General features: G+C 40.4%; 50 protein-coding genes, 6 long non-coding RNA genes and 1 other non-coding gene across 120 annotated transcripts; 29 read left to right on the top strand and 28 right to left on the bottom strand.

Annotated features, from left to right (window-relative positions):
* Nucleotides 1–38883: 38883 nt before the first annotated feature.
* Nucleotides 38884–40016, bottom strand: LOC139105286 (uncharacterized). 2 transcript variants are annotated; one of them, XR_011546154.1, is made up of 4 exons: nt 39858–40016; nt 39497–39712; nt 39141–39367; nt 38884–39060 (listed from the first exon to the last, which is right to left on the bottom strand). It is a non-coding gene; the product is annotated as an uncharacterized lncRNA (long non-coding RNA). The 2 variants fall into 2 exon arrangements; XR_011546155.1 differs by having other exon boundaries at nt 39141–39364.
* Nucleotides 40017–40218: 202 nt separating this feature from the next.
* LOC139105461 (uncharacterized) lies at nt 40219–44540 on the bottom strand. Its single transcript, XR_011546193.1, has 3 exons — nt 44164–44540; nt 40767–41055; nt 40219–40415 (listed from the first exon to the last, which is right to left on the bottom strand). It is a non-coding gene; the product is annotated as an uncharacterized lncRNA (long non-coding RNA).
* A 9199-nt stretch (nt 44541–53739) lies between these two features.
* On the bottom strand, nt 53740–102379 carry LOC139105488 (cysteine-rich secretory protein 1). 6 transcript variants are annotated; one of them, XM_070661622.1, is made up of 7 exons: nt 95416–95970; nt 94297–94962; nt 65784–65881; nt 63808–63944; nt 59388–59533; nt 58459–58665; nt 53740–54313 (listed from the first exon to the last, which is right to left on the bottom strand). In XM_070661622.1, exons 3-7 carry the CDS (start codon nt 65863–65865, stop codon nt 54055–54057), a joined length of 831 nt encoding a protein of 276 aa, XP_070517723.1. In that variant the 5' UTR covers nt 65866–65881; nt 94297–94962; nt 95416–95970; the 3' UTR covers nt 53740–54054. The 6 variants fall into 6 exon arrangements, with proteins under 6 accessions (XP_070517723.1, XP_070517724.1, XP_070517725.1 ...); XM_070661623.1 differs by having other exon boundaries at nt 94297–94955; XM_070661624.1 differs by having other exon boundaries at nt 95428–95970.
* On the top strand, nt 86995–127319 carry Lysrs (Lysyl-tRNA synthetase). 3 transcript variants are annotated; one of them, XM_070661582.1, is made up of 8 exons: nt 86995–87499; nt 124773–124911; nt 124991–125440; nt 125550–125795; nt 125897–126319; nt 126394–126587; nt 126723–126885; nt 127024–127319. In XM_070661582.1, exons 1-8 carry the CDS (start codon nt 87435–87437, stop codon nt 127123–127125), a joined length of 1782 nt encoding a protein of 593 aa, XP_070517683.1. In that variant the 5' UTR covers nt 86995–87434; the 3' UTR covers nt 127126–127319. The 3 variants fall into 3 exon arrangements, with proteins under 3 accessions (XP_070517683.1, XP_070517684.1, XP_070517682.1); XM_070661583.1 differs by lacking the exon at nt 86995–87499 and adding an exon at nt 124188–124313; XM_070661581.1 differs by lacking the exon at nt 86995–87499 and adding an exon at nt 124336–124705.
* Nucleotides 117539–117611, bottom strand: Trnat-ugu (transfer RNA threonine (anticodon UGU)). The gene has a single exon. It is a non-coding gene; the product is annotated as a tRNA-Thr (tRNA).
* On the bottom strand, nt 120578–124184 carry Dnaaf6 (Dynein axonemal assembly factor 6). The gene is made up of 4 exons (XM_070661633.1): nt 123616–124184; nt 122001–122224; nt 121341–121468; nt 120578–121257 (listed from the first exon to the last, which is right to left on the bottom strand). Exons 1-4 carry the CDS (start codon nt 123725–123727, stop codon nt 121128–121130), a joined length of 594 nt encoding a protein of 197 aa, XP_070517734.1. The 5' UTR covers nt 123728–124184; the 3' UTR covers nt 120578–121127.
* A 337-nt stretch (nt 127320–127656) lies between the features above and the next one.
* On the top strand, nt 127657–134077 carry Usp10 (ubiquitin specific protease 10). Its single transcript, XM_070661578.1, has 9 exons — nt 127657–128007; nt 129099–129294; nt 129467–130825; nt 130920–131118; nt 131201–131450; nt 131551–131634; nt 131757–131921; nt 131997–132237; nt 132328–134077. Exons 1-9 carry the CDS (start codon nt 127990–127992, stop codon nt 132612–132614), a joined length of 2799 nt encoding a protein of 932 aa, XP_070517679.1. The 5' UTR covers nt 127657–127989; the 3' UTR covers nt 132615–134077.
* A 413-nt stretch (nt 134078–134490) lies between these two features.
* LOC139105491 (modulator of smoothened protein-like) lies at nt 134491–135979 on the bottom strand. The gene is made up of 3 exons (XM_070661629.1): nt 135514–135979; nt 135120–135332; nt 134491–134939 (listed from the first exon to the last, which is right to left on the bottom strand). The coding sequence occupies exons 1-3, from the start codon at nt 135614–135616 to the stop codon at nt 134752–134754; spliced, it is 504 nt and encodes a 167-aa protein (XP_070517730.1). The 5' UTR covers nt 135617–135979; the 3' UTR covers nt 134491–134751.
* Nucleotides 135980–136999: 1020 nt separating this feature from the next.
* On the bottom strand, nt 137000–138186 carry LOC139105497 (uncharacterized). The gene is made up of 2 exons (XR_011546207.1): nt 137206–138186; nt 137000–137093 (listed from the first exon to the last, which is right to left on the bottom strand). It is a non-coding gene; the product is annotated as an uncharacterized lncRNA (long non-coding RNA).
* Nucleotides 138187–139711: 1525 nt separating this feature from the next.
* On the bottom strand, nt 139712–142019 carry LOC139105479 (lariat debranching enzyme). The gene is made up of 5 exons (XM_070661596.1): nt 141615–142019; nt 141237–141528; nt 140980–141080; nt 140060–140889; nt 139712–139954 (listed from the first exon to the last, which is right to left on the bottom strand). The coding sequence occupies exons 1-5, from the start codon at nt 141809–141811 to the stop codon at nt 139866–139868; spliced, it is 1509 nt and encodes a 502-aa protein (XP_070517697.1). The 5' UTR covers nt 141812–142019; the 3' UTR covers nt 139712–139865.
* A 1194-nt stretch (nt 142020–143213) lies between these two features.
* Baf (barrier to autointegration factor) lies at nt 143214–144750 on the bottom strand. The gene is made up of 3 exons (XM_070661632.1): nt 144575–144750; nt 144190–144321; nt 143214–143925 (listed from the first exon to the last, which is right to left on the bottom strand). The coding sequence occupies exons 2-3, from the start codon at nt 144313–144315 to the stop codon at nt 143779–143781; spliced, it is 273 nt and encodes a 90-aa protein (XP_070517733.1). The 5' UTR covers nt 144316–144321; nt 144575–144750; the 3' UTR covers nt 143214–143778.
* Nucleotides 144751–144874: 124 nt separating this feature from the next.
* Sicily (NADH dehydrogenase (ubiquinone) complex I, assembly factor 6 homolog sicily) lies at nt 144875–146540 on the bottom strand. 2 transcript variants are annotated; one of them, XM_070661613.1, is made up of 5 exons: nt 146264–146540; nt 145845–146067; nt 145369–145764; nt 145022–145225; nt 144875–144949 (listed from the first exon to the last, which is right to left on the bottom strand). In XM_070661613.1, exons 1-4 carry the CDS (start codon nt 146374–146376, stop codon nt 145046–145048), a joined length of 912 nt encoding a protein of 303 aa, XP_070517714.1. In that variant the 5' UTR covers nt 146377–146540; the 3' UTR covers nt 144875–144949; nt 145022–145045. The 2 variants fall into 2 exon arrangements, with proteins under 2 accessions (XP_070517714.1, XP_070517713.1); XM_070661612.1 differs by having other exon boundaries at nt 144875–145225.
* A 77-nt stretch (nt 146541–146617) lies between these two features.
* Nd-b17.2 (NADH dehydrogenase (ubiquinone) B17.2 subunit) lies at nt 146618–147544 on the top strand. Its single transcript, XM_070661631.1, has 3 exons — nt 146618–146777; nt 146978–147060; nt 147175–147544. The coding sequence occupies exons 1-3, from the start codon at nt 146683–146685 to the stop codon at nt 147414–147416; spliced, it is 420 nt and encodes a 139-aa protein (XP_070517732.1). The 5' UTR covers nt 146618–146682; the 3' UTR covers nt 147417–147544.
* A 641-nt stretch (nt 147545–148185) lies between these two features.
* LOC139105477 (FAST kinase domain-containing protein 4) lies at nt 148186–151716 on the bottom strand. The gene is made up of 10 exons (XM_070661584.1): nt 151591–151716; nt 151317–151461; nt 150766–151188; nt 150450–150599; nt 150133–150378; nt 149876–150017; nt 149702–149785; nt 149480–149638; nt 149301–149379; nt 148186–149162 (listed from the first exon to the last, which is right to left on the bottom strand). Exons 2-10 carry the CDS (start codon nt 151449–151451, stop codon nt 148940–148942), a joined length of 1641 nt encoding a protein of 546 aa, XP_070517685.1. The 5' UTR covers nt 151452–151461; nt 151591–151716; the 3' UTR covers nt 148186–148939.
* Nucleotides 151717–152035: 319 nt separating this feature from the next.
* Nucleotides 152036–154934, top strand: Pdxk (pyridoxal kinase). 3 transcript variants are annotated; one of them, XM_070661615.1, is made up of 8 exons: nt 152036–152451; nt 152808–152907; nt 152990–153133; nt 153224–153344; nt 153530–153672; nt 153745–153924; nt 153992–154048; nt 154730–154934. In XM_070661615.1, the coding sequence occupies exons 1-8, from the start codon at nt 152359–152361 to the stop codon at nt 154753–154755; spliced, it is 864 nt and encodes a 287-aa protein (XP_070517716.1). In that variant the 5' UTR covers nt 152036–152358; the 3' UTR covers nt 154756–154934. The 3 variants fall into 3 exon arrangements, with proteins under 3 accessions (XP_070517716.1, XP_070517717.1, XP_070517715.1); XM_070661616.1 differs by having other exon boundaries at nt 154722–154934; XM_070661614.1 differs by lacking the exon at nt 154730–154934 and having other exon boundaries at nt 152037–152451; nt 153992–154648.
* On the bottom strand, nt 154650–159764 carry Rpiii128 (RNA polymerase III subunit RpIII128). Its single transcript, XM_070661577.1, has 9 exons — nt 159454–159764; nt 159185–159339; nt 158933–159109; nt 157366–158840; nt 156693–157285; nt 156357–156609; nt 156118–156282; nt 155311–155441; nt 154650–155092 (listed from the first exon to the last, which is right to left on the bottom strand). The coding sequence occupies exons 1-9, from the start codon at nt 159457–159459 to the stop codon at nt 154709–154711; spliced, it is 3339 nt and encodes a 1112-aa protein (XP_070517678.1). The 5' UTR covers nt 159460–159764; the 3' UTR covers nt 154650–154708.
* Nucleotides 155360–163310, top strand: LOC139105482 (isovaleryl-CoA dehydrogenase, mitochondrial). Of its 2 annotated transcripts, none has more exons than XM_070661602.1 (10): nt 155360–155464; nt 160315–160489; nt 160574–160769; nt 161371–161460; nt 161604–161825; nt 161928–162255; nt 162463–162556; nt 162678–162768; nt 162850–163018; nt 163165–163310. In XM_070661602.1, exons 3-10 carry the CDS (start codon nt 160638–160640, stop codon nt 163296–163298), a joined length of 1260 nt encoding a protein of 419 aa, XP_070517703.1. In that variant the 5' UTR covers nt 155360–155464; nt 160315–160489; nt 160574–160637; the 3' UTR covers nt 163299–163310. The 2 variants fall into 2 exon arrangements, with proteins under 2 accessions (XP_070517703.1, XP_070517702.1); XM_070661601.1 differs by having other exon boundaries at nt 160571–160769.
* A 166-nt stretch (nt 163311–163476) lies between these two features.
* On the top strand, nt 163477–178205 carry Zasp66 (PDZ_signaling and DUF4749 domain-containing protein Zasp66). Of its 10 annotated transcripts, none has more exons than XM_070661607.1 (10): nt 163477–163627; nt 163781–163961; nt 165771–166027; nt 166430–166601; nt 172640–172795; nt 172917–172967; nt 174028–174116; nt 176394–176532; nt 176665–176697; nt 177658–178205. In XM_070661607.1, exons 2-10 carry the CDS (start codon nt 163920–163922, stop codon nt 177748–177750), a joined length of 1032 nt encoding a protein of 343 aa, XP_070517708.1. In that variant the 5' UTR covers nt 163477–163627; nt 163781–163919; the 3' UTR covers nt 177751–178205. The 10 variants fall into 10 exon arrangements, 7 of the variants coding, with proteins under 7 accessions (XP_070517708.1, XP_070517711.1, XP_070517710.1 ...); XM_070661605.1 differs by lacking the exons at nt 163477–163627; nt 163781–163961 and adding exons at nt 164556–165070; nt 177386–177466; XR_011546204.1 differs by lacking the exons at nt 163477–163627; nt 163781–163961; nt 176394–176532; nt 176665–176697; nt 177658–178205 and adding exons at nt 164545–165070; nt 174807–175063; nt 175370–175440; nt 175683–176311.
* Nucleotides 178206–178674: 469 nt separating this feature from the next.
* Josd (Josephin domain containing) lies at nt 178675–180627 on the bottom strand. Its single transcript, XM_070661627.1, has 4 exons — nt 180160–180627; nt 179738–179952; nt 179459–179639; nt 178675–179370 (listed from the first exon to the last, which is right to left on the bottom strand). Exons 1-4 carry the CDS (start codon nt 180211–180213, stop codon nt 179119–179121), a joined length of 702 nt encoding a protein of 233 aa, XP_070517728.1. The 5' UTR covers nt 180214–180627; the 3' UTR covers nt 178675–179118.
* Nucleotides 180628–180902: 275 nt separating this feature from the next.
* On the top strand, nt 180903–186482 carry LOC139105487 (uncharacterized). 3 transcript variants are annotated; one of them, XM_070661619.1, is made up of 6 exons: nt 180903–181253; nt 181562–181804; nt 182088–182210; nt 182388–182625; nt 182848–183058; nt 183209–186482. In XM_070661619.1, exons 3-6 carry the CDS (start codon nt 182123–182125, stop codon nt 183560–183562), a joined length of 891 nt encoding a protein of 296 aa, XP_070517720.1. In that variant the 5' UTR covers nt 180903–181253; nt 181562–181804; nt 182088–182122; the 3' UTR covers nt 183563–186482. The 3 variants fall into 3 exon arrangements, with proteins under 3 accessions (XP_070517720.1, XP_070517718.1, XP_070517719.1); XM_070661617.1 differs by having other exon boundaries at nt 180904–181253; nt 182084–182210; XM_070661618.1 differs by having other exon boundaries at nt 180904–181355; nt 182084–182210.
* On the bottom strand, nt 185621–190200 carry LOC139105473 (protein HID1). Its single transcript, XM_070661579.1, has 12 exons — nt 190005–190200; nt 189313–189672; nt 189171–189224; nt 188878–189101; nt 188549–188790; nt 188167–188397; nt 187953–188078; nt 187558–187814; nt 187192–187435; nt 186910–187058; nt 186597–186769; nt 185621–186435 (listed from the first exon to the last, which is right to left on the bottom strand). Exons 1-12 carry the CDS (start codon nt 190068–190070, stop codon nt 186213–186215), a joined length of 2349 nt encoding a protein of 782 aa, XP_070517680.1. The 5' UTR covers nt 190071–190200; the 3' UTR covers nt 185621–186212.
* A 97-nt stretch (nt 190201–190297) lies between these two features.
* Nucleotides 190298–193256, bottom strand: LOC139105480 (juvenile hormone epoxide hydrolase 2-like). Of its 2 annotated transcripts, none has more exons than XM_070661599.1 (8): nt 193158–193256; nt 192856–193013; nt 192484–192728; nt 192100–192292; nt 191617–191965; nt 191348–191517; nt 190966–191206; nt 190298–190878 (listed from the first exon to the last, which is right to left on the bottom strand). In XM_070661599.1, the coding sequence occupies exons 3-8, from the start codon at nt 192664–192666 to the stop codon at nt 190620–190622; spliced, it is 1395 nt and encodes a 464-aa protein (XP_070517700.1). In that variant the 5' UTR covers nt 192667–192728; nt 192856–193013; nt 193158–193256; the 3' UTR covers nt 190298–190619. The 2 variants fall into 2 exon arrangements, with proteins under 2 accessions (XP_070517700.1, XP_070517698.1); XM_070661597.1 differs by having other exon boundaries at nt 192852–193013; nt 193158–193255.
* A 4428-nt stretch (nt 193257–197684) lies between these two features.
* Nucleotides 197685–211995, bottom strand: LOC139105478 (zinc finger CCCH-type with G patch domain-containing protein). Of its 10 annotated transcripts, none has more exons than XM_070661594.1 (22): nt 211852–211995; nt 211733–211784; nt 211420–211629; nt 211085–211165; nt 210877–211017; nt 210653–210795; nt 210401–210579; nt 210018–210323; nt 209782–209961; nt 208361–209700; nt 208140–208277; nt 207847–207924; nt 206616–206972; nt 205756–205802; nt 204576–204848; nt 202801–204423; nt 202541–202714; nt 201382–201599; nt 200769–201069; nt 200461–200673; nt 198586–199113; nt 197685–198024 (listed from the first exon to the last, which is right to left on the bottom strand). In XM_070661594.1, the coding sequence occupies exons 2-10, from the start codon at nt 211781–211783 to the stop codon at nt 209405–209407; spliced, it is 1587 nt and encodes a 528-aa protein (XP_070517695.1). In that variant the 5' UTR covers nt 211784; nt 211852–211995; the 3' UTR covers nt 197685–198024; nt 198586–199113; nt 200461–200673; nt 200769–201069; nt 201382–201599; nt 202541–202714; nt 202801–204423; nt 204576–204848; nt 205756–205802; nt 206616–206972; nt 207847–207924; nt 208140–208277; nt 208361–209404. The 10 variants fall into 10 exon arrangements, with proteins under 10 accessions (XP_070517695.1, XP_070517687.1, XP_070517690.1 ...); XM_070661586.1 differs by having other exon boundaries at nt 197685–197828; nt 197898–198024; nt 211733–211993; XM_070661589.1 differs by having other exon boundaries at nt 202801–202979; nt 204065–204423; nt 211733–211993.
* On the top strand, nt 202553–204820 carry LOC139105490 (barH-like 2 homeobox protein). Its single transcript, XM_070661628.1, has 3 exons — nt 202553–202682; nt 204067–204406; nt 204547–204820. Exons 1-3 carry the CDS (start codon nt 202607–202609, stop codon nt 204818–204820), a joined length of 690 nt encoding a protein of 229 aa, XP_070517729.1. The 5' UTR covers nt 202553–202606.
* A 6-nt stretch (nt 211996–212001) lies between the features above and the next one.
* Nucleotides 212002–214713, top strand: LOC139105474 (peptidylprolyl isomerase domain and WD repeat-containing protein 1). Its single transcript, XM_070661580.1, has 8 exons — nt 212002–212205; nt 212404–212506; nt 212578–212774; nt 212864–213057; nt 213150–213487; nt 213580–213769; nt 213842–214417; nt 214499–214713. Exons 1-8 carry the CDS (start codon nt 212112–212114, stop codon nt 214640–214642), a joined length of 1836 nt encoding a protein of 611 aa, XP_070517681.1. The 5' UTR covers nt 212002–212111; the 3' UTR covers nt 214643–214713.
* Nucleotides 214714–215066: 353 nt separating this feature from the next.
* Nucleotides 215067–216565, top strand: LOC139105496 (uncharacterized). Of its 2 annotated transcripts, XR_011546206.1 has the most exons (4): nt 215067–215783; nt 215891–215978; nt 216096–216239; nt 216356–216565. It is a non-coding gene; the product is annotated as an uncharacterized lncRNA (long non-coding RNA). The 2 variants fall into 2 exon arrangements; XR_011546205.1 differs by having other exon boundaries at nt 216096–216565.
* Nucleotides 216566–217981: 1416 nt separating this feature from the next.
* On the bottom strand, nt 217982–238101 carry LOC139105481 (uncharacterized). Its single transcript, XM_070661600.1, has 8 exons — nt 237589–238101; nt 236269–236481; nt 235769–236015; nt 229728–229948; nt 226132–226295; nt 222989–223080; nt 221960–222152; nt 217982–221131 (listed from the first exon to the last, which is right to left on the bottom strand). Exons 1-8 carry the CDS (start codon nt 237777–237779, stop codon nt 220896–220898), a joined length of 1557 nt encoding a protein of 518 aa, XP_070517701.1. The 5' UTR covers nt 237780–238101; the 3' UTR covers nt 217982–220895.
* Nucleotides 230214–232432, top strand: LOC139105495 (voltage-dependent anion-selective channel protein 2-like). The gene is made up of 2 exons (XM_070661634.1): nt 230214–231360; nt 232002–232432. Exons 1-2 carry the CDS (start codon nt 231205–231207, stop codon nt 232227–232229), a joined length of 384 nt encoding a protein of 127 aa, XP_070517735.1. The 5' UTR covers nt 230214–231204; the 3' UTR covers nt 232230–232432.
* A 6946-nt stretch (nt 238102–245047) lies between the features above and the next one.
* On the top strand, nt 245048–249673 carry LOC139105688 (probable G-protein coupled receptor B0563.6). Its single transcript, XM_070661922.1, has 7 exons — nt 245048–246814; nt 246893–247089; nt 247364–247553; nt 247624–247785; nt 248030–248195; nt 248884–249032; nt 249462–249673. Exons 1-7 carry the CDS (start codon nt 246756–246758, stop codon nt 249670–249672), a joined length of 1134 nt encoding a protein of 377 aa, XP_070518023.1. The 5' UTR covers nt 245048–246755; the 3' UTR covers nt 249673.
* A 258-nt stretch (nt 249674–249931) lies between these two features.
* LOC139105328 (sodium channel protein Nach) lies at nt 249932–253275 on the bottom strand. Its single transcript, XM_070661338.1, has 10 exons — nt 253117–253275; nt 252871–253070; nt 252328–252478; nt 252038–252196; nt 251293–251682; nt 251097–251205; nt 250786–250887; nt 250600–250714; nt 250346–250452; nt 249932–250261 (listed from the first exon to the last, which is right to left on the bottom strand). Exons 1-10 carry the CDS (start codon nt 253273–253275, stop codon nt 249945–249947), a joined length of 1809 nt encoding a protein of 602 aa, XP_070517439.1. The 3' UTR covers nt 249932–249944.
* A 2932-nt stretch (nt 253276–256207) lies between these two features.
* Hnrnp-k (Heterogeneous nuclear ribonucleoprotein K) lies at nt 256208–336073 on the bottom strand. Of its 3 annotated transcripts, none has more exons than XM_070661915.1 (13): nt 335940–336073; nt 312541–312593; nt 306630–306679; nt 296147–296262; nt 293593–293649; nt 289325–289368; nt 284824–284896; nt 284547–284657; nt 261581–261709; nt 260829–261297; nt 260429–260583; nt 260047–260216; nt 256208–258239 (listed from the first exon to the last, which is right to left on the bottom strand). In XM_070661915.1, the coding sequence occupies exons 4-13, from the start codon at nt 296255–296257 to the stop codon at nt 258212–258214; spliced, it is 1347 nt and encodes a 448-aa protein (XP_070518016.1). In that variant the 5' UTR covers nt 296258–296262; nt 306630–306679; nt 312541–312593; nt 335940–336073; the 3' UTR covers nt 256208–258211. The 3 variants fall into 3 exon arrangements, with proteins under 3 accessions (XP_070518016.1, XP_070518017.1, XP_070518018.1); XM_070661916.1 differs by lacking the exon at nt 335940–336073 and adding an exon at nt 313936–314248; XM_070661917.1 differs by lacking the exons at nt 312541–312593; nt 335940–336073 and adding an exon at nt 308015–308138.
* On the top strand, nt 265238–267989 carry LOC139105687 (cytochrome b5). The gene is made up of 3 exons (XM_070661921.1): nt 265238–265509; nt 266238–266518; nt 267018–267989. The coding sequence occupies exons 2-3, from the start codon at nt 266245–266247 to the stop codon at nt 267152–267154; spliced, it is 411 nt and encodes a 136-aa protein (XP_070518022.1). The 5' UTR covers nt 265238–265509; nt 266238–266244; the 3' UTR covers nt 267155–267989.
* Nucleotides 336074–336616: 543 nt separating the features above from the next.
* Nucleotides 336617–337757, top strand: LOC139105686 (uncharacterized). Its single transcript, XM_070661919.1, has 3 exons — nt 336617–336990; nt 337273–337508; nt 337576–337757. Exons 1-3 carry the CDS (start codon nt 336816–336818, stop codon nt 337603–337605), a joined length of 441 nt encoding a protein of 146 aa, XP_070518020.1. The 5' UTR covers nt 336617–336815; the 3' UTR covers nt 337606–337757.
* A 2-nt stretch (nt 337758–337759) lies between these two features.
* LOC139105685 (polyamine-modulated factor 1) lies at nt 337760–341251 on the bottom strand. Its single transcript, XM_070661918.1, has 3 exons — nt 341038–341251; nt 338271–338477; nt 337760–338186 (listed from the first exon to the last, which is right to left on the bottom strand). The coding sequence occupies exons 1-3, from the start codon at nt 341130–341132 to the stop codon at nt 337919–337921; spliced, it is 570 nt and encodes a 189-aa protein (XP_070518019.1). The 5' UTR covers nt 341133–341251; the 3' UTR covers nt 337760–337918.
* Nucleotides 341252–341562: 311 nt separating this feature from the next.
* Nucleotides 341563–345068, top strand: LOC139105423 (uncharacterized). 2 transcript variants are annotated; one of them, XR_011546188.1, is made up of 6 exons: nt 341563–341683; nt 341940–342213; nt 342300–342901; nt 343025–343276; nt 344128–344326; nt 344752–345068. It is a non-coding gene; the product is annotated as an uncharacterized lncRNA (long non-coding RNA). The 2 variants fall into 2 exon arrangements; XR_011546187.1 differs by having other exon boundaries at nt 341563–342213.
* Nucleotides 345069–346417: 1349 nt separating this feature from the next.
* On the top strand, nt 346418–347920 carry LOC139105327 (pupal cuticle protein 20; the record flags this gene model as incomplete). The annotated part of the gene is made up of 4 exons (XM_070661337.1): nt 346418–346718; nt 346912–347082; nt 347264–347503; nt 347585–347920. Coding segments are annotated over 4 exons (798 nt in total), but the record flags the coding sequence as incomplete, so codon positions are not given.
* A 1499-nt stretch (nt 347921–349419) lies between these two features.
* On the top strand, nt 349420–350598 carry Rps26 (ribosomal protein S26). The gene is made up of 3 exons (XM_070661562.1): nt 349420–349538; nt 350004–350312; nt 350509–350598. Exons 1-3 carry the CDS (start codon nt 349536–349538, stop codon nt 350539–350541), a joined length of 345 nt encoding a protein of 114 aa, XP_070517663.1. The 5' UTR covers nt 349420–349535; the 3' UTR covers nt 350542–350598.
* A 26-nt stretch (nt 350599–350624) lies between these two features.
* On the bottom strand, nt 350625–352331 carry LOC139105449 (PEST proteolytic signal-containing nuclear protein). Its single transcript, XM_070661560.1, has 3 exons — nt 352190–352331; nt 351330–351526; nt 350625–351239 (listed from the first exon to the last, which is right to left on the bottom strand). The coding sequence occupies exons 1-3, from the start codon at nt 352221–352223 to the stop codon at nt 350997–350999; spliced, it is 474 nt and encodes a 157-aa protein (XP_070517661.1). The 5' UTR covers nt 352224–352331; the 3' UTR covers nt 350625–350996.
* A 474-nt stretch (nt 352332–352805) lies between these two features.
* On the top strand, nt 352806–355472 carry LOC139105326 (putative mediator of RNA polymerase II transcription subunit 26). The gene is made up of 2 exons (XM_070661336.1): nt 352806–353069; nt 353136–355472. Exons 1-2 carry the CDS (start codon nt 352806–352808, stop codon nt 355470–355472), a joined length of 2601 nt encoding a protein of 866 aa, XP_070517437.1.
* Nucleotides 355473–356420: 948 nt separating this feature from the next.
* On the top strand, nt 356421–358430 carry Ostgamma (oligosaccharide transferase gamma subunit). Its single transcript, XM_070661554.1, has 8 exons — nt 356421–356718; nt 356806–356984; nt 357061–357178; nt 357249–357389; nt 357508–357648; nt 357711–357861; nt 357965–358130; nt 358296–358430. Exons 1-8 carry the CDS (start codon nt 356638–356640, stop codon nt 358309–358311), a joined length of 993 nt encoding a protein of 330 aa, XP_070517655.1. The 5' UTR covers nt 356421–356637; the 3' UTR covers nt 358312–358430.
* Nucleotides 358345–363047, bottom strand: LOC139105443 (polyprenal reductase-like). Of its 3 annotated transcripts, none has more exons than XM_070661551.1 (7): nt 362791–363047; nt 362456–362586; nt 362177–362382; nt 361985–362102; nt 359951–361877; nt 359820–359867; nt 359590–359656 (listed from the first exon to the last, which is right to left on the bottom strand). In XM_070661551.1, the coding sequence occupies exons 1-5, from the start codon at nt 362845–362847 to the stop codon at nt 361325–361327; spliced, it is 1065 nt and encodes a 354-aa protein (XP_070517652.1). In that variant the 5' UTR covers nt 362848–363047; the 3' UTR covers nt 359590–359656; nt 359820–359867; nt 359951–361324. The 3 variants fall into 3 exon arrangements, with proteins under 3 accessions (XP_070517653.1, XP_070517652.1, XP_070517651.1); XM_070661550.1 differs by having other exon boundaries at nt 359597–359656; nt 361985–362105; XM_070661552.1 differs by lacking the exons at nt 361985–362102; nt 362177–362382; nt 362456–362586 and adding exons at nt 358345–358751; nt 358828–359123; nt 359233–359421 and having other exon boundaries at nt 359508–359656; nt 359820–360164.
* Nucleotides 363048–363188: 141 nt separating this feature from the next.
* Nucleotides 363189–365918, top strand: Hd (humpty dumpty). Of its 2 annotated transcripts, XM_070661540.1 has the most exons (8): nt 363189–363390; nt 363568–364206; nt 364293–364621; nt 364700–364923; nt 365005–365208; nt 365326–365506; nt 365583–365794; nt 365881–365918. In XM_070661540.1, the coding sequence occupies exons 2-7, from the start codon at nt 363599–363601 to the stop codon at nt 365771–365773; spliced, it is 1737 nt and encodes a 578-aa protein (XP_070517641.1). In that variant the 5' UTR covers nt 363189–363390; nt 363568–363598; the 3' UTR covers nt 365774–365794; nt 365881–365918. The 2 variants fall into 2 exon arrangements, with proteins under 2 accessions (XP_070517641.1, XP_070517640.1); XM_070661539.1 differs by having other exon boundaries at nt 365583–365918.
* A 2016-nt stretch (nt 365919–367934) lies between these two features.
* On the top strand, nt 367935–373899 carry LOC139105440 (zinc finger and BTB domain-containing protein 14). Of its 6 annotated transcripts, none has more exons than XM_070661542.1 (6): nt 367935–368302; nt 369923–370164; nt 370383–370774; nt 370909–371118; nt 371234–371599; nt 371805–373899. In XM_070661542.1, the coding sequence occupies exons 2-6, from the start codon at nt 369945–369947 to the stop codon at nt 372027–372029; spliced, it is 1413 nt and encodes a 470-aa protein (XP_070517643.1). In that variant the 5' UTR covers nt 367935–368302; nt 369923–369944; the 3' UTR covers nt 372030–373899. The 6 variants fall into 6 exon arrangements, with proteins under 6 accessions (XP_070517643.1, XP_070517644.1, XP_070517645.1 ...); XM_070661543.1 differs by lacking the exon at nt 367935–368302 and adding an exon at nt 369246–369499; XM_070661544.1 differs by lacking the exon at nt 367935–368302 and adding an exon at nt 369529–369679 and having other exon boundaries at nt 371234–371643; nt 371722–371948.
* An 83-nt stretch (nt 373900–373982) lies between these two features.
* LOC139105433 (probable G-protein coupled receptor CG31760) lies at nt 373983–387974 on the bottom strand. Of its 8 annotated transcripts, none has more exons than XM_070661528.1 (19): nt 387760–387974; nt 386743–386843; nt 385136–385290; nt 384256–384442; nt 383971–384175; nt 383664–383898; nt 382005–382139; nt 381662–381827; nt 379952–380096; nt 379724–379856; nt 379498–379651; nt 379297–379406; nt 378773–378987; nt 378557–378695; nt 378341–378446; nt 378008–378151; nt 377736–377918; nt 377258–377482; nt 373983–377172 (listed from the first exon to the last, which is right to left on the bottom strand). In XM_070661528.1, exons 4-18 carry the CDS (start codon nt 384388–384390, stop codon nt 377279–377281), a joined length of 2409 nt encoding a protein of 802 aa, XP_070517629.1. In that variant the 5' UTR covers nt 384391–384442; nt 385136–385290; nt 386743–386843; nt 387760–387974; the 3' UTR covers nt 373983–377172; nt 377258–377278. The 8 variants fall into 8 exon arrangements, with proteins under 8 accessions (XP_070517629.1, XP_070517628.1, XP_070517630.1 ...); XM_070661527.1 differs by having other exon boundaries at nt 384256–384411; XM_070661529.1 differs by lacking the exon at nt 386743–386843 and having other exon boundaries at nt 384256–384411.
* Nucleotides 381467–407929, top strand: LOC139105456 (uncharacterized). The gene is made up of 3 exons (XR_011546191.1): nt 381467–381548; nt 407470–407750; nt 407864–407929. It is a non-coding gene; the product is annotated as an uncharacterized lncRNA (long non-coding RNA).
* Nucleotides 388036–389560, top strand: LOC139105455 (PDZ and LIM domain protein 3). Its single transcript, XM_070661565.1, has 2 exons — nt 388036–388718; nt 388907–389560. Exons 1-2 carry the CDS (start codon nt 388608–388610, stop codon nt 389093–389095), a joined length of 300 nt encoding a protein of 99 aa, XP_070517666.1. The 5' UTR covers nt 388036–388607; the 3' UTR covers nt 389096–389560.
* LOC139105428 (dual 3',5'-cyclic-AMP and -GMP phosphodiesterase 11) lies at nt 389783–416193 on the bottom strand. 4 transcript variants are annotated; one of them, XM_070661508.1, is made up of 16 exons: nt 414684–415244; nt 409491–409595; nt 395658–395910; nt 395081–395456; nt 394560–394964; nt 393916–394164; nt 393731–393841; nt 393549–393646; nt 393389–393452; nt 393084–393319; nt 392922–393021; nt 392587–392841; nt 392399–392508; nt 391890–392295; nt 391736–391819; nt 389783–391625 (listed from the first exon to the last, which is right to left on the bottom strand). In XM_070661508.1, exons 1-16 carry the CDS (start codon nt 415129–415131, stop codon nt 391449–391451), a joined length of 3477 nt encoding a protein of 1158 aa, XP_070517609.1. In that variant the 5' UTR covers nt 415132–415244; the 3' UTR covers nt 389783–391448. The 4 variants fall into 4 exon arrangements, with proteins under 4 accessions (XP_070517609.1, XP_070517611.1, XP_070517610.1 ...); XM_070661510.1 differs by lacking the exon at nt 414684–415244; XM_070661509.1 differs by lacking the exons at nt 409491–409595; nt 414684–415244 and adding an exon at nt 403454–403950.
* On the top strand, nt 416175–419626 carry Kel (kelch protein). Of its 2 annotated transcripts, none has more exons than XM_070661536.1 (10): nt 416175–416267; nt 416686–417062; nt 417144–417290; nt 417457–417861; nt 417938–418191; nt 418254–418481; nt 418557–418729; nt 418859–418999; nt 419090–419345; nt 419436–419626. In XM_070661536.1, the coding sequence occupies exons 2-10, from the start codon at nt 416845–416847 to the stop codon at nt 419624–419626; spliced, it is 2013 nt and encodes a 670-aa protein (XP_070517637.1). In that variant the 5' UTR covers nt 416175–416267; nt 416686–416844. The 2 variants fall into 2 exon arrangements, with proteins under 2 accessions (XP_070517637.1, XP_070517638.1); XM_070661537.1 differs by having other exon boundaries at nt 416220–416235.
* A 96-nt stretch (nt 419627–419722) lies between these two features.
* LOC139105441 (uncharacterized) lies at nt 419723–422315 on the top strand. Its single transcript, XM_070661547.1, has one exon. The coding sequence runs from the start codon at nt 419723–419725 to the stop codon at nt 421232–421234; it is 1512 nt and encodes a 503-aa protein (XP_070517648.1). The 3' UTR covers nt 421235–422315.
* Nucleotides 422316–422696: 381 nt separating this feature from the next.
* On the bottom strand, nt 422697–426726 carry LOC139105434 (zinc finger protein 493). The gene is made up of 4 exons (XM_070661532.1): nt 426614–426726; nt 425955–426248; nt 424974–425624; nt 422697–424898 (listed from the first exon to the last, which is right to left on the bottom strand). Exons 2-4 carry the CDS (start codon nt 426180–426182, stop codon nt 423156–423158), a joined length of 2622 nt encoding a protein of 873 aa, XP_070517633.1. The 5' UTR covers nt 426183–426248; nt 426614–426726; the 3' UTR covers nt 422697–423155.
* On the top strand, nt 426635–431361 carry LOC139105436 (calpain-7). 2 transcript variants are annotated; one of them, XR_011546190.1, is made up of 14 exons: nt 426637–426949; nt 427099–427423; nt 427496–427659; nt 427742–427958; nt 428022–428344; nt 428459–428591; nt 429004–429194; nt 429286–429513; nt 429593–429837; nt 429932–430140; nt 430233–430441; nt 430528–430584; nt 430658–430757; nt 430944–431083. XR_011546190.1 is itself a non-coding variant. In XM_070661534.1 (13 exons), the coding sequence occupies exons 2-13, from the start codon at nt 427231–427233 to the stop codon at nt 431083–431085; spliced, it is 2484 nt and encodes an 827-aa protein (XP_070517635.1). In that variant the 5' UTR covers nt 426635–426949; nt 427099–427230; the 3' UTR covers nt 431086–431361. The 2 variants fall into 2 exon arrangements, 1 of the variants encoding a protein (XP_070517635.1); XM_070661534.1 differs by having other exon boundaries at nt 426635–426949; nt 430528–430757; nt 430944–431361.
* On the bottom strand, nt 431185–440608 carry Ptpmeg (protein tyrosine phosphatase Meg). 4 transcript variants are annotated; one of them, XM_070661519.1, is made up of 17 exons: nt 440002–440608; nt 438757–438968; nt 438556–438684; nt 438357–438405; nt 438076–438243; nt 437850–437970; nt 437671–437758; nt 437429–437581; nt 437121–437353; nt 436870–437040; nt 436405–436582; nt 436156–436323; nt 435893–436068; nt 435609–435808; nt 435139–435482; nt 434720–435004; nt 431185–434136 (listed from the first exon to the last, which is right to left on the bottom strand). In XM_070661519.1, the coding sequence occupies exons 2-17, from the start codon at nt 438904–438906 to the stop codon at nt 434053–434055; spliced, it is 2697 nt and encodes an 898-aa protein (XP_070517620.1). In that variant the 5' UTR covers nt 438907–438968; nt 440002–440608; the 3' UTR covers nt 431185–434052. The 4 variants fall into 4 exon arrangements, with proteins under 4 accessions (XP_070517620.1, XP_070517617.1, XP_070517619.1 ...); XM_070661516.1 differs by lacking the exon at nt 440002–440608 and adding an exon at nt 439520–439995; XM_070661518.1 differs by lacking the exon at nt 440002–440608 and adding an exon at nt 439520–439995 and having other exon boundaries at nt 436405–436558.
* A 361-nt stretch (nt 440609–440969) lies between these two features.
* Dre4 (SPT16 homolog, facilitates chromatin remodeling subunit dre4) lies at nt 440970–447408 on the top strand. Of its 4 annotated transcripts, none has more exons than XM_070661514.1 (18): nt 440970–441085; nt 441337–441467; nt 441553–441657; nt 441953–442117; nt 442190–442342; nt 442429–442575; nt 442669–442938; nt 443021–444307; nt 444446–444628; nt 444721–444852; nt 444932–445101; nt 445188–445371; nt 445443–445521; nt 445600–445765; nt 445840–445923; nt 446033–446098; nt 446158–446283; nt 446442–447408. In XM_070661514.1, exons 2-18 carry the CDS (start codon nt 441399–441401, stop codon nt 446446–446448), a joined length of 3393 nt encoding a protein of 1130 aa, XP_070517615.1. In that variant the 5' UTR covers nt 440970–441085; nt 441337–441398; the 3' UTR covers nt 446449–447408. The 4 variants fall into 4 exon arrangements, with proteins under 4 accessions (XP_070517615.1, XP_070517613.1, XP_070517614.1 ...); XM_070661512.1 differs by having other exon boundaries at nt 441057–441166; XM_070661513.1 differs by lacking the exon at nt 440970–441085 and adding an exon at nt 441102–441245.
* A 1052-nt stretch (nt 447409–448460) lies between these two features.
* On the bottom strand, nt 448461–449906 carry LOC139105452 (uncharacterized). Its single transcript, XM_070661563.1, has 2 exons — nt 449799–449906; nt 448461–448962 (listed from the first exon to the last, which is right to left on the bottom strand). Exon 2 carries the CDS (start codon nt 448960–448962, stop codon nt 448669–448671), a length of 294 nt encoding a protein of 97 aa, XP_070517664.1. The 5' UTR covers nt 449799–449906; the 3' UTR covers nt 448461–448668.
* Nucleotides 449907–451005: 1099 nt separating this feature from the next.
* On the top strand, nt 451006–455348 carry LOC139105324 (odorant receptor 10-like). Its single transcript, XM_070661335.1, has 9 exons — nt 451006–451324; nt 451422–451541; nt 451668–451785; nt 453544–453808; nt 453871–454020; nt 454132–454222; nt 454420–454556; nt 454757–454889; nt 455226–455348. Exons 1-9 carry the CDS (start codon nt 451133–451135, stop codon nt 455346–455348), a joined length of 1329 nt encoding a protein of 442 aa, XP_070517436.1. The 5' UTR covers nt 451006–451132.
* Nucleotides 455349–456426: 1078 nt separating this feature from the next.
* LOC139105453 (odorant receptor 10-like) lies at nt 456427–461047 on the top strand. The gene is made up of 9 exons (XM_070661564.1): nt 456427–456798; nt 456932–457051; nt 457187–457304; nt 458960–459224; nt 459287–459436; nt 459547–459637; nt 459851–459987; nt 460164–460296; nt 460374–461047. The coding sequence occupies exons 1-9, from the start codon at nt 456655–456657 to the stop codon at nt 460425–460427; spliced, it is 1212 nt and encodes a 403-aa protein (XP_070517665.1). The 5' UTR covers nt 456427–456654; the 3' UTR covers nt 460428–461047.
* Nucleotides 461048–461423: 376 nt separating this feature from the next.
* LOC139105432 (uncharacterized) lies at nt 461424–469409 on the bottom strand. Its single transcript, XM_070661521.1, has 6 exons — nt 469078–469409; nt 464698–464932; nt 464378–464529; nt 462104–464270; nt 461809–461956; nt 461424–461620 (listed from the first exon to the last, which is right to left on the bottom strand). The coding sequence occupies exons 2-6, from the start codon at nt 464918–464920 to the stop codon at nt 461557–461559; spliced, it is 2754 nt and encodes a 917-aa protein (XP_070517622.1). The 5' UTR covers nt 464921–464932; nt 469078–469409; the 3' UTR covers nt 461424–461556.
* Between the last annotated feature and the right edge of the window lie 2034 nt (nt 469410–471443).

Raw genomic sequence — 471443 nt, 5'->3', positions numbered from 1 at the left:
TCGTATCTTTTGATGTCAAATTTCAACCCAAAGCGGTCTCAGAATTCCTTTTCAAATTACAACGACTCACTTAACAATTCCGATTTTATTAAGAGTCTCGCGCGGAAGTGAGAGCTCGGGCTTTTCCGTAAATCGGAACGAAAAGGGAGAACGAGGGATAAATGGAAGAACGGCGGTCGGCGCAATGATAATTAAAACGTAAAATTATGAGACGTAAATCGAGAGGCTGGGAAGTTCGGCGATGACAACGGCCGTATTCTCCTGCGTGCAAAGGGCCCTTAATGCGTAACGTAATTTGCTTCGGTTTTAATGAACGGTGTAAATCATTCCCGAGCCCAGAGATAGAGAGAGGAAAGGACGAGAGTGAGATTCTCGCGCGAATTATCGAATTCAATTACTAAATTAAACTGAAGGGACAATCTCACTTTTTCAAACTTTGTTAGCTTCTTCGACGTAGTTTATCAAACTCGTTTTACCTCCGTCGAACTTTTATCAACTATTATTAACGCTCTTGTTTAACAGGACGGGAAGTTTGATCAAACCCTGCGTAATTATGAGCCGGTCGTTGAAGCGGATCCATTCGATTTGTAACGCGATAGTAAATAATCTTGATTCGAAATCCAATCTTGGATGATTCCCCAACCCCCGACGACAAATCCTGTGGATATGCCGGGATATGTCGATGCGCGGCTTTCATCCGCGATGACAGTAATGTCCGCAAATCCTCTACAAAAACACGATTCGCACATATGCAAGACAGGTTGACACTGTTTTCGATACTACTATGTACAGTCATTTTAATCTTATCTAGAGAGAGAGAGAGAGAGAGAGAGAGAAAGAGAGAGAAAGAGAGGAAATGAATACATTGATTGTTAATTTACAGCAAAATAATATATCTATTATCTATATCTAAAGTCTATTTGACATTTTGCAAAAATTTTCAAACTACTTTTCTTCTCCTATCTGAATAATGTATAAAAATATACGTAAAATTGTATTTTATACATTTTAAAATCAATTTTTACAAGCAAACTTTTTTTTTTCTAAAGGAAGAAAGCGATCTTCGATAAGATCTCAAAGCGGTTTGACGCGTAAAACTTGTAATCGTAGGAAAAAAATAAGAAAAATAAAAAATAAAAAAAGAAGAAGAATCCGTTTTACGTCCTCTTACGCGTAAGTTGACGTTCTTTTTAGTGGCGCAAAATAAAAGGAAGCGCGACATAACACCTGTCGCCTGTCGCGGATACGGTTCATCCCGTGCTGGAGTACCCGGCAATTCGTTTCACTCTCGGTGCCTGCGAGTTTAGGGATTCCGACGGCGTTCTAAGGATATTGCCTTTCGCAGTACGTCACGCACAACGTCGCGCGCATAGTAAAAACGAGCCGGCGCCGGTTTAGGAATACCTGAGCGAGCTATCGTGCCGATCCGAAAGAAATGTCAAACGAAGTCAAATGACGCGGAAAGTCCTGGCGATCAATCGCGCCCGCTGTCGCGAACGAGAACATCGTGCATGTCGACGCGCGCCGATGCCATACGTCGTTTCGATTAATTCCTCGAGAGAAAACAAATCGGCGCACATCCGCGGGCCTTTTTTTTCAATTCCCTGAGAAACTAAATACTCTCGCGACGGCACATGAAAACGTTGTCCCCCCACGCAGATCGAACAATAGTTGCGCACAAGAGACAACTGAATCACTGAGCGTTTAATGACCAGTTGTGTCTCTCCAACGTAATTATTAGCGTCGGATAATACTCGCATTGTACGGCGATATTTAAAAGAGTTAATCAGCTCGCTAATGAAGCCCCGTATCAAATTTGCACGTCGCGCGCGGGACAGAATTATTAGATGAATAAAATCCCGTAACGTGACACACGCCGCGGTCCCCCGGTACAATGGATTTTAGCGCGGGCCGTTCCTTTCTGTTTGAATTTTACCGGATAAATCTCATTTAACGTCAGGTTTAACGTCGCGCCTCGTAATCCCCGCTAATCTCGGTTTAATGAGAAGGTAATTTCGCGCCGGAGTTATCGACGTTTATGCCCTGTCGCGGAGATCAACCATCCCGCCCGTCGTTAGTATAATACCAGTTACGTCCAATGCCTGTCGGGACGGCCGCGTTCTAATCCGATCCTACTTGGTTTACACGGCGGCGAGTCGAACGTAATCCGGATCCTGACCCCCGCGCAAACACGGCCGGCGATGCCGAAGACGCGATTTCCGCCCGCGGAGGAGACGGAGCCGAGTATCGCCCGGTTTTATTAAGTAATAATATACAGGGCGTCTTAAGCAACACGTCGAGCCGGAAAAGCTGCGAGTAGAAAATTAGAATCGAGAACGAGTCATTCGGGAGCGTGCTATTAGCGTTAATTTTCGCATCGCTTTACTCAGTCGTATATAAGGGAGTAATGAAAAATTATAAAAACTGTCTTACTTTTAATTGATTAATTATTTGTTATATATATATTAGGTAGTAAATTATTTTTTATTATGTTTTATTATGTTCCTTTTTAACGCGACGTATGTAGGTATACCAAAGTTAATTTATTATATTATAATTTGTCACGTTAGATCGATCAATTAATTCACGTCTGGTATTATTGCGATATGATATCCAATTTTATCAGATCGAACGAATCAATGTAGATTAATTAATGTAGGTAGACATTCGATTCAACTTTTGTTCCTATGTATAAATTTTATTTTGTACTTCACTATTGGTTATAATATCGCTATAAATATTCCAAATATCTGTAATTTTATAGATCCACAATTAATAATAAATTCAGAATCGCGTAGAATTTTAGCCCGTGGAATAAAGCAGATTTACGACATTATGAATTCATGACACTTTAAAGCCTGGATTAGATTTTCCATTTTGCATATACGCTATTTTCAAAATCTGCTTAATCTGCCTTCGAACCCGTTTTGATTAAACAGTTCGCTCGCTAAGTGTATATGCGCACTTTAAGCGATAGATAGGAATCTTGATGCTAACGTATAAGTAATAGTTACAAAATTATTTTTCGTTCTAATTGCGTGACATATTTTTTGTGGCATTTTTGCTTTTCATTAGCGACATTTTGATATTAGCAACGTACAAATTTCAATACCACCGAAATTTAATAAAACATCTGTCATGTGTCATCTTGCAAAGCGAGTTAAAATTATGAATAAAAAGAAAAAAAAAAAGAAAAAGAAAAAGAGAGGAATCGCCGATCACGATTTTCACCAGGTGCTCTCGTCCTTAAAGATCAATAAGAGTCGTTTTTATTACGATCGACGTGAATTTGCATCTCGCCGGTACGGAAGTGCAGAAATGAGGGTTTCGTTACCAATCAAGAGCTCGTTAGAAATTAATTGGAACGAATGTCCTCGCATATTCGCCGGCGGTCGCGCGGTACGTTTTAATTTTATGCGAAAAGTGATGAAATCCGGTGAAATCCAATACCGTGCGTGGGATCCTAATTGCGTTTATAACTGGCAAAAAAAAAAAAAAGAAAAAAGTGCGCGCTGAGACGGCAATTTTGTGGAGAGAAAAATGTTTATTGCGGATCTTTGATATAATGTAAAAATATATTCAGTTGCATGCCGAGTAAGACAAGCAATAAACTCGTTCCAATGAACGGAGGGGAAAAAAAAAAATTTGAATCGGATTAAACGCAAAAATAATTAATGATAAATTGGATGTAATATTAAGCTGATTAATAAACGACAATCATGATATCGCATCTCATTATCGGCGAGGAGTGGTTATACCAATAATAAATTGATGTATTAATATGTTGTGTAAACGCAAAATTTATCGAGACTAAATTGTTCATATACAATGTGGTGCTCGAATATGCAAACCAATCTTGCATTTCTATAAATATTGGTTTACAAAAAAAAAAAAAGAAAAAATAAAATAAATAAATAAAATAAAAATTATCTACGAAATAACAATGCGGCGCGTAACTAGAATTTTTCTTGGTCCTTTAAAATTTTTTCAAGAATATATTGCATTTTGTAAAATTAAAATATATCTATTTATTACAAAAATAAAGTTAAATTAATTTAATGCACGCGATCTAGTATGCAATAATAAGTTCCTCGAATAGTACAAAGATGATATACATAAACTCTGGATAATAAATTATACGATATAAAATGTATTAAAAACTTTTCAGGGAAAAAGATTTTTGTAAAAGACATTAAAAGCTTTATTTTTTTTTTTTTTCATATATCTCTTTTATGATGTTTGTAGAAGAATAAATTATATTATAACTATTATTGTTAAATGTTGAAATAAAATTATTAAAATAAAATTATCGACGTATATGAAAGCTTCATAACGTTTTCTATTATTTTTTTAAATAAATATTTTAATATAAAAAAATCTATTAATTTCCAAAGAAGAGATATCTCATTAATGTAATTTACGTATGCAATATATCTAAAAGCAACGTGATAAATGTATAACATTTCCTTTTACTTTATTAATACTTTATGAATATTTGTACACGCAATTAATTCTTTTAAATTATGTCGATTATGCGTGTCTATGAATTATCTTCGTACTGTTCGCGGACGGAATATTATTGATATCGCGTTTGCGATACCAAACAAAATTCAATTCATTGTAGTTTTAATGATTATCATAAAGAAATATTGGCTCGTTGTTTGGAGACGGAAATTGCCAGTTCGAATTCTCGATCGATACTCTTACAATTACAACAAGTACATTAATTATTTTGATTTACCGCTCGTGCTAGATTATAACATTTAAAATTTACGACGTCAACCAAATTTGTACATTTCACAGAACTTGGAGTTTATGTGAAAGTAATCCCAGTTTTCGTTTACCCACCACTCAAAAATTCTTCGAAGATTCTTTTAAAATATGCAGAATATAAAGCGTTCTAAAATAATTTGTGACATTCTTCAGTTTCCTTTATTTATGCAATTTATTTCCGACGAGCGTGAATCGACATTTCGATATTAAGAAATTCATTTCAGCTAGCATTCTTTATTTATTTTATTTTACTCTTTATAAAAAAAAAGTAAAAAAAAAAAATAAAGAGCCGTTCAACGAAAACGAACCTCTTTAAGAAACTCGAGTCTTCTGAATGGGGAAACGATTCCATCTCGATTGGACGTAGTCGCTAGTAATTCAACGTAAGCTTACATTCAATTACGTTCCAAACAAGTGGCTCATTAACACCGCGCATTAAATACATCGGCTGTAACAATCGCGAGGGGCTCGTCTCTCGCTTGATTACGCGAGGTGCGCTTTTTAGCGTAATAATCGGAGCGAATTTCGCGCCGAGCCGATACTACGATAGCGAGTTAAATGTGGCATCGGCCGACTATTTCAAATGCTCCGCACGTCTAACGTAGATATCGCGTATTACGGATGTAATATTAATACACAGACTACGTGATCGTAATTAGAATTTCTTGCGATGTAAATTCGACTGATACTTCGACGCGCGCTGCGCGTGGAGTGATTAAGATCGCGTAGTGCTCAAACGTCGATTGGACCATCTTCGTGAGGGCTGAAGGGGTTTACTACGATTTCGAAGGGCTCTGAAATGTCTCTAAAGTCGCGAAAATACAGGATTCGCGTCCCGCGCGCAAATAATCTGCATCGCGTAGTCGACAGTGACCGAGTGACTGTCTCTTTGCTCCTCGAGATGTTTTTCCTAAGTACCACATCTGCGAGATCACGCTAACCTTCGCCCTCTTTCCAAGCGTACGATTTAAAAATCTGCGCGGCATCTGCGACAAGCGTGGATTAATGGCGCTTGATTCTTTGGATCGATTCGCTAACGAATGCGAGTGCCTTTTACGAGATGGCAAGTTGGGGAAAAACAGAGCCAGTACAAAACGATATACTGGAATAAAAATAATTGCCGAGATTTATCAACCGGTAATGCGTGAAAATCAGAAAATTTATGCGTTGATATAATTTTAATCGATAATTTAAAGTTGGTAATCAAGCGTGGCTTTACATTACGACCGCACTGCAGTCGATTCAAAAACCGTTGGCAAATAAGACTTTATTACCTATTAACATCTTTAAAGTACAACTTCGCGGAGCTCGATTAATTTTGAATGTTTATTACAAAAGTTAGTATTCGTAGTTTAAAGCAACTGCCATTTTTCTTCGTTTGGTTTTTAAAATATGTGAATTAGTAAAAATGTGAAGTTCCCGCGTTTGCCCCTTTTTGTAAGTGCGTTATAAGAAAGTGAAAACACGAAGGGGTCGGAAAGCGTTGAAACGTGCAAGAAGAGCAATTAAACTTTAACCGGAAAGAACGGAAGCTAAACGTACGCGGGATTTATAATTTTAATTGATCTGCACCGACTAATTCTACGTTGTAGATGCCGCCAGCTATTAATGGTGAAATAGCCAGCGCGCATTTGGCATTAGACCCAACTAATGGGGAATACGAGTTAATTACTGATTGACATGCTTCTCTAAAATTTGTGGCTTCGAGCGGTTTCGCCCTTTCAATTCGATCTCCAGTGCAATTGCGAGAACACTGTTAAATTATATTACTACACATTCACGGATTAATTCGAATTACACTTTGCGTTCAAACATTTCTATCATACATATGTATATATCTTAATTAAAAAAAAAAAAAAAAAATTAATAAATAAAAAGAAGTAAAGACAAATTAAAATACGTTGCACAAGTCTGTGGTTGCGTTGGAACATTTTTTTAGATTTAGACCGATTAAGATGAGACATAACTTTTCTTAGCAAGTGATAAAAACGTGGAATTGTACAAAATAAAAAGATGATAACGCGCGATATACGTTATTTTTCCATTTTATACGACTTTTGTGTATCCATTTGGAAAACCTTGCTGTTTTTTTCTCTCCATAAAACTTAAACGTGAAGGGAGAAACGTACTAAAAATATTTCTTCTCCGAAAACCACGGTCAGCTTTGTAAAAACGAGAATCGACGTGTTTGTAAGCGGAAGCTTAGTTCGAATATCGATTCCCGAACTCCGTTCCCTAGCTTGTTCATTTTGCAATGACGCTACGCGCGAAGTTACGCATTTATGCGGCAGCGTAAAGCCGCGCGTCCCTTTAGCAAAACGCTCGAGTGTAAAACGATTCGCAAGCACGGCACGTAGCTTAATCGTTGTGCATACGTGTGAATTACGAGTATCCTTAACGATCGCATGATCAAAAACCAGCGCGGCGAATTAAGATGTCGATATGAGAAAATATGATCCGGCAATCGACGCCGGCGAGAAATTAGTTTTACATACATTTGATATTTGAAATCCTTTCACAGCTTCAGGTAAAAAAAAAAAATTTTTTTTTAACGGCATTTTATTTAATCGCGACACATATTCCGACTCGCAGATACTCAAAACGTACCTATTTAGTTAATTCAATATTTTAATTAATTTTATTTAATATTTACGGTTTGCAATTTTATGGGAAGGTGCTGTTTTTATTCTGATTTTTTTTCAGTTATTAATAAAATATGAGAACGCAGAAAAAAAAAATCAGTTTTAAGTTAAACTCCTTTTTGGTATTTATTTAACGCATTTTTCTTTTTTTTTTTTTGTTTCTATTTCTCTTTTTCCCGCTATAAAACGCATTTAACTAGTAAAATACATATAACTTCAACGTCATATTTATAGTGTTATTATAATCACGCTCTTGCGTATAAAGCCGCGGCGTATTCCGCGTCACACGTGCTTTACTGGGACCTTTTTTTACACATGAATGTGTCTTCCGGTCGCATATAAACGCTCGGCTGCAAGTTGCGTCATCGTTGCATTTCCCGTTCATGAAACGCGCGATGGATGTAAATGGAACAAATGTACAAAAGGGATACATTACTACCCTAGAAAGAGAGAAAGAGAGGGCCAAGCATTCTGCCGCTTAACATATATTCCCCGTTTTAACGATGCACATATAACGTAGGAAAATTTCGCTTATCTTATTTCAATACGCCACATTACAAAGTGTTATTTTGATATGAAAATTTTGATACATTACGAAATGTTACATTTACGAAATTTGTATTTAATGAAAAAGTAATTCTCGAACGGTATTTTTTTTTTCTTTTCTTTCAATCTCATGGTACAAATAATTTTTTTTTAATACATATTAATACATTGACCTCGATTATAATTATTATCTATCGCGCGGCGCAAAGATAAAAATCTTTTTGTTAAAGTTCACCGTGATGCGAATGCTAGTTGCCTAAATTAATCGTTGTACTTTTTGGCGCGGATTCCGGGTCGTAAATTTTCACGCGACGCCGACAATATCGTTGGAGTTTAAGAATCGCGTGAGTCCCGCGGTATCTCTTTGTGCGGAATTTATCGCTCAACTTCCCTGCGCGCGCTCGAACTTTATACGCCGAGCAAAGGGAAACTTGTCAGCCGGCGACGGTATTGCCAGGAGAAATGAAATTAGTGCAAGTATCCGCGATACAAATATAAACACGTCTCCCACGCACTCTCGTCGCGTTCTCGGGCTTGTCGCGTTCACGGAACCAAGTTTTCTAGTTCCTGCAATGTTAGGAAAACGTATTCCTACGCGAAATAACGAAAGCCCGCAGTAATTTAATTATCAAAATAGTCAGCGAAACTGTTACGCCTCTTTTCGCGGACCGTTAAGGAATTCCTTTCTATTATAAAAGCGATTAAACTAACGGTAGGTTAAAATCTTCGGCGCGAACTTTCGAGCGAATGTGCCGCTAATATTCCTTTTAATTATCGCTTCTTAACCGCATTCTCGTTATACGAGCGGCTGCTCGCGAGCTACTTTAACGGGGCACACTTCGATTTTGATGATAATTGCCGTCGTTTCAACAGATCGATGAAGGAAAACGAGAGCTTTCACGAAAATTGGTGAATGAAACCGAGTTAGAGTAACAAAATCGAAACAAAATTATTTAAGTAATAGATCTATTACGGAGTTTATTAATTAAAAATTAAATACCCATTTAATTGCGGTGAAAAATGTTACCCCAATTAGAAACATCTAAGCAGTCGCTTTCGAACGCGGTGTACTTTTAAACAACATCGTTTCAGCGGGATTAACAATGTAAGTTCGGCAGCGAGCTGTAACTTTGTAATTATCAGCACGGGTGCTCTTACACAAAACGCGAACGGCGGGATTCAGCTCGCGGAATTATAATTTGCAATTCAATGCATGTAAATACGCGAATTACGGCATTTCGGTAAGTAGCCCGACCTCGTACTCGGGATTTAAGTATTTTGCGACACGTCCGGTGCACAAATTCCTGACACGCGTTACCTTCGTCGCGAACGGCACCGGCGAATGTCTTGCAAAGTTTTCAATAAAATGCGAAAAATCTAACACGCATTATATATTTTCCTTTAGTATCAAAATAGAAAATGTTTCTATTCTAAACTCATTTGCGCGTTTAAACTCGCGTACACGTTTGCTTCGATGACGCGCACCCCGTGCGTTCTGTTATTCATAGAAACGGGCGAAATGTTATTGTTGTCCGATATTTTGACAAATATCAGGACAAACTAAATAAGTGTTTTCTTTTTGCCTCTCGCGTTTGACGCGAGAGCAACTGCGGAGCGGCGGGTTGGAATTTCAAATGCGTTTCATCGGCCTGTTTGAAGATCCGCAGGTGGCGTTTTACGCCGGTTAAATGCAGTTCCCCCGATGTTTCCTTTAATGACAATCGCGGCATTTTCACTACTCTGATGCGGAACGCGGTCAAAGCCGACCTGCTCATCGCGAATTCAACCTAACCGAGGACCGTTCTCTCTCGGCTTTGTGTACGCTCGTCGCTTGAAACGCGGATAAAGCTTATTTTGCTCGGTCCACGTGGTTCTTCACGGCAAAGCCGATTAATTATTAAACCTCCCTCCCCCCTCCCTCCCCTACCCGCGATGACCTCTTTCATTCCTAGAGATTAAGGAACGCAATCCCGCGTCCATTGTCGCTGCTATGATTTCTAAGCTAAATTTCGAACGCCATTATGCGCGTATTATTATGCGTTACATTACATTGTTCAAGCTACATGCGCGTTTAAGGGTGTGTTACACGAAAGTCAGTTACGTGTAGTTCTCTTTGTATGATAAGAATATGCAAACCACTTAATATAGAAATCCTCGTGTTATCCGCGTAATTATAATATTACTCGAAAGAGAAGATCATATTTCAGTTGATCAAAGAGACTTGAAATTTCTAACTAATTAACAAAAAAAAAAAAAAAGGGGGGAAAAATTAAACTAATTTTTATCTCATTATTTGTCAACCATAATTTTATATTAATGTTTATTCAAGGAATTACGCGTGTTTCCGTAAGATTAAAAACTGAATATTCTGTAATTGACACGGAAGAGAAAATGCGAAATGGCGGAAAAGTTGTTTAGAGATTTAAAAGATTAAGGATTATTTAAGAACTATCTTACCGATGCACCGATATTATACATACGGGACGCATATGAACTCCCCGAAATTCGAATATCTTTGAGACAGAATTGCTCCCGCGTGTACTGTGTCTCTTTCTTAGTGCTACTATATTATCTTTGAGATGTAGCGTAAGATACGCTTGCATGAAGGATGTATTCTGTCAGGAGATGGTACACGTCTAAAACTGAAACGCACTGATGGATTGCGTGGAATCCATGTGCATCGATTTTCGTTTTACTTTATTGTTATTATTTATGAAGAAAATAATTCGTTGCAAGATTCTCTATATTTTATTAATTAAATATAAATATATTTAACAATTTAATTCTTATATTATATTTTAAATTTGCTGTTCTTTTCTTTTTTCTTTTTTTTTGTAAGTTGAGATGATATTAATTATTTTAAAAAATGGAAAAGTTTTTTCTCGTCTTTTTTTTTATACATATACTCGTGCAGTTTTTATTTTTAAAAAGTATTATATTTTTGTATATCTTTTAATACCGCGGAATATCAACAGCATTTTCAAAAATGACCTAGCCGCTACTCTGCCACAAACCTGACAGCGAGCATTCTTTTCCCCACGGAATATGCATTGCCTGACACCACATGCACAACAATTCTTAAAATTCTTTCTTAAGTAGTAAAAAAAAAAAAAAAAAATAGCAATAAGCATATGACGTACTACTAAAAAAATAAAAATAATAATAAAATAATAAATAAATAAACTTAAGCGTTTTTTTTTTTTTAATTTAATTACTCTAATAAATTTGTGCGATAAATTTGAAAAAACTTTTATGATGTTTCGATGTAACATATTGTTGCTCTCGTAACATTCATTTTGGATATTGAAAAAACTTTCTCGGAAACCGCTGGACGTAGGATTAATCGAGACTACGCTGGAGGAAACACGAGGGATTTTAGAATCGATATGCGATATCACGTTTCGCTGTGTCGCCGGGATGCCACAGAACCATCTGCATTCATTCCGTTCTCCCTTCTCTCTTCGTCCCTCGCTCTCGTTGTCGCTCACTGTTCTTCGGGTAACTACCGCGCGGTATAAAATACTGAGCGTTTTCAGCGCGGGCAATTGCGGGCTTCCAATAAAATCGAGAACTGTCGATATCAATGATAGTAACCCTATGACAATATTTAATATACCGTTCGCCTCACGAGGGAATGCGTAATCAAGCGAGTCGAGAGAAGTAAAATCGATTCATCTATAACCGGTCCGTAATTAAATATTCTTAATCGCGATTATCTCGCAAAATTATAACCTATTCGCGGACGGCGAAAGCTTTGCTGAAATAATTAAAAAATCGTGCCAGGTACAGATGTGAGAAGATTATAAATGTAATTGTCACTAATGCAATTACGATATACTTAAATTAATTTAATTAATTAATTTTGACGTTCAAGAGTCTAAAATGTCGAATCTTTTAACGACATTGTCATTATTATATCTGACTATACATAATTCTTTTAAAACTTATGTATAAGTAATTCAAGTTTTCAATTTTATTTTTTTTAATAAAATTATTTTTCCTCGATAAAAATTGGAGTTTCCTTCGGCTAATCCAAGATTATTTATCCGACGAGAGTAGGTACTTCAATTATTTTATATTTTATTACGAAACTAAATGGATCTACAATCAATCAACAACATAGTAACATAATATATTAATTAATATTAATCATATAACGTCTAAAGTTTATTCTTCGTTAAGCTAGAATTATCGCGCACAGATTGCGCAATAAAATGTACGCTAATGTGCGGTTAAAAAAAAATAAAATAAAAGGTTAATACTAAAGAGGTTAATGTATTCAGGTGCTCGATCTTCTTGCTGATAGATTAAGCCCGACGCCCCACGGGTCAACGTAGCCAATATAATCTCTTTCGACTATAATAACTGGGTGATGTTTATAATAAAACGAAGTCCGACGGGTCATCCTGTAAACATTGTGTTGGCGGCTTGCGATGGGAGAATAATAGCGTCATCACAGAACTGACACTGTGACGAAAGTAGTCTTTTAGAATTTTATTTATATCACGAAACGCGCCACGACGCGATCCTTATCTCGTGATTTATCAGTAAGCTGCACATTTAAACCACGCTAACGTAGTTTTATCAACAATTATTTAAGTTTTTATTAAACTGTTATTTTAATATCTCAATTATTTTAAGATTATTTAAATTTTCATTAAGTTATTATTTTAATAGTTTTAATTAATTTAACGGATATGTCATACTCTAAAATAACTAAGTTCAGAAAAATTAGATTTCCATCTATTTCTGCTTTTACTGTTCCATCTATATCTATTTCGATTTACGATTAAACTATTATTTATTATTATGGAATATTTGATTTATATACTTTTAATTTCATTTACGTTATATTGCATAATTTATCCTTAAAACGCCGGTATTCTTAAATCAATTGCTTATCATTAATTCTTTTAAATTAGCTGCTAATTTAAATTTAATTTCTTTTATATTTATGATATAAGCGAAAATCTAATAATATTCGAACGTTGATTTATAAAAATTGAACTCGAGAGCTAAGCGTAGTTTGTCATTTTGAATTAATAATATTGCAATTGGCTTACGTACGCATGCTTAATGTACCCATTTATTAGAAAAATAAGAAACGGTAAAATATAATAAAACTTGACTTTTGACTTGTATAATATCGTAAGAAATATTGTTTCATCGGTCCTAACATATTCCACGGGATAAAAATAAAACAACGAGAAGTAGATGGATGGCGAGGAGTGACCATGACCGATAGCATGAAACAGACGAGATCCTTGAGAAAATTTCACATTTACCCGAGTAGACAGAGTAAAGAAATAAAATGGATAAAATTTTATTAGACGACGATAAAATGAAGTCAAAATTCGAAAGGAAAGAGGCGGAAAGAGAGGCAACGATAAGTCAAACGTTTTAAAAATTAAACTGCATATTTGCAATAAAATAAAAAGAAAATTAAAAAGAGCGCATAAATTTACAAACTTGACACAACGATTTTAATTTCTAACAAAATGCGCGACTAAATTATTGCCGTTTTGTAATTCAATTTATTTGAGATCGTTCGAAAATTATCGACGCAAATTTCAAAGCGCGTGTATTTTAATATAATATTAATAATAACTCGAATTTATATTTTTCGCCGGGAGCAGCGTTAGTCGCAACGTCGTCGCGATATAAAATGTCGATGTAAGAATATTTTCTTTTTGAATGGAGGGCTGCACCAAGGTTACCGGTGCACATAAGTCAGAAGAAATAATCGTTATGCCACACCGTCGTCCAACAGCGCGGCCACGTTCTCGACCATTAACCGCAATGCGCGATGTGACTCGAAAATAAATGCTTAAGATACCGATTTTTATAATAAACTTTTTAAAACAATTTTACCCGCGATAAAACAATTTCGGTAAATATACTTTGTTAATTAAATGAAAAAAATATTTCGCAAATTTTAGCGTTGTGCTAAAAGCTGTAATAATCAAGACTTTTTTTCCAACCTAAATTTATAGTCGTGCTTCTTGATAATTTAAATTGAAACGGCAATCGTTATATCTACGCGTTAAGACTACGCCGAAAGAAAAATACAGTCACGTATCTCTCGGTGCGATTACGTTCTCTTGTGAAGTTTAAAACGTTATTTCCGCGTTGCTACTCGAGAAGAAAATGTATATTATGTTTCAAATAAACATGAGTAAAAATCACATCGGGCCCAACCGTTTCGAGTTTCTCTGACTTTTCTGCGCTTGACGGCCTTAGCTAATGTAATTATAATCGTAGGTCGCGCTAGAGGCTTGTGAATAATGCGAAAGTCGTCATTTGACCCGACAAAGTATAGAGACGTACCACTTTTATAATTCAATTAACCGGCGAGTAATATATTTCGCGACAAGTTCGTAATTGGCCAATATTGAATTTTATCGACATTCCGTGTTTTCATTGCTATTGTAAATCCTACGAGGGCCATTTTAATAATAGACGTAATGAGACTTGTTGAAAAGTGGTATCATTATACGCGGAAAATATAATTGTACGTGCAATTTAGCGTGATTAATTAGCGCAGCTCTGTTCGGGTCGCAGGTACGCGTTGCACACGTATCGCCGTCACGTCCGACGGAGCTTTTTCTTCTTTGGCATACAATCGTAATGCCCTATTCCATTTACCGCCAACATTTAACTACGGACGAACTCCCTGCTCGAATGGCCGGACCGCGCGTTTGCGATCGCGCTTATGTCAATTTTAAAAGAAACATAAAGTAAACGCCGAGCCGATACTACGAGAGACAATTAAAAGGTGACTTAAAATTGTTCACAGCAAAAAAGGAAATGTATTCGTAAAACTTTAAGTATACGGAGCTTTGTGAATTTGGTATCACTTTTTGAGGAATGGATATTGCTGCGCAAACAAGTGAAAGAATGTTTAATTTCCTTCAAAATTTATATTTCACTTTTTCGATGATACACTTCTGCTGTGGGACTGTGAGATAAATGTCTCAATTACTCTTTTTATCGTGTCCTGTACTTTAACTCTTTCGTGCGTCAAGGGGGAGGGGGGAGGGGGTGTTTCGCGCCACCGCATACGCCGCGTTAATGTCCCGACGAGAGATGCAGGCTGCAGTTGCGATCGCTACCCGGCGAGGTGTTTACGACCGCCGAGGTAAGCGCATTAGGTGTCGCCGGCGCGAAAAGCGACATTTGCATCGGAAATAGGCGCAACGTGCGCCGTGTACGGGAAGGCATTCGTCATCGCCGGCATTCAAGCACGGTGTAAGTGTAGCGCGGGGTAGCGCAGCGCGATAATGAGATGCGGCCGCGCGATACGGTAAGTACCGAAGCGTCGCAGCTGCCGATTTAGGGCTGCATTCTCGAATCGTTCGAAAAAAGAAAAAAAAGAAAAAAAAAAAGTATTATTCGAGACCTATGTAGAAGGTTACGTTAATCGATGAATGTGTAGCATTAATTAACTTTCATACACGACACTGCACAAATTTCGTGCAATGGAAAAAACTGTATCGCGGCTACTGTAAAGATCTGATAAACGTTTACTTTTAATTTTGGTCGAATCTAGACGTATAAGTGAATTCGAAACGTGAGAGTTGTAGAGTTAAACTACGTCGTAGTATTAAAAAAAAAGAGAGAGAGAGAGAAAGAGAAAAAAACGATTTAACGCCAATTACCCTGAAACGTTTGCTCGCTAACTCGTGTAGAATTTATCTCGCGCGAGATATTGTTAGAAAGATCGCGCGAAATTTGCATGTGACAGAACTCACCGATGAAGAAGGCGTCCCACTTTCGCCAATAAAAGTCGCTTTCTTTGTAAATACAGAGAATAAAAGTGATGTATGAAATAAAGTTTACGCGGCTAAGAAACGGGAGAACCTTCCTATCTATTTATTATTTACGCCTGTCTTTTTGAAATAGAGTGACTAAAATAACATCTAGAACGTAGTATTGTAAATCAAACTGGAAATACATAAATAGATCAAAAACAAAATAATATAATTCTAAACTCAAATTAGGTTTCAATAATGTTTCTATAATAATATTCCTAATATTGATTGCATTTTTAATTAATCTCTTTATACAGTTGGCATAAATTGATTTTAATCTTCCATATTTTTTTTGTTATAAATAGATATGAGTATAATGAATTAAACCCTATTAAAAAAAAAAAAGAACAACATTATCAGCATCTATTTATTAGTTACTTTCAATTTTTATTTTCTTTTATAAAACATACTGTTCGTACCGTAAAGTCTTTACTTGCTAGAAAAGCAGGTTCTCATATTTTAAACTGTTTACTCGGGAAAAGTAAAGGGGTTTCCGAATTGTTTCACTGTTTTCTCGAAGAAATGAGCGTAAGAAATGAGTTTTCACGAGGAGATCAATTCAAAGCTCAAAGAGTTGGTGCTTTCCCGAGTCGCGTTTCCTGGATTACAGTTACCGTCGGGATTCATTTTATTTCCCGTCTCGTTCGCGTTCTGACCATCTACCCCCCCCCTCCCCCTTTTTCCCACGAAAATCTCCTTCGGATGGGTAATCCGCTTTGTTGACCAGCAAGAAGTGAATTTTCGGTCTCCCAGAACCAGCGGCGGGCCGTAATTTCGTAAACGCTTCTGGAAAAAGTTTTAGTTACGATTCTGAAAAGCTACGGATTTACCTGCAAACGATTTAACCCTCGCACGAAACCGAGAACAAGAAATTCACGCTATTGCGCGTTATTAAAATAGTTAGAAAAAAAAAAAAAAAACACTTTATTCGACGTTATAATTATATTCATAAACAAACGAGGAACTTGTAATCGCTCGCTCGAAACTCTTAACTAGTTCTTCGCGGAAATTTTCCCTGATAAATGAAGATCAGCGTTCGAGGGCATTAAAACGATCTATTCGAAGTATAGGGAAGCGCGGAAGGGAAGAGAATTTATTCGGCGCAACACGCGATGTGCTGCAAAAATAGCGGAACGAGTTCCCCCCAAGTTCTCGGAACTGTCGAACTTGTATAACTTGGGCGCTCTTTTGTGTAACTTTGACGAATGCTGCTCGCGTGTAACACGCTTCTCGTCGCCTTTTTCCATCGAAAAATCACGCGCGCTCTCGCCCGTACTCGCGTCGCATCGAGCTACGTTTGTTATCCACGCTCGACGGTCGAGCATTGACGACGAAAAAAATAAAAACGTATAGAATGGGGTTTGACATCGCCGATTGAACGACGACGAAAATTCGCGAGTGATTTTCCTTTTTTTTCTTTTTTTTTTATGCGCAATCACCGAGAGAATAATCCTGCGAGTCTACCGGCGGGAGAGTCCGAGCGAAAAATTCTCGTAGTCTCGATTTCATCGTCTTCCCTGATTTATTTAGAAAAATACCAGTGCACGGATTTGTCGTCAAAACTTGCGATATTTATACAAAAACATCGCACGTGTATCTAAAATATTATAATAATGCATTTATAAATTTATTTTTTATTTTTCCAATTAAAAATAAAATATTGCAACAAACTCTTCTTTTTTTCTATTTAATTGAAAATTGTGCGACTTTTTTCATATTAATTTTATATTAATAGTTATTGCATTAAACAAAACTAATTATTTTCGTAAAATTTGGAAACAGAGTTCTTTAACTAATATTTTATCGCTAATTGACAATGATACTATAATGTCTTTGCGATCTTCTACCATTATCATATGCTTGATGGAGATTGGCAGAAACTGCAAAAGTCTTTTAAAGCCAGCTCGGTACGGTATTCTATCCATGTTCAGTAACCCCATTTTAAAATCGCGTCTTTGACAGTCCGTGACATTCTTCAACTTTAACGATTTTACGACGGCAATTTAAGAATAAAACTGTACTTACGTACACTCGTAAATTTATATATGTAGAATCTTTCCTATCGATTTGCAATGTACATTTACATTTTTACGTTACGTTTATCTATGATAGTATTTTTTCAAACTCGATATTTCAATTATTTTATGATTAAATCTATACCTGTTACATCTTTTATTGATTAGAAACTAAACTATTAATATACAAATAAAAATTTACGCTTTTTATTTATTCATTTTTTGCCCAAAAAAATTTTTTTTTATGCTAGAGCTACAGATAAAAACGTTAAATGAACAAAATGAAAAATTTAAAGTTTAAAAGTAGAATTAGACTTAATTTGTAAATATACCGTTTCGTAATAAACAGCATGTATGACGATATATGATTCATTAACTGGCTCGAGGCCGGGTCAAAATGAATGGGAATTAGCCGCTAATTACAAAATGCGATTACTGCGTGATTAGCGCGACTGTGGCGGACCGCCGATACTTTCCGTTGCCGTAATGAGCCTTTTCCAATTTTTTATCTCTCATTCTTCGACATCCACTGCTGCTCCACCGATTTTCTCCGGTAGAACTAGTTAAATGTTACATCGCGAATTTTTCTCGTTTTTTCCCACCTTCATTAAGGAGCATTCGAAAAATGTTTTTGCGATACCAAGTTTATCTCCGTTCGTCTTTTTTATTTCTAGTCTAGCCGCTTTTTTCGTTATTACAAAATTTATCTCGTTATGTTCGCCATCCGTGTTTAACGTTGCATATTTTACTTTTTACAATTTTGCACGTTAACAGTATACATATATAAGTAACACCATACGTTAAAACTTTCTTTCGGATCTGAATTTTACTTGAAAAACTGTATTCAATTTTTAACGTTACGAAAACTTGCGAGAACTTTTATATTTTAATTGAAATTAAGGAAAAACGGAGCTTAAATTAAAACAAAATTATTTAAAACAGTTGCAAGATTGTAATTATAATTTTTAAAAACACGCATTGTTTAAGAGATACTAAAATCTTTACAGCTCTTCCAGAATTTTACATTCGCTCGTTATTCTCTTTTTCTTTTTGTTTTTAAACTCGGTTTCGCAATTACTTATGTTAAGAGAAAGGGTCAAGAAATAATGAGATAATGCTTCAAACATCCCTTTCGCGCTTTTATGTATTAAGGATGACAATGATTAATGAACAACGCGAGCGATATTAATTATTCGCCAGTCGCGTGATACGATGCTATTAAGTGATGAAGTGCGAATAGTAATGAAAATATAGTAAATGTAATAATATCGCGTGTAACTAATTACCTTTTCGAAAATTCTCGAAACGCGTGCAGATAAAAAGCTGCTAATTTACGCAGACTTTAATACTAATCGCGACTTATTTTACGGCATTAACGTTACGATTAAGTCCCGATAATTGCGTTAAATAATGCAAGTTAATTTTAATGCCCCGATTGTATTCATTGATTTATGCGCGCGTTTCATGAATATTCTGATGGAACCTTACCTTCAATTACGACGCGACTCAAAGGACTAGCTTATAGAGTTTCGACAGGAGGTAACTTTAACGGAACATACTGACAAAACCGCCAGGATATGTTGTAACACATTTAACGTATCTATGTAACATATCCCGTCGTCGCACGCAATACATATATCGGAATGATCTCTACACGGCGTTTCCCACCGGGGGATTTAACAAACTTTTTTTCAAGTTTTATTATTACGCTTCCGTAAAAAGAGTTTTCGAGGAAGAAAGTTTATAACCGCATTACCGGTGAAATTGTTTGCAATAAATACTTTAACGAGTATTATAAAAGATATTAACAAATAATAAAAAAATATATACATATATAAATTTATCGTTAATTATAATTGTTCTTCGATTCGTACATTTTTTAAAATAAATTAATAGAGATTAAGTAGCGGCTTCTTTCATTTCTGATTTCGCTTAATGTTTATTAATGTATTGTTTTATACATATATATTTATTTTTTTTAATTCTCTCGGATGAAACCGGCATTTTAACCTGAACCCCGGTCAAGTCGCAAGATATAACGATGGCATCGCTCGAGCGTTGGACTCGCAGGCTCGAAAGCGCGATCTACTGTAATCCGGTAACATTCCTGAAAGCCGCGTATTCTGTATCGTATTACCTGCGGTCTTGAGATAAGGTGGGATTTCTTAAAGAAGAAATCGGCGCCGACTGCGAAGAGACCAATATTCGCATTGGCCTCACGTACTTCTCTCGAAAGAGCAGCTTTCGCTCTTTCGCCACGTACATCGTCATAACTCTTCACCACGAGATAGGGGGGGGGAAAAAAAGGGAAGGTCTTTAAGTACTGTACCGCGCAATGTTTCTTTCGATATTTTGTTACCGCCCTCGATAACAAAATTATAGTACACAAGATTTGCCGAGAAAGGTTTACGGCGGCAGAACGAAACTGATTCTGGCTGGCGAAGCTGGAAGAGCTTTTCTCAACAAACGACTTTCACGAAATCGTCAAAATTCTTGACATTACCGAATAAAATAGTTTGACGAAGCTAAAATTTTCTGGATTTACGGTAAAAAGTTCGTATACGTTATTTTATTACATGCGTACGTTATTGTTATCGATGCGTTATATGTATATTTTTAATTACATTTTTGAGTATAATTTTCTTTACGTGAAAGTATCAAGTATATTAATTATGCAAGGTGTCTGTATCGCGATTACCGTGCGGTATTTTAATAACTACTAAATTTAATAATTACCCATTTAATAATTATTAATTAATTATAATTCAACCGTATTTCAGAGATTACGTTTTGCGGCTATGAATTATCATGTGCATAAATTTACTTTTACGGCTGTAAATACGAAATTGGATGAGAGTAACGAGTGTCATAAACATCATCTGGGATTTGTTGCTTTTTTGCGTTTTCCCTCCGAGCTGTTCCAACAGAGAATGCTCTCTGTCTGTTCCAGCTTTTGCGTTTCTCATTACGGCGTGTTAAGGGCAAAAAATAATGCTGCAAGAAGATTTCGTTCTTACGTGTGACCCTTTAATGCAATGAGCTACGCTCGCTTATAATTCTCCGTTCTTGCAATTTAACAGTCACGTAAATAGAAAAGTAACGAGTGACGCTCATTAATCTCAGCTGAATCATAGAAAAGCAAACAAAAAAAATTAATTTTCTTTAATATTGGCGTTGAAATAAAAACTATTTTACATAAAAATTCACTTTTTTTCCCTTTCTCTCTTTTTCTCTAAAAAGATTAATACCGTTGTATATTTTTTACTTTAAAAAAAAAAATACTTTGCGCAACAAAGCAAATTACAATTAACGGTCAAATTAAAGTTATCAATTTTTTTTAATGAAAAATGCACATTGATGCAAAAATTCAACAGGCCAAGTTTAAGATAAATTACTTAATTATACGATGTATAATCAATCAACTCTTTCATTATCAATGACGTGTATGGTATGATGGTACATTCGAAAGTAAAATGGATCGCGCCATATGTGACACGATCGTATTTTACATCGTAAATTTTCTCCGTATGCTAATGTGAGAGATTTCATAAAATTCTTAATGGACCGTGCTTCTATCAGTCATTCGAGGCCCGAGATAATTTTTTACTATTTTTATACATATTACTGTACTTTCACATTCTGCCCACAATGAAATTTTTATATAAAACATTATATATAACAATATTAAATCAAGTGACATAAAAATAAAACATGTTAATTTCTGAAAAATTAAAAAATTTTACAAAAATAATAAAATTCCGAGTTTCTATTTTCCCGAATAATTTTACTTAAATTTAAGTGATTTCATAGTAGCTGCTTAAATTATATTGGCGACGTAATTTTACACGAAAAAAATTTAAGATAATCAAATCAAATAAGATTGCACTTTAATATAAAATATCGATCGAATAATTATTTTTAAATTAACATAATAAAAATAGATTAAAATAATACAAGTTATAAAATTAAACGCACATATGCAATATGTACAATGAAATTATACATGTAACGTGCACGCAATTTTTTTTTATTTTATAATAAGTTTTACGGAACATATCGCGGCACGTAACTATCGATGAAACTTTTCTCGATCGTGTCAACGTACGAAGCGGAAATCGCGCATCTACTTGTCCCGCGAGCAAAAGCACATGGCTCAATATTAAAATTTAATGATGCTCGCAACTAGTTTTTAGAAACTACGGGCATGATAATTTAATTAAAAATTTGATTCCGTTGAAGGAATGGTTCTCGTTACTTTTCTTTCCTTTCCCCTCCCCGTAAAAATAATCTTATAGTTAATTTATTTTCCAAATTAATTATAGTTAAAATCGGACATTATTACTAATTATTGCGCAGGTACATGCTGCTGTGTAATCTTCTTAATTAAATTAATAACCGCGTAATAACAATATAAATATAATCGCACGATATACGAACAACAATGGGTCGAATCCCAGTTATTTCTCGTTACACGCAAATTATTCGGATCCCGCCTTTGTTTCAGACATGGTTATTCATTTTTTCATTTTATTTTATTAAAAAATATATTATAGTTGGAGTATTTCAATGCGAATATTTGTGTAAAAAGCTCCCGTCAGCTTCGTAATTTCCCGCAGAAATCGCATCGTTGTGCGCGGAATTCCGTTCGACGATCCGTTATCGCGACGCGACGCATCACGACACACCGCGTGATAAACTTGACCGGCGTGGCGATCTTACGAGCATATTTTATCGCAACAATGCCGATTCGCCCGGCGTGATTTAGCGCAGATCGGGCCGCGCCACACGATCTGCTCGTTACCGCTTCGCGTAGACCGGTTTGCGAGTTTCCATCGCGATTAATCTCCCACGAACGGTCGTCCGAATTAATCTGGGAAATTAGTACTCGCGTAAGTAACTGCAGTTACACGACGAGGTGCGGCCATCGATTAGACCGGATCGACTCCCGCCTCACATGTCGAGCGCGTATTATCTGTGTAACGTTAGCGCCCCGGTAATCCGAAAATCCGATTTCCGCGGGGAAAGAAAAGAATCCCGGGTGGACCTGATCTCGACATCTTTTCGGCGTTTTGTGAAATATTTTTGCGAAATACACTCGAGACGATAGCGACACTTTTGGACTCAACCATTATTTTATGGCACTTCTATATCAATAAATATGACCGAGTTAATTATAAATATAATTGGGCTGCCCCTCAAGCGACCATACTTTTTTCTTACGGTGGGAGAGTAGGAATAGTTCCACGAGCGGAAGCTCCGCGGCTTCCTGATCGTCCGGAAGATGCATCTGCCTCGACATTCTCGCGTGACGCTCGTCTATCTACTTTTCGCGCAGATGTGCTCGAAATAATATAGTTACCACGAGGAATATTCTCGCGAGGAAAGCTCACGGTGTTCCCTTTGTAAGCGAGATTTCTTCTTTCCGTTTCTCTTCCGCCCCGCCGAGGGCCTCCTTCACCCTTCTCAATTTCGTGACGACGAGCACTCCTGCGCGTTCAATAGAAAACGAAAGAAAGGAAGGAAAACCCGTGCATTTTCGAGGGACTCTAAGTCTGAGAACCCGGCATGATCGTCCAATCGTATTTTCGCTGCTATCTCTGGCCAGTAGCCAATTCTGCGACTTTCCCACGTTACGGAACGGCCGGTTAAGAAGATCATCGCTATGGAATCGAGTCCCGTGAACCTTCCGGTCGAACGGCTTCCGCCGCGAGCGCGTTTCAATAAGTTTCACGGTGAAAAATCGTACGATTGTTTAGTTAAACGATTACGAGCTTTTTCTTATTTCGCGCGTTATCGAAATTCTTAATGCGGTCCGGAACGCTAATCTAATCGATTAGTTGTATTTGACTTCGGCTAGCCCCGTGAAAAAAAAAAATATGTATGCAAAAATGTATTATTTAAATTTAATTTGAAAATAATTTTATATACGATTTGTGCATCGATTCATTATAGTTGTTGCACATATTTCTGCGTATAAAGCTTTTCAGAAGGTATTTACCGTCAAACTAAATGGCATTAATTTAAAAAATCCATACATGCGTTACGGATACTACAAATCAGAGTTAAGAACCGTGAAACGCCGTTGATGAGAGATCTTGTAACCTTTTCAATTCCGTAATTACGTCATTGACCTCGCCATTCACTCTCAAACATCTTAAAAAAGAAGGAAAGAGGGTGAATGGAAAGAAAGAAACCGAAGAAAAAGCTGAAAGGGCTTGCGCGTGTAATGGATGATCGCGCTTTCTTCAGCCCTACACAATTTTTTTTTTTTAATGAAGTCAGTATTCCAATCATTTGAAGAATTAATTAAAGAAATAGAAAAAAAACCACGAATTAAATCCACCTCGCGAATCAAGAAAAATGTTGATTATACTCTAAGAGAAAAAAAAATTATATATATATATGTATATAATAAGTTACTTTTAAATTTAACCGTAATTTTATGATATTTCCAACGATAAAATACGACAAGCTCAATTATACTATACTATATGCATAATTAACTCAATCGTGTTCATCGTTAAAAATATCATAAAAAAAAAAAATGATTAGATTCAAAAGTAACAATTTTCATCTCCGAATGCACTTGTTGATGCGCCCGCTCGTATTGATTTCGTATTACTTCGCTTCGTAATTCAGTCCGGGGAAAATACGCGGAAGTTGCGACTTGGAAATTCCGCAGTTCGGTAACAAGAGTAGTTTAGCCAACAAATTTCCGGTTTATCCGTACACACGCACGTCGCTAATTGCCGGGAAACCAATCGGTCGTACGAGTGGCGCTCTAGATCACTCTGCGAAAAAAAAAAAAAATTTCTCCGACCAGGCTTCCGAATTTTTCGGCATATTGCAAAGCGGATCGAACGTGGCTTTTCATCGCTTATCTGCATTCTGACGCGCGGACATATCCGCAGCGATGATCCTCGCGTAAGTGTCCATTCCGCGGCGCGCGAAAGACGTAAAGATCTTAGGATGTAATCCGGCCAAGAGTGGCAAAAGCCGCAAAACCGCCTTCAATTCCGCGTAACCCATTTTACTTCGGGATTGGCATAAGCAATGCGATGCTCGGTGCCTGAATGGAAAATGAGACGATAAATTTCTTGAACAAGCTTTCCGTCCGTGATTGAATAAAATTTTTGAACGAGAAAAGAATTTGTTTATTATATCGCATACAAAGGTGTATTTAATGATCAATATTTATTAATTGTTGCGTGCGTTTTAAAAAGTTTATATACACCTTTAATTTTTCATTTAATATTAAGTAGATTTGATTGATTGATAATTATTCTGTTTAATTGGTAACAATTTTTAACGCGCGACAAATAATTTAGTCTAACTGATTTTTGCAAATAAGCACGGTGTTCCGAAAACGTTATATGTATTTGCATAATTTACAATTTAATTTAAAGTAGCTTTGAAATAAAAATCGTTCAACTTTGAAGAAAAAACTGATTCGCGTTAACATAGTAAAGCGAAACATTAAGAGTTATTTTTTGAGAAAACCGAACGAAAAATGGTCTCTTCTTAATTTTACGGTACGCATGATATCGAGAACATCGAGGCACAGTTACAAAAAGGGCAGCCTTTGTGAAGAATATCGAGAGGGAATTCCGCGGAAATATAGATCAGACTATCGTAAAACATACCTATGGATATGTGACGCAAAGTTTTCTCCGTTTTGCTATTAAAGCAGTCACTCGGGTCGGCAGAATTGCGAAGCTCAGCAGTATTTGCGAGCCTTTATTATTCCGCGAAAGCAAGGAAGAAGGAATAAAAGAAAAGAGAGAAACGAGCGACAATATCTTACACTTTACTCGAATGAAATTCTTTCTTTTTCAACATTTGATTAGGAAGGCTAAAATGAAATTGTGACGACAGGGCAAAACATTTTGGCAAGTGTAATGTTAATTAATATAAAAATGTTTAGAGTGAGCAAAATATAATTTTCGGACAAATGGATACTCTATAAAAAATTGCAATCAAATTGTCAGCTGCAATAAGGTGCGTATACATTTCGTTCAGATACCGAACGAGCATAGCGAACGCGAATATTCGTTGGCGATGTGTGTTGTTGGGGTGTTAATTTTCTCGTGATTTATTTTTTATGAATGTCGCGTTCGTCGAACACTGAAAAATCAGTATGCTTAACGCAAGTAAACGTTGTAAGAATATCATTATTGACAATTATTATTTGCGTAATGCATTGTACGATTAATGAATTTTAATCGGTAATTCGGAATTTTCGAAAAGATATTTATCTAGATAAAATATATTTTAATTATGATTTTTTTGGCATTGTTTAATATTTAATAGAAAAATTACACGGGATTTAATATCCTTTCGTGTCTGGTTTTTTTTCATGTAATAAAAAAAAGAAAGTATTAAGAGAAGAATGGTGTCACACGGTTCTTTTAGTTTCTTACGTTATTTTCGCTCTGAATGCGAAACAGATATCAAGCCGGCATTCTCGGGACATTTGAGATATCAGCACGAAAGAGGCTGTTGATGACTGCACATTCCGCGTTATTGAGGAGTAGATGAAAAGGTCAGTTCGCCCCATTTCCAAATAACGTCACGGTATAGCCGCATTACTCTATCAGACGATTTCAAGTCATGACACTCGACAGTGTCGTTTCTCTCGAATTTTAAATATAATTCAGATTGTGATTCAATTATTTTGCTTCATTTAAATGTTATCTCGGTGCTACACGCGTTACATTCCTACTGTTACTATACAGTTCTCTTTTCCTCTACATTATGACGCTTTACAATTAATATTATAAAAATTCTAATAACATATTTTGAGAACTCTTTTTTTTTTCCTCGCGAACAATTTGTTGAATATTTTAAAATATTTTGCGGTTTAAAACAAAATTGCTGCCTCAAATTCTTAGATACTTTGGCTAGCCTCGGGCGCCGAAACGCAGGAAAATATAAGGGCATACGTGAGGGTGTTTCATTGTGCTCGGCCGAGGGTCAACGTTGTTTTCGGAAGATTGAAAAGGGTCAGCGGTGTTTGTACAGCAGAGATGAGAAAACGACGTTTCTCCTCAAAGAACGCGGATGGAATTTCAGATGCGAAACTGTTAATGATTTAAAAGGATAACGAGCCCTTTTAAATTCCCTCCCGCAATCAGGACTTTAAACACTAGGAATTAATTAGCGGAACGAGTAACCTTTGATATTCATATTAAATTGCGCCTTTATTGGTGAGACAAGGTTAAATGATAACGTGAAACTTTCCGGCGTGTGACTATTGTGTACGAATCTGTTGAAAAACTCGGGGAAAATGGAAACGGATAAGCTCTCAAATTTTATTTTCGAAGCGAGATGGTTCTTATTAGAACGAATGTAGCTCACGCCGAGGAGCTAATAAAACAGCAGACACTTATCCCGTGATTGAAATATCAGCCAATTCTCCTACCTCGTTCAAACCCATCGATCCTTCGATAAAACCAATCTTGAAGGATACAGCTATTCCGAGCGGAGAACAAGAATATCGAACGACCGCTTAATGAAACATCGCTGTCTCGGTGCTCCCTAATTTATCTACGCGCTTAATTGTTGATCGTGACTATCTCGGAAAATCCGAATCGATTACACCGTGAACATTTTTATATTTTCAAATCCTTAAACTCGTTATTCAATATTAATTTCCAATTAAATATTTTAAATTTAAATAATTTCTTAATTAATGGTATAATAAATTAATTTTCTTTTTTCTTTTCTGATATCAAGTATTTATCTATTTTAGGATTAAAGTTCGAGGAAAGTTGAATATGTCATTCGGTTGTATAATTTTTCACGGTACGGTTCAGCTCTGCTTCTATTTTCCTGAAAAGATTCGAGTGCTACGCTCGTATACCCCAAGTATACAACCGTTAAACGATTTACAAACCAGAAAACGATCGCCCCATGCAGAATGGCTGGCGATAAGATCGGAGAGCTATCGATACTTGGACTTCCACTCAACCTGTGCTCTGCGGGAAATCGAATGGGTAGAAATTCGAGGGCGAGAGGTAGCAAAACTTAAGTGCGGTATAATCCATTTTTCTGCCGTCGTTGTAAACCGCGGTGCAGCCCGCCAACTTCCTTTTTTTTTCTTTTTTCCTCTTCTTTTTTTCCTTTCTTTTTTAAATTACCACTCGTAAGGTACGCGCTCGCATTGCTCGTAAATCTGCGCGGTTGTTACGGAGAGCAGAGAGAGAGAGAGGAAAAATCCTACCGCGGAGGAAAGGAGAGAAATGCCGGAATGGAGTGCGCGGGCGTCTCTCGAAAGTTTTCCATACTCGGCGGCCCTTTGGACGGCGTGAGGGAAATTGCGGCGACGAACTACGAGCGAAGACGAGTATCGCGCGATGAAGAAGTTTCGAAATGCAGCCGCGTATTTAGCGGTTAACATACTTTCAATTGTGGAAAATTACGCCGCGCTCACAACAGCCGGATAACGCACGCTGCGGAATAACGAAATTCCATTTTTGTCCGAGAATTTCGAATTGTAAAAACGCCCGCTTACAAAGATCTGATAATTTCTACGTGTTAGCGAACGAGAAAGATAGTTTAAGATCGAAAAATACAGCGGTTTTTAAATTGGAAAAAAAATGTAAGAATCGAGGAAACTCGCGAGGGGTTTGCGAATAGGTGTGAAAATTTAATTCGGTTTTGTTATTCGCCGAGTGTTATTTTTGGACATTAGGGTCCAAAGTTTCCCACGATTTAATAAATCAAAATTTAAAAGATTACGCGCAGGAGCGATAAAATGGACACCTTTGTTACAGGAATCAAACTTAATGCAACGGGGAGCAGGGTGAAAGGGTTAAGCGACTCGGAGGGAGGCGATCTTTCCAGTGCGTACACGGCGAAAAGAAGTAAAGGAGTTCCTATTCTCCTCCGGAGCGCCGCAAGATGGAAAAACTTAGATTACAGCATTTATCTTCACCTCGTGGCTCGTCTTCCGGCTTTATCCCCGCACTTTCCTCACTTCTCTTTCGTATTCGGCACGCGTTCCGTTTTCGGATTGCACTCGACGACATACATTCGACTACCTTGCAAGTTCTTCAGACTATCAACTGTTCGATTCAGCGGACACGGATTTCGCTGCGAAGGGATTCGGGGTAGACAGACGTATAGGAATCGTAGGAAAGTGTGCGGCAAGCAAAGCTGGTTGTAACAGTGTAATAAAAACACTAACTGACTTTATTGCCGATAAGCCGCGAACCCCCTTTTAAGATCTTTCTCGCCCCTTTTTGCATCGATAACTTGCTGACGAGATGTTTCTCGCAATAAAAAGAATTTAAATAAGGTGCTTCGCGATAAAAGATTAATAAATCAATTATCGATTTTAATTTCTATTAAATAAAATAGTTGAATAACAATTAAAGAAATAAAATTAAAAGATAAAATTATAATAATTTTGAAGAAAGATTTTTCTATTCTGAAAATACGTTTTCTGTGACTGTCTTAAAATAAAATTATTTTTGTAACTATTCCCGTTTATGGGATTAATTTAATACGCACATTGAAAATAATTGCGCCGACAAGGACTTTTATTAAAATATCTAGCGGGGTATAAAAAAAAAATTTAATTAACGAATTTCCCTCAGGTTCTAATGTACGATCCAAAACATAAAAATGTCGACGTAAACGTAATTCTACAACTTCGCGGTATAAAAATCGCTCCTCCCTCGAGTAGTGCTCGGGCGCGACGCTATCGCGACAATTCTTCCCTGCTCAAAAACACACGTGGGCATTCTGCGATCCTTCGGTTTTAATTTTTCCGCGAATCCTTCACGATGAAAAATGGAACGCGCTCGTCAACATTCATTTCTGCAGCCGTGTAAATTTGCCGCAACCGGACGCGTTCGGAGACGTGCGCAGAAAAAAAAAAAAAAAAGGAGGAGGAGGAAAAAAAACTCGCGCGCTCATTGTAAACTTCGCGTTGAAAAGTTTGTTGGCGCTAACCAGCGCGTACTCGAACGCGGCGTATCGGAATATTTTTGACGCATCTGCCGTCCGCGAAAGAAGAGCTCGGTCGTTCATTGTCGAGGCGTAAATGACGCGAATCGTCGGCGCACGCTCGGCATAATTTCGTACTCCCGCGGCGACAAGTATTGACGCTCTTGAATCTGCCATCTTATTTACCGCGGGAAAAAAGAAAAGAAAAAAAGATTGTCATGTGCATCGGTAAAACTCGAGCTTGCAAGCACATATGTGCGAGGGAAGCCATCGGGCGTTCACCATCGCGCCGTAAAATCACGGGAAAAGAGGATCCCGAATGCCGCGGGGAAAACACGACTCGGATTCACTTGTCGGACTGCTCTCGCATTCTGCGCTAATCTCGTTGGCTTATCGTTGTGTTCGCATATGATCTAATTTTTCTACCGCCGGACAGCACTGTTTTTTTAATGGCCTTATACGCGCGAGACATTTCTAAACATTTTTTTCGTTGACATCAGTTTAGGTTGCATTTTTTAATAAATTTTAGAATTAATACTTTAGTTTTTTTTATGTATGTTAGTTGGACAGTGTAATTCATTACTAAATTTTATTCTTCATTATAAAAATTTAATCGATTCTTTATTTACTTTAGTTTTATCTAAGAACTAGGTTCTGGCTAAATGCTGTGTCTTATGTACCTACTTTCAAAATTAAAAGTTAATTTATAATAAATTCGTATTGTTTCAAATGTTTAAAAATCACAATAAAAAAATCAATAAGTTTTTTTTTTTTATCGAGGTTCTCAATTTTTATGATACAACTTTATGCGTTAAAACCAAACGGATCTTACTTAAACGCAGCCTGTCAGGCGTAATTCGCTTTCGAGTCTGAGCAATATTTCGAGGAGATTTGATGCAGTAATGGCAAGTTGGCTAACGCCATTTCGGATTTCGAAGACGCTCGGCGGAAACTTAGTGCTGGTAATGAAGCTTCGTGGATCCCGCGAGAGTTCCTAAAGCCTGACCAAGACGTATTAATGCGAGAGAACTTCGACTTCGACCTGCACGCTGTACTTGCCGCTTGCGTACTCGAGGCAACTTATATCGACTTACAATTACCGCAAAACATTGGCAAACATATATCGCCGTAATAGCCATTGACGAAACCTTCCAGATTGCGATTACTGATCTTCGAATATTAATTCTGCGAGGTACGACTGCTTTCGTTTCTTATTGCAAAGAGCCCCGGGTTTTATATTACGCCACTTTTAGAATTTACCTTTATGCAAGAGAACATTTTTATGATTACGTAACAAAATGCCGTTTTAAAGATAACATAAAATAAGAATAACCTAAAGGAAAATAAAAATATGAAATAACAAACGGAAAAGTGGAATTATTTTTTTTCCATAGGAAAACGCATTGGAATCGTATTTCCTAATCAAAATAAGTTCAAAAGTTGCGGTAACATTTATACTGAATGAAGGTTTTTCAGAACGAAATGAATAAATTAGAAGGACAAGAATATCATTGCGGGATATTCGTCTACTTTTATAATTACCTAACATTTTGTGTCGGAACTTTAATAATTCTAATTCATACATATAAATCATATTTATAAATTCATAAATTAAACTAAACTAAAATGAACTTCTAGTATTGTATTTAAAGTGATTGATTTTATATGCAAAGTATTTTTCGCAAGTTCTCATACAGTCGCGGATTTACTGATTCTAGTCAGCGTATCTGTAATACATGATAGTATCTTCTTTCACCCTGTACTACCGTATTACGGGCCGTCAGTTGTATTTACGCTACTCGAGTGTGCAATGCAGGCAGGAAGCCGAGATGAACGTGAATGCGAGTCAGAGGAAATCGTAAGGCGAAAGGGTGTACCGCGGAGAATCGAAAGGGTTACGGATGGATCGACTATAAAAGAGCGTGGCACGATTTTACGAGCACTTCGACTAAATAACGAAGCGCGAATTCGTGCATAAAGCGTAGCTAAGAAGATGCCTCGGTGCGCGCACGTCGATAACGTAGCGCAAGGGTGAGAAAATCTAAATTCCCTTCGAGTTTTGCGGGAAACAAAAAATCGAGCATCGATTCGCCACGAGTCGTGGTTTCTATTAAAAGTACAATAAATTAAGAAAATAGATATATGTAGAATAATGAAAGAAATATAAAAACGCTAAGAGATTAATTCGAAATATTCAAGGATGTGTTAGATAAAATAATTAATATTTAGAAAGGAAAAAAAATTAATAAATAATTATGTGCAGCATCGTTCAAAAAAGTAAAAAGAACATAAATAAAGGGAATTTGTGCAAACTATTTTTGATATATGTACATGTATATCGTTATAAATTTGGAATCAAGAGTCTGGAAAAAAAAAAAAAGATATTACAAAATTAAAATGTTTATATGTGCAGCGGCACAACCGTCGCGATACAATTTAAACAATCTACATCTCACAGGTGAAAGCAGGAAGAACAAAAGATAGAAATGGAGATAGACAACCTTTTCAATCTCGCAGCCGTTATTGTGGAACTTGTTTGAACCTCTCTCTTACTTAAATTTACGAGGCAAAGCTCAGCCTCAAAAATACAGCTCTTAGTTCCCGCACTTTTCCCCTTGTGTTTCCGCACTCCGCGCTACATCCTCCGCAAGTATCTTCTAAAAAGGACGGCCGTCTGTTCCCCGCTATACGGCAAATCTTATCCCGGCTTTACTTCCGTCGTGCGTTTCGCGATTTCAATTTTTCTCCCTCTCTCCCCCTCCACCCATCTCTCCGCTTATCATTTACCTGTGTTTTCCTTCCATTAGATTAGTTGTCGACTTTTATTTGAGAAATCGACTTTACGAGGAGGCTTTTGCTACACTTTTTATCCCCGACGCGTACTTGTTTTAAGCCCTTTTATTTCCGTTATTCCTGGCATTGTATTTTTGCAAACGACACTGCATACCGTCGCGCTATGGTATCGCATACTAAGTTTATCTTTGAAAAATTTTTATCGGCTATTTAAATAGCATCTTTTAAGTTTCAGTTGTTTCGCCGTTTGAAATTTTCGAAATTTAAAGCACGCATTGTATTTATACATTTTTTAACGTCCGCCTCATTCATTCTTTTTTTTTTTTTTCCTTTTTTTTCCACCGAATATTTTATACCTTTATATTTGTATTTTCGAATATTTATTAAAGCTACGGCGGGTTTTGCAATATTTTGTTATAATTCTGAAAGATTACGCCAACAATTCGCTGCGAGGAACAAATTCGCGTATTGAAATGAGAGAAATGGCAAAAGTTACGTCGGCATTTACGAATCAGGGTTTCCCTCGTGAGAATCGTAGGTACGAGTTTACAAAGCGCAATCAACTGCTACTACATCTGATTACAAATCGCGTTAAAATACGAGCATTAAAGATGCCGATGGTTACTCGGCGAAAGTGGGGCGAAACAAACTTTACGTTCCGTTGAAAAAATATTGCAACAAGTAAGAGAAAACATAAAAGTGTCGTCCATTAAAGACCATTTGTAGCGAAGCAGGTCGGCATTTTAAAAAAGATTTACATTTCACATTTTAAATTTCTAAATTACATGAAATACAAATGCTACAAATACGCTATTTGTCACAATGTTGTATTTTCCGTTTTTCGCGTAACAATATTAGTTATACAATAGAAACTGGCGCAATTCTTTTTCTTTTTAATTAATAAAAAATAATAATAATAACAAAAAAAAATATTTTCTCATTAAAAAAGTTACGGAAACGGAATTTTTAATTTTTAATTCATGTTGCAAATTTCATAACAATCGATGTTTCACCGTGTTCAAAAAAATCAACATTAAATTATCGCACATTAAATTAATTACCTTAATTATTATTATTAATAACACCGGGAAAACTTTTCGTGTGGCGATAAAATGAAATAGAAGACCTTATCGGTAAGGTATTAGATGTTTATACCTCGGATTTTATTTTTGCGGCAGTCACGTGTACGCAATAATATTAGCGGCGCAACATTATGCAGAGGCGAAAGAGATTACTTCGCATACGCACGGTGAAATCGTTTCCCAGATAGCCGTATAACACGAGGAAATAATTATGTTGAGCCTACCGCGCTGTTATTAATGCGTGTGCGTGTTTGTCGTGTAAAGGACGAAAAAAAGCTCGCTCGAAACTAATTTCTCTCTCGGTACATTGTCCAGCGCGGGGCAAAATTAAATTCTCCCGTTTTAAGAGCCGCGCGTTGTGCACACATCCGCTTTTCGCCGGTGTTTTCGCAGGTATGACGGCGTACGCGAGTAAATTAAATGTAACAATCATAAACGTGCCGTATCGCTTCCAATCTCGCGGATTATTGCGACGTAATTTTTCAGACCATCTGATTAATCCACTCGTTATCGAGCCCGCGGTTCCCGTGCGTTTAAAAACAAATGGAACGAGTAAGTTATCGTAGTGCTTCTGAAATCGCGCAAAGTTTTGGTTTAATTTCTGATAATAATAACAAAAAGAGAAAAAAAAAAAAAAGAAAGAAAATTAGATATTTAACGAGAAAGCAAAAATAAATATTTAAAATTTATAATTTTTAATTATATACTTTGTGAATTTTTAATTAAAGAAGTTGTTCAGGAAATATACCGTGGAAAAAAAGGGACGACAAAAAGAAGCGGTTATTGTTCCAGAGTATTTTATATTTACTTAAACAATATAGGGGCAGGAGTGGACTTTGCTCTACTTTGCATACCCAGGTTCTTCCCGCACGATTATACCCGGCCCTCCCTCGCGCGAGTAGCACCCAGACATTCCAGCGAGAAGCGCTTCTAACGTCCTCTGAAGATAACCATACCTCCAGGAATCCTTTCTTATTCTTACGTTCTTCGTAACTGCGCTTCGGCTGTCTTGCCCGAAAGGCAACTCCTGATTCTCATTGTATCTTAAATTCGTGCCTGTGCACTTTGCTCGTGAATAGCGAGCATACCTTTTACCGTGAACTGCCGCAAAAGTAACTCTTACGTTTCGAAAAGACTTGCCGATTTAAAGAAAACTATGGTTGCTTCATTGAACGCCTAATGATATTTTTATTACGTTTAATTTTATTTTTATTGAAATAAAATTTTAATAAAATGTTAAAGCTATTTATATTTATAACATAATTTATTTATTTATTTTTTTTTATTTACTCAAGTTTAATTTTTATTAAAGTAACGCGTTTTTCATATAGCGATAGATATCAAATTCTTTAAATAAGATTCTTATTGTAAGAACGATAATTTATCACATCGAAAATGAGAGTGGATCTGTTCGAAATTTTCAGCTGCATATTCTTATTCCGTACTTTCGTTATTATTTCTATAAATGAATATCGTGCGGCGGAAATCTCCTTCGCTTGTTGACACGCGAGGCGGAAATGAGCCGAACAAATTGTGCTGACGTGCCGAGGCTGAACAATTAATCTGATAATGGCGGCACTTTCATGATAGAATGACGCGGGTCTTAATAAAATCGTGAGGGATAGCTAAGAACGTAGAGGACGAAGTAAATGTACTTGCGAGCGCGAAAAGGAAGAGAAAGAAATACGAAGATGGATAGATAGATAGCTAGGGCATGTCGAATTCGAGACTACTTTCTTTAGACGGCTTTCCTTCAAGCTCACAAGCAAATAATAATCGCCGAAGTGACATGATCGACACAAAACGATAAAAAGCTCACATTGATAAACCGATGAATTAAAAAATAATACAAAAATACAAAAAAAAAAAACGAGTCTAAATAAAAAAAATGCTACAATTACTAAAACTCGGATTTTCTATAAATGCTTCGAAAATTTATAATGCGCAATATTTTTTTTGTTTTTGTTATTTATTTATTTTACTTAATATTATTATTTTTTTAAATAAAAAGACACAACTGTATCTTTCCACTCGCAGGTGCATTTCCGGCATGCGTCTTTGCTGCGGTTGCTACACGGTCGGGACGGATAAATCGTTAACCTTAAGTTAATTAACTATTTGCGAGCCGCGACGTGATACGAATTGCACCGCGGATTTTACGCCGCTAACCTGTTATATGGCGTGCACACCCGGACGCACGTAGACTAACGAATTCAAACGAATAAACCGTCGTTGTTTTACCGCCGAGGGCTGCTTGAAGCGCAATTTGCTGTCCCGATCGTCGTCGGTCTTGTGAGACCATAAGTAAGCCGCGCTAACAAACACTAATTAATGATCGCGTCGTTATCACGCGCTTCATAACGCACTACCGTCGCGCAAGAAATCGATAAGCGCTTGCTAATATAGCACACCCGTCGTCGGATATTTATATTACACGACGCACCGCACTTTTAACGCAACGTCGTAACACATCGGCGAATTAATTGACGCATGACGTAGCTCGATAATCGGCGTAATCGATCGCACGTCTGGGATATGGCAAATCAAAATGCGTGCCACTCGTCAATTTCGCGCGATTGAAACAGATCGAGAGCGACGATTGTAATTTATTTGTCTAAAAAAAAAAAAAAAAGAAAAATATACATATAGGGCGGATCGATTGAAAGCGGGCTTTACTGGGCCTGGGTGGCGGGATTGTTCACGTTTTGGCGGATTGTTTCGCGCGATTTGCACTTTCCATACCGGCGATCCAAGGACGGCGCGTTAACGAACGAAGTTATCTCTAATCGGAAAATCGGCAACAATTCGAGGGATGAAAACGTTCGAAGGTAAAAAAAAAAAAAAGATTTCAACTTTAAACTCGCGCGTATGGAGTTTAAATGGATTTGCAAATGCTATATATAAAAAGGGATTAAAATATCGAAGTGTTTCGCGTCATAAAACGGATATTTATTTTTTTTTTGTTTTGTTTCGAAAACTACTGCCGGCGCCCTGGCATTGTTCTCGCTCGCTCGCGTGCCCGTATCGCCGTTTTATCGGCGCAATATCATACGTTTCGCCGACTGTTAATTTTATCGTAATAATAAACAGACCGGCTGAGCGGCTCGCGAATAATTACCGTCGTTTATAACTCAAGGATGACGTATTTCGGCGCGTCCCAGAAACACAGTTCGGCGCGAACAGGCACTCGCGCTCGCGACAGCGCGGAAATGCATGGGCCGCCGTTAATTCGCGGTAATTGGAAATTATTATATGACGCGAGAGAGCGCAATTTGTCTTCGTTCACGCGGCAAAACGGAGAGAACGAAGCGAGCCCTGGGATCAATCGCCGACCGATTCGCTCGGGTTTCATCGAAATTACACTGCAAACAGGCCCGCGATGCGATTCTCGCGATTCCCTTCTGGTCTCGTTTGTACCGCATGATCCGTGGTTATCGTTATCTTCATCTGTATCGCATTCCTCAAGAACTACTAGATTCGCCGGCACGAGGCAATGCGATGATTAAATGCTAACAATGTGAGAACGCCGCGCTTGAAGATTAGACAAACAGTTTGCAGATTGCGAAGAAAATCTGAGCGAGTAAGGAAAAGTTTCAAGGAAAAAGGAATTACTCTAAAATTGCCTAGGTCAAAACAAAGAAAAAAAAAAATTATATCGAGTTTATGCACGAGAACGCGAGAAATGAAGCAACGGGTCGCAGAAGCACCGAATTAATTCCGCCTTCCTATCCGCGACAAAAGTTCTCGAAAGAATCTAGCTGTCTGTCAGATTGGTTTCGCGGCGTATGTTACAGGAAGAACGCCCGAAGCGTTTCTCTCCATTACCTTCTCGTCTTATTTCCTTATACATATACTGAACAAGTAAACCCCGGAACTCTCGCGCAAAGTTTTACCCCGCTAACGTAAGTTGATCTTTTCCTAATTACTGCTCGACGAATATTTCGACAGCGTTGGATAATTGTTACGCGAGTCTCCGCGGGTAAAAAAGACAAATAATGTTAGATTAGAACCCTTTATCGAGTGCGTAAACCGAACCTCGCCCAATACACGTTAGCCGTTAACGAGCTGTCGAGCCCCGCGTTAGTCTGTGAATTTACGACGCTCGTCGATTCCGCTCGTTGATTTCGTATAGAATTGCGAGTTGCACTGTCACGGAAACGTTACTTGGCTGATAAACGACGAAGTATCTTTCCTATTCTTTTGTAGACTGTCAGAGTTACAGTTTCAAACGAAAAGATCATCACCGTGATTATTTGATAATAATTTTTAAAAAATAACGGAATTAATATATGGTAATTAATTTCAGGTGTTAAACGTGTTACACACGAATCACGGTTGACGGCAGTTTATCGCTCCACTTCCGACTTAGATTTAAGATTATTAAATAAAACTAATTTTTCTGATAAATACGCCTATTGATATGTTTAATAATATGTGTCATTAGCGGAAACAAATATTATTTAATTTTACAACAGACAATTTTCGTAAGTAATTGTATTAAATAATTTTTAAGTGCAATATATGTTACGTAGTATTGTAATTTTTATCTAACTGTTAGCTGAAACCTACATGACATGCATAATAATATTGCCAACTTACAAATTCGATGCGCAGTGGTGGAGTTACAGTAAAGCAGCTACGACGATTCTGTAAAATAAAAATAAAAAATATTAATTGTAGAGCAGATTACAATAATTTCAATTATAAAAAAAACGTTTTTTACAATTAATTATTTAATTTTATATTCTAATTCTTATAAAAATGACAAAGTTATCTAGAAAAAATATAGATAAACTTTATTTAAAAACAATTACAAAATTAAACTTACCAAAACGTTGCTCCACCAAAGTAGGATGCCTTTCCGAGGCCTGCTCCTCCTCTCAGTCAGTCTTGGATATCGGGTCTTCCTTCCTGTCAGTACAAGTCACTCGCGAAACCGTATACGGATAAGCTACATTCGCGCGATAATGTTCGACACTCCCGGTTTTAAAGATCATTCAACAAACGCCCGATACTTTATCGACAATCGCGACACGGCCGACGAACCGCCGGCGGTTCGTTTATTCACTTCTGTCGGCGGCGAACATTCTCGGAAAATAATGACCTGTAACATAAAAAGGAATTAAATTGTAGATATTTAAATAAAAAATTTTCACTGTTAAAAATAATTTACGTGTTAAAATATATTTACTTTGCAATTAAATATTAAAAAATTAAATTAATACCTGTAACTAACAAAAGATCCTTACCGTGGGATTGCTCCGGCAAAGTAAGATGCCTTTCCGAGGCCTGCTCCTCCTCTCAGGGTGTTGGGACGTGTAGCTGGATGGTCCAAGATTACGTTTCCACACACTAGATAATTTTCCTCTTTTTCTCCTCAGGATGTCGTCTGAAACGTCGTCGGGTTTGTCTTTCTTCCACGCAGTGAACAGCACGAGAGCCACAACTGGAAATACATAAAAAAAAATATTAAATACAATATCAATTGAAACCTGCGCGACGCTGGGCAACACTTGCGTTACTTACCTTTGTAAATTTTCCTCTGAGCATTAAAACAGCGCTCCGACGCTTCCAGAAAGATGCTTGACTTGCCCAACGCATTGGTTGTGGCTGCGAGCGCACGTTAGTTCTCTCTCTTCGTATACGTATTACGTCCGTGCGTGGCGCGACGCCCATGCACCGACTGGCGGCTGCCGAGCACGACCGAGGGAGTCCAACTCTTCATGACTCTACCGCTGCGTCCTAGTATACTGCTGAAAATGTTAAAGTATTAATTAATATTCTTCAACGTAAAAACAAAGCAAATGTAAATTATTCGCACTCTGTAACGCCCGGTTTAATCAGGGTTATGTTACTGCATTAAATATGAATGAAATATGAACCTTCTTGGTGCGACCATGAACGACACTGGCATTCTTAAATTTTGCAAAATTTCCTCCGATTATTTGATCGTCGCTCCCGAGAGGATGGACGATAAACCAGCCGCTGCAGCGAGAACGCGTTCGCTTCTAAACTTTATCTAAGCGAACTCCAAGTTTCGCTTAGATAATATTCACTGGAAGCTGGCACACACTGCGACAGCATCATCAACATCACACCTGTTAAAAAAGATACTTTATAATATTTTAATAAAAAGGAATAATTGCCGCGCCACAGAAATAAAGAGATACAACGCAAAGGATTAACGTCGCTAGTAATAAGTGATAAGAAACGGCAGGCATTCTGCGCCAAGTCTTCACTCACCGATATTCTCCGCGTCGAGAACACTGCTCGCAAGTGCTAAATCTTCTTGGCTGAAAGCGCTCTTCGACAAATACGTCGCAAAGTTGTTCAGCTTGGACGGAGTCCCTTCATATCTGCTTACTCCACTCGAATGCCACGACTGTTAGGTGAGGCGAGGGGTCCGCCATGGCGTCACGCCGTGCCGGGCACACCCTGGTATGACTGGTGCTGCCTCGCACTCTCTCGCACGTATGTACACTGAAAGATAGATATAACGTTTACTTCGGCAACAGCGGCTATCGTACGTTACCTTAGCGTGGTGTCCGTCGAGTCTTCACTCACCGATATTCTCCGCGTCGAGAACACTGCTCGCAGGTGCTAAATTTTCTTGGCTGAAAGCGCCCTTCGACAAATACGTCGCAAAGTTGTTCAGCTTGGACGGAGTCCCTCCATATCTGCTTACTCCACTCGAATGCCGCGAATGTTAGGTGAGGCTAGGGATTCGCCATAACCTCAAGCCGTGCCGGGCACACCCTGGTATGACTGGAGCTGCCTCGCACTCTCTCGCACGTATGTACACTGAAAAACAGATATAACGTTTGCGTCGGCGACAGCGGCTAGCGTACGTAATCTTGGCGTAATGTGCGTTGAATCTCACACGAGATAGGTAGGCGAGATAGGTAGGCGAGCGTAGGTGTGTTGTGGAACAGCGGTCACCGAGGACGGAGACGGAATGCGGCCTACTACAGCTCCCCGCGCTCGGCGGTCGAGAGTGGGGGAAGTCACGTACGCCAGCCGCCGTCGCTGCTCATCGCAGCAAGTGCCTTATCTGCTTTTCAGTATACACTGAAAGACAGATATAACGTTTGGTTCGGCGACGGCGGCTATCGTACGTTATCTTAGCGTGGTGTCCGTCGAGTCTTCACTTACTGATATTCTCCGCGTCGAGAACACTGATCGCAGGGGCCAAATCTTCTTAGTTGAAAGCGCTCTTCGTCAAATACATAGCAAAGTTGTTCAGCGTCAACGTAACCTTAACGTGTTGTGCCTCGAGTCTCACAGTGTATGGCAACTGCACAGTACATGGCACGGAGCACCGGTTGCCGAGAACAGCCGAGAACCACCGATAACCCGTTCGGAAGAAGTGGAAGTGTAACGAGTTCTTTCTCACTTTTCGGTGGCTGGCGCTCCGCAGCCTTGATCGGCTGGATGAATTTCTCTGCGTTACAAAAAAATGCGTATAATTATTTCCGTAAACCTCGCAATATCCTCGCTATCATCGAATGAATATTAAAGCGGCGACGCTATGAAAACGATCGACTCACGTACACCACTCGAGCAGTGATTTCTGCGTATCTTTCTCAAGCGCTACACACTTTACGCGTTAAAATGAACCACGCATGACGATTATTATGATGAATATTGCATATATTAATATGTTTCGAACTTACAATCGGTGGATGCGCTTCAATATTACGTCGATTACATTCCGCCGCTTCGATCAAGTTCCTGGCTACACGAAATGACTGTTAACTTTTTGTACTACCAACTGTGTTTTTTTTTACGCGCGCGGTACTCCTGCAATGCGTTCAGTAAGAACGCTGTTGGTAGTAATAAAAGTTAATGTTTTGTTCTATTGAATCTCGATCGATCGAAGTAGATCTAATTGTAAATCAAATTTATATAAATGCGGGCTATATTCAATTATTAATTTAATTATACCTAATTCAAGTACTGCACAATTAATATAGTTATCATAAACAACGCTCGTCACGATATTTAAATCGCTCGGTAATTTAACATGATAATTATTAAAACAAAAAAAATTAAATTTTTTAATAAAAGCGCGTTATAAGAAAAAAAAATTAACTTTTTGGTTGCAAGGTTACTATATTTCGCTCTTAATTTACGCGATTATCAGGATCACGTGTTGTCACACGATTATGCAAGTTACATATTCGCCAGTGTAACAACCCGGCGGTATTTTATCGCGACTGATGTCATTTTATCAAATTTTGAGACCGAATTAATAATTCGTACTAATTAGCGAGAGAATCAGTAGCAGCGCGGTTCTCTCATCAATTTCCAAATACGTTTACTAATACGCTGCTTTACAGACACTTTTATTTTCGACAACCACCATTTAAATAATTGATCAATTTAATATCGTTATCGCCCACCAAAATATTTTAATTAGTACCAGATAATAATAATTAATAGAGTCGTGTAAAATTTTCTTTCATTAATTTTATTAACCATATATTTTGAATAATTAATTTTGTCTCAAAAGCATTTACTTTATAATAGAAATAAAAGATTTAATTAAAAAGAAATAGTAATTGTAATTAGAATTACTATATATTCGTTGAGTGATTATTTTTAATGTGTAGACAATCAGAAATAATTTTAAGTGTTCCACTTTTTCCTTTTAAAAATGTTCGTTATGATAAAAAAAAAAAAAAAAAAAAAAGAGAGAGAGAGAGAGATAAAAATCTACGGAAACGTGTTTTCCAGGTGTTCTTATAATCCTTTTTTCTACTCTCGAATAAGTGAGTTTAATTCTTTATTTTCTATCCCGGTCGTTAATCCCTCCCTGATAAAACGGCTGAACTCTGAATGGAACCGAGAGCAATTAATAATATTTCTTCCACGTTTTCAGTTAATATATTTAAAATTTTAATATGGCATGTGGAATTAGCCGTACGTTTTTTTGCTATATTAGCATAATTTATCTCGCTTTATATGACAACTGCAAAAGTTGCACTAGGCTTTCAATCTAAATGCGAGATATACAGTGACTATTCTAAATACAAAACTTAAAATTTTACAATAATTTAATAATAATATGTAAACTGATATTTTATAATGTAATGCTACTTATTAAAAATATAATTAAATTCATGAAAAATAGCTTAAAATACTTATCTATTTAATTAACAATTGCAGTTGTGAATCAAAAGAACTTATAAGTGATTTGTAAATGATGGAAAGTTATCCGTCTCATTATTTTATTTGTATTTTTGCTTCCAGTAAATTCTGCAGTTCGAAACAAATGGCAGACAATAATATTGAACTGCTAGGTATGCAAGCTGGACTAAGATGTAGGGCATCGCCACTTTCGAGATTCCTGCACGTTTCACAGGAAGCATATAGCGGAAAGGTAAGGAAAACGGAAGAAACGAGACCCAGTATACAAGCTTGTTTGTTTCGCGTGCGGCAATTTCTTTCGTTTTATCAACTGCAACTCCCTTTAGCAGTCTGAGAAAGCAGCTGAAACTGACAGCCGGATAACGTTCGCATTTATATGGGCCTACATATGTAATGTACCTTAAACGTAATGTCAGATAAATAATATGTTTCGAATCTCAATTTGTGTGTCCTCATTATGATGCAACTGTATAAATCTTTTTTTTTTTTTAATCAATTCGTTCTTATTTCAATAGATGTAAAACTGTAATGATAGAAAATAATAACTGTGAGACCGTCTTTTATTAAATGTGTGAATATAAAAATTGTTTAATTACGTAGAAAATACGAGTGAAATTAAATGAATTTTTATATTCGCGTAACTAATGATGAAATTCCTACAACTATTATTCGTGTTAATTTACTGAAAATCCCGAGTGGGTATCCCAGGTGATGGAACTTTGCTGGAAGCAAAATGACAAAGGATGGGACAGTCTAACGGATTGAAATTGTACGGCTAATCGATTTTTCATCTTGTCGTCGCTCGAGCAAACTGGTAATAACCATTCTTTGGAAAGTTAAGAACGCTGCTCTGATATTTTTAATCTCGAACGAGGGCAACAACGCGGGGGCCGTCGTACTTCCAGGATTTGTGCAACATCCTGCTTACTAAGGATGTTGCGCTGAAGCTCGCGGGGATGGTAGTTACATCGCGAAATGTGGCTTTACGACGAGGCGCGAGGGAGAAACGCGGCTCAAGCAATTTGCGGCAGTGGCTAATTACAAAGGTCGTTACGAGAGCGCGGAATAATTCCGCGGGCGCGCGCGGATTTTCGTCGGATAATTCGTCCATATTAAATCATTCTTTCGTCGCGTTGACTGCCGTGCATAAAATGAACTGGGCTCTGTAATGCTCTCGTTTAAGGCGCTCGTTAAAGTTCACTCGCGTCCCTTTATCCCTCGACTGGCCCCGGAATTGTTCCCACTATAGAATTTAGAAATTAATAGCGTGTAAAACGCCTTTTACTACAGTCACTTGCGCGGTATATTTTACGTCGTTCACTACTTTTTTAAGATCTCTCACTTCTTTTGCATCTCTCCACAAGTAATATTTAAAACATTCGTACATTGCGTTACTCACCTCAGGCTGATCCTCAGGAGCGACAAATAATAATGTAAGAAACCATTTCAATCGCGGGAATTAATTTCAGTCTCCGATCAACGTGCTTCTTATTATGCTCTAAACAGAATTAGTAAGAGATAAAGCGAACTAAGTCGAGAATAAACTTAACCTATATTCATAGAACATTCATTTACATTAGATGCACTTCGATCGATCGAGATTCAATAGAACGACACAGCCTTTAAGTTTCATTACTACCAACAGCGTTTTTACTGAACGCATTGCAGAAGTACCGCGCGCGTAAAAGAAAAACACAGTTGGTAGTACAAAAAGTTAACAGTCATTTCGTGTAGCCGCCGTCGCCGAATCAAACGTTATATCGGTCTTTCAGTGTATACTGAAAAGCAGATAAGGCATTTGCTGCGATGAGCAGCGACGGCGGCTGGCGTACGTGACTTCCCCCACTCTCGACCGCCGAGCGCTGGGAGCTGTAGTAGGCCGCATTCCGCCTCCGTCCGCGGTGACCGCTGTTCCACAACACACCTACGCTCGCGCTTCGTGTGAGATTCAACGCACTTTACGCCAAGATTTTGTACGCTAGTCGCCGTCGCCGACGCAAACATTATATCTGTTTTTCAGTGTACATACGTGCGAGAGAGTGCGAGGCAGCTCCAGTCATACCAGGGTGTGCCCGGCACGGCTTGAGGTTATGGCGAATCCCTCGCCTCACCTAACATTCGCGGCATTCGAGTGGAGTAAGCAGATATGAAGGGACTCCGTCCAAGCTGAACAACTTTGCGACGTATTTGTCGAAGGGCGCTTTCAGCCAAGAAAATTTAGCACCTGCGAGCAGTGTTCTCGACGCGGAGAATATCGGTGAGTGAAAACTTGGCGCAGAATATCTGCCGGACGTAATACGTATACGAAGAGAGAGAACTAACGTGCGCTCGCAGCCACAATCAATGCGTTGGGCAAGTCAAGCATCTTTCTGGAAGCGTCGGAGCGCTGTTTTAATGCTCAGAGGAAAATTTACAAAGGTAAGTAACGCAAGTGTTGCCCAGCGTCGCGCAGGTTTCAATTGATATTGTATTTAATATTTTTTTTATGTATTTACAGTTGTGGCTCTCGTGCTGTTCACTGCGTGGAAGAAAGACAAACCCGACGACGTTTCAGACGACATCCTGAGGAGAAAAAGAGGAAAATTATCTAGTGTGTGGAAACGTAATCTTGGACCATCCAGCTACACATTCCAACACCCTGAGAGGAGGAGCAGGCCTCGGAAAGGCATCTTACTTTGCCGGAGCAATCCCACGGTAAGGATCTTTTGTTAGTTACAGGTATTAATTTAATTTTTTAATATTTAATTGCAAAGTAAATATATTTTAACACGTAAATTATTTTTAACAGTGAAAATTTTTTATTTAAATATCTACAATTTAATTCCTTTTTATGTTACAGGTCATTATTTTCCGAGAGTGTTCGCCGCCGACAGAAGTGAATAAACGAACCGCCGGCGGTTCGTCGGCCGTGTCGCGATTGTCGATAAAGTATCGGGCGTTTGTTGAATGATCTTTAAAACCGGGAGTGTCGAACATTATCGCGCGAATGTAGCTTATCCGTACACGGTTTCGCGAGTGACTTGTACTGACAGGAAGGAAGACCCGATATCCAAGACTGACTGAGAGGAGGAGCAGGCCTCGGAAAGGCATCCTACTTTGGTGGAGCAACGTTTTGGTAAGTAAAATTTTGTAATTGTTTTTAAATAAAATTTTATCTATATTTTTCTAGATAACTTTGTCATTTTTATAAGAATTAGAATATAAAATTAAATAATTAATTGTAAAAAACGTTTTTTTTATAATTGAAATTATTGTAATCTGCTCTACAATTAATATTTTTTATTTTTATTTTACAGAATCGTCGTAGCTGCTTTACTGTAACTCCACCACTGCGCATCGACATACTGGTAAGTTTATAATTAGTGAAAATTATGAATGTCTGATTAGTGTCGTTCTATTTATCTTTGCGTCTTTGCGAACGTAACACTCTTAGGTCGAATTATTCGGGTAACACGTAATGCGTTTAATACAATATATCTTTTCGTAATTCTGTTATTTGGAAAAGTACTTCGTTTCTTCTTAATTGAACTGTGTTTTTGCACAATACAAATTGTAGACTAGCTATTGTTGAATGCGATCTGATTCGCCGTTTCGAAAAAGTGCTACGAGCAGGTAAATCGAGCGGAAGCGTTAAAGCTCCGCGAAAGCTCTGATAATTTACGCGAAGCGACACTTAATGAATAAAAGAAGGAAACTAAAAGAAAAAGAAGCGCGCAATGAGACAGGTCTTTTCTGTAAATCACGAAAATCCAACGGTAATTAGTATGAAAACGACACAAATTATTTTAATACGAAGATTTTAGAATTATCCCAGAGTTAAGAATTTGGGGGGAAATGCTTAAATAATGATATTTTTTTTCTATATTTTTAAATAAAAATTATTATTTAATTCAAATAAAACTTATCTATTTTTGCATTCACACACATTAAAATTATTTGTTAAAGCCGTGAAATTATTCGAATAATATATAAATCTAAACATTTTCAAACGTTACATTTACGCGTATAAATTATCTCCGCTCAAAATCAAGCTTGTTTAATAACGCATCGCATAAAACAGTTTAATCGAAAGCGTAGCAGCGCGATAAAAGCATACATTCGTTAAACAACCGCGAGATATTATCCGCATTTCTAAGCGCGCCGTTCTAAAAAGTGGTTGTGGATGTCAGGAAAATTTCTCGCAACTTAGCACCGACCCAATTCCGGCGAATTCCGACAATTTGCAATTTACTGCCGCGTCACGCGAGTCGCCGGAAAGTTCTGTAGCGCGAAGTCGACGTCGCGCCTCCGTAAACGAAGCGGCGTCGAGCTTTTTCCTCAAAAGACGTCGCGTCGACTTTTCAGTAACATCAGTCAATGCCGCTCGCCGACTATCGCCGCACAGCAGTTTTCATCGTCGTGAAATATCGCCGCGATGCGTGGACATATTGGCGGTTACGCGCGCTCTTAACTCGCCGTGACGGGCGCTATTGATAGACGCGAAAGTTGCGGAAAGCCGAGCTTCAAGGAACAAACTGTAGATGAAAAATTATGAAGACAGATTTAAGCGTTTGAGCAATTTAGGTGCCGTAGAACGCCTTAAAGTTTCGAAAACGCGTACAACGTTTTGCGGGTGCAAGCGGAAACAAACTAGGGCGCTTAAGTGCCGGGCATCCTAGAATCCGAATGACGGCAAGTTTTAAGAATCCAACACGCAAGGATTTAAAGTTAAGAATTCAGCCACTCCGCTTGGCATCCAGCAGTCTGAGAGGATCCTAATTTTTTTTCCCCCGGTCGCAAGATCAAAGAAACTTTTCCACGTTTCGCAGATCCGGCCACCTACGTCCTCAAATTTATAATACTCCTTTGCCGCGCACCCCGCATAACGCGTCGGGCGGAAAAAAAAAAAAGGCGAAAAAGACTACGTCTCATCTTTCCGCTGCGCTTAGCATTTTTATCGCTCCTCTTCGCCGCGGAGGAATTCGCCGTATCAAGAAACGAGCTCGTCGCTCTCCCAAGTCGGCCATCGCGCAACAACGTACCCTTCGTCGCCGCATCCGCGAGATTCAGATTCCCCTCGTTCCCTGGGTATCAATATGTTCGCGAGAATTCGCGTTCAGTTCCGCCAGCCTTCGGCGTTGCAATTTTTTAGCACTCGATACTTCGAAGCGTAAATCGCGATTTTTAAATATAAGTACGTTTTTTTTTTTCCTCGTTTCTACTCGAAATATCACCGTGATTACAAAGCTCGAAAGCTCTTCTTTGTTTTTCGCACCAAGGCTCGATTGGCACTCGTCGGGCGCCGCAACTTTCTGCTCGGCCGGGCGAAATAAATCGGATAATTCGCGCGCGAAACGTCGATATGCGGCTTTCGCTTTCGGGCCCGTCGATGAAACGCTGATTTACACCCCGAGTGGGTTCGCGCTGACTTGGCGTTTCCGGAGAAACTTACCTTGCGCAGCATCCACGGCGAAGCTAAGCGGCTGTGGTCCAGACGCGCCGACTTGGAAGCCTGCGTCAGCTCCGTGTCCCCCCCGGTTAGCTTCCGGTTCCGCTTGCCGGCGCGCGAAATATTACGTCGGCGAAATGTCGAAAATACCGAATGCGTTTCTCCCGACGAAAAAGTCTCGTCATCGCTGTTCCGTGGACGGCGGCGACCTCGATTCTTAGCTGCCAGCCGTGGCCGCTTTTTAGATCGTCCCTTCTCGATATTTTCTGAAATATATGATGATTGCATGCGGTATTCGATATGTATTATAGTCCTTTTCGGCTCTTTACTCGTTCTAGGGTTATAGATAGGATCAATGAATAATCAATTCACGCATCGATGTTCGCGGGAAGTACTTAATGCAGATCGCCACTCGTATTATATTTGCGTATTGCTGCAAAAAATGCTGGAATAAAAAAAATGTATATAAGTTTTTATATGATTTTTTATTAAGGTCACATAGTTTTTTTTACATTTGCATAATTGATAAAGAAAGTTTTCTAAGTATTATTGCATAAAAGTCTTTGTCAATTATAAAGTAGATTTTAAATCTTTAAATTTGAATTTCTTTCACAAAAAAATAACGTCGCGCGATGAATCGAACAAATGCTCGAAACTTATCTGGTCCGAGATAATTTACATAAAAATCAAATGTGTTAGCTTATTTATTCCCTTTACGTTATGCAAAAAGGCGCGGTCTAAAAGATACGGTATTCTTGAACGCGTAAAGTGATTTCGAACGAGATAAGAGGGTGGTGCAAGTACCTTCTGTCGCACGCGTAAGACCGAACCAGAGACTTGTAACGCGAACGAATTCCGGCGTCATACGTGTATCGAGCCGAGGATCTCTTTCGAAATTTCACTTTATTCCACCGACAAACGGGCTTCTGATAAACGCACTCTTACGGCAGTCAGAAATAAGAAGAAAATCGCTTGCGCGGGCTATCGATCTGCCGCTCTCGGGAGGTGGCTGGGTATATTCGATAAAATTTAATGTCCCAGTTTCTCCCAAGGAATTCAATTAACATAACAAATCGGGGCACACCGGGCGCAATTGCGTGAAATTTCAAATAATTGCCGGAGCACTACCGGGATTCAATTATTCACGACGCTGTAAACATTTGCATATATAAACATCGACAGTTCGCGCATTGCAAAGAAAATACGGTTTATATAATATTTGGACGTTGAATAATTAATCAGTGCTTTACAATACAAAACCGCGGAAACACCATACTGAGAAAAGTATTATTATCATTATTTAATAAAGCGGCAAACGCTTTTTCGCGATCAGCATCAAGTCCGTTAAAACGCCGATTGTTCATTTTCGCTATAGCGAAAAAAAAAAATAAAAATAAAAAGGCTTTTTTTTCTGTATTTAAAATAACACTGTTAATTAAAATGGATCTGTTATTGACGGTATAATTATTTCAAATGTTACCATTTAATTCCGCTCGTGGAATTAAAAAAAAAAAAGGTGAAAGTATCGCTGCTAGCGCGGGGGAAACTGTTGGATTTCTAAGTAATTAGAATTGAACTCGTGGCTACTTTACGGTATAATTACTGGCTATCAATCAACTAATGATGGTGCCCCGGGTATAGTTAATGTGTTCATAAATCAACCCCTTACGCTCGCTTCGGCGGGGTCGTTGCAAATTACATAGACCGAATCATGCGTGTCGCAAGCCTACGGCATTATATAACCCATTGCTGAAATTCTTGATTGCATTGTTCTTTATTTTGTTTTCCATTGCAAGTTTCATTTTTGTAAAATCCTTTTTTTATATCGGTAATTTAATTTGTTTTACTTAAAATTTGAAACTTTTGTGCTCATACAGTTTCAATTACGTCAAAATATTTTAATAATATACCCCGAAATATGCTACCGAAGCAAAATCTACTTGAAATTAATTAAAAAGCAAGGTTTATTCAATTACTTTTAATTATTTAAATTGCTACATTGTTTTGGATGTTAAGCGCTTTCTGTAGAAGTAACTGTTTTCTGCGTTGCTTCAATTTTTCCAGCAGTGTTTATTACAGAAGCATTTAATGTTCGATACTCTCGACGTATAACGAAATAACTATTATGCATGCAAAGTGCTTGATGAATAGATTATCCCGCGCACTTGAAGCAATTCATAAAATAAAACTCACCAGTTTCTCCCGCATTCTCTCAGAGATCCCGCGAGCCGTCGCGGCACTTTTTTTTTCCCCGTCCCCCTTGCACTCGCGAATTCAAAAGGCTACAAAAAGGATTAAATTTAGCGAGCGAATCTTCCGCCTCGCCTGGCCGATCTCAATCGTTCCCGCTCTTAGAAAAATCCTCGAAAGACGGACGGAAGGAAATTGCTCGTTCACGACAATGCGATCGGTGATCTTTGACGAAAGCGCGTGGCGGGTATTATCGGTGACGGAATAGCAGAGCACCCTTCGGCCCTTGCCGATTCTCCGGCGGGCATGTTCAAAGGGATCCTTGTCAACGAGCCTTTCGACTTCGTTGAAGTCGTCAGCCGGCGTACGAAATCGGCCCAATTCTACAACGGGTATTATTCCACTTCGCGGGGCCCGCCACGACCAAATCGATTACCTCACCCTTTGATACCACGCCGGAAAACGACAGTCATATCGTTCAACCTATTAACATTTTTTAAAGTCATATATTAAAAATAATGCATTATTTAATACACATATATTTTGTTAATAAACTTAATACAAATCTTCAGTTTTCTAAATCCCTCGGTTGATAGATATTTTTTTTTTTTTTTTAATACTGACCTTTTTTTTTAATCCGGCTGCAAAATTCGGAATTCAAACTGCGAGAGATAAAATATTAAACAACAATTCAGCGCAAAGATTATTTTCCATTATATTTACGTTCGGCAAAATAGAAAAACGATAACGGCGTCCACGGTATAGCTGCGATTTGATGCAAAATCTCGACGTAGGGCACTTTATTTGAAAGTCTGCTCGCAGTAGCGCTATTTTGTCGTTTTCCCGGGCGCAGTTTGAAAAGCATTCCTAAGCCCTTTGAGGCAAAAAGACTATGCACTCGATTTGCCGCTAACTCGAATTCACCGACTGCACATTCCTCTTGACCTGGAGGATGACTACCTCCCGCCGCCCTTAGACCTCCCATCGATTTATTCGCCGCATAATTCCGCTTAATCCGTCGATTCCCCGACAAGTAAATATTACCGCGCGCTTCGAACGTTTCTATGACCAGCCGACGCGAGTTCGTTCTCAATCAGGAATATAATTGCGCTTTGATTAAATTTAACAATTAAACAAATTGCCAGGTATTTTAAACAGGCGCTTAAATTCTTTTGACGTCACGCCTACCTCGCCCGCGCACTCTTATTTTATTACATATTGATGAATTTCGTCATTTTTCGATGTTACGCACACCTGTCGAATCGTACGAACGCTCCGGGTATATCGAGGGACCGCGGCGATGTATATGGTCAGGCAAATAACGAAATGCAGGGAAACGTAATATTTACAGGATATTTATTTTACGAGTGGACAAAAAGTATTACAGTTCAAACATTTTATTTGGAATTGTACCGTTACATTCACATGGTATATCTCTTTAAATATCTCCCCGCGAACGCCTTAATTACCGACAATCAAGTACTTAACGCTATCATCAATCACGCTCGCCCACTCGTCACACCTGTCGACGCGTATTATTGATTATGTGTCTTATGATTTACGATTTGTCTTAACTCCTTGCCGCAGTATTGCGCCGCACACGTTTTGTCGGATTAATTTTTTTAATTTCGCGAAAAGCAACAATAATAATTCTTCATCAGAAAGTACAACGCGCCGCATTAAACATAGTAGGTATTTTTCACAGAGATCGAATGTATTTATAATTTTATCTGCGTAAAATATTTTCGATATTTTATTTTATTTTTTATTTATTTTATTTTTATAAAAATGTATCTGTTTTTTTTTTTTTAATATTTTTAAATATCCATATTCTTTACATTTTTATTGGGCCTATTTACTTACAATTAAACTGAAAGTTTTCTTATTTTGTACAATATGTTACGTTATTCTGAAAAAATAGTATATTGCGTTTCTAATTCGAAAAAAATCTTTTTGCAAGAAAAATATAATTAATTAAAGACTCAAACGTACCGCGACGTCTCGTCGGCGATATAATTTCAATTGCAGAATAAATTATGCGACAAAGAGTCAAGTACTTTACAATTCCAGTTTGCTTCGCGACCGATATTCATTCTGCGAGGGCACGCCATTAAATCTAAGATAAAAATATTTTTTTTACCGTTAATGTTAATCGCTAAGAAGAGTTCCATCGTTATAATCACGACAAGAAACATTGACACACTGTTTTTTCTCAAAGCTTACAGTTACGTTAGTTTTTACATTGTTTCGCTTAACGATCAACGGAAATTAGAAAGGAGTACGTCTATCGTCTAATAATTGTCAGTTTCGATATGTCGTCCACCGGATTTATTTACAATTTTTGTAATAAGTACTTGAAAATTCTCGGCAAAAAAAGAAAAAAAAATATACGGGAACTATGTAACAAGATTTATATATATACGACAAGATTCCACGAATAGATTTACAAAAAGGAACCAATTCTAATTCGCTTCTTACATTACATTTACTTAAATGCGCTTCTCGATTATCCATTTAATTAATTTGACGCAGAATTGTTTCTTTATCTAATGGAAAGTGTTGAAAAAGTCGCGGTATAATTCGCTGGCGCGTTAAACTGATAAAATCTGTCTCCAATTTTATTTTACGTAAATTAAAAAAATATTTAAAGAACTAAAAAACGGATGAATATTAATGTAACAAACGAAATTAGCCTTAAAAAAATTTTTTTTTTATTTTAATACGTGTAAACTAAGTTATATTATGTAAGTTACAAATATGTAATGTTTAGAAATTATTTATTTGCAAACGTTCAAAGGACATTTTGTAATTATCTTGCACGTAATATAACTAAAAGTTTTATCTTTGAAAAAGAGCAAGCGGATTAAAGAGTCACTGACAGAACGTTGCGTGCACGTCAAAAACTTTTTAAACCCAGCGGAGTTTCGTTCTCTCACGGATATGCGCGCTATGAATTACGAAATCATGTCCATTTCTAAATGCGCGAAATGCAAGAGCATTTTCGTCCCGATGGTGAAGATGACACGCGAGATTTGCCGGTGAAAAATTAATCCGAGTTTATTTAAGCTTTTCCCCTTTGCTCTATTTTCGTGTAGAACCGGAGTACGTAAACAAGTTAAAAGTTAAATCGCGTAACGTTTCGGCGTGTTGAAATCTACACGCTTGACAAATTTATTAAACGTTAACAATCAGAATCGCAGGTGATACGCTTTCGCTCCGAAGCCACTAAAAGACAGACGCGAGTTTCGTGCCCTTTTTACGATTTACATCTCGGAATTTCGGAATCCGAAAGACCACGCGTGTTAAATCGTCGCGGGGTGGAATCGATTTGCCGGACTACGGGGTGATTTCCGGAAGAGGGGGGTCCGCAGCACTTCGGACCTTAGAGATTTCGGCTACCGCGCGACCGAGTTCCACAATCGCTTCGTCCGTCGTATTTCCATATTACCCGTTTCGCGCTTCCCAACCACGCGAGCATGCCTCTGAGCTCTCTCGTCGCTAAACAAACGAGCTCATCAATAAAACAACACGATTCCCCCCTTCTCCTTTCCCCGTTAAACGATCCGCGGCCGTTTAGCCGTCGTCGCAGCGACCGGGTTTGAGCTGAGTTTCGCGGGACGATGGAATTATTCATGCAACACGGCGGACCCCGGGAGCTAGGGGTTGGCCCTCCTACCCCTCGTGGTGGTAGTAGATCTTGTCCTTGCAGTTGCACGTAGCCCCGCAGAACTTCCGGCGTTCGTGGCCCTCCTTGGTGTCCGTCTCGCAGACCCACGAGTCGAATGTTCTAACCAGTTCGGCGCAGTTCGACCACAGATCGGTGTGGTAGCACGCGTTCGTGCAGAGCGATCCCCGCGCGCAGTGATCCTTGCACATGCTGCACGGCTTCCCGGCGACGTAGGGCAGGCCCAGGCGGCCCTTGTAGTTTCCGCTGCGAAGCCAAAATACCGGCCGTTAGACAACAGTCAGCTTCGATTTACATCGGGGCTTTAGGGGTAATTCTCATTCATGACGTCACACCCCGTCCTCATTCGATATTTATTAAACGACAAAGATATAACGACGACGTAATCGAAAATTATCCGAGCTTTGGATATTAATGGAGAGAGCAGGGATCAAAAATTGACCAGAAATAATAAATATAACTCGAGACATTTTATAAAATCGAGAGGAACTTTGCTTCCTTGAGTTCACGTCGATATAGCCCGCTGCATTTTTAGGAGGCGTTACTTTCGCAGTTATTTATTTCGGTGTATAAATATCCGCGCTCAAGCGTGAGATCCGCTATGTGTATTATCGCAAGTCCACGTTGCTAGAGTTAAACGTGAGAAAATAGGATCGCGTCGAAAAGTGTTGAAGGCGCGTCTGAAGCCGGCGCTGCCATTAAGCCCGAACTCGACAAATTGGAGAGGAGAACGAATCTTCAGGACGAGAGGGAGAGTTTAACGCGTCCGCGTTTGCTTCGTAAAGATCAAAACAGTAATTATATACAGAGAGTGGAGTTTGGAATCGAGTTCGCTTTAGCGCTAAATATCTCGGATTAAATTTCTTATTTCTCGTAGCAACAAGTATCTTCTTGACAATTGCTCCTCGAGATAAGCTCGAGATAAAGCTCCGCGTCGTCGTTTAATTCGCACCGTCACTTCTAACATTTTTTTCTCACCCGCTAACCGACGCGTCATCTAATTTAGAGTGCGTTAACAACATTTTTCTGACCGCCGTGCTTTCGCACGGTAGCAATGAGCTTTAGCACAGATATAAGAGCTAAAAGTAATTACGTCAAAAGAATTCGACCATCGTCGACATCAATGACGTTATTTTCGTTCGTATAAAACGCGCTTCCGTCGCAGAACCGGAAATAAATAGCCGATACTTGAGACGGTCTACGTTATAATGTAAATACCCGAGGCAGTTATCGTAATCCAAATCCATTAGCCGCGCGCATTAACGAAAAGCCGTGGAAGGACCGTCGAGCAATTTGCAAATGGGCCACTGAATTTACATTCAAAGTATTTTTTGGTACGAGTCGCGCGTCTTAAACGATCTAACGCGAGAATTTTCGCTTCTAAAAGCCGCCCACACCGGTCCGAGCTGTGTATCCGCGAAATTAATTACGAGATAGAACCGGCGGGAGAGCGGTAAGATAAAAGGAAGGATAAGGCGGCCCGCCGCGACGCGGTTTATTTATTCAGGAGTCGGGTCACCCATGGCGGTCGTATAACCGCGGACTTCGCCAGAGAAATAGGTCAGGCGTCAAATACACTGACGAAGAATGCGCGCCGCTTAACAAAAAACCCGTATCGACACTTGAAACGGCATATGAAACGATCGTAGGAACCACTTGACGAAATTCTGTTTTATCCGGAGCGCCGAATGAGTCCCCGTCTAATGGAAATCGATCTCTCACGAATTTCGCAACGAACCAGCGCACAGCCAATTCCCAGCTAATTTTGAAGCTTATGAATGTCCCTCGGGGCACGAAATATGTACATCTGCGGCTTGTAAAAATGTAAAAGCGTTGTAAAAGCGGTTTGTGCTCGTTTCAGAAATACGAAAGTAGAAACGTCCGAGTGTAGTTTCGCTCGCGGAATTATTTTCCCCGTCGCGGAAAAGTCAAGGCGTTTGTGTACGATGTAGCCCGCCTGTTAATATCCCCGTCTTGCAGCGTGAATATATGACGCCGCAGTGAACTCGTCGCCGATCGCATTAGAACGGATCTCGCGGCAAATTTATCAGGTCCGCGTTTTGCGAGGTGGATCGATATGAGGAATATATAGCTTCGCGATTTGCGGGAATCCTTAGCTCGGAATTGGGTCGCCGGCATTTTTGTACGGATTGCAGGAGCGATAAATTGCGCGACCGAAGACCGGAGCGAATTCTAATTGCGTGAGCCGCTCGCGCGTAAAATGTCGTCGAGAAAATCATTTATTTATTGTCACTCACTTGGACAAGTTTTTCCGGAAATGCGCAAGGAGCGGCGCGATTCTTTCCTTCTGAGATTACGTAATCTATTTTTTTTTTTTTTTTTTGTTTTAATTGACGTCGCGCAAGAGAAATATTATTTAACCAGCAATTTTAAAAGTAATAATGTCTGAAAGCAAAATTTAAATCAGCTATTTCTGTTGTGTTTCTTTAAAAAAAAAATAAGCACTATTATTTAAAACATAAAGGTGAAAATAAAATAAGAATAAATAAAATAAACAGCAATTACGCAAAAATTTGTCTCTATTAACAAAATAAAATTTTTTTAATAAAACTTTTATAAAAGTTTATTATATTTTATTTTCGATGTTGACTTTTATTTTAAATTAATATTTTGAATTATTAAAATTTTCGGAAATTATTATTCTTTTTTTTTTAATTTTATTCTATTCAATATAATAATCAATAGTTGTTTTCTTAATCATACCACGCATTGATATTTCTCTTCGACTGGTGTTTCTCGCCGAATAACAAATTCAAAGAAACCGGGCAAATGTTTTTTATCAAAAAGCTCGAAGGGAATTCTTATTCATACGCCGTGTACACATCGTATGTTTTGCATTGAGCATCTCGCGTATATATATTTTATCCAGTAGTCGCGTACAACGAAAACCATAAGTATACTAGGAAAGTGTGCCGCGCCGGTGACAAAGAGAGCCTTCTAAGTGCCACAATGGGCATGACAAAGACGAACGAGCTATAACTCGCGCTGACGTTGCATATATTCCGTGTCACCGTTTTCCTTGTTTTCTCTGCTTACCTCGCTCCTCCGCCGGTGCACCCCCGAGCGGGTTATGTCGCTTACATACAGTGTATAAATATAGGATTTACATATTTCAGCGCGTCCGGGGAGAGCTTACGTGTCAGTCTCGCACGCGAGATCCCGAATACAACATCGACTAGTTTTTGCCGAAAAACCCCGCGTCATAATCGCGTCTGTTCGCGGAATGCTCGAGAGAAAATATTCGACAGTAAATATAAATTAAAAAAAAAAAAAAAAAAAGAAAATTTTACTCTTTTGATTTTTCGAATTCCGTGAAAACGCGAATCTTTGGACTCCGAACGGTTAACTCTGTTTACAAAAAATAAGCAGCGCGCTTTCTCATGTAACATTCTTCTTAGCTGCTTACGCAATATATAAAGTTGACTGGGAGAAAAAAAAAAGTTGAAGGGACTTTTCAATATCGAAGAAATATCTTTCGCAAATATGCTTTGTCAATTCGATCATTATGCGCGCACATATTGATTCCCTCTTTAATAATATATTCTCCCGTTCTCTTTCAATATTTTGTAATATCGGCTTGAGAATTTTTATTGACGTTTGCAATTCCTGAGGAGGCGGATCTGCAATAAATTTTATACGAGATGCGAAATCATAGTTTTTCGTTGAACCAGACTGTCTGCAAGGAACGGTGTTCTTTACGATACTGAAACTCATTCTTTCTCGTTTTCTTTTTTTTTTTATTAACGATTAATGATAACAATTTGCTTTGACCTTCTCTCGCTTGGTGCGCAAATGTCGATTTAACTAAGATACACTTTGACGATGCGGCGCACGTTACTTTCGCCAAGTTTACGGTTAACCGTTTCAATCCGCATTTCCCTCTAGCAAATTATTGCGTCAATTCCATGCTAATGAACTAAGTTCTAGTCGTGGCCCAATTGCAATTGCTGTTGCAGAAACAGCCGTGTATCATAACAGTCACAGCAAACGGCGTGCAAGCCTGGCGAAAATAATTACACCGTAACTACCCTATCGATATAACCCGTGTTTGTGTAACGTCGTGTTACACGTGCTTTCTGTCGCGCGCAAGAATAAAACCAAAGATAAAGAAAGAAACAAAAATTTCTCGCGTAAAAGAAGAAATCTGACGTTCAACCCCCGTAAAAATAAAAAAAAGACAATTAATTGTATATAAAAACAAATATATTTTTAAATGTGCGTAACGTGAACCTCGTGTGCGCGTTTGTAAACGTTAATCAAAGGGCGCGCTTGATATGAAATTTAATTCCAAAGGACGGAACTAAGGGACGCAGTCCGCTTGACCGGTGCTCGTCGCACGACTGTTCTTCGATTGTAAATGTTATACCTACCTCGGAGCGTAGTTGCAAACGTACATGTAGAAATCCTTGCCGAGCGGTCCTTTACCGCCGGTGCAATGGCTCACCCCGCACCCGACCAGATGTGTCGTCGCCCACACTACCTGCGTGTAATGGCCGATCTCGAGGATCTCGTTCGTCGTGTTGGGCCCGTACTTGAAGTCCTTGTACTCGTTGTACCACATTCTGATAGGGAAGTTCCTGCAACGGATCCCGCCGGCCGGTTTGAAGGGCGATCTCGATTTTCCGACGAATTGTCCGCGCGCGACATGAAGCATCCCGGTGACGTTTACAAAGTCCCTTTCCCCTCGTCCCTCCGAATACCGCGGCTCACCATGAACCGTTTGTCCGCGTAATCTAATTCCAGCTTTGTTGACCGTAGAATTAATTACGATTAACGCGGCCTTCCCTCGGTAACGCGAGACGAAAGTTGTGGCCGGCTCGAAACGTGCATCGAGAGAAGAGCGATAAGTTACTTTTGGACCCGATCATAAATTTTACGATATTTCTGACGATAAACGTGATCGACTCGGATATATTTATAATTGACCGAATGACATTTATTATCGGCAGTGTCGTAAAATGACGGTTGGATTTAAAAGGAAATGTACTTTTCTTTTCATCGCGACGTTCTCCGGCACGTCGTCAGTATTTTTCGCGATTATAAAAATCGAGAGCCCGCGTCGCATCCGACCGCGAAATTAATATTTATCCCGGCCGGAATCTCTCCGAGAAATTATCTTTGATATGTAAATAATGAAGCTGGGATGGCGACGTAATTAACGGCGTATCCATGGCAGATGGACCGCCGCATTTTCGCGAAATAAAGTCTGCCGCGCGCGCACGGAGTTCATCTACACAAATATACAGGCTGCAACGCGAACTCGCTAACTAGAAGTAAACAAGATTTAATAATATCTCACCAGAGCGTGCGACCCGTGCTGATGAATATATTTTGTCCACTCTGCCCAAAACCGTCCAGGTAGAGACCGGTTGCATTGTCATGTACTAAACCGAGGCAGCGATCGGCCCACCTCTGCGCCGCCTTCGCCAAACCTGCATGCCATTTCTAAAACAAAAACAAAAAAAAAAACATTCGGAATTATTAACTTGATGCGTTACAGGTAAAGTGTTTTAAAATTCTACCCACAAATAAGACCGATTAAAAGAAAAAACATTTTTTACGCTGATAGGTTTCGAATTATGAAAACTATTAGAGATTTAATTTTTTATTTTTGCAATTAAAAAAAATACTAAATAAATAACGCAATTCTAAATAAAATTCTAACGAAATAATTCTAACGTTAATAAATCTTACGGTTCGCATAACTAATTACAGATAGATAAAGTAGGAGAATGCGAATATATGGCGATTTTTTTTATTAAAGAGAAAAGGCGACCTCGGACTGATTAAAGGATTTGTAATTAAAGGGCTCTCTACATTATATTTAGAAAAAACCCTAGTTTAATTAAATGCGCACAATACAGCCGGGTTTTTGAGTACAAAAAGTTTTCTCGCGTTCGCTCGCATACGTAAACTGCGGTAGAAGTTTCTTGACTTTCCCCGCGGCTTCTTAATTGCTCGTTATATGCAAATATCGTGCTTTTACTTAAAGCCATAATGTTCCTTCCGCTGCAGCGACCCTCGCGTTCACAGAAGTTTGTCGAGGAAAGGATGCGGCGCTTTCTAATTTCTTTTCTCCTCCCATTATTTCTTCTTTTTTTTTTCTTCTAATATATTTCCTCGCAGTTTTCGAGCTCGATATCAAATTACAGCTGCATGTTAATTTCTCGTAATAAACTACATTTTACGGCCGCGATACCAACAATTGCGCAACTTGACGTGAAAAAACGGCCGAAAGTTTGCCCGCGTTGTTCCGATATTGCATTCTACGCGCCTACATTAAACTGAAGAAAGTCAGAGCCCGGGTTCTGCAGCCGGGGTTCCTTAATCAGAGGCGCTTCTTGATTTATGCATCTCGAGGCGACTGCTTTCTTGCTTGTATAAAGTTGTCTCGGAATCCCAAGTACCAGGTGCAATATTCTGTAGCGCGCAATATGTTTTGAAATTACATTTTTAATTGTCGCTTGTAAAAGATCGCGTTACGCTCCCGGCATATCTACATTTGCCTGAATCGACGTTCAAGTATTTATTTATTAGCATTCATTACCGTGCGACAGCAAAAATTTTTTCTATTCTCTCTTTCTGTAATTTATGCGCGTAAAAAGAGAAATAAATAATATTTCACGCAGGAAAGATGGTGAAATTATTCGTAAATATTGCACAATTAGGAAAGATAAATTCGAATAATTTTTTTATTAGAAATTCACGTTGAAACACGGTTCGCTTTAATAATCCACAAAGGTGGCGTCGTTAATAATGGCTCGGTGGATGAAAGACACGATATTGTTCGCCCGCCCGCGTTGTTACCAACTTCGAGACGCGTTTCTGAATCAACGAAGGGATTTCCAATACTGGTCATTCTCACCTCGAGAAGCTGTATCGCGCCTCGAGAGTTTTACCGAAGAAAACCCGGGGGTAACAGTCGCATCCACCCGCGTAACTCCCGCCGAAAGTAGCTTTTACGACGTCGCTGGTACTTTCCGCGGGAAAAGAATTTAAGTGAGAAGTCGTGTAACTTATAACCAAGCTCGAGATTGGCGGCGCGAAGGAAACGATGAGTAAACGCGACGAGAAGACCCAGAGACGCTTCTGACCACGCAGACACCTGGCCCGCGTTTGCGAGCGTACCGGGGAAAAAAAATATTTCGTCAAATCCGACTTTAAACACCGGAAGGCTCGTAAAATTATAACGAGAATTATAAGAACGAAAAAAATTTATTTATTTATTTATTGGAATTTATTAACAAATACTATCGCGTTGGCATAAATTGTTAAAATAAAACGATTACAAGGGCGTATCGCTTCTTTCCACCTTGTGGTTTTATATTTTATGTCGCGCTTGGTTTCGTATAAGAGAAGACGATTAAATTAATATGCATTTCGATTTGCTCGGGGTTAAAGTATTAACCGCGGTGGATATCACCTTTCCTTCTGGAATACCTGGCGCCGCTGGATCGCCATGAGAAACAACGGGAAGTGAGTGATATATAGTACACGTACATACATGTTTATATATTGATCGGATAATAACGTCGATGCAAGCGGAAATTGAAATCTTGCACCGCGCACGGCGGCGAGCCTCGAAAATTCAGTTTTCTGATCAAGTAAACCGCTTCGTAAGGTAAATCCCTGATAAAACCCACTGCTTTGTATGCACGGCGCATTTAACGTCTTAATACCTTCATCGAACAGTGGAAATATATTTGTAGGAATAAATTCGCGGGAGGGAATTTTTGCGCGTACCGCCGCCCGATAAAATATTCGAGTGCAATAATTGTTTAATTAAGTACGAGAAAATCGTTCGCGGCGCAATTAATTACACTTTTGTTTGCCTTTTCAGTAATCATTTGCATTATGAATTTGCAAACTTTACACGCAATTGAAATTATATAATTGAATTTGCAGTTAAATAACGTTACCGCTGTTTAATTATCCATTATTTCACGAAACGCCGGAGCCTCTCCTTATCACCGCGCTTTATTATCCAAATGGAAGAAAGGCACGTGTTGCAAATAATAATTGCTATGGGATTTGTATTCGACGATTTTGATAATCCCACCCTCTCTCCCTACTCCGCCTCTCGCAGAAATACGGAAAATCGCGAAACGAGCGGTTAACGAGCGTTTTCGCCGCTTAATTTTAATCAGTCCAATTAACGGCGCGCGTTATCCGCTGCGAAGTTGCCAAAAACTCGAATTAAATGCGCGTCGCACACGAGAAAGTTGAGTTACATTTACCGGTTTGTGTTTGTGTTGCGCGTGCTTTTGTTGCATTTCCAGAAGAGTGCTCCTTCACCCGTGACTGGTAATTATTTCTTTGAATTTTACCCGGACACGAATTTTGCAAAAGAGCGAGTCGGTTAAATTTGCACTTTCTAATTGATTTCACTCGAGCTGGTAATGCGATATTATTCAATACATTAATTCGGATTGTCATACAATTTTAAGGTTTTATAAATAGATTTTTTTTTTTGTAAGAGAAATAAATTTAAATTAACAATATCTTTTAAATTAAAGCTGAATAAAAATTAATAAACTTTAGTCTCGCTGCGTTTTTTTTAGGAATACTGTACGTGATTAAAGCATAAATTTATAACAGTGCACATTTAATTTAAATTTAAATAATAATTTAATAACAATTCTTATTCCTAAATACAAATATATTATCGTTTTTCTATCTAAATATTTTTTTTTTTAATATCTATTTCATGATTTGTTATAAATTTTATTTAAAGTGCATTAAAATTAATTTAATTTATATATAATAACGTTTTGATATTACGAAAACTCGTACAATCGAAAGGATATTTTTATTTTTCTGAGGATATATACGAAGGAGATATAGGCGAACAAAAAAATTTAGGAAGATTTTATCTTAAAAAGTGACAATGTATTGTCGAAGGCATTGCGATGAGAATCCGGGAAAATCGATGGAATTTCAAAGTGAGCATCTTCGCTATTATTCGAAACGGGCTGCAAAACCGCATTATTCACGAATCCCGTACGAAAGAATTCCTAAATCCAAAAGCGGATAACCAAAAATCTAATACATATTTCTAGATTCCAAATTTAATACGAAATAAAGCGCATAAAAATTTTGTAAAAAAAAGAAAACTTGCCGCGATTATTATGTAAATGCGAAATCTAATTTCTTCCAGATATTTAAATATATATATATATTTTTTTTTTAATATACTTTTACATATAATATTTTTTTACGGAGGGTGAACGATGGACAAAAAGTAATCGTTCGTGAAATATCGCGACGAGCCACCGGTGAAATTTATAAAAAGGTGGTATCGCGACGACCGGTAAAAGTTCCCGTAAAGGTCCCGATGAGGCGTGTAACGTCTACTTCCGCCCAGCGAAACCAATTTTACTTTGAAGTTTGAATCACGCGGACAGACGTCGATCTACGGAAATAGGATATATCGACTTCGTGTCTCGCTGGATGGAATACTTGCGTTTGTGTTTCCGACGGCCGTGGCAGACGTACGCGATGTAAATTCTCTCCCTAAACTATTTATTGCGCGAATCCGAAATGATTTGTGCGCGACGTTAATTTCGCAAGAAATATAAAGTTAATTAATTCTTTTTAATAAAAATTTAATAGAGATTTAATAAATAATTGTTGAAATAAGGGCCGAAGGGCAAAGATTTATTGAACTGTTCTAGATGAGATTTTTTATTTGTCGGACGGAAAAGAATTAAAGTTCTTACCATAACGAGCATATTGGCGGCAGATGGTTTGACTTGCGTGCGAAAGTAATTGTGGGTATCCACGATCTTCTGCCGCACTTTGCTGTTGGTGGTCCTTATTAAATTGACGGGAACTCTGTCGCCGTACAATCGTGGCGCTGAAAACAAAAAGGAAGCATTCCTTTCCGATAACCGACATCTGTCGCCGATGAAGGTCCGAGTCTAGTCGACGCCTCTGCGACTCATTTTCCCCTTTTCCGCGAGCCCAAAGAACTGACCGTGCATTTTGTCCCTTTACCCCGAAAATTTTGCACAGAAAAATATGTCGAGAACGTAAAGAAGTCCAAGATTAAAAAAGAAAAATATATATACACACGTATATGTCGCTTGATTAAAACGTAGAGAGACGTATTTCGTGATTTTACTTGGCGCTTTTCGACTTTTCGTTCATTCGCGACGCGTCGTTTTTCGTCGCTTACAAAAATTATTCGAGAACGCCTGGCTGGAAGTACGTGAGCGTTTCAAATGGATGTTGACTATCTGCCGTCGCGACGACGTCCAAATGTTTTATTGTTTCCCCGTGTGTCGCTACGAAGACGGAACATCTCTGTATAGAAAATCGAGAACCTATCGTAAAACAATTTCGGGCGGGCGGTATCGCGTGTATTTTTGAGCAATCACGGGGATCCCTTCTCGGAATCGGCTTACCGTCGTTACGCGGGGAAACAAGCGGCGGTGGTTTTCTTTCAATCACGACGCGAAGTGATTCTCTGCAGCCTGGTCCCAATCAAAATCGACTTTCCGCCCGCTCGCGACGTATCGCGTGCGGCTTTCCGATCCTTTCCGCCGCCATAAAGGAATGCGCGTGATGGGATAACGGCGAGTGCGAGAGCGTTTTGATCAAATATCTTTCTGAATATTTACGCGGGAGCGTTCTTTGATGTTCCCGTGCGCGAGAGCTGACAAAAAAAAAAGCCTTCGGAAATACGTTTCTCGCACAGAGGGACGCGCAAAAGTGATAATCAGGCTCGCGATCATTATTAAAATAGTAATAAAACGAGACGGAGTTATTCTTTAGCGCGCAATTCATTTTAGTTCCAAGTGGAAATTTATCTAGCTAACCTGATTTTGCAGCTAGTGGTTAAGTCGCGCAGAATAAATATATATTTTTTAACTAGTGATTAGCTTCGTACTAGCCATAAATTATAAGAAAGTATTTATTATTTTGTGATCATGTTCAAAAAATTAAGTTGTCATTTAAAAAAAAAAGAAAAAAAGCAAAATCTGTCTAGCATCGATCGTTTAGTTCTTGTCCAGCGCGGATCATGTATCTGAATAGATATATACACTTTTTTCTCCGCGCACTTGTTTACTGTTGTTGTTCTGACCTTACGCAAAGCTCGCTCGACTGCCGAAATCGCCGGGCAAACCGGTTCTTGCTGTCCGCTGCCCGCGCGTCCTCCACCTTGCGAACTTGGAATGCAAAGACCTGCAGGTCGATGATCTTACGCGACGTTCGACTACCGAATTCGTCGGGCAAACCGGTTCTCGCCGCCCGCCGCCCGCGCGTCCTTCGCCTTGCGAATTTCGAGCGCAAGGTGCCGGCCAGATGTTACTCACACTACCGCGGCGGGCAGCAGGAACCGGCTAGCCCGATGAATTCGGCAATCGAGCTTTGCGTAAGATCAGCACACAACAGTAGACTAGTACGCGGCGAAAAACGTTTAGATATCTAGCTTTACTAGCTCATTATTAGCTAGAAATAATTATTTAGCACCAAGTACATTTTGAGTGTTACATTTCTGGTTCAGTGCTGAACAGTTGTGCTAGACAGTCACGAGATGAACCACGAATTGGCTAGCTAATTATTAGGTTGAATTATTAGGTTGAAGAAAAACGGTGAGAATCAATTTCCACTCGGGGTGTATCTCGAAATCGATTTTCTCTGCTGCGTTTGCTTGCGATCGTGGAAATTATTCATTAAGATGATTACTTACTAGGCTTGCTCCTGTGAATTTTTCGGGGCACGGCGGCCGGCAGCGCCAGCGCCACTAAGACAATTATCCAAAGCCACTTCATCGTCTCCGTATACGACCTGAAACGTAAAAAGTACCCGTTTACGTCTCACCTTTTCACCGTCAATCTCGATTAATACACAAAGACTAAAATATTACGCGATCGAACTACGAAATCACATATGAATATTCAGAAGCGAGCTCGAAACTTTTTCTAAAAACTACGCGACACCCTTTTTCGCGCGCCGCTTCGCGTGACGCAATCGGTTCTTCGTAAAGTCCTCCGTTATCCATACGTTTTCAACTTTGCTTTTAACGTATAACGCTCCCAGGGCAATCGTTGTTGAAGATTGCGGAAAGTGCGAAGGAAAGCGAGCACCGTTTAACGGAGAAATCGACTACGGCGCGGGAAAAGAAACCGCGGACGATGTTCCCACGCAGGCTTTTTGTCTCGCGCGCGATTGCATTTCGATCAATCTTTCCCTCCGTTCTTCGGTCGTCGAACTTTTCTGGCGCGTGCATGCACATGTGCGGCCCCGGCCGAGCGACATTTCGCACCTGTGTGCGGCTCATTAATCACCATTCGCCTCGTCAGAGGCAAATTTCATTATTCCTCGGCCGCGAAACTGGGTGTCCGCGGACGTTATCAACCCCGCTATCAACCCCGACAACGGCGCCGTTATCATCAATAGCCGCGGCGCCCTTCGCGGCGGTAAACGTCAAAGGCAAATGGCACATACGAAGACAGATTACGTCGAGCGTCGTTACTCGCATTCGTGCGATAACTCGCCAAACGAACAAAATCCGCCGCTTTTTTATTTTTATTTTTAACAGTTTACCGCGCAACAACGAAATACTTTCAATGAGACGTTTCCAATTTCCCATGGTTCCCCGCGATTTAATTGGGACTTTCAGAGCTTGAAATTTAAGCCTATCAAATTTAACAGACATTAATAGAGTTACGATATCCAAAAATATGAAATATTTTTTTATCACTTAACGCGCGTTAATAATGAATAACCGAAGCGGATATTGTTGAAAAGTATTAAATAGCGGCCATCCATATTTTTTAATGTTGTAATTAATCTTCCCGAGCGGAGAAAGCGTGGCTGATATACAAAATTTAATTAATTTATCTTGAATTATCGGTAAATTAAATACAGAAGGGTCACTGTCGTAAGACAAAATTTTATTTTTCAAAATTTATATGCCGTTTTAATTCGTGATGAAAATTTTTCAAACGCAAACTCGAAGAAATGGAGATCGCAGAAATACGTCTGTGAACAATATTATGTTCTCCTTAATATGAAACTCTTTTGATGACGAGAGCAAACCTCATCTTCCTCGCCTGTCCTGTCTGGCACGAGGACTCTGAGGACTTCGAAGTATCAAAGGAATGCAAAAAGGTTCGACTAAGCTGAACGACATCAAAGGCACATTTTGTTTCCCCAGTTCCGCGCACATTCTTACACCCGCCACTTTTCATTTTCTCTTTTAGAATATCCTCCGTTTTCCAGACGAAAGATATTTCAATTCTCCCCCTTCCGTCCCCCTTTGCTCTCGCAGACACAGCGTATGCAAAATAGTTTAAGACAGATGATATGGACGTCCCTTGGCACGTTTCTCGCGTCGATTAGATTTTGATCGGTCTCACGAAATCGACATGGGAAAACCGTAAAACGTTCGCTCATTTAAATTAATAAAACATAAAACCAGAGATAAGCTTAGAATCGATAAAATTCTAAACTCCTATCGATTAAATAATTTCATATTTTATAAAAATGTTCGTAAATTCTTTATTAATTTCGTGATAATTTTATAGACTTACGAAATTTTATATTTCACTTTTTTTTTTTTTTTTTTCATATTTGATAAATTTTAATTTAGTTTGAGTTCAGAAGCACCAAGTTATACTTAACTTCTGCGATATATAGTTCGTCGATATCATATTAAAAATTGCTAGAGGTATAATAGAGTGCATAAAAATTCCGTTGATGTTTTTGAAATATCCACGTGATCTAACAAGATAAAGATTATGAATATCCAGTGCATTAATATCTAAAGTCCTAGGGAAGTGCTCGTGGCTTCTCGGGTACTCTAGGGGGAAACGCTAATGCAAGCTCACCAAACATTTGGAAGTTCGTACTGGCTGCCGCTATTTGCCTCAACATGCTACCCGTACAGTGCGCGGATGTCCGAGTCGTAATAACTATTCGCAATTTTCCCGACCGCGTTGACCAGTTGCGCATGTTTGAGGAGCGACGCAACAACGCGAGTGATAGCAGAGTTACCTCGATTCGCGAATCACTCTCGATATTTCGCGCGGGCGACCCTGATAATTTATCCCGCGATCGTTCTTTACTCTAACAATGCCGCTTCGCCGAGTTTCCAAACTCTCCCCTCAGTTTTTCATTTTCGATTTAAAAGTTTTCACCGAGAATCTCGGATCTTTTTGTGATAATGTATCGCGGGAACTACATTTTTTCTGAATAGGTGATGTAAAAAAGAAAGAATCTTTATTGCACAACTTTTTTTTTACGATCCACCGTTTGCTATGCCTGGTTGCAAGTGTATTTTGCATGCGGAAGCAGGAGATAAAAGATAAACGAGCTGAAGATATAAAAAAGAAGTATGAGCGCAAGTATGCAAACTTATAATTAGAATCACTAAATATATTAACCTGATTTTTGCCTTCGCCGTTAACAATTTTAAATGCTAAATTTAAATCTTATATTAAAAATCTAATAGTTGTGCAAACAATAATTTATTAATAAATAGTTTTTTATTGTATAAATTATTTACTTAATAAACGTCGACGTCGAAAATTGCGTCTTGGCGTTATTTGAGAATCATACGTCGCAGCGTAGACTCGTTCCTTTGTCGAGTGCTCACCCTGAGGGCTAAAATGATACGATAGTACCCTAATATTACCACATATTCCCCATTTATTGCACGTTTGACGTGCATCACAGCGTAGATAGGTATGGTTTATTTTAATACGAGTACGCGGTACGTCTTTGGAGCGCGGCGCGTTAGTGATAGAAGCGAGGTTAGGTCAGCCGTGTCTGACCGCAGCCACCGTTTTCACTGAATTCGCTTAAAATCAGCTGTATTTGTCCGTACACTGCGCTAAGTTAAAATACACGACACAATAAATACGCGGGGCGAGAAAATACAACAGATTGATGTACGTAAAATTGTTTCGTCAAGTTGAAAAATTTCTGTCCGTTATTTTTTTTTTTTTTTTTTTTAAGTACAATTCTCATTGATAATGAAAAATTTATAAAGCGTTACGGGGGAGAATTCTTTTGTCAGGCGAGGTTAGTTACCGCGCGACTCATTATACGGGGAATAAAGGGGTTGACGTTTCTTTTATCAAGAGTCAAAAGCGGCAGTTCGTCAATAATTCAAGGGATATTTCAGGCCGGGGATAAGCCCGACGGCGACCGCATTTAACTTGCGACAAAGTCCCGCGGTCGATGAAACACCGTCAGACGACGACGACGACAACGCGCGTGAAACATGCAGCGCGTAATATCGGCCGCGTGTAAATTGCTCATAAATATTTTCGCTTAATTTCGCAAATCAAGAGTACGTCGCGCGGATAGAAGCGACGACGGCTTCGTCAAGCCAGCGGTAGTAACGCCCGTTTATAATTAAAATCGTAATTGCGAAGTAGCCGAGCTGCCTGCGAGATGATCCAAGCTTCTTGTTTCGGTGCGCCACGGGCCTCGAATTGTAAGACCACGCGCGATGATTTATTATACAGGCACGCGCGATTTCATACTCGCGTCCCGCGTACAAGGAAATCATTTATCATCGTAACACAATTTAATATGCAATCAATAACGACACGCCAATTACGTATCGCTGATTATATTTGTAATTTATTAATTAACGTGAACACGGAATCGACTTTTACGCGCCGCACTTACACGTCGGGCAATCAAATTAATTAGCGCGCTCGGAAATTTCTGGACGAATGCGTTCGAGTGCGTCGTGAAAAAATAGTTCAGTTTCCAGTAAATATGTCTGTCTTATCTATGCCTTCTTGTTAGTTACCGAACGGCGGAGTTTGTTGTAGCTGGAATATCGTTATCGCGTAAAGATCAGAATTCACGAAGGATTATCCAAATGTTGATATAATACTATGATGTCATTCGCTTCTCTCGTGGTGGCACAAAAGTCGAATTACAAGGCCGCGGACGACCTCTTTGACTCTCCGCCGTGGTTGGAAACGGGAAACTTTATCGATAGTTTCGCATTCCCCGCCATTAAACGCGGCTTTCGCATTCAACTGGATCCCGAAGTATCTCGCTAATGGGTACACCCAGGGCTTTTGTGCGTTAAACTCCGAATGAATCGTCACCGCATTGCCGCTGCGACGTCGCTGCTAACAAACGGAGGCATAAATCGACCGTTATTTCGTGGTGCACGCGCGCCTCCGTTATACAGTTTATATATATATATTTTTTTTTTCTTTTATAAAAAAAAAAACATAGAAATAACATGTGCACGATACGACCCGCAATTCGAGATAGCGCAATTCGAGGAAGCTAAAAGAGCCTCCGATTACGACGTATCGCGTGGCATATATTGAAATATTATTCCGACGGTGAATATCAAAATTGTAGAACCATTTTTATTTCACGGATTATTATTATTTTTTTTATATTTTTTTAACTCTCTTTTTCCGCAACGACTCGAAAGCGGTTTATTTTAAATGTGTTATCTATTTAGGTAGCGTCGCGAAAACGTTACGCGGAAATTATAATGAAAGATTAAAAACATATCACGGAAAAAGCACGAAGCGTTTAACGTAAGTTTCTTTGTACGATTACTTTTATAAAGATTTTGTTTTTTTTATTTTTTGGACATTGATAGGTAGCTAGATTAATGTTCGCAGTTGTATAACAAGTTCTCAACGATATAATAATTTTTAATAGTAAGTTTAGATTAATTAATCTATAGAATAACGGGTCTTTAGTAGAAAAAGTCTAATAAATTTATACGTCGTGAATTAATTAGACATAATTTAGTTTAAAATTTAAGGGCACGGTTCTGATGTTGATCGAGCATTTATCCAGCTGTCATTATGCAGTATTTTTTTATACACTGTTTTTGCGTGACATTCGCGTGTATTTTCGAACGATTTGCGACTTAGAAGTCAACGAAGTAAATTGCAAATTTCCATTGTGTTACCGAACACGATGATCAAACAGCCGATAGTGCACATTCGACGGGAGTGTTCGCCGGGAAACGTTTTCTAGAAGTACTCTCTCGTGCATATTCATGGTGGTTGGCTGAACACTCGATCGATTGCCAATAGACACCGCGAGCCAATATGGAGGTTAATTCCGGGCGTGAAAACGCCGGCCACGAGGTGGCCCGTGACCAGGAAGGCGGATAAAATAAACTGCAAGATAATGGAAATTGGGAACGTAACAAAATAAATTGTAAATAAATTGAACGGCCCGAATTTATTAAGATACCAAATATGTCAGAGAGGAAAAAAAAAAAAGCGGTGACTCTCAGCTCGGGCATGAATCGCGAATGCAACAGATTGCAAACTTAGCCTTTTAAGCATTTATGAGATTTTGAAATATTGACGTCACAATCGCGAAATAAAGTGAGTCCGAATGACTCGTGAATTTTGAAGCCGGTAAATAACTAGAACTGCACCGTTACAAAACATGATTTGGATCACTTTATGATCTCGCGGTAGATTTGACTGCGATCAAAAAAATTGCGAATCTATGAATTTGTGTTATTTCAGAAGGTCGAGTTAGAAAAAAAACAAACAAAATAAATTTTTAACAAGCCGTGATATAGTAACGCATAATAATTTACTTTTTTTTTACGAACAATAAAATACGCAGCGTTATATTTCCGTAATTAGAGCTAAAAAAATGTCGAAACTATATAAATAATAGTTTTAGAATCTGAGCTTGAATAATAGGATAATAATTTTCGTGTGTAATTCGAATATCTAGATATCTGAAAAACCGAATCGCAATTTCCAGCCTTAAAAGTAATGTGAGTGTATACCGGGCAATGATTTTTCCACGAGCTCGGCAGAATGCAGTCTTGCACTCAAGCGTAACGTTTTCTCATAAAACGGTAGTGTCCCATATAGGCGGAAGTGCGACGCGAACATCAGTGGGTCGGCTTATGTATATGCATTGCGGTTGAACGCTCGTTTGGCTGTCAATATCAACCAACTGTCCAAATCGTAACAGCTGTCCAACGTCCAAGAGCAATCAAACGCCACGTATTATAATAACGCACACGTTGCTCAAGGCTAACGATTTTGTATTCATATTTTAAATGTGCATTTGCAATGCACATTGCGATCCTCTCCAGGTCTTTGCGATTTCGGATCGGGTTAAGAAACGATTTAACACGCGTTATCGAGGTTTCACGTCTAACTCTCAGAATACTGATTTTTACAAAAAAATTTATGTCTTTTAGAAAAAAAAAAAAAAAAAAACTAAATTATTCTTACCGCATAGGAATTAAACTTGATACATTTTTATTAACTACATTTAATTAAATTTTATTTTATTATAAATCTAATTACAAGGCAGTCTTCTATTTTCTAAAGTAACGCAGTCGTAACGCGTTGAGCAAATTCCGGGGCAAATGTAATCCTCCGAAAGTCAACATCCCCAGCGGCTAAGAAATAATAAAATATTTATTTGGGGGGGGGGACGGGGCGAAGGGCGGACTTCCAGTCTTCGTAGCACTCATCAGCCGGCTTTTATCTTCGCGATCACGAGGCAAATGAAAACCTGACTTCCTCGACCGGGAGATAAAGACGGGCCGAACCCGGTAAATATGTACGCGAACTTCTCGGGCGCGCGGGGGGTTGGCAGGGTTAAGCTTTTCCCTCGTCCCCGTCGAATTAATGGGCGCCCGGCTGCAGTGGGCGCATTTACTCGATATTTTACTCGTGCCCCGGGCGCATCGGAAAAAGTTTAACGGCGGCGTTTTTCCGCGACGACAAAAAGGAACGGCCATCGACTGGTTGCTCGTCCCCCCAGCTACCCTTCGCCCACCCGACGGTCCCGTGGACCCTTTCCGCAGCGAAAAATTCTCGTCACCTCAGTGGAGGGTGAAATCGGAACGATCGCTGGCCGGGCGAAAGGAGGACAATTTGCTTCGTGATCGCAGTTGCCCGCCGCACTTATCTTTTACAGCGCGAGTACACGGCTGCGAAGATCGCCGTAATTTATCGGGAAGCGCTTCATCGGGTAGTTCAAACGTTGAAAGCAAGTAACCCTCCTTTTATCTTTTTTTTTTTAAATAATATTAAATGTCAAAGTATAAAAATTTTGTAAATGTTAAAAATACGACTCATATTTCTGCAAATTTATTTTTGAAATAAATTAAATAATAGTTTAGTTTATACTCGGCGATTTTTGTCGTGACGGTAATTTCGGTTGGGTAATGGAATTTTAGGGATCTTGAATGCAGTAACATTAAATAGAAAATATGAAAGAGTTAAAGGTAAAACGCGATAAATAAAATCGAAGAAGTAATAATCGACTTGCCTTTCGTTAAAATCAACTGGTAGGGTCGTTAATTGCATTAGACACATCGATTTATGGCAACGCGCTGCGCAAGCGAGCGCGGATGCTAAAGACGCGGGAGAAATATCTGCACCAGCTGACGATGTCGGCGTTTGAATGGTGTTTCGTTGCTCGTGCACGCAGAACCGGTGTTGCGCGGATATACCGTAAGCCCCATATACAATCTCGAATCCCCCAGGTTCGCCGCAGCAGCAGTAAACGGCTTGAGGCATCGCTCGCCTCTAAACTGCGATCAGGAAAGGCACGGAGAGAGAAAGAGAATGAGAGAGAGAGAGAGAGACAAACGTGTACGCAATATCAAGATGTTCAGGCAGAATTTCGACTAGCAAGATTAGAATTATATCGTATTTATAGCGTCAATCTCGAAATTGCGACTCGACATAAGCTTACCTATCGCCAACCTCATTAGACGTAAAACCAAAATTTCCACTCGAGTTCTCGATACTTAGAGCCTCGAGTCGAGTATTTATCCGCGGCGGTCCCGCTTCCTGGAGGAGAAGTCACGTTTCCCGGGGAGTCTCTCTCACTCCGCGCGCGCATTGTACCGTATATCGGCGCAATTTGCCATTCAACCTGGAATCCGTGTTTGCCGAATAGTTCGCCCCGCGTGCATGTGCGGCTGTATCTACAACCCCCGCACCGGCGACGTGTGCGATTCCATTAGCGATCGGTAGCATCCGGAAGATGCGCGGCATCAATGCTTTTATCACCCCCGCACCCCTCTCTCTTTCTCTCTCGCTCTCTCTCCACTTCGCTGTTCTCGTAAGCAAACTCGTGCTCATCCCGCGAGCTTAATGTGGAACGGATCGCAAGAACGAGTTGAAAGGAGTCAACAATCCGTCCGCGTAATTGGGTAACTCGAGAGCGCTCGCTCGGAATGCAGCCTTCTCTCGACATGCCGATCGTTACCCTTCCGAATAACGTTACCCGGCTAATGTCTGAGACCGGGTATCACTTTGGAGTTGGAAATTTTTGCATTCCGCGCGCAGATCTAAAGTATCTTGGACCGGGACGGATTTTGGAATCTTCGTGTTCGCAACGTAAGATCTGAGATGAGGTAGCCGGATTTTTACGTCTTTTTTCTTCTCCGCAAGATTAGGACAAGCAGGGTCGAAGAATTAGAAACATCTAACATAAAAGGGAAAAATATTTAGGTGAATTAAACTTTTACATCCCTATAATACAAAATTGAATATATTTTGTACGAGTTTTAGTTTACGAATTATAATATTACCATAAATGGCGCGGAATATAAAGAAAGGGGAGGAAAAATATCTCTTACCGACGAAGCATCGCTTCAAGGATGCTGGTTTTATCAGTTATCGAATATCCTTTCGACATAATTGTGTTTCTCTAAGAATATAAGGTCGGGTGATTGATATCATATCGAATCGATCGGGCTCTTATTTCCAATTTCCAGCCGAAGTGCCGCGGATCCAGCGTAAAAAGCCTTCGTACGCCGTAGCTCTCTTTTTCAATAATTTTATCCGAGCGGACTCCATACAAGTTGACCTTAATCCCAAATCGTAAATGGGGAAACGTTTATTCGCTCGGAATTGTCGAAAAAAGCCTGTGCACGCCAAATGCTCTGCGAGGAAAAAAAAAAAAAGAAAAAAAGAAAAAAAAAACATAACACCGCATGAAAGCAGAGATGAAGTTTCGGCGTGTAATGCAAGTCACTTCGATGGGTATCTCGTCGGGAAAGGGATGACCCTCTCGTAACTGTAAATGAGTCGAATCGAGCAAGCGATTGGAGGGAGGGAACTGAGGGGAAAGAGGGCGAGTTTGCAGGAGGAAAAATAGCGGAGAAAGTTTTAAGTAGTTCCCGAAGTTTCGCAATCGATACTGTCGCCAGCAACGGCCGAATAAATTCACCCGGAATCGTTTTCGCAAACTCGAGACCGTCCGCGATTTATCGGGACCGCTCGCGGCAGCAGTACAGCATGGGGTGGGTCTATCGAATTAGCTTGACGACTTCCGGAAGCGTCGGTAAGTCTCCGCTCTCTTTAACTGGATCACGGTCGAAAGTGAAGAACGGAGAAGTCGACGACGTACAGTCGGTTGCAACACATTTTTTTTTAATTTGCTTAATTACGCACTGGAAAAATAAAAAGTGCTGTAAACCCAATTAAACAGTGAGGTTGCGAGACTCAGACATAAGTAGTTCATTCATTACTGGCGTTATTAAACCAACTGCTATAATTATTAAAACAATTATCTGTCAAATTTGAATAATAAGCACTGATGTTACTTTAACTACTTAACTTCTATGGCAACCCGCAATCTCATTTTTTATTGATTTTAAAACTTCTTTTTCTGCGTATTTAAATACAGAATGAGAGTCTTTTTTATTGTTTGCGCGCGATAAATCGTTATGATGTCGTTAAATTTGCATATACAATGTATAGCATAATTTTTAATGACACGTATGTCCCGCGATCATTTAATATTGATTATTAGAAACATTAATAAAAACGTTATACTCTTTAAATTCAGTCTCGTCCATATACGTTTGATAACATTATATGTATCTTGCATATGAACGAAAGAGATGGTATACATTCTGCATCAAAATACGTATTCCCGAAACTCATTTTTAAAAATGAAAGGTTGCGACTATAAGTTGTTTGTGACTGTACAAGTTATTTTCATACCGCGTGACGTACGTATTGTTTTAACTCTTGCATCGAATATAAATATATCATTTGGAATATTAAATAAAAAAAAATTGAAAGCAGGAAGCATTCGTTAACAGAACCGACATCAAATCGATAGACTTCACATTGAAATAATCGACATATCAATCAATACAGCTGCCATTATTTGGTGTCTAAAGAAAGGAAACCGAGCTACGAGCGTACGTTACAAACGCGAAAAGAGATATAAAATATCACGACGGAGTGAGATATAAATTTGAAAAAAAAAATCTTGATAAACCAATCGCGTGCGGCGAAACAGTATCTCGCGATTTTCTTCGCGAGCTGGCCGCAGATCGAATTTTCCAATTTCGTCCTTTAATCGAGCGTCGCGCGCGCACGAGCATCGTTTATTCCGGTATTTATTCGTCAATATACGCGCGGGCCACGTACGTATATCGCACGCCAGTATTGCACCCAAAAGATTAAAATTGCGATGTATTACTCCGATCGAGCGGCCGGCTTGGCACGGAAACTGCGTCCGAACCGTCCGCGAATGCGTCCCCGCGTTTCGAATGTTAACGCTGCCTTCCATCCACGCTGCTATTGTAATTTGCGATTCACGTAATGCGAATCGCAAATTTATTTCCCATCCAACATTACATTATACAAAAAATTACATGTAAATTGCTCTTATAATAAATGTAAAATATTTAGTGAATTCTTACAAATAATAGTTGCAGAAATTTAATTATTAATTTTGTAGACATAAGAATAGTAAAAATTACATGTAAATTATTGTAATTTTTTTTCTATATTTGCGCAAACCCGAAACTCTTATTATTTGTATAAGTTTATTAAATCTTTTACTACAGTGCAATTTTACAACTTGCAATCGGGATACGAAATATAGAAACGTAACTGTATTGCGAGATTTTTACGGCAAAATTCGTATGACAAGTTTCTCTTCGTATGCGTTAGCTTTCGTTGCCGTGATGGTGATTTTATATTCCTTTTCGCATTCGCGATTTCTTCTCGCAGAGAGTAATTACTTGAAAATTTTTATCGTTGCGTGGAAAAAATGTTTTTTGAGCAGAAATTTCGGTTTGATAAATCTAGATTAAATAAGGTGTTTGATTAAATCAGCATTTTTTTTTCGTGATTCAACCGCCGGACGTTGATTCTCTGTAATGTAAAAAATTAATTGGTAACCGTTATTTCGCTCGTCTGTCAATACGAAGTGAAAATTATCTCCAGTTTTAATCAGCTATCCGCTAGTTTTCCTTGTCGTACGGAAAAAAATTATTTCAGACACGCTGAAATTTTAATGTGGCTTTTACATCAAATGTTATGATAGTTTGTTTTAAACTACGCACGTTTCTTTTTTTTACATTTTTATATATTTTTTTTTTTTTTAAACTGAATCTTTTATAACGCACGCAAGTTACGTAATGAATTTCCCCTCCACACGCAGAAAGTTTCGACCCGGCCAGAATTTTAATCGAACATTTGCATTAAATATGCGGAGCGGTGCATTTTGACAGAGGCTCGCTTTTTCGGATTTGAGGTTTCTCGCTCGGCGAGTGAAAGTTATCCAGCGAATTTCATACAGCGAACGAAAGTTTCCTGCGGTCTGATACGTATTTTAGCCGAGTCACATTTGCATTGAATGTCGGAATAGGTGGGTCTTGTACCGAGAAAATCTTCCCTTAGAGCCCCGGATCTTTACAGCCGGAAAACCTTTGTCATTCACAAAAGTTTTATGGGGCTGAATTAAAATCTGTTTTTATCCCGACTGTATTTCCCGTCCGCTTTTCCACAGCGGCGTAGTTATGAAAAACTCATTTCTCTAGTTTTAACATAATATAACGCGTTTATAGTTTCGCGCTATTAAATGTATTTTGTCATGCTGCGCATTTTATACCCGCGTTGAGTCGTAAAAAATAAAAAAAAAAATGTAAAAAATATTAAAGACCCCTTTAGGATAAACGCACATAAAACCACGTATCTGATTTTTTTAATGACCAGATTAATATTTAAACAAACTTCCAATTCAAAATTAATCTGTATCGCTTTCCAATATTTTCTGCATAAAAATCAAAAACTTGTAATTATTGTTTTGCTCGTTACAATTTTAGTACGTGATAATTTTTCTTTATTAATTTGTCGATATGTTATCAGTGTGTTATTTTCGTAAGAATTGATTTGTTTAAAATATCGGGTTTTGCAAGAATATTTTTGTCTGTGATATTTTTATTATTTTTTATGTATAATAACTTAATAGACATAAATATTCTTACTTTTGTAACAGATCGCAGGATATGCTTTAATAGCGAAATTAGGAAGATAGGCGCGCTAGAAATTTGTTCCCTGTTTGTTATACGTTGTACATCTCACCGGACCGTAGATTATGATTTATTTACAAAACGGCAGTAACGCCCAAGGGCTGCTAGGACGGACACAAAGGGACAATATTATACTTCGCGCTATCCCAGAGTACATGAGTTAGCCATTTTTGCAGTACACCGTATGGCTTCATCTCTACTCTATTTTATGTGGCTTGAGGGAGATTGTTTCATTTGCTTAAGATTTACGTTCCCAATTTTTGTCACACCCACGCGACTTTAATGGAATTAGCAATAACAACAAATTTAAACGAAATTTAGCTGTCAACTGTATTTTTTTTTTAATCAATTAAAATTTTTATTGCTTGTAGCAATAAACAAAAAAACAATCGCGAGCACATCGAAAACGCGTTAAGTTTGTTTTTCCGTAATTTTCGCGGGAAAAATGTCACGGCTAAATGGAGGCCAGGATGATTCTAGAGGTTCGCGCGTGGCACAAAAAGTTGCCGAGCAGTTTGTGATGGAAAATTCGACAAATAGAGAGTTTCGGGCTATTTCATGATTCCGCGGATGAAGAATGAAACTATCCGCTGCGCCTCACATGCCGTCGCGGTTGCGTTCTTCCCGTAATGGAATAAAATAAAATCCGCGGTGCGGGAGAGTTTCGTGTGATTGATATGAGAATAATAATAAAACAAAAAAAAACAACAAAAAGAGTAATAAAAAAACCAGCAAAAAGAGAAAAAAAAAAGAAAAGAAAAAAGGAAAGAAAGAACGAGATATGCGGTAGAACGAAAACAACGCGAGATTCGCCGTCCTCGCGGCCGGTTTCTCGCTGGCGTTGTTTTTAATTTGTTCTAATTAACGCGCAATTAGGCGGCGCGTCACGTAAGCTGTCGACGAGCGGCGGCTAATCCGGAAATTGCTACCTCGACCGCTCTCGCAGTAAACTCCGTCGTCGTGGCTCTTTTTTTTTTTTTAATTAAAACTATTCGCGCATACCGCCGCCGGTAACATCAAGGGAATATTTCTATTCCTTCTTACCACCCTTTCCCGAAGCGATGCGAAAAATCGGGAAGCAGCTGCGTCCCCGCGAAGGAGGTATTCGCCGCCGCCCGTTATTTCACTTTAAATCCAACAGGATTTTCCATTCCTCCCCGATGGTGTTACAGCCGCCGAACGCGCAACTCTGTTCCCGGGCGCCTCTCGAAGACGGGAAGTTATTACCGCGCGGAGCGTGCTTTATTTCCATTATTTGCACGGCAAGTTTTCGAGCGCCGGGGTACCCCTGGCGTCGCGTTCGAACGCTCGTTATAATAATATCGGCCTGGCATTTGCATTGAAATGATAATTTGCATCCACTGCTTGACAAGCCCGAGCCCTTTGTCCATCTACGATCCCTACCGCCTCGCGTTGTTCTCTACAACCCTGCGAGGAATGCGGCGAAGAATGAGATTATTCGCCCGTCGCGTAACCGATTATCATTATCCGACACGTCTCTCTCGCGCGTTCTCCTTGAAATTATATTATTAAATGAGAGGCGCGTCCGAGAATAACGTATTACAAAAAGCTATTTACGTAAAGCGGTAAAGTATTGCGCGGCCACGTTCGCCAAGTGTTATCTGCACGCGCGATAACGAGCCTCGTGTAATAACGCTCGGCCGTGCCTTGTCGGGGCTCCATCTCCGGGCGTCCGCTATCTCCGTCGTTTGCGATAACGCTCGGAAAAGCCACGTCCTGAAAGGAAACTATGGGCACGTACCCGGCTTCGTTTCGGAGTCGACGTGATTTTTCGCGACGCAGCCGCTCGCGGATTACTGCGATCCCGGGACGCGTAACTTTCCCGTTCCCGGAATTAATGCGCTCGGGCGACAGCTGCTTTGACAGTCGTTATTGAAATTCCATCGATAGTGAGAAAATTTTAATAACATCCCCGTCGTTTCTGTAAAGCGACGGAGAAGCTGGAAATAGGGAAGGCAGGCTATAACCTCGGGGGGATTGAATCGGGGGGAGGGGGGATGTGAATCATGAAAAAAAGCTTGATATAACATGTTTATATAATTTTTTTTTTTTTTTCTACAAAGTGCATATTTATCCAATCTTTTGATTCTCTTTTCACCGCGTTTATGCGATCGAAATCGCGAAAAGTGTGCGAAAAAAATTGTGATAAGGTATTCTCTTCGAAATCACCGATGTGAAAAATATTACACGCAAAAATTAATATGTAATATTATTAACATGTAATTAATATATTGAATATACTTTCAAGTATATTTGTATATTTTAATTTTTATGCGAAAATTTAATAACTTTCTTTATTTAAAAAAAAGAAACAATTTTTTTTAGAATCGTATGATTTTTTCGTGACGCGACTGTTTTTACTTTTACGCGTGATGGCTTCGCGAACAGCGGCAGGAACAAATCTGCCGTCGCGAACAATTCTAATTACAACCTCTTAAAAGGGGCGGTTACGTGACCGCCGTAAATAGAAGCGTCGCGTCGCTGATTGCGGAATTAATTGTTCCCCTCAGGAATTTGATCGGCAATAATTAAATCTCGCGCGCTACTTGCAAAGTTTCTGGGGCAGAACGCGCGTTCCTCCACACGCGCGGGATCGCCTTCGTTCCGTTCTGCGTAAGCGATTCGCCGTTTGTCGCGCGGCTAAATGACTCTTCGCGCGAAACGAGAGAGACGCGTCCAAGACACGGGCGGCGTAATAAATCTTGAATTTCGCAGCTACGTTGCTTCGCGGATTCTCGGCTCCTCTACACGCACTTGGTCCACCGTCGTAAATCCCGGGCGCGTCGCGGACGCCGCGTTTCAGGAATTCTTAATTTCACCGACGACGGCCCAGATTTTTGCGAACTCTCAAATTCCGCAAATCAATACCGCCGCGCATATTTTATTACCCGCACAAAGAGATCCCGGAAACGAAGGAAAATCCGGGAGATCTGTTCAAATAAAAGAGAAAGATCCTGTTTGACGAATCCCTCGGCGAATCTCGAAATAAGAGTTCTTCCTCCGTCTGCTTTTTTTGGTTTTTTTTTCCTTCCACAATGCCGGCAAAAATTAACCAGCGGCGGCCTTAATTATCGAGACGCAACTCGCGCAATTCGCGAGATATGGGCGACTCGAGACGCGTCGTGAAAAATCGAATCTCGAAGGATCCCTCAATCGTTCCTCGCGATAGCGCGTGATCGGGTTCCCATGCAGCTCGCGCGAGCGGGACTTTTTTTTAGATCGACGACGTCTGCCTTTCACGAAGGTGGCAAGACGGGTCGAGCTTTGAACCTTTTATCAAAAGTGCATTTCGAGGCGACAAACGCTCGGAATTTTGAATGCGCCGCGGCGCCGACAATGAAATTACAATGCGGCCTCGCCACATATTCAGCGTCGCGTTTAGGCGAACTTATCGGTAGACAGCTCGCTCCCGTCCACCCCCATGCAATCTTGAAACGAATAATAAGAGATAATAGCCCGAGGGGGAAAGGGGCCTGAAAGGTTGGCGCGGTGATTTTCGCGGTGGAAGATAACACGAGTTTTATTGTCGCGGAAAAGTTGAGGGAAGGGGGGGGGAGTCAAACGTTTGGAAAACTCGACGGAGGCCGAGATTACAGATATCTCTTTTTCATCCTATTCGAACCTTCGCTGCATTGACACGCGAATAAAGTGTGTTCGCCGTGGAACGAGAAAATGCGGCTCGTTTTTCTGTGACGAAAGAAATTTCAAAATGACGCATATATACTTTTGAAATTCTTTTATTTAGGTAAAATATAAATACATATCAAGTTTTACTATTTGCAAGAGCTACGTTTGTATTTTTTAAATTATTATATATTAATTTTCGCTAAACGCGAGCTACGCAATTTTCAAAAGTAAAATAAATTAATTGTAATAAAAATGTATGTAAAGAAAAAAAAAAAAAAAAAAAAAGTTGTATAAAAAGCAGAAAAGTAGGCTGCGTTTCGGATAACATTAAATCTTCAATCGCTTGCGAGACACGCTTAATTAAGCAGGTCGTGTTGAATTAACAAATAACGCCTGGTGGATAATAATACACACAATCATTTTACGAGGGCGCGAGCACTCGTGCACCAAAGCTTATGTACGCGTATAATACATGCAGTATAACTGGAGGGTTAAACAGACAAGCTGCTCCCAGCCTCATCGTCGACTAAGTGCTATTGTTCTTCCCGCATGATCCTAAACGAGCTGCCCATTGTCTAGCCTGAATTTGGTAAATTAACGCCGGCGTTTGCGGTTATCCAACTAGGTAAACACAAGCCGTGAAGAAGCATCGGAACACAATAGAGAACCGACTGCGGGCTGCGTCAGGCGGATAGGTGGCGGCGATTTGTTGCCTTGAAATTGTTCGATTCAATCCGCCGCTGATCTTTCACGGAGAAAGTTCAACTGCGGGTCTTTTTAGCATTCAAATTTTAAGACTCTCGCTCGGGGTCGTTGATTGAACGCCGCGAGGGTCCTTTCTCTTCTCTCGAAAGGAAATCAGTTCGCAATTAGTTCGAAAAATATCGGGGATTCGGAGATCCGCTTTGAATTTTTATCAAAGGGACCGGCGTGGCGTGAAGGGTTTTCCTCGAGTCGTACGCGACGGCGAAGTCGAAAAGTTTGGCGACTATCACTCCTTTCCCGAAGATGAACCGAGCCATGCAAATACTGCTTCGCGCCCGGCGTCTCGATTCTTCTCTCTGACAAGCGAAATCCCGCTGTAACTCGCCACCTCGTGAAAGCGGGAACAGATTAGTTTTCATCGAATGACCGTCCACTCCCGGGATGAGAAAGTTTCCGCCGCAATCTCTCCCTGTCTCTAGGACGGTCTCTTCTCCGGAAGACCGCGGCGATTTGCAGTTTCGGCACGTCGCCCGATAACGCCCGCGTCGCTGGTCCAGCCCACGATCGCCAAAAAAAAAAAAAAAAAAAAAAAAAGGATGGATCTAGGCATCCCGCGAGAAATGTGAAGGCGCCGATTGAGAATCTACGTTTTCGTCTCTTTTTCACTCTTTCTTTCTCTCCGTCTTCCCGCGCAAACGTCTATCTTTCTCCGTGGCTCTCTCGTTTTCTCTTCAGCTTTCTTGGCATCATTCTTTCAGGCCGGTATTCGTAGTCGGTTCTTGTGTTTAAGATCGTGTTGAGTAGTCCTAATTGGTTTTAGGCCAATTATACAGGCTTAATTAACGTCTTGAAGCGTTATTTAGGCCTTGAAGTAAGAGCGGACTATTAATACCTTAGACGGCAAACAATAGGCGCGCAGGGTCCATGCCCTTACACGTCCGTGGTTCGGCTGGACAATCCAGCCTGGGAAATTTCGAGCCCTCCACTCTCGACAGCGCCGCGAGACGCGTTGCCGGAAGAGAAACGGCATCCGGAAAAGCCGACCGGGCATGAAGCGCGCTCTGATTGCACAAAGAGGTGGCGAAAAGGGAGCGCGATTGATTGCCACGATTGTGGCGGCCCTCCGGATCCTCCTCCCCCCGATTTACTTTGAAAACACAATGCACCAGCCCTCCAACGCGATACGACTTATTTCGCCGTGTTTGCCTCCTCGCGAAAAAGCCTTGGCAGAAAGTTTGACGGCAAAATCGCTGAAAGTTTGTTAACCATTGTCATCTGACGCGCCGCGGATTAATTTGATCAATTATACCGATATCTGGAATATTCATCGCGCAATTTGTACACAAAAATTTCAATAAAAAAATACTTAAATTTAATGTACGGCATATATCTTTTGAGGCTTCGAAGACAAAAGCGATTCAAGTCAAGCATTCAAAGTTTTTTACGATAATTAAATCGTCAATTTCTTAAAAAAGAAAAAAAGGGGAAAAAAAAAAAATTCTTTAAATGAAGCGATATTTATCCCGAAAGATAATTTTTTTTGGTAAATCACCGGAGGAATAATAGAATACTAATTACTTATTGGAAATGTAATCTTGCGCGCGGTCGATATCGACAAAATATCAAAACTGACGCCTTAAATACATGATAAAAATAACGCGTAAATTTGCATTAAAAATAACTATAAATATTTATATCTCTATAATTGCGTTACCGATATATTAAAAAAAAATTTAATAAAAGTAGAAGGGTATAATTTAAATATCTCGCACAGAAAAGAAGTTTACGTTTCTTATGGCGGGTCATATTTTTTACATTGTACGTCAGAGTAACATTCTTTGCGTGACACCAACTTCTTCTCTGTCCGTGCGGACACAAGCGCACGATTAACAGTTTATTCGCGCGGACGTAATTCATAAGTAGCGTCTAAGAATTGCGGAATCCGTTGCAATTACCGTGGCACGACGGAAAAGAAGTAATCAGATTGATTGCCACGATTGCAGTAGCGCTTGGGCGCCGTCTCTCGCTATCGAAGAATACAATTGGCTTGAGTGCTCTTGGCTTGAGAAATCAGGTCAGATAAGTGCAGCCAATCATTAAGCTGATCCGTGAAGTCTCGTCGGATTGTTGTTATCTCTATTCTCGTCGATTCGTCGTTATCGTTGCGCTCGGCGGATCTCTAGATACATCGTGAGTGATTTTAGGCGACGGTTTCATAGCGTTTTTCATCCGCTTCTCCTCTTCCTACCCTTTTCTCCCTTTTTTTTTTCCTTTTTTTTTTTCCCTTGTATCTTTTAGCTGGGTCAAGAGTACTGCAATGCTTTCAAGAGCTGCGAGGAAATAGAATCGAAATGATGGAAACGACGTTATATTCCAGATCCATAAAATTGTCTGCAGGCATCCGCAAATTGTTGTTTCCGAGCGAGAAAATTTTCCAAGCCAAATAGTTTTACATCGACGGAATTTGACACTCTCGTTTGCGATAAGATTTCCTCAGCGATTTTTCAGTATTAATTACACTGAGAAAAAACAAAAAAAAAGCGATATGTAAATTACCGGTTGTAATAGATATAAAATTACCGAGTAAAAAATTCAGTAAGTTTACACGAATAATAGCAGTGAGAATTTCATTATTAATTGCATGAATATAAAAGATCATATAATCTTACACGTAATTTTTATAAAATAATACAATTTTTTTTATTCGCACGTTTACAAAATTAAAAAGAAAGAAAGAAAACATTTTTTTTTTTTATTATTTTTTTTTTTTAATTGCATCGAGTTAATGTAACCCAATGTCTTAAAAATGAAAAATCGAATTTGAAAAAAGAAGAAGGATTTGATTAGTTATTTAAATAAATCCTTGATAGCTTTTTACATGTCGTCTAATTAAGGAGCCGTGCAGTTAATTGTTACGGAGATATCGCAGAAACCGATCGAGGGAAGATGTCTCGATAACGCTGCGTATGTACATTAAAAGGCAGATATGGCATTTGCTGCGAAAAGCGGCGACGGCGGCTGGCGTACGTGACTTTCCCTTCTCTCGACCGCCGAGTACGGGGGACGTAGTAGTAGAGCGCGTTCCTTTCCCCTTCAGTCCTTGGTCACCGGTTCTATGCGACACGTCTACGCGCGCGTTTCGTGTGAGATTCGACACACCCCACGCCAAAATCACGTATGCTAGCTGCCGTCGCAGCATCACGAACGCTATTCCTGCCGGTAAGTGTACATACACGTATTGTCTCATCGCGCTTGCAACGCTCATTCCGCCGCGAATTATCTCCGAGCGGCCATCAGTCCCAAGGCATCATAAACGGACCGTGCGTCATAAATCTCGGAAGATATTGCCGCGGCTACATCCGCGGGGACGATATATCGCCGGCGATTACCACGATAGCGGAGCCCGACGATAAGCCGTGTTTCGTCGCTCTCGCGGCCCGTCGATTCCGCATCGCGCCGAGGAAACGGCCGGATCGTGACAATCGTGACAATTTTACGTTTGACGCGCCGGTCCATTTGCGCGTATTTACGAGCGGCCTGGTTAATTGGCGACGCAGATGCGTTCGCAGTGACAAGCTGGTTCTCCGGAAAATCAATTAGACGCTGCACGCTCGCCTCACCAACCGATCGATCGATCCGTTTCAGATGCGTCTTGCGACGACGACTCGGCGCGCGTCCCGGATTCCCATTATCCGCGACGTATTGCGTGTCTTTTTTTTTTCTTTTTTTTTTAAATTTAACAAATGGAGAACGCGCCACAGAGAGAGAGAAGGACGTTCCGTGCTCCGCGACCGATCTGTGCAAATTGATAGGAATAATCCTAGTCCTGGTCGATTGAAAAGTATTCTCATTCGATGCTCTACTTTTTTTTTTGCGTTCACCCCCTGCGAAATTACGTTCGGGAGATTACTTCGCCGTAATCGGCGCCGTAAGATTGCAAAATAGCGCCGTAACACATCGCCGTAGATTCTTCAGGCACGATATAGACGGTCGAAGAGCCAGGGTCTCGGCGGCATAATCTACGAGGTCTTAAAATAAATCCGGGCCTTGTCAAAGGGGTGGGAAAGCAGGTGGAAATCCGACAGGGGGAGGTGGCGTCTTCGCTCGTCGGCAAACGGCCAACATGCAAATCCTTCGAGATGGCCCGGCGCGGAGATTTCGACGGAGGGAAGGTTTTCCACGGTTTATCCATATTAATGCTTCTAATTAAGCCTCGGACTTCGAGCGGGCGTGAACGAAAAGGCGGATATATCGATTTAGATCTGTGTTTGTTTGTTTAATTGGATGTATAAACGAGGACGACTTCGGAAAACTTAATAATTTTAATTTTCTTTGTATGTTGCAGGATCGTCGGAAAGTGCTTTCGTCGCCGAGATAAATTAATAAACAAACCGCAGCCGGTTTGTCGAGCGTTCTCGCGAATACGTTTAAGTAATCGGGCGTGTGATTTATTACGCGAATTTGATAAACGGGAGTGCCATACATTATCGTACGAATATGTGTTAAATAATTAGTGCTTGCGATTGTAACTTCACCCGGTCGCGTTCGCGAGTGTTCAGTACGCGGAAAGATGGCTCGACACGTCCCAGCTGAGAGGAGGAGCAGGCCCGGAAAGGGCATCATGCATCGGCGGAGCAACTTTTAGGTAAATATAAATTTAATTTTTTAGAAAATCTTGTAAAAATAAAGTTTTGTGTCTATATTAATATGTTTTATTTTATGTTACAGTCACCGGCAGAACTCTTCAACTCCGCTGAAGCTCATGCAGATCGGTGAGTCGCATGATTTTTTTTCGTAGTTAGTAAATTGGGTGTCTGAACGATAACATAGATTACTCAATTATAATATCGCGCACGAATTGGGACCCTTTGAACAATAACGCACACGAAGCGTGTGCATGGTTTGTTTGAGTAATATAAAATGTCTAAGTAATAATATAAAATAAATCATAAATATAAAAACGAATGGAATTTTATTAGAAAAGTAAAAAAAAAAAGTAAAAAAAACTTATAAATATTTATATTTTATATACGTAGGATGTACATTACGCATATTTTTGCATCTAAAATATTTTCATGCCTCATTCTTTAAATTACTGAAAAGGAGGAACGAAAGTCTCGTTTAAGATATCGGCGACGTATAAACGCACGGAAAAATGATCATGCTTTCCTTTTTATAAAATTAATTAACAATCATAATCGCAACTAGTGATACGGCGGGGGAGGTCGCGGAGGGACAAAGGGTAGGGAGCGATTCACTCCTACGAATTGCCGCGAAACTATTCCCGTCGCATTATGCGCGCGGATGTAATATCCTTTGCGCTCTTGTCGCGTATCCGTAACACGTGTCGGCGCCGCGGCAGCACAGGATCCATGCAAATCCCGAGATTACTTGAGCAACTAGTGCAAGCACGGAAATACCAGCGCGCTGCAGTATTTTCTCGTATTTTAACTTCGGAAAGGCACGAGAAAGCCCCTCCGGATTGTGCGATCTTAAGTCTCCGAAGAGACGGGGTGGCCCGGAATGCCGTACCGCGCCGTGTTTACTCGCTCGTTGAACATGTCCTCGCAATTCGAGAAGCCCGGATGAACGCGGCGGACTTCCTGCAGCGTATCGTAGCCCTTGATTACCCGCGCTCCGTTATTCCTGTACGGACCGCTTCGACAGATCGTCGCGCGAGGAAAAACATGTCGCCAACTTCGCAACCCGGAGATCGATTCTCTCATTTGGTAAACTTCCCCACGGCAAATCGGCGTCGGATGGATTTTTCCGAAAGTTTTCATCAAATTTCAATTAAACTGTAAGCTCGCGCGTGAAGATTAAAATGGGCATAAATCAAGGAGGTATTTGCCAAGTTTAAATCCGTTATAAATGGGAAAAGTGGCGGTTTCTTGCGGCCGCAACGGGCGCAAGTTGGACGGACAAATATTTCTGGTACACGGGCTGCGATCTTATTTTAGAAAAACGTCACCGGCGATGTCTTTTAATTACGGCCAATCTGATACGGGGAAGAAATGGCGGCGGTTTGCTATCGATTCGCCGGCCGCCTCCCCGGCGCTTGAAATCTCAAGAAATTAAAAGTAGAATTAGTTCTTACATTTTTTTTTCCCGCGTTTCATCCTCCCGGCGATATATTCCGGCGTCGTCCGACGAATTCGACGTTGCACGCGGACGAATTAGGAGTAATGGAACGGGCGCAAATTAAAAGGGCAAGCGCGGCCGCTTTCGCAAACAATTATTTATCGACTCCGAGAAACGAGGCGGATAGCTTTAATTAAAGGCGCGCGTACACGGTGTTTCGAGGATTCGCGATTGCTCTTACGGTCTCTTAACATTTATCTGCCGCGGCCTTAATTATCGGGCGCTCCCCACGTTACGCCGATTGTTTGACTCGCGAAGGCAAAGGTGATTAACGGGCACGGACGGGAGCGAAAAAATTGCTTCCCGGTTTTTTTTTTTTTTTTTTTTTTGCGCGAGTCCCGGAAGCGCCGGGCTGAAGATGCGAGATCTGTGGCGATTTGCATCCTCGCATTTAACGAGGAAGTTGCTTCGCTGAAGGCCGTGCTGGTGATTATGAGCTGCAAATGCGACGTTAAACTCCTTCGCCTTGTTCTTTGTAAACTTTTCAACGAACGATTATATAATTTTGCGGCGTTCGTAATGCGCCGTTAAAAAAATTACCGGTAAATTACCCATTGTAATAGGCGTGAAATTGCGTTGTAAAGAATTCAGTAAATTTACCCAAATAATAGTTGTAATAATGTCATTATTAATTATGCGAATGTAAAAAAAATTTACATAATTTTGCACGTTTTTCTTTTACACAATTTTTGCAGCTATTTTATTTGTCTAAGTTTTCTGAAATTTGTATAGGTACTACACGCAGCATTCGGCAAAGCAGTTTTGAAATGTCGTGATAACGTTATAAAAATTTTTAACGGATTACAAATTATATTACGTGGGCAAAATTCTATTGACTTCTATGGCGAAAGCTTGTCTTTGTTACTTTTGGAGCTTCTGATTTTCCGTGTTTTAAATTGTTTTGTTCGTCGAAAAACAAAACAGTTTGCAACAAAAAAAAAAAAATAATAATAAAATTGAGAGCCCTGAAAATAACAAGCTGTACGACTAAAAATGCGAATCAGTGAGAAATTTTAACGGGTGACTAAAGTTACTGATGGAATTCAGCGAGCGTGCGATGACAAGTGACTATAGTCCCAGTTAGTAACGAAGGAGTTAATAGTTATTCGGTCGAAAACGAAAAATAATAATAGAGAACAATCAAATGTGATGATCTGAAATGAAAATTGATAGTTAAAAGGGTGGCTTCTATGATAAAATTTATATGTAAATCTACAAAGTAACATTATAGAAATTAAATCATTTTTCGCTGCTTATACAACAAAATTGCATGTTTCCGATATTTATAAAAATTATATTAAATATACATCAAAAAAATACTTCTAATACATTATATATTATTAAATATTAAATATATTTTTACGCATAAAGTTTTCTATGGGGTGGGAATAACAGATGGGTTCACCGATAAATTAAACTACTCCCTCCCCCCCAATCACGAAAGCTGCGTTTTGGATCGCTGTAACGACAATCGCGATAACGGTAACACGGTCGACAATACTGATTTCATCTCGGCGCAGGCACGATATTTTGCGATTAGTTTCGCGTTAATATAATGCACGCCTTTGTTTATCGGGCTCCGTTACAGGCATAGTTCCACTAACTAAAATGGAACAAAGGATTACTTCAGGACCTAATTAACTCCTTGCGTGCGCCGTAACAGCGGTTGTGTTCCCTAACTCCTTCTGATCGTGACGCGCACGAAAGGGTGGCCCCGCGCGAAACGAAATTTCGCGAGGCGGAATTTTCGGAATGTACTTTGTCGACGTAGTTTCACGAATCACGGCAGCTACCTCGACAAAGATCCTGCATTCTTGTAACTGACGTAAGCAGGTGGAGGAATAACGAGGGCCGAATTATTCCTGCACGTATATGCAAATTTAGGTTCAGGGCCTGCGAGCGGCGCGCGAGACGCTTCGTTTTCCTTAGCGCTAAACTTCCTGAGATTCCGCGCGAAACGCCGATAAGTCCGGAAGCCTGGTAATTTTTGCTGCGCAGCATCACGCCGCTTGACTCGTCTAACGAAGCGCAATCTGCGTTTCAATTCAATTCGCCGTGCATTTTACGTGGAAATTTTCACAATCAGATTCGAATCAAAGGGAAACTAACTCAATCCTTTATTTATACGCCGATAATAATTCATGTTTACCCGCTTTTCGCAAATCCAATAATATACATATAATATAATTAAATCAATAATTATATATATAATAATTTATATACAATTTTAAAAAATTGAGAAATGAAAAAGACTCGAATTTTTCTTTAATTTTTGTTTTTTAAGAGAAACGTTTCAGTGCGGGTGAAACAAATTCTCCGCGGCAACGTGCGATCATTAGCCGAAAGGAGGTTCGCAGGGGAGAATAATTATAATTTTTGTCATCATATCGTGACATTAAATTCCACCGCGGCTGAAAAATCCAAGGGAATTTCCGCGGGCGAGGCTAGTTAGGCGTCCACGTCGGTTGGTCATAGAGTTAACTAATCGCGGGTTCAAATTAACTCATTATTCCCGAGTTTAATTTCCGCGGCATGCCTCATTTCGCCAAAACGAGGCGGTACGAAAATAAACTCCGGGTATATCGCGCGGGCGAAACGAGCCGCTGCGATACCGCGACGAGTCCGCGCGGACGAGACGCGGAGATGCTTTCGGCGATGAACTACTTCGATGAAATAACTCCCCGGCTCCCTCACGGAAAAGTAATTGACAACTCTCCGCGAAGAGAATTTCCGCGCACGTACATATTTTTCAAATATAAAGTTAACTGGGACATTTAACTGAAAAATTCTCGAACGCCCGCGTCATATTAGCTCGTTAGCTGTACTTGTAAAATGAGCTAGGGAACTCGTTCGGGGGACTTTAGGCGAAGCGAACGTTGTACTTAATTACTGCGGACATTGCAATCACGCGTCGTTATTCCGTCCCTACTTATTTACGTTGTGATATTATAATTAATGAATTTTAAACGATAGAATCATTAATACTCAAAAGAGTTATAACGCAAGCGCGATGTATAAAATAACTAATATTAATTTGATTACTGAAAGTAATTAATAAATTTGTTAATTTTTTAAATACTTGCTTGCCTCGAATTTTCAATCGAGGAATTATTATTTCCTTCTGCGTTTAGATATTTCGCGGTGGATTTATTTAAATAAAAGATAGAAAAATAAAGTTGGCGTGTCCGTTGCGCTTAATGCAGAATAAATATTACTTTATAACAGGTTGTCCGACTAGCTTCGTCGAATAAATAAACGTAATAATCAAGCATGAAACTCTTGCCGCGTATGCAAAAACCGCGGGCGCCGCGAATACGTTTATGACAACGAAATAACAATTGGGAACAACAGTGCTTGTGTGAAAGCAATTGAAAATTTTGCGCGTGCACGCGAAAATTCCTTACTGCGAGTCGACGCCATTTCCTACCGAGGAATACTTAGTAAACATTTAATTTATTACATTTTGACGACAGTACCTACCCGCATTTTCACATATTAATTGCCGCGCCGAGACAGCCGGTTTATTAAAATTCTGGATACTTAAAAAGTAATTTACATAACTGCATTTTTATAATAAATTCAACTCTTTCGCTGAACGCTATACGGAAGGGAAAAAAAAAAATTTTTTTTTTAATTATCTATCTCTTCGTAAGCAAGCCGGTAAATTTTGTTCTTATTTTCTAGATACTGTAAAATAAATTGTAATAAAATTATTTCCACGCAATATTATCGGTAGGATATCAAACATAATTAATAAACGAATTATATTATGCACGTTAAATCCAATAAATTATAAAATATATATATATATAATTATTATCCCGAGCGATTCTTAAAATAATAAAATAGAATAATTCGCGAATAACAGTAGTGCGTAATTAATTCTTCTATTTTTATAATTGATGAAAGAATATTGTACTTTTTAAGATCGAGAGTGCTTTTCTGCGATATGCGATCGCGCGTGATGAATTTATTATTAATTCCGACACCCGATTTTTATGCAAACGGCGCGTGCAACCGGAAGGAAGGAGTGGCAGATAAACGCGGCCACTAAACCGGAAATATTTTCCCGTTCCTATGCGATAAATAAATTGCATTCGGCCGCGGTTAAACTCTTCCGCGTCGGTATCTCCTGAGAACAACGGACAAATAAAACGTCGGCTGCTGAATCGGCAGTTTTTGGGCCACATCGTTGGATGAAAATGCGCTCTCACGCGATATTTCGAGGATTTCAAGAGTTTTCCGGAGGTTCTTGAAGATATTATTTCTCGAAGCCTCGCCTCGCGAAAGATGAAAACTGAATGTACTAAAAAAAGGGGGGAAAAAAATACTTAAAAATATCTCGGAACAATTTATAATGTTGGAATAATTGATATAAAGAATGACGAGAATTATACGTGGGATCTGATAGAAAAGAATATAAATTTTAAAATAGATTATAATTAAACGTATAATAAAGTTAAATGTATTTTCATGCCTTTTATTCTATTTTATTTTATTTTTTTTTTCTTTCTTTTACGAGTATAATCGAGGAAATTTAAAATAAAAAGGCCGTATTGCAATTTATTCTAATAATACAAACGCGAGAAAGGGAGAGAAAATATATTTAACACATTATTATTAACGTCGCGCTAACGATTATTAATATGTCGCTGCGCCAACACTTTTAGCACGCGACACGCAGTTCCTTCTTCCGCGTTCGCGAAACGCAAGGCCGAGTGCAAGCTCGCGCGTTATGTACTCAATGGTGAAACACGGATGAGAGATTGCTCAGAAGGCAAAGTTTCTGAGGGCCCGCGCTCCATTGACCGGGCTTTTCGGAGTGCTGCCACGACTGATAAGAGACGCGCAATGCAGCGGTAAATTTCGCGCGAACGCGTTCAACGCGGAAACTTGCCGCGACGGCTCCAAGTCACCTCTCCGGGCTCGTAAATGTGTGAGTACGGGAGAGAAGAATCGGCGAGATCCAGCCGCGAAATGCGAGTCACAGCCAACTCAAAGAAACCCTGCGATTCTCTTCGATTGCGAGGTTGGCAAACCGGGAGGACGAAGGTCCTCAAAAGTGATCGCAAAGTACGGAAAAAAGAAAAGAATTATTAAATTGAGATGTTAATATTGTATATATATTTTTAAAATATATTCCTCCGTATAAATTTGTCTGCTGAGATTATCCGCTGGAGTGTAACTTAGGCACGTAGGACTGTTGTAACGTTTTCATACTAAAATTCACGTCGCGTTCGGGCCTTCGTCGCTTTTTGCAGTTCCTCGTCATTTTCAAATTTCTCTCGGAAGACAGACGATTAGACCGATTTCGAATGCGCTCGCCAGACGTCTCGCAATTTGAGAGAACTAGGTTTTACGCGGTACGAGCGCGGGTATCAGGGTTAAAAAAAAAATTATATATATATCTACGTAGCTGAACACTCACCTCGCAACGGCGGCGAAGCGTGTGAGGCTCGAATCCAACGAGGATGCGGAGCGCGCTAAATAATTAGCGGCGGCTACACGGCAGCTCCAAGATAATTAGCGACGCCTAACCCCGACGTCTTGTCCGATTTCATCGCAGACGTTCCGTCGCGCATAAAACGAAAGCCGCGCACAGGCACACAGGCTGCGGAATCGAGCCGCGGTTGATTTAACAGCTGACGTCGGTCGGCCTAGCCGGATGGTCCACCGCACTTTTCTATCACAGTTTATTGTTCGCAGTTTATTGTTTAGATACAGTTTATTGTTTAAATGCAGGTCGCGCACGGGTGCGTTGATTAACACCCGCCGTTGTTCGCTTTCGTCCCTCGGATTGTTCGACGGCGCCGTTAATGCGATTCGCTGGTCGACGTTTTCTGTCGAACGAGACTCGACAGACGGCGATAATAAATCTTTTTTTTTTTTTTGGTTTTTTTTTCGTCGATATTTCCGCTCTCGCGACAAAAAAGTCACATTCGGACGTCCCGCCACTCGCAAGAATCGTCTCCGCGGAGGTGCACTCGCGACGAAGCGAAATTGAGCGACCGCCGAACGTCGTCGATATGTATCGTTAATCACATTTCCCGAGTCGCGAATTATCCGACCGTCGTCTCCCGGCAATCGCTAGAATCTTTAAACATTAACAATGTGAAAATGAGACCGGCCGCTGTTACAATATCTGCAGAAATAATCGGCGGATAATTCGATCACGCGGGATATTTTAATAATTAATAAGAAAAGTGTACTCGATAGTAAACGTCGTTTACCAATTCGAAAAGATAGCGCGAAAACGAGAGCGATACCATAGCTAGGATAACGAATCGATCAATAATCGTAAAAATATACGCGGCTACCGATGCGGAGATAATTTTAATATTTAAGTACGCGAACTCATTCTTGTTCACAGTTTATTTTTATTTCTGTGCTTTTAACTGAACGGAGAGCTAAATGGGGAACATGAAACAAACATCAAAAAAGAAAAAAATAATCAAATAAATAAATAATTAAATAAATAAAAACTATTGAAGTAAATCCGCGCCGCAGTAATCTCGACTAATTAACGCACAAAAGCTCGCGTAATTACCACGGTGACAACCTGGGCTCGCTTGGACTTCCCAAGAAGTATTTCCTCGATAAGAGAGAGACGGACTCCCTTTCGAGAGACGCACGAAAAATCCCAAAGAAACCGCAAAGAATACGCGCGATCGTCACATAATCAAAATCCACCGCGGCGTGATCGATTCTCAATCGCCGCGGTTTAGCAGGCATCCGCCTCGACGTCGCCGGAAGTGAAACCGAACGTCGCCGCGCTCATTCTTGAACGGGGATCGTCGCACGTTTTCGGATTGTCCACGCGTGAATCGCGGCCACGCGACGCGTTCCACTCGACTAGCGCGAAGTTCTTCTAGGCGGTCTGTCCGATTCGAAAGCCAACGGTGGCGGAAACGCGAGGTCGAGGGCTCTCTCGGATCTTAACAGCGACGCGATACAAGCCGGTGGAGAACGAGCCAGGATGGTTCTTGCGCAAACCGTGCGACGATACTGCGGCCGGCGGCGCGTCGGCGACCCGTCCCGGAGCGTTTCATGCCGCGGCGCGCGGCACTCTGCGTGCTAAACTGGCGCAAGCTCTTGCGAGGCCGCGGACCGGAGCGCCGGAAGCCCGCTGCAAGGCAGAAAGCTCGCTCTCGCAAAGAGACACGCGCGACGGGCCACGGGAACCAACTGAATCGTAATCCTAACAACCCGAACAACGCGTCTTTTTACGTGTAGATAAAGGTTAATTTTTGTGTGACGCTCCCAGGCTTTGTTTCACCCGCGTTTTGTATTAAATTTTTCGTTTATTATATTATTATTATTTTATTATATTAACATATATCTTGTGTTTCTCATTCCGTTATTTCATTAAATTTTGCTGAATTATTTCCGGTTTAAGGATAAAAGAGGGATATAAATAAAGGAGAAGATTGCTGTTAAACGTGAACCGAAGACGTTAAGTTTAATCGGATTTATCGTTAGAGATATAAAATTGGATATAAAAGCAACTCTTTTTGTTTTTAAGTATGCATCAAGTTGGTCTACGTATCCGACTTAAAGAAATGATTCTATCGCAAGCGATTACGACAGTTTTGCGCTCGAGACACGAGGGATAAAGAAAGCGGTGGCCGAAAACTTGATGCGCTGATTCCGCTATATTGCCGGTTTCAGCGCGCCGGATATTAACCGGCGAGTCCCGCGAGTAATGTACGCGAGCGATGCGCCGTTGAATTATCGATAACGATCGCGGTATCTTCCAGCGATCCCCGCGAGCTTGCATTTCCAGCGATTAATTCTTTAGCGCTGCACTGATTAAGTGCGGATCGTTATTATGCCAATTGGGATTATTCTTTTTTTATCGCCAATATCTCTTGATGTCCCTTCCTGTATTTTTATTATATATATATATATATATATATGTAATTCTTTTTTTTTTTTTTTTTTTGTACAACTTTTCGCCTGAAACATACTGCCGCTCGATACTTTCGTAGTAGAAAAACTTAAAAATTTATGAAGCCGTAATAAAACGGGAAATAAAATATTTTCTTGTTTTTCTTTACTCGAAGGGACTCGTGGAAAGAACAAAGTTCTAAATTATGAAGCGAAGATGTGCGAATTGAGACAAAGAGACGGCGAAATGATAGCGAGAAATATCTCTACTTGAAATTTGCCGAAAGTTTGAGATGCGCCGACGAATTATTTTCACGATTCAAAGTCAATATTAAAATGCCGCGAATTTTCTGCGGACACTTTCCGAATGAATATAAAAAGAAAGAAATTTGAAATAACTCGCTAATCATTTATAAAAATATAGAAAACGAACGGAATAACGATCCGGTCGCTGATAAAATATCACGGTGTTTTTACGCTTTATCTCGTCCGAGGAACCTGAACTACGAAATCGAATCGGAAAAGCATCTACTGTTTTATGATGGATGAAAATATAAAGATGACGTCGGCGACTTCGTGCGCGCGTTTTATGCTGTTTTATCAACCTCAAGGCGATCAACGAGATATGATCACGACTCTCGAGCAAAAACCAGATAGATAATAAGAACAATAGTAATAACGTACAATTTTGAAAAACGATTAAAATTAATTTCACTTATGATTCCCACAGAACAGAATTACTTATGTTAGTCAATATAAAAGAAAAAAAAAAAAAAAAAGAAAGAAAAGAAAAAAAAATACGCACGCAAAAAGGAAACAGTAATAAATAAACTCCATACATAAAATCGTCTAATTAAATGTTATAATTTTATGACAAAGTTCGCGTAAAAATGACAATGGGGCAAGATCCTCTGGTATGACTCGCGATTACGAGCGCAATTTGCAGCTTTTACGACCCCCGTGCCAGGTGTTATATAGCTTTATAGCTCATGAATGTGAGGGAATATCGGTGTTCAATATCCCCGCGACTTTATCGGGGCCTGTCAAATTTTATTTACGCGGCAGACGGGTCGCGCGCGACCGAAGGGAAAACGTTTATGACGCGCGAATGCATTAGGCGAGCACCGATATGCGTCCCGAAGTTCCATGCGATTCTCTCGTTATTCGCCAAGGGGGTCGATCGATGCCGGTGTCTTTTGCCGAGGGGAAAACCTTCCGATGGGGAGAACGTTCTTTCGCTCTCGAGCAGATCAGGCAGATAAGTTTGTTTGTTCGGGGTCGCGCGGGGAAGGGAGACAAGAAGTTTCTTTAAGCACACACGCGGCGCAATCTATACCTACGTACTTTCCCGAGTGACCCCCGTGGTACCTCGAGAACACCACCGTCCTGCGACGGACAGCAGTTCTTCTCGGCGAACTCGCGCTTTCACGTCGCCGAAAGTCCGAAACAAGGTTTCCCTCGGTTCATCTAATTTCTCCGAATAATGCAAGCGCTCCGGGAAGCTGGGCATTAATTCTTGACGCAGATCTATCCCGGGCGAAGGCGCGAAAAAAGAAATCTGGACGAATGAGTAAAGGGCGGGTCCGGCGGCGGAACGCTGAATTCGCGACGGTGGACGAACCGTGGAGAGTTCCCTCTTCATTTTGGTTAATAAAGGCGACATTTCCGGGACGCGTGTCAGAAAAAAGGGCTAATCAACTATTCCCTCTCTTTTCCCCGCTCGCTTCTTCTCTACAAAGCGCGCTCGTGCATATGCATCACCCAGCGCGCGCGCCTTGCGCATCTTTATTCCAGTGTACATACAGCGTGCACGATGTACACGCTTGATGCATTTTTTTAGCCTGTCGCAAAAGAGAGAAAGAAAAACAGAGAGAGAGAGAGAGAGGCGAGGGAAGAGGGCATGATAAAGAAATCTCCGCGAGAGTTCGCAACCGGGATACCGGAAGCGCTGTGGCAACCTAATTATAACAAAAACTTCACGCCGCTCATTACCAGCTTAATACGTTTTTTCGTGTGACGTCGGAACGTACGTGGTGTCTGAAAAGTCGTGCGCGCGCTCGCCGAGGATTTAAAGGTGTAATATTGTCGCCGCGAAAAAAGGGCGGCCGCCGCGCGGAGTAAAGCGAGATATTTAAATATCCCGAAGTTGCGGGAATACACGAAAAAATACGAGACACCTTTGGACGGCCGCGCACCTCGCTGACGTATTAATATTAATAAAAGAGCTTTCACCTCGAGGATTTTCCTTGTTTGATCGCAAACTTCTCAGCCGGGAAAGTTCAGAGTTCAGACTTATGTAAGACGCCGTCGCGACATTGTGGTCGCTGAGATATCTTGAATACCAAGGCGAAGCGCAAAGAGGATAGGAAAAACGTGTGATTCCATTAAAAGTCCATTAATAATGTTAATAATAATATTGGAAAAAGAGATAATTATCCTGCGCAGAAAGAAAGAGAATTTACGCGCTTCTTCATCGCACAAATCGTGTCCCGCATATTTTCGTTAGCTTTCAACTTAAAGTGATATTAAAAATCCGGGCATTTATATATGCCGTTTGGGCGAACAAATTTGCGCCCAGTTTTTTTTTTTTTCTTTTTTTATGAACAGTTTGTCGGCAAATTAAAAATAAATTTTTATTTAATAACAACAAAATAACCTCTTTTAAATATTTTTTTATATTAAATATCCGAACAGTTAATTAATATGTCAATAAACGCACGTATGTTATTTCGAATCTGCAGATAAATAAATAAAAGACGAAAAAAAAAAAAGATAGATTGCATCGGCGATAAGCGACTGCAATTAAAATTCGAGGCGAAAGAAATTTGCGTGGGAAAGAAAAAAGTGTTTTCGTTAAAAAGAAGCCGGGCTCATCAGGAAATGTACTGTTAAAAGGAAAAGCAATTACCTGCGGGAACTTAATGTAATTATTTCGACGTTACGGCGATACGCGATAGCGATACGGAAACCAAAATAAGTGCAAGACCTACATTTTATATCTCAAGTAATTCTATTCGTATTTAAATGTCGTTAAATGCCATCAAATTACATATCGCGATTGTTGAATCGCATAAAGTTAAAAGTTTCGAGAACCATATTGCCACAGAAAAGAAAAAAAAAAAAATAATTATTAAATTAAAAAATTTCGTAAAATATAAAATTTTACAGTAGGGTAGTTTGTTACAAAATAACTGGAGCGTCGAATTTATTATAAACCGTCCCGTTTATATTGTTGCGTGCGAGCGACACTCTTTCACGCGAACATTTCTGCTTCGATGGAGGAAAGCATTACAAAAATGCGCGCCACGTGTTACTCGGCAATAGCGATTATTCAGGCACGCGGTAAGTAGCGATAATCAAACCGTAATTATATAACAATGTGCTTGATTGAATTAAATCGTCATCTCAAATTCATAACGGGTTTTCCATAAACATCCGTTACTGGATAAACGCGGCAGCGCGAGATCTTACCGGTTTTCTTCGCGGCGATCGGCCGATAAATCTCGCGCGTATTAATGCGCATAATTAATGAGACTCGGCCAGATTCTTCCGTCATGTAAACACGATCGTTAAATGACGAACAGCACGTTGAGCTTAGACATTTATTGCCAGCCTCCTGAAAAATTGTATAAAAGGCTTATTTTCACGCGACACCAACGGTCTGCCAAGCAAAATGGGGTTAATAATTATTCTAATAAAATATTGCGCTATTATTATTATTATTATTATCATTATGACGAAGCGAAGGGAAGGGAAGACAGAAAGGGAGAAGCGCCGATAAGAAATTAGTGAACTACGGAGGCAGTTAATTAAACGCCCGTGGTGATCGGGCTAATTAGGATGGTCACGGGCGTACTGGGACAGGCTCATCGGAGTTTTGCCGGTCATTGTATCAAACGGTTTTGCCGATCCCACAAGCTCTTCTCGGTCTTTGCCGCGATTTTGCCCTGGTCCGGCCGCCCGTTACAGTTTCCCGCTGTTGTACGCGCGCAAGGTTTTTGCGCTCGGCGCTTCGCACCTTTACAAGGTTGTTCTGGTCGTGCCACCCTCTCGTTAAAGCCGCCTCGGGCTCTCCCATGGCGCTCTCGTGCGTTCGTTCGCTGCCTCGTTCCCCATTATCGTCAACGTTCAATTTTTATTTCTTTTTTTTTTTCAATTTAATTTAATTTGATTCAATTTTAATAAAAAAATTTGCTGCGCGGGACGTTATTAATCCTTGATTCAGGAAACAAAAAAAAAAGAAAGAAAAAGGAATTTGCGGTGCTACTGTCAGCCAAGATTCTTTTATTCGCTCCTTATCACGTACGCGAATCGCACAAACGTAGTTAGTATTTTCAGTTGATATTGAAAAATTAATTTGTATTGTTTGTGTTTGTCACTTTGTGCTCTTTTTATTTACACACATACACGTCGTTGATGCAACTTGTTTACGGATTTGTTTGTTAAAATATGCCATCTGTACTTACGCTTGTTGTTAATTCGTCATATTCATTAATTCGCGCTTGAAATGTTTTACCTCGCGGTAATTCGAACTTCAACGTAAAACACGGACGTAGCGTTTTACATCTGAATAAAGATCCATCATCAGAATTATAATCTAAATTTCCGCCCGCCCAAGGATTAAAGAGCGTCAGACATCGCGGAATAATATTCCTGAATTAAATATCTCCGCCGTTTCAATATCGCTCCATTATAATATAAACTGCATATAACAGGACGAGCCGACGAGAAAGTACGAATCGCGCGGAGAATAATATCGCCGGATTGAGAAATAACCGTTTCAATGCGCGTTTCAGATCCATTAAAATACAAGTCAGGTATAATAAACAGTCGGGAAAGAGAAAAATTGGAAAAATTGCAAATATCAGGAAGATAATATTCTTATTTCACACGTGCGTTCGTGCATTTTTGTGCAACGATTTGTATATAAAATATAATTAAAAATGTATTTAAATATATTTCTAATGTACGCGTTATTACATTTTAATAATACATTTATGTCTATAAAAAATTGAATCAGTTTTTCGCCACAATCAAAGTGTATTTAATAATTTCCACCTAGAGATTGGTATTTCTCGATTTTTACGTTACGTTAATCCTTTTAGGTTCATAAAAAAAAAACTTGGACTACAGAAACTAAATACTTTAAATATATATTTTAATATATTTTTACGTAAAAAATATCCCGTGAGAGTTTGCTGCTTTTGTCAATTATACCAATCGTCTAAGAGCGCAAGTCATTCCACTGAGAGAAAATACAGTTACTTCCGAAATCAAACCATATAATTTTAGGATATTTTTAATCATAAATACGGGAAATTCACTGATATTTGTAATTAATTCCACGCTCGTTAGAAATATTATAAATGTATGATATTTAAAACTATTTCTCTCTTAATTAGTGCAGGGGAGAGGGTGTGCGCGGCGATCGCGAGCTGAGAAACTCACCCTTTAAACGTCGCCTCGCCTCTACAATACCGCGAGAACCAGATGCGACGAGCGCCGAGCAAGCTGGCGCGACGTTTTTGCGTTACGCGGAACAACCTCACGTTCGCTCTGCACCGCGGGCAATAAAAAGCCGCGGTGTACTGGCGATCGATCGCGACCGGCCTGTCTTTTATAGTCTTTCGAGCGCGCCGTGAAGTCCTCCTATTGTCGAGGAGCAATCAGTCTCGAAGGCTCGCGATAATAACGTCTTCGTTAAAAGCCCGTTTGAGTCATCCCGCCGCGTGCAGGGAAGTGAAAATGCCGGGGAGGCGCGAGCACGCCGCGGCATGATTGAACGCAAACAATTCCGCATTACGATACACACGCAACGGAATCGTTACACTAGAGATCGCTCTCGCGCGCGCGACCGACCGATTAAATATGATTAAATATTATTATACGCTAAGCCGCGTACCCCGCAGACGGGATAATAAATCGTCTTACATTTTTGCTGCCGCTTCTACCTTCGCGCGTGACGACGTGTAATGGCAAATAATTACACAGGCCGTCTTTGCGACTGCACACGTCTCGTCCTTATTGCTAATTCCGCGGTTGAAAGAGATTGCGCTCGGTCTTTCCTTGTTAAAAGTTGAAGAGAGCTCTCACGCGCGGAGTCGGTCTATTAAATATTAAAACGTGCTTACGCAAAAACAAAAAGCCACAGGCATATGTCGCGAAGTATATGAAATTGTTAAACAAATATACGTGATCTTTTTTTTTACCTGAATTACGTGCAAAAGAAATTAGAATAATAGAATTCACGAGTAAAAGAAAAAACAAAAGAAATACATATACATGCGTGACTTTAAATTGATTTTTTTTTTCTACTGACATATTATTTATTTGCGTCATACGAGTACGGATGATTCCGCGAACGTTTCACGCAGCGGAATAATTTCTACTAAAAAAAAAAAAAAAAAACGGTAGCGAACATCGAAGCGATATAAATTTTATTACGAACCGTGGCGTTTGCAACAAGCGTGCACGTTACTCGCTGAACACTCGAGCGTCTCGCGCGTTAAATTCGCTCGCGTTAAAGTATTGCGCGTGTGAGTGTAGGTAATAAAACGTTAATTACCGGTGTAAAATGAGCGAACGAGCGTTACACGCCCCGTCGTCCGTTCAACTCACGTTTTCACCTACGGCTTATGAATATCCTTTGACCCGGAAATTTGTCCTATTCTCTTCCCCAGATCTCAAATATTGCGCATATTTAATTGCCGATCTCCCTTCGACCTTTGATTATTAAAGCGAGCTGATCCGGTTAATTCGCTAAAAATTTCGTTACGCCGCGTTCATCTTTGCGGCGCAAATCAGCGCGAGCTGACGCTGGGGAGAGACGGGAGAAACGAATTTTCTCACGTCTCTTGTAAAATATAATTAGAACGTAGTGTTCTTCGATTTTCTGTGACGTACGCCCCAAACCCAAATTAGAGCTACCTGGCTAATTTCGTCAAAAGTAATAGGATTTCTGTCGAAGATCGTGTTCGCGAGTTTGGACTGCAGCCGCCGAGATTTGAGTCGAGATGAGCTCACGATTGATTCGTGTTATTCACTTTATCACTTCGCGGATTATTGTATTGCCGAGTAGTTAGATTACTCGATTGAGCCGGAAGTAAGTCCTGTGTCGATTTGAAACGGTTCCCGTGTCGGCGCACGGCGAACGGAGATTCGACAGTTCCTACGGGATTGCTCGCGAAATTCCCGTCGAAGTTGAGATTAGTTAAGGATATCGACTATCGGAAGAGTCGGACCGGGAACTTCGCTCTCGCCCGACCGCGTCCACGTGATTTTTTTTCTTTTTTTTTTTCATTTTTCTTCGGCTTTGCACGCCGAAGGCAATATTCCGCGTAACGAAGCATCTGCCGGATCGTCGAAGTCGGGATTCGGGAAATTTCAGCTTTAATTGTCGACGTAAGTTATCGTGAAATCATAAGAACCTGTAATAAAAAAAAAAAAAAAAAAAAAACCTTGATCGGTCATTTATGAAACATATTTGAAAAATATTTATAATATAATATTATAAGAAATTAAGAATTTAAAAAATTTACCCTATAAAATAATTTTTTTTTAATAGAAATTCCATACAATAATTTCAAAAGAAAAAAAAAAAAGTTTTTATATAATAATTTCTAAAAATATGCACTGAATTTGAGGAGAGACCAACCGCGCGTCTTAAATTTTCGGAACTCTCAATTTAATCAATTTGCAAAGTCTTCGGCGGAACCGGCGCGGATTAGCTCGTTCTTTATTTCTTCGCGATCTCAGTGAGAAAGTTTCCGTGGATAATCGGGAAATATCGGTTGAGATTATTTAGCACTGATAATTAACCCAACCCAGAGCCGTAAGCTCGCGGTGGCAATTTTCCCGGGAGAAAATTCGGGGTCTCGACTTTGATCATTTTCGCGGTGACTCCGACATCTTGATCCTCCGGCTGACTTGTGACGAGGCAGCGCGAAGCTTCTTTGACACTTTGCTCATACAACGTGACGAAGGGCGGGTCTTTACAGGACGCGGAATCATGTGCGGCAAATAGACGAAGTTTGCTCGTGAGCGACCAAAACGAGACGCGCAAGTAAATTGACAGCGCGTTACTTTCATCGCGGGTGGAAGAGGAAAAGGGCTGTGACGTTATAAGTTGTAAGTGTATTACGTGCTTGCGTACAACGCAGCCCCCTTTCTCCTTCGTTTCGACCGCAGTTCGTTTCGACGAGAATCACCGTGGAAAATAATTAAAAGGGAAATAGCAAAGGCGGCGCGCCACGAAAGAAATTACATGTAAATTGCCGGCGGTAATGTGCAAAGTAACACTTTGTAAATTTCAACAAGCTTGCGTAAATAATAGTTGTGGAAGATTTTATCATTAATTGCGAATGTGAAATTTTACGCGTACCTTTTGTTTGTATATAGTTATCATGGCTCGTTTCATGTTCGCACGTTTAGTAATAAAATTCTCGCGGCTGTTACTAGTCTATTATCGTTCGTTGTAACTGTACGTCTTTATAGTTGACAAGTAAAACAAAAAAAAAGTATATATATATATATATATACATACTTTTTTTTTTTTTTACAATGCGGATAGTTTCCTGGGAAATCGAAGAAATTAATCCAATCGATCGCATTACGGCATTCTCGCGCGTCCGACGTAATCTCGTTGCCGTTGAATTAACCTGCCGTTAATCTCAATAACGTTCCATTTAACGGATAATAAAAAAGCATGAGACTTTAAAAACGCGATCGCTCATAGACGTCTCGCGTTCAGCTCCTTTAATGAAGAGAAAGCACAAGGACCGACCGCCGAGACACCCGGTATAAGGGACGAAACCGAGGAGGGCGCAGAGGGCCCTGGGGCTGAAAACCGGGACGAGAGAAAGCGCGAAAGCGCGATATATAACTCACGCGCGCGAAACGAATAGCGGCCCCGAGAATAGAAATATTCCTTTTAACTCCGACGGAGTTATAGGAAATATTCCTCCTAACTACGGCCGCGTACGTAAAAGGGTATAAAAATCAGTATTTCCGTCGCGGAATTTTTGTCACCGCGATAAACGCGGGGTGTATTATTTACGAGAGGGGAGTTGACGGCGCGCGGCATTAAAGCGGGGGCCCACCGGGACCGTACATTCATGAATAATAAATCGGGAACTCGTATAAGTAACGTGATAGACGCGGGGTGAGCGCGAGGATCTGTTGAATCGAGAAAAAGGTCACATATTGTCATCTTAAGAGATATCGCTCGAAACGATTGCGAAATATGGACGCTAACCCAAGTATCGGGTAAAAGTGTAGGAGAGTTTAAACGACGAAGTCCGTATCGCGCCGACGTGCAATTACATTGAAATTAGATAAAAGTGACACGTACAGGGAGACGATGTTCGTGATGAAAATGTCAAATGACTAGAAACATTCCCGGGAAAGATTGAAGGAGAGCAAGAGACACTCTCGCGCGTAACACGTACAAGCGCACATATATTGTACGCGGGATAATTTGGAGTCTGCTTCTCGGTATCCTTGCTCCAGATAAGAGGTTTATGGCTCTCGCTCCTTTTAGCTCTCACCCTCTCTCGCGCAACCCTCCGCCCTCGGACCCGCTCTCGTCGAGATTTATGCACTCGCCACACGACCGAATGCACAATTATATCATCCCTCTCTTCATTAGCGCGTACTCGTTGCTTACATCGCGCTTACAGGAACGAGCTCGCTGATTCCTCCGAGGGTCACCCAACCTCCTGAGGAACACATGTTGCGAAGTGGCAGATTTTACGGGGGATATACGTATAATGATTTTTTTTTTTTTATGTTTACACGCAATTGTGTTTATGTAGCGCATGACTTTTCAAAAATCTTCATTTCTATCGTGCCCATAAAATTATTTTATAACGAATTCAAACGATTTGTACAAATAATTTCCAGAGACACATATAATTCGAAACTTAATTTTTTAAAACTTTTTTTTTTTATATATCTTTAATATATATATATTTGTTTAAATTAAATTTTTTAAGGTAAAGTTTTTATATTAAAGATTAAAATCAATATTAAAAATTTTTTTCATATCTGGCGTATTAATTAAAAAGAAAAAGGTTTAACTGATGCATTAGGTTCCGAGATATTATTGAAAAGAAATAAAGTGGGCAGGATAGCTCGCAGTTTGAGAATTAAAATTGATCGTAATAAAAAAGGGATCCATTTCTCTCTAGTCTACGCGAAACGCTCGGCATAATGTCAGGATTTTTTTGTCGATATCTTAAATTATCTGTGCATTGCGGAACAGCGGATACTGTCAGACGCACAAAGAGATTGAACGGATATTAATTGCCTTCTATATTCAGTCGTCCCATCCTTTACCCCCCTGTCCAATACTTTTCCGTTATGGCAAAAGAAACCGCGCGGCTCTTTCTTTTTTCCCCGACGAAAGTACAGTTTTAATTAAATCCCTCCTTTACATTATTCTGTGCAATTAATCTATCATTTCAAATGTCAAAATTCTCGCAAAAATATGTTGCAATTTTAATATTTCTTAGAAAAAGCTCTCAAATTATATAACGAGATGTTCTAAAAAGATTCTCGTTGAACATCAACGTTTCTTATGCAATCGTTTCGTTTCTTTTTCTCTTTCTCTCTCTTTCTTTCTTTCTCTCTCTCTCTCTCTCTGCATCGCTCGGAAAAAGGGGCTAGGCGAATTCTGAAATACGCGGGGGTAGAAAATACTTCGGTGCTCGTGCGGTACGTGACTTACGGCAACCGTACGTATATCGTCAAGAACACCGCACTTCCGGCGCCGTAGGAAGCGTCGAAAGTGTGGAATATAAACTTTAACGGACGGCCTCTTCCCTGAGCTCCGCGAGATCTGATCTGAAAACGCCCCGTCCCGTGTACCCCAACACCCTCCAACCCAAATATAGGTCATTTCGCAATACGAAGTAACGTCACTCTGTATAATATGCTCATTCGTACATCGTTTGCCTTGTAAAACAAATAACACGTAAATTTTCAAAAAAAAAATAATATATATATAATTACGTTATAAAAATTCAGTAATACAAAATAATAGTTGCAGTCATAGTTAATAAAATAAAAATAAATTTGTTTTGATAAGTACATTTAATAATAAAATTCTTACAAATGTTATCAGTGTTGATACTTGCTGGATTATTTTTTGAGGTACGATCTATTTAATCCCTGTGAGAAGAGGGAAGAGCACGTGGCTCATCCTTTTCTTTTTTTCTCTGAAATTAAAAAATAAAATATTACCATTTTAGTTTCGATAGTACAGATAGGACAGATGGAATCAGAAGATAACTCGACGTATGGATTTTATACATATTGATGACTTTGATGTCCGCAATGTTTAAAATTTCGCGCGCGATAACAACTCTGAGATATTAATATTTTGAAATATTTCTACTGAAGTACTAATTTCAATTTTAGAATTCATAATTTCGACATAGTGGTTGCTCGAGCTAATTTTACATGTTCCAAATTCGAAATCACATCCTGCAAAATAAATATAAAAAAATATCTCGATAACACAGCGAGTATTGTATTTGAACAGCGTTTCTCAAAATGCATCACTTACTTTGAAAACTAGTTGTTACTCGATCTTAGATGCTGATTCTTGGCATAAGAAACTTTCTTCCTCCTTCTTCCTCCTTTGCTTAAAAATCCGCACGAAAAGGAGGCGAAAGAAATTCGCGGACACACAGGAAAGTTGAAAACCGTGTCGAGCCAATTTTATTTCATTCCCGCAATAAAATGGCATTTTTTTGTCAGCGGCTTTTACATCGGCTATTAGCTAAGTTCTTCAAAGTTGCGCCCAAGTAACTCTCTCTCTCTATTATTCATTAACCCGGCAATGTAAATTTAATTTTTCCGCCCGATCTTTACTCGATGATCTCGAATTTAGCATCAAAACCTTTATCAATTTCCAACTAACTTCTCAGTAATCGAATTCTCCGCAGCAGAAATCTGAGAGGAGCTTAAAATTAAAATTTAAAGTGCCCCGGCTAACTGGGTCACCGAATATGTTTCTTGCTTTAAAAACACTTTTTCTCGTAAAAAAAACGGCAAACTTCACGCATACAGAAAATCGCATACTTGCGTTCTTCGCTCGAACGATTGTTTTTACCCGATAAGAACCTTCAATTCATCACGCACGCACACGAAGCGCGGCGAAAGACGCGTTCTCACCTCGATGCGCTTACCTCATCATTGACATACCACTGCATTGTAAAAAAAATATTATTGTAACGAAGCTAAAATTACAAAAATACAAAAAATATATTAATTTCCAAAGGAATTTTATTACACATTAATTACTTAAATATAAACAAATTATGTAAATTTACTACAATTACGTGTAGAATTGCAAGTTTTTTTGCATTCAATTACAAATTACAATTTATAATAAAATTTTTACAACCATTGTAATTTTATTGAATTTTTAACGTAATTTTATTTGTTATAATTGGCAATTACGTGACATGTTTTTTTTTTTTTTTTTTACAATGTATGGGAGTGTTCCGTGTACACGCGCGGTCGGGAGGGTCAACCGGCTAAGATAGGCAAAGTCGATTATCACCGACACCCTCGTGGCACGTGGGAAATCGATACCTAATTATCGTTCGGTATTCTACGCGCGAGCTGCCGCGGGAATTTCCTTCGCCGTGGTAAACTCGCCCTGTCCTGTGCGCCACCGCCGCGCGCGCTCCCGAGGGATTACAGGGCGAACTGGTTCACGAAGTTAAGCACAAAGTAAAGGATACGTGGCGCCTGGTATTTACGTAAGCAACGAAATTTACGGATCGAGGGCTCTCGCAGAAAGGCAGCGCATTGTGCGCCCGGAGGATTTACTCTCGCACGCATTTGCACCCTTTGGAGTCCTCCTTGGGTAAATTTAAGAAGACACATACGCAGAGATCGAAGAAAGCTATACTTTCCCCGAGAGCTTCCTTCGACTCTCTTATCTTCTTAAAATATCGTTATCTTCTTAATATACCGTTATCTTCTTTCGCGCGAGATTACGAAATATCCCTTTGTCAACAGTCGTGCCTTTCAAAGTTTCAATACCGTAAACCAACGTTGCGTCGAAAAGCAAAATTTCGATAAATATATGAATCTTTTTGCGAGAATCTGGATATTTAAATTCCGCGAATTTCGCGAAAATCGCGTCGGAAGATCGAAAGTGAACGGTCCATTACGCTCGCCGTTTCCGCGAGGAAATACTTTTTTATTTTGCACGCCGTAATAACTCGACACGAGCACGAAATCGAGGCAATTCGTATCGTTCTAGATATTCTATTGTTTCCCGTGATTATATCGTAAATTACTTTGCGCCGTTCGGAGGACGAAGGTATTTCACGAGTGACGGAATCGAGTGACGGAATCGAGAGACGCAAAGTGTGTCAATATCTCAGCATCGCCAGGCTCGCGCTTTCTCCGCTTCGCAAGCTCGAGGCGAGGGACGCTCATTCGCGCCGTTATTTACGAACCCACTTTGGAAACGATTATCGGCCCGCCCTTACGGGGACACCGCCGCGTTATCCTTCACCTTCTTCCTCCCTTCGGCGGCGCGGGACCGGGTCCCGCGGGCATTAGGACTTCACCCAACTGCCATCATTCCTGCTGAAACTGCACAAGTTCCGCGCCCTGCGCGACCGACCTCGACGAGGAAAATTTCACATCCGGAACAGCTGCCGCTGCTTTGCCTGACCGCTGTTGCAATTAACTTTTAAGGCTGGCGCCGCGTGCCCGACATGGGAGCCACGCGGGCGTTTCGCTACCCTTCGCGTTCTCCAGTGGCGATTCAATAAAGAAAGAAGCGAAGAAGGAAGCGGTACGAAAAAAAAGAAAAAAAAAAGCGATAAAATACGAGAGAAATTCCGAAAAAGTCGATCCACTTTCGGGAGTGGCTTATCCTTCCTGAAACAAGAGAGAGAAAAAAAAGGTAAAAAAAAAAAAAAGATTATCACGCGTTGTTGGAATATCGATACTGCGAAGCAATCAGTGCTTCTGCGCTTCGAGCGAAAGTTTCGAGAAAGACGGCGACGTCAACGTGCGCGTATTGGATTACAAAAAGCGGATGCAAAAAGGCCGGGGGAGGGAATAAACCGCGCGGGGAGAGAAGGAAAGCCAAGGAGGAAACTCACCGTGTAACTCCACGGTGGAAGATAAAAGTTAACCGGCATCCACCGCGTAGTTGTTATTCTATCCCCGGGAAAAAAAAAAAAAAGGGAAAGAATAACGCGGGCCCGTCCCGGCGCGCTTGTTTCTAAAAGCGAGGGGCACTTCACAATGGCCCATTGAGACCCGGTAGCTCCTCGAGGAGTCCTCCGTGAGTTTTACGCGCCATTTAATCGAGAGGGTTAGAAATAAATTGGGTACCGTGCGAGAGCGCGTGCTTCCGTCATTGAGAAAAATCTCGGCCGCGGCGGAGTAATCAATTTTTTTCTTTTTCTTTTCTTTTAACAAGCATCTTTTCTATTATCAATATTGCGTGGTTCTCAAAATTTGTATACGTTAATAATAATAATTACTATTATTACTTGTTAACGATGCAACTCGTCAAAACCAGAATCATCAAATTTTTTTATTAAATTTTCTTTTTTATTTTTTTATATTTTTTAAAATTAATTTAATTTTTATTTCTAATGTAATTTTAAATATTTAAAAGAATCAGAATGAAATTAGAAAAAATAATATTTTATTCTTAATGTTTGTATATTTTTGAGAATAGCAGTTTTGCAAAGGGAAATATTTTGAAGTTTTAACGAGATATTTTTATGTCGCAATCTCCCCGATAAATACTTGTTTCACGAGACACCTTATGAAAGTGCAGTCCTGCAAGGATAGAAAAGAGTCGCGCGAATCCGTAGCTCACGGGCTAAAGCGCCCGGCGTTGTAAACTGAAGGGCGCGCACCGCAAATCTCTCCGGGGGAGCGAAACTTTTCCATCCCCCGACCGCGCTTTTTTCGCGTCCCTGTGCAACGTCGTCGACGTTAATTCCGCGAGTTACTTAACCCTTGGAGGAACGTTTGCCTTATTGACGAAATTTCGCGGGGGGAGAAAAAGTCGTGGAGCCGAGTACCATTTCGCGAGTTTCGTCGAACTTTTCCCAGTCGAACTGCTGTCGAGTCCAGTCCGTCTGATTCCAACTGACGGCAGCGTTTCTTTCCCGAGCAAATGCGCGAAGCAAAGCGAAATAGATCTGCTTTTCCCACTTAATCGCCCCAGCTTGAAAAAGTGATAGATATTGTGCCGTGTAGAAAATGATAATTTTATAATTCGTTAAATTTTGTTATTAAATTATTATTGAATTAAAATTACTTTAATTTATTAAATTACAAAAAGAAGAAGGAAAAGAATATGTACGGTGTAAAATTATATGGGGCACGAGTAAATTGTGGCGACACGGGTCCTAGGATCACGCAGGCTATGTAAAATGAACAATGGACTAAATCACCCGAGTATTTCGAGCGAAGATATTACGGGAGAAAAATTTACATTTAACGTGGATGATAAATACAATAAATCGTTACTCCGTACTAATGTGCGATCCCTTTAAAATCTGGTCGTGGAATCATATTTAATCGGAGATGACGAAGCCATTATTCTGCCATCTTTATCCCATAAATATCGGAAAATCGAAAGTCTGATAATGTATGTGGAACAGAAGCTGCGCGCGTTGTTGGAATGAAAAATAAATAAAATAAATATTTCGCTTTTCACATTTCTTGCGTGACGTCGTTTGCGATCGATCTCTTTGATCAATTAAAATATTTACCATTCATTTCGTTATATTAAAATGTGATTTATTTACGCCCACGCATTTTATTTATTCATATACAAATAGTTTGATATAACTTTGGATAATTAATATTGCTAAAAATACAGCGGAGAAATACGATTCGAAACAAAGTCGATCAGAAAACTAGAGAACCTATGAAATCTTTGTTAACAAATATTTAAATTTTTTATTTAATTATTATTATCTACACGTGAGAATTTATTATTAACCTCTCTATTGACCAGGTAAAACTGCAGTTTCAAGAATAGAATGTAATATGAAAAGTAAATCACTCTCGCACGTGTGCGATTTTCCATTTTATCTAGACAAAAAAATGTGGAGAAAAAAGAAAGCCCCCGTAAAAATCCCTTTTCTTTTTTTTTTTCTTTTTTTTGTACGTCTTTTCTGGATTTAATTATTACACCGCTCGTATAAAAATGCGCGAATTCGTCGCCGTTCAACAATCGTTTTTAAGAAGCACAACGACGGGAGAGGAAAAACGCGGACAGTTCGGTATGGAGGGCCATAGTGCCTCGGGAAGCCAAATGTTTGCGGACAAATCGTCGTCGTTTTCAACGAGGAAAATCAACAAACGCTCCTCTCACTCGGTCCTAATACACCGCCGGGGAAAATGAAAATCGTTCCGCACGCGCGGACCCTCCATTCCGATCCGAGGAACTTTCGGTCCTCCGTTCCCCGCAAACGACGAAGCCGCGCGGGAAAACTACATACGCCGTGAAAAAAAAAGGAAAAAAAAAAAAAGAAAACTTGCCGCTTTTCATCGAACCGCGGAATCTCGCCAAGTTTTATACATTTCGAGATCCCGGCCCGGCCGCGGGATCTCGTTGTCTCGCGAAACACAGAACTATCGGGAGTATCCTTTCCATTATAAATTCTTGCGCGAGTTTCGGATCAGGTTCTTAAATAAGACGAAGGGAGAAAGACAGAGAGAGAGGGAGAGAGAAGAATTAAAAAGTTAACGGAACTCCTTTAATATAAAAAGTTAAAGATTAACTCTCTTGTGTTCCAATTAGGTCTTCGTGTTTTAAAATTAAATTATATTACTTTGTACTTTTCGTTACAAAAAAAAAAAAAATTGTAACGACGCGATTACAATTGTAAATGTAATTTTACGGAGAAAAATGTAATATAATTTTTGGATAGTTTCGTTTCGAGGACTGAAATATTAATACTTTCGCGGGCGACAAATCCGAGACGGCACTCTGAAGGTATCGTGCGGTTTATTCAGATTATTCAATCTACTCCGGGGCAAGGGAAAAGGATTGGGAAACTGTTACGGCAGTTACCTTTGTCTGCCTCTACTTCTCTTTATCCTTGATTTGCATTCCGCGACTGCTTATTTACATTCTGCGTTAAGATATTCTACAACTTCGCGTTTAAAATTAAAGCGGAACGCCGGCATACTGCTTGCCGTGCGCTAATTAAATGTTAACAAAACGGGAGTGTATTCTAAACGCCCGGAAGCCTTTTTTTCGCAAATCGGGCGAAATGTTCTCGAGTTTACGCTCGATATTCCGTTACATTACTCACGTTAGATTTACCTTGTTCACGGAAGAATTTATACGTAAAAGCATATTTAATAGTACGAGTAATATATGCAAAATGTCTGCAGTTTTATTACGTAGCGTGCACAGGTGCCAAAATATAATAATAATAAATTTTTCTAATTTAATTTCTCGTAAGCAATCATATATTTTATTTAAGTACTTTACGCGTATATAAATTTTTCGACGATAAATGCATCAAGTTCTTTATTACGTTGACGCAAATACGCTCTCTCTCCCTCCCCCCCTCTCATTTTACAAATCGGCCAAGTTACCTTTTGAAAAATTATACTTGCATTCGATACTAACACCCGAGTCTCTGATTCATCGCGGCAACCGCGTCGGTGTCGTGACATTAAAAACGTAACGTGATTTATTTTCTTGCTACGTAACTATGTAATCGAAATAAATAACTTTTTCGCACGCCGGGCTCTCGCACTTGGCTTGCCACCGGCTCCTCTTTACGATCCACGTGGACATTAATAGACAGCTATAAATCTTAATCATCTGTCACGAGAATCCGTTTTCATATACAGAGACACGAGACACGTGTAGATTGAATTTATTGCTGAAAGAAGAGTCATAGACGGAGAAACTCCGGGATATATATTTCACCAGTTTCCATTCGAATAGCCGCGGCCATGTAAAACAAGATAATTTATTTCAAACGCGCGGCCTGTATGAGAAAAAGATTCGCGTAATCTCCCGATTCCCGTCGGTCGATGCCGACCCGCAAAAGACTCGGGGGCGTTTCAAAATCCGCATTCACGTTCACATCGGGCTCCTCCATCGATTCGAAACCGCGAGCGTTCTGGAACAAAAGGAGAAGAAATTATATAATGTTACCGTTTCTACGAGTAAAAAGAGGGGGGTGGCGCGCCCTCGAAAAAGAGGCGAGCTCAATTATTCCACCGCGCGGTGTTTCCCTCGCGAGGAGAAGGCCTGGGACTCACGGGCGTATAAATTCTCCCGACGATATTGGCGCGACGGATATCCGGTATCGGCTCCACCACCCAGCCACACACTTGGCGGGCTTATGGGCTTTTCAATTTCGTTCCTCGCCGAGTGCGTTCTATACGGCAGGGCGATAGCTATTGCGGCGGGCTCTACGTGCGCGCCCGTTGAAATTTTTCCCGAGACGGAGGGGCCATTATGGCTTTCCCATTTCTTGAATGATATCCCGGACGGGCGGGTCGCTATCCGCGGGAGATGGAAAAATAATTGGCCCGGATGCATACGTCAGTCCGGGCGCATTTCGGGAATACATCACGGTGGAGCCCGGGATACGCTCGCGCGACTCTCGCGGCGGCAGTTTATTTCGCCTTTAGTTTATTTGCGGTCAGCTGCACCGTACGTAAAAGTCGTTGGGTTTTGCCCGAGACACGAATCCCGAATTGTGCGGCATTATTGCTGTCAGAACGATCGTTGTTACCTTACTCCGTGGGTTATTTTAAATGTAGCATGCGTGTCGTTTCGTGATACTTTATTGGCATAAAAGCCGATCGTCGCTCCTCGGGAACGACTAAATAAAAGGGAGTTTAATCATTCTTTTTTTTTATTTTTTTTATTGAATGCCGCGGAAATTACTACGCAATAAAAAAAAAAGAAATTTCTACGCTTATTTTTGTCTGGGTTGTCATCGTTCTTTATCTCACAAGCAAATTATTAATAAGATGAATAAAATTAATTGTGAAGAAACGAAAGGAAAAATTATGATGTAATGTTAGAACGCAAATCACATTTTATGCAAATAAATTAAAATAAAATTAACGCATAATAAAATTTTCGATTACAAAAAGGGCTTTTCGGAAACGAAAAGGACTTCCTCGCGCGATTATCGCATATAAATTTCAGAATACGAAACAATATCACATTGTATAACCGTTTATTGAGTCTTGACCGGAAGGCACTCAAGGAGCTCGGCAGCTACAATGGCTCAATGCTAAATTGAGAAACTTCCGGGAAGTTTAATATCCCATATACTCGACAGTTCAACAATAATTCTCGTTACATGTACAGGATGCATCAAAACTCACATTCGTACTCTGAATTATAAATATATGTCGCCAACTTCCCCCATGAGAAAGCACACATATAAAAATATACTAATGTACACATCATTTAATTATTAATAAAAAAAGAAAATACGAAAAATTAAAATGTTTCTTAAAAATTATATTATGCAGTTTTATATTGTTATATTTAAATAACACATATATTTTTAAATGCATTTAACTTTATATTAATTAAATATATTTTTACTTATAAATTGTTCCATAGGGAACGCGCGCAGCATTCTCGGCACAAAGACGTGATTAATCACAATCTTCTAACGTTATTAAACATGAAATACCGTTGTATTTAAGGGCGCATTAAGATTTTATTACGGCCCGCTTGAAAAATTAAAATTAATTTTAATTAATCTCAATTTAAACGGCTAATGTTTGCGCCTTATCTCTGCAAGTTTCAACTAGTTTATTAGTTTTTACTGCGCGGACTACGGCGGTTCCCGTAATATTTTTTTCGCTTGAGAAATAAACTCGAAATTTATCAAAGGGGTAGGTTACATAGAGGAATTTGTAGCTGAAAAGAGGAACAATCTCTGGTACACTCTGTATATCATGTATACTAAAACGTTACGGCGTAAACGACGTATCCCGGTGGAAAGGCATGAGAGCAAAGTTTCTTAATAAACGTTGACGTCGACACCGCGCGGCAATTTCTTAGGTCGATACTGAAACCCGCTTTTATGAACCGGCCGACGGATTAGAAACGGACCTCCGTTTTAATTAAGCCCCGCGAAAGTATTAAGTGTCTTAAAAACGTTACGAAGAATTTTTAATATCTCATCATTGACGGTTTCTATTAACGAAAGCGGGCAACGATACGCCTTTGAAAGTCTCGAAACAAAAAACTTTATTAAAACATTGCCATTCCGTCCCCGATCAGGGTATTAACGAAAAAAAGAGAAAGAAAAAAGGATTAATAGTATACAATATCAGAAGTAGTAATCACATCCACAAACTTTGATAAGATTGATTAAAAATTCTTTTCCATTTGAACCTGGAAACGTGAGTAAGCCTCTACACGCGAAATCGAATGAGTCATCACATCGCGAAATCTACTTAGCAACACTGTCATTAACATTATGCCGTCACGTTGCCTTTTCGAATGGACATTTCTGAAACACGTGCTGATAATGCACTCGACAGTTTTTTTTTTTTCTCTTCTCTCCTCTCATATCTCTAAACGATATATGTACCCAAAATGTTCCACATGCCGTACAATTGTATACTACGTATAGTAACTTATACATATTCAAACGTAATATTAATGTTTTATATGTTGTATAAAATTAAAAAAAAATTAATTAACGTTGCAAATGACTCGTCGTGACACGCGACGCGTACGAATACCGCAAAAAGAAAAAGATAAAAAAAAACTCTGCCCCCAGAGAGATTTGAACTCTCGACCCCTGGTTTACAAGACCAGTGCTCTAACCCCTGAGCTATGGAGGCTTTCGATGGAGGATTCTTTCGGGACACTAAAAAGAAGCCAAGCGTAAATCATATTTAATACATAAAACAAAAATATTATTTTAATCGCAATAAAATTTTCCATTTTTTATTTTGCAAAATAAAATTGTTAAAAATTTACCAACTGCTTTAGCAAAATATAATCGACGGTACTTCCTCAAATTATTTCGTTAAAAAATATTGTGAGCTTCCTTCGAAAGAGTTTGAAAGAAACTCTAAAAAAAAAAAAAAATTCAAGTAAAACAGATCATTTAGATTGCAAGAAATAAAAATTTTTCTTAAACGAGAAGACTCGTGAAATTTTTACTTTGCAATACAACGGCGCTTCTTTTTGTCGAATCAAAAGAACCAGTTAATGTATTTCACTTTGAATCGAGTCTTCCGATACCGCGGCTAAATATTAAATATTTATTTTAATATTGCATATTTATAAGGAAATTCTCACGTGTGCCGCCAAATTGTATGTTGACGCTTGGCGTTTTATTTTGCGTCCGCTAAAAACGCGCTAAAATTTCAGGGAAATCTCTACTATTCCGACAAAACGCTACGCACAGTACGCTAAAATCACGCGTTTATTCAACACCACGTTTCCGATTTGTCAATTTTATTTTATTAATTCGCGGACGAACACAAACGTTTCCCCGGCAGGACAGAAAATTTAAAATATTTAATACACGTAGCAAAATAAATATTTATAATAAATATTAATATATTTATTAAATTTAAAAAAAGATATCTAAAGCGTTAAGAAGGACATTTCATACTTCGATACAGGACGATGAGCGAAAGCGCGACGTAAAAACCTCGTGGAAAGCACTTTCCGGCACACGGTTTCCGCCAAATAAGCTGCGAGACGCGGCGCAGGAAGTCGATGAGGGACAGTCCGTCGTAATGTAGCCGATTCTATGTGCGCAGCCACTGTACCTTTTGCATACCTCTGGGAATGCATCCTTGAGCGCACCCGACAAAGTCCGCCGCGTTTACCTCGTAAAGTCACTACGTCGCCTGTCTCAGGTCACCGACTTCGAACACGACGTCTGGGTAAACTTGAAAAGTAAATGAAAGAAAAGAAATAAAAAAAATAAAAAAAATAAAAAACTTTACACCGACCGTCGTTGGCCGAAATAATATTCATCAAAACGTTTTTGTCGCTGTTGTTATCATCGCTCGTTGTTGTTACGCATTAAGCGTAATTTCCGCAATTGTTATTGTGCTGCGAAACATAAAAATCATGCATCTTATAGATCGCTTCCTTTCTACGATTTTACGGAAAAATCCGTGAAAGAGGATCTTAACAAAAAAAAAAAGAGAGAGAGAGAGAGAGAGAGAAAAGAAACTACCCGCAGTTTCGTGGCATAATTTTTTACGACGCTGTAAGTTTGTATGCCGGAACGATCGTCCGGGGGATCTTCTCCCTGCAAAAACGCGAAATAGAAAATTATTCGATGGTAACAGCCGCCGTTTACGGGAATTAAAAACTTCGGTCGCTGGAAATGAAGGCGCGAAAACTAACGACCCGACGTTCGGGGACTGATTAAGTTTCGCCGGGTTAGAACTGGACTAATTAGATTAATCCTAAGAACGTCCGAATTATGTCCGAGATATTTATAGTTAGACTGTTCGATCCAGTTACTATTTTCGGACCCTCGGAAAATGAAATGAATAATTCGAAGTGTCCGAATACTCGAGTCCGAAGATTCAAGTCGCAATTTACAGTATTAATCCTAATAAGATGGGTTTTTTTTACGAAAATTGCGTCGATTCAATTAAAAAGCGCTGCAGCGCGTAGGAGAGAAAAAAAAAAAAAAGCGTGATTATTTCAAAGTTTATGCGTTTCGCGGCTTGGCGGCGTGAAAGAATAAATAATGGCGAGACGAATGCTCTTAGCCGAGGAGACTGCTGGCCGGGAGTGGCGGGAAACATTTGTTCGTTTCGCGTTATAAAGCACGCCGTACCGTTTCCGTTTGAGTAATCCCCACGTTTTTAACGCGCCGTGCGATCGCTTTGCTTTTTCACGCCTGACGTTCGCAGCCGCCTTTTGTCGCCGCATCGGCGAATGCGGCCTGGTTATTGTTACCGTATTTTATCACGCCAGCCGGTTCCCCGGATCTCGCAATTGCGAGATCACCGTATCGCGATACTAAGCGGAAAGGAGAGACCACTTAATTTATTTTCAGGTAGCTACTTCGAAACGCGTAACATTCTATTATTATTCGCGTTATTATAATTCGTTACTGACGAGGCCGGGTGGTCCGTGACACGAACGAGCGTACCGCTACTAAAGCTTATTTATTTTTCATATTTTATAACGAAATAATTAGTTAATTAAATTATTAATGTGCGCTCGTTGGTCAAACGCACTGAAACATAAATGCATTTACTGAAATATGAATACCTTTCTCTTTTTATTATTTATTTAATTCATTGCGATCGACGCATTGACCGCAACGCGCCGGGCAGGTTTAAACGATAACTCGATCTTTCGTATGCAGATTTATTCTGTTGTTTAAGACCGCGCGGGAAAGAGATTGATGGAATCAATATTACACGAGACCGAGTTTTGTTTTCCACCGTCTCGAACTGGGAATACGAGCGTTATTCCTTCTTTTTAGTAGCCGCTCGTCGAAGAAGGAACTCCTATGTTAAATTTGATCGTCCGAATATGATTGGCTGAAGACACAATTATGCGGAAATGGTTCGTCTCACTTGCGACTGCTGCGCGTTATCGCCGACCTTATTATCAGCTTCTCGCGATGAACGCTCAATTATTAAACACTTCGGCGCGACCGATGCTTGTAATCAACGCAGCGCGGATTACGGATTACCCGCAAGGATTACAATTTCCGACGCGCGCGAAGAGGAAATTAGCATCGTCGGCGGTGAATCAAGGACGTGGTATTATCACGAGATGCAAATGCGATTTATATTGTCGGCGAGGCCGACGGAAGAAAAATCTATCAGGATGTAACGGGGTATATGATGAGCGCCGTTAATAATGAATGGAGGCAACCTCGTCCTCGTAGCGCGCGTTACGAAACAGGCTCGCGCGAGAAGGATTACGTATCTTGACGAGCATTTGGTTCACTCTCTCGCAGAAATTGATTTATTCCACGTTAGAAATGCTCACGCGCAAAAATGTAAATCAAATTATACTTTGTTAATTATTATCAATGACGCGAAGACCTGGTTTGGACCAAAGAGACTATTTTATTTTAATATTTAATTTGTTGGTCCTTATGATTACTTATTACAAAACTTTTTTTTTTGTCGTTCGTATAATAAAATTGCACACACGTATATGTACATATACATATAATTTAATTTCGTATAATTTGTAATTAATTACATAAAATTGTACGCGATGATACGTGAATATTAAATATATTTCTACGTGTAAACTTTTTCACGACGGGAAGGGGGTTGTTGTCCAGTTGGGGAACGACAAAATTGCATTGAAACGCTTACCTCAGTTGCTTCGACGGATGCATCGATTCCGAATCAGAAGTTTATGTTGTCCAGCTCGCGCGAGAGTCTCAGAGTGATCTCGAGGGTCGAAGAGTCGTTGTGCCACTTGGCTGATGACGCGTTGGGATCCACCGGATGTGGCGTCGGCAGGTGCAGCCGGTACCTGGCAATCGCGAGTGTTATACGCGCCGTGCAGATTTACGGTCTCGTAAAAGTCTTGGAAACAAGAAAACCCGATCGCCTCACCTCGGGCTGCGCACGTCAATCGCCTCGGATTCCACGGAGAGCTCGACCTCCTCTCGCGTTTCCCGGGGTAGTTTCACCAGCACCGACAGCCACTCGCAGGACGCCGTGCCCGGCGTTTTAAAGCCCAGCTGAACAATTGTTTGTAATTTTGTTAACAATTCGCTCGCCGCCGCCGTCGAGGCCGTGTCTGGAGGTGGCGTGACGCGTCGCGCAAGATGAATTCTCTTTCGAAATTCTGCCGGATTCGAGAGAGAATCGAATAAAGGTTTCAGAACGCGCAATGTTATCTCACTTCCGTTACTTTATTGTGCTACGTTTTTTACTTTCTTTTTTCTCTTTTTGTTTTGTTTCTTGACGGTGATTCTGCTTTTCCAGAAAAATTGCATACGTTTTCGTTTCCAAGCGCGATTCGCAAACGACGGTGTACGTATCCCCGTTTGTATTTTACGGTAAAGTTAGCATCTTGCTATTCTATTTTTTATTTGCTATTGACTACGAAATTCCGATACAAATTCTTATCGTAAAATCTTGCCGTGAAAAATATTTACGGTACAGTTGGCAATTTAAATGTAATATTTTTATAGTATATATTTTATTTGCAAACAAATAAAAATAATAATAATTTGCATATAAAAGAAGGCAAAGGGAGGCGCGACTTACCCCCAGAAAAACGTCTTCCGCCCTCACCGTCTGCTTGAACTTCATCTCGTATTCGGGCGTCTTCCTGGGGTCGTAATCGTGCGAGCTACGGAGGTCGATCGCATCCGAGGGGTGCCAAATATTGTCACCTTTACCTTTCAAAGGTGCATGAGGCCCCGAACACTCGCTCGGGGTGGGTTCACTCGGAGTAGGCTCGTTTGAGGAGACCCCGATGTCACATGGTCCTTTAACAAACGTTTCATTTTGCAATTGACAAAACTTCTCTAAGTGACTAACAAACGGCTGTGAAATTAGCCCCCATTTTTGTAATTAACAGAGTTAATTAATATTCTAACTCTGTCCGAACCAACAAAGGGACATTTTATTCTTAAAAAATTTAGGACGGCATGAGTTAGCTTCTTTCTTTCACAAGAGTTAATTTTTAGACGTAATTAATGACAACGTTCTCGTTGAATAACGTGATGATATCGTATATGTTTTAGAATTTACGCAAACTTTTTAACGGCAATTTCAAAACGGATGTGTAACGATGATTATAAATTAACGCAGAATTGTACGCGATTGTACGCGAATTGAAAGTTACAATGCTATTAAAATTGATGATTGACAGCACGAATACGACTCGTGGTCGCCGCATCAGGCCTTTTATATAAAGTTTTATAAAGTATATGTCGATAGTATTACCGGTTTGTCAAGGGGAAATTGAAATGTGAATATAAAACTTACGGTGTATTACGCTGAGCTCTTAATTAACTACTTGCTGCGTCTACTAGTTGCGATCGAACAAGGTAGCAAAGAGGAGGATATGAAGAGAACCTTCATAAAGTATCTACTTAAGGAGATAAGTGATAAAAAAATTCCCGTTTATCCCGCTGCGAGTTTCGACGAGAAACGAGAACGGAAAATGCAGCATAAATCACCGGTTTGTAGAAACATTAATCATATGTACATAAAGTATGGTATATAATTATATACAGTATAAATATAAAAAAATAAAATAAAATAAAAATTGTATTAAAATAAAAAATTTATGAAAATAAAAAAATATTTTTAAATAAAATATATTAATAAAAATCTTTTATAACAAAAAAAAACATACATGTATATACAATATACATATATGTACATATGTATATATGGAAATGCATGTAGCATAAAACAATAATATACGCGCCGCGCACGTGGAACATGTTTGCCAATTAATTTGCGCTTTTTGCTCGGCCAAATAATATCCCGAGCAATGCTTCGAATTAAACGTGACGCTACAACGAAATTTCATTCGGTTTCGAGGCACGAAATTGTACAGGGGAAATTAGTCAGCACCGATTGTTTTAACGGCAACGGCAGTAGTTCATAACGAACCCTTCAGTAGGTGACGTAAGGCTGTATTTTACACCACAGACCTTTTTCCTAGAAAGCGACTACTTTTCGACTTTCCGAAAACGTCAAGACTAAAATTATAATCTGTAATAATAAAATTAATAATAATAATAATACAATAAAATTAATTTATAATAATAATAATAAAGACAATACACGCCATTTTACACTTCAAGTTCCAACGCGGTGGCCAGAGAGTTAATCATCCCTTAGTCTTTAGCTCGTGAAAACTTACCAAGTTTCTTCGTGCCCGTCTCCGGCAGATCGCTCTCATCGTCGGACGCGTTCTTCGACGGGCAGATTAAATTCTGAATCGCTTTCAAGTCCCGTGGACCGAAGCCGTCCATCGTGAATAATCACACACGTAAAAAAACAGGTTTTCCGCCCTTCGATACCGTGCATGCAGTCCGCAACAACGAAATTTACGTCGCCAAGGCAACGAGCTTTCTTTCCATGGTTGCTGTCGACAAAGACGCTCCGAATTCGAAACTGACGTGACCTCCTGGTGGCTCCTAAAAATTCATAGCTATAGATAACTTATCCTTAAACCACGGAGGAAAATCGGAGAAAAATCTAAGACCAATTCTAACGCGAAACAAAAGTGGAAGTTGCCGCCAGCGGCGTCGCGTGACATGATGACGATAACAACGTAGTGTCTATCGTAATTTCATTTTTTATTCGAATTGTAATTAATAAGTTTAATATCACCTTAACGAAACAGCCAAGAAACGCTGACTATTCCGCACCTCGGAAACCTTGAAATGGAAGACTCGAAACCCGAAACGTCCGAGTCCGCGCTTCCGTCCCGTCCGTCTGTCGCGTGTGCAGGCTAACCAACGCAACCGAGCGAAAAACTTTTTTTGATCTTTCTTACGGCTGCATACGGCGACTCGCCAGCATGGTGGACGCAATGAGCGAGAAGCTGTCGAAAAAGTAAGTAAAGTATGCGACACATTAAACGAAGTTGTCGTGTCGTGAAATACCGGATTGCCCGCGAGTCTCGCGCAAAAGATCGTCCCTAGCGTCGCGCTTTTTCTTCCTCCGGGTCAACCTAACCTCAAAGCACGCGAAATCCGTCATGCATCGGGCCGCCACGCGGTCTTCCACGCCGCCCGCTGCCCGCCGCGCGTTTTCCCGCAGATAACAGTATCTTCGTGGACAATCTCCGTCACGTGGCGGCCATCCGGGACAGTATCGCGGATATCAATCATGCTCGCAACGCTGGCCAGCGTTCGCGCGGCGGCTACGCGGCCGACGGTGCGAACGTGGCTGGCGTGCCACGGGACAAAGTTGCGTCAGACGTCACCGCGCCGGTTCGCCAGCAAGTGCGTAGCAAATTACTCGGCGCGCGATGCTCCTGAGAAACGAGTTAAGACAAAATCCTAATTGCAGCGAGCTGAAAAGGCGCCTCAAGGCGGAGCAGAAAGCCAAAGAAAAGGCCGAGAAGGAGGAAGCCAGGACACTCGCGGCAGCCGCCCAGCCGAAATCCTCTGAGCAAAAAGATGTTAAGGAAGAGGAAATTACTCCAAATGTAAAAAGAATATATATTTATGTTAGGACTTGCAATAATTTTAAGTATTATTATAAATATACTTGTTGATTGATTATAGGAATATTTTAAATTACGGTCGAACTGGGTCAGTCAACTCAAAGCCATAAACGACAATCCTTATCCGCACAAGTTCCACGTATCGATCTCTCTTGAAGAATTTATTAAAACGTTTAAAGATGTAGTAAACGACGGTGACATCCTTGAGAATCAGATACACAGTGTCGCCGGACGTGTCCACTCCATTCGAGGATCCGGTGCTAAGCTTATCTTTTATGATCTTCGGGGGGAAGGTGTCAAGGTTCAGGTGATGGCTAATGCAAGGTTGTATGAGCATGAAGACAAGTTTGCTGGAGACACCGCAAAGATTAAGAGAGGCGATATCATAGGTATAGTTGGCAGACCAGCAAAAAGCAAAAAAGGAGAATTCTCGATTATACCACTCTCTATCACCCTTCTGAGCCCATGTTTACACATGTTACCACATCTCTACTTTGGCCTGAAGGATAAGGTAAAATATAAACTCAAGGAACATTATAATAACTTTTAAGAATATTAAATAAGTTAAAATCATAAATAATTCCATATAAATTGCATTAAATACTTTTATATATAACCAGGAAACAAGGTTTCGACAGCGGTACTTGGATCTAATATTAAACGATAAAGTCCGGCAAGTTTTTCATACACGCGCTAAAATAATTGCTTACATGCGCAAATTCTTTGATGATATGGGTTTCTTAGAAGTAGAAACTCCTATGATGAATATGATTGCTGGAGGTGCGACTGCCAAACCTTTTATCACGCATCACAACGAGCTCAACATGGATTTGTTTATGAGAATTGCTCCAGAATTATATCATAAGGTATATATCCAGCTATTTTTTTTAGTCGAATTTAAAGTAAATCCATTTTTAGAGTAAGATAAGAAAACATAAAGTACAACGGTACTGTAAACGTTTAATAGATGTTAGTCGTCGGTGGGATCGACAGAGTATACGAAATCGGTAGGCAATTCAGAAATGAGGGCATCGACATGACTCACAATCCCGAATTCACAACCTGTGAATTCTACATGGCATATGCCGATTACCACGACTTGATGGAGATTACGGAAAACATGTTATCCGGCATGGTGAAAGCAATACATGGGACTTATAAGATCGAGTACCATCCGGACGGACCGGAAGGCAAAGCATACGAGATCGACTTCACGCCCCCTTTCAAGCGCGTTTCGATGATGAAGACATTGGAAGAGATTTTGCAGGTCAAACTCCCCGAAGCCGATAAACTTAACACTTCAACAGCAAATAAGTTCCTTAGCGACCTTTGTCAAAAGCATGAGATTGAGTGTCCTCCACCTAGGACATCGGCAAGATTACTAGATAAAGTACGACAGAAAAAATTTTGTAACTATATGCAAATAATATCAGTTACTCTAAATCAACATTTTTTGCTAAATAGCTTGTTGGAGAGTTTATTGAAGAAACTTGTATCAGTCCCACCTTTATAATTGATCATCCGCAAGCAATGTCTCCGTTAGCGAAATGGCATCGATCAGAAAAAGGCCTTACCGAACGATTTGAGTTATTTGTTATGAAAAAGGAAATTTGTAATGCATATACTGAATTGAACGATCCGGTTGTCCAAAGGGAAAGGTAAAATATTAATTTTATTTATTTATTAAAAATTTGTGTCGACAATATGAAAAAGTATTTTAAATAATCGATTTATAAATCATTAAGTTATACATTTTTATAATTATTTTACGAGCTTTTTATATAATTATATAGGTTTGAACAACAGGCAAAAGATAAGGCAGCTGGTGACGAGGAAGCGCAATTAGTTGACGAGAATTTCTGCACAGCTTTGGAATATGGTTTGCCGCCCACAGCTGGGTGGGGAATGGGTATTGACAGACTAACAATGTTCCTCACTGATTCAAATAATATTAAAGTTAGTATAAAAACTAAATATATATTTTATCTGAAGTATTTTCTTTTTAAATTAAAAACACAATTTTATTTGTGGATAAATTATTTTACGTATCAAGAAATTACGAACATTGTAAGAATACTTTTGTAAATTTTGCAGGAAGTTCTGTTCTTCCCTCAAATGAAGCCGGATGAAAATCCAAATAGAAACAAAGATGTAACCGAGGATGATAAAGCGTCAAGCGATAGTGCGGAAAAATAAAATTAAAAATATTTAAAAATAAAAAAAAATATATACGAAGTTAATAATTTGAAAAGTATTTCAAAATTATTATGGAAGTATAAAAGTTTTTTTTTCAATTAATAATTGGCTTATAGGAAAACTTTTTATTTTTACATTAAATTAAATTAAAAATTAAATTAAATTTAAATTAAATTATATAAAAATGTTTCTAATATGCATCGTATTTATTTGATACCCGATTACAGCACATTCATCACGTATGAACAAGTACAGTTAGTAAAGACTTATAAAACATAATCTATATATTAAGCAAATCTTTTCGTAGATAGTTTTCAAAATTTGTTTTAATTTTTAATATCAAATCAAAGCCCAAGACATAGATTTGTGTACGCAGTTTAATCGTGAAGAAGGATTTTTAATTTCGTAAAGTCAAACCTGACATTAGTTTGAAATACGAATAATAAGTGGTAAAACAAGGTTTTTTTTTTCTCGGCGTTCAGTCGTACCACTTGCACCATCATTTCGCCTCTAGTTACTCCGCGAGGTGCATCGTGCTCGGTTTTCCACACCGCATGTGACCGCCGGGGAATGAACACGCGCGTCTTGTAATCGGTCCGGAACAGTTTTTTTTTTATTTTTCTTTTAATTAGCCCGCGGACCGAGCGGTGATCGGTGACGGTCTTCGTTATTTTCGTGCTTTTGCCCGCTCAGCGTTCGCCCGCGACCCCCGCGAAATAAGTGTTACCGCGCCGCCATAGCGACACGGCGAAAAATACGTGTGTGGCGTCGACAAGCACTCGTGCACTCGTCGGCTCTCTACCGATTGCCGGACCTCCAGGCCCCATCCACGACTCGTGCTGTTTTTAATGTTTTATAGCGAGGATGGATACTGGAAACGAGGTGAGTCCCTACGACCTAAGTCGCGCGCGCGGCAACCCGCGAGACTCGCACGCTGTCCGCACGGTCGCCGCTTCTGAGGTTAGGTTTCCCGCTTAGCCCGGGCTCTCCGCACCTGGCGACTGTTACACGGGAATATCTCGTCGTTCTTGCGAGTCCCTCGCGTGACTCGCGACCAAATCGACACCCTGGCCTGTCTTGAAGAATTTACTATGAATACCGGCCTTTGCTTTTTCAAGACTTTCGTTCCAAGCTCTTCCACGTGCGCCACTTAGCGACGCCGTTACGGAACCCGTTTTCGATACTGCTAAACTTCGAATCGCTCGCGAATTTCGGATTAATTCGCTCGGACAGCCGAGCCTTTGTAGCTCCTTAGTGTAAGATCGGTGAAAAATTGCTTTCGGCAAGAATCATTTGGTTTACAATTTGTTTCCGCGGTGCTGTATAAGATGGCTGCATTTAGGACAACTCGCTGCTGCTGGCAGCTTTTGCCTGCGTCTTTCGAGCATGTCTTTAGCATATTAAAAAGAAATTATTATTCTAGTCGATCTGTTGCAAGAATTATTCAACGGAAAATTACATTACTTCGAAATTGTGCATTGTTCGTCGAATGCGAAAACAGTGTCTTTTTTTAAATAAAATTTTATTGATTTTTATTTGCTTATTCAAAATTTTTATCTTAAAAGGGTGATATTTTAGCACTGTATTTGTTGCGAAAAATTGCAGCACAGGTGCCAGTAATTTTATGACTTTGCTCTCATTTAAGAAAACTGGAGAAGTTAAGATTTTAAATCTAGTGTATATATTTTTAGAAATTTTTTTGTAGGTTTTCCGAGCATTATTTTTAATGCTCATTGAGATAATGTTAATATTTATTTATATATTAATTTATTATTGTAAAATTACATCTCTAACTTTGAAATATAGAACTGCTGTTTCAGGAACAAATAATCATTGAACATAAGAGCAAGATTAATGAGTTCAGGAAAAAGATTGATTTTGATATTGTAACATTAATTTCCGAATTGTTAATTACCTTCATTCTCAAGACCGCTAAGAGATTCTTTAATATATTTGTATCCTTTCTTTTTTAGATGAATCTTCAGTTTTTAGATCTACATGATTTAACTGATAATGATAAGCGTCAGTTAATTACTATCCTTAAATCTGACGTTACTGAGGCTTTGACACTACCGTGGGACGCTAATGATGTAGAGGGTAACAACAATAATGTTAATTCTGTCGCAGTAACAGAAGTACCTGAGCTTCAACAACATCATTGGTACAATGGTAAATGTCCCGCTTGTTTGTTTAAATTTTAGCTTACGTTTTTATATTACATGATTACACATGTTTAAAATAACAAATTAATTAATACAAACGATTAAACTTAATATTAGTCAAGCTTTCTATTTGAAAAAAAAAATTTGCTGCATTACTGGAATTACTTCATTTCATTTAGCCATGCCACCAGCGCCCACCTATCCACAACAGATGATGACACAAGTGTGTAATGATTGGCGAATGTACAACGTCCAGACAAACGGCCACATGCCACTGATGTCTGGAATAGCGTACGCTCATCCCGGATACAATGTCGGTGCTGAAATTCAAGACATGAATTATTGTAGAGAAAACGGACGTCGCAACAACCGAGGTAGAAGTGTAAGAAGAGATAACTATACCCGTACGCTTAATCCCGGTAATGAAGTGCAGTCGGGGTACATGGGTGATCAGGCGCAATATCACCCGCAGATACCGATCATGTACATTTATTCTGATCATCACACCGTCTCTACGCAACAGCAAATGGCCACAGGGCAGATCTACTACACATCGTCAATGTACTCGTCAACCCCTCATCCGCATCCAAACGTGCAATCGGTCTCGTCTAATTCACATGCACAACCGACTTATCCCCCACCAAATCATCATCAAACCCCACAAATAAATAGATGCGTGCAACAATCACAATCTGTGCCATCCCAGCAACCAAGTCAAGAGCCCGTGAATCAGGAACCGATCGTTAAATCGCACGACAATAAACATGTACAAATCACTCCTGATAAATCAACGCATCAAGCAAACGAAAATAACTCCCTGCAAAGTAATGTCGTTAGCCCCGTTAGTCCCGTTATTGTAAGTAATACTACATCGGAATCTTCTGTTAAAAACGTAGTCGAAAACACTGCCAATAAAAACAATGTGACAAACACTGAGAAGATCGATACAAAACTCCAACAAAATATCGTATGGACTGTAAATGAGAATTGTAATGGCATGGAGAACGTTGATACGCCACAGATAAATGACACCAATGACGTTAAGGTAAACCAAGATAATAAAACAGACAGTTTAAAAAACGAAACTGTGTCCACTGTCACAACGAATGCAAAAACTTCGCCTAAACCGATCTCTGTCAAGATGGACAAAAATGAAGTGCAAGTTGAAGAAGATAACTCATCGAAAGACGCCCAAGATATGACTATTAAGACGCCAAACGGTTCCTCAGCGATGCCAAATGACTCTTTAATCACACCAAATACTCCAGCGTCAACCACATCTGGAACGTCAGTTTCAACTACAAATATCAGATCCTATGCTAGTCTTCTGAGAAAAGATAGTACGCAGGAAATACATACGTCGTGCAAACCCGTAGTTCATACTAATCATAGTGAACCGCCAAAAACCCCGGTGCAAAAAGAATCAACTAGTCCTATTCCCACTCCTGAGAATCAAAATGATTCAGCTACTACACCCGCTCTACAAAATGGCATATTACGGAATTGTTACGATGATCCTAATACATATAGAATAGGTGGTAAGTACAAATATATTAATAATCTTTTGAATTTAATCCCGTGATAAATTGCATATAAATAAAAAGAAACATTTTTAACAAATATCTTTTCCAGAATTCTTGTCAACTTATCAAATGGATAAGCAAACAGTAAGTTTACTACCGAGGGGATTGACAAATCGCAGCAATTACTGTTATATCAATAGTATTCTACAAGCTTTACTCGCTTGTCCACCGTTCTACAATCTTCTCACAGCTTTGCCACTTCCTAAAAATCGAGGCAGAAATTCTGCTACGCCTTTGATCGATAACATGTAAGTAATTGTAATGATTTAAAAATACTAACGTAATGTTTGTCTATAGATATTATAAAAATTATTTTGTCTTTGTAAAAAGGGTCAAATTTGTTCGTGAGTTCTCACCTTTGACGGAAGCTGCCCGTATGCCTAGGAAAGATAGAGTTAACAAACGAGGAGATGACACTGTTATAGATATATATAGCGGCATTGTGTTTGAACCGTCATATATACATACAATGTTAAAGCATACCTCTGCTGCTGGTGCCTTTTCTGTAGAAGGACGGCAGGAAGATGCAGAAGAATTCTTATCGTGTCTCTTAAATGGAATAAACGACGAAATGTTGGAGGTATAAATATATATATATATATAAAATTTTCTGTATGCATTATAAAAATATAAAACTGACTACATTTCTTAAAATATTTATGATAATTATTTTGTTTTAGTTGATGAAATTGGTCAACAATGATCAAAATGCAATTGGTAATGCAAAAAATATCAATAATGATCATGATGAAGAAGAGTGGCAGGTGAGATAATAAAGAATTTATTTTCACATTAATCAAAATTTATCGAGCGCGACATTATTTTCTGTATTACATTTTTTAAATTAAAATCATATTTATTATAATTTTTTTTAATTTTTAAACAGGTAATGGGACCAAAAAATAAAGGCGCTGTCACACGATGTACAGAATTCGGGAGAACACCAATATCCGATATTTTCCGTGGACAGTTACGGTCTAGAGTATCACGAGCAGGAGAACAGCCAACAGACAATGTACAACCGTTTTTCACGTTGCAACTTGACGTTCAAGTTAGTATTAAGATTTTTAAATAAATTAATTTGTAATAACTTAATATTTTTAACAAATTTAATTATATGTTATAGAAAGCTGAATCTGTAAAACACGCCCTGGAGATTCTTGTAGGCAAGGATCAAGTAGAAGGAATGACTTGCAGCAAAACGAGACAACAGATAGAGGCTTGGAAACAAGTCACTTTAGAGGAACTGCCAGTCATCCTCATACTACACCTAAAATGGTTTGTGTATAAGTTCGATAAATTTTCCAATGGCTGCTCTAAAATATTGAAGACCATGGAATTCCCTGTTGACTTGAAAATCGATGGCAGTAAGTATTGATTACTATTTTAATTAATTTTATTTAAATTTTAATGACTTAAATGAGACAGGCATAACGTGACAATTTTTACTCGTGTAGAATTTTTATCCCCGAACACCGCAAAGAAATTAAATCCCAAACAAAAACAATACAAGTTATTCGCGGTGACGTATCACGAAGGGAAAGAAGCCACCAAAGGACATTACTTCACTGATGCTTTTCACGTTGGTTATGGATCTTGGGTTAGGTATGACGACAGCGTAGTAAAGAGTGTCCCAGAAAGTAATGTATTGAGGCCCACATCACCCAGGGTACCTTACTTACTCTATTACCGAAGATGTGACACAATTGGTAATAACCAATCAAATAATGCAAAAGCACATTAAAGAACTTGTATAGAAATTTATATTTAAAAAACAAAAAAAAAAAAAAAAAAAGGTATGTTCATATATTTGAAATGAAACAAAAAAAAATTCTTTTTACAATTTCAAAGTTCTTGTTGATATTTATAATTAAATAGAAATCTAATTAAAGAGAGCTTTTATATTATCTACAATAGCGTGAAAAATAGACATGTATTAAGCCTGTACTTCCATAAAATGTTTCTATTAAGATTGTTATTACACACAGAGCTTTCAACCGAAAAACGGACAGCGAGCGACAATCGGGAGTAAGGGAATAAAGAAAAGACATGTATGTATGACCATACATATGTGTATCTTTTTTTTTTTGCTCCTCACTACCGATTGTCCCCCGTTGCTCTTCGCCCGTCTTACGGTTGGAAGCTCTGATTACACGTTGTATACATAGTTCTTTCCTCAAAATCATGAAATAAATGTAGGTAATGTTAAGGCTCGTCAAGTGTTCCAATTTAGGTTCACATTTTCTAGTGAATCTAAAAACGTTATATACATTAAAGGCTTTATACGTTACAGTTTGTGAGATATTAAAGCGGTTTTTGTGTGTATATAATTCTTTTTAAGTTTACAATTATAAATGTTACTGGTTTATTATTATTATTATTTTCTTTTTGAAAGGACAAACAAAAGTGTGAAAAAATATTTTCAAGTTTGTGACAATGTGTGTATAAAGTATAGAGATAGACATTATGTAGGTTATTTTTTTATATAATCCTCCTGTACAGTGGAAATTAATTCCAGCTTGCCAGTTGTTCTTCAATATCACATTTTTATATTTAAAAAATGTATATGTTTTATCATGTATATGTACGGCAATTTCATATACGTATAAATACATACATAAATGTGCATATAAATTATATATACACTATATTTATATACATAAGTATATGCATATTTATATAATTACTTTTATGTTTTTATCTGTGTAGAACAAATCGTAAACACGCATTCTACCTGACAAGATCTCAACAGATTTCTTTTTAAAACATTTAAATCATTTTAATAATATTGATAAAAAACTGGCAAGATAAAGAACTGAAAGACTTATCAGGAAGATTGTTTGTATGATAATTGAACATTTTGTATTTAATCTTTCTAGATATGCAATAGTAATCGAATGAATTCTTAAAATTGAAATATTCAAAATTTATTTATCGAATACGTTTAGATTGTTATATTAAAATTTTTTTTACTTTCTAGTTTGACTGCCTGTTTACTTTGTATGCAAATAAAATGCCACTTATTTGTATGATGAAAGTTTTTTAAGTTAAATAACATGTCAAAAAGTCAGAAAATCATCCAAGTTTTAGTTCTCTTACATATATACATCTATTATATTTAGCATGTATGTTTGTATAATGTAGATAAAACGTAAGAAATATTTTAAGTTTTGAATCTAATTATTATAACTTGCGTATTAAACACAATACCTCTCATTTATTTCCGGTTTTGTAAATATTTGAAGTTTATATAACAAAAAGTAAAACTGTACATATGTTAAAATTATGATTATAAGAAATATATATATACATATATACATATATATTTCAAATATGTATCGAGTTTTATTTCAGTTTTTCCCCAGGTGTTTATTTAAAAGTTGATACGTTATACGTTGTAACATGTCACTACGTATTGATAGAAAAATTCTGAATTTAACATATCACTTATAGAATATCTATACATCCATTAGTTAACGAAAAATATTAATATTATGTAATAATTTATTAATAGATTTTCTAACTATATACATTATTTTATAGAAGATTCATTGAATATTAAAAACCAACGATTATAATTAATCTATTGTATATCTTAATCTAATTTACATATAGCATAATACTTTACAATTAATTATAACCCTTATTAAAGTTTTATAAATTAGCTGCAAAATAAAAATAATTTTACAAGTGCTTTATTCCTACCTTAGTTATTTAAAATCTTTTGTCTACGTTACCTATGGTCTATACTATTGATCTCTGGTAACCGAGATAGGAATTTGGAACGTAGCGTTGTATGAATTCTTGAGACAAACGTAGATGATAAATGTAACACATGAAGTGAAACAGAGAACATAAAAAGAAATTTTGTTACAAATGTACTAAAAATGTGGTAGACAAACTTTGCCTGCAAAGAGTTCAGACATTACTGTAATCCATAGAGCTAGAACAAACAGGATGTAAGCGATCCCAACTTGATGCGAGTTAGGTAACTGATATGGTTGTCCGCCGATCTGGTCAATGTGGAATCCCATTGGAAATATGACCGCTGCGTGGCAAAATAGCACCACTGGAATTTAATTTAATTACGATTAATGTTACACCGCTTTATACATATTGTTGCGCCTATTCTAGCACGACGCGAAGTTCATGGCCCGCGCGCGAACTTCGCGCCGAGTACGAACGGGTGCAATATATAATTTGTATTTTAATACACTTAATACCGTATATGTATTTTTATAATACGTACTTGCGCCAAATCCTACCCAACGTGCAAATGGAATAACAGTGCGATCCCAATGTGAAATCACCAGTAATATTATAGTCGATGTAATCAGAATACAGCCAATAAATATAAAGACCAGTGCCATCATCCATTCAGTCCCAAGCTGCGATTTAAAACAAATTTGCGGCCTATTGTACAAGGTCATACATGACCACATGAGGCCCAGTTTCGTGTCACCTGTTATTAAAGAAACAAAAAAGAAAATGTAAACCGCGTTTTCGAACACTTGTATAACTTCTCGCTTTAAGTTAACTTTAAGACGATTCGAGTCGATTTAATCTTTATTTTTTCGGCGTAAACAAACGACGGATGTTAGAATAAATAAAAAAGCGAGAAGTAAAACAGTACTGGCAAATACCGCCGACGTCGGTGATGATCCAGTCCGGCATAGCGATGCTGATGATGGCGGAGACATCCGCGAGCAGGAACAGCATCCCCGAGATGATGGTCAACTTGTCCATTGTTTGCGTTCGTGATCAGTGGGCAAAATCAAGACGACGAAGACTTGGCGGGTCATTCGGGGTCCAGCTGTACTTGGCGTCTACGGCTACGTTCGCGCCTCGTGACACCCTTCGTCGTAAATTTGCTTATGCGATGGGAGCACCCACTAATAGTCCAAATGCCTTCAGATGCAAGAGTACCATTCTTTGACCGTTTACCGACGAACACGGGTAAATCGGCAATAACCAACAATTCAGATCTTTCGCTTGTTGAAGAAGACGTTGCGTTGACAGCAGTTGACAGCAGTGGTCGCAGATTTTAGACGGGCAACATACGCACACTAGGCACAATGCCGTGTCGCGTGTGCCCGTAGCGCCTGCTAATGCCTCAGACAGAGAGCCCAACTCGGAATCGCGGCTCTACGCGTTCAGATACAGAGGCTCGTCCGTGTGAAGCCAGCGTTTCGGCTGCCGTCGGATAGAAGAACAGGCCAGACCTATACACTGTCTGTCCTGTTCTTTCGTGGCGTCGCCGGCAGATATCTCAGATCCGCTTCTCGGTAACATCGCGGAGTCTTAAATAATTTTAAGTAGTACGAAATCCGACTTACCGAATTGTGTATGATCCGACATTTTCAAGATATAATATAATATAAATTTTTAATGTAAAATGCAACAAAAATTTTCCGTCCCACTTAAACAGACTGCGGACTGTCGGTTGTACATATTTTTAATATTTTCTGTAAGTACGACCGGTGTGGTTAAAAATTTTTGATGCATCCTACACATCATTTCTCCTAAAGCAATATAATATTATTGCAAATAAATATATTTAATATATGTATACAGGCGCGCGCCTGTATTTTAATTCAAGGAAATAAGACAGCTGTCTTATTTAATTCATTAAATAAAAAATTTGTAAAAAAAAGCATCATTTCTCTGAAAGTAATATATATTAAAGCATATGCATATAAAAATATATAAGTATATATAAAACATATGTAATATAACAATTAAAATAAAAAGAAATAAAGACAATTAAATAAAGAATTTATAAAAAAAGCATTATTTCTCTGAAAGTAAAATATATATTAAAGCATATGTATATAAAAATATATAAGTATATATAAAACATATATAATATAACAATTAAAATAAAGACATTTAAATAAGAAATTTGTAAAAAAAAAAAGTATTATTTCTCTGAAAGTAAAATATATATTAAAGCATATGTACATAAAAATATATAAGTATACATAAAACATATATAATATAACAATTAAAATAAAGACATTTAAATAAGAAATTTGTAAAAAAAAAAAAGTATTATTTCTCTGAAAGTAAAATATATATTAAAGCATATGTACATAAAAATATATAAGTATACATAAAACATATATAATATAACAATTAAAATAAAGACAGTTAAAGGAATTTGTAAAAAAAAAACATGCAACTTATCAATCTGCATGAGCTTCAGCGGAGTTGTTGTCGGTGACTGTAACATAAAAAATAAAATATTAATGTAGACATGTTAGTTAATAAGACTCATATAAAAAAAGTAAAGGTTTCTTTTTAATAAAGATTCTAATTAAAAAATTAATGCTTACCTTAAAGTTGCTCCGCCGATGCAGGATGCCCCCCGGGCCTGCTCCTCCTCTCAGATGGGAGGTCGTCGTCGTCGTCAAGTCATCTTTTCGCGCACTGGAAACTCTCGCGAAATACTGTCATTAACCCCTAACGCTATCACTCATAATTTAAATTATCACTCGTTAGTTTACATTATCACTCACAGTTTAAATTATTATTAAAACACGGCACCCCGTATTATAAACAAAAACGCGAAACTGTACACTCACACTCACTCACACTCACTCACACTCACTCACACTCACTCACATAATATTCACCGCGCACTTCATAACACTATAACTCATATTCACCACGCACTTTATTACACTATCACTCATACCTAGTCTAAATTATTATAAAACAAGAAAAAATTGTGCGAATAGGACTTTAAAACTACTAAAATACGCGTCGCACAATCCGACGTAACGCGAATCTCTCAAGCAGCAGATGCCAATTTCCCGAATTGCGTGCAGTAGCGCACGCACTATCAGTCACGGCTAACGAAACAGAAAACGACACTCCGCGAGGGACCGACGAATACTCCGGGCTGTACGACGATCCATTAAAAAATAAATTAAAAACGCGAATTACTATATCCCGAAAGCGCGAAACAATATTCCGATTACGAGAAAAGCGACCTTGTTTTGTAATAACTTAAACACGGCACCCCGTATTATATACAAAAACGCGAAACTGTACACTCACACTCACACTCACTTACATAATATTCACCGCGCACTTCATAACACTATGACACATATTCACCGCGCACTTCATAACACTATGACACATATTCACCGCGCACTTTATTACACTATGACTCATAGTTTAAATTATTATAAAACAAGAAAAAATTGTTTAAATAGAAATTTAAAACTACTAAAATACGCATCGCACAATCCGGCGTAACGCGAGTCTCTCAAGCAGAAGATACCGTTTCCCGAATTGCATGTAATAGTAGTGACCGGCAATAATAGCATGATTCAATGCGGCAACGGCGACTAACGCGCGTAAGCTAGGGTGAAGTGCGTCAGGCCTTACCGCGGATCGCGTACGTGAGTCCTGAAGTACCGAAAGAAACGAGAAAACGAGGGAAAAGTTGAAGGAAGGCATCTTCATGCTCTGTTCTGTTCGCGACCGTACATGTGAGAGAGAACGCACAAGTGATCGCTAAGAAATCATTAGAGGCGCCTATAATGATTTCTTAGCGATCACTCATGCGTTCTTTCTCACACGCACGGTCGTGAACAGAACAGAACATAAAGATGCCTTCCTTTTCCCTCGTTCTCTCGCTTCTCTCGGTACTCCAAGGTTCACGCACGATCCGCGGTAAGGCTAACGCTCCACCCTAGCTCACGCGCGTTAGCCGCCTTCGCCACAGTGAGTCAAGTCATCATTACCGGTCACTGTACTATTAGCACGTCTTACCAGACAGAAAATCGACACTCCGCGAGAGATAACGCGTACTCTGGCTGTACGACGATTAATTAAAAAATAAATTGAAACGCGAATTATTATATCCCGAAAGCGCGAAACAATATTTCGATCACGAAAAAGCATCCTTGTTTTATAATAAAATAACGTTCTCCGCGCACTAGATCACTCGCGGGATATTCACGACACTTCCGTTAAATCTTTAAACACGACCCTGAGACGTAAGCGCGGTCTAACTGTCACTTTAATACTTCGGTCGGTATAACGAACGACACAAAACTTGCACGAAGCACCGGTATAAAACGCGCCGCGATATAAAATATTCCTACCGCGGTAGACACTCGCGGGATAGTCCACGACACTTCCTATTAACCTTGAATCCCGACACAAGAATCTAACTGTCACTTCAAGCGAGGTCCACGTCACCTTGTTGCGCGGTCAAAAGTCGTCGGTAGAATGACCGCGAAAACTTCCCCCAACCCTTTAATGTTTTCCCTACTATCGCGCGGGATATTCTTTCCCCCCTTGTGTTACCCCCACCGGGGGGTTATTCACTATCCCGCTTTTTATCTTTACCGTTATTCAAAACACGCAACCACCTTTTTCGTTAAATTTTTGAATTTGACTTGAGTAATCAATAGCTCAATAATAATCGAATAAAACAAAATATTAATCATAATTTCACTATCCCGCGGATATTCATTATCCCGCGTTTTATTTCTACCGCGCTTCAGAACGCGTTACCGCCTTTCTCGTTAAATTTTTAATTTTGATTCAAGAAATAAGATAGCTCAATAAGACATCTAACAGAACAGAATATTAATTGTAATTTTTCTGTTTCAGATAATACTCCAGCATTGAAGGAAGGACCGACCCGACATTCCGCAGACATCCTGAGAAAAGGAGGAGAACCAGGAAGGGTATCAGGCATCGGCGGAGCAACTTTTTGGTGAGAATTAATTCAATGTTATCGATTTTAACGAGGCGTTTTATAGACAAGGAAAGGTGCTCTATTTCGGCAAGAATACACAAGGATAATAAATTAAGAGATTTGTTCGTAAGTTTTTAAGATATATAATACATATATATAATCCATTATAAAAAATTCTTGCTATTTACAAAGGAGATATAATACAGAAAGGTTCCATGAGGAAACAACACGAATACAGATGCAAGTACCTAATAAGTGATAACACTATCACAGTTAGAATGTGTTAGAATACAAAGAATAATTTCGACGTTTGAACTTCTTGCAATTCGGCTCAGTTTGGACGCAATTAGATTGTTCGTTACCTGCAAAATACAATAATAATAATTTAATATCCTAATAATTCATTATATTCTCTGCACTTGTCATTATCTCTGCACTTGTCATTATCTTGCATTAGCGTCACTCACTGTCGTCTATCGTAGCGGGATCTGTAAATGTAGTTGAACTGTCAGCGGTTTCATCCAAAGTACTTTTACTCGTGTCCACGTTATCAGATTCGTCACCGTCGCTTTTAGGATTCGTCGGCGAGCTGTCAATAAAATACTTATTCGACAAATTCTCTTCGAAAGTGGAGCTGAACACATTTTTTTCCTCGAACGATATGTCCATAGAATCGGATGCGTACTCGCCGGACGTCTCCATTGACACCTCGCTCGACCTACTATTATCTTTTGAACTGTTCGCGATGATTTGCAGCAGGGTAGAAGGATCGTCGATGCTCAGTATCTGACAAAATCGTGTAGTTTGATCGTTTATCTGCAGCTGCGGCCGTTCGATTCGAGTATTTGTGTCGCACGGATCGTACGGTTTAACCGTTTGAGTGAAATTAAGAGGAATACGCAAATCAGAACCAAATTTCTCATATACAGTCTGCTTCTCTTTTGCCGTAGGCGTGTAAGTCCATCTGCCGGCACCGTATTGACCAGGCATATAGTGGATACTGCTCTTAACGCTTAACAGATGATTCGTCAAATAAAGTATCGTCAACCACTCTAGATCGTAGCTCAGTTGCACTGAGCTGTCTTCCTGCGAACGCACTTCCAGCACCTGAAGGAATTTCCGTTTCGGTAGACATTTATCTAACGCTAAAAACTTCGTCACTCGGGTTCCCCCTTTCTCAGGAACAAGCGCCGCAAACTTGCAATGCAAATGCGCAGAAAACCAGTAGGACGGATAAAGACGTTCTAACAACTCCATGCATGGAGGGCTGCCGAGCGTATTGCTTTCTATATCATCCCTAAAACGTCAAATTATATTAGGATCTATTAAAACTTAATATATTTTTCAATTTTTTTTAAATCTAGTTAAAAATCTATTCAAAAGTTACTTAAAAAACGGTTTTCGTTTCAACAATGTGTCTTCATCTCCATATTTTGTTACCCCTGCTGGCCAATCATGTGATAAAAATATATCAATTTTACCAGAGAGCTAAAAATATATTTGTTAATTATCTGATATTTGTATTTTTGTCTAAAATTATATTATGAAAGTAAATGTATAGATATGGACACATTTAGACATAAATACGAATATATATAAATGGGTCCTTATTTTATACTAATCTAATATACTTAATCAATTTACTTGTTTTAATCTAAACACTTCTAAATTTCTAATATGATAAACACTTCGTATAGTGCTATCAGTATATGGAGGTTTCTCATAACGTCCTTGCATCCAGTGTTGGCTTTTGTATATGCCTGAAAGTCCTGCAATTCTGATTCCAGCCACTTGCACCACACCTGCATATCCAAGATAATAAATGTTAGGTGCAACCCATCCCCCATATGGCAATTCCTGTAGGTAATTTGAAGCTTCATGATTGCCTCCAATAAAAATGGTTAACACAGGAGCTTTCTTTTCACCAGAATAATATCTAAAACGTACGTACATAAATAAATTCGAAATCTGAAGAACCATGTATGCAATATTTTTAACGGTGTGCTGCTCGACAGTACTCACTTGTAAAATGTACACATGTCTCGGTACTTGTCCGACACCGCCATGCATTTTAAGTCACTTAAATTTCTGGTGGCTTGAAAATCGCCGCAACAAATGAGCAAATCAATCTTCCTACCGTCAATCCTCTCGATTTCCTGTATGGTATCGTAAATAATGTCCAGCTCGCCATGAGCGCAACCCTCTACGGCGATCCTCATTTTCGAAGTTTAATCGCACAGGTAAAGACTCGCGATCTTGCAATCAGGATTACGTGCGTTTCCTCAGAAGATAGCCGAAATCGTTCGGAATCACCTGACGTCTGTAAACAATCTCGCTACATGCACAACATACATCGGTGCATGACAATCTAACCTTACACCTCGTAAAAAATACAACAAATACTTGTGAGCTAATGAGGGCGTTCAGCGACAGCCGTTCAGTGAGCTCTTACATCTGATTGGATTATTAATTAAGATCTGAAAGTATCCACAAATAAAATGCAAGAGCTCACTGAGCAGTTGCGCTCCTATAGGAAACAGCAGAAAGCACTCGGCTTATTTAAAATGCAAGAAGAAGAAAAAAGAAACATAAAAAAAATTATTTTAGTAACGTTAAAAATCAGGCTACATCGCGCGTTTGGAGAACCTTTCGATCACGGAAAAGCTTTGGCTCAATTTATTTATTCTATCGTTCGTGGCAATTACGGTTGTACGTACTTGGAACACGTACTTCGCAAGTTTGCTCTTCGCCGTCGACGCTAGAATTAATCGAGCGCGTGATTACAGCCTGACACAATCTTATAAGATGTGTATACACGTCTACGGAGTTCAGTTAAAATATTGTGCCCGCAGAATTTAGGGTTAACAATTCGCGGGACTCCTTCGAAAGGTGAGAAATCGGACTTACGGTTAAAACTCTCGCCGTGGCAATCAACGTCGCTTGCTCTCCTTGACTTTGCTGCCAATTATCGGTTTACCTAATTATGCGCGTGTACGCGCGTCGTACCGCGCGCGTAGATCAAAGCCGACGATACGGCGCGCGCGATTAATCATCCACTCGCCGCGCGTATCATTACATCCGCGTGCATTTTTGAAAACCGCGACGAGAAAACGCGCTTTCGTCCGGACTTGTCGTCTAGCCACTGATTAATGACAAATCGTTCGGCGAATTGACGGCGCGCTATCCTTATTCATCATTCTCGAAATGCTGACGATGAAATTTTTTAATCCATCTCTACTATCCTTCGATCGGAGCTCCAGACAGATACGCGTCAAGGAAACATAATCAGATACACTAATAGGATCGTGGATATTGCTACAAGAATCTATACTTATTCTATTTAAAACAGAGTTCTTCGCGTACCTTAATCTTTTTTGTTTAAGGGTTTTTTTCGATAGAAATTGGAATCAACGTGTAATTAAAAAAAAAATAAATAAAAAAAAGAAACTGAAGCCCTTCGACTATTTCGTTAATCAAAAAGTTGATTGAAAAATTAGGCAACGCGCAAATATTTGAAAAAAAATTAATCACGAGCAGTAACAGTTATTACAAAAAGAGGGGGGAAAAGAAAGGAATAAAAAGATAAGGTAGCATGAAACAAAATAATGAAAGAACTCACAATTTCAAATTTAAAAAATAATTTGTATTTCAAATATATTGTGTCTTTATAATCAAATTCTTTTTAACCAGAATATTTTTAAAAAGTAAATCTTGCTTTTCTGTTGTTTACATAAATGTTATCTTTATACTATTATGCTCATTAACATGTTTTTATATCTAAAACTACACATTCTTTTATAACATTTATATTGGTTACAGTGCAACAGTTTTTTAAATGTATTTTTTTTTATTATGTACCAAAAATACGAACATCTTTATCGAATTATTATTATTATATAAACGTTCACTGAAATCTGGTTACTAATTGCAAAATATATATAATATAAAGTTTTGTTTTTAAATAAATATTAAAGTATAATAAATGCACTACAGTAACTATTTCATTCATAGAAATAAAAATTCATCATATTTTACGTTTATTGTTTAAAATTGTAAGCAAGATATATTTAAAGTACGCAAGTATTAAAATATATTTTCATTTTGCATTCATACGTTATGTAACTTTATAATTATTTATCATTTCTTTAAAAAAAATACTTAAAGTGAAATCTATGCCACGAAAACTTTACAAAAATTCTTCACACCAGTCAGTGAGACATTGATAACAATCTGTCGACTGTTTTGCATTCGCCGAGCATGCATCTTTCATCCATTCTTGAAACAACTCCTTATTCTTTTTCAGCACTAAGTACTGTCCAAGCACCACATATGCCTGTGTAATAAAATTAACAACTATTAATTAATTCATATCTAATAAACAGATTCATGAAATTATAAAGTTAATAATTGCAAAAAAATTGCATATTATTGCTATATTTTAATTTAGTCATTAAATAAAATAAAATATTTTTATAATTTTAACCTAATAACTAAATTAAAAAAAAAAATTAAATTAAAAAAAAAGTTTTTAAAACTTATAATAGAAATTGTATACAATAATTGTATAAAACAAATTAGTATGCATAAACATGTTTACCCTGTCAAATCCTGCAGCTTCTAATCTTTTTCCCAAAACTTCTCCAACTCCAGCAAGCTCGGTTACTGGTTTATCTCCCATGGGCTCCGCCACAAAGTTTCTATGCTTCTGCGATGTTGTAGACATTGTGATCTGTAAAAACGAAAACTTTTATAGTTTCTTTCAGTGTTTTCTAGTATAGCATCCAAGTATTAAATAAGGTGAATCATCTTGGTTTCATAACCTTAATGTAACGAATTTACTATTCAACGTAATTTACGAAAATATATCCTACAAATCAACGAGATAAGACGAAATAAGTTAACGTTAGTTAATATAAAAAACGTATAAATTTTCCAAGCTAATCAAAGATACCGGAACATATTAAACGAGAATGACGCATTACCTGTAACTAAGATTCCTCGATAAACCACTTTAGATCACGATCTTCGCGGTGCAAAACAACGTTCTAAGAGTACTAAATTTAAGTTTTACGTCCTGTTACTTCACGTAGATATATATTCTAACTAATCAAAAGATAAGTCAGAAGATCAACAAACGACTCGTTCAATGGACGTGGAATAAATGTATCATAGATCGTCAGAGTAAAGCGTCGATTTTTTTTTTTTTTTAACTGGTATCTCGCATATGAGTGTCACGTGACTGTTCGCGTGTAGGTATTCGAAACTATTCGACACATCCAGGACTCATTGTCAACTAAAGCTTTTATTACATTTTTATTAATATATAAGAAATATTTCCGCACAATTGAGATTAACATCTGCAAAAACAAAATTTTATTCTTACAAACAGAAATTTCTAAAAGCATATTACTTTTAAATTCATTTATTACCACTAAAAAGAGTATTAGATAACCCTAAAACCATAGCTTTCGCCACAATAATTGTAAAGGAAGGACGCCGTTTCTTTTCTGAAGTATGGGATGGAAAACGTCGAAATCTACTTTCCTCAGTTCCTCTAAATAATTTTCTATACAAACTGTCGGTAGAAATATCACATTGAGATCTTTGCCTGCTGTCTTCTTAAGTGACATCGCCTAAAACAGAGATAATATCGTGCATTTTATTCTGAACTTCTTTAACCAATAACGTACAAAGAATACAGACTGCGAACTAATCGTTAATATTGAACTAACACTTAATCTTAAATGTGATATTAAATTATATATGTTACGAGTACCATTTTCAAGTGCTGCTTGGCACAAGAGGCGACTTCAAGTACAGTGTCTTTAAATCCAGCGCTCGACTGTCCTTGAAAGACGGACTCGGAGGAGACGCCGTGTTTCAGAAGAACATCCTGTGGCAATACCATAACGCGCTTTCGGGCGTTATATGGCACGGAACGTATTAGAGTGACCAGACCGTGAGCCTTACCAAAATGACTGGCTGCGTGATCGGCGTTTACACTTGCTGTGCCCTGTGCCTCCAGCAATAAATAATAAATCGATGACGTGGTGTAATCACAATACCTCTCGAGCGATTCTAGGTCTACGAATATCGAGCCGCTCAGCTTATTCGAGCGGGCATCAATCAAACGTTTGAAATAACGCTTAGACAACTTGTGATGCTGGAGGATCTGCAAGATGCGAATAACCTCTAATTTCCAGCGATCGAGAGATACAAGCCAATGTACAGCATTCCATTTTGTTCATCTACCCTGTGTAACTCCAGTGCCACAGGACTCCTCGTTGGGTTGCTATTGTAAATTCCATCCAGGGCATTAGTCCAGAATTGTAGTCGCATAGCACCTATCGTATTGTTACTGACTTGATCCTCTACTTGCGCTACCTCGACATTAAATGCGCGAATAGCAAACGCTGCCGATTTGATGCTGTGTGGAAGCAACAACGTGCACAGAAAGTTCTCATAGTCGCTGTTCCTAGAAATAAGGATGGGTAGTTATGAATAGGTCACGATAGACTTGTTCACTGATACTGTTCCACAAGACTTGATTAAAGTTATCTCTACTACCGATATTACATACTAAAAATAACAAAGATGTAACATAATTATGACTATATAATTTATTTAAATTTGTGCAACCTTAGGTTTAATTATGTGAAAAAGATAAATACCTAACGAGCTGTAAACAATACTTGTTCGGAGTTTGTTTTTGTCTTGCTCCATTCGTATTCATATGTCGCAGTTGCAATCGCAAATTTCGTTCGACAACCGCTAGTTTATTCATCTCTTTTAAAAGTTTCAAAGTTTAAAAATCCTTATTAAATCTAGAAATGTGACGAAAGACAACACATATAATAAAATTGTTTAACGTGATGTAATAATTCATTGCAGTTTTCGATACAAATTCGAATAAAAATATCTGTGAGGAAATCTAGCCTATAAATCCTCACAGGCTCACACATGTTCCTAATATAATCGAAGTCACTAGACGTGACCGTTTTTTAATATATTCCTACCTAGATTTCGACGTCCAACTATTGGCGACACTATTTGACCCTACCTAATCTTATTTTCACCCGCAGACGTAAATATGGCGAAATTATTAGGGTTCGATAAAGTCGCGAATTTATTTCGCGCGGTACGCGACAACGGTGGCATTATCGGCTCCGTGAAAACTCTATTCAGGTTATTATACAGTTATATATTATAATAACAATGTAACAAACTTGTCAGGACATTACATTGGCTCGACTATATTTGCTTCTCTCTTCAACTTTGTGTCCTTATGCGTTTGTAAAAAAATATTTTGAAGGCGAAATATAGAATCAGTTTAATTTTCTTGTATTTAAAGTATCTAAAGTATCTAATATGAATTAATTCAACAGGGTAGACGAACTGAAAACTGGCACCTTGATTGGAGAAGACAAGTATGGAAACCGATATTACGAAAATAATGCATATTTTGTAGGTGAGTTAATAAGTATGCTACCTTTAGTATGAATACAAGTGAGAATAATATAGAGAAAAAGCAGTAAAATTAATTTTGTAAATGGTTTGTATTCTGACTGTATATTCTTTACAGGTCGTAACAGATGGGTGATATATGCAGATAGAGTTGGCCTTAATTATGATGGCTCCCAAGTTCCAGCTGAATGGTTTGGTTGGTTACATTACAAGACAGATCTGCCACCGTACAAAGACCCATCTCGGCCTAAATACAAATGGATGATTGATCATCAACAAAATCTGAGTGGCACTGATCAAGCTTACATGCCATACAGTACTACAAGACCAAAGATTGAACCTTGGCGACCACCACAGTGATAAATTAAACCTTAATATTGTAGCAACAATAAATATAAAGAGTAAAGTAGTTTAATTCATAAGGAATAATGAAATATTCAATGTAAATATAACTATTCTATTTAAAAAAATTTGTGTTGTACATGAAATAGCTTTTAATTGTTCCAGCTTCCTCTCTTCGTGCTATACGATACTTTATTTGTCAACTGTCATCAGTTGTCAAGTCGACTGTAGGTTCGATTCAGTCGTCCACGTCGATGGTCGTTTAATTTTTTTTATTAAAATTCTACTGAAACATAACACGCGCTTTCTCTATCCAACTTCTCCCTCGCCCCAGGTCCTCCCTCGACCATCGAGTACGAGTAGGTAGCAGTGGGGCACGTTCCCTCTTATTGTCAGTCCTCGACTACCGGTGCTCCGCGGTACATTTACACGCGCGTTTCGTGTAAAACTCGACATCATCACGTACGCTAGCCGTCGTCGTCGAAGCAAATATCTACTTTTTAGTGTACATAAAGTTCAAGAGACGAGAATTGACCGAAGAATCAAAAGGTGATTCTTGGACTTGGCTTTACGTCGTAGCCAGTTTCCCGCGAGTGTTCAGTGCGCGGAAGAATGACTCGACAAGTCCCATCTGAGAAGAGGAGGCTCAGGAAGAGTATTTTGCACCAGCGAAGTAACTCCAGGGTAAATATCAATTTTCCTTTCGAATTAAATGCTTCAGATTTTTGATAACGTTTTTTTATTATTTTATTTAAATAGATGTAATATTTACAAAATAATTTTGTTAATTTTTTTGTTACAGATCAAGAGGAACTTAGCTAATGTGCATCGTTCAGTGAAAGTGCCGCACGCCGATATTTGTAATAATACGAACCGCAGCCGGTTTGTCGGTCGCTTCGGGGGTGTCGTTAATTATCGGGCGCTTTTTGACGATTAATTTTTTACGGGAGTGTCGAAAAATAACGTGCGACAGTGTTTAATAATTTTCGCGATAGTAATTAATCTAATCGCGTTCGCGAGTGTCTAGTGCGCGGAAGGATGGCTTATCACGTCCCATCTGAGAGGAGGAGCAGGCCCAGGAGGCATCCTGCATCAGCGGAGCAACCGGCAGAACTTTACAACTCCGCTGAAGCTCATGCAGATTGGTAAGTCGCATGATTTTTTTTTTTCGTAGTTTGTAATCGAGTCTCGTGAACTGATAATACGTCGTCGACTATACATTACTCAATTATAATGACGCGCACGAATTCGAAACCTTTCGAAAATAGCGCACGCTTCGCGTGCGCATGGTTTGTTCTAGTACAGATAAAAATATTATAAATATTTAAAGAGATAGTTTTTATTAGTCCTATTTTGTTGGTTTAAGATATGATATGGAAATAAGATAAAATGTGATTTAGTAACTGTATAAAAAATAACATTTAATTAATTTCCAGTTTTGGAACATCTAAGGAATAATGAAAGCGGTTTTATTTGTACATTTTATTTTTTAAATATTTATTTGAATATTATTGGACTAGGCCAATACTGTACTATATTGATTACGTTTGTTTTACTGACTTAATTTCCTGTACATTGTTTATACATTGCTTCAAATAATTTACCCGTTTTTTTATATTGTCCTGTGCACTGAAATTTTCATAAGAAATTGATATAAGATCATATCCTTTGGCTTTTAACAATTGTGTGTATAAATATACTGATCCTACAAGATCGTTTTGTCCTATGCAATAAGCATGGTAATCATGCACCAATATTGCTATCCTGAAATATTTACGAAATAATTGTTAATTTTACATTTAAAATAATTTTTAATATATATTTTTGACTTTTTGTTTTTAATTCCAATTTCTTACGTATAGTTTTCAAGAGTGACACGTTTTTTGGAACACATATACATACCTTTGTACATTATTTGACTGTTCGTTCCACTCTTCCACTTTTACAATCTTGTGTTGATCATTTACGCGATATTCCGCATCTAAAGAAAGTATAATATTTAATATATTTTTCATGCATTTAAAATTTTGAAATTAAATTCTACAAAAAATTAGTTACTAGTATAAATTTTTATAGTTTACCTAACAAGAAGCCCATATTTGCATTAACATTTGTTTTAAAATAAGACGAAGATGGTAATATTTCTGTTAGCGCTTCCGACAACGCATTTATGTACACTTGTTTTTCTTTTGATCTAACTATAGATATATTATATTCTGAATCTTCACTTAAAAAAGGTCCTGTAATTAAAAGTAATATAATGCCAAGATATAATATATGTATGTACATTCTTTAATACATACCTTCATAATCTTTCAGTACAAACTGTGCAACAGCATTGATATTTAATATTTTTAATATTTTTGATATATTTAACAAGTTAGAGTCTGTATAAATTACAATAAAAAAAATTAATACTATTAACACATTAAGACGACATTAAACCTTAAATACGTTACTTAACAATAAATACTGACTGTTTAATTTTTCTAAAAATGTAGGTTCCAGCACAGACTTTACGTGTTGCGATTTTACTGCATCTAAAACTGCTAAAGACCATACAATATCCAACCATTCGATTAAAGTCGTTTCAAGAGGACTTGCATATTCTATAAATTTCTGTTGACAAAAATAATTAATTAATATGTATAAAATTATTTTTAAAAAAGTAAAATTTTCTCACAGAAAATATTTAAAATAAAAATGAGAATTTATTATAAAATTTTTTATATACCTCAATAAACGAATTTGCCTTCTGCGATTTATATCTTAAAGCCGCAAACGTTTGTATAATTGATGAATAATCCAGAAAGTCGTAATTTACTGATTTCTTAAAAAACGTATCACAAAACGCATCAAGTACATCTTCGTTCTTATAACGCAGAAATCCTAGTGACGTTATTATGGATTTATTTATAGCAGCGTTGTTACTTTGCGATGCACATACCAACAAATCGGATGTAATTTTTTCCAACAATACCTATTCGATATTATTAATGTCATTAAAAAATTTCTCCTTTATATTTATACAAAAATAATAGTTAAAAGTACCTTGTCTGGAAAATTGAGTACAGCCATGCTGTATAATAAAGTTGCACATTGCTTCAAATCTAATGCTGTATTGTATTTTACAATATTGTATGACAGCATCTTTAATAATGGAGTATTTCTCTTTCCTTGCTCTCTTAATGATGCTATCACCTTCATCACATAAATTAATGTACATACATATGTATATATTCAATATGTGGGCATTATTTCTATTATAAGTGTAGATAACTGCAAACATTGCAGGCACAGATACTTACACAATAATATATCAAAGTTTTGCACGTAAAAAAAAAAAAAACAGAAGTGTTATACTCACTGCAATCATTGCAGGTGTAGATAACTGGGAATATTTTAATAGCTTATGTGATAGTGCTTCCTGACTTTTGCTCTCTTCACCACTCTGAACTATCTTTCTGAGGTGAATAAATCTTTCATCAGTCTCAAGGTTTTGCATCTGAGACTTCCCACTGTTAATTTGTTTAGTTATACTTGATATCAGCTTCAAGGCATTAATGGAGGACAGGTTTGGCAATACTGCCAAATCCAACAAGTCATTTACAGACTTGGCAGCTTGAAATTGTTTGACAAATACTGTGTTGTTCTCGTTCAATCGTTTCTTCCTAGTACCCCTTCCCTCCATTACAGGGATTGCAGTTTGAATGTCCATTTCGTTAGATTTCTTCTCCTCTTTCTTTTGTAACTCAGACTGCACCTTTGAAAACTTGTCGTCATTGTCTTCCTACAAAATAAACCGCTAATAATTTTTTTTTTTTTTAACAAGGGATTCCAAACAGAATGTTAACATGCAAAGATCAAGAAAAATAATAGAAAAAGAAAGCCATTGAGAAGCTGTCAACTGCACTTTACGTTTACAGGCGTAGGGACTGGCTGTTCGCCGGTAACCGTGCTGGAGTTGCAGGCCATTAGTGCGGTGAACCGCCAAGACGAACGCGGCGCCAGCCTGGCAGTCGTTGAATACACCATCGCGCTAAATTGCAGCATCGCCGTTAATCTGAAGAAATCATTTATGTAATTGTCACGATCCGGAGATACGAATAGTCGTGTGGCAACGACGGTCCGCGGTTCCATCGGTTTCAAAGCATTTGTCTCGAAACAACAGCGGTCGCCGTATATGACTTACATTGCGAACGAATGCGGGGAAAAAAGTAGCGTTGTCGCGAAAATAGAAGGTTGTCGTGAATTATCTTTAGTGCATCAGGTCTGCATATTTAGGTTAGGCGGGCATCGAACACCTGACCATAGACGCGAAGAAGATCAGATAATCGCGCGGTTACGCGAATGTGGCACTTAAAAATGAGAGTCGTCTAGTGACTTTAGAGTCGTAATAATTTTTTTTTTAATGAATTTAGAACCGTTTTTATTAATAGAATGTAGCGGTTCGCAAGGGTATAAATAAATATAATATGTATAATATGTTTGATGAAATGATTAATATGTTTGATTCGAGAAAATCTTTAAATTAAACAAGTTAGATTAACTAAAAAAAAAAAAAAAAGTAAACCAGCATTTTTAAATATATATACATATATATTAATTTTGTTTTTTATTTTTTATTATTTTATTTTGTTTTAATGTTAAATACAATTGCCGAAAATGGATCTATTCAAGAAATATTCAAGTTTGGAGTTCGTTGTAGTCAGCTGTAGCCATTGGTAGCCATTTGATCAGCTTCCTTGTATGATAAGCATTAATGTTATCTCAGCATTCACGAGACCGTTGTGAGTCACAAATCGGCAGTCTCAATAGTCTCAATTTCAATTTGGTAATCTCTTGGTGTGTGCTGGTTGTGTACGTACATACAATAAGTCGCACTGACTAACGAAAGGGGCAATTGTATCTATCAAGGAGAATTCTTGAAAGCGTGACATCGAATCAACATATTCCGACTATGTGTGCCGCAAAAACGCCACGCATACTCTCGATCCAGAGTCACGTCGTGTCAGGATACGTTGGCAATAAAAGCGCCACTTTTCCATTGCAGGTAAACTGCGCTGAAATCTTGCTGTGACAATTTTCCAGCGGCAAAACTATGATAACTCGGCCGTTCTAAACTCTTAATTCTTTATCAGGACCTTTCTTTTTCTTCACGAGATTACTTAAAAATCATAAAGTACTTCAGAGATTGAGCTTATTTGAAATTAATAAGATTGAGCTTAGGAATAAATTATGTAATTGTTTACCTCATTAGTAGAACACTTTTCTAGCTTACATTCAATTTTTACTGGTACTAATTTGTTTTTGGTGCTACTGAGAATGCAAATTAAATGTTCAGCAACAATTTTAACAAATATGCTTATATGCTTAATGTTGCACAAGTGAGAATAATTTTTTTATTAGCTATTAGGATTCGAGGTTGATGTGATTAACTCAGTACAATTGTCCAATCACACTGGATATAAAGTATTTAAAGGTCAAGTACTTAATGATAAAGATTTAGGTAAGACTTTAAATGAAGCAGACTAAATACAGTGAGGTCTTTTTACAGTGAATTTTTTCATTATAATTACTTTTTTTTTTAGAGGACTTGGTTGATGGCTTAACACAAAATGGCTTGGACAATTACACACACTTGCTAACTGGATATATTGGTTCTGCTTCTTTTTTGAAAAGAGTTGCATTGGTAATTACAGCTTTAAAAGCCAAAAATCCAAATCTTATTTATGGTATGTCAGATTTTTAAATAAGAGATTTTCAACTTCATTACTAATTTTTTTTTTTTATATGTTATATTTACCATGTATATTTAATGCTAGTTTGTGATCCTGTAATGGGTGATAATGGCAAGTTGTATGTCCCAGAGGCATTAAAAGATATTTACAAAAATGAAATAGTGCCATTGGCTGATGTGATAACTCCAAATCAATTTGAATTAGAGTACGTATAATATTCCATAAAAATTAAGTTTGAAAAAATATGAGTCACCAATTGTTTAAGATTATTAACAGGCCTTTATTTTTAGTAAAATTGTATCAGGCGCTACCAAAGACTCACAAATACCAATATTTTTTAGAAATAAACATTCTGTTTATTTATGTATTGGTTTTATCTATTGTTTTTAGGTTGCTTACTGATGAAAAAGTCACTAATATGAGCGAACTGCAAAAATCGATTAAAAAGCTACACCAGAATGGACCAAAAACTGTAGCTATATCATCAACTGAGTTTAGCAATACACTAATAACAGTAGTGAGCACTATAAAAGGTAGATTATACATTCCAAAAAAAGACAAGCTTCAAAATAATCATAGTTTTGCATTGTTTTTTTATTTTTCAGATAATACGTTATTAAAAATAAGTATTCCTAAAATACCAGCAACTTTTACGGGTTCGGGAGATCTTTTTGCCGCATTATTTCTTGCTTATGAGTACTTGGAGAATGATATGAAAGCTACCATAGAAAAAACCATAAATTCTTTGTACAGTGTGCTGTTAAATACATATGAGCACTCTAAAGGTAAATGACATTTAATTAAAGAAAAAATAATCCTTTTACTGTTATTAAGTCAAACAATTATTTGCAGTATACGAGGATAATGAAGCACAACCATCCAGAAGAATCGAACTACGACTCATACAAAGTAAAAACAATATTGAAAATCCGAAAATTCAGTTACATGCAGAATCCTTATAATATGCATAAAGTTATAAGTGGTCAAAGAAATGCTGTTAATGTAGTTCAAAGTAGTTAAATATTGCTTACTAACAGAAAAACATATTTTTTCTATACATTTTCTTGGTTATATATATATAAAAATTATATATTCATATAATTTTTATGAAGTTATCTTAACAAATTTACTTTTGTTAAGATATATTATGTGACATGAAATTAGAACGACCAATTTACTATCGGTATTCCAGAATTTGATTCCAATTTATGTCGCAGTTTACAAGAGTTGTATTGAAAAGTTAAGAATTTTAAACAAAAAACTGTGAAATAAATTGGTAAGTGGAATAACGAATGGAATTATTACACAACCAAACGCTTGCTAAATAGCATTTACAATAATATGGAGATATTAAACTCCACAGACCAAAATACGCGTCTTCCAAAGTTTATACTAGTTGATATATTTGCAATATATTTAAAATAAATAATGTTTATTTTATATTAAAATACTTAAAATCTTAATTTTATGTCGATGCAGTGAATCAAATAAATTGTTAACATATTAGAACTCCTTTTGAAATTATCAAAAATGTTTTTTATTTAAACCTGTATTTCTATTACATTATAATCAATCACAGTAGTCTTTCAGGGATAAACGAGGAACTACGTTCATAGACTGCAACTCTTGGAATAGTAATTTACAAGCATAAGGCATCGTTATCGTAGAAACGGAAGAGCTGGATTTACATCTCTGACACCAACCATTATATCCTATCAAACCGCATTTATTACAAACGTCAACTTTAAAAGCATCGCTCGATATCATGAGCCTCTCTAATAATAACATGCTGGCTCCATAACCGATTAGACAATCACGCTCCATTTCACCCAACCGCAGACCACCTTCCCTGGAACGTCCTTCTGTTGGTTGACGTGTTAAGACTACTCTTGGTCCCTTCGCACGAGCGTGCATCTTATCTTGCACCATATGTTTCAATTTTTGGTAATAAACCTACAAATCACATTTAATATGAGAAATATAAAATATGTTCCTTTTGTTGTCCGAATTATAATTGTAACTGTCGTCATTTTAATTAAAATTAACAGTTTTTATAAAAATGATTAAAATGCTTTCCAATAAAATATTTGGTCTTTATAAAAGAAAATTTTTTGAAATATTTTGTTTAATCTAAAATAATTTAAATAATTTTTGTATTTTAGAAAACTTACTGGACCAGAGTAGATGTATCCTAGCAGTGGTTTCCCAGTCATGCCATTATAAAAAAAGTCTTTGCCTAAGTAATTATAACCATTCCTTGCCAATTCTTCACGGATGTCTTCAACTTTGGCGCCAGCAAACGCTAAAAGCGAATTAAATTACACGGTAAGATTAAATTTATTCAAATATTATCATTATTTAAGACAGCGCTCGAAATTAGTAGCCCAGTTTGGCCGATTTCTGATTGTCTCCGCCTTCAGTCCCCCACTATAGCTCGAAGCTCGACTGCCGGCTGCCGATCGCTTGGGAGACGCTTTAACTCAGAAGCGTTCCTATGTATATTCGCGCTGGAATTATACACTTTAAGAAAAAATTAATAAATTTTTTTTCTTAATTAATAACTCATATAATTACGTACATATTACTAATTTCTTATTATCATTTTTATTATTTTTATTAAATTACTGTGTGACCGAGTTTCAAACATATAAAAATGTATTTTAATATATATAATTTTATATGTTTGAAACTCGGCTACACAGTAAAATAATTATTAAAATAATAAAAATGTTAATAATAAGAAATTAGTAATATGTAATTATATGAATTATTAATTAAGAAAAAGAATTTTATTAATTATTTAATAAAGTGTATGATTCTAACGTGAATATAAATAGGAACGCTCTTAAGTTAAAGCGTCTCGCGGGCGATCGACAGCCGGTCGTCGAGCTTTGAGCGATAGTGGGGGACCAAAGGCGGAGACGATCAGAAATCGGCCGAACTGAACTACTAATTCCGAGCGCTGATTTAAGATATACCTGTTGCATCATGGAATTTTCCATTCACGACACCAGCTTTGCCTGCAAGTACCTCTATTAATTTACCAACCGTCATTCTCGAAGGAAAACCATGCGGATTCATAATTATGTCGGGACTTATGCCCTGATCGTTAAACGGCATATCTTCTTGCTCTACAATTAAACCTGAAACAACATTATCAGAATTTAATACGACGTTCTTACATTTTTATAATGTGAAAACGTCGGAATAGTTGTACCTATAACGCCCTTTTGTCCGTGACGACTACTGAATTTATCACCAATCTCTGGTCTTCGAGTTTGTCTCAGTAAGAGCTTTACTAAAAAGGCGTCTTCCGCGTTACTGGATATCATAACTTTTTCCACATATGCTGGCACTAAGCCTTTGAACTGAATTTCCGCATTTCGATACTGAGGCTGCTGTTGCACATTACCAGAACTCACTGGCCCGATATTCTCAGTTGGCGTTGGCACTGATTTGTTTACCATCACCTACATAAGTAAGCATGTGTTTATAAGTAGAAACATTAAGGAAAATGCAGTATTTAACATTGTTTGAACAGAAAATAACTTACAGTTTTATTTTCTACCATTTCACCAGGCGCTACAATTCCATCACTGTCGAGAAGTTCGTGCCTTGGTATAGGTTTTTTAGTTTGAGCATCTATGGACGGTCCCATAATTCTATCATACGTTTGATTAGAATATTTTTTTAAAGTACATTTCGAATTTCGATACACCAGGCATCTTCCGTATCCTCTATCGATGGAGGCCTTATTAAAAATCAATGCATCCTCGATGTCATATCCGCTGTACGACATTACAGCGACGATCGCATTTTCACCGGCCGGCAATTTATCGTAATTGATTAATTCGATCGCTTTAGTTGTCACTATAGGCTTTTGCGGGTATACTAAATTATACATCACTGTGTCGATGCGATTACGCTGATTATAGCCTATGGCCCCCATGGCCTGTTTGCCCATGGCACATTGATAAGTGTTTCTTGGGCTTTGATTGTGATGAGGATACGGTACCAATCCTGCACACACTCCCAGAACTGCAAATTCTGCAATTTCTAGATGCGTCGTGTCGGCATTAATTTCAGATTCCGTACATGCGATTAAGCTATCATTTTCTTCGTTTACATCTAAATATTCAATCAATCCTAGAAGCAACCAACAGAATAATTATATTATTAAAAATATATACGCAATATATATACATAGGAAAATGCAATCAATTTACCAGAATAAAGAAAATCTTCAAATGACGTAATGTTCCGTTCGAGATCTTCTATATGTTTCGGTTTAACGAGAGATTTTCCATCCTTAACGATAATGCATGGCCTGCACAATCGTCCGCCGTCGGAACTGATTTGAATACATTTATGACGATTTTGCGTGTGTATCGATACAAAACTGTTAATATATCCCTTTCTACGTAGTAATCTAAATTGACGTACTAATCTTTGATGATTCTCAATAATACCAACAATGATACCGTTCACAAAAACCGTATATACATTATTGCTAGTTAGCTCTTCTCCGGCGAGAGTATAAATATTGTCTACGCCAAGATTAAGCGCCAATTTTATTATTGGTTCTTCAGGCACTTCTGTAGTGATATGAGCCATCAAAGCCAGATTTTTCACCAAGCCACAAGACTCTCCTTCGGGCGTGTCATTCGGACACAACATGCCCCATTGTGAACCCTGTAACGATCGCGGTCCAGAGACCTTTCTTGTTTTTTCAAACTGGGAATGGACTCGCGTCATCATTCCAAGCGCTGAGATATACGAAAGTCTAGATAACACTTGCGTAACACCGTGTCTCTCCATTCGAAATCTCTTGATCGTCCAGTTGCCTGATGAAATAGCAAAAGCCAGTCCGTTAGTAATCATATCGTGCCTCATATGCTTAGCTATGTCGAATGGCGCCGCTTTTATTTTAGGGATATTTTTGTCTGCAATTCGCTTGAGCTCCCAATTAAATCTTTTGAACAGATCTTCAAACATCAGAGCAAGAAGAGAACCAGCCAACTCCAGGCGTTTGTTACCATAATAATCCTTGTCGTCAATTAGATTGCGATCAGATTGAGCGGTTATAACTCTTCTAATCATCAAGGCGAGATGCAACGCTTTCGGCCTAAAATTGAAGTCGACAACAGGCACGTGCGATAATATATTTGCCGCCAATACGTCTTTCATATCATCATTAACACGGGCTTTTGGAACGTGAAATCTTGTCTGCCGCCGTTTGCCGTTGAGATATTTTAATGCCTGGTTTTGCGAAAAAATGTTTAGCTCTTGGCACTCTTCTAGACTAGCTGCAAATTTATTCAAATACGTTTCTTGCGTTCCAACCATTTGCATGATCTCTAAGTCGCTTATTATGCCCATGGCTTTGAAAATAATGGTAATTAGTATGTCATCTTGAAACATATTGTGCCTTAAATAATATCGTCCGCTTTTACCCACAACATTCGTTTTAGTCTTCTTGTCATGAGAGAAACTGTTGCATGCTGCAACAACACAGTCTTTGCTGTCTTCTTCTAAAACAATTCTATTTCTGACCATTTGTTCCTGTATTAATATGACTTTTTCCTGGCCGTTTATAATGAAATAACCGCCGGGATCATGCGGACATTCATTCATTTTGGCTAACTCAGATTCTGATTTCTTACTTAGTACACAATTAGAACTGCGCAACATTATTGGCATCCTGTAAACATACACATTTATATACATAGCAATATTACTACAATATTAATAAACTATTTATCTCTACATCTATTCTATTCCGATTGTCCTTACTTTCCAATGACTATATTTTTCCTAATTATTTTTTGGTTATTTCTTATATACTCGATGTCCACTGCAATTGGGGCAGAGTAATTTAAATCTCTCAAACGACATTCATGTGGTGTAGTTGGTCTACTAACAATGCAACCATCCTGAACTTCAGGCAGGCCTACTTGTATGCTTAAATATCTAGAATTTAAAAGAATAGACACTTAGTATGCGATACAATTGCACGTGAGATCTTATATACAACATTGTTCTTACTTTAGACGAAACTTTGAATCTTCATCACTGTAAACCTCCTCATTAGCCTCGACAATTTTTTTTATCTCTTCATTGATGAAATAATTATAAGAATCTATATGCTGCTTCACTAAACCTTTGCCTCGAAGAAAAGCTGCCACTAATTTGGATTTGTCCTGATAACATGTAATATTATAATATATGTACAACTACATAATATTACAGATTCAAAGTTGAAATTTTAGAATACAGCACAAGAATTAAAAACAAATGAAGCATTATACGCTTACCTCCATTTCTATCGTTTACTGTGTTCCACGCGATTACGAGAATCACAATTCGTAAACTGATAATTTTTATGAATTTAGTTTTATTCCACTCGGAATAATCGCTCAGGTGCTCCCATGAGGACTGAAAACAACGTGCTCCGATCAGACGATATATAGTTCTGCATAATTCTAATCAATGTCGCTAACATCGCTGGTTAAACCTTCCTGTTTTATTACTTAGTTCCGACGTCTGTGAGTAGATGGCATTGTCAATTAAAAAAGGACAAATGCTTTGCGAGTAACAACAATAGAATACGTTCGTAGCATATTCCCGAACCCACAATTATCTTTTTTTTTTTTTTCATTATCGTACCGACGTCGTGAAAGTTCACTGACGGAAATATTCAAATATTCAAAACAGAATACTCACTTCAGGGCTTTTAGGAGGGCCTTATATATTCGGGGAGATAAGCGTTCTTGAAGAGATCATGCATCCTCAGTTCCTCTTTTCGATCAGGTATAATGGTGCGTAATACCGTTTATTATTTTGCCTCCAATCGCACGTTATTGATTGCTTTATACCGTGGTGTCCGTACTATTTTTCTCTTTCTCGTTGCAGAAAATCTCGCGGTACAACAAAATTGCCTCTGAAAGAATTTAAGTAGTTCAGCTACAAAGAACAACCTTAAAACAATCAAAAATGACACATCAGAAATTATTTCTAATCCGATCTGAATTTATTTAAGTGATCACTTCGACTGATCATCTTAAAATCATTTTGTCTTATACAAGCGATCAGATTTTCTTAAACTAAAATTGAGTATTACGAAAAGAAAGGAAATGAAATACAAATGTATAATTTATGTTATTTTTTATTTATAGTGGCGCATTATCATTTGCGTTATGATGAATTAATACACTATTGGCTGGTTTTATAAGTTGGTACTCCCCACTTAGCGGAAGTGTCAGAGTTTATACTAGTAAACATTTCCTCTCATCAGTGAGTTCTTGTTCGTTCGCAGCGAATCTTTCTCGACTTCTCCGATAATCTATTAAAGTAAGAACGCTATTTAACAAACACAATATATATATATATATATAGAATATTTCTTGTTTAACATTAATGTTTCCGTTTCAGTAGTGAAGAATACGTGTGAAAAAAAAGGAAATCGTCTTTTAGAGCTACTTTTCGAGAGAAAGTAGAAATGTTTCTGGCGCGCTGTATCGCGATTTCGCGACCATTTGCGAACCGCACCGTTACAATCCACGGGTGTCGTTCATCGAGTTACTGGAAGATCGACGAGAACATCTTCGGGTTGACGGACGAGCAGAGAGAGGTTAATAATAGCTAGTCACGAGATAACATACGACGCGTTGCAACAGCTTTATCGTTGATAGAATGGGAATCTCGGTTGCAAGACTTCGGATAGAATCAGAGTCTTTATTCTTGGTCACGGTAAAAAGTTTTGGAAACGAAAACACTGCAAAATTTATTGTAATATTTTGAATTTTATTAAATTGTACGCCGATTGGCTTGGTCCATAATCGCGTCCGTCACAGTATTGCAATTAAAGTTCACGGATTGAAATGTAAATATTATATATTTTAAGATTATAAATGTATTAAATATAAATTTAAAACATTTATAGTTTTAAAATATTCCAATGTGGCAGTATCCTGGCTGTATAATTACAATAACAGAGGTTCACCATTCTTAGCACACACATAACGCGGGCCTGTAAACATTTTAGCAATTTACGTCATTCTTATCTTACACACGACTATCAAATATTGCGAATGCATTAGCCACAGCAAAGAACGACGCAACGGCTAAAACTGATTTATCGCTTATCGTTAAACTTGAAAAGAAAATAAACTGATTACTCTATATCTCTTCAATCAGTGCGCAATTATTAATAATTTGTTGTTTTTATTCAGCTTCGCTCGCACGTTTTTAATTTCGTGCAAAAGGAGCTGGCACCCAAGGCTGCTGAAATCGATAGAAAAAATAATTTCGACGAGTTGAGGGTAAGTGTTTCGTAAACAGAAAAAAAAAAAAAAAAATTGCACGATCAGAAAAAAATTTTAATTAGACAGAAAACTGCCACGAGTTTAATTTTATCTTAGTGTTCCGATTGATAACTCAATTTAAAAGAAAATAATATTGACAGGCGTTTTGGAGCCAGCTGGGTAAATTAGGTCTGTTGGGTCCGACGGTGAAGCCAGAGTATGGTGGCACAGGCGGCACGTATCTTGATCACATAATTATCATGGAGGAGATAAGCAGGGCATCGGCTGCCATCGGTCTCAGTTATGGTGCACATTCGAATCTCTGTGTCAATCAAATACACCGAAACGGCACTGAGGAACAGAAGCTTAAATATTTACCTAAGGTGATTCGAACGATACATCTATCATCGGGGATTCAATATGATTAAAAGAAAGATATAATAGTCTAGTAAATAGATATCTTAATTATACGAGACATTAAACAGCTTTGCAGCGGTGAACACATCGGGGCATTGGCGATGTCGGAACCAGGTTCCGGGTCCGACGTGGTCTCCATGAAGCTGCGAGCCGAGAAGAAAGGTGATCACTACGTGCTGAACGGTAATAAGTTCTGGATTACTAATGCACCAGATGCGGATACGCTGATTGTCTACGCCAAGACGGATCCAAGTGCGAATAAACCGCAACACGGTATTACTGCGTTTATTGTCGAGCGTGATATGGAAGGCTTCAGTACAGCGCAAAAACTAGATAAGCTCGGGATGCGCGGTTCAAACACGGGCGAATTGATTTTCGAGGACTGCAAAGTACCAGGTGAGTTCGGGGTTTAACCACAAAACGCGGAAAATATATTAGAGCTTTTATTATCGGGATAATACTAATTTTAATTTATTAATAAAGAAAAGAAATTGGAAATTTAAGTCTGCTAATTTTTCCAGTCAATTAAAATTATTGATTTATTATCCTTTTGTATTTTTTTTTAAAGTTTTTTTTTTTAGAAAGTTAATTTTTTTGTTACAGTTACCAATATTTTAGGAGAAGTTAACAAAGGTATTTACGTACTTTTCAGCGGATTGGACTTAGAACGATTAGTGTTGTCCGGTGGACCTTTAGGGTAGGTTTTTAAAAAATTTGACGAATTTTTTTTAATTGTAATATTTATTAAAGCATTGATAAATGTTTTAAATATTAATTTAATTAGACTTTTACTGTACGCAATCTGAATATAATTTTAGAATTTTTCAAGCTTGCTGCGACATCGCTTTTGAGTACGCTCATTCAAGAAAGCAGTTCGATCAATATCTAGCGCAGTTTCAACTCATACAGGTAAAATGAGGATTAAAGTTTATCTGCTAAATCGTAATTTTATAAATTTTTAATTAATATCCAAATCTAATTACGTGTTAGGGGAAAATAGCGGACATGTACACAACTCTGAGTGCGAGCAGGTGCTACTTGTATTCCGTGGCGAGGTCCTGTGACGCTGGTCACGTAAATCGCAAAGATTGCGCCGCGGTGCTGCTCTATTCCGCCGAGAACGCAATGAAAGCAGCATCAGACGCCATACAAATACTCGGTAAATTAATTATCGAAAAAAACCAACAATGGATTAATTGAAAATTACTTATAAGACAACAGATATAAAAAAAAATAATTATTAAAATTAAATTTGGTAGAAAATTTTTGAATGTTTAACGATATTTAATTAAATACTTTTGACAGGTGGTAACGGATACATCAATGATTATGCGACGGGGAGACTGTTACGAGACGCAAAGCTGTACGAGATTGGAGCTGGTACCAATGAAGTACGACGTATAGTCATCAGTCGGGCAATTAGCGAGGAATATTTTTGAAACAAGTATCAGGTGTTATTTTTATATTAATACTTAAGATAACAGGGTACTTTTTTAGATGTTAAAGTAAGCTATTTATCTATGCGTTATTTTTAGATTTTATATATTTTTTTAAATTTTTATTGCATTTGACAGCAACGAAATAATTTTGTACAGTAAATTTTTTTTCCGTTTCAAGAAAAGAAGAAGGCTATTGTTGGTTCCTGTGTACTTCCGGATGTATCTAGTTAATTCCTTCCTCTTCCTCTTGTCTTCAAGTTTGTCCTGCGATGCGTAATTAATCGATGACTCATTATTGGCGATATGTGTAAACGATCATATAAATCAAGGTAAAGTGAGTCACTAGAACGATTGACTAACCTTTCGCGCTATAGGTTGCTAATTTAAGTCGTACACTCGTTTTCTTCCTCCCTCTCTTTCTCATTAATTCACTCTTTCTTTCTTTCTCCCATCTCCGATTCTCTGGTCTTCGTTAATTACAGTGCAGCCGAGCTAATTGCATCGAATTGGCTCACATAGGGGAGAAGTTTCTCGCCGCCCGTGAACGTTGCACCACGGAAGAATCGTGTGGATATTCGGGGGAGAAAAGGCACGACCTGCGAGGGTTTTCACAAGTCGAGGATGGCCCTCAAGTTCTCCGTAGGCCACTTTTACGAGACCTATGTAAGTACGTAAAAGTGCAGAAGAGCATCGACAAAAAGCTCTCCCGATCTTTCTTGTGAGTTGCAGTCCAATCATGTGCCGACCACTTTGACTTTCACTCGTAGACCATCCAACGATTCTTTAATAGTTTTTATTTCATGGAAAAATGGCTCTGGAGTTTGTTAAATTGAACGGTACAATTTGTCGGCTTATCTCATGACTTAAAAAATACCTTGATCGAAACTTTATAGCTTCGAAACAAGTTAAAAAACAATTAATTTTTTTTTATTCACATTTGTAGATAAAAAAATTATTTTAGAAATATTTGACAGGCTAAACTTTTGTAGATTTTTCTAGGAATATTAATTAGTATATATAATTTTATATCGGGTACAGAGGAATTATTTTTGAAATTTTAGTTTGCAGATTTTTATTTCTCTTCGATATTCATTGTATTCATTATATCGTCATGTAATCTTCGTGGTCTGCATTTCTTAAAAAAAGGATATTGTGGAGCACTTGTGCATATACACATATGACAAACCCTAGAAAAACGATACGGGTCGGATCATCAGAACAATACGTTGGCGCGATATACCAGTTCGAAATGGGGCCAGAATAGCGAAGAAAGAAATAGAGAGAGAGAGACCAGCAGTGGCGGTCTCCGTTAGAGTTGGGCAATGAGGTCTTCTCTTTCTCTCCTTCTCTCTCCTTTTCTCACTTTCGGCCTCAGAGCTCTGTCAAAGTCGGCATATAGTCGGCAAGTGCTACAGCTGCAGCTGCTATCTCAGTAGTGAACCAGAGAGCGGCCACGATCCGGGAGGCCCATCACTCGCGCCTGTTCGCGCGAGGTCTTCCTTTCTTCCGAGAGAATCGCACCTTTTTTCCTCTCAGAACTCGTCCACTTCCTATTTTGAAAAATCGTTTTGCCGTAGTGCATTTTGCGATCGATTAGGTGCTTGTGTCGTGGCTGTTTGTTGTGTTATTGGTGGTGGTGATCGAACCGAGTCTAGAACATGACGAGGAGGCACACTGTGATTGTGAAACTCAGGAGGTCCAGCACCGGCAGACCATGGGGCATAAGAATCGCCGGAGGTGCCGATTTAGGCACGCCGATCGTTGTCACCCGCGTGAGTTTGCTTTCTTTCTCTCGTTTTAGTTTTGCAAGCTCTTCGGTTAGTTTATAAATTAAATCGTTAATTAGCATTTCTTTTCAATGGTTTAATTGAGGCCCCGTTGATTTTTAATTACTTTTGGAGTTTTGCGATCTTTGTGTAAAAAAGAATTATTCGACGATAATTATTAGGTAATCTTGTACTTAAAACACAAGTAGTACAAATCAACAAGTTCTCGGACATATTCTTGAAAATAAAGTAGACAATCTTCTTTAATGATACTTGAAGGCGACAGGTCATTTTATCTCTAAGCCATAATTTTTATTCAGAAGGAGCAAATCGTTTCTCTCGTTAACGAGGTCTCATGTTCATTTTTCTTGGCTTTGATACGATTTGGCGAACGTCGTTGCGGAACAATGGAAACGGACGTAACGCAATCTCCATGAACATTTGAAATAGAGGTGGCTGCCAAAGAATTCTCAAATCAACAAATTCGATCTAGCGCCCGTTGACATTAATACATAATACGACACGTTACATCTCCGAATCCGCGCCGAAGCGCGCCGCATCATGCAACAGATACACCTTGTCTAAGAAATTTTTACACCCCAAGGATATTATCATTTTCAATTTTTCGTGAATAATTATAATCAATAATTTTTAAGGATTAACAATAATTGTCGCTAACAACGCCGGGTTGACGCTCTGGTTGCAGTCGGAGAACGAGGCTCTCCAGCGGGGTGACATAATCAAGAAGATTGACGATTACGATGCGCGTGACGTGAGGCATGTAGACGCACAGAACCTTCTCCAAACCTCCGATACCATAACGCTAGTCGTCGAAAGGTCTGATCCGCCGAGTGCCGCAAGAACATCATCACGTACAAGCACCGACACTACCATCATCGCGTCACCATCACCACCCATGATTTTCAGGCCGAGCATCGGCAACGGGGCTGCGGCCACTAGTCTGTCAGAATGCAATACTATATCTCTATTGTTACCGCGCAAATTTTTTACGCTGCCGCAGCAATGACACGTTACCGCCGCAAATTGCAGCACGCACTGTGACTGATTAATTCGCTTCCACGATTAATCAGCTTTCTCTCTTTGCGCAACTGACATCTCTGGCCGCTGCGCATTGAAACTTACCACTCATCACTATCGCGCTCCGGCGATTGTCTTTCATCAACAATAGGCTCTTTCTTAAAATTAGAAATTAAATTGTTAATTTTTTTTTTTCGAATTAAAAAAATTAAGATTTATTATTCTGTTTGAAAGACGATCGTCGAGAAGCTGCTTGTGTTCCGGCGCTGTTACAACACAATAACGTGTCCTGCCGTTTTTGATTAACGTTCTTTGTAATTTTTTTAGATACAAACAGCAGAAGGAGCATCCGCAAGAATTACCGAAAAGTCCGATTCCGCCGCCCTCGATTGAGGAGTACAGGTCAACGCCAACTCCGGAATACTCCCTTCGCAGCACGCTCTCTCTGCCGCACGAACATCTTGACGAGATCCGCGAAGAAAGGGTTCATCTGTCGCAGGTATTTAAGTACTTTTTATTCTTGTCCGAGGAAGATTTAAATAAAAAAGCTAAATTATTGCTTTACGAAAGAAGATAGAGAATGGCGAGAAGAGAGAGTGGCGTCGAAATTTGATCGTGCAAGAAATTGCAATTTTGCGAGATACATTCAGGCTGCGAAACAATTCGAAAATTAAACCTCCGAGCTCACGATGCAAGTTCGCTGGAGAGAGTTCGTTGATCCGCACGAGGGAACAGTCGGTTTTGTCTCGCCGTGTAAATCAAGGTCCGACGTCGGTATTTGTTTCTTTCTCCGATTGAAATAGTTTGCATTAGCAGAATGGCGTGGTCGCGGCGTTGAGAAAAGTTACGCATGCAAGGCGTGCTGAAAGAAATTGAAACCTTTAAACGATCGGCGTGAATGGTTCATCGAGAATTAATTTCTACAATTTTTTAGGCAACGCAAACTTGGAAATGCGCATGGAAGAATTAGCTCTAGTCACGTAAGTGACTTATTTGAAAACGGGAACTGGAAGGATCGCACGACGCACTGAATTCAATCAGCTCGTAATACTAAGCCGCATTTAAGAAACGAGATTCGGAACTGAAGTACATCGTAAAACAAGTATAGACCCGACGAGGTCGCAAATTGCTGCGATGAGAAGTCAGCTACTTCGGTTTCTCGCGTCCGCATGATCTCGTGGTGTCTGGCAAGCCCGAGCTTCGTTTCGAAATAGTGCCTTCTGCACTTTGAAATCCAATAATTCATTGCCGGATCACGCTGCATCGTGACAGGATATTTGTCGCGTTCAAACCGCCCCTCTCTCTCTTTCTTTTCGTTTCGAAACGAGCTGACGAAACTCTGGCCCGCTGTTGAGATCTCTCTCCGAGCCGCGTGAGAATCTCGCGGAAAATTGTCACTAAGTCGCATGATGAAAGTTGATCCGCGATCCAGTAAATAAGCGATTGATTCAGCCGACTCGCCGAGGCGGCCGAGCTTTTGGAAGCGCGTCAAAGCTTGATGATTTTAACGACGACGGGGCCAACGATTTGCGCGATATCGCGATCTCTCGTCCAGATGTCTCCCGTCGTTTAACGGGGCGTTTAACCGGTTTCGCGAGAGCGATACCGACGAAACGCGTCGCGTTTATTATGGCGACTAAGCACGGTAACAAGCTGCTGCTACGTGCGCTCGTAGCGATGCCACGGTGAGAGAGAGGTGCCTTCATTCGTGGGAAGTCCGAAGTGTGAATATATTTTTGTTGGCCCGCCACGATGCCGGAAAGTCCGTCGCCACCAGTGGAGCCGTTTGCCGCACGCTATAAATATCGCTTTTGCATCGAAACCACCTCTGCCTGCCACGATCCGATACGTCCCGCGGATCCAGGACGTCGTCGTCCACGTTTTTACACGCATATTACATTCCCCGTGTAGCAACCGATTTCTTTTAGTAATTTATTTCTAATTTTTTTTTTTTTTTTTATTATTTTAAAGAGAAATTCTTTCCCGTCGCATTAATTTAATTAAAAATAATTTGTTTAAGGTGACTTGTAAAGTGACTAGAGTTGAGAATATTTAGCGAATTAAAGAGCTCAATGTTTTCTTGAGAGATGTTTTAAATGGTGGCGCCTTTGATCGTAAAATAGAATATTTATAGATACGATTGGCCTGCAGCCTCGAGTGATAGAGCGTATACAGTAGCAGATCTCCCAAGTAAAATTTGCGTACAATATCTGGTACAATGTCGAACGAATGGATAAACGAGGCGAGAGATTTATTGATAATTTTTGGCAATAGAAATTCACACCTTGACGTGCAACTGCCTCACTAATTTCATTGTGGGCCTTTGTTGCCAAAGAAAGCATCCACCTCCGATTCGAAGGTGGTGATTGAATCGTAAAAGATTTCAGAAATTAAGAACGCGTACAAAAATATTTATTACAAACGTATTAATTAAAAAGTAGCTATTTCATTATATTTATCTTTACGCAAAGCTGATAAGTTTACAGAAGCAATTAACGAAAAATCCGTATCTTCGATCCTACCTAAAGGCGTGCCTCTCTTTCTCAATCGACAAGCAATCCAATTGTGGCCCCGTCCGACGCCGCGCTTTGGGATTAACGCGAAAGGCTCGTGTGACGTCTTTCCGAGGGAGCTTTTACGCGGGGACGAAAGCGAGGGCGAGTTTCGAGAGCGAAGAGAGAGAGAAAGAGGAGCCGCCAGTGGAAAAGACCGGAGTCAGTGCCGCCCGCGCTCGCCTCGAGCCGGTACCGCGAATAATCCCGCGAGAGTCGCGAACGAGGAACCACCGCGAAAGGGTTGTCCGCGTGCGCGAGAAAAGGTCGCAGGTGAGGTCGGAGGGTTGCAAGGCAAAAAAGCTCTTCTCCGAGGGGGATACCTCTCGACGGGGACGAGAAGATGCCCGCTTACACGACCGTCTATCGCTACAACATCGAGCACCATCCGAAAGAGGAAGAGGCGGCAGTTTATTGGGTAGGAAATAGGCGAGAAGCTTCGTTTTATGTCGAACGAAATGTTCTGTTTTTTTTTAAGAACAAAATTGCGAGTTTCCTTGCCTTCGCGATCTTCTTCGTTCTTCTTTCGAAACGTTCTTCGCCGTCGAAGTGCAGAGCTTGCGCGCGAGCGCATTGCGAAGTACATTGAAGTACGAGTTAAAAAACGTCTCGGTGACATTCAAAAAGTCGCAGAAAAAGTTTCTTCTTGTCATTTTATTCTTATCTTGTCGAGGAATTTTTTTTTTAATTATAGATGAAGCTGTAATTTGCATGTATATTTAAGTTTCTTTTGATTTGAAAGGCGCGAAGCAGTCACACCTTGTTTAACAAAGTTAATGCCCGTTGCTTTTTCCATCCGGATGGCGTGAGTTTATCCACGGTGAAATAATAACGTTCAGGCTTCACTTGATGTCACTCTAAAAATATCAAAGCGTGATAACGCAAGTCCAACTTCGCATACGCGTCGCGTCAATATCGAATAGCGACGCGAGAGCAATGGGACCGCCAGACGATCTAGATTTCGCCTTGTTCAACCTTGACACGGTAATGTAAACGTGCGTACAGAACAATTCGGGGAGGAATTTGGTCTATCCCGGCCGCGATAGTATCCCGCGAAGTGATCGTAAAGGATCGCGATCGGTTTCGGGTATCCGATCAGGGCGGCTGAAGATGAAAGGGCGGCTCGCGGTGTGCATTAATAACGCGTTCTGCAATAAAACGCACGTAGGCAACGCTATTGCGGATGCCGTTCATCGGTATCGCGTTCTATTTTCGTGGACGGGATCTGGGTTACTCACGAACACGCGCGAGAAAAGCTGTCATGCAGAGGCACACCCACGATCCCTCCGAACGCAGCATCCGTTCGAAAGATCGTGAAATATTTTTTTTTTTGAGAGGAAACGCTTTCGGAAACGATTAATTGACGGTTGATCGGCGCGTGATGGAATTAGCTTTCGAATCTTGTTTCTTGAACGATATTTGGGTGGAAACGCACGATTATTTTCGAACACATGAGCGAAAATATCTTGCGTTCGGGGAACTTTTTGTATTAATAGAAATATATATTTTAAATATTTTTTTTTTTTTTTAATTAAAACACGGGACTTTAATTTAAAACATTTTTGCGTTTCTTTTATAGTAAAAGTAATTATAAGCGAAGCTGATGTAGAAAAAAAAATTTTTTGTTTACAAATTAGGCGAATTGGAATTTATTTCTTATTAAATTGATTATTATCTTAATTAAAATTTTATATCTTTCGTCGACTCGAAGTCGAAACATCTGTTCGTTAGCGTGCCTCTTGCCAGCATGCTCCAATCAGCTTCCAAAGAGTTCAAGTTTCATCTCGACGCCAAGCAATAAACACTCTGCGAAACAGCTGTTTTGCTCTGTCTGAATTTAGTTTGTGAGACCTTTTACAAAACGACGCACGAGCGTGCGCACGCAAATTTTCTAAAAAAAGAAAACGATTATAGACAAAATTTCATTTAAAGAGCGGCGAGATTAATTAAGTCCATCGATCAAACTTATAAGTTCATAAATAATCTTTCCAGTGCTTTAAAAAGCCAATAATTAAACTTTCTCCATCAAAACAACCATATATAATTAGTAAATGACTTTTATTACATTATTCTTAAGAAAAAAGAAGATAAAATAAAAATCCAGGCAATTTCTCGCGTTTAATAATTTTTTTTTTTACAATAAAAAATTTTTTTGCATTAAAAAATAAGATAACACGACAAATTTTTTTTATAACATTAGAATCGGTTTAGTCGAAGTTTGCCTTAAATGCTTCAGTAAATTATTTTAAAACTACGGCGAAATATTCGCAACAAGTCGTCGGAGGCAAAACGGAAGTAGAACATCTTTTAAATGTTCCGACACTCTTACGTTCGTACTAATTCCCTTCCCAGTCATCGCGCGACCTTGCCTGCGTTCCATCGGGATATGTGTCCCGGTCCAAGAACAAACGGGCGGAACGTTTCCTGGTGAGAAAAAAAGTCACGGACGGGAGGGAGGAAGCGGGAGGCGCGCGAGGATGGATGGCTCTTGCGGCGCGGGGTGCGCGTTATTTTTGCCGGCCGGGAGCCTTCATCTATTTCGAGAGAGTCACTCGCGGCTCACCCTCCAACATAATGGGACATTTCTGACCCATTTATAATGGAGTCATCGTAATCGCAGTTGGGAAATGACGCGAAACCTGCGAGTTTTTGCCCCTCAATTCCGAAATCGAGAAGCACGTCGGCGTGCTTCGCTGGGAGAAAAATTGTTTGCTTTCTGGACCCACTCGTAATTTTACGACATTTCCAACGACAAACGTTATATTGAAAGTTGATTAAATTATATTTAGCCTCAGACATGTCAAAAAAGTGTTAGAAATGCCGGCTGAGTTGAAAGGTAACTGTCTTTTTCTCTAATTATTATGTCGGCTTTGTAAATCAACCCCTTGGAAGCATTTAACTTTATAAATCACATTAATTTCTCGCAAATCTTGACCTGTTTCTCGAAGAATCGCTTCGGTACGGTTCCCACGTTGGAGGTAAAATAAGAGGATGTTTTCCGCGAGAAAATGTCACGGAGAACTTTATTTTCAGCACCCCAAAGGTCGCGATAATTATGCCCGGCGTTTCCAACATTTTCGCCTCCAGCCTCCCGCCGTTCGGCGCGAATATACGCGACCGCGGAATTATTACGGAGACCCGCGCGTGTTTGTTTTCGTAAACAGAGAACCCGCGTGGCGAATCGACGATGTACGATGCACCTGCAAAGATCCGCGTAATTTCGTAATGTCGCGCAAAAACGGCGACACGTGACGGTGCGAGCTTGTAACTTGGCAGCCCGAACACGTTTCGCGATGCCACGGAGGATGGATGATCCCGTCGACTTTATGTAATTTTCTCATTGTGAGCCAGCTGATCGGATCGGAATTTTCGCCTCTTCGGGAACGGTCGTCATAGTTGGACGACGCGACTTCCGGTTCGCCAACGTTTCGTTCGTTAGGCCACGAATTGGTCTCTCCGCCGATGAGCGTACTTATTAATTATAAAACGGGAAAAAAAATGAAAGAGAATATTTAAAAAATTCTCAAATAAATTTTAGAGAGGTACAAACCTCGCAACGAGCTCACTGGTACGCTCCGTCGTGGCCCAGCATTTCTTTTAATTCGCACACCGCCTCATTAGCGTTATGGAATGAGATCGCTATCACAAGTGAGATGTGATATCATCGTCGTCGATTTATTCTTGTCGCAGGTTGGAATTATGGCGACGTAAGAAGCTTCGGAGGTATTAACAAGCCATGGCCTCCATTGCGGCTTATTTTAGATCTCGTTAGTTAATTGGCACCGTATCGACAGGATATTGTCTCGCGTGCTCCATTAAGTCACGGTCGTACCATCGTTAATGTCGATTTACCCGAGATGTAAATTTATTCGGTAACGTGTCGCAAGATAAACGCCATTAGTAACGTCAAAAGATATTAAAAACAAATTGCTAAAAAAGAAAAAAAAAATACTGGCTACGACTAATCGCAGTTGTTGTCTTTCAGCCGTACCGCACGACTCCTCTGGTCCTGCCAGGTGCCAAGGTGAAGAAGGATGCTCCTCTCGGTGAGTGCTACCTGCGGCACCATCCAAATCCGATGATCAGGGCGGCACCCCATCATTACGAGGCTGCTCACCCCGAAGTCGCGATGAAGCAAAAGGTAAACCCGACGTTTGTAGATCCTCGTTCCGGCGACTCGCTCGCGAGAGAGGTCTTCTTCGTTCACTTAAAGCCGCGTCAGTCGGATCAAATTGAATCTCATTTGCACGTGGTCTGAGCAGGTGGCGGAAACGGTACTTCAGCGCGTTGTGGGACCTAACGAAGTTCCAAAGGTTTGGATCCGTTCCGTAGTTCATTTTCGTAAGCCGCTTTCGCTTCGAGAAACGACGCTCACGCCTTCTGGACCGGCAAAACGTATCCGCAAGAAAACTTGAGCTTCGTTTGGCGAGATACTCCCCGTATAATCACGATTTTTTTCACTAATGACTAATAATAATAATAAATTAAAATCACGCTGTTAACGCGACCATCTTTGCGGATCGTCCTGGATCCTGGATACTGTAACACGAATGATCGAAACGCTACCGAAGCAGTCGATTGCGCTCGGTGTTCGTTCGGTTTTATGACTAAACTGGTAATCTTAACTCGGTCGAGTTACTTTTAATAACTGAATCTAATTTACACGATGTGGTATAAATTAAATTCTAACTCGAGTAGCGAAACGACTTTGATCTCAACTGACATTAGCTCGCAAGCGTAACGTTGCCTTGACTATAAATTGCCATTAACGCGCTCCGGAAATTTTAAAGGTAATGGATCGCGGAACGATCGTGAAAATTCATTGCGACTGCTATTTTAACGGCGAGGGCTTTGTGGAAAGTAGCATCGTGAGTCAAGTTCGTCTGTAGCACCGCAATTTTCTGACGTAGCGGTAATTTGGCACCAGCCAAGTGTTTGTTCCGTCTAAAGTGCCAGCATCCCACAATCACGTTTATTTTTTTACAGCGCTATATTGTTATAACGCGAGTGACACGACTTGAGGACAGACTGCAACAATAATATGTAACGTTTTTAGTGGGCAATCATATTAATAACGCGTTAAACTGAAATATAAACCCTCCTCCGCTTACGTATTTTCTCGAAAATTGAAAACAAGTCCTGATACACTCGGTTTCCACTTTCTAAAAAGTCTTTCGCGTCAAAGTGGGAAGAGAAAAGCGATCCTGAAATAATCTTCCTTGCGCTTTTTTTCCGCTTACGAAGTGGTTTTGGTCGTTTTTATTGCCAAGCCGCGAAAGCTTCGAGTTTTTTTTTTTTTTTTTTTTTTCTTTGCGACACGGTAACATTACAAGTTCTTCAGGTTGTCGTAAGCATGGTATTTTGTTTTTTTAGATTGTTCACAAGCAGTTCAACTCGCCGATCGGACTTTACTCGGATCAGAACATCGCGGACACGATCAAGTGCCAAGCGTCTGCCGTACCGTAAGTGATCGATCACTATTCATCCGATTGTTCATCACGTTCTCTCTTAACTAGCCTTTAACCACACTTGAATTAAATTAAACGAATCGCTAATGTGCCGTAGTGCTTGCAGCAGTCGCAGGTTAATATAATTAATAATAAATTAGCTTCACCGCTGAACGACTTACACTCTCACAAATGGCTGTGATACAGAAATTGAAAAATAATTGCTCGTGCGAAGAAATCAAATTTTTTTTTTTCACATCGATGAAAATTAACAGGCTGTTAACTCGCACGATTGAACGCAATGGAAGTTGAGCAAATTTTAAAACTTGGCACGAGTTTATTCTGCAATGAAATAAAGTGAAGATTTTATTAATTTCTATTAATCCATTTACTTCGGCGTGTCTTTAATAATTCCACGAAGCGTAACTCACAGAAATAATTGTTTTAGATTTTATTTTAGAAAATAACACGGGACGCGAATAAGAAAAGAAAAAAAAAAAATTTATCCCTTTCGGAAGACGACATTTCTACGAGGGTAACTCGGGAAAGAAAATTACCAATTGGAGAAGTAGGCCGGATTCATTTTGCTCGAAGAGTGTACGATCGTCATTAAGATGAGAAAGGACATCCTCCTTTCTTTATCCTACACGGTTCTTTCGGATTTTTATGATGATTAACTTACGTAGCGGTTTGTTTGTTTTCCAGCATTTTCATAGACTTTTCCTTCCTGAAACAGAAACAGGAAATACAGGAGCAAGCCAGACTCTTGAAAGAGCAGGCCAAGGCCGCTTCCTCGAAGAACGTGTGGCCGCAATTCAATAGACCAAATTAAATAAAAAGAAAAGAAAAAAAAAAAAGATCGAGAGACGTGTTCGAGACGTTTTCCGATGCTTCTCGCACGTCGGATCTACGACGGCAGAATTTCCCGGGTTTCACACCGTTGGACACGTTCTCTTGTCAAAGTACAGAAATTTAATCGTGATTAATGGTTTATTAACAAAATTTATTACATAATTTTATGCAAAGTTTTTTAATAAATTTGAAAATTGAGATCACTGAATCAGGAAATAATTATCGCAAGTTGACTGAAATATTTTGAGTTTTATTAAATTCTTTATTTTAAATATTTATTTCATTAAGTTTTGGCAAATTTTATATATGTATAATTAAATTTATATTGTACAATTTTGATAACTACCACAAAAGCTACAGTTTATTTGTTTCAAGTGTTAAAGTTTCTAATTATTCTTAATATTTTAATTAAACAGTTTAATTGGCGATGGAATTTGACACAGTGAACGTGACCACTGATGCGAAATAATTACACACATTATTTCGGGTTAGTTTGCCGTTTATATTATAAATATAGTAGAAATCGTAGATTATTATAAAACAAATTATTTGACAAAATTGTAACTTTTGCAATACCTTCGCGAGTCCGTGCAAAAAAGCTTTTCCTTCTGCAGTAAATTCTTGCATGTAAATAGTAAATAATTAATAATGAATATAGTAGTTGAAGATATTTACTAACTTCGTCGTTTTTTTTTTTTTAACGTGTTAATGAGTATGCTTGTATCGTAGATACCGTGCACGAATAATTCGAGACGACTTTCGAAAACTGCGCCGTTACGAATCTATTTTTGTCGTATAGCTCAAAACAACGAGCGCTGCGAAAAATTAAATAACGAGAATAAAAATTATTTAAAGATTATTAGAATATTAAATATTAAAAGTACAAATAAAATATATTTTACAAACTTTTATTTTATTTTTTTTTTATTACAGTAATGCACACTTCAGTTGTTTCTTCCTTTTTTTTTACTTCAGGAAGATCATTATTAAATATAAAATATAATTTTGGCAAAAAAAAAACATATTGTAGTGAAAATTATAAGGTTTGGAAATATTTTAAAAGTCTACGATCTTTTTCTCCGCAGAGAGAAATATTTTTATAAGTCCATTCAAACACTTTTTAACGAAAGGCGCAATTTTCGAAGTGTCCGACGAACGCGTTCTTCTTGATCGGGCATGCACGTGGGGTTTGCACGATGAGGAATGACGCTCTTTCTCGATTGAGCTCGATTGGAGGACGCGTCTGAAAGTCGCTCTCGAACAGATTGAGGCAAGCATAAGTAAATGTACAAGCTGTAATTGACAAGCTGCTAACCGATCCGGATAGACAATTAAAAAAAAAAAAAAAGAGAGAGAAAGATGAAAGTCCTACATGAGAGAGAGAAAACGAAAGTGAGATGATTAAAAATCGTCCCCTGTGTACACATGCGATACGTGCAGCCTGAAGAAACCGGTGAAGTACGACCCCAGCAAGAGCGAGGCGTACAAGGCCCTACAGGAGGAGGAATATGGAGATCATGTCCAGGAAGTCAGGCAGCCGGCTCGCACCGGTGTCTTCTCACCGCAGAAGTCGAATAGGGTATGTATTTTCACCACATACGTATCCCTCGACGATCTCATGATCGGCTTTTTAGAGCTTGGTTCAGCGAGCTTTTCAAAATAAGATAAATGTACTTTTTACAAATTAATCTAATGATCGTTCGTTGCACAGGTGTACCAGCCTCCCCCGAAGAGTCCCGCATTCGTAAGTAATCGCGCTCTCTTCGATCAGCTTTTCACCGTCGACTTCTATTGAGGTTTTCTGCGCACAGTAGAGAAACTTTCGCCGGCCTGCAAGAGCACACGTCTTTTGAGAATGCCATCTTCTTCGCTCGCATGTTTCATCGGCAAGATTACGCGCGAGAATCCGCGAAAACTCCTTCGGCTGGGTCTCGCGGGATGACGTTAGAAAAGAATTCCAATTGTTAACGATGGAAAGAAATTTGATTAAAAAGAAATTTTATCCCGCCTGCTGAAACGATTCTCGGCTCGCGTTTATTAATATCGCGTCACTTATTGTTCGTCGCTTATTTACCGGGGAAAGATTTATCGATCACTGGCCCGGCGCCGCGTACTCTATAAGTTACCCAACACCAGCCGGACGACAAAACGGCACCGGGTTATATAAGCAACTTGGCATGAGGCGCGGCTCCTCTCGTACTTCTTTCTTTTTCGTCTACTGTAGCAGCGTGCCAAGGCGTCTCTCGGTTAATAATCGGCCGTCGTGTTTCGGAATATCGCGCGGAGGATTTCTGATGCCTCTCCTCCGCGAGGGCTCAGGCGGGCAGGATTTTCGGGCCGGTTGATTCGGTTTCTCAGCGACGATCATCTCATATTAATACATCTGACATGCATTCGCCGATAATCTAATCTGCGACATCTCTTTCGTTAAGGGTGGATCGTTCAGACGTCCCTTCCCTCTCCCTTTCGTAAGGGACCTTATCAACGACTATTAAAATTTTCGACCGGAACTTGTACGTGTGTTTCTTCTGATACGTTTTGCGCAAAATGCTCGCCCGCTTCGACGTAGAAAGAATTAATTCGTAGGACAGACGCACACTTGCTACGTGCACGTGCATGCGCTTCGCGAAATATACTTGTGCCTAATCCTAACGAAGGATTCATTTATATATTGTAATGCTAACACGAACGATTCAACTTTCAGATAAATATACTCGACGACGATGGCGAGAAGATCCATCAGAGCAACAGTTTCAAAAGGATCATGTACAGCGTGCTGGGCCAGACCGACTACTGAGCCGAACTGACGCCACAAGCACACTATTTGACGCCGTTTATTTATGTTAAATAAATCTGTATTTTACTTATCGTATACTACGCAAAATAAAAAGAATGTCGGGTGATTGAACGTTCCTTTGAAAAAAAAAGGCCAGCGTACCGGCGAAACTTCAGAGAGCGTTAATTAACAATTTGAACCCGACGTTTACTGCTTGCTCGATGAAACGCAGTGTCGTATAACTCTTAAGCGTAGTAGTAATTAATAGTTACTTTAATACGCGCAATTTAGTGCCTTGCAAACACTTGCACATCTTATTCGTGATTAATACTATTCGCTGGCCTGATCAAGATAGCTTATTTCTTTCCGCCCCCATCGCGCCTCTGTCTCGATGTATCTATTTTTTGACGATCTATTTACACATTACTGTACTTTAAACATTACGCACCACAAAGAAAATTAATTTTCACGAAAGACGTGAATTGATTTTATTCTCTTTCCCCTCTCTCAGGGTTTTAATGTGCATATATTAACACTTTGGCGTGTTATCATTGAAGTCAGACATTCTAAAATCGGCAGAATAAAGTAAAAAAAATAATTAAATAAAGCAAAATTAAGTACAATACATGTAGATTAGGTATAACTAAATGATAAATCAGACACTTTTAAATAAAATAAAATAAAGTTGAATAAGATAAAATACGACAAAATAATATGCTCAATATCTTTTTATTTGCACAAAATAAATTATAAAACAAGTTACCGATTTATTTTGTAAAATAATTAAAAGTTATATTTATAATACTCATAACAATTCCATATTACAAGTGTATTTATTAATACAAGCTTTTAAGATTACAGATATAATTATCACATACAAATAGTATCACGGTAGATACACATATTAATACCCTTTCACATAAGTAACTACTATTTAAATACAAATTCTCTGTTTATGCACGTTAATATTTAATAAAGCAACATTTTCGGTTTAAATACAACATATATCTTACGTATGTACGTACGTTACTTCTTATATTGCTATGTTGTTGTAAATAATATCATAAATAGTATATTATAAATAGAAATATACATGATACATAAATAATTTCCGCTCTTTATTATAAGAAAATAATAATAAATTAATAAATTAATTAGAATAACTCACATTTGTGTTAACATATAGATATAAAAGTATTATTGTGAAATGCTCAGTGAAACATTTATTATTTGTAATTTTCATTAGCTGCTTTTTCTTTATCTTCTTGGTTTCTATATAATTCCAAGTCTTTACCTATGACAGTCACTTTTCCTTAAATTTGCAACAAGGGAATGAGTAAATAAATACTATATATATAATTGAATGGAGCGTGGTGCGTGTGGCCCCAATTATCTTGAATTTTTGTTATCTAGAAATTCGTTTTCATTCATTTCCTTAGATTCAGATTTTTTCATATCGATATCTGAATATCCATCCTCGATATATCTAATGGAGTCACGATCCATGTTATTGTCATCTTTAGTTTCACACATATCTATTAACCATCCTTGATTGTTATCAATTTCTCTAGATACAACAAGGAATAATTCCTTCTCCTTGCTATCTATCTGATCCTTTAGATATATGAGTAAATCATTGTCCTGAACGTCAGAAAAGATAATAATTACGATCATTTTAAATAACGAAATAATTATTTATGTTTTAGGAAATTGTATTATATCTAATAACCTTTCCTATTAACTGTGGTGAGTCCAGTTTTGAATCAAGATTATAAAAGGCACCGTGTATCTTTTTCAGAGCGATCCAATGACGTCGCTTCAAAGGAAGCAACACAAAACCTAGTTTGTATTCAGTTGGGACGTTAAGTATAAAACCCTCAATGTTGTCTAAGCAAAGACACTTGGGATCCCTGAAAAAAAAAAAAAATATATATATATATATAATTTTAATTTATACAATTATATTACTCGTGAATATATTTATAAATGTACCTATGAATATACAGACCTACGTTTATCAAACCATACAGCCTCACGTCCTTTTCTTTGAAGAGCAGCCATAATAACATTAATGTCATAGTTGCCAAGTCCTAACAGAGACTTATGAGGATTGATCCATACATCAGGACTTAAACTGTAACAAATCTGGTCCAATTCTTGTTTGCTAAATCCACGCTCTTGAAATAAATTGTTTAACGCGTGTAACGCACACAGCTCCTTCACCTAAAATTTCATTTTTAAAGTTATAATCTTGACAAAAAGTATGAGACAGTTTAAACTTAATTCTTTTTTTTTTTTTTTCTCAAAATAGTGCAGATATTCTCAATATTTCATTGATGATTACTTCGCGTTGTGAACAGCGAGTTTTCTAAAAAGTATCGAGCATGAGACTATCTACAAAAAGGGAATAAAGTAATATTAACAAGTTACTTGTCGTTCATGATATATAGATCCAGTCATATCAGTCACTGCGCTCGCAACCATCTCAACTACATAATTTCTTTCCTGTCCTCTGTATATAAGCGTAATCAATAGGCCGGTGCTTTTTTGTGGGAAAAACCCGTTATAAAAGTGGATTTATTTTGTAGAATAGCGGACGATCATTGGCGAGCTGGGCCTTCATCGACGGCACTGCGATACCTCACGACCGTTCAGCTGTTGCAATGATCAACGTTCGTCCGATACGAGATACATATCGTTCAGTCCTGGCGGAAAGCACATACGGCAACTGTCAGCCGTCAAGAAGCAATGGCCACGAGAATTCTGTATCAAAAAAACGCCAACGAGGACCACGATTCGTAGCTACGAAAAAAAAAACTGTATTTCTTTTTCTATTTACTAGCATACGATCGCTGACGGGTGTCCGCTACCGGGTTCGATACCACCATAAACGATAGGTACGTGTAGATGCGACACGAATGGCGAATGTGTGACAACTACACGAGCGGCTAATTAAATTCTTTCCTTTTTTTCTCTAGAATTTATTTATTTTTTTTTTTAATTAAATTAAAATACGTCCGATTAATTATTGAGATATACTACTGTATTCCTTTTCGGTAATATCCGGCTGACTTATTTTAATATCGACTCCTGACTATTTGGGTCAATTTGGCAGTAAAAAGAGTGGCGGCTCGTAGCGGACTTCATTGAAATCATCGACGTGCGCGCGCGTGTGTCTACTTTGACCATTGTGGACCAGTGACTACTTTTGTCGATTCTTCGTACCTTTTCTCCACTTTTCTCGACGAGGCGACGCGAAAACCAAAAGGACCAGTCGGTACGCGTCGCGAGATTGAAAGTTCGCGAGAAGGGGATAAGGGGACGGAAAGAAAAGGAGAAAGTCTGAACAAGGGTAGTGCGCGATCTCGACAAGAGGAGTGGAAAGTGTTGGGATAACCTGATATGTTTCGGCCCGGTGATCTCGGCATCATTTGGATATCAAGAAGATGAAATGGCTCGATCCGCGAACGTGTCGATTTCGCTCGCTACATGTCGAATAAACGCAGCATGAGACACGAGAACGAGTGAGTGTCGCGAAATCCTATCGTAATTTACTCTCCTCAAGGTGCAGTATGTTGCTTTGGCCGCGTTCAGCAAAAAAAGCTGCTTTGCAACAGCTGAACAAGGTCTTTTTTTTTTTTTTTTTTTTTTTCTTTTACTTATGATATAATTTTATCTTTGTTGTTTAAAAAATGTTGAAGGAAGATAGAATATTTAGAATCACTTTTTAGTTACTTTGTCTTTTGTATTTATATTCTTCGTCTGCTATATTTGCCGTAAAACCTTAGTTGCCTTATCAGGTTTTTATTGATAACTGTAATTTTGTTTTCAGAGTGCCACTTTTAAAATAGAAGATTGTCTGGAAGAAGATGAACTTGACCAGCGTCACTGACAACGATAACATTTTCGGCAGACGATGAGTAGCGTACATCTGAAGCCGATAAGACGCATTTGTCCGAGATACATGATTGTCGGGGCCTGGTATCGATCCTGGCGAGTAGAAGGATTGCATGTTGAAGGAAATGTTCAAATAGGATTGCGTACAACTCGCGTATTGACAAGAAATTATTGTAGAGTGAGTACGATTAAATTAGTACGAGCGATGCCGATCTAAAACCTTTCTAAAATCCAAACGTATAGAAAAAAAAAAAGAAGTGATTTGGGTGTTAAGTAAATATTATTTAATAATGTTTCTGCTTTTTTTTTAAATTTATTATTTTGTATTAATTTATTCTTTTATATATTATAGGCTTATTTATTAAATTTTTTTTATTTAAATTTATTTATTTAATTTGTAATAATTTAATAATTAAAATTTAATTTAAATTTACTAATTTTTATATTTTATTACTAGCCAGCGATGGATCTTTGAGCCCACAACAGTAACTTCCTGATGCACTTCTGGATCAACAAACCGGCGGGCAGGTACTACGGCTTCACCGGCCGCCGATACCCTGCCACACCTGTACCCAAATCACGTAGTAAGTGTGCTATAGTAATTTTATAAATCTAGATTTAAAAATATATCTAAAAAAAGGGATAAAAAAGTAATAAACAATAAAATACAAAGTGCATATTGCAGCTTTACTAGTACCTCTACGTTTTTTTCGTTCATTGTTTAATTTCGTTGTTTATCACTTTATTACTTATTTTTACAGATCAATGTCGGTGTGGTGGCGATCTTAGACAAATGGTGACTCCTGTGCATCGATTCCAGGGCCTCGCAGGTAACCTCACAACCGGAAACGCATCGCCAGCTGGACCTAGTAATGTCAATAATTCCTGCCGAAGCATCGTTGGACGTTCGACGTGTACGCGAATCCATAACGAGAACCGTCATCACGGTTCGTCGTCGCTCAGCGCCGCTCAACTCGTCCAGCTGAACAACATCCCCAAGTAATTAATGAAAACACAAAAAGGTCTACACTAAGAGAAAGGAGACATTCTGAGAGGAACATGCTCTTCCTATATACAGGGTGACTCACTTATACATATCTACCAGCAGAAAGATTACTTATAAATGATTCGCCCTCGGTTTGCAGTTTTGTGAGTTTAGCATGAAGATACATGGAATTATAGCGGTATTAAATTGTTCCTGGTTTCACGCATTGTTCACAGCAATGTCACCGACGCTAGCAACAATCAACTGATTTTATCTAATACAACTGCCGCGAACGGTGCAGAACGAAATAGAAGCCTACTAACAGGAAGTGTCTTCGAATTACGGGAAGCCGAACTGGCTGGCTTTCGACTGCGTTGTGGCATCTGGTCAACCTTTGCTTTGGCGACAGTCTTTGTGGCGGCTGCAAAATTTTATTTTGGTTATCGGGTAAGCGTCTACTTTGGAAGAAAAAAAAAATCTTTGAGAAAGATTTTATCTCAAAAGTTTAATCTAAATTTTGTCATTGTCTCGTGACTTCCTTTTTTTATGTCTTAATTTTATTTTTTAATCAATTAATTTTTATTTTTATATTAATAGGGTCCTGGCCTGGAAATACTTGTGTTTTGTGGGCTGCTAATATTACTGCTCTCCGCTTGTTTGTATTCGATCTTCTGCAAATATCATAATCATCGTGAAAGCCATTATCATCATGGCGGTCGGTCGGAGCACAACACGCGTATGCAGGAAGATCACATTGTCACTCTAACGAACGCATCTAACATCGGTGATAGTATTGTCAATAGGGCGACCACAGTACCGACTACGACGACGGTGAGGCAGCCGCCTCCGCCCCCTTATCACATCGCTATCTTAATACCACCGCCGTCGCCACCGCCACTTGTGGCCTCGGATGAGGCACCGCCACCCTCCTACGACAAAGTCATGCGATGAAATCGTTAGAAAAATCGGACTTGGTACTCGTCTAAAAATTCTTCCTTCGACATTCTCGTGTATGCTACGCAAAGCAGCGCAAATCAATTCTCTAGGTTTAAGTAACGTTCACGTCTGTGATAAGAGCGCAATGATGATAACACATCGACAACACATCGAGGGTTCAGTTTGGAGAAAGAAAAGATTCACGCGGCGATATTTTTTAGTGGGCATTACGGAGAGAGCCGCGCTCCGCCAATAAATTTCCATTTCGTGCGGGTAATCTTTTTATACTTTACTATAAAACCATGTGATATATTTAACTTAGGTTTAGCCGCGACGCAGCGCGTAGCTGGATATTTGGTCGATCTATTTGTTCTTCCAGTTTAAACTTCTACAAGATGATCGCTCGTTAGAGCGCGTTCTTCGATATATAATTCCAAGAGTTATTACTAAACTTCGTTCAATTATTTGTCTTCGTGATCCTTACAGAATCTTATATAAATATGATTTTTATTATATAAATACGTGTATGTACATACATACATATATACGTACATACACACGCGCGTGCGTAAAGGCACTCGCGATATGAACAAAAAGAAAATGCAGAAATGTGCAATTCAATCCCGAGTGTCAAATTTGTAAAATCGTGTGCATGGCTTGATCGCCATTTATGATAAGCTGGTAACAGTAGACGCGTTTGGTGTACAGTTCTAGTTGTAGTAGGTGTAACTTTCTGTCTACTAAACGCGTTTGTTATCGAATATCATATATACGATATACGCATTACGTGCTTTGTGACATAGGAACGCGTGCATTTCGCGGTAGTTTACGTTTAATGTTAGATACGAGTATTGTGCGATTTTTTTTTCACAAGTATGTGTGCGAGAAATTGACAAAAAAAAAGTAAGAGAAAAAATACGTGTATGCACACACATGTAAATGATCGTTTGTGTCATAACTGTATATTTAAGAACAACTACATATAATACGTACTGATGTGAGATCTTATTCGAATGTTCTTTATAATTATAAGCCGCAAATGTACTGATGTACAAAACTCATCGTCGTCATTTCTAACTACACTTACAATCTTATTTTTACTTAAAAAATAGAAAAGCAAAACTCGCATTCCCTTCTTTTTAAAGTTTATATTATTTAATTGCGGATTTTTATGTTTTTCCATTTTTTATATCAGGATAAATTATCGATTTATTTAAAAAAAAAAAAATATATATATATATATATTGCAAAAGAATGTGTATATACATGTATATACACATATAATGAAATTAAATTAGAGAATATGAATTTTGCTTTTAAACTTTTGTTAGTTTTTTTTTCTCTTAAGGCCTGAGCATACATTTAATTAACTTTAGACCATAGAAAGTTAAAGAGGGTGCAGTTTATAAAAAGCAGAAGAATCGAAAGGTGTTTTTTTTTTTCAACAGTTTCAAGAAATCGCAAATTGACTCGCTGCATGCGATGTCGTTCCGTTCATAAAAAGTAATTGTTGTTATTGGGTCCGTTGTTATTTTAACTTTTAGAAATAAATTCGTAAGACAAACGGAAGAAAGACCACATAGTTGCGATAAGTGTAAAAAAAGCGGACCTAAAAGTTTCTAACATACAGATTCAGTATTTTTCGCGAAAGTATGAAATTATTTCCAAGTATAAATTTAACAATTATTTTAGTTTATAAATGTACGCGAATATATAACAATTAGGTGCGAAAACGAATAAAAATTGTCCTTCTATAAAGCTTAGCTACATATCGCGAAAGGTGACTTCTCTAACTCTTAACGATAATCATTCTACGATATCGCCGGTCTTAATGAAACATCGTATTTTTAGGAATTTATTATATGTATTATATATATTTTTTATTATTTATTTTTTTTTAATTTTTTTTAAGAAATTATAATACAAATTATAAACTTGTAAAATATAAATTATAATAAGAATAAAATTAGACGTAAATACGAGAAAAAATGTATAAGTAAAATTTAAAGTATACATTTTTTTTCTATTTCTTGTTATCTATTACATTTAATTAGTAAATTTTTCTTTAAGATCGACGATATATGTATTTTTTATTTACTGATGACATATATTACTATGATACAAAGATTACAGTCTTCGGAATACAGTAATAATAATAATAATATTAATAATAAAATAATAAATCACTGATATCAATTAAAAACGATGTTTACGATCTGTATATAGTATATGTATGTTACATCAAGATGAAAGTACTTTGGATGCTCTCGCCGTGTAAAAAGTAATCGATATCGAAACAAAGCTTGTGACTCGACAATGTTCGTCGCGCTGTCTCACTAAATTCCCGTAATTGGTCAAAACTAACCGACATTTAATTGACTCTTATCACTTTTTTGTTAACTAATCGAAGAAATAATGACATTTATCGATGAAACATTCAAATAAATTTAGAAAAATTAATTATATTGAATTTTCCTCCAATTAGAGAGCCAAAGAGTCAATTAAATTTCAGTTAACTGAAGAATTAATGTTTAAAAATGGATGCTATATGATACACAATAACGAGCCCGATAAGACTCGTCTTCTTACGCACTGCCAATATAAAACAGTATTTCAAGTGCGATCGATAACGGACCTTTTAACAATTGTTTTTAACAATTGTTATCTAAACCCTTTGAATCTCGAACAGTTTGACGTCCGTGTCGTACCATATGGGTGGTTCGACATTTCTCAAATATATAACACCCCACATGTATGTGCGAAACCACGCGGTCGTACCGGCGTTGGCCTGATACCGCCTGATGAGGATAGGATGTGGTACTGGCAGCAATCCGACAAGCGTACCGTGTTGCAAAAACTTCAAAATCTCGCTCTCGTCTGTCAGTCCTCTGTTACAATCAATAAAAAAGTACATATAAATGTAAAAAGTAACAAGTGTAGTTATGTAGAAAAGAATATATGATAATTTTCTTTAGCGAAAATTCTATAAATACCGATTAGAAAAAAAAAAAAAAATAGATCGTTATTCATAAAAATAATGTTTGCTTACTTGTCGATACAGATCTTCTCAACTTGTGGAACGAGAACCTGAAGCAGTCGCATGATGGTTTGCAGCGGAAGCTTACTCTTCCATTGATATACCCAATCACTGGAAGGCACCCATTGATTAGCGTTATTTACGTTATTGGTACATGTTTGCTCGGCCACGCGAATGCCACCCTTCTGTGCATCGAATAAAATTTACATTATTATTATCAATTTATTATTTAGATTTTTATATTAATTTATATCGTTTTTGCAGATTCAGTGAATCTTCAGTGTAAAAGAAGTAAACTTTATATTCTTATTTTTTTATTCCTTACCGGCACTACGGAATTCTTTGTTACGTTTATCGATTCCTCCGCAATATCAGTCTTGCTTTCCGATCGATTACTGATTGATTTACCAATATCAACGCTGGCCGATGGACTTAATGGATGTGCAGATTCTTTTTCCGTCATGTTCTCGATACCTATTAGTTTAATTAAGGTTAATAATTTTAAATTTCTATTTTATAGTATTTAATGTTGTTCTTGAATTTAGATCTATAAAGTTGACCCAAGTACACATACAAAAAAAAAAAAAAAAAAAAAAAAAAAACTTACCGGGAGTTTCCAACAAAGAGGCCTTCAAAGTACCAGGTTCGGCAGGTTGTGCGGGATGCGAACCTTCCATAGCAGTCTCACTGACATTCTCATTAGATGTGCTCGCAGGCATATGACGACGCTGTCTCTTGCTAAGAGATTTCGCGATCGTGTTGCAATCACTAGGTAAGTTTGCTAATGCGTGGAACACTTGTCGTTTACGTATTATGGTATAAACTAAGTTACTATTTCCATCAAACTGATACTGAAAGTCGAAAGCAACGCATTTAATTTTATGGTATTAAAAATTAATATATTTATTCTTTGATTATATTACATATAGTAAAAATTAATGAATGTTTTATGTACATGCATCGTATATATTACCTGGATGATGTTATTAAAAATTTCCAGCAAGAAGAACACCAAGTGGTGATTGGTAGGGGCCGAGAAAAGAAACCACGGAGTACTAAATGCCTCCAGCAAATGTAATAGCTTTGTACTGGCAACCATAGACAGTGTTTTAAGGTACGGCGAAACATTGACTAGAATCGTTAGTAGACAATCGAACAGCGGTTGCAGTCTCTGATGACCAGTTGTGATAATTTTATGGAATACAGTGACTAACAGATCAGCATGCGTTCCTGAATTAAAAAAAAATTATTTTAACAATTGGTTTTATAATAAAGAATATTTAAATGTGCAATCACACGCTATTTTTCGTAAATTAAAGTAACAGAATCTAATTATTTTAAATTGCCAGATAAAAAACATTGTCACACCTGTAAATACGGGAATGTCCATAGGAACGGTAGCTGTATACGGTTTATTCAACCTCACTCCAAAATTGCGTTCTCCACTTAATAGAAGTAAAATAAATACGCCGATGTGCATTAAGCCAACTCGTGCTAAAACAATAATAAAGTTAAAATAAATAAACGATTTAATTAAAAGTCTGGTGTTTCTTCTTTGGCTAGAAAAAGAAAAAAAACTTACATTGGTCAGCACGCGAGTCATTTAAATGATAAAGAATCGGCACAAGAACCTCAAGTACATCTGAACTCTTTAACACGTAATATAAGAACTTCTTGTTGTAATCGCACATTTTCCAAAAAAAGACTAACAGCTCTTGGTGAAAATGTACTTTCTTCGTTGAATTCGGCAGATACGTTTGCATCAATGGATTATTTAGTAATCTTGTTATACCCTTTAAGACAAATTGAAAATCTGAAAAAGAAAGAGAAAAAATACATTTTAATCTTCTTTTTATATTATTTTTCTACATTTTTTCATCTTTTATGTCATATATATTATACATATATTCATTTTCTATGCAGAAATTAGCATTTTTTATCGCAAATATCGAAAGTCTAATTACCTTCATCGCGATGAATTCGACTTAGATAGTTAATGAACAAATTATCTCCGATTGCTCCCTCCTCCAACGGTGCCCCGCCGGTAGTGTCGTGATCCAAAGTTACAATTAAAATTTGTAATGCAACATCGACTAGTGGTTCCAAGGAGTCAGTAAACAGTAAATGATTGTATGGGACGCCATATCCGACGGGATCATACGCACATACCGTGTTCAAAAGCGATGTAAACATGGGTAAAGCGTGTCTACACAATTAACAGGTAATTATTAATTAAGTTATAAATATAGTGATATGCGAGATTATAATAAAATATTTAAACAAAATAAATCACCTGTTTTCACTGCTAGTTAAATGCTGAATCCACCTGTTCGGCATGATCGACAGGTCCGTCGGCGGATTGTACATGGTTTCGCTGAAGCATGTCAATAAAAGCTTCAACAATTCCGTGCGATTCGAATCTAAAATGGGATATCTGGGTGGCGAGTATGCAAAGCCCACTCCTGCCTCCCAAATATATTCACAGCTATCTATAGATTGCAGTTCATCAGCTTTGTCCTGAAAGAGGCATTATAAGGCGTAACGAATTCCGTGTCTGTCGAATTTCAATAGCAAACAGAGACTCACCGGGCCAGATTTCCTGTTTGGAGCTACGGTAAAGTCAGGACAGAATAATAAATCCTAAAACAGAGGTAAATATAAAATTATAATTTTGCCCAGATCGTATTAATTATATATTTGCTATCGATTATAAAATTTATAAATTTACACAAAGCGCGTTAACAAGAGAATGCGCCAGTGGTAAACTCTCTTCGTCATCTTTGCCAGGTAAACTTGACCAGAAGAAACCTTTCCAGTCAGGGTCTTCGAATATATAAGGTAGCAAGCGTGTCAGTAAGCGACAACAATTTAAAACGGTTTGATGCTCCCGTTGAGTTCTGCAGCTGCTATCCACCGCCTTGACCAGCTTCTCGACTGCCTTGTAACACAACGTCGCCAAGTTAGAAGGCGCCTCTTCTCTCAATACACGAATCTCTGGTGCTGGGATCAGAGTGAAGATGTCCTGTACATTGGTCACGTTTTCCGACCAGAATTGATCCCAGAATATGTCATCTGATGCATCAATCACCTGATCAAAAGGTATTGTGTCAATAAAATATATACTATATGAAATTCAAACATTTCCAGAAATACATAAATTTTTTTGACTTTAATCGCACTTATTCCTTATCGCTGGTGTACGTACGTCACATCGGGATCAATTTTGACACGGCAACATGTTCGATCTTATTTGTTTTTAATTATATCAATATTATACGTAAATAAAATAATAAAGAGCGCAGATCTTTTAACTGGATTTATCATAGGCACTGATCGATCGTCAATTTCAACGACAAAATGTGTTTGTCGATCTACCGATCGATCATATGGTACTCCGGGTAAACAAGCTGTTGTCTCTACCTGAATTTTTGATGTTAATTGCACCACGGCCTTCCGGAAGTTTAGCTTAGTGTCAGCATTGCCCATCGCGTTTCTTCTCGTTGCCGGCAACAATTAAGATTCGTAATCGAGTAGGGGGGAAAAAACGCGTCGCTGCTCTTTAAACGAACATCTTCGTCGCCATGTTTATATCGTAACAGCTGCAGGGTAGTGCAGGGTGACAGATAAACGGTGCTGCCAACCCACGACATTTTTTTTTACGCGAAAGACAAATTGAGAAAGGAGACTCGACTTTTATCGGTAAATGCTAAAAGTTGCAGAGAAATAAATCGATAATTTTTAATTAATTCACATTTTCCAATTTTTCACAAAAATACTCAAGTTAATTAAAATCTCTAATTAGAATCTATTTAGAAAATTTATGTTATCTAATATTTTGTTAAAATATATATTTCAATATACGTAACAAAAATTATTGAAAACACTTTTGATAATAGTAAAAATATAAAATATATCAGTAGATAATTATATCTTATACGTGAAGGGTTCAGTATACTGTAATCTTTATACGAAACAAAATAATTGTTTCTCTGTGATTTCTGTTTTGCCCTTAAATAACTCTTACATTCTTTTCATTTATGAATTGTGTTTACTTTCTTCATGTTCGCAAATAATAGTCTCTCTATTCTTCTCGTTCCACTTCATCATCTCGTTGACAGAGATCCATATATCGTCAGCAAGTAATTCAGGTTCTTCAAGTGCTGCAAAGTGGCCACCTCGAGGCATTTTAGTAATACGTAAAAGATTCACAAATCGTTTTCTCAATTCTTTTGGGGTTTGCTCCATGATTTCATGAGGAAACTGCGCGCAAGTACTAGCAACTTTTACCGGTGCTCTGTAAAAAAAAGAAACAAAAAAAAACGTATAACATTAGTTTAATTGCACACAGTAATAATAGCAACTTGAGATAACAATTACGTACGATTCCAAGCTCTCCATCAGAGATCTGTTCGACTTGGTGTACTGTTCGGCGTATATTCTCATGGCTGTGGTAATACTGTTTGATACCCAATAGATCATTAGATTATCGATCAACTCGTCATATGTAAATTTCTCCAAAAACCCACCGTCCGTCCTATATTTATAAGCTGGATTTGTACCAGTCGAAAACTTTTCAATGATATACGCCGCCAAACCTGCAGGTGAATCGTTCAAACCGACCCCTGAAACGTACACATGATACTTTAAGAGTACTGCATTTTTATTTTTACACATAGTATACGCATTCAAGTTATAATAAGATGTGAATATACATTTTGTTTGTATAATTAAGTATATAATTACATAATATAAATATTGTGTACCAACTGTATCTGGCTTTGTAGCCTGGATGTGATAGTATCCAGTCTCTCCAAACAACGAAAAACTAGGACCCTTTTTAGTTTTCGTCCATGGCAAAAAGGATGAAAACGCTTTTTTCAGCAGAGTCCATTTATTAAGTGCTAGGCACAAATTAGAATGCATACCCAGAACACTGCAATTTGCATGACATACAATTTGTTGAATATGTTGAATATATTTGCAATGTTACGCACCACATTAGATTGAATAATATACCGACTAATAAACTTACTGTTGTGGATATAGACAAGACATAGTCTGAATAACAGTAGCACCCCAATCACCACCTTGAACGTAATATTTGTCATATCCAAGTCTCAGCATAAGATTCTTTAAAACCACGCTCATATGAGCAGCCGAAAGATCAGGTATAGTAGCTGCGGTAGAGAAACCAAATCCAGGCAACGAAGGCGCTACTACATCAAACACAAAATCATGCTCTGGTCTTGGTGAAGTAAGTAACGGAATAATCTTGTGAAATTCCATTATAGAGCCAGGCCATCCATGTACAATTAACAATGGTAAAACACTTTTTCCATCTTTATTACTTGGTTTTACACGGATAAAGTGAATATCCAAACCTGCATTAAATGTGATACACATATGTAATTTATAAAACATTACTAACAAATGGAAAATAATGCAATAAGAACATATGTTCCAATATTAATATTGAAATTTAATTGCATCAATTAGTTGACAATTACTCTCCTACCTTGAATATTTGTTTTAAATTGTGGATATTGATTTATGTGCTTCTCACGCTCTTCAAAATTATAATTATTTGCCCAGTAATCTAAAAATTTACTTAAGGCATCAGTATTTGTACCATATGTCCAGGCAACATTTTTCAATGGTGGTGTCAAAGGTCTAGTGTGGTTTAATCGGTATTTTAAATCTTTTACGACCTGCAAACAATATAATTTATTTTTCACGACTAGTATTTAAATTTTAAATTACATTAGCTATTCTCTTGTCTTTTCTATATTTATTATTTATTTTCCTTTTTAATGTATATTTTTAATATAATTTTAAATAGCAACATTATTTATAGGACAGTCATCACCTACAATAATTTTTCCTCTAATTATGTACATACCTCCTCAGTAAAAGTAACTTTGTACGATCTGATATAATGGTCAGCGGCATTCTCAGTACCAGGTGTCCACCAAGTTTCCGGTAGCTTAGGCACTTTCGTGCGAGATGAAAAGTTCCTTCTTACAAAAACAAATAGCATCGCGATGCATCCGAGGAAAATCGCGCTGCACAGAAGACAATCCATTTAACTTGGATGTTGACTTTGATTTTTTTACAGATGAATATTTTACGTAACACGCCCAATCCCTGTCAAGTTTCAGAATATACTGAGTGTTAATTTGAAAATTAATAGTTATCTTATCGCAGGCAATAACACTTGTGATATATGGTACAATGACGTTGTGATATTTAATATACATATATACATACCTACACGAGACAAAGTTCAAGATTAGAAGTAACGATCTTGAGTGATCTGAAGAATAAGTAGTTCAGGTAGGAAAAAATTAATGCTTTGAAATTCTTAGCGTGCGTCGTTAAAAGTGTCACTGGGAACAAACACCAGTAAAAATTTAACAGTCCATTTGCTAACTAAAAAAAAAAAAAAAATAAAAAGAGCGGACGATACATATGTAAATATAAAAATAATCAGCGATATGCAATTCACGTGATAATTCGCATACGGTAAATTCGAAACTTTATCACGAAATTATTTTAAATAAAAAAAATACTGACGTGTGATTATTCAGCCGATTAAACTTATTAAACTTGTGTTGAAATTGATGTAAATTACTGAAAAATAAAATAACGATTGATTCCTATCACTACCTTGATTGCTCCGATTTACCGGTACCACGGAGTAGTATACTACTCCGTGGGCGGTACCCATCAGTCGGCGACGGTGACGTCGCCAACGTAAATTCTAATTACTGTTAAGAACCGACTACCGCACCGTCGATAAAATAGTGATGGGAATTAATCGGTGCCAAGTCAGAAATTTTATTTTTTAGTAGTGCATTTCAACTCAACTCAAATTTAATCAAATATTTTTAATTTTAACAAAATGCATTTATATGTATATATATATATATATCTGTACAACTAATAAATATTTATAACGAGTATATTTAAACCACATGGAACCGAGCTATCGCCTCTAAAAATCAATATTACTGGAGGTCAAGGAGAACAGTGAGAAAACAGATGTTTAAAAATTTTTCAAACAATTTTCTTTTTATACCTTTTTATATTAAGCAACCGGTTAACTATATCGTAAGTTCCCTCGGTTGTCGATGGCATGCGTCGTTCCCTCTCAAATATTCTCGACACCAGGATAGTATGAGGATTTTTTTCCACCCTTGGTACGGTGCTATAACGTTCCCACTTCCGTGTGGCGTATGCGTTTTCAAATAGCAAGATTCCCTCGCGTATCAGGACTGCATGCAAGCTCAACTTTTTGCCATAACGCAAATGTATATATGAAGTCCTGCATGTATCTTTTTTTAGCTTCAACGGTGATGAAACCTTGCGTCCTTCGACATGTTCATCAATATCCTGTCACTCGTCAAGAGAGTGGCGCCAGAAGCATTCGCACCACCAGGAAGCTATAACTCGGGTGCTTCTCTCTTGCTCTCTCCTTTTCATCCCCTTCTCTCGCTCTCTCTTTCTTTCTCTCTCTTCTCTCTTTCGTACACCTGGCTCCCACTTCCGGGCTTGCTACAGTTCTCCGAGTAGGAGGGTGCTCCAGAAACGCCAGGATAGCAGGACATTGTGCGGTGCAATGTATGCGCTTGAAAATTATCTGCAGATTACGTCTGAAACAGTGAGCATTTCGTCGATTTACAAGGATAGCTTAAGCAAAATATAAGATTTAGATCTTTGTTCTTTTCAAATAGAAATTTAGCTCGAATTTCTACATTCTATAATATTAACAAAAGTAGAGTAAAGAATTTTGCGTATAAATTATGCGTTTATGTTACACTGATTAAAGATAAGCTAAAAGACAAAAGATAAGACGAATAAGTACAGTATCTTTGCGTTGTTTTTTGTTGCTGTTTTTTTACTATCAAGTCGAATCTGTCTCTCGTGCGTCTTAATTTCAAGCACTGATCACAGGCGATCATAAAACGGTGTGTAGCCGAGCCCGAAAAAATATCCAAATATTCGAACATATTTCACCGTAACATATAGATGTATCGGTGACACAACCACCGATACACTACACAACTGCAACCCCGTGCTGTTTACTTTGCGTTAATAACGAATCGCGCACAACTGTACCATGCAAGCAACAATCTACAATTCAATATTGCATTATTGAGATATGAACATAATATTCTATAATATTTAATTAAAGCTTCCGAGATACGGATAATCTTGATTTATTAATAAAACCGAACAATACGGGCAAAACATTAAGAAAAGAAACAATTAAACCTTGACTCTAAACGGAGCTTATATAACTGCATAAATATAATACATAAAGAAGGAAAAAGTAGTTAACCATTTTTTCTTTTTTTTAATATAAAGAAATTTTGCAAAGGTAGAAATTTCGATCGCGTAAATACAAGTCATTTGTCGCGAGAGTATTATAATGTTAGTCCGTTTGCGATTTTACGAACAGCGAGGAGATGCCTCGCTGCGGTAGGGTATTAATTACCTACCCTGTAATAGGATTTATCTCAATTTGTGCTTCAAAGCACGGTCTTGTTTTTTTACTAGGATATCATACGCGGAACGGAGCCTCTTCTAGAGTGACGTTTCTACGTTGCCCTGGACGATGGGGTCAACGACCGCAGGTCGATACGTTGGCTTTTTTCAAGCGCAGGTACTATGAGTGACGGGTGAGCGATAGAATACCATATATTTCAATCAATAATTTTCTTCTCAGTTTGTATTACGCGAAAAGTCAGCAAAACTTTTAATAATTGGACGTTCTTCGTCGATTACTCTACAAAAAGAAAGTATTGGGAATTATATAAAAGATAACGATGCTTTTGAAGTTGAAAAAAGGCAATGCAACGAGATAAAAGAAACAAGAAAGAAATAATTACGTCGTTACTCGCGCAGGAATTTACAATGCTTTTTATATATATTTTTTTTTTTAATGTTTATAAAAATGGTTTGTGCAAAATTGTTTGATTATAATAAATGGTATTCTTGCATTTTAAATAAGATTTTTTTAACCGTTTGTTCTGCAATCAGTGTCGGTATTGCGGTTTTTACCTCTTAAACTGTAACAGCCTCTGGGCGTTTAAGTCCTCAAACCGTTCTAATTGAGCTTCTCCCTTGTTACGACAAAAGAGAAGATCAGAAACACTGTCTAGAACAAAGAGAGAACAATTGAATGGTAACAAAGGCGCGTCTTCACTTTGTCCCACGTGAATTTCTTTCGAGCTTTCCCAGTTTGTCATTCTATGTTGCGTTGATACTACACGTTGAATATGATGTCGCATTCACCAAATAACAATATCTGAAATTAGAAATTGTAAGTCAAAACAAATCAAACTCGAGGCGACTTAATATTAAATTATTACGAATAATGTGTATGGGTTTTCGCACCTTGACGAATACGTTGAATTTCCAAAACGACGCATAGTTCGTCTACCCTCTTCTTTTTCATTTCTTCTCGTTAATATTTCAAATTAAAATAATTAACCGAGTGCGACCTCGGTTTTTAAATATCAATGTTGGCTTTTTATTGCTATTAATTACTCATTAAGTTCCTGCTATTTACACAATCGTATTTCATCGAGTGAATGAACCTTTCGCTAGAGAACCATTGCGACAGACCAATTAAACGCGCTTGTAAATTAATTAACCAGATGCTTCCCTGCGAAGAAATTTCCTACCTAATTTCTCGCACGTAAAATAACGTGAAGCACAAGAAGAAGAAATTTGCACCGAGATCCCTCTTCGTTGAAGGAAAAAGCAGCAGTCTCCGCCTCTACCTCAACCTCCGCCTCCACTTCCATCCCCGTCCCGCCTCTCCACGTATATTTCATTTTACTTGAGTACACTTGTAAAACATTTCAATTAATTATTCCGTAATTATAACATGAGAAAGTAATCATTACCCGTATTTTCGCGTCGGTTACTCAGAAACTTTCTTCCCTTCGCAACGGTATCGCCCTCCGTAGCCTTCTTCCACCTACCTACGTCGATCTATTCAGACAACTTATCCCCCTTTTAATCCTAGTATCGCTACTAATATATTTTCCCATGCTTTTTTTTTTACATCGGCATACGCAAATACATGCGTGTATAATTGTCAATCACAACTACGCGTTATAAGTCACGGAAAAAAAAAAAAACATTGTCGTCTTATAATTATTATATGAATCTATTTGTTTATAACTATCATATTTTATTCTAGTAGAATAATTGGATAATCGTTTAATTGGATTAATTTTCATACGCATACGGTTCTATTATACAATTCTACATTAGTTGTAAAATTATCTTTGCATTAATTTATTTATTCATGCGCTGCACAACACGCACTTTTGCATCCGACCTCGAGAATATTTCATGTCGATCTTTTAGACGTTAAATTATCCACGTGTCAAGGAATCCGAGTCCGAAGGGGTCTAGATACCGCAATGTTACAGAGAAATAAACATTTTTAAAAACGTGTATGTGCACGCTTGACCTATCTCTTTCGTGAATTTATTAGCTGCAATTTATATTCCGCTAACAAAATAAAATAGGTTAAAAATGTTAAGTCTTGAAATTATAAAGCTGTACGAGAAAAATGATTATTATAAAAATAATTATTACACTTATTAATTAAATTTGATAAAACCTAGACATTTTATATTAACCAATTGAATAAACCAAGTTTTGGAAAAAGCGTTCCTATGCACTCGCCTGTTTTAAATCCTTGTAACTTTGATTTTTGTTCTATTTTCAAAATAACGATTGCTACTTTTTTAAGGATAATAAATATCGTATTTCCCGAATATCTCAACAGCGCGGTGAAATAAAAATATTTAATATTTATATACATGAGCAGCTCTACCGTTTTTCATAGATATGTATTTTAACTGGGAAAGCCAGTGGAAGTTACAAGGGTGGCGGCGATTCATGGATATCGCGAGCCAGCCGGCGCTAACTTTTCAATCTCGGTCGAATAATCCGGCGGAAATAACCCGGATGGTTACTCGGCAGTGACGATCTGCCCTCTTATTGGCTCGCGGGCTTTCACGCGCAAACTGTCTCTCCCTCCATACCTTCCCTCAATTCCTCCACATTTCTACTCACCCTCGTAGCGTACCACCCATCGGTCCCTCTGAACCTCGCTGCCCCCGCGCCACCCTTCCGCCGTCGTCGCTACCCTCCTCGCGCGCACTTGGCCTCGTGGTTAACTTCAATGAGCGGATAACAAGCCGCCCCTCGACTGCGCCCCTGTAATATTCGCTCGTATAAATGGACCCGTGGCTTTGTCAAATCAACTGTCGCTAGTAAACAAGTCACCCTTCCAGCTTCGGCACACTGATATATCACCGTTACCGACTCCATGGAATCCGCGTTCTCCTCGCGCGCCACTGCCTCGGGCTTTCAGCCGCAAAATCTTTCTCTCCCTGATAGCGTTAGTCTTAATCTGTAACGTCGAACGATCATTATCTTTCTACGAATTTACAGAAATCTGGAATAAATTGATAAAATTATACATTTTATAAGACGCTCTTGTTTCCCTATTTTTTTTTCAATTAAATATCGCGCAATGCATAACTTATCGCAAAAATTAATTAACTTATAATGTACGCTGAAAAGCAGATATGGCGACGTCAGCTAGCGAACGTGACTTTAGCGTCGTGTACGTTGAGTTTCATATGTACCGCGCCGGCCGGATTGCCGAAGAGTGATTTCTCCCCGTTCTCTCATCTCTTGCCTCTGACGCCTAAGATTACGTACGCTAGCCGCTGTCGTCGTAGAAAACGCTATATCTGTCCTTCGGTGTACAAATGAATAATAATTTCGCACGTGCTTGAAAAAAAAAATAATTTTTTTGGATAGTATTCTGGTTTTTAATTAATTTTTATTTTGTTTTTATTATTTAAATTGTATATTTATATTTTATGTATTTAGTTGTAGTAACTTTTACAGTTTCGCGATTAACTGTGTAAAATAAAACTTAATAAATTAAAACATTGGTACTTACTGTTAAAAATAATTAGATTCGAGCGATCTCGTAAAAGCTCACTAGACAGGAGCGAGGTACATTAGGTTCCTTCGTAGGACTCTATGTTATCTGTCCTGGGGGGTATTATTGTAACATAAACGAGCCAATCAAGCGCCCTTTTGTGACGACAATCGTTCCTTTGATTACTCGGCACTTTGCGTGAAAGCAAAATTTGTGTAATCTCGATGCACAGTGTCATTCAATTTTCTCTTGAACGCGTTAATTGTATTCAAATGCTGGAATAAAAATTTTCTTCGAAGATAAAGTTACGATTGCGCGAAAATCGCGTATTCACTATAGAGATGCAGAGAACGTGTTCGTCGAACTCAAAAGTGGCCATGGGGCTAGAGTACGGTTCTACGAGGTACTGAAGAGTCCGCAGTTGTAGGAGGCGAACAAACAGGAGCGCCTTTCAATCGTAATTGGAACCACAGGGGTCTGACCATCGTCCGTGTTCAAGCACTCCTTTTCCCATAACCATCATTCTTCGAGAGTGTCTCCTTCCATCTAAAAGAAAAATAAAAAGATAGTCCGTATACAAAATAATCCTTAGAGTACATATGTTGAACGACACCCGCGAAAAGATATAGCGCTTTCTAAAAAAGCTCCTTATACCGTCGTTTGATTTGCGAGCCTTCTAACCACCTTACACTACACTTTTCTATTATTTTTAGTAATATCATTATAATCTTAAATTTGATTTAACTATATAACTAGTCAACAACAGTAGAATAATCGTACTCCATACTTGAAATTAATGTTAGATCAAAAGTAAATTAATTAAATTTTTATCGACGATCTGTGCGATGAAGAAAGCGCAGGGTCGCCTATTTTAATCACCTTCTTCGCGGTATTTAAAAAGCATTATTTTTATTTAAAATCTGAGGGCTTTATGTTCTTTCACAAAAAAAAAAAGAAACAGAACGGGCCGTGGACGAATGCCGCTTCATACAGAAACTCCACTTCGACAGTTATATTCATACGCGCGGTTGCACATCAATGGATGTCTCTCTTTCTCTCTCGCGCCTCCATCGCGATTGTTAACGATTTCGAGATCTTCCACATTACGACTCGATAGCCGCGACACCCTTAATTGTTACTGCTTCTGTTCTAAATCGCTTCGGCATGATTTTTTCCTTTTATCCAGATTTAACTATTCGCCGAGATGGATTCGCGGTTGCGTTGTTACTATCATTATTAATACGAGACTTTGTTCAAATCTGCGGCCAATCGTCAGATACGCAAGCGTTTATTTTACGGCAAAGAGAAGCTCAATATCCGATAAATTTCGTAAGCCCACGTTATTTCCATATAATTCTACGCTGATAAATATCGGCGTAACGTGTTGTGTTAAAAATTTATCTACGTCCATGTCTTTAGTTATTTAGTTTATCTATTTGGTCGACTCTAATGTGATCACGGAAGTGATTTCGCGCCGACGAAATCCAATTTGTACAACACAAATGTGTGGAGAGACGAAACGGGAAGAATATCTCCCTTCTGAGATTTCAAATCCCATGGGGGAGCAAATGTCGCAAATTGCCGATAACGATCAGCGGGAGAGATGATTCGAAGCTAATTCCACATACGAACTGCCTGGCGCTCTTATTATCATTAATTTGCCTTCATTCGGGACGAGATAAATGCGATAAACTGTTTTCATGCGATACTTTTTCTCAAGCTCAGTCGCATAAAACTGTCCGCGTAAAATTGTAAAAAAAAAAAAATGATACCTTAAGTAAAAGAATATCTCAAAAAATCAAATAAACATAACATAAACATGAGATATTTAGAAAAAAAAAAAAAAAATTTTAAATTGGCATTTAAAATATTACTTTGTCGTGAGATATTTACCTTCCGATAATTTTAGTTCCCCAAACGTTTTGACTGTTAACAATAGCTTCAACGTTGATTGACACCGTTACTTGAACACGTCAACGCGAACTTCAGCAGACCCTTTGTTTCTCACATTTTCGACGATCCTTCGGGTATGCATTTATTCCAGTGTTCCTCCTTGGCGCCCTTTTTCCGCACTCGTGAAGAAGGCGTCTGGCCGCTTTGCTGCCCCTTGAATTAATCTCCCGCATAAGTTAAATCTAATGAATTCCGAAACGTGCGCGTCAATTTCTGTTCGCTTCGAAGCTGAAGGGCTTTTCTCTTACCTGGTAACGCGACGCCGTCGTCGCTGTTGTTATTGAAATGTAGACGTCGTGTGGTGTCAGTTTTTGCATCGGCAACGCAACGTTACGTTAGCATGGCACTTTATGCAATGCCACGCGGCGTTACACTTGCTGAAAAATTCGAGGATAGGGCATAGGGCGAAAACATCCGCTTTGCCATCGTCTAGCTCCACCACTCTCTTCAGGCTGAGCTCGCGTGAGCGATCAAAATTAATTGGTACTTCATTAACGCTCACGTATTGGTACTGCCGCAAACCTTACAGCTCGCCAAGTATGATAAAATCTGTAAAATGATCACGTACCTTATATAATAGTTCCAAAGGGGGTCGTAACATACTTAATAAGGCACGCAAAATGGGACGTTTTATCTTTTAAAATATTAAAAAATAATTAAATTAAAAAAAAATCTTACAAAAACGGTAAGTTGATGAAAGTAAAAAAGATTACGTTCACTGAATTTTACGCTCTTCTTCTTGATATTCAAACATACGCGTAGGATATGTACATGGCAGTTCGGCAAAAATGGGAAGCGAGCAATCCACATTTGCTATGGTTGAATTTAATGAGAAAGATAGGGGTTCATTCTCGCACATACCTTCCACGAAATTCTCCGACGAGGCATTCGTCGCGGGTACTCGCAATCGTACGTATTTTTTTTTTTTTTTATCCATACTTGATAATACCGCTGCACATCGTTGAATGCATATTTCTCGGATGACTTCGTGATGTAACATCAAAACGTACGTACAAGTATAGCAAAAGAAAAATTCTATCTCACGACGGTGTATCACGCCTTTTCTAGTTGATACGGATCTGTAACGAGAAAATTTTTACGATTAAATGTATTTTTATAATTTATTGTAGCCTAGTTGAAGTCGCGTTCTCGTAGAGCTGTCCTCAGAAGTTAGTAACGAAGGAGATGTATATGCGCGAGCAACGGTACGACCGAGGGTGGAACGGCGGCGTAAGCTCGACAAGTATCCGCCTATCAAACGCTCAAATCATAGATGGTAGCTATATGTATATCGTCTGCCTGCAGAAAAGTTTCACATTCAATTTGTTTCTCTCGTTTCGTAGTAATCGCTCGCCAATGATTTCTCCCCATCTGCATCCGCTGCCCGTCTCTAACCCTGCGCGTTTCTCTACTCGGTCTCGAACTTCCACTACCCCTTGCACCTTTAGCCGGATCCACTTAAATCGAAGCGTGCACCGAGTTACCGGAGCGCGAGGGTGGGAAGGACCGACTGTAGAATCCTCCGACCAATGGCAACGCTAGAGAAAGGGAGAGTCTCACTTTCTCACCCCCGTGTCCCAGTATCCGCGAACCAATCGGGGTAAAGCGCACCGGTTTTGTGGTGGAGTAAGCATGGCGCTTCCACCCCCAAAATGGCTGCAAAATCGCGCGGGCATTAGGCAGCCCGTTCAAAATGAACGGGCGGATTAATTCGAGTCGTGGGGGGGTCGCGGGGGCCAGCATAGAAAGTACGCGAGCGCGTATCACCTCTCCCTTTCCCCTATCCAGGTTCACGGGTGTGTTTCCACCCCCGCGATAGTTGACGGCGGTGTTAAGGATGACGACGGCACCCCAGATCGGGGAACAGGTTTCCGGTCAGCCGCAGTGGCCGCCGACGGTGTAGAACAACGCCGAGCGTTCGTACGATAGTATGAAAGTCGCGAGGATTTTTCTGCAGTGCAAGTGCGTTCATATAAGCCAGCTCGTGCTAAATTGTTGCCGTCGCTTACTGTCTTCTCACCGGCGAGAATATCATTTCGATTGACGATCTGTTCGTTGTTCGCATCGCGTGTACGCCGCCTCGCCGATGGCGATGATGCAGGAACACAAATCATTCCTGATCAGAGATCTTCTAGGAGATGTATTAGCCGATCAAGTTCAAGGTATATTTTTTATCGGTCAAATGCGAGTGACGCTGTGAACAGAAATGTGAATAATCAGCGTGAATTAATCAACACTGTTGACGATATTCATCATCGAACAACCACAAATTGTTTTTACCTTTTTTGCATCCAATCTTTTGTGCGAAGGGTTGGCGCGTGCACCTGACGCTTTTAGCTAAGTAATTAGATCATCACCCATGATGATCATCTTTTTTTCTTTTTTTATTTCGAAACATGATAGTGCTAGCCGCAACGAAACCAATTGCGTGTGTGTCTTTTCTGCGTCTTTTTTTTTGTCTGAAACAATAAGATAACATAAGTATTTTATGACAATAAATTAAGATTCAAAGAAGTTTATAATAAATCAGTAAACTCCATGAAAAACAAAAAAATAATACCGGCTCCTGATTCGCGCAACATAAACTTAACTTATAAATAAAATCGTGCTAAAGTTAGAAAAGATTTTGTTCCTTTTTCTTATCTTTTACATTGAGGGATAATCTAGTTTCGCGAAATAACAATGACTCTTATTTTCTTAATGCATTTCAAACGTGAACACGTGACGAATAATCAGAAGTCTCATTAGAAAGTGAATCCCGTGGTGCGCGCCTATTATTTAAGCTAGAGCCCCCGTCAAGGCTCTAACTAACCCCCTCGGAAGTGGTACCCCATTGCGAACAATTCTACAGATGGTACGAGGTGATGGAAGATTCGTTAGGGCTCGTTAGTCTTGACGCTTTCATCGAAGGTTATTACCCCCCGGTGAACTATCGTGCATCTATTTTTGAGAGGGTGCAGCAGGTTCCCGGTAATTGAGATGGTTTGCTCTAACCGAGATCAATTACGATCGATTTTACGGTTTGCCGAGTTGTTGTTTCGGTAATAGTCCAGGCCGTCTAAATCGAAACGGAAAGAAAAGAAGTTTGTAGCAACGCGAATTTAAAGATTGAGAAAATGTCACCAATCTTGGAATACTTTTATATGTTTATAAAAAAGTTTATCTAATTTTACATTTGAGCTGCTTTCTTTTCAGGGAATACAATCGTAACTTTTGATATAAACCAACACGCGTCGCTTTTTATTTAAAAGTTTGAGTCGAGTTTAATCAACAGACTTGGACTCTGCTTGGAAGAAGAGTTACGGGGTGTTTTTGTTCAAAGATTACCTAGGTTCATCAGAAAAGTTGCCTCGCAACTGTTGTAAAAATGGTGATTGGTATTCTTTTAATTTTGGCAGAATCTAGAAGCATACGCCGATCAAATTCACCATTTTTACAACAGTTGCAAAGTAACTTTTTCTGCTGGAGCTATTAATAATTAATCTCTTTTGTTAAACAGTGGCAAACTAAACATCTCGTAAAAAAGAAAAAAAAAACATTTTACAGAAGACTCAGAGGACGATTCGGCGGTTCATTCAGATTCCGAGGACACCATCGATCCTGGCAGCAGCCCTTGCACGCGTTTAGGAAGCCCTCCACCGACGCTCTCGCCGTCGCCCAGTTCCGCCACTACGTCTGGAAAATCTTGCGGGGTGATCGCCAACAGTGCTCCGCCAACTGGCAGAAAACCACGCAGACGACGTACTGCGTTCACTCACGCTCAGCTGGCTTACCTCGAGAGGAAGTTTCGCTGTCAAAAATACCTCAGCGTGGCGGATCGCAGCGACGTCGCGGACGCTCTATCGCTCTCGGAGACTCAAGTGAAAACTTGGTACCAAAATCGAAGGTAGAGGATTATTCGTCCTAGAACAAAGTGAATAAAATTGAGAGAAGGAAAGGAAGAGAGAAAGGAAAAGAGATAAAGAAAGAGAGAATGAGAAAGAAAAGAAAAAAAAAGAAAGCGACAGCGTTACAATTTCGTTGCAGGACTAAGTGGAAGCGACAAAATCAGTTACGATTAGAGCAGCTGCGTCATCAAGCCACCGTCGAGAAGGACCTACTGGTACGCAGCGTGGGTCTCCATCATGGCACCATGGACGCTTATTGTTCACCGTACAACTCGCAAACGCAGACCAGTCATCCGCCACCGCCGCCGCCACCGCCACCCCCAGCACCAACCACCGCTTCCACAGCGGCATTTCTCTCAACGGCGGCCGCGCTGTTCCGTAATGTCACCTACGTCCACGGCTGTCCTCTCTAACACGCGTTAGAGAGCCTTCGAGACATTTCTGGAAAATCGAGGCAAGCGATTTAGCTCGGAATTTCGAAAAGACGTTTCAACCAACTACTTGTGCCGTGAGTGCTAGGCTAAACACAGTGTTTTGCAACTCTTCGGTCAGGTTTATCAATTATTATTTCGGGGTCTCTCTCAGCTTCTCGGCAAATTAGTTGGAAAAATTTCTCTTGATAAACTTCTTTCATGGTAATTTTTTTTTCTTTTTTTTTTTCTCGTGTATTGAAGGTTTTTCTTGTAAAATTGTAGTTAAAATTGAGTTATTAATCGAATGAATAAGCATCTACTATAATTATCGTACGTTAATTATATATAATTATACGTTATTACATATCGTTAAACTTCAGCGATACGTGTTTAAATGTTACGGATACTTTTACGCTCGAAAAGTTCTGTAGTCGTTTTTTCTATATATATATATATATTTTTTTTTTTTTTTTTTTTGCATGTTGATCGTTAAATAAGGGCACCGTTACATAAAAATGTAAATATGTAATTATACAAAATTTTAGTAATTCTAACAGCTTACCTTTTATAGAATTTAGCGAGGTATTCCACATTAATAATTTACGGAAACAGTTTATGTTGGACAAGTGGCAGAATTTCAATCAATTCAATAATCAATAACTGTAATAACGTTATAACGTCGTTATAATATATCATAGGCGCGATATTAATATTGCACGTAGAAGATTTAATGAGAAAAGCAGCCGCGTGCTTAACCACGAAAGAAAGAAAGAAATATATGTTGCAATTTGGTAATATAAATCAAAAACCGAAAGTGCATGTAACGTTTTCTTAATTAATAATTTAGTAGTGAATTTAATTCGTAGATATTTAGTATTTAGCTTAGTGTAAATCTCGATATATGTGCAGACGAAAATAATATTATTAATTATTACCTGAATTTGAATTGAGCACGTACGTAAGGCACAAGCACTATTGTTCCCTGTAAAATAATTAATTATTGTTATTCGTCGGATTGCAATCCATCGTATAATTTTTTCTTTTTCTTTTTTTAAAAGCAAAAGTTACTTGTAGATAAATAAATTATTATTAATACTCATGCCTATATGCAGAGCCAATCGATCTTTCATTTAACATGTTTAAGTTTTACTTGCACGTTTTTAAACATTAATTTTTGTCCCGATTAAAGTCGGATTCGAGAGCTTTTGAAAGCAAGGCACAAAACGCACCGATACATGTCGTTATTGTCTTACATTTTTATCATTCTTTTATCAGGGAATAATTTCTTGTAAGTAAAGCATAACACGTGGCAATGGGCACGTGGCCAAGCATGAGTAATTGGTTAAAACCGATACATGTCGAGTGGTTCGATGGTGCTTACACGAACTGAAATTGGCGTATTTAATGACGAATTTAATTGCGTGGAACCAACGAGAGAATGTGCAACGGACTAATGCGATCGTCACGATGACTTTACGTCGAACTTATTCCCTAATTTAAAAAGAAATAGAAAAATAAATCGCGGCGAGGTAACCGATATACGAATAACTTTTTTTAAAGTAAATATCACTATAATATTTATAACTAATTCTTTTTAAATAAAAAAAAATTAGTTTTAAATTCAATATTGTAATAATTTATATGTATATTCAAATTAATCATTGTTTTTCTTTCTTTTTCTTTTATAAATATACGAAAGTAAATTTTTCTTATTTAAAAGTTGAGCAATATACACTATCCAGCAATTAGAGTTGTCTTAATTTTACTAGAAGGTTTTCCATACGCGTGTACATACGTTTGTCTATCTCCTTAGCTCGATGTGATCATCTTTATCGGAGGTGGAAGGGAAATTCCAACCGGGGTGCGTGAGGCAAGTGGCGTTTGGCCACGTGCGTATTGTATTGCAATGAATAACCACGCACACTCGCGTATGCATACATGCGTAAAGTCCATGTTGGCACTTGGGCACGTGCTTTTTATTTTTCCTCGGCTGGCTTCGTGTCTCTATAGGGCATCGTTAAATACTCGGCTGAGAGGGAGACGTTCCCTGTACGTGCGCGGGAAAGAATTTCTTCCGCCTGTTCACACGACTCCTTTACATTTTTAATCGAGCGTTGGCGATGGCACAACTTCTTTCGCTGCTTTTTGTAATCTGGAATTTATAATGGGCCGAGTTAAAAGAATTCATTACATTTGTTGCTTTTGCCGCAAGACTTTTGGAGATATTTGTGACAATAAAAAAAAAAAAAAGTTACTTTATTTAGGTTTCAAAAAGTTTCCACGTGTGCAGGCGATAATAATTGAATATTTTTCGATAATCAGAGAACGTAGAAAAAAAAAGAACACTAAAAAAAACAATTTGTAGAAATTTATATTTCTTTATAGAGCGAAAAGTAGAGCGAAGTAATTGCGGGAGAAAAATTCGTGTGCACCGATTTCTCTCTTTTATCTTCTGCCTCTTTTCTCTTTTCTGATGAAAGGCAAAAGCCAGAAGTAAAAGGGGTCGGCGGTTTCGTCGAGAAAAGAAGGCGAGAAGGGTGATAACGGGCGATGGCCCGAAGAAATGCTGCAGGGGAAAGAAGAGAAGTGAGGGGGTGGGAGAAGAACACCGAGAGTAACGAAGCTCTGATTTTTTAATTGGACTATATATATACATATATATATATATATATTTAAAAAGCGGTACGCCTTTTCATCGCGAGACTCGATGTGATGCGCCGTGAATGCGACCTGAGTCAATGCTGAATTCACCGGCGCTCGCTGCAGATCAACCCGGAATTTTACCTTAGTATATTTGATATCTCTCCTTTCCAATTTTTAGTATATTTGATATCTCTCCTTTCCAATTTTTTTTTCTTTTTTTTTTATTAATTTTTTAACACTAAAAGAAACCATGTGGCTGTTTTTTTAAGAAATCTCAATTTGCGCGCGTCATTACATTCGGAAATTAGTTGATTATATTAATTTCTTTAGCTTAATTACAATTGAATGATATAAGGCCGACGACGTGTTGTAAGTTTACTTACATTTGTATCATCCGGTTAGATTAGGTTATTTTCCATCCTTCCTTCCTTCTTTCCTTCGTGACAGTATTCTTGATTATCCTGAAATGTTGTAGTATTTCAAATCACTTGACATTTTATTACACTGCTCTGCTTTTTTTATAATTACAATTACTAATACTATCACTCGACAGGCGAACGACTGAAAAAACGACGGTGGATTATCGCGGCGATTTTTTATGATCAAAATTAAGAAGCGCGACAAACGATTATTTGTTGTATAAATTTGCACTCTCGATATTTGTAGTATTACTTACTTTCACCGAGTGTTTGATTCTTCGGTCAAAAAACATTTGTTCGAAACGAAATGAGAATCTCGGCCGCGACGAAGAAGACGGGCGAAGTGCAGATCTCACGCCGTAACAATGGCGGTCGCCGGAACGCGCTGAATGTCGCTGAAAAAGATAGCAAGTGAAGCGAGTCAGAAATGCACTTAAAGTCGGACACTTCGTGCTCTCCGATCGCGACATAACCTTACCTTTTCGAAGCACTTTTCCAAAGCAGAAAACGTCGAGTAGAATAGTACAGAAGTAAAAAATAATGATCGTTCCTTCCAGAGTCGACAACGTCAACACTATTCGTGTGCAACGCTTCCTATCCGCGGTCGAAAATACGCGTAATTGTGGAACGATTAGGAACACATCTTCGCGTTCGGGCTTCCGCTATTAGACTGAAGTGACCGTTAATGGTTTCGGACTTTAGAAGAAAAGAGACAACCGCGTAAAAAAAGTGAGACGGTAGATAGAGTCGATCGTCAACTGACCGCTGTCCTTCTCGCGCAGAGTTCAACGCCGAGTTGATCTGCTTATGTTTTTTTGATGCTCGGCGAGCTCGAGGCATCTTGCCCCAAAATAAAAAAAAAATAAAAAATTTTTTAGCTATTTTATTCTCAACACCAATTTTTTTTTAGATAGGATTGTAAGAAATTACACGAGTTATGCGTTCAATACTGCAACTTCTCACTGAACAAATAAACAGCAATAAAAAACGAGATTATTTTTACTTTTGAATGTAACTGATCACATTTAATTGCTACTTAGCCGTTCAGTGAACGATTGTAATGCTAAATGCACGCAGAGACTATGTTATTCCTTTGTGAGAACGCGCGATATGACCCGCGGCGAATCAAGCTTAAAATGGGCTGTTTGCTTGCAAATTGCCCTACCGCTAAAGGGCAGCAAACAATTCACGACTTATTTTAACTTATACATTTCAATCCCGAGAACCGACGGATCCTTCTTGCAAGCGTCACATTTACATAATTGTCCCTTATGCTCCTCTTCTTTTCCAAGCTTCCCTCTTACCGTACATCTTCCGTACATTTTAAGAATTTAAGAAGCAATAAAAATATTGATTTGTATTGTTTGCGATAAGCAATTAAAAATACTGTTTTATTATATTTAATTACATTATTTACAGGTACAATTCAATTATAAACAAAAAGTTTACTTACATTTTAAAAAAATTAATAAAACAATGTACTTAGATACGCTTTACATGCAGACTCTTACGCTAGTACATATCAAAATACAGATAATTTAGCCTTGTTTTTCCTTTGATTCTGTTCGGCGGTGATACTTTTTTCAGAAGCTCTTAAATTAATAAGTTCCTTCTGCTTTTCGTTATACTTTATCGTAATATTATTATAAAGTACACTACCCTTGACATGTTTTGCCAGTGATTCTTTGAGTTTCAACGATTCTTTTTCTAAACGATTGATATTTTCTCCAATTTGAAAACTGGCTACATTTAAATTCCTAGTAGATTCCATTTTAAGTTTGTCTTTAATTTGCGAACTATTGGAAGTATCTTCTTTAGCTGCATAAGAATAATTAATATTTTAATATAATTTACGTAAGTTAATCATATTCAATAAATATTGAATTTTCCTCAACTTACGCTTATCACCTAGCGTTTTATTTATAAAATTGAACACATTTCTGTCTTCTTTTTGTTTTTCTCGTTGATACTGTCTTTCTCTTTGTTGTTCTAATTTTTGCTGTTGCTTACGCATTTTACGGTCCGCGGAAAACAGATCTTTATCATCTCCAGCAAATTTACGTAATTCCATGCAGTGATCTGGAAATGAAAGCAAGTTAATAAGGTATTACACGATCAGAGAAATTTAAACAGACCTAATGATTTCCCTGCTGGTAAAACTTGAGCTTCAACAGGTTCTATTCTGCCATCGCTTAGTTTTCCAAGCCCAGTGCCATTTACGTAACCCATTTTCTGCATTAATTTACTACCAATGCCACGGGTATGTTTTTCCCAATTTCCCAAAGGCTCATTGGATTGTAAAGTCAAAAGCGATTTGTGGACTAAATGATTTATATACGAATTCGACTTGGCGTCATTACTAGTATTAGCGTCATCGTTATCATTATCATCATCATCTTCGCTGTCGTCAGATGCATCGGACATTTCTATATTTGTATCATCTATAAACGTAATCCATATATTTTTCACAAAACTGAATACAAAAAACATATATAATTAATTTTTATTATGTATTTACCAAGAGGAAAAAGGTCTTGTAAAGCGATTTCTACAATTTTGCCACTTGATTCAAATTTTACTCTATATTCATCTTCATCCTTTTCTGGCAATTTTAAAACAATAGATCTGTGCCATATATTATTCTTTTGTTTAGTCAATACTTTGCTACCTACTTTAACGTTATGAAAATTAGGTTCCCTGCAAATCAAAGGATAAATTAAAATAAAATCCATGTAATATAAGTCATTTTTATCTGACTGAGAATAAATACTTGTATTCTTGTAGACTCGAAAATGGTACAATTTCACCATGACAATAATGACAATTCTCGTCAGAAAATTTGCAATTACCACTGAGAAAATATGGACAAGGAATCATCTCTTTATGTGTTGGATTAAGAAAAAAAACTCGAACCTGCAATAATCATATTAAAAAGACATTCAAGTAAATAATAAATTAAAAAATATATGACAATGTTTTAATATATTTCCTTACTTTAATGTCATGAATGTCTTTAATTGCCTCATTACCATCTCCATGAATAGAACATATCATAGCATTGTGATAACCAATACCACCCCAAGTACTGCCATAAGGAGCTTTACACTTCATACCCTCTAGCTCTTTTAACTCATCCTAAAAGGTCAACTTGCACCGTATAAATATGTCACTGCTATGACATAGAAAATAGTTGTATACTGACTTTGATGGTATCAGAAGTAGTGGTGACTGTGCTACCTTCCTGTTTATCATCACTGTCATCTGAAGATTTTTCAATTTCTGCCTAAAGAGTTTAAACAATGTTTAATATTATTTCAAACCTATCTCTTTATGCTTTAATTTTACATACCTAATATATAATTTAATATACTCAAAAATTATTAAAATATGCTGTAACAAAACCTTTCAGTGTGACAAAACATACTTTACAATATTGTTATTTTGTCACTTTTTTTTTTCAATCAAACAAATTGCATTAATTCAGATTAAAACAGAACAGTTTTCTGCCATTGATTAACAATGATTTTTAGGACAAACCTTAAACAAGGCATATTCTCTGTCCAATAGATCCTCCTGCTCGTTGTAAGGATTATCATCGTTGTTTTTCTTTTCCACATCCCCTTCAAGACCTTGCAAATTTTCTTTCGTCAAGGAGATAAGCTCCACAATGTCAGATTTCAGGCTGAGCAAATTGTCTCTGTCAGAGCCTGCCGACGTTGTAGACAGTGTAGTTTCCACTTGCAATAACTACAAATTAAAAAATTAATAAATAAATAAATTGCAACAAATTAATGTAACGCGTTGTTTCTTCGTGGATTGTCGATATGCATAATTTCATACAATGATATACCTGAATTTCATACTGCTCGATGGCTTCTCTTAAACTTTTCGCGTCTGTCATACTGTCATAAAGAAAATAATTGCAGTAATTACAGCCACTACAACAATTCTGAATATCGTAATAATTACATTAATAATTTACGTTCTACATCAAATATATTGACAGAAGTGTTGGCTAGAGATTTTCCTTGAATCACGAAATGTATCAAATAATGTTGAGGTTAAGATAACGACGCCATTTTTGCTGCAATTTATATTGTAAACCCGACCTAAGTAAGTTGTCGCTGACTGGCTTTCGCTATAACGTAAACATTTATGAGATTGTAGGTTGAGAATGTCTTTGTATTCATTAATATAATTAATAATATTATACCAGATAGTTACTAATAATGAGTGAAAAACGTGAACACGAAGGGAGTGACACGGAAGATGGTTGGATCGGACCGTTACCCTCGGAAGCTGCGCCGCAAAAAAAGCAACGAGGTTAGTTAACCTAGTCAAGACTTTTTTTTTTCTTTTAACATTATACACATATAAGATAATTTCTTTTTTTTTATTTTCTAATTAACTTGATTATTCTAATTTTTATTTTATTTTTGTGCGGCATCTTTTGCTAGACAAACTAATTTTTTTTATGTTTTAAATGCATAGATTTTTCAATTATTTTTTTTAATTTTACAGTTTTGGAGTATGAACAAGTTTACATAGATAACTTACCATGCTGTGAATGCTATGAAAAATCCTACATGCACAGGGACGTTATCACGCATATTTTAGTGACAAAGTTGGTATTTTATATAAAGTAGCATGTAAAAAAATTTTTTTTTTATTTATTATATAAATTTATTGATACAGATCCAATTTTGTAATAACTGCTAGCTGTGATGGACATATAAAATTTTGGAAGAAGCAGGAGGATTTAATTGAATTTGTAAAGCATTTTCGAGCACACTTAATGGTGATACAATCAATGTCTGCTAGCTGCAATGGCATTCATGTATGTTCAGTCAGCTTAGATAAAACTATGAAAATATTTGACGTTATTAATTTTGGTAAGTACAAAAATTTACAAGTAACTTGTTAAAAATACTAATATGTACATATATAATTTATTATTCTGACGTTTTATTTGTTATTTAAGACATGATAAATATGATAAGGTTGGAATTTGTGCCACTTTGTGCTGAATGGGTTTATGCAGCTGGCGATGCCATATCTGCTGTGGCAGTATCTTCACAAGAGTCAAATAAAATTTATATTTATGATGGTCAGGGCACAAGTACACCTTTACATGTATTTGAGAAGCTACATACTAAACCTGTTGTCATTATGAAAGTAAGTTATGCTGCAATGTAAGATGTAGAAAGAAATACTGACGTGGGTACAATGAGAAAAGATTAACACCCTTTTTTTTCTTTTTCTTGCAGTATAATCCAGTATACGAAACGTGCATATCTGTTGATAAAGCTGGAATATTAGAATACTGGACAGGTCCAAAAATGGAGTATAAGTTTCCCAAATGTACATCATTTGAATCAAAATTGGATACCGATTTATTTGAATTTGCTAAAAACAAAACTTATCCATGTGGCTTGGCGATATCGCCGGACGGAAAACGGTTTGCATCTCTCAGTGGAGACAGAAAAGTTAGAGTTTTTAATTTTCGGACGGGCAAATTATACAGGATATTTGACGAAACGTTGCAGAGATTTAGCGAATTACAGCAAACTGTACAGCAACTTCCGAACATGGAATTTGGACGCAGGTGAGATATTTATTTAAATTTAATATGATTTAATCAAATTAATTATATCGTCTCTAGCGAGTATTATATTAATTGTGTTATTGTTATTATAGAATGGCAGTTGAAAGAGAATTGGATAAAACTGAAACAAATTTAGGAAATATTATTTTTGACGAGTCTGGTTATATTATTTTATATCCCACCATGCTCGGTGTTAAAATGGTAAATCTTTATACAAATCGTTGTATTAAAATTATGGGAAAGCCAGAAAATATACGACCAATGCGGCTAGCATTATTCCAGGTATTCATAATAAAAGTCTGATGATTAAATCAAGGAGTTGCGACATTTAAATAATTAAATAATTTAATATAGGGGAAAGCAAGAAAGACTACTGCAGCGTTGACCGTCGAGATGGAAGCTTCCGAGAATCCCACAATGGAATTAAATCGACCAGATCCAACGTTGTTTTGCACGGCTCATAAAAAAAATCGCTTCTACATGTTTACGAGACGAGAGCCGGAGGATACAAAGAGTCAAGAGTGCGATCGCGATGTATTCAATGAAAAGCCCTCTAAGGAGGACATTATATCTTCTACCGAGGCCACAAGTATGCAAAAGATATACGACACGGCGATAATTCACACGGCACTTGGTGACGTTCACGTAAATCTCTTTGGGAAAGATGTACCCAAGACGGTGGAGAACTTCTGCGTGCACGCGAAAAATGGCTATTTCAATGGTCATATATTTCATAGAGTTATCAAGGGTTTTATGATACAAACGGGAGATCCCACTGGCACTGGTACTGGCGGTGAGAGTATATGGGGAGGTGAATTCGAGGATGAATTTAAGCCCAATTTGAAGCATGATAGACCATACACTCTAAGCATGGCAAACGCAGGATCAAACACAAACGGTAGCCAGTTCTTTATTACATTAACACCGACAGTGAGTATCAGTTCTCGAAGTTTTTCGGAAATTAATTGTCGCAAGATCTTATTTAACATAAATATTTTACTTATTTTTTAGCCCTGGTTAGATAACAAGCATACCGTATTCGGACGAGTTCATAAAGGAATGGAAGTCGTACAGAATATTAGCCAAGTGAAGACAAATCCGAAAACTGATAAGCCTTACGATGATATACGTATAGTTAGCGTAACCGTTAAATAATTTTTATATAATAAAAATGAAGATACATTCGTGTAAAATATATTGAAATGTCTTTTCTCTCGTTATTTTAATCTATATGTTGTTGGCATCCATTTACTTCTGTGCCATTTGATATCGTAGTCCTTTGAAGAAGCTATATGTTCCTGTAGCGCAGGTGAACAAATTAACACAAAACAAATTGTAATTCTTTGGAATAATTATCAGTGAGTACCTAGAATTATACGGATCAAACAAATTAAAGCAATCATCGTAAATAAATTGAAAAATGCATAAAATGCTTAAAAACGTCTATATACTTGGACCAAATAGCACCTGTGACCATAAGACTCGCAGTTTGTCTGAGAGAAATTGTATCTGCGGGTCGTTTAAGATCTCCTATACCTGCTACAACCAAGCCCCATTTGAACATTGGCGCCCAGAAGAATACAGTGGTCGGACCTAAAAGATCTTTTTTTTTTATTTCTGCAAATCTTGTTGTTGAATTTAACAATTATTTTCTTTTTTAAAAAAGTTTTTAACAAACCATACCTACAGGATGTAAGAACGCAGCGCGAAATTTCTCAGGTAAAACTGAAGCAATTTTTAACATTAATTTCTGATAAGTACTGACTTTTCCGGGTAACGCCATAATTTTGCTTTATTATATTACTCCACCAAATTGAAATAATACATTTTATAATATAAAAATGATATAAATTATATCATATTAAATCTTCATAATTTTGTCTAAAAAAAACCGACCGAGATTAAGCGTCATCTGTCAAGGGAGAGGTTTTGAGGTTCAGGTATCGGTTCAGTTTGTAATTAATATTTGGCATATCATATTTTCTATAACGCGCTTGAATTGTGTACAGGTCAGAGAAAGAGAGAGAAAGACAGAGAGACGAACAGGTAGCGTGGAGGATGGAGTGGGGGAAGTGGTGGAAGCGCCGTACGTGCTGCGCTTTAGTGCGAGCAGCGTTTCCCTTCTCTCTGTCCTTGTTCAGCGGTCGAGTGGACGCACGTACGCAGGAGCCGCGCTAACTTTGTCGAAAAAGATACGCACACTTCTGCAACGGAAACCACCCTGGCACGAGAATCACCGTCTCCCGCCCCATTCTCCGTGTACGGGAGCACTTGTATCACGTCTCCCTTCCTTGAAGTAAGTAATATCCTTACTTAAATGTTCATTTCTTTAAGGCCATTTTTGTCTTTGGAAGTGTTGCACCGACTCGCGCCATTTCAATTAATTACCCGGGCTTGTTGCAGGCGACCGGTGCGAGGACGAGGGCCTGATATTCTGAGAGGAGGTGGAAGTTTCAGATATACATCGCGCATGAACGGAGCAACCTCAAGGGTAAGAATTACTTGTTTCGAAATAGTACATCAACTCTTAGTGCGTGCATTCTTTCTCAAGGGCAAAGAATTTGGAGCATCTCTCACGATTACATGTTCTACTTTTTTTCTGTTACAGATTAACGCAGCTGCATTCGCCGCCGTCATCATCGCCGATATTAAATCATTATACGAACCGCAGCCGGAAAGATGACTCGACACGCAAACTGAGAGGAGGAGCAGGCCCGGGACGGGTGTCCTGCATCGGCGGAGCAACTATTAGGTAAGGACAAATTCTTTTAATAAACTCTTTATTTAAAAAGAGCTTTATCTCTTTATTAACTTGATTAACTGTTATACCAACATGTCTATATTAATATTTTTTATTTTATGTTACAGTCACCGGCAGAGCTCCACAACTCCGCTGAGGTTCATGCAGATTGGTGAGTCGCATGTTTTTGTTTTATTTCCTTTTTTTTTTTGTAGTTTGTGATTGGGAGCTTTTGCAAAATCAGCGCTCGCGAAGCGTCGCTATCGTAATGTTTGCCAAATGAGAATTCATGAAAAGGCAGGCACAAAAGAATATAAGAAAAAGAGCATAAAAGAGCATAACACGCGCAGCAATAAAGTTTAACACGAGGCTTCACGTTTGACCGTCTTTTAATTTTTTAATTAAAACCGAACAGCATCGCGATAAAATGGCAACAATCGATCGTTAATAAAATCTCTGCGTCTTCTTTTTAAATAGAAGAAGAAGTAAACTGCAATTTCGTGTCGACAATATTATCTGTCATCAAAATTTAGTCCGCAATGTAATTACAAACGTTAAACAATTTAATTTAAAAAAGAAAAAAGAAAACACTTAAAGAAAATTAAAAAAGTAATAATAAATCAAGGAAAGAATAAAACGAGATAAAATAAAATGGCGATAGTAAAGAATACGCACCGCGAGAAGAAGTCGAAGTCGGACTGGAATGACATGGACGAGCTGAAGTATTTAATATGCGCTATTGATAATTGGTACGTGCCATTTCATAAGTCCCAGTGAATCTCGGCAATTAAAATTATTCCGAGCTTCGTGTAGGTAGTCAAATCGTAAATGTGATAGACGGGAAAAGCTTGGTTGTCGAGTTTCTGTCAATTAGCCGCTCTAGTTTCAAAGTCTCTCTAGTGCCGTAATATTTACAGCAAGTGCGAGAGCGTTCCACCGTCGCCGTCATTCCGTATAATTCTGCCCCCGAGAATTGAAGAAATCCCTTGCGAGATTCCACCTCGAAAACCACCTTGCGTTCCATCACCTCGGTGTTGTCCAATAACACCTGGACCTTGTTGCCCCTGGCTTGTGTCACCTCCTACATTTCCGGCAATGTTATCACAGCCACCAAAACCATCCCCTCGCATTCTTTGCAATTTACCGTCGTGTTATCCGTGTGAGTAAAAGAAAAAGAAAAGAAAAAAGTAAAATAATTTCGAAGAAGAAGAATTTAAATGTCGTTAAATTTGATGAAAAATTACCAAAAAGCCAAACACGTTTGATTTGATAATTAATTTTTCTTCCGTCGTAAAACAGTTTTATAATAAAATGTTAATAGTCTGTGATATTTTTTTTTGAAATATAAAAAAAAATAAATTGCAAAAAATGTATATATTTAACGTTTTAGAAGTTCTTTCTTAAAATTACGCGTCGTTTATTTGGTAGAAAGAGAGGAAAGAAATTTCTTACAAATCCATATAAAACATTCACATTTTACTTTTGAACCAAGGATCCGTACATACAGCTGATAAAATCTAATCGAAACGCCGGATCCTTTTTCTTTTACTTTTTTTTCTGGAAAAAAAGAAAGAAAGAGAAAAAAAATGAAGTCAATGCGATCACAACGATAAATTCATTTCGACATCGTAGAATAATCTCGACAATAACATCCTTCGCAAGATTACATGATATGTTCCAAATGAAAATGTCGTTTTCGTGGAATGTCAATGACGATTAGACACCAGTGTAACTTTAACACAGACAATCGTTCATACTTTACAGACGTGAGTTTTATTACAATCTAAATCGTTAATTGTTAACACTCTCCGCGAAAATACTTTTAAACACAAAATTAACTTGGTCGGTTTTGTTGCTCTCAGCTCTGCCACGAAAAAAGTGCCGCGTATTCGGCAAAAGAATTTAAGCATCACAGATCTCGATAGAACAATTCCTTTCCGTTTAAATAATCTCTGATACGAATCTTTGTGTACAGCCCTCCGCTCCTTCTAATCGGATTTGTTTAAATAAATATATCCGCTGCTGGCAAATACATTAAATTCACATTATCCACATCTTCAATCCATCGCGGATTTTCATCGCGAGGGACAATTAAAATATCCGTACAAATTGGTTATTTATAATTAATCTCCAGTGCTCGAGGTAGAAGTAAAGCGATTGGCTTTCCTGCCACCAGCTTGCATTATTACATAATTAGAATTGTTATCGTTACTACTAGCATGCTGCTTTACAAACATTAATAATCTACAATGTTGGATTTAAAATTCGGAGAAGTGACGAGCTTACAGTAATCTTTTAGTAGACCGTTAGCGTACAATACATACACACGTACATACATACACACGTAGCGCGAATACAATTCCGAAACGTTAGGTCTCCTTTGCAGAAATTTTTCATTTTAGAAATGCCAGGAAAAATTTAGTCACGCAGCCACATTGTCGCAAATTCCATTTTTCTACTCGCGTAAACTTACGACAGCCCGGCTCGTATCAGATTATTCATATCCCGCAAATGTAATTTTTATCACGCGCCCCGTTTCATTATCGATGACTTTATTTCCGATATTATATCGCGTTGCGCTCTTCTCTGTATTTTCAGCGTCACATTGTCCTCGTAATAAATCACAATCTCTGCATCGCAACGGTGCGTCACACATGAAAAAGAATTCATCCGAAATGGAATATATGATAATGGTCCTTTTTTTTTTTTTTTCTTTTTTTTTGCGCGCGGATATAAAAGTGTGAAGCAACGTCGAAGCTCTCGTAAAATTATTACTTACGAGCTTAACATACACGCATGCACGCGTGTGCGTGTTTCGCTTTAAGGAGCTTATCAAACTCTTCTACTCTTTCTGTGGCAATATGCATTTTTTTCTTTTTCCACGATAAACAAAAATGGAGCACGCAACATTTCGACGTTAAAGCTATATTTATTTATGAAATCTCTAAAAGATCATAAGTTAAGAACGAAATTATAAATTTCTATCTTTTACATAAATTATTTATCCCCGCGGGATTTAATTTCATTCTTTGTATCTCCGTGATTTCAAGAAGCTCGATGTGAAATACAAAATCTAAATAACTTTTTCTTTTTTCGCATTTCCTTTGCAATAAAATTATATTTTTCTAGCAATTAATTTCTTTTCTTTTAGTTGCTTGTGGTATTTACGAATCGTAAAATTTAAAAAAAAAAAAAGAATTTAAAAGATATTTGAATTTTTCGCTTCAAATCAACCATTTCGTTACGCTGCATACAGACTTTTAGTAATAAACATTTCATATACAGGAAAATTTATTTAAAAGAATGAATATTTATATTTTAAAGGTTTTTAGATATAAATTTACATAAATAAATATACTTTTTAATTTGTTAAAATATTCTTTTATTACGTTTCTTAATAAAGAAAAAAAAGAATCATTTAAAATTACATTGTTCTTTCAAATGGTCAACTTGAATAAGCTCCTTAATCCTTCCGCGTTTGACTTTCTTTTTTTTTTAAAAGGAACATATCTGATTTAACTATTTTTAAACATTTTATTGTTGTCGCTAAATATAAAAATGAGATTAAACATAAAAATTCAAAGTAGCGAATTAAATATAACGAATATAAAAAAAAATTAAGTACTTTTTATTTTAATAAATTTTATATTGAAGTGTTTTGAAAATTGCGACATATAAGTTGAATTTATAAAGTAAATATATCATATTGAAATAAAAACTGCGCAATAGAATTAAAAAAAAATTTTGAATTAATTTGTACCTGCGGATATCTACTAACGGTCACCGTATGTCTTTGTATCAATGAGATAAGAGACTCGAGAGTTTCACTTATATTTTATATATAAAAATTTTCACACGCGCGCACAATCACTCGTTCGCTCACTCTTTCACACACGCACACGCACGTACGCACCCACATTTATGTTATAAGAATCTTATTTGAGCGAGAATAACACTGTGCACTGTTAAACTCTTCGTAATTCGAAAAACATTCCCATATGTTACTACAAAAATAATTTTCACATGTTTTACAATTACATTTAGTACAATAACTTTTATTAAAATCTGAATTTCTTTTCAAACAAACTCCATACAACTTCAGTGATTCAATGTTTACTAGAGAGAGGAGTTTTTTTTTTTTTCTTTTTTTTTCTTTTTTCTCTTTTTTTTTTTAAAACATCGAGATGGATACTCCTGAATGTGAAATGGTTAATTCCTCCCGATTTGACTGATTTGTGTATGAGAGTTACGACAAATCTGCGCCGCGCTTCAGCGAAAAAAGCTTCGCCTACGAGTTGAAATATACACGAGCTTTTATTTTCCCCCGCGGAAATCCAAAAGCCCCCGAGGTCGAGTTTCTCTCGCGCGCTTCTCGCTTCCTGTACACGGTACGTTCGTCAATTTCTTCGCAGTTCAATTTGCCAGTCATTCCGAGAATCTGCACTTGATATTCCTCGCCTGGTGTTACCGTTTTCGTCGCGCTGCTTTTCTCTTACGCGTCGTATATACAGATCAGGTTCCTTTTCTCCGCTGGTCTCACACGATTTTCTCGTTTGCTCGCGAATTTTCCGAAGTGACGAGTGAGTGACGTCCTCGGACGATCGATGTTTGGTGAAAAATCACTTTTCTTTCTCACGCGGTAACACGGAACGCTGTGCGTAGAGAATGTTAGAGAATGAGAAGATTTTCGCAGCTCTTGGTTTTTCTCTTGAAGCCGAGCAAGTGCTTCAGGATACGTCTGCGGTGCTTGCTACGGCGACGCCTGGTAGCCTGGTCTCGACTACGTTGTGGATTCAGCTTGATCTGCGCTAGAATGCCCACCAAGAGCTCGTCCACGTGATGAGCCAGACCCGACGAGGTCTCGATGAACTTGCAACCGCAACTGTTCGCCAAACGGCGTCCAACTGTCGGCAGGAATAGTAGGCTCGAATGTTACAGAAGCAATCGAAACTTGACAATTTGTTTTAGACGATTTCAAAGTTACGTGCCGCGTGCTTTGATATATGCTTGTGGCACTTTAAAATTTATTTTATATGTATATTTTCGCATTAAGTCCGTTTCAAACGACACGTATTTCGTATCGATCAATATCTAGTTCCGCTAACATTTTATGTATAAAAAAAACATTTTTTTAAATCGTAATTCACGTACATATATATTAATATTAAAATATACATAAAAATACACGGCAATTCTATTAAAAAAAAAAATTGGCGTTACGCGGAGGATTGCCGTTTTACTTTCGTCACGATTGTTTCTTTGTCTCGAAGGACCGGCGTCTCTAATGATCATTTCAGTTTAATTGCGAAGACCCGGGCGCGAGGACATGTTCCTAATCGTTCCGCAACTACGCGTATTTTTGACCGCGGATAGGGAGTCTCTTATACGAATAAGTATCGACGTCGTCGACTCGGGAACGAACAATCATTTTTCTGCACGTCACGAATGTCGAGAGTGCAAATTTTTACAACAAATAATCGTTCAGCGCGGTTTTTCATTTTAATCGTAAAAAATCGTCGCGATAGTCCACCGTCGTTCTTTCGGTCGTTCGTCACTCGAGTAATAGTGATTATAAAAAAAAAAAAAAAACAGCAGAGCAGTATAGTATAGTGTGATTTGATCAAGTGATTTTGAAGTACCTAAGTAAAGGGCCTAAAGTGGCGATCCTAAAATCTGCAGAACTGAGCGAGTAGATATTTTATTAAATTGAATTTGCGAGACCGTATACTCACCCACCGTCGGGATCTCCCGCTTTCTCTCGAGGTCCACTTTATTACCAACCAGGATGACACCGTGAGTTGCCATATAATCGCTTTTCCACAAATAGAGCAGCGTCTCCTCCGCTACTTTTAAGCTCCTTCTGTCCACGACAGAATACACCACCACGTACACGTCCGGGTTGTAGGTTGAACAAAAGGTCTCGACCTCGAAAAAGACGAAAGTAGAAAGAAAAAAAAAAAAAAAAAAAGAATTGAAAAAACCCGCGAAAAGCACAGCGATTAACATACCGGTCGATTCGCCTTTCATTTTTCCGCCAAACGACAAATTTTATCGTTCGCATAACGCAACGCAATAACGCGATAAATGGTAACAGAAGAGAGAATACCGCGTCGATTAAAAGAAGCGTTATTTATTTTCCAATAGCTCGCGCATCTGTGACGTTTTATTATAAAATCTCTCGAGGGGCTTTACAGCTTCACCGCAGAGTATTTTTTTTTTTTGAGGGGGAGGGTTTATATATGCATACACACATATGCCAGATTTGTTAAGACAAATCGGAAGAAAATTTCCATAAACGATAGAAATCATTAATTATACATGCATACATATATGCGTATCTTTTTATTTTTTCCGTTCGTTCTGACCGTTCGAGAAAATACAATAATTCACCCCGTACCCTTTCCGCGATGCCGACCCTCCGAATATATTCGTATCCTTTATTCACTTTATTGAATAAAATAACATTTCTCAATATTTTTTTTTCCTTTTTTTTTTATCTACGCGTTTCGTCATGGTCCACAATTTATATCGGGATATGCTGTAGGGGTTCGCCGACATTTAATCGGCAACAATAGAGAGAAAAATTAAAGCGACACCGTGCTATATATCTATTTTTACGAAAGCGAGTAAGTTCCTTCCGGTGCCCGACGGTCGGTCGTAACTTGTTAGGTAATTGACCTTTCGATATATATCAATTCGATACTTCGTCGTCAATGCTATTTTTACCGTAATAAAAAGAAAAGAACTCGCATTTTACTCACCGACATCTCCGAGGCGGGGTGATCAATGATCTCCAACTCCGTCTCGTGCCCATCGAGCATCACGGAAACGTTCTTCTGCCCGTACTCCTCGTCTAAAAAAGAAAAGAAAAAATCCCCAGCGAATAGACACTTACTATCGTTCGATTATCAATCAACTCGCACGTCGGCATATTTTCGTGCGTGCACGTAACGCGCGTACTTAAACGGAAAAACTGACGATTAATATCTCGTGCATGAAAAACAGCGGCCGGATCGAAAGATAACACACGTTTCCATCGTATCACATTGCGCACGCTCTCTTTCCTTTTTTTTCTTTCCTCCTCTTCTTTTTCTTTTTATACCGACAGAAGCGAATCCTTCATTAAAACTGTACGCGCAGATGTGTTTATCCGAAGGGAAAAATCTAATTACACCCCAACGACGGTGGCGAAGTTTCATAGAACTGCGTTGACCGTTCTTTGCAAAGTCCATTACGATCCAGGTTGAACTTCAAAGCGGATCGCTGAGAAGAGAGGAATATATTGCCTCTTTCGCATACAGAAATATCGATAATGCTCTTTTTTTTTTTTCTTTTTCCCTTCTTCCCTTCTATCCACCCACTCTCCCTTCTTTCCTTTTCCCCAATCCTCTCCTTTTCTCTCTCTCTCCTCTCTCTCTATATCTCAGCAAAGTACTTGACGCAAAATCGATACAACTCTACTTTGAGAGCTCACGCGAAGGTACTCGCGAACGAGTAGCGAGCACTCGCGGTAGGTTCGCAAGCGTATATACATATATGCGGTTTAATAAAATCGGCCACGAGCAAGTGACCCCGGCGGCGGTAACATAGCAGAAAATATCGCACGTACGGTACATAAATACACACGTGCGATATTCGACGGGCAATTCACCTTCAGATGAAAGAAAGAGAAGAGCGGCCGAGGCATTTTTCTTTTTTTCGGGTCAACAGCGAGTCGTCTTTATCGCGGTTTCCGTTCAAGTATCCGCTGCGCCAGATAAACGGCACCTTGGTGGGCGAGATATATATCCGATGTCGACGTTGGTTATCGAGAGGAAATTCGATTGATGCAAAATACTCTGGTCCTTAGCGCTAGGAGAAAGCTGAAGGGAAATCTCAGTCCCTGAGCGAACGGCCGAGATTAGAGCGTTGTTTAACATCGCGACCGAGGAGTTAACCACCATTTAAAAAAATTTACAGCAATGAACATTTTCGGAAATTACCATTGCATCGCGCTTTTATTACTGGCTGGTTATTTCCAGTATTCTTATTTTATTTTCAGTATTGCTCAGTATTTTTAGTCCCGGTTTCACCAACGCAAGTTAATCAAATCAGTCGATTAACATTCAGGGTTTTAACTACCGAACGTATAACTGATGCCAAGAATAACATCAGTTTTGTAAAATATCAGTTACAACTCTGAAAGTTAATCGACCGACTTGATTGATTCGCGTTGGTGAAACTGGGGCTTAATATATTTTTTCTGTTCTTATGCATTGTTGATATCAATATTATCTGTTTTTTTTTGCTCTATTGCCGCAATATATTAAAAAAAAAATAAAAATGTACAGTGATTCTCACCAGTGGTCGACCCCTCGATCGCGTCCTAAGGGGAGCGTGTTTAAACTGCAGTTAGTTAACGATAGTTTATTGAAAGGCTGGGCGAGCACCAACGTCGCCGGGGTGTGACAAAAGCTCGGCGTCGATGTGCGCGGCGCGAACAATTCAATACACTCAACATTACATTCACAAGCGAAAATAACTTTCGAGCGGTACGGCTCGTGCAAATTAATTAACCCGACCGGCCCGCTAAATTACAGGTTATTACTACATTGCTTGCGCGTGTGCGTAACGAAACAACGCGGCTTGCATCGAAGGCTTGCCCGACGGGATCGAACGTTCTTCTCGCACGCGCGGACTTGCGTAATCCCGATTATGTTGATTTCGCGACTGGTTGCCGCGGCAATCTCGTCGGCATAAGAATGCCTTATCATTCGCCGCACGTAGGAATAAAAAAAAAAAAAATGCCGCGAAAGGAGCCCAAGACGCGGACGGAAAACGCGAAAGGTTAACGAGACGTAAGATGCGGCCGGTGTACGGAACTAAACTTCACCAACACTCTTCGCGAAAAATAATTAACATTTTGCGCGTACGGTATACGGAGTATACGGAGAAAATATTACTGGTCTATTAATTACGTAGGAAATATGCTCCCTCTTCGAAATATTTTCTTGCAAACCTGCGATAAAACGACGTTCATAGTAATTAACAATTAATCCCGTGTACATTCGTACTAATGACGCGGGTGAGGTATTTGAAAAGCATTCACTATCGGGCGTATAACAGCGCTGGGATCCGTAACGCTGTAAACCGGTTGAATTTTCGAAATTATTTCGCTACAAATTTAATGAAAAAGCAGCTACAAGAGTAACGCAGATCATTAAATTCCTTTTCTTATTTCACCGGATTGTGAACATTTTAAATTGTACGTTAAAATATTTCACTCGTAATTGCGATAATTTATTTGTAAAATAAAATTAAAACAAAACCCGTGCGTAATATTTCCGAAAGAAAGAACCGTGATGTACCAGAAAAAATAAAAAAAAGTCAAAAAATAAATTAAAAAATAAAATAAAAAAAATAAAAATTCAAAGCGCAAACTTTGTAACCTCCGCTACGATACGCGCCTCGTGCGGAATAATTTTGTCGGAGGCATAATCGAACAGTTAATTGACACAATCAAATCCCTTTAAGGGAAATGCGCGTTTCACGATAAATATATATGTTGTACCGCTAACGTTTTACCCGGCGGATTAATTAATTCCGTTAAATGGGAGCGCGCGATATCGCTGCAATCCGGCGGCGCGGCTCGCGACAGGCGGCGCATAATTAAACGCGGAATAGCCGTCGCGGGAGAATCATTTGTTACGAGGAATACGTCTATCGTCTGTTCGCGAGTCGGTGGGAAATTGCCACTGCGAGAGCGATATCCCGAGACTTTAATCGCGTCAATTACTCCGTAGCGACCAGGGGCTATCGGTGACGTCACGGTTAGGTCGAATTAATTCTTGCAAGGTAGTAGGAAACGGGATTGGGATTAAAGGTGGAGGAATGCAAAGGTGCAAGAGCCAGTCGCGATACTTACCGAGGGAGGCGTCGTAAGCGCAAATGTAGTCGCTCGTGGTGAACTGTGCAGTTAGGGCGGTTTTCCCGACTTCCGACGCGCCCAGCATACCCACTTTATACGTCGCCACCCGTTCGCTGTCGGCTTCCTCTTCCGCCTCCATGCCAGAGAGCTGCGATGCTGAGCTGAGGAAAGGAAATAAAAAAAAAGAGCAAGCGTAATCCAATGAACAAGATATTACATCCGAGCTGGCGAATCTAAGCAGGATCTCGCAGCCGGATGTTCCGTTAGCTTCGTCCTGATTGCTCTCGCAATTACGACGCGCGATAGACATATATGCGCGCGATTGAAATTACTCCGTTTCATCGAGATCCACCTTTTTTTTTATTTAATACACTCTTATTCCGGAAAGGTACGCGCTCAAAGCCCTGTCGTGATCTTTATCAAACTCGTCGCGGTTATTACACGCGAACGTCAGCCGGTCTTATTTTTCGCAATTCAGAAATGTTATATTTAATGGTTACTTACATTTCTTGAAAAAAAAAAAAAAATTTGCTGGAATGATTATATGTCTCTTTTTATCAAAATGAGGGTAAGCTTCTTCAGAACATTATTTCTGCTTTATCCTTGGAACTCTAAGAATAATTTTTCCCCATCATTGTTGAAAGATCTAGCTTGCTGCACTTTCTTTTCTATTTAAATCTAGTTATATATCATGCTTCTTTTTTTTTTCTTTCAAATAATATTACACGGAATATTCATTTTTGTCGACATAAAGATTTTTTAACTTTTTATTAAAAAAAAAAATATATATAACTCTTCTTTTTCATCTCACTCGAACTGCATATTATTTCTCGAGAAAACAGCCAATACTAACAAACTAAAAACCGTACTTTAGAGAGATCTGGTTTATGTAAAAATAAAATAAAATAAAATAAAATAAATCAGACGAAGGTAAAGGATTCAATGTATTTTTCTTTGATTTCCGTTTAAAATTAAACAAATATACGTGTTTACTTTCGAAATAGAAAGCGAAAAGGGAGCGAGCGTAAAAAGGAACGAACTTGCATAATGTGAATCTATAACTCTTAATGGAAACGAGGTACGAGATGCGACGTGCTCAGTAATGTAACAAAATCTCTTTTTCTCTTTTTCTCTCTCTGTCCCTGCGAATCTGCTCGTTCTGCGGGAATAGTTTCGAGGTAAACTTGATTTAAATTATTCGTTGTGTTGTCCGTAGATGTACGTATATGTCGCACCTTCAAGCCACATTCCCGACCACCTCGATTCTTTGGTTTTCCCTCGCTGGGGAAGCACTTTCCGGGATTACTCGTCACCATCATCGCATCTTTCGTTAGTCCGACATCTCGGATTTGACGGTGTTAAAAAATCGTATCTGTACATGTAGCGCGAAAAAACGGAAATAGAGGAGATAGATAGAGAGAGAGAGAGAGAGAAAGAAAGAGAGGTTGGAAAAGTCCCTCTAAATTTTAAATCGGCATAAAAGCGAATGTAGGATGCCTTTAATCTCTTTCAATGGGAACTGAAAACTCGAAAGACGGCGGCCCCCTTTTTTACGGCTGGGTTCTCCACTCGTCCGGGATACGAGCTACGCGCCGTGTAATTATCCGGGGGCAATTAAGGCGCCTTTAAGCGCTCGTGCAGCCACCGATTTACTCGGGTGCTCCGCTCATATGCCGGCTGGCAAGTAATCGAGTGTCTCGCTGATCACCGCGGGCGAGGCGGAAATCAGAGTTGAAGGTGGTGCATCGCGTATCACCTGCTCGCAAATAGTACAAGCATAAACAACTTGTTCGAGAAGATCAACGCTAACTTTCGAGACGATTAGCTCGAGGAGCTTCCGGCGATAAATTTAGATTCGTCCAATCTAATCGATATCTCCCACCGAAAGAAACTCCTGCGCGAAAGGATCATTTTCTTTTTTTCTTTCTTTTTTTTTTACGTATTGAATCCACGTTCAGTGCCATTAATTCGATAGATTAACAACGTTTTTACATGAGGGCCGAATAACAAGCATTAAACATAGACAGTAATGTCTTATAAATTATTAATACACATCTTACGATCTTCCTTGAATATATGAGTCTATCGCATCTCGTAGCTTTTTAGAATTTATATTGAGTAAGATGTTGAATAAGCAACTTTTAGTAAAATAATTTAAGTATCGTTAGCTGCAATGTTAAGAGATAATTAATTAAATTTTTGTTTTTTATGTTTTTTTTATTTAAATTAATTTGAAAATCTTAAGACGATGGAAACGATATTGATAAAGTCAAGCCCACATGTTCGCGAGAAAAGAACTGAGAGGATGGAGATATAATTGAGATATTAATATTAATTGGTGCACTTTTTTATATTCTATATAGCTTCGTTTAACATAATATGTTTATGCGTAATTATGTCGTTAATTAGTTGAAATATAAGAAACTTGGAGCATACAGGGTGTTCTATTTCAAAGGGTGTACAAATTTAATAATTATATAAAATATTGTGTAATGATGTTAAAGTAAATGTCATTAAAGAGGGAAAATGTCATCCGTTGAGAAACTTCAAGCGGCTCAAATTTTCAGACACTAGAACTACCGACAATATTTTTTATAAATATATTCTACATTTGCCTAAACCACTTTAAAAGTAAAGCTAAAAAATAGCTTTACGGGAAAATAAATTAACATATTTGACAACTTTTTTTTTTTTTTATTCCGACAAAGTTTCGAAAAAAATACCTTAAGAGATACGGTGCTTAAAAAAAAATAGAAAGAAAAAAAGAAAAAAAAAGCACACCATTGTTTCTCGATTTGCATATCGCTTCCCGCTGAATACAAACAAGAAGCGGTATCACGGTCCATTCGACAAGAAACTTGTGCTTCGCGTAAAACGTAAAGTATAGCCATGCGCGAGGAAAAACATTTGACGTGTTTTTCTTTGTTTTCTAAACCGTCAGCGACGGCTCGCGACGAAGCCCTCGAAGAAGAAAATAAACAGCCCGAGACCGGAATAGAGATGAAAATGCGGAGGAGCGCCACGTCCGCGGTGTCCGCACGTGTACTACGGTGAAAGATTATTTTCCCTCTTCGTATCATCCTCGCTCTTTCGTCCCGTCTGTCTACGCGGTCATATGCATTATACTTTTACGCGCTATATTTATAGCGCAGGTAACCATAGCGATGAAAATGTCTAATTATAATGTTCAGCCGTTGAGCTTTAGCCGCGGCGCCTTTATAACTCTCGTTACTATTATTCGCTGGCGATAGCGCGAAAAAGAATATATATATATATACGTATAAATTATCATCGTTTTAACCGGCGACTTTCCTTTTGTAATAGCCGCGAATTGCGAGCGCGTTAAGGGCGCGAGTAGATTAAGCTCAATGCCGGCATGACTTCAGCCTATTATAATTTTACAAATGCACAACCGCGAAGCAAACGAGTCCTGCGTTCACCCGATGTTTCGCAGTCACAAAATTTAATTATATTTTCCGGAGACTCTCCGCTGGTATTTTCACATTCTGCAGCCCCAAGGAGTTGCGCATTTCGGGGAAATCTATCGCGAGCTTTTACCCCCTTTTTTTTTTGGTCCCCGGGGTTGGTCTCACCTGAGCAATCTGGCCTCCCGGGTGCTGCTGCAGCTGGTGGAGGAAGTTACGCTGTTGATGCTCCTGCTGCGCCGCGTCTTCAGCGAGTCGCCCAAGTTGTAGATCCCGTTTGCCGTTATAGAAAACGACCGGAGCCTGTAATATTCGAGACCGTTCTCGAGCTCACCCTCTTCGGTCCCAGCTGCGCTGCACCCACCGCGTCTGGTATCGGCCAGCATCGGCTGCAACCGAAACGGCGATCTCTTATCTTTGCGTCATTTCGAAGACCGATTATCGTCAAGCTCGCGATACGATTCAAAGCTTTCCTCTTCGGCGAAATGCCGCAAGCCCTGTATTTTCCGGCGCGCGAGCGGGAGGGACAAATTTTCCGGACATTGAAAATGAATAATTATATCATCCGCAAACGTCATCGGTAATCGACAGATACTACGTTGCGCGTAATATCTCGACGCGATTTGTCAACGCGCTCATTGATTGAATTATGAGCTAACATGACGTAAATTGATGTATAAAGTTCTGTAAATCTCCCCCGAACGGGCGCCGGCCGCGCCATCGACACGCGAATATACGCTCGCGTAGTTTCCACAAATTCGCAATTGCGATACGGAGCGGAAAAGCGGCAGCGAGTATACGCGCCGACGTTCTCGAGGGTTGTATTAGGGTCGCGGGGAATCCTAACGCGTTCGTCAATCGATGGGCAATACCCTCGGTGACATAATTGCCGGCCTATCGCGGCTCGTTCAGCTTGTTCGCTCTCGCGATTGCAAAAGAAAAAAAAAAAAAAAAAAAAGATTTAACTGAACGTCGCGATTCGTCGATAGTTTGAATTCCATCTCGCATCCTCTTCCCCGATCAAGTTCATTCGGCTTCTTTGACGATCGCGATGTGACGCTCGGAAAATAATTATCGACCATCGCCGTTCTGCAGACGTTGCAATATTAATCTTCCTCGTGTCCCGCGCTTCTCGCGATGAGACGTCAACGTTAGACCATGTTTTCGTTATCGTCGACGAGCCCTCGTGTACATTCGAATTACATCGCAGCTTCAATTTCTCGAGTTTTCCCCTCACTCGCTTAACCAAACAAGAGAGCACTTTCTGCCGGAATTAAAACGTGAGAGTTAAATTATATTAAGACTAATTAGCTTGATCTCGATATGTGGAACGTTGGAACGTTGAATATAAACTTTGTGTCCAAACGACACGTCATTATATTAAGTATGTGCATGCATATTATATAATTTTATCGTAATAATGAAACATACGTGTACGGGATTATAAATTTATAGAGGACATACTTGAAATAGAATAATTAATTAGTCGGAAATATACAATTCAGATAAATATTTGTATAATTAATATTTGGATGATTACGTTGTGTTAGGAAAACTTTGAAAGTAATATCGGTGGAATATCGCATTTAATTGAAATTTCTAATTTTGTAGGTCGAATTTATTTCACGGTATACTGAATTTATCAATGGAAGTGCCGAGTTTCGCTGATCTTGGGGGAAGGGTTAGAGACGTTTTCAAGACTGGGTTTCACCATGGCACAGGCCTTATCAATATTAAAACCAAATCTGTTAAAAGACTCGAGATGATGAGCGACGCGACGTTGAATTTCGCGGAGTCAAAGGTTCTCGTAAACTATTACCTCATAATTTCTTTTTTTAATATCTAAAAAATTCTAATCGTAAAATAAATTTTTATCCGCTTTAGTTACGTTATCGTTAATAGCGCGGCGTATTCGCTGATTATTCGACCAATTAATGAGTGGGAGAAAAAAAAAAAAACGAGCGGCGTAAACTGCCGTTTATTTTGCGAAAAATTTAGCATAAAAATAGTAGCTAAATCAACTAAATATTTCAAGCGGCAATATTTGCATTTAATTATCGGATTATACGTGTCACTAAATTCGAACTCGTAGCAACTGTTACTCTAAAAGCGGAAAAAAAATGTGGATTATTTTTTCGCGAGAACTATACTGGTGAAACAATATTTCCGTGCGTATACAATATTTATTAGTTTTCCGGCGTTAATAAAGTACCATATCTGTTCGTGTTTAGTGAATCGCACTGAAAAATCACTCGCGTGACAACATGTTTAAATAATAACGTGTTTAAATTTGTTTTTAATCGAATATATTTAACTAAGCGTTTAAACGATTATAGAAACAATGGTTTAATCGTCCCAATGTCAGACAAAAGTAATAAAACGGTAAAAAAAATTAAAAAAAAAAAAAGAAATTAAAAAAAACTTACAATGAATTCGTGGCAGTTTAACGGTTTAATGGAGACAAAGTACAAGGCGAACGCTGGAGCTTTGCTGTTAAAATGGACGACCGAAGGTGTGCTTCACCTGGGATGCGAGTTTAACGGGCTACTAATAAAGGGCGTTGATTTGCTGTCCGAGTGCTCGTACAATCCGGAAACGGCCGCGAAGAGCGTGAAAGCCGGCTCGAAATTCGCCAACGAGAAGATCAACGCGGGCTGCGAGATCTGTTAGTGATGCCCAGAGTTTTCTTGGGATTAATAAATTTTTAGTCCGCCGATATCGGGAGCCGCGCTTTTCTCGCGTTTAAAAGCGCGCGCGTGATCGCGTTCTCTCGCGCGTTAATCGCCTCGTCGATAATGCACGCGGACTTTGCCGGGCTTCCCTTGTGAAAGCGCAAACGGCGTGATTCGCCGAACAAATTCATCCGCTATTTATAAAGTTTTGCAAGGTAACAGCTTTCGGCCAGGTCGCTGCTTGGAACGATGGATAAAGGGCTTCATGCACTCGTATATTGTGCCGGCATATTTCCGTCTAAGGGACGAAGAAGGCTAATTATACCGTCCAAACCTTTCGCCGACCTGGCCGAGAAGGAAAGAAAAAAAAAGCACGAAGTAAACTTGCACTATGAAACAAGTCTTTATCGCGCGATTACGGTATTAAAAAAAAAAAAAGAAAAAAACGTAGACATTAATAACATTAAATGCGCAAAGTAGCATAGGTTCTATCTCTTTATTTAAAATCAGACTACTTTCTAATATTACAAATTACGAAAAGCATTTTCGTAATTAAATACTCCCGTTCGCGGAATAGTTAGCTGTTGATAGAAAAAAAAAAGATAAAAAAAAAGCGAATTTACCGGAGCGTCGAGTTTCCTACGGTATTCTTCTTCCCTTCTCTATGCCCGCCGCCCGTGTTTAATTAATTATTTTAATAGGGACAGCAACGGCAAACGATGTTTCCGATGCTTCTCTACATGAGACGAGCGTGAAGGGAGATCGAACGTAAAATCAAATGCTCGGAAAAACAATCGAGTGCCGTGCATCCGCGGCTCGCTTGCCGTTCTCTCGAGTAATTTGTTCCGAGCGTTCTTCCTCGCCGCCTCTGCTTTGCGATTGCACGTTGCGTAACTGAAGGAAACTTTAATAAATAATTCCCTCTCTCCGGCGCAAACTCCTTTCCAATATCACGCAAAGTTCGCGGGAACAATAGCGAAACCGCGTATCCCGAATGTTTAACTAACTAACAAGTCGCCGCAATTTCCGTGAGCACAAGCGCGAGTTTCCGTGACGGCAATTGATACAGGCACTTCTCGCAGCTTGCGAACAGAGCCACGCTGACGTGCGGTCACATTTTATTGATAGACGGACGCGTCAGAGGGTACGAGGAGGGAGGGGAGGGGTTGACTCTCGTCAACGAGCGTTTCATCGAAATAAAACTCACTGTGAATAGGCGGACGAATTAAATTTCTGGAATTCCGGCAGAGAGACAGTTCGGCATCCGATTAAATTCCAACAAGCGGAATAATTAAATTCTTTTTCCTTGTATTATTTTTTCTTTCCCCGCAAAACGCGACGATCAAAACACACGGTCGTTTTCCTTTAATTTCTGATTTTTTTTCTCTCTCTTCAACCACGAGTTATGCGGCGGTATCGTTTAAGAACTCTAAGAAATAATCGCACGCACCTTCCGTTTGCAGCTAAAGATTTAAACTCGAGTATCGGGCTGCTCGGTTCGGTGGTGATCAAGTGCCGGCATCTGCTGCTTGGGTACCAGGGTGGCTACGACGTAACCTCCCGCAGGGTGACGAAATGCGACGTCGGGGTCGCTTATGGTTGCACCGACATTGACCTGCATCTCCTGGCACAATGCACCAGCGTACCGCACGCGTACGGGTTATCGGTGGTGTACAAAGGTGAACGCGACTTTCCCCTTCGCGCTCGCGCGCGCCCGAGACAATTAGCGAAAAGCGAGAAACGCCGACGGAAGACTAATCATCCCCGTGACAACGGAGTAATTTCAGTCTACTCCGTAATACTCTCTCTCTCCGAGGAAGGACTCGCGCCTCGCGAAATCGCCTTGCCGTTGTCGGGCTTAGGACGTTCCGTCCCGCGCTTACTAATGCTAAATTACCGCTGTCTTTCTCGCGTATTAAGTAAATGGGAAGTTGAACGTGCCTAGCTTGGAGCGTAATGAGATTCTGTCGCTCCGCGTTCAGATAGGCGGAACACGGGCGCGTAATACAAATCGTTTCGCATATATCGGCGCACGTCACGGCGGCGTTATCAATTTTCTCGACAGAATCGGGGGGGGGGGGGGGGAAGGGCGGCGAGGGCGATAATTAGCAACGTGAGCGTGTCGAGGGTCCGTGACAGCGTCGCGTAATGGTGACGTACGGCAAGGCTCGTACCGTAAACCGACACCATCGAGATTATGTGAAAATTACGTAACGCCCCGCCACATCGATGACCTCGCTTAAAATCGGGTTAAAACTGTTCGCTTTAACGTGGCCCTTAATTAACGAGAGCCGCGCGTTAATCAGGCCGGGGTCGTAATTCGGTGTCCCGTATACTTTTATAACTGGCACGACGCATAAATAATGTTCCGGTGTCTTCCCCTCGATCGCAACGTTTCTTCCAATTTTTTCTCTTTTTTTTTTTCCCCCTTAGCGAGACCTGACCTAGACATCGCGACAGAAGGCACGTACGCGACGCGAGATGACGTGAGAAAGTGGATCTTCGGCGCCGCGGCCAAGTGCAAGATCGACGAGAACTCGACCTTGCGACTCAAGTTCGACACCGATCTCCAGGTCGCCGCGAGTTTCCTGCGGAGGCTTAGCTACGGTATCACCCTGATCTTTTCGTTCAATGTCGACTGCGCGAACATCGCCGGGGATGCCCACAAAGCCGGACTAGCGCTCAACATAGAGGCTTAGCCTAGCACGTCGCGCTTTTTCCGTCGCGACCAGATGCGGCCGAAGACTGCAATTGCGTTTGTCTCCCGAAAAAATTAATATATTAAACCAGCGACTGAAAGATTTCTCTTAAAATAGCAACATTTTAATCCGATCTTAAATCAATTAAACTCTGGTAGACACTTTCTTTGATATTTTGCTCGAGTTCAAATCTCAGTTATCAACAATTTCCAGGCGAGAGAGAAAAAAAAAAGAGCTTGTCAACGACGCAGAAAAATCGTCGTTTTCGTAGACGCTTGGTCGCGCTCGCTCCGTTTTTATTTATTTTGTTTTTTTTTATATTTATTTTTTTTTTTTATTTTTAGTTGCGCGTTTCGCGATCACGTTACGCGAAATTTCGATGAAATTCGGAAAGAATGGCAGCCACGAGCAGTGACATTCCCAGCGCTATTGTGCGCTGCGGGGCCGTACAGTATTCGGCGGAATTTACGCACTCCGTATTCATTCCGCTTGCCAATAGCCCGCCCGCCGTAGTTGTACAGGGAATCTTTCGGTTTCGAGGTATCGTTTACAATGGCCGAGGAAATTAACTCAGCGCCACGTGCGCCATCGATCTATACGCGTGCACTCGTACTCGTACGTGAGGCTCATCATTACGCGTACCGCTATATTTGCCTTCCCATCAAGCTCGCGGATCGTAAATTATTCTCCTCCATTCCCGCCTCCCTTTCTCCTAGCGTTACAAGAGTATATCAGGATACTAAAAAGAACCCCAAGGTCTTTCTAAAAAATGTTATCCTAAACCTCAACTAATTTAAATCCATGATTTCGCCTCCGTTTTGGTATCGGTATCGCTCACCCTGTGACGGGGAACCGCCGGCATGCTGCTCGTTCTGCTACGGTACTTGGAACCGGGACCTCCACCACGAATACCGGACGTCAGGCTCGTCGAACCGGAAGGGCTGGTCGGGCTGGGTCCGCTCGGGCTTGCGTTCGCGCTTAGGTGAGAAGACGACGACGCGCCGGGGCTTAAAGCTGGTGTTCTGATCGGGCTCCTGGGCGAAGGTGACAGGTGACCCCAGGGGCCGGCTTCCGCTTGCAAAAATCTGCCGGACGAAAATAGAAGATTGTCACGAGGCACGTGCCGCGTTGCGGGTAATTTCGTTTCCGCGTAAATCCGGGGGCTTTTCTATCAATTTACATGACGCGGTTGGAGCTGAGAAACCCCAGGGGCGCGTCAGCCTCGGATTTAAGACGCTGAGGATTATTTTCGCGCTGCTGAAACAGAATTGATCGCCGCGCGCGGATCTCAAACGGGCCGCGCAAGTCAACGATCAATCACTTTTACGAGAAGACGACCTGTGCAAGTCCGGCGTGGGTCTGGCGACCGCGATGCTGGAACTTCTGCGTCTCGAAGGAGTTGGCGACTTCGGTCCGTCCGCGGAGCTGTGGCCCTGGGATCCGGTCAGCGACGTTTGGTACAGGTGCACCTCGACCTCGCTGCTCCGCCTCTGGAAAGCCCTTTTGCTCCAACGCCGGTTCTTCCCGTCGACGCTCGTGCCATCCTGCTTCCTGCAAGTTCCCAGTTTTAGCTAAACAAGAAGTACTCGAACGGTCGGATACGCGCGCGTTACTTCTCCGCTCCGCCGAAGACAGCTTTTTCGCGAAGCATAATTCCATTTTTACATACGCATCGCGCTATCGATTTTCTCTCCTTCCCCCTCTCCCACGAGTATCTCATTAAATTCATTTTCGGTCCATGATTAATTTATTATTCGCGGCGAAGGATAGCGTAAAATTGCCGCGCGACAGCTTCTAATCCGAATGCGAGATTTTCAAATGGCTTCAACCAGTACTAAAGACTTCCCACGCGTGTTCGTAACGTGCCTCGAACCACCCTTACGATCTTACTCTAACGGACTGGGTCGCACTACCCAGATCGAGAAACGTAATTTTCAGATAAAATTGCCAAGTTCTCGATTGCGTTACCGAGCGGGGGAATATTATTGAGTTTGCAACTCTTAAATCGATCGAACGTCTTCAATTTTACGGCTCGTTAAGCGCTCGAACAACGAGCTCGCCACAGGGGCTGGCTTTAAACCAGCGAAATAGCTATATATTCGAGACTTAGGCAAAAATAAACGGCGCGCAAATTATCATCCCTTGTTACGACATTAAGCCCGTTGCGTCGATCGTTTATTATTAATCGATTATTTGATTACATTAAACTAATCTGATTAGCGCCAGGTAGGGCTATTTATAGTTTATTTAATTACACCGATTTCGACGTTTAGCAGCTAATTAAATTTTTCCATTCATCGGCGAGAGCCGTATTGTAACTCAACGTCGTTTTCGTTGCCAGTTGACAACCGACTTGTAGAACAGCCCTTGCCTTTAGCATAGTTAATTAAGCTTTTCATATTCCAGCGAATACATTTTGAAATATTAATCCTATTCTTGACTGACAACCAATTACGTGGATTCATAATTCTCTCCTCCGTTTACTTCGACGTAGCATTTTCGATCTCTTTTAAATTTCCTCCTACTTTACTTTCATGGCGAAACTACTTGTTGCCTTTCCTCGGCAGAATATTGCCTCTCCTCGCAAATGCTATCTCTCTCTCTCTCTCTCTTTTTTTACCGTATTTAGAAAAGTGAAAATTTCCAGCAAGCACTCACCTTGGTAGGAGCTTGTCCTCGAGCATGCTGGGTAAATCGTCACCGTCCTCGGTGAGCGCCGCGAAAAAGTCTTGAAACTTGTCCGGGAAACTGCTCGGCGGGCAAACGTTCATAGGAAGTACGCGCTCGGCAGCGTCTGGAGTAGCTCTCCCAACGATCTCGCGATGATCCTCCACCGAGGTCGTTGCCATATATTCACTAGGAATTTCACAAGCTGTCGTGTACCATCGGCGATTAGCGAGCAGCTCGCGTTCCCTTCCATTCGCGCGGCCCGCACGTGGCTTCTCGCGTAAGCTCGGCGCCGCGATGAACGGATCAACGGGATCCGATCGCCGCCGAGTACGGAATAGCGACGTGATCGAAACCAGCGACGGCACAGCTCCCGCGCTCCGTCGTGGAGCTCGCAGGAGCTTCGTACCACAGAGATGACGACGTAACCGACGAAATTCTGATCGACTTCGATCCGAAACCACCGATCCCGCGACGGGCTTCGAATCACCCCGGGCGGATATGGAGATCGTGCCGCGAAGTCAGCCGCTTCCGCATGCAACACCATCCGCGCTTTCACTCTCGTTTCGAAAGCTGTTCGCGATTTAGCTGCGAGCGTGCCGGGCTCGGCGAGGATATCGGATGCGCGGCGCGATCTACCGATCGAAGTGCGTGCTCCGCGTACATCGTTTCATCTTCGAGGTAGCGAATCGCGCGCACGAGGACGCGATCGCGGACGGTGGGTCTCGTTTTGCGCGAGCGAGTCTTTTTTCCCGACGAAGACCTGGCGAAAACTGAAGCTGGCATGGTTGTTGCACGTCGTTCGGTGGCTCCGGCACCTTGTCGGGCTTGCGCAAGCGTGACTCACCCCAAAACTGAGCGAACGGGTGGTAACGTCGTAAAACTGATCGTCTCGTTTCGCTCTAGCCACCGCAATCGTCATGATGTAAAGGGGCGCTTTGTGCCGGCCGACAATGTGGAAATGAGAAACGAGCCCGTCATGAAAGACTTAGCTTCGCGATCGTCTAATTTATTCCTTTCTTTATTTTTTTCTCTCTCTCTTTTTCTCTCTTTTTTTTTTTATTTTCCGCGCAACAAAGACGAGAGGTACGCAAACGTGTAACCGGGTGGGTATCCTTAGGGAATTTAAAGCACAGCCTGAAAGAGAAATTGTCGTGCGATAATTTCCCGACATTATCGTGGGGAGTGCGATAACGAAATTGCTGGTACAGCCTTCCTCGATTAAATTTGTGCTACTTCGGGTGCGTGTCACACGAATGAGAGAGGACATGAAGAGTAATTTGATCAACCGTCGACCTGGAGCCCCGGCGGTCACGGAACGCGTGTAACGCGATAGAAAACTCGACTCGCGGCCAAATTAAGGATGTATGCACCGAAGATTTCAGGGAAGCGATTCATCTCCAATAATAGCTGGATCCGACGTAAGCGAGAACGATATAAAAACCGCACGGAATACTTAATAATACTATTCAATAATAGAGACGAATTAAAAATCGAATTCCCGCGATAGGAGTTTTAAAACCCCGCACCGACAAATTTATATCCCGGCTCTTCGCGTATAGACTGGCTGAATACACTTCGAGGAAGATCAAGTCTTCGCTTAGACTCAACGAATGCGCCCCGTTCGGCCTTTATACGCTCAGTGTTTAACGAGAAATATCTCGAATCCGGTAATGCAGCGAGGCAATGTTCCGCCGTGCTTCTCTTTGCACATTCAGCGAGGAGTTGTAACGCGCTTTGAATCGATTAAAAAGCTCATTTAGCCTCGAGATGGCGGAGAGAGAGAGAGAGAAAGCGAAACGAAAAGAGAAAAGTAATTCAAGGAGCATCGCAACAAGGAGCTTTCCTACAGTTTCAACGAGAGCGAGACGCTCCTCGCATCTTTTCACGATCCTGAGGGAGAGGCGGGAATTATATTCGGGCCGGTTGGCGCGTTGGGGATGTGCGCCGCGTGTAAGAAAGTGATAAACGGCGCGGAATGTAAATTCACGAAATAAGAAACGGTTCCAGGCGGGCGCGACGAAAGGCTCCTCCGGTTTTCGGCGGGGAAAAGGAATTGAGAGAGCGCGCGGTTGGTTCTTTTTATCCGCGTTATTACTTCGCACGGGTGGTAGGTCGTTCTCAGCTCCGGCAACTATTTTTTCTTTTTTTTTTTTTTTTCCCCGAGAGTGATATATCCTAGGAGGGAAGACGCGAGAGGAATCTCGTCGGCGACAATCACCGCGTAGGACGTCCTTTCAAAATTACCTTTGAAGAGAAAGTCTTATTCCGCACCGTGAGGTGGCTTCTTTCGATGGCGCGGGCAGGATACCGAGTGCGGGGCGCGATATGTATTAACATTCGGATGAAATCAATTGAAACGTTTCACGCTCGCGTGTAATCCGACGCCATATGGCCTTCCCCGTGTAATCTGGGGGGATTCGCGAGAATCGATTGTTTGCGTAATGGCGGCACGACAAAAGGCTACGTCTCTCCACTCTGGCGGAAATTGTCGGGGAAATTAGATATCTCAGTACATTAGTGATTAATACACGTGTGTGTATACATATATATAAATATGAATAAATAAATCGGTGGACGTTTTGTTCCGCGTAAGCCTGGCGTAACCGGGTAAATATTAATATCGCTGCGAAGGTGAGGCAAACTATCTGGGCGGGAATGCCAACGGTGGACAGTGTCAACATTTTCCGGATTCCGTAACAGAGTGAGTTGCGGAATTAATTAGCTTACCGGACACGTTAACGCTGTTAGCGGCCTATCCCACCTTGCCACCGTACATGTTTTCGATACCTTGATTCGATGCGTGCTCGATATTCAGGACTGTGACCGCCGAAGCGACAACAATTACGCAAGACGGACAAACGCGGAGCGAAAACAACGGGGCGCAAATTGCGCGGCGTGCGTTGGTAATCGCAGCGGGATAATAACCGCAACAAAATAATAACTAGTTACCGTTGCTTTCCCGAGCGAACGAGTCAGCGTAGTTATTTCTTCTTAACCACTTTAAATGCGAGCAAACGAGATTTCTTTGTTCCGTCATCGAGGAATTTCTCTTCATAAAACTTAAAGAGTTTTCTTTAGTCGGAGGTCGGCATGGGAGAGTGAAAAAGGTGACTGGTATATCGAAGAACGGTCGATGTTTTGTACGATTTATTTTGTACGATGCATTTTAATTGTGAATTGTCGAATAATAAAAAAAAAAGAAAAAAAATTTTTACCGCAAGGATTTAGAGATTTGCCTGGAGCACTAATTTTGTCATTATCATAATTTGCTAGGAAAATTAAGACGGGAAGGAAAATAGAGTACAGGGTGTAATTACAAAATTAAGAAGGCTACAAGCTTGTTGTTTTCCGTAAAAAAAAAAAAAAATAAATAAATAAATACGCGTTTTGTACTAATTAAATCGGACAGTGCTACGAGAGTTTCTTAAAAGCAAGTAAGTCATCCCTTTGTCTTTCTTCTGCTATTATTCTCTGTCCACGTGTTTTGTAATAATTTTACGTAACCCACTAGTCATAAATTTCGATCGGCGAATTACGCAAAATGATTATCCACTCGACACTACATTCGTCGCTAAATTAGCGCCAAGCGGAAGGGAGTGTGAAAGATAGAGAGATAATGGTTTCTCATTTCTAAGATGAGGAGGAGGAGGAGGTAAATCCGATCCACAAGTCTGCGCGAGTTCTCAAGGATATCGTGGAAACGATGAACACGCGAAGGCGCAAGGATACTCTTGGTATTTCTCTTAGAGTGTCAAAGCTTATTGTATTGACATGCGGATTACGTTACCGGGAAGCTGAATTATAATATAAACTGCTGCGCATCGTGAGAAAGAAAGAAAGAGAGAGAGAGAGAGAGGTATATCGGCCTCTGCTTCTCTCGCGCATTGCTTTTATCTTTAACATAACACGACCTTCGCTTATCAACTTCGTCCACCAAGCCCTTTGAAGTTCGGAACGGAATTTCCTCTGCGCGCCCAAAGTTCAACCGCCTGCCGCTCCCCGCGCCGTTCTCCCTTTCATTAATTGCCTCCAGGGAGATGACGTCGATACAAACGTTTGATAAGGTATCAAAGTTATTTTTAAACTAATTACCTAGCTGACTCCGCTTCTTTTGTTCTCCCACGAAATCTCGCCCGAATCATCCCCCGTGCGACGGGGAAATATAAAAGTTAATCTCCAATCGTTCGCCGGAGCGGCTCTTTCCCTCCTCCTCTTCTCCCTTGCCTATCGCTTTTTTCGCCGGAAAAGTCTCAAAGTCCATGATAACTTGGCTCGCAACATCGACAATCCATCCGTCGTGACGCGCACAATGACACGTCGTACATCGTTGATACGTTCCAGAAACGTAATACATACGTGCACTTACACGCACGGGCAGGCAGGTGACAAGCGTGTCACTCGGTTCGGTGATTGGTAGATCGATAGGACTCTTGATTGAGTCCGCTGGCTGGCCACCGCCAACCCATGTTGTCTCTGTGATGTCAGTCCAGCCCCCGGTGTCCCCGGGGTCTCTCGAGCGCGATAAATAAAGGACCGATAAGTGGCGGCGTGGTACGGGAAACTGCTATTCACAGACCGGTGACCCTTTCGAGAGTTCGCCGAGGCGAAAAGAGACTTTCCGACCGCGTAAAGACAATGCGCCGAGCCTATCTTTGCCGTCGCCGGTCCCGCTTCCTTCTCCGTTCTTCTTTTTCTTTTGCTCGCGAGTCCACTTGAACGAGATAGAAGCGTCAGCGCCGCTGGGGATAGAGATAAAGCGCGCCACCGACGGCTTTGCATCAAAAGCGGCTCGAGGGTGGCTCTGATTAAGATCTGCAAACGAAACATCGGCGCGAAAAACTCAAACCGCTGCGTTTAAACGGAAACTACGGTAACGATGCACATTAATGGCTGATTCGATACCTTGATCGACGCGCGATCGTTCAGCTTCCGTTAATCAATTTTCACGCAGTATATATTCAACTTCTTGCTGTTTGCGCGCACGGCGATAGAACAATAAGAAACTAGAGCGAAGGATCTTGCACTCGCGGCGGCAGCGCCGCGAAATGAAAGGCGATACTCGAGAGACGGAATAAAGCGATGCGAATACCAAATGTTCACGTATTTGTCAACTTGTCGAAGGCTCCAGGGAACGAATTTCGAAGAGACCATATTTAATCCGAAATTCGCAACGGACGTCGGACACGGGTTCGGGATATCAAGACATATTGCGTCACTACGTTCTTCATTGAATTGAGATAAATAAGAGAACTCTCCCCCCCCACCCTCCGGTGACGGGCACATTGGAATAATTTTTCACGAGAGCGATCTCGCGAATTGAACTCGGACCGCTTGCCGGAGCAAAACAGCTTTGTAAAACCCGACGCTCGACCTCAGCGGGGATTACAAAAGCGAACGGCCAGAGTCCGAGCACGAGGTGGCTTTTCAGATATTTTCCCGCGAGTCACGGCGACCAACAGCCAAGGTTGAATCAGCGACGCCCACGTAGGAAAATGCGGGAATATTGAAAGAGGAGAAAAAGGAAGAGCGAAAGAGGCGGCGGAAAAGCGAGGCTAAATGCCGGGGCTGTTACAGCTACCCACGTAGTTGAGCGCGCAATAAAAAATTTATTCACGCGGGCTTTCGACCCGCCTCGTAACAAGTCCCTCCCCTCCCCCGATTAATTTCGATTTTTGAAGGTGGCGAAGGGATTTTTAATTATGTTGCAAATGCGAGCTCTTGTGACGGACAGATTGGCTGACCGAGGCGCGCATATATTCCACGAGCGCGCGGAAATCCGCGGCGAGCGCGGCCACGCACGAACGAGATTAAATCCTCTCATTTGACGAGGCTCGTTTCCATAATCGTGTTTCGGATCAAGTATAAGTGCGTTAATAAATCGTCAACTCGTTTTTGCTCGAGTTACCTTCGCTCTCTTCTTCGTTTTTCATTTTTTATTTTTTTTATTTTTGATAAACGAGGCTAAATCTTTTTTTTTTTTTTTTTTAAAACAACGCGATTAACGGCAGAACAAAACTTTCGTGCGGTCGAACTTGTAAGGAACTTCGCGATAGATTTTCGACCTCACGCAGCGAAAAAGGGTGGTTTCCCGTGGCCATCGAAATTGTTTTCCCACACCCGACGGTAAGTGGAATTCTCGGTATGTTGCCGAAGCTGCAATGTCCGCGTAAAAGAGTTGACGAGTTTCGAAGGAAACTACCCGCGAGACGAGAAAGCGACTCCGCATACCGTAAAACTCAAACATAGTTTTAATTAAATGCGTCGATAATTAAGCACACAAACACGTTTAAACGTGGTACATATAACCCAGAAGCGATCGCAAATTGTTGCGTGCGTTCGCCTGACATTCCGAAATTTCAGATTGTCGAACCGTTTCGCGTCTCTACTACTTTGTGACATGCGACGCGGCCAATTTCAACAATTCCGTTTCATAGCAAGCTCGATCCCTCTCTTCACTAGTCCCCAGGGAGATTCTTTGGAAATTTCTTACCATTCTGCCTCCTAGCATTTACCATTTCCTCTTTTCGTCATACTTTCTCAATTTATTTTTTGTTCTTTTTCTTTCCTTATCCGCTTTTTTTTTTCTTTTTTCTTTTTTTCAAGAACACTAGCACGCGGTTCAACTTTGCAAATAAATTCCATTTTAGGGAAACATTACTGTATCAAATGCATCATTTAAATTCTAGTGGATTAAATAAATTATAATAAACAGTGACGCTAAATAACGCAAATAAATAAAAAGCTGCGAATAAACAACGGCATTATTCATCCTTGAGGTATTGCATCGTCGTTCTAATAGAACGCACGTGTAGCGAAAATCTCCCGGGTGGCGGGCGATTTGTAACGAAATGATCTCGTTTGTGCGCCGAAGAAAAGACGATTGATTCGTAATTGGCCTCGGCCCGCGAATAACCTGATCGCAAAGTGGAGGCCCCGGTCTCTTCTTAACAAATCGCGCCCGTCATTTATTCCCGTCCCGCGATCCCACGGATGGCGGCAATAACGAACGAGCGTTCCGCAACACGCACATCAAAGGGGATGCAACAAATTTTCACTGCGTAAAAATATTACTGCCACGGCCTTGACGTTCTCGCGCAGGGCGAGGAAGGTATCCAGCTCGTTACAAACTCGTTACAGATATTTCATTTGATCGAGCGCTCGGTTTTTCAACTTGGTATTCCCAGCTAAAAAGACCCGCGAGCGTAAAATGAAAACGAATAATATACGCACGACGTCCAGCCTGCCGTTGCGGGGTGGATTTTAGAGATCCGTGATTTCCGAAACGTATGTAAAATATCACGACGTCTCGACGTGACGGCGTTTGAACGTCGCGAAGTGTACAGAGAATGGCTTGTAAATTTTTGACATCATGTAAATTTAATGTTGCAAGGGTCGGTCAATCGATATGCTTATCGCAGTTTCCATGGATACATCAGCCGCAAAACCGAACTGTCCGACGTTTTGTGACGGATATTCTATAAGTGTCTCCGGTAATGGTGATCGCAAAGGGAGAAAAGTCTGGACGGCACGAGCGGGGGAGGAAAAAAAAAAAAGAAAAAGAGTTTTTGTTCGCCTGTAAGAAAAATAGCGAGACCGGAGCGAGCGAAGCGCGAGACCGAACAATAGTTCTTAATTGACGCGTGAGTTATTCTAGGCGAATTTTTTTTTTTTGTACGGTCGTTTCGTCGTTCGTTCGTTCGTTCGTTCGATCGGATCGCAGCCGGTGAGAGAGAAAGAGGTCCCCGCGGCTCAGAGATTCGTTCGGGAAACCATCCATCCCACACGCGAGATATCAGCGAGCGCTCGATCGATCGCGACGCGCCGGCACGGCGATGCGTATCATTTCACGTACGCACTATTTGCGTATCCATTATCGGAGTATTATCGAGAAACGAGCCCCACCAGGGTATGCGAAGACTCGTATCTGTGCCCGCGGAAACGATGATATTTCAGTTCAACGTCTCGCTTGCCCCGCGAATCCTTAAGCATTCACCGACGGATACGTCGACCTGCGCGCGAATCGTCGTCGTCGGTTTCTCGTCGGCTTCTCAGCGCGGTGATTGGAGAAACTCGTTCTCGTTACCTGGTCCTTGCGAACGGGATACCGTCGCGAACGTTAACGCGACCACTTAATAGAAGCCGACAATTTGCACCTCAAAGGCTCCCACCGTTTGCCGCAACTCGCGAGAGTTATCGGGCACGGGCACCGTCAACCGCGCATTAAGCGTGAATTCGTTCGACATCAAGATATCGGTTTCGAGGCAGACCTCGAACAGGTCGCGCGCGTCCTTCGATCTCAATAAAGCCCAGACCAGACCGCGCTATTTACTCATTACCGGCGTGTGTAAAGTACCCTCCGCCGCGGATAAAGGGTAAACAAGCTCTTGAATCTCCGCGGTTTATGGAACCGATAAAAATATGTCACGCGCGAGGGTAAATTGACGTCGTGCGAGGTACCGAAGTGGCGAGGAAAAACGTAGTCGGTGAAATATTTAATAGCCTTTCGTACGAGGGAGTTTTTGACGAATACGTGACCCCTCGCTCACACTTTTCACCTATCCAGGGCGAGCGAACGAGCGCCGATAACACTTTGATATGGAAATTGCATTTGCGGTGTGAATACCTCTCTTTCCCTCTCGCTCGAATTCGTTTGAAAACCCCGATTTTGGCAGCCGCGCGAATTTGCTCGCGCAAATTGAGGATTTAACGCGCCGTAATTGTTAACTATTAATTTTCCCGTCAAACGACGTCGCGTTTTTTTACGTCGTTTCGAGTTTGTAAATTACTTTTTAAAAACTCCGCCGTCAAAGGGCCGCGTTCGCCGGTGAGCAAAGCGAGCGAAAGCACTTAGAGAGTACTTGGCGCTGCGCACTCGCGGAAATATTAATCGGCAAGTTTCGCTAAAGTTTCTAAGGCGCTCCTTGTTAATTCCTCCCATCGTCCTCCGGCGCTCGTTAAGCCTCGATTCAACTGGTGATTCCGACGAGCCGACAAATGCGAGCCTAACCGACGCTACCGACGGTTCTATAACCGCGTCAGTCCGCGGAATCGAAGCTAATTTTCCAGGAATGAAGGTAGAAATTCAGTCCGAAGCGTGGTGAAAAATGGGTCGAAATCTCTCGTTCTGAGTGCGCCAACGCGAGACTTACGACGCGATGAGGTCCGTCTACTCGAACGTCACCGAGATGTACAATATGATCGCGTTGTGCAAACGGTGAGTAACAGTTACCCGGGCTGGAGATCGTCCACTCGCGAATGCCCGGGACTAACCGTCGTTCACGACTAATTCCAGAACGAGGTCCTCGAAGTTCCAGGACCGGCACGACTCCGAGCTGTGGACGATCGAGCCGAGTATCTGGGCCATTATCGGATATACCGTGGTCATACCTGTAGTTTCCGCCCTCGGGATAATCGGCAACTCCCTCATCCTCGCGGTTCACTTGAAAACGAAGACGTACCTGAAAGCGTCGACGTACACGTATTTAGTAGGTCGGTGAGAATCGCCCGGGAATCAGCCCGTTGAATTAATGTGGCATTCGCCCGCGTACGTCGGATTTGTTATTATTACGCATTCGCGGAGAGAATCCCTCCGTAATCACCCTTGATGACAATTATGCGAGCCCGAAACTGGCCAGAAGCCAGAGGATTTCGGATAATCCAGAATTAGTCGGCACGCTCGACCTTAATATATTCTAAGTGATATTAATCACGTCGGAGCTAATTGGAACCCCCTCCAAGAACCTCACGCGTTGTTTTTACGCAGTGCTCGCGAGCTCGGATCTCATTACCTGCCTCCTGATTCTCTTCTCCAGCCTGGCCAGGGGTATTTTTCGCTGCCAAAAAGGGTGGCTCGAGTTCGACGCGTTCGTTCACTTCCCGATCGGTTCCGTTTCGTCGAACATCACGGTCTGGGCCGCGTTAGGCGTGAGCATCGATCGACTGATCACCGTTTGGTGGTAGGTAGAAGATCTCGGCCGGTCTCGCTCCTCGAGTCGAAACAATTTCTTGGTTTCATTTTCACAGCATGCGGCGAAGTAAGCCACCGAGATTCTGCAGGCCGCAGGTGGCGCGGAAATTAATGATCTTCGCCACTTTATTCGCCATTCTGTTCAACATCCCGTACTGTTTCATGTACAAGTACGACGAGCACGGGGATCTAACGACAACTACCTTTTTTCACTCGCGGTAAGGAATAATAATAATGACGATAATACCTTCAAAGCGCCATCCCGACGTTTCGTATTTCTTTCACCCAAACTCTCGTTCTCAATTTCTCAAAGTATTTCTCATCCACTCTTTGCATTAATATTAAGATCTCATTAATATTTCCACCGTCATTTCCCGCACAACGATATTACCCACGATTCTTCTAAGAAATTCAATTTTCCCTGAAAGTCCGAACGGAATACCATCGAAACTGTCTTTGCAGGTGGTACAATATTCAAAATTGGTTTCAATTCATAATCTTCGGCCTAATACCCTCCGTGTTTTTGCTGATTGCGAACGCCGTCATGCTGTATTCGGTGAAGAAGGTCCTCAAGCAGAGAGAGATGCTGCTGAGGCGCAAAAACATACGAGAGGGGAACCGCCTGCGGGTAATGTAATTACGTTTGTGCGAGAATGTTTGTCGCATGTTTGCGTAGCAAGTCCTAGAAAAGCCGTGTGTCGTAATTAGTTTCGACTCAACCTGTAAAAAAAAAAAAAAAAAAAAAGAGGACATCTTCACGTCAGGTGTCTCTCGATCGCGCGCCAGAGAAACCGTAAATCACTTTCGAACTGGTGGCCGCGGCACTTCCGGGGCCATTCCGTCGACCGTCTGAACGAGCGGCTGTTGTACTTCACCACTTTGGAAGCGTCTCGAAGCGCGATTTGCATGAAACTCATCCCGGGAGTGCCGAGCGGTGTCCGGAAACAGAGTCTCGCGCGAGTCATTGTTGTCTCGCGTAATTGGAAAAGTTTCTCTCGAAAACCGACGATAACGCGGCTGTCTTTGCGAGCGCAATTATTAAAACTTTGCCGTCGCGTAGACAACCGCTTCTATTATCGCTACTGGGGTAGCGTGTCCGAACGACTGTGACTCACTTATCTCGGCGATAAATGGATCTCGCGCCTTTTCCGCTCTCCAGTTAATTGTCAATCGTGGATTTTGCATTTTTTTTTCTCCCTCTCCGTTATTAATTGAAATTGTAGCGACAACGTGTAGACGTAACGCGCGTGTTTGATATCTCGAAGACGCTTCTTCGCTTCGACCCCGTTTCATCGAACTGATTTACTATCCACCAGGATCAAGCCCGGCTGACGATCATGCTGGTCGGTATCGTCTTTCTGTTTCTCGTCGGCGAACTGCCAACCCATTTGGTATCGCGTCGCAGCGCCGTGTCTCTGCTATACGGCGGTGATCCTTTTAAAGTTCGCGAGAGCTTAATGGCAAGGTAGGTGGTCAAATGTGTTACGCGCTGCGATAATTGTTAGAGCGACGTTACGGTCCGAAAAGCACGTGCATCGCGCGCGGAAAAGTCTCTGATTTTTTCTATTTTTTTTTAATTCTTTTTTTTTTAAATTCTTTTTTAATGGAACGCTGCTAAAAAAGATACGCGATTAAAAATTTGTCTCGTAGAGAATAGAAAAATATAATGCCGCGGCATTCGAGCTTTTTCACCCTTGAAAGGATTTGATATTTAAATCGAGATGACGTCGCGTTTGCGAGGAATAGATGTGACTTGTTCAAATCGCTAATGGATGTTGCTTTGTATGTATAATTAAATCGAGCGCGAATTGAAATGCGAAGCCATACCTTTGTTCTTTATATTTTAATCAGTTTTGTTAATTATTTATTTACTGCGTTATACGTTTTTTTGCAGTTTACGTGCGTGGGCGACATTTCTCAATGCACTGGCGAGCTCGACGAATTTCATACTTTATTGCATACTGAGCCCGTGTTTTTACGTCCGTCTGAAACGCATGTTACTTCCGGAGCGCATTCTAAATAGGAGAAAGGCTAAAAGGGGACCGACCGCTTATTTCCACCGAGAACCGGAAGGCAGAGAAAAGTGTGAAATATTCGTATTATAGCGTCGTGATAAGAAATAATCAACAATCAATTTAAACGAAAATGTTTTTGAAACTGATTTTTATTTATCGCCATTAGGAATTAATTTCGAAATATAAATTAAAAGAAATAGGAGTAGTCAGGATAACGGCCACCGTTTGAGAATTAATTATTACAGAGAGCGTAAATTATTTATTAATTAATAATTAGAAAAAAAATAAAATAAAATAAAATAAGTCTCTCGACAGATTTTAATTTTACGAAAATAGATTCGGCCAACGAAATAAACTGTACCTCAAAATTTGACGTGCTTAATGTGATACATGTCGTCGAGATCCATTATTTTGCGACGGTGGAAAGACGGTTGATACCACGCGACGAGAACTTGCCTGTCGCTCGTTCTTTGACGATCTCGCAGCTTTTGCTGCTGAATCACCTCCTTGACCGGCATCGACTGGAACACTTCCGACGCCGGCGGCAGTTTCGCGCACGATTCTTCCTGGATTTTGCCGGTGCGCTTTCTAAAGAACTGCCTTGCCAAGAGATAAACCAGCTCTATCACGCTCATCACCGAGCCACCGAAGCAAAGGCCGAAGATACCGCCGAAGGATGCTGAAATAATTCACCTGGCTTTATCTGATTTTAGTCGAACGTGATATTACACGTTGCTCGAGAACGAGCAGGGTTTCTATTTACCGAGTAGCGAATCCCAACTGATGATGCTCTCCTTGCGGTACTCGACGTACGATATGTCGCCGAAAAACACGTGCACGAGCGACACGTTGTTCACGTCGAAGCCGTGACTGCAAAAGAATATTAATGATATTCTCGTGGTATTTTTTTTTTTTTTCGCTAAACTAATCGCGAGTTGTCAAAAATAACGCGCGTTCGTCGCGAAGAAAGAACCGACGTCGTCGTTCTTCCTTTGGCAAAGACGAAAATAGACTCACACTAGGTCGGAGTCGAATCTTACGTTGTCCATCTTAATATTTTCCGGGCTTATGTGATACATCATGTCGATGCACTGGGGCAGGCATTGCGTGCAATTTCCCACCTTGGCGGAATCTGGATATTGATTCGGAATATTCAAAAAGCTACGCTAGTACGACTCGGCGTTATCGGGAAGGACGTACGACGTATGTCTGATTTGATAATACGTGCAAAAATATGTATTTCCTTACTTCGAATGCTCAGAAGGCAATCTATGTCCGACAGATAACACGTCCTCATCCCTCTGTCTGCCAGCGTTATGATAAAACATAACAATATTACATGTCGCTTAAAATAAAATTAAACGCTTTATTAAATCGTATCAATTACCGACCACCCAGTCGGACAGAAACAAAAACAGAAGAGTGAGCGATCGGTGTCGCTGTAACTTTCCAGAGACTGCGAATAAAGACAGATATACGTGTGAAATAATTAATAAATCTTATGGCACACTCACGGGCTTCCGGATAGTAAAACGGCAGGCAGCCGCACATATTGAACGTGTACTTGGCCGTGCATTTCGATACACACGATTGATAGCTGTAGCGAATCTCGGTGTCCATCATCTGCAGATGTACAATTACGTGATATATAAATTATTTCGAAAGCCGCAAGGGCTTGCAGACGCTACCGATCACGTAGAGCCGACCAACGTCCTTGCCGAAAGCTGCAGGGCATAGAGAAACGCGTAATTTTACCTCGTCGTCGAAGTAGCACAAACGTTTCTCCAGGGGGATGTTCCGCAAACTTTCCATGCCTCTAATGGACGTGCCGGTAACGGATATCGCCAGGACGTGACCGGGCAGCACGGACGCGACGTGCGCGCCGATGTCCGGGAAATCGATTGGATCGTGTATCATAACCGAGGCGCCTACGAACGGACGCGAGCTGGCCTTGTACGTGTCGGGCTCTATGTTCAAGGCGACCGCGAGCCCCACGTCGCGGCCACTACCGGGCGCATTCTGCAAGAGAACAGCACTTTCATCCCTCGCGTTTCTTAAAATGCGCGTAGAGGTCGAGGACCAGCGCGAGAAATCCCAAGTCTAAGATTACCAAAATCTCGTGCACACCCGGAAAATCGTCGACGATGTTCTCGGTGGAATTCAAATGTGTATCGTTGAACCTGTAGGGATAACGAAGGCAGAAGGCACGTTTAAATATCGACGACTTAGCTCGATGCGCCAAGCCAGGGTTGAAAGTTCGTCGTTCTTTTTCCGTCACGCTTTTTTTTTATTTTTTTTTTTTTAACGAAGCCTAAGTAAATTCGTAAAAGATGGAAATAAAGAGTTTTCCTTTCGAGTGGCAAAACTAAAGTAAATCGTTGAATTTAATCTATGATTTTATGCCGAGATTTAAGACGAACCCTTCGCACCAGCTTGATGTAATACTTTAATTTATTCGCGGTACGTACACATGCTTCGTGTTCAGGTCGTAGTGAGAATTAAAAGCGCAGCAGAAGCCTTCTTTCGATTTAACGGGCTTGAAGATCTTGGTGCAGTCGTGAATTTTGCCGACCCAGGCGCATCTCAGCAAGAACGCGCTGCATGGCTGCATCAACTGCGCGAGGAATTATTAATTAAAAAGAAACAAAAATTAAATTTAATTTTTAACCTATACTTTTTTCTCGTTGCATAAAATTCCCCGGCCCGCAATAATATATATCAGTCATTGGAATAATCATTTTTTACCTGTTTCATAAGTGCCTCGACCGTCATATCGAGATTGTCGAGCAGCTGGCTTGCAGTCACGTTGTCTATCGAGATTTTATCGGGTCGTATCAGCTTCATTAGGGACGAAAAAAATCTATCGCTCTCTTCTACGGTAAATCCATTCGTGTATCTGTCGAGTTAAGACGTAATAACGGACATAGAGATTGAACCTCGCAGATTCAAGATTAATTAAACTAGATTTTTTTTCTTTTTTGCACAAAATTCGACGTGCCAGATAAGTGCGAAAGACAATCACGCTTTGTCAAATCTAATTAAAAGCATGCCTTTTTTGACATAAAATAATCAAAACTGTTTTGGGAGTTTTTCTCATTTAAATAAAAATTTTTTACTTCTTTTTAATTCTCTCAAAGAATATCGATTTTATTTACACAATGTTTTGAGAGAAAATAAAAAAATAAATTCATAAATTCTTCGCACCTCTCTAACACTTTTGGCAAGCTTATTAAATTAAATTAATTATATTAATAAATTAAATATTACCAGATTTGTGTAACGTCTTACAAATATTGGGCGATGAGGTCAGCGTGCGGACGGTAAACCTTATTATTGTTACATATGGTGACACCCGGGAAAGACACGTCCCATATCGGATTCGACGTGTAAATAGTCGTCACTATGGGGTTGTTCGAGTAATTTGCCCAAAGGCGCAGCATCAATATAAGGCTGAACACGATCGACGACATGCAGACCTGACGAATACAAAGAGTTCACTGCGTTTTTTTCTTATCCGGGATCGATATTACTGACCTCAATTCTCGTATACTCTTGAGATCGGCGAAGGTGGGTCCTCACCACGAACCAGAAGGCACTCTCGATTATCGACGAGCCGTCTATACTTATGTAGCGAAAGCCGTGCAGACTCGTGTTCTCGAAAAAGACGTAAAACCACCCTAAACACTTTTTCATCCCGTACGCCAGGCATCTGCGGTATCCTACATCACGATCACGCGAAACGCTGATTTATTTAATTACCCAGAAAAGAGACAAGTGATTCAAAACAGGTGTCGACATTGGCGAACATTAACAAGCGGTCGGTGCTTTTTAAAAAGGAATTTAAACATTGATATCTCATTTACGTTTGAAACCGTCGAACCGGGAGGTCTTGTTCCAGGGCGTCTTCGTGGTTCCCGAGGCCATCGCGTTAATGCTCATGAAAAAACAAACTGGCGCGTACCAGGGGAATCCGTCGGATGACTAAATATATTGCGGACTTGCGCTACTGTAATTTCTTTAGCCGATGGGCTACTCTTCATTTCCGGTACGCGACTAAGCTGCGTGTCATTCAATTTTCTGCCAATATCCCTAAGTAAATTCCGTGAAACGGCGTTAAGGTACCCGAGTAATCGTTCATTTTTGTACGTCCACTCTGCTTCGATTGTCTTGCCGAAGGTCGCGAATTACTTATCCCCCTGTATCGCGATGTCTCTATAATTTAAGGCTTATTACGTTCGGTCGGTCTCCTACTAATTGGCAAAGTGTATATCGCGTTTTTGGAAATGTCTCGTGCAGGTGTGTGCCCGCGTGACAGGTTCACTACGTAATTAGATCTAAATCTACATCTGTACAAAAGCTTAAACGGCTTTCACATGCTTATCGCGGTTTCAATAGGAAAGAATTCGATTATTCTCCGCTAAGTAATTGGAACGTGTGTTTCCCTCGTAAAACAAATGTTTTACAACGTACTTACTGTGCTTAAGTTTCTTGTATTCCATTTGGTGAAACTTTACACGAAAATATCTAAATCTACATCTGTACAAAATCTAAACCGCTTCGTATATTCGGCGCGGTTTCAATAAAAATTCGATTACTTATTTATTTTTTTTTTTTTTTGCTAAGTAATTGGATCGTGCATTCGCTCGTAAAACAAATGTTTTACAACATGCTTACCGCGGTTAAGTCTCTTGTATTCCATTTGGTGAGACTTTACATTACGGACGAAAAAGTAATAGGCGATAATTCACCTTTACAAAGTAATAAAAATTAAGCAGACATTTATTTTCGCGGCATGAGGCGAACCAGGTGAAACAATGAGTTCAAATAATCGACTAGAATAAAATCTTTTTAAATCTTCTTTCTTTTTTAACGAAAAGAAAAAAAACTGATAATATCAAAATAACAGTAAACTGTAATTCGCTGGATTTATAATGGAATTTATGATAAGATAAAAATTATTAGAACTCTTTATATTTTTTTTTTTTGTACTAACTTTTATTTGACAAATAAAAAGTATCCGTTACAAATAATTGTAAACTGTTTGTCTTATATAGTACACGTAATCGTGATAGTACGAGTGTATAGCGCTCTCTCTCTCTCTCTCTCGTTCTTGCTTTCTCTCTCTCTCTCTCTCTTTCATTTTTATAACCATGTACGTTATCTCTTTTAATCCACTCGCGATACCAAATTCCCGTTGTAACAAACCAATTTGTATATTTGGTTAATTATATCGATATCTTCTTCATGCACACTCAGACGCACGCGTTTACATACGCATCCTCATACACTGCTATTCATTCACGTGTGCTTGTGTGCCTCGCCGTAGTGAAATGGGTCACAGTTAACAAGTGTACATACGTGTATCGTTTGTATCTGCGTTAGACGAAAAAAAAAAAAGAAAAAAAGAAGAAAAAAAAAAAAAATGCGTAACACGCGGACGAAGCTGCGCGCAAGTTTTGATTCATTTGCAATCCTCATTCGCACGTCTGTTCATCCAAAAAACCGCGATTTCCTTTCGCTCTCGCAGGTCATCGCGAATGGAAATAAAGTCCCAAAACTGTTCACAGATCAACGGTCGTGCCAATATTCACTTTGACAATATTCTAATCTTCAGCTTTAATAATAATAAAATAAAACAGTCACAAAAACGCGCAAAGCGAGCGAAAAAATAAAGATACGCTTTCTCGAAGTTAAACAATGATATGCAATAATATCGGAACGGAAAAAAGGAATCAATAAAAGGCAAAAGGGCACGAAAGAAATTAGGAATTCTCGTCACGAGCAATTGACGCTTATCCATCTGTGAACAGTCGAGCGAAATCTTGTTACGAGGATAACGAGAGTTCGGCAGGCTCGCTCTGTAAAGTCCATCGCGCGCGTAAATTTACATATGGATCGTGATTTCACTTGACATTTCGTGTCGAGCGTATCATTGGCTCGAGCCTCCCCCCGTTTTGTGTACCTATGCAAATCGACGAGCGCGACGGTCCCAAAGCTTTGTGCAACAGACTGCGAATGTGTTCACCTACTGCCTACTGGTCGGTACACCTCCGCGTAATGGACACTGTCCATTTGTCAAGATGCTTAAAAATGCCCTTTGTAGGCACCCTGGTAGGGGTGACGTTTACTGACCAAACTAAATGTACTTTCAGGGGCTGGGAGGAGAGAGAGAGGAAAAGGGATATTTACGAGTTAACTCGGGGGCTGACCATCGGTACGCGGGGAAAAACTGGAAAACGGCAATCAGAACGTTAACGTCGTTACCATATCTCTTCCATCCTTTCTTCTTCTTATCCGTCGAAGTGGATTGTACTGGCTTAATATATATTTTAGCCCGGCATACATCATGAGAATTGAACCCTTCGACGGGCGTGGGTTTTTTTTCCTTTTTTTTTTTTTTTTTTTTTCCAGAATGCCATTCGTTACTTAGCCACGTTAGAGCGTACTCGGTCGAGTATTAAAACGATTATCCGGAGCTTTCGCGATTGCGATCGCTTGAATGACTACGGTGGCTAATGCTTCGTTTCGCAGTACAATCGTTTTTAATTGCACTTGGAAAAAATCATCGATACGGTCGCTATTTGTCAAAAGGTACATCCGTTCCAGCAGTCAAGATTTCGAGATGCTAATTATAAGAGGTATATATATTTACAGAGATCATGTTGTATGCCGAAATCGGCTGTTTTTCTTTCATATATTCGCGATCGCACTTTCGTGTCGGGATATCAGCACAAGGATTTTACGCATCGACGAGGGTGATTGTAACGAATATGTATACAGCATTGGCAACAGCGTTGTAGTTTCTAATCAATTTACGTTTCGCAAAATATCCTGTACAGGAAAATAAAAAAATAATTAAAACTGGTGAATGAAACAAACTGGAAACATGCTTCATTCGTGCTCGTTGGAGAACACGTGAAACAATGATGCGACATCTTCACCGATATGTGAAATATACTATTATAACAAATTTTTCTTCTCGGAGCAGATTCAGCTTAGACTTTATCGTGTTTTAAATCAAATCGTTAGGTTCGCTCTTCGCCGATGGTGCCCCTTTTAAAACTTACAATCTCTTTAAGCCTAAATACTTCTACCCATTATAACGTTAAAAACGCTTAGGCGTCCACTAGGGGATGAAGGGTTATGATTAATACAGATTTGGAATAAGATATAATAACGCAAAAGTATTCTTATCAATAATCATGTAGTAATAATAATTAATAATAACTACAGTAATAATGCAACAGCAGAAACGCATACATGCCGGTGTATGCGGCAATTAAGAAAGGGAAAGGGGCATTAGTGGGTCTTATGTACAGTTTCTTTTTGCGAATACATTTGTCAGTTTTTTTTTTTCATTCTTCTTTTTTTTTTCTTCACTGTAATTATGTTCATCTAAAACCTATCTTTCTCTCTCTCTCTCGCTCGACCTTTCCTTTCACTCGACACTGTTGCCCTCGCATTCACTCTATGCGCATTTATTCTTATTTTCATAAGATTAGAATTTGTAAAGAATTTATCAAAAAGCTGAGGGGGAGGGAGAAAAAAAAACGTAACGGGAAATAGTGTGCGTTGTCAGGTCTCGATGTTCAGGAGAGTCGCGTCTAACGGTTCCAAATTGCCTGTGCCCAGCGTCACAATTAGAAATTGTTCCGTCTGGCACGATCTTTACAATGCAAAAATAAAACGGATACATTGATTTTCTTTTTTCGTCGGGCGAAAGAGACAAGAACTACCGTCGATAACGAGGAAAAAGAAAAAAAAAGAATATACACGATGATTGACTGCGAAATAGCACGCGCTTTACGATAAAAAAAAAAAAATGGATCATTCTTTGGATTTCCATTAAAGGATAAATATGTTTCCTTGGGAATGCTAACATCGGGGAACACGGTGCGGTTGGAAACTCGCCAGTTTGAAATCCCCCCGCTGTCACACCGACAGTATGTATGCCTCGCGGACACGATACAAATAAGAATAGAAGTCTATACTAAAGAAAGGCCGACATCGAAAACGTTAACAGTACTCGATTCGTTAATCGATTTACTTTGCAGGCTGCAATGAGCGACTACCATCCTTGAAAAGGATCGCCACGTTAAGGTCACGTTAGCGTCGACCACAAGCGTTTATCTTCCTGGGAGAGGGTGATTTCGCGTGTGGTATGCATATGTATTGTATGTATATGTACGCTGGAAGGCAGATATGACGTTTGCTGCGTCGACGGCAGCTAGCGAACGTAACTTTAGAGTCGTGTGCGTCGAGTTTCACATGTGCCGCATGTATGTACCGCGCCAGCCGGATTGCCGAAGACTGATTTTCCCCCGTTCTGTCATTCCCTGCCTCTACCGCTTAGTGTTACGTACGTTAGCTACTGTCGCCGCAGAAAATGCTATATCTGCTCTTCGGTGTACGTGTGGTGTTAATTCTACGGATTCCCCTGTGCTCAGCACTTTGTCAGAAGTATCTCAGTTTCTTGCGCGCGTTTCTGCAGGTGCATGTAAAATATATACTTGTTTCAGGTTCCACTTTCAGTGTTTGTATGTGTTTGCCCAAGAAATATTTCTAAAAAAAAGTTACAAAAGCGCATCTTTGGCTCCCCTCTTCCCCGAATGCATCCCTCACCACTTTTTTAGTAATGATCTGCATTCTCGTGCACGCTGAAACAGAAAAGAATATGTTTTCGTTCAGTCGACGGATAATAACAGTAAAAATCAGTAGTAAAGAAAACGAAAAGAATCGAAACAGCAGTAATACATATTTTCTTACATTAATCTCTTTTTTTATCTTATGAGGCATTCTTGTTTTATAAATTGTAGGAGACAAAGAGCTTAACGACAAGAATGCAAAGTTCTCATGTTGCGTAAATAAGATTGAACAATCATCAATATAAAAAGCCTTAATTTATATGTTAGTTACCTAAGCGCAACACTATAAACATATTTGGAATATATCGTATTGAAAATAGCGCAAAAAGCCTAAAGGATCGCTTACAATACTCAATGTTACTCAACTAAATCACAATCGTAAAATCGCAAATGCAAATTCAATCGATTCGATTACTTCTAAATATGTATTAATTACAAGACGTTACAAGGTAACAATTAATTAAAAAAAAAAGCGCGATATACGATATGTTCTGTTTTCTTCCATTGCAATTTTTATTTCAATGATTGCATCGGCAATTTATCATTGTGACAAACCAATGAGAAAAGACATAGCTCTGCTATTTTAAGACTGCGATTTAATTGAGCAACACTACATTGTAGAGGAACCTTCAATTGTATTAACATGCGTCAAGAATGGAATTAAATTACATGAATTGTTAGGAATCCGAGATGACTTGAATATGAATAAATGTTATAGTTATTATTTCGACGCAATTACTTAATCTTTTGGCTGATAAGGAGATAGCAAGGACATGCATATCCTTGCTCTCTGCAGCGGCAAAAGAATTAAATAATTACAGTCACATTGCTGAAGGAAATGTTATTGTTCATTAGAGGCGAAATTACGGCGCGTCGATGAGCAAACGACGAAAATGGTGTTAATTCCGAAAGCAGGTCTCAGGCAGAGGCGAAGTTCTTGAACGCCTTTGTAGGATGATTAGTGATTCCTTGTTACATCGAAAGTAGAACAACAAAATCACTAGTCTTCCATACAACGGTGCTCCATTCTCCCGCACGCTGGGCTAGAGTTTCCTCCAGCGCGTCGTTTTCCTTCCATCCGTCTTTTTCCGGTTCTGACTCCTTCACCTTTGCGAGCGTTATTAGTCACCTCAATCAATTGGTTAGTTGGATTGTGTTAGTTCCTAAAGATGTGATGAGTTGACCCGATGCGATGGCAACGATGTCGGTTATAAAGCAGATGAAATACGAGCAATTATTATCACGATGACAACGACGAAGGAGAATACTCCAATGTATAATTACGACACAGCAGCACATAAAATCGAAGAGTCTGAATATATATGACGATTAAATCTTGCATACGTAAGCGTGATTGTACAAAATTAAATTTAACATTTTTAAATTCAAGAAATTCTTGGAAATCCAAGATAGTATTGCATTGATTGTAACTTTTTTTTTTTCTTTTCCTTCTTCGATTTTATTTTAACAATTCTTTCACACTGTTAAAATATTTATGCAAAGCTTCGCAAAATCATAACAAGGTGGCGGGCGCATAAAATGATAAATTATATGAATATTACAATGTTATATAAGCGTTACATTACACAGTTGTTTTAACGCGTAGTTACAAAGATGTACATGCTTAAACGCAACTTCGTATTAGTTTTTATTTTTAATTAATGACGCTTTTTACATTAAACATTCGATTTTAAGTTATATTAATATAATATTACGTCAATAGTATGGATATTTACAATGTTAACATGAAATGAAAAGCAGGTACTTATGTTTAACGTGAAAGTTATGGTAGGAATGTATAAATTTTTGTGACAATTACCTCTGCTGCAGCAGATACTGAGCCATTTGTATCTGGCTGGGAATCCCAGTGATGGTGATGATGCGATCGTTACTACCGGGCAATGGCTCGTCTATGGTTATTCCTGCACCACTGTCGGATCTAATTTTTCTGATCCTCGCACCACCTTTCCCAATTATAGCTCCGGCCAGCTGTGAATAAAGATAAAATTTAAGTGGCCAGTTAAAATTAATGCTGAAATCAGATTTAGCATACAGATTATCCGGACTACGATTCAATAATCAATTAAACGAGACAATAGTTATTAAACGTAACAAATATTATCTGTAACAAATTAACGTAAAAAAATATTAATGTTCTTATGCAAAACAAACGCAGGAAGTAAGCTAGCAAACTAACTTACATCTTTAGGAATGGTGACTTGTGTGCTGGTCTTGTTTCCACTCATGTTGCCCTGGTTGCCTTGATTGTTACCACCCATAGGTGGGCCACCCATTCCCGCGTTACCACCGCTACCCAAACCATTGGGCGCGCCTCCTTGCATTCCCCATCCATCACCTGTGACAAAAGAAACATTAACGGTTCGTATTTCACGGATGAACAGTAATTTCTGAATATTCCAACAAGCGCGCATTAACTAACGAGAACGACGTCTCGCGTCTCGTCGGCACCTAGGCCTTCGTCGCGGATCTTTAATATCTCTATCGTGATTCAAGCGATGCCCGGGTCTTCCGATTGAAAGATCAAGATCGTGGTCTTTTTGATCAATCGTTTCAAGTAGATCGTCGAGGTTCCCTTCTTACCGTTGTAATTTCCACCGCCGTAGGGTGGTGGGCCTCCTCGGTTTCCGCCGCCGCCGCCGTATCCGCCGGCACCGCGGCCGCCGTCGTAGCCGCCTCCACCGCCGCTACCAACACGCGAGTTGCCGCCGTATCCGCGATCCGGTGGCCCGCCGGACATTCCGCCACCGCCGCCGCCGCCGCCGCCGCCAGTTGTTGCGTCTCTGCCGCTGCGTGGACCGCTCCGAGGTGGCGGAAAACCGCGGTTCATGTCACCTGGCCCGCCGCCGCGGTTATCACGCCTCGGTGGCATTCCGCCGCTACCGCCTCCTCCGCCACCGCCTCCGCCGCCGTTACCGCGGCCACCAGGCCCGCCGAACCCGCCGACTTTTCCTTGATTACCATCGGCATTCCCATAACCGCCATAGTCGTCGGCGTAAAAGTCGTCAAAGTTGTGCGGGTCGTAAGGATTGTTCACACCCTTCAATGGAGACTGAAAAACAACAGTTCAACGTTACGTATTTCCCACACGTGATACATATATATCTAGAAATAAACTTTGATATCTTAAAAAAAAAAAAAAGAGAGAAAGAAAGAAAGATCATCGATATTTTGTACGCGAGATACTATCACGTTGCAAGAGAAATATGAAACAAATCGACTATTCTTCTTTTTATCCAACAAAGGATCGACATTCGGCCGCCCGCACGTGCCAGACGTAACGACCCAGCTATTAAGAATTTATGGGATAAGTCATGATCTTGTAGTATACTCACGGTCTTAATGGTGGCGATCAATTCGCGTATGCATTCGATGCACGTCGTGGGTTTCCCGCAGATGCTGATGAGGCGGTCCGTGCTGCGGGGGCAGGTGTTCGAGTAGATCTTGATCCTGGCTCCGGTTTTCTGAAACACAAAAGATATTCGGTCGCGTTAGACAGCTGCACGAGAATCAAAGATCGTGGCTAGGTTCCGAGGAACTTTCCGCGTACGGATTTGCATTGAAAACGAGACTGGCGTAAAGACGATACGCCGTCACTATCGACGTTGATAAATTTTCGTTCGTAAAATCGGCAGAAAGGGATCTTTTTTTCTTCTTTTATCTCCTTAAACTCTTAAACTAAACGGAATGTACGGTCTCTCTATCTCTTTTATTTTCAATCGACAGTCGGCGACGTAACGAAATGAAAAGTCGATTCCTCGGCGAATCAATCGGCGATTCTTTTTAATCACTCCGACAGACCATCGGGGTCGTGAATCGAGTTACGATCACGGCGCGATACTTCGACCGTTTCCTAAACTAGTCTCGCTCGTACCTGATAAAAGAATTTAACGGTGGTCAGACACTTGACGAACGACGTTTGCACCCGCTTCGCCGATCCGCGCCCAGCGTTCTCCAACCCGCGAGGGTGGTTCTTCCCCAAGTAATACCTCGAGACGACGATGCTCAGATCGCGTGCCGATAGGCGTTTAACAGTCGAACCCGAGGATCGCGAGCACGAACATCGAGGCGAACCCGCCAAGAGCGAAGGGCACCAACCCTCCCGTCAAGCGGTACTTAAATTTTTCTTTACGCTAACTCGACCTGTCGTTCGCGCCGTGAAGTAATCGACTCGTAAAGTCCCCGTCGGTGATAACGGATGAGGATTTACGGCTCGCGATAGGGAAACGAAATACGCGAGTAATTTTGTGCATTTGCTCACGTTGGGTGGGAGAGGAAGAGGATAGACCGAGGACGACGAGCTGACAGCCGGTGATGCGTACAGAGCGGACGCGCGTCGAGTTAGCTTTGATGCTAGTAATGCAAAAATGAAAAATTGCCGATAGCATCGAACAGCCGTGTGCTCAAACGCGAAACATCCAAAACAGATAACAATCTATTCCGTCGCGCGTGCATATACATGCGTGCGCGCGTCCGGCGGCTGGGCATTGTGCGGAGAAATCGCGCCGTTTAATTACGCAGATCAAAGCAAAAATCCCGCCGGCACCCCCGCGTGCGGCTCCATTCAAAAAGCCGCCGACGCGGACGGTCCGGCGATGTTTGAGGGGATGCGCAGCGTTAATCGCAAAGTGGCAGAATCGAGAGGTATATACGACGCGAAGATGGAAAAGAGAACGCGATGCAATTTATATACCTTTAATCGATCCAATTTCGCGGCGCGGGTAATAGCGCCGCAGCGTTTCTCTTTTCGGAGAAGGAAAATAAAGGCGAGACGTATTTGCATTTTATTTCGATACGGCAAAAAAAATAAAATAAAATAAAATAAATAATTAAATTAAATTAAAAAGAAAAATTTAATCACCAGATGATGCTCGATCGGCGGCGTACAAATGGCCAGCAGCGCAATATCGCTTACAGATGTCTGTATAATTGGCCAATGAAATTCATAAACGAGCCGAGAAATATGAAAGCTCATGTCCGGCTCCGAGCGGCGTGATTTGAAAGAAACATCAGCGAAGAGGGATTGTTATTTACATGGCACGAGCCGGTGCAAGAGAAAAAAGAGAGAGAGAGCCAAGCGTGATTTAATCGAATTAATTAATTCTCTCGATACCGTCACGGATAAGCCGGATTAATTTCAGCGTGACGGAAACAGCCGCGAAATTTTTACGCCCGCGGACAACAGCTTTCGATTGACAAGGATTGTTCTCGCGGGACTAGGCATTGTCTCTCCCGACGTACGAATCAACTTCGCGCTCGTCGAGATTCGCGAGCGTATCGCTGATACATCCAGGCTCTCATTTATATTCGCTTGTATTAGCCGTATCCTCCGAACTTATCGAAAAGGAGACGCTGCGCTTTATTCTCTCCGCATTAATCCAAGCACGGTTCATCGTGATGTAGGCTAATGACTTTGATAATTAATCGAAGAGAAAGAGATTGAGATGGGGGAGGAGGAGGAGGGAAATAAAAGGTAAAGATGAAAGGTTCTCGACGTAGTGGTTCTTGACTCGCGTTTCTTGCTTGCGGAGAAGAAGATCCTCGAAAGAAACTTCCGCTCGTCTGCCCGGACTCTCCTCCTCCGACATTCGATATCGGCAAACTTGAAAGGAACAACGTGGATCGATCCCGTCCTTTGAAAGAACACCGGAGAGGCCCCCGCCGTAAATAGCGGGGATAAAATAATATATACATCTCGGCCACGTCGAGACGTCGGCCGATATTACAACGCATTGCACACGTTACGGTACGTCCCGGGGATGCTTTCCGCTGCAACATTCGACGGCCTTGATCGCGTCTCTTTGCGCGCGCTTCGGCGGATTTTCAATTTTCTTCGAAAGTTCCCGGACTCGGGCGAAACTTGGCGCGATCGCGAGGACTTTCGCCTTTTCTTGAATATTCAAAGAGCGACAGAAATAATTAGCTGTCCTCCGAAGTTTCAAGGCCGCGAACTTGAAGCCAATCGCGTTATCTCGCGCGCGGCTCAAGAAGTAAACGACTTTTAATCTTTTTTTCTTTTTTTTTTTTTAATATTGCATTTCTCATCCACGCCGCGTATGATTATATGTACGTACGTTCTTGCGAAACATTCTGGAGGCATTTGTATTAGAAGATTAAGGTGGTTGTAATGTGCTTATGGTAATTCGACGCAAACATCCAGGGGACTTCAAAGTCCTCGGGTTGGCCGGATAACCGTACGAGAAGGAGCGGTTTCGCGAGAATGAACCGCATTGCGCCACCGAATTCGCGTTTGCTTAACAGTCCTCCGTTGCACCGGCATCCGTAGCACAAGTTTACAAACTTTCACGGTATTACCCGCGGCGTCATGCACTAATCTAAACGTGAATCGTACTATTCAATTTGACGCGACCAAGTTTCGACGAGTGCTTTTGCGTTAATGTCGAAAACGAATGTCGCAACAATGACTATACCAATGATAAACGAATCAAAACTGTTATCACTTGATGTTAATTGCATTCGATTATTGTTATTATTATTATTCTTCTTATTAGAGTATTTAATCTCGTTGTAGTAATTGATTTTCCATCTCAAGTTTTCTTCTTGCGCAAAATAGAAAATTAAATATTAACGTTAATCTCTGATTAAATTTAATTTGTAAAATAAATACCGATGACAGGCTAACCAAAATCATTATATTTTCATTTCGATTATGCCAATAAGAGTAATCGAATACGATCAAACTTTCTACCTATACTCCATTTACTCTCGAGTTTTATTTTCCGAGTGCAGCTAATAATTTTCATCATCCAATTAATTATATACAATATATATATTCATGTTATAAAAAATTTTATATCTAAACTTTCTCTTCTTTTAATTTTGTTTTTAACCTAGATGCCGAATTATTGTATCTCGAATCAATCTTAATTCTGAACGAGAAGCAGCGACGTTAGAAATATTTCATTTTAAGTTTCATTACCAAACATAACATTTAATAGATAATAGTTTCGGATTATAGCAGCGTTGTTGTTCTATCGCTTCCATTCTACAAGTCATCGCCAGCCCGATGTCACCTGAGGTGCCGGTTGATGCATTTTCATGAGATTATACATAGTTCAGGGAGACACCGCGAAATTCGTACGCATTCACAACCCACGCGTCAGTGAAGAAAAACAGTCGGTTCGCATTTTGCTCTTTCGATACACCGCGACTTGGTATCGCTGTTCCGCCAAGCATCACTTGAGCCTGTGTAGTTAAATAATTGCGAGCTATTTCTCAAAGTTATCAACCACTATTGAATCAGGTAAGAAATTGCAACACGATTAATCCAAGATTTCTATAAAAAAAAAAAAAAAAGAAAAGAAATCTTATAAAATTTGCCAGCTCTAGCACGCGGACTTAAATAAGCGATAACTATCGATGGAATATTATAATAACGAATAAATACGTAGTGAGAATTCCACGATACTGGACGGCACGAAACGAAGGAGACCGTAAAATAAATCGAATATTACTACGGAATAAAGCACGGTGTTTTCAGTGATGCCGAATGAAAAATGTGGAGAAATGGAGAAACGACCGCGCGGGGGAAATCGGAAATCGCGACGTGAAACGCGACAGGTACGGGAGGCCTCCTTTCGCCGTCAGCATCCGCGAGGAGAAACGAAAGGAAGGCGACAGCCGACCCGGAGTAGTAAAACACTGGTACGCGCGAGGTACCGAGAAAGCAGCCTTCTCGCCGTCGTTGACATTGCGCGACCGAAGGTCTCGTTTCGTGCACCTTATTTTCCCTTTCAAAGTATTTCTATGCGCGATCCGATCTGCGGCCAAGATCAGGTGAAAATAATCCGGCGCGCACGTGCGTTGTTCAAAGGTGAGACGGAGCATCCCAGCATCGCTGTGAGGCGATCTGGCGACGCGCGGCATCGAGGAAACTCACGCGAGGACTTCTCTAAGAGAGCAAAAGTCGAATTTTTTTTTTTCTCTCTTTTTTTTTTACGGTTTTACGGTTAGGTTTTTTTTATCTTTCAGCGGCACTATGACAAACGTCTACACGACCGACGAAATTGCCCGCCACGATAATGCGACGGATCTGTGGATCGTGATACACGGCGTAGTCTACGACGTCACGGCATTCCACAAGGAGCATCCCGGTGGCGAGGAGGTGCTGCTGCAATTGGCAGGGCAAGACGCGACCGAGTGCTTCGAGAACGTCGGCCACAGCCCCGAGGCGATTAATCGTCGAGAGATATACAAAATTGGGGTGTTAACAAATGCAGCGAGCACCGATAAATCGGAGACGACGAGCACAGGTTAAGACAATTCGTTTTCCACCCTCGGCCGCGTTTTCCCTTGCCGCGTTTCGATCGCGATCGCGCGGATTCAACGTCGCTTTTCGGTACGATTGCTTGAGAATTTAACACGCCACGTTACGAGCAAAGTGCAACCGGACTTCTGCTTCTCATATTCACGTGTCATCGTCGATAAATATGAGCTCATAAATACGTATGAATACCTTCTCCTCCCGTGAGTATCTCGTTATTATTTAATTTCTATATTAATAATAATTCTCCTGACGCCTTTTTGCGATAATACTTATATTAAGTTACGTTACATTAAATTACATAACGTCAACGGTCATGAATAATATATGAGAGGTTGTACCACCGTATTTATTACGTCTTCGTTGTCTTGATAAAAAATTGTGTATAATAAGCCAATCGTTTATTACAGTCGTAAGTTAATTGCCTTTTAATATTATCGAGTTCTTTGAAGATTGATTAACTTTATTTAATAGATTAAATTTTGCAGAGATAAAAGAACCGACAGAGGACGAGTGGCAGTATCAAGAACCGAAGACAGAAATGCAGTCCTGGAGCGCGCACTTCATAGGTGCTGTTGTTGTAATTTATGCCGTAATAATTTTTTACTGGTACAATAAATTATAAACGGACCGTGCAACCGCTTAAACGTAAGACAGCTTAGCGGAAAAATTGGCGGGGAACAATATTATACGTAATTATCAAAGATTATTAATTTATTATCATTTATAATAAATTAAAACTATCACGCAAGTGTTTTAAATCGAATATATATATTTGTTCAAGAATCTTTTTATTATTTAAATTGTTTAAAAAAATCAAAGTGTAATTTAGTATATTTTGTAAGAATATAATGCGAATGTTTGTCTGATAATTTATAATGTTGTAATATTTTATGTAAGTATGCAGTACGGATTAAAAAAAAAAAAAATGTATAGACACGCGCGTATGCATGGCGTGTATTTTTTTTTCTTCTTTTCTTTTATGTGTATAAAAGTTCACGAGAGAAAAATGCGATCGACCAGCTCGACTATCACGCTTATCTTCCTACGATTTCCGCGGCGTCACCATGACTAGACGCTTTTGCATATGAATTGAACATCATACCCGCGCAGTACGTGAGTTCACAAACAGGAATAGCACCTAGCAATTTCGTACGAAAAATACGTTCGGGATATCACTATTATTCTTATTACGTTCGGCTTACGATCGAACTTCCGGAAATATCGGCGCAATTAGACGATTATTATCGCGAGAGAAGCGTGAAGCCGCGAAGAAAAAAAAAAAGTGCAACTGCGCATATTCGCGATGTTTATTAATCGATATTCGCTGAGCGTATAACTAGATACGACGGGAAATAAAATAGACCGTGCACTTATACGCGGCATTTATTTTGCTGGAAAAATGCCGATCAAATTTTTTCCCCGACAAATGGAAAATATTTGTCAAAATTCCCGGCGAATCTTGAGAGCCACGGAGCGATAAAGCAAGACTATTCCTTTGAACGAAAAGTGCATTTACTGATGCGTTTCCAGGCATCTGTACGTACTAAACTGATAAAGTAAAATTGGCAGAACTGCGTCTTGTCAGTTTGTCGATCTGGTTTATTCTGCAGCGGTCCGAGAACTGAATGCTACGAACTACGGAGAAGTCATTTCGTAACTGACTGATTGACTACAATCTTGTGCTATTTTTAGAAACTTTGTGAACGAAATTTCTTCAGTGATTAACAAACTTTTTTTCTCTTTTTTTTTTTATTATACGTTCAAAAATTGTTCATGGTTGAACTTCCTAGCATAAAAAAAAAGAATGAAAAAGAAAAAAGGAAATAAAGAAAAAAAAAGTATAGTTAAAAGTCGAGTTGCCATTTATCGACCGTTCCGTTATACAGCAGATCTCTGGTGGGATCTATCGCGTCAGCGTTGAGTGTAAAAGCAGGTTGGCAACGCCAACGGCTGGCCTCCAGATAACACGCGAGCTGATGAGGTGGGGTTCGGTCGGGCGAGAGAAACAAGAGGGGAATCATAAAGCTATTGGAACAACTCGCCCGTAGTTTAACGTGAGTGTAGCTTCGAGGCGAGTCTTCTCGCGTGACGTCTCCGTCATCCGGATTCGCGATCTGCGTCTCATTTGCACTGTGTTCTTCTCCGGGTTTCATTTCCTCCCTTAAGGAAAGCCGACGGCAGCACAACCCTTCGGAGATTACGAAGGTACGAGGAAGGAAGTGCGTGGCGCGTGGCCGGAGAGCAGACGAGCCTCGCGCAAAATTTCTCTGAGTGGCTCTAGTTTCGAGGGAAAAGGCTCTATCTATCGACCCCGTTTCTCAAACTTGTGTTCCCTTCCTTCTCGTGAATGGGGGCGTCTTCGAGCATCGCGAGTATACTCGTCCGACTATCTACCGTACGAACTTTGATTATTGTAAGGGTCGAATCCGTGATCCTTCAAGCATATATTGACTTCTGAATGGCAACGGGGAGCGAGCCGCGATCCGGGGCGAGTCTCTCGAGTGGGACTTTCACCCGAGGAAGTATTCCTCCGCTCGAGAACGTTTTCCCTCCCCGCGCGCGCCTTTCCGCGTGCCGCACTTGGGAAATTACGCCAAGTACCGTTATGCAAATTTCGAGGAACCTATTAACTAATGGTCTACGATCCTACGACCGTGGCGCGGCGCGACGTTCGGCCTCGCGAAAATGCTGTTTATCAAAGTAGCTGCGTAGCTGATAGCGCCCCTTCGAGCAATCTGTACGATTATACACCGGCAAACGCATACGAAATCATCGTGGCTTATCGCCATTACTTTTGCAAGGTGCATTCGATTGCGTGACATTATGTTCGCCAGATACGAAGCGGTTTGCCGAGTCACCTGAAAACATCATTATCGCTCAAGTATATAATAGATGGTATCAACAACAATAACTTGACGCGGCCGAAAATAACTGTGATAGCCCTTGGTAACCAACCGAGCCGCTCGTTACGTAATCGTTTCGACCGACCTTGTCAAAGATTACGTTGAGCAGCTCTGTCGCTCGTTAAACTTGATCAAAGTGCGCGCGTACTTCTAAATTCGCCTCTGACGTCACTTTTGAAATTTATTCAATAACAAATCACGTTGCGATTAATCTTTCTAGGTTTATTGATTGCGATTACGATCAACGGCTCTGCTCTCGCTTTACGCCGATAAAATTGAAGAAGATGGAACTTAATGATCATGCCTACTTCGCGACGAGCGGAAAAAACATTTTACATAATAATTCAAGTCACGATGAGATAATTCTAACGAGCGCTGTTATTTTTCTTTAGATCAACCGAACATGATGGAAAAGAGGATATTCACGAGGAGCGAGGTCGAGAAGACTCAGGACCAGGACAAAGTGCTTTTCATTCTGCACGACAAAGTATACAACGTCCGCGGCTTTCTCAACGAGCATCCGGGCGGCGAGGAAATCCTGCTCGAACACAAAGGCCAGGACGCATCCGAAGATTTCGACGACGTCGGACATTCGAAAGACGCGATGGAGCTGATGAAGACGTACCTGGTAGGCGAGCTCGCCGATTCGGAAAGGTCAAACAAACAGCCCAAGAGGGGCTGGGTGGCGGGATATAATAAAAGGGAAGAGAAGAACGTTCGAGGACCCGGAGTTCCTTTCTATCTGCTCATGGGCGGAATCGCGATCGTAGTGGGTTTCTTTTTTTATGCGTATTAATCAGTCTTCCAAAATCAATTCGTGAAAATGTTAGACGTGTGTGATAATGTGACAAGTGATACGAAACGGTGTTGAAAGAAAAGAAAGAGAGAGAGAGAGAGAGAAAGAGAAAGAAAAAAATTATCTTTAATAATAGTCTCTAATATCTCTGTGGTACTTTAAAATGTATCTTAATATACATTTAATTAACTTTTTTTTGAGAGAGAAAGGTATATATATATATATATATGTGTACTTTGTACATGTATCCGTCAAACGTTACTTTGTATATACATGTAATAGTTAATGTCCGATGAAAGTTAATATTGTCGATGGTTCAATTTAAACAGTGTTAAAATTCCATGGAGTTTGAAATACGTATTATTTTATTATCTGAGGAATAAATGTAAAATTTGAATCGATTACCGAGGATGTATATGTGGATATGTTTAAATCAATCCACAATTTTTAATGAAATTATAACAAATTTTTTTATCAATATTTTTTTCTTTTAAAATTTCGATTGCTATATCGTAAATTTTAAATAACGCGTAAATTTCTATAAAAATTTAATTACCAATTTGCTATATATATTTTTTTTTCCGGTTAAGAATAACGTTATTAAATAATTAAAACATAAAAAAAACAGCATGTATTACATCAAGATATTAAAATAATGTGTAATAAAGATGCGTTAAGATTTATTAAATTTGATTGTCTTAGCAGTCAAAGCGTTAAACCGAGCATTACATAAATCATTTAAGCGAGCTCTATCCGACGTCTTATCTTATCACATCGTGTTACTTTTTTGTATAAATTGTGGGAACTGCTTTCCAACTCAAACAATTTATGTTGCATGTGCGAATTCAACAAAAAGCATCAATAATATGCTTACAATAATTTTAAAAAGTTCATAAAAATTAAATGTGCATAATAATATAATTTAAAATTAAAATTTTTCATCCGACACTTTCACGATAACAATATTTAATAAGTAATTATATTGGCATATTTAAAATTCAATATGTGGGAATCAGCACGTAATACTTCTTACAGATTTCTTTCTCAAATTTCAATCCAGATAATATTCACTTTAATACAACTTGCAAATATTTATCGACTTCAATATGTTACAAGTTTTCCGATAAGTCAAAGTAACTTGACATCTTAAATATGTCCGTAATCATATCTAAGAAATGTATTTTTAATTGTTAATAAATCTGCTGGCAATTCTGATATGATATAAATAAGTAAATTATTTTTTTTTTTAATATTTATAAAAAAATTTTACGTAAAATAAGTTATGTTTAATATTTTTTTTTAGTTTTACTAATTAAAGCGCTACGTAACGATAATTAGAAAAACGATGAAGTCGTTTAGTATTCTTTTTTTTCTTTCCGCGCACTAGACATTACAGAGCGCGCTTTGTGCGCGTCATTTACTCTTGCTTCTTCTACACAAAAGAGCTGTTTTATATTTAATAATTTTCAGCAACGTACGAACGTACGTACACATCTTACATGGTGCTTTAAACACTTTCTCTTTCTTTTAAATAAAATTTATATGTATACGTATACGTACGCAAGATTTCGCGTTTGCCTGTCCCTTAAATTTTTTTCGAATAGCTCTCAACTATTACCGTCCGTTTCTGTTTTATTTCTACTACTCCGTACCCAAAGCTGAAATTTTAATCTCCTTGCGGCAGTATAAAATAAAAATCACGTCCGACGTTATTCCCCGCATATACATTCGGACATTAATTACATTTATCTCTTTAAATTGATTACGTAAAGTAGAAATGATTGATTAAATCGACACGCGAGGTATCTCCGCCGGCTACGGATTTGCGATATCAAACATGTTATCCGCGAAATGCATTTTAATCAGCGGCGCAATACAAACAGTAATTAATAACAACCCCTGTCTTTATACACCGTTCACGTATATTTAGGCATTGTAACGCGCGTATATACATACGTATAAGAGAAGATACTTTTTACGTACGGGCACACGAGCTATTACTTGGATAAGAGATTTTATTATGTTCATAATTAGCTTAATCCGCTTGTTGGATAATCGTCATACGCCCCGTCGGCGCTAATTATAATCCGCGGACGTTACATGCCTGCGGCCGTCCACGTGTTGGCGTTTACACGCCGTTCGGAGCTCCCTCGCTTTTCCGAACGAGCGATGGAAAGTGGCCGCATTGTCGCGTCGTATGTCCGTCGTTACTCGCGATACTGGTTTTCGTACACGCACACGCGCGTCGGTACCTCGCGAGAGGACGCCGGGAGGAGGGAAAATCGCGGTGACATATGTGGAGTACCGCATATCCTTCCTGTCAACCGTCGGCCATCTGTTTTATATACCGACTTCCGGCGCCGGCGAAAACTTTGAAACGTACCCCCAATCCCACCGGCTCTTCTCTGGGTCGTGGAGTTTTTTAACTCTCATAATTCTCTCGTTTCTCTCTTTCATTCTTTTCTCATTTTCTTTATTATTTTTTTTTATTTTTTATTTTTTTTCTACGTTTCTCTTCGCTATCTCCTTTTCAACTTCCGCGTCTTTTTCCGCGTACGCTTTGACACTGCTCAAAGAGACGGCACTCTTGGCAGGATGACGGTCTCGTGTGTCGGTTGGAAACACTATACCGTAGTAGGAAGACGACGGTAGTCTTGTTTTATCTCGCAACACTACGGCACATTCGCGTTATCTGAAAAGATATCGAGAAAACGATACGGGAAACGGTTGTTACCGACGACGTTGATCAGGCAAATTAAGCGAATTGTAAGAATGATAAAATAAGCGATATAAATCAGGATATAAAATAATTACGTATTTACCGACGTCTCGTCGCACGACGTCAAACACGAGACGCTCCCTCATCTTCTCTCTCTCCGTGCCCGTGGCGGATCGTTTACATTTAGATGTGAGAACGGACGCGCGATGGTTTTTCCTCTCGTTTTTATTTGCCGACCTCTCGATGGCGCCTCTCTTTGCGAGAAAACGGAAACCCGATATACAGACCGGTACCTTTGAAGAGAGCCGTGATTTTCCCACCCTTCCTTTCCGCCCGGCAAAACGTAAACTTCAAAATCGCCGATGTGTGCCAGCGAGGCTGTAAATTCTCCAAAGGGCGCGGGACGCGTGATACTCGAAGGAAACCCTTGCGATAATGCGCGACGCGGTTGAACCTGGGCGTTTTTTCAAAAGAATTGACCTTGTAAGCGAGAACAACTTCCGCAGAGCGATTCTTAGTCGAAGATCGACGGAAGCTAGCGACCACCGTGGACGAATTGACATTCTCTATGATTTAAACGCTTTCACGCCTGAATGAAGAACACGCGAGCCGGAGTCGCCCGCGTCGTTTCGCAAGCGGCGAGAACGTGGAGGGAAAAAAAAAAAATCAGGTGCGCGAAGAAAAGAAGGCGAGCCTCACGATGAAACGAGAAGCATTCGCGAACGGACGTAACGAGTTCTCGGCAGTTTCCCGGCTCTGCTTTTTGCCGGCCTTGTTTCCACGCCCGTTTCCACTCTGGCACTTACTTTTTCTTTTCCGTGCCCCCGTTACGGTCTCTCTTTCTCGAAAAGCAGCAATTTTTCCAATCCTTTTTAGATAAGACGCTTTAACGGCGGAGAAGAGGGAGGGAGAAAAAAGGAAGAGAGGTGCGTCGTAACAAGACACTATTTTCCTCGCTGGTGACGAGAAAAATAAACTGAGCATCGGCGGTAACAGGTGCATACGCAAAAGGATAGCAGACAGCGCGCGGTGGGCGAAACAAAGTACTCGGGGTGAGCGCGGAATCGCGAGGCGACGGCGGCGGTGGATATAATAAATATTCCGGTAAATGTGCACGCGGACGTCCCGCCGCGTTCCCGAGGACGCGGCGATATTTCACGCGGCGCGAGATGAGCGCGCGGCACGCATACGGATTTATGCGGCAAATTGTTTTCCACTCTTCTTATTCGGTCCGAGGAGCGCTCGCGCGCGCATATGTGCGGAGAACACGCGAGGGGATTCCCCTCTCCGATATGCAACGAAGATGAATATGATAAAAATTTAACTGCCCGAAGGATAGATAGGTTTATCTGGGTTTCCTCGCCCGAGCTTCGCGATGTATGATTAACGAGGCGGAGGAGGGAAAGAGGGAGGGATCTCTGATATCGAGGGCCGCGCGCCCTCGAGGAAACTCGGAATCGATTCGTGCTACGACTATTTTTTTTTTTTTTTTTGTTTTTCTCGTGCACCGCTTTTCTCACGGTGCAACCGTGAACCGGCTTGAACGGGCCGCGAACAAAATCGCAGGCCGAACTGCGGGAGTTGTGTTTTGTGAAATGCCGACGAGCGCGATCGAGTGGGCGACACCCGTTGAAACGATACCCGGGAATATCTCGGCTTCGCTGCCGTCGAATGGACTCTCTTCGCAATACTGTTCTCCGATGAACAAACGAAAGTCTCTTCGAGAAAAAGTAAGAGAGAGAGAGACTGTCGTTCGCGGTTTCGTCTACCGACGAAGAGGCTCGATTTGTCTACTAATAAAAAGGGACAGGCTTCTAATCGGGCGAGGTACTCTCGATCCGGCGACATCGCGGAAGACGTCGAGAGTCAAAGTAAACCGATTACAGGGAAACGCTGTCTGCTGACGATGGTAACGCGCGTCGTAGAGACGACACACGTGCGGAGAACAACGTGACGCGCGTTTGTGCATCGGAGGTGCGCCAACGCTCCGGGTGATGCGGATGAAACATCGATCCGCGCGAGATTACAGCACAGTCCGTTAGAATAACGAAGCGTCTAAGGTTTTCAAGACGTGGCCAAGTCGGAAGAAGCGGAGATGACGGCGCGAGGTCGAATAATGGGCGCCAGCAGCCCATCGGCTGTGTACGCAGCTTTTCGAGAGTGTTTTAACGAACTCCAGACGGCGGCGTCTCGCGGCCGAGAAACGAAGGGACGGAAATGCTGAAAAGCATTTTTTTTTCTCTCCTTTTTTTTTTTTTCTTTTGCCTCTCCGAGATCGGCGAACCGACAAGAGCCACTCGTCGAGAGAATTGACGGATGATCAAAAGATGTATCGATGTTCTTCAATTAAAATATTGTAATAATTTAATATCCTTTAAATATAAAACGCTCAACCTTCAAATTTCGAAGGAGAAACTCTCTTTTTTTTTTCTTCTTCTTCTTTTTACAGAATTGTAATATTCTTAAGATGCAAATTTGAAACAAGTTTAATTAACTGCCGTTGGGCTCTTTCGGTTCCTTCCTCTCCGCTCTCTTAAAAATTATTAAAAATCAACTTTTAATCGCAAATAGATAGAAACGTTTCTCGCGCAGTCGAGCTAGATCTCCGCTCTTTCCCAACGTATCGTTATTAATGAATCGAACGTATCGAAGAGGAAAAAACATTTAAAAATATATGTCGAATCGAAAACTTTAAACTCGGCCACGTCGAGTCACGTTACACAGCGGAACCGAGAAGAATTCATCGGGCTCTAACTGTGTTTACACAGCTTCGAAACGTCTCGCGGCGAAGAGTTCTTGTTCGCGATGATGATCAAAGACGACGGGTCACGTGGCAAAAGTCTCTTTCGTCTCGCAGGAACGCCGCTACTCTCGCTGGACAGTCTAATATCGCTAAAAGCTTTTTAATAAACAGACTTAGAGTCTCGCGACGAGTGCGCGCCGACGTGCACGTCGAGATATATGTACGTTGCACACGTATCTACACGGAACGAATCACCTGTGCACGAGGTTTCCCCCGCGGGAAATGGTCGAGGTACGCTCCGGTCGAGAGGACACCGAGAGGAGAAGGTAATAAAGTAGCGCACAGGAGCCGAGGAAGCGTCGCGAAATTTCGCCTCTTCGCAAATACGCCGACGTACGAAAATGCAGGTAGGGCCGGGATACGAAAGGGACACCCGCAAGGGAAGTGACGACATGTAACGCGGGGAGGAGGGAGCTGTTTATTTTACAGAGTGAAGGATAAGACGTACGATATTGTCCCCGGCAAAGTGGCCGGGCTCCATTTTCGAGATCCCGTTCCCTTACTCTCCCCTTTCTTCTCCGCCCTCAGGCCTTTTTTACTTTTTTTTTTTTTTTTTTCTTTTCAGGCACCCCTTTTCCGTTTTCCGCGAACGGCATAAATTTCCGGCCGGGATGTACGACGCAATGACACGCGAACTCTCGTTCATTTTTTTTTTCTTTTTTTTTTATCACCATCGTTTCTCGTAAAGTCAAGCACGAGAGTTTAGTTACTTGGAATAGAATTGTAACTGTAACGCATCTGAGATAAGTTACGTAGAGAGATACGTTAATTATCGTTATTTAAAGAAGACTAAAGTCGACGTTTATCAAAATTAAATTGACGTTCAGTGTAAAAGTCAGTTTTCTTCTAAAACGATACTATAACGGAGGAGAATCCGGAGTAATCACCGAGTAAATTTTTCTTTAATATATTCCAAGTACAATTTTAATGCGACAAAAAAAAAAAAAAAGAATCTTCAACAGAAGTAAAAAAGGTTCGTCAAAATTCGCTCTTCTCGACAGACGTGGAAAGTGTACATAATAAAAGCTTCCGGATCAATTTTATTCTCCTCCCGCTTTCGCGTGCGAGCCTGAAGAGATTCCGCTTCAGCCCACCCCTTTTTCCGCTCCGCGATGAAAATGAAAAATTACGTAAAGGTCCTCGATAAAACTTTCATCTAATAGCACCGATTCGAGCACTTGCCAATATTTTATCATCGCTGAAATACTTTCACCCTCTCCCTTCCGTAAATATAAATATTGCTTACCGCGAATACCGTCGACGACGATTTCGCTCAGCCATCCGGGAGTATTTTCGACCCGGGAAGTTTTCCCGTGGAAGTTTTACTCTCGAGGAGTAACAAGGTACAAATTTCTCGTACGCGAAAGTCAGGGTGCACACGGGTAGATATTGTCGGCGAGACCTTTGCCGCTGATTGCAACGTAAACCGGCAAACACGCGAAGGAGAGAACCGCGTAATCCATTTTTTTTTTTTCCCCGCTTTCAAACACTCAATCGTTTCCATTTGACTCGTAGGATTCGACAAATCTATGATATTCCTACACGGGTGATAGCGGCGTTGATAAAATGCAATTTTCCCTGAATATCGCGCGTGAGGTGATCCGGTGGCGAAATTTCATCGCCGCTTATTTTCCGTTGCGATAAACCGTCGCGGTATCGCAGTTTAAATTCAAGTAGGTCACTTTAACAAATTCCTTTTTTTTTTATTTCCCCTTCAAAACTACATCAGCATACATTTAAAATAAATCTCATCTACACAATTCCTCGCAGTAAACTAAAATCAATTTTGATTGTTTTTAACGAAGAAAGGGGAAAGAGATTGCATTAAGATCGGAATTTCGGTAAATCCAAATTTATATGTATTTCCACGTGAGATTAAACTCCGGAATTAAAATAGAATTCGAACTTTTTCGAGTCCGCATCGATATCTATCGCTCGGCATTTAATCTTACGAGCCCTAAACGATAGGACTGGAATGTCCGATAAAACGGCCATTAAGCAGCCTTCCTAATCTATTTAGTGAGGAATGTAACCCGCAGTTATCTATCTTACCATATTTTACTTACACCTTTTTTCCAATGCTTGCCGACGTGTTCGACGGATCACAGCCGAGATAATCCGAGACGATAAAAGCAGGAGCCACATTTCCAACGCGGAGATGACGAACGTATCTCTAATCAACTCGTACAATCGATCCCGCGTAAGCGATCATTGCTAAACATTACGCGCTCGTGCGAAATTCAGCGTCGATACGTTCCGTCGCATTCGCGTGACGAGAATACGAGAGGACGAAATGCGGAAACGCGTGTCTGGAAAACGAGCAGCGTCTCGGGCGCACAGACGAAGTAAATAGAAAAAGGCTCCATCTCTCCTCCTTCATTCCTCTCATTTTTCTCGGCGGTTTCCGCGTTTTATTTTTACGCCCCATCGTTCCTCCTCCCCTCTTCCGCTGTTTTAATAAACAGTTTATAAATCTCGGCGCAAACTCCACTTTTGAGTTCGCGTTTTCTCGCGTAGCCTCTGTTCCCGACGCGAGCAAACAGATGGAACGTGCTTCCCGCCTGCATCCGCGTGCAGCGTCCATATCTCGTACTTGTTTCCGCCTTCGGTTTAATATTTGAAAGCTCGATATATCGCGCGCGCGCGCCCCTTTGTTTCGAGTCGCAGCGACGACGGCAAGTTTTACGATAAATTCTTTCAAATGCTTTATCAAACCTGAAGCACAAAGTTTTCGCGAACTCGCGCTAACGAGGGCGACGTGACGCGAGGCAAAGCGGACCCGAAGGAACGTAGAATTTTTTTTTTTTTTAAACTCAAGCGATTCTAAGCGAACGGAGCCGGAACTAAAACTCGGTGGTCACGAAACTGACACTGGCGCCGACGGTGTTTAATTAATATCAACCAGTTGACCGAACGTACTCGTGATCGAAGGAAATTCCGCGAGAACTTGGAAAAGTCCCGGCGCGAGCTCGTCAAAATCGGAACAGCGGAGAGGAGAACCTCGCGAACGCACGAACGAACGGCTACTAAAAAGACGGTAGGGTCTCGTGGATCCGTCATGCGTTCCCGGCACGATTTCGGTCGCTGTCACGACTGCACACCCGGACCTTATTCAACCACAAAGGGGCCTCCACCGTTCCGCTCACCAGCTACGCCCGCTTCCGCCGCGGCGCTTCCTCCGCGGTAGGAGGGACACGCATCGTCCCTGGAACCCACCCGGCTCTTCGATCTGATCGCTACCAGTCGGGGGATGCTCGACGATTGAGCTTTCGGCGTGTATTACGGTTCCAATTGGCGTTATCCGGCTCGCAAGTTATCCGCACGGACAGGCGTCGGTGATAATCCCGCGGCTCTTCGAATCGAATTACTTTAGCTCACCCCGCGAGGCTTAACCGGCAAATTTTATTTTGTTTCAATTGGAAGGCAATCCTCGCGAAGGGAAGTCTTAATTCCGTCGCGGCAAGGGACCGGAGCGAAGGTTCACTGGACGAGCCAGTGTAGACGACGATGAGAACGAGATCTCATCTCGGGGCCGGGCAAGAGCCGGCGGGATTCCTCGCCGCGGGAGGGGCGAAATGGAAAGGCTAAGGTGGCCAAGAAGACTCGTCTCGCCGCGCTTGAGCGTCACACCGGCGAAGGCTCGGAGGACTACACCTGGCGTGGCAGCTGCTTGGAATCGTCCGTTACCTGGTTCGGTAGCACCTGTTCGGGGATTGCGTGCGAGGCGAGGCCTCGCCGCCAGAAAGGCCCCATAGCAACACATATGTCGGCGAGTGCTCCCTAGCGCTGCTAGCGTACGATCGAAAGAATAGAAGAACTCCTCGCTAAAAACGCCTCTTTCTCCTGCGACTTCTGCGCGAAAGGCACGACCGGAAAGGCGAACGTTGTCGGACGGGGCTGTTCGAACAGACGCGCGACATCGGATTTCCATATAAATCAATTCTTTTCTTTTTTTCTTTTTTTTTTTTTCTTTTAATACACGGGCTTTTCTTACAACTTGAGGCTTTGATATTTTATTGCACGCAGCCTATAGCAGCTGATATTGAGAATAAACGTAAGAATAACAAAAATGGGATTTAATTTTACTCTTGATACATTCAATTTTCTTTTTTCTTTTTTTCTTTTCTTCAACATTGACGCAACGTAAGAATCTGCAAATATGAAACGTGGAACGCGCCCAAATAAAATTTAGCAGTCTGCGGGTGCAGCGGCATTTCGGTCCCTCTTTCTCTTCGTCTCGCGCGGCCACCCCAACGTAGACAAAACGGCGTCAGCGGATAATAAAGGCATCGCGTGTGCATAATTATCTGGTGTACCTTCCTGGAATTAATTTCGAGCTTCGCTGGAAGAGAGCTTTTTTTTTTTTACCCGCCCCTGTCCGTTAACTCGGTACGTCGTCGTCTCCTCTCTCTTTCTCTTGCACGCCGGTTAAGCGCACGAAACTCGTAAAGCGGTTACCGACTACCTCAACGAAACAGCGACGAGCGGAAAGAAGCATTGTCGCGGAGTAAAAGCGCCGCGTCGCGAAAGGAGCGCAGAAAAGTGCCGTCCAAGCTGGCTTCGCTCTCTTTACGATTCAACCAGTGTGATAAAGTTTATCAATAAAAACTTGATAAAGTCGTAGGAAAAGGGAGGAAAAAAAGAAGAGGAAACCGTATTCGGGCCGCGCTCGCGACCTGTTGCGGCCGATTTCCGTCGAAACGAACGAGAGCGCGAGCCTTCGCGTACGCGTGGGTCGACTCCTGCGGAATTAACGCGCCGGCGACGTTACGCGGCCGGAATGACGAAGATCGAAGATCGGCCGCGGGGGCCGAAGCCACGCAATTGCCACATCGCCCCGTGTAGATCGTACACGCGGTTGTAGATACGCGAAGCATGGTGGACACGTCCGCTGCGTGATAGAACGCGCTTCCCCCGATGACACGCACACGTGCGGTTAGCACGCGACGAGCTGCATTGTGAGCTCGCCTAATGATTAGCCACCGCAAGTGGACATATGGCTTCCTCGTGTATGAGCCGCCGTCTTCCCGTCCCTCCCCCATTTCTCCCCGCGCCCCCGCCGTAGGAAAGGAAAAGGGCACCCCGCGTACGCGAAACGGCGGCCCTGCAGCAAACATATTAATCTCACGTTGCGCAACCGAATTCGTCGATCCCCGAGCCGTGGTATATTGTCTTTGTGCCTCTGTCGATTGATTGAACGAGCGCTCGCGTTGGCACGAACATGACGAATTTCGCTCGGTGTATCATCGACCGTAGCCGCGAACCTTTGCAAAATTAAACGGCCGTACCCGAGATATGGGTTTCGACTCTCCATTGACAAGTCACCGGGCTTTTTGCCGATTTCAACGTTTCCCGGGTTTGATTTTTCCTCTCCCGTTCATCTACTATTTTTTTTTTTTTTTTTTCGAGCTTGTTTTTGTTTTGTATGGCGACAATTTCATCGAATGACGCGAAACGCTGAGTCTATCTGGGAATAAACGACACCCTCTAATAGTTCGCGAATTCCGCTCTTTCGCAATCACGGGGCACGTTCCCCATTTCGCGCGAGAATCATTAAAAACCAAGCGAAATTCGCGATTAATGACGATTTACGATCCGTCGACTGCGCCATATCGCGGTCGGTTTCTCAAAGATTCAAAATGTACGATCGCGCTCGTATTATACTCGCAGATGCGAGAGCGCATCGTACCCTGCCGTCATGCATATTTCCTTCTCGCCCGCATCTCGTATTCTTTTCACATTCTTCGGGCGTCGTTATCAAGGAATATCCGGGTCTATCAGTCATTCCATTTGCATGGACCTCGTCTGAAATTCCGTTTTACGGCGAGAATACCCGGGGAGAACTTTTCGGTCGCAAGTGCGCAACGACGTCGCGGAAAGTCGCGGGGGTCCCAAGTAAAGCGCTAATACCGCCCGCCTTCGTCGCGGCAAATATTAGCCGAACTGCTCGACATTGTCGACGGTAAATCGCGTCGCTGTTCGGCAATTAATCCGTCTGTTATCGGAGCGACCAGGGTAACTCGAGGGGGGGATTAATTAGAGGTGATAAAAGCCGCAACCGCGCGCGTCCGACTCGCGCGGGCGCGCTCCTACGAAAGCGGTCGATAAATTTCGATCGCCCGCGATTCTCATCGTTCACCGGGCATTGTCCGCGCGCACATACGTCGCGTACGCATATTGTTGCACGCCGGCCGCGTAATAATTCGTGCGGTAAACAGAACGCCCGGTCGGCCTTTTGCGCGGCAAATTTGCAGAAAATTGCAGGCCTATTCAGGGCGCTGCTCCGCATGCACGGTTTCGGCAATCTCCGCCGCGTCTCGCTCGCGTCTATGTATAAGTTATGAGCTCACCTCCCCCTTCGCTCATTGTTCGGAGGACCCGAAGAAAATAATAGAATTCCGGACAATTGCGCGCGTCGTGCTCGCGCGGAATAATAAACAACCCGTTCAATCTTGATCTCCGCGACGGCGAGGAGAACCGGGCGCGATCGTGGCAGCCGCAGCACGTTTTCTTTCTGGCACCGAGGACGCGATCTTCGGGAACGCGATGATAAAAGAAAATAAAAAAAAAATTAAAAAAAGTAACGAAAAAGCGCAGTGGAATCCCGTTAAAAATCAATAAAGTCACCTCCCCCGCGGAATCGAAATAAAACGCTTCGGCGATGTCGCCGAGTGGCGGTGCCGTGTCTTCCGCCCTTTCCCTTTCTCACCCTTTCGTCTTGCCCCCTCGGTCGAGAAGGGAGTAAAGGTAAAGGGACTCCCATCAGGAAAAATCCACGACGATTCCTTTTATTATCCTAGTCGCGCCGAGCGGCTTTTCGATTTTTTTTTTCTTTTTTTTCATGAATTGCGTTAAATTATTTTTCAGGGGCGATTCAATCGATCGTTGAACGAAACTGTCTAAAATTCGTCCGATTCGTCCGGGCAAAGTTTCACTTGATAGTATTCGAGTGGTTTAAATGATCAACGCGACGACGCATAATTGAAAATAAACGCGATATTTATTTCGCCGATTAAAAAGGCCCGGTTATTTGTTCGATGAGACAGGGTCGCAGCATGAAATTCGATTGTTTCGACTCTCCTCGCCTCTCGAGCGGTTTGTTTAAATGTATTATCTGACGCGCCAGTTAACTAAACTCTAATAGACTAATTATCCCGGCTGCTTTTCACCGGGGAGAATGTTAAAGCTGACGAAATTACGAAATAAGTTTTCAGCCAAATTGTCAAACAACGTTATTCCGCGGCGTTGCGAAGAATATATATGTAGATGCTATATGGAATTTGAAAATTTTGCTCGTAGCGAGATAATAATTAGTGGCAGTAGCGTGGAAATACGCGGTAAAAAAAAAAAAATAATAATTATAATAAAAAATATTTTTAGAAAAGTAAAAAAAAATTAACCTCTTTGATTAATTAACTTGCGTGTGCCACTGCGAAAACGAAACCAGTTAAAAACCCGCAGACAAAGGCAGCGCTTTGCAAAGTAATTTTTATTTATCGCATTTAATTTTATTTTATCCGTGATTGTTGTTGTTCTACGTATGATTATTTTATTTTATTTTTATTATTTTTTTTCTTTTTATCCATTTCATGATCCCAGTAATTGAAGTAGCAAAGAGAATAATTGCGGTTTGAGAATTGCAGCAGTTCGTTTAGCTTCACGGTGGCGCAGCATTCGCGGCATGACCCCGCTGCCGTCATTTTTCCGGATTTGTCGTCGATTTTTCGAACACGTTGGCGATAAATTAATCGACGTGCGAAGGGGGGAAAAAAAGAAGGAAAACGACGAGCTGGAATCGAAAAGAAACGGTAAGAGAAGTTCAGAAGAGGAAAGTGACGGCGTTCGAAAGTGGAGCACTCGTTGATTCGAAGCGGGACAAAAAGCACGGGTCGGCCACCGTTCGGTTTTGTTTCTCGCGAACGCCGAGACGTAACGAGCCACTTAGCCACGTTGCATATTTCAAAACGGGCCAACTAGTCAGTCAGGCCGAGTCCTTTGCTCGGGGAAAACCCGGACGAGTATGGAGCTCGTTATGTAAAATCCAGGCCACAACGTCGGGTACGAGATCGCTAATTAAAAGGGATAATTGTCCATCGGGCTATCCCCGGCTCGCTGCCATCCTCAGACGCGGAGTAAAGCGAAACAATTTTCTGTCATCGGCCGCGAGTCTTTAAATACCAATACGCCAATAACTCGGAAGTTTTATGCCACGCAAATGTACATCCGAGGTGTTTATCGGAATTTAATAACACGGGAGTCGCGAAAGTTTCCTCGCTTCTGTCATTACGTCGAGAGAAGCTCCAATACCTTTACGAGCTCACCATTTCTCCCTTCGTTAATAAGTTAATAATATGCCTCAAAGTCCTTAAGGTTCGAAACCGAACGCGGTGTTAGCTCTCGCGAGAACGAAACTTAGCAATCGCTGATAAATTCTTAATAAAATAAAAGTTTCGTGAGAACCTTTGACGAAAGGATTTGACTGTTCAAGCTTCTGGCGACGCTAATTAAATGTTGTATCGATCGATTAATTTATATATTCAAGAACTCGCCGACACGTTAGTTGATATTGTAACGCGATTTTCAGCGACGATAATTTTTTCCTTCTCAGCCACTTCGATCTTGAGCTTTATTTCTCGCGTCGCTTAGCATTTCCGATTAACATGGCGGTTTTCTAATGCGGAGCCACGCAAACGTGAAAATATGCCGCGCAATAGCCGTTTCACCGAGGTCGCGGTAAACGCGTTATGTCATCTTTGATCACGAGTCATGAATAGGATATCGAGAGTGACTCACCTCACGGAGCTCCTTGATCTTCAGTCCCCCTTTGCCGATGATGCAACCCGCTTGACTCTGATGCACCAGCATGCGCACGTCGATCTCGTCGCTGCCATGACGCGAGCCGTTCTGAAACGCGAGTTCCACTATAAATTGCGTGAAATATTTCCGGGATTAAGAAAAAGTCGATCGTCGCCGGTTCCGACGACTGAATGAACGGGAATTTAAAGAGAAGAACCTAAAAGAGCGTCGCGAACCAAACGTGGAGAGATAAAGGAAAACTCAGGCCACTTACCTCTTCCAAATTAGGTACGACCTCGTTCAACACTTGCAGAACAGTGGGCAGGTCCGAACTGATGGTGAGCACCCTAGAATCAGAAGGAGCCCCAGAATTATGCCAGCCTTCGCGTGTGATCTTCTCGCGTACGTGCTATATATCGACCATACAGCCCCCGGTGCGAATGACGTACGTGCGTACAGGACGCGTATCGCGTGTGATTACATCAACCAGCGATGCCACCCTCCTCTCCACCCCTCTCCCCTTTTCCCTCTTGCGTATTTCGACGTCACCCGTTAGAGCGCCTCGAAGGGAGCTAAAGTGAGCGAAGCGTCGATGAAATTCCGACGTGCTCCCGATGGAGCAGAAAATAATTAAATGCGCGGGTCGATCGGTGCTGGATGCACATACATACACGTGTACACGTAACGTACATAGTACATCGCATTTAGTTTCAGCGACGTCACGGAGTTACCTGGCGGAGAGTTCCGACGACCGAAACTCAACGATCGGCGTGAAACGTTCGCGATATCAGGGACCATATTGAAAGGCGGCGTTAATTTAACGACGAGCTCGATATTCCCGCAACAAAATCGCTTTTCAAGTACGCGGAATCGCCGAGTTGACACTCGATCCGTCGACCGACTGCAGGATCCGCGGTTGATCTCCGTCGACGCGAGATACCGTGAATCTCTACCGCGCGATAAATATAGGTCCTCCGGGAAGAACCGTCTACGCGAGGTATCTCGAAAAAAAATCCACGAGCGGCGGTAAACGGGATCCGAATTTATCGCATTTACGACGAATCCGACGTGCGACGCGCGTTCGAGCGGCTGCGAGCAGTCGGCGCCGCGAGAGGAGCGTTAGAGTTGCGTGCAAACGCGGCCAGCGACGATCGACCGGGGCTAGATTTTCAGCCCCGCGGTATTTTCCCGACCTACATCCATTCAGCCGCAATCGGTACCGTGCGATCGGAACGAGATCGCCGTTTTACGTTCGTCCCTTCGAGTTACGCGTCGCGGAATAATACGCCACGCGGTCCAATTCCGCCGATAGCGATCGACACCGGGGCTCTGGCGAGAGAGAGAGCGCACCCCCTTCGCCTTCGTTTCCCTCGGCGTCATTCCCGCGTATAAAATCGCGGACTACGCGCCGTTGCTTCGGCGATACCGCGCGAGAGTCCCGAAGCGCGTTTTCGCCGACCTCGTCCGTTCAGCAAATTTATTTCGCTCGAATCACGATAATTGGAAGATATACCGATTCGATCGACGGCCTACTTATTTCTCTCCCCTTTGCTTTTGGTATTCAATACGTTCCAAGTTTTGGCAAGGAGGAACGGTTGGTGTTTGGGCAGCCCTTTCCCTAGGGCCTTAAGAAGCGGCACCGAGAGCTTCCGCTATCGTCCCTCTCGATCGAGAACAAACACGAAACTTTTCGGGACGATGGCACGAAATTCGCCCTCCCTTCTCTTCGAGCTAATACGAGCGAGTACACGGAGAAGTCGGCTTCTCCCATCGATTCTTCGTCCTTCTACCTCGTCCACCTGCGTTTCCACTCTCCCAATGTAATAAGCCGAAGCCGCGTATCTTCCGTTCGACTAGACGTACATATTGATATCTGCGCGCGGACTTTTTTTTTTCTTTTTTCTCTCTTTTTTTCCGCGTTTTATCAGCCACGCGAGAGGAAGCATCCAATTGCCGATATAATCCGTAATAAATCGCGCTCTTATCGATAAAATAATCGCCTCACGGTGCAACGCGATTACGGGGATATCACGCTGCGACGTTAATTAACTATGCTCCCCCGCGGTCACGTACATATTTAAAAATGCAGATGTTTGTTACGTGTTAATTTGTTATTCATTCGTTATATATGCGCGAGATTCCCAGGAATCTCCCAGTAGCCCTTGTACAAATCGGCGAAAGCCGCCATCACCCGTTACGAGTTTCCTACTTAACCCAGTTCGAGGACAAAACAATGATTAGCCCGATCAACGTCAGTCGATGAAGAACGGCGATCCTTGTTAAGGAAGTCGAGATTGAGATACGTGCTTGACGCAAGTTGATCGGCGGCGGCTTTCCAAAGGAAATTCAATCAGCGACGGATCGCGACGACGTTTGCGAGGGGTCGGCTGGTCGTGAAAGAAACACCCCTTCGAGAACCGCGGGGTGGTACGCGCGTACTCTGCGACATCCGCGGGTTTTCAGACTGCAACGTTCGACGCCGCGGCGCGAAGGAAAAAGGGGGGAAAAAAAAGAATAGGCGCCGGCAGTTAAAGATCTCCATAGCGTCGCATAAAAACGCCAAAGTGCGCCCGAACGATTCTAAGATCGTGGACGGGTGAACGACGTTTTACGAGAGCCGCGATTACCAAAGGGCGCGTACGACAAGCGTGGCCCCCGCAAAAAGGACCTGGACTATTTTACGTGAGCGAACAATCGATCGCGCGCATAGTATTTTATTAAAGAGAAATCTTTTTCGGACGGATCCGCTGGCGTTGGAACTGTTAAATGTTCCTTAAGAATGCACGTTACGTCGTACATCGATCGGCGGATCGGCAGCGATCGCAGTCGTGCAATAAGGATTATTCGGAGCGTGCTCGTTTCGGGGTTGAGAGCACTTTATCGCGGGCCGCGGCGAAAATTCCCGGTCGTATCAAGCCGCGAATGAAAGTCGCATTAGAGACATCCTCGAGAAGCTTCCACCGTCGGCGATAAAAAAATTTATTGCCGTCCCAGGACGAAGATAAATTTTCCGTTAATACCCGCGCGAGCACGTGCGCGGCCTCGATATAATTTCTCAGACGAAAATGACACCGGAGCGTGCGGGATCGAGGCGTGACACATATCCATAACGTAATCGTCCGTAATCGGCCGTGATCAAGTAGACGATCGAGCTTAATAACCGGTATAAGTTGTCATTAAAGTATCTCTCCTCTTTGGCGGGATTCGCACAGCGCGAAAGTGTCGGTAATGACTTTCGACTTGGCAAGTTAATTAATCACGTCGGAGTACTTCTAGCGGGACAACCACTTATCAGGGCGGAATATCTTAAAGAGCGAAGGCATTTTGTCGCGTTGAAAGAGCACTGGCACGAGCGAAACGACGACGAATGTAATTTTTATTCGCTCGAATCTGTTTTTTTTCTGTTTCTTTTTTTTACGTATACCTCGATCCCGGTCGAAGTGAGAGACGTTTTACCGCGCTCGTTACCGAATATTACTTGAATATTCTACTTTTCAACGCGATAACAACACCTTGATTCGTAGCCCTTAACACTGAGCCGGCCTTACGACCACGTGCGTCACATATCACATATTAGCTTCCGTGTTAGCCACATATTACAGACACCGTTTAGAACATATCCCGACATCGTACGTGTGTGTAGAAACGTGTGAGGGTGTCGATTGATATCGCGCACGTCTTGTTGCGTGGCGCTTAAACGCAGGAGAAACCAACAAATAACAAATTAAAAAGAAAAAAAAAAGTGTGAGAGAGAAAAGGGGCGAGTGAAAACCCGTGGTGTGTGTGTATGTGTGTCCGTGCTCAAATCAGCGAGATCCTCGGAGCACGCTGATCACACATCAAAGTACACAAACTCGTGGCGCGCGCGGATCTTACACGCACACATCTAAAAAATAAAATTAAAAAAAAAAAAAAAAAAAAACAAAAAAAAACAGAGCCTGCGAAAATCTGTTCTTCTACGTGTCCTCGTCGTCCTCACGTTTATTACAAAATTTGTATGTAATTTAACGACGGTTGAATATCTTTTCCTCCGCTCGTCGCGAGATTGAAACAAATTTAATTACGTCGGCTTGATTCGGCGAGCGGTTTCGCAACCGATTTGTCAGTAACCACGCCAGTGAGAAATGCAACACGTGTTGCATTAACCTTCGCCTCCAAGACCGACTTCTCACTTCGAATTGCGCGAGGAGTCGCTGTTCAAGATGCTTAAGTCTAATTAGATTTTGACTTGCGCGATGCCGACATCGGTCGCGGTAATTATTAAAAAAAAAAAAAAAAAATATCTATATATAAATGTACTCTTCCAATACATCTCATGCGACGATGCAGCAAAGAGGACACGCATAAGAAATAAAAAAAAAAAAAGAAGAAAAAAAAGACACGAAAGTTTGCGACAAGAGTATCGGATAAAATGGTCGCTGCGTAAACATACAATGTGCGGATAAAATAAAAAAAGAAACTGTATCACGGAAAAAATAGACAGATGAACAGAAATAGACAGGTGGACGGACAGACAGATTTCTAGACAGATAAACAGATAATTAGATAGATAAATAGATAGACAGAGATAGAAGAAGAGAAAAGGATAGTAGTAGTAGTAGTAGTAATAATAATAGTAGTAGCATGATAGATTACGAAAGGTGGAAATAGTAGTGGCGTGTATAGATTATACAGAAAACAGATTCGCCGCTCTCGCCGCAGGCGTCTTAATAGGTAACCTCGTAATTAGAGACAAAGAAAAATAAGAACATTAAGTAGTTGGTGTTGGTCATTACCGTTCGGGTCCGGGGCAATCGGGTACAATGATTGAGGCTTTGTACTGTCGATTGGGCCGTGGTGGTTGGTGGTTGGTTCATTGGTGGTTGGTTGGTGGTTGTTGTCGATTGTTGGTAGGGTCGTGGTGGTCCATTTGCCGATCGAGTCGGGGTCCGTCGTTCCGGGCAGGGCAACGGCAGGGCAACGGCAGGGCAACGCCAGGGGGGCAACGCCGGGGTTGGGGCGGGGCCAGGGCACAAACCATCAACCAAGTTAGACATCACGTCTGACGGCTGGATTAATTTCGCGGCTTAACCTCCTAACCCGATTTTCTTTCCACCCGCGCTCCGCTCTCCGCGTCCACAACCCACCATCCCCCTGTTTCGTCTCACCTAACACCCCTTCGTCTACTTTTTTTTCTCTTTTCCCTTTCCCCCCCCTTCTTTCTTTCTTTACGTCATCGGATCGGCTGCGAGGAGGGCGAGAAAAATATTGGCATGGAAAAATGAGGTCGAGCTATGAGAATCGCGTGAGAACGGACCACACCTCGCATTCTTACATAAGTACCACAGCGCGGTTTCTTCTTTACGTACGATCAGCTTTACGAATACTCGATTCCGAGTACTCGAAGCCCGGCGAGAAAGTCGGGTAAATTCTTACGCGATCCATACGCGACCCGGCGAGAACTCGGCAAGCTTCCCCCTTCAGGGAAGTGCTTGGTCAACGAGACACACTTGTGTCGTCTTGAAAAAGGACCCTTCCGTCGCTCTCCTAATTTTCCCAAGTCGTTAGAAATTCCGAAAGCGCACTCGAATAATTCTCCCGTCTCGACGCGGCGCTACATTGGCGTCACTTCACGGCGGTCCGCATAATATTTCAATTGCTAACCAGGTGCCCTAAAACGCCGTTAATCAACCAAGTTTTTATCTTTAAACGAAGAGAAGTATATTAACTATTCCGCGTAACTTGCGAGCGAGCGCGGCCTCTATTGCACTATCCCCCCCCCTCCGACACATAACTGATAACTGTGCGGCAAAGTTTTATCGACGCGAAACCTCAAACTTTCGCGAAAAGCGTGGACGTCGCGATAGTTACCGCGAATGGAAATAACTTTGTCGTCCGTTCGCGGGCGTGCGGGCGAAAAAATCTCGAAAAACTACGCCCCGTTCAAGCCTCTCCCTGAAGAAATCGCTAGCCATTCTCGCGTAAAAATTGAGCCATCGTTATTTAGCAATCTAACTAATCCTAAGATTATCACGTGGCCGTCTAACAAGACTGTCCAGCACCGGGCTCGAAATGTAACGCTCGAAACGTACTAAACTAACTAAAAACGTACCGAACAATTATCGTTAACTAACAACGAGCTAGAAAAACTAGATATCTAAACGTGTTTCGCCGCGTATTACTCCACCGCGCGTACTGACATACGCTAACGCGCGCTCGGCCGCCGAGTCCGCCGGCCGCTGCCCACGTGAACGTGCAGCGCAATGACTGTCGGCCGATGTAAACACGCGCACGTGCTCACAGCTGACCACGGCGGGCCCTGCAGAACTCGGCAATCAAGCGCGCGATACCATAAGTCAGTGCGTTAGGCTCAATTTCTACTCGGTTGCATCTCCGACCACACGACGCGGCCTCGTCCGTTCAATACGTAAAATCGCAGAGCTTGACATACCCCGGGCGTGTCTCCAATATTTTTCTACGCGCGACCGAAGCAGCCCTTCAACGTCCAGCTTTCTCCAAGCTGGTAGTTTGACTGCCCGGCGTGTCCAGGCACGAGCGACGAAACTTCGCTAAAGCGGCGGGGGATTTCGCGCGAGGTGAGCCTCGGTGGAAAAAAAAAAGTTGCCGGGATGGCGGCCGCAAGCTAGAAAGCGAATCGCGAAGAGATGCTACTCCTCGGTGATTCTCACGGATACAGCACTTCTTCGGAAATAACGGCCGTTGGATTACACGCCATTCACCAAGCGAAGTGAACTCGAGATCGCGATATCCCCCGGCCGTATTGAACGAGCTTCTCGAGCTATTGAGCTAATTGAATCGTCCGTTATTATACCGATGATCGTGCCGCTTCATTTGCCGTCATCCGGCGCGGCTTACATTGATTAAAAACAAGAGTCGATTAATAACGCGAGTCGGGTTCATTATACTCGAGATCCGCGTAGATTCGAAGGCATCTCGCGCGTCTCAATGACAGAGTCTCGTCAGTTTTCCCGCGGTGATTAATCTAAAACAACTCCCCCTGTTAATTGCCGGTTCCCGAAGTGCTGTATCCGGTTTTCCGCCTCCGAGGGTGCGCAGCCGTGTCGAATCTAGTAGTAACCGCGACCTCGTATCTGCGCCGTCTTTCTCTTTCTTTCTTTCTCTCTATCTATCTCTCTCGTTCACGCCAGAAGAATTATGTTAATCGCGGTGTGACTCGTTGAGAGAGGCGCACGCTCGTATACCAGCACACACAAAGAACGTGCCTGCGCACGAGCTATCAAAATCATGGCGTAGATCATTGAATGATTTGCCACGGTACATATAAAAAAAAAAAAAAAAAATTTTACGAGCAAGACGTCGACACGATTAACGCGATACCGCGTGTCCCACCCCTAAAAGTGCAACTTCAACATCGCAGCTCGATACGACGGCTGAAATCCCGTCGAAACCCCCGCCGTAACTCGGAGAGACACTCAAGGCGTGTAATGTAAATTGGTGTAAACGATAGCGCGGAATTCATCAAGAGTTGCGAACACACGTGAAGGATAAACGCCCCCTCCCCCCCGTCCCCCTTTTAGCTTCAGCGGAGGTGTTTTATTCAACGTACGAGCCGTTCACGAGTACAAAGTGATTAGCTCCGCTACCTTGCATCTTTTTAAACCTTTTTTTTAGCGCACTCGATCGGGTCTCGACATCAATATTTAACGCTCTCACTTCTACATTCCGTTTTGCGGAGCTAATTGATTTGATTAATGAGCGGCTCGCTCGTCGTCGGATCATCGGTGAATTTAATCGACAAAAATGCCGGCAAACTCGGCAGACATCCACGCGGATTAATCTCGTTTACTAATAAAAACTCGATCGGTTAAAGGTCGTCGATATCTGCCGATTTTGCAACAACGAGATTGCATTAATTCGCCGTTGTATCATCTCATCAAAGGTTACTTCAAACTAACTGGCTTTAAATTGATTGGGAGTCACAACGCCGGTAAGATCACACTCTAGTTCGCGAAATCCCGAAACGTACTGCACATTCATGTACTCATTTGGTTCAAACAACGAGCTTCCCGGTCCGCTTTGTCGGAAATCCGTTTAGAAAAAAAAAAAAAAAAAAAAAAAAAAACTTTTAACGCGTAGTCCAGTAGTTGTATCATTTTATTACGTTAACGTAAAAACGACGTAACCAGAATGCGCGCGCGAGAGAATTCGTCCACGTCGACACTTCCGTCGACGTTTTTCGCCATCGATCACGCACAGAATTTTGCGTGTGTCACCCTTTTAAAATATGTCGCGTGGATAAAATCGAAGCCAGGGGGGCAAACCGAGGGCAGCCTCGGTAGCCAAGGCGTAATAAATGCTTCGCGTCGACGTTTATACAAGCGTAGATACGCGAGAAAAGCATCCCGCTTCCCGAGGAACCAAATGCATAATGAAGCTCGTACGGATACCGGAGTTTGTCTTTGGAAAACGAGACGAGCGCCCGAGCGATACAAATTCCCGCGACAAAGCCTTTTGTACGCTCTCTTTACACAAATTATGCGAATCTTCGCGTATCAACCCTTTACTGGTTGGCATAATTACGTAAACCATAATTATATTAGTTTCAAACGAAGTTAAAAGGCTCCTGGGAGCTAAAGGGTTAATTACGTTACGGGCACTCGTGTCATCGATCCACAGACGCCGCGAGAAAAGTAAAATGCAAAGATGCGAGTCCTTCGATTGATCGGCCAAAATAAAAATTAAAAAAAAATAAAAAAAAAAAGAAAAGAAAAAGAAACAAATCGACAGGCGAAATAAAAATGACTCTCAATCAACTGAAGATCCGACACATTTGCAATTAAAACTAAACATAAACGTATGGAAGATCGTAAAAAGTAATTAGTTCTCATAACGAAGCCAAGTGCGTTCTTCGGAACGTTTCGAAAGTAATTTTTACGATCTTTCGATTGACTGCTCGTACGGTCCGTGTCTTCCGCTATCTCTTTTGCGTTTGCTCGCAAGACAAGAAAGTCACCGCGAGATAGACAAAGACAGGGATGAAACTACGACGAAATTACGAACGAATCGATGCGCAAAAGCTTACCTGATTACGGAGTTTTGTGATGTTCTGTCCACCTTTGCCAATTATCGAACCAGCAACCTGTAACGCGATATAATAAAATTTGTATAATTCGTATATCTTTTTCTTAACGTTAAATACTACAATTTTTCTTTTTTTCTTTCAAGAAATTATCAGAATAAATTTATCGATTAAATAAACGCGGACGATGATTGGCGTGCAAATTTCTAAACGCCTGCAAAATATTTAATAGTTAAACTTTCGCCAAGATTACGGAATAGATTAAGCCAGGTAACGCTTCGGGTAGTTTTTTCAGTCTTTGTAACGTTAATTAAACAGATATCTTTCGTCGGCGAACAAGGCGTAACCGGCAAATATTTAACGAGCAGGAATCCTGGAAATGAGATAACCCATCTCGGAATACGAAGACGATGAAATACGGAAATTTTATTCTTCCGAGGCCCGGGGCACGTGTATCAAACTTTTCTCTCTAGACGTCTGGTGTCCGCAATAAAAAAAAAAATCTCATGTCTGTCTCTAGTTAGCTTTTACAAATTTACGCTCGACTTTTGGCACGCGTCCGAAGCCGCCTATTTCGGATCAAACGCAAGATAACTGTGACTCGGTGTGCAGCCTACGAAATTTCACGGGCCGGTCGCCACGCCGGATACACTTTACCGTTCAGCGACAGATCCATCGCGTATCTCGACGATTAATTAAATAAGCTCTACCGCCTGACAATTAACACTTTCTCCGACGCGAGAAGGCGCTTCAAGGACGCGCTTCGATGCGCGTGCGGCGCATATATTGCGACACGCGGAACGCAGGAATGCAGCCGTTATCATCTGGACGACGGTACTCGTCCCGAGCTCGAAAAAGTGCGAGCTCACGTAAAACGAGACGAACAATCGGCGTCTTCGAATTATTTCTTATTCCCAATCTCGAAATGTAAATCAACCCTCGGCAAGTTCCTCCGCGAGCGTTACAAATTCCGCGGCTCCGTGCGAAGGCCGCGGGTATCTATCGGTAATGCGAACGCGGTCGTCCTTGACATAATGATCACGCAACGTGGCCAATGGCATCGCGCGATGATATCGCCGATTACGTGGCGCGAGATTCGGCGGCGATCAAGCGCGACGAGGCGCTCGTGCGCGGTAAGGCGTCCTCGCAGCACCGATTAAATCGCACGCGTCGAAGAAATACGTAGAAAACACACCGCGATAATGGACGATACACGGCACACGGTGATCCATTACGAAATTAACCAGCATCACGATCCGGACCGATGACGCTGCGAGGAAGATCCCGAGCTCCGCGAAAGTCAGGCGACACACATGTCGAACCTGCGATTTTTTTTCCCGCGTTCTAACGTTTTTCACCGGTATAACCCGTGCTAATTAAGGAAAAAAGAAAGAGCTGCGCCTTCCACGCGCGCTAGATATCACTTCACGCAAGGCTTTTTTTTTTTCTTTTTTTTCTCGAGCGCTCGCGTGCCGGCGAACGATGACAACGCGCTTATCTGCGGGTTCCCCGTGGCGATCGGTCACTCGATTCAATTAAGCTTATTAGCGCGCCGCGAGGCGCAAGCGGGTGTTTACAATCTTGTGTTAAGAACAAGGAGCGTAATTATATACATATATACGTATGATTGAACAGCCCTCGCCTGCGGGAGCCATGGCGCTCGTGGAAATCTTTCGCCAACTCGCGAAACATTGTTCTCGATAGGGAAATCTCTTCCTTAGAAACTACGTCGAGCGAAGAGAAGCTAAAGAAAACGAGTGGCCTCACCGGCCGCCTTCGACGTTCTCGATGTCGCAATCAATCACTATCGAGCGAAAGGAGGTGCAGGTAGACCTCGATTCGCGATATTACTTCTCTCCCGATGCCCTCGAAAGCGGGCGGCTCTCAGCCGGCCGCAATCGCAATACTCGCCTACCGCGCGTCTTATTGTATCGAGGAGGAAATGGTGGCGCAAGAAAATATCCGCCCAGTCGAGAAGCATCCGGTCTGACGATATATCGGCGAGCCCTCCGGGGGCCTCGTCGACGTTCGCGTACGCTCGCGGCGATTTCCCTCCGCGGAGAAAGAGAGCGGTCGATAACGGTTCGCCAAGCGTAGCGACAATGACCGGAAGAGTCCCGCCGACGGAACCGGACGTGGCGGCGCGTTGCGCGGCATGGGAGCCGCTTTCGGAGCCTCGCGTTTCGCGCGCGGACACAACGGGAACGGCGAAAGAGGCAGAGAGACCGAGCACGCGTGGCTGGAAAATACAGTGACCTAGTGGCGAAAGCACGTGGGAAGCGCGCCCGACCTGTTCACATTGCGCGTTCGAGCGCACGCGGAGAGGAGGCGTCCGCCACCCACCCGACATTTCCGACGCGAGGGAAAAACGGTCGTCGACGATTGCCGACGTGGCTTTAAGGGTTAAAGCACGCACGCGCGCCAAGCAACGTTAAAATGTGTAATATATACCGTAAAACGCGAGATGAACGTTTGCTTCAAAGTTCAAGGCGAATTAAAGAAGGCTTTGGACGCGAATCTAAAATGAGGCGATATCGATCGGCCCTACGACACTCACCTTACTCGGGATGAGAAGACGGAGCTCATCGTCACCCTGTCGATAGCGCTTGTGGGGACTCGTCGGGCCCCCGGAGCCCGTCACAGCGCCAGCCTCGGCTTCCCTCTTCATTATTCCTGAAACAAAAAAAGTATTTCACTTAAAAAAATATTCGCTGAGCGGTGCGAATGGTAAAAGCTGGGTGCGCATCGCATTTGTGACTATTTCGCGTGTTATCTCGGACTCGGGCACGCGCCCTCGGCGAAATTACAGCCGCGTAAATTCACGACAGAGGGAACATAGGCGGAGATGGTCAAGTCGCCGTTGCGACTTCCTCGACGAAAATGCCGAATGGACGCGGTAAAAGCACAGCGTAACGCACCTACGCACGTCGCCTCGGCTAAAACGGCTTTCTCACGCTCTCGGTGTCATTAAGGCGAACGAGGCAATTTAACGGACGATGAATTACGAGGCCCGTGCAATCCATCCAGCTCTATAACGCGCGCTAACATAACGGATTTACGTGTCTATTACCCGTCCCGTGAAGACAAGTTGATGCCACGAGAAAAGTAACTTTTTATCAGCGCTAATATAATAATAAGAGACGGTGTTAACGAGTCCTAATGCATGTCGTAACGTTCGTCTCGGTGAAAGGAAAACGCACGGACTGTTTCAGCCGAGACGAAACCCGATGGCAGGTATCGCGGTTAATTGCCGATAAACGATGCTGGAAGTATTTCTAAAATGATGATAAGCTGGGTTTTATATTTATATATATATTAATTTTATTTTTTTTTTTCTTTATCTTCCGTGACTAACGTGGAAAGACCATTCCAAAGCAAAAGCGATGATTAATTCTCCGTTAGGTATGATAAAAGTCTTCCCTACGTGCGCGCGGAATGCACCCTACACCAAAGATTTATATCGTACAGTTACAGATTTAGTTCCTCCGCAAAGCGTGGATACCAGGACCCCTCGATTTCTATCCCGAGGTACAATTAAGCTGCCGATACATCGATTTCCGTTCGTTAACGCGATTAAACTCGCTGAGGCGTCCGACGGCCTATCCAACGATCGGAAATCAATTAACGGGAATCCCTTAAAAGTTGAGGGGGTGGGCCGCTCGCGCTTCCTCGGGACGGCGCGGCGGGCCAACAAAATTATCCCTCGCGGTACACAATCGGACAAACAGTAAGTGGACCCGATCTGCAGCGTCGGTGTCGCAATAAGCGCGCCCGCTTGCGTAGGCTACACAGCCGCAAATGGGAATCAAATTTTGCCAAGATCAATAGGGATTATGTATTTAAATTGACACGGTAATCGCTGTTTATCTGCTCGCCGGCGCGGAATGTTTAATGTAACGCGATTGCACTGCGAATAATTAATTATATAATCAGTCTGTTTGATCGAAGAACAGTGGAGGCTAACCACACAATCGCGTTCAACGTTCTCCACGGTAATGTACACGCGACGTATCCCCCCGTGACGCACCCGCGACTGCGAGCTTCGTTTAATTAAATCCACGTGCCAACCCGCGTCTCCGATACACGTCGAAAACGTACGCAATCGCTCGCTTCGAAGCGTCGCCGACGCGGAAATACCGTCGTTTCCCTCCCCCGAGTAGCGAGGGCGAAGTAAAATTCTAACGTACCCGAGTCGCCCGGCCGCGATTTGTCGTTTTAACGCAGATATCAGCGGCTACGCGCGCCGCGTACGGAAACACGCCCGAGCGTTTTACGTTACGTACGATCGCAATCAATTGCAAGCAGGAACGCAGAAACTCACGCGTGACATATTTCTAACGAGGCGCGTCGCGTCGCGTTTTGTCCTTCTCGGCTAAGCGGATTCCGCGCTAAACGTTAACCGCACTCTTAATTCCGCGACGCGAATAGTAAGGCGCGCCTCATTTGTCCTCGGCGAGCGAACGCAAGCCGAATACGCGGACAATACCGCCGTCGAGCCGAACTGGGTCGTACCCGCTGTTCTCGAAAGACTGAAACTGATTATGAACGCACGCGATCGCGAATGACGAATAAAGCATAGGCTCTGCCCCGTGCTTTAATCGTCCGCAGATCGAACAAAACGCGATAACGACCAAGGGTAATAGCCGGTTGGCCAACCGGCCGAAGTGTACGCAATATTTTATTTTATTTTATCCCATTAATTTTGAAATATCGCTGCGATTCTACGTACGTTATTAAACAATTCCATAATCACTGGATATATTATACATCCAGATATAAGATAGCGCGGAAACTTTCTCGCCGGGCGGCGCAATTTCCGCGAGCGCTTGTTTACGAGAGCGGCGAGCGGAATTACTTTTATTGCCCGCGCCAAAGCGATCCGCTTTGTACGCGGCCCGATTCGGAGATTCGACCGCGCGGGGACGCGAGAAAACGCCACGAGGGATTGGCAATTATTGTCTTGTCGCGGGAGAGCCGCGACTGCACCATCGGGAAAGATCGGTCTGGGGTTAATAACAACGTCGGCGGATCGCAAATGGAAATTAAAGTGACGCGGCGGCATCTAGACGCCCTCCCCGTGCATACGCACGCGATGAAAAAGCGGGACGGCGAAATCGATAGCGAGGTACACCTAGGTAGACACTGACACGCGACGTTAATAATTCGTCCGCGACGATTCCGCGGCGAAAGGGCGTTTTTTTCCTACTCGCGGCCAACTTTATTCTTTTCCTGTTACAGCGCGCCGGAAATAACTCGAGTCGTACGCGTAAAAATATCTCCGGATGGGTAACGCGGATCAAGAGCCGATTGTAATGTGGAATTGTCATCGAGTCACCCTCCCTCTGCGTGAGAAACATCCCTCGATCGCGCGTACGAGTTTCTCGACTTTTTTAGAAGCTGATTACAAAACGTAACGAAGATATTTAATGATCATGTTACCAAACAAGCGCCATTTGCGAAATTATATATATATATATATATATATATATATATATATATATATATATATTTTTTTTTTAAACACGAGCTCGCGGTGCGTCCATCGATCCGCGACGGGTGCGTGACCGCGCTTCTCGTGACGCGGGCCGAAAAGGTCTCCCACCCTCCAGAGGCAAAGGGAGGTTTCCACCCTGCCTCATCGTGGTCGCGCAACAGAAATCGAATGACAAAATGATAGAGGGTGCACGTGGCGGTGGGCCGCGTCGTCCTTCTCGTGCGCAAAAAGAAAAATAGAAAAAGAGATCGGCGAGGGCGCACGTGAGAAAGAGAGTGAAGGAAAAAAGAAAAAAAAGAAAAAAAAGGAAAAAAAAAAAAAGGGCGCCGCCAAGTCTACGGTGGTAGCGGCAGTGGCAGTGGCGTGAGGCGCCCCAAAGTCCATTCTCGGTACGAGTGCAGCGACTAACTAGTCCACAATCAGTCCCGCACGCTAGTTCATAAGTGATATATTGGCACGTGGAACGAGAAAAAACAATGAGACCGAAGTCAGGTCGATCGCAACTGGCCGGGTAGGGGGCAATTAAACCCTTCGATGGGCGCGATGCTCTATTTCGATAACACGCCCGTTGCGAATCTCTTTCGGATGCACTACCCGGGTTCTCGGCAAGCCGATAATTGGCCTCGCCGTCTCATTCACGGTGCTCTATCGACACCGAAGCTCTTTCGTCCACAACGCGACTAATAAACACGAAAAACAAAACGAGGAATTTTTGTTGTTTGAAATTAAATTGCCGGGGCGCGCGCGGTGTGTGTCATAAAGAACAGAGGGCTTTCGATATATTACGACCGACGCTTTTTCCAGCGTCAAATGCACATCGTCTGCTAGCCGAGTACTCTCGAAACTTCAATTTCGAGTTACCATCCGACCTATCGAGCAAGTCTGGCGCGGACGCTTATACTATACGCTCTTCAACCGCGTATCACGAACCACGGTCAATTAAAACAAGTAGATACCATAGTATATAACCTGATTAACCAAAGTACCGTTAAAGTTTCCCGGCGAAGCATGCAGGGCAAAATGTAATCAGTTGGACGTTATAACAAGCACGGCGCTCGTATTTCCGCTCGCTATTCACGTAATTCACGTCGAAATTTGCGCGATTCGTCCGCGCCGTCAGAAATCCGTCCGAGAGGAGGAACGCGCGGGCAGGGGCGGGCGCGACAGAAAGGGACGTTTGACAAACCGAGAGTGTATCGACGGCGATATCTCGTCGGGAGTTAAGCGATCGACCCAACTATTTCAATTTTCTCGGAAGTTCCGCGAAAGAGCTGGGAGCACCGAGAAGCGAGAGCGCCGCGCCAGGCTTCGGATAATGGCATACCGATAGTTATATACTGCCCGAGTAATTATTTCGTCGCCGTGCAGACGGCGAATAATTGCGGCAGCGACGCGACGCTGGTAATACACCGAACGTTGCGCGAATCGTCGCCGGGAAAGAGAGAGAGAGAGAGTATCGGGTGTCGATGCCCTTTTCGTTCAATATTTGAGAAACACGCGGCTCCGACCGTCCGAAAAATCACGCGAGGGGACGACGACGTCCCCTCGGGGGTGGATATCGCTCTAAAGAAACAAAAACGCGCCGATTGAAGCTTCGAGGACGGCGGAGGGTCTCGAGATGCCTGCGACAAAGAGCGCGACGGTTTACAAACGACTTCGGCCTGGCCCTCGAGGACGAGGGAAAGAAACGAGGTATCCTGGAGCGGAAAGGAACTCTCGTTCGTCGTACGAAGCTGGGAGGAGAGTCCACGGACCGGACAGCGGAGCCTCATAAATCCAAGTTGCCGCTGCAACGAAAGAAGCTTGTTTACCGTTTTTGCGCCGAACCTCTCGTCGTCTCCATCTGGCTTCTCCTTTCACTCCGCGCGTTTTCCACCATCACGATCCTCTTCCCGTTTCCTATCTCGAAGCCCCTCGTCGATTCCCACCCGGGGGGAAGGGGAACGATCTCGTTCGTTACTTCATAAGCTGCCCCCCCCCCAGTCGCATTATATCGCGCGGTCGATTAATCCCTAATCTACAAGTCAAGGTCCTGCGATGCGATTGCTTTCGCGACGGTCGTACGCGGCCGCGGTCCGACCGTTTTGGAGTCTCGCAAGAAAACGTACGGAATCATGAAGCAACGATGATGTAACAAAGAAAGAAATTCTCTCTCGACGTGCACTTACGCGAAATAAATAGGTGATTTTACGGGTTACGCTCGTTTTCTCTTTGAACGAAGGCTCGCTTCCTCCTGAACGGGGATTCATCTACTTACCGCGGGACCAATCTGCGTTCCGATAAGCGGTTTCCGAACGGACGGAGGCGGAAGTCGCGTGGTCTCGGAAATTGCCAGGTTGCAGGTAAAAGAAAAAAAAAAAAAAAAAGAAAAATGAATCGGGGAGTTGGTCAGCGCCGTTAAAAGTGACGAGTGTATCGGCGTTGGTAGGCAGCCTGTACGTAAAAACCGATGCGCCGTACCGACGCGCGCTATTCGCGGCCCGAAGTACCGTAAACCTCTCAATCGTCGGAACGAAAGGCACGTTTCCTGTTTTTTTTTTCTTTTCTTTCTTTTTTTTTTTCTTTCGGTGGGTTCTTGCGGCTATCGTCTCGCACGCGACGGCTCCTCGTCGACGAACGCTCTCCTCCTCAACTTTTTCACCCGCGGGTCCCGTTTTTCCGCCGCGTACCAAAAATATTTTTTCCCCGGCCAATGTTCTAATTCGCCCCAGCGCTGTGGAACAATAATTTTTTTACGAGTCTTCCGTTCGAGAGGAGAGAGGGGAAAAACCGCGCTACCCGCGTATGTACATGCGCCGGAAATCCCTCTCGCTGTTTTTTTAGATACAACTTTAATGCGCGGGTAAAAAACATAACGGCGGCGAAACTCCGAGAGAGAAACAAAGAGAAAGAGAAAGAGTGAGAAACGTTAAATGAATCGCGCGCGTTCTATCGATTTAAACTCGCGGAGAGAGGAGTTTCTTCAACGTTGTTCTACCTGACATTTCGAGATATCCGTTTCACTCGAAATATTTCGAGTTTTCGTCTCACGATCACTACTGTTTCGCAATTTTTTTCTTCTCTCTTTTTTTCTACCCATTCACGCAGAAACCTGCGAAGTTACGTCGATCAATCTCTATTACGTTTCTTCAAATAAATTAAGATCAAATAAGAGAGAGAAAGAATGTGTGTGCGTAGTAAATTCCATACGGCTAACTCGGTCGCAATCCGCGAAAGATGAAAACGGCCGCTGAAACGAGCCGCGCGATTGAACGCGTCGGTTAAACCACGTTATTAAGCGGAAAATAAAATCGGCCGTTCGAGCGCGCGACGAACGCACCCGCATGGAAATCAACATGAATATGGATGAAGCGTTGCGTACGTATGATACGCATACTCGGCGATCGCGGCCGAGCATAATGTTCCGACACCGGCGAGCGTGCGTGCCGATAAAGAGGGCCCCCGATCGTCGTCGTCGTCGGTCGGCGGGGAAACCTGGCAGGTGAGCCGCGAGATTATTGGCCGAGACCGAGCGGAGTTGGCTTAGAAATTGGACGTTTGACGTCAGCAGCGGGTACGCGCGAGCGACGCGTCTGTGCTAATGCACGCGTCGTCCGGCTCCTCAGGGGGGGACCCCGAAATAGAATGATTAACGCCCGCCGAACGGCCGTAAAATTCGATACCTGGAATGCGAGACGTCGTCCCCATTTTGCTCAAGAAACAAGCTTACGGTACAACGAAGACGCGGCTTGCCTACGAATCGGTTCTCCGCGACCGAAAAGAAATATGCAAAGTACGCGTTACCAGCGAGAAGATTCGAAAGCCGGAAACCTCGAGCGGACGTGGTTACGTAGTAACAATGTATAAGCCAAATAGAGAGTTCGCCACGCGGTTGGGATCTCGCGAGAGTATGCGGCGTTAACGCACAGGTGTATACGCGGCGGTGAAGGCACGCGGTCTCCTCGGCTTCGCCGTCAGAATTCTCAGGCATCCGCTTGGGAGGGCACACTCGGTAGAAAATTACGAAAACACTACGGTAAACCGCGAATTTTCCGGGCGGATTGACTCGGCGGAGGAGCTTCGGCATCGTTACTCGGACACGTCGAAGAACGGGGCCGGCAGTTAAATGCCGAACGACGCTTGTAATATGAACTTATGATTATTCGCACTCCGTCCAAGTTTTCACGCTAATTTTTACGTCGCGTAGAGGCGTTTTCATACTGACCTATTTGCAGCGTTCAGGTGTAACAGTCGTTTTAATAGGATTGTCCCTTTTGTACTTGATAAAATCGAATCGAGCTTTGTGCCGCTAACACTGGCGAGGATGGCTCAAATTAGCCGTGTAATATAATATCAACGCGCCTTAAAAATGAAATAATTTCCGAAGAATGATTAAATATTCATTTATTATGTACTCCGCGTATTGTTTAATTGTTATTTCATTCATATACGTTATTTTATTAATTGCACATTATTACTTTACCCATATATTTTAATTAAATATTAATATTACGTTAAATTAAACACAGTGCACATTCAGTGAGTGGTCGGCTCGTTTCGATTAAATTCAACAAAATACTAAAAATCGACAAAAGCATCCGCGAACAACGATAGCATATCGATTCTACGATATGCACAATTTTAAAGTCAATTTCTCTTTTCTTTTCTCTTTTTTTTTAAATTCCTTATTTGAAATAAAATTAATTATCCAGAATAATATCGAGCGATATTCCTTAAGAAATAGAATAATTCGACATTTCGAACCTTTAGTAAATTAAAAATATTTACCGGAATGTATTTTTTACCGAAATTCAACGATCGTAATCGTCTTATTCAAAGGCAACGCAGGAATCGATCGCCGTGCACGCATTTCTGCGGCGAGCGATCCAATTATTTCCATAAGGCGAGCATCTAACGAGCTTCCCATCCATCCATCTATCTATCCCATCCATCCATTCACTCGCCATCTATCCATCCATTCGTCTGTCCGTCCATCTGTCCGTCCGTTCGCCCGTCCGGTCGGCCAAGCTTAAAATTAGACCCTATGAACAAGCCGGAAGCGAACAAGACCGAGCGCAGGCTAGCACCAAATTTATTTAGCGCGAGTGTGAATTCCATCTCGTGTCCGCAAATTCATTCATTCGACCGGCGCGCAATTCGGCGATCCTCTCTCTCTCTCTCTTATCGGCGGCCTGTTTGCGAAATTGCCGCGGTAACTCGAACGCCGGGGTGCAGCAGTGCCGTCTGCTACTCTCTCGAAGCCGAAGAAGTTCGAGAAGGAGAGCGCTTATCCCAACGGCCAAAGTTGCCCGTGACTAGTAAAGTAATTATTTGCTCTCTTACGATATCGTTTTCGCTCTCCTCCTCCGGCAACGCTTCGTTACGGACGTTTTGTTAGACCGACCGTGATTAATATTACGTAATATTATGCCGCGTTTTACGAACGGGAGGGGAAAATTTTACGATGATGCCCGGGCGTTAATTACGCCGGAGGCGTTGCTTTGCAGGAATTTCCGCGTAACGGTCGTAAATTTCCGAACGCGAGTCGGCGTACTCACCGGTACCAGAACGTTTCGCAAGTTTCCGCGTGAAACTTGCCCGTGTCTCTGTGATTTATCGTCACTCCTCATTCCCCGGTGGAAATTATTTCAATACGGCCGCGCGGATTCCGGGCCCGTGCGAGAGCGCTCACCTGTCGAAAGACCGCGGCCCGTTTTCGTGCGCGGGATAATGTCAACGATTTGGCGCGACCGCATTCCCGAGTAGCGCCACGTGCACCGACGAACGTAAGAGAATTTTACAATTCCCCGGCCGGGAATAAAGCGAAGCGACGATTAGAAGATTAACAGGCGGACTTCTTGCCCGCTCCTCCCCCGCGGTATATCGTAAACGGCGAGAAACCTGGGAGCGCCCGGTATCGTTAATCCGCCGCGCCCGCGAAAAACTTCCTGAGGGTAACCCGGATCGCAACAAAAGTAATTAGTCAAGATGCAATACTCGGAGCCGAGAAGCCATTTAGCCCGGCGGTCATCGACGTGGTGATAAAAGGCGAGTAGAAAGCTCGTAAAATTATCAACCGTTAATGCGTGACAAAACGCGTCACGTTTCACCAGTCGTTTTAACGTCTCGGCAACGTTGGCCAATAATTAAAATAAATTACACGTCAGAATTAAAACTGTTATTTTTAAATACGAAAACAGTTTATTAAGCGCGCGACTCGTCGTTCGCGACGTATAATCAATCTCCCGCGTCATGTTTGCGATAATTCAGGATTTTTTAATGATAATAACAGCGCGATTGAGACGCAGAAACGCCGCGAGTTCACCGAGTGCCTGTCCGGATTTGCCGATTTCGCCGTAAAGGATCGGTTCAGTTCGGCTTCGCGTCAACTGCCTTATTTTCCAGTATTAGGTTAACCCTCCGCGGTTTATCTGGCTCCGATACAGCGGTTTATAACGAACGCGCTTACAAGGAACGCCCGAAAGCGACCGTGTGCCGTGAAAGACGTGTATTCAAGATGGTATCGAATATCAAGATCGCCGAGAACGCACGACGTACTAACGTTGCCTGCGAGACGGAATCTATGACGATGTGTGAATTTTAATCTGCACGAGGGCCATTTATTTTCGCTAGCTTCGCGTTTCAGCGGGCCAGGACGTCGCGGTGGAATGTAGAACAGGAATGCGACGCGGAATGAAAAGCGGGATCCGGGAGGCGAGTGACAATATTACTGCGAGTGGACCAGGTCGAAGATAAAAAGCGAAACGCACGATCGACGGGATTTCGGACTCCGTCGAAAATGTCCCTTTATTGTCTGCCCGGAAAATATAGGAAAAATGAAGGAAAAAAAAAAAAAGAAAAAAACTCAGAGGAAGAGAGGGAGAGAGAGAGAAATCTATAAATAGATACAAGCGACGGAGAGCTATTTTAATAATTTTCTCAAAAATTATTTTTCCAAAATTTTTTACAAACCGAAGCCACTCGCATCAGTTTAAAGGAAAAAAAGAAAAGGAATCGTATACATATCCGAGGGTGAAACTTACTCGACTAAGAACGAAAGCCGATCTCTAATGCCAGAACGTTACAGAGGACTTTGAGAACCCCTGACTGGCTGCAAGCAGGGCCGGGAGTGAAGCCGCGCGCGAAAGATGAAGGAAGGCGCAATAACAATATCGCGTCCTGCCCTTGCCGCATGCAACCAGGGGGTAACGTCCTGTTACACCAGTCTGACCACTTCGCGCGCGCGTCCCTCTTCCCTGACCCTTCCTCACCGTATCCGTCTCCCTACGCGCGCAGGCCGTTTTGCTTTGCACCGGCTTTGCTTTCGCCTTCGCCTTTCGCGGACGAAAACGCCGCAACCCGCTTTTCGCTAATCGCAGTCTCCCATTCAGCCCGCGACTCGTTTTCCATCGCGCGTAATAAGGATGCTCCTGAGAAGGGTCAGCTTCTCCGCAAAATATACGTGTCAAGTAGCGGAGGATCCGTTAGGTAGTAAAAAAAAAAGAAAAAAAAAAAAAAAGAAAAAAGAAAAAAAAAGGGAGGCACAAAATCAATAATTGTTACTCACCGATAATGATGCTCGCTCTTACAGTCCACGCGACGAATCAGCACTGAAACCTGCAAGATCAAGAAGACAGCGATGGTTTTAGTTCTCGTTTAATGCGCGCACACAGGTTCTTATTATTATTATAATTAATATCTCGCGAGCTAACGTATCTCTTGGAGCGATCTTAATGCTATTGTGCGCGCGGGAACAGCGATAATTAGAATACTCGCGGCTGCATCGCGAGTTTCGGGTTTTAGACGGCTCTTTGCAAATTCCACATTGTTAATGCACGTTATCTGAATTAGATGCAGATAAAAAAAGAGAAATTAATTGAATATCCACTTAGGTAACTTAGGAATTAAAGTGTATCTAGGGATTTTCATGATTAAATGCCTGTGCCATTGGAACTGTGCACGTAGATACGCTCCTGTGATAAGCAAGCTTATGAGTCTATTACATTAAAATTAATAAATAAAGAAACGTCGCTCATAAAACGAAATTGCTACGAGTCGCGCGTTTTTATGTATCGCGTGGTCATAAAAAAAAAAAGAAAAAAAGAAACATAAAAGAAAAAACTGCACCGAAATCACGACCGAGTGTCGCTATCACATGGCAAAATTAATTACAACTATTTGTCTAATCATTTATCGGCGTCCCGGTGGACGGGCGAAGTTACTAAAAAGCGCGGCGTCTCGGAAAAGAAGTTGCAAAACCGCTCGGGGGAGATAAATCGCCGCGATTAACCAACGCGCATCTCTGTGGAATCTGCGCGCGAGGTCAACGCGAGTTGACCCGCATACCGCCGACGGGTGGAGGGTGTCCTTATTAAAGTCCACGATTGGCCAAGCCTCGCGTTTACGAGTGGAACGGTGATAACGACGGCGGAACGAGTTTTCCGAAGCCGGCACAGTCCGCGGACCGGTGTCGCCGAACACCGGGTCGGCTTGTCCTGGACGACGACGTAGCCGCGGCGATGTCCTTGCGCCGAGATCCCAAGGACCGGTCGACGCGGGGAAACCTTGAGCACTTTTGCTAGATCACTGTCACCAGGTGTGCGCCGTGGAAGCGAACTTAACTCGCCGACTGCACAGTCCACGCGCTCGCGAATCACGATCGGGCACTCAAGGTTGAAAATTCCAGACGCCCTCCCCCGGCTCCCTTCCCTTCACCCCGGGATAGGTCAGGGACAATGAACGTGCCAAACGCAGCGGCGGCGACGGCGGCGGCAGCGGCGGCGGCAGCTGCACCCGAAGTTCATTCAACTTTCCCACGCGAGAACGATCTTCTTCCACCAGCGAACGGGCCCGTGCGTCGTCCTCGTGCTGGGAAGCGCGGATATATATCCTCCGTTTCCGGTTAGATCCCCGCTTTCGGACCATTCGGCGATCGACGAATATCGAACGAACCTGATCAAGTGCGGATGGAACATCAACGCCTCGGGGACTCCCTCGCCGCGGGGAATGGAACTCTGCGGCCAAGATATGGTTTCGCGCGAGCGTATAATCGACGGTGCGGACGCGATTACGCCAGAACTAGTACTAGGCCGAGAACACGGGTGAACCACGCTGAGTGGCCGAGAGGCTCGTTTCTCTCTGGCGAGGCTCGTCCACCTCTTCCTCGTCGCGAGGAGCCACGGGCACTGGTGGGGCGACTTCGCTCGCGGAGGGAGACCTCGACTGACCGAGGAGAGTCGAAAAGAGGAGCGGCGTGTGCTACGCGCGAGCGATGTACGCGCCGCCGGAGCTGCAACGTGCGCCCGAGTAATGCGGATGCATCGCGATGCGGCGCGAAGGGACACCGGAGGATGCGGCGAGAGCGCGAGAACAACGGAAAGAAAGAGCGCGACGAGAGCGACGAGAGGGAGAGTCGACCGACGACTCTCTCCTCGGGATCGCCGGTCGATCGTAATCTCGTGCCCGCGAAGGAGATCTCTCGCTCCGTGACCCCGGCTGGTCACGCGTGACAAAACCCGGAATTTCTAGACCGTACCACTCGACAGGGGGTATCACGTTCTCGCGAGACGTTTGGCTTGTCGTTTGTACCCGAAAGCGCGATTACGTTGCTCACGCAAGTCGACGAGCGTTGACTAACCGCGACACTCGACACCGACGGAGATTATGCGCCTCGGCGGTTTCATCGCGGAAGAACGCGACGCCCGGCAGAGACCGAGATACCCGACGAGAAAGACCGTGAGACTATTGGACGTACAAAATGTGACAGCAAGTTAACCGAATTTTCCACCAACTAATTTTAGATTTTTATTTTTTACTAAGAAAAAATACAGCACTCGTCAATGGTAGGCTTTAATAAAAAAAAAATTTCCTCAAGAGAAGAAAACAAGAGAAAACAACTCGTATTCTTTAAAAAAGGAAATAAAAAAAAAAAAAAGAACTAAAATTGACCGAGCGTGGCACTGAATAAGAATATTCTACTCATTCCGCGCAACTGATAAAAAATACGATAAGCTCGGAATAATCCACGATCTCCATCGAGATTACGACTACAGAGACGGACAGACAAACGGGCCTTCTCCGTAAAGCGCACAATTTAGATACGCGGACGCGGATTCGCGGCTCGACACGTCTCGACGTTTACCTTACGCTGGCCGAGGATCGCCTTGGAATCTTTCTCGAGGAGAACCTGTCCTCGTCCACCGGCGCTACAACGGCGAGAACGAACGGCGGTGATACCGGATTCGGAGGCGCGAGCGAGGGTCGCGCGGCGCGTAACGGGCTAGCCTGATGCACGGCATGACATGGCATGCGTGTCGCTGACGATACGGCGCGTATGACGTGGCGTGCGTGCGGAAGTATATCGATCAGCTGACGGTCGGGCGGATACTGGGCCGCTTCCCGGAATTCACCATATTGTTGCGTCGGCACGCATGCGCCGAGCCCTCGTCCCTTCGTTCTGTCACTCTCGCGTTTTCTCCGCCACTCTCTCTCCCTCTTACCGAGTCCCTCTTTTCTCTTTTCTTCCCTTACTTAACCACCTCTTCGTCGTCCGTCGCTCTCGCGCCACCCACCCTCCTTGGCCACCCCGCGGCGACGGAGGTACGTACAGGGTGATTCAGCAAAAACCCGCGAGGCAGTTCCGAAACGTGTTCCCGGGGAAGTGGAGAGGAAAACGTCGTGGATAATACGTGTCTACGATAGACTCGCGTCCCGTTTTATTGGCAGGAATAACGCGATTTTAGTTCCGTGGACGACGCCGGAATAAACAAAATCTTTGTGAAAGGATTTCATCCCCACCGGCTTGGAAGCCACGCTCGACGGTGGAGAACGAAATTGGACTCGCGTCCTCGTATTTCCCGACAAACTATGATACGGTATCGTCGCGGTTTTCGCGAACGGTCCTTTTCGCTTGCCCTCTCTGTTTTCCCGGCCGAGCATCTCGAAGCTTTATTTCTCTTTTTTTTTTTTTACCTCCACACGTTGCTCCTCAATATGCTAATAGCTCAATTCTCGCCACGCCGCAGCGTCTGAATTATATTATTGTATTACGTATACATTGCCTCTTTCTTTCTGCCTTTCTCTCCTTCTCTCTTTCTCATTACAGTTGTTCTTTCATCCCCGATTTTACAGCGCGTTTTTCCCCGCCGCGTAACCTCTCGTGCAATCGCGCCCGGACGACTTTCTCCGATTTCTACGTTTCCGCGTTTCCCATTTTCATCGAGTCCGATAGCGCGGACCACCCCTTCTGCCTATCCACATGGGAATAATTACATGTGCGTTTCAGCACGTGATACAATATATTGTACATCAAACGCAGAGACAAGACAATCGATCGAAACAATTATATTACTATTAAGGGCGATCGCTCTTTGATGATAACGATACGCGAAAACGTGGAAAAAAAAAAAGGAAAAAAATTACGCGGCCTAGAGTATCGATCCGTTCCCCGGAACGCGCCGTTCGTATCGGCAAAGTCGCGGCGATCAAAGAGCTCGCGCAACGACGCGAGAACTGATTAATATTCGACAAATATGTGCGACGATCCACGACGACCGACTTCTTTTCGCGTTTCAAATTACGTGCATCCGTTTCCCATTAGCGCACGCTCCGCCAAGACGCTAACGAACCGCGACGAACGCGAAGGAATTACTTTTTCGAGTCGACGATAACGCGACGCGGCGAGATAAGCGATACGGTGGAAAACCGGAACACAATGTTAGATAACAAAAAAAAATAAAAAATAAAGAGAAAGAGAGAGAAAAAAAAACTGGTGTCTAATCAAGTTTTTTTTTCTATTTTTTTTTCAAAGGCAAGATCGATCCGAACCTAGCGCGCGCTTGCAGCTTGTATGCTCGCGGAATAAAAATTGGCGCTGCAATTACGTGTAACGTTGCCGGGAATGGGATCAAGTTCGCGTTTGATATAGACGCCAAAGAAGCTGACGGCGGGCTCGAACACGTTTAATAATTACTAGTATCAGCGGCGGCGCGTAATTGTCGGTTATCGCGATATGGCGATAGCACGCGGTCAAATAATGATCGGCGGTTATTGCGGGGCGATTTCGAGAAAGGCGAGAGACGTATCTTGTCCGTTAAGTGACGGCCCGGTAGGACCGTGAAATAAAGAGAACAAAATGAAAATGCACCGGTGGAAAGAGAAAGGATGCGGAACGAGAGCGAGAGGGGAATTCACCGCTGCTGATTTCACGGGTGAGACGCGCGCCGAGGATCCGCAGTCACGCTTCGTGATTCCCTCTATCTCCTTTTTCTCCTCTCGATCCGCAGAGGCAGAGAGGGCAAGAAGAAACGGAAAGCTTTATTTCACTCTCGTGTCGAAACTGGTTATCCACATCACAGATGTTACAGCGACTTACGTTAATCCCGCATGTAACGGTTCGCGTTAATTGAATCCACCGGAAAAGGCGCGAGAAGGGAAAGGAATTAAAACAAGCGTTTGGGAAAAACGGAGTCGCGTTTAATTTATACTCGATCTCGCGATGGGCGCGTGAAATATGAAGAGTCGGCCTCGGGCCGTCGACGATTATTTTTATATTTCCACACGACGCTGGCAAAAACTTCGTCGTCGTCGCGGAAAGTATCGACGCCCTTGCGCGCGACAAGGTAATAGTATTAAAAGGCGCGATACGATCGCGCGGAAATATGTAATTCTAATGACACTTCGTTCCAGTTTCATTAGCCGTCCGTTTGATACAATTAAAAGCGTCACGCGGCCACCTTTCACCGCGGTTGGAGAATCGTCGCGCGTTCCCGACGCTTGATTATCGTCATGTAATTTCCCGGAGGCTCGCGTGGGATATAAATAACGGAACTAATTGAATGAAAATGGCACGAAGGGAAGAGCTTCACCACCAGGCATTCGCGAGGACTTTCTTCGGCTCGTTCAAAATGCAACGCAAGTCGCTAGGACCAGGCGACGGATGTCTTATCCTTACACGATCGGCTGAAGATATTTTGAGACGCGTGAAATTTGCACGACAGCGGAAAAGCGTAGAAACCGGAGATGATTGCGCGGAACATCTCTCAGCGTCGACCCGGTCTTTCCCGGAATACCAAGAACAATGACAGAACGCGATCTTATCGGAAATCCTGATGCACGAGGAAGAGTGCCAAGCCGCTTCGTAATTAATAATTAAAATAAAAAAAAGGAAAGTAAAACAAAAATAAAAAGAAAAACACGTATTCTAGTAAGACGATAATTACTGGCGCAACTTGTACAACGCGAACTCGCTACCCTTGAAATTTCTACGTGGCGTCGCTCGCGCAGAAATTTATCATCCCGTTTGAACGTAATTTGCACGTAACGTAGGATAATATCGACGCGGCAGATTAATCATAATCGATCGCGCCGCCGCGTAAGATTCGATATCGCGTGACGGCAGCTTAATTTGATCGGACTCCCTCGAGCTCGCGGGATTCGGACGTTTCTTGGGGAGGGCAAGAACAGATTTGGCGACTCACCTTGACGCCGAGGTAAATTACTCTGCGATCAGCGCCAGCTTTTCCCGGTCCGTCTGAAACACAAAACACGACAAAGTTACGACCGGGTGTGCCACAATTAACGACGCGCGGCCCGACAAGATGAGATTGTCCGCCAAACTGTCGGTTCGCGAAGGGACACGTGCCTCGGAACTTTCTAAGCGAAAATTACGACACACTCCGCGTACATTCCGCGTCACACAAACAAAATACATGCGGGAGATGCGCTAGGTGTTATTGACTCGAGCGTATTTTCCTTGTAAACCGCTCGACTCCCTAAATGCTGTGCGCGCCGAGCATTGTTTAGATAAGTCTTTATCTAATCTAAATCTTAATGTAAAAAAAAAAACAACCGAAAAGGAAATTAAGTCTTTAATTGCGACAAAAAAAAATTGCGAAAAGTGCATTTTAAAATTATGCTATTTGGACTTAACGCGTCGCTTAAGGGACGGGAATTAGAAGCTTATCGAAACCTTAACGTGTCGTGCAAATTTTTTTTTTTTTTTTTTTTGAGATGGACGAAGCCACGTCGGCGCCGAAACAACTGCATGTCTATACAGACGGGAGTAGCTACAATGGCGTGCGATAATGAAATAACTTAATTTCGTTCGAGCAAACACATAGATCAACCGAGAGGGGTCGACAGGGACAGTGGTGACTGCTGCTGGCGACGACGACGGAGGTGGTTGGTGGTGGTGGCTGAAAGCTAGCGAATCCGATGCAAAATACGCGCTCGACCGGCGAAAAGAGCGCCGTGGCTCTAAGTACACTGTAATCCACTTTGTTAGTTTGCGATCTGCTGCTCCAGGTCGTATCCTTTTCAACTGGACCGCGAACGGAGCCGAGTCAATCGGTTTGAGTACCCCCCGAGAACATTGAAAATCGAACGAAAGAAAAGTCGGTCCAATCATCTCCCGCCCCCTCCCCCTGAATAAATCAACCCTGCCGAAAAGTATATAAAGAATATGTTTTGCGAATTTGCGAAATTTTATTTCAACTTTTTTTCTAAAATTAAAAAAAGAACGGATTTTTCTAAACTCGCGAAAAACGTGAAATAATCCCGAGTTAAAATTCTCAAACTTTAAATGATAAAAATTAATCTGGAAGTTAAATGCTGATTTTCAGCTAACGACGTGGTGGTGCATTAAAAAAAATAGAAAAATAAAAACTCGACATAGATATAAAAAAATAATAATAATCAAAAATAGGAGATAAAGAAAGGAACAAAGAAAATCCGGAAAATCGCCAGATGGAAAGGGCTACTAAATCACGAAGCGAAGGTACAATGTGAAACATCAAGTGCATCCATAGTGGCGTGCGGTGACGGTGGTGTTGGACGACGGGGCGGCCATAAAGCTGATTGTAAAAGGAGCTTACACAGAAGAGGCTCGGTAGCGATAACTGAGCGATAGACACAAAATCCGAATCGTTTATCCGAAGGTCGCGTCACACACGGAGAAGAGCGAAGTGATCGACGAAGACGGCCACCAAGTCCGACGTGGACGAGGACGATGAAGAACGACGGTCACTTCGCGTCGCAGCAGGCCGATGTTCTCCACTCGGTGTGTCCACGTCCATTTGTGGGTCCCGGTGGCCTCGAACTGGTCTCTTATCCCCGGTATCGCCCAATCAAAAAACCGGCTGCGTACCGCTAGACGATTGGTTGGACATGGCCACCGTGAAGACTGCAATTGGTCAACCGACCCGAGTCACCCATGGTTACCGTTTGCATCAACAATATCTAGGGTCGATACTACACGGCTTTGCTATACCCGACCCCCGTGGTACGTTCTCCTCCACGTTCAGCGGTTCCGCACACAAGCCGCGATTAACACCTACGTAACCCCCGAGAGGGGGCGGAATTCTCGAGGGCAACCGCTTTTCTTCCACCCCCGATTCTCCCCCTGTCGCTCTACGATCCCTACCTTCGCGGCCGCCGGGAGGGTTTCTGGAGAGCTGAAGGTGACCAGCACGGGTACCCCAACATCCCGCGATAATTATTTTTTAACCTAGCCTGCGATCTCCTTATCGTGGCTAGGCCGTCTGGGCGACGCCGATGTGCAGCTCGCGATAGAGGAACGTATTTACGTTGGGATAATCTTGGCAATTAAGTCGGAGCGACACACTAAGACTCCGGGGATCTACCGGTACCGCTGAATCCTATTTTCATAAAGGGAATCCTGCGCTTAGAGCGTTCGTTGCACCATAGACTCTTGGGCGCTTTGTATCAAAGGCTCGCGTTTAAGATCTTTCGTACGCGAACGGATGTTCGAGCTCATCCGTCCTCAGCGTCTACGAATAATACTTGTAACAAGCTGTGAAAGAATGCCGACCGCTTACAGTCCGCGGAAGATAGTTTCAATTCAAACGGCAATTTAAAACAAAACAAAAAAAAAAAAAAAAAAAAAAAAAGAGAAAAAAAATACACCGTTTTGATTTAAACAAAGTCAAGCGCAAAGTCAATTGAAACAAAGTCGATTGGGTTGATAACAAAAAATCGATACAACGCGGGCGAATGCGCGTGAAATAAAGAATTGAGTATTCCTACAAAGCGTGGAATTTTTCAAAGCCGTCGCAAATTGTGTAACAGTTTCCATTTGATGAAATTTCGCACGTATATATGGAATCTCAGTCCAAGTGTCGCGCAAACGGCTTCGCCTTCGAAGTCTAATTGCCACTTTAGCGATTATTGGGTTAATGGTATTAGCTTCAGCTCTGGCTACGTCCCAAAACTCACTGTCAGCGTTCCGAACGTCGTTTCGTCTTACTTTGAACTAAGCTACGCGATGGAGATACAACGGTCGACTGTTATCGTTAATTAGCTAATCTCGCAGCATACGCCGCGAGGCGTTGCGCCGGTATAAATAAATTCAATTGCATTTTCTCCAAAACCGGGCGAGAGAATCTGTTCGGCGCTCGTGTTTCCATTCCGCGAATCAAGTAAATTTGGCAGGCGATGGTATTAGCCGTAACTACGTTAATTGCACCGTAAGTTGTATCGCTGTCGTTCTCGCGCGGTATTATCGATCACTCGGTGACTCTCGGAGAGAAACCTGTGTGAACCGAATAGACTGCAGCCGAGATGAGAGGTACTTGATACAAGCGCAGCGATATTTCGCGCAAGGACACGGGATGATACGAAAACCCGAAGATCCTATTGCCGATCGAAGGACCGAATCGGCAAACATTCGTCACGCGGGTCGTCGAAGTGTCTCTTCGCGCCGTCGAAATTCATCCTGAAAACTCGAGATTATCGAGCACGATCCGCGGTATTATTCGCGATTATAGAGAGAAGGCGGAATGCTCGAGGCAGAGCCCGGGAGAACGTTCGATTACCCGTGTTATCGATCTTTCGGTCCTTCTCGTACATTCAATTCCTGCGACGAAATGAACGCGAATGTGAGAGACGCGCGGCGCAGCGGGTTTTTTTTTTTCTCCTCCAAACGCAAAGCTATATGTCACGGCCTGTCCGCCACAAAAACTCATAAAGTTCAAGTCCATTTTGAAACACCCGAACGGCAAAAGTCAGTGTTATATAAATATACATATATATATATATATATATATATATATATATATATTTTTTTTTTAACAATTCTTTAACAAATAACATTAATATAATTTCGCAGAGACGTTTAGCGGAAGTCATCGCGTGATGCCGCACGTCATTTTAAACCGTCGAAAGCCGAGGTTCTGTAGCAGGCCCGATTCGGAATCGAGATTCAACTGATAAGCATCGCAAATGCCGCGCGACAGAAAAATGACAAATCGTGAAATAATTAAATATTCGTTTCTAGAAATCGATACCATAAAATCGATACCGAAACGCGAAAGCGGCTACGACGGTCCGGCGGAAGAAGGGCGACGTGTGATAAATAATTCAGAAATTAGATAATATCGTGCACGTTGCTCGTTCCGCGGAAACTGGTTCGATTGGTTCGCCTTGTTTTTTAAGAGGAAACCATATTACCCGGCACGCCAACCTTGTTGTCCTGCACAATGCGAACGAGTTCGCCAATGTCGCTTGTCAATTAAGCCCACACGATCAACGTATCCCGTCCGACCTAATAAAATATGACAAGCGTCCGTCAATCCGAGCCGTAGCTGCCGTAGCATTTCTTATCGCGTCTTAAAATAGTGTCAATTTTCCAGACGTTCTATTTCTGCATCGACTCCGGAAAGCTATTTGACTCGACTCGACCCGCGAGAGCTCGAATAAAGCTCGTAAAGCTCGCGTAAAACCTGAGCGATACATTCATTCTACCCTTTCACCGAGAATCGTAGATATTACTTAACGTTTATCTAATAATAAAAAGAATTATGACGAATGCGCGACCGAGTTGATCTCGTCGGGTTAACATCACGTACGCGTGCGTTTAGTTTTCGCGAATTTCAGTCGACATAAAATAAATAAAATTCGATCAAGCGACGAATTATTTTTTTTTTTCTTTCTCTCTATGCCGTAAAAACCTTTCTCGGGAGGTTAAAGTTTCGTCGATCCTTCTCTCTGGATATCGAGACCCGCGCGTATCGGCGTTAACGATGTTATTAGTTCGACGACTCTCGCTGGCGCAATCCGATTTTAAAGGGAAAAAAAAAGAAAATGAAATTAAGACGGGGAATCACTTTGACGATGACGAACGACCGGCTATAGAAGAGAACATTTCTAAACACGCCGACGACAAGCTCGGTAATTGCGCAACGCATTTTTCTGACGCATCGAGTAGCCCGACGATATAAATCCTTCGCGGAGCCTAAAGATTTTCATGTTTCTTATTTGCGAGCGCGCGACGTATCTTTCTTCCGCGAAGCCATCAGTGAAATCACTTTACGCGCCGTTCCTCGGAGAGAGCGTAATTGCGAAAGTTGGAATTGGCGATAAAATTGTCGCAGCTTGTTAGAATTTTGTCGCGGGGAGGCTGACAATTGCGAAAGCGCGCTTGAGAAATACAAAGTTCATCGGCATAAATGTGCGAATCACAATTATCGCTGAACTTACGAAGGCGATCGTGCCTAACTTTTAGAGGGAATCTTTATCTATCGGTTACCAATCTCGTCGTTCTTCTCGATTGTTTGTTATATGTGTATGTATGCATGAATATTGTACAAGGAGGCGAACATTCATATTTATGTATTAGGTGGATGCTGCGTGGTAAACGATCCTGAGAAGAAGTCGCGGAAGTGAGTTGCGAAGAGACAACAATGCGAGATCAGTGAAGGTAGCGCGCGAAGAGAGGGTGATGACCGGAAAGGGTGAATGAACGGAAATCACGAGCGACTTCGTAGGGAAAGGGAGAGTATGCGAGAGAGAGAGAGAGAGAGAGAGAGATAGCGGCGAGAGAATGGCGAGAGAGCGGCGAGAAGACGCCGAGGAAGAGAGCCAGGAAGCGCGAGAGGAGAATTTATCGTTGTACCCAAGATATTTCATTCTTCGAACGTAAAAACACAGAAGGCAACAATAATGTACCTTTGTCTTTTTTCTGCGGAAAAAAAAATTTAAAAAACGCGTGGATCGACCTCACGACCGTCATGAAAAAAGAAAAAACAACAACGTACAATAAATTCGTAATCACGACAGAATTAAAATTAACAATTTTGATCGCAACGCAAGGAATTCCCGAGATCGAAACTCGACGCGAGGCGACTCGCTCGCTGTCGCTAAATCTTTCAAAAATTCCTGGACGTTTTCGGATTAATGGAACCCGGTGAAGCGACGCTCGACCTTTGTTCTGCGCGTCCGAGGCGAGGCTACGGTAGATACAACCGGCGAAAATGGAACTATCGAGTAAACAGCGTCGTAATAAACGAGCGGAATGTCCGGAGCGCGGCGGAGCGAAGCCGGAGCCGGAGCCAGAGCCCAAGGCAGAGCGAGCGAAGAAGGATAGCCCATCGCCGGTCTCGTTCCCTTTCATTTAACTCGCAGTCCTTCGACACCGCGGTCCCAGGATGCCCCCAGGTCGTGAGAAAGATTCCTCGGATCGTTTTCATCCAGATACGAGGAAGGCGAGTATAACCGCGAGGACTCTGTTTCTTTTTATCTCTTCTGTACTCCCCGGTCCGTTCTCTCTCTCTCTCTCTCTTTCTTTCTCTCCGCCCCACCTTCGTATCGGCGACGATTTTTTCTAGCTTTCGAAACCGGCTCCAGTGCGAGGACAATGGTCTTCGGCATCGTGCGACCGGGCGTTCCGCGCGAAAACGCTCTCATCGCTCGCGATCAAACGGTGGTAAACGACTGCGCGTTGTTTCTTCGCTTCTCGCGGACCATTTCGCGCGGAGCTACTTTCGCGAGAAGTCCACCGTCGTTTTTCACCGCGAACGCCTCTGTTTCGAGGAATTTATCGCAGGCGGCTGCCGGCGGCTCCATCGTAAACGGACACGACGGCTCGTCGTAATTAACCCTTTCAGCCTCGAGTCATATCTTAATACTGGCCGTGCACGTTGTAGCTGCGAAGATAATTCTATTACGTGTTCGCGTTAAAAGCGCTCGGACTGCGGCAGCTTCGCGAGTATCGCGCGCTCGCGAAAGTCGGCGTAGGAGAGAGATCGTGGTACGCCGCGCAAATGCACGGCCATGAAAAGAGTGATTTATCCAGCGGATCTCCGACGCATTCGAATGCGTTAAAAGTCTCTACCTTGGAAGCTACGGGGGGGGGAAAGATTTAGCGGCCGAGAATCCCCAGTCGGTCCCGCCCAGCATTTCTGGCACGCGCTCCGCTATTGAATCGTGCCAATTCCCGGGCTTATTTTCGTCCCGATACGATATAAATACACGCGAAACGATCGATATACATGACTTCCGAAAAATAAGAAGCGTCACGTTTATTAAAAAAAATATATATAAAAAAGATAATAAAACTCTTGGCAAGCACCGGCGCGCGCGGTCTTTATTTTCACGGCGCGCACAATTCTCAAATGCTGCAATTATGACATTCATATTTTCTCTCGCTTAATAGTTCCGCCGACTGTTCGCCGTCGCCGATTTATCGCCAGCAGACTCTATCGCATCGCCGAAACGTGATCCGGAAGCTCGAGAGATCGGCGCTGCGAAATTTCTGTAATATATAATGTTGTTTACGCTTCGACCGGGCATCCTTGCGGCAAAGGCTGCCGTCCGATGAATATAAAATCCCTTTATCCGCAATATTTTTCACTACGAACGTCTGCGAACGGCCGCGCGTGAACTCGCGTGAATTCGTTACGCAACGCTTTGAAACAAAACTAAGCAAACTCTTTTTCTTATACTAGACAAGAAACAGAGCGCGCGCGTTATTTACTTCTTCTGCTTCTTCTTCTAAAGTAAAAAAGAAAAAAAAAAAAAAAAAAAAAACAAGCCTGTTTTATGTTTCATAATTTTCGCCAACAAACTACGGAAGTATCTTAACGTGATACTTTGAGAATCTACATCTCTTTTTTAAAATAGAATAACAATTCATCATTTGAATAAAGATTATACTCGGGCAATATACACGTAATGCCGGAAGAGCGCCGTGAAAAGAGCGATGTTAACGGAAAGATGTTACTTTCGAGATGAATGAAATTCGCGTCTCGCCTTTCCTTTGATCGGCACGATACGATCGTGAGAACACCGCGTTCCGCTCAATGTACCGCAGAAAATGCGGGAGGCTCGGCCTCGGGCTTTCCTCGACGACGAGTTTCTCCAACTTCGGGGAAAGGAAAGTGTGAAAATGCCTGGGTCCCCCTTCTCCCCGTGGCGTCGGCGTGCCGCGGCATTGACGAACTTGGAAGTTCCGCAGTGGAAATCTCGCCCGAACGGAACTTTCCTATTAACTCTTCTCCCGCGAAATAAGAGGAAATTCTCTTAGGATTCTTCACGGCGGGGACAATTAGCGGCGCCGCGACGCGGAGGGGAAAAAGGACGACGTTGAAGGTAGATATTATTTGTTGCTTTCCGTTATTAGCGCGGTTATATCGAGCGAAAAAAAAAAGGGAAGGAAAAAAAGCTGCGGCTTGGATTCGTCGTCGGAATAATAATAAAGAGAAGATGGAAGATCCCGGTATTGAATCACTAGCTCTTACGCAACTGAAGCTACAGTCGCGCCGGATAATTGTTTTTCTTTCCTTTCTTTTTCCCTTTTTTTTTTTTTTTTAAATTGCAACAGATATCTCGGGGTAGCTGTGCTCACATTCGGTAAAAATTGTGCGGAAGGCGGGACGAGTTTCCTCGCGTACATGAAGATTTAAAACGCCCACGCTTGGTATCGCGAAACAGAACAACTACCCGGGGGGGGAGAGGGGGGGGGGCTTGTAATAATAACGTACGCAGATGTATAAAATACGGAAGGTAAGCAGATGACGGTTTTCCGAACGGCCGCCTACTACCACCCCCGAGGTGAATATTACTTTTCACTTGGGTGGATTCGATATTACAGGTATAGAACAATCGAGAGAGTCTGCGAGAGAGAGAGCGGCCCCTTCGCGGCGCGAGCTCGCCGCGGCCTCGCCGGTTGTTAGATCGAGGGTAGAGAATAGTGGAGAGCGGTTATGGTAGTAGAGACCGTTCGAGGTATCAATATTTTAAGGGTGCACGTTCCTTCATCGATCGCAGCTTTTCTGCATAATTAATCGCCACTCCACCCCCGGCACGTCGACTCTCACCGTGCTCGTCGAAAGCAACCCCCCGCTCGCGCGCACATGTGCCGGGGAGCACACGTACGCACCACCACCGCCGCAAACCCTCCCTGCTTTCTCCTTTCCATCCCGAGGCCCCGGCGCGCGTACCGGGGCCGAAACGACGAATCTCTGGGATCGAATCCGCGCCACGGCGGCGAGTTAAGTGGATTTCGATCGCAATCCGCGGTACCGGCGGCAAGGAATTTCGAATGTTTGTTCTTCTGCAAAGGTCCCGCGGGAGTGCGCCGACAGGCGAGCCCGAGCCGGCTCCGGAGCGGGAGGAGGCTCCGTCAGAAATAAAAGATACGTCTCCGTCTCGTTTGCCAGAAAACTTGGTTACCGTTTCGTTACGAATGCACGACTTATCGCCTCGGAATAATAAAGTTCGGAAAAAGCAGATAGTCCGTCCCAGTTTTCATCGCGGTCTACATCTCGCTCGGAGAGACGGAGGGAGGGGGGAGAGGCGACTCACATTCTCCACCTAAACCGACCTCGGCAAGCATAATAAAGGTCAATTCTTTCAACCGACGGGACCGATACCTCGCCGGAGATCTGCCGTATAAATCTAAATTCGCGGAAATAAGATCGTCGTTTAGAGTCGACGTAATCGCGGACTTAAATCACGGCTCATAATCCACCCAGAGGTTAATCTTTCGAAACTAGGCGACGAGAATTAAGACGTGGCGTGCGTTTTTCATTATGCAATTATTTTAAGATTACAGCCAAACGGCACGCAACTTACTCCAATCACAAATCTCGGTTGTGGAAAAAAAAATCGTAGCTAATTTTGCATTTTATTCGGAGCAGCTGCTAAAGAAAGGGACGTAAGCTAAGGCTATTGCTTCTTTTTAAATCGAATTAGAAGACTTTGCCGTTAATTTCCACGGCAGATCCTCCTTTTTTTTCCTATTTTTTTTCCTTTTTCCTGTCCCGACATAAAGCGTCGGAAAAGGCGCGCTTTGAAGATTCCAAATATTTGCTTCTAATATAGTCAGTAAACGTGAAAAAGAAATACGTTGTGGGACCAAGCGTGTGGAAGTTCAGGTTAAACGACGAACGCAAGGGAGACGGAGGAAGCTAACCGAAGTTCAATATTTAAATCCGGATTATCCACAAAGGATAAATTCTGAAGACCCGGAATATGAGCGATCGTATCCCACCCTGTCATAATCATTAAGCCGGATTTTGAGCCCTAACTAAATTGAGCTCGCTTCCTTCCTTCCTTCCTTCCTTCTTTCCGTCCGTCCTTCATATCGAAGGCAAAGTGCTTCGTCGGACCGGAATAGACTCACGGAGCGTTTTAACATCACCATTTTATTGTACAAAAATACAGATCTCGTTATTACGAGAAATAAAGACGAAAGCGGGTATAACGATCTCAGCCTTATGGTTCTCCGATTATATTTCATATTTAAAATTTAATAATTATATTTTATTAAAATGCAAAAATTAAGCACGGGTCTTTTGCAAATATAAATTTCGTTGAAGCGTTCGATCTCGCTTCTGTGTAAAAAAAAAAAAATTAAAAAGAAAGAATTAAAACCAGATATCCATCGTATTAATTTTTAGCGTTGCGGAATATAGACGGACAATAAAACACGCGTTCTTGAAACGTGAACTTTTCCACGTTGCAAACGTCGTAAAAAGTATCCCCGAGCTACCGTCGACTATATGTATCCGTGCATGCAACAATGGAAACTATAATTACGCGAGAAAGAGGAGAAAAAAAAAAAGAAAAAAAAAACGGCCGATCGAGAGGGCTTCGCGAGGGAGGTAGGCGCGAGAAACGCACGATAAGACAGAGAAAGCGCCCGGGGGCAGAGCTGGCTAGATAAAGAAGGGCGGCTCGAAAGGGGAGGCAATTGCGAGAGGAGGAAAACGGGGAGAGGAGAAAACGTTTAGAGGGAACAAGTATTGGACAGAGCGAAACCGGCAAGAATGACAAACTACTGTGGGACCATGCATCTGTCCCGGCATATTTGATGTTCCTTCTCTTCTCACCCTCCCCCCGCAGCCCTACCATCCAAGCTCTCTTTCGTCCCTCTTTCCTCCTCTCTTTTTCCACCTTCACCGGCTCTTTCGCATCCATATCCGCGGCTTTAAGTCCGCGTCACGCGGCATGGAGTCCACCTCGCCGAGACGAGGCGTCACCGAGGCGCAAAAACCCACGAGAAAAAAAAAAAAAATATATTAACCGCGACAAATAATCACTTTGAGTGATCCTTAACGTCTCTTTTTCTACAGCGAAATAGTATATTTTATTTTACGTTTATTTAATATTATTTATTTATTTATTTATTTTTTTTTTAACTACTTAAACACTTTGGCATTAGAACATTTTTCGTCATTCATCATAGAACACATGGGGGTGATATTCAACCGGGCGTGAAAGACAGATGCGCGAAATAATGCAATTGTTGTATATGTGAAAAGGTAATGCCAGAATACAGGGTAGACAATTGTACGTTATTATGACGAGTATGCCGGTCACGATTCACCGTTTATTTGGCTCTTTTTTTTCCCCCCTTTTTTTTTTCTTTTTAAATTAATGCGTCTCTCCCGCCCGAGTAAAATGCACAATGTACATCCGACGCGAGGTTACTCCGTCGTTTTAGCGCTTGGCGAGTTTTCATCCGCCACCTATTGCAACGCCTTACTCCCCCCCAAAGTAATTTACTTACTGCCAAAGGACGCGGCTTGAGAGTGACACGCTCGACCCGAGCAAGGATTCAGGCCGCTCAAAAATTCATGAAGATATTTCAGGTAACCGTGAGTACGCCAGCACTGTGCAACTTCGGCGACTGCGACAAGCGTAGAAAAAGGAAAAAGAGGCTTATTCGCTAAAAAGTCGATCCACTCGACGAAACCGTTCCGAAGAACGACCGTTTTTCCCACGCCGTAAAACGCGGTGCTGCGAATCGCACGATCTCGTTGTTGCACATCATAAATTAAACGGCGAATGGAGGTCGCGCGTAACACGTAGGAAGGATACAATGTAATTCGTAGTTGCATCAAGCGCGACGGACGGACGTCGATCGATGAGGGTAATGAAAAATGCCGATTCCGGCTAATGTAAATGATTAACCGTCTTGTTTCCAGCACGCTGTCGCGAATCAGGAGGACCGGGGAAGGGCTCGTTCCGTTTCAAGTGGAGCTTTTAATTAGTGACCGCCGCGCGGCAGCTTCGTCTCGCGAACGCACCTCGCGTGGGCGACACGTAATGTAATTAGCCGGACGCATCGCGTGGGAGGCGAGGGCGAGACGTATGGCGTGATGTGCTCGTTAGATCGCGTATAAATGAATTTGTTAAGCTCTCTCCATTCGGCCCGTAATATATAATAACTGCCGTTGTTCATACGCATCCACGATCCGCAACGGCGAAGATAAAGCGAAGGTACGAGTCTTTTCGCAGTAAGATTTCTGGCTTGGGATACCTTTTTCAGGTAGTAATATCAATTCATCCAGCACGCCACCGTTGAACGCGATGAAAAAAAATAAAAAAAATAGAAAAAACAAAGTTTAACGAGGACATGTAATTATTACCATCTGCGTTAATGAGCGCTGCAATTAGAGACGATATAAGTGGAGAACGACCTGAAACTACATATGACTCGCCCAACTACGGCGAACGATGGTGTCCCGTGTTCTTTAAAACCGTTTCCACTCGTTCTAGGACGATTCGTTGCATTTTAACATCAACTCGCGGCACCGCGAGCGAGGACGAGATGCGACCCAGCGCGCGTTGACGTCAAATAAATAAAAACCACCGTGAAAAAAATATTTTGCTAATCGTTTAAATTAATCAGGCCTATTTTCGTCATAGGTGAAATTTAATATAATTTCAAAACAACCCGATTCCTCAAAGTTTTGCCGAGCGCGGCGATTCCCCGAGCACGCCGAAACAGCACCGGCCCGTTAATTTTCCCGTTTCCCTGCAAAGAGACACAGTTTCGAAACGGACGCCTGCGTAAGGAAATTTTAAATTCGATTTACCCGTCGCGAAACCGACAGTTTGATGTAACATTGAACGGTACCCCGGCACGAAACGAAGAGTTTCTCGGCGACACACGACCGTGACGACGCTCCCCCACGTTGGCCGGGAGCAAGTCGCACACGTCATCCTTAATAATTCACGAGAGGCTCTATCTTCCACCGCGAACTATTCCCGCTTGAGGCCCTTACGAGAAGGGGAATACTCGTCAGAGGCTCGTGAAAGTCTTAGCGAAGTACGCAATAAGAAAGACCGAGACGAGCGAGTCCAATGACGGAAGATCGCGCATAAACGGTGGACCCGCAATGCGGAACCGTCAACGCGTCACCCTTCTCCCTCACCGCAGCCTTCCCACCGCTATCTCGTCTTGAGATCTGCTGCTAAATCGCCAACATTCACATAACTGCGATAAATTAAATTGACTTTTTTTTAATCATCCCTAGACATGACAAAGCACCCGCCTTTCCCGCCCCGTCGCCTCCTCCCGCTTATTCTAGGTTAAAGAAAACTATTTTGCATTTAATAATTTTCGCCGGCAAAACTGTGGCGCTTTGAGAACCTCTCGTTTCTTCAAATGTAACCTAGATATACGTTCGAACATTAAATATATTAATTTCTTAAGAATGAGTACAAAAACTGCAAATTGATCTTATTGCCGAATACGGCGACGTACCCACCCCATTCGTGACTCATTGAAATTAATTATTCGGCGAAATATTCGATGTAATATTCGATGCATAAATTTTTTTTGTAACGCGTTAAACTGCCTAGAGATAGTGGGCGAAATACGTACGGGAAAAAGACCGCGAGCGACCTCGTGCGATTTTGATATCACGGCTCCCGCATTTTTTTTTATCGGCAATCAAGTATGACGTACGTACGTACCGCAGGTAGCGAAAATCCTAAATGAGCCAAATGAAAGAACAAATTAGTATCGCGGCAACAAAAAAGACTGCCTTTCCTTTTTAAAAATAGAATAATAACGAAATGTCTTACAAAAATATATGTCAAATCAAAATCAGGTTGAAACCTACGCAAAAATTTTTTTTTGCTGATTCAAACTCGAATCGGTAGCGAGGAAAAAATTATTAAAAAAAAAAAATAAAAAGGAGAGCGACAATGTGAAAGGAAGATATATTGCGAGAAGTCAGAGTACTTTTCTGATATCCTACCGGACCATTCGAGTGCGATCAACCTGCGGGAAGAAGAGTTGAAGGAATTTAACCCTCCGACGAGTGGATCCGTTTCCAGCGAAGAATTCCACTTCGACTCGCCCGTCGTAATTCGATTCATTTTTAATTCGGGATTAATCGCTCTTTCTCTCTATCGGAGGCTTTACAATTTAATTTACAGACGTTACGGAGAAAGAGTTTCTCAACTCGCGTTGCGTAATTCTTTACGATTTGCGCTTGCACGCCGATATGCAACCTCTTATTCTCGCACGGCTAAAGCCCGCGTCTAGCTCGGCCTTTCTCTTTATTCGAAGTATAATGAATACCGCGGGATCATCCTTCGACATGCCTTCCAATTACAGCGCTCGCCTTTTGTTCTCACGAGTACGGTGGCCGCTCGTTGTTGAATCAAAGGTGCACGAGCATATATATACGCGACTATCGGCTGAAATCGCGAACGTTATAAAGTACGAAGAGGAGGAGGAGGAGGAGGAGGAGGAAAGCCGCGGTGTTATATTTAAAGATGTGTAAAGTTGGCAAAAGGGCAAACGGTATTAAAATAACTGGAAGATACGAAGCATCTCTATATGCGTGTGTACTTTCGCAACCTCATTCTCATCGGGTTAACTTTGGTATTTCGATAGAAATTGTGAAATTGCGCTATCAAAGCCATCTTAGCCTATCATAGATTCGCATGCCGGTACGCCACGTATGTACACGACCATGTAATTCCACGTAATGTGGCGAAGTAGTGCGTTTTGGTTAAACGTACCTCGGTAACTTAAAAAAAATAAAATAAAATAAAATAAAAACCTCGGAATAAAATAATTTCTAAAGCAAAAATGTGGTTTAGCTAATATAAAATAATGTATATGTACAGTAATTAGTAGTAATAATTATCTAGAATATCCGCAACGTCGTAACTTTATTTTAACAAAACCAAGTGTCACCGAAGAAGCGCGAGTTTCGCCGTGTAACTTCTTATCTCTGCTTGTCCCGCGTAACGAGACAAAATAATTTACATTCAAGAGAGATAGCCTTTGAAATAAAGGTGTTTAATGAACGTCGTTTAGAGCGGGAAAACGGCTTTTTTTTTCTTTTTTTTTTTTTTTCTCAGAATATTACCACACGAGACGGGGTGCCGTTTCGACTATGGCTCACGACCAATCTTATCTAAGAGCAGAGACAAATCCGAATCAGATATAGCTACAGCGGTTGACCATTTAATTACTGCTTTCGAGTAACATGACACGCGATCACGCGAGCTACATTTAGGAACAAGCTCGGATCATCAACGAATCGGAGCGGAACGGCGGAAGTCTAGCGGGTTGAAGAAGAGAGGAGGGCACCCGCGTGTCAGGAATTGATGCAAAATTTTGCGGCGCATTGATAAAGATGTAAACGACGCTCGTGCGCCGTCCTAAGAATCTGGACCACTTTGAACGAGCCTATCGCGGCACCCGTGCCAAGATCGCACGGAACAATGAGCGTCGCACTCCGAGAAATCTTCTGGCACCGCTTGCACGTGCAGCTGCTACGCTAACTTTGTGAATTGAATACCGTTCATTGATATTAAGTCAGGGGAAATATTACAGTCCCGCGGTATTATCGGCTTTTGGCCGGCGCCCCGGCGCGGGATGGGAGATTAGAGAGACGTACACCAACGATTCTACCGTGGAGCTTGTGGCAAAAGTAACCCGGCCGCGATGTGCGTTCGATAGAATACTGTTGCGTCGAGAGATGTAGGAACGTATCCGCTGTTCTTTCTCTCCGCGTCGCGTGCGCTAAGAATGACGTGAACGAAATTCCAGCGCGGGAAGAAACGAAAGCAAAAGTCCCATACGCGCGAACGACGAGAGAGAGAAAGAAGAGAAGGATGCGTTCCCAAACGGGTCAAGTTCAAAGTCGCGCAGCATCACGAACCAGGCTTCCGTATACCGGACGCATTTGCATCGTGATCACAAACCCGTGACACCTACGAAGCCCGTGACACTGAACACCCACGTGCGGTCCGAGAGGAATTCAAGCACAAAAAAAAACCCGCAAAATATTCTCGGGAGCCTTGGTCTTCAAATCAAATTTACGTAAAAAAAAAAGAGAAAAAAAAAGTTACCATCGCTCTTGTTAATTAATAATTATACAATTTTTCAACAAAAATCAGCTTTGCGATCATCGGTAATTTTCTAACAAAAATTAACATCGTGTCATATTCGTGTATTAACAAATTTTACCGCGCTTAAATCACGTTAGCCAATTATGATAACGCGCGAAAGCGCATTCTAACCGAGAGGCACGTTCGCACGGAACACCCAGGGCCAAACGATTCCATTCATCACCGAACACAACGCGGCCGTTCATTAAAAGACGTTCGCTAGAATCTCTCATTCGAAGCGTGTCAAAAGTCTAACGAATTCTTGCTCAACAGACCTAAGAAAGAGATTCTTTGAATACCACAGACACGTGTAACGAACGTGATCGATCCGTGAATCAACTTCGACGGTATTCAACAGTCAGTCCAAAGCAAACCAAGAAAAAAAAAAAAAATTAAAAAAAAATCAAATCAAATAAAAAATAATAATAAAACAAATGGAAAAATTAAAATTATAATTGGCAAGTATTTTCGATGAGAATACGGGCGATAAAATCCGCTTCCTCGGGGCCCGTGGTTTGACGCTGCAAATTGGCCTATCAATTCAAATTAAGCCTAAAAGACACTCGTCGACTTTTTACGATCGTACCCATTAACCGCGATTTGCACGTGGCACGTCTGACAGGCGGTTTCCAGAAGATACCTTGGGCAACAGCACCTGGCATGCAGGCCGATTCGACCCGGCGCGGTCTGCTCGCCGTGAACTCGTTACGTAAAACGATGCGAGTAGTTGCGCGGCACGGCTCTCTCGGTTTACGAGAGGAGAGAGAGAAGACAACTGATGCTCGATCTTTCTCGAGGTTCCTCGGCCTCGGGTTCTCTTACCTGCCCGAATGGTTAACTGCTTGCGTAATCGGAGAGCGCTTTAAAACGATATACATCTCGCATGCCGGCTTTCTCGCAAACGTGCAAACCCCCCTCCTCTTTCTCTCTCTCTCTCTTTTGCTCGCTCACGTTTTTACGAGGACGGGAAATGGGGAGGTAACGAGGCGATAATGAAGGGAAATGAGGATAATGAATAATATTTACGCACTCACGGTAGCGGGTAACGGATCCCGATTACTAAACGGTCGCGGTGAGCCGATACCAATTTCTTGGAGCCGCGCACCTCGGACGGGTGCGTTAACGGCTATTACGTCGGATCGTAAATCTCTCGTTGCCGGCGCGGCGACGATCAGATTTAACGACGCGCTCCCACACGGGCGTGTTAATCCCGGCGTGCGCGGCACCGCTTTTAAAATCCTCTTAGCCAATCCCTACATGACGGGGCGAGTTCAGTTCCGTGGCATAACGCGGCGTGTCGTCGATATCTGTCCGCGCGCGTCCGCGAAATCCACGCACGTAAGGCGGCTGCGTCGCAAACGCGGGCACCGTCGATGCCATCGAGCCGATCTCCCGCGGAATTACACTCAAACTCATTTCCCGTTCCTACTTACGTCGTAATTAACGAGATACGAAACGCGACGGTCCGTTGGAACGCCTTCGGTGAATATTTACGAAAAGCGCTTGACAATCTTACGCGTCGGCGGATAAGGACTCGCGAAAGGGCGTGCAGGTGTGCGCCGCGAGAGGCGAATTGGCGTAGATCGAGGACGCGGACTCGCCGTCGTTCGAAAACATCGCGACCGAGTGGAAACGCGAACGCAATTAAAACGGTACGGTGCTCCCGGCGGCGGCGACGATAAAATTCCATTCGACGTCGCAACTCGCGAGAGAGGCGGGAATTAACAGGGCGAGTAATCTCGTAACCTCGCGGCTGCCATAAGAACGGACGACGGTATCGCCGAGGAGGACAAGGAGGAAAGAAAAAAAAAAAAATTATAAAAAAAAAGACGGCGAAGAACTTACGCACACGCGCGGCACGCGCGTTTCACGCTGCGTGTATCCCGTGCGTATGTGTGCGTACGTTTCATGATTCGCCGCGCTCGCGGGGAGGACCTAGATAGATCAACACCGGCGGCAACGGCAGCGACGGCACAGCCGCTGCATTCCATCTGTCGTAAAAGTGCACGCTGAGCTCCAAGGACTACGAGTCGGCGGCGAGCAGAACGCGAAGGGGGAAGGAGGAGGAGGTGGCGGCGGCAGAGGAACGTGAGAGGAGGCGAAATTCAAAAAGGGAAACTCCGCGGCGGAGAGACGCAACGCGGAATGCCGGCGTTGTCGCAATCCTCTTGGGCAATCCTTCCCGAGACGACGCGCGGAATGTACTCCACCCTCCAGCCGTATCGCCGGCAAAACTAATTACGAGCGTCGTCGCGGCGCGAAATTAGTTTATTCGGGGAAAAAAAAAAAAAAAAAATTTTTTTAAATCTCTATTAAGACGAAAATATATCGCGAGTTATCGCAGCGCGCGCGCGGATTCGAGAATTTTGAAAGGACCCTTTCCGACGACAAGAATCGATAAAGGAGAGTAATCGCCGTTAATTAATGCACCTCGTTATTATGTGGATTACTCGGACCACTCTGACTTTCAATGGCTCGCGCATGAATAGCTAAATAGCGAGGCGGTAATATCGCCTGGTCGCGCTGAAGCAAATAGTGCACGGCGAATAAATGTGCAATCACGATCCGCGCTATTAATGAATTCTCACCTGTCAATGTAAATAGACCCGCACTGATTAATACGCTTTATAAGTGGAATTGTAAATACGAGGATCGTAGTATCATAAATGCGACCTGGTTCCTGAAGAACATCTAACAAAGCTAAAGTTAGAGAACGAAGAAGTCGAATAAATTAAATAAAAAAATATATATATATTTTTAAAAAACCCGAGCAAAAGAGGAAACGGTATGACGAAACGTATGAAAAACGAACAATTTAAAACCAGCTGTCGTGGTAGCGCCTTATCTGGCCGATTACGTAGCCTATCCTATTTTAGTTCCGTGTCATTCGCACAAAGCGGTTTCGCTTTATTTTAGCCATCCGTTTTCCTCGAACAGATGGTTAACTAGAGCGCGACAAAAGTGTGCGAATCGATGACACGTATCGTTTCACTCACAGCCCGCGAGAAGCACGTTCGCAAATTATCATCGCGGGAATGAGAAATTCATTTAAAACCCAGATAATTACGACTTGCAGATACGAGCAAACAAAAAAAAAAAATAAAAAATAAAAATAAAATAATATCTGCATTTATCGGCATCTTATATTCCTGTAATCGCCTTATTAACACCTCGGATGTCGTAAATAAGAATCGAAGGAAGAAGTGCATCACTAAATACGACGCAGTTTACTCGGAATAACAAGTCCCGCGGACTCAGTTGGGACCGAATCAATTAGCGAGTAAATAATTCTCCCATTTTAAGAGAAAGATAGAAGAGAAGAGAGAGGTCGAACGTAATCAACTGAGGGGAGGCGAGAGGAGTCGAGAATTACATGGTTAATTTATCGCTCGGCGAAACAGTTCGCTAGTTACGAAAACAAAATATCTCATTCTGCTCGTAAGAGAGAGAGAAAGAGAGAGAGAGAGAGAAACGCCAGACCTACGCGCGCGAGAAGTTCTATTTTTCCAATATCTAATTAAGAGTTTCGCCATCCATCGCGCGCGAGATAGCTGGGAACTTCCCCGGCGTTTTATCGAAGTCGCGGAGTCTTTCGCAGGGAATAAAATAAACCATTAATTTCCGCGAGAAGCTAAAATGTTCGAGACAGTCTTCCGCCGCGGCTGCGAACCCGCCCGACGTTTGGGTCCGGCGCACATCTGCACACGCGGTTACATTCGTTAAATAAATAATTCGATTGTAACGCGAGGGGTATATACCTTTCCACCCTTTTAACTCGATTTAATATCCGTTGCGGTATTAGAGAATCCGATGTGCCGCAGCGCCCAAGGGCCTTTCGAACGCGGCGAACGTTGCAAATTGCGATTGCAAATAACGCGAATGCATCCGTCATCCCGCCTCTCTTCTCCTCCCGGCGACTCGTGCCCCCTCGTCTTTCCACCTTCCTCGCGGTATATATCGATTACGTCGCGCGTGGGAAATAATTGACGCCGGCCGCGAATGACGTCGTCCTACGACGATCCGTTTAGCGTGAAAACACGGGCTCCGCCAGGCTAGATTGTAAAATTGCACGCAACTGGGTCAATTCGCCGCCGTCCACGTGTTATTACGCGGCGCACGATGTCAGTGTTACGCCGATTGCTCCGCGCTGAAAGTGCCGGACCCGTTTTAAATGATAAAAGTGTAATCAAGGTTGACCGGCGGCGGCGGCGGCGGCGGCGGCGGCGGTGGCGGTCGATCCCTTTGCATAAATCGTGAGACCAGCTAGCGCGGGAGACTGCGAGGCAATCAAGGCTAACTGTACCGCGACTCGCGCGTTTTCTCAAGACCTAGAATCGGGCGTACCTATACGTGTTTCAAGTAACGACACTCGGGCCCGCGCCCGCAAACGCTGATCAATGCTAATCGCGGTTAACTCCCGCTACCTTGCTCGCGTTACAAAGATCGAGTCGAACGTAAAACCAACGTTCCTCCACGGGCTCGTCCTTTCGAGCGTTCTTAAAGCGACGCTTCAACGTTGCACGAAATGTTCCCATCGGCGGCGACGAACCGCGATATCGGTGCACGCCAGTGATCTCTTTACTCCCGCGCGGCGTGGAAATTCTAAGGGGGAAAGGAGGAAAAAAAAAAAAAAGACGCTGGGCTAGCGGGACGTTAGCTTTGTCCGCGCACCTGCTATCGCGTCCGACACTTCCTCTCCCGTCGAGGGAAAACAAATTCAACCTACAAAACGGACAATAAAAAGAAACCTTGAACCATAACGCTTCACAAAGAAGCGCCGCGCTGACCCTCCCCGCGCGCGCGGCGCGGCGGCGCCGTCGTTGTTTTCCACCCGGCACTTAGTGGAAACAACAAAGTGCGTGTCCCAGGCACGCGCGCTCGCGTGCCCAGCGGGCGTGTGAGAACCGCGTGCCGTGCGTGTGAATCCGCACGGCAACGCGCGTGTGCCGGAGCGGCGACTATAATGTTTGCAATCACAAGTTGGAAAGTTTTGTGATGGCAACCGCTCCGCCGGCCAGTTACCCTGGTAACGCTTTGTTGTGCCATTGTGTCGACCGGCGGAAGGGGGCGAGTCGGGAGAAAATCCACCCCCGTACGAGCGAGCCGTCGCCTGAAAGCAGCCCCGGTCGTCCTCCCTCCCGTCGCCGGCAGCCGAGAAATTGGATGAAACGGCCAGAGCTACACCCCGAGCCCTTATCCCCTCGATTGCCACTCGGGGACCAACTAACTTGGCTTGACCTAGCCCAAACTATCAGTCTCTCTAATTCTCGCCCCTCTTTCCCCCCTCGGTTCTCACCCCGTGCCGGTAAGGCGAGTGTCTCTTTTCCACCCGTTCGATCCTTCGTTTCGCACAGACGCGCGATTTTAAATATATCCTAGCAAAAAAAAAAAAAGAAAAAAAGAAAAAAAAAATTGACGAGAAGCATCGTCGAGCTACAAGTGCGCGTCGTCTACGAATATTTTACGCCCTCGTGAATTATTTTAAATAAATAATTTGGTTGAAAACTGGCCGGTTTCGGCCGCGGTGGGAGAGAGGGAAGTTTGTTTAATCGTCGGTTTTCAATGGCTCGATTTTATACGGTTACCCCGGCATCGATCGGTCAAATTTTACACGTAATAATTTACATTCGAGGCCGAGCCGAGCGAGCCTTGACACGACCGAGTCTAGAGTCCAGGCTATTCTTTCATATTAATGTCTCGTAATTATCGCGAATGCAAAACGATAAGTCGAAATAGTTGATAACGGGATTTTCGAGATTATTCGCCGGTAAGGCACGTCGCGTCGCCGGCGATTCTTCGCGAGGTAAAAATGTCTTCCAGATCCGAGGATATTAATAGAATTTGTTGCCCAGGGAATTTTCGGCGGTCGACGCGTATCCTAATATCAACTGGCATGTGGCGCAACATGCACAAATATAAATGGCACGGCATCGAGTGTCAACTCGATGCTCGATTGAAACTATCAGATACATATTTCTTACAAAGTGAGCGACCTCTCGGACTTTTAATTAAATGAGAAGCATCGTGTGACCTAGCACTAAATTGTATCATTCTGGAAAAAAAAAAAATAAAGAAAAATAAAAAAAAATGTTTATTTTTAGAATTTTCTTTTTTTTTCGTAAAAAGACATCATCCCTATCTACGCTAAAAGATAATATTTGTATCTGATCCGACTACTTCTCCCTACTAATTTCGATATGGTCTTCGCTCTACATTACTCTAATGAGCCACAAATAGGATCGTCCTTTGGTAAGCATTTACGAACATCGCGCCCTCGTACGTGTTTGCGTTTAATAAAATTTTCAGGATGGAATAACTCCCGACGTCTTTAGAAACAGTTCGCACTTGTTGGTCCAATGATAAACAAGAAAACTTATGGTCACCCGGCGACGAACTTCGTGTAATGCACATCTGTCGATGGAAGATATATCGCTGCGGTTGTTAGAAATACGTCTGCCCCGTGAGCTCTTAATTTTACTTTCAATTCGTTTCGAGAGATAATCCAAAGGGTATTGCATCCGAAAAAAAAAAACAAAAAAAATTACGGATTCCAGGGAAACAAATACATTTGCGAGGTCCGCGCGCAGTCGGTCGCGCACGCCATTCGGAGTGCTTATCGTGCGAGATAACGCCACCGCAGATATCGAGCTTCGTTCCTCGCCGCGAATAAACAATGCGTTACTCGACGGATTACAACGTGCCCCTACCACCTCGGGTTACACTTAACCGCATGAGACTCGAGCATCTGAACCGAACTCGGATCATTCAACCTGAAAGGGAAATATACGTCCCGATGCGAGAATAGGTTGCCCGTCGAATAATCGACCGGCCGTCTTATTTATTTATTCACCAGAGCACGTCCTGACGCGCCTCGTATCAGAGTATTACAGCCCGTGGTCGATCGGAGAATGCGGAAAAAAAAGGAGAAAAAAAGAAAAAAAGAAAAAAAAAAGGAAAGAAAGAAAAGAAAGAAAGGCTCCGACTTTCGGTATCGACTCGGAGCTTCCCGCGACCGCGTGCGAGCGCTCATGCGGCGTATAACCTCCAAAGCCAAGCGCCGTTTCTCGGCGACGCGTAAATGCACTTGGGACGCTCGGGACATTACATGCTCAGGGGAGAGAAGGAACGCGACGCGTCGCCGATCGTCGGACTCGCGATCTCTGTGGACACGGCCGCGCGCGCGCGCGCGCGCGCACAGTCGACGGAGGGACGCAAGGTCAAGCCGCCACGTCGACCGTTCGACGACGGCCGGAAATCACGAGAAATTAACCCCTGCTAAACGAGAGAATACGAGTCGACGGCGCTGTCCCTCCGTAGCGACGCGTCTTCGTTACCCGTGACGTCTCGGCCCTACGGACGCGCGCGCGTCCGCGTCTCGTACCGGCGGCGACCGATCGGCGCGCGTTTACGCGACGATAGGCGATGATCAACTTACTTGCAGTCACGTAGGCCGCTGCCACCAAGGTCCAACGTGTGGGACGTCACCGGGACGAATTCTCACGCACGAACACGATACGAAACTCCGGTAGGCAATCACGTCGCAATGGCGAATCCGCGGGTGCGTTGTGATCACTGACGTTCGAGACGCTGCCTCCATCTCGCGGCGGCGCTGTTTTACGCGGGAAACGCCACCAGCGCGCTCACCATCTTGTTTCCCGGTTATTTTTTGAATTCTGGCACTCGCCGACCCGCCGGCGGTGATCAGCGTAGCACTGTAAATTGATGATAATTTTACCACTCGGCTCGCTTTAAATCACATATTTATCTGAACTTAATACTCGCGAGAAGGGAAAGACGAGTAGGCACGGAAAGTGCGATTAAAATGTAACCGTTTGACAAATTAGAATCGAAAATATTGCAGAAAATATCAGTAAATTACGAAAGAATCGATTAAATAAACAATCAGATGTATCAGATGAAGCACGAATATGCCCCCATTTCGATCAAATTACGATTAATTTAATGAATTTAATGGAAGGTTAGATTCGACAGAAGGGTTTTGCCTCGTACGAAACTTTTCTCTTCTACTGAATGTCAAATATCCGATTTAATTAATCAGAGCTTGATCGAAACGAGTCTGAGATAATAATACTGCAAGTATCTTACCACCAAGTTGTTCTTTTACCCAATTTCTCAACACCAATGTCACTTCGAATCTCCAGTCGAGCCACCGTTGCAACCGTCACTTCGCCGTCTCTTAGCTCACTACTTTCTACAACGGCCGCAGTAATTCCGCGAGGGCGTTAGCGTACAGTGAGATTTGCTGAAATTATATAAAACATATACTATATATGTATACTGAATTCCAGATATGGTATTAGCCGCGGCGACGGTGGCTAGCGTACGTGAACTTGTCATAGTGTGCATCGAATCTCACACAAACTTTAAATTCTGCGAGCAATTAACTACTAAATTAATTAACTTTACGATGAACAACGAATTCTGTTGGAATTTCAAGAAGTCTGTTAATCGACACGAGGCTAATGGTAATTATTTCATCACTTTCTTTTTTTTTTTTTTTTTGCAACTAACACATATCGGTAATATAAATTTATAGTAGTTTTTAGTAAAATCCAACATAAATTAGAAATAGGAAACTAGAAAAAATATTTAGAACTGTTTCAAATCAGCTCTATTGTTTTAATTTGCTACTTTTTTTTTTTTTTTTAGTTTATTTTTCATCAATTTAAAATTTACTTTTAATGCTATTACACTCAAGGTTCGGGTTTTGATATAAAAAAATTAAAATTAAATTTGAATTTATACAGTTTCCAGTAAGATCAACACAATGGAGCTTGATGAAACCCTTCCCGAGCGTTTTAAGAACATAAATCTCAACTGTGATACATACGTAAAGTCAGGCGGTGACAAAGATTTCAATGAGACAATGTCCAAGCAGCCGATGCACTTGAAGTTGCTAGAAGAGCTGATGCAATTGAAAAGAAAAACGAATGATAATAGAAAACAGCTCGTTCATCTAAAAGCCATGATAACAGAACTAGAAGTAATCTCAACACTCGCAAACTTATAATTACGGAAGTACATAATTAATATAATCTTTTCTTTCACAGGAAAAGATGCGATACAAAATTCAAGAATAAAAAAAGATATCAAAGAGCAACATACTCAAATCACTACATATACCGAAACAAATACATAAAATTTCAATCCATGAAGATATAAATAAAAACGACAGCGCTAATAATATGCAATAAAAGTTTTCGTATAAATATAACGTTAAAACGACACTATGTATGACTTTATTATACATGTATATTTAGAATTAATATGAACATACATTTTATATATATGTATAATAAGTAAATATATTTTTTGTGAATATATTTGTCTAAAAAACTTTATCACGTATATACATGTTATAATATACAGCGTGCTTCCGAGATTCACTCAGAATCATTCGTTTTCGAGCCTTTCGAGAGAAGTCGCTAGTTCCTTGCACGTATTTTCTAATTGTTGCATTACGACAGGCGCGCAATTCAGAATCCTCATCACGTTGTCGTTCGTGGCACGTATCCTCGATCTACTTTCTACGATTGTCTTCATTAGGTCTTTGTTCTCCCTTTCTATCTCGTTCACCTGTTTCTCCAATTTCTCGGTCACCTCTTTAATCTTGTGCGCATCCAGCGATCTCATATGTGCTTTTACATCTCCAGGTGGACGCCTGCAATCGAAACGATATCGTTTTTAAAACAAAGGAACACACTCGGACAAAATCGCGAGATAAATTTCTAACAGATGTACCAACCACGCCTGTTTGTTATCAAACTTTGTGCTTTCCTCGGATAATTTCGCCAGCTTAGTTAAGTTCTCCTGTAAATCGCCTTCCTTTATTATTTCTTCCACATCGTCGTTCATGCTGTCGTACAGTTCCTTTACCATGGCTTTGTGCAGCTTCTGAACGATTTTTGGCTTCGACTTGAGAATTGTAAATATCTCAAGAAACTCATTCTCGCTGAAACAAAGACGAATTTAATAAGCTTCAAATAAATGAAATATTGTACGAATACGTTATGGCATTAAATCATGTAGCTCGTGCAGACGCATATAATAATCGTCACGGCTCGAAATAAACACTAACTTAAGTAATATTAGTAACATCTGGAAATATAATACAGCGCAGCGTTGGCAATTTGAGTCGTCCACTACATCTCGTTTCGCGGAAAGACGCCTTATCAATTTGGACGATATACACGTGGCTATCTACCTGCCTCTGTCTCCTATACGTATAATGCGGCACGTATATAAAAGAAAGAAGACCCCGCGCTTCTTATTCCGACGGCTTTCTATCTAGTGTACACGGATGCGGCGTTTCCCTTACGTGAGTTATTACATGACGGCTATCGGGGATCGAAGTTCTCTTTGTTCCAACGCCAGACAAAGAGCGGCATCCTCAATCACAGAGAAAGGGAATTCGGGCAGTTCTAATCAACTTTTTTTGCCGCGTTATAATAAGCATACAATAGTAAGATCCAATCTTGTTCCTCAGCTATGAGTTTTGTACATAAAAAATAATAATAAAATTTTTTTAATACCAAAATGTGTTACATTTATTTTTACACTCGTATACTACTTTCATTGATCACAAATGTATGTATTATACATACGTTGATCGAGGGTATCAAAAAAAAAAAGGATGATCATTACTTAGATCTTGATAAAAATTACTTTTTATTTGATAAAACTACGTGCTACGTTAAATTTACCTCGAGTTTACCACAGAATAACAGCGACAACGTTGTTCCTTGCATGCTCAATCAGGCCGGGACTGGTGCAATTTGAAATCGAAGTTACATATTTGCATTAGTCCAGACCTAGCCGAGCATGCTCTTCCGCTGACGGTCCAGAAGATGTTCAGCCTCTCGTATAATCCTTCAAATCGCACAATCTCGTGTACTTTCTATTCAAACCCAACTAACAATAAACAAGAGATTACATCTCGTACAAAAAAAAAGAAAAAGAAATATATATATCTACAAAACCAACGTGCAGCGTTTAACGTCCAGAGTTAATCGTCCAAAACGAATCGTTGACTAAGTGCGTGATCACCGGCATCTCGGAGAGGAAAGAACCGATCGCCTTCGCCAGCAAGATACGCAAGCACGCATCGGTGCGATACGATCCCAGCGGCACACAGTACACGAGTGACCATCGCCCCCGCACCGGTCACCGTGGCAGGAGGTCTTTGTTTCCCCGACCGGCTTCTTGGAATCCCTCGAAGGTCAACTAGCGCGCGTGGTGGACCCGCGGGAAGGAGGCCTTCCTGGAAGCGATGCCCGGGAGAGGAATCGCCCCGATTCAGTGGATCGCTCCGGCGGCAATCGCGGCCACAGATCCGATGCGAGCGTATGACGGCCACGTGAGCGGCCACGGCGAGTCGGGAATTAACATGCGAACCGCGGAGGCCAATGACATCAAGTAACACCGAGAGGCGTTGGGTCACCGACGATACCGATCCCTTTCGCGCATATATATGTATATACGCATACACATACCTCGCTTTCCATCCTGGCCCGCTTAATAAATCACGAATCAGCTTCTCGTAAAAGACAGAGATTAGTAGGCCGCGACAACAGTTATCTTACAAAATAATCTTTCACGTTTATTTTTGTTCAAGATCGATTTCCCAGATTTTTTTTTTTTTTTTTTTTTTTTTTATTACCGATACTTACGCGTGATCTTCGACGTGATTTAAAAATTATACAGGCTGATTTTGAAAAAAAAGAAAAAAATCTAAAATTGTAAGTATTTGGTCGCGTACATGTTGTGTAGATAATCCAATGGATAAATTATACGTGAAGCAATTATTTATTACGGAATAAGCTCGAGAAATGTTCTTTTTTTTTTTATTCAATAAATTTATTTTACTATTTTAATAATGTAAAAATTGTTGTAATTTTAAATAAATTATTTAATGGATTAATATTTAATTCTTTTTTTTGTTTTAACATGCTAAATCCTGTAAATGAAACAAGACGTTTGGATCAGAAATCTCAACCACGTGACGCACTTGACACACTTCTTGATAGTGGTACAGTTATAGCTTTGAGTGTATATGAATCGTGATTTTTACGCACAGCCAGATGCTTTAAACTGGAAAGATGTAAAGGAAAAAATTTTCCTTAACCGAGAAAAAAAAAGGGACGCTACTTGACGCTACACTCCGTAAATTTCTTTCCAATTTTAATACCAAAGCGCTTGAATAATGATTAACTTTTTACATTTAAAATAAATGCCCTACTTATTTTGTCGAGTTAATTCTCAAGTAATTAATTGATTTATCAATCAAGCGGTTAATAACAAATAAAAACGAGGAAAATATTATAATGAAATTCTCGAAACGTGTTTCTTTTTCCGAAAATAAGAAAAAGTAGCTAAACTACTGAAGACAACGACAAACGGAGCTTGCTCGTCGTCTTCTAGTCGACAAAAATCGCGCGGGTGACAGTAAAAAGAAGAGGTTAGGTTAAACGCGCGTGAAGTTGCGTGTGAAATAGAAGGAAAATATCGCTCACCTCACGGATCCGGCGACGCTCCTTAGGACGTTGGAGACGGCGATTCGGAAGAGCCGTGCGTTGTTCGAATAGTCGGCTTCCTCGTCTTCCGCCATTTCCCGTGATCGTGATTTGCGCGGGAGACAGCGAGCTGCGACAAAGGACTCGCGTCAACAACGCCTCGTAATAACGGTTCCAGCTTCTCGCTAAACCGTCGCTGTGCCTCTCGCACGTCCTGACAGAATTTGAATTGCCCCAGAAGCCGTACGTCATCTAAGTTCCGCGTCAGACGTGAAGATGGCACTTGAGACGCGCCTCCGCGCCAATTTTACGTTGCTGCAAGTGCCACCAACTTCAAGGGGCAGCTGAACTGAAAGGAAACAATAACAGCGATGAAGACAGCAGTAGTGCGTTAAATTAGCAACATATAACGATTAAGGTAAATTTGTTCATACAATTATATCACGTTCTTTTGCTCGCTTTTTCTCGTCTTTTTACTTTATGCGAATTTTCTAGATCAACCGGCAATCGCGGAACCGGTTTGCGCTGAATGAAGTCTTCATAGCGAGCTGTTTGCTAATGATTATGGCGAAAGTTCTGTATTGATGGAGATATCGAAAGTGCGGCACGAATAGTTAATTAGTCCTCATCGCGATTACGGCATGTTGTACGTCAATACGATATAATTGCTTTTATGCCTAAAAGGCGCGTTCGGTGGATCGATCCTTGTTTCGCAGCATCGTTCGAAGAAATTCCGACAAGTCATCTTGCATGCACGCTCGAACGCTTAAAAAGCAGGACTTGTTAATCAGCGACGTTTGTCTTTGTAGAGCGAATAATACTTTTATCTTCGCCGACATTCTTTTCTCACAAAAGGCAAAATGTATTCGATTTGCGTCAGACTTTTAATAACGTTTTTATAGATGCAGCAAATTTGTTCATTCGCGTGCTGAAAGAGACTGGAACATCCAATCAAGATTAGTGAGCCCGTAACCTAACTCTTCAAATGAGTTATCATCACATTGCTGTCACGCAGAAATAATATATGGCGAAGGAAAACAAAAATCCTGCGAAATGACGATGTTAACTGTCATCGGTTGGGAGTTGGAGTCGTAGAAGAGTGCTTAGCATACAAAGCGGTAAATCTCAAGACGTGAGAGAAGTCACAATCGAGATGTTAGACAGCCACTTTAAAACGTAGGTAATGCTAAAAATCTATAGTTGAAATGTTTACGTATTACGTTTTCGTGCTTAAGTACTTTTACGTGCTGTGGCCCTTGCAGGTCGGCCGACTTTGCAGGTGTGCACGTTTTACGTTCGATCACGTTAACGGGATAGCCACCACAACGGTGCCGCACCCCTCGAGATGCACGCGTTTATACGTGCCCGCTTCAAAGGTCAAAGATGACAGCGAGAGGATGCCGTACCGCCACCATAAACCGAAGAGCAGCGTCTGCGACGTGCCTTAGTTGTGTTATGCAACCGGACTTTTTGTTCAGCGCGGTGGCCTGAACTATATTTGCTATATTTTTGCTCGGTTAACTTGGCGCTCACGGGAAGGCTCTGACTACCGACAGGCAGAAGCGCCCATTCACTTTACTCGCCCACGACAGAAGAAACTCCAAGAGAAAGAAAGAGAGAGAGAGAGGAACTCTCTCTTTCTACTACTCAATAGATTGCGGAGCGAACAATAAATAATGCCTTTTTTTTCTCTTGACGTGATCGACAGGCGACGTAACGATCTCGCGATCGCGGATCGAAATTCCCTGACACGTTTTCAAATTCCGATGCGACGATTGCACAAGCGTGCGTCGCAGACGTACGCATATGGCGCGAATTGTGCTTCTACGATTCCATCGTACGCAGTAGACAGTTCCCACAAACGGTATGTGAAACGCCTCGATATTTCTGGTTTTGTCAGGGTAATTTTTTTTAAGAATTTAAATGATTTTCAACTTTGAACGACATTCGAAGCAACTGAGTGTATTATATAGTTGAATTGTTTCAGAACATCTAGAGGAAGAACTCACACGCCCGATGATTATCGATAGATCCGAAATATCCTCCGCATCAATCATCGCGCGAGCAACATCCATCACGTTTCGCGAAGATTACTTATCGAGAGGGATGATCGTGCGCGTGGGAAGACGCTAACTGGCGAATAAAGTAACGCTGATCTATTTTGTGTCGAGGAAGAGTAGCGAGAATGAGGCAACGATGTACGAAGGCAGTGCCTCGTTTAATGACGACGCGAAAAGAGGTATCGTTGTAACGAAAGTTGATAGAAATTAATGAAGAGAGGAGAGGCATTCCAATTATGCGTCTCGCGAAAACGGCACGTCGCACTGACGTAACTGCGTCTTATGCGTTTTCTATTCGCAACGTGATCGAAGTAAGCGTAATTGATCGGTATGCTGTTAAGTTGTAGCGTTTCACGCGCCTAAAGAAATCGGCTCTTGTCAAACGCTTTTATTAATTTTTATGCTAGATTTATTAGCGAGCGGGTTAATGATGCCAGAAATGGATGAAAGAACGGTGCTTTCACACTATATTTTTCTCCTGTAAATTCATATCCTCCGGTTTGGCACAGCGAGCGTAATTAGCAAAGCGAAATGGGCTCGTGTCCTTAATTTGTCCATCAGGAATGCAGCAAAATGCGAACACGCCTGCCATCATTTAACCCCGTGCGCGAAGTGTAGAAATCTGTTTCTACACTTCGTCCCTTCTTCCTTTTTTCGCTACGTTCGCGGGAATTGCGTCAATATCGCGGCGCGTAATAGAAAATCGCCGCAGAGGTTTTTTTTTCTTCTCTCCATTGACCTCCGGCAATGCGGGCGTCCATTCTTACGAAATGGCACGATCGCGTGCACGAGGTCGTGAAGAAGAGAGCGGAGGTAGAGCACGCGCTCCTGGTTTTGCATGATCCTCTCATATGTGCCGCTCAGCATCTCGGGATACTTCCGCGACAGGCTGTCGAAATCCGCGGACGAGTTCTTGCCGCCGGGTTACAGCTATAACTAGCACGATAATTGGATGTGTCCGCCAACTCGCAGTGCGATTTTCGAAAGGCAAAAGTGCCTGGTAGCTTAACAGATGTGCTTCGTCTTTCAGGGGGAAAAAAAAAACCAGCCTGCATTCAAGGAGCATCATCAACCGCGGGCTATACGTGACGTTTGAAGGACGGAGCCTCCTCTGCAATCGATAAGATCTGAAATGGATGCTAAAATCTTCAGGATTTAATCGCGAGGAACTGCGACTTGTTCGGTCCTTCCGATTATTTCCCTGCGCCGCACCGGCGATCAACTGGTAGGTAGAACTCGATGCAATATGAGATTTGCTCGTTCATCAGACCAATTTCGAGAGAAAAAGAGAAATCGTTTTTCTTACGTGAATAAATTTTTGATGTAGCACAAGTAATAAAATAGATAAGTGTACGGATTGCGTGCCAAAGAAACAAAATTTGCTCAAGGAACATTAGTAATCATGTAAGAGTAGAGCGAAACGCGGTGGCTATCGACGTTGCCGTATTCTATTATTAAGCGATTAATCAATTATTATCAATCAATTATGGCTCGCAATCGCTGACGATTTTCTGTCTCGACTCTGTAACCGATTTGTGGAATATCTATTTGAATTGAGGAAGCGGAGCGTGCAAATCATCGCTTCCTTTTCTGTTTCACTTATTTCACTTCGCTGAGAATCTCACGTAACGCCGAACCGTATGATTTCAGGTAGGATTTCTCAATAAAGATTTCCGAAGTTCAGGCTGATCTATCTCCCTGGGAATCTAGACGAGCACGTACGCTATCTTTCTCTCGGAGGCGAGCGGGATATCTATCGGGATTATGTTCGCGTCGCTTCGTCTACAGCGAAGCGTCAGTACGGTGACCCAAGGTGGATCGTTAACCGGCGAGTTACGTGCCGATCGGCAAGGCAATACCTTGACGTTTTCAAATGCGTCTCGGTTTACGCGCTCAGTCCCATTTCATGGAATCGTTTACGGCATACCGCGGTCAGCACGTCGCGCATCAATTATATAGACGCGTAATATTCTCGCGATCGCGGATGCGAGTCTCGCGAATTAGTTAGTTTGTTTTTTTCTTTTTCTTTTTTTTTTTTTTACAACCGGCCTTTCGCAACCGTCGAAACTCGGGCCAACCGGATCCGAGCCTCGACCGTGTAATTATCCGAATATGACGGTCCAAATAAAAACGCGCGCGAGCTCTTGACGAGATAATAGCTCTCATTAATAATTCTCACCGCGGTCGGTGAAAAAGATAAACTTTACGTCACACGTTAGGCACGTTTGGAGACCGTCCCAAGTCGCTCAGTTCCCGACCTAGCTGACGGCACGAGCACGATCGTCGTGCGTGCACGCATCAGACGAGCTACAGAGATGCTCTCAACGTGGTTGCGCAATCAAGCTTTGCTCGATTGCGGAGCACACGTTGCTCCCCGTAAGCCGGGACGATGATGACGACGCGACCCCGCGGGTATAATTCTCGCGTTGAAAGAGCCGATATAATTACAAGGGAGAAACGCGCGGCGAGTGCGTGCCGTCATCGGCTTCTCCGCGCTTTCTCACCGCTTCCCTTTTTGTTCTCGAGGCGCACGTCGAGGACCAAGCAGAATCTCGAAGAGATCAGGAGAGATTTCGACGCTTGAACCGCGCAAGATCTGTTTCACATGAAACATCGAATTTAAATAACGTTATTTGTTGAGCGACCCATTTATGGCGCAATGTACTTTGAACGCCTGAAAAAAAAAAAACTACAATGTGCTGTTAAGCTCACTTTGCTTTTACGATACTCGTTGCCACGACTCTTACCTCACTTTTATGCCGATCCCATTGACCGACCTTCAGATCCATTCGGAGATGCCTGCCGATCTGTATCAACTCGGCATTGCGCAACCATCCCTCATCTTCGTTCGACGAGATTCATCTCGATAAAAGTCTCTGATAGCCCTCCCACCGTGCGCGTTCTCATCCGGCGGCTCTAGGATCTCTTCTCTTTCTTTCCTCACCTCTCTTCTCGGTGCCTCTCGTCGAAGAGAATTCGTTGGCAAATCTTCGAGGAACGCATCGACGCCGGATTATCTCCAGCTACGATGCCATCCGCGATTGCTCGTCGCTGGGTGGGAGGAAGACGATCTTCGCGGGATAAGTATATAAGTACCCGATCTGGATACGTGCAAACCAATTATCGTCGTCGGTTTGGCGATATCGGTATACGATTTAAAGTAACGTCGTCCGAGTTTGATCGACGAGCATCTACACAGCCAGCGAAATGAAATCCGCGGTAGGATTCGGACGCAGAATGTAGACATATCCGTACTTTTTATCGTCGAAATCTAAAACAAAAATTCCGAATCAGTTCTTGAATAACTAGATATAATATAATTCCAATTGTTTCAACAGCTCGTCACTGTGCTACTGGCCGTCATCGGTACGTGCTATCCCGCAAGATTGGACTCTACTTATCTTCCGCCGAGTAGTGCCGGAAGTGCGGGCGGAGCAGGATTCATTCAGCCTCCATCTTCGGGACACGGTGGAAGTGGACCCGTTAAATATAGTGGCCCGGTTGGTTTTGGTGCTCCAGGTGGTTCCGGTGGTCCAAGTGGCCCCAGTGGTTTCGGTGGTCCTAGTGGCCATGGATCAAGTGGATTTGGTTTTGGGGGTGGTGGCAGTGCTTATACAAGTAGTAAGTTTGAACAAGAGTATAGTTATTGAAACAAGAAAATTTTCTTTTTTTTTTTTTTTTGAGTGTTTTATGGATCTTATTGCATTTTTATTACAATTATACGTGTAAAATTTATTATTAAATTATACTTTCCTTGAAAATTAATTTTTTAAACTCAATTACGCGAGTCTTAACATTTTTTTTCACATTTTAGCCGGATTTGGTGGTGGATCTAGTGGGCATGGTGCACAAGGTGAACGTGGTGGACACGGTCAAGAAATACCCATCATTTCTTACAGTAATGAAAACGCTGGTGATGGAAATTATCAATACAACTATGAAACTGGAAATGGTATTGCTGTACAAGAAACTGGTCATAAGCAAGGTAATTGGCGATTGCATTTCTATTTTTCAATTAAATTATTAGTTTTTCTCAATTACTGCAATTATATTTCGGTTAATAAACTTCGATGCGATTCGACTATGTATTCAGCCAATTTAAGTTTATAAGCTAAACAACGTTTGCTTTTAATATTTAACGTCAAAAGTTAATATTGACGTTGCAGGAGAATCCGAATCAGTGAGCGGATCTTTTTCTTATACCGGACCCGATGGTATGCAGTATTCGATCACGTATACGGCAGACGAGCATGGCTTTCACCCTCAAGGTGCTCATTTGCCGACACCGCCTCCGATTCCTCCGGAAATACAGCGAGGCGTTGAATTGGCTCTTGCTGCCGAAGCTAGGGGAGAGAATCAGGATGGAGGATATTTGCACGGAGGCAGCAACGGATATCTCAGCGGAGGTTCGAATAAAAATAAACATTAATTATACATATTAATATCTTATGCATGATTTGTTACTCTAAATTATATCATTATTTTAGGAAATAACTATGGCGACCACAGAAGCAACTCTTATCAGGGACCAAACTCGTACCAGGCTAGTTCAAGCGGTGGTTATCAGTACTAGACAGTTGATTGGCGAGGATCATCTATATGCATATAATATGCTGGCATGCATATCATCTTCCGTTTATCCGTCTTATGTACATATCATTCGCGCAATTTCCTTATTTATACAAAGTAACATGACTTTTATTTATAAAATATCAGTTCTCTAATTTTATTAAGTTGTTTTTATATATCTGCGCTTTTTAAATGTTATTATACCATCTTCAATAAGTGTATACTCATTAAATGTATACATGGCATCCCATTAGAACTACGATATATATCTGCGCATTATTTTTTATGCACTCAATACAATGTAATTATATATTAACTTCTATGCCGTATTTCTGAATAAAATTAAATAATATACTATCAGTAAATAAAATATGTGATTTACCCACGATTCCCGTCTGTCGTCGATTTATATTATATCTACATTATTAAATATTTTCTTGCCATATATGTATTACTGTGTAATTAATAAGAATTGTACAATTTTAATTAGAAACATTAGGCACATTTATATCTGTGCAATAATAACAAAAAATAAGAGCAGAAAATAACTTGACAGAAAATATGTTATTTGCTTATTGATATAAACATTGAAACACTATTTGACTGAATAGTACATATTTGAAAACATTGATACTTTATTTGCTGCACATATTAACATTTTAATATCATTATCTGTATATATAGTCATTCATTTACCAGCCACGTATTTTACTTTGAGAAGCCCATGTTAATATCCATGTTTTGTATTCTTTTTTTTTAATTTTTACTTGCTTATGCCTAGGATGTGTCTTGCATAATACAAACCATGTCTCATCCTTACACATATAATAACAGTCCTTGCAACGTAATTGCAATTTGCCTTTTGCTTTCAGGCCACAAATAGAATTATACATAGGTAGTACAGGTTGCAAAAAAAAACCTGTTTTATGGCTTAACAAATTATTTTGTAAACTTAATTTTTCTCCATTGGCCATGTAATGGATTCTGTGAACTGACACATTATGAATACTTGGAGTTATTAAAACTCTTGGAATCACAGAATTCACAGCTTGATATGCTGATCTCAAAATTGAACCAGTATTCATATTGACTGTAAAAAAATAATAATAATATTAATAAAATTGATATATACATTAATATAATGGCATAAAACTGTAAATTTGATTTTTTTTTTAATAAAAGAAAAATAAAACAAATGTGTTGCTTTTAAGTTTAAATGATAGGAAGTGAATCAAGGTTATAATCTAATTCCAATGATAACTAATACTAAACATTTTTAAGAGACTTCTAAACATATTCATGCAATTCTTTATAATGATAGTAACTATTTAAAATAGAAAGTTATTTAAATCACAGTCATGATTGTGTAATTATTTACAAAGATAGCATGATGTTGTAATTCAAAAAATTAACCTTAATGCTAACTATACTCACTAGAAAAGTGATAAAAAATTCGTATCAATTTATTAAATTATAAATTGTATGCGACAGGATACATAATTATTGTGCGAAAAATATATAAATAATAATATTACTCCACTATCCGTTTGGAAATTTACTCAGACTTTACTATACAGTATACTACTTCATGAACTATATCAAGCACTGAAAATGTACAACTCATGTCTAGATTCCACCGTGTATTTTGATTCCAAGCAAAATCGGACGTGACGTAAATGTTTTACGACGCTAGGCGTAGCCAATGACAATTGAATACTATACGACTTGAAAGGAAAATTTTGTTGGGTTAGGTGAAGTTGTAGATCGAAACACAGTTACCCATCTATCTTACGTTATAATATCATTGGATGCTTCCGATCCTTTCTACGTGTGATTCCTGGGTCTTTCGTGTATGACTGTCGTTGCAAAATGGTAATAAAGCTTGTTTGTCGCTTAGACTGCGCCCGAATTTTCGTACCATGTATCGTATACACGAAGTATTTTTGCTGTTACTAAAATCATACGTGAATTGCATTATGGAAACGTAAATTTCGTAAAACAGTCTTACTAAAGTTGCTCTTTCCCTCTAGGCTGGCCATGTGGTCGCCGCATTGTTTAATCATTGCGAAGATGTAATAAGCATCAAATATAATTTTAATTCTGAAAAAAAAAAAGATAATTAATGTTTGCAATTTACCGTGATCAATAAAGCGAAAATTCGACATATAATCGTGTGTATGTGTGTATGTGTATATGCGTGTGTATGTATGTACATATACAGTTATTTATACTTAATAATGTAGTATAATTTAATAATTTATTTATGTTTTACTTGCTTTTGCAAAAAGTTTATTTGATTATTGATATGTATCTAATTCTAATTTATTGATTTATTAGACTTGCAAACGCAGAAACGGTGGACGTGCTAAGCACGGTCGTGGCCATGTAAATCCGGTTCGCTGCACCAATTGTGCTCGCTGCGTCCCCAAGGATAAAGCCATCAAGAAATTTGTTATTCGTAATATTGTCGAGGCTGCTGCCGTCAGAGATATAACAGAGGCGAGCTTTTATCAGTCGTATCAGCTGCCGAAATTGTATGCCAAGCTTCATTATTGTGTATCCTGCGCTATTCACTCGAAAGTGGTACGAAATAGGTCCAAGGCAGATCGTCGGATAAGAACGCCTCCTGTCCGCAACTTTCCAAGAGTAATTATTTTTATAAGTAAACTTGACTTATAAATTTTAAAAAGCATAAATTTGTACATACAAGATATAATACGAGAGAAAGAAAATAATATTTGATATTGTTTCCAATAATAATTTGTACTAATGCAATTTTGGTCGTATAAGTGGATACAATTTTATATAAATTTAATTTAAATACAATATTTTTAATTTCCAGGATTTGCGCCAGGGTCAACAGAACAGGAAATAATTTTATTATGTAAACCTAATTTCACATAAATAAAAATTTATAAAAATAACACGAAAATGTTTCATCCATCTAATAACATTAAGTATCGATTTTAACATCATTATTTTTATTACTTTTAAAGAAAAATGGATAAAATATATGAAATATTTTATCGCAACATACAATTTGATAACAGGCTGATTTTAATCATCATTACATGAAAAAACATGAACTTGTCATGCTCCTACGTGAGCGGAAGTACTTTACATATATAAATTTATACATGATGTGCACCTTTAAAGTTTTTAGTTTGAAGCAATTTTTAAATTTGAGTTCTGCTAATGAATTACTTACATTTCATAAAAATACTTGCATTAGACTTCAGCAAGAATAAAGTTTCTAATAATTATTTAAAATTAATGTACAATAATTTTGCAGTATACACACATTTACACATACACACATAATAAGCAAAATCATTTGTTTGCCTCCTCCATTGCTTTCTTCAACGTTTTCTCAAATATTTTTTTCGAATCGCAGAATCCCTGTTTTGTTTTGCCGAATGAATTTGGCCCAGCTGACGTAGGGGTTTCGCGTCCGATATTTCGCATTCTCATCCTTGCCTCTGCTGGCATTTCTTCTGGTTCCTCATCTTCATCTGTGTTAAACACCGATGCTACCGTTGGTTTTGGTGCCGGTGTCGCTTTCACAGTTGACTTCTAATACAAAAAAAAAAAAAAAAAAAAAAAAAATTTACATCGTAAAAAAAATATGTATTCCATCGAAATTCATACAAATATTTTACTTACAGACACAGAACCTAGTTTAATTTGAATTCCTTTTTTTTCATTGCCACTTGTTTTTTTCCCAAAGCCAAACGCCAACTTCTGTTTCTTTACATCCGACTGATTGCAATCGTCCGTACTGCAACATTCAACCCTGAGCGGCGATCGATCCCTCCCTCTGTCATCCTCTCTCCTGTCCTCGGTTCTATAGAAACTTGACCCTGACAACGTCAAACACTGGCAAAGTTCAGATCAAGTTAAACAAAATTGATTTTTTAACCGGAAATCTTTAAGCGGGTTATGCTTAACGCAATGTTTATCCCTATAAATTCAACAATTAGAAATTAGATAAAACTACATAATTAAGTTAAAATGGTTTAGTCCTATAAAAGAGATATGCATATACATAATTATTTGGATACATAAATGATAATTATTTACATTTAATAGAAAACTAGCATACAAGTATTTATAAAATATTAATACATAAAAATTAAATTACTTTAACTTTAATTTTATACACACAATTTTATTTTAAACAAATCATTGGAGATTAATTTTTTTTTGAGCGATTAATTCGTAGGCAATTAATATTTTATGCAAAACCGTACACATACGTGTATCAGTCCAATAAATCGTGCGTGAAAATAATTATTCTATCCCGAATAAATCGTCCATTTTTACCAATGTAGATCAACTTCAACATCGCTTTAACTTACTGTCCATCTTTTTCTTACTTTTTAAAAGTAAGTAAAAAAAAGAAAATTAAACGAGGATCAAAGTAAAGCTACATTGGTGAAAAATGGATGAAAATGCTTCCGCTAGATTGTAACAAACGCTGATTACATTCATTGTTAACGTATAATAGATAAAATAAACAAAACCTTTTCTTTCGTCTCCGGTGTTTCTTCTGGACATTTCGTCGATATCCAGGGAACAAAGCAGGTCAAGTCAAATCGAGCGAAATTTGTACGAAGTACACGACATAACCTACAGACCGTTACTGAAAATCATCCATGAACATAGGAATATTTGAGATAAAATACTAAAGAGCGGGTTTAGACCTTGGCGCCTAACGCGGCAGAAAGCGGGAACCAATCAGAATAGTGACCGCTAGCTTTTGAGATTGACGTATTTTAAATCTAACAAAATACGCCGTAACCATGGTGATTAATTACATATTTTTCTCTCTCGGCGATAATACCAAATCTTATTTTAAAAATCTGTCATTAAGTTTGAACAATGATTTTTTCCCAGTAAACGTCGTATTAATTAAAATTTGTGTTTTAACAAAATTTATGATGAAAAGGTAAGATTGAAGAACACATATGTTAATAAAACAAAATATATAATTTTTCTTTTTCTTTTTTTTAATTTTCCAGGAAAATTTTTAATTGAAAGAAATTCCGAACGTAAAAGAATCGTTCGCATTTGCGTAATTAAAATTTATCAGATAAGATCGGAAAGTTTGAAGCCTATCGAATAGTATTGTTAGACGAGATGCAGTCTCCAAAAACTAGATTTAATTCTCAAGACAAATTTAAAAAGTCACATTTGACTTCTTTGCCACGATTGAAATGTTTTCCTACTGAAGAAATTAAGAAGCTAGACGATCCACCAATGTTCTCACCTCAACCAATTGCTTCTTTAATAATGCAACAAGATCCTCAAGAAACTGGAACTTTTTACACAGTTTCTTCTTCTGGAAATAATAACGAACATAATGATGCAACTTCTATCCAACTACAACCTCAACAATTAAAAGTAAATTTACACAAAATTCTTTATTATATTAATTAAACAATTTTAATATTTTTTTTATATTTTTAGATGGAAAATATTTGTAATGCAAGTCAGCAACACATTGTTGCTTGTCAGCCAGAAACTTGTAAAACTAATTCTGAAAATTTACCGATTCAAAGATCTTTGAGTACCTTGCACACAGTTGTTGATCAAAATCTCAAATCTTCTACTATACCTGAAAATCAATGTCAAGAATTAAATTGTGATAAAAATTTAACCAGTCACAAACAAATGCCTGTGCAAATGCAAAGACAGAACTCAACAACAATTGCACACAATGTTAATGAGTTACTAAATGATCAAATGGTGAATAATTGTCAAAATGTTCATCATACTCAGTATTCTCCACTGCAACAGAACAATCAGCAAATACAGCACAACATATATGATAAACAAATGTTGCCACAAATGCTTACACAAAAGGAATCAATGTCCAATTACCAACAACATTTATTTAACAATTCAGGAATGCATCACAGTCAATTATTTACTGTGCAAAGCTTTGGACAAGGAATGACTTCCCCACAAGATATGACGGTAAATCAGATGAGATTAATGCAGCATAATTTACCTAACTATCAACAAAATCTCAGATATTCCGATCGTTTTCAATCCATATGGCCACAAAATGATAGATGGAATCAGTATCGGCAGCATTTGCAGTTACCATCACAGTGGCAATATTATTGTCAAACGCACGGGACAAATTTAAATCAGCAAAATTTTGAAAGTCAAAATCAATGTACCCCGTTACAAAATCAGGCAAATCACAAACTTAATACTAGTCCGTCAACCGTGGAAATTTACAGCCAACGTGAAAGACAGAAGATATTGCAATTTACACCTGACATGATTCATGATCAAGAATTGTTAATTTCCACCATGAGACAGCAAGGTGTACCTGAAGAAGTAATGCGCCGTCAATTTGACGCGTTATTGAAGGAACAAAAAAGGTATTTAACTTACATCGCCCAGTTTCAACAAAAACCAGATATTCCAGATGAGACTAAAAAGACTAGAGTTGTCCGAAAAAGAACAGAAAAGGATGAAAAACCAGAATGGATGGTACGTATTACACCATCGCGAATAACGTACAAGGACATTGAAAAATTGAATGTACAAAAAGGAAATTTGAATGAACAGTATACAATAAATGACAAATCGTCAGAATATAAAATAATAGCCGATCAACAAAATAATCAACAGTTTAAAAATGAAGAAATATGCAACCAAGTTTTACCTCAGCAAATGCACGTTCAGATAAATCCTTATCAGTTACGGAAAACGACCAATTGGCCAAATAAAAATAATCATCGGATGTCTTGTGATCATACCGCTTGTCATTCGTGTAATCATCTGCAAAATGTATCGAGGAATTTATATAATTCAACTTCGAAATATGCGCAACATCCATGCAACATGCATTATAATCTATGTTTTCCATATTCTAATTCACAAGAAGTTTGGTCTAAAGCTAAAGAATATAACTCAAATTTACTACCTCCGCTTGAAAATAAAAGGCCTATTGAAACTTCCAGTCTACTAAAGATGCGAAAATACAAAGAAATAATTTGCCCTCAAAAGCGTAATAATGGTCTTCAAGATTTGGATAGTATTCAAAAGACGTTGGAAACATTGAAGAATCCAACACGTAGGAAAGGCTTCGAGCACCTCGCTAATTTAGCCAAGAAAAAGCCTATCGTTAGACTGAATGGTATACAAAATTTCAACGAGATCCCAGAAAACATGCAGCCGCAACTATCAACAGAATCCGCGCTATCTCAGAAAAAAATTTCGGCGAATGGTTTGGAGAACAGTAGAAATTTGAATAATCCGCATTTACGTGTCTTACGACCTAAAAGAGCTGACGAACTTTTAGCGATGGAATACCCGCGACAAAAAGAAAACGCGAGAAATTATTACAACATGCAAACTGAAAGGGATAACAATACAGTGACGACTTTGCAAAATCAAAATATGCTTTCTCCTTTGCGCAATCATTTGTACGGATCAGTTCCTTACGATCGACAAAACAGATCTATTGTACAAGAAGGCAATAACGAGATGACCTTCCAATACGAAGATGCTGCAGCCCCACGTTATCATCAAATGCAGCAATACTATTCTAACGAGCACGACCCGTTGGGTCACACTGGTGGCCAGGGTGACGTCGCGTGCATGCAATATCCAAATGCACCAGATGCGACGAAAATTAATCGTGCTGCCGGTGATACTGCCGAGAAACTAAATGTCGAAGAAACAAAGAAACGCGTAAGCAGGGCACAAATAATGCAAGGAACAAACGCTTTTAGCCAACCGGAAATTCGTGAGACAAAGTCTATTGCTGGTATCACGTATCCTTAACTATATTAGATATATTCGTTATTTCGCTGGATTAATTAATCGCAAGCGAAGTATATATTATTCTATATATATCGTATATTTTGTAATATATACATTTAATGAAATTAACAGAACAATTCTATTTTAGTATGAATATTATAAATTAAATTCATTGTAAGATTAAGGAAAAATGTAAATTTTTATATTAATATGTGAATATGTATTGTAATTTTACAGTTTTATTTTTCTAATTTTGTTTATAACACCTACTATATATTTTTATATTAATTTTTTTTTATATTGTGTTGCAAATATATATATTTATACTATCAAGTATAAAATGTACAACTTTTTAAAAGTATAGTAAATAAATTTTTAAAGATGTTAGGTTTTATTGAACCTTATAATACAACAGAAATTAATATCATTATCATTTTATTATATCTTATTTAATTTAATTTCGTTTAATTTTGCTCGATTTTATTTTTATTTTATTTTACCATATTTAATCTTATTTAATTTAATTTAATTTTAATATGTCTGATTTATCATATAATTAAGCTACTGAAAATTCCGACCATCTGATCTTATTCAATGACACGTTAAATAATCTTTTTTCTTTTTTAAATTTCTTCTTTTTTTTTTATGCAATAAAACCCAAAGCACACACTTTTGCATTAACACATAATGCATATGAATAAGGAATACGATTAATTTAATTTCATTATGCAGTTTATGCACAAGAAATTGAACCAATCGTATGCGCGTTATGCAAAAGTGTGTGTTCCTGAAGGCCTTGAAGCTGCGTATACACTTATACGATTCAATTGTATACGATTCATTCTATACGATTAAAAAAAATCGTTTTTTTCTTTATCGTTCCAAGTATGGAAAACAATTAAAAATCATACTGCTAATCGTCGAAAGCGAGGAGGCAAGCTCATAGCGGATTTTCTCGGAACTAAACTTTGTTAGTTTCTAGAAGAAGGTGTCTCTAGAGCTTCGATTTCGGAGCGACTCCAACGAGTTGACGAGTGCCACGTGTACCCGGCGGATTAACGGGACTGTTAAAGCGTCGTCTTGGAGAAGGCCCGCTGGGCCCACGCTGCCATCAGTGATCGCTAATGCCTTCTCGGTGGGGTGTCTAGTGTTGCCGAAATTCCGCGTAACGTAGCAAACCTGATTCATGATGAAATACAACCTCCACATAGCATTGATTCTTCTTTCACTTCTGAGCTATGTCGTCTGTCAATATAGAACAAAAAACGTAAGAGTATTAAAATATCTTTATATTTATTATTCCATTTTTATCACCTTATCTTTATGTGATTTCAAAACCACTATATTCTTGCAGAACCAAGGCACTTCCTTAGCGGAGCGTGTACAGCAACTGACCGAGATGGCTATTAAAAAGTCAGTACTGAAATTCAATGGATCAAAATTCAAACAGTATATTAAATCACCCCCAAGAAATTACTCTGTTATAGTTATGTTTACTGCTATAGCGCCTCAGAGACAGTGTCAAATATGCTGGTAATTTGCGTTTGCGCTTAGATATATCGCTGTTGAGTTAAGTTTATAAAATTGTCAACGATTTTATTAATTCTAGGCACGCCAATGATGAATTTACAATAGTCGCCAATTCTTTCCGATATTCACCGTTGTACTCTAACAAGCTGTTCTTTGCTTCTATTGATTTTGACGAAGGATCCGACGTTTTTCGGTTGGTAAGTAAAAAATACACGGATATATACAGATATAACCAATAAATTTTTTTTTTTTTTTTTTTTTTTGTAGATGAAGTTGAATACTGCACCGGTGTATATGCATTTTCCACCGAAAGGTAAACCAAAACCTGCCGACACCATGGATATTCAGCGAGTCGGATTTGGCGCCGAGGCGATAGCGAAATGGATCGGCGAACGTACAGATATCCAGGTATCATTATGATTATAGTATCATGTTGTTTGTTACTTAGGTAAAGGGATGTCAGTACTACACAACGTGTCTTTTATTTTATTACATTGTTACAGTATTATGAATTTATGAATTTTAGATCAGAGTATTTAGACCACCAAATTATTCAGGTACAGTAGGATTAGGGATGTTAATAATTATTGTTGGAGGTGGTCTATATCTGAAACGCAACAACTTGGATTTTATTTATAACAAAAATCTGTGGGGATTTTGTGCTTTGGTAAGTTATTTTTTTTTTTTTTTTTTTTTTTTTAAATTGTAACAAATTTTTTTTTTTTTTAGTTTTTTGCAATAAACATGACTTCTGGACAAATGTGGAATCATATCAGAGGACCACCAATATTTCACAAATCACCTAATGGCAATGTAGCTTATATTCATGGCTCTTCTCAAGGACAATTTATAGTGGAAACTTATATCGTTATGGTCATGAGTATCCTTTTAGTATATTCAAAAACTTTATAACAAACAATCTACATAAAAGTAGAAATATTGGGTTTATAAATCTTATGTAGACCTTAATTACATATAAAAAGATGGAGCAGTTGTATTAGGAATGATTTTAATGACCGAAGCTGCTGCTCGTAAAGGAGACATTAAAAAACGCAAAATACTAGCTGTGATAGGTGCGGGATTAGTCGCAATTTTCTTTAGTCTTCTACTATCGATATTTAGAAACAAAGCTCAAGGTTATCCTTATAGGTACGTATTACAATATCTTTAATATATTATTACACACAAATTTAATATTTCGAAGTACGATGATAAAAAAAAGCCTAGCAATCGTATCATCGTACTTCGTATGCGATCGTTTATAAGAATTTATTTTATTTGTATCTCAGGGAAGAATAATTTTGTCTGTTTCAGTTTACTGTTCAAATAATTAAAGATTAAAAGAACAAACAACAGAAAAACGTACTTTGTACAGTTAGAATACATTTGGCAATTTGATATAAAACTAGAATTTTTTTTACAAATAAAAAGTAGAAAGTTATACTGTTACGAATATTGTATCATGTTCATTACGTAATATATAATACAAATAAATCGACATTTAATACCGTTGTACAACTAAACAAGTTGTACATTGAAATACGTATTTAACCTAATATAACGAAAATTCATTTAAACCTATTTATTCATTACATAATTGTTTTATATTTGTATATTATAAAAATACAAATTATTTGTTTTTAATAAAGGATACATAGTTTTTTTTAATAATAAATTTTACCATATATAAGGAATTAAAATCTTTCTTTCCTTTGGATAATTTTTGAATGTTTTATGATACCACTTATGAGTTAAAAGTGCACATTCCACCTAAAAAAAATTATTGTATATATTAATCTTTTTTGTTTCTCCTCAAGAAAATATATTTTGTTGAATTATTTCTTACCTGATTTACTACAACCCATAAAGTAACGTAATGAAATATATAAGCTTGCCAAAGAATTATAGACAGCATTACGTATATAAGTATTTCATAAAATTGCAATGGAGCAGCTATGTGTTTAAATAAACCTTCAGATGGTATTTTATACTCGAGAGATACAATATCGTTATTCGTATTTCTTCGTAACTTTGCAAGAATAAAAGTAGTTTTTAACTGCATATATGACGACCATAAACATATAAAGGTACAAACTAATTTTACAATTGTTACTTTAGGTAAATTTTCATTCCTGTATGACCCTATAAAAAAAAAATTATATATATGTCTGAAACACATACACAGATGTATATGTATGTATATTATGAGACAAAGCAATATACTTATTTATGAATACTTCTAAAATTATACCTCTAACAAATCCTTCGATTTCACCTATTATACTCAGTATTAATCCCGCATAATGTAGTAATCCGAGAAAATAAATATATATATGCATTTTTTGATTACTAAATACATTTACATAACACGTTTCATAAAGCCTTTTCCATGCATGTATATTAAATATGATTAAAGTTAAAATTCCAACTTCTGTTGAGACTAAAAAAAAAAAAAAAAAAAAAAAAATTACAATTTAGCATTATAAATCAGCAAATATATTTAAAAATGTATTTATAAAAACATACTTAATGGTTTTCTCGATGTTCCTAATAGTGTGTCCAACAACATAATTATAATTTCAGGTACATTTGCATTATAAATATACATGTATAATATTGAGCAAAGAGTAATAGCAAGTGCTGGCGCAGAAAAAATGTACATGTGCCTAAAATTGCTGAATAAAAATTTTAAGTAATACAAATTGAGTTAATAGATAAATACATACATATATACATAGTTTGATATTTTTGATTTAATACTTTTTGATATGAATTATTAGTTAATTATTCAAGTTTTACGAAATAATACGAGATAATAAAAATTAATTTTTAACTTACCTCTTAGGAACTTCGAGCTTTGTTAATATTACATGAGGCGTTTTTGTACTAAATTTCCCGTAAAGAAAACTACGTTTTAGTGCCGCAGGTACATAAGGATCTAAAAAATTAATCATAGAGCCTATTAATACCATATTTGCTGTATTAAAGATGAAAAAGCTGCTTATAATGTTTATATCCATTTTTTATGCTCCAATGTTAAAACTGCACACAATGAGTGTGAATTGACGTAGGAAAAATCCAAATGTTTAGAAAAAAAATCTTCACAATGCAGTTTCTTCCTAAGAAACCTTTCACACAAGTACAGTTGATATCAGTGTTCCACTTTTTAGACAATCTGGGTCACTGTAATGTTAAAACGTAATATAAATATACATTTATACAAATTTTTATAAAATTAATAGTAAAATAATTATGAAATGTTACATAATATCGTACATATGGGTATATAACTAATAAAATTTTAGTTTTTACTGTACAAAAAAAAAATAAAACAATTATAGAAGATAACGACGATATCGAAGATCGTTCTTGTTAGACTGTCAATTATTTTACCGTAGCAATGATGTATCATACTGTCACATACCAACTAACTTTAATTCTACTAATTAATTTTGTACACTACTCGATGGAACCACCTCGAAATGACGCGACACACGCAGTTTTAAGGTCGGCACCGGTGATGGTAAAGTGTGGCAGAGTAATGCCAGACTAAGAAAATAAGAAAGCCGCCGAGGTCTTTTATAGCATGCAGTGGTGGGAATGCGCTTCCGCACACCAAACCAAGAACACGTCCGTGTACTCTGGACAGTTCGGAAAGTTTTGAGCGATAGGAAACAAATATACATATGTGTGCCAAATACGAATACATAAACAAATTAAATCGCAAAAACTTGCTTCAATACATTTTATTCTTTTAAAAGAATCGTATTGTTAGTCTATCAAATATATATAAAAAGAATAACTTAATTTAATATACAAAAATATATTTCTGGGAATATCTTTAAAAATCATTGAGAGTTGAAACAATAAACTGAATTGTACGTAAAAAAATAGTTTAGAAATATATTTTTATATATTAATTAATATGTTTGTGGTTTAATATGTATACATATATATTATAGTGTTCCAGATCTACTGTTATTAGTGATAAATTTTTAAGATTTTTTTAAGACAAGTCTTAAAACCTTAATATAATGTTTAAAAAATGCAAGTGCTTAAAACGTTAAAATTTTTTTTCAAAAGTTGATCAATTAATGTTCGAAATTTACATTCCGAGCTATATTACATAGCATTGTAGTAAAGATATTTTCGAGTGCATAATTAAATTTTCATAATTGATATAATTTTACATATATTGTCTTTTTTTTATAAAAAATATTCCTTACTACGAAGAATATTAACTTCATAAATCGATGATTTTCATATATCGAATACAATTAAATAATAAAAGAAATTAAATGTAGAAATATATTTAAATAAAATAGATAAATTAATGATTCGCACTATGTAAAACATATCGGATGAACTTCTATTCTAAAAATAAGAGTGTCATTTTGTAAAAAATCAGTTAAATCGCGTAAACGTATAAATTCTGTATAGCCAAAACTACGTTTATTCAATTCGCACGTAGGTTTCCGGAACGCTTCGAGATCTGGCCGCGACGACGTTATCTCGCATATATTTTTTTCCGAATCTTGTGGATGTACTAATGCAAAGAACATTGTGCCATTGAACGGCCAATCTAAAGCATCGTCATTTTCCGATTTCATAATATGTAAAACAAACGACAAAAAATCAGGATCCTTGGACGATATATTAATTCTTGCGCAGATTTTATATCCGTTTGGACTTGTATAAAAACCTGAACTATAAAACATTTTCAATGGATCTTTGGTCATAGCCTCAAGTTTTTCTTGAAAAGATTTTAATCTCCATATGTAAACTCCATTACAATTTCGTAGACACATAGCCGCGAGCTGATTTTTCTGATTAGATACCGTTATAGATAGCTCTCGGTTTTCCTGCTCCAAAACTACTATCCTTTCATACAGATTTCTAAAAAGCAAAGTTAATAAATTTTACTTTTATACTTTGCCATATATAAACAATAAAAATAATTAATACTTGTAAAAAATATTCATATACATATAAATTTAAATTACTTAAGCAATTGTTGCCAATCAGGAGAAGGTTCTTCCTTGTCTGCAACTTGTATCCCATTTTTTAGAGGTGGATCCCACATTTTTGACTCCACAGACATTGCATTAGTATTTTTTTTTTCTACTGTTATACAATTATAAATGTATATTAAACAAAAATTAAAGAAATTAATATTTTAGTTATATAAAACATACCTCTAGATTTTAAAAAGTCTTGTTTACAAGTACACTGAGTAATATGTGTTTCCATTTCTATAGGAGATAATTGTACTTGGCAACCAAATTGTTGATAAATGCAACTTGTACGTTTTTGAGATATCTCTCTAAAAGTGTACAAGTCTGGGAAAAGACCTTCTGATGTTAAAGGCTTACTATCAATGGGACAGCAAGCAGAATCTTTCCTTTTGATAATTCATAACAATCAATTAATTTAAATATCAATGTGAAATCTTGATTAAATTAAATAAAACTTACTTAAGCCAAGTATCAATGCACTGAGAACAAAACTTATGGCCACAGGATGTTAAAACTGGATCGCGCAACCATGATAAACAAATGGGACATTCAAATCTGGACTCCACATCGTCTTTGATGCTCTCGACGCACTGTGTACAACGAAATTATAAATAAGTTTACAGATGTAAGGCATTAAAATAAAATTTAACGCAGATGTAAACACACAAACGATAGTTTGTCATTAATTTTGTTACGCGTAACAATACGCAAGTCATTAATTTCTAAATAAATGAATAATTGCACAAACGGAGATTACAATGATACAAATACCTAACGAAATTATTGTTACGTACATTTGCAATGTCTTCAGCAACTGCAACAGGTTCTGTCAAACGGTCAGACGTTGTCATGATTTGTAACAAAATTATTTTTCACCAAGTTAGAACGTACGTTATTAAAAATGTCAATATTAAAATATTTTTACATTAATAGTTATTTAAAGAATATTATATTTTTATAATAGTACGATTGCGAGAAAGTAGAAATAGTAGAATGGAAAATGACGAATTGGCAAATGGCGACGTAATCGATCGAAACAATTTTGTTCCGATGTTTCAAGCCGGGCTTACATATAACGAAAGCCACAAGGCGAAAGAAGGTTAGGATCCATCTCCTTACAAAACTGCTGGCAGTGCTGACAACACTTTGGAACGCAGCTCACTTTATTCTTAACCTTATTATAATTTTTTTTTTTTTGATAATCGACTAAATGTTATGTTAAAAATTAATTAATATTAATAAGTGATCGGTGATTAATAAGAAACGATACATATTTCTTTTCTTTCTCGAAAAATTGTAAAATTATATCGATATATTAACATAATCAGGTGTTACTCTTTTGAAAGAAAACAGTTACATTATCTAACCTATACAGAATTACAATTACTACACATGTATGTACATATAATAATTACACAATAAGTATTACTTATTAGCATGGCATAATAATGTGACGATTGTTGATTTTCAAATTAATAAAGAATAAGAATTTACTTGTATTAAATATAAAATATAATTCTTTTTAATCTTATGTATAATTCATATCAACGTTACGTAAATTTTTTTTACAGACACATATCAAATTTAAATTTACACACGCCAATGGCGGAATCGAAAAATGCAAGTACGTTGGAATGGACACATCCTGACCAAGTGATGCGACTGCATCGTATGAAATTAAAGAAACGCGCGTTGCAAGCACGTATAAATAAAACGACTGTCAACGATCGGGCAACAACCACAGATTTCAATCCACTTAACTCCAGCGGTAGTATACCGCAACGTTTATCTTACTGCCAAAAGCGTAAGAATCCTTTTGCAATTAATGAAACTTGTAAAAAACAAAAGGATGTAACGTCAGCTGGATTAGAAATCAGTAACGACAACACATTGTTCGAACTCTTAAATATTGACGTACAAAAGGAGAAATCAAAGCTAGATTCGTCCATAAATAATTCCTTAACTTTCGAAAATGTTCTTTCAAAGTTAGAATCGACTAATCAAACTGTAGATATAAATGTTCCAAAGGGTACAAAGCATATTCCTATTGATTGGACATTAAAAACTAAAATGAGATTTATGTCTCCTAAGCCTTTTCCGTGGAGTAGCAAGCTCAAAACGAGCGAAGAGGCGTCGGGTACTACAGGATTTGTGAGGTGTTTAAATATAGGAGAAAAAGAGACAACGTTAGACACTAGTTTAAATGCAAGGTTAATTTGATTAATTTTTGCTTATTTGCTTTAGTTGATTTGTTTTTCTAAATCTTGTAATAACGTTTATTAAATATTCTGATTAGATTTCATCAATGCTGTTTAATATGGCAACATCCATCCTTACCGTGGCTAGAACTATTCCCTCGCTCTGCTGGCAAAGTGAGTGCAACTCTCGCAAATAATACGTCAATAGTAAATAATCAAAACATGAAAGATGCATTATACCGAGAATGGTGCGATAGCTTCAGATCGTTATTTCATTTATTGCGAGCAAGGCAATGTCCATACTTTTATATGTGCGCAAATGCATTTACAGTGCTTTTTCGAGCTGCAGGTATTTGTGGGTTATCAGAAATTCATGCTCTTGTCACACCTACAACCAGTGGATTTCGCCAAGCATTAAAACAAGAAGGTAAAGAATTCTATTTACGTGTTTTTTATATTTACTTTTTTTTTAAATATTAATCACATCTTTTTCAACATATTTTAGAAATAGAATACTCTATGCCTTTAAAAAAAGATTCCAAAAGACGATCCGATACGATAGATGCCGAATCTAAAATTGCCGACGTTACGTATAACGCTGCAGACAGTCAGCGAGAAAACAATAATTACGAAGAAGAAAATGAGGACGATGATGAAGAAACTCAAGATGCATGGCTTGAAAGTCTTGGAGTTGAAAATTCAGAAATTAAGAAAATTAATCATTCACAGGTATACATTATTATAAATATATATATATTATTAATACACGGATATTCTCAATTTTTCGATTAATATTGTGATATTTTTTAGACGAGATTGGCTTTGGAAAAAGAAAGTGAAGTAGATAACTTGAGACAATCTCTTGTGTTCGTTAAAGGTGTAGAGACACAGGCACTGTTTAATTTCTTAATTAATTGCAAATCAGCTATCGCGATGACCGGTGGGTTGGCCGGGGTTCCTCCTACACTTTTAGCTCCAACGGCATTCCATGGTGCTATTTTAAAACCACTCCAGGTATTATATACTTAACAGAATTAATTAATAAAGCTTAACAGCTTGTTTTTATTCCGTTGTTGCATTATAATGGTCATTTAACTTTTGTTTTCTTTTTTTTCTTTTATATTGATAAAGGTTCGAGAAAGCATATTACGCGATAACAATGACATATATTATTCTCTTGAATTAAGAGGGCCCCTTTTACCGCACGTATTGCCTTCTCTTTGTCATTTGATGAAATCTAGTCAATTAGAGCAATATTCGGCAAGTTGCGCACAATTGGCCTCAACAACTTCGTTTTCTACAGCGAAGCACGGTATGATCATGTATATACATGTGTTTATATATAATCGATGAATGAAATAGCGTAAGTAATATTTATACTTCTACAGGCCATGCAGTTGTCACAAAAGAAGAAGATTCTAATACTACGAAAGTAGCGCCTAACGTTTTTGGACAAGAAAATTTAAGCGATTGTGGGTTCAACGAGGAATTATTAAGTCACTTTTGCAATTCCGATCCATCCAGGATAGAGGTTTTAGATAGTCTTAAATTTTTTAATGGATTATATACGTGGTCGTAATCTCACAAATCTTACAACTAAGTAATTTAAAACTAAAATAAATATTACATAGATTTAAGTACATATTTTTGTATATAAAGCTATTTTTTTTTTTTTTTTTAATACAGAAACCGAAACAATTGCGTAGTCATCGGTTTAAAATTAAGTTTTCGCTTTCTCAATCGAATCACGCGCGATGGCAACACCATGATTAAGAAGGGCCATTCGAGAACCCCGGGAACGACGTAGGTGGGGTCCGCACAGAGGATGGATTGCCCCTAAAAATAACGAATCGATATTCGCCCGCTGCCCCCAAATCAGTCGCCGGACTCGCCGGACTTGCCTGGGTCACCGGGAGAAAACAAGGAAGAGAGACAGAGAGAGCGTCCGTTCACAACACGAAAAATCAATTGGTTTATTGCACCGGATACATTTTCTCTAGCACAATTGGTATCGTGCTCGCGCGGCGCAATACTGATAACGCATCGTCGTAAATTTGTCGCGGCAAAGATCGCCGAAAGAATATCGCGCCGTCGGTGCGTTTGTCAGCGTATGGCCGCGAATGCCCTTGTCATGCCAGAGAATTACGTCAGGGTTCGTCGTATTGCGACACCGCGACCGAACCGAAAGCGGTTTCGCGTTGCAAGGTCTCGGCGGCGCGGCTCGGATTTTAGTGCTAGCGCACCATTTTTCCAGTTGCCGCCACCGCGCGTTTCCACCAGCAAATTTCAATTCCCGGCCCCTTTCCGCTACTCTTCTACTCGCGTTCGCTCGAGCAAATTCCTTGCGGCAAACAAAATTCGAAGACTAATGGCACGCTTGTTTTCCCGAAGGCGAGAGCGCAAAATAAAATTTAAAGAGACATTGCTCGGATGAGATTGCAGAAGGATTCTTGTCCGATGAGGTCCGCGTCTTTCTCGACGACCGCGAGATCCTTTTCCGATTGACTTCTTCGGAGAAAACGGGGTCGAGACCCATGCGGCTATAAATCGAAAACGGAGCTTTCTGTAGTTGCGAAGGAAGTGATCAACGTTTCCTTGTCCGACGTTAAATTTATTTTGCGATCTTGCCTCAATGGAATGTTAACGCGATCAACGATATATCATATCAAAGATGTAAAAGATGCGATAAGGATGGCGGATGATTGTTCTTTGGGAAAAATTGCTTTAAAATTGGTCGAATTGAAGTACGCATAACGCGAGACACACCCTGCGTGTGAGGTGTTTACTCAAGAGGAACAAAAAGACAAAATAATATTAATAACGATGTCATATTGACGAAATTGTGACTGAAAAATGATGAAAATTCGTCATGATTCGGTCTACATGACCGTCGCCAATCGATATTAATCTAACTTTCTCTTCTTGGGTGTACATCTGAGGTCCGCGCGCTTCGTGTCCTTCGTTCGTGTCACCCCCTAACAACGCGTAGTAGAAATGTCGATAGCTATCTCAGGGTGTAGATTACTTTGGAGTTATCTTTGGAATGTCGTCTCTATCGCGCGGCGGAAAAAAAAAGAAAAGAAAAAGAAAATGCGGGGATACACCCTCGAGCCCAAAGTCGATTTCGTAAAAGAAAGAAGCGTCGTTTTCGCCCGACGAGTGGGCAACCCCTTGTCGAGCCGGGGAGTCCCGGGGTGGATTTTCATCGCTGGGTACGCCGCGTCGGGCGTTGGTAAGGCACCCGCGACGCCCGGCGAAGCGAAGGGGGCCGCACAAAAGGGGGAAAAGCGTCGCGGCGCGTGGGAGCGAGATTCACCATCGGAGAGACTATCCCGATCGGAGGGACAGAGACGACCGATGTAAAATCGGAGCTCTCGGCTCTGAAAGGGGGGAAGAAGAGAGAAATCCCCGAGGGGAGAGAAAGCGAGAGAGAGACGGAGGGTAAGAGGGAAGGGAATAAACGCGGAGGCAAGACGGAGACGGGGAAATGATGGTGCTCTCCCCGTGGCGCGTAGCACGCGCGCGTGTGCGTGTGCGTGCGCGGGGGGTTTCGAGAGGTACACCACGACGTCGACGACGACGACGACGACGATGATGACGACGGCGGTGGCGGTGGCGGTGGCGGCGGCGGCGTCGGCGATGTACACGACTACTACTACGACGCCGCGTGGGGGTTGCACGAAGACCCCCTGGTGGGGTTCTGGCCGCCGACCCTACAGTCCCCCGCTGGAAATGATATCAGTCGCGACTCGGTCGAGGGAGCCCCAGCACACTCCGTGCCGTGCCCCTCGCATATCGTAATCTCTCCTCGGCCGCGATACGCCGAATACCGCCCCTCCAGCGAGTGTACGTTACGTCGCGCCCGTCGCCGCTCGAGGAAGAATCGCAGACTACCTCGGCCGGAGCCCTCGCGGAGAGCGAGGCCTACGATCGGAGGAGGAAGAGGGCCGAGTCGCCCGGCCTCAGCTAAAATCGGAGCGCTTTGAACACCGGAGGCCTTCAGGTACCCGGGGTAGCCGACGTTCGCATATCCGACGCGATCTAGAGGAAATCGCGGGGACGCGTGACGTAGGAAGAAAGAAAGAGAGAGAGAGAGAGAGGAAAAGAGGTAAGCTCCTCGCCTCTCCCCCGCCGCTTCAGCGTCGCGCGGAGCGCGTTTCGAAGACGCGACGTCGACGTCGACGTCGACGTCGAGGCGCGGATATTAATAGAGCTCGACGAGAGGAGGCGCGCCGCCTTTTCGCGCCGCCGGCGGGCTTTCCCGCTCGCGCGGAGAGACTCGCGCATTCCTGGGACCGCGGCGCGATCACGTGCGAGCTTCGTCGCCGCTTTTTTCGCCGTCGTCCGTCTCCTCCTCCTCTCCGTCCGCGCGTGTACGTAAGCTGCACGTGAGCGACGCGCGCTACCAGCGGCGTTTCCCTCGTTGTTTTCGGAGCCCCCGACCCGCGTTCCCTCCTCCCGATCAATCGGCTAATCGTTCCCAGATTATAACCGCCGTCGCGCTCGATGAAACAGCGGAACCTGCTGCCGTTCAAGGCCTTTTGCGATGGCTCGCGCTTAGATCGACGTTTTCCCTCCCGATTATCGCCGGGCTTCCTGCGAAAAACCTGTTCGTAATTTTCCTCGTTGCCGCACGTCTCCCAGCCGTTGACATTTTTCCCCTAACAACGCCCGTATCTTATCTCGACGACTAACGGAGGCAGGATTATCGCGAGCACCGATCTCCCGCGACCTTCGGGTCAATTCTCAAATCTGGAACCCTCGTCTAAAAATCGTCCGCGACTCTTGCTTCGCGATCTCGCCAGCTTTTACTCGGTGCACCGCTCGCGACGTGCCGTGGGGGGAGGGTGCGGAGGGAAAAGACGGGGGAGAAAAAGGGCGCGTTTGGCCTCTATTCCCGCACGGGGAACGGGAATCCTTTGGAAATGCGTGGGGGGGTCCACCAACAAAATTATGGATCGAGGCAACGCGAGGGTTCACGTCTGCGCATGACTACTTGCCGTTGTTAGCCTAGTCGCGCGCGCACACACGCACAGGGGACACGCACACCGGCCTCTTGGAGAACCTCTCCCTCGAGATCCTCCTCTTCTTCGCGCGCGCGTTTAGCCACCCCCGCGAGTTTACCAACAACGGAGCCTCGACTCGCGACGCGGACGGCCAAGAGCGAACGCGACAAACGCGCCCGTGTGAAACGTTTTAATAAACAAACGCCGCGATCGATTTCGGTTTGGCGGACCGAGGGCGGGAATATTTTGCCGTGACGTAGCGGGGGTGGAAAAAAAAAAAAAATTGTTTTCAATTGCAGGTAAGTCACCGCGACGCCCGATGACACGTCGACAAACGCCGCCACGCGCGGATTAACTGCAACGCGCGGAACGTGTGCCGATTAAATGCGCGCCCAGCTGCGCCCGAGTGGCTGCTTATCACGGGATTATTTCCCTTGTGACGCAACGATCGCGAATGCACCGCGCAAACCGCGTCCGACGTACGTGCGTATGCGTAATGAACCCCTAAGTGGAACACGATTAAGTGGGCTACGATAAGCCGGGACGATTTTTAAACGCCTGATTTTTTTTTCCCCTTTTTTTTTATTTACTTTGTTCTTTAACATTTGAGATTTATCTCAATATTTATTTATAGCGAGGCACCTGAAAGAATTAATTTTTATTTGCATGTAAATATCTGTTTCAAAGCAAGCGTGCAAAACTACAAAATCTTTATATTGCAGGTCGATAACGCAAGATAAAAGAATGGGCGAGAAGACGTTCAATCTCACGTGGAACAATCACCTGGCAAATCTGTCGGGTTTGTTCGAGGCCCTTTACAAGAGCGGCTCCTTGACGGACGCAACGTTAGCTTGCCAGGGTGGCATGTTGAGAGCCCACAGATTGGTGCTAGCAGCGTGTAGTCCTTACTTCGAAAGAGTTTTTAAGGAACACTATGGAGAGCAACCTATTCTAATTTTAAAGGGTACGTTATGATAATTTGTTCGGTGAAACATTCATAACGTCTTAAACGTCTAAAGAAGAAAGCTTTCAGGACTTTTCTTTTAATTGCCAGCGTAAAATGTTTTGCGTAAAAGCTTTTATTTAAGAAAATAAATTTCTATTTTGGAGAAAATCTGTAATATTCTCGCGTGAAGGTATTGAAATGTATTCTATCTGACACAGTTATTTTAATCGTTTCAGGCGTCGCTGTCGAGGAAATGGAATGTCTCTTGGATTTCATGTACAGAGGATCTATCGATGTAGCGGAGGAACACCTTCCCTCGCTGATAAAAACTGCTACCGATTTGGAGATACGCGGCCTCTCCGGAGAGCAGAAGAACCAGGAAAGCAATCGCAACCTGTACACCAGGGTTGAAACGCGAATGCAGCGATGTCATATCGAAACCAGAGTACACACCACCGAGTATATCAAAGAGCCGTCTGTAATCCCTTTCCTACCAAAACACTCGAATGTCGATTCGATGGAGGATCACATTAAAGTGGAAGACATCGAAGTAGAAGACGATCCGATGGTGATCGATGGGCACGAGGATAGCTTTGACGAGCTTCCACGATCAACGGATACGCAAATTGTAAATTAACGTGTTAATTTATATTGCAAAATTTTATCTAATTGCTCGCATCTCATTATTCTCCGGCGTGAAAACTCGTTCGATTGTTTAAAGAAGACCAGTTTTATTAATATTTTATTGTAATATTTTTTTAGAGGCGCATACCACCCCCGATGTACAAGCGGGAGACGAGATTCAAAGGTCAGAAAAGAGTATCCGTAGGCCGCGTAACGCGGAACAACGATCAGTTGGAATCGAGATCGAAAGATTCTTCGCGAGAATCAAGCTGCGAAGATTCTTCGAGGATCGTCAAATGCGAGCCTAATCTCAATGATGCATCTGCAGATATCGTATCAGAAATACAGGTAAGCAAACTTATCCAGCGGAAGAAAGTCGAAGTAATAATAATAGTTTTGCTGCAAACTGCATACAGTTATAGCGCGGTTGTTTTATCACGATTTTATTCGTTATAATTTATAGGAAAATTCAAAAAATTTAGAAGATACAGCGAAGGTAGGAATGAAGAGAAAGCTCGAGGCCATGAAACGAGTAGGAGGAAATGAGGGAAGAGAAGGAAAGACAGTCACCAAATCCGAAAGAGCACAGCACAAGCCCTTCTCCTGCGACCTTTGTACGTTGGCTTTCACAAGAGCGTCGCACTTAGCGAGGCATAGAAGAGTGCACACGGGCGAAAGACCCTTCGCTTGTAGTATCTGCCCGCGAATGTTCGCTAGGCAGGACAAACTGAAGCAACATCTGGATTCGCACTTACAATGGCCGAAAAGAAAAAGCGGCCAGACAATTTCCTCGTTGCCGACAAAGGGCAAACGCGGCAGACCACGTAAGGTAGTGCAAGAGAGGTTGGAGAATTTATAATTGCAGCCCGTCACGTAAGAATGTTTTAATCCGTATCGCGTTTTTCTGCATTGCAATTTGCTTACATTTGTTTCTCATATTCTTTCAAACAGCGCTCTTTCATGACGGACTGCACGTATGACTGAGCTTCTTTCTGATGGCCTAGTCGGATACCAGCTATTTGTAAACGTTTCAGGTTAATGTGGAGCCATCTGCGATGGAAGAATTTTTAAAGTTTGGCGAGTTTAGCTCACTATTGAACAAGTCGCATTCCGCGAATTCGACGAATAAGAGTGAAAATTCCGAGAATACTGGGGACGATGGCAAGAGGAAAGAAGCGCATCAAGACGAGGACGACTCGTCTCATAGGGAAAAAGACAATCGCGGTTGCCAGGTCGAAAATGGCCAGGACATTGTTTAATAGAATTCTTTGTTTCGAATCTGGATTTAACTATCGTGAGCCATATTTTTCTATGCACAACCGTGAAACGCGATGATCAACGGAACGTAAAAACGAATGAAATTTATCGAGCTTCTCCAAAAAACGAAAAAAAAATCGTGGTATCTTTTTCCCAAGTCTGTTTCATGTTCAATAGGGCTTATAACGTTTTCTCGTCCCGATTGGATATATACATACATATATGTAAACGAGTACTCGCGTCGCTGTTATAGCGAACTGTTTAACGTAAGTACCTGAGATATCGACTACTAACGTTACTACCAAAGCGCACGAGCTTCTAAAAAATCCCAGCATAAACGAAAGTTGATTCTTATCGACTAAGTGTATCGATCAACATCATTGGTATCGAAAAGTAAAATTAATATAAAGAGATATCTGCGCTCTATCACACACATGCACACATACACATACACACATACAACATATATACAAAACGTATATACACATATATATATATTATATATATATATATATATAAAAACCCGACCAAATAATATACGCGTGAAAATTATGGCCTGACTTTCACTGTAAAAAGTTTTAATTTTTGATATTTCGCGATGCGATATTATCTTAGTTTGAAATATATCTCAGTTAAAAAAATGTCACCTGATGACATTTTTTGAATGGAAGCATGTAGTCCATTAAATTATGCGTGCGAATGGCATTACTCTAATGAAACTTTTAGGTGGGTGTGGGTGCATGACATATACATGCACAGTAGCGGTCACGCCCATACATATATGTGTATACGTAATAATATGTAATAATGTAATATACAAAAGTGTCTGATACAGTGTGAGTCATGCCTACGTGGTAATATTTTGTCATACGCGCGACTGTAATACGTCAAGTACAAAAGTCCAAATGTTAGACTACGCGTACAACACTCTGCCACGCGACAGCAGTAAATTTGGGATGTGCGAGTACTCGAATGTTTCTCTGACATTATCATCCCTCGGAGAACAGAAAATCTCCACATAACAATAAACCTGAAAAATTAAGCTCGATTCCTTTAGGGTAAAAGAGAATCTTTTTCTATAAAATTGCAAATTTGAAAAATTGTAAAACGAAAAGAAAACTGGAAATAATTACAAAGCCTTCCTCTCGGAAAGCTTGGCTTAGAACAGAGAAAAGTTTTAACGCGATAAAAATATGATGGGCTCAAATATGAATTTTTAATCGAATTGGTATTTTTAACAATTCTGTCGAGTTACTTAAACATGTCGGAGCTGGCAGTTTTATTAAATCATCTCTTAATTTTAACAATAACAATAATTTAATTAATAAGAATAAGATATAATCGAAGATCAATGGTGTATAGTCCTAAGACATGAGTAATTAGATACTTTTAAGTAAGACGAGAATCACGCGAGTACTCGCACAATCTCAGCGTAAATAAATGGGCCTAGGGTTCCTCTCGATTTATTTAGATTCGCTAATGCAACGTATTTCTTTGATAGATTTTACGGATTTGTCCTACCGAACGTTCAGCGAATTTGGTCCTAATTCGAAACATTCGCGAATGATGCACGTGGGAATATTATGTGGTGTCAGTGTCATTAATTAATTGGTTATTATTGTTGTATGTACAAATTAATTGTTATTGTAAGAATTGCATTCTGTTTTGTTGCATTATGACTGTTGCTCGATTTCGCGGATACTGTTCAACCCATCCGTGATCGTGTCCATTCCCGTGGTAACGTGCAATTTATTTTCTATATCACTATATAGACACCCTCATCGAGCTGCCGAGCGAGGTATGCGAAAGGTTCATATCTTGCATTCTATATAGTGTAGCGTGTGTAAATAAATTTTCAAGTGAAGACGAGAACCACCCGTTTTTTATCCACGCGGTGTGAATCCTACCCGTCCTGTTTCCTATAGATTAAGACCGCAAAAAGAAAAACCCCCTCGTTAATCCCCGAGATTATTGTATTCATTGAGAGACATACAGTATACATTTTACAAATACGTATTCGGTTTCTACATATAACTTTTGATTCGTTCGGCGGGATAGGAATGGGATGGATCCGCACGTTAGATCTTTCCCGTTTTTTACTCAGTCGCTTTCGCGCATCGTGGACACGCGTAAAATCTCGTTTCTTTCCTCTCGTATCGAAAAAATAACGCCGGAGTGATTATACTAGGACAGGATCTACATGGATTGAACTCGTAACGCTTGCCGACTTTGGCGCGACTTCGCGTGCCGCATTTTTTTTGTTTTTTTCTTTTTTTTTTTTTTTTACACGTATAATACGCAACACCGAAAGCGGTCATCTCTTAAGATACTATTGTCGCGAGCTTATCGCGCGCGTCGCAAGCTTCAGCGCATCTTATGAATTATGTCGAGCGCGAAGTGCTTTAACGCAACGAAGGTCTTACCGCGTCGTGATTTGTACTTAATCGAGAAACGAGAATGATAATCCTGTCTAATCGTGTCAATCGCCATCGATCCTGAACGCGTGACAAATACACAATGTCATCGTCAATTTCGATTCAAATACAGATTTACAACGCTGTAAAATGAAGGAGCAACTTATGTCTATTTTATTAACGAAAGCAGCCGTAGACTTAGGTACTTTACTCTCCGTTCAATCTATTCTTCACGTTTTTAAAATTTCTTAAACTAAAAAAAAAGAGAAAGAAAGAAATAAGTTAAAAATTAATTATACTCACATGTCGATGTGCAGATAATGATGATGATCCAGATGTAAGGTGGTTAACAAATCACAAAGTATTAAAAGGTCTGTTATATAAAAAGAAACACATTCGGATGGGCAAACCATTATCGAGCGGATGCGCTCATCTCCGTGAGAAAATTAAAATTAGCTGATTCATAAATGGAGAAAATTTAATACTAAGCATTACTATAGTCCTAAGGAGAACAAAGAGTCAAAATAATGTTATATTAATCAAATTGTGACAAATTTACGTAATTTCTTTTTTATCATAATTTGTTCAACGTGACGTTCTAAATTGATATTATTTTGACATTTTGTTCTGAGGCGTCACATAGTTGTGGACCATTAAAGAATTAAAAGATTAAATTACTCCGCTAATATTTAATCTATCTATACTAGCCATTTTCTGCTGCACAGCATTTAAACTAATAATTCGAAGATGGTATCACAGCCACTGTGACAACCATAGTGATTCTTAGTATAAAAATTTTCTCCGTAGACGTGAACACTCGTAGCAGAGTTTCCTACATTCGATGAAGCTCTATCGTCGAACATTATCTACGTTGTACTCTCACACGCGTATATCTAATCACCCCTTTTCACTCCTTGTCTTTCTCGTACACAGTCACATTATTCAACAATTATTACGTTACGATAAACATCTTAGACACGAACGGCAACACTCCGTTGGTCGTTGTTAACGCACGACTGCACGCGATCTACGATAACAGCGTCCTATCGTGAAAACGCAACCCTTAAAAAAGTGTAAACTAACAAGGCAAAGATCTCGTCAACTGTTAATCACTTTATCGACTTTTATATTCCTACGCTCTTTTCAGCCTTTTTTTTCGTTCTTATCTATTTCCCTTTTTCCCGAAAACGTGAATTCTACGAACGTCAGTACGAAGTTTTATATCTTTTCTTTTCGTTTTTCTTCTTTTTTTTTTTTTTACACCTTGTTGTGTAACTTTATTGTCACAAGTAACATTTAACAATCTGTTACGAATAGTTATCGCACGATTGTTCGCAACTTGAAATGTGACACTACACTCGGAAACGAGGTAAATGTAATGGAAATCGAATAAGGCGGCACACAAATGGAACTGTAATGAGAGCGATATCTCACGTCTCTCGCTTCTCCGGCTGCACTGAAGGCAGATAAGGCATTTGCTGCGGGAACGGCGGCTAGCGTAGGTGATTCTCCCCCTCTCCATCGACCGCCGAAGGTGGGGGAAGTAGTAGAGGGGTGCGTTCCTGCTCATTCCTCATCCTCGGTGGCTGGAGTTCCACGGCACATCTAATGAGACTCGGCGCACACCACGCTAACCGCTGTCGCCGCAGCAAACGCCATACCTGCCTTTCAGTGTAAATGATTCGCAAATAAAGTCGTAAACTTTAATGTATAAACGGAAACGATTCTCTATTCGCGTTCAATAAAATACTTATCGAGCTAAACTTTGTCGAGTGTTCAAATCGCAGGAAAGTACGCGTCCGCCATATATATTCGTGTTACATTACTCGCTTAAATTAACATTCACATTCAAATTGTGTATTTAAATATTTCGTCGATGAAAAGGATGATGTGTCACCTCGGCGTGATAAAGCCGCCGGAAACGGTGCCATTTAGACTCCGACAACGGGAATACGACAACGACTTATGTAACATTTAAGAAAGGCATCCTCGCGCCCTTCGCCGTACTTAATATCGTATGTCTAGGGCTTTGACGGTGTTCGACAAAAGTACGCGCGCGCGCAAAACCATCATTTGACCGTGAGATAACTCGGAATCGCGCGCTTCTTACAATTACGTATATCGGTTTGAAGATCGCAACGAAAAGCGAAAATGTATCGTCGAAGACGACGACCTCCCCCGCGCGTCCTTTGTGCATTTGTGACAGCTTGGTATCGCGATTTTACTCCGATCGCTCGATCTCTCAACGAAGCAACCCTATTTTTATTTATTTTTTTATTTTATGTAATTTCTTGTATCGTTTGCCGTTACGCCAACGCGTAACGCATGCTACTCGTCACAGTTATAAGATTAAACAAAATGAAAAAGTGATTTATAATAGAGTAGTAAGCTCCCGACGACCCCGTTGCTACAAAAATAAATGGAAATGCGAAATACTCGCCGTCGCCGTCGTCCTTTCGCTTTTCGCGCCTTTCAGTTTCATCAAAGACTTTGATTTCAAGAGTTATATCGTACACCTAGTAATTAATTACGAAGATATCGCTATCACAACGGCGCAAAGACAGTGATCGCGATGAGTTTGATTATATGGCGAATTTCATACGAATACGGGCAGTCTCCTGTCCTTCAAAGGATACAGCCTGAATACCTCCAATTTCTTTCTTCGACTTTTTCTCCGGCTTCTTCGTGTCTTCTTACTTTCGTCGGAACACTGTCTTCGTCACAACCATACCTGCCGATAAGAAAAGATTACGATCGTGACGAAACACGAGCAGGTTCTTAACCAATTCGCGATAGAATCTAACCGAATTCGTTACCTCCTCACTATTGACCACTAGTCAAACTTTTTCGCCACTCTCTCGCGGTTTCTCCTTCTGCTCTTTGTCCTTGTTTCGCTCTTTTTCGCGCTCCCGCTCCCTCTCCGCCTTCCTCTCCCGCAACATTTCCGACCTTCGAGCTCTGTGTAGACTTCCGGACGGAAAAGTCGAGTCTTCGACGGCCGCGGCTGCGGCTGCCGTCGCACCTCGCTCCACGGCTGTCTGCTCAATAAATTACTCCAATTTATTTTTCAAGACGCTCTCAAAGTGAACATGCAAGTGCGAGAGAGTAAACTAACGCGTCAACTTTGATACATCGAGACAGATAATGAGAGAAAAAAAGACAAGTTTTACTTATGATTCTTTTGGAAAAAGAAAATATAATTAAGATAGTCAAACAATTAAATCGACAGTTTAACATGAATTGTCAAGAAAATAAGATCTTTTTCGTAAATAATAAAATGATTTAGGTACATACTTTGAGAATAAAACTAGCCGTCGAGCTTTTGGCGATAGGACTCTGGCCGGCGGATGGATGCCCGTGACCATGACCGTGCGTGCTAAAGTAACCGCCCATTTTCGGCTTGATGTGTCGATTATGCATCTCCATATGCACTATTTTCATGAATTCAATTCGCGCGGCCAACTTCTGAATTTCCTCCTACGCGGAAGAATTTAAACTTCGATTAATATTACATTTGTTTGTCATTGCTGGGATGTTCAACTAGAACATCCTCGAAGAAACCGTACCTTAAGCTCTTCGTTTTCCTGATACAAGTCCGTCGTTTCCTCCGGAACTAAGCCAATTCCATTCAAGGAAAAACTCGCGGTGACGCCACGCGCTCTTGCCCGGCTGTCCCACTGATCCCCTTGACCTCGCAATACTCTGATGACCTGGACGCGATTAAAAGTAACTCTATTATACGCCGCGATACGATCAGAAAGAGTAAAAGAAGAAAAAAAAACAGATCGTTACAAAGAAATGTTAGGACAAAATTATTTTCACGTAATAAAAAAGCTAATTTGTTTAATGCTCGTGATGAGTATAACATCATTCCTCCTTCTTCATTATAATTGTCTTACTTTAGGGCCGAATACTAGGAAGACTGTAACAGACGTAGAGAGCTGTGTCCGCAGGAAGCCCAACAGATATTTGATATCCGGACCGGCTCGAGGAAATATGAAAAGGCTGTAAAGACAACATTATTCAAAGGTGTATCGTGATATATAATTATATAAATTTATCGTCTCGCTAAGCGCGTTTTATATGTCATAATATATATTGCGTTGACTACGTACTGAATGGCTATCATGGTTATATTCACCGCGGCTATGTTGTAAATGGCGTAACTTATCAAACGGGCCTCGTTAAACAGACTCTCCGCATTTCGCACATTGTAGCATATTTTTATGCCCCAAGCGAGAAAAAAAATTTCACCTTAAAATAGATACAATTAGTCAATCAAGCGAGTCTATCAATCTGAAGGAAAATTGTAAACGTTTAGATATATTTACCGATAGCCAGGCTGTGATCCCACCAATTGTAAGAACACTGATAAAATTTCAAGTCGTGATTATCCGTGATCACCTCGGCGTAAGGCGGCGAGCTGACGGTCCACGTTCCGAGATAGATTAGCATTACGAGCAGAATCGGCACCATCCACTGCAGCAACTGTTTGTCCGTCAGTTTAACTTTATGGGCGCTTTTTACCCGGTATGTAAGCGAAACCCTGCGAAGAAAGTATACTTGTTTAGTTTGGTGGTCACAGAATAAAGAACTGAAAAGGCAAACGGAACAAATCCAGTCGTAGCTCATTTGTCGAAATGCATTATCTTCATTGATATCGTTTAACAAGGATCTACGACTTTACTTTAGAATTAAGAATTATTTCTGTTGTAAATTAAAAAAAAAAAAAAAAAAACTATTCGTCACAATAATTTTTACCTCAGTTTTCTTGTAATGTATAATAGAGTGCGACTTGATCTATATGTATATATATTTTCATGAACATTCAGTGATAGCTTATCAAGCTGCGTACCGCCAAGTTTTCATCAGAAGAGCCGTATACGAGACGCAAAATCCCATGTGCCTCGTCCACTTAGTGGCGATGCACGAATACATATCAAGAACCGGGAATATAGCGGCCATCTAAAACAGACGAGTTTCTGATTAATATGCTACAAAGATGTTCCAGAAACCAAAATATAAAAAAAAATTAATATAGATCATCTTAATTTACCTCGAGATACATCAAGGCGCAGCCCAGAAGCGTGATAGACAGAAATATCGGGGAAGCGACCTTGAATACCTTTAGTTTGCGACGCTGATACATGTACGCCACCAAAACGATGGTACCGAAGGCGCAGAAAATAGAAATGGCTAGCAGCGAGATTCTTAAAAAGTAACACAATTAGTACATAATTATACCGAATTACTTTCTTTCATGGTAACCAACTGGAAATTACCTGAATGGCCAATTATATGTCGCTAAGCAGGGCTCGGGACCCTTGCATCTGGCACAACCCGGTGCACAGCGCAGACACTGAAACACTTTTTCGTAGGAATCACTCTTGTTCTCCTTCATTTCCTTCCACGCAGCTGTAAATAGATATAAATCGGGAAGAAGGGCATAAGATCAGGGCATAAGACAAATCGACGGGACTAATAAGCGTGAGTCTAATTGTAAGTCTAACCTTCTACGAGGATTCCGTCGAATCCTGATCGATGATGACTGATGCTGTAAAAACCTTGTCGACACTTGCACACGTAAGCGCCTTTCGCCCAGCCAGCGCCCACTCCGTTCTCGTTCATTCTGCTGCCAGGCCCCTGGTACACGCACTAAGCCAAAAGAACATTTTCGCTTTTCGAATCGCGGGGAAAAATAAGGCACACTTAGTCTTTTTATCTTGAGAGACGTCTCGAACTCGTCGAGCGCATCAGAACATAACTGTATCAACTCGGCGTTTCTAGAACTCTGCGCGAGAAGGACAACGGTCAATTGACGATCGACTCTATCTGTCTCACTTTCTCACGCGGTTTTCTCTTTCCCTCCAAGGGAATCTCTAACGTCCATGTCAGTTTAATTGCGGCGACCCGGGCGCGAGGACGTGTCACTGACTGCTTCGCAATTACGCGTATTTTCGACCGCGGATAGAAAGCGTCGCGTACGAACAAGTGTCGACGTCGTCGACTCGGGGACGAGAGGTCATTCTCCGCACGCGTGAGTCGTCCCGCTCGTCACTCTGTGTTTTGTTTTGTGTCTCGAAAAAGTGCGTCGGTGCAGCAAGGTTACGTGGTGGGTGTAGCGCGGGGAGCGTCCAACGTGAATTCCATCACACGTCCGGCATTACCAACCTGCTTCACTCGCCATCTCCTTCGGCGACGTTCAATGGATTCCGGCGATCGCCATTGTGAGACCGTGAGATCTACATCTCGCCCGTCTTCGTCGCAGCCGAGATACTTAATCCGTTTTAGACAAGTGATTTTTGATAAACTTGAGAAAGATAAAGTCCGCGGACAACATTTTCATATCGCTATACGTCTCGTTTGCCGTTTGGTACAAGTTTTCATCGTTCATTTCGTTGACGGGAATTAATCGAATCCAAAGGTGACCACGATGTCGACGCTCGGCGACAGTCTGGGGAGATAGTGGGGGACCCTAGCGCGCCGACCAATCACAGCGCTCCATCGATCGCCTGATCGCGAACAATCTGCGCGACCCGTTCCGCAGTTGAGGACACGCCACGTGGAGGAGAGCATCGATTTTCGAAACGGATATCGTCGAGGCATCTGCACGTGTTCTTGCACGGCTTATCCGTCGCGTACCTACATACGTCTCGCCTCGCCCTTAGGGCCCTATAAGGCGCGGTGTTGTACACGGGACACTTGAGAAAGACAAAGTGCGTGGTGAATATTTTCACATCGTGGTACGTCTCATTCGCCGCCTGACGGAAGTTTTCGATCGAGGACGACTGGAGGAAAGACCCGATGGAAGTGGACAACGCCACGAACATTGAGAGTGCAAATTTCTACTACGAATAATCGTTTGTCGCGTTTTTTAATCGTAAAAAAATTGCCGCGATATTCGTCGCTATTCTTTCGGTCGTTCGTCTCGCGAGTGATAGTGTTCGGGATTATAAAAAAGAACAGAACAGTGTAATATAGTGACAAGTGCTACAACACGTCGGGATGGTCCAGAAACTGCCACAGAAGGAAGGAAGGAAGGAAGGACGGACGGACGGACGGAAAGACGAAAAATAATCTGCCCTAATCTAACCGGAGGACACAAAGGTAAGTGAACCAGCATCACGTCGTTATCTGTAGATCGCTCAATTTTTTTTATCTTTTTTTGCTCGTATCGCGCGCACGATTTCTTTTAGTTTAATTAAAAAATAGACATTTACTTGCGTGGTATCGACGTGACACTTGTGGGAGCCCATAAAGAAGGCTATTTGATTATTGAAGGCAGCCTCGAAGTTGATTTCGTCGTTACGATTTTCTGTCAGATCGTCGCATTGATTCACCTCCAATCCGCTTATATCGATATCTAAACTGATGAACTCCCGTACCCTTTTGACAAAAATAAAATAGACGTTAGGAGAAAGAAGTAGTCAAACTAGTCAAAACGTAATAGAGTTAATTTCGAGCGTAAAAAACTAAAAAAAAAACTTTAAAAAAAAAACTTTTAAAAAAAAAAAACTTTAAAAAAAAAAAAAAAAAACTTGGTCTTAAATATCGTATACCAACCCGGGTCGGACGTCCGGCGGCTTCACGTTGACGCTGTACGAGATTAGCCAGCGGCGAGTTTTGCAGGAGAAATACGGGTAGGTCCACCAACCCCTGTAGGATTCAATCGGCGGTGACTGCATGAATTTCGGTGACCTGGGATCACACGCAAACGCCACAAGCCGCCATAGAAACTTCGACCTTCATTTCTTCTGGTGAACACGCTCTTTCGTGCAACGAGACGGTAACGCTCGGCACTTCACGGTCATCCCGCTATTACGGCCGTTGAATTGAAACGGCGGCACGAGGCCTGTGTCTCAAAAGGCTTGCAAAATCGCGAATACACATCGTTCCGCGAGTATCTCAATCGAGTTTCTATGACTTCACGCTCGTACGGGATGATGAGGGATGATGAATGATCGTGGAGCGCCTATACAAGATCAGCGCGATTCTCTTCCAGCAAAGTTCTCTTAGACACACGGATCTGTCCATTCTAAATACATTTCGACATTTTTTTTTTTTTTTTTTTTTTTTTTTTCGATTAAATAAATTTACGTAAAAAGGAATAAAATTATTTACTAGAAGGTGCTTGCGTTAAATATAATTTGCAGGTGATTACAGGTTTTTAAAATACATATTACATTACGAGTTTAAAGCGATCTTTCGTAATTTGTTTTACTAAAACACGTTGCATATTAATTTGATTACATAAATTATTGTAATGAATTATTAAAATTGAAAATATTAATTTCATAATTTTAACTTTTTTTTTTCTTCTGTCGTTGGAAAAATACAGATAAATTTATTGATTTAATTATGCCTTCTCAGAATCTCAAGACTTGAAATTAAAGTAAGATTTGCTTGTTATAATACCGGTAAAACCTGCGGAAAGAGGAAAAAAAAATTGACAAAACTTTGATCGTAAGTCGAGATATACTTTATCTGAAATAAAACGAAAGATTTATGATAAATATTTTTTTAACTTTAATTTAAAGTAGTACGTGGCACGCAAAAATTATTTTAATTTTTTAACAAGACCGAGCCTTTTTTTTTTGTGGACAGATCCGTATTTTTCGTTAATATAATTCACCGCGATAGAAGAGAGGCAACATTTTAAGCATGAACGTGACAGGGTGCAAAGATAGTGCTTAAAAAAGTGCGTGTGCGTGTGCGTGCGTACGTGCTAACACTTATAAAAAAAGTCGCAGGGTGATCCGTTACCGGAGATACAACTAGGAAAAATGCTACGTGAAAAATTAAGTACGGAATAAAATTATAAAGTAAAAAGAATAATTTTCTTTACGTAGAATTTTTTTTTTCTCGCGAGAAAATCAAGATAAAAATATCAGGATTTATCTAATAAATCCAGGATTAAAAAAGGTACTTTTTAAAGAAAACTAATTACAGTTGACTCGCTACGGAGTCAAAACTCATTACAGTCACTGATTGTAAAAAATAACTAATTACAAAATTGGGGGAGAAAAAAAAAAAAAAAAAAGTAGCACGCTACATTCCAACCTTGGACAGATCGCGAGATTTTATCATCTTTCCTGCAATTGTATCGCTCGTAACGGGTCATTCGATATTATTATTGACGCTAAAAACAGGAGATGAGAGATTTCCGAGAGTTAGGCTTCTGCAGATACATAGTTAATAGAGAGTAGACGATGATCCGCGAACCTTAATCCAGCGATGGTGCCCGCGTTCACGAACCATGGCAAGCTAGGATCTGGCTGGGATCCTGGCTGGACCGCGTGGCTCTCGACCTTGGAGGGTTCTCCAACGCTACCAGGGCTGCGTTTCAGCCAGACCGCGGTGATCACCGTGCCGGTAGACGCGTTCAAGGCGATCACCCTCGCCTCTACCGCGTCGTCCACCGACACGAGCAGGGACTTAGTCAGGGCGTCTAAAAGAGCTGTAACAAATTTCGTGAACGATCTCATCTCGATCGTATCGTTTACAACGATCAGGAATCGAGCCGACTCACCGTTTCGTCGCATTGCCTCGGCCGCCCCGAGATTCCCAAGAACCATAGCGGTCATGTCGACCTTTTGTCGCGCCGTATCGTAACGTCTCGGGTCTAGAAGAATGCCAGCAGGTAGGGACTTAAATCCCGGCGTGTTGACGCAAGCTTCGCCTAGGGAGCCCGTCGATGCCGCTTCTATTACATCCAGGGCTTGTTCAACGGCCACCTTTGAGAGAATTAGAGTACGGTGCGTGTTAGAAAGGGTTGACCTTTTAACGGGTGATGAAATGAGTGTCGATGACCAACCCGTTTGGCTTCGATCTCGTCACGCGCGGTCGTCGACAGAGACGGCGTCGAGGACGAATCGGCTTCCGTCACCGCCATCATCGTCATCGTTGTCAGCGTGGCAGCGAGTAGGACTGAGAGCCAGGACTCGCCCATCCCGCGCCCTGGTCATTTGCTCTTGTAACGAAACGAAACTCCGAGATGTTGGCTTATTCGTAAATAACGTATTATATTCATCGAGATAAATAACGTATATTTGGTTGATTAATTATTGTTTAAGTAATTTGATTTTGTTAGGGGCTTGAGTTATCTTGGCTAAGTTGAGTTTTTGTTGCAATTTTTGGCCGCATAATTCTAAAATTTGATACTTGGGGAGGGATCGTAGATGAAGTTCTATCACTAAAACGTCTTAAGCTGCTTCTTTTTCAGGAAATACAATTTAAATTTTTCTCAAGTTTTTTTTAATGCTGTGATTTATTATTTTCTTTACTTTAAATTTTTCGATCTCTTTTATGACCGCATAATTAAGTTACCTTTTTATCTTTTTTTTAAATATTATTTGTTCAGTTGTTAATGCACTTTTTAATTTTTTTAACAAAATAGTAATCTCGTTAAACATATTTTTACAAGAAAAAAAAAATAAAAAATGTAAAATGATCAAGAAAAAATTAATTTCACAAGACTAAATGAAAACAACGCATGCGAAGCGCCGCGTTTTGTAATATCTATTAAAAACAGCACTTAACATTATGTTTTGATTAACAAAAATCTATATATTATATTTTATTAAACCGTGAACAGTGTCGCGAGCTGTTGATTTGTGTCTTGTATTTCCTGAAAAAAAAAAAAAAAAAAAAAATAGGAAGCAGCCTTACCGCTTTAACTGCAGTAGTTATCTCACCTCCGGTGGTGACATTCAAGTAGCGGCGAGCCCGCGACCCTCGCTCGTAATGGGCCGCTCGTACGCCCTTGCCGGCGATCGTCCGGGCATGTTTCCACCTGCAGCCCCTCAGCCTTCTCGATTTTCCATCGGAGACACGCCGGGAAACGTCGCGCCTACGCCGAGAAGCAAACAACGGGGAACGATTGGCGGCACACTCCATCCTCAAAGCCATTGAACGCGATCGATCACAATTGGTTATCTCGTCGAAATTAGCGAGGTCAATTAGCCGTGCGATAAAAACCACCCCTCTGCCGCTCGGCGCCGGGTGTATTTTGCTATTTTAAAACCGAGTAAAACGCACGCCTCGGGCAGCGTCGTGAATATTACTGGCACGGCTATCGGCCGGCCGGCCAAGCCGCGCGCGCTCGATTTCGTCTCGTTTTCTTGGCGTGTCATAAAATAGAATGCCCGGTGATATATAGGAGAGTCCATTTTCCAGCGACTTACTCGGGGCCTTTGACAAGCGACACGTGAGGTTCGCTCAACCTTGAATAAACCTCGGCAACCCCTTCGGCACCCTCGGCTATAACTCGCGCCCGCGTGACATTCTTGGCTGCGCGTCGTGCGATCGTACACCAGCTCAAAGAAAAACTTTATCCCATTTCTTCTCGCGAAAGATGGGGTACCGACTTGAGATCAGTCGCGACGAAGAAAGAACGAAAGAGAGAAGAAAAGAAAAAAAAAAAAAAAAAGTTTGTTAACATATATCTGATATAAAAAGAAAAAATAAAAAAGAAAAAGACCGCGCGTGCTACATACAAAACAAAACGAAATAAAATAAAACAAATAGAATCGATTAAAAAGAAGACCGAGGTGGCGAGGAAGTCTCGCTCGTGTAAGTCGGCGTTTCCGATCGGTCCGAGATCGATACAACGTCATTTTGGTTGTCGGTCGGGGTGGCGACCGTCGCCTTTTCGTTTCTCGAGATATAATCGCGCTCGTTATCGCGATTTACAGTGTTTTTCTGGCGCGACGAGGTCGCATTGTCTATCCGTAGGAGACGGGCGCTGTAGAGTCAGTGGGAACGATCGATGCAGCCACTGGCATGGCACAGCTACCCCCAGAACCCGCGTCCTCGCCACCCTCTCGCGAGTCCTATATACATATATATCTCTCTCTTGCTCTCGATCTGTCCCGTTCTCTGTCCCTCCCGGCCTAACTTTGCGCGATACGGTAAACTAAACCGCGTATCGATAACGGCAGTTTAGTCCGCAATCTAGAATTCGCAATTTACGCTTATTCACACCCTCGTCATTCTTCTCCCCCCCCTCGTTTCCGCGCGAGTTCCGGCGACTTTTAACCCCTCGCTCGTTTCGCAATTCCCACGAATCGATAACCAGCGATTTGTAACTTCTGTCAAATCTCGGGGAAACGAAATATAATTTGCAATTTAAACACGCCGTGTATTTCAACGCGATACGTTTTAACTCCTTCTCGGCCTTCCTCCGTATCGCGCGGCGCGCACAATCGCGAACGAGATTCCATCCCCCGAGTTCCCGACCCAAATAGAATCGTCCAAAAGACCGGACTTTCCATTTGATAAGCACGCAGAGTTGAAAACTTACGCGTGGAGATGGCACGAAAGCGTGTCCGCACGTAACAAGTCGGGGCTACTTGCGAGCGGTGGACATCTCCATTCACAGGAACCATGACACTCCACCGATCACTGAAATATTAATAACGTATCACGTACGCGCTCGTACGTGCTCGTGGAATTGTAATTTATTGCCACCAGCTATTACGACGCGACTATAAAAGACCACATTTTTTTTTATTTCCCCAAAAAATCGATAGGCTTGAATATCGACAGTTCTACATGCGTGCCCGTGTATATGTGTTATTTCAACCCTCAAATGGGTTACGATAGCCCAGAACCGATTTTCCAAAGTTAGGGTTTTTAGAAACTGTTCTTCGTCTTTTGAAAATATTTCTAATATACTTCCCTTTTTTTTTTTCTTTTTTTTTTAACGTCTGGAGCATCGACTTAGAAAAATACTTTAAAATTGATCCTGAGGTAACAGTAACAAAAAAAAAAAAATATATATAGAGAGAGAGAAAGAGAGCAGCCAGGAGTACCGTTTGAGGGTTGAATTTCGAAACGAAGGTTGGTTTGCTTTTTATCCCATCGTATATTTGCGAAGAACAGATTTCACGGCGGATCAGCGAAAAACCGCGGTATTTCGTCGCTGCCCCGAATTTTTGAGATCCTACACAATGTCGCAACTCCAGTATCAAGAAAAGCAAGCTAAAACAACATGTTCAGAGTGCGTAGCTTGCGTGAAAAATACGCGCGCGTGACGTGTCTCGGGAGAAATGACCACAATGTTTGAATAGAAGATTTTTCAAAGAAAGAAAAAAAAAAAGTCCTTTCTCTTCATTTTTCTCGATTATGTAACGTAGACGTGGCGAAAAGGCGCGGCAAAAAATAAAGAAAAAGAATAAAATAAAATAAAATAAAATAGAGAAAAAAAAAAAAAAGAATTTCCGACGACGGGTGCGAGCGGCGGATGCGAGGAGACGCAAGGCTGACGGAGGAACACGCGGATGGTGCTCGGCGGACGATGAAAAATCGTCCCACTTACCCTCGGCATTAAACGCAGCTCGCTTCCCGCGTAGTAGACGCGCGCGCGAAGCGGGAGATCCGGCTGGTACGATAATTAATCAGCCGGAAAGGACGCGCGCGATCGACACGGGACCCACCAGGACGCGTTAACAGGAGTGCGCGCAGGTCCTCCTCGAGTCGAGCCAAGAGACTGGACTCACTCGTGACAGAACGAGGACTCAGCTGTACCGCCGGGACCGGAGCCGGGACCGGGGTCGGGGCGTGCGCCCTTCGCGCGAAATCAAACGTCGCTCTCGCCCCGGCGGGAGAGGACGGCGGCCAGATGACACCGAGATGCACCGAATCGGAAGAGTAGACGAATGCCGAGAGTTTATCAACCGTCCCCTTTACCGATTTCTCATCGTCGATTCGATTCGATCCGATCCGATCGGCTTGCCTGGCGCGTACTCGCCGTACGAAAACTGCCGACGCGTTTCGCGCATGTCATCCCCCTCGTCGTATTGGAAATAGGTTCGGCGCGGGCGCAATTGTCTTTCCCTCCACCCTCCGCCTTCCTCTCTTTTTCTCGCGTTTCTTCTTCCCTCCGCTGGCCGAGGAACGAAATTCGAATCCGTCACCGCCGCAGACGCCGAAAGATTCTCGATCGTCGCTGATACTCGAGCCTGAACGGCGGGGTGATTTTGCTGATCCTAATCGTAGAATCGTCGCAAATTGGGTGAGCAAAATAAGAAAAAAAGGGGAGGGAGAGAGATATATTTTACGCAAGATTTAAAACGGGACGTGAAATTTAAAAATGATAGCAATTTTACGGGCGTGTGAGCACCAAATCTACTTTTAGACTAGACGAAACTCGCATTCATTCTCGTTATGGCCACCGTCATCGCCAGCGACGTCAAATTGTCGCGATGCAACGATCAATCGTGGGGCTTTCGGCTCTCCGGAGGTGTGGATTTTACTTTTCCCTTAACTGTCGTCAGGGTAAGGCACAGCTCATTATCGAAATTATACGATATACATTTTAAACGTAAAGCCCGATCCGAAATCCAAATTTAAACTAATTGCACCGTTGCGAAAGATACCCCCGGGGTCGTTATTACGGATCGAGGCGGTAAAATATATATTTCTTAGCTTTATCCTTATCGCGAACTTCGCTTGTGTTCGACAAGGTGACGATAGGAGGTCTGGCCGACGCAGCTGGTTTACAAGCGGGCGATGTGGTCGTCCGCCTGAACAAGGAGCCGATAAGCCAACTCACACATGCACAGGCCCACGATAAGCTCGTCAGCGCCGGGAACGATATCGTTCTATCAGTAATGCGAAGTCACGAGATCGCGCGGCGGCAGCAAGGACAATAATCGTAATCCCTTTGCCGATCGGTTTCGGTTTCAGCCGCGCGGCATCGCGCGAGCGAGAGGCGATCGAGACCAGCGCGCACGTGGCAAAACGCGATGCGATAAAAAACGTAACTTACACTCTGTACGGCAGGGCGAATAAAATTAATGGAAAATACCAACGAGAGACGAGATTCTTAAATCGCAATGCGCGATGGCTCGCGAGAGCGCACCTTGGCCCGACCTTTACGTCGCGCATTTAGCACGCATCGATCAAGGCCTCGGTGGTTGCGAAATTGTGTCGGTCCACGTGATCGAGCGCAATTAGTCAACTATCGATCGGACGCGGTGGGAGGGCAGCTCTTAGCACTGTAGTTTTTTTTTTTTTTTAGTCGCAGTTACACGACCGGGCAAACAAAACTCATTTGTCAATACAATTAGATAATACGATCGCACGGAGCAAATTTAAGAGAACGCGATGGAACACGTTTCGTGCATTCGAATTATTTATTTCTCTTTTAATATATTAGATATCGTTTATAGAATACATAATATATATATATATATATATACTTATATATATATATATTTCTATGTATATGACTCGCGCTATAATTGTGTCGTTAACAATTCGACGTACACGTCATTTCGCAGTATAATTTACACAAAAATTACTGTACAATATATATTATCCGTTTCTCGCGTTCTCGCCTCTTTCGAGCATACATCCGCGCTGCAGTTACACACACGCATCACGCACACAAGGAAACTTTATCACACTTGTTACATTTTTCATCACTTTATTCATCACCCCGCATCTCGTCGTCATTAGGCAGGAGGTGACGTAGGACCAAGTGTCGAGCTTGGATTAGAATATCATTAAAATGAAAGAGAAAAAAAAGAAAAAAAAAAAAAACGAAAGAGAAAAAAATTACTTTAAAGATTGTAGAGTTGAAGGAACATATAGAAAGTCACGCGCTATAAGTAACGATCACACATCGCGATCACTAAATGCCTACACTGTCTTCGTCTTCTCAGAGCCGTGGTATGCGCGAATCTCTTTCGGGCGCGGAATCAAATTATCCTTATCATCTGTTCGCGCGTGCCAATTCTGCTTCTCCACCATATGATATGATGCCGCCGGATACGCAGGCTATCCCGTTCCGAAATGAACACCTAATGATATGCACATATCTCGTTATCAAGTCGCAGACACGCACCGCTCTTCAACATCAAGTGTTACAGCAAGTCGTAAAAAAAAAAAAAAAAAAAAATTGCATCGCATTTAGAAAGTAATTTTTTAAAATCTCCTTATTATCTATTCGTACATGCAGATATGTACAGGTCGCTTTATCGTAAGCTTCAGAGTGTAACAAAAATAGTGCTATATAAGTTTTGTCGTCACTTAAATGCTCGTAATTTTTGTATTATTAGTTTTTCTAGCGATACAACAGCTCTACGCGAAGACGAAAACGGTTATGAAGGAAAGTTCGAGATCGATTCGAGGAATCCGAAGTAGTTTTTTTCTTCTTCTTTTTTTTTTTATGTAAAACAGAAAAAAGCAACTAAGAAACCGACCACGTCTGCTACATTAATCGTTAATTAACACGTCTATAACAGACCACTCGCATTGTTATTTCGCCGGTTAGTTAGTTAATATTCGCGACCGATCTCGATGCATAAATTTACACTTTGGTATGCAAATACGTAATCTAATCGCGCATATAAGCGCTATTTCGGTTGTGTCCTTCGAGCTGGCTCGCGTCGAAAACTGTTATAGAAATTTTTCGAGAATCGTACTCTCGTCTTTATTCTCTCTCTACGTTAAAAAGTTTGTGTGATAGTAAATGTATGTACAATGCAATCAGGTACAGTAGTAGCATATGGAGATTGTTCAATTTAATCTCTAAGAAGAAAATGGACAAATGGAAAAGAAGAGTAAGACAAAAAAAAGCAGAGTATAAGAAAATGAAAAAGGGAGGGAAAGAGTGAAGAAGGGAGAGAGAGAGAACAAAGATATTTCTCAATAACGTGCATTTTGACACAAGAATAAATTAATTTTTCTTGTTCTATATATATAAAAAAAAAAATATTTTTGATTGAGACATATTTTTACGCGAGAGAGATGTCTATTCGGTCTATTTGCTCAGCAGATCTGTAAAAATTGACGGATAGGAATTAACTCGGAGTCCATTTAAAGGACGGATTATCAATTTCGCGAGGACACAAGCCATAATGTGATAATTGGGACGATGAAAATAGACGCCACAGGTAATGGCCCGCTAAGACTATATCTTGTATTTTGTTTTCTGACGACTGACGGATGGCTGCTATGTTTGGTACACTCGATTTTAATAGCCAGTTTCGCCATCAATGACTATTGGTCCGCTTGTTCGCTGGTCTCTTCGTTATCGGAAGTTATCGAGGACGTCCTATCGTGATTCGTGCAGGTCTCTGCTTCTTGCTTGCCTTCGGCAATCTCCAACCAATGTTGCTTGTTAACAACAACTCCATCGACGAGTGGCACAAGTTTGTCCGACAAATGAGCGAACGCCTGTCGAAATAAGCATAGATAGAAAATAAAAATGAAATAGAAATTTCCATATTTTTTTTTTTTTTTATTTATTTCGTTGAAAAGAAAAATAATCACTATTTCGTATATACCTCATAGATAGGTAGACAAATGGAATCGATGAAGCCAACTTGCATCATCGGTAGCTGATCTTCTTTTTCTCGATTCATAATGTCCTGCGGTAGAAAAAAAAAATAATGCATCTTTATAACAATATTTGTATGCATATAGATTACGTTTACTCACGATAGGTGTAATGTTAAGCGTCTGTCTCTCTATATCACCCTGTTCAAAAAACTCGCTGCTAACGAGCTCGGCCACTCTCTTTTCAACCTCCCATGGTTTTGTAATGGCAGCCAAATCGCAGACCGTCATTAGCATCCCGCGTAGAAGTTCTCGATGATCACCGAACGCCCAGTTATAACCACCGTTGCGCGCTAGACTAAGAAAAGAGCCACGCTTTCTAAAGTAGACGGCCAGATCGGTAGAGAGTATCGCTTCTTCGAGAACCTTAACTACGCGCGAATAGTCTTCCGGCGAAAGATTCGATAGAATTTGATTGCCCTGACTACTTAAGATCATCAGACACTGATCAAAGTGATGGTGCTCCATCGTCGAAGTCGAGTACAATTGTGCCAGTGGCGATGAGGCTCTAAAAACGGGAGGAAAAAAAAAAAAAAAAATAAAAAAATAACATTGCGAAATTGTCAGGATCAGATACAGACCAAAAATACATATAATGCGTAAGTGCTCACTTAATTTGAAAAGAATTATTTGTTCCACGATGATCGAGATCATGGCACAAGCAGGCAATGATGAGTGAGAGACATTCAATTTCACCAAAAATTTTCCACCATTGCGTAGCCTAGTAATAACATAGCAGTTATAATTCTTGTCTACAAACGAAAATTGTAATCGACGCTGCGATATAAAAGAAACTCACTGTCAAAATTGCGAACATCATTTGAGCCACGTTAAAAGCGTGCCGCCAGTTGTGATACGTAACGTTTCGATAGTTCTTCTTTACGCTCAACAACCAACGACAAAGTACCTCGTAGTCTATATGAAATCTTTCAACAAAGTCCAGATCGAGAAACATTCTAAGACACGCGGTAAGAGTCTCGTTGTCTTCCATGTATATGTCGTCAAACTTAAAATCATGCAGTTTAAAATGCGCCGATGATGGAACTCTTAAACTCTGCCGAGAAGATTTACGATAAATGTTTAACAATATCAAAGCCATAAACTCAGCGGTTTGAAACTGCAAACTGTACCAACCTTTAATCTTTGTGCATCCTCCAACGACGCTGATGCATGGTAACTCAGCACTTCTAAAGTGACGCTTTGTTTTGCCATCGCTATCACAGCCTTTTCATACCTGAAGATCCGATAAGTCAAGTCGAATGTTGAGATAGATCCAAGATACACAAGTACACTCACATGTGTGTATTATGAATTCCCATTCCGCAAAAGATCGCAAACGCCTCGACAAAGTTTTCGTCATTCTTCGTGAAAGGTAGGTCGTCGAATTTATTGATTAGCTGAATGACGCCGATTATCTGACCGGACGAATTCTTAATGGCCATACAAAGAATCGTGCGATGCCTGAAGCCGGTACCGTCGTCCACCGACGAGTCGAACCTCGGGTCGTCGTAAGCGTTTGGTATGTTGACAGTCTGAAAAATCTCTTATATCGTCTCGAATGCCAATGCTTAAAGAAAAATTATTAATCAAACGATACTCACTTCACCGGTCGTCGCCACGTAACCCGTGATACCGACGTTAATAGGAAACCTACTTTCAAAAGGACTGTAAAAAAAAAAAAAAAAGAATGATTCGTTAAATCTAGAATTAACTTGAGCGAGAAAAAAAAAAAAAGTTTGATTAATTACAAACTTGATTCACCTAGTGCGAGAATCAGAATCCTCGCCAGCGAGATCGTTCGCTTCGAAGTCAAAGACGCGCGAGAAACTTCCTTTTGAAGCTTTGTGAACGAGCAACACCTGAAAGCAATTATAACATTGCAACGCGTTACTTTGCTCGCGTAATTACGTTCTCCTCGTGACGATCGTTTACACGTTCATTACCTGAACACGTTGGCATTGAATCAACGATTGCGTGTGCGTAAGAATTCGTAAAACCATGTGTTCTATCGTGCTTTGCTCTTCGAAAATCATCCTAGCCAAGTCCAAGAGAACCTAACGTTAACGATAAGGCAAATTAATTATTGTCCCTTAATCGTTTCAATGAATTTGATAAAATTAACATTTACCTGATTCCTCTTCACTTCCAATTGGCTTTTTTCGTAAAGCTGAGCATTTCTTAAGCCGATACCACAAAATTGTAAGTAACCTGCGAAAACCTTCTCATCCTGCGTGGTAAACTGGCCCTCGCCGCCGAGCTTGTTGATCACCTGTGCCACTCCAATTACATCACCGTTGCAGTCCTTAATCGGCATGCACAGTAAGGCACGCGTACGGTATCCCGTTAAAGCATCAATTTCACGGTTAAATCTTGAATCCTGAAATATTAAAATCGTTTTTAAACTCGCAAAACATTGATTACCCGTTGTTGATCCCAACTGATCACCGGCCGAGTTTCTCGAGTATGCAACGAAGCTAAACAATGCATCGAATTATCCTCATAAAATTAATCGAGATTAACAACTAAGATACAAGATAAGATCTGTACTCGTGTAACAGATAAAGCATAATCGTGTACATTTTTTTTTAATATATCAAAAGCGATTACATCTTGAATATAAACAAATTATGAATCATAGAGAATTCCCCACGACAAATAATAATCAATGAAACGGGCGCAAATCGCATCGAGTTCTCGTTAAGTACAAAAGAAAAAAGAAAAAAAATTGAAAAAATGCTGATTATTCGGTAATACAATATTTCCAAATCTTGCCTTGTAAGCATCCGGTATGTTGACAGGTTCCCCGCTTTCAGCAACGTATCCCACAATTCCGGTACCCCAGGGAATCTTAATTTCGTCCTTCTTTTCCATCTCCAGCAACGTCGATCTCGAGCAAACGTCGAATAGCTTAGACACCAGACACCTACTCTTAGGACAAGAGTGATCGCGCTGCGGATTGTTCTCGCTGTCCGAGTTACTTGTGGCGGTTTCATGATTCGGTGAGGATCGTACGTTGGTGCTGGCGACGGTTGCTGCGCCGCCGGCAGCTGTGGCACCGCTTCTTTCGCCTTGTACCAGGAATAACGAGCCGCGATCCGCGTGAAGGAGAGTGCTCACGTTCTGCAGGATTTTGTGACACAACGATCTAACGTCCAGCTCATTGCAGATATCCTTGACCTGTGTAATAATTTTGCCTATGTAGAGATTTTGCGTTTAGGAAGGTAGATAGAGAGAGAGAAAAAAAAAAAAAAGAGAGAGAGGATGGTTAACGGTTATCGTATTGAGGAACCTACCAGTTCGAAAATAAGATCTTTCTCGTCGAGATGCCTGAGCTCGTGTCTCGACCGTCTTTGAGGGCGGTTCGAATTACCGGATCCAACTTGCGGTCCACCCGGCTGACCCGTTTCACTTGTCGACACGCTCAAGAAAGTCGGTGTGCCGTCGATCGTATTTACGATCGGTTTCAAAAGGCCCCCGCGCTCGAATTCGTGCGCTGAGATTTTACGAACGGGTGTCGTGGCACCCGAGCCACCGGCACCGCCTCGCCCGGAGGACGAATTATTTGCCGCAGCGTGGGTCGGGCTCGATAATTCTACGCAACTGCTGGATGACGAGGTTGGCGTCGCGTGAGACACCAGCCACGTGTCCACGGTTTGTCGTGTCACCTTCCTGTCGACCAAAAAAAAAAAAAAAGAAAATTACAAAATAGATCCAAGTTACAGAAAGAACGTTCAGCTGTTTTTTTTATTATTTTTTTTTCTTTAATAATTTTTAATAACAGTCAAGTGCAAGTTTCGACATAATCGCATAACTCACTAAAATGATCGTAAATCATCTCGATTCACCAGAATTCCGGGAAGGGTCGATTACCTGAGAAAGTAATCGTTGACGAAGTCGGGGTGCTCGTCGAGCCAAGCCTCCATACGCGCGTATTCCGGATCGTACATCGTCGAGGTCGAGGAATAATAAACGCCGCTGCCGCCGTTTCCATCCTGCACCTGTTGCAGCATATTCTGGCTCGCCACGCTGCTCTGGACTCCCTGTACCCCTTGTACCCCTTGCACGCAGGGGGCCGCCGTCTCCGCCGTCATCCTCGGCTCTTCGATGCTCCGCAAGTGCAGGCCTGCGTTTTCATAGTGTTTCCCGTTAATTACATCGTGTATTCAACGGTTTGCGCTAACGCGGCGTGTCGGCTAATCACGCTCGTCAAATAAACGAGATCGAACATCACCGCGAAACTCTTCGAGTCGACCCCCCTCGAGCCGCCGGGGTCTTTTTTTTTTCCTACGTCGTTCCCGCCGCGCTCGCAATCGTGCTACCAGCGTTCACGTAAACAATCGAAAATTTAATCGACCGATTTCCGATAAGCAAATTTTATTCGCCGACAAACCGACACCTTTTGTTCTCTACGTGCACGCACAATACTCGCTCGCGTTCGAATGAGATAATGAGCGCGACGCGCGCAGGCGTGAAGGATTTGTGTTAATTAGATGCAACAGACAATTGTTAACGCCGGTAATTATGACACTTGGTTTTCGAACATCGTCCGCTTTAAAAGCCCGACTTGCCTCCAGAAATTCGACATAACCGATAGGAATACCCTTCGAAGAATTCTACTCGGCGATTAGGCCCGAAGATAAGAAAGCGATACGGAACGGATAACTTCCTGGACTCCCACGGGTCTAATCTCTTATTAGGAAACCCAACTCTTTCCTGAAAATTCGAAATACCCTTTCGAGATATTCCTCTTTAAAAGCACCGTTAATTCCAAGTAAGAAATAAGTTTAATTACGCGATAACGATACACTTACCATATACTTGGTTATCTCGCGAGGGGAATCTTTTGTAACGAAATTCCTTTAGAAATTCAAAAAGTTTTCGTTACGGCTTCTCGTCGTGAGGCGCATACAGATTCGTTCGCGATTGCTCGTTGAAAACCCGCATAAAAATTCTAGGAGGAACGAAAACGGGGGAGATATCTGTCTCGCAGGCGAATCTCGCGCGAAAGAATTTCCATGTGCCTTTGGTCCATAAATGAATATCGCGAGACGTTCGCTCTCGATTATTCGATCTGGCTTTCTCGCTCGTTCGTCGGCCCGCGAGATCGGTACTTTACTTTTCTTTACTTCACGGCGTTCCGATTCGAGCGTTAATTTCACCGCACCGACCGGGAAGGAAAATTGCCCACCGTAGGATCCACCCGATCGTCGATTAAGCAACCTTTGATTTACCCTCTTATCGAGCGAACGCCTCCTAAACGCATCTTTCTTGTTTTCGATGAAAATATACGCCGCGTGGAAATTATATCGTTTCGAGAAGACGAATCTTATCGTTGATAAGCATCTCTTTCGAGATTACAATTTTCAGAATTCCGAGCCACCGTTCGACGTCTCTTATTTTCGACGGAGACCTCGAAATACCTTCGGTACGGAGTGCTCGAACACACGAGAATCAGCCGTAAATGTTTTTATTAGTATTGCGCTTTAAAAAAAAATAAAAATAAAAAATAAAATAAAAAGTAAGCTGATCGAAAAAAAATGTGTAGAGCGTTTTGCGAGATGCAATAGTTTTTCATCGTCTCATCTCAATGGAGTTTGCACGAGGGGAAGGGGGATAAAAGAAAGGGAAAAAAAAAAAGGAATCGAGAAGCCCGTCGTGACAGCGGTCGCGAAAACGCGGATGAAAATCGCAATGCGAGATCCGTGGAAAAACCCGACGCGGATTTACTGGGTAAATTTCCTACGAGACGAGCGCGCGTTCTCTTTACGGATGAGTTACCGCACGTCGCTTCGGTCCTGCTCATTCGAACCGTCGATTATGAACTACGGGCTGATGTACAATACGTACGGATGTCGCTACAGCAGAGTAATCACGCGGAATATTGGCTTTTTCGACGATGCGCAGCAGCCGAGATGCTCCGCAACTGGATGTGACGTAATTGGAGGAGCGACGTGTCTAAATGAGACAATAGTGTAACTTTCATTTTCATCCCTCGGACTGCTTTTAGCTTTGTTTTTTTTTTTCCTTTCTTTTTTTTCTTTCTTTCCCTTTCGAAACCACGATCCTTTTTGCAAAGATACATATTCCCGTCGTCGGCCGCACGTACCTTACGCAATGTCGCTGTATCGTTATTATATTTAGCCTTTAGAAGTAACCGGAAATCCCGGCTGCGTGCTCGATTGGCGATACATCGAGAGATACAACAACAATGTGGTGCACGTGGGTGGGCCGAAAATTCGTTTACGTTTGCGAAGCTTCTCCTTTTCGCCCCGTATCCCCCGGCGGTCTCTAACGTCGGCAATCTCTGACAAATTCAAACTCCGATTCTTAAACACGCGCTGAATATCGATGGCCCGTTTAAGTTTACCACGCGTACGCGCGCGACGTGCATCTTAAAATCACGCCGCGCCTTATGAGCCCGCGGTTATTTTGATTAATTTCAATCGGCCAGCCTCTAATGGAGATATTCGCGAAGCGTAATCGTTTATCGTAACTCCCAATCGGCGCGTCCGCGGCTAATTGTAAGCCGTCGCATTGAAGTTTCATTAAAGTTTTATTTCCGAGTTAATTAAAGGATCGGATAATCTTATTATCTATTGATTTCTTTCCCGGAGGCCCGATTCAATCGGGTTGTTGTACGAAATCTATCATCCCGGTACTTACGCCGGGGAAACAGCGGATCGAAACTGCCCGGAGAATTGATAGGATAAACTTTGTGCGCCGCGCGTAAGAAAACTAATTGCGAGTGGAATTATAAAGCGGCCTGTGCGGCGATTGAAAGGAAACGCATTATCATTTCAGCCAATTTCCGTATTTCCATATGTATAAAGAACTTTTTTTTTTTTTTTTTTTTTTATTCCGATGTCTTTTGTACGATCGATTATGCAGACGCACAGTCGTAAACGAATACATTTTACGTTTAACGAGTCGCCCGCGAACGTCATTGCTTTCGCCGCTCGCAGTGACGACAGAGGGAACGCGATAATTTACAACTACGAGAACGGCGGCGGGCAAACAAGTGGAATTAAAGCTCACGCTAAAGTACAGCCGGGCTGATAATCGCGGGACCCGTCGCGGCGTGGCGAAACTGATTTCGATAACACCGCGACGCGACGGTGCTCTCTCTCTCTCTCTCCGTCAGGCCGATTTAGTCGAGAGGTCGCCGCAGCTGGGCCCACTTTCTACGCGAGTTTTGCGAGTCCGCGAGAGCTCGCTCGGCTGTCCCGAAACCGCGCGAAATTCGTCGGCGCACGACACTTTCCACGCGGAGGGCTTTCTCCGTGCGATCGATCACACATGATTTTCCGTCGCGTATCGGCCGACCGGGGACCGACGTTACCATTTTCCTTCGTTTCACCCGGTCATTACACAAGACTCCGGATCGCGCTGCCAAACCATACCCGGCCCGGCCGAGAGAGCCGGTCCAGGTGAATAACGCGGGCCGCGTCCACGTTTCTCTCGAAATAATCATCGCCCTCGACGCGGTCGGATACCGCGGATTACGGTCTCGCGTGCGTCCGCGAGAGGCCAACTTGCAGGCGCGTTTTGCACGGCTGCGGCGAGCGGCGCGATAGAGCAGCCAAGCGGTTAGGTTTCTCGGCCGACCGACCGGCCTTCACGCGCCTCGCCTCGGCCCGATGGCGCCAAGCTGACCTATCTGCTCGCCACCGATCTCGTCGCCTTTGCTCGGCCAGTCGCGACCGGCCGCCGACCGATCGTTCTCCGTCACACGCAGCATGTCTAATAAGAGCGTTTCACGGCGCAACTCGCAGTCGGTGAAAGCCGCAACGCTGTTCGGACAGCGAGCGCTTTGCTTCAGGTCCTTAGGCTTGGCACTGAAAAAAGCTCCGGGGTTGCCTTCGAAAGTTAATATTTACCAAATACATTCTTATCGGACTACGTTTAGAAATTTCGGCGACACCCACACTCGATCGAAGGGATTTCTTTCGCCCGGTCGAAAAATGAGAGAGAGAAGAGAGACTTGAAAAAGCGGAAGGCCGCCGGCAGGGGCCACCTTTCAGAAAAATCGCAAATCTTGATACGTTTCGTAAAGGCGTTGAGCGAACCTCCTCGCTCACTCGCCCGACCAATCGATCCACTCTAATTCTATTTGAAGAACCGATGGACCGAGTGAACAAACGCGCGCGCGTGTGCCCGAGAGAGAGAGAGAGAAAAAGATTTAATGGAATCATATTCGGATGTTGATTCCCGATGACGTAAACAGCGTATAGCGGACGAACCAGTTTTCCCCGAAAGCGGAAGCGGTTCGAAACCGCGTGCCCGGACCGTGTAATCACGGCCGAGGCAAGGTCGAAGGACCCGAAAGAAAGAAGGTGGAAGGACGGCGAGGCGAAAAAAGGATTTATCGTCTTTCGGCGGGGCGTCGATCCCCCTTTCTCCCCCTCCCCCTCCCTCCTCCCCGAACGATCGCGTTCGAATGTACGCAACGAAGAGAGGCCAGTGAAACCTGCTCTCGGACCGGTCGCCAGTTGTCCGTTTCCTCTCTTCCCTTGGATCCCTCGGCCTCAAAGTCCGCAGACTTGGCCAGCGTTACCGTCAAGTTCAATGTTACTGTTCTTTTTGTCCAAGCTCGCATATGAGACAAATAGAATTGATTCGCGGTATCTCGCTGATTTTGCCCCGTTTCGCTATCGCTTCCGTCCACCGCGTTCCACCCTCCCCCCCCCCCTTCGCCGGCATCACCGTCGAATTAGTTGGCTCGCTTTTAATCTACGTAGCTTAAAAAATATATCGGTATCCTTTGAAAAACGTATTGAGATTAACGCGAATGCACGTCCGTGTTTTGCTATCTATTCGCTCTAGAACATAAGGAGGCTCGGTCTTTTATCGAGTGATCGTCAATCGGGCATCATTTCCGCTTTTAAGTTGCGAAGGCGTCTTCCTCCCAGGCCGGCTGGGTTCTATTTCGAGAATTTCAACGTAATCGACGGATTTCGCGCAAAAATCGTCGAATTTCGAACGCGCTTGGGGGGAGAGAAGAGTTCTCCGATGGCGCGATCGAGACCGTGAATGTTAACTTTACAGTGATCGTGCAAATAATCCGAGAGCCATTCGGCTACCGGCAGTCGACGAGGGAACGTAAACAAATGCGACTGGTCGATTAACGATATTTCGCAATCGAATCTCGGTTGCCCCGGCGGGGTAGATCGGTGCAGAGGAATTAGGAGGAAAGCGGAAACGCGCCCGCGTCATTTTTCACGGCGAACTTTTCGGTCCACGGGTGGAGTCTCTCGTCGGGCTCCGCTTTCGGCATGCGTCGAGGTGAACCGTCGGGGCGACACGAGACGAGGCGAGGCGAGGCTGCCCGCGACACACGCAGCTATATTAAACTCAATCGCCGGGCGTGTGCGTGCCGCACGCACGTACGCACACGCGGGAATGGGTTGCGTCGTCGCGTCGTGCAGGTCGTAAAGCGCGCACGAAGCACGGACGACGCGCGTATCTCAACACGCCGCGGTGCCCCATCGTGTCACACCTTCCTCTTTGCTTTCTCCTCCGGCTCGGTCCGTCACGAGCCGTTTTTTTTCCCCCTCCCTCCCGTCACCGTCGCACAGGAACGTTATCTCGATTACGCAAAGCTGCTTCGCGGAAAGAAAATCGAGAGGTACTGCACCGGCACGATTCCGCGCGGGGCGAGAATTTCGTCCGAAACGAGGGAAAGAGCGAGCGGCGCCGAGGACAAAAATCGCGCGTCATCGCAGCCGAGGAACCTGTCGTTTCTCGTAATCTGCCAAGTTACGCAACGAAATAGCGGCAGTTACCTTGGCCAATGCAAATACGTGTCGTCGTGTATTCGCCTCGGCTACTGTAATCGGTATAATGTGTTAAATTACCAAAGAACGCGACGCTCGAATCTCACGGTCGGGTCAACTGCCGGCTGGTAAAAAGAAAAAGAAAAAGAAAAGGGGGGAAACAAGTCCTCTCACTTTATTCGGTTCCATATTCTTTTTCTGCAAAAGCTACAACTCCGTGGGAGGAGGGGAGGGACACAGAAATTTTACGAGGTCGGGTCAAGCGTGTTTCAGGAATTGAGAATCTCACCTTTAAAGTCCTCATTTACAGAATTTTTAATCAACGACTTCGTTATTGGAAAACTGGTTCTTTTCGTTAATGAAAATTTAAAAAAATATACAAATAAAGTTTATTGTCTATGTAATAACATGGTTATTAATTTTTTTTTTTTTTTTTACGAAACTTAAAAAAATGCATAATCTTATTCGTTCTTTTGCTTCTCGAGCAAAAGCACATGTAGCGCAATAACAGGATAAGGTTCGGCCATCGATGACACGTTAATCGTTGTTATTATTTTCGGATAAAAAAAAAGAGCTGCCAATATAATTATCTGCCAAATAACGTAAGTAAACAGTTAGGTCGATAAATAACGTGCCGCGCGATTCCAAGAACGGTCTAAGTGCGCGATGGAAATTCCACTTCGAATTCAAAGATTGCGGCTCCCGCGCGCGATAAGTCTTATCGTTAACTGAGAATCTTATCGTGGCATTAGCATCATATAAATTGACAGTCGGGCGTGTGGTTAATTCTCTCTCTCTCTATTTTTCTTTTTCTCTCTGCATTTTTATTTCAGGGCGCGCGTCAATTTTCCGCTCCGCGCGTTCGCCGCTTTTCCTCGCTCGCCAGCTTTTATTTTAGGCACGATGACGACCCGACGGTGCGGCCACACGTGTATTTATGCGGCGAACGTGGCTACGCCGGAGGAGCGTGTCTACGTTCAAAAGGATATCGCCGGATCGCCGAACGACCGATAACGAGAAACGAAAACAGCTGCGTTGGCGCCGCTGCGGGCCCCATCGGCGTATCAGGGCACGCAAATATGTGGAAGGTATCGTTTCTCAGCTCCGTCGCTGCGATTAAGTATTTTTCCCCCAGGGCGAAATTCGTTCCCCCCTTCCCTCCCTCCCCTCCCCTCTGCAAACTGGAGCGAATTAATTTGACGTTGTAGCGGCGCGAGAGCGAACTTTAAGCCCCATTAACGCGATTTTATTAACAGTCACTCCGCGCGGGAGTTCCGTTACCGTTTTTCACTTGGGCTATTTAGTTTGCGATAACTCGGACGATTCTCGTTCGGGCCAAAGAGCGAGGCGCTCAATTTAAATTGAAAACGATTCCGGGCGTTCTCGAACAGGTGGGGAAGTTGAGTGCGCCACGTATTTTCCAGGGGCAAGCGGATCAACGACTTTCCCGTGTCCGATATCCGTGGATAACAGAGCGTGCACCGAAGGGGGAGAGGGTGGGGGTTCCGCGACGTCTCGCGGTTTAATCCGACCTGGGCGCTCTTGCCGTGATTACGCTATTACGAACCCGGGGGCTTTTAATGGGGGCCCATGCTGCGCACGAGGGAATCACGCCGCCGCGTAATGCACGCGTGCATCGCCGCTCGTCCGCGTACGCATACAGACGGATGTGAAACGCGTGCGTTCAGCCGTCGTCCGGCCGGGGGCCGCGGCTTCGAAACGTTCGGGAGTCGGCGCGCGCGCTGCTCGCGCGACTCTTTCGTCGGCTATTTTGTGCGACGTTAGGGGCCCCGCGCGAGGAAAAGGAGAGACGCGCCGAGAGGGACAAATTATTATTATTAGTAACGGGGCGGGGAACCTCGCGTTTGCTTGGCGCCTCCGCGCGGGACTTACATTGATTGAATATCTTAAGCATCGCCTTCTTCAGCTGCATAGTCGGTGTCGCGACCGCGGCGCGGAGTCGCACCGACGTGGAAACAACAACGATACACAGAGCACGACCTCTCGTAGCCTCGCGCGGTTCGTCCAGTCACTCCGGTCCATCGTCGATAAGGCGAAACCTTCAGAGAGCCGCTGGCCGTCGGCCGACAACAGGACGCCGCATCTCGCCGCGCGACGCGGTCGCGGTCGCGGTCGCTCGACGGCGAGTCGACATCCTCTCCTTTCGCTTCCTCTAGGTCAGCAAGCGCGCGAGAGCGCGCGTATACGCGAACGCGTCTGCACGATGGAATGCTCTGAGACGCGCGCGCGCGCGAGCGTGCTTGCGCGCACACCACTACCAGCGCGTAAACGACTACGCCGGGGAAGTCGTCGCTCCTCGTCACTTCCGCCGGGCCTGGAATCCGCACGATGAATGAACTCGTTCGCGCAATAAACGGCCGTCTCCCACGTACGGCCGCCTTCCCGCGGAAGGAGGGAGGCGCGAATTCTAGGCCCGAACAACACCCACGTGGCCGCCGGAGCGCCGAGAGACGGCGGGCACGGGATACGGATTTCCCGAAGCACGGGACGGATCCTCCTCCGGCAATTCGAAATCCCGCCGAGTTTCCTTTCCGCCTTCGATTGCCGCTCCGGAAGTCGAGCGTGTAACGCGCGCGCGCGCGCGCTCTGCCTTGATCTCTCGAGATATTATCACTGTGAATCACGCGACTCGCCTGCGACGCGGAAAAACCGGGAGCGCGACAAGTCCGCCGCGAGCTTGTTCTTTATTTTTTTTATTTTTTTATTCTCTTTGCGGATCCGTGCCGACCTGGACCAAAGAGATTCGAGGAACGGTCACCCCCAGGGTCGCGCGCTCTCGCCGTCGTTTGTCCACGCGCGAAACGCGGCTTCCCTCCGGAAAGTGAGATCTCTTTCTCTCTCCTCTCGTATATCACGATGGCGCAAAACCCGCCGGTGCCGAGGCGCGCCTTTCGAGAACGCGTGGTACACCGCGCGCGCGTTTAGTTGCGACTGTTAAGAGTGGAGCTGAGTAGAATCGACTTGAGTTCAGTGGAGTCGCGGCGCGGCGCGATGTGACGCTTCAAACAAGAGAAGGGGTAGAGAGAGAGAAAGAGAGAGAGAGACGCGAGGAGGAGGAGACCAAGTTTCTAACGCTGCTCCGCACGTCTCTATTTTCGGAGCAAGTCAAAATATCATATTGTATTAATTGTAAGTTTAGCGAAAACAATCGTAGGACGGGACGACGCCGTCGCCGCCGTGCATCCTAGGACCGATGCGAATCCTGTTGCGCTAGGACCTGATCAAAAATTACACCGGCTGCAGTGGCAGGCGCGCAAGCGAAGCCCCATGCAAGTCGCGATAGGAAAAAATTCTGTTGATCGCGAGTCAGTTTCAGAAAGATAAATACCCCCTTTATCTCGGTCCGTTGTACATAATACGTTCGCATCGTCACATTCGCGCGATAACTGCGCGCGTGTACGAATGCGTGTACTCGTGCACGCGTCATCCGATGGAAGGAGGGAGGAACGCGGAGAACAAAAACGAGAAAGAGAGAAAGAGTTGAAGGAGCATCCGTACCAGCGACCTTGTTATATTCCACCAAGTTGTCGTCTCATTTGTCCGTTTTGTTCGGAAGAGACTGAGAGAATAAACGCCAATAGACTTTTGTGTCGAAATATTGATCAACGTCACGAAACAAACTCATTTCAACGATTATTTATCATTTCGTGGAGTTCACGTTGATAAAAAAAAAAACCCCTCATTAAATTAGAGGTTTATTAGAAGCGAAAGTTTCTCCTATTTCGTGCCGTACGTATTAATATAAATTATTATTATTATTATTATTTTACGTAGCTTATTTAATTGAAAAAAAGCTTAAAACTTTTTGCTCGAGAGTAACGAAAAAAAGTAACTGCATATTATTAGTATTGAATGAAGATAACAAATTGAAGGAAGAGTGATATATAATATATCAGTTTTTTTGTACTTTTTTTTAACCCCCCCGCTTACTGCGATGGAAATTTTTAACTTTATAATTGTGGTGGAGTATCATAAACCTGAATTAATACTTTCATTATTGTTTGTCGATTATATACATGTATACATACACGAATGTATAGTTTCACGATCAACTTCTCAATATTGTTCGTTTCGGCCTAACGTGATAATAAAGTAAAGTCCTACCCGAAAATTACAGTCACAAAGTCCTAAAAATCGATCACGAATGCTATAATAGGGTATTAAAAAAAAAAAAAAAAAACTCAGACCACTTTTTTTGCTTTTACAACTTGCATATCTCAATTGCTGCAGCTTGAGTAGACGAATTTAAGAGATGCGCGATATCGAGGAGCCATTAAAATACCCGTCATACTTCCGCATTATCTATTGACAATCAAAGAAAAACGTCCACGTTGGAATGTGGCACCCCGGTATATTGGCAGAAGGTTAAACCTCACTCTGATCTACAAGATTTCAGACAACACATTTAAATACATAATTTCACGCATATTTTAATATGCAACTATACATATTAATATATCTTTTTTTTTTTTTTATTACACGTCGTGTATTTTTCTTGAATGTTTTTTTTTCTAGCGCTCCATAATACATAAGTTTGTGAAACAGAAAATTCCATTTCGAATTTCGACACAATTGTAAAAAGATTCGTCTATAGATCGAAGCGAGAAACCGACGCCTCGCCGGATGCGTCGCGCGGTTCACGTCGATTTTTAGACACGCTCGTTTTCCGTTCTCGTTCGACGCGTCATGACGCATTGCGGTGTATTAAAATGAAAGAATTTTAATATTTACACGCACTATTCCGTGTGGAAGTGATAAGCGCGAACGAATGTACGCGTGCACCGCGTGTTGCGCCGCGCCGACACACGTACGTAACATTTACATACACGACAAGGCGTCGCGTCGGATTATGCAACTGATGAGGTAGCGTTCGTGGTATCGCCATAATATATCGAGATAACAACTTGGTAGAGCTTAACGTCAGCATTAAAGACGGCTGTGAAACTGCGGGAATCTTTCTCTCTCTCTCTCTATCTCTCTTCTTCTCTCTCTTTTTTTTTGCGCAAAACTCAAGCGCCAAGTTTCTTGAATCATTCACCGCAGTTCACGTCAGACATGAAAAATCAAATAAGACTCTCTTTCTATCTCTCTCTCTCTCTTTCTCTCTTTTTGTTCAAATGGTCGAGACAGATCGGTTTTCTCACTCTTCAGCCACTCCCGCTAGATTTGCAAAGTGTGTCGAGAATACCTCACGGTTCGTGCAAATTAATGGGTCGCTGTAAATCTTGATCAACTTGAGCAATTATTTCTATTGGAAAATTACGGTCTCGCTTAGGTAGAATTATATATATTCATTTATTAATGAAGTGCCGCTGGACAGACGACGAGTGGGGAAAAACATTACCAAACCACGTCCGTCGAATGCGATAAGAGGTGGTGCGGAAAGAAAATAAAAAAAAAAAATAAAAAAAAAGGCCAATTTATTTCGACGCGTGATGGAGTAGAAAGATTTACGCGATCTTTCGGCTTTTTACGTCACACGTCCGACACGCGGCTGCAGTCAGTGATAAGAAGTTTTAACGCGAGGTCACTCTCGGCAACATCCATCCGATCATCTCTCTCTCCCTCGAATCGATTCCACGCGCTTCGCTGTTGTAAGGGAATTACTCATCGTGCAGCAGCTGGCATGCAATTCGCCAATAGACGGATTTCTCTTTGATAACGATACGTTACAACCCCTACGCTGCACAAGACTCTTCTCTCTCTTTTTCTTTAATTGTTTCTAAATTCGAGGAACTTCCTGGCTGTTTTCTTCTTTTTTTTTTTTTTCTTTTTTCTCCTATTCATACGTATAAATTCTGAAATTTATTTCCGCCGATTCAAGTGTAGAAATATTCTATCTATTATTGTTTCCGTTTATTAAATTATATATATTTTTTTTGTTACAGATCGACGCAGCTGCATCCACCGTCGTCTATAAAAGTGTCGTCACCGCCGATTAATAATTATACGAACCGCAGCCGGTTCGTCGGTCGTTCCGTAAAGTTCGGTCGTAATTTTTTGACATTTATTCTAAACCCGCGAAAGTGATCAATAATTTTCGCGATTATAAAATCACGGTCGGGATGTTCGCGAGTTACTCGTGCGCGGAAAGATGACTCGACACGTCCCATCTGAGAGGAGGAGCAGGCCCGGAAAAGGCATCATGCATCGGCGGAGCAACTTTTAGGTAAATATAAATTTTTTCTTTTAGAAAATCTTTATAAAAAAAATAAAGCTTTACCTTTACATTAATTTAAATATCAACATGTCTATATTAATATGTTTTACTTTATGTTACAGTCACCGGCAGATTTCCAGAACTCCGCTGAAGCTCATGCAGATTGGTAAGTTGCATGACTTTTTTTTTTTGTAGTTTGTCTTGGGGTCTCTAAAAAAAATAGCGCTTGCATGGTTTTTTTTTTTAATTACGTATTTATTAAAATTACGTGCGTATTTATTACAACGATGACGTTACTACGTTCATCCAATCGCGCTATCGAAGATGAGCCTGGACGCATCACGAACACCTGACATTCCTGTGATCGTTATCTTAACAGTCGTAATTAAAACACTTACGCGCTTGTTACGCGTTCTAATCAGCTCCTCTTTTTCTGTTTTTTTTTTCCCCCTCTTTTTCTTCTATTTGCGTACTTTAATACTTATTACTTTTGGTTGACGACTATCCGGTTCGAAAATTTCAACATAAAAAGCGTAGCCCGCGCCGATATACATGATGCATTAGGAGGAGTGGTACCTTCTACGTGATATATGTCGTGAATATCGACAGAACCTTGACCGATCTGAACGCACGTTTGCCGCTATCCAAGTTCGTGCTGTCCTCGGCATTGACACACCCGTCAATTCCAATGACAATATACTTCTACCCGCGTCCATTATCATCACCGCGCCAGACCTCCGTCTTTTCCGTCGTGGATTTCGTCTACCGTTTTTCCCTCGTCTTCGCCCGGGAGGCGCAAAGTATCACTCGAGCTCCCACACTCGCCGAGAACGGAAGGCCGTAACCTTCGTAAATTAGCCTCATCCTAATTGATGTATCATTTGAGTGCTTCCCGCTCCGCGCGTTGCTAACTGATCGCTGTAATAATTGTAGAACGGTTTGAGACGTCGAAATTCAGGCTTCTAGTCGAGAGCGAAGGCGCTTGGCCGACGGCGAAGTTGATGCAAAATTTAAATGTAAAATAATTGAAACGCGCTCGTTAAAGTGCGCGACGAAGATACGGTTTTTTCTGAAGTATAAAAGCAACGAAAAGGAGAAACGCCGGGACTCGTTCGTTGAAGAGAGAGACAAAGGGAGAAAGCTGGGCTGGTAAAGACTCGAGATTAGGCGCGCAAGGGTCAACCGAGCATGCGACTCGTCAATCGTATCAAATTAGCCTGTCGCACTGAAATTGACCTCCAGGTTAATTCGATAATCCGCACATGTCGTTTCCACCGTATTCCCCGAGACCCACGAAGGTTGCGAGAATTAGGTGCCGAACATCCGCGACACGTTAAGCTTTAATCTCGCATAATATTTCCGATCCAAAATTGAAACTAACGTTATAAAGCATTTTCAAACCAAAAAAAAAAAAAAGAAAAGAAAAAGAAAGACTGACCTTGACAAAAATTACGTCCGATAAAGCTTTACAGCTGTTGGTTAATCCGCGAACCGGAAAGAGCAATTTCCCGGCGATCGCTCTTCGTAATTCACAAATCCATTTTACACGAAAATTTCACGCACAAGGAGGGCTCGTTGAAACTAATCGGAATTCCAGTCCGGTTATTTATCCCCCTTGTTTATTATTCCGCGTGGGAGTGTGTTCAATCAACGGAACGAACGCGCTTTCCGTTGATACGTTCGACTTTCGGCCGGCACCGGTTGGAAAATCGCCGGGAGCAAATATCGAGTGAACAGAAGGGAACTTACCGGGCTTCCTGCGGGAGCTCCAAAGGACGGGAGGATGCGCGGATGCAGCAACGGCGGCGGCGGGATTACCGCCGGAGGCAGCCAGCTTGACTGCGTTCCACGAACCTGCAAAATAATCGACAAACCTTTTATACTTTTGCATTTTTATATTTTCGAAAATTGTTAAATCCTTTCTTTTCTTTTTTTTTTTTTTTACAAGTCTCGTGCTATTCTGCGCGAGTCGCGCGTCCACAAGCAACGCGAGTATCCCGGAGCGTGCCTCGGTTCGTTCTTTTCCTTTCTCGCAGCGGTCGTAGAATTAATCAAAGACTAAGGGCGTCCGCGAGCGCGGAAGGAACGGGGAAATCATCTTGTAACGCGATACGACGGTATCTCGAGAGCGTTGATCCAGCGACGCGCTAGAATCGAGACGGAACATCGCTCTGTCACGAGGAAGCGGGGAGGGGGGGGAAGCGAAGGGGGACGGGACTATTATCGATGCTTCATTAAAGCGAGTACAACGCGGAGGCAATACGACGCTTCGTTCGGTATTCGGTTTCGCTGTCGCGAATGATAAAGCGACGCGGCTGTCCGCGCAGCGACATTGAATCCGCAGGTGTTATTCGTCGGATAAATTGATAATTACTAGTCGCGGCATGTGTACATGTTATGCTCTAATTGAGTGCTAATAAAAAGGAAAAAAAAAGAAAAATACAAATAAATAAAAATACAAATGTAAAGAATAGTTTCGCGAATGTCACACCACCGTGGGTTCAAAGTACAACGATACCGCTGTCGTCCGAGTTAACGAGCGACGCGGCGAGCTGGGAGGAGGAAATAACGTAGAGATATGAAGGAAAGCAATTTGCACGTCTGTTATTTAGAAAATCGTTTCGGCGAAGATATTGGTTCCGGTGCGGCGAAAAGGATCGCACTCACAAAATCCGGCACGTCGATTTCTGGGCCGCGGAATCGCGGATAAGATGCACGAGCGGCACGACCTTCTCCCGATGGTCGCGATTCGGATAATGACGGCCGACGGGCGGTCGCGAGCGAGAAATGATCGCGTAGGAGGAACTATAGGTCGGATCGAGGGAAAATTGAAAATTGGCCGTTTCCCAGGTGAATTAACCTTGGGTGGAAAAGCCAATCGCCATGGCGGCGGCACACGCGAAAACTACGTGCGTGCTTCGGCGAGACTCGTCATTACAATTATGCCTATTATTGCTTCCCGATCGATATCGGTCTCGTCTGGTTGCGATAGTGTTCGGACCGATCGGTCGGCTAATACGATCGTCAAATCGGTACGTGCGTTAAACTTCCGTACTCATCGACCTAATGGCTTTGCGCGCCGCCCTGCCCCGTCCTCGCTCGAGACGCTATTTTTGGTGTCACTTCGAACCAACAGCTAATCGTTCCGATTACGTTAAAGGACGGTAAAGCGATTGTATCTAATATAAAACGCCCTTGGAACGTCGTATATCAATGTATCAATGTATGCACGTCCATGGGCTCGCTTTTACTTCACGTAACGACGTTCTTTTCCATTACGATATTATAATCCCGTTAACGGTTTCTCATCGGGTTTTCGATAAATGCCTCCCGTCGTTTTCTCACTCGCTGTCCGCATATTCATATACAAATTTTCGTTTCGCGCTCGGCGTCCTTGCCGATGAACGGCAATAAACAGAACAAAGGACTATTAGAAGTGGATGATTTGCCTCGGTGAATATTTTTACATTTTACAGCGAAGCTCACGAATCCTCCCACGTTTTTGAAACTCGAGGCGTATCCTTATGAAGAGTACGCACGCGAGAATCGATCGACATGCATGCAAGATCCATAAACATTAATCCAGCCGCACGTACGGCATTTTAATGACACGATATCGCGGTACGTGCGCGTCCGGTCTTTCAATGGGCTGCACATTTTTTTTTTTTTTTTTTTTTTCCCTCTTAAAGTCGACTCCACGTGTCTCTCTTGTATACGAAACTTGATAGCATCCAGACGTCTCGTTATTCCCAAGCGTTATTTTTCACGAAATAATCACCCCGGAACCTATTCGCGATATTGCCGGAAACGACTTTGTCCGAGAAGAAAAGTAAAACTCGTTGCTAATCAGAGCGAAAGCAAAATCTTATCACTTTAGACACTGAAACTTTTGATCCGCGTTTAAATCCAAGAAATATCATTCATTGCGCAATTCGTTATACAATCATAGTTAACAACAAAGTCTCTGCATATTTATCGCTCGCAGCTACAACACGGAATAAAATAGATTCTAGCAATTAATTTTCTTTTCTTTTATTTTTTTTATTTTTTTTTTCGATTTTTCCCGAATATCCCACGGGAACGACGGATCCGGAAGGATGTAGGCTCGGCGTGGTATCGCACGGCGATATATTTACGTAACCACATCGATCGTTCCTTTGGCAAATAACGCCCACCCGTCGTGAATGACGCTCAGGGAACGTCATGAGGAATATGGTGCGGTAATTTGTGAAACGTGCATATAGCGCGATATCGACGCGATCGCCGAGGGGTCGTTGGCTTATTGACATATAAAAGCAATTAGCGATATGACTGCCGTTGACTGGCGTCGCAGATAAGATCCCTCGGAGATCGCGTCGCGACATGCAGGTACGCAGATAGACGCGTTACGTCTGCACAAAACAATGCGACGCGCGCCTGCCAGCCGTTTACGTAACGGCGAGCGCCGATGTCCCGAGGCTGTTCCTTCTTCTCCTTTCCCTTCCTTCTTTTTATCATTTTTTTTTTTTTTGTACTTTTTATTATCCGACATTGATAAACATATCTGCTCGTTACGTTCTGAGGCTCGTTCCGCCGTTCTCGCAATCTCGCGATTAATTCGCGAACCGGAATGGAAGTTCCCGATTGTCTCGTTTATAGTATGAAAAAGACTAATCTGTCTCGACGCACGTGTAAGAAATAAAGATTAATAGAGAAATTCACGCTATTTCTCGTGTACTGACGTCAACAATTCGACGTGGCTAGAATGAGGGAAAAAAAAAAAAAAAGAAAAAAGAAAAAAAAATGAAAGCCTTAAAAGAACGCTCGAGGTCTTTTTAAGATACATACGAGGACTTATCGCTCGCCATCGCGAATAAAATAAATTGCGTATCTTTGTTGCGCGGTTCCGTCGCGCCGTCTTTTATGTCTCTCACAAAAAATGGAAATGCAATGTAAACGATTCCGCGCGATAGACACTTGCCACCGAACTCGTCTCGCATCGTCGTGTAAACGTTCGGGCCAGCCACGTGTCTAGTATCTGGTATCGTGTCCGCGTTTCTTGGCGTCTTTACATGCACTTTTATAATGCAGCGTTAAGCAGAAGACGTCATTGTTTTTAACGATGTTTCGTGACAGATAAAATTTACGAGAGACTCGCGGTTTTTCCCTTCGCCTTCCTTCGCGCGTCTTTAGCACGAAAGTTAGCACAAAAAAAAAAAAATTAAAAAATAAAATAAATAAATAAATAGAAATAAAAATAAAATATTTAAACTCTCGCGATTTAACGCTTCCCACGTTTCGATGCGTTACCAAAATATCAACTCCTATCAGCCGTTCGAAAGTGTGTCAGAAAGTCCGTGCGGTCGCGAGGAAATCTACCGCGGTTGTCCGCGGTGGGTATTTATCGAATGAGCCGTGCGCGTTTACTGCTGCACGAGCATCGCTTTCTTTTTCTTTACCGAACGCTCGGTATTCTGGTCAACTTTCTGTTACCCAGGCACGTACGGACAGGTATTAGAAATCTCACGGTGGCATCGTCCGACTTTCGTGCTCGCGCGCCCGAAAGGAAGCCCGGCGGTTTGGCTTTTTCTTTCCATCTCTCTCTCGTTTTCGCGCTTTTTTCGAGACAAACCAAAGTGCCGCAAAGACGAAAAGACAAAGGGTGGGCAATGCGCGCAGATAAGCGTTATCGCACCGAAATCCTAGACTACTCCGTTTTAATCAAGCCCGAGAAGGTGCCTGGCTTCTTTCTACATCTACAGTCCGTTTCGAGCGAGAAAAGCTTCGTGGAAACTTGAATCGGGAAAAACAGCGAACCTCCAAGAGACCTCGCGTACATCTTTCTCTCGATTCTCGTATATCGAGCCGCGAAATCGGAGACGCAATTTGGTAGTTAAAACGCCGCGATGCGACACGGTAAATCGAGGCCGTTTACCGGCGGGAAATAATGACTCGGATACATGCGCCGTGCGTTACGTTGCACGTAACCTTGCACTTGCGGGAATATTGCGCATGTAGCAGCGGCGCTTTTGCCTTCGCCGGGCACCGCCGTACGCGCAACGTCCGCGCGAGAACGGTAATCTACACTTTATCGCTCGGTATCTTCTTCTACGTCGCCAATATCGATATGCTACTCAATCAGAGCGCGGGCCGTGCTTTACGGCGCGCGGGCGCCTCGGTTTTCGCAGGGGAAAAAAAAAAAATGAGCCGAGAGATAGATAAATGTGCCAATCACGTCGGCGATTGTCCGTGCCTCGTCAGCGATCGCGCGAATTTATGCAATCGCGCCTTATCGACCGGCGGAACTTTATCAAATCCCTAGGATTGCTTCCTTCGTCGCGTGGATTTATCTCGACGATTTTTGCGGCCGCCAGTATCGTTTTACCGAAACCGTTCCTTTGCCTATTTTTAATTAGAGACACTTCCCCGAGACGTCGGTTCACGATGAAGTTTCTTAAGCTTCCCAAAGCTGCACAGCAATTTCACCTATTAAATTCGAATAGAGGAATTAATCGACCGTGACAGGTGAATTTTCTTAAGGTAAAGGCTTCCAAATCTCATTGCATACGACGGCGCTTAGTGCAATTTACTTAAAACAATGGTAAATAACGCGCCGCGCCGTAATTTCGACGATGACGGTTCTCCTTTGAATAAAATAAATAAAAGATAGAATTTCATTTCAAAGTTTTTAACGACGCGGCGGTTTCGTCGGCGTGTCTCAGGTTTCGTAAAAAAAAAAAAAAAAATAAAAGAAATTAAGTATGTTGCAACACGTTGACGCACCCAGCAGCTTCCTGCCCTCCTCTCGTCTTTTTTTTTTTCCTTCTCGTTTTCGATATCTCGTGTAACGTTCTCTCGCGTCGTGCAGGCAAATCAGTGGGGAATCGCAGCGCAACGTGCAAACCGCACCGGTCGTGCAGTGCGCAATCGCGCACGAGGATAATCTTTTGGATACGTACGCACCTTTTGCGAGACGAAAAGGACAGCGGAGGCTGAGGATCGCGCCTCGCCGTCGGGTAGGTTTCCGTGCGAATTTCCGGGCCGACAGGGGATCCTGTTTCGTCTCCGTGCCTCTCGCCGACCCCTCTCGCCTCCACTTTCTTTCCCTCGTAGGCGCGAAAACGCTCGCGCGACGCACCCGGTGCCCACGGGAACGGCGGGATGAATTTTCGAAGCGCGGCACTCGGGGACCGGCGTGAACTCGATCGAGGGTCGCGACGCCGGGCGGAGTGAAGGTGGGAGGGGGGAGGGGAGTGGAAATAAAAAATAAGGACGCCTGTCGTCGGCGCGTCCTTGGCGCGGCACGTCGCTGCGTGGCGTGGCGTGGCGTGGCACCGGCGTGACGCTTCCAGCCAGCTTCCACGGCAGACTGCCTCATGCACTGGGCTACACCGGCTGATAACCGACACATCGACAACGACCGCTTGTTAAAAGGATCGACGCCGCCTCGCCTCTACGGCTGCGGGCGCGGGCGTCGCGGAGGGGAAAAAGTTTACTCCACCGAGCAGTGGCGCCCTCTTGGTGGGAAGTTGCTCCGACAAGCGGCAACCGTGAAATTAGGCGATAATCGTAGATTTTCTTTAGGGTTGACAACAATTTATTTGTCGATTAGACCGTGTAAGAATTTTTATCAAAGTTAATATAAAAGAATATTAACATGAAAGTACTACGTATACCCTGGATTGGCAACTTTTCGCGACGCGCGTAATTTTTTTTTTTTCTTCTTTCTTTTTTTTATAAATAATATAGCTGACGAGAAATATGTCAATAAAATATAAACTCGTAGTATTTTTGTAGGAAATATAAATATGTGGGTTTCGTTTGCTGGCTACGTGACCTGACTCACCCGACATGTAACATACATACGATATGTTTCATATTTTACCTGTAAACGCCCAACCCTGCGACTTTGATCCAACTCCAATTAGCTTGAGCGACGATTAATTGATTCAACAAACGGAATCGCGCCAAGTAACATTTCCAGCTACGTAAGTCACCGTCCTTGACCTTTTAATAAAAAAAATAAAAATAAAAAAAATTAATCGCACTTAGTTCACGGTAACAAAACGAAGCGCGTTACATGTATGCTCCATAAGCTAGTCAGAATTTGATCCCTTCAAGACTATTTGTGAATTTGATTCTTAATTCTGACCGGCCGTACAGAATTATATCTCTCGCCTTTCGACACGAAGAAAGACAGATTAACTCCGAGCAAGTACGGCTAGTTTAAAATTAAAAGGAAAAAGCAAACCTGTTGTAATCTATCTTCTCCGAGTAAAAAGAAAAACGATAAGACCCCCTCTGTTCTACTGCTCTCTCCCGCTCTTTCGCGTGGAAAATTGCACGCGAATGCTCTCTCGCGCACATGCCATTGCTACTCGACGAGAGCGACATCGCGGGTCGACGAAATATTCCCGAACTTGCACTGTATCGAGCGAGAGAGCGACAAGGGGAGGAAGTGATACCCCATCCTGGCGTCGCTTAGGAAGAAGAGAGAGAGAAATAATGCGCATGAGTGCGTGCTGTCAAAATATACCAATATATGAGGTATACGCCGAAAAGGCAGATATGGCATCTGCTCGATTTCTCCCCCGACGGCCTGCGCTCCGCACATGAGGGTCCGTTTTCCAGAGCTGCACCGCTGAACTGGTGCACACCCAGTACAGTAAATTAAAGTAGGACATATATACTTTCTCTCACTCTAACTTACCGCACCAGGTTCAGCGGTGCAGCTACAGAAAACAGATCTTGTGGACTACGCGCTTCGTGTGAGACTCGACGCACACCGCGTTAGGGTCACGTAAGTTAGTTGCCGTCGCCGCAGCAAATGCCATATGCGCCTTTCGGTGGACATCGGCCAGCCGCGAGTCAGAGTTCTTCGAAGATAACAGAGATCTCCTCCCTTTTCCCCCCTTTCGTCTGCAACGCGACCGCTCGTGTACGATTTCACTTGCACTACTTGCAGCCCGTTGCAGTCCCAGATTGAGCCGCCAGACGAACCGTGTGTCGTGTCTCTTGCGTTTACAAGTTGATAACATCGCGCACCGACGAGGCGTGGCGGGGCAAGGCGAGGCGAGTCGGTTCTTCTCCTCGAAATCTCGCGATCCACGCTCGGTGCGATGATATGACTTGTGGAGTTCAACGCGACGCTTCGCTCGGGTCATCGACTCGTCGTGCGACGCGGCGTCCTCGAAATTCGCTCTGCAACCTGAAAGCCGTAGAGTTTCACCTTCGGTCGCGCGCCAAACAGCTGAGACGGATCGAAATGGAGTCGGCGGGATGCAGCGGGAACCAGAACCAGCCACCAAATAACACCAACGATGGCTCCGACACAAAGGGGAGGCAAGTTCTCTCGGCTTCTCATTTTTCTCTTCTGTGTTAGATCCTTGCTAAGTAAACGAATTCTTAATCCTTTTTTTATAGTTGCTTGTTACTTCGCTACGCCAGTCAAAATTCTCTGGATGAGAGTTCCCAGAAACATATTCCTCGTGAAAATGGAAAAGACAAGCCGCCGTACAGGAATCACCATCACACAAATCGAGCCTTCGATGTCATCAATGAGATGAGAAAGTACATATCCGTTATTTATTTCTTATTTGTAGTCACACAATTGGTACTCATTTTAATAAATCTAATTCTTTTTATATATACTTATCTTTGGAAAATATATCTGTGTATTTCAAGTATATTTTTATACATAATTGCAAGATAAAATAACTGTGCTATTATTGTTTAGGAAAAATTTACTTTGCGATGTCATCCTGGTAGCTGACAATGGTATGGAAGTACCAGCTCACAAAATGATTCTCGCTGCGTGCAGCCCTTACTTTTATGCAATGTTTACAAGTTTCGAGGAGCGCGACCAGCAGAGAATAACGTTGCAAGGCGTGGATTATTCAGCGTTAGAGTTATTAGTGGATTACGTTTATTCCGCTGAGATCCACGTAACGGAGGATAATGTACAGGTGCTCCTACCTGCTGCAAATTTGTTACAGTTGACAGACGTACGGGACGCCTGTTGCGATTTCTTACAAGCTCAATTACATCCGTCTAATTGTCTCGGTATTAGGGCGTTTGCAGATTTACATGGATGCCTCGAGCTGTTGGCGCACGCGGACAGTTATATCGAACAACATTTTTCGTAAGTCGCGTCTTGCCGTTTTACTCGGTCAGGCAATATTGCGCGGTATTAATTATAATTTTAATATCGATTGCAGAGAAGTAGTTGACGTAGAAGAATTCTTAACATTGGCACCCGAACAAGTGGCTAAACTGATCTGTAGCGATCGTTTGATGGTACCTTCTGAAGAGAAAGTATTCGAATGTGTTATTTCATGGGTATATCATGATCTCGAGAAAAGACAAAATGATTTGGCACTGTTAATGGAGCACGTGCGCTTACCTTTACTTTCTCAAGAATATTTGGTGCAACGTGTGGAAGAAGAACCGCTTCTAAAAGCAAATTTACAATGTAAGCTTGCGATTATGAAGTACGTGCTAAAAGAAGATGCACATATTTCTTAATGTCTGCAGGCAAGGATTTCTTGATCGAAGCCTTAAAATATCATTTACTGAAGGGTGAGCAGAAATCGCTATTCAAAACGCCGCGTACCAAGCCGAGACAACCGAGAGGGCTACCCAAAGTATTACTCGTCGTCGGTGGTCAAGCTCCAAAGGCGATTAGGAGCGTCGAGTGCTACGATTTTAAAGAGGAAAAATGGTATCAAGTTTCTGAGCTACCAACACGACGTTGTAGAGCTGGTAAATAACATTGTTTAATTTATAATAGCAAGATTTTTTTCTTTTCTTTCTTTAAAATAATGCATTGTATTATAGGACTCTGTGTTCTCACTGGACGCGTATACGCTGTTGGCGGATTTAACGGATCACTGAGAGTACGAACGGTTGATATTTACGACGCCGCTGCGGATCAGTGGTCACCTTGCCCCGAAATGGAGGCGAGAAGATCGACTCTCGGTGTAGCTGTGTTGGGCAATTGCGTTTATGCTGTATGCTTTTATAATTTTCTTTTTGCATTTAATATACTTTTTTATATGTCACTGTTTTATATCTAAATTACAAAATAATGTGTTTTTTTTTTGTTTTAAATTTTACTAACCAATATTTTACTTGCATAGGTCGGTGGCTTTGACGGTTCAACAGGATTAAATTCGGCTGAAGTTTATGATCCACGCACTCGCGAATGGAGACCAATAGCACGAATGTCAACGCGACGCAGTAGCGTAGGAGTCGGCGTTGTCAAAGGATTGTTATATGCCGTAAGTTTATATCAAATCTTTACTATGAAAACGACTTTAACTTTATATTATAATATATATATTAAAATATAAATATATATATACGTTTAGGTTGGTGGCTACGATGGAGAATCTCGGCAATGTCTCTCCAGTGTAGAATGTTATAATCCAGAAAAAGATCAATGGAAACCCGTACCTGAAATGTCCGCACGTCGTAGCGGTGCAGGTGTCGGTGTCTTAGACGGTATTCTATACGCGGTAGGAGGTCACGATGGTCCGCTAGTAAGAAAAAGTGTAGAAGCATTTAATCCGGAGACGAATCAATGGACTCCTGTTAGTGACATGGCATTGTGCCGTCGTAACGCTGGTAAGCTGCTATACATATTTTTTTCTTTGTACATTTTTTTTTTTTATGTTAATGTTTTTCTATAAATCTAACTTAAATATTATGTTACAGGCGTTGTAGCATTAAACGGACTTTTATACGTGGTGGGTGGAGATGACGGTTCCTCCAGTTTGGCATCGGTAGAAGTATATTCTCCAAAAACCGACACTTGGACTACTCTGCCAACTTGCATGGGAGTTGGACGTAGTTACGCAGGTGTGGCAATCATCGATAAACCAATGGCCCCCGCAACGACAATGTGAGGTCTACAATCCGCTGGGCATGCGACAGAACAAAACACGGACCTTGGTGCCGAGATATCGGACTCCTCACGGGAAGCCGGGCCCAGCGGTATACAAATGCAAAATCGCGGCGCCAGCCATAATTGTCAAGGACCACGTTGCGTTTGTCAAAGATATGAAAATGGCGAATTAGCTGCAGTAATAATGAATCAGGGTAGAAATAATCAGGAAAGGGAGGACGGCTATCAAAATACGGGTCATATCTCGCGTGCTTTTCAGAATCGCTCTAATAACAACACCTTACAGATACATCCGAATCTAAATCCAAATTATCAAAATCCGATTGATCTGATACGAAATTACAATCGTCGACTACAACAGCAACAACAACCACAACAGCATCAGCCACAACAGCAGCAACATGAATCGGAGGAAAATATTTACGAGCGTTTGGATAACGATGATGATGAAGACGATGACGAAAGCGCAGAGGTTCCTCGAAACGAGTCTATAGCACAAAACAATCAGGGTAATATAGATAATCATATGTACGAACGAATTGGTGAACGAATATCATGTAGCAGTAGAGCGCATTGCCATTACAAGTATCATGTACCTGGTCCTAGTTTTTTTAATGACGTGGATAATACCAGAAATGTGAGTCAATACGATCAACCGAGACACATCTATATCGATTATTCTCGATTAAGCAGCAACATTCACCAAAATTCTTTAAGCAGATTAGGTCGCAATTGCTTTTCCACAGAGAATATTGCGTATGCCTCTACGAAACGTTCCCTTTATCCAATTATGTATAATTGTACGTGTCCGTATTGTAGAAACGTGGACGCGAGATACGTATGTCACCATTGTCACAATCTGTATAACAGATTACGATATCAAGACATTGCCAACAGACATTACGTATACCAAATTTCAAAGAACTGCAGATGCCCTGTTTGCCGTGGTGAATACTCGTTTGCGAAGTTTCCCGCTCTTCGCGCTGCTGAATTATTAAAAATGGAATGTCACTGTAGAAATCCGGCTAATTGTACATGCCGTAACAAACCTCCGGCTGACTCAAATTCTACAATTTACGTTGGACGATATCTGGATTGGATTAACCGAGCCGGGCAGTCTGTTAATAATCCTCTTTATGCTATGATTCACGTCGGTAGAATGGATCGTACTTCCATGTCCGGCCAAAATGCACCTACTGGTGTAAATCCATTAAATAGTGCTGATCCTGGCCCGTCGACTTCCAGTAACACATCTAATGCTAGATTTAATGAGCCGAATTCATCTTCAGTTTTACGATCGGTATTCGCTTCCAGTGCTTCCACATCAAACGCTCCTATCTGTCCCGTAAATCGTTATGTACAACATCAACATACTTGTGACGATTCTTGTATCCGCAGCCAAAGCGGTAATCTGGCAGGAATATGTCAGCTTCTCGGTAGATGTGAACGAACGGAGTGCAATCATGGAAGACTTTCCGTACACTGGTGGTTCGTGAATAAATGGCTTCCTTTATGGAATTCGCACAATCTCGACAGAAACGTGGACGGAGCACCAAGCGTGGATGAAATATCACGGGAACAACGAGAGAGCGATAGCGATGACTCTTAAATTACTAGAAATTTATTTTTTTTTTTTATTTTTTTTTATGAGAGTGCATGTTCTGTGTACCTCATTTAATATTTAATACACATCTCATTAATTTTTTTTATATGTATTGCAATTATAATTTATTATAATTTATTAGCTTACTTAAACGTGAATAGCGAAAAATTTGTTATAATTTGATGACACAATAATAATTTTAAGTATATACATATGTCCTATGACAATAATGTATTCATATATTTTAAAGTAATTTCAAAATATTTAAAAACTTCTTTTTTTAATTCAAAACAATATCTAATTAAATGATATTATTGTTAACTGCTGGTTTTTTGTCCGAAGATTGTAAATGTTTTAACATTTGATATTAAATACTTAACACTTGTAGAGTTATGCTATTATACGAAATGTGATGTGTGCTTCTCTTTACATTATTTATTCGTTTATACATTTAAAAAATGACGCATATTATCGAAGATACATAATCACATTTTATCAATAATATTGGATAATAATTATTTGGCTATCAACTATAGCGAGATATATATATATATATATATATATATATATATATATATATATATATATATTTAATAATAATTAATCTTAAATACCTTTTAGCACTTTGATATCCATTGATGAAATTAATTAAGTCGACAATTTAGCTGTGATATATAAATTAGATTGAAGATCGTTTAACTTATTGAACAAATCCTGCGTTAAAATTATATTATAATCTATTGAATTCGTTCGCGTCGCGTATGCTTCTTAAATTATTTAAGTATTTGAAACGAGACTGTATATGTTTATATACAAAGCCTATAGGAAATTTTTACAATAAAGTACACGCGGCGCAGATAAATGCTATTACTAAATATACACTTTGCATAAATCGATCGTCTTGTTGATTTATATAATATATATAAGTGTTATTTCTTATGAAAATTGTATTTTCTAATGTAACCAGTATTAAGTGATTTTTACACAATAATTTTTATCATTTAGGCTCCACGAGTGTTCACCTTGTCATTGGTGTTTTTCGGTTGTATAAATGCTCCTTTGAAAATAAAACATATTCTCCACAAGTGTTTTCCTGTTATGAACTGGTGCAGTGGTCGACTATAAAAGTTGAAGTATGTTACATATATGTGCTGCGGAATGCCGGTCGCCGAAGAGATCGAAAGACGCCCCCCGTTACTTTTTTCCGTAAAAATAGTGCAATGGAGATAATACTGAGGACATGGGTAATGTAATATCGAAAAGATGTTATCTGCAAGCGAAGGTACGAATAATTATTATTAAATTGTGACTTACTCAACGCGTATATCTTATTTCGGCTTTTTTTGGATAAGGTATTATTTCCTTCAATATTTGTAGATAAAAATACAAAACCTTAACATTTTTAAGTTATTTATTGAGCAATGAGTTATTTACATCTATGCATGGCAAAATACTGTTTAAAAATCTGTTTTTTTTTCGCACAAATGCCTCTTTAATGCAATGATAGAACGATGAGTATTATTTAGAAAAAGACTATATAAATAGTTTTGTTAATTTGTTTCTTTTTTGTCTATAAGTCTAATTATTAAAAAAAATTTATATTATAAAAATCCAATTTGTACATACGAATTCAATTGATATACGTTGTATTATACATAATTAACGTCGTCCACAGCGATATTTTTCGTTACTTCAATCGTTCAGTTATCTGGGATCTTATCACATAGAAATTTCTCTCAAAAATTTATATTTTGATAGTTATTACGATAAAATATAGAAAAATTATATTTGACCATGTTTCATATTAATATCAATGTCTGCAAATAGCGTTCATATAGAAGATGCAGATCTATTTATATATTAAAAGAACTTCGCGCGAGAGTTTGTATTTATGACAAGATCTCAACTCGCCGAAATAACTGCTGTTTTACTCTTTCTTCACGTGTAAGCGCATATGTTTTTTTAAGTTATCAAGCCGATTGCACCTGCGGTCGCAGTAATCGCACTTATAGGGCATTAGATTGCTGTGCACGACAACATGCCCATTCAAATGACTAATCTGCTTGAAACGTTTATTGCAGATGTTGCAGATATACGGCCGTTCGTTCATGTGCGCGGACGAGATGTGTGTTTGCAGATTCGTCTTCCTGACGAACGTCGCCTTGCACACGTCGCATTCGAACGGCCGTACGTTTGCGTGGATCGCCAGATGCGATTTCAGCACGTTCTTGTGCTTGAAGTTCTTTTCGCACAGATGACATTGAAACGGTCGCTCATCGTTATGCACTTTCTTATGCACCGATAAATGAGCCAGTTGTTTGAACATCTTGGCACAGATCTCGCACTGATACGTACGACCGTCCTCGTGAGCGGCACTAACGTGACGACGTAGAGTATCGGCCAGAGTGTAGCGTTTACCACAGATCTTGCAGCAATACGGACGTTCGTTGGTATGTGTTAGCAAGTGCCCGTTCAAGTTGCGTTTTTCAAGGAAACGTGCGCCGCATACGTCGCATTGATAAGGTTTCTCACCGTTGTGAACGTACATGTGTTTCTTGAGCGAATTTGATAAACTGAAGCGTTTTGAACATATGGTGCATTGAAAGCGACGCTCGCCCGTGTGCACCAGCATGTGCGACTTGACATGGCCAGCTTGCTTGAACCGTTTCCCGCATACTTTACAGTCATACTGGCGTTCCTGCGTGTGCGTAAATATGTGCCTCTCGAGCACGCTCTTCGTCGTGAATACCTTTTTGCAACTATCACATTCGAATAAACGATATATACTAGGGTAAGCATCGCGTGACTTCGACGCCGTCGTCGTTGTCGCAGTCTTTGTCATCTCATCTTTGTGCGTATGCGCGTGTTCCTTCAGTAAATCCAGCGACTCAAACTTTATACCACATACTGTGCACTGGAACGAACGATAGTCGTGATGAGTTAGTGAATGCTGACTGAGATGACCCAATTGTTTGAAACTCTTATTACATATATCGCACATGTACGGCCGTTCGTTCGTATGCGATCGCATGTGTCTCTCCAGCACACTCGGGAAGCTGAATTTTTGCTTACAATAAGTACACTGTAAAGATTGGATTTTTGAGACACGAGTCTCTGCAGGTAATTTCCGTTTACTCCTTTGTATCGAGCTTTTATTATTGATTTTATCGGAAGAATCTTTTGCTTCCAGTGACGAATTATAATCTTTGTTAATCTCGGGATCGGATGTATCCTGCTTTACTTGAATCACAGGTTTTTCTCTGTTGGCCGTTAATGCATTGGCGTTGTTTCTCGTATTTCTACCGATTGGCATTTCCTTTTTCTTGTCAGTTCCTTCGTCTTGCCCATGTGATTGTTTCATATGCTTCGCATGCAATCTCGGAATGTCAAATGTTTTATTACACAGCTTACAGCAAAGAATCTTTTTTACTTTGTGAATTTTTATGTGGTTCTTTAAATGTCCTATTTTCATATACTGTTTTTGACAATATTTACACTTGAGGGACTGAGTATCTTCCTCGACTTTCAATTCATTTTTCACGACTGTTTCAACAATAGATATCGAGTTCGTTGTGTGTGCATCATCTGTTCGAGATTCACTTTTGTTGTTACTACAGATAATGGTCTTTAAAAGTGCCTTCTGAGTACCTTGTGCATTTTCTTCACATTGCTGAAACATTCGAAATATAATATAGTTTCAATCATTATATTCTATAAATTCTACATTATACTGTATTATTATTACATTGATTCTATTCGATGTATTCTTCAAGTCTTCTATTACTGCAACATTTCCGTCCTTATTTGACAAATATTTGAGCCATTCTTCTTCTGTTTTCATACCTTCCATATCTTTTTCCATACCTTGAAAGTTTTCGCGTGCATTTTGCCTGAACAATACGTCATACGGAACTTTGTCATTTTGACAGCAATACGTCGAGTTATGAACGATCTGTATGAAGTTTAATCCTTCACACCAGGTCCTAGTTGGATTTTTTCTCATCCAAGATTGAAGCAAACTTTTAAAATCCCTGCGGCTAATTTCACAATTAGATATGTCTCCGTGCAATATAAACAAATCATTCCACAGCGAACGTATTTCATATACAACTTGTTCAGTAAATGTACGTCCACTGCTGCTATGTAGCACCCGTGGAGCTCCTATGATTCCAAATACATCTAAAAGATTCGCGGCAACTTCTTTGGCTGTGTTGCTATGAAGAGCTTTTAATACAACAAACTTGGAAAATTGATCTTGATAAACGAGAAAGTATTTATAATTAAACGTTGGCTCTACTGTCATCTCTATTACATCAATGCATCCTTTATTGTATAATTTCTCAGAAATGTTAGCGATTTTTTCGGGCAGATGACTTGAAGAATCCGTTTGATGGTCCTGAAAACAAATGTATGCAGTAATATTAATTAAATTTCTAATGCAAATACATTAAATTATATTTACATATTTAATTAATAATAATAAGATAAAAATACTCTTCAATTAAATAGTTAATTTCAATGCCATTTCTATAATTTAGAATATTAGTTTAATTTATTAGAATGTAGATAAAATTGAGGGGTCAACCGTTCGCGGTAATTAGGCACTACTGACAATATGTGCAATACATTAAAAATATGTAACAACGTGTGGCAAAAATAGCAAACACTATACATTCTTTTTAAGTAGTGGTTGACTCCTCAGATAAAATAAATAACAGAAACTTACTGTCTCTAGGATATCTGAAAAATTAATATCTTGTTTAACTTTCTCATCCTTTTCTTCTGATAACAATTGAACATAAATGACTTTATTTTCCTCAAATTGTGAACTCTGGGTATTTTTCAAAAATTCCGTTTCCTGCTTAATAGTCAGGAAGTCCTGGCTTTTATCTTCTGGCAACAAGTGATCCAAAGACTTACGCACGCATGTACTTTGTGGAATTTTTTCATTCATTATTACTTACGACATACGTCGTGTTTAATATTGTTTCTTTATTTTTCTCGTTATCCTTACCACTTCCTGTAATTAATACAACAGTGCATCTGAATATTAAATTTGTTAATAAAATTAGCGTCTTTATGAAGACTTGTTTATCGCAAAGAATCATTTAATATTATTTGTCCCAATAATGTTCGTCTTCGTCAATTTTCAAGGATTAATTCAAAAGTTGTTAATTTTTCGCACCATATCTTAATCTGTCCTATATATATCAAAACTAAACCCGGCAATACTATCGTTTCTCGATTAAATACTTAACCTATTATATCAATTCAACGCGCGCTAAACTCCAGCTGTTCTTTACGAAAAGAAATTATGTACACTAGCTATAGATAAAAAAAAATATATATATATATATTCCTATAATCTTCTGCATGTTTACTCACTTTGTTTTAATAAATAAGTCACAAATGTCACAATAAGTCTAATTCCATTCACAATCGAGATACGTCAACCTCGATCTCCAAGTTGGAGACTCCAACCTGCTCCGACTTTTCAGTGTTATCCGCACTTGGTATGTATGCACGTATGTGTACTTGATATGTATATAAAAGGTAATAGAAAGTGTTGTTGTTAAGATTAAGGCAAATTTTCATTGTGTTTTGTAATGAATGTTGATAGTCAGTAGAACTTGAGATGAAATTGACAAGGAGACGGAAAGAGATCATATTATTTAAAAATCAGGCATCGTTGGACTCGTAAATTTGGACGTAAAATTAAAGGTAAATTTGTTTATGTATTGTGTGGTGTATATAAAAAAATATTGAGGTATGACGCATGCTCGCAGTACACGTATGGATACCTTATCTGGCTCTTAGTACTTATCATATATCAGTGAAAATATATTTAAAATAATATTTTCTTTTAATAGGCTTAAAGAAAATCGGAATAGGAACCAAAAAAAAAAAAAAAAAGAGAAGATAAATTGTTTAATTTAAAGGCACAGCAACAAACCACTTAATGAATTTGGATTTTAGTCAATTTCTTTTTGTTGCTCGTTAAAATGACGCAAAATTTGGATGATGCGCGACTTGCTGCTCGTAGAGCAGTACAATTTGATAGTAATGGTCAATTCCAGCAAGCCTTGTATTATTATGATATCGCTATTAAACTTCTTACTAGATTACAATCGGATGGTGTGTATGAGGATAAGCTAGTTGAGTATCGTGAAAGAATTTCGTCAATACAACGTCTTGGTAAGCACTTCAATATTTTTTATAAACGTGAATTGTGCTTTCGACAGAAGATCTTATTTTTTTAATTTTTAGTCCATGAAGAAGAAGAAAAAAGTCATAATCCAGAACCTTTACATCAATCCCAATTACAGAGATGTAAATTTCTCATGAATCAAGCGTTAGATGCAGATGAAGCAGGTTTGAAAGACATTGCCGTAAAGTTATATACCGATGCTGCCGAACTTGGTCTTAGCGCAGTAAGTGTAATTCTTTCTGCTATGGTATTATTATTACATAATTAAAAATTTTTTATCGTTTAATTTACACGATATATTACAGAAAACCATTGACACAGAAGTGAAAGCTAAACTGACGAACCTTGTTAGAGTTGCTGTTGAACGGGCAGAAACTTTGAAAGGAATTAAAATTACTGAGGATAATGGTGTTATGCAAAGTCTTGCTAAATTACCATCTGTACCAGAAAGTAGTTTTCCAGATAGTAAACAATCAATACAGTCAGAACAGCCAGTAAATGCACCCTCAACGGTTCCTCCAGGTAGTATATAAATTTTTTAAGACAAGCACATTTATATAACATATTTATTAAAATAAATTTTAGCAAGAAATACTAGATCTCCGCTTCATCGAGGAAGCAGTGGACATCTTAAAGTAACTGGTGGTAGTACTAATTATACTGAAGAGGAGAAAAAAGTACTGCTTTATGGTTCTCATATAAATGATAATGAATTTGTACCATTTATGAGTATCGATCTTGCTGAAAAATTTCAATATGCCTTTCCATTTACTGATAAAGACGGATTATTAGAGCTAGCTCCAAAGCAAAAGCCTGATTTTGCTGCATGGCGTCGACCAGAAGAATTATATTCCGATCCGAAAATGGTCATAGGTCATCATGTTGATTACTTCAGCATAAAACAGACTGTTAGTAAGATATATTAACGTAACAAATGTTAAAATTATTCTTAAATTTTTAACTTATTAAATTAAAAAATATTAAAACTACAGTATGCTTTATTAACGTTTTTTTTTTTTTAGGTAGTTTCTGATTGTTCGTTCGTTGCTTCTTTGGCTGTGAGTGCTCAATACGAAAAAAAGTTTGGACGAAGACTTATAACATCTATTATTTATCCTAAAAATAAAAACAAGGAACCAATATATAATCCGTTTGGTAATTATATAATAATTGAACTCGTTTATTATATAAGTATTATTAAATAAATATATTCTGTGTGATACACTCAGAATGTTTAAACTAGTTACATTAAAAAAGATATACAGGGCCCGAGACACCTGGAAAAAAAACTGACGATAAATCGTAATCTTAATTTAAAGTTGCCGCTAAAAAAGATATACATTTAATACAAGCACTTTATTTAGTGCTCATACTTAGGTTGTTATTCGACTCTTACACAAATATAATTTTAAATATTTACACTTATTAGCCTTTTTAAATCAGAATAGTTGAAAGATACATTTAAAAAGCACCATTTAGTTATTTTTTATATGAGAGTTTATCTTGCATAAAATGCATATATTTTAATATTTATTATATATTAGAAATGATGAACATATAATGTTAGGAAAATACATGGTGAAACTACACATCAATGGCATTCCACGTAAAGTAATAATAGATGACCTTCTGCCTGTAAGCCGATACAACCAATTACTCTGTTCCTACTCTAGCAATCGTGGGGAGCTATGGATTTCTTTACTCGAAAAGGCTTATATGAAAGTAATGGGAGGCTATGATTTCCCTGGATCAAATAGTGTGGGTTTATTTTCGTTGCAGTATTTAATTATAACTCGTTAGGCTTATTAATTATTATTATATTTTAAATATCGTATATTTCTTTTTACAGAACATAGATTTACATGCCTTAACTGGCTGGATACCTGAAAGATGGGCAATAAGACCAAATGAACCAGATTTTAATAAGGATAATTTATTTAATGTATTACTAACACGACTGCATAAAGGAGATGTATTAGTCACTGTAGCCACTGGAGAATTGTCAGATTTGGATGCAGATCGTACTGGCCTTGTACCTAGTCATGCATATGCCGTCCTTGACGTGAGAAAGATTAATGTAAAGAAACAGTTATTTACATTTATTCTAATTTTGAAATATATATATTTAAATTATATTAAGCACATTGTTAATACAGGGGGAAAGACTATTACAATTGAAAAATCCATGGTCCCATTTGCGATGGAGGGGTAATTATTCGGAACTTGACATAAAACATTGGACTCAGGATTTGAAGGAAACTTTGAATTACGATCCGGAATCTGCTTCAGTATTTGATAATGGTGTTTTTTGGATTGATTATGACAGTATATGTCGGTTCTTCGATGTATTTTATTTAAACTGGAATCCAGGATTATTTAATTATACTTATTGTATACATCAGTATGTAATTTTTATTAAATTTATATCATGTCATTATCATTTTTTTTATTTGTAATTTAACAAATATATTCGATGTAATTCTATTTTGTTATAGAATGTGGAAAGCTGGAATTGGACCGGCGAGAGATGCATACAACATTGGTGACAATCCACAATTCTCATTAGAAGTACAGAGTAGAGGATCTGGTGCTATTTGGATACTTCTTACAAGACATATTACAGATATAGCAGATTTTCGACAAAATCAAGAATATATTACAGTTTTAATTTATCGTAATGATGGAAAAAAGGTATATTATCCATGTAAGTATATAATAGATTAATTAATTTCAATTTTGCCTAGTTTATTTTTAACTGTCATTAATGTATATAATAAAAAACAAAAAAAAAATTAGATGATCCACCACCGTATATTGATGGTGTGAGAATAAACAGTCCACATTACTTGTGTAAAATCAAACTCGATGACCAAAGTGATACAAAATATACTTTAGTTATATCGCAGTACGAAAAAACACACACTATCTATTATACCTTGCGCGCGTACGGAACATGTCCATTTATATTACGGAAAATACCCCAACTTTATAAATACGAAAAAGAGGTATGCTATTTATAAAAACTGAATAATTTTTTCTAGATATTTTTTTACATTATTTTTAATTAATTTATATTAACTTTTTTTCATAGGTAACGGGTCAATGGAACAACATAACCGCAGGAGGATGTGGCAATCATTCTACTTATGTAAATAATCCGCGATATCAAATAGTCCTTGAAAGTGCAAATAACACTAATTATTTGTTAATTATTTTAAAAGGACCTAAACAGTACCAAATAGGTTTTGATATTAACATCGTTGCACTGAACGACGCAAATGCAGGAACTGCATTTAAAACAAAAAGCTCTGGACCATTTAGGTTCGTACTTCATTCAATCATTTTATTTATAAATTATATTTTAATGAAAGATAATTTCATACAGATATAAAAGCAATTAAGTCCGTTGTTAGTTCATTTTTTAATTTTTCAATTATATTAATTATTACCGCCTGTTTCTGTTTTACATTTTATACTTACTTTTTATCTTTATTTCTATATTTACAGATCTGGATTTGTATATTTAGAATTGGAAGACGTACCCGCAGGAACATACCATATTGTTCCTTCAACATATGTACCTGGTCAAGAAGGACCATTTTTTTTAATATGTAAATCTTCTTGTAACTTGCAGCTACAACTTCTCTAACAAATTATATCTTAAACAGATTTATTATTGATGCTTTTCCACGATGCAGATTAATTCTCTCGCTTGACTTATTTTCTGTCGCGAAAATTAATGTCAGCTTTATTTTTATTATTTAATTAATGTCCGAGTGTATATTTAAATTACATTTGAAGGAGTATGAGGTGCTTAAAGTACCATGTGAGATACCTACACTCGTAACTAATTGCTGAAAAAGCAAGACTAAATGCCGTGTTGTAATATTTTATTTAATAAATTGTTAATTTATGAGTGCAGATATTTTAAGCTGCTTTAAACAGTTATCTTAAATCAGCTTTTTAATCGTATATCCCTCTACGCAACAATCTATCATATATAATTAAAATAATAACATATTTAATTAAAAATATTTTTATTTACATAGACAAAAAATATTTGAAGAATTGCATATCACGTTTACACAGACAGTTGTATAATTACTTAAATTAAATAATAGGTGGACCTGTTACGTATAATTCTTCATATACATTTGCAAATATTAAAATCCATTACACATTATTTTCTTTTACTTGCCGTATATATTGGAAACTTTTTTTTCCACATACTTATCAGGCATATTTTTTTGCACCTCTTTTACAACATTAGTTTTTTTTTATTTTAATATATTGATAAATTTAATTAATTTTTAAATTTGTATGTATTTAATGTTAATTTTTGTGTATAATATGCAATAAAATAGATAGCAAAAATATTGCAGGACGAACTATAAAACAAGGAAAGGTAAGTCACACATTTATATATATAAGTTTTGTTTTCTAACATGTACATATTTTATGATATATATTAATGGCGTCTCTTCATTTTTTTTCTTATATATTAAAATAATCTCTAAATTTTGATTTAATTTGTCGAATTAGATTTATCATATATCGATTATATAGTTGTAAATATAGATATCCTTTTATTTTTTCGTTCTTTCATGCACTGTAAAAAGAATACAAGTTAATCTCTGTCTAATTGATTGAAAAGCTTTGCAAAAGTGAAAGAGCAGGTTAAACGTATAGATTAAGTTATTGTACCTATTCGATAACTTTTATTCTTTTGACCACGCATGAAAGATTATAGATTATTGTTTCAATAATATTTATTGTAATACGAATTTGTAGTAATACAAAAATAGATTATAAAATGCTGGTGTTAATACATACGATGAGGTATTATATAAGTATTATTAAAGAGTCCAGTAAGCATAATAAAAAAAGTTGAGATTCGTAAAATTAACTAAAAAATTAAAAACTTTATGAAATATACTATATGAAAAAATTTATATGTTAGTATATCCATCCGGTTATTATGAAAAAATAAATAATATATGAAATTGCATAAATATCTATTAGAAAAACTACAGCCCCACATTTACAATAAACATCTATTAATAATAAAAAAAATTATTTTGAAATAGTACTTATCTAGAGAAAACCGGTTATACAAAATTTTTTTTTATCAATATGCATATTAAAAAAAAAAATATGTAACGTTTTTAGGTAAAAGTGACATTATTAAAGTATTTAAATTGTTTGCTTAATATTATACAAAAATAAACTGACAGAACTTTTATGCCTTCACATAAATTTTTGATTCTTTCCGAATATAATAATGTTATTTATCCGTGATGGATATAGTTTGCCTGCAAGCTGCCAATGTTGTAGAATTGTAGATTGTACTTCGCTCTGTGTTTTTAAATTTTAAATACCTCCTATATGATTATTTCTTTATGTGGATAATGGACAAAGTTTTACGCAATTACAAATTCATGAAAATTTGATTACATTAACTGTTAATAGCTTTGATAAAATTGTAATCAATTAATGCATAGCACAAATTTAATATCAAGACATTAGCTATTACATCTTTTCCTTTTCGATCCTCATTAGTTATTAAATGTTTGTTACTATTACAAAATTTATTCAAATCCATTAACAATTGACGTGATTACTAAATACTTAGTACATTACATTAAATTTACATATATTTTGTTTATATTGCGTGCAGAATATTTGTTTTATTTAAGTCATTGTATCTAAACTTTATGTTCATTATTTTCATAATTGTACTTCAAATTTGTAATATAAATGTATTAAATTATGTATTAATATTATTTTATCTTTTGTTAATTTTACGAAAAAAAAGAAGTGATAATCAAAATTAAAAGATTTACAATAAATGATAAACGCACGCAAACGAACATTCGCAGAAACAAAAATAAATTTTAAATCATCTAAATAAGTTAATGTTAAGGTTGTTATATAATATATAATAGCAGTTTTTGCTTTAATAAAATATACTAAAATTTATTTACTTAAACTAAATTTAAAATATTTCTATAAGATATCCAAAACGATAAAAAATAAAGCATTATATGCAGATCTATATAAATATATTAATTTTTAAATAATTATAATTTATTTCATAATCTACAAATAAATTTTTGTAGAGTTATATGTATTATATCTGTATATGTATAAAATAAAATACATTTTTAATTACATAAATTTAATAATAAATCATAGTATATATCATTCTTTTGAAGCTTTCTAAATGCATGTCTCATAGAAATATTTTAAATTATTATAAAGCATTAATACTCGCGACAAAAAAAAAATATGATCACATTTTGTACAAAACATAGTTTTGTATAAAGAAATGAAATAAATCTAAAATACTAAATAGATCTTTTGTGTATAATAAAATTACAAAGAAAGACATTTTACAATAATGTAAGAACTGGACTCAGCTACATATAAATGAGATATATGTTGTAAGCATCTGCTTTTTTTTACTAGGATATGCTATATTAAATATATATATATATATATATTATACGTTATTGTCAAAGTATAAAACTACTTTCTAATGGCATGATGCTTGATGCAAGATGTGATAAAAGAAATGGTATAATTACAAAATGCTGCTCATCTCGAGTTTTTATTTTCATCTACTAAACTCTGGAAGTGGCTTGGCTATCTCTTCACTATAGGCTTTATGGACTGCTTCACACACGAATCTATATTGACTCTGAAAAAAAAAAAAAAAATATTACGTTCAAATAAATAAATCAACTTGAGGAAGATAAAGTGAAGGAAACATTTCATATCAGTAGTCAGTTTCTTGTGTCGAGGTTGAGGATAACTCGAGTGAAGACCCGGCAGAATTAAGCGATGCTACAAATATCGTAAATGCAAATTTATCCAACAAAATAATCGTTCATCGCGTTTTTTAATTTTAATCGTAAAAAATCGCTGCGATAATCCACTGTTATTTTTTCGGTCGTTCGTCTATCGAGTAATAGTGTTAGTGATAATAATTATAAAAAAAGCAGTGTAATAAAATGTCAAGTGATTTAAAGTGCTATAACACGTCAGGATAACCCAGAATACTGCCACGGAAGGAAGGAAGGATGGATGGAAAATAATCTAACTTAACCGAAAGATACAAAGGTAAGTAAATCGTCGACACGCCGTAGGCTGTAGATCCCTCAATTGTAATTATTAATATAATTAATTAATATCCTAATTTAATAACGTGCACGAAGCGCGCACTCTGCAATCTTTAGTATTATTTAAATAAATGTAAATTGATAAGAATAAATAAAACTTACAGCATTCTGTATCATCATCGCTCTTTGATCTCTCATAGAGCGTACAATATCTAATGGATATACTGGTTGATTAGCTTCAATTAAACACAATGCAGTTTCCATTAAAACTAATACGCCAGTTCGTCCTATTCCAGCAGAACAATGCACAACCGCAGGTTCGACTATTCCAGTACGAGCTGCTCTAACGCGTTCTGTAAATGTAGTAAATTGTCGCCAATCATTGGGCACTCCGTGATCAGGCCAGCTGCAATACTGCATATGCGTTATATCTCTTTCTTCTCCAGTCTGCAAAAATATAGATGTATGTATATATAGAAAGTACGCACATTCCTATATTATCAAATATACTTTATATGTGTATTAAAAATATAAGAAACTATGATACTAGTTTTTTTTTTTTATATTATTTTTTTACTCACATTAACATCGCGAAGTATGAATTCTCTAAAAATAAACGTATCTTCGACATTTTCTGCAGTTGATGTAAGTGTGAGATTCCTTAAAGTGAGAGTTTCATTGTACGCTGGCCAGTATTGATGGCATTTCGCCCGACCGCGTTCTACTAAAGTTGTGAGCATAACGACAAGTGTACTACCCGCTTCTAAAACCATTTGCCAAAAATCGGCAACGGTGGAAGACAAGGGACCTTGCGTAGCAATATACCTATTAATAATGCCTGAACCTGGTATTTCCATGTTCACATAATTGGCATTAATGTAATCTCCGTTTGCAGATCCCATCAAAATTACTCGAGTAACGTCATCTAAAAAAAAAAAAAATAAAATAAAATTGATATATCACAAATAATTTTAATAACTCTTTTATTTTGAATAAATAAATCTGATAATTTTTTTAAATTAATTTTTATATAAAGTAAATTGTAACTTACATGGCGAAATATCACGATAGCGATTTTTTGATTGATTTTCTGGTTTTTTCGATTCAAGAGATGTAAGCTCCGGATTTTTTCTATACAGTTGCTCATATTGCGCGATAAGAGCACCGCTTGCTAAACCATCCGCAAGCAATAACATAGATTGAGCCAGTGCATCAGATCCAATTGCTGCATGAGGTGCATCAGGTACATACCTTGCAATTCATTATAATAAATTAAATTAATTAAATGTAATAGAGTGTAATATCTATAAAATAGCATAATTTAAAGTTATGTACCTATAAGGCGGTTCTTCTTCGGATGTCTCATCAGTTCCAGCCAATGCATTATATAGGGCGTTAGGTCTGACAGTTAAAGTAAGCTCACCAGATCCACGATCTCGTGATTGCCGTATTAAATTCACTACACGTTCATGTAATAAACCATTTACATCGATTCCATTTATGTAAACTACCTGTATAAAGAAAAATTTTGTTAAACGATATACACGAAAGAAATTTAGATTAATAATGATAAAGACAGATATTAAATAAATAAGTACTTGATCTCCCTCATTTAATTTTGGATAGCAACGATCAGCGGGTGTATTTGGTGCTACTCGTGATACTAAAATGGGCATGTCCAAATCTAATCCACCTTTCACATTAAAACCAAAACGACCTTGTTCGTCTGGTGTTAAAGATATAGTTACTAAACCATCTTCTAATATCTAAAATAATAAGAGTACATTTATTAAATAGTTCAGTTTTTATTTAGTTACTATCGTTATATTTTCGATAGGCACACATACTTGTGGAGCCGGTGAACTAGTAGGTTCGCTATAATCTGGCAAGTCATAAATATTTCTTTCAGCAGTCGTATCATCATCTGCATAACTAAACACTCGAGATCCTAAGGCTGGAGAAAACGCTCCACCTTGCGTGTAGCTTCCTGTTATTTCTTCCCTCAAAGATAAAAAACCACCTTCACTATAAGAGGAGATAAATGAAACTAAAGATGCTAAATAAAAATAAACGCCAACTACATGTCATTTTTACTTTTAAAGTAATTTGTTTTACGAATTATGCAAATAATGACGTAAAAAAAATGATATTAAATATTTAAGAAAAATTAGCATTTGTTTTATTTAAACTTCGTAAATAAATTTTTAATTGTTTGCTTAATCTTTTATTTGTTAATTATTTATGTACTGTTGAGAGAAAAATAATTATATAATTTTGAAATATTTTATATTATATTAATATATGTAACTAACTCATCACTTGGATTTCCTTCACCCCATGCTTGACGAGGTTCACGAGCACCGAGAGACTGAACCTTATTGTCATAAGATCGTGGAGGTCTTCCAGGAGGTATTGTCAGTTTTCCTTTGTCTTCAGTAACAGATGCCGTTGTAATCGTGTGACCAATTTTTTTACTAGGAGATCTAAATGTTAAAAAATCGATTAAAAAAACTTTTATAAAATTTATATTTGATAATATTAAATTGCCAATCGTTATAATTACCGTATAAAGGTTCTTTCAACACGTGCTCTGTGCTTCCCATCTTCAACTGTTTGAAATTCTGTACGTCCTGAATATGTAAATCTACTACTTAACGTAAGAGGAAACCGTTTTGGTCGCATTTTCGGACTGTGTAGTCTAAAGAAGGTATGATGCTCAACACAAGCTTTCCACAAATTTTTAGAACTACGATAAGTTTGCATGTTAAAACCCAATAACGTATCGTAATTTTCAGACTGTAACATAAATAAATTAATTCGAAAAAGTGCCAAAAACATTTGCTAAACAAATTAATGAATAATAAAACTTACTTGTTCTCGTCGAAGCTGTATAAAGAACTGTTTTCTTTTAAAAGAAATTTTAACAATTTTTGACCAAGAAAATACATTGATTTTTATACCATTTTGAAATACAACTAGACCTATTGACGTTACACCTAATTGTATTTCTTTATTTGTTGAATCCTGAAAGACAAATAAAATATCTATATGTATTAATGTTAATTTAATTTTTCAAAAATGTTTTACGATCTGATATACATATAATTACATACCCTTGCTTTATGCAATTCCACCCCATACATATCTAAGCGCTTGGCATGATCCAAAAAGTTAAATTCTGCATCAGCTGGTAATTGTCCCCTAAAACAAAAAATACTTTTAATATTAAAAGAAATTATAAAATTTACATTAAGTATATAAAAAAAAAAAAATAAAATAAAAAAATACAAACTTATGCAATTTATGCAGTTCTGCTATTTTCTTTTCCATTTCTTCCGTTTGTCCAGGTATCAATTGCAATTGTGAAAGATAACCAGGTCCATGTTCTTCTGGATGATAATCTCCTAATTCGGCTATATATATATCAAATAAAAAAAAATTATATATTAATTAATTTTATTTTTACTTGAGTATATTTTATTCTAACTTAGAATAAAAAGATTTTTTAATACACTTACACTGAACTGTATAACTAGCAATTAAACAAGCAGTACTAGGTGGCAACTGAAGTTTTCCTTGAAGTATATCTCTACGTATTTGTAAATAGAATTGATATCTCGTATATTCTTCTTGCAGTTTACTAGGATCAGATACATAAAATTTTACTCTAAAAAAGAAATGACCACCTGAAACCAACAAATATATGTTTTATATATATATATATAATATAATATAATCGTCTGAAAAAAATAGTTTTTACATAATTGCGGATGTTTTAATAAAGAAATAAGATCTTTACCCTTACTTCTTATCTGCTTTTTTACAGGTTTAGAGGGATCCAACCATCTCTAAAAATGTTAATATTAAAGATTAATAATTTTATATATTAAATATTCTTTTATTATTCATTAACAAAATTTGTATGTATTAAATAAAAAATAATTTAAAATAATTACATATAATAAAATAATTTTATACAATTTTTTAGGACATATTACCATTACGTCAGACGCTGAAATAGTTGTGCTAACTCCATTTTCGGCATATTGCAAACCAAAATAATCTTTTTCAATAAGTTCTAAATGTTGAAACACCAAGTCCAATAGAACTTGTCCCTTCGCTCGTTTCTGTAACACATATGTGCATTTTTATTTTTGCTTAAATGTAAGTATTCTCCTAAAAGACTGTTATAGACTTACATCTAATTGAAATGTATGTTGTGTATCATCTAAGAAAGTAACGGTCGCTGATAGAGATTTTAGTCTACGATTTCTTGCTAATTCAGCACCACGAACGTGGTAGCTCCCACTGGAGCCACTCAACGCTCTGCGTGATACACTCTCGATCATCTCAAATATATGAAGGCGTGTCAACCACCTTCTCGATACCGCCTCTCTGTTATGTTGGCCACCTGTGTTAAAAATAAAAATTTAATTAAAACAAAAATTAGAAAAAAAATACAGCACACAATAATTTTATATCTTGCTCAACAGTTTCTGTACACACCGTTTTCTTTTCTTTTTTTTGTTCCCTATTTTTTATAGTTTAAATTATGAATACATTAATTAAAAAACATGAGAAAATATACTTAAAAAATTTTTTTTCTTATAAAAATAGCCTTATGTTAAATTAGCATTTTAAATTGTAAATATTAACATGTCAGCATGCAAAATTAAACCTCAACCAAATATATAATTACTCATAACAATTAGTCAAAACAATTAAAGTATGCCCTATTTTAATTTGAGATTTAATTAAAAAGAAAGTATTTTTTAGCTGCACTTTTTAAAAATGTTTACCCATTTCTCTTTTTCCTTCTTGCTTTCAATTTTTAAATAAAATTTAAATTGTCTATGTGCCACTTAAGGCATAAAAAGTACAGCTTAAAGGAAAATGTGTTGCAAAAAGAACTTCATGTTAATTAGCACTTCAAATCACCAGTAGATATAAAAGTATAATTACATTCCATAAATGTCATGTTGTTAAAATAGCATCAACTTTTAAGACAATAATCCAAAATGTGTTACATAATGAAGTTTTCTGAATAATGTAGAATGGAAACTTTCTGAAAATAATTTAGATATGAAAGAGAAAGAGAGCAGGATTTTTATCGAATTAATTACCATTGCATAATTAAATTTTGCAATTCTTTCCAAACAAGAGCATCAACACTAACAGACATATTTACATGTTTACATATAATTATCACGAAACAGAAGATATGTATTAAAATAAAAAATAAAAAAAAAGAAATTTATAGAGGAGAGTATTCGAATAGTAAATATATCTATGTAGCAATAAGATGAGAGACCTTATTGTACGAGTCAACATGCAAAATCACTCCCCCGACCAGACGTACAATCGTTCGCAGCAAGGTACACACGCACTCCGGATAATTTAATTTGAGATTTCGTCGGGGTCAGCTCGACCAAATATATACTTACATTCATGATACGAGCGACACGTTTCACTCGCGATCGTCGTGAAACCCTGTGCGCGGGACACGAGGGATTGCTCCAAGTGTGCATACGAGCCCCGGGAGCCGCGCTTCTCTCTCAGAACGGCATCGTGCTCTTGGCCAGACCTGCACCAGGCCCCTTTTCATAATCGTACGGATCCGTGCACGGCGTGGACGTGCGGCATGATCCTCGTCTTTTCTCTCCTTTTCTTTTCTTACCCGGGACAGATCGACGGGCAGTCCCGCAGACCGAATTCGCACTTCACGACGCCCCGCCGACAAATTTCTAATCCGCCACTCTCCACGACCCCGCTTCTCTCATTCTTACCAACGTATAAGGTAACGTTTCGAGGAAGGCTCGGATCGGTCGTCCCGTGCAGCGGACGTGCGTGCGTGCGTGTGACGTTCGTTTGGTCACAGAATAAAAAGCATTCCGCGATTCCGCGGGGGCCTACGAATATATAACCCGGATAATGCGAGATCTATTCAGGTGCGGCGAACGTATATACATGCATTTGCTTGCGTACACTGGCGTGCAATAATTCGCTGGCCCCCGCAGCAGCGGCCCTAACTTATCGACCTGATTTTCATCCCCGCCGAGCCTGCCTTATATTTTACGTTCAACGTCTGTTTTTTTATCAAATTGACTTTTACGTTGTATTATTTTATTTTATTTTAAATTAAATGTTCGGCAGCGGCAAGTCTCTGAGACGTACTACTAAATTCCTCGGTAATAAATCAGTAATATCTGTCCGACCAGTCGTCAGTTCGCACTACTGTGTCAATTTTTTCGGAGGCAAAGACAGGTGACGCCTCATAGCGAAGTTCGCCATGAACTAAAATACCTGACTCGTCACTAGGACTCCAGTAACTTTGCCGCGATTCGAAAACAGTCACGAGTGATCGTCAGGCGACCAATAGAGGGACATTTTTCTAAAGGAAGGTAACCGTTTTTTCCCGACGATCGGCCAATCGGCGGGTCGGTTTCACAACCTTCTGCGCGGGACGCCTTCTCGGTTCTCGCGTCACAATTCGCGGCATCGCAGGCCGGAGCATTGCGTGTGTCGAAGGTTTGTGGTTATAAATCCTTCCTGATCCCGCCATCTCCGTGCTCGCGCGAGTCTCTCACGGTCGATGTGCCATCGTTTTTGGTAGGCGGGTGAATTCACGTGATACTCTGACCTGCGTACCGGCACGCAAAACACGGGAAAATTATAACGGAGGAAAGATGTGATTGCGCTAAAACTATCTACGCGTCTTCTGAATGTTTTTCTGCCCCTCGTTCGCTACAACGCAGACGTTGATTACGATTTTGTTTTAGAGGGAACTGGAGGCCCGTGGCCGTGTGCGTTTGTGTGACGCCAGAAATCCAAACGCCGAACCATGGCGAACGTATCTCTCGACAAGGATATGTTCTTTCGGCGCATGAAGCGCTTGTATGCCGCGTGGAAGGTAAACCGAATGGTCGAATAATCGCTACCCGCTCCCGGTAAGCCAAACTGTTGCGTTCTTTTATACAATCTTTTGTTTTCACCAGGATGGCGAGGTCGGCACCGATGACAGTTTCGGTAAAATGGACTGCCTCGTTTCCGCTGTCGGCACGGATGAAGATATCGTTTACAGCAAGTCTATAGCATTGCAGGTATGCACCCTTCCTGCTCGAAAATTTTAACCAAAAATATCGTTTGTTATATCGCGATATATTTGAGACGGACTTGTACTAATTTTTTTACAGTTGAACATTACTCTGTATATATCTTGATTTACTTATTTATCTGAAAAGATTATTATGTAATTAGATATTTTACCTTATACTTATATACATTTTTTATATATTAGGTTCAAAGATATAGCAATGACTTAATATTAACTTGTTAGAAATGTTTAATAAAAAAAGTCGATTTTTGTAGATTTATGTAAAAGTATATGTGTTTTAGACATGGCTGCTTAGTTATGAGCTGACGGATACTATAATGATATTGTCAGAGGATTCTGTTCATTTTTTGGCCAGTAAAAAGAAAATTGAATTTTTGAGAAAAGTAGAAAATCATAATTCTGAAGATACCGGTGTACCACCTGTGAAATTACACATAAGAGATAGGGTATGTATAATGTACAATTTATGTAAGATATTTATTATTGAATATGTCAATAACATAGTTAAAATTTTTCAGAGTGATGAAGATAAGGAAAATTTTGCAAAACTCATTAAAGTAATGAAACAAAGTAAAAATGGCAAAACTTTGGGAGTATTTTCGAAAGAAAATTATCCAGGTGCCTTCATGGATGCATGGAGAGCTGCTTTAAAGAATGAGTCCTTTGATACGGTAAATAAACAGAAATGGCAGTTTTACTACAAATATACATTAAAGTTAACAAAATATTAAGTCTATCTTTTTTTGTAATTATATAGGTGGATGTTAGTGCTGCAGCTGCTTATGTTATGTGCCCCAAAGAAGAAAGCGAGATAGTTACTGTAAAGAAAGCATGTTCAATATCTGTAGATGTTTTTACCAAATACCTTAAAGATCAGATAATGGAAATTATAGACTCTGATAAGGTAATTTTCTTTAATTCTTTATGAGATTATGTAGCTATATTAGTAAAATGTGTGAAAAAAATATGTGAAAAACATTGTACTTTTTTATTTCAGAAAGTTAAACATTCAAAATTGGCAGAAGGTGTAGATACCGCTATTACAAATAAGAAATATGTAACAGGAGTAGATATTACGCAGGTAGATATGTGTTACCCTGCAATTATACAAAGCGGTGGAAATTATTCACTTAAATTTAGCGCCGTTAGTGATAAAAATACTACTCTTCATTTTGGTGTTATTGTTTGTTCATTGGGAGCTCGTTACAAATCCTATTGTTCAAATATAGTGAGAACATTATTGGTTAATCCCACAAAAACGATTGAGGTGCGTATAAAATATAAAAACGTTATATCATTTAAATTTTATTACAAAAAAATTATATATAATTTATGATATGTTGTTTTAGGAAAATTATAATTTTTTGTTACAATTGGAAGAAGAGATCTTGAAAAAGTTAATTGCTGGAACAAAAATAAGTGAAGTATATGAAGCTGGTATTAAATTTGTGAAAGATGAGAAACCAGAAATGTTAAATCATTTAACTAAAAATTTTGGATTTGCTATGGGCATTGAGTTTAAAGAAAGTTCTTTGTTACTGGGTCCAAAAATTCATGCAGTAGTGAAGAAAGGCATGGTGTTTAATATCAACGTCGGTCTAGCAAATCTTACTAATTCCGAAGCCACCGATAAAGAGGGAAAAACATATGCTCTTTTCATAGGCGATACGGTTATAGTGAATGAAGATCAGCCCGCTACTAATTTAACACTTTCAAAAAAGAAAGTGAAAAATATAGGTATATACGTAAAAGATGAAGAGGATGACGAAGAAGAAGGAAGTGGAAAAGAAAACGAGCGCAAACCAGAAATTTTAGGACGTGGAAAAAGAACAGCTGTAATAGAATCTAAATTGAGAACAGAGCATAGTTCAGAGGAGAAGAGAAAACAACATCAAAAAGAATTAGCTCAGCAATTGAATGAAATCGCTAAGGCTCGATTGGCTCAGCAGTCTGGTGGTAAGGAAGAGGAAAAAATACGCAAATCGACAGTATCTTACAAAAGTTTGAGTCACATGCCACGCGAGCCGGAAGTAAAGGAGTTGAAATTATTTGTGGATAAGAAATATGAAACTGTGATTTTGCCTGTTGCCGGTATTCCAGTACCTTTTCACATATCAACAATTAAGAATATTTCACAGTCGGTAGAAGGAGATTATACGTATCTGCGAATAAATTTCTTTCATCCTGGCGCTACTATGGGACGAAACGAAGGTGGATCTTACCCTCAGCCTGATGCAACGTTTGTTAAGGAAGTGACATATCGGAGCACAAATACCAAAGAGCCTGGCGAGATTTCCGCACCGTCGTCAAATTTAAATACAGCTTTTAGGCTAATTAAAGAAGTCCAGAAGAAATTCAAAAATCGGGAGGCGGAAGAAAGGGAAAAAGAGGATCTTGTGAAACAAGACACCTTAATATTATCACAGAATAAAGGCAATCCAAAGTTGAAAGACTTATACATTCGACCGAATATTGTTACAAAAAGAATGACTGGTGGTTTAGAAGCTCACACAAATGGATTCCGCTATACTTCAGTCCGCGGCGATAAAGTAGACATTCTTTACAATAACATTAAGAACGCCTTCTTCCAGCCATGTGATGGTGAAATGATTATATTGCTTCATTTCCATTTAAAAGTATGTATCATATTCTCATCTTGAATATTTTTTTAAGTGTTATGTAAAAATAATATAAATTTTTTTATAAATATAAATTGTATATCTACTATATCGTTAATATGTAAGCGTGTATTTACACATATTTGTATTTTTTAGCATGCTATTATGTTCGGAAAAAAGAAACATGTAGATGTGCAGTTTTATACCGAAGTCGGCGAAATTACTACAGATTTAGGTAAACACCAACACATGCATGATCGCGACGATCTCGCAGCTGAACAATCGGAACGAGAACTAAGACATAAATTAAAAACTGCTTTTAAAAGTTTTTGTGAAAAGGTATGTATAAATTTATTTTAATTAACTTCATTTTTATTAACTTTACATTTTTTTTTCTATCGCATAATAATATATATTTGTGTTGCATTAAGGTTGAAGGAATGACGAAGCAAGAAATAGAATTTGATACGCCTTTTCGAGATTTGGGATTTCCTGGTGCACCATACAGGAGTACTGTCTTGCTTCAACCAACTAGTGGATGTTTGGTTAATCTCACAGAATGGGTAATTATTGTAAAACACAATTTAAAAGCAAAGAAGATAATAGACATAATAAATATATTAATATTACGTTTAATTTTAGCCTCCATTTGTCATTACTTTGGAAGATGTTGAATTGGTTCATTTTGAAAGAGTACAATTCCATTTAAAGAACTTTGATATGATTTTTGTTTTTAAAGATTATCATAGAAAGGTAGCAATGGTAAATGCTATTCCTATGAACATGTTAGATCATGTCAAGGAATGGTTGAAGTAAGTAACATTGTTACTTAATGTACAAAGCTGGCAATTTTTTCAAGTAATATAATTCATATAATTTCAAATTTATAATTTGTTAGTTCGTGTGACATTCGATATTCGGAGGGTGTCCAGTCTTTGAATTGGACAAAGATTATGAAGACTATAACAGATGATCCTGAAGGATTCTTTGATAGCGGAGGATGGACGTTTTTAGATCCAGAAAGTGATGCTGAAAATGAAGAAGTTGATGATGAAGAAGAGGAAGAAGATGATGCATATGAGGTTTGATATTTAATCAAATAAAACTGTTAAAAAATGTAAAATTTATAAACATATATTTTATTTGTTAATAGCCATCCGATTTCGAAACTGAAGAAGAATCTGACGATGATTCCGAATATTCTGAAGCTTCTGAAGATTCTGACAGTGAAGGTACTTTATCGCCAACAACTTATTTTTATGTTATAATTTATTGTATTTTCCCTATATTTTTTTATATTGTTTTAACAGAAGAATTAGGCACTTCCGAAGAATCGGGAAAAGATTGGTCAGATTTAGAAAGAGAAGCGGCTGAGGAAGACAAAGAAAGAGGAGATGAACGTTATCGTGACGATTATAGTTCTAGTAAAAAAAAGAAAGCACACCGAAGACATACTCCATCTCCATCAAAAGATAGGTATGCATACATATATTTAATATTTTAATATTCTTATTATTTAATATTAACTTAAAATTTTTTTTTTATGTAAGACATAATTCTAAGCACAAGAGTTCTTCGAATTCAAAGAGTAAAAGCTCACCCAGTAAGGATAGACGGTCATCGGACAAACACAGGTAAATATAATCCCGTATAAATTATAAATAATTCGGAAAATATTTCTTTGTAAAATAAATTTCTATTTTTTTACGAAATTATATCGAGTCTTATGCTTAATAATTAAAGATCGGATCGATCTCGGAGTGGGGGCTCACACAAGAAGGGGTCTCCTTCAAAATCATCTAAACACAGGTGATTACAGATAAGTTTTATGTTTTTGATTTTGCTTTAATTGAAATTCGTTTGTTTAGCCCCAGAAAGAGTGACAGACACGATAGACATGATAAAAATAAGTCATCACATTCTTCGTCCAGTAGTAAGAAACGTTCTCGTGAGCAGAGTTCGGATAAAGGTGATAGATCATCTAAAAGATCAAGGTAAGAAATAATAAAGGGTAATACATAATACTATATATAATATTAAAAAGAAATTAATAAACATTAATTTTATAAAATATTAGTTGCAACTCAGATAGTTAACCGATCGTTGGTGAAATTAGGTCTTAGTTGCATATTTAGTTAATGTATTTTTACAGGAAATAAGTGAAAAGGATTTACACACTGAGAAAAGAGTACACAAGAAATGATACAAATGCTGATTCCAAGTAAAGCTTTCTTAAGGTATAACAATTTATAAAAATAGTACATTTTCTTGCATTAAGCAACCAGAAAATCTGTTGACGCTCGTTCACACTTAGTTTGCTGTAGTATATAAAAATGTGACCTAAAGTATCGATGTATTATCCTCTATATTAATATTCTCATATTTCTATATTTGACATTTTTCATGTATATAATAAAATTTTGTACGAAGTTCAAGTATGTAGGTATGCATTCATATATATTATGTTTTAATTTTATTTGTTATCCAACAAAATATTGAAAAGGATGTATGGGTTTTTTCGGTTTTATAATTTTTGCGCTTTTAACATTAATATATTTCTAAGATTAAACATATTTCATTCCATTTCATATTCGATAATATAAAAGAGGATTTTATTTCTTTTAAGTTTTCCGTGACTTATATACAAGATAAAAATAAATAAATCTATGAAGTAAATTTGGAGTATCTGTTTATTATTTTAATTATCATTTTTTTTTATCAAGAAGCAATCGTTTAGAAAAGTCTGTTTCATAGTTTGCTGTGACATTAAAAAAAATGTATGAAAGATACTCAAATTTATATCTGTAAGGAATATTGCTAAGAACTATAATATAGAACATTAATATATAAGCGATAAAACTTAATTATTATGGATAGTGAAGAAAAAGAACGAATGCAAGATAATGTACTACTAATAAATGCGATAATTATAAGACCTAGTTTTTCTTTGCTCGTTAAATGCCGAAATTTTTTGCGTACTTTAAAAGTGTTTTGTTTATTGGTTGTAATACTTACTTTATAATATTAATTATTGCTTGAGAAAGTAATGCGTTTTAAATGTTTTTTACACGATTTGAATGGTTAAAGAATTGAAAATACATGGCAATTATTTTTATCGAGCTCGTGCATTACTTATGCATACTAAAAAAAAGAAATTATTGATTTTTGAAAGGTAAAGTTAACCGAAATAAATAGGAATTTGTTTGGAACTCATTTACATAGTTCTCAGATTTGTAATGACACAATAAACCTTTTTTAAGTTATTTAATGTCAATGTACAAATGTCATTTGTGGTTTTTATATTCCAAAATGTATGTAATGTTGATACATGAAAACGATTGTTTTTATTGAAATGCCCCACTTATTATTAAAAACGATTAATTATTATTATATGGTAGTATTATAGATTTTTAAAATATATCTGATCTGAGTACAATGTATGTGTAGGAACAGAAAATGGAATAAGAAACATGATAAATATTTTTTATTAAACTTTTGTAACAGATAGCATAAGAAGATTAAACTGTACATTGTTATATAACGATTTTTCTGGTAGATTTAATTCATTTACATACACATGGCTGTATATATGAATGAAAGTGAAAGTTTTACGAACAAAAAGAAAAAAAAAAGTATTAATCGAGACTTCTCGTTCTCAATTTAAATATGTATGATAATAATGAGACAATAAAATTAGCGGAACAGAAGACGAGAAAAGCATGATCTCACAACTCCATTGCGTCTTGATTGTGCTGAAATTTTCGATTTAGCCGTGTTGTGAAATAAACGGTGGAACAGAAAAGCCGCGTTCAATAACATGGTGAATAGAAGTGAAAGTACGCTTCTTCGATGAGTAGTTCTGCAACTTTCTCTGTGATATATCGCTAGCAGCATACATAATTCAAACTAAGGGATCCTTACAAAGAATATGCGATTAATTTCACGATTGCAGACTATGTGTTTTGACGAATGTGAATTTTAATGCTGAACAGTTTCAGAAATGCTATTAGAAGCCAATAAAATTACGCATAAACTTTAACATAAAATACATTACGATATTTATAGGGTTCTTTTACATACATTATGTTGATATGCTATTCTGTTATTGATGAGCTATTCCCTGTTTGTGAATAACGGACATGCATAATGGAGGTAATGAATATACTTAAGCTCAGTTTTATCATACATTTATTTATGAAAAATGAAAGATCTACAGCGTAAAGAGTTTTATCAAATACAAAAGCAAGATACAGAAAAAGGAAGATAGCTGTATCATAAATATTTTTTTTTTTACAAAGGCACTTAATGATAATTTTTCATGAATATTTTTTACACGACGATGACGAGAGATGGCAACGACAACGCAAAGGCAGGGGACTTTAATTTCGACCTATTTGATCAATCTGAGTCTGAAGATTGTTCACCACTTCTGGTGGCACGTGATCGCCCAAGATCTCGAAGAGATTGATCCTTTGGTCCCCAGGAATAGATTCATAAGCAGCCAGTTCGATGCCTTCTTGGACCTTCTGTATTGTCGCATCCTTAGGGATAAGGTAGGTGTTCTGAGCTTGCCGTATCGCCTCATTGCTAAAGATTTGCCCGTCTTTCTGTGGATACGCCGTAATCACGCCCACCAGAAGTAACGTCGCCAAAACTATAGTGTGAAGTCCCATCTGGAGGTAAGGAGAAGAGATTATTAAACTTTACACTTACGTAACGATTCGAGAACATGAAATTTAAATACAGCATCGTGATATAATCGATTTAAATTTATATCTGTATATTATAATATTGTCCTAATATATTCAAGACTTTAAATAAACTCTGTATTATACAATATGCTATGTAGTGCACATTTTATGTGTATTTATTATAATTTTTTTACAGAGAGTTTTGCAACTTTGTGCATAATTCATCAACCTCGCGCCACGTTCAAGGAAAAAATTGTGAAGCAATTTAAGTGTTACGTCAATGTAAGATCCGCAGAGTAACACACGCGGAGAAACGAGAACCTGGTTATTGGCGAGAGTTTGACGCGTATCAAAAGCGATGTCCGAAGAGCGTCGATCCGATCTCTCCTTAATGGTCGAGGTCAAGTCGCGAAAATGGAGCAACGTTTGTGGAGAACTTAGTAATTTCGTAGCGCACTATAAATTTACGTTTCAATAACGTCGAATAATCCGTAGCAATATTAATTCTCTTTTTTAATTACACGTTGGTGTACAATACAAATTAATATTTTCAATTGACAATTTGGAATAATAAAAATGAGGATGTCAGATGGAAAAAAAAGGAGCGAGGAGTGACACGTTATTAACTTTGCATTTTTTTTTGTTTTTTAATAACACTTATTCGAAGCGCAAAAAATTATTTTAATTAATTAACGGAACTGTAATCAAAATATTAACGAGATCACGCGCGCACAAAATTTGTTTGAAAATAAAATGTATTTATGTCCGAATAAAGAAACAATTTTTTTTTTGTAGATTGCGCAGATTGTGGTACTCACGCTGAAAATGCGTTTCACAATCGGCCACTTCGAAATGAAACTAAGCGTGCTGCAACGCGGGTTGCTTTTATACCGCAGATGCGTGGTGGCAGAAGAGCGGTGAATGCCACTCCCATCCTCGTCGAGGAAGATTTACTAAGTGCGCTTTAAACAATATAAATGCTCGTTACATATTACGTATTTCAGGGAAAAGAAGTATTAACTGTAGGTGTTACTATGGTAAAAAGTGAAATAAAAAGAAGGGAAAAAGTGAAAAATGGAATGGAAATATAATCGAAGATACAAAGTTTTTACTAATATCCTTAGAAAATGTACTTATCTTCGCTTACGTCATACGCGGATATGTTAGATAAAAGCGATACAGAAATGTGCGTTTAATATTTATAATAAATACTTTGTGAGTTACACTGTACAATACAACTGTATACTTTTCTTTTTTTATATTGTAATAAAATGATTGCTACTTGTGCAAATAAAAAATAAGTAAATGAACTTCGAGGAACAATTGTAGCGAAAAATCAGCGACGCAAATTCTCGAGCCATTTCACTTGATACGTTCTCGAGGAACGTCATGCGACCTGCTGTGAATATTGGTGCCCCATTGACCAATATACGACACAGGTAAGATTTACTACTGTTGCTTATATCGGCTGAGTTTCACTTTTATAAATATATTTCTTTCTCGAATTTTGAAACTGTTTTGCAACATTATTATTAGCTGTTTCTAATACTAGACGAGTAACGTTTATGTAAGACGAATTATCGGTTATTAGATAACAGGAACAAAATTTTTGCATAATTTATTTTTTAACTAATTTTAATTGTTTATATTAAATTAAAAAAAATATATATATGATCAAAAAAATTATACAGAGCACTAGGCATCTGTTTTTACTCTTATGAATATTAACAACTCGGGGAGAGTAATGCTAAGGATTGTCGTGTCATATTTTATACACGTTCAGAAAAGTGCTTAAAAAAAAAAAATATCTTCTGCACTACTTGAGATGCAAAACGAGGGAATTATAAAATTATAAAATTTTAAGATAGTTATATGTTTTACTACGACAGTTAAATACAGCAAGAAAAAAATTGGGGCGTTAAAAAAAAGGAGATACCGTTCTCCATCATTTTCCGCGTCACGCGACACATTCGCGTGTCTAAAGTCAGTCTAAAAAGACACACGCGGAATTATAGCTTGTGATAAATGCGGCATTTAATTTTCAAGACACGAGCAAGACACTAGACCATGACGATGAATGACACACTAATATTATAATTTTACGGTGCCACGTTCTACCTCATCCCGAAATTGATCGGCGACCGTTTACGCCATGCACCCTCTTATTTCTGTTATAGCTTCCAAACGAACGGAACGAGCCATGTTGGTGAACATTTCTCGAGAATACAATATCAGTAGAGTACTTTTGTCGTGCTTAGGTCTGTGGCCGATACAAAGCAAATTTGCGAAACGCTTCCTACCGTCGTTCTGTTTTATAGTTGATATAAGCTTCGTACCATTAGAGGTATTACATTTTTTTTTAATATTTAAACGCGTATTGTTGGTCTTTAATTCACTATTCTTATATATTTTTTATGGGTTCTAACATAACGTATCGGTAGATTTTAACATTATACAAACATGGACACGATGGACAAATGATATTTGAGTGTCTGTATCAAATGGTTGTCACGGCAATTTTCCTCGTTAAATTATTAAATCAGCTTCTCAATTACAACAAGGTGCCTCTCCTCATGTTTCTATTAATATTTAAATAGTATTAAATAATATTAACAATATTTATATTAAATAATATAATACATAAATAAATTTTTGTACATATCACTTTGTGGTTCCATTACGATTAGATTCAGCAATTATACGAAACCATGGAGACTCACTGGAATATATTCACAAGCGACTTCGAGGTTCAAATTTTGAAAAGATACTCACACGTAGCTCACCAATTTACAATATTTTACTCGGGTGGGTATGTAGATTATCGTAATAACAAAGAAATTACAAACTTTTAATACTAACAAGTTTTTTTATTTTTGTGCATGTAAACATATTTTAAAAAAGCCATATATGTATGTTAGGTTGAATCGAAACTATTGTTGCGGCTTTTCTGCAACGTAGATTGGTTCTCTTGATTTAATGTACTATGCAAGATATATACGTATATTTCTAGTTTATTAATGAAAATTATTAAGTTTAATATTTTAAATTTATATTTTACTTTCTCCAAAGTGCTCTTTTTCTTTTCTTTAATTAAAATATCTTTTAAACCAATTACTTGATATTTTACAAGCTGTCTGAGAAACGTGAGAGCCATAACTTTAGTAATACCATCAGTTAGAAAATTCCAAACGACAATTCTTCCATCCTTGGCAGCCTACAGCTAGTAATGTTCCTCTTGTATTAAATATTCAGATTACATCAAAAGATATGCAGTCTAATGTACCACAAAATTCCTAAAAAAAAAAAATTGAAATATAAAAGGTATGCACTTAAATATTTTATTAATAAAATTATAATTAATATCGTAAACGTACTTTTGAATAATTTTGGGCAAATAACTCTGTATAAATATATATATTAAAAAAAAAATTATATATTTATAAATGTATATAATTATTGTTCATAAAAAATTTATAACACATCCGGCAGTGCTTTACAAGTATTTACCTGATAGTTCCAAACAGATTTTTCCGTGCAATCCAATTTTTTTTTAATTATCTAGATTCCCGACTATAACGTCATCGAAATTCATAACGTCGCACTAATTTCGACGCTACGTTGATTTGCTGGTGGCGACGGTGGCAGTAGCAGCTCGTGGTGGAATTTCTTGAAACTAAGAAAGAAAATTCTGTTACTTGATTGGTCCATGCAGGCCAATAACTAGAAAGAGCCGTTCCCGCCAATTTCACAGCGACCATTATAAAATAGGCGCGGCCACGAAATTGGCGGGAAACAGAGTTCTAATTGCGGCACTTACTCTTTCTATATTTCTGATATTTCCTGAGCGTTTACGAACGATTTCAGATATTCGACGTTACGAAACTTTCCTGAGATCGTCAAGGTTTTCTTTCGTCTTATTCGCCTGTAATTTATTCGATTATTAAAGAGTGCATAGATGAATTACCGATTTTATTTAATTGTAATTGAGGATTAAATATTATTAATTCAATGATTAATGTATTTTTTTTTATATTAATATTAAGTATTACAAAGCGCGCGCGCATTTACTCTTGCTTTCTTTACTTCTAAGAAAACGGTTACACATTTAATATTTTTTATTAATACATTACGAACGTACGTATATACTTTACATGGTACATTAAATCGAGCAAATCAATTAGCATCGCAGAAAAGCGGTAACAACAAATTTCGATTTATCTCAACACGGCTTTTTTTAAAACAAGAAAAAAAAGTGAACAAATTGACGGCGTCAAGATACAGACTTTTTTACAGTTTAGCTGGTCGCGTGTTCTTTCGTTCGGTTTCCTTAATACCGTGAGAGAAATAACTTAGAAATGAATATAATTAAATTTATATTTAAAAGTAACAAGAGGTGCTTTAGTATCACGTAAGATTCACGCATTCGTAGCTTGTTACCAGTAATGATTAAATGTAAACTAATTTTCATTACCGTAGAAGAAGCAAGAATTAATAACGCTTTGTAATGTTTAATATTATTTAAAAAAAAGGGTTGTGTTACTACTATACTTCACAAATTTCCAGTAATGATATACATCCTGGCGGTAATGTTTATAACAATACCTTCGTTAGGACCGATGCTTCTGGATGTTTTGTTACCTCTTAATAAATCCCGTCCAAAGAATATTGCAACATTTACCGATTACGGGGTAGATCAAGACGAGTACTTCGTGCCGATTTTTTTATACACCTCCCTCATGATTGTGGTTGGCATAACCATCTTGGTAGCTACTGATACCATGCACGTGTCATGTACCGTACACGCGTGCGGTTTATTCCAGATTATTGGGTGAGTAACTTTATGCCCACGATATCTTTTTGCCTGAAATCATCACGTAATTAATATTATAGTTACGAGGTTGAGAACATAATTTCGATCGCGCGTATGGGTGAGCAAGTAAACAATATTCAACGTACGAAAACAGGATATGAGAGGTTTACCGAGAAACAGATCTATCAGGAATACATTCTGTGCTTGAAAAAGCACCAGCTTGCTTTGGAGTAAGGGACCCTTCTGCCAACGTGGCGACTCGTCGCAATTGCTTTCACCCTGAAAATAGAATTAAATACAGTTAACAATAATGTGTGATTAATTGCAGTCATTGTTGTTAGATACGTCAAGGTACTAAATGACACGTATAAATATGTTGGAATTAGTTTCACATTGTTAATAGGCGCTACTTTCACATTGATTGGAGTTCGAGTAAGCATGGAAGTGGATTAATAATGTACACAGTGTTCTTAAATGCCCGAAATCTTTAGTAATAACTGGTGCTGCATTACATTAAAATATGACAATACTTATAAAATTTGATTTGACAATCTTGTAAATTTCGTGTAAATGTAATAACTAGATTTTTGAATGACGTGTGGATACATAACAACTTTCATGTGTTGTAGATTGTCTATGTGTTAGACCAGATAGGAGAACTGATTAAATTCGCATTCATAATCATGGGAGCAATGCTGCATCTAATAATAGTGTGCTACACCGGCCAGAAATTAATGAACGAAAGTGAAAATATATTTCATCGAGCGTAATGATTATTTTACATTAATTCACCTAAGTATCCGTCGTTGTCGATACACTTTTCAAATATCATTTCCAAATTAAATTCAAAAACAGCCCAAGATTAAATCACATTTTAATATATTTCTTGTTGGGTATGATGCAACGAATGCATTCTCCTTACATTTGTAAAAAAATTAATTTTCCATAAATATGTTCTTCTTCTAGATATTCAGCGGAGTGGTACAATTTCTCACCGAGATTAAAATCGTTATTAGTGATTTTTTGTCACAAAAGCTTAGTGCCGGCTAAGGTGACGGCAGGAAATTTGTTTCCGTTATCGATGCAGGTTTTCGCCACGGTAAGTACAAAAGAAGTTGTAAAGATAATTTATAGCATCTAAAAAAAAAAGGATTCACACGTTTAATAATTTTGTTAAGGTGGTACGAACGAGTGGATCTTATTTCACGACACTTTTATCGTTAAAGGCTTAATTAGTTCCAGATTGTTATTAATTATTATCGTTATTGATATATCTAATTTAGTAAAATAATTGTAAATAAAAATTCACAAATTTAACGTACTGTTAAATAAGTATCAAATATTTAAAAGAAAAATAGTATGTGCCAATTGCGTTTTTATTTAAGAAGAGATTATTTATTATTAAGCACATAACTGATACGATATCATACATCAGCCGAAGAGACAAAAATCACTGCTGCTTACAACTCTTTACCAAAGTATAGGGCTGTGCGGTTTAACTTCAAGTAAATTAATTCTGATGTCACTTAAATCAAGCAATATCAGTAAAATTTTGTAAAAAGATTACTTTACAGTTTCGTTAGGTTTTAAACCTTCTCTTCTGTATTAACATCTTTTTAAGATATATTACTAAATCTATTACGATATGTTTTCAATGTTCCACGCAATTTCGAACTGCTAAACCTTCTTTTTTTTTCCCCATTATCAAACGCTGTTATCAAGCTTTGCCTTGCAATATTATTTATCCCTTTCATTTCCCAAATTACTGCATGCAATGTGTTTTATAAGCGTAACATCTCTAAAACTATAGCATATTATTTTAATACAACATTAGTTGCTTCCTACACGTCATACTTTATTTCTTTCCTCGTATACTGTATTCCGTCGGATTTTCTCATTAATGTTCGTACTGTAGAACCCGTATTTATTATTAAATCTTGGTTTATCGTACAATAATGTTATCAGTCCTTCTTTCTCGGAAAAGGCGATTTGCATCTTGAACTCTATATTATTTCAATTTGGTACGTACGTTACTTTCCGCGCAAATTAATATTAGTATATCTTTTCTTGGTTGAAACAGCTTTCGACAAAATTACTATGCTACGCACAACGAAGAATATCGCCACGCGTTGAATCAATAAATTATAACGCTTTATTGCAGTTCGTACAATATTACGGTATAAGATATATACAATCGTACATTTAAATAATATAAGTAAAATTTCATTGCAGTGCATGTAGAACGTAAACAGCTCGTACAATATATAGTATATTTAGGACATGGAAAATTTTAATTTATTTTTTAAGATTATTTAAATTACTAGATTTAAAGAAGAAAAGATTATCTTAAAAAAAAAAATAATAAATAAATAAATAAATATAAAAAATGCATTTTTAAACCTTTTACGGACAGAAAATGTTACCACTTTTTTAAATTCCAAGCACGTCTAATAATTAAATTCTTACGTTCGTTATTTAGAGTAATTTTATTTATATATATGCTATGTTATACGGAAAAGAAAAAAAAAGCAGATAAATATTAATTTGCCTACAACTACGCCCCTTTGCTATAACTCTTTGCGTAAGGTTGTAATCATGAAAACATTATCGTTTCTCGTACTATCAATTTGCAACGTGATAGCATAGATATTATATTGTTCTTGTGAGATAGCAGTCTATAAATGCAACGTTGAATTTTTCAGACACAATAAATGTGTCTCAAAACGTGATAGTGAATGAGATACTGTAATTTTACAATTATAAGGTCCTGGTTTTTAGCTCGTGTCGCAATTGATCGGCGTCGTAGTTTGAGAAGCTCTCTCTCTTCATTTTCATCGTAGCTTTCGTACAAGCAGAAGCGAGGCATGTTAACAAACATATCTCGAGAGTACAACGTTAGTGTAGTACTTTTGTCGTTCTTAGGTCTGTGGCCGGTTCAAAGCAAGCTAACAAAACGCTTTCTACCGCCGTTCTGTTTTATACTTTCAATAAGTTTTTTGCCGCTCGAGGTAAAAAAACTTTTTTTCTTTTTTATTTATTTATTTAATTTTTTATATTCAAACGCGTACCGTTGGTCTTTTAAGTTCGTCATTTTTAAATAATTTTATTTTTTTTGTGGATTGCAACGTAACGTATCGGTAGATATTAACATTATACAAACATGGACACGATGGACAATTAATGTTTGAGTGTTTGTATCAAATAGTTATAACGTTAATTTTCCTCGTTAAGTTAATCAATCAGTTTCTGAATTATAACAAGGTGCCTCCTCATGTTTTTTATTAATTAATAGTTTGATAGTATTAAAATAATATTAACGAAATACAGTTTATATTAAATAATACTTGGATAAATGAATCTTTTACGTATATCACTTTGTGGTTTTATTGCGATTAGATTCAGCGTTTGTACGAATCCATGGAGAATCACTGGAATATATTTACAGACGATATAGAGGTTCGAATTTTGAAAAAATATTCGCACGTAGCGTACCAATTTACAGTATCTTACGCGGGTGGGTATATAGATTATGCTAATAAAAACAAAATAAAAAAAAAGAAAGAAGAAAGAAAAGATTATCAACGTTGATACTGACGAATTTTGATAATATTCTGCCTGTATGAATCTCTGTTTAATAAGAAGATGTAGATACTTGATTGAAGCTGAATTGTTGTAATTTTTCCGGGACTTCTTATCGGTTCTTTCGTTTGATTTACTTTATACCGCGAGAATAATTTCGCTTTATTTTTTATTAAATTATAAATTTTAATTACTACTAGAGATTATAAAACGCGCATTATTGAACTCGGACATTAGTTGAGTATATTAATTTTTTAAAGATAATTGCAATTGAATAATCCACGGTGTGTTGCCAGTTCACTTTCATTTGTATCGTCCGGTTAGATTAAGTAATTGTCCATCCATTTATCCATCCATCCTTCCTTCCTTCCTTCCTTCCTTCCTTCCTTCCTTCGTGGCAGATTTCTGGACTATCCTGACGTGTTGTAGTACTTTAAATCACTTGACACTATATTACACTGCTCTGCTTTTTTTTTTATAATCACAATCGCTATCACTGATACTCACTCGAGAGACGAACGACCGAAAGTATGACAGTGGATTATCGCGACGATCATTTACGATTAAAATTAAGAAGCGCGAACAAACGATTATTTGTTGTATAAATTTGCACTCCCGATATTCGTGACGTTTATTTCGACCTCGATACAAGCAACTTGTTACGACGTAAAGCGAGGTTCTCTTGATTCTTCGATCAATTCCCGTCGGCGAAGTAAACGATGTCGAGCACTTGTGCCAAGCGGCGAATGAGACGGGCCGCGATATAAAACGTTCCTCGCGGACTTTATCTTTCTCAAGTTCTTCAATAATCACTTGCTCGAAACGGGATGGGAACCTCGGCCCGCGACGAGGAAGACGGACGAGGCGCGGATCTCACGCTCTAACAATAGCGGTCCCGCAGAAACCTGCCGAATATAATTGTAATGCGAGCGGGACGAAAATGCCCGACGCCGAGTAATACACGTCGGACGCTCCCGTGCGCGCTGCGCCCGTGACGTAACAGTTTTCCTGCCGAAGCACTTTTTTCGAGGCACAAAACGTAACGCAGAATGACGAGCAGGACGACTCAGGCGTGCAGAAAATGATCGCTCCCTCGCGTCCCCGAGTCGACGTCGTCGACACTTGTTCGTACGCAACGCTTTCTATCCGCGGTCGAAAATACGCGTATTTGCGGAGCGATTAGCGACACGTCCTCGCACTCGAGCTTCCGCAACTAGACTGAGGTAACCGTAAGATTTCGGCCCTTAGAGAGAGAGAGACAACCGCGTAAAAAAGTGAGACAGTCGATAGAGTCGATCGTCAATTGAACGTTGTTCTTCTCGCGACGAGTTCTAAAAATACCGAGCTCAACGCCGAGTTTATTCTTTTTACGTTTTTTATGCCACGCTCGGCAAGCTCGAAGCGTCTTCCACTAAAACAAAAAAAAAACAAAAAAAACGAAGCAATTTTTTGTGATTCCGAGATCAACTATTACTTTCGAGCCTCCCAATTTGTCGTTATAAAACCAATCGCGCCTTGTAAGTAATGCTTAATGTTAAAGAAAAAAAGAAAAGAAAAAATGTACTACCATTTTACTTCACACATTTACAGTAATAATGTTGGTCATGGCGTCGATGTTTATAACAATACCTTCGTTAGGACCGATGCTTCTGGATGTCATATTACCTCTTAATGAATCGCGTACGAAAAATATTGCGGTATATAGCGATTATGGAGTAGATCAAGACGAGTACTTCGTGCCGATTTTCGTATACACCACCGTCATGATTATGGTTGGTATAAACATTTTGGTAGCTACTGATACTATGCACGTGTCATGTACCGTACACGCATGCAGCTTATTCCGAATTATTGGGTGAGTAACTTTATGCCCACGATATCTTTTTGCCTGAAATCATCACGTAATTAATATTATAGTTACGAGGTTGAGAACGTAATTTCGATCGCGCGTATGGGTGAGCAAGTAAACAATATTCAACGTACGAAAACAGGATATGAGAGCTTTAACGAGAAACAGGTTTATCAGAAATACATCGTGTGCTTGAAAAAGCATCAGCTTGCTTTGGAGTAAGAACCTTCTCTCTACGTGGCGACTCGTCGCGATTGCTTTCACCCTGGAAATAGAATTAAATACAGTTAACGATAATGTGTGATTATTTGGCAATCATTGTTTTTAGATACGTCGATATACTAAACAACACGTATAAATTTGTTGGAATTAGTTTCACGCTGTTCATGGGTTCACTTTTCACATTAATTGGAGTTCGAGTAAGCATGTAGTGATGAATCATGTACACACGATATTTTTTAATGTCCTAATATATGGATATTTGTTAAAACTGTTAAATTTATATAGATCTGTTTAATAATAATTCACGGTGCATTACATTAAATTATTTGACAATTTCGTAAATTTCGCGTAAATGTAATAACTAGATTTTAAATGACGTGTGGATACATAACAACTTTCATGTGTTGTAGATTGTCTATGTGTTAGACCAGATAGAAGAACTCATTAGATTCTTTTTCATAATCACGGGGGCAATGCTGCATCTGATAATAGTGTGCTACACCGGCCAGAAATTAATGGACGAAAGTGAAAATATATTTCATCGAGCGTAATGATTATTTTACATTAATTCACCTAAGTATTTGTCGTTGTCGATACACTTTTTAAATATCATTTCCAAATTAAATTCAAAAACAGCCCAAGATATAATCACATTTTAATATATTTCTTGTTGGGTATGATGCAACGAAAAATTAATTTTCCATAAACATGTTCTTCTTTTAGATATGCAGCGGAGTGGTACAATTTCTCACCGAGATTAAAATCGTTGTTAGTGATTATTTGTCACAAAAGCTTTGTGCCGGCTAAGGTAACGGCAGGAGATTTGTTTCCGTTATCGATGGAGGTTTTCGCCACGGTAAGTACAAAAGAAGTTGTAAAGATAATTTATAGCATCTAAAAAAAAGGATTCACACGTTTAATAATTTTTTTAAGGTGCTACGAACGAGTGGATCGTATTTCACAACGCTTTTATCGTTAAAGGCTTAAAATAGTCCCACATATTCACTTATTTAATATACTTTTAATTAAATATCCACAAATTTAACTGTAAAATAAGTATCAAATTTTTGAAAATATTTGAGAGAAAGAAGTAGTGCCAAGTGCATTTTTATCTAACAAAATCACATTTATTATTAAATACATAATTAATATGATATAATACATCAGCCAACGAGACTACAATCGTTATCACAGCGTTTTACAGGTAGACATTCCTAATGTCAGTCTCTTAACGAAATAACTTAATGAGAAATATTAATTAAAGTAATAACATAACGCGATTGACTTTCGTGCTTTCAGGCGCAGCTTTTTCTGTATTTTTCTTCTTCTTTTTTTTTTCTTTTTTAATGGTTGTGTAGATCGATTTGCACAAAAATATATTTTTAAATAAAAATATTTGTCAAATTCCACGATGCTGTTAAAGTAAACCATATTCCAAGCTGTTAGCATATAACATCTAACAGGACATGGCTATAAAGCTGCATAATATCGTTATTACTACTTTTTAACATTTATTTTTTAACGTTAACACATAATATATCTAAGTAATATACGTGCCAAATAGGAAATACAAATATTATAATAGCAGTTAAATTTAATAATTATTTGGCAAAATTTTTCTCTTTTTTCTGCAATAGGATAGACTAATTAAATATGAAAGAAATACATAAAAACATAAATAAGTATAAAATTATGTTTGAGATCTTAATTAGAGAGTTCAAATTAAATATTTCCTGACGCATAACGTTTTATGTTGTTCATATTTACCGCAAAGGTATGAGAAAAAGAAAGAATTGTTACAATGTTATCATTAGTGAAATTAATTGATTGGTATCACAATTAGAGCTCGCCCATAATCTATATCCCTTTGCATAAAAAATATTCTCAATAGCACGGTTTAATGTACTAATCAAAATGCAAGATATATTTAGAATGTAAAGTACCGATTTGTAATATATTATTTTGCAACATTAATGTGTTAACTGTTTATGTAATAAACTCAGAAGGCATAGGAAATTATGTCTAGTAGAAAATTCGCAACTTTTCGAAGTAAATTCACTATGTGTTGCAAAATCAGATTTATAATATAATAAACGAGATATATTAATGGCAAGTTTCATTCATCAGTAGACTTCGTTAATTTGTCGAGGCAATCGTATGACTTTGATTGTGTGACATATCTGCAACACAGAAAAAAGTTCTTCGTTAAAAAGATATTTAATGTATTTATAATCATAATTATTTAATGATGCTAAGAGCAAGATGTAGATAAAGATTATAAACAGAATCAGTGATTGTTAATAGAGGAAAGGAAAAACTAACCGTGTTAATAATTAAATATTAGTCTAAATCACATGGTTTGCACAACCGTTTATGCGTGGGATCTCTTCGGGCAACGTGAAGTATTAAGTTTCCAGCTTTGGCGCTCTTGAACATTTGCAACGCCTTGGCATGCGTAAGTCCATCCAACGGGGAGCCATTGATTGCTAAAATTTCGTCTCCCACTCTCAGAGTACCTTCAACATTAAAAATAAGTTGCTACATACATTGTTTTTCTTTTTACATCGCTTATACTTAATCTTTATTTTAATTTTAATATTTTATATACTACAGAAAAAAAAAAAAATAATTACATTAAACTTTTGTTATAAAAAGCACGATACCTTCTTCTGCAGCTTGTCCACCGGATATGATATCTTTCACGAAAATCCCCATGCGCCCTTTGTTACTGTCCACGCCGCCAACGATAGAAAAGCCCAGCTTCTTCGGTGCACCCTTCTCCAAAATAATTGTTAATAGATCGATAGATAAACTGGATCCTCGTCGAATAGCGGGCGCCTCGGGGCCTCGTTTTCTCACAACCTGGAATTTCTTCATACCCGTTATCTTTCGGAGATTGACAGTTGTGTCGTCAGCGACGCAGGAAACTCTAGTGTTCGTCGACGACGTATCGTTGAAGGAAGCTGACGGTTCGACTCTCTTGTTCTTTGAGATCCACGCGTCGGGGTCGCTTCGCGTTCGCGTCAAGGCATTGCCCCATGTGTCACCGATCTCCTCGCCAAAAGTTGGATTCGGTTCCCTTGCAATTTGCAACTCGACCGTGCCGACGCAGCTCCGTAAGGCACTTCGCGCTTCCGTCATCGACATACCACGAATTCTACGCCCGCATACTCGTACGATCTCGTCGCCGATACGAAACTGCTTCGATTTGGCCGCCTCACCGTTGACATCCATTCTGGCGATAACGTAGAACGGTCTAGCTGCCTCGCACCTCTCGACCGAGATACCGAGCCCCGCCGTGCGGTTAACCGTCAGCTTCATCGTCTTCAGCTCGCGTCGTATTAAGATCTTGTTAGCAGGTTTCACGATTGAAAACGAAGGTTCGTTGACTGTCAGTATCTTTTTCGTCGCGTTCCTCGTCACGTCCAGGGTATCCAGCTCCACGGTAGAACGCGACCTCTTTGGCGTGTAGTAGCGCAAAGGGTTGCTCATTGCGTCAGACGCGGAACGAACTTTGTTAGCCGGCGGGCTGTCCTTGCATGGAGACTCGGCGTGCTCCAAAAGATGCAGTACACTTGGACTCGAGCATTTACGATTTTTCGACTTTTTATCCTTAACTAAATTCTGAATCTTCGTCATCTGTGACACATTAATATGATTCTCCGATGGTGCACAAAGCTTTCTTACGTCAGAATCGATTTTGCTCATGGCGTTGGCATCGTTGTTGCCAGCCGTATCAGCATCGTCGCACAACGTAATGTCGAGATCGTTGTCGTCTATTACTTGGAGTTTCGTTAAATCCTCGTCGAGCAGAGCGGATGTCGCGTTCGCTGTTTTCGTCAGAGATTTTGGTAAGAGATCTGCTTCCTTAGTATATACTCTCGTTAAATTCGGCTGGTACTCTGGAAAATCAGCAAAAGTATCGTCGTCACAGCTATCCGTGTCGTCGTTCTCTCCTAGCAACACTGTGGATTGGGTCGCGGTCGAATTATTAAAGGAGGAATCGTTTGCCGCGGTCCCGACGTCGGCGACGTTGACTTTCTCTATCTGCGAGTCGCACGTTTCCGGTGAGCGTGATTTCGCCACCGTGCCCGTGTCTTTCTTTCTTGAAATACCACCGAATAACGACGTGTCAATGCCGCGATAATCATCCGACGTTACCGAAAAGCTGCGTGGCTTCAGCAAAGGAGGCGCCGCCGATTTCTCGCTGTCCGGCGAATCTGCGCCGGCTCGCGTGCTATCCGAATCGTAGCCGCTTTCGTCGCAACCTATACGCAGATTGCTCAGCAGATCTTCCAGACCAGTCAACGAGCCGGCGAGTAAGCCTTGGTGACAAAAGTTTCGTTTAGCCTCGCTGACATTCGCGTTACCGGCGGACTGACGATCGGACGTTCGCGTCGAGATTCCACTCTTCGTTTCCCTCGAAGATCTCGAGTCTCCGCTGGTATCAACGTTCCCTGGGCGCGTTTTCAACGTTTCGCAATTCTTAAGGATGTCGTCCAAGAGTTGCTGTTGTTCTTGAAGGTCTTGTATACTACGACGCAGCTGCAGTTTCTTTTGACGAAGAAACGTTTCCCGGTCGCCTGCGGCAGACTCGAGGTCGCCCAAGTTCTTTGGACAAGTTTCTCGAAACGGGGGCTTCCTGAGCGCTCCTTCGCTGAGAGTTTTCTCCATCGGGCAGTGACTACTGACGGCTGCATCTTCTTCCTGTATAGTCGCGCTTCTTACAGAGTTTTTACCACCAAGGGAATGATCACCGCCGGTCCTAAAAAGATTTCTCAAAGATTCCACTCTGGGAATTCTTTTCGGCTTCGAGAGTTCGCCATTTCCCTAAAAAAAAACATCGATTATTCGAGGTAACATCTCCAGAAAAATAATTTTTATTCGTCTTAATTAAAACTAAGCAGCATGTGCTGAACTACTGTTACTATATTTACGTTTTCTTTCTCGTTAGAGACTTGGTCGCAGTCGCTTTTCCGATGTGGGCTCCACCGTCGTCGGCGTCGCGGCACCGAAAGCAATTCGGAGCTGTCTGACCTCTTCATTTGATCCCATCGCCGACCCACCTTCCGTCCCCACGTTGAAATTCCTTGTGGGCGAGGAGCAAAGGTGCAATCGTTTTTTTATTTTATTTTTTTTTAATGTCAATTTAGATAGATCTTGTTATCGCTTATTGCGAGCGAGAACAAAGTGGCGTAGCGCGTGATTCACACGCACGCTATCGCCTAATCAGTCTAGAGAAAGTATTTTAATTTACCTTTACGAGTCAGTATAGAAGAGTCCGTCGATTCTTTCGACGCGCCGGTAACTTCCTTCATCGGAAAGGTGTCTTCCAGTCTGTCGTCTATCTTAGATTTTTTCTCCAAGCTCTCGGGTGTATCACTCTCGGCATTACTCGACACCGCAACGTCTTGGGATATAGCCACGGCCGAAACAAGCTGCGGACTCGTGTCGGCCGCATAACGTTTGAACAAACGCATCGTGAACGTACGCTGTAAATAAAATTAATTCTGTAATTGCAGCGAAAGATCGCGACGAGCGCATGGTACGCAGATAGAATTATAAATAAATCGTTAAACGGATAGAAATGTAAGTAATAAATTTTTGCAATTAGCAATTACGTCTTTTTAACAGTTGTATAACTTCTTTTTTTTTTTCTCTTTGTCTTTAAATTAACTCGTTTATAGTTGACTCGTTTCATGACAATAAGACTGAAATAGACCGACAGAGAAGTTTCTCAAATTTAAAGATCCTACGGTATCGGCTACGGTAATTCCTACGGAGAACGTATGCAGAGGCAAGAAAAGCAAAGAAGAGAGATAAACGTGGAAGGGAAGGTGGAAGCTTTGCAAGGCAGCCTCGGACTTCCTTGAAAGGTTTGTCGTCGGGTGACGTCAGCCTTCACACACAAAACGGTCGTCGTTCCGTACATCTGTCGCTCGCCCGTGTGTATTCCAGACTTTTGAATACAAGCCAGAGGAAAACGAGGCGCGAGGAAAGCTTTGCCGCAGGTAGATAATCGAACAACGAACCCGTTTATAAAAATAAAAAGCGTGGCCCTTTGGGGGGAATTAAAACTCCCGCTGGTTTTGATCTCAGCTGCGAAATGTCGTGAGACGTATCGAAATAAATCCGCGGAATAATAAATTTTCTGTATTTTTGAGACCAGCTTTATAGACGTCGACGTTTAGCAGTTGAAAAAATATTCAGCATAAAATTAGTTTCAAAGAAAGAAAAAAGAAAATTATACAAATTATCGCGCTATTGTTTAAGAGAAAATATGCTAAACCGCGGAAATGTAAGCTGAGAGCATCGGTCGAGCATATCTGGAAGAGACCGAGGTAACGGTTGATATCTTCGATACGATCTACGTGATTGCAAATTCGAGGCGAATAGCAAGAATCTACCTGGCTTTACGATCAAAATTCTTTGCCCCAGGAAAATTAACATATCGGTATTCATGTTACAATTATGAAAAGTGATAAGCTCTCAGTTATTAAATCATTCGAGTCGATAAAATGATTTTAAGTCACCGACTGGTCCAAGTCTGTTTCGCAGTCGTCGTAGGTGAGACAATATATTTCTTTACGATAATTTTACTTATGTGAAAGCGTACTACATCGGACCAGTTCGGTAACAGCGAGCCGAGGCTGTTAGCATAGCGGAGCCGGAGCGAAGTCCTAATTTGGACTTGGATTACGACACGGCCTCTTAATTTTCCGACGTATTCGAGGCTACCAAATATGGAATGTAAAATTAACGCCCGCACGAAATATACATGTCGCGAATAAACGCGAAATAATCCCTATACTCTGGCAAGAACCGTGGCCGTTATGCGCATTTTCGATGCGAAAGGCCTGGCAACGGTTTCACGTCGCAGCCCAATAATTTATGTTATTTGCTTAAATTCGAAATTGGTGCGAAGTCAGTTGTACGCAAACATACAAATAGAGACAGAGAGAGGAAAAAAAAAAAAAAGGGAGAGATGCGGGTGTCCGATATAAGGCTCTTCGTAGGGCTCGCGCTTTCACGTCTGCGTGTTAGGCACACCTGACTCCCTACCAGCTATGAGAACCTGCCGTGCCTTTCGGGAAGCGCGGTACGTGCCAGGGAGCAGATGTCCATTGTCCTTGCGAACGAGGGACAACAGCTACCCATCACCCTCATTATTTCATCGATTATGCCTATAGCTTTGTGTATAATAACGAGCGACCGCTATAGCCTTTTTTTTTCTTTTTTTTATACGCATCTAAAGACCTGGCTCAAAATCCGGTTCTCAATATGGCTCGGACTAAGCTTTCGGATCTGAGAAACACAAGTTTGATTCGTCGGGTCGGTCGGTAGAGAAATGAAATCGGTGTCACGTATCGGTGTAAAATGCGGCAAATATCTCGGTCGTTCGACAGATCTCTCTCTCTCTTTTTCTCTTTCCTCTTCTCTCCCCCAAAATCGCCAAGTCCCAAGTCTTTCCTTCGCTTTCCGTCAAACAGCATCCCGTAGAAAGTAAAATTATCGGCCCCGAGACCCGCGTGTCCTCGAACGTGCCCGTCTGGCACACATTCGCAGACAAAAGTCTTTTTCCGAACAGTTGACGAAGTTAAAATTAAAAAATGTCGATCGGTGATCACTACAGCAAAAAAAAAAAAAAAACTTAAATCGTATAAGTATTTCATACATAAAAAAAATTTCTTTTTTCTGTTTGAGAAACCGGTGCGCGATATTAAATTTCCCCCCGCGATGCGAAAATCAACTGGTTGATGCAACTGCCGTAATGAGTACGTAGGGTGAAAACGTATGCACCTGCACCCCTCCGAAGGGTGGTAAAAAAAAAAAGAAAAAAAATTCATTTGGGAGCGCCGTTACATTCCGTATTAAAGTTTAATAAAGTCGCGTGCTAATGAATATTCATGAGACACGTCCAAGGTGAAATTTCTAGGTGCTCTCTATACGCGATCGCGCGTAAAAAAAAAAAATCGCCACGAAAAACAATTTTTCATAATTCATTCTTATTTAATATCGCGCCTCTCAGCCGTCTATCAAAACGACATAGGAGGGGCGCGTTTAATCCGACGGAATAAAGCGGGCGTGCTCGGCGCATAACTGTAATGCATCTCGCTCGCGATCTTATACCGTTATCTCGAAATAGGCAAGTCCGCAATGCGTACGTAGCACATTGCGTACATCTGACAGTTAATTACGCTGTTTGATACCGACACTGTCGATGTAATCGCACGAAATGGGCCACACGTGACTCGCGACATTAAATCTCGGCGCGGATGACGAGCCGACGCTTCTAAAAAAAGAAAGAAAAAAAGGAAAATGAAAAATATATATATACTATATATATATATTACTCACAGTGACACAGCTCGCGATAAATTTCACGGACATTTATTGCACTCGATCGAAGCGTTATCGTATCAATTACTGCATTTCGGGATGCTTAACGTTTCGCATCGGTTCGCCGGGTGCTTATCGCGCGAGCGCGCGACGTAACGATATTAACGATACGGCGGCGCGATATGTATACGCGGTATTAGTAACGCGATTTATTCGGCGTATGGTACTTGGCGTAGTGCACTTGATATATCGTTAACATCAAGATATCATTGCTCCTCGGTCACGGATCATTGCCGCAGCGAAAGGGTTAACGTTATTCAGGTGCGCGCTCGGTTGCTACGAGAAAAATATAACGATACGTCGTTAATAACGTCTAAGATGACCCAGAAAGCCTTGACCCTCGGCCAGTAACGTGATATTAATGCAAATAAGTATTAGATGAAATTGCACACTTACTCATTTTATTTTTAACGAAAGATACCGCGCGCGATATACGTTTAGATTTCTTCGCGGCTGTTGGGGTAACTTTTTAATTTTATATTTATATAATTATATGTATAATATATATATATATTTTTTTTAATGATTGCTTAACAGCTGTTTGAATCAAAAATTGTAATATTTAAATTCTTACACCGTTTTTCTCGGCATTTTTCTGTAGTGTTTGCAATTTAAGAGACAAGAGCGTCGACAGCAACAGAAACGTTCTTGGTTTAACTCTACTCTGAGCTAATGTTTATTTTCGCCGCTTAAGATTTCGCGTACTGCAGAAGTAAAGGCGGATCTATCTAGTACAGTAGATTTGTCAATAACGTCTTCGGTGAAATCGAAGACTGGCCAGCAGCCCGCAAATATGCGACATCAGGACTACAAAGCTTGAGCACCGGAGCTCTAAATTATGCGGAACTGGCTGGTGCGCGGACGTCTGTATATGTCAACGTCCTCTGAGGAAGCATATGTTCAGATCCAGCAAATGTCAAGCACCGCTGTATGCGTAAATAGAAGCGATGAGTAGACAAAGCATAGTCCCGCGAGCAATTAATTTCCCGTACCGATACAAGAAAACTACGAAACAAAAGTCATTCAACCATTCGAGCAGGGCAGGAAAAAGCTTTCCCGTCCAATTAAACGTAACATTTATAAAAAAAAAAAAAAGAAGAGATATTAGAAGACGCGGAGAGACGCGCAGGGAGACGCGGGTGGCTCGCGGTTATTAATTACACGCGAAATCTTAACGGACGAGGGTACGTGATGCGAGGAGAGAGGTGCCTCGATAGACGCGCGAGGACTTCCTTACCTTCGGTCAAAGGACGTTCCCGGTCCTCGGCCGCGCAGACATGGTCCCGCGGCTGGAAGAATACGTCATCGGCCTATCTCGATGATCCGATCTTAATTTTAATCCGCGGCCGGGGTACCCGGAAACGCGTCGTTGAGCAAAACGGCCGGCGACACTATTACACGGCCGTCCGTATCGTACGGGTCCGTTGCCTTGGAGAACGCCGGGAAACGACGCGGCGATATCTAGCCACCGTGGTCGACGCGAGGGAAGAAGGTCCCGGCTCGCTCGCCCTGTACGAACGCACACCGGCAGGACTCGCTCGAAACTGCCGGTATCGCGAGAGCACCGATTACCTGTGGCGCTACCTGCGCGAGGATACGATCCCTTTACTTCTCCCACTCTCCTTTGCTCGTCCACTTTTTTTTTTTTCCCTTTGACAACTGCATTAATGATAACGTACCGTGATAATCGCGACATCAATAGCGCCGCTCTTTCGCTTCCGTCCGGCCGGTTTCGAGCTTCGACAATCCGCAAGCTTGTTTCGGGTTAGGCGATAACGACTGGGCGAGAAAGCCACGCGTTCGATGGTAACGGAAGAGGGACGGTTTCGGGTACCGAAAATGGATGAGAATAGATATAGAAGCTGCCTCTGGTACCGAGCACACCAGATCCGAAGGCGGCGAAGAGGCGCGCGACACCCGCTTTCAGCAAAATTATCGCGTATCGCTTCGACTCCGGCGCAAAGAAGTCGGGCAAGTGTGAGAAGCTACCTCTGGGGAGAAACAGGTTCTAGATTCATTCACATCTCCCGGCGAGGCCTTGAGCCGAGCAAAAAGCGCTCTTTCTATTGCGATTCCTACGCGATAGAAACCCATCCCGTGGTCCGCGGCTGCTGGCGAGCTAAGAAAACGTGCCAGCGGATAAAGGGTGTTCGGCGACTTCACCGAGAAAAAGAAAGAAAAAAAAAAAATTAGATTTCGCTACGAAAAAAAGTCGACGTCGAATCGAGCGGCACTTCGTCTAGCGCACTTCATCGGGAACGCTAATCTGAGAACGTAGGCCGCGAGAGTGGACAACGAAACGATGGGACACCTCGACGTGGCCCACGCCTTCCTCTACCGATCTCACCTGCGATCGAACGGGCGATAAATTCACGCTGGAAACATGAAACGCTTCAATGTCGCGCGCAATGTAGAGCGTTGAGTCACGAGCCGGTCGAAAAATCGGCACTTTTCCTTCAAGAGCTTCTAGTATCAAAGCGTACATCCGAATTTAACTAAAAAAGCGTATGCGTACCGAATCTTACGAGCGATTCCGTTGAATCGAATTGACAATAGCGCCAGGACACGTTGGTCGCGTCGTAGGCTATCTATTTTTAATCCTATCTGTAAAAAATTGATGTGACGCCTGAATAAGCTGATAATCTATTGTTGTCGTTTATTAAATTATATGTATTTTTTTTTTGTTACAGATCGACGCCGATATTTATTAATTATACGAACCGCAGCCGGTTCGTCGGTCGTTCCGGGAGTTCCGTACAGTATTCGGACGTAATTTTTTCGCATGGTTTTATTCTAAACGCGAGTGCCGGACAGGAACGCGCGAGAGTGATTAATAATTTTCGCGATTGTAAAATCACGGTCGGGATATTCGCGAGTGACTTGTGCGCGGAAGAATGACTTGACACATTCCATCTGAAAGGAGGAGCAAGTCCGGGAAGGGCATCATGCATCGGCGGAGCAGCTTTTAGTTAAATATCAATTTTTTCTTTTAGAAACTCTTTATAAAAAAAATAAAGCTTTACCTTTACATTAATTTAAATATCAACATGTCTATATTAATATGTTTTATTTTATGTTACAGTCACCGGCAGATTTCCAGAACTCCGCTGAAGAAGCTCATGCAGATTGGTAAGTCGCATGATTTTTTTTTTCGTAGTTTTTTTTAATAAATTAAAATCGACATCGAAGAAGAGAGAAAAAAAAAAATTTACGCCGACGTCGACGCCGACTTACTCAGCAATCGGCGAATGATAAGCAACGTAGAACTAGCGTCTATAAAGAAGCCACCCATTCCGCCCCGATGTAATATCCAGCAGCCGTCGTTACGTCCTGCTGTTAAGCGCGCTTGTTGTTCTCGTCGGCTCAATCAGAAAGCTAATTAAATGTACCGTCGTGCCGGGCAATTAAGGAAAATGACCGACCCTCCGAGACGCGAATAGTTAAACCGGACAACGACAAATGAAGTTGAACGTTCGCAAAACGATCACGACGGCTCCGTAATAGCTTCATAACTAAACGCATTTTTCTGCGGAGGTAAGATACATTAACGACGCACCGTACCGTGTCGCAAATTCTAAATTACACGTATTCATTCGTACAATA

Source organism: Cardiocondyla obscurior, linkage group LG09, assembly GCF_019399895.1.
Source record: "Cardiocondyla obscurior isolate alpha-2009 linkage group LG09, Cobs3.1, whole genome shotgun sequence".
Classification (NCBI taxonomy): Eukaryota; Metazoa; Arthropoda; class Insecta; order Hymenoptera; family Formicidae; genus Cardiocondyla; species Cardiocondyla obscurior.
The sequence above is the reverse complement of the archived record's forward strand: the minus strand, read 5'-3'. Positions and strand labels throughout refer to the sequence as shown.

What these genes read in the sequence shown, in the direction of transcription:
- LOC139105488 (XM_070661626.1), bottom strand. Translation starts at nt 65,865, where the DNA reads ATGAAGTGGCTTTGGATAATTGTCTTAGTGGCGCTGGCGCTGCCGGCC. An exon ending in AATTCACAGGAGCAAGCCTA is followed by an intron (nt 63,945 to 65,783) that starts GTAAGTAATCAT and finishes TTTTGTTTTCAG; the next exon opens with CGCCACGATTGTACGGCGAC. An exon ending in GTTTGCAACTACGCTCCGAG is followed by an intron (nt 54,314 to 58,458) that starts GTAGGTATAACA and finishes TTGGCTTCGCAG; the next exon opens with CGGAAACTACAAGGGCCGCC.
- Dnaaf6 (XM_070661633.1), bottom strand. Translation starts at nt 123,727, where the DNA reads ATGGACGGCTTCGGTCCACGGGACTTGAAAGCGATTCAGAATTTAATC. An exon ending in GACGGGCACGAAGAAACTTG is followed by an intron (nt 122,225 to 123,615) that starts GTAAGTTTTCAC and finishes CGTTTGTTAAAG; the next exon opens with GACCATGTGACATCGGGGTC. An exon ending in ATTGACGTGCGCAGCCCGAG is followed by an intron (nt 121,258 to 121,340) that starts GTGAGGCGATCG and finishes CGCGATTGCCAG; the next exon opens with GTACCGGCTGCACCTGCCGA.
- Lysrs (XM_070661581.1), top strand. Translation starts at nt 124,590, where the DNA reads ATGCTCGCAACGCTGGCCAGCGTTCGCGCGGCGGCTACGCGGCCGACG. An exon ending in CGGCAAGATTACTAGATAAA is followed by an intron (nt 126,320 to 126,393) that starts GTACGACAGAAA and finishes TTTGCTAAATAG; the next exon opens with CTTGTTGGAGAGTTTATTGA. An exon ending in CTGATTCAAATAATATTAAA is followed by an intron (nt 126,886 to 127,023) that starts GTTAGTATAAAA and finishes TAAATTTTGCAG; the next exon opens with GAAGTTCTGTTCTTCCCTCA.
- Usp10 (XM_070661578.1), top strand. An exon ending in TAATACATATAGAATAGGTG is followed by an intron (nt 130,826 to 130,919) that starts GTAAGTACAAAT and finishes TATCTTTTCCAG; the next exon opens with AATTCTTGTCAACTTATCAA. An exon ending in TGACTTGAAAATCGATGGCA is followed by an intron (nt 132,238 to 132,327) that starts GTAAGTATTGAT and finishes TTACTCGTGTAG; the next exon opens with AATTTTTATCCCCGAACACC.
- LOC139105491 (XM_070661629.1), bottom strand. Translation starts at nt 135,616, where the DNA reads ATGGACAAGTTGACCATCATCTCGGGGATGCTGTTCCTGCTCGCGGAT. An exon ending in GATCATCACCGACGTCGGCG is followed by an intron (nt 135,333 to 135,513) that starts GTATTTGCCAGT and finishes CTTTAATAACAG; the next exon opens with GTGACACGAAACTGGGCCTC. An exon ending in TTGGGTAGGATTTGGCGCAA is followed by an intron (nt 134,940 to 135,119) that starts GTACGTATTATA and finishes ATTAAATTCCAG; the next exon opens with TGGTGCTATTTTGCCACGCA.
- LOC139105479 (XM_070661596.1), bottom strand. Translation starts at nt 141,811, where the DNA reads ATGAGGATCGCCGTAGAGGGTTGCGCTCATGGCGAGCTGGACATTATT. An exon ending in AAGTGTTTAGATTAAAACAA is followed by an intron (nt 141,081 to 141,236) that starts GTAAATTGATTA and finishes ATATATTTTTAG; the next exon opens with CTCTCTGGTAAAATTGATAT. An exon ending in TCCCGCTACGATAGACGACA is followed by an intron (nt 139,955 to 140,059) that starts GTGAGTGACGCT and finishes TGTATTTTGCAG; the next exon opens with GTAACGAACAATCTAATTGC.
- Baf (XM_070661632.1), bottom strand. Translation starts at nt 144,315, where the DNA reads ATGTCTACAACATCGCAGAAGCATAGAAACTTTGTGGCGGAGCCCATG. An exon ending in AAGCTGCAGGATTTGACAGG is followed by an intron (nt 143,926 to 144,189) that starts GTAAACATGTTT and finishes TTTATTACACAG; the next exon opens with GCATATGTGGTGCTTGGACA.
- Sicily (XM_070661612.1), bottom strand. Translation starts at nt 146,376, where the DNA reads ATGAATAAACTAGCGGTTGTCGAACGAAATTTGCGATTGCAACTGCGA. An exon ending in TATTGTTTACAGCTCGTTAG is followed by an intron (nt 146,068 to 146,263) that starts GTATTTATCTTT and finishes CCTTATTTCTAG; the next exon opens with GAACAGCGACTATGAGAACT. An exon ending in CCAAGCAGCACTTGAAAATG is followed by an intron (nt 145,226 to 145,368) that starts GTACTCGTAACA and finishes TCTCTGTTTTAG; the next exon opens with GCGATGTCACTTAAGAAGAC.
- Nd-b17.2 (XM_070661631.1), top strand. Translation starts at nt 146,683, where the DNA reads ATGGCGAAATTATTAGGGTTCGATAAAGTCGCGAATTTATTTCGCGCG. An exon ending in TCCGTGAAAACTCTATTCAG is followed by an intron (nt 146,778 to 146,977) that starts GTTATTATACAG and finishes TTAATTCAACAG; the next exon opens with GGTAGACGAACTGAAAACTG. An exon ending in AAATAATGCATATTTTGTAG is followed by an intron (nt 147,061 to 147,174) that starts GTGAGTTAATAA and finishes TATTCTTTACAG; the next exon opens with GTCGTAACAGATGGGTGATA.
- LOC139105477 (XM_070661584.1), bottom strand. Translation starts at nt 151,451, where the DNA reads ATGCTGCAATTTAGCGCGATGGTGTATTCAACGACTGCCAGGCTGGCG. An exon ending in TACTCAATTTTCCAGACAAG is followed by an intron (nt 150,379 to 150,449) that starts GTACTTTTAACT and finishes AATATCGAATAG; the next exon opens with GTATTGTTGGAAAAAATTAC. An exon ending in CAGTCAAATAATGTACAAAG is followed by an intron (nt 149,163 to 149,300) that starts GTATGTATATGT and finishes TAAATATTTCAG; the next exon opens with GATAGCAATATTGGTGCATG.
- Pdxk (XM_070661614.1), top strand. Translation starts at nt 152,359, where the DNA reads ATGTGTGCCGCAAAAACGCCACGCATACTCTCGATCCAGAGTCACGTC. An exon ending in AAATCCAAATCTTATTTATG is followed by an intron (nt 153,134 to 153,223) that starts GTATGTCAGATT and finishes ATTTAATGCTAG; the next exon opens with TTTGTGATCCTGTAATGGGT. An exon ending in AGTAGTGAGCACTATAAAAG is followed by an intron (nt 153,673 to 153,744) that starts GTAGATTATACA and finishes TTTATTTTTCAG; the next exon opens with ATAATACGTTATTAAAAATA.
- Rpiii128 (XM_070661577.1), bottom strand. An exon ending in AAAAATATAGTCATTGGAAA is followed by an intron (nt 158,841 to 158,932) that starts GTAAGGACAATC and finishes GTATGTTTACAG; the next exon opens with GATGCCAATAATGTTGCGCA. An exon ending in TGAAGATTTTCTTTATTCTG is followed by an intron (nt 157,286 to 157,365) that starts GTAAATTGATTG and finishes GGTTGCTTCTAG; the next exon opens with GATTGATTGAATATTTAGAT.
- LOC139105482 (XM_070661602.1), top strand. Translation starts at nt 160,638, where the DNA reads ATGTTTCTGGCGCGCTGTATCGCGATTTCGCGACCATTTGCGAACCGC. An exon ending in CGCAGTTTCAACTCATACAG is followed by an intron (nt 162,769 to 162,849) that starts GTAAAATGAGGA and finishes ATTACGTGTTAG; the next exon opens with GGGAAAATAGCGGACATGTA. An exon ending in AGACGCCATACAAATACTCG is followed by an intron (nt 163,019 to 163,164) that starts GTAAATTAATTA and finishes TACTTTTGACAG; the next exon opens with GTGGTAACGGATACATCAAT.
- Zasp66 (XM_070661604.1), top strand. Translation starts at nt 164,957, where the DNA reads ATGACGAGGAGGCACACTGTGATTGTGAAACTCAGGAGGTCCAGCACC. An exon ending in AAGTCGCGATGAAGCAAAAG is followed by an intron (nt 172,796 to 172,916) that starts GTAAACCCGACG and finishes TGGTCTGAGCAG; the next exon opens with GTGGCGGAAACGGTACTTCA. An exon ending in CCCCGAAGAGTCCCGCATTC is followed by an intron (nt 176,698 to 177,657) that starts GTAAGTAATCGC and finishes TTCAACTTTCAG; the next exon opens with ATAAATATACTCGACGACGA.
- Josd (XM_070661627.1), bottom strand. Translation starts at nt 180,213, where the DNA reads ATGGTTGCGAGCGCAGTGACTGATATGACTGGATCTATATATCATGAA. An exon ending in CTATATATCATGAACGACAA is followed by an intron (nt 179,953 to 180,159) that starts GTAACTTGTTAA and finishes ATGAAATTTTAG; the next exon opens with GTGAAGGAGCTGTGTGCGTT. An exon ending in CACCACAGTTAATAGGAAAG is followed by an intron (nt 179,371 to 179,458) that starts GTTATTAGATAT and finishes TCTGACGTTCAG; the next exon opens with GACAATGATTTACTCATATA.
- LOC139105487 (XM_070661619.1), top strand. Translation starts at nt 182,123, where the DNA reads ATGCACTTCTGGATCAACAAACCGGCGGGCAGGTACTACGGCTTCACC. An exon ending in ACCTGTACCCAAATCACGTA is followed by an intron (nt 182,211 to 182,387) that starts GTAAGTGTGCTA and finishes TTATTTTTACAG; the next exon opens with ATCAATGTCGGTGTGGTGGC. An exon ending in AATTTTATTTTGGTTATCGG is followed by an intron (nt 183,059 to 183,208) that starts GTAAGCGTCTAC and finishes TTATATTAATAG; the next exon opens with GGTCCTGGCCTGGAAATACT.
- LOC139105473 (XM_070661579.1), bottom strand. Translation starts at nt 190,070, where the DNA reads ATGGGCAATGCTGACACTAAGCTAAACTTCCGGAAGGCCGTGGTGCAA. An exon ending in TGACTCGCGTGCTGACCAAT is followed by an intron (nt 188,079 to 188,166) that starts GTAAGTTTTTTT and finishes TTATTGTTTTAG; the next exon opens with CACGAGTTGGCTTAATGCAC. An exon ending in TTTTTAATAACATCATCCAG is followed by an intron (nt 187,436 to 187,557) that starts GTAATATATACG and finishes TTCGACTTTCAG; the next exon opens with TATCAGTTTGATGGAAATAG.
- LOC139105480 (XM_070661599.1), bottom strand. Translation starts at nt 192,666, where the DNA reads ATGGATTGTCTTCTGTGCAGCGCGATTTTCCTCGGATGCATCGCGATG. An exon ending in ATTTAAAACAAATATTCAAG is followed by an intron (nt 191,966 to 192,099) that starts GTAGGAGAGTAA and finishes CATTTAATGCAG; the next exon opens with GTTTGGATATTCACTTTATC. An exon ending in TACAAAGCCAGATACAGTTG is followed by an intron (nt 191,207 to 191,347) that starts GTACACAATATT and finishes TGTACGTTTCAG; the next exon opens with GGGTCGGTTTGAACGATTCA.
- LOC139105490 (XM_070661628.1), top strand. Translation starts at nt 202,607, where the DNA reads ATGGCGATGATGCAGGAACACAAATCATTCCTGATCAGAGATCTTCTA. An exon ending in ATTAGCCGATCAAGTTCAAG is followed by an intron (nt 202,683 to 204,066) that starts GTATATTTTTTA and finishes AACATTTTACAG; the next exon opens with AAGACTCAGAGGACGATTCG. An exon ending in ACTTGGTACCAAAATCGAAG is followed by an intron (nt 204,407 to 204,546) that starts GTAGAGGATTAT and finishes ATTTCGTTGCAG; the next exon opens with GACTAAGTGGAAGCGACAAA.
- LOC139105478 (XM_070661594.1), bottom strand. Translation starts at nt 211,783, where the DNA reads ATGACAGACGCGAAAAGTTTAAGAGAAGCCATCGAGCAGTATGAAATT. An exon ending in GAGAATATGCCTTGTTTAAG is followed by an intron (nt 211,166 to 211,419) that starts GTTTGTCCTAAA and finishes TAAACTCTTTAG; the next exon opens with GCAGAAATTGAAAAATCTTC. An exon ending in ACCAGCAGGGAAATCATTAG is followed by an intron (nt 209,962 to 210,017) that starts GTCTGTTTAAAT and finishes TTTCATTTCCAG; the next exon opens with ATCACTGCATGGAATTACGT.
- LOC139105474 (XM_070661580.1), top strand. Translation starts at nt 212,112, where the DNA reads ATGAGTGAAAAACGTGAACACGAAGGGAGTGACACGGAAGATGGTTGG. An exon ending in GCCGCAAAAAAAGCAACGAG is followed by an intron (nt 212,206 to 212,403) that starts GTTAGTTAACCT and finishes TTAATTTTACAG; the next exon opens with TTTTGGAGTATGAACAAGTT. An exon ending in ATTTGACGTTATTAATTTTG is followed by an intron (nt 212,775 to 212,863) that starts GTAAGTACAAAA and finishes TTGTTATTTAAG; the next exon opens with ACATGATAAATATGATAAGG.
- LOC139105495 (XM_070661634.1), top strand. Translation starts at nt 231,205, where the DNA reads ATGGAAGTGCCGAGTTTCGCTGATCTTGGGGGAAGGGTTAGAGACGTT. An exon ending in TGAATTTCGCGGAGTCAAAG is followed by an intron (nt 231,361 to 232,001) that starts GTTCTCGTAAAC and finishes AATTCGTGGCAG; the next exon opens with TTTAACGGTTTAATGGAGAC.
- LOC139105481 (XM_070661600.1), bottom strand. Translation starts at nt 237,779, where the DNA reads ATGGCAACGACCTCGGTGGAGGATCATCGCGAGATCGTTGGGAGAGCT. An exon ending in CGGGAGGCCAGATTGCTCAG is followed by an intron (nt 226,296 to 229,727) that starts GTGAGACCAACC and finishes TCCTTTCCTCAG; the next exon opens with CTCAGCATCGCAGCTCTCTG. An exon ending in GCGGGAGATCCCGACGGTGG is followed by an intron (nt 221,132 to 221,959) that starts GTGAGTATACGG and finishes TCCTGCCGACAG; the next exon opens with TTGGACGCCGTTTGGCGAAC.
- LOC139105688 (XM_070661922.1), top strand. Translation starts at nt 246,756, where the DNA reads ATGAGGTCCGTCTACTCGAACGTCACCGAGATGTACAATATGATCGCG. An exon ending in ATGATCGCGTTGTGCAAACG is followed by an intron (nt 246,815 to 246,892) that starts GTGAGTAACAGT and finishes GACTAATTCCAG; the next exon opens with AACGAGGTCCTCGAAGTTCC. An exon ending in GATCGACTGATCACCGTTTG is followed by an intron (nt 247,554 to 247,623) that starts GTGGTAGGTAGA and finishes TCATTTTCACAG; the next exon opens with CATGCGGCGAAGTAAGCCAC.
- LOC139105328 (XM_070661338.1), bottom strand. Translation starts at nt 253,275, where the DNA reads ATGAAAAAGTGTTTAGGGTGGTTTTACGTCTTTTTCGAGAACACGAGT. An exon ending in AAGAGTATACGAGAATTGAG is followed by an intron (nt 253,071 to 253,116) that starts GTCAGTAATATC and finishes CAGTGAACTCTT; the next exon opens with TGTATTCGTCAGGTCTGCAT. An exon ending in GACCTCATCGCCCAATATTT is followed by an intron (nt 252,479 to 252,870) that starts GTAAGACGTTAC and finishes TTAACTCGACAG; the next exon opens with ATACACGAATGGATTTACCG.
- LOC139105687 (XM_070661921.1), top strand. Translation starts at nt 266,245, where the DNA reads ATGACAAACGTCTACACGACCGACGAAATTGCCCGCCACGATAATGCG. An exon ending in ATCGGAGACGACGAGCACAG is followed by an intron (nt 266,519 to 267,017) that starts GTTAAGACAATT and finishes TAAATTTTGCAG; the next exon opens with AGATAAAAGAACCGACAGAG.
- Hnrnp-k (XM_070661915.1), bottom strand. Translation starts at nt 296,257, where the DNA reads ATGAAGAGGGAAGCCGAGGCTGGCGCTGTGACGGGCTCCGGGGGCCCG. An exon ending in TCACAAAACTCCGTAATCAG is followed by an intron (nt 289,369 to 293,592) that starts GTAAGCTTTTGC and finishes CCCAATCGACAG; the next exon opens with TACAAAGCCTCAATCATTGT. An exon ending in CGGCGGTGGAAATTACAACG is followed by an intron (nt 260,584 to 260,828) that starts GTAAGAAGGGAA and finishes CTTTTGTCACAG; the next exon opens with GTGATGGATGGGGAATGCAA.
- LOC139105686 (XM_070661919.1), top strand. Translation starts at nt 336,816, where the DNA reads ATGGTATTAGCCGCGGCGACGGTGGCTAGCGTACGTGAACTTGTCATA. An exon ending in TAATCGACACGAGGCTAATG is followed by an intron (nt 336,991 to 337,272) that starts GTAATTATTTCA and finishes GAATTTATACAG; the next exon opens with TTTCCAGTAAGATCAACACA. An exon ending in CCATGATAACAGAACTAGAA is followed by an intron (nt 337,509 to 337,575) that starts GTAATCTCAACA and finishes TTTCTTTCACAG; the next exon opens with GAAAAGATGCGATACAAAAT.
- LOC139105685 (XM_070661918.1), bottom strand. Translation starts at nt 341,132, where the DNA reads ATGGCGGAAGACGAGGAAGCCGACTATTCGAACAACGCACGGCTCTTC. An exon ending in AGCGTCGCCGGATCCGTGAG is followed by an intron (nt 338,478 to 341,037) that starts GTGAGCGATATT and finishes TCTTTGTTTCAG; the next exon opens with CGAGAATGAGTTTCTTGAGA. An exon ending in TTTGATAACAAACAGGCGTG is followed by an intron (nt 338,187 to 338,270) that starts GTTGGTACATCT and finishes TTTCGATTGCAG; the next exon opens with GCGTCCACCTGGAGATGTAA.
- Rps26 (XM_070661562.1), top strand. An exon ending in CTGTCCGCAACTTTCCAAGA is followed by an intron (nt 350,313 to 350,508) that starts GTAATTATTTTT and finishes TTTAATTTCCAG; the next exon opens with GATTTGCGCCAGGGTCAACA.
- LOC139105449 (XM_070661560.1), bottom strand. Translation starts at nt 352,223, where the DNA reads ATGTCCAGAAGAAACACCGGAGACGAAAGAAAAG. An exon ending in CACCGGAGACGAAAGAAAAG is followed by an intron (nt 351,527 to 352,189) that starts GTTTTGTTTATT and finishes TGACGTTGTCAG; the next exon opens with GGTCAAGTTTCTATAGAACC. An exon ending in TTAAACTAGGTTCTGTGTCT is followed by an intron (nt 351,240 to 351,329) that starts GTAAGTAAAATA and finishes TTTTTGTATTAG; the next exon opens with AAGTCAACTGTGAAAGCGAC.
- LOC139105326 (XM_070661336.1), top strand. Translation starts at nt 352,806, where the DNA reads ATGCAGTCTCCAAAAACTAGATTTAATTCTCAAGACAAATTTAAAAAG. An exon ending in TACAACCTCAACAATTAAAA is followed by an intron (nt 353,070 to 353,135) that starts GTAAATTTACAC and finishes TTATATTTTTAG; the next exon opens with ATGGAAAATATTTGTAATGC.
- Ostgamma (XM_070661554.1), top strand. Translation starts at nt 356,638, where the DNA reads ATGATGAAATACAACCTCCACATAGCATTGATTCTTCTTTCACTTCTG. An exon ending in GCGAACGTACAGATATCCAG is followed by an intron (nt 357,390 to 357,507) that starts GTATCATTATGA and finishes TATGAATTTTAG; the next exon opens with ATCAGAGTATTTAGACCACC. An exon ending in TTATATCGTTATGGTCATGA is followed by an intron (nt 357,862 to 357,964) that starts GTATCCTTTTAG and finishes ACATATAAAAAG; the next exon opens with ATGGAGCAGTTGTATTAGGA.
- LOC139105443 (XM_070661550.1), bottom strand. Translation starts at nt 362,847, where the DNA reads ATGACAACGTCTGACCGTTTGACAGAACCTGTTGCAGTTGCTGAAGAC. An exon ending in TTGCTGAAGACATTGCAAAT is followed by an intron (nt 362,587 to 362,790) that starts GTACGTAACAAT and finishes CGTTGTACACAG; the next exon opens with TGCGTCGAGAGCATCAAAGA. An exon ending in AGACTTTTTAAAATCTAGAG is followed by an intron (nt 362,106 to 362,176) that starts GTATGTTTTATA and finishes ATTGTATAACAG; the next exon opens with TAGAAAAAAAAAATACTAAT.
- Hd (XM_070661540.1), top strand. Translation starts at nt 363,599, where the DNA reads ATGGCGGAATCGAAAAATGCAAGTACGTTGGAATGGACACATCCTGAC. An exon ending in CCAAGCATTAAAACAAGAAG is followed by an intron (nt 364,622 to 364,699) that starts GTAAAGAATTCT and finishes AACATATTTTAG; the next exon opens with AAATAGAATACTCTATGCCT. An exon ending in AGAAAATTAATCATTCACAG is followed by an intron (nt 364,924 to 365,004) that starts GTATACATTATT and finishes GATATTTTTTAG; the next exon opens with ACGAGATTGGCTTTGGAAAA.
- LOC139105440 (XM_070661541.1), top strand. Translation starts at nt 369,585, where the DNA reads ATGCGCGCCCAGCTGCGCCCGAGTGGCTGCTTATCACGGGATTATTTC. An exon ending in GATCAACGGATACGCAAATT is followed by an intron (nt 370,775 to 370,908) that starts GTAAATTAACGT and finishes ATATTTTTTTAG; the next exon opens with AGGCGCATACCACCCCCGAT. An exon ending in AACGCGGCAGACCACGTAAG is followed by an intron (nt 371,600 to 371,804) that starts GTAGTGCAAGAG and finishes TAAACGTTTCAG; the next exon opens with GTTAATGTGGAGCCATCTGC.
- LOC139105433 (XM_070661523.1), bottom strand. Translation starts at nt 385,349, where the DNA reads ATGGCTTTGAGGATGGAGTGTGCCGCCAATCGTTCCCCGTTGTTTGCT. An exon ending in ACGAGATCGAAGCCAAACGG is followed by an intron (nt 384,176 to 384,255) that starts GTTGGTCATCGA and finishes ATTCTCTCAAAG; the next exon opens with GTGGCCGTTGAACAAGCCCT. An exon ending in CCGCCGGACGTCCGACCCGG is followed by an intron (nt 381,828 to 382,004) that starts GTTGGTATACGA and finishes TTTTGTCAAAAG; the next exon opens with GGTACGGGAGTTCATCAGTT.
- LOC139105455 (XM_070661565.1), top strand. Translation starts at nt 388,608, where the DNA reads ATGGCCACCGTCATCGCCAGCGACGTCAAATTGTCGCGATGCAACGAT. An exon ending in TTCCCTTAACTGTCGTCAGG is followed by an intron (nt 388,719 to 388,906) that starts GTAAGGCACAGC and finishes GTGTTCGACAAG; the next exon opens with GTGACGATAGGAGGTCTGGC.
- LOC139105428 (XM_070661508.1), bottom strand. Translation starts at nt 415,131, where the DNA reads ATGTGTCGGTTATCAGCCGGTGTAGCCCAGTGCATGAGGCAGTCTGCC. An exon ending in GATTCTGATTCTCGCACTAG is followed by an intron (nt 393,453 to 393,548) that starts GTGAATCAAGTT and finishes TTTTTTTTACAG; the next exon opens with TCCTTTTGAAAGTAGGTTTC. An exon ending in ACGTGGCGACGACCGGTGAA is followed by an intron (nt 393,320 to 393,388) that starts GTGAGTATCGTT and finishes GAGATTTTTCAG; the next exon opens with ACTGTCAACATACCAAACGC.
- Kel (XM_070661536.1), top strand. Translation starts at nt 416,845, where the DNA reads ATGACTTGTGGAGTTCAACGCGACGCTTCGCTCGGGTCATCGACTCGT. An exon ending in GGCTCCGACACAAAGGGGAG is followed by an intron (nt 417,063 to 417,143) that starts GCAAGTTCTCTC and finishes CTTTTTTTATAG; the next exon opens with TTGCTTGTTACTTCGCTACG. An exon ending in ATTGTGCCGTCGTAACGCTG is followed by an intron (nt 419,346 to 419,435) that starts GTAAGCTGCTAT and finishes ATTATGTTACAG; the next exon opens with GCGTTGTAGCATTAAACGGA.
- LOC139105441 (XM_070661547.1), top strand. Translation starts at nt 419,723, where the DNA reads ATGCAAAATCGCGGCGCCAGCCATAATTGTCAAGGACCACGTTGCGTT.
- LOC139105434 (XM_070661532.1), bottom strand. Translation starts at nt 426,182, where the DNA reads ATGAATGAAAAAATTCCACAAAGTACATGCGTGCGTAAGTCTTTGGAT. An exon ending in TTTCAGATATCCTAGAGACA is followed by an intron (nt 425,625 to 425,954) that starts GTAAGTTTCTGT and finishes ATTTGTTTTCAG; the next exon opens with GACCATCAAACGGATTCTTC. An exon ending in ATACATCGAATAGAATCAAT is followed by an intron (nt 424,899 to 424,973) that starts GTAATAATAATA and finishes CGAATGTTTCAG; the next exon opens with CAATGTGAAGAAAATGCACA.
- LOC139105436 (XM_070661534.1), top strand. Translation starts at nt 427,231, where the DNA reads ATGACGCAAAATTTGGATGATGCGCGACTTGCTGCTCGTAGAGCAGTA. An exon ending in TTGACGTGAGAAAGATTAAT is followed by an intron (nt 429,514 to 429,592) that starts GTAAAGAAACAG and finishes TTGTTAATACAG; the next exon opens with GGGGAAAGACTATTACAATT. An exon ending in AAAAGCTCTGGACCATTTAG is followed by an intron (nt 430,758 to 430,943) that starts GTTCGTACTTCA and finishes CTATATTTACAG; the next exon opens with ATCTGGATTTGTATATTTAG.
- Ptpmeg (XM_070661516.1), bottom strand. An exon ending in AATTAAATGAGGGAGATCAA is followed by an intron (nt 436,069 to 436,155) that starts GTACTTATTTAT and finishes TTCTTTATACAG; the next exon opens with GTAGTTTACATAAATGGAAT. An exon ending in CGATGATGATACAGAATGCT is followed by an intron (nt 434,137 to 434,719) that starts GTAAGTTTTATT and finishes TTTTTTTTTCAG; the next exon opens with AGTCAATATAGATTCGTGTG.
- Dre4 (XM_070661514.1), top strand. Translation starts at nt 441,399, where the DNA reads ATGGCGAACGTATCTCTCGACAAGGATATGTTCTTTCGGCGCATGAAG. An exon ending in TGGTTAATCTCACAGAATGG is followed by an intron (nt 444,853 to 444,931) that starts GTAATTATTGTA and finishes GTTTAATTTTAG; the next exon opens with CCTCCATTTGTCATTACTTT. An exon ending in TGAAGATTCTGACAGTGAAG is followed by an intron (nt 445,522 to 445,599) that starts GTACTTTATCGC and finishes TTGTTTTAACAG; the next exon opens with AAGAATTAGGCACTTCCGAA.
- LOC139105452 (XM_070661563.1), bottom strand. Translation starts at nt 448,962, where the DNA reads ATGGGACTTCACACTATAGTTTTGGCGACGTTACTTCTGGTGGGCGTG.
- LOC139105324 (XM_070661335.1), top strand. Translation starts at nt 451,133, where the DNA reads ATGCACCCTCTTATTTCTGTTATAGCTTCCAAACGAACGGAACGAGCC. An exon ending in TCACATTGATTGGAGTTCGA is followed by an intron (nt 454,223 to 454,419) that starts GTAAGCATGGAA and finishes CATGTGTTGTAG; the next exon opens with ATTGTCTATGTGTTAGACCA. An exon ending in CGATGCAGGTTTTCGCCACG is followed by an intron (nt 454,890 to 455,225) that starts GTAAGTACAAAA and finishes ATCATACATCAG; the next exon opens with CCGAAGAGACAAAAATCACT.
- LOC139105453 (XM_070661564.1), top strand. Translation starts at nt 456,655, where the DNA reads ATGTTAACAAACATATCTCGAGAGTACAACGTTAGTGTAGTACTTTTG. An exon ending in TAAGTTTTTTGCCGCTCGAG is followed by an intron (nt 456,799 to 456,931) that starts GTAAAAAAACTT and finishes ACGTATCGGTAG; the next exon opens with ATATTAACATTATACAAACA. An exon ending in AGTTTCTGAATTATAACAAG is followed by an intron (nt 457,052 to 457,186) that starts GTGCCTCCTCAT and finishes TATTGCGATTAG; the next exon opens with ATTCAGCGTTTGTACGAATC.
- LOC139105432 (XM_070661521.1), bottom strand. Translation starts at nt 464,920, where the DNA reads ATGCGTTTGTTCAAACGTTATGCGGCCGACACGAGTCCGCAGCTTGTT. An exon ending in TTCTATACTGACTCGTAAAG is followed by an intron (nt 464,530 to 464,697) that starts GTAAATTAAAAT and finishes CTCGCCCACAAG; the next exon opens with GAATTTCAACGTGGGGACGG. An exon ending in TCTCTAACGAGAAAGAAAAC is followed by an intron (nt 464,271 to 464,377) that starts GTAAATATAGTA and finishes GTTTTTTTTTAG; the next exon opens with GGAAATGGCGAACTCTCGAA.